Source organism: Geotrypetes seraphini, chromosome 10 (genome assembly GCF_902459505.1).
Source record: "Geotrypetes seraphini chromosome 10, aGeoSer1.1, whole genome shotgun sequence".
Taxonomy (NCBI): domain Eukaryota; kingdom Metazoa; phylum Chordata; class Amphibia; order Gymnophiona; family Dermophiidae; genus Geotrypetes; species Geotrypetes seraphini.
This window is the reverse complement of record NC_047093.1, coordinates 82921447-83498162: the sequence shown is the minus strand read 5'-3', so window position 1 is coordinate 83498162 and position 576716 is coordinate 82921447. Positions and strand designations below refer to the sequence as shown.

At 42.3% G+C, this 576716-nt stretch overlaps 1 protein-coding gene across 4 annotated transcripts; it reads right to left on the bottom strand.

Annotated features, from left to right (window-relative positions):
• Positions 1 to 256941: 256941 nt before the first annotated feature.
• BRINP1 (BMP/retinoic acid inducible neural specific 1) lies at positions 256942 to 536621 on the bottom strand. Of its 4 annotated transcripts, XM_033962434.1 has the most exons (8): positions 536289 to 536621; positions 493021 to 493288; positions 388490 to 388680; positions 347668 to 347837; positions 344248 to 344353; positions 295979 to 296215; positions 291763 to 291985; positions 256942 to 258269 (listed from the first exon to the last, which is right to left on the bottom strand). In XM_033962434.1, the coding sequence occupies exons 2-8, from the start codon at positions 493236 to 493238 to the stop codon at positions 257129 to 257131; spliced, it is 2286 nt and encodes a 761-aa protein (XP_033818325.1). In that variant the 5' UTR covers positions 493239 to 493288; positions 536289 to 536621; the 3' UTR covers positions 256942 to 257128. The 4 variants fall into 4 exon arrangements, with proteins under 4 accessions (XP_033818325.1, XP_033818326.1, XP_033818327.1 ...); XM_033962435.1 differs by lacking the exons at positions 493021 to 493288; positions 536289 to 536621 and adding an exon at positions 391328 to 391451; XM_033962436.1 differs by lacking the exons at positions 493021 to 493288; positions 536289 to 536621 and adding an exon at positions 390974 to 391107.
• Between the last annotated feature and the right edge of the window lie 40095 nt (positions 536622 to 576716).

Sequence of the window (576716 nt, the reverse complement as noted above, 5' to 3'; positions counted from 1 at the left end):
ATGTCTTCAGTACACCCAGGTCCTTTTCTTGTTCACTCTTACCCAGAGTTGCGCCTCACATTCTATACTCGTGTTCCTTATTCTTACTACCTAAATGCATTACTTTGCATTTCTCCACGTTGAACTTCATCTGCCATTGCTCTGCCCATTTCTCTAACTGATACAAGTCGCTCTGGAGTTCCTCGCTATCCTCCTGCAATTTGATTGCCCGGCATAGCTTTGTGTCGTCTGCAAACTTAATGATCTCACTGGATATTCCGTCTTCCAGGTCATTGATATAAATATTAAATAGGATCGGCCCAAGTACCAAGCCCTGGGGCACACTACTAGTCACTTTCTCCCAGTCTGAGAACTTCCCATTTATGCCCACTCTCTGCTTTCTGTTTTCCAGCCATTTGCCTATCCACCTTTGTATATCTCCCTCTATTCCATGGCTTTGTAGTTTCCTGAGAAGTCTTTCATGTGGAGCCTTGTCGAATGCTTTCTGGAAGTCCAAATATATTATGTCCACCGGCATTCCACTATCAACATACCTCCCTCCAGAGCAGCACCGGGCCAGCAGCATTCTAAACAGGCTGTTTTGTGGCCTTCTCTCATTGGGGAACTGCCTTTGCTGCCTCACTGATGATGTCATCAGTAACATGGCACACGGAAGGCCCTGACGAGAGAAGGCCACGAAGCAACCTGTTTAGAGTGCTGCCGGCCCAACGCTGCTCTGGATGGAGGTATGTAGGGCTCGCGGTCGGCAGGTTTCGGCTGAGAGGGAAGGTTGGAGGGTCAGTGGAGGTTTGGCGGCGGGGGTAGGTGCTCAAGGATTCTGCTGCACAAGGGATGGGAAGGAAGGAAGGATGAAAGCTGGGCTAGGGTTCTGTTGCATGAGGAATGGGAGGGAAGGATGGAAGCTTGCCAAGGGTTCTGCTGCATGAGGGATGGGAGGGAGGGAAGGATGGAAGCTGGGCAAAAGTTCTGCTGCACAGGGGGATGGAAGGGAAGGAGGGATAGAAAGATGCTGCAGAGGGAAGGCACAAGTGGATGGATTGAGAGGGGAGGAAAGATGCTGCACATGTGGGGGAGAGAAAGGAAAGAGGAAGAATTGGGGTGAAGATGAGGAAGGGAGAGATGATCATGTACATTAGTTTTGTACAATAAGCCTTACATTTTCATGCTTTGCTACCTTTTAAAGACCAAAACCTTTTATGTTATGACATTTACATTTAATTTATATTAGTTAATACAAACACTCCATCCATCTGTCAAATTTAAGAACCTGTTGTGGCCCACAAGTCAAAAAATTTGCTCACCCCTGATCTAGCTACATACTATTCTATAACAAAAGGTGCCTAAATTGGATTATGCTCAACTCAGAAGGGGTGTGGCCATTGGAAGAGCATGGATAGGTTATGGGCATTTATACAAATCAGATTAATGATATAAGATTTTCATTCCTATTTGTTTTTGCACACATCCAGGGAAGGTGGGAGAGAGGGGGAGGGGGAATATGTTTCGTATTATATCATTTGATTGGATGTAAGTGCTGTTCATTGTATTAGTTGTTTGTATAATTTTTTGCACTTTTATTCTAATTAAAAATGAATAAAGCATTTGGTTGTTTGCTTGTTTTTTAAATGAATGCAGTGTCACAGAATAGTGGGGAATCCACATCCAATTTGTGTCCGGATTTACACAAAAAAAGCAGTGAAGGCATCAAAGGTGTTAGGATGATAAAAATGTTTTAATTCCTCAAATAAAGACTTGACACGTACATGTTTTGGCCCTATGGCTTGCATCAGGAGCCTGTGTTAATTTATGGCAATTTTGTTTAACGATGAAAACTAAAACAAAAACTGTGGATACAGATGTTCTGGAGATAATTTATTAAACACTGACATATAAAACCATGAAAATTCAATTTTAAAAGTACAATGATAAAAAATACTGTGATAAAAATCCAACCGGACCCTACACGGTCCGTGTTTCGGCGAACACGCCTTCCTCAGGGGTCCAATGGTTTGCCACCTCACATATAAAAAATTGGACTGAAAACAGTCTTTAAGCATTTTTTTTGCTACTTCAGCTTGTCTGCGGTGTTCTTTGCTCACACGTTTAAAGACAATAGACTGTTTTCAGTCCAATTCTTTATATGTGAGTTTGCAAACCATTGGACCACTGAGGAAGGCGTGTTCGCCAAAACACAGACCGTGTAGGGTCCAGGTGGATTTTTATCACCATATTTTTTAGCATTGTACTTTTAAAATTGAATTTTCATGGTTTTATATGTCAGTGTTTAATAAATTATCTCCAGAACATCTGTATCCACAGTTTTTGATTTTGTTTCAATCGGTGGATTCTTTTCACTGTGGATCATCGGGTCTCCCCATTTTTCTTCAATTTTGTTTAACAGCACAACATATAGCAGTGGCACCTCACAGCCCAACTTCATATAATGATGTCTGGGTTTTGGTTCCACAGCTTTCTCCAAAACCCTGATGCAGGCCATAGGGCCGAAACACATACATGTTGCGTCTTTCTATTTGAGGAGTTAAAGCATTTTATCGTCCTAGCATCCTGTGTTTTTTTTTGTTGTTGTTGCCTGGATTTGCACCAGGTTTCAAAAGGCGTAAGTCCTCACACCCAAAGAAGAGTGTGAAGTGCCTGTTAGAGAAAAACGCAGAGTGATTAAATAAATCGGTGCTGAATGCCATATATCAAATTTGAATGCCATATATCAAATCTGATCCTAAGGCTCAGATTCTATTAAAAAAACACCTAAAGTTAGGCGCCTAGATTGGTGTACCTAGCCTACCTAGGCACCTAACTAAGGGCTCCTTTTATCAAGCCGTGCTAGCGGGGTTAATGCACGTGACTTTTCATCATGCGTTAACCCCCGTGCTGGCTAAAAACTACCGCCTGCTCAAGAGAAGGCAGTAGCAGCTAGCATGGCTGGTGGTATTAGATGCTTACTGTATAACTGAAATGGATTGGAACCTCTACAATGTAGACAACAGAACAAAAACACACAGGTTCCACATGCAATTGCAATGATCTTTCAACAAGAGGAAAAGACCTCAGAAGCCTGCACCATAAAGAATATTAAATTCTGACAATGGTAACTCAGCAGGACAGGTTCTCTATCATTGGTCTTAAAAACCTCGTGTGCCCGATGGGAAAAATTTTTATTATGTGTATTTAACACATATCTTGTAATCGGTACTTGTGATTAGTAATATAATGCACTTATCTTAAATTGCTGATAAGAGCCCGACGGGACCCGTTTCGCCAGGTTATTGGCTTCGTCGGGGGATTTTTTTTGATAGCTGAAAAGCAAAAAAAGAAGAAAAAAGACAAGTGCTTGCACAACATTCTATCATTTAGATATATCTGAAATACAATTGTCTCAATATTTACGCGAAGTAGTACTCACTGCATTCAGTCTGAACTTGCTAGCACATCAAAAAATGGTGCCGGTGCCTCTAGAACGCCACACATGCGTACTTAAAGGGACTCAAAATGACGTCACATACTCAATTAGAAAAAATTAGAAAAAAGAGTGCCAGCCAATATTGCTGTTTAAACCCACGGGTTTCATGGATTTAAGCTGAAATGTCCATCTTGCTTCCCTCTGCAAGAGTTTAGTATGACGATCACCTCCCCGTTCGTGTTTACTTTCATGATCAATGCACACACATCTTAACTGATAGAATTCATGTTTAAATTCAAGACAATGTTCTACTATGGGGGCACTGATTTTCTTTAACTTCAAATTAGATCGATGCTCACACATCCTAATCCTAAATGGACGTATTGTTTTCCCAATGTATACTTTTGCACATGGACAGATAATAGCGTACACTACAAACTCTGAGTTGCACGTCATGAAATGTTGCATATGATATATCCTCTTGTCGACAGAATTCGTAAATGTAGAACCTTGTACGGTGACAGCACAGATACTGCATGAACCACACTTGAAAAAAACCCCATGAGGTGGTGCGGTACATGGAAGGGCTCAAGATATCTTTTAGATTTTTGTCTCGAGTGAAAGCGATCCTTAAAGGAACATCGTGAAAAATCGGTAAGGTTTGTATGATCTTCCAATTTTTCTTCAGGATGTTAGCCGGACTACTTCCATGCGCTGTAAACCTTACAACGCAAGTTTGAACCACATCCTTACTGGCACCGGATTTATTGCTTCCTAACAATAAATCACGGTTATAATACTTGGCTCGTTTCTGTGCAGATCTTAAAACATGCTGCGGATATCCGCGGTTGCTTAGTTTGTCACAAAAATGTTGAGCTTGGATCTTATACCTACTCCTTGTCGAACAATTTCTCTTAATTCGGAGGAATTGAGAAAAAGGAAGATTATTCCTTAACGCAACCGGATGGCAACTAGTGTACTCTAAAATAGTATTTCTGTCAGTTGGTTTAACATGTAAATCCGTGGCAAAAGAATCATCCAATTGAATAACAATAACGTCCAAATAAACAACTGAGGACGGTGAAAACTTCATAGTAAATTCAATGCAATTATCACAAGAATTTAACCATACATGGAACTGATGCAATTCTCGTTCCGTGCCACTCCACAGCATGAAGATGTCATCAATATACCGGAATCAATGAGCAATTCTGCTTTGGAAAGGAGAACATTCTAACCAAGTCTGTTCAAACTTGGCTACATATAAATTAGCGACCGAAAGGGCAAAAGTCGCCCCCATTGCCACTCCAGATCTTTGTTTATAAAAAATGCCATCAAACATGAAAACACGCCTTTTGAAACCTGGTGCAAATCCAGGCAACAACAACAACAAAAAAACAGGATGCTAGGACGATAAAATGCTTTAACTCCTCAAATAGAAAGACGCAACATGTATGTGTTTCGGCCCTATGGCCTGCATCAGGGTTTTGGAGAAAGCTGTGGAACCAAAACCCAGACATCATTATATGAAGTTGGGCTGTGAGGTGCCACTGCTATATGTTGTGCTGTTAAACAAAATTGAAGAAAAATGGGGAGACCCGATGATCCACAGTGAAAAGAATCCACCGATTGAAACAAAATCAAAAACTGTGGATACAGATGTTCTGGAGATAATTTATTAAACACTGACATATAAAACCATGAAAATTCAATTTTAAAAGTACAATGCTAAAAAATATGGTGATAAAAATCCACCTGGACCCTACACGGTCTGTGTTTTGGCGAACACGCCTTCCTCAGGGGTCCAATGGTTTGCAAACTCACATATAAAGAATTGGACTGAAAACAGTCTATTGTCTTTAAACGTGTGAGCAAAGAAAACCGCAGACAAGCTGAAGTAGCAAAAAAAATGCTTAAAGACTGTTTTCAGTCCAATTCTTTATATGTGAGGTGGCAAACCATTGGACCCCTGAGGAAGGCGTGTTCGCCGAAACACGGACCGTGTAGGGTCCGGTTGGATTTTTATCACAGTATTTTTTATCATTGTACTTTTAAAATTGAATTTTCATGGTTTTATATGTCAGTGTTTAATAAATTATCTCCAGAACATCTGTATCCACAGTTTTTGTTTTTGTTTTCATCGTTAAACAAAATTGCCATAAATTAACACAGGCTCCTGATGCAAGCCATAGGGCCAAAACATGTACGTGTCAAGTCTTTATTTGAGGAATTAAAACATTTTTATCATCCTAACACCTTTGATGCCTTCACTGCTTTTTTTGTGCAAATCCGGACACAAATTGGATGTGGATTCCCCACTATTCTGTGACACTGCATTCATTTAAAAAACAAGCAAACAACCAAATGCTTTATTCATTTTTAATTAGAATAAAAGTGCAAAAAATTATACAAACAACTAATACAATGAACAGCACTTACATCCAATCAAATGATATAATACGAAACATATTCCCCCTCCCCCTCTCTCCCACCTTCCCTGGATGTGTGCAAAAACAAATAGGAATGAAAATCTTATATCATTAATCTGATTTGTATAAATGCCCATAACCTATCCATGCTCTTCCAATGGCCACACCCCTTCTGAGTTGAGCATAATCCAATTTAGGCACCTTTTGTTATAGAATAGTATGTAGCTAGATCAGGGGTGAGCAAATTTTTTGACTTGTGGGCCACAACAGGTTCTTAAATTTGACAGAGGGGCCGGACCAATAGCAGATGGATGGAGTGTTTGTATTAACTAATATAAATTAAATGTAAATGTCATAACATAAAAGGTTTTGGTCTTTAAAAGGTAGCAAAGCATGAAAATGTAAGGTTTATTGTACAAAACTAATGTACATGAGCATCTCTCCCTTCCTCATCTTCACCCCAGTTCTTCCTCTTTCCTTTCTCTCCCCCACATGTGCAGCATCTTTCCTCCCCTCTCAATCCATCCACTTGTGCCTTCCCTCTGCAGCATCTTTCTATCCCTCCTTCCCTTCCATCCCCCTGTGCAGCAGAACCCTTGGCAAGCTTTCATCCTTCCTTCCTTCCCATCCCTTGTGCAGCAGAATCCTTGAGCACCTACCCCCGCCGCCAAACCTCCGCTGACCCTCCAACCTTCCCTCTCAGCCGAAACCTGCCGACCGCGAGCCCTACATACCTCCATCCAGAGCAGCGTTGGGCCGGCAGCACTCTAAACAGGTTGCTTCGTGGCCTTCTCTCGTCAGGGCCTTCCGTGTGCCATGTTACTGATGACATCATCAGTGAGGCAGCAAAGGCAGTTCCCCAACGAGAGAAGGCCACAAAACAGCCTGTTTAGAATGCTGCTGGCCCGGTGCTGCTCTGGAGGGAGGTATGTTGATAGTGGAATGCCGGTGGACATAATATATTTGGACTTCCAGAAAGCATTCGACAAGGTTCCACATGAAAGACTTCTCAGGAAACTACAAAGCCATGGAATAGAGGGAGATATACAAAGGTGGATAGGCAAATGGCTGGAAAACAGAAAGCAGAGAGTGGGCATAAATGGGAAGTTCTCAGACTGGGAGAAAGTGACTAGTGGTGTGCCCCAGGGCTAGTTTTTAAAAAGATTTGGACAAGTTCCTAAAGGAAAAGTCTATAGTCTGCTGTTGAGACAGACATGGGGGAAGCCATTGCTTGCCCTAGATCGATGACATGGAATGCATCTACTATCTGAGTTTTTGCCAAGTACTTGTGACTTGGATTGGCCTCGGTGAAGATGGAATACTAGACTAGGTGAACCATTGGTCTAATCCATTAAGGCTATTCTTATGTTCTTAAAGCCCTGGCATAAATAGGAGGCATCTAAGGTTATGACGCCTACCAGTGCTAAAGTCCAATTTAGGTGCCACTAGGCAAGATTCTATAAATGGCACCTAACTTATGATGTCATGCACTATGTGCCACATTCTTCTGTGCCTATGTTTTAGGCTCCATTTATAGGATCGTGGCGTAAGTGCTTAATGCACTTTACTAAAAGAGCATAATCCCGGGTAATGGTGTTAAATATTAATATTAGCTGAATTAAGCAGCAATCACCACTACTACTACTACTATTAATTATTTCTATAGCACTACCAGACGTGTGCAATGCTGTACAGAGTCACAAAGAAGGCAGTCCCAGCCTGAAAGAGCTTACAATCTAAACTGATAAGACAGACAAACAGGATGTCATGAATATAGTTAGGGGAACGGTTAATCTGCTGGCTAGGTTGGTGGGCAGTGGGGAGTAGGGTTATGGATTGAAGGCTATAGTAAGATATTCTGCACCAATATATGGATATCAACTAGTAATGAATATTCTGGTATGTGTTTGAACACCACAAACTGTGTTTCAAGGAAATGGCATGGTGTTTAAATATTGACCTGTAATTTAATGAACTGAACGCTCACTAACAATTGCACACACTTGTTCTGGACTGATCTGCATTTTCAGCAAATTGCTTTTGGTACCCCTACTATTCCAGCAGTAAACATCCTCCCAGACCACAGAGGTCAGTGGAAGAGTGACTTGACAGCATATTTTGTAGAAGGAGGAGGAAGACTACCATAATATGAAAACTAATTATACAGCTATTTTAAAGTTGTAAGCCTGGTAAATTGACTATTATGTTCTTCAGAAATTTCTGTGTTTGCATTCAAAAGGGCATGACCTTCTAAGAAAGACTCTAGATGAAGACTGAATTACAAAGTCCAGGAAGTACCCAGGTTCCAAACTGATTAGTTCAGATAATATCTAATTAGTGTGCCGTGCATTCCCTAGCATGCACATAATGTTGCCCTATATAGAATCTCAGGGTAACCAACTCTGAAAGGGGGGGGGGGAGGGAAACCTAGCCAAACAAAATTAAGAAAAGACTTCCCCATCTTTTTGCAAGGCAATACCTTCTAAATTTGCAATAGAGAAAATTAAACCATGGCACATAAATTTTACATGAGACACCTAGGCCTAGAGAAAAATTAATTTGATGTTGTCTTTTGATACAGATGTAGTTTCCCCCTTTGAAGGTTGCGATTCAATTTGTGTTAAAACTTAATCACATATCCCTGTTACGAGCAAATATGTATGAGTGTGAAAAGGAAACTTTTCTATTTTAATACATATCATTATTTGAATGCTAATTTAGGTTGCTGAGGAATTAAAGAGAGAAAAAGAAGGAACAAAATGTATTCTCCCTCATTCACTCAGCGAGGAACATCCCAGCAATTGCAGGAAGAAGCACCTTGTGGTGGACGTGGTTGCCTTTTTTGTATGCGCAACGCTGCACTTATTTTTCAAGATAACCTTTATTTCATGTACAGAGTGTTAGCTTTGCTTGAAAAAAAGAAGGCAAGATAACACCCTCACCTGCAGAACATTATTAGGTTTCCTTGAAAAAAGTCTTTTCTCAGTGATGAGTCCTTCTGCTGCATGTTAATATGGGTGATAGAGATATATAAGGGAACAAGCTTTTTTTCATTTTATTTTCTCCACTTCTTTCTCTGCTAGTTCCTTTTGCAGTCACTCATTTCTCCTTCATGCCCTTTCTCCTCTCCCATTCTGCCCTTCCTCTTTTCTACTTTCTGACTTCAAGACCCATCTTATTTTGCATATATGAGGTTTTTGCTGTTTTCGTCCTATAGTGTTCCAAGTGAAGTTTGGCCATTATTTCCTCCTTGTTGCTACTCCCCCCTGAATATTTCTTAGTTAAAGTGGTCTCTGAAAAGGATGGTCTTTATTCCTTTCTTGAACTTTCTGGTGCCCTTTTCTAGTTTTAATTCCTTCAGAAGGGAGTTCCACCACATTGGAGCCATCACTGAGAACATTCATGTTCTGACACTTTTGTATTTGATGTCTCTGTAGGAGGGCATTTCCAGTAGGTATTCCTGGCTCGATTCCAGGACGCGTGTTAGTGTATGGTTGTATAGTCTGGTTGCTAGGTATTGCGGATGGACAGACTGGATGGGCCATTTGACCTTTATCTGCCATCGTGTTTCTATGAAAGATGAATGATTTTGTGTGTCAGCAACAAGATTTTGAATTTAGCCCTGCTTTCGATCGGGAGCCAGTGTAACTCTTTCAGTAGTGGGGTAGCACTTATCTGCTTCGATTTTCCCAGTAAAATTCTTGCCGCTGCATTTTGTACTATTTAGACCTGGCTGATCGTGTACTTTTGAATTCTCAGCAGGATTGCATTGCAGTAGCCAAAGATTAGGAGAACCAGGGATATTATTACGTTGGATATCACTTGATGGGTTAGGCAGGGTTTTAGTCTTCTAACCCAATATAGTTTTCCATAGGCATTTTTCATGATGCGTTGGATTTGTATTGTCATATCTAGGTTTGGATTCAGCCATACTCCTAGATTTCTTAATCCCTCTATGGATGATTTTATAGTATTGCCATTCAGAGTTAATTGGTAACTTGAGCTGTTTTCATTCCATTTGTTGATTAGAAGTAGTTCTGTTTTTTCTTTGATGACTACTAGGCAGTTTGTTTAGAACCATCTAAATATTTTCACTAGGCCTGTTTTTATCTTCAGTTTAGTCTTCAGTGGGATGATTAGTTGCACGTTGTGTGCATAGATGTAGCATTCCTATCCCAGATTTCGGATGAATTTCCCCAGCGGTTGGAGGAAGATGTTGAATAGCATGGGTGATAATGCTGATTCTTGTGGTACTCCTGTTTGTTTCTTTCCAGTTGCTTGTATTTCCCTTACATTCTGCTCTCATTAGTCTATGTGATAGAAAGGACTCTATACATTCCATGACTTTTCCTTTGAGACCTGCTTTGCTGCATCCAGATTTGAAAGAGACCAACAATAATGCAGAACTAGTCAAAAGGTTCAGAGAGTGGTAACTCAATGTCTGAAATCCTCTGTGAGTACAACGCAAGTATAGCATGAGTAATTATAAAGTAATAATAAATGTGAGTGTAATGGGGTACCCTCAGTGTGAAGGAACAGCGAGGGGAGAAACAATCCAGTGCTTCACATTATAAGACAGAGGCAACCATGCCCCCGCCTACACACCATCATCTAGATTTTAGCAGTGTGTGTTGGACTAGGTTGAAGGCTGCTGAGAAGTCCAAGAATCCCAGCAGCACGTCTTCTCCTTTAGCATGGTGTTTGAGGACTGAGTCCTGTACTGCTACTAATATGGTTTCAGTGCTTAGGTGGAAGAATTAGCAAGAAGAGAACAACTCGATATCATAGGAATAACAGAAACATGGTGGAATGAAGAGACATCCTAAATTTCCTCCACTCTCTTCACTCGTCCATTCTCTCTGGTTAGTCTTTTCTGCCAGTTTGCTTTTCTCTTTCTCTTACTGGATGTTTCTTGGCTTGCAATAAAGAAACTAGCAAAGTAACAATTACTCATTACATTAATCCTAAATTAGCTGCGTGATAGAGGTGAAAGATGAAATGTAAGCACACCGTTATCCCATATGGAAACAACAACTACAAGCACATTGCCATCAACAAATATGTACACAGTGGCAGCAGTCTCACAGCGTGTGAGAAAGCAATGCTTTTGTTCTCCACACAAAGCGGAAGCTGAAACCTTGTGGGCTGCCAGACTGCCAGGGTTTTAATCTCTCTATTAATCATGTTGTTTATTTTCGTGCGACTGATTAATTTGGGAACAAACAATACCTTGAGATACTCATTTTTTATACCGTGATTTTATTTATATGTTGCACGCTAATAGCTTTTAGATGGTTGATATGGGGACAGCCTTCATTGTATTGGATGGTTTGGGAGGGTGCTAGGATGTTTAATTGCAGTTTAGTTTTAGGGACTGTGATTATTTTGTTTGGGATTTTTTTTTTGTAATGCTAGATTTTATTATTTTGTACAAAATGCAGTTCCCTCAGTGGGATGTATATAAAAATTTGCATTAAATTAAATTATATTCTCTTTTACCTATTTATGAAGCCACTCTTCTATCTCTTACCTCTCTTTTTCTTTCGTCTTGTTCTCTTTTACTCTGTCTGCCTTTCGAACTGGTTATTGGCATCCCTTATTCAAGACAAACATTGTGGGCACAGCAGTATGGAGACAGGTAGATAAAGATACATTACAAAGAAAGAGACAGACAGACAGACTATACACATGTAACAATGCAGACAGATATTGTGATTCATGTGAAGACTGGTACTAAAGAGATAGATACATAAATATATTACAGATGTAGACCAGATACTGTTAGTATTATTAAAATCCAACATACCTGCTTCTGGTATATTTCTTCAGGAGAGAATGAATAGCAGAAAGTGAATGGCATTAAATTACAGTATTTACAAAGTGTAGCTACACAGTAATGACGGCTTCTATAAAATGATTTTTCTTACTGACAGGAACAGTGTGTTCTGTTAGCAGAAGTAGACTTATCATACCTGTTTTTTGCCATATATTTTTCAGCATTTCATTAACCTATGCTTATTGTCAGGGTCCCTACAGATAAATCAACATTTACTGGCTGGTAGTTTGGTACCGCTTAACTTCCTTCCTTCTACCCCTCCAACTTGCTGTCTAGACTTGGTTTGTATAGTCATATACAGTACCTGGATAAATTGCTTTTCTGAAAGCTGCCCTCCCTCAATCTGACTAAAAGTATGCACAGGGCCACACAGCATTCATTCTTCTGGCCAGATTGTGAGATGGCATTCCCAGAGGTCTCTAGAGGAAAATAACATAACTGCAAATTTGGCGCTCGGCATTCGTTGCTTCTTCTACTTCCCCCCAGGAAACCTGCATAAGAACATAAGCACATAAGCATCGCCTCTGCTGAGTCAGACCATGGGTCCATCATGCCCAGCAGTCCGCTCCCGTGGCGGCCCCCTCAGGTCCCTGACCTGTAAGTGATCTCTTTACCTAAAACATTTCATTCCCTAATCATCTGATATCCTGTATATCAACCATAAGAACATAAGAACATAAGCAATGCCTCTCCTGGGTCAGACCTGAGGTCCATCATGCCCAGAAGTCCGCTCACGCGGCGGCACAACAGGTCCAGGACCTGTGCAGTAATCCTCTATTTATACCCTTCTATCCCCTTTTCCAGCAGGAAATTGTCCAATCCTTTCTTAAACCCCAGTACTGTACTCTGCCCTATTACGCCCTCTGGAAGCGCATTCCAGTAGTCCACCACTCGTTGGGTAAAGAAGAACTTCCTAGCATTCGTTTTGAATCTGTCCCCTTTCAACTTTTCCGAGTGCCCTCTTGTTCTTTTATCTAACTATACCCTTCAATCCCCTTTTCCTTCAGGAAATCATCCAATCCCTTTTTGAAACCCAATAAAGTACAACACCAACCCATTGCTCTTCGACAATTGTGTTTTTTTATTAAATGGCTGCAGCCATAAATGCCCACTACATCCCAAGCAGGCATAAATACCCAAACAGCAAATACCAACATTTCAAAACCATTAACAATGAACATTTGGATACAATTGCACACCATCATATAGGTGAATATTACTTGTCCATGGATTGCACAGCATATCAGGTTGGGCAATTGTTCTTCTCTTTGGGGGCGTGCCGTTCAAGCTGCCCCCACCTCTTCCCCATCTCAATCAAGGATGGGGGCTATTCACATGTCAGTTGTCGAAGCGAATGCCACTCAGCCTCCCCACCGTCCAAGCAGGGAGATATGCTTCTTCGAGTGCTCACATTACCTACTTCTGCAATGCTATACGTTGCCACTTTTGCTATCAACAAATGTAACAATGTGTTTTCTCCTAGCTGGATGCTGTATATATGACTTAGCTGTGATGCCCGCCACCTGATGCATACATAGCTGCAACAAGTTTGAGGCGGAAGAGAGGGAACGCAGCAGCACTCGCCCGGCAAAGGCCAATCTACTGCCTCTTCTCTGACCTGCTCACCTGGGTCTCCCTTTCTCTGCCCCCCCCCCCCCCAATGCCTATGTCCCTGACCCTGGTTGGCCTCCTTCCCCACTTCGCTCTGCACCCTTCCCTCTTGTCCCCTCCTCGCCTTCTTCCCCCTCCCCCTTAGGGCAATGGTCTTGGCCTTTTTATTTATTAAAAAGTTTATATACCGCATATAACTATACGGTTTCCATATCACATACATAAAATCTTGTTTCCCTTCGATTATCACATATAACATAGACATGTCTAAACATCATCATTAATTGTCCCTGTTATAAACAGGAATAACAAAACCACCTTTCAAATGTCGTATATCAAATACAAAACTACCAAAAAGAAAAAACTTTGTTTAAGAGTGAAATCAGACACATTCGTTCCAGAGATAGCCAATCTAAAGTGGCTGCAGTCAGACCTCAGAACAAATCTTGAGGGCAAACTTCAATGCAGACTATCATTGATCGTTTTATATCTCAATTTTGGTCTGAATTTTTAATAATTTTATCAAATGCTAAATATTTATATTTGGAATTGAAGTGAAATAGTACTTAAGTTGACGGAAGATCTCCGTTTCGACCCATTAAAGTTTAAATTATAAATTTAAAATTGAATTTAAAGTCAAAATTAAATTTAAATTTAAAATTAAATTTAGAGTGAAATTCTACCCACCCTTAAAACACTGCAACCTTGCCTCAAGCCTATCCACATATCACTAATGTAAACTTTAATGGGTCGAGGATCTGAAAATGCGAATAGTCCATCAATAAAGCTTATTTAGATCCCTTAATTTTTTTAAAATTCTTAAATTTTTTAATATTTTAACTTTAATGACCAATATATTCATGAGTAAAGATAAATTTGAGTGGCTAATAAGTACTCTGCGAGGCGACGTACCTTATGCAGCTGTATGTGTATCTCTGATTCAGGGTGTCCAGGGGAGTCTGTTTGGAACTGCCGTGGTTTGTTTAAGGAGTGTAAAGGGATGTATTAGATTTTTATATGAATATTGTAATGATAGTATGGGATAAGTGCTCTTTAATGTTGAGGTCACTTAATGGTTCTATTTCTTGCTTATAGTGATTAACTTCGTGAAGAAGCCTGATGTAATATATTGACTCGGGCGAAACGGAGATCTTCCGTCAAGTTAAGTACTATTTCACTTCAATTACAAATATAAATATTTAGCATTTGATAAAATTATTAAAAATTCAGACCAAAATTGAGATATAAAATGATCAATGATAGTCTGCATTGAAGTTTGCCCTCAAGATTTGTTCTGAGGTCTGATTGCAGACACTTGAGATTGGCTATCTCTGGAACGAATGTGTCTGATTTCACTCTTAAACAAAGTTTTTTTTCTTTTTGGTAGTTTTGTATTTGATAAACAGGAATAAAGCACAAATTCAATCAATTCAGAAATACAATCAAACTTTAAATCATACATCATATGTCGCTTGTCCTCCTATTCGGAAAGTAGCTTGTCCTGACTGTGTTTTCAGATCTACACACATTCTTTTACTACTACTAGACCTATGCAAGTACTTTTTCTGCCCCTAGTGGGTTCACAATCTAAGGAGTTTTTGTACCTGGGGCAATGAAGGCTTAAGTGATTCACCCAGGGTCACCAGAAGCTGCAGTGAAAATTGCACCCAGTTACCCAGGATCTCAGGCCCTGATGTTCTAATCTTACTGTGCCTTTAACAATCAATGCTAAACCAGTTCTTACCAGTTTAGCATAGAAGTATTTTAGCTCCCGATGCACATAATGGCTCTGTGCATTTTTTTTCCATGCTTCATAGCATCCTCCGATAATACTATGTAAATATAGTACAGGCAATCCCCATTTTATGAACATCTGACTTACATCAGACTTCTACTTATAAAGACTTATAAAGACTTCTACCTTTGGAGTCCCAATGTGCCCCTCTCCCTCCCTCCCGAGTTCCAATGAGACTCTCTCTCTCCCTACCTCCCTCCATTCTGTGCCCTAAATATATGCCTCCCTCAAGCGGGTGTTTACCTTCTTCTGGCAGGCTTCCTCCTCCTTCCAGCCGCAGACGTTTCACTGCACTAAGCTGTGGGCTTTTGACAAACACTCATGGAATTTCTATGAGCATCGGAGCTAATTCCGCCATGGCCAGTGATAAAAAAAAATCCTAACGTGGCTTTGAAAAAGGGGGAGGGGGTTAATTGGCTTTAAATTAATTGGTTGGTCAGTGTCTAACTCAGGAGGTGCCTACAACTTTTAGGTAGATGCCTAGTTCAAGGCACTTGCCAGAAAGTGGGCATAGTTATGGGCGGATCTTGGTTTGTTATGCATGTAGGCACCTAAATTGAACTTAGGTATCAGTATTTAAGCCAAGAAAACCCAGGCATAAATAGGGGGCACCTAATGTTTTGACATCTACTGGAACCTATGTCCAATTAGACACTACTAGGTACAATTCTATAAACGGTACCTAACTCATGATTAATATGCACCTAATTTTTAGGCACCGTTTATAGAATCGGAACCTTTGTGCTGACATTCAAAGGCACTATCCAATTAACTGCCATTGAATATCAGCGGATAGTCCCACAGAGATGATTTATTTGGGCAGGAACCTCCCCTGCCTGGTTAAATTGCTTTATGATTTATAAACACCTAAGAAGAGAAGCGTCAATTACAGTAGACTGTTAACCGGAACTCAAGCAACCAGAAACCACATGTATCCAGCATCTATCAATCCCCATGGATGTGGGTTAGCCAACAGTCTACTGTATATTGTACTTGGTTATATTTTGTACTGTTTAATTGTATAAATTTGAATTGCGTGTGAATTGTATTTATATATCTCATAAGTCCCTTTTGACAATCTTTTGGGTTTGATGAAGCACAGTATTAATGTCCAGACAAACAGCAAAAGTCCAACAGGACCAGAACCCCACGGGTCCTTTTGTTTTGGAATAAATAAGATTGTTTTTACATTTTTTTGTTCTTGGAGTGTTCATTGTCCGACCCCACTTTGTTTTGTTTGCATAGTATTAATGTAACATAACTTGAGTTCCAGGCGAAGTCACAGGGGTTAAGAGATGTTGCATTCTGGAATATTCTTTCAGAATCTATGAACCTATATGTAAGACTGTCCAACATGAAACATTTCTTTTTTTATTTTTAGTAGGAATAATATAACAATATTGATAAATATCACAGCTTCAGATAACACTTGCAATTACTGAATGCCACATTACTAAACTCACGCATGGAAAATCACATAACACATTTGCATACTGAAACATTTAAACAAATGTGATGGAAAAAAAAAACATTAATTCCTGCAGCATTTCTTTTTTTTACCACCTCAGCAAATATTAGGCATAAAATCATCTAACACAGAAGCAATCACAGACCCTGGGGTTTAATCTGTTCATAAAGTAGGAACACAAGGTAGATGACTCTCCCTCCTCCAAACACCTGACTACACCTGATCCTGCTAGTTTTCAGATTCCTTGAAAATTTCATGCCTTTTAAGTTAAGGGCTCCTTTTACAAAGGCGCACTAGTGGTTTAACGTGCCTAATCGCTAAACCGCCGGACGCGCTAGCCGCTCCTGCCTCCTCTTGAGCGGGCGGTAGTTTTTGGGCCAGCGCGGGGGTTAGCGCGTGATTAAAAGTCACGTGCGCTAAACCCGCTAGCGCGGCTTTGTAAAAGGAGCCCTAAATGTTTGCAAAATATGGATCGGAACATAAAAGAAAGCAATGAACAATTTCTTAGATATTGGGCTCCTTTTATCAAGGTGCGGTAGGGGTATAACGCACGGAATACCGCGCGTTAAATCACCTGCCGTGCTAGTCGCTAATGCCTCCATTGACGAGGCATTATTTTTTGGGCTTGCCGCGGGGGTTAGCTCTTGATGAAATGTCCGACGCGCTAACCCCGCTAGCGCACCTTGATAAAAGGAGCCCATAGTTGTGTCTTAGCATAGACTAGGATTAGGTTAAGCATCAAGGTAGGAGGCTAGGAGTGAGCATTTGTTAGACCAGAATTGGTTTGTTAAAGCACATAGATAGCTTTTAGTGTACCTTGGCCTGGGTCTTAATTTTCTGTTGTGATTTCCTTGTACTTGTGTGATTGCATGGGAGAGTAGACTAGACGAGGGGGTGCTGAAACGTTCTCAGCCCATCCAAGAAGAGAATTTAATGGATATGGTTCAATCAGTGATCTGAAACCATATCCAAACAGAGAATTTGATTTCTGCAGATTGGCACTTAACGAAATAGCGCTCTTTTATCTTAGGGAACTGGGTTCAATTCCTTGTGACTCTGGGCAAATCACTTGGGGCCTCTTCTATCAAACTGTGCTAGCAGTTTGTAGCGTGGCGAGCCACGCTGAATGGCCCGCGCTGCTCCCGACGCTCATAGAGTTTCTATGAGCGTCGGGAGCAGCGCGGCTCTCTGTGCTAAAAATGTCTAGCACAGTTTGATAGGAGGATCTTAACATTGCTCCAAGTGCCATTGCTCCAAGTGCCAAAATAAAACAGCTTATGAGCCCACTAGGGAGAGAGAAAGTCCCTGCAGTGCTGTATACCTCTAGTAACACTAGAGAAATGAGTAGCAGTATTTGGGTACAACATAGGTGTATGGGCAGGCTTAGGGTATTTTCTGTAGTGGATTGATGTAAATATATAATTCAACCCCTTCCTTTTACAAGTACAGCTGCAGCTGTAAGAACTCCGATGCTCATAAGAATTCTATGAGCATCGGAGCTGTTACCGCCATGACTGGTGCTAGAAACTGCGCTAAGGTTTTATAAAAGGGGAGGTCAGTTTCCTGATATTTTTCTAGTTTGGCCCCTCTTCATATTTCCTATGGATTTTGTGAACAAATTTTTTGGGTGTCTTTTTTTTAATATACAGTGGTGCCTCACACAACGAACTTAATTGGTTCCAGGAGCAAGTTTGTTATGCGAAAAGTTCGTTATGTGAAACGCGTTTTCCCATAACAATACATGTTAAAAAAAATAATTCGTTCTGTAGCATAAAATATGCTAAGATGACATAAAAAAAGATAAATTTATCTTGTTAGAGCTGGTGTTAGACACAACTGGGGACTGCAAAGTCCAGGCAGAGGCTTACGGCTCTCTTTGACCAGGGGGGACAGTTGCCCTAGTTGCACTACCCTAACCCTATTCCTGCTATGTGTGACTGTGGTATTCTGTTAGCATGATATTTCTGTGTAGCATTCTATAATAATTTGGCTTATTCAATTTTCTTGATAGTAGAGGGGATATATGTGAAGGGGAGGGGAGACAGGGTTTTGTTAATCCTTGCTGTGTATTATAATCACCCCCCTACATACTCCCCAGTACCTTTTTAATCATCCCCCCTCGGTACCTTTTTTAATTCCTCCCATCTTTCCCAGCCAGTGGCGTACAGGCCAGAAGCGCAGAGATCAGGAGCAATTCCTCTGCACGCCTGTGTGGGCCCATGCCGATCTCCGAATGGCTGCAGTTAGTTCTTGTGAGTCCCGCGAGAGCTGACTGCAGCCATTCAGAGATCAGCGCAGGCCCAGGCAGTAGCACAGAAGGCTTGCTCTTGATCTCTGCGCTTCTGGCTGGGAAATTTGCTAGACCACCAGTTACGAGTGAGCGGGTGAGATTAAAGTTGCAGCAGTGGTGGCTTTTTTAAAAAAAAAAAATGTGGCGGCGGGGGGAGGTTTAAAAATATGCGGTGGCGGCAGAGGCTTAAAAATATGCAGCAGCGGCGGCAGGGGGGTTTAAAATATGTAGCGCCACTGCACAGGGAGCCAGGCGGAGAGAGGGCAGTTAAGCGCAGTGCCTGCGCGGAAGGATGCAGCTCGGGCGACTTCGTTGTGTGAAACGAAGTTCGTTGTAGGAAGCAAGACATGAAGTTCGTTGTGCGCAGCGTTCACTGTGCGAGGCGTTCGTTATACGAGGCACCACTGTATATATATAAGTTTTCAAGATGTTTGGCTTTTTCTTATTTTTTGACACATCGGATTTGCTGTGATTTTATAATGAAAATGCTGCATAAATTTAAAAAGTTAAAGAGAAAAGATTTTAGGGTTCCTTAATTTGTTGGTCAGTGCACGGTTAAATCATTTTAGGGCTCCTTGTACAAAGGTGCACTAGCGGTTTTATCGCATGTACCGGATTAGCATGCGCTATCCAAAAAAATCTACCGCCTGCTCATAAGGAGGCGGCAGCGGCTAGCGCACACGGCAATGTGGCGTGCACTATTCCACACGTTATGTCCCTAGCGCAACTTTGTAAAAGGAGCCCTTAGTTTGTACTAATAATTGCCAGAAACCACTTGAATATCAGGAAAAATGTGTGAGAAAAATAAAAACTAACAGAATGTTATTTGCCTCGGCACATTCCTAGGGTATGCAGTACATTCAGTTTGTTTGGCGCTTAAAAAAACCTTAGGGTTCCTTTTACGAAGCTGCGTTAGGGCATTAACGCGCGGAATGGCACGCTAGACGCTAACACCGGCATTGAGCTGGCATTAGTTCTACCCACGTAACATGCGGTGTAGCACGCGGTAATATCCTGCGTGCGCTAAAAACACTAGCGCACCTTAGTAAAAAGAGCCCTTAGTGAACAAAAAAATTATTTAAAAAACCCTATTCATCAACCAACATTAGGACCTTAAAGGTGTGTGTGTGTGTGTGTCTGTGTGTGTGTGTGATTCACCAAAGGGCGATAAATGCGTTTGCACGTACTATCATGCTATCACATATAATTGCATTAGTGTGTACTAACTGCTAAAGATGCCCATAGAATATAATGTGACAAGTGACTTAAGTGACCCTAATCTAGACCTAAAATATTGCATTTTGCATCTCATAACTACGTTAACGTCCTAACACGACTAGCAGTTTTATATCATAAGTCATGTTAGGGCCCAACAATTACTGTAAAGGGTTCATAGTCTAAAGCGCGCGAGGACAAAGGCGCGCCGACAACCGAGCACGGACAACTGAGCGCAGGAGTTCATCGCGCCAAAGAAAAAAACGTATTTTAAAGGGCTCCGACGGGGGGTGTTGACGGGGAACCCCCCCGCTTTACTTAATAGAGATCACGCTGGCGTTGTGAGGGGTTTGGGGGTTGTAACCTTTCTCTCCCCCCTTCTACCCATAAGTTCATGTAATCTTTTTTCTTCTTCTCTACCCACTATTTTAAGTTCTTGTAAACCGTGTCGAGCTCCATTCTCATGGAGATGATGCGGTATATAAATTTAAGGTTTAGATTAGATTAGATTAGATTATACTGGAAATTTTACTTTTTCCCTGTTCTTTAGGGAAAAAGTTAAGTTTTCAGTATAATGTGGGGGGTTACACCAGTGGCGTACCAAGGGGGGGGGGCGGGGGGGGAGGTCCGCCCCGGGTACCAAGCCCTGAGGGGGTGCTCCCGGTCCGGTCCAGTTACCCCCCCCTGCGCCGGGTGTCGCGTCTGGAAACAGCCTGCAGCAAGATCGCGATGCCAGAGATCTTTGCCTGCTTCGACTGTTTCCTCCGCCACGGTCCTGCCCCTCCTCTGATGTCAGAGGAGGGGCGGGACCGCGGCGGAGGAAACAGCCGAAGCAGGCAAAAATCTCTGGCATCGCGCGATCTTGTTGCAGGCTGTTTCCCCAGGGCAGTAGCGTACCAAGGGGGGCGAGGGGGAGGTCCATCCCGGGTGCCGCCTTAGGGGGGGGGTGCACAGCTGGCCCGGTCCCTATCGCGCTCCTACCCTCCCAGCGAAAGCAGCATCGGCGCCATTATCGAAAAAGGTAATGGCGCCAGGCCTTGGAGCACCAAGGCAGACCGCTTCTCCCCCCTCCCAGCCGAAACCCCGCTGACCATCCTATCTCTCTCCCCCCCCCCAAGTGAACCTTTCTGACCCTCCCAGCGAAAGCAGCAAACCTCCCTCCAGTAGCGTCGGCTTTATCCTCCCTCTGCCGCATCACTGATGACGTCATCAGTAACGCGGCAGAGGGAGGAGAAAGCCGCGAAGGAGGTTTGCTGCTCTCGCTGGGAAGGTCGGAAAGGTTCACGGGGGGGGGGAGATAGGAGGGTCAGCGGGGGTTCGGCTGGGAGGGGGGAGAAGCGGACTGCCTCGGTGCTCCATTACCTTCTTCGGGCAGCAGCAGCGTTTACAATTCGCTGCTGTTGCCGGCTTCAGGCCTTGTTCTCTGCCGGGTCCTGCCTACTTCCAGTTTTCATGAAGACAGGACCCGACAGAGAGGAAGGCCTGAAGCGGGCAACATCAGTGAATTGTGAATGCTGCTGCTGCCCGATGAAGTTCAGGACATCGGGGAAGGAGCAGGGAGAAATCGGCTGCTGGCTTGGGGGTGAGGGTAGGGAAAGAATCGTGGAAGTGGAGAAATCGGCACGATGGCTTTGTGCAGGCTAGGGGGAGAGAGAAAGAAAGGAAAAAATAAAGAGGGGGGGCCAGGGGGAGAGAGAAAGAAAGGCAGAAAGAAAGAGGGGGACCAAGGGGAGAGAAAGAAAGGCAGAAATAAAGAGGGGGACCAAGGGGAGACAAAGAAAGGCAGAAATAAAGAGGGGGTCAAGGGGGAGAGAAAGAAAGGCAGAAAGAAAGAGGAGGGCCAGGGGGAGAGAGAAAGAAAGGCAGAAAGAAAGAGGGGGACCAAGGGGAGAGAAAGAAAGGCAGAAATAAAGAGGGGGGTCAAGGGGGAGAGAAAGAAAGGCAGAAAGAAAGAGGGGGGCCAGGAGGAGAGAGAAAGAAAGGCAGAAATAAAGAGGGGAGCCAGGGGGAGAGAGAAAGAAGAAGGATCAGAAGAAGGACCAGAGACTCATGAAATCACCAGACAAAAAAGTAGGAAAAATGATTTTATTTTCAACTTAGTGATCAAAATGTGTCCGTTTTGAAAATTTATATCTGCTGTCTATATTTTGCACTATGGCCCCCTTTTACTAAACCGCAATAGAGTTTTTTAGCGCAGGGAGCCTATGAGCGTCGAGAGCAGCGTGGGGCATTCAGCGCAGCTCCCTACGCTAAAAACCGCTATCGCAGTTTAGTAAAAAGGGAGGGGGAATATTTGTCTATTTTTGTATAGTTGTTACTGAGGTGACATTGCATAAAGTCATCTGCCTTGACCTCTTTGAAAACCCGCGGAATATAAATGATAATTAACATTTTCTCTGCGTACAGCATGCTTTGTGTTTTTAAAATTTTATTGTTGGTAGATCATTTTGACTTGGCCACAAAGGTAAGGGGGAGGGAGGGAGGGGAACTGCTGAAAGACATCTAATAATCCTTGCAGGCTTGACTGCAGGGAATTATTTTTGTAAAATCATGTTTTGTTATGTGACTGGCATTATCTAGACTTTAATTTCTATGAATGAATAGAATGAAAATGATATAAAATTACTTGCTTGTTTTTATGTGCGTGCGCTGAAGGAAAGTGGAGAGAGAGTGGGCTGAGGATGCTGAAGGGAAATGGGGAAGAGAGTGGGGAGAAGACGCTGATTTATAAATTGACAATTGTACAGAATATTGTTTCTTTTTATACTTTAATATAAACAATTCAAGGCTTGTGTGGATGGAATCAGGTGGTTTGCGGGGATGGGGACCGAGCTTACGGGGATTAGTCCAATAAAATTGTATTTTTTTATATCTCATTATTTGTTTTATTTTTATTTGTTAATTTATAAAGTGGTGATTGTTATGTATCAGTTTTTTCAAATTTACATCTACTGTCTTTATATTTTGCACTGTATTAGAGGACATGTGTTACTGTTTTTTGTGGTGTTGCATTGTATCCAGGGTCTGGTTTCTTGGAGGATCAGTTTAACTTTTGTCTACATATTTCTATTTTTAGTTTGTGATTATTCCATTTTGGGCGAGGGTGTATCTCTGTTCTGTGTGTATGAAAAAGACATAGTTTTCAGTTGGCATTGACTACAGGACCAATTGACTGTGCGGGATCTGGCTTGTTTAGTTTTACAATGTATGTGTTGGTGTTCTAGTGCTCACTGCAGTGTTTAAGATGCAGCCTTTTCCTAGGTACACTCTTGTGGTGCGATATGTAGATTGGTACTAAAAATCATATTTTTCATATAGATGGGGGGGGTGTCAAAAAATGATGGGCCCTGGGTGCCACATACCCTAAGTACGCCACTGCCTGCAACTACTCCATATGTACTTCTAATGTCATGACAATTTAGACATAATTTATGTTTTGTTATGTTTGGAATAATGGTTACATATATGAGGTTCAATAAAAGAAAATTTTCACTGCCTGTTTCTATTCTGACCATTTATTCCATTTCATGGTTATTGCAAAAAAAAAAAAAAATTTTTACATGGGGGGGGGGTGTCAAAAAATGATGGGCCCCGGGTGCCACATACCCTAGGTACGCCACTGGGTTACACCCACCCACACACCCCCAACATGGCAGCGTGAGGCAGCGCGATCCCTATTAAGTAGAGTGGGGAGTTCCTCCCCACACACCCCCCGTCAGAGTCCTTTAAAATACAGGTTTTCTTCGGTACGATTAAGCCCTGCGCTCAGTTGTCCGCGCTCGGTTGTTGGCGCGCCTCTGTCCTCGCGCGCTTTTGACCCGTCACCACTGTAAAGTACCCCAGTTTTTTGTTGGAGTTATTTCATTGCCTGGCAGCCCTGGACCTCTAAGCTGCAACCCAATGTTTTCAAGCCCGCAGAGTGAGATTCCCCACTCCCCCAACTCAATCACCCAGGCACCAGATTCATACCTAGGCCTCTACCCACTTCCAGCCCCCCAGCAGCATCCTGATACCCGGTCAGAGCTCCCAGCATCATCAAGAACCCAGACCCCATGCATCCAGACTCCCCAGCAGCATCAGATACCTAATCAACATCAAGCCCCCCCCCCCCCCAGACTCCACTTCCATAGAGGCTACCACTTCATATAATGGTGGTCAGGGCAGACTTCAGGTAAGAGAAATAAGCCAGGGTGATTTCTGTTGAATTGCTTTTTTGTTTCATTTCAATTAATGCCCTCTCTCTCTCACTCACTCGATATGGGCCGAGTGTCTTTTTAATTTGCTTTGTTTTGCCTTTATGTCAATATTACTGTATTTGGCTAATTTCTTAAGACTGTATTGAAATATATGTCTCAAAATAGCCGAAAGCATAGGAAGTCTAAAGAAAATTTGAAACTGAGTTGTACAAATGAAAGAATAGGGTGGGGGGAGGGGGGAAAGGATTGTTAATGTAATAATTATATAGTGAATAATGTGTTTTTTTTGTGCAGTTTTCCTGATATATCAATTGTATTACATTCTTGAAGTTTTAAAATCAATAAAGATTTATATAAAAAAAGAAACAAAATGAACTCTGTAGATTTCAGATAAGTAACCCCCACACTTTTACGAAGCCATGTTAGGCTTTTTTATTGCTGGCTGTGGCGGTCTTAGCTCCAATGCTCATAGGAATTCTATGAGCGTCAGATACTGTCATGGCTGGCGATAAAAAGCCTAATGCGGCTTTAGAAAAGGGCACCTAAATTTGTCAAATTTGAATTATATATGAAGATTAATGCTGGAAAGGATTTTTAGGAGGATCTTGAAAAGTATATTGATATCGGGAAGGAAAGGGATAAATGGACTCATGAGGAGTGGAGCGACTGTTCGGAAATCCCTCAAGACGACTCACATTCTGATGGCCCACAAAAATATTTAGGGCTCCTTTTACTAAGCTGCGTTAGCGTCTTTAGCCCAAGCAGCATTTTAGCGCGCGCTACACCTACGCTAGGCGACTAGAACTAATGCCAGCTCAATGCTGGCGTTAGCGTCTAGCGTGCCCGGCAATTTAGCACGCGCTATTCCGCGCGTTAATGCCCTAACGCGGCTTAGTAAAAGCAGCCCTTAGTAATTAGATATACGTGAAGGGGGCTGTGTGAGGATCAAAACAGTAATAAATAAATGGATAAATCTGCGTGCGAGCCAAAGTCTTCCGCATAATAATTTTGTGGCCCTCAAGGTGCCAAGTCCTTGGCACACTTCCTTGAACCCACAATCCAGGATAAATATGCCCTTTCCTACAGCTTCGGTGTTTCCAGCATGTAATGGGAAATGCCTCTGCTAGGATTCTGGTTCAATTTGATCCTTGGCCTTTCATTTACACAAAATTAGCTTGGACCTTTTACAGCAAAGGTTATTGGATTTTTTATGAAGAGCTGTAAAGCTGATTGCCCATTTGTAACCAGCCTTTCTCTATGCCAGAAGACTCTCCGTCTATCCCGGCATTCTCATTATGGTAATGCCTTAACAGTAATCTAGACACACATTTTTTTTTTTTAATGCGACTCTGGATAAATAATGAATGCTGTGCATTTATCATAATGCACACTGTACTTAACTATTTTCGAATATATACTGCACAGATCTCTTTCGGCAATCTATATGCCAGTGCTGCAGTATATAAAATATATTCAGTCATGGATGAATGAGTCAGTGGTGACCTGTTATAAACAGTGGTTCACCTGCTTATCTTCTGGGCCAAAGTTCATCCATCTCAGCAAATTTTATTGGGCTGGGATGCAAATTCACTTTAGTCCATGCTTGCCCCATGCTGTTCTGAAGGTTGATGATTTTTTTAGGCATTAAAATAATGAAACTGCACATTGCAGATGGTTAGATGATGCCTAAATGAACCTGAGGATGAATTATGGGTTTGATTGTGTGAAAAGGTTTGGAAATTTTTTGTTCTGTATAAATGTAAGAAAAAGTATGTCATAAATGCAGTTGTTTGTGAACTACTTGGCCACGAAAAAAAGGTCGAGGTTTGTTACATCTAGAAACACGGTATGAAGAGAAGGCTGGAGAAGGATCAACTGCAGACACACCATTAACGTCCAGCATCTGTCCTCAAATACAAATATGGCTTTGCCTGTTTAGAATGACAGGTCAGGTCCGCAGCAGTGCTACAACTGTACAGCATCCAGTCCTTACAGGAAAATGATCTGGGCACACTGAAGCCTTTTTGTGCTAGTAGGGAGAAAATGTATGTATTTATTTGTTTATTTTAGAATTTAAACACCGCCTATTCCAAAACTGAAATAGAATAATTGGTAAAGAACCCCTTTGACTCCCAACAAGAATGACACCTGCAGTTTAGATTTAAACCATCCAAATAAAGAGATTTCAGAACGGACTCAATTAACCCTCCGAATCACAGAAAGCCCTGGGCAGGTGTTCATAGGTGACTAGCACCAGACCTAAGATCTAAATAAACCCTGCCCCGTACATCATCTATTGCCCTGTTTCAAAACGGGTTTCTTTTCTTTTTTTTTTTTAAATTCTTTAATGAATTTCAAACTACAAATGCACCATAAATGAATCACATATATGTACATTGTATAATAAGCACAGCAAACTTTCAAATATAACTGCAACAAATAAATTTTCCCCCTCCCTCCCAGCGAATATACAAACAAATAAATCAAACCTTCATGAAACCATTCATAAAATCATAAAATTCTATTCCCTTCCCTCCCCCCCAGGATGTGTACGTTTACTTGTTTATAAAATAAAATAAATTAAATTATTCCTCTTTACAGTATTTAGTCAATGGCTCCCACATCTTTATAAAATTCTTCAATCTTCCCTGTTGTATGGCATACAACGCCCCATTTTATGTATATAACACAGGGATTCCCACCAAAATGTGTAGTTCAACCTATCCCAGTTTTTCCAATTTCTTAAGATATGCTGCAGGTTTCTAATGCAAATAAATATATAAATATAAAGTGTGGTGCGGGTGTGCATTCGAAGAAGGGTGAAAAAGGAGATGTAAAATGCTTTCAATCCCCAGAAACGGGGCCTTGTCGAGTGGAGACTTAGTGGCGATATGAACCTGAGAGGATTCAGCTAAGTTGAATTGTACCTTAGCGGTTTGATACTCAACTGTGACTTTCTTCTTTACACCTTTTATGATTATTTTTGATTGATTGATCTCTATTTTTGATTGATTTTCTGGGGATTTAAAGCATTTTATATCTCCTTTTTCACCCTTCTTCGAATGCACACCTGCACTTTATATTTATATATTTACTAGTATTTTAGCCCGTTACATTAATGGGTGCTAGCTGTCTGTCTTTCTTTCCCCCCCACTTCCCTGTGCAGTAGCCACAGCAGCATTCCCTCCCCCTCCATGTCCCTGTGCAGCAGCATTTCCCCCCACCCTACTTCCCTGTACAGCAGCATTTTGATCCCCCCCCCCACTTTCCTGTGCAGCAGCCACAGAAGCAGCTTTCGCTCCCTCCACACCACTTCCCTGTGCAGCAGCATCATTTCCCTGCCTTATCTGTGCAGAAGCAGCATTTTCCCCCCACCACACACACACTTCCCTGTGCAGCAGCATTTCCCGGCCTTCCCTGTGCAGCAGCAGCATTTTCCGCCGCCCCCTTCCCAGCCGCCGCATTGAAATTGATAGAAAAGCGCTGCATCGCGCTACCGCTGGCTTCGGCATCTTCTATCCACTGCGGCCAACCCTAGCAGAAACAGGAAGTAGTCAGAGAGGGCGGGCCACAGTGGACAGAAGACGGCGAGGCCAGCGTTAGCATGGTGCAGCATTTTTCTCTTAATTTAAACGCGGGTGAGCTGGGCAGAAGGAGGAGGCTTTGGCGGTGGTGGTTTTGGCGGTGAGTGAGGGTGGGAGGGAGGAGTCGTCGGCTGTGCTGTGTGTCTCCAAGTTGCCTGGCCGCCGCATCCGCACTCCTGCTGGCCACGGACCTACTGATCACAGATCACGGAAGCACACAGGTAAGTGTGCATGGGCGGCTAGGGTTTTATTATATAGGATTCTCATTAGAAACCCGTTTTGAAACAGGGGAATAGATGATGTATGGGGGCAGGGTTTATTTAGACCTTAGGTCTGGTGCTAGTCACCTATGAACACCTGCCCCGGGCTTTCTGTGATTCGGAGGGTTAATTGAGCCCGTACTGAAATCCCTTTATTTGGATGGTTTAAAACTAAACTGCAGGTATCATTCTTGTTGGGAGTCAAAGGGATTCTTTACCAATTATTCTATTTCAGTTTCCTATTGTATTGCTAACATTTTTGGTTTTCCATGGTTTCCAAAACCACATAATAAGATAATTAAAACAAACAATGCATACAGCATATTAACAGCTGCTTTAAATCCTGTGCCTCTGTTCAAACTTACATCACTTTCATATGAATGCACTAGCAATAGCTATGTAAAAATAATCTAGGTATGATGCTGTTTTTCTTCTCTCACTCTTCTTTTTAGTGTTTCATAGGCCAATAATTCCCAAACCAATCCTTGAGGCCCCCTGGCAAATCATATTTCAGGATATCCACAAAGAATATGCATGAGATAGATTTGTATACAATGGAGACAATACATGCAAATCAGTTTCATGCCCATTCATTCTGGCTATCCTGAAAAGCAGACTCAAAGGACTTGGCTTAGAATCATTGACCAATGCCAAGAGCCAACAATAATCCCCCTAATTCTTCTGGATGGTTATATATATTACTTACCCCCACCCCGACACCGCTTTTACAAAACTGCACAAGCGGTTTCTAGCATAGGCCGGCGCGCTGCTCTCAACGCTCATAGGAACTTTATGAGCGCCAGGAGCAGCGCAGAACATTCAGCACACCAGCCTGTATTAAAAATCGCTTTCACAGTTTTATAAAAGGGTGGGTGGGTGTTCAGCCATCTAAGCATTAATATTCACCATCAAATAGTTGATGAATATTAAAGCTTACTACCAAAACAAACTGACTCCAAAAAAACTTGTCTATGGAGGGTGATCAAAGATTTATGTGTAGAAAGCTCAGAGATATGAAACTTCCAGTCATTGAGATCTCTTAGATCAATGATCACGCTCCAAGTACAAGGTTAATAAATATCAACTTAGTTTTAAAATTCTTCAAATCATTCAGAGTAATTGGAAATGTTGCCTACTCTTCATATAGTCAATATGCAACCATCACTGCATCGATGAAGTATAATGTTCTTCACGTGAGCTTTTAGATGTAATTTAAGGGGTCCCAATGCGGCCCCGTTTCGATCTCTGCTTCAGGAGACCCGATTGTAAATTTTCAAGGGATACTAAACGCTGTACATTGTGATAATTCTATTAACGTCGTGATGTGCAGTCACATCTGTGAAATAAAGAAATTTTCACATGTAAAGTATGAATGAAAGTTCAAACTCACACTATAGCTAGTTGTTCTGAACATTCATTAGGCTGACCATAGGGGAAGAACCGCATAAAACAGTACATACCGCTGTTGGAAGTCCGTGTCAATTCTAAAGGTTTCAACCGCCAGAGAGACGCTGTCTACTAATGCGCTTTTTGAAGGGAAGATGGGGGAGGCACCCTTTATACGTCAGAAACGTGGTGACGTTCTGCATTAAGCTTAATGACTAAGAAACGTATAGCTGTCAAATCGAGGTTGAATATAACCGATTTACCACTCAGAAGCAATGTACGATCAAGATGCTTGTATCAAAATAATAAACTGATTGATAACAAAATTAAAAATGTACAAAGAAGATAGAAACTGAATCAGAGGAAGGCTAACCATTCTATTTCATTATTAAGTCCTTGCAGATGTAACATGTTAGGGGTATAGATCCACTTCTGTTCTCTCTTCCATAACATATGTGCTATGTTGCCTCCTCTAGTACTTGAAACTGTGTCTAAAATGGAATATTTCAAATCTGTTACATCATGTTGCGTCTCAAGCCAATGTGTAACCAGGGGGGCTTCCTTGACCCCTGAACAAATCCTGCTGATGTGTTCTCTAATCCAATCCTCTTGCCCCAATGTATGTGTGTGTGTGTGTGTGTGGGGGGGGGGGTGATGCATCGCAGCAGGAGAGATGCCTCATCTCCCCTACCGTCATGCCATCACTCCTCTATCTGAGCTGCTGCGACCCGCGGCAGGAGAGACAGGGCATCTCTCCTGCCGCAGGTCACGGCAGTTCGGATAGAGGAGTGATGGCATCGTGGTAGGGGAGATGAGGCATCTCTCCTGCCATGATGGTTGCGGTGGGTAGGTTGCTGAGCCGCTGAACTGATGGCGCCAGTGGCCATCAGCTCAGCGGCCCCTTTTTCGGCACTTAGACCTGGTTTGACTTCGTCTAAGTCAAAAAGGTCTAAGTGCCGACTAGGCAACCTGTAAATGTTTTGGTTATACCTGTTGTACGCCTAGGTGTAGGTCGGCCCACCTCCCACCCACTGCCCGCCCTTTCCCCTCCTCTAAACACACCTCTTTTCTCTCTGTGCGTCTAAAGGCAGGGGAAAGCCTAAGCTGTTTTTAGATACGTCTAAAAACCAGCTTTGGTTATGGGTACTTGGACGATCAGGCTTTTTGATCGTCCAAGTAGCCATTTAGGACACTTTTTAGACGGGTTTTTTTTTTATTGTGAACAGCATTATACTTCAACGATGCAGTGATGGTTGCATATTGACTATATGAAGAGTAGGCAACATTTCCAGTTACTCCGAATGATTTGAAGAATTTTAAAACTAAGTTGATATTTATTAACTTTGTACTTGGAGCATGATCATTGCCCTAAGAGATCTCAATGACTGGAAGGTGAACTCATATTACAGGGGGTTATTCAGCCTTCCCTTTAGAGTTTCATATCTCTGTGCTTTCTACACATAAATCTTTGATCACCCTCCATAGACAGGTTTTTTTGAAGTCAGTTTGTTTTGGTAGTATACAAATTTCTTTTCCGACTTCTCCTCTTACAACTATTATCCCTGATTTGACTTAAGGGAATATTAACGCGTAGCAGCTAATCCATTTACTGGCTATGTCACACAAATGGTACTCAAAAACAAACAACAAAGGAGACCATATGGTGCTGGTCTTTGACCTAAGGGCCGCCGCATGAACGGACTGCTGGACACAATGAATTTCCAGGTTTCCTGAGCTGGCTAGCACATAGCTGTGTAAGTGTAATATTCAGCTCTTAACTGAATAGTAAATAGTAGATAAAACTCTCCTTTTACAAAACCATAATGTGGATTATAGCACCGGCTGTGGTAGTAACAGCTCTGGCACTCATCAGAATTCTATGAGCATCTGAGATGTTACCGCCGTGACTGGCACTAAAAACTGCACTACGGTTTTGTAAAAGGAGGGGAAAGCTAGAACTGACTTTTATGAAGTCCTGTCCATATTGCCACCTGTCCATATTGCCACAGTGCTGAATATTGGCACTTAATCGGCCAAGTACAGACTCCACCCCAGAACACCCCCCAAATAGATGGTTTTCATTTTGGAGCTACGTGATAATTTTCAGTGGTGCTAAGTGCCGATTAAAATTAGTGGCTACCTCCAAACAGGTGATTAAAGTGGCCAGAGCCATTTCTGACTGATTAAATTGCTTTGAATATTGACCCCCATTATGATTATTTTACAAACATTTTTGTAAGCAATATTGCTGAAGGGCTGTCAGGTAAGATTTGCATCTTTGCAGATGATACCAAAATCTGCAATAGAGTAGATAACCTTGATGGTGTGAACAACTTGAGGAAGGACCTCGCGAAGCTTGAAAAATGGTCTGAAATTTGGCAGCTAAAATTTAATACTAAGAAATGCAAGGTTGACCAGTTGGGCTGCAAATATTTGAGTGAACGATACAATTTAAGGGGTGAAGAACTTTTGTACATGATCTTAAGGTGGCCAAACATGTTGAAAAGGTGACGGTGAAAGCTAAAAGGATGCTATGGCAGTGATTCCCAACCCTGTCCTAGAGGAACACTAGGCCAATCGGGTTTTCAGGCTAGCCCTAATGAATATGCATGAGAGAGATTTGCATATGATGGAAGTGATAGGCATGCAAATTTGCTTCATGCATATTCATTAGGGCTAGCCTGAAAACCCAATTGGCCTGGTGTTCCTCCAGGACAGGGTTGGGAACCACTGTGCTATGGTATATAGGGAGAGGCATGGCCAGTAGGAAAAAAAGCCCTTATATAAGACCTCATTTAGGATATTATATACAATTTGGGAGACTGCACCTTCAAAAAGATATAAGCAAGATGGAGTTGGATCAGAGGAAGTGGTTGGTGGTCTGTCATAAGGCGCATGGGGACCGACTTAAAAATCTCAATATCTATATTTTGAAGGAAAAGCAGGAGAAAAGAGATATGATAGAGATGTTTAAATGCCTATTTGGCATAAATGAGCATGAGGCAAGTCTTTTTCATTTGAAAGGAAGCTCTGGAATGAGAGAGCATAGCATGAAGTTAAGAGATGATAGGCTCAGAAATAATCTAAGGAAATACTTTTGTTACTGAAAGGAAGGTAGATGTGTGGAATATATAGTTTTCCAGTAGAGGAGGTGGAGCCAAATGCTGTCTAAATTCAAGAAGAAGAGGAGATAGTGGATGCTGTGGATGGGCCATTTGGCTTTTTTCTGCCATCCTGTTTCTATGTAAATATGGGGTGTTTTCTATGTGTAAGGAATGGAAATAAAAGGATTTATGATTATCTTGGCTGTATTAAATATATCTGAGTTTTTAGCATGTAGTTTGTGCTGGTTACTGCTTTGTCATTGTGTTTCACTGGTAATACGGGTTGTCAGACCGCAACAAACAGCACCAACGGGTTACATGAAGAACTAGAGCAGGATTGTAGCTGCACCAATGAACAGCTGCAATTATTCCGATTATCTGAATTGTGTCTGCCTTGGCTCTTAACATTACTCTTTCAGGGAAAGAAAAAAAGAAAAAAAAAAAAAAGCATAAAATTTTTGTGCCAAAAGGAAATATGCATATTGTAAATCAGATGAAATGCTGAGCATGAGTACATTAATGGTTCTTTCTCATTGCTGGTTTTGATTATGCTGCCGCTGCCGCTGCACAGTCAGGGCTCTGCACATGGAGTGAGATGTTCCATTATTTTAAAAGCCAGAAGGGTGTAAATTGTAGCTGAGTGGCTGTAGTTGCAAATCTTGCAAACCTGCCTTTAGGGGACAATTCTATAAATGGGGCACCTACAGTACATTCAGGCACCTAGGTACTGGCTAATTGGAGCTTATTCTATAAAGGAACGTAGTTTCTTACTTCCTTTTTTTTTAAATGCTAGCATTACCAGATATGCAGTATTCATGTATCTATGTTTGGCACGCATGGAGATGGTATAAGTGCTTATGCCTAGATTTTAGAGATACAATTGCCTCCATCTAAAATTAAACATGCCCAAGACTGAGCTCCTCATCTTTCCACCTAAACCTGTCTCTCCTCTTTCCCCACTCTCTCTTTCTGTGAACAACACCCTCATCCTCCCTGTCTTGTCGGCTCGCAACCTTGGGGTAATCTTTGACTCATCTCTCTCCTTCTCTTCACATATCCAACAGACTGCCCAAACCTGTCATTTCTTTCTCTACAATATTACTAAAATCAGGCCCTTCCTTTCTGAGCACACTACCAAGACCCTCATCCATACCCTCATTACCTCTCACTAGACTGCTGTAACCTGATTCTCACTGGTCTTCCGCTAAACCATCTCTCTCTCCTTCAATCTGTTCAGAACTCTGCTGCAGCTTCATATTCCATCAATGTTGTCATGCCCACATTACCCCTCTCCTCAAGTCACTTCATTGGCTCTCTATCCGCTTCCAGATATACTGTAGTTCAAACTCCTCTTATTGACCTATAAGTGTAGTCACTCCATAGCTCCTCAGTAACTCTCTCATCTCTCCCTATACTCCCCCACCCCCCATACCCTCAGGCACTCCATTGGATAAGTCTCTCTTATCTATACCCTTCTCCTATAAAGTCAACTCCTAAACATAGCACAATCTCTAGGTTTTACAGCTTTTGTCTATGCAGATGATATTCAGCTTATTCATCCATTGGATCCAGATAGTATTGATGACATAGTAGCAATTAACAATAAACTGGTAACAATAAAAAATTGGCTGACTACAAATAAATTATCATTAAACATTAATAAAACAAAAACGATGCTTTTCCCTTGGAAAAAAGATATAATTTTGAGTTCTCCAATCTCAATCAACAACATTAATTTAGAACAGGTCACCTCTTTAAAAATATTAGGTGTTTTGATCGACGATAAGCTTTCATATCACGATTACATAAACAATATAGTTAAATCATGTTTTTATAAACTTCGATTGATTCGCTCTCTTACAAAATTCTTACAACCAGAATCCATCAACATTCTCATTCATTCCCTAATTATGACTAAATTGGATTACTGTAATTCTCTTCTCATAAATGTAACTCAAAAAGAAAAAAGAAGGCTGCAACTTATACAAAATACCGCCGTGAAACTAATTTACAAAGCTAAAAAATACGACCACGTTACTCCGCTGTTGATTAAATCCCATTGGCTTCCTATAAGCCATCGTTTCACCTTCAAATTACTGTTTCTGGTGTTCAAAGCTTTAAATTTTAATGAACCCCAATTTATTAACAGATGGCTTATCCCATATAGTACAACTCGCTCACTTCGTTCATCTTCATCTAATCTCCTTACAGTACCTTCTATCAAAATGATAGGAACTAGAAGACAAGACATGTTCTCAGTTATTGCCCCTCATTCTTGGAATCTTTTACCCCAACACATTAGAGAACTAAAAGACCTAACACTGTTTAAAAAAATGCTAAAAACCTTTCTTTTTAAAGATGCGTATGGAGCTTAGGACTAATAAAAAATGATAATCTTATAACCATCACCGAGTTTTATATTTTTTATTTTTTTTAAACAACCATTATTACCCACCTTTTGTTTTTCCCTTTTATGTTTTTTCTTCTCTTCTATCAAAAACTGTAACTACTCCCCCACTTAACCACACTTGTCTCGTATGTTTTACCCACACATTATTTTAAAATTAGGTTTACAATCAGTTTGTAAAGTGTGTTATATTTTAATTAACAACAAATTTGTTTTTTATGTCACTATTAATATTGTACTTGTTTCATTTATTAATACATGTTATTTCATTGTACATCGCCTAGCAATTTATATAGGCGATTCATCAAGAATAAATAAACTTGAAACTTGAAACTCCAGACTTCGCCCCTTCTACCTTGCTGCACCATATGCCTGGGCTACAAAAAAAACCAAAGGATACATATTGAGATCTTTAACTCGATATGTCAGGCTCCGTCTCTGGCAGCATTTAAATCCGGACTCAAAGCCCACTTCTTTGAAGATGCTTTCAACTCCAAACTTCAACCCAGCTTCTAAGCACCAAAATCTGTCTTATCATACCCTCTGTAATTCCCCCACCTGAGCACAGCGTATCGACCTTCTTTGACCCATTTGTCTGTCTTGACTAGATTGTAAGCTCTTTTGAGCAGGAATTATCTCTTCTGTGTTTCGATATATGTCTAGTAGTGCTATACAAACGATTAATAGTAGTAGTAGTAGTATTCTTTAAGATATACAAGTAATTGTGTGCCCCAGACCATGCTCTGCCCAAAGCTTTTTCATGTGTATGCCTACCTGCTGATTGCATGGTATTGGAAATATGCAACTAATTATAGGATAGTACATAGCCAGCTTTCTAACATTTATACACTAATGTGCACCCAGGTTCCAGATCTGTGGGTGCTTCAGCACCCCCAATATTGAACAAGCTTCTCAGCTTTGTCCAGGGAGAAGTAATTTACATTGTGTTTAGCTCCCCCAATAATTTTTAGTTAGCTTCTATACATATATGCCAGTACTGGTCACTTATGCACCTACGTGGTGCTTAAAGGTTGGCTCCTTCTGTACAGAATTATCTCATTAGTGGGTCCCACTGCATTCAGGAAAATCTAGGGGCCAGTGCATCATAAGAAACATTGTGAATAGAACAGCTCCAAAATTACGGTGTGAGCTCATGAAGCTCCATAAATTACAGGGTAGTTATTTCTTAGTTATTTAACAGTTACAGTATAATTAGTTCCACTTAATGTCAACTTTTGCCAATATGTCTTCCATTAGCTGGAAAATTATAGCTTAGTTTTAAAACAGTGGTGTGATGTTCCAGCCATTTACAGATGGGAGAATGCTGCCTTTTGAAATGTCAGACAGACAAAAATGAACTCCTTAGCAGTGTTTTGACTAGAAATTTGACAAGAAAACTTCTTCCAAAGATGGACAGAAGCAGTAGGCAAGCAAAGGAGAAAGAAAGCATAACTCATAAGAAGGAGGAATGGAGAAGACAGGTGAGGAAGACAGGAATGAAAGGAGAAAGAACGAGACTTGCAAAGTAAAATTCTTCAGGCAGAGACAAAAGAGATTATTTCATTGTCATTTTAGCATGTATGTGACAATAAGTATGTAAAAATGTTTTTCCCAATAAAATACTTGCAGGAGTCCAATTGATTTAAATCCCAGTGTTACATTAGCATAGAATACCAAAAACACTGGTTTTAGATTACAAAGGTGCGCTACAAAGCCACGCACGCTAGCCGCTACCGCATCCTTTTAAGAAGGCGGTAATTTTTTGGCTAGCACGCGCTCATCTTGTGCGTGCGCTAAAAACGCTAGCGCACCTTTGTAAAAGGAGCCCTAAATTATCCCTAAAATTCAATTCACATCTATGTTGGATATTTTGTGTTAAGCGTATATAAGCCCGATATCCTGCATTGGAGCTACAGCGAGATTAGTTAGGGACCATCATTTCACTTATGAGTTCCATTTCTTTTCAAGATCTTAGGTTTGTTTTTTGTTTTTTATAGGTGTTAAGGGAACCAATATTACATATTCTTTGCTTAAACTCATATGGCTACTTCCGCATGTGGCTCCACAGGATTCCTCCACCTCGTGTGCTATCCAGTAGTGTATAGTGTAATCACTGTTGTGTCTTCCTAAAATAAGGTCAGGTGTAGAAGTGAACGCAGATAAGTGAGCGGGTGAACTGTCTGCATCTTCTGTGAGCTAATGTTTTGTAAAAGACACATAGGTGCCTATGGGGCTCATTTTCAAAGCACATGGATATTTCAAAATGTCCAAATGGACAGCTATGTTTGAAACATCTAAATCCTAATGGCAGGAAAGGGGCATCCAACACTGCAGTAAGAAACATAGAACATGAAGGCAGAAAAGGGCCATGGCCCATCTAGTCTGCCCACACTAATGGCCCACCCCCTAACTACCTCCATGAAGAGATCCCACCTGCCAATCCTATCTTTTCTTAAAATCTGGCACGCTGCTGACCTCAATTACCTGTTGTGGAAGATTATTCCAGCAATCAACCACCCTTTCGGTGAAGAAATATTTTCTGGTGTCGCCATGAAATTTCCCACCCCTGATTTTCAACGGATGCCCTCTTGTTGTACATCCAAATAGCAAGAGGGCGTGTTTTGGGCTTGTTTTGGGTGGGTCTAGGGAGGGCCCAAAACCAGGATGTCCAACAGTGAGAATCAAACGGGAAGAAATATCCAAAATTAAAAAGAAGAGCATCCTTATTTGGAGAGTGATTTTCAAAAAGCATTTGTGCAGGTAAAGCAGCGTTTTAGACAAAGGTGCTAGGTTCTATAAAATTGCATATCCATATAGGTCTAACGTTGCCAGGACTATACAGAGGTTGTTGTGGTGGTGGAATTAAGGAGGGGTTTGCATGCATATTTTTCAAAATTCAAGTATGCATGTAAATTAGCACTAGAAAGCAGGTGTTACTTAAAGCACATTAATTCCCTAAAGTAATTTTCAAAATTACTTCCAAAGCAGTAGAATAGAAAGGGAGACAACCAGTTCAGGGGCTTTAATTTATCAAGTGCAGAACTCAATCTGACAGAACTTAAGACCATATGAATAGCCTTACTGGTTTATACCAATGGTCCATCTAGCCAAGGGTTACCATATGGCTCCAGAAAAAAAGAGGACGGATTGAGACATCCAGATTTTACTTCTGCTGAAAGCAATGGAAGTAAGGAGGACAGATAGAGACATCTGGGCTTTACTTCTATTGAAACCAATGGAAGTAAAACCCGGATGTCTCAATCCGTCCTCCTTTTTCTGGAGCCATATGGTAACCCTAATGGCCTAGTATCCTGTTTCCAACAGTGGCTAATCCAGGACACAGGTACCTGGCAAAATCCCAAACAGTAGCAACATTCCATGATATTGATCCCAGGGAAAACAGTAGCTTCCCCCATGTCTGTCTCAATAGCAGACTATGGACTTTTCCTCCAGGAACTTGTCTAAACCTTTTTTTTTTATAACCCAGATATACTAATCACTGTGTGGTAGTGTGACTGAGAGTGTGGCTTGAATCTGTCATAAAACATAGCCCTATCCACAGGGTTTTCAAACAACAGGAAACTATTCATTGATCTGAATTAACATGTATCCCTCTTGTTCCAGTGTTTGCTCCTGCCCTAGCCCAATACAATTACTAATATCACCTTCTTAAGTCCACTCTGGACATATACCAAACAAGTCACAAGATACTATAACTCAACTCCACCTGGAGTCCTCTTCCCTCTGTCCTCTCCTTAGGTGCTATGACTGAGCTGCAACTGGAGTCCTCTTCCCTCCTAGAAGCCTCTTGCTTCTGGACCTCTATCCTGGATGTCTCTTGCTTCAAAGCTTCTCTAAACTGCTGAACTCATAAGAACATATGAATTGCCGCTGCTGAGTTAGACCAGTGGTCCATCGTGCCCAGCAGTCCGCTCACACGGCGGCCCTTAGGTCAAAGACCATTGGTCTAAATGAGTCCAGCCTCACCTGCGTACGTTCCAGTTTAGCAGGATTTTTAAACTCCATCCCATCTGAGTCCTGTCCCTCTGATTACCAAATGCTCTGGCAACGAGTTCTAGAGCTTAACTATTTGTTGAGTGAAAAATATTTCCTCCAATTTGTTTTAAAAGTATTTCCATGTAACTTCATTGAGTGTCCCCTGGTCCACAGTTCTTCAACCGCTGGTCCACGGACCGGTGCCGGTCCGCAAAAAAATCTTGCCAGTCCGCGAAGGATTCGGGTCCCCACCACAGCAAAAGGTGCCGGCGTCAGGTGACGTGCAACTTCCTGTTGCCGTCGCTATGCCGGCACTCCTGCCTTCCACCACCGACTCCTGCCGCGTATGTCTCCTATTCCAACCTTTGTCTCCACACCCCCAGACAAGCAGGGGCAGTTCTGTGTGCTTTTAACTTCGGCACACAGCTGCCCCTAAGCAGTATTTTAGCGAGGTTTCATGAGGCAGCCTCGGGGCTTTTGGTAGGCCAGCCCACATCGCATCATCGAAGCGGGCCGGCCTACCAAAGGCCCCAAGGCTGTCTCATGAAACCGCGCTAAAATACTGCTTAGGGGCAGCTGTGTGCCGAAGTTAAAAGCACACAGAGCTGCCGCTAGCCTACATAGAGGAAACATTTGCTGGAGAGGGAAGGGAGTAGGGGTGCTTCTGGACAAGAGAGGGGAAGGGGCTACTGCTGACAGGGGAGAAGGGAAAGGGAAGGGACTAGAGTTACTGTTGGATAAGAGGAAGAGGAAAGGGAAAAGGGGTACTCCTGGACAAGGGAGGGGAAGGGGATACTGCTGACAGGGGAGAAGGGAAAGGGAAGGGATGAGAGTTACTGTTGGATAAGAGGAGGAGGAAAGGGAGAAGGGGTACTCCTGGACAAGGGAGGGGAAGGGGATACTGCTGACAGGGGAGAAGGGAAATGGACGAGAATTACTGTTGGATAAGGGGAGGAAGAAAGGGAGAAGGTACTGCTGGACAGGGGAGGAGGAACATTGGAAGGAAACAGCTGGCAAGGGAGATTAGAGGAGGGGAAGGAGTCAGGATGGAATGGAGAGATCAGATGAGGGAAAGGGGAGAGACAGAGGAATGACAAAGTAGAGAGAGATTGATGCTGGGAAGGGGGGTCAGATGAAAAATAAGGAAATAGGGACAAAGATGCTAGATCTGGTGTAGGAGAGAGGGGCATAGAAAGAACGCAGATACCATATGGAAGGGGGAGGGGTAGAGGGCAGACAGTGGATGGAAGAGGCAGATGCTGGATTGAAGAGACAGAGGGCAGACGCTGGATGGAAGAGAGTGAAAAGACGATGAAAGCAGAAACCAGAGACGACAAAAGGTAGAAAAAAAATAATTTTATTTCTATCTTGTGATTAGAATATATCAGATTTAAAATATGTATCCTGCTAGAGCTGATGTTAGACATAACTGGGGAGTGCAAAGCCCAGGCAGTGCATCTTTAGCTTCCAGCTGGCTTAGGGCTCTTTCTGACCAGTAGGCAGTTGCCCTAGTTGCACTCCCCCTAACACCATTCCTGCCATGTGTTCTGTTAGCATGATATTTGTGTAGCATTCTGTAATAATTTGGCTTATTCAGTTTTCTTGATAGTAGAGGGGATATATGTGAAGGGGAGGGGAGACGGGGGTTTTGTTGATCCTTGTCCTGTATTATTTATATTTATAAAATGACAATTGTACAGAATATTGTTTCTTTTTATACTTTAATAAAATATGTTCAATATAAAATCATAAATATTTAAGGCTTGTGCGGATGGGATCAGATGGTTAACGGGACCGAGCGGCAATGGGGTTTTAAAAAATTTCAGTCTTATTAGTTTGCCGGTCCACAAAATAATTATTTTATTTCCGCCTGTCCATAGGTGTAAAAAGGTTGAAGAACACTGCCCTAGTCTTTGTAATTCTTAAAATAGTAAAACATTGATTTACTTTTACCAGTTCTACACAGAATTCAGCTCGGTTAAGGTTTAATGGAAAACATAAATTTTTCTGAAATCTTCCAAGAAAATCATTCAAATTTTCTGTACTAGATCTCAGTCAAATCTATTTCATATCAAGTCCATAAGAATTGGATGCAGATCCAATGATTTACAAAATCCATGCTATATTTGCTGCAGATGTGCTTGGATTTTCAATAGAGCTGACACTGAATTTTCCTTCTCAGTGACATAGTAGTGTAGTCGATGATGACACAAAAAGACCAATTAACCCATCTAGATTGCCCAGTTATTCCTGTCTGCATTGCTAAATCACAGAATGTGACTTCTCCCATGGTCATTTTCTTTAAAGCAGTTTTGCCAATCATTTCAATGAACTTCAGCATTGTTTATGGGGTTTTCTAATTGTTTTGAAAATACTTTGTAAAGAGCTAACCATAGAAAAACAAAGATAGCCAGGGGGGCAAAGCAGGGAAGTTGGGTCAAACTTTTTGGTCCTCAAGTGGCCAGGGATGGGGATGATTCTGTGGCTTGTTTTTAATGTAATCCGCTTAGGGCCTGATTCTAGTAACGGTGCCTCAAAAAATTGTGCCAGCCGCATGTCAATCACGCATAGGCACCATTAAGAGAATCACAGTTTAAGTCTAACTTTCAATTTCTCATTCCCGTGGAAAAATCACAAGCTTTATCATATCTGAATGACTGTTTTTCTGTTATTCAGGAATGGATGTCTCAAAATCAATTAAAGTTAAACATTGCTAACACCAAGGTGTTGTACATCAGCCGTGGAAAGAACTTATCAGCTTATCCTTCTGAGATTTCACTCGCAGGTAAAGTCGTTTCAATGATTCCACTTTGTCCTTTAAGGCTCAAATTAAGGCAGTGTTATCCAGCATATGTTTTAAGCTGCGTTTATTGCGGAGGCTGCGTGACTATCTCTCAGACAATAACTTTCGATCAGTCATCACGTTGATAATAACACCTTTGCTTGACTATTGTAATTCCATTTATTTAGGTTTGCCTTAATGTGTCTTGCAGGTACTACAGTTAACACAAAATGCTGCTGCACGACTTAATACTCATGCCTCGAAATTCGATCACATTACATTGATACTTTGAGAGCTTCACTGGCTGCCAATTGGCTTGCGGGTTGAATTTAAGGTGCTTTGTGTGCTGTTTAAGGTGCTTTCGCATAATTGTCCGTCATGTGTTCGCTCTCTTCTGCATTGCCCTTGCGTGAGCTACGGTCTTCAGATAGTTTGTGTTTAGAAGTTCCGTCCCTCGCGTGAGCTACGGTCTTCAGATAGTTCGAGTTCATGTTTAGAAGTTCCATCATTAGTGGTTGTAGGCTTATGGGGAATCGTGCAGAGCCCGGCGCTGTGGAATGCTTCACCTCTGTCTTTGCGCCAATCTGACATGCTCTGGTATTTTAGAAAGGGGGTGAAATCTGTGTTGTTTGAGCGCTTTTTTGGTGTAAGCCATGTGACAGTTTGAGTTGGGGCAGTTCTTTTTTATCCTGTTTCTCCTTTGCTTTTTGCATTTGTCTGCATTATTTAGTCTGATTAGGTATGTGATTTTTGTTCCTCGCTTAGATTTGTGGTTAAGCGGGTTATAAATAATTTTAAATAAAATAAATAAATAGGTGCCGGTAACGTAGGCCAGGGTTTTGCAGGCTTATGTTTGATGAGAATTGAGTCTGCAGAGGAACAGAGCGGCGCCCAAGGTCATTTCCAGGCCTACCAAGTGCCGTTAGGTACCTCTGTAGATGCGACTATGGTGTCCTTTTTTGTAGGTGTCTAATAACTTTTTAATTGATTTTAAATGATGTCAATTACTGTGCCGATTAATACCAATTAAAACAATTAAGTTAGGTGGCATTAGGGCACCTACAGCTACCTAAAGTACGACACTGTTACTAGAATCAAGCCCTTAAGCCTGGATTCTCAAAACGGTGCCATTTGGAAGGCGCCGGTAGGTGCCTGAATGGCGCCGGTAGGTGCCTGAATGGCGCCTAAGTTACGAGTTTTAATTGGTCATTAATTGACCAGAAATTGCACAGTAAAGGCACAGTAATTGACCGCACCATTAAAATCCAATTAAAAAATAAAAAGTAGGCGCCTCAAAAATAGGCACCTGAATCGCATCTGTGCAGACACTTACCAGTGAGAGTGTGAAGCTCTGGGTTCAAACCCACGTTATTCCTTGTGACCCTGGGCAAGTCACTTAATCCCCCCATTGCCCCAGGTACATTAGATAGACAGGGGAAAATGCCTGAGTACCTGAATAAATGAATGTAAACCATTCTGAGCTCCCCTGGGGGAACAGCGTAGAAAATGGAATAAATAAATACATTTCACGAGGTGTGGTTATGGGGTGGGGTTGATGTATGGCACTTCCAAGTGTGATTCTGCATTGAAGATGGGCACTAGAAATGTTGACCTGTAAAACCCTGGCCCTACATTTCCGGTGCTATCTTTGACGCAGACTGTGATCCTTCAAACGGTGCAGTAGTTTGAGTGACATGTGACCTGCACCATTTTTTCAGGTGCCAGCTGATTTCAGTGCCAGTTTGAGAATCCGGGCCTTAGTATTTAAGTGCAATATCAATTTTTTCTTATAAATAAATAAATTATATTCTAGAAACATAGAAAGATGACGGCAGATAAGGGCCATAGCCCATCAAGTCTGCCCACACCATTTACCCACCCTCTTAAGTCTACTGACCCCTAAAGTACAATAATTATACTGTCATTCTACTGACCCGCCAATTCAAGTCCTAGTGACCCTATCCCTTGGCATGACCTCGTAGGGATCCCACATAGGTATCCCATTTGTTCTTGAAGTCTGGGATGCTGCGTGCCTCGACCACCTGTACTGGAAGCTTGTTCCAATGCTCAATCACTCTCTCCGTGAAGAAGTACTTCCTGGCGTCTCCACGAAACTTCCCTCCCTTGAGTTTGAGCGGATGTCCTCTTGTGGTCGAGGGTCCCTTGAGAAGAAAGATATCCTCTTCCACCTCGACCCGTCCCGTGATGTACTTAAAAGTCTCAATCATGTCTCCCCTCTCCCTACGCTCTTCGAGAGTGTAGAGCTGCAATTTGCTCAATCTTTCTTCGTACGGGAGACCCTTTAGCCCCGAGACCAACCTGGTGGCCATCCGCTGAACCGATTCAATTCTGAGCACATCCTTACGGTAATGTGGCCTCCAGAATTGCACACAGTATTCCAGATGAGGTCTCACCATGGCTCTGTACAATGGCATCATGACTTCAGGTTTCCTGTTTTATATTCCACCCACATTCCAACAAGTTTCATAGTGAATCCCAGTAAAGAAACCTCAACATCTGAGGGATGTACAGTTCAACTTATTTACCTCTATATGAGAAGAGATTTGTTTTTAAGGCTTTTCTAAAGCATAAATACAATTGAATTTGTTTCACTTCTCAAGGCAAAGAATTCCAAATTGTGGCACTTTGGTATGAAAAGGAATGATCATAAAAAGATTTTAATTGAATATTTCTGAAAGATGGAAAGCCTATTTGTGTAAAGTTCATGAGAAGGGGGAATTATTACTATAAACTGGAATAGCTAATGATTTGATAACTTCTTCTGAGTTTTCATCTTAGAGAGATTTATGAACTAAACAAGATCGATTCAATATAAACTATCTATTTTTCAGTAAACAGGACATATTAGGCAAAAGTGGGCTAACATTATCAAATTTACCCTTTCTCAAAATCAATGGCAGGGAAGGATTACTAATCATTACTTAATAGAGTGAACTCGTAAAGGAGGTTCTTTCTGGCACAATGCAAAGGTTAAGACAGGCAGTAGCAGAAAATTTGTGAAACTGAGATAAGCAGCATGGAATCTATTAACATTTTAAGATCCTGCCAGGTAACCGGAACTCAATTAACTAGAACTCTCAAGCAACCAGAAAAAAAAAAATCTAAGAAACACTGTAATACTTTAAATAATAATGAAAATAAAATCAATTTCTAGTAGAAATTTAAGTGTAAAATTGGCACGCCACACCTAAGTAGGCCTACACTTTGCCTATCACATGTCTAGTAGCTTATCTGGAACTGTTTTATGGAATGGCATAGTATAAGGCAGGGGTGCCCACACTTTTTGGGCTTGCGAGCTACTTTTAAAATGACCAAGTCAAAATGATCTACCAACAATAAAATTTAAAAAAAACACAACGCACACTGTACGCATAGAAAATGTTAATTATCATTCCTATTCCAGGGTTTTTCAAAGAGGTCAAAGCAGATGACTCTATGCACTGTCACCTCAGTAACAACCATACAAAAATAGACAAATATACCCCCCTCCCTTTTTACTAAACCACGATAGCAGTTTTTAGAACGCAGGGAGCTGCGCTGAATGCCCAGCGCTGCTCTCGACGCTCATAGGCTCCCTGCGCTAAAAAACTCTATTGCGGTTTAGTAAAAGGGGACCTTAGTGTAAAATATAGACAGCAGATATAAATTGAGACACATTTCGATCACTAAATTTAAAATAAAATCATTTTCCCTACCTTGTCTGGTGATTTCATGAGTCTCTGGTTGCACTTTCTTCTTCTGACTGTGCATCCAGTCTTTCTTCCCTTCTTTCAGCCTGTATGCTTCCTCTCCTCCACACCTCATTCCCTCCCCAAACTTTTCCTTCCTCTCCCCTGCCCTTTCTTTCTCTCTGCCTCCCTTTCCTTTTTTTCTGTTTCTCTTCTTTCCTTCTGTCTCCCTGCCTGCCCTTTTTCTTTCTTTCTTTTTCCCTGCCCTCCCCCAAGACACTGCCACTGCCATTGGGGACCCAAACTGCCATCGGGGACCAGGACCCAAACCGCCACCAATAACAGGCCCGAAAGCCAACGCCAATAACACGCCCAAAAGCCGACGCTGCCCCAACCTCTCCCTGCTTCGGCCGACCAGCATCGCGAGGAACTGTTGGGGGAAATGCTGCCGGGTCCTGCCTTCGCGGAAACAGAAAGTAGGCAGGACCCGGCAGCAAGAAGAGGAAATGCTTCACTAACATGTCTCCCGCCTTAGCCCGTAGCGAACGCTTGCTTCAGGGCTCTCAACATGTGCGTGCAGGCTTCCCTTCTCCCCCCCTCCCCGGGCATAACTTCCGGTTTCGGAGGGAAGAGAAGAGAAGCCTGCACGCACACGTTAGAGCCCGGAGCATAAGTTCGCTAGGGGCTGAAATCTCCAAGCCGGTTTTTTTGGGGGTTTTTTTAATGTTCAGCAGCGGCAGATGACAGCTGGGCAGACCGCCCAGCTAAAAGGCCCTAGGGAGAACACTGGAGAGGAAGGCTGATCGGCCCATAGATCAGGACGGCAACACGAGTGCGATCGACTCGAGTTGCCTTCCTGAGCTACTGGTCGATCGCGATCGACGCGTTGGGCACCCCTGGTATAAGGTATAGTATTAGTTAGACCTATTTTAATAGTAACTCTCAAGCAACCAGAAACTACATTTATAAGGCATCTAACAATCTCCATGGATGCTGGTTAACTGAGAGTCTACTGTACTTGTGACCTTGGTTAACCACCGTTGGCAGATCTCTGGTCTGATCCATTATAGAGATTCCTTATATTTTTATCATAGCTTTGAGGGAGTTCATTCTAGCTATGAAATATGGCAAACTCACACATTTGCATACATTGTCCTAAATGACACCTAGCAATTGGACTTAGGGCCAAGAATGCAGAAGAAGCCCTGCTATGTGACTCCACTAGCTAGTGACTGCAGTAATCAGGCCAAGTCATTTACTAAGAGGATTGGGAAAAACATAAGAATTGCCATACTGAGTCAAACTAAAGTTCCATCATGTCCACTATCCTGCTTCCAACAGTGGCTATTCTAGGTGAAATAGTACCTGGCAGAATCCCCCCCAAACTGAGAAAGGCTTACAGCTGCATTAGAAAAAGGAGATATTGATGCCTCAGTATAAGACTCTGGTGAGACCTCATTTAGAATATTGTGTACATTTCTGGAGGCCACACCTTCAAAAAGATATAAAAAGGATGGAGTCAGTCCAGAGGAAAGCTACTAAAATGGTGTGTGTTCTTCGTGATAAGGCATATGGGGACAGACTTAAAGATCTCAATCTGTATACTTTGGAGGAAAAGTGGGAGAGGGGAGATATGCTAGAGACATTTAAATACCTGTGTAATATAAATTTGAATGAGTCGAGTTGCTTTCATTTGAAAGGAAACTCTGTAGTGTGAAAGCATAGAATGAAGTTAAGAGGTGATAGGCTCAGGAGTAATCTGAGGAAATACTTTTACAGAAAGGGTGGTAGATGCATGGAACAGTCTCCCGGAAGAGATAGTGGAAACAGAGACTGTGTCTGAATTCAAGAGGGCCTGGGATAGGCACGTGGGATCTCTCGGATAGAGAAAGAGATAAAGGTTACTGCGGATGGGCAGACTAGATAGGCCATTTGGCCTTTATCTGCTGAAATGTTTCTATTTGAACCCAGATCTCCCACAGAAGGAGAGAATGCTACTTCTGGAAGGAACTTCCAGGCCAACGATAAAAGGAAATAGAGAAAATGAAAGGGAGACTGAGAAAAGAGGAGGCATTAGAAGAGATGAGAAGATCAGTGACAGACAAAGAAAATCTGAGGCCCCCCTGAAAGTCAACAGCAGAATTTTTTTTAAAAAGGGGGGGGGGAAATTGCTCAGGGGAGTAGAGAGTGTGCTCAGTGCTCTGAGAAATCTTGTGGTGGAAAGATATTGAGGATAACGGGCTCAGGTTTGAAATGTTATTTGAAGAGAAGTTTTAATCTGATACAGGGCAGGGGGAAAATTAATGGATTTTTCAGTGAGCTGCACTGAATTACGAACAGCATGGGAACAAAGAAGAAAAAAAAAAATCATGGGAACAAAGAAGAAAAAAAAAATCACTCCATCAGCAATAAGAAAAGCCAATGTTGTATGCCCCCACCTACCACCAGTAATAACAGCCAATGCAAAGAGAAAGACAAAAAAAGGTAATTGAGAAGTAGAGCCTGGTAAATCCATAGAGACTGGGGAGGGCTCCGTGGGCATCTCTTCTCTTAATTACCAGAGAGCTGGGCTTTGAACTAAACTCAAAAGCTGATGATTTGTGTCAGGTAGTTTGTACTTAGAGACTAAAGCTGTACTAATTCCTATGGGCTTCAAGTAGTTACAATAGAACTGTTCTCTCCTCATCCCCCTCCCCAACCATTTTGTGATAACTTAGAGTCCCAAGAAAAGGTCTCCCCTGTGTGTACGTGTCACTTTTTTATGTCACTCCATGGCTGTACAGTACACATCTTGGGACTGCTCCTGCTCTCATTTTACTTCAGTTTCGAATAACGTGCAGAAATCTCATCTCCCAGAAGTCCAGGAAATGTACTCATTGAATAAGTAGCTTATTCCTATCTCAGGATGATCTAAGCTAACTGGACACCCAGTTGCTAAGGGAATATAGCTCTGGTCCTACACAGTCCCAGAACATATTTCAGACTCATTACAATTTTTTTCTCCCCATAGAGATCAGGGCTCCTCAAACAGTTTGAATTATTTTTAGCCTGGAAATGTTCTCTAGCAAAGATACTGCCTTACAGTAACAACTGTTTGCCTACCTTGGCAGTCTTCCCTTTTCCTAGCATCTTTTTTCTCTTTCTCAGTGGCTTACCTAGCATATGTGACAACCGAGGTAGGGTTATTATATGGCTCCAGAAAAAGGAGGACGGATTGAAACATCCAGGTTTTACTTCTATTGCTTTCAATGGAAGTAAAGCCAGGATGTCTCAATCCGTCCTTCTTTTTCTAGAGCCATATAGTAACCCTAACCCGGGGCCCATCATTTTTTGACACTCCCCCTCTGATCTATATGAAAAACATGATTTTTAGTAACAATCCACATATCACACAACAAGAGTGTACCTCAGAAAAGGCAACATCTTACATACTGCAGTGAGCAGTTGAACATCAATACATCCGTTGTAAAACTAAACAAGCCAGACTAGTACAAATTGATCCTGCACAGTCAATCCTAACAGAGAACCATGTCTTTTGCACACAAAGAACACAGAAAACACCTTTCCCCAGTATGGAATATCTAATTACAAACTCCCCTCCCCCCCCACACACTACAAAATTGTAGCGCGGTTTTTAGCAATGGCCACAGTATAACAGCTTTGACACTCATAGAATTCCTATGAGCATCAGAGCTGTTCCACCATGGCCAGTGCTAAAAACAATGCTACAGTTTTGTAAAAGGGGGGAGGGTAAAATAGAAATATGTAGACACAAGTTAAACTGAACCGCCAAGAAGCTGGACTCTGCATATAATGCAACACTACAGAAACAGTAATTAATGTCCCCTAATATTGTGCAAAATATAAAGATAGCACATGTAAATTTGAAAAAAGAGAGAAATAGCAATCATCACTTTACAAATTAACAAATAACCTCCTCCCACTTTTTATGAAGCTGCGTTAGGGTTTTTTTTATTGCAGGCCACGGTGGTAAGAGCTCTGATGCTCATATGAATTCTATGAGCATTGTAGATTTTACCACTGCGGCTAGTGATAAAAACCCTAATGTGACTTCATAAGCCCCCCCCTCCTGTTTTATGAAGCCGCATTAGGTTTTTTCATCACCAGCTGTAGCAGTAAAAGCTCCAGCACTCAGAGAATTCCTATGAGTGTCGGAGCTAATATTGCCATGGATGGCGATAAAAAAAAAATCCTGCCTCTGCCCCCTCTCTCCTCCCTGCTTCTATAAAGCGAGGGCCGTTTTGAATTCAAAAAGGGTGAAGGAGAGCCAAAAAATATGTTTCTACTTTGGGCCATGACAACAATAATGTTTTTCATTATTCATTCCTACCAGAACATCTGGCCTTGATCATACATGCGGAACACAGATCAACCCTATGCAAATACAAGAACACAGAAGTTGGATCTCTTAATTGGGCTTTTTATTAAGTTAAATGAAGAGAGTAACATTGGGTAGAGAGTACTATTGGATGAGAAGGGGTGGGTGTGGAGAGGGATGGTTAAGGTTCAAATTCATATAGATAAGTGGGGGTTTAATGATATTGGAATTTCTTTTTTATTATGTATATTAATAACTGATGCATTATTGATGTCTTTTGATGCTGTATTTATTTGCAAGTTTTGTACCCTAAGGGCTGTAATGAGATTTTAAGTTAGATTTCTTTATTTATGAGAATATCATTGGGTAGAGAGTACTATTGGGTGGGAAGGGGTGGGTATGGAGAGGGAAGGTAAAGGTTCAAACTCATATAGATAAGTGGGGCTTTATTGATATTGGAATTTGTCTTTTATTATGTTTATTAATAATTGATGCATATTGATGTTTTTTGATGCTGTATTATTGTATTTGATGATATTTGCATCAATAAAAACTGTTTGAATCTAAAAGTCCTAATATACACAAACAAAACCCTAATCCCAGACTCTGCATGCATGTAGTACAACACCAGCAAAATAGAAACAAATGCATAGACAGCAGATGTAAAGGTGTATAGGCTTAGCTTGGATGCTATGTAGGCTGGGGTTTTTTGGTAGAATCTCTTGTGTGTCATGACTAGGGCTTTGAAGATGCAAAAATTTTCAAAACGACATGGTAAGTACATAAAATAGCTGGAAATGAAATGAGAAAATAGACTGTTCCTAATTCTATCTCCAGTGTACAGAATTGCAAGTCCATGTGTGTAAATTCAGGACCAGAACAGCCTGTCCCAAAACAAATAGGCCTGTGCAGAACTAATGGATCGCTTCGCTTTCGAAAGCTACAGTCATTTTAGAATGAAAATGTTCAGTAATTGCATTTGTTGATTAATACTTTATTTATCCAGAATTGTTGTGTTATTTCCATCAGATTAATTTGTATTAGAGTGACTGACGATGCATGTCCTGGCTCATTGCTTACTCTTTGTTTTCTTTCATGACTTGACCATGTCTTGCTGATATGCTGTGTATTGTATGACAAGCTATGAAGAGATAGTTGCTGAATGCAGCTTTTGTACCTAAAAGCACACAATATAATAGGAAAGGAAGACTTTAAATTCTAGTCTAATCTAGGTTAATCTATGCATTCTGCTTTCTTATCCCAGCATTGAAAACACTACCAGATTTCCTGCTCACACATGCCAAATCCATTTTTATATGTTATGCACCCGTAAAGATCTGAATGAAACAGTACATACCTGTTTCTAGAACAACAGCACCTGGTATGGGAAAGCCTAGCAGAGCCGTACACAGGTGTCTTAAGTAGCCTGGTGGATAGGCTAGTGAATCATAGAGAGGAGGACCCAGGCCTATAAACCACTCTTAACCATTACATTTATGGTGGAGAGTGTGATGCCACCAAAACCCTACTATAGTGCCATATACTAGGTGTTATTCTAGACCAATGCCTAACAATGAAGGAAGAAGTGGATTCCCTATTCAGAAAAGGTTTCCTTACTCTCTGGAAACTCAGATCCATTAAATCATACTTCGATACGTCAACATTCAAAATCCTAGTGCAGTCCCTCATACTGAGTCAGCTTGACTACTGCAACATCGCCTATCTAGCTATCTCACAAAAGAATATGAGACGTCTCCAAATAATGCAAAATGCTGCGGTCAGACTTATCTTCGGGCTGAAGAAATTCGACCACATGACACCCTACTATCGGCAGTTGCACTGGCTACCAACGGAAGCCCGAGTAAGGTTTAAATTTGCCTGCCTCTGCTTCAAAGTACTATACGGCCTGACCCCCAAGTACATAACAGACCTTTTTGCATTTTCTAATAACAAACTCAAGAGAAACACACACCCAAAACTCATTTCCCCTCCAGTTAGAGGCTGCAAAATGAAAAAACACCACGAACACCTTCTCTCTCACCAAACAGTCCTATGGGGCAAAGACCTAGACCAACTGCTTTCACCTACTACATACGGGGAATTCAGGAAACGCCTAAAAACATACCTGTTCCAGAAATACCTAAACAATTGACCCACTCTCCCTCTCCCTCCCCCCTCCCTATTCCACCTGAACTTACAGCACTGTTATAAATATAATCTGTTATCTTCATCTTATCGTAACTTTACGTTGCTATTTATCCCCAACAGGTCCTGTCGGACATTACCTACTAAAATGTACATATTACATTTTCGCTCAGCAAATTGTATTTCTATACTATTGCCTCCTGAGGTCTCTGTTTTCTGTATTTCCTCTGAATATCTACTTATTGTATTTCGCTGAATGTCCAGCAACTCTTGATTGTAAACCGCCTAGAAGTCGCAAGATTGTGGCGGTATAGAAGAATAAAGTTATTATTATTATTATATAGGTGTCACCTGGGGCCATAAGGGTTATTATGGTAATAGACAAATAGGTATAGTGGGTTGTTTTTTTTTTAGGAGAGCTCACCACACATTATAAGGGGGTTATGTTGAAGTGTGTACTTGATACCCTTTTTGTGAAGTCCCCAGCAGTGTCGTCTAAGGTGCCCCACTGCTTTGTTGATATGTTTGTGTGGCCAGTGTAATATAAATGGTGGCCCCTCCTATGTTCAAATGGCTTGGGTTTGGATGTTTTGAACTTGAGCATTTTTGTTTTTGAAAATGGCCCATAAACTTAGGCATTCTAAGGGCTGATGTCCAAATATGCAATTTTGGAAAAAAAAAAAAGTGAACATCTAGCAGTTTCTTTGCTCCAACGTTTGAATTTCTTGTGGGAAACTGTTGTGGTGTAGTGGTGGCAGTATGATTCTATCTCGTGCTACCAAAGGCTCATTGATTACATTTTGTCCTTCAAAATGTTCCCTCGGAGGTCATCTTTTTTTACCCAGTATTCATGTGTGGCTCTACTAGCCCAAAGGCATATCTACTATCCCACAACCATATCTAAAAAACTAAAGCTGATGTGGACTATGCAATGAAATTTTCTGAATCAGTGCCCCAAATAGCCCCAGGAACAGATCAAAATCCAAGACACCAAGAAATTTTTTGTTGTTGTTGACCTGTGTAATAGCAATTTTTATTTTACTTTTTTTTATCACTTTTACTTTATTCTATCACAGAATTGGGAAACACACATTTTCCAAAATACAATTGCTAACTGTGGTTACCTGAAACATCACCATGTACTTAGCTTTTCAACATAATACATCAACTCTTGTAATTATTGGCAGAGAATGTTGTGACAGAATTTAGCATAGCAGGCAGTAGCATCAAGTAGGCTGATAATGTTCCACCATATATATTCATTCATATGTCTTAATGAAATGCAGATGGTAAAGTCCACAGGATATGTGAAGGATAGGCCTCATAATGTACAAAGAAATGCATATTTATACAAGATCCTCGATATGTGTCGCATTAGTGTAAAAACTTGTATTGAAAAATCTTGCACTTAACTATGATTAATTTAACCTGTGAACTATACAGTATATTATGGATACTGGTATTAGATCCCTAGTATGTGTCAAGTTAGGATAAAAACTATGGCAAATTGACCTGTAACCTGTCCTGGGCTCTTTGGGGAGGACATGATAGAAAACAAATTAAACAAATGTCCCTTTGGGATGTTGCCAGCTATTTGTGAGGTGGATTAGCAACTGTTGGAAACAGGATCTGGCCTTTGTCGGACTGTTGGCCTGTGCAGTTGTGCTCCTCTGGGCCAGTCTCTTAATGAGGCTGCCAGCATGCTTCCAACAGCTGCTTCAGAAATGCCACAATTTGGCCCAGGACCTGTTTGTTGCAGCAAGTCTCTGTGCCTAAGATTCAGTGCAGGAGCTGCATATGGGGTTTGGGGGTGGTCAGGGGCACTGCCACAGCAGCAGGTCCTTAGGGCTAGTTATGTACCCCCTGAGGCTCCTCTGCCTCCTCTTCCTCATCCCCCTCCAAGGGTGGCATATCTGCCCAGGAGTCCTCCTCCACCTCTGTGTCCTGGAGTTGTACCTCCCAGGCTCCTTGGTCTACCTCCACCTACAGGGCCTCCTCCTCTGCCTCCTGCTCCTCATGGACAACCTCCTCTGCCTTATGGGCCACCACCTCCTCAGTCTTCAGGCCCTCTTTCTCAGTCTCCTAGCCTTCCTGATTGGTCTTCTGGCCTTCCTCCTCATGCTTCCTTTGCCTCCTTGACCTGCTGACATTAAGAACATAAGAATAGCCTTACTGGGTCAGACCAAAGGTCCATCAAGCCCAGCACCCCGTTCTGACAGTGGCCAATCCAGGTCGCTAGTACCTGGCCAAAACCCAAAGAGAAGCAACATTCCATGCTCCCTATCCAGGGCAAGCAGTGGCTTGCCCCATGTCTTTCTCAATAACAGACTACGGACTTTTACTCCAGGAAATTGCCCAAACGCTTCTTAAAACCAGCTACGCTTTCTGCTCATACCACAACCTCTGGCAATGTGTTCCAAAGCTTAGCTATTCTCTGAGTGAAAAAATATTTCCTCCTATTGGTTTTAAAAGTATTTCCCTGTAACTTCATCGAGTGTCGCATACTCTGTAATTTTTGATGGAGTGAAAAATTGATCCACTTGTACCCGTTCTACTCCATTCAGGATTTTGCAGACTTCAATCATATCTCCCCCTCGGCCATCTCTTTTCCAAGCTGAAGAGCCCTAACCTATTTAGTCTTTCCTCATATGAGAGGAGTTCCAGCCCCTTTATTATCTTGGTCACTCTTCTTTGACCCTTTTCTAGTGCTGCTATATATTTCTTGAGATAAGGAGACCACAACTAAACACAATATTCCAGGTGAGGTTGCACCATAGAGCGATACTAAGGCATTATAACTTTCTTAGTCTTGTTAACCATCCCTTTTAAAATAATTCCTGGCATCTTGTTTGCTTTTTTAGTCACCACCACACATGGGGTGGAAGGTTTTATCGTATTGTCTACAATGACACTCAGATCCTTTTCTTGACGTTAACCCCCAAGGCGGACCATAGTATCCGGTAACTGTGATTCGGGTTATTCTTCCCAATGTGCATAAGTTTGCATTTATCCATATTAAATTTCATCTGCCACTTGGATGCCTAGTCTTCCAATTTTCTGCCTGCAATTTTTTTCCAATCTGCATGCATTTCAACAACTTTGAACAGTTTAGTATCATCTGCAAATTTAATCACTTCACTCATCATTCCAATTTCCAGATCATTTATAAATAAGTTAAATAGCACCGGTCCCAGTACAGATCTCTGCAGCACTCCACTGTTTACTCTCCCCTATTGAGAAAAATGACCATTTAACCCTACCCTCTGTTTTCTATCTGATAACCAATTCCTAATCCACAACTGAACATTGGCCTGTAGGTGATAAAGACATAGAATTAGGGTGACCACATCATACTTGGGTTGCATTGTAGTACTGCTGAGGATCAGAAGGCAGGGAATGACCAAGGTATATTTTTTTGTTTTCAGGCAACAGGGAGTGAGGTCTGAGGGGTGGCACCAAGGAGATGGCATAGCATAGAACCCTGGCAGGTGGCCTTGTAGTGTATGACAGAGGGTAGGATGGTCCAGTAACGATGCAAGCATGGAACCATTGTGTGTGGACTGGGCTTTGAGAGCAGATATGTTGGGAATCATATATATTCTGATGCTGCCTAAAGACCACCAGGGGAGCTTGGGGTACTGTTTGAGCATTGCCTCAACTGTGGAGGCCCCCCTTGAAGATGGCATGGTTGTGATTTGAGGGTAGGGAAGATGATCTTTGGGTACCAGTCGGTGTGTGGAAATCATACTAATTGTTGGTCAGCTGAGTGGTGTTTGGGTTGGCAGTGTAGGCCCTTACTGATAAAGAGTCTTTTGGCGTGAATGGGAAAGGGAGGAGCACATATGGATATAGGCCGCTGCAAGTTCCCATGGCAACTTTGAAAGACTGAATGGGGCAGGAGAATAGGAGCATCGCTCCTGTTCTGGTTCACCTCTGGACCACTAGGGCATCAAAGGTAGGCTGTGGATGGGTCTGGTGCAGTGGTCTCAAACTCGCGGCCCGGGGGCCACATGCGGCCCCCTGGTACTATTTTGAGGCCCTCGGTATGTTTATCGTAATCACAAAAGTAAAATAAAACATTTTCTTGATCATATGTCTCTTTAGCTATAAATGACAATATTATTAAGACAGCCAAAAGGAAAGACTTATGAACTATAAAGAGTTTTATCTCATGCAAAATTGTTATTTCTTTAATAAGACATTAACTTTTTTTTTTTTTTTTGCGACCCTCCATGTACCTACAAATTCAAAATGTGGCCCTGCAAAGGGTTTGAGTTTGAGACCACTGGTCTGGGGAGAGAGGGAGGAGGGGTGGAACAGAGCCAGCCAGGACAGCATGTGAGAGGTATCACTCCTGTCCCAGCTCATCACTGGATCACCAGGATTTAAGGTAGGCTAGCAGAAGACATACAATGACTAGGGCTAAGCCTGGGGCTGCCAGGGTGGGTATTGAGCTTGGACTGGGCTAGGGCTAGGACTGAGGCTGGAGCTGGAGCCAGGTTAGGTCTGGAGTGCTCAGGCTGAGGCTGTCAAGCTGGGATGGGCCAGGACAGGACACCTCAGGGAAAGTAAGATTATTGGTGTTGGAGTTGGGGGAGAAATGAGCGAAATGTAAACTGATTTGATTGTACCACAGAAAGTCAGTAAATTAAAACTATGACCCTTTACCATTTCTTTTATAGAATACTAATGTAATTGCCCAAAATGTACAGCTATAAGGTAGGCATGAGTACGTATGCCAGCCACGGAGGTGGCATTAATATTTGAACTTAAATGCAAGAGACTTGGATGTAACTCATAAGATATGCACTTGTGAGTCCAGTCCATGACCCACCCAAACCCCGCACATTGGTATGCCTGCCTGTAAAATATATGCTATGTAAGATATGCGCATATTTAGAGAACAGTGCTTGGTCAAAAATGTGCATATATGTATGACCATTATTCTAATGAAATATGCATAGAATCAGTGCATGACTGAGAGCATGTACTTGATAAAATTACCCTACACATTCCCAGACCTTACAAATTAACATGCCCTGCACCAACTACCACCAGTGAACCCACAATAGGATAAAGAAATAATGAAGAAGGGAAAACTCTAATCTCTGCTGTGCCCTGATTATATAAAGATAGGCCTAATGAGAAGCTTACATTATTTTTTTGTTAAACAAAGTAAAATCTTTAACACATAATCATTTAGCACCAAATGATTCATCAATAAACGCTATACCAGAAGGTTCTATGATCAATTAATTCTGAGCTGTGCTTGAAAGTCATAGCGCTCAGATTCCAACAAGCAGGCAAAATATTTTTTAACTGCAAAGACTTATTAACAAGCAGAGGAGGAGCCTGAAAGCTGAAGCAATTTGCTGTCAGTATTCTATCCCCCCCCCCACCGCCCCTTTCCCCCAGAAGCTATCATGAGTTTTGATGTTGATAATTCAAGAAACTTACATCCCAGCTTTCTACTTTGTCTTCGCAGACTGGTGTAGATTGAAAATGGCAGTGAATGGGAAGATTGCCAAATTTGTGCTGGGGGAAAAAACATACCTCCTCTTTTACTAAGGTGCGCTAACCGATTATTGCACGCTAATCAAATTAGTGTGCGCTAAACGCTAACGCGTCCATAGACTAACATGCACGCGTTAGCATTTAGCACGCGCTAAATCGATTAGCGCACCTTAGTAAAAGAGGGCCATAGAGAGATGACAGCAGATAAAGGCCAAATGGCCCATCCAGTCTGCCCTTCCGCAGCAACCACTATCTGATCCTCTCCCTAAGAGATCCCATGTGCTTGTCCCACGCTTTCTTGAATTCAGACACAGTATTTGTCTCTACAATCTCAACCTACTACTACTACTTATCATTTGGTCACTTTAAGATGATCATATACAACAAAGTCCCACCAAGATTGGAAGGAGAACACTGGCATACCTTGCACTGGGGTGGAAGGATAAGCCTATACTGGGTCAAGCAAGAAATTTTAAGGGGTATACTAAGAAAGGTGGGAGAGGGTGACTGTCAGAGCTGCACCATGCAACCACAAATCAACAAAACAATACAGAAATCATTTGCGGTAATGAGAAACCTAAGGCAAGTTTGAAAATTCTTCAACAGTAAACAATTCCAGCTCATGGTCCAGTCCCTAGTCTTAGGTCTCCTTGACTACTGCAACATCCTATATCTCCCCTGCCCAGCAACAATGATAAAACAACTACAAACAGTACAAAACACAGCCCTGAGACTAATCTATTCACTAAGAAAACATGACCACATCACCGAGGCATACCTTGACTCACACTGGCTCCCAATTCAAGCAAGAATTCTATTTATATTCTACTGTCTATTATTTAAATCCATAAATGGTGACAGCCCAGCCTACTTGAACAACCGCCTAATCTAAACTACCACAACCAGACACAGGAGAACCTAGACAACATTCACATACCCTCCAATCAGAGACATCAAACGGAAAAAAACTGTACGATGGCCTTCTAGCCACATAGGCAGCAAAACTAGACCACCAACTCTCCAATCTACTAATCGCGATCCCAGACTACAAAACTTTCAGAAAAGAAATAAAAACCCTGCTATTCAAGAAATCCATGAAGACTAACTAAGACCGTATGAAACATTTCAATCTTCTGAAGCAACCCTCTCTACTCTGTAACACCTCTGGACATGTCCAGAAATTCTCTTCTGTAATCCGCCTTGAACTGCAAGGTAATGGCAGAATAAAAATCACTAATGCAGTGTAATGTAGAAGCAGGAGGATAAGGCTATCAGGCCTCTGCTGAGTTAAGAAAGGTGATACTTCTAGGACTGTGGCAGGATGCGTAGGGTAAGATTGTCAAGACAGTGAGAGTAGACAAGAGGATGAGACAGGCAGGGTTGTACTTAGCCTCACACTGGTTTTGGAAGGCCCCGAGCTTGGTGCTGTATCTGTAGGGCCTTTGACATGAGGGACATTGACATGATGACATTATCATATTGACGTCCAAGCATGCATGGAGGTCCTCCAGATGCGGCTCCAAGCTCGAGGAAGGAGACATGAGGTTAATGTGGGCGTGCGGCGGGGCTGGAAGCAGAGCAGGTAAGGGCCAGGCGTCCTCTTTTTTAAAGAGAAAATCTGGAAACTGTAATCTGGGCTGCACTGAAACTAGGAGGATGAGACTGCCAGGTTTGTACTAGGATTGTGAGACTGCTTGCATTTTGTTTAGTCTGCAGCCTGTGATAAAATTTGCATCAGGTCAGCAATAGGGTTTTTTTTGCATGCCTTGCATTTTTTTTGTCCATTTGGCAGATTGTGATACCATAGGCAGCATTTTAGAGTAAACTGCTCTGTATTTGATTCTTGAATAATTTCACAATTTGCCCATTTTATTCAACTCCCTAAATCAATACATAACCCAAAAATATTCAGAAGTTTCAACTTATTAGTAAATACCATTTAGCTGTAGTGCTGTATAATACCTGTTCCTCTCCGACATTTGAATTATCCTGGCCTCCAAATTATTCTAAAATGCAAACGGGGTCAGACCCTGTGACATTAAGATGAGTGCATCATGGCACTGTTCCACAAATATTTGTTTTAATGGCATAAAGCTATTCTGACCTGTCCGGGTCATCCTGGCTTTTGATGCTGCTGTGGCTTTTTCCATAGAGTCAGCTATCTCATTTTACTGCTGTCTTGCTTTCACCTCTTACTGCCCCTCCTCAGCAGTTTGATTTTTTAATACTCAACTTGGCCATCAGCAGTATTCAGCTGCTCCTACCTGGATAAGTTCTGCTCACTGGGACTAGCTACTGATTTGTGACAGCATTATCTGGGTAATGTCACTGAAAATTGTTACTGATCATTCCAGTACTATCTGGATATTGCTGACGAAGTCTGGGCAAAGATTCCAAGATTCCTAACATAGCTCACAAAATATCTCATCCAAATATATACGAACAAAGGGACATCAGATGTTCTGTCTTGCATAGAAGACAGAGACCTCTAGTGGCTCTACTAAACTATTGTATTGTGGTCTGCTTGTACCACTGTAGTCATGGGTGTTCTGGAAAATTGTGTATGGTATCATAGAATACCGCAACTGTGGGCCCAATTCATATAAAAAGAGGCAAGTGAGATGTCTAAAACCAACCAAAAATTCTATATTTATTAGTCCACAATCAAATCCAATAAGGATAAACTTGCTCAACAGTCATGGTCTCAACTAGGATCCCAGTTTTGGTGAAAGCCTTCCTCAGGGGACTAGTGAGATACTTGAGCATCATAAGAACATAAGAATTGCCACTGCTAGGTCAGACCAGTGGTTCATCATGCCCAGCAGCCCGCTCACGTGGCAGCCCTTAGGTCAAAGACCAGTGCCCTATTTGAGTCTAGCTTTACCTGGGTATGTTCTGTTCCAGTAGGAACTTATCCAACTTTGTCTTGAATCCCTGAAAGGTGCTTTCCCTTATAATAGCCTCCGGAAGAGCGTTCCAGATTTCTACCACTCTCTGGGTGAAAAAGAACTTCCTTATGTTTGTACAGAATATTTTCCCTTCTAACTTTAGCGAGTGCCCTCTCGTTCTCCTGAGGAAGGCTTTCACCGAAACTGGGATCCTAGTTGGGACCACTACTGTTGAGCAAGTTTATCCTTATTGGATTGATTATGGACTAATAAATGTAGCATCTTTGGTTGGTTTTAGACATCTCACTTGCCTCTTTTTGTGTTTGTTTTGCTATTGGGACCAAGGCTTGTTTGTGCTTGTCTTCTTGTTTCTATATAGGCCCAGTTTATATGCCAGGATTTATATTCGATTTCAGTTGCTGTAAGCCTTCATACCCAAAGTTGGGCACTTGAAGAATGGATAAGCAGTGCTGGTAGCTGCTATGCAGTTACATACGGTCAGGGCCTTCAGGGGATTCATCTCACCCCCTAAAGGCTCTGAAGGCATTGCTCTGAATCTTATTGGTTGAGCAGGCAACAGATAGATGCCGCTCAGCCAATCAAATTCAGATCACTACTGTCAGGGCCTTCAGAGGGGTTTGAAGAATCCCTAGCCCAAGAACCTTTTTTTTTTTTTTTAGGGGGGGGGGGGTTACTTTTAGTTTGATGCAGTTTAGTTGAGCAGGCTGCTTACTCAACAAATCAAACTGCATCAAGTAAAAAGTAAACAAAAAAATAATCAAAACGCAGTACTGTAGAGCTGGGGATTCACAGAATCCCCTGAAAGCCTTCATCACACACCACTGCTGCCATGCTATTCTTAGTCTTCTCATTCCCCAGTTAAACACCGGTGTCTCCAGGATAGGATTCAAGTTCAGTTTTGATATGTTCTCTGAATCTCCAAGTTTTATTCTGACAGCTTTATGGTGCTTGTATTTCCAAAATAAGTTCGTTCTGGACCCTGGTTACTCTGCTGTGTGTTGCTGCCACCAGCAGCTCCTTCCTGCTTTGCTCAGCCAGTCAGTGGCTGCAGTTCACTGCCTCTTGTTCCAATATTTAGTCAGAGAAAGTAAGAGTCACCGTGTTATCCTTCAGTGACACTGGGGAATTAATTGGCTGGCTATTTTTCTATGATGAAGCATGAAATTTACATCTTGTATCTGGTTATCCATTTAGGTGAGTGTAACTGCAGTGCCATCAGACTGTGACTAAGGAGCATTGTCAGGAATTTATGCTTTACACAGTGTGTTGCCAACCAGAAGCCACATTCTGAAAATGGCCAACCTTTCTACATCTGTGGGTCTGGGTTCTGAGAAGGAACGAGCTTCAAGACAGCCAGAGCCAGAGCAAAAGAAAATCTAGGGACACATCAGAATACAATAAACCACAAAACCTTCATGATAGTAGCAACTCTTTCTGACTGCTTGTGATATTATGGTGGGCAATGAAATTCAGGATCTAGCTAGCCTGCCAACTGCAATATCGCAGGTCCCTCTTGACTCCTAAATTCCACTACTGTAAGTACTTCTGCTCGGGAAGAGAATATTTGAAGCAGCCCAGCAACTAAAAATGCAGAGAAACTTCAGAAAAAACCTGAGTAAAAGAACACTGCTAAATCATATATGTTTAAGTGTTAGAGGTACAATATGGATCTCTTGGCCTTCGTTGTATAAAGTGTCAGTGCAGGGACTCTCAGAACCCTCAGTGCTTTCAAACAAGGAAACTCATCCTCAGTCTCTAGTTTAAATTAGTTTGGAACTAAAAGGAGCTTGCAGAAACTCCTCACTGGGAAAACTCAATTTATTTATTGGTCCAGAAGTTTCCCTCCTTTGGACAGGCTCCATTTGTTAAATTCCTTTCTCACCTGTATAAAATTTTACTTTGCTGTTAATACTTCTTCTTGAATGTTTGTTTACAACCATTCAATTTAGGAGAGGTGGCATAGTTGTTGAGTTTAATTAACAAAATTGGGGGGAGGGGTAGAATCTAGAAACCCAAATGTTAATTGAGGAAGAAGAAAAGCTGTAAGTCCATTTAGGGAGCCTACTAGCCTTGCACCAGCCCTGGAAGTAAAATCACATATCGAGTAGCCAGGATAACAACAGCATGGTGTGATTCATCTTAGAAATTCACTTTCTTCTTTATATTTCATTGAAGTTCAATTGCAACTGTATTTCAAAAGAGAAACAAGCTGCAGCATTCTTAAAGAAAATTGTACAAGAACACAATCATAAAACTGAGAGAAGAAAGAACTTTCCTATTATACTTAATATAAGAACGCCTATTTCCAGCCAAAGACTTCCGATGAAGCTATTTCCTTTATACATATCAATGGTGATGATCAGATCCCAGATGTACTTGTCATTAACCACATGTTGGCTGAACCAAGCAGTAACTATAAGGCAAAGAGCTAGTTTTAGGAGCCTTGATCTCAGAATGCATGGAAATTCATTCAATATTAATGAAAGTGGAACAGATGGAAAGGATTTTATTATTATTATTTCTTTGCACAATTCACCTTTCTCATCTCAAAATCCAGGAAAAGAAACTTCCTGGCACCATGGCTAGTGAGATCTTGCATGATTGTTATCTGTTAACTTTTCCACTACTGCCATTTTCTGACTCCATAGGTACCAGTCCCCTCATTCTACAAACAGCTCATCTAAAGTTAGGAGCCAACCTCCGAATTATATGAAAAGCTAAAATTTCTGCACACAAATTTGGGTATGTGCTCAATTTGTGCACGCAATTTAATTGAATATCAAGCCAATTATTAGCGCCAATAATTGGGATCTTAGTCCCCCTTTTATCAAGCGACGATAGGGTTTTTTTTATTGCCAAATGCTACGGTAAAAGCTCCAATGCTCATAGAATTCCTATAAGCATCAGAGCTTTCACTGCAGTGGCCAGTAATAAAAAAAACCCCTCTAACATGGCTTGATAATGCGGTAGTGATCATCATACGGTTTGGTTCGATATAACAGCCAAAGAGGAGGATGGCCACACAAAACTCAAAGTCCTCAAAACTCAAAGTGGATTTCAAACATGCGGACTTTATTAGCATGGGAGAGTACTTGAAGAAAGAGCTGATTGGATGGGAAGACATTAGGGAAACTGATAGGGTTCTCCAAACTAGTGGCAGAAAAAATTGGCGTTTGTGAAATATAAAAAAAAACACAAGAAGAGGAGTGGAGAAAGGAATATCATATAAAACTGAAAGAAGTCAAGAGAGAGATAAGTCGGATGAAAGCACAAGCAGAAGAGCAAATGGCTATAAATATAAGAAAGGGAGACAAAAAATTTTTCTGGTATATTAGTGAAAGGAGGAAGACAAAAAATGGAATTATGAGACTGAAAAAAGGTATGAACCGCTATGTGATGAGGAAAAAGTAAATGTGCTAAACAAATACTTCAGTTCGGTGCTCACAGAAGAAAAACATGGAGAAGGACCGCGATTGGTCAGCAACGTTACACCACATGGATACCACATCATTCACAGAAGAAAGTGCTTATGAACAACTTGAAAAACTGAAGGTGGACAAAGCTTTGGGATCCATCCCAGGATATTGAGGGAGCTCCGAGAGGTTCTGGCAGGTCATCTTAAAGATTTGTTCAATAAATCTTTAGAGACAGGAGAGGATCTGTGGGACTGGAGAAGAGCGGATATGGTCCCTCTTCACAAAAGTGGTTGCAGAGATGAAGAGGGAAACTACAGGCTAGTAAACCTCACTTGAGTTATTGGAAAAATAATAGAAACATTGCTGAAGAAAATGGATTACAAGATCTGAGGCAACATGGGTTTACTAAAGGTAAATAATGCCAAACACCCTCTCCCGCCTGGTTTTCAAATAGCTGGTTAGTGCTAATATTCACCAGCAACACCTGCTTAAGTGCAGCGAATGGCTGCTTGAGCACAATTTAAGCAGGCGGGAGCTTAAATTGCTTTGAATATTGGGCCCCATGTTTCCTAAATGCTCTCTTTTTGTGCTATCCTATTTTCAATTCATCTCCGTGTTCGCTGCACCCTCTCTGCCTTTAATTCTTCCAGCTGTAATTTTAATGATACAATATGTCAACTATTTCTGGGTGCTTGGGAGGAGTGGAGAAAATCAGCAGCTGTTAGGTCAATGAATTAAAAATGAATCTTTTTAAGAAACTGTAAAATTGTTCTGATGAAAGTATCACCTGTGCTTTGTAATGGTGTATTAACCACCTAATTCTCCTTGGCAAATGCTCTCTTGCCAAAGAATACAGAATCCAGGGCGGAAAGCATGAAGATGTCAACTAAGCAGCCTAGCAAGTACGAATTAGTTCTCAACACTAGATGGTTGCAAAGAGTATTCCTGCTGAAAGCACATGCTGACTGATATTCAGACAGCAGCACGTAGGTTGTCTGACTCCCGCAGTCGGTGCTGACTGGGGATATTCAATGCCAGGCCATTTCCAGTGACTGGCATTGAATATCTGTGCTTTAGGGGGCTGGCAAAAACTTAACCAGCTAAGTCTATATTTAATGCTGGTCAATTAAGTTTATAATGTCCAAACATAGAACTGCTATTTATGTGGTCTGATTTGGCCACTAAACATGGCTGGTCAGCGCTGAAAATTCCCGGTTATCGTGTGATGTAGGCGGTTAACTTAAAGCTACTAACCAGCAGTATTCAGCCAAGATAACACTTATCTCATGCTGAAAATTCACTTTTAACCAGTTAAGCACTATTTAAGTAGTCAGCGCCGTTTCTGGCCGGTTAAATAGTGCTGAATGTTGGCCAGATAGTCTCCGAAGTACCTGCCAGCTGCAGAGATAACGGTGATGGGATAATCGCGCGCCAGACACCAGCGCCGACAATCCAGCGCTGATAATTCGGCGGAAGACAGAAGCGCGCGGGGGAAAAATAATTTTTAAAGAGCTCCGACTGGGGGATTGGGGTGACAACCCCCCCCACTTTATTGGTTAGTGTTCATGCTGCTGTTGGGGGGGGGGAGTGAAACCCTCCACATTATAGAGAAAACTGAACTTTTCCCGAAAAAAATCAGAAAAAGTTCCGTTTTCGCTAAAATGGAGGTTTCCAACCCCCTGAGCCCCCTCTAACAGCAGCGCGAACACTAACCAATAAAGTGGGGGGGGTTGCCACCCCAAACCCCCCGTCGGAGCTCTTTAAAAATTACTTTTTCCCCCGCGCGCTTCTGTCTTGCGCCGAATTGTCGGCGTTGGATTGTCAGCGCACTGACGTCTTGCGCTTTACTGTCTATGAACCGAGATAACATTCTGTCTGTATAAATAAGAGGTATTGGCCTTAGGTTTCAGATGAAACTGTGTTTTGGCAATCGTAAATAAATACATATTTTAAATTATTCTGTTTTTGATATCTGTTGTTTATACCACTTTGTTGTGCGGATCCCATGGACAGCTAAGATCACCAACAAAGATGTTCTTGATCTTATAAACCCAGAGTTGTCCCTGGAGAGTAAGATTACCAGACAGAAACTGACCTAGTCTGGATATGTGATGAGGGCGAATTGACTAGAAAAGGAGGCACTACATGGAATGAACATCGGGAATGAACATCAAGCAATTGAAAGAAGCTGTAAAAAACAGGAAAGCATGGCGAGGACTGGCCTACAGAGTATCCAAGGGTTGGACACGACTGAATTGATAGTAGTAGTAATTGTTGTACTATGCACTGTATTTTTAGAAAGTGTTTGCTTTTAATAGGGCTATTTGGGGTTGCAGCCTGTGAGACTCACGGATCCTTCCCTTTCAGCTAACAAAATTGTCCTTTCACATAGCAACAAGTATTGAGCTGCATAACAAAACAACATCAGTGACCGCACATCCCTAAACCCCTTTGGTCTGAAGGCATTTAATTGCTATATTTTGTGACTAATGCACGTTTAAACTGCAAGTTCTACCTAGCCCATCCTCAAATGATAAACAATGATTTATTATTTTGCTTTGCTTTGCTTTGTGTTGTCCAGATTGGCAACAGCACAAAATGATATAACAAATATGGATGTCATCTGCATGCTACTTTTAAATTACCTCATATCTTCCATACTTTGGGCTAGATTCACTAAGCCCACCTATTAACTTACAACCACTTAGCAACCCCTTTGCGACCCGATTTCCCTTCAACCCGATTCACTAACCTCTGCCCCGATCATCTTCCTATCCGAGGGGGAATGGCATTCAAATGCAGGCAGGCAGCGATTCAACCCCCCAAAAATTGAGGGGCATCGACTGGGCTTACCGATCAAAAATAAGCAACTGCTGAGAACCAGTCGCTCAGGTCCTCTCCGACTGCCCTGCCTTCTGACGCCCTGCTCTCTGCCCTGCTTCTCTGCCCCCATCTGCTCTCAGCCCCGATCTCCTGCTCTTGTCCCAAATCTCTCCTGCTCTCGCCCCAAATCTCTCCTGCTGCCCCGACTCTCCTGCCCTTCTCTGCAGTGCAAGCCCGTGATTTTAACCCAAGGGTTTATAGCGGATGAAAACCACGAGCTTGCAAAAAAAAAAAAAGTAGGTTTCCTGCTCTGCCGGGCACGGAGGGCCAGTGTATGCGCAGACCATCTACAAATGGTCTGCACATGCTTCGGGATAGCTGTGGAGCGATCCGGGCGGTCAGTTGGGGGCGTGATTCTGATCGCCCTCATTTGCCTGAGGGTGATTCGTGAATCAGCCCCCCGGACACGGATCGGATCGGATCACACACGGATCGGATCGGATCCATGCCTTTAGTGAATCGAGCCCTTTGTTTGAACTAACCACCACTAATCAGCTATAATTAGAGTTAATTGATGCTACTTGGCAGTAATTTGTGGTTGCCGGGTGTAACTACATTTAGTCGTATTTCTATAAACTTAGCATGGAACGCCTTTAATGCATCACTGCTAGGGGGTGTAGATGTGGGAGGGGCATTGGCAGGACAGGGGCGTGCCCAGTAATTTATGCATTAAGGTTATAGAATACTGATATGGTGCAAGTGGCTGGGCCTAACTGACTTACACTAGAATTCCATAGCATGTGTAATTACATGTGTAATTACATGTACAATTACATGTGTAAATGCTGATATCGAATTTGCACTTAACACACAGCATCCCAGCACCTAACTTTTGGCAGCCTGTACTGAATTAACCCAAAGTTCAAAGACTTGTGCTAACTGTGGGGGCATGTCCAGTTCCTGGTGAAAAAGTCCATAGTCTGCTATTGAGACGGAGATAGGGAAAACCACTGCTTGCCCCGGGATAGGTAGCATGGAATGTTGCCGATATTTTGGGTTTCTGTCAAGTACTTGTGACCTGGATTGGCCACTGTTGGAAACAGGATACTGGGCTAGATGGACATTGGTCTGACTCAATATGGCTATTCTTATGTTCTTCTCTGTCTGCAGTTACTGCACAGGGAACAGTTACTGCAGGGTTAATGCATTGACAGATTGCATGATAAGTGCATCCATGTTACCTGTTGATGCACTTATAGCATTTTTTTTTTTTGCTACTTCAGCTTGTCTGTGGTGTTCTTTGCTCACATGTTTGAAGACTGTAGACTGTTTTCAGTCCAATTCTTTATATGTGAGTTTGCAAACTATTAGACCCCTGAGGAAGGCGTGTTCGCCGAAACATGGACTGTGTAGGGTCCGGTTGGATTTTTATCACTGTATTTTTTATCATTGTACTTTTTAAATTGAATTTTCATGGTTTTATATGTCAGTGTTTAATAAATTATCTCCAGAACATCTGTATTCACAGTTTTTGTTTTTGTTTTCATCGGTGGATTGTTTTCACTGTGGATCATTGGGTCTCCCCATTTTTCTTTGTTGTGCTGCATCTGTTGATGCAATAAATGTATCCTAGCTGTGCGTGTTAGGCTCCCCCACCCCCATCAGCATCCTGATTCTTCTCTCATCCCACCCTACTCATCAGTATCAGCATCCCTTCTCCCCACAATCTCTTTCTCCCTGACAAGGCATCCAACCCCTCCCATGCCTTGACCCCTGACTCACATTTACCTGGGGTTTCCATGAAGGTATAGTGGAAGGGCAGTGGTGATCCCCACAAATTCTGTCCCATTGCAAGTATGGGTTCAAAATGGAAGCTCTGACTCCTAGTGTCAGTCTAGCAGTAATACTGCTAGGGGGCAAACTGCCAAATAATGGGAGGTGGGTTGAGAAGAGAGATGAAACAAATCAAATGGGTGAGATGGTAATGCTTTTCAGAGGGGAATGGATATATTTTTCTCACACTGGGCACTGTATGTGCTTGCCAAAAATATTGGAAACTTAATGTATCCTCTTTAGGAGGCAATACAGGTACTCTTACTTCTGCAACAGTGACAGCTGGCAAAGGTAATTTACCATGCACTAACTGAAAGTATTGCAGCTCCTTGTAACTCTGGGCAAGTCACTTAACCCTACATTGCCCCAGGTACAAAATAAGTGTGTGTGTGCCTTCGAGTCGACTACCAATCCATGGCTGCATGCATCGTGACAAAATAAATACCTGTATATAATATGTAAACCGCTTTGATTGTAAGCATAAGTCCCCCCCCCTCACTACCCACCTTTTCCACCCTCCCTGTCCACACATTGATTCCTTCTGTCTCCTCCCACTGATTCTCTCAATGGTCAATAATACCCTTTTCCATGGGAACATTCCCCAACTCTTGGAAGTAGACTCTGGTTAAGCCTATTCTTAAGAACCTCTCCCTTGACTCCTGTATTGTCTCTAATTAATAGACCAGTGTCCCATTTGACCTTCCTTTTGAAGCTCACTGAGCAAATTGTCTTAGAGCAGTTGACCCAACATGTCAACACTGTGAACAATCTACACCCACACCAGTCAGGCTTCTGTCATGGTCACTGTAGAGTGACAGAAACTATTGTTGCCTCTCTCCTGAATGATATCCACACATCTTTGAACAAAGGTCATTTCACCCTGCTTATCTCAGTGAACCTCAGCACAGCTTTCAACCTTGTGAGTCACTCTCTTCTTTGACAACAACTAGCTTCTTTGGACATCTCTGGCATAGTTCTGAAATGGTTTTCCTCTTAATTAAGCGGCCACTCTTTTTCTGTTTCTCTCCCACAGTCTTGCCCTTCCCACTATTCTGTTACCTATGATGTTCCACAGGGCTTACTTCTTTCTCCTAACCTCCGTAACAGCTTCCTCAGTTCTCTGGTGTCATTAATTCAGAATCTTTCTCACCTGGATCTTTTCATAGTCCAATCTTGTCTGAACCAGATCATGTCTTGGGTCTTGACCAGCTGTCTGGGCCTACATCCAGCAATGTTGGTGGCATTCTGGATAACAAGCCAATCTTCTTGCCCTTCTCTCATCCCATCTCTTCATAATATGCCACTCCAGCTAGTTGACTCCCTCAAATATTTGCATCTGACTTTCTTTTTTTTTTTTGTAAATAATTTTTATTCTTTTTAAATTCTTACATCAAGTGAAATACATGTATTACATTCAATTATGAAGAAACACTTGAAATTATCAATAAATGTTCTTACATTGTAAATTAAAGAAACCCTTTATCAAAATTTTATATCATATTATTATTACAATATTTTTCCCTTCCCTATCCCCTCTATATGTTCTATACATGTGTTATGATATCTGATCAGTAGAATAATTTGTCAATGGTCCCCATATTTTATTAAATTTTTTAATATAACCTTGTTGTAATGCCATTACTTTTTCCATTTTATATATATGACAAATTGAATTCCACCAGAAAGTGTAATTTAATTTAGTGTAATCTTTCCAATTCTGAGTAATTTGCTGAATGGCGACCCCTGTTAAAATTAATAAAAGTTTATTATTGTTAGCTGATATCGGACTCTGTGTTCTCATTGTTGTTCCAAATAATATTGTATCATATGATAGTCCAACATGATTTTCTAATAATTTATTAATTTGGGGCCAAATTAATTTCCAAAAGGAATTAATACAGGGACAAAAGAATAATAAATGATCTAATGTCCCCACTTCTATCTTACAATGCCAGCATCTATTAGATCTACTACTATCTAATTTCTGTAATCTTGTAGGGGTCCATAAAACTCTATGTAATAAAAACATCCATGTTTGACTCATAGATGCTGACCTTGTAGTATGTATTCTCCAGGACCAAAATTTTTGCCATTGAGATGCAGAAATTGTCTGTCCTATCTCAATACTCCAAATGTCCCTAAGTCCTGTTCTCTTTTTTTTGTTTGAAAATTCATATATAATCTTATACCATTTTGCAGCTTGGTGTCCTAGAAAATCTGCTTGAAAACAAAGGATTGGCAAACTATATTGAGTATTAAGACTCTTTCAATCATCAAGCATTCTTTGAGAAACATATCTTCCTCAGAATTAGGTCTTGCTTCTACTCCCTTCACCTTATCCATTCCCTTTATGCCTCCTTGGATAACACCTCATGCACCACTCTCTTATGCTCTTTGGTTTCCTCACATCTCCTAGACCATTTGAAATGTTGCAACCAATCTCCTCACTCAAGCTCCTAGATTAGACCACGTATTCTCTCTTTTAGTCTACCACCACTGGCTACCCATATCTTTTTGAGTTAAATATAAGATTCTTACATTGGCACACATTGGGTGTCCCTATCTCTCTGCCCTCAACTGCCCCTATGTAACCTCTACATCCCTCCAATTAACCCACCTTTCATGTCTGACCCTCCCTCCCCGTCTCCTAGCTGGAATCCACATGCCACTCAGCTTTCTTCTGTATAGCATCCTCTCTTTGGAATGCATTCCCTCTAGAACAGTGGTCTCAAACTCACGGCCCGCCAGGTACTATTTTGAGGCCCTCGGTATGTTTATCATAATCACAAAAATAAAATAAAACAGTTTTGTGATCTTTTGTCTCTTTAGCTATAAATTACAATATTATTATTAAGACTTAGCTAAAAGGAAAGATGTATAAACTATAAAGAGTTTTACCTCATGCAAAATAGTCATTTCTTTAATAAGACATTAATTATTTTTTCTGAGGCCCTCTAAGTACCTATACATCCAAAATGTGGCCCTGCAAAGGGTTTGAGTTTGAGACCACTGCTCTAGAAGTATGCTCCGAACAATTCTATCCTCATTTCCATGTTCTATTGAAGGCACATTTATTTAATCTTACCATCCTACTTGTGTGGTCATCCTGATTGGTCTCTGTAGCCTGCCCTGTCTCTGGTTACTCTGTCTCCACTACTCCCCTTCTCTCCCTTGTTTTCTCTTGTTTAATATTGTAGCTCTTTTCCATTTCATACTCTAATATTAGATGACCTTGTGCATATCGCTTTGATTTCTTTTGAAGGGTGGAATATCAAATACTAATAAACTAAACTAAATTAAGCTAAACAAAACTCTTTCTCTTTCCATACCCTGCCTATGCTGTGCTAAGCAGTTAGTGCAAGATTTTGACTACTCTATTTTTAGTACACAGTGGGGCTCATTTTCAAAAGAGAAACTATTAAAAAAACTAGTCTTTAAGCCCGTTACATTAATGGGTGCTAGAATAGATGTGTCTGTCTGTCTTTCTGTCTCTCTTTCTCCTTGGCCGCTGTCTGTCTGTCTCTCTGGCCCCTTGTCTGTCTGTAATTCTTTCTGTCTGTAATTCTTTCTGTCTGTGTCTCTCCCTGGCCCCCTGTCTGTCTGTCTTTCTTTCTTTTGTGTTCCTTGGCCGCTGTCTGTCTGTTTGTCTCTCTGGCCCCCTGTCAGTCATTCTTTCTGTCTGTGTCTCTCCCTGGCCCCTTATCTGTCCGTCTTTCTTTCGGTCTGTCTCTCTCCCTGGCCCCCTGCCTATTGTCAGCCTAGAGGCCTATGGGAGATTATATCAATCTGGCTCTGGCATGGGAAGGCAGATAGACCCTTAGTGCAGGGAGACTGTGTTAAGTTTCCCTGATATGGTTTTAAGTTTCCCTGATTGAATCATGACTAGCTAAAAGGTGTTAATGTCTGATTAAGAGGGTGCTTAGGTCCAAGTGCACAGATCAAGAAACAAAGAAGCCAGAGACCTAATCCCATCACCATACTTGCAGGTATTACACCCTCCTTTGTCAATTACATTAACCATTGTTTCAAACAGTTTACAAATTCTAAACAGAAAGATACTGGGAGATACAATATTTTCTCTATTCAGAATAAGATTCCAAGGTATAAAAGCCTGCTCTCGGCTCTATCAATAGGTGTCTCTTTTTCTATGGAGCTATCAATCTATCTATCTATCTATGGAGGAGAGGGGTCTTGGCCCTCTCTCTCTCTCTTTCTCTCTCTCTCTGCCTTTCCCTGAAACTTCACACTTCCTTCTGGACTCTGTAAGGCAGCAAGATTGCTTTGCTCTCTGCTTAAGTGTAATGCTCTCTGCTTAATTGTAATGCTTATAAATATTGCTTTTCTGTAAGACTATTTCTATAATATATATTCTTTATGCAAACACCTCTGGCTATGCCTTCTTTATTCTACTTTCTGGTGAGTCATCTGTGAGGGAACTGAACCTGGGACCTGGCGCCTGTCAGTGCGCATTTCACTTAACCCCTCCAACCTAACATTGTGGGGGTGCGACCATCCTTACATTTTACGAAACTGACATTTTGGGGGCTCTGTCTTGGTCCTTCCTGATGATTTCATTTGGGTAAGTAGAATTCAAGGTTTTTTTTTCTCCTCCTTTTTATGCACTGTGCAATAGGATTATGTATAGACAGAGTGATATAGAAATCAAAAGTCCTTGCAAAACCCTTAGATTGATTATACGTTAGACTGGATGACACACTGTTGAAAAGTTCCAGTAATATTGTGGGGTTTTATACTTGGTGAGATTTTATATATCAATTGACTTTCTATTTTTGATTGATAGACAGAGTGAGATAGAAATCAAAAGTCCTTTTGGAACCCTTAAATTGTTTTAGACTGGATGACACAATTGTGAAAAGTTTCAGTAATATTTTGGGTTTTATATTTGGTGAGATTTTACTATCAAAAGTCTTTGTAGTGTTACCTGTGCCAGTTTGCATTGTATGATTTGCTATTATATGCTTGCTAGGGAGTTGCATGTAAGAATATTTGAGTTGCTCTGAAGAAAAGCAGGGTTCAAAGTGAAAACAGTCACTCAATTAAGACACGCCACATCTGTACTAATAACTTTTACTTTTTTTACCTCGTGCTTTTAATTCTATTTCTTGTCAGTCTCTGCCCTGGTGAAAGGCCCAGTGCACACTGGACTGGAACTGGCAGCTGACACCTCTGCTCTTCTAACAGACTTCTTATATTTGTTCCTGCTAAACTTCTGCCTGTAAATTTCAGGTAGTAACCAGTGTGGGCAAGTGTGGGCATAAGTGTATTATTTATGCCAATGACTCTTGCCTAACACGCTTTACCTCGCTTTTCTACCTATTAACTAAAGTCTCCCTCCTTCATAAGTGGGAGCATTTCAATCTCAAAGGCTACACACAGACAGGGACATTTAGAAGCCCATTCTCTCTGCCCACGAACCAAGGCAGACTTCTGCAGCCTCAAATATGAACCCTTTTGATTTTCAAGAACTCACAGATAGTGTACACAAATATTTTGACAAGAAAGGCGGTCCATATGAGGGTAATTTTCCAGAAAACACATGGCACGATATTCAGAAACAAATGGTTTCTCTTTCTCAGGAGTTTAGAAAGAAAACAGATAAAAGAAAATGCCTTTTCATTCAAGGCCTCTGTAGAGGACTTATTAGCCTAAGACAAGATAATACTGACTTGAACACTCAGTGCCATCAGCTGTCCAAAGACTTAGATGAGGCACAAATTAATATATCCATGCTAAGAACCCAAATTGTTCAGGCCACAAATTCCTTTTTAACTGTAAATGAACAATTAGAAGAGGCCAAGGCAGAATTAAAGTATTTAAAGTCAAAATGTGCCTCACAGGGACAGGCTATTCTGCCGTCTGCACCTGTGCCACCATCACCATATAATCCATGTAGTCAGAAAACCGTTTTTGTAGCAGGTCAGAGAAAGGGTAAACTAGCTACAGATGTAGAACAGGAAGAAGAACCGACAAACGAAAGTGAGGAAAATTCATTACCAGGCCAGAGCAATACCAATAGTACCCCTATAAGTGACACAGCTCCAGTAACTGTAGTGCTGCAGGGACATATGAAAGATAGTGACATTGAAAGAATAGTGGAGAAAGTGGGCCCTATGCCTTTTAACATAAATGAATGGTGCAAATGGGCTACTGACATACTGATTCACTGGGGTCTAGGGAAATACAAAAGGAACAATTCAGATTTTGACAAGCTTATGCACCTAGCCCTGGGTCCACATTATTATAAATTTGGATCTCTTGTTCATCCATACCAATTTGTAAAGATGGGCATCGAACAACTATTTCGCTGCACCTCTATGCAAGTACTTAGAACTCTTTCACCCCTGCCAAGTGATACACTAGAGAAGTTTGCATATAGAGTGTGGGTAATCAACGCGGTACTTAACGAACATGAACATTGGCCCATTTCCTCAGATTATGGCCAGAGAGAACATAAAGAATTCCTATTAGAATTATTATCTCCCGAGATTACTAAACACCTTCTGTTGTTCTCGGAGGACCCTAAAACTACGCCTTTTGACACTTTACTGCTCAGGATTGGGTCTGTGTGGAAGACCCAGCCAGCTCAAATTATTTCAGTCTCAGAAGCTAGAAGGTGGCGTGCTGAGGGAGCACCCCAATACAATAAAACACCACACACAGGAAATAGAGGGCATGGCAGAGGTAGTTACAGAAATGCCTCCACTTACATTCCTTTCCATGAGCTCAGGGCACAGACAGAAGCATTACAAAAAGAGAAAATGAAATGGGAACAGGATCGTCACACAATGCAGATAGAATTGGACAGGGTAAAAGGTAATTTGACAGCCAGGAAAAACAGTGCTAGTCCATAGGGATGTCCTGACTCTCTGTATCCGAATGCCAAGGTGACTCAGGCCTTCACAGCCCAGCCAGACTCCTTTCACTTACCTGTGGACTCACTTTTGGAGACGCAGGATAAGGGAAAGAAGTCAGACTCAGAATTCAGCTTGAGGTATGTGGCACCTTTGATTTTGGACACTTCCGACAGCCCCAATGTTAATACTACCATGGAGGGTCAGGATAAATTAAAATTGATTGATACAGGGGCTAGAATCAGTTTCACAGATAGAGCGCCTCCTACTGGAGATCAGAAAAATATGGAAATTTGTGAGATTCAGGATCTAAATGACAAAGCTTCAAAGTGTGTGTCTATCTCACAAAAGGAACAAATGAAAGACATTGTAGAAACTACTGCCAGCACGAGTGAGAATACAGGCAAAGAAATTGTTGAGGTGGCTGGTCTTGTATTAGGTACAGGAATTCCTAATGCTTCTAAACCTTTGGTTCACGAGGTTATTCCTGTGCAGTTAGCCACACAGTGTTGCATGCTAGTGCAGAAGCATGATGGTAGTGTAACTCACTCAGAGGCTGCAGATCTTTCAATTTGGGCACAAGATTGTGGGAAAAGGTACACAGAAATTTTGTTTGAGGGCAAAGATCCTGAACCACAAACACAGCATCCAGTACTTCCTCCAGCAACAGAACTGGTGCCTAAGATGGAGGAGAGGGGTCGGAGTGGACCTATCTCTTTAGCATGTGGCTCTTCAACTGGGTCATTTGCTAAATCAGAGGGCTCTGTTAGGCTCACTATACACTCTCAGGCCCTAACTAAGATTTCAAAGCCTGTAGTGCCAGTGGCTGCCTCTTGCTCTGACATTACTGTGAAATTTAACCCTGCATGTGCATTCTTCTCTGTCCTAGACATGACTAATGATTTTTGGAATTTGCCCCTTGCCTCTGAATGCCAGGACACGACAGTGCAGACGAAAGAAGAAAAATCTAGCCTGCACCTGACTTCGGCACCGCAGTGCCCATTACTCCGAGTGCAGTGGGACCCAGGTGGCAGACATGTGGTCCAGGTCGGCCTGAATGGAACATGGACAAAGTTTGCTCTAAGTGACCTTGAGGTTGCTGCTAATTTGAAATGTTTTTTTTTCTTTAGCAGCAGTTCGGATATAGCCATCCCAGACCAATTTTGGCACAAAGATATTTCTAATGTTTTCCAAGGTTCCTCTTTATCACTGCAGAGATAAAGACGTTCCAAAGAAGATATTAGCTTTATGCCTTTTCTGAATATGAGATGGTTATGATATGCATTATTTGTACTACTCAGGTGTTTTTTTGTTTTTTTTCTATAACAATGTGTTTATTTGCAGAGTTAAATTCAGCCCTGAACACTTGACAGATGGAAGACGCCTAAAAAATTAGTGTTTTATGTTGTCTGTGCCATGTGGTCTGTCTTTTGTCTATTTGTTTTAGTTTAGGGGGTACCCCAGGATACATAACATTGGTCATTTCTAGAGCTCTTTTCCCCATTTTTTTTTAACTAGCCCAATTGCGCAATGTTCTTTTTTCCCTATAATTTGCATATGCTAAATGTAGCTTAGTTAGGGGTTATATTTTTAAGAAAAGGTTTTATTCTATATCTATACCGTGTTTATTCTATGCTCCTCATTAGATTCAGTACACATTTCAGACATAATTTTTTTTTATATATATACATTCAGTACAGAATTATGGTCTCTCTGAAGTGCCATAATAGTTATATGCAGCACACAAAAACATATCTTTTTGGAATGTCTGATTAAGAACCTTCAGTACCTGAATATTGTCTGTCTTTTGCCATAACTATACCAAGTAAATGCATTAATATTGTTACATGTTGCCACATTCAGTACAGGCAACTGGTCTCTCTCTCTCTCTTTATACATTCAGTACTGGCAACATGGTTTCTCCTCCATTTTCTATCTCTTATTTGGATCACACTGGAGTACAGCTGCTGAATGATATCGGGACTCTTTTCAAATCCCTCCCTGTATGCACAGACATCATTTCATCTCAAGGGTGAATACCACTAATTTCCAGTGACTGAAAGATCATAGAAACATAGAAACATAGAAAAAGACGGCAGAAAAGGGCCGCGGCCCATCTAGTCTGCCCACCCCAATGACCCTCCCCTATTTATCTCTGTGCAGAGATCCCACTTGACGATCCCATTTCTTCTTAAAATCAGGCACGCTGCTTGCCTCGATCACCTGAAGTGGAAGTCTATTCCAGCGATCTACCACTCTTTCGGTGAAAAAGTATTTCCTGGTGTCGCCGTGCAATTTCCCGCCCCCGATTTTCCATGGATGTCCTCTTGTCGCCGTCGGACCTTTGAAAAAGAAGATATCTTCTTCTACCTCGATTCGGCCCGTGAGGTATTTGAACGTCTCGATCATGTCTCCCCTCTCTCTGCGTTCCTCGAGTGAGTATAGCCGTAATTTATCCAACCGTTCCTCATACGGGAGATCCTTGAGTCCCGAGACCATCCGGGTGGCCATTTGCTGGACTGACTCAAGCCTCAGTACATCCTTGCGGTAATGAGGCCTCCAGAATTGTACGCAGTATTCCAGATGAGGCCTCACCATGGATCTATACAATGGCATAATGATTTCAGGCTTGCGGCTGACGAAACTCCTACGTATTGTGGCCACCACTGTAGCCCAGAGCAGGGCTCAGTAGAGATACTGGTGGCTACAAAACACAGTACATTAGCGTGTGACCCGGCCTGGAGTCACCCTGCAGGACTGGACTGGAGTTAACCAGAAAATCAAAACTCACAAATCAGGTTCATGAAAACATAGTTCAGCTTTACTGATCTCCAACATAAAGTTAAACAGTTCATCAGAAAAGATGTAAATGTCAGTAGGCCAAAACACCAGCAAAGCAAAAATACAAAATAAAGTCCCAAATGGCAGCTGAGGATTCAGCTCTCCTCAGCCAGCACAAGGCTACTCCCAACTAGTTTGTGCAATATACAAAAATACAGTTCAGTGCACTAGTTCCAGCAGTTCCACAGTGCTTAACACTAAATAAAGCCTCTGGCAGGTTTATGGTAATGCCAGGAATAGGAGATAGCATTAGGTTTTGCAAATTAAAGCCAAAAGATAGCTTTTCAAAATTCCCTCCCAAGGTGGAAGCAAAACCTCTCCCCAATCTTCTCCAAGCTTTCTCACAACAAACCAAAAACCAACAATTTAGAGAAAAGGAAAAGAAAAACAGCACACAAACAGTTCAATAGAAATCACACTCACTGTTTGTGGCAACAAGCCAAGTCCACCTGCATACTCTCAGGATAATTGCATTCCAAGCCAGCACAGGCTTCCTCAAAATCCATAGGTTCCTCACTGAGACCAGGCAAGTCCTTAGCTGGTTCAGCCTCAGTCCAATCCATGGGAACAGGACGGTTGTCCCTGTTTGGCTTAGGTGGATCCTTAGGGAGGCAAGACCCAAACTTCCTCCCTAACCGGCTTCCCTGTTTGAATGCCACTGCTGGCTTATCAACCCTAGGGGCGTATCCTGATCTGGCAGTGTCAGCAGTAGACCAGGGGCCTCTAGAGCTCCCCTGGTGGTGGCTTATATTATCTTCCTCAACCTCATCCTGGAAGATCCTGGAATTTTCATGCCGGGTTTCTACTTTTACCCTTGTTTTTTTTAGTTTATCTAGAAGTCTAGCAGGGCTTGCATCTGACTGGTCACAGTATACATCCTATGATCTGCCTAGCCTTAGATGAAGCCCGCTCCACTTGATTGGCAGTCTTCATGTCTTCACTGATGATTACCCCCATGTCCCGTTCTGCAACAGTCCTTGCTAGGATCTCGCCATTTAGGGTGTAAGTCTCGCATGGATTTTGGCTGCCAAGGTGCATGACTTTGCATTTCTTGGCATTGAAGCTCAGTTGCCAGGTCCTAGACCATTGCTCCAATAGGAGTAGGTCGTGTTTCATATTGTCCGTTGTGCTCTTGATTGTTATGTTACACAGTTTGGCGTCATCGGCGAATAATGTTATTTTACCGCGAAGCCCCTCGGCCAAGTCTCTTATAAAGATATTGAAAAGGATCGGGCCCAAGACCGAGCCCTGCGGCACTCCGCTGATCACTGCCGTCGTTTCGGAGGGGGTGCCGTTCACCACCACCCTCTGAAGCCTACCACCAAGCCAGTCCCCAACCCATTTAGTCAAAGTGTCACCTAATCCTATAGAACTCATTTTGCACAATAACCTGCGGTGAGGGACACTATCAAATGCTTTGCTGAAGTCCAAGTATACAATGTCCAAGGATCCTGTGCAAACATCAGATCCTGTGCAAACATCATTTCACCCCAAGTCTGCATCTAACCAGTTTAAAGAGACTGCCGGTTCCTGCTGGACTAATTCATCTTCCTGCACCCTGACTGCAAAGACTTTTACACACATGCTGTACACAATGTTTCCTGTTCATCGGATATAGCCACCTTCCTAAGAACGCTTTGCTGTACAATTCCACCTATTTAACCTATTCTATGGACATTCCAGACTTTATTTCAAAATTTGCTACGAGACACTCATGTCTCAGTTTGGGATTCGCCCACTGCAAACCACGTATTTAATGTTTTAATTCACCCTATCATTATCTTAATTATTGTACAAATTTTGCTATGTATTATTATGATTTTCCTTTGCTGTAAAGTGAAACACATGTACATTTCTTTACAACGCTTATCATACCAAGTTCCTTCTATCTTTTAAGGCTGTTATACATGTATTTCCAGTATCTTCTCGGACACTTGCTAATTTGGTTTTAATTTGGTTTTAATTTGGCATGGCCTATTGCATTACCATTACCAGGGTCAGATATAATATTATCCCATATCCCATACTTAGATACTCTCTCATGACATCTTGGTACCTTTATACCTGAACCTCCGGAAAAAGCTTCCTGCATCCCTTATGCACCGTTCATTCGCTCAACGACGGGTAAGATATAAGCATACTGGGATCCCCGCCCAGATGATGGCCTATACAACCTAAGACAGAGGTTTGAACTCATAATGGGAACTGTTTATGGACTATACAACCTATCTTCATAGCTTGGAGATTCTGCAAGACAGGGGACATACTGTTGGAGGTAAGCGAGGGTACTACAAGCTTGCCCTCATTTCAAAGAATAAAAATAAAAAAATTATGGGAGATGTCAGCCTAGAGGCCTATGGGAGATTATATCAATCTGGCTCTGGCATGGGAAGGCAGATAGACCCTTAGTGCAGGGAGACTGTGTTAAGTTTCCCTGATATGGTTTTAAGTTTCCCTGATTGAATCATGACTAGCTAAAAGGTGTTAATGTCTGATTAAGAGGGTGCTTAGGTCCAAGTGCACAGATCAAGAAACAAAGAAGCCAGAGACCTAATCCCATCACCATGCTTGCAGGTATTACACCCTCCTTTGTCAATTGTTTCAAACAGTTTACAAATTCTAAACAGAAAGATACTGGGAGATACAATATTTTCTCTATTCAGAATAAGATTCCAAGGTATAAAAGCCTGCACTCGGCTCTATCAATAGGTGTCTCTTTTTCTATGGAGCTATCAATCTATCTATCTATCTATGGAGGAGAGGGGTCTTGACCCTCTCTCTCTCTCTTTCTCTCTCTTTCTGCCTTTCCCTGAAACTTCACACTTCCTTCTGGACTCTGTAAGGCAGCAAGACTGCTTTGCTCTCTGCTTAAGTGTAATGCTCTCTGCTTAATTGTAATGCTTATAAATATTGCTTTTCTGTAAGACTATTTCTATAATATATATTCTTTATGCAAACACCTCTGGCTATGCCTTCTTTATTCTACTTTCTGGTGAGTCATCGGTGAGGGAACTGAACCTGGGACCTGGCGCCTGTCAGTGCACATTTCACTTAACCCCTCCAACCTAACATTGTGGGGGTGCGACCATCCTTACATTTTATGAAACTGACATTTATCTCTCTCTGGCCCCCCGAGCAAACCAAGATCGCTGCCTGCCCCCAAGCACACCCTCCCCCAAAGCAGCCCCTTTTCCCTTTCCCTCTCCACTTCCCTGTGCAGCAGTAGCATCTGGACGCCTCACAACACCTCGAAGGACACCCTACTGCCATTGCTCTCACCATCGCACACGTCACAAGCCGCCACACATGCCGCAAGCTGCTGCACGTCACACATACCGCAAGCAGCCATGTGCTGCAAATAGAACACTGCATGGAAGCAGAAATCACTGCAACAGGGATCACGCCATTTCAACAGCGCATGCGCGGGTAAGGGTTTTATTATTGAGGATGACATAAAGTGGCAGATGGATGTTTTTCTTGCTAAATATCCAAATCAATATTTTTGAAACCCATATTTGAAACTCTTTTCTATGTAGTTCATCTGCAGTGAGTCTAAATCTCAAGGAGGTGTGGGGTGGGCGTGGTTTGTATGGGCTTACGATTTGGATGTTTTTATGCAATGATGAAACATTGTAGAAAACATCTAGGGCAAACATTGGACGTTTAAGGCTAGACTTGTTTCAGTAACGAATAAATGCTAAAAAGGTACCCAAACGGACCAGATGACCACTGGACAGATGTAAGCATGCCCCCCCCCACCCTTCCCTAGTGGTCACTGACACTCTCCCACCACCCACAGATGTTAAAATAAAACAGTACATACCAGCCTGTATGTCAGCTCCAGATGTTATGGCTGGTCCTATTAGAGCAGCAAGCAGGCTCTTGGAGTAGCCTAGTGATTAGTGCTGTGGACTATAGAGATAAAGACCAAGCCCCATATACCAGTCTACCTAGTACATTTCTGATGCAATGTATGAGCCACCCAAATCCTACTGTACCTACATAAAGATGACACCTGCAAGCATAAGGGCTATTGTGTGGTATACAGGTGGGTACAGTAACTTTTTGGTAGGTTATGGAAGACTTACCATACAATATAAGTTGGCTATGGTGAGATGTGTACCTGAGACCTTTTATGTGAAGTTCACTGCAGTGCCTCCTGGGACATAGACCATAGAAGTCTGACCGGTACTGCTCTTAGGTTCCAATTACTGGAGCTGCCATCAAAGCTCACCCCAGCCTATCCAAACCATCTTGTCGTTTGCAAGATACAGGCCGTAAAAGTCTGCCCAACACTGCCCTCATGTTCCAAATTGCTGGAGTTTCCATCAAAGCATTCCCCAGCCCATCCTAAACTGAATTGTCATATATGGGACACAAATTGTGCAAGTCTGCCCAATACTGACTATAGTTCTTCATTTTATACCATTCACTTTCTAATTAGAGATCCCCTGTGTTAATCTCACGCTCTTTTGAATTCCAGAATACGCTACCACATTCAAGCAATAAATTAACAAATAAGCCATGCAAACATGTTAGGCCCAGTACATGAAACAGTACATACCTGTCAGTATGATAGTTTCACATTTTATGGCCTGTCCTAGTACATCAGCAAGCAGGTTCCTGGAATAGCCTAGCTGGCAGTGTAGTCAGCCACTGAGACAGGTACTCAGGCCCAGACCACAACGTCCATACTACACTATGGTGGAATTTGTGAGCATTTCAAAATCCCCCTATATCCCACTGTACCTACCATCTGGTTTCAGATCATTCCATATTACGGAAGCAGTACTGGCATCTCTATTGGACCACATACAGTATATGTACTTGATGAGGGGAGCCATATAAGCGTGTGTTAAAAGCGCTTTTCATGTTTATGTCTTAAAGGTGCGTCTCAAGCGCGTACGTTAAAAGCATATGCTGGCAGGTCTGGGGCTGCCGATTGCATGAGATGTGGATGTTAAAAGAAAAAAAAACAACAGAGGGGCAGCATATATGTTCTGCAAAAAACGGTGAAGAAAAAAGCATTTGCATAGTTTGCTGGTAGTTCTCCGTCCTTTCCCTCCTCCCCATATGATGTGCGCCCATGATGTGCTACACTAAGGCACACTTATGATATAAGCTTATGCGTACCTATGACATGCACTTCTTGGCATATGCGCACATTTATGCCTCTTTCCGTGGACTATTCTGTGCATGTGCCATTTGCGTTCTTCAACAAATGAGGTTTTCGCAGCATCGCTCATCTTTTTGAAATTGGCAAAATTTACTGGTACGTTTAGAATATTGGGGCCCTAAACACTAAAATCACACCTTAAATACCATCCAGCCAATATTGAGAGCTATTTAACCAGCCAGAAATGGTGCTGACCAGTTAAATAGTACTTGATCAGTTAAATGCAAATGCTGAATATTCACTAATAGTAAGCCAGCTATATTGCACAATATCCAGCAATTTTCAGCACCAAGCGGCAAAGTTTAATGGTAAATAGCAGTTCTATTTTTGACTGCTGTAAACTTAACTCAGTCAGTGCTGTATACTGACTTAGCTGGTTAACCTTTTAGCAGCCAATTTCTCCCCCCCCCCTCCGATATTCAATGCTGGTCATCGGAAACAGCCCAGTAAAGAATATCCACGTTAGTGCAGAACATAGGAGCTATCCGGGCTGGTTTCTGGTGGCTGAATATCAGGCCCCCATATGACCCAAATTTCATGGCCAATAATAATATAGCTCTTTTAAAAATATGATTAATGCAAACATAAACAAGTTCACAAAAAATGCAAGATTGACAAGAAAAACAGTAGTTCAACATGCCTGCATATTGAACTGTTTGTTTGCCATTTTTTCTAGCTGGTTTGCTGATGAGATTGGAGGGAGGGGATTGTAAATAATTCCTTTTGCAAGAGAATGTGCCAGAGGGCTGAATGGAAGAGTGTAAAAATGCAGCCAGCCAGCATTATATATGGGAAAGAGAACCTCTCTGCAAGCTGCTTCAGTTGATAAAACATCTCACTATATCAAGATATTCAATTTAATTAGGAAAAAGTTCCATTTTTTGTATCTGACAGAGACCGTCGATCAATTCTGCGTGCCTGGACTGCCATTAGCTATCAGATTAATCAAGTGAGATTATAGCTGATTAAAGCTGGAGTTCTCACTTGCTATCTCCTGCATCTCTATCTCTATCCAGATAGATTTTAAGACCAGCTGAAACTCTCCCTAACTAAAAGATCTTGCATGCTGTTCTATTGAAGAAACCTTGAATGGCATGGTGAATATTAGGTGCTCTTCCATAGGCAAACTGTGCTGTTCAGTCATTTTTCAGGATTTCACCATTGAATATGCATGAGATCTATTAGCATACAATGAAAGCAGTGCATGCAAATAGATCTCTTGCTTATTCATTGGGGAAATCCTGAAAAATCAGACTGGATTTCGGCCCTCGAGGAGGAACTTTGACAAGCTTGCCTTATAGCTTCAGATGGCACCTATATGGCAGTCCACCAATGAAAGCAAAAACAAAAACTGTGGATACAGATGTTCTGGAAATAATTTATTAAACACTGACATATAAAACCATGAAAATTCAATTAAAAAAGTACAATGATAGAAAAATACAGTGATAAAAATCCAACCGGACCCTACACGGTCCGTGTTTCAGCGAACACGCCTTCCTCAGGGGTCCAATGGTTTGCAAACTCACATATAAAGAATTGGACTGAAAACAGTCTATTGTCTTTAAACATGTGAGCAAAGAACACTGCATTTTTTTTGCTACTTCAGCTTGTCTGCGGTGTTCTTTGCTCACAGGTTTAAAGACAATAGACTGTTTTCAATCCAATTCTTTATATGTGAGTTTGCAAACCATTGGACCCCTGAGGAAGGCGTGTTCGCCGAAACACGGACCATGTAGGGTCCGGTTGGATTTTTATCACTGTATTTTTTATCATTGTACTTTTTTCATTGAATTTTCATGGTTTTATATGTCAGTGTTTAATAAATTATCTCCAGAACATCTGTATCCACAGTTTTTGTTTTCATTGGTGGATTGTTTTCACTGTGGATCATTGCGTCTCCCCATTTTTCTTTGTTGTGCTGCACTTATACGGCAGTACAATAGGGTTTGGGTTTTTTTTTGAGTGGGCTCACATTTTCTTTTCTTTTTCTAATGTTTCAAATTTACAATCACTTCAAAATATCCATGATAATGAAATTACAGAAATGAAAAAAATAATCTTAATATCAGGAAAGGAAAATTATGTTAATACAGTCCATAAATTATCAGAAATAAGATCCAAGATATCAAGAAATAATTAAGAAAAAAATAAGACAAATACAAGGAATTTGTTTTTTTAATACAAAATTGGCTCCCAAAGCAATCACTCTCGGTCAATAGGCCAAGATTGATTGATGCCTCTTTGTGCATCTCTAGATAAATCAGGAAAAATACGTATGTTTGAATCCATAAACTGCTAATTCATATTACGGAAATACAAATGCAAAACATTATTGCGATCCAGCTTCAAAGCAAATGTTATAATTGGAGTCAGTCTCTGGGTAACTATTTTGAGAAATGATTCCAGAAAGGCTGTTAAGTTCACCACTGTATGTGATCTTCTCGAAGTCCCGGCATCTCCTGTTCCTCTCCCAGGAACATATTGAGCTCTTAAAATCGGTGGAAGTGCCTCATCCGGAATCCTAAGGACCTCCTTTAAATATTGCCTCACCAGGTTCACTGGTGAAATCAGGGGGGGACTTGGGAAAATTTAAGAATCTCAAGTTATTCCTTCTTAATTGATTTTCCAAGTATTCAATCTTTTGATGGGTTAAGGTCTTATCTTTCACCAAACCTACTCCCAGATTCTGTACTTCTTCCACTTTCTGCTCCAAAGATGTTACTTTCTCCAATTGTTGAACTAAGTCCTGGAACTGAGAAGCAATTTGTTCAGAAACATTTTTCATTTCACCCTCCATTTTGTCCACTCTTATCAGAAAAGAGGAATTTAAGGCATTTCTGGCTTCCCATAGTACCTCTAAGGTTATAACGGCTAGCTTCTTATTTCTCACACCTGCAGAACTCTCAGAAGGTTATTCTCCCCCACATGCCCCACTCACAGTTAGTTGGATCCAATGACTGTGGAGTGGATACCCTCACTGACACATCTGGCTGTGAGGAGGAAAACTCTATTGGAGAGAGGTTCCCGGACAGCGACAGAGAAGCTTGAGTTCTTTCCCAGCACCTACACTGGCACTCTCCATCAGCAAACTCCTTCCAGGTTTCAGGGGAGCCGCTCTGCTTATGGGACTCAGTGAAGTCCTGTTACCACTGGTGCAGCTCACACCCGAATCTTGCGCATACTGCACTTGATCAGAAGAGACAACCGACGCGGTTCCAGTCGGCATTCTAAATCCCTCCAAGGTAGTTTGTTTCATCAGCGGTACTTGGCTAGCTGCCAGGACTCAAGCCTTCACCATTCCCTTTCTCCTGCCCATTTCTCCAGCAAGAGAACCGACGCTCTCACCACCACGGAGCTCCTAAGAAGCCAACCTCTCCAGTTTCTCAGCAGGACGCCATCTTGGATCTGGAGGTGTGGGTTCACATTTTCCACCATGAATGTAGTGGTTAGAGTGGCTTATGGACCTGGATCCTCCTCTCTATAGTTCACTAACCACCCCCCAGAGGAGGAGTTTCCATGCCAGTAAGAGTTCTTTAATGAGTCTTACTGGCACAGAAACCTTTTGAGCATCAGGGCACAACTTATCATTTAATAGTTGAGGTTTATATATTGTGGCAACAGGACAATGGAGGCACTAAGGTCTAGTATGCTCTATCAGGAAGGGACTTTTTGAAATTTGTATTGCTGTGAGAAATGTCAGGGGATTTTGATGCCTGTAGGATTAGGGATATAAACTGAGACAAAAGTGGGTACTGTTGTGCTTGGGGCTGCTATGTTTCATTATCAGGGCAGATGGTAGGTGGTACTGATGTGGGTAGTGCTGTGGAGCAGTTAGTAAGCCTCGTTGTGCAAGAGACAGAGGGAAGGTGGGCTGGACATATTTTGCTCAGAGCTGGAGGTGTTTCTGGGCTCTGTAGTGTTATGCAGGCTCTTATTAACACATCAGAGATGTGGCAGATGCTTTGAATATATCTAGCTGCTGAGCCCATATCATGTCTTTGAGTCATGTTTAGAATATGCGAAGGGAGGCCATAGAGCTGTTCCCTGTGCATTCTATCTGTTAAAATCTTAGAAGTGCTGCATATACACAGTGCAGAACAAGGCTAAACATACTGAGCAGAAAGATTTCTCCTCTCTCAGCAGTTGGGTCTGCAAGTGTATTGGTACTGCATTATCTGAGCTCTCTCTTTCTCTGACATGGAGGATGAACCTCTACTTCCTGGGCTGAGTCAACAGCGTATGCAGGATTTTGGAATCAGGGCATCATCTGTTTTCCTTTCCCTTGGCAAACATGAGAGACTGGGAAAAATAGACTGCAACAAAACAACCCTAGTAACTTTTTTTTTTTTTTAAATTCAAGACCTGGGGCCAGAAGCTGCTTGGGAGACTACTCTCATAAGCCTGGAATGTCATAGGGATGTGGATTTATTTGAAACAACATGACAGCAATTACATTTCCTATGTCATTTTGAGGCGGAAACAACAGGAAATAGTTCACATTTGAGTGCATACAATTTAGAAAGTGTATCGCAAACTGTGTGCCATGGCACACCAGACGCCAGTGAGGAGGATAGGTGCCGGCGTCAGCTGGCTGCTTGCATAAGATGTGCCTCTCATAGCAAGAGGCATGTTCTGCAGGCAGTCAGCTGGTGTCTCTCTTCCGCTCTGCACATCTCCTTCTCTAGCACTATCTCACGGCTGGAGGGCCTCCGTATGTGCGCGGACGTTGACATGATGGCATCATGCACGCACATGACATCATCGCATCGACATGTGCGCATTTCCGGATGCCCTCTAGCTGCGGCCCCGGGCAGCTTCAGAAATGTTTTGCGGCACACTGCTTTATAAAGAGTGCACATTAATGTCGACATTGCTTCTTGAAAATAAATCAATAATACAGAAATAAATAGATAAATGTGAAAACAAATACATAAAACTAAACAAAAAAATCCAATATATGGCATAGAAAGATGCACAAAACAAATTTTTTTTAGGGTGCATGCCCTTAGACCAATGGTCTCAAACTCAAACTCTTTGCAGGGCCACATTTTGGATTTGCAGGTACTTGGAGGCCTCAGAAAAAATAGTTAATGTCTTATTAAAGAAATGCCAATTTTGCATGAGGTAAAACTCTTTATAGTTTATAAATCTTTCCTTTTGGCTAATAATAATATTGTCATTTATAGCTAAAGAGACATATGATCATTAAACTGTTTATTTTACTTTTGTGATTATGATAAACATACCGAGAGCCTCGAAATAGTACCTGGCGGGCCGTGTGTGTCCCCCAGGACGCAAGCTTGAGACCACTGCCTTAGACAGTGGAATGAATGCCACTAACATGCCCCCTTAAGATTTGGACCCACTGGAGACAAAACAACCAGAAAGATGTCTAGAAAGTTGGTTTTGAGAATGCCCACGTGGACGTTTTGACTAGTAAGACATCCAAGTGCTGGCTTATGCTGTCTTTTGGAAGTCTATCTTTTTTTGAAAATGAGCCCAAAAGATTATGAAATATGTACCTACACATGTACTTTAGTTTTGCACATTCACATCAGCCTCCAAGCTGGTATAAATATATGTGAAATCACAGCAAAATGAGAAACATACAAGTAGCACATACATCAATTGCCCTAACATTTAATTAGCTCATATAATGATATCAAAAGTTCAACAACATTAAGAGCCCCTGTTACAAAGCTACAGTAGCGATTCTTCTGTGGCAAATTCACTGAAGCCCATTCAATTCCAGTGGGTTCTGGTACATTTGCTGCAGGAGAATCAGTACTGTGGCTTTGTAAAAGGGGCCCTAAATATGAAGAAAAAAAAGATTTCAGAAAAAATGCTCCACCGTACACCATAAAAAAATGTCAAGAACAAGGAGATTATTCTGTGGAGTATTTCTTCCCTGCTAGTAGCATCTTTGTTTACAAAAGAGCTCAGGAAATTGAAATCTTTTACAATTTTTTTCACCTTCAAGCTCAAAATCTTCCTCATTTCCCATGTTCACGATCTTCGTCTTGTTTATGTTCAGTTCAAATCCCATGTTATGATTTTCGGCTTGAACTTTTCTCAGTGGATACAACAGCAAAGATGACATGCTGTGAAGCCACCTTCAGAAATGCAGATTTGGAAGAAGAGAGCGTAGGTTTCAAAGTTGGTGACTGAAATATAAACCTGCGCTAAGCAGATGAGCGTTGTATCATCTGTATAGCGCAGGTTTATATTTCAGTCACCAACTTTGAAACCAACGCTCTCTTCTTCCAAATCTGCATTTCTGAAGGTGGCTTCACTGTAAAGGTTGAACAGGTAAGGTGACAAGATGCATCCTTGCTTGACGCCAACTTTTATTGGAAACCAATCAGTATTGCCATATTCTTTTCTCACTGCAGCTTCTTGATTTTCATAGAGGCTGTTTATCAGATGAGTTATGTGTTGGGTATTCACATTTGTGCTAGAGTTCTCAATAGCTGGTTAGTAGGCTGAATATCACAGATCAACGAAGCCCCAACTCTGCTCAAATTCTACCCCTGGACCGGTCCTAACATTTCCCACATCCACGCCAAATGTTGAGTGGCTAATAATCTATGATCTTTTATAGAATTTAAGGGAATAGTCAGTTAAAAAAGATTTTCAATGGCACTACCCAGTTAAATGCCACAGAATATCTGTGGCCAGCCAGAATAACAGAGTTTAATCAGACATGAACCTCTTTGGCCAATTTAAACCTCTTTGAATATTGACCTCAGAATTTCACTAAACTCCTAAATTCACAAGCATAAAAATGAATGGAAACAAGGGTGGATTTAGGACAGGGAAAAATCCTTATTGTTCACTGATTTTCAGCACTAGGCTCACAAATAAGGCTTATGAATTATAGGGCTAGGGGATTCAAAGCTGGGACCTGTGTGATCTCTGGCTTTGAATATCCGGTTCTTTTAAAGCCAGCTGCTACTACTACTTCTATTTATCATTTCTGTAGTGCTGAAAGGCGTTTGCTGTACTGTACATTTAACATTAAATAGACGGTCTCTGCTCAGACGAACTTACAATTTAAGACAGGACATGGACAGGACAGACAGGACATCTCAGAGTTGGGGCGTTTCTAGCAGAAGGAATGATACAATGGGTATAGGTAGGGTTACCAGATGTCTGGGAAAACCCAGACATGTCCTCTTTTTAGAGGACTGTCCAAGCTCCTGGATGGACTTTCCAAAACCCAGCATGTGTCCAGGTTTTGGAAAGCCCTGATGAGCTCTGGTCACATCTGGAGGGCCTCTGAGCATGCATGGATTATGTCACACATCCATACATGCTCCAGACCTTCCAGACGTGTCTGGAGCTCATCCAGAAGAGAGGAGGCTATGTGGGGGCAGGGCTTGGGGCAGAATGGGGCGGGGCTGGAGGCAGAACTGGAAGGGGCTGTAGGCGGAATTGGGTGGGGTTGCATGTGGAACAGGACGGGGTCATGTGTCTAGAGTTTCCCAGAGAAAAATATGGTAACCTTAGATATAGGTAGCTGATGATGAGTGGGAGTTAAGATTTGAAAGCAGCTTCAAAAAAGTGGGCTTTCAGCTTGGATTTGAATACTGTTAGAGACGGAGCATGACATATTGACTCTGACAGCCTGTTCCAGGCATACAACGTGGCAAGAAAGAAGGGGCAGAGTCTGGAGTTTGCGGTGGAGAAGGGACTTAACTGATGAATGACTAACACATAGTCACTTAAGTCAATATTCAGCACTTAAGTGGCCTAGTGCTGATTCCACCCCTAGAATGGCACCAACAAAGCCGAATTTCAGCTACACTTAGCTATTTAAGTGCCAACGAAAATTACTGGCTAGTCCTGACCAAAGCAATTTAACTGGTTGTCGGCCAGATAAATTGTTTTGAATATCAGGCCCTAGATTTATAAGCCTAACTTTTAAGCTACTAAATTAAGATGAAATTTAAAACCAACATTTATTCCCTAAATCTGGCTGAAAGTAAGGTGCAAATTGAGGAGCTCAGCTTTTTAAAAAAATATATTTCCCCCTCCTCCATTTTTGTCTTCTTAATTCCCCAGCATCAGGTATTTCCTCTGATCTGCACCTATGCCTCTTTCTCCAGTAAGATCATATAACATTTAAACAATATAAAAAACCCATCTTTCTGGCTTCCTGAAGTAGCGTAGCGAAACACAGATTGTGTTGGAGCTGTGAATTGACCTTTTCAGATAAGTGGTCTACTGTTAGACAACTTTTGTAGAGCCATAACTTTTGCCACTCCAGTAGAAGCGAGAATCCTTGCTCCATCCAATGTGTTATGATTAAAATTCAAGCACCTTTCCAGCGACATTGTACCGCTGCTGTGGCGCCTTGCTGAAGAGCTTATGAGCACATTTCAAGTTTAAGTTTCAAGTTTATTAATTGATTTGTTCAATCGCTTAATCTGATTTCTAAGCGATGTACAATAAAATATGCATACATAAAGAGACAAAAACATTACATACACTTAATTAATTATAATATAAACAAAAGGAAAGAGGGGATGAAATCCATTTTTATAGTAAAGAAAGGACATACATGGTAAATACAAAAGGAAACTGGGAAGAGAAAAAAAGAAATAAAAAATAAAATAACACTTTATAATAAAATTTAATTAAGTAGCAAATGCATCTTTAAATAAAAAGGTTTTTAATTCGCTTTTAAATTTCCCAAATACCTTCTCCTCCCGTAAAAACATGGGAAGCGCATTCCAAATCTGGGGAGCTGTACATGAAAAGATAAATTGTCTTCTTGTACTAATAATTTTTAGTGAAGCCTTTAAATGTTATATGATCATATTATTTGAGAAACTTGCCCAGCATTGATGAGAGGGGGTCTTTTGTGTTTTGTTCTATTTTAAAAGTATTGCCCCCTCAAGTGGACTGTAATTTAAAATCCCCAGTGTGTTTGGATCTTTCTCCAGTAAAGCAACATTATCCAGGGTTCCATGCAGCCAAGAGAATGCAGGGTAGCCCTTCTCAGCAACTTCCACTTCTGTTTCAGGTTCAGCCAAGCAAGAATCTAGCTGTAATATTCCACTGTCTTCTCTTGGCATCTGTGAGGACAGGAAAGCAGTAACTTGTTCCCTCTAAGCCAGCCTGAGGAGCAGGTGCGGGATTTGGGAATGAAATCCGAATTCCCCACTTGTCATGCAAGCCAGTAGCCATCTCTTCATCTGGGAACTGCTTTGTCTAATGTTACTGAATTAGACAGAAATGTATTACAGCAACACACCATGCAAATATGCAAAATGAGCTCCAGCAGTTGTGAATGTAATATTAATATTTTATTATGACAAGTAAATAAGATAACAATTTAATCATGTTTTAAATCTATTGCAACCCCATCGCCTTCCATTATTGCAGGCAAAGAGCAGAGATTTTTATGCAGTGTCTAATGCCCATAACAGAGATTTGTTCAGTCGGGCAGGACTGCCTTCCCAGTTTTAATGACATTTCAATGTAAGATAAATCTCTTGTTTGAAGTTTTGTGGCCCATTCATCTACCCAGAATGAGTGAGCTCAGGAGTCTCTATGTCACGAGGGTGAGCCCGAAATCTGCTGAAGGGGTTCTCGTTTAAAGTGGACTTCATCTCTGGGGTAATTTAGAAATCATTTCTAGACAAAATGAAACAGAGACTTAAAGTTCAACCACATGTGAGGAACTTTGTCCTTCTGATGAAAGCTTGACAGTGCGGCAAGGGATTTCTGTCATCTTTTACCACTTTATATCCTGGAGGAAATTCTGACTGAGGTTTTGCTGAGACTTGCAAAAGAGTATGCAGTGAAACAGTAGGAAGTGAAGATTAAGAAAAAAACAAAAAATACAAGCAAACATGGAAACTACAGACTAGCATGTCCCACCATCATTTTCCTTAAAGTATTAATGGAGCTGCTAAAAATTTTGCACTTTGAAAAAAAATTCAAAGGAAAGATAACAGCAGTGGCGTACCTAGCATATGTGACACCAGGGGCCCATCATTTTTTGGCACCCCCCCCCATCTGTACGAAAAACATGATTTTTAGTAACAAGCCATATGTCACACATGAGTACCTAGGAAAAGGCAGCATCTTACATACTGCAGTGAGCAGTACAACATCAATACATCCATTGTAAAACTAAATAAGCTAGACTAGAACAGATCAATCCTACACTGTCAATCCTAACAGAAAACCATGTCTTTCGAACACACAGAACACAGAAAACACCTTCGCCTAGTATGGAATATGTCATCACAAACTAACCCCTCCCCCTTTTACAAAACTGTAGTGTGGATTTTAGCCATGGTGGTGACAGCTCTGATGCTCATAGAATTCTGAGCATCAGAGCTGCTACCACCATGGCTGGCGCTAAAAAATGCTCCACAGTTTTGTAAAAGGGGGGGATAAAATAGAAATACATAGACAAAGGTTGAATTGAACCAGCAAGAAGCTGGACTCTGCATACAATGAAACACCACAGAAACAGTCTCCTAAAGCAATAAATAAATAGTAAATTTTTGTTCTGCCTTTGTCTTCTCTGGTTTCTGCTTTCCTCATCTTCTTGTTACTCTCTTCCTTCCATCCACTGTCTCTCTTCTCTCTGCATCTTCCATTTGCTTTGTTACTGTGCCTCTCCCTTTCTCCCTCCTTCCAAATTGGTCTGGCACCCATCTTCTTCCCTCCGCTCCTCCCATAGTCTGGCATCTCTGTCTTCTTCCCTGCCAGCGTCTTCTCCCCACTCTCTGTTCCCCATTTCCATTCAGCATCTTCTTCCCACTCTGTCTTCCCCATGTGCTTTCAGCGTCCTTCTGCCCCCTCTGTTTTACCCTGTTTTCCTCTCCACCCCACCTTTTCTCCCTTTCTCCCTCCCTGCCCCTTACCTTCATGGCGCTTTCTCCTCCGCCCCCGGCCTGGACAACAGGCCTGGTCCGACAAACCTCCCTGCCCTGAGGCCGGCGATGTCTAAATTGCCTTCTTTCAGCAGCCGGAACGTTGTAGTTGCATATGGCTGCCATAAAGGTCATCTCTGATGCAACTTCCGGTTGCGTCAGAGATGACCTTTATGGCAGAAACACGCAGCTTCAACACTCTAGCTCAGGGGTGCCCACACTTTTTGGGCTTGCGAGCTACTTTTAAAATGACCAAGTCAAAATGATCTATCAACAATAAAATTTTTAAAAAAACACAAAGCACCCTGTACGCTGAAAAAAATGTTAATTATCATTCCTATTCTGGGGTTTTTTCAAAGAGGTCAAGGCAGATGACTCTATGCACTGTCACCTCAGTAACAACCATACAAAAATAGACAAATACCCCCCTCCCTTTTTACTAAAGCACAATAGCAGTAAAAGGGGGGCCATAGTGCAAAATATAGACAGCAGATATAAATTCAGACACATTTTGATCACTAAATTTAAAATAAAATCATTTTTTCTACCTTGTTGTCTGGTGATTTCATGAGTCTCTGGTTGCACTTTCTTCTTCTGACTGTGCATCAAATCTTTTTTCCTTTCTTTCAGCCTGTATGCTTCCTCTCCTCTAGACCTCATTCCCTCCCCCAACTTTTTCTTCCTCTCTCCCTGCCTCCCTTTCTTTTTTCTCTCTTCATGACCCCTTTCTTTTTCTCTTTCCCTTCTTTCCTTCTGTCTCCCTGTCTGCCCCCTTTCTTTTTTTCTCCCTCCCTGCCCTCCCCCAAGCCATTTCTGCCGCCATCGGGGAACAACCTCCCAAGTCACCGCTATCGGGTAACATGCCCCAAAGCCGCTGCCGCCCCAAGCTCTCCTTCCCTGCGTCTTCCCTGTGTTGGGCCAACCAGCATTCCTCTCCCCGACGTCAATTCTGCCGTCGGAAAAGAAGTTCCGCCCAGCTAGGCAGCGATTGGCTGGTCCGAACTTCCTCTCCAACGGCAGAATTGACGTCGGGGAGAGGCAGGCTGATCGGCCCGGTAGAATTTTCCGGACCTGGCCAGCTATGCACCCCCCTAAGGCTGCACTCGGGGCGGACCGCCCTCCCCGCCCCCCCTTGGTATGCCACTGGATAACAGTCATATATACTGTAGACTAATAAATAATGTGATTTCAGAAAAGAACCAGTATCATACTAATTATCAAGCTTAAAGGGCAGGTGGGGTTCAAACAAGGGCCATAATGTAGGCATGGACACTCAGGTTATGCCAGTTACATGCTGGGAAGCACCCGAGAGTCAGAAGCCACATGTGGGTAAACAGAAGCACTGACCTAACACAAGATCTTGAATGCAGAGGCATAGAACTGGAATTTACAAGTACTGGAGTGGAAGTGGAGTTTGCAAACAGGAAGCGGTATGCAACTCAAAAATTTTGTTTAGTTTAGTTTCAGTGTTATGGAAATGAACTATCTTTTTGTTCAGGTTTTCCTAACCCCCCTCCCCCCCAGAAGCAATATCGTAATGGTGTGCACTATTTGCAAAAAAAATGCTCACTACTGGAAAATAGAGCACGCAATTTGCAAAACGTATGTAATATTGGGAAATAATGCATAGTCTTTCAGAATAATGTGCACTATTTTCCGATAGTTTTCAAAAAAGATCTGAAGACAATGGCCCTTTTTTACTAAGCTGCGATAGAGATTTCTACTACAACCCAGACCACTAAATTATTCGTCACTCATAGGAATTCTATGAGTGTCGGAGCAGTGTCAGAGCATTTAGCACTCTGGGCCATGGTAGAAACCTCTATTGCGGCTTAGTAAAAGGGGTGGGAGTGAGGAGAGAGATATTACTTAAACAGGCCTTTGGACTGGAATAAATTGTTTTAGGTAAATACTTAGGTTTACACTAAATAGAGTGTTGATGATATTATTTGAAACAGGCTTTTGGACGGGAGTATAATGTTTTATTTATTTACTGTTCTATTATTAGTTAATATTTCTTTGTTTTGATTATGAGTGTTTTAATTGTTAGCCACCAAAAGCAGTTAGATTGTGCGGGCTAGAAAGTGATGTAACTAAGTAAATAAATGTGTGTATATTGTGTGCATGCATGCATTCATTATTGGGGGGAAAAGTGAGGTGATAAATCAGTCGACCTTGGTATCACTGGTTTTGAGATTTTAATGTACTTTAAATGCTGTATTTGGCATGAAAAGTTTCACGTTTGGAGTTTTATACTATTGGGCCTTGTATTTAGTGATACAGCTCTAGAGTTTTGACCCCTGAAACAGGCATAGATATTGCCGAAACACAACTATGGGTCTTTCTATGTCATTAAATGCTGGTGAAATAAAGTGGCCTTGGTTCCAGCCTTCTTTGTGTACTCTGTGATCACCTCACTTTATGCTTTTGATACCATCAGCGTGAAGGCCCCTTTCTTTGTTTCAGGCAAAAAAAGTCAGACAACAACATAGATTGGGAGGGGTACAGACACTAAGGGGCTCAAAATTGAAAGAGAAAAACATCCATAAACCGGACTAAGTCGGCACTTGGACGAACATTTCTCAAAAACGTCCAAGCGCTGATAATAAAACCGGATTTTGGACGTATTTAAAAATGACCTAGGCCTTCATAGTGCCGCTCAACGTCCAAAGCTAAATGGGCCATTTCGGGAGGCGTGTCGAGAGCGGGAGTTGGGCGGGACGTGGCCGACTTGGACTTAGTCGTACAGCATGTATAACTGAAAGTTTTACAACAGAGCCTTGGACGTTGTGACTTAGACCATGTAAAACATGGTCTAAGTCACAAAAAAACTCACCAGATAAGCACTGCAAACACATAACACAGACACCCACACATTACCCCAGTGATCACCAACCCCCCACCCTATAAACATTTTCTTCGCAACTTTAAATTTCAGCCTCCAGACCATCATCATCTGGCCGCCTGGCATAGGAAAGCCTAGTCGTCCAGCCCAGAGGCAGCTTAATTACTGCATTGATACTGAAACATGTGCACTCCCCTATACACCCCCAAAACCCTTTTTTACTGGCATATAAGTGGCTCCTGCAGCCATAAGGGCTATTGGGGTGGTAGATAAGTGGGTCTAGGGGATTCTGGAGGTGGTTGGGGGGGGCTTACCATCACCTATAAGGGAGCTGTAGTGAGGAGAAGCCATGGCACCCTTTCTGTGAAGTTCACAGCAGTGCCCTGTAAGGTACCTCACTATTTAGGTGGCATGTCTGGGTGTGCAGTCCATCACTTTGCAGACCCCTCCCACGTCCAATAGGGCTTGTTCTAGACATTTTGGACTTAGACGGAAATGTGGTATAAAGATGGACGATTTAGTGGCTTGGATGATCAGATCGGCAGGACGTATAATTAGATGATTTTCGAAAGTAAAAAAAAAAGTTGGACGTATCTTTTGAAAATGTGTCTTAGGCTCTTTTTAACTTTGGACGACTTGCGAGATGGACGTAAACAGACTTAGACGTCCCTTTCGATTATGCCCCTCCACTTGTTTGCCTGAAAAGGAGCGGTGCTTCACTTGGGAACAGGGACCAGGGATGTTTCACATTGCGTGATAACAGGGATATTGGAACATCTATATGATTGGAGGGGCTACAAAAACCAACTTCCATGCCCACTCTCAAACTCTCTAGGTGCTGATGCTGTGTTGAGCAAATATTGGTGGGTCCGTGGCCCCTGTAGTCCACCCCATTCCAATACATGCTTATTGTAGAGGGTCGGTCTATATGTCTGACTGCCTATTTGCCCACTCTTTCATAGGCACAACTTTGCACATTTGTAAACAAAAATTTGCATTGGGAGATTGAATGCTGCTGAAGGTTACTGAAGAAATACTGGGAGAGATGTCTCCCATCGCAGCAAGCAAGAGAAAGAATCCAGACCAGTTCTCTCCCCCCTCCCCCCCCGCTCCCCACTGCATCCCACTGCAAGCTGGATATTATATGCACATGTAATTGGGCATTAAAGGCAAACAGAAGACGTGGCCATGCACTCCGTTAAAATGTATGGTAATGAGTGCATTTAAGTATTCTGTGCAACGGAGAAGAGGAAACAGTAGCTTCTGACACATGCATAACATAAAAATTTTTTTTGCCATGTCAGGGTAATGTAGAAGGGTTAATTGAGAGGATTTCATAACAGTTTTTGTGACTTAACTGCCAAGTTTGTCTTCTTTTGCAACCAGAAAAAAGCGCCTGCAAGTTTCATAGGCAGATGGGAGGCAACAAACATGTGCACATGTCCGAACAAAACTGAAAGTCATCAGTGCCTATTCTTCTGCGCCTAATATGAGACTTGCAAAAATTTCCTGCACATAAAGGAAAGGGGGTGGGATTTGATATGCAGTACAGTAGAATCCCACTTAACCAGCACGCAACCAAACGGAAAAAAAAAAAATTGTCTCCCACACTCCTGATACGACAACCCCCCTCCTTCTCTCCAACCCCAGCAAGGCCTTTCCTCTGCCGCATTATTTCCAGTGCGGCAGAGGAAAGGCCAAAAGTGTGGGGGGGGGAGGGGAGAAAAAGGGACATGGATGCTGAACTTGCATGGTGAAGGGCAGAGGAGGGGAGATGGATAGCTGCTGGACCCATAAGTGGGTGGGAAGGGAAGAGGTGGCCCAGACCAGAGAGAGGGTGGGAAGGAAGGAGGAGATGCTGAACCTACAAGAGCGGAGGGGGGGGAGGGTGATAGAGAGAGTTTATTGACTGCCATTTAACCAAAATTGCACACTGCATGAGTCGAGTCTCTTTCATTTGAAAGGAAGCTCTGGAATGAGAGGGCATAGGATGAAGTTAACAGATGATAGGCTCAGGAGTAATCTAAAGAAATAACAGAAAGGGTGGTAGATGCATGGAACAGTCTCCCAGAAGAGGTGGTAGAGACAGAGACCGTGTCTGAATTCAAGAAAGCATGGGATAGGCACGTGGGATCTCTTAGAGAGAGGAAGAGATAATGGTTACTGTGGTTGGGCACACTGGATGGGCCATTTGGCCTTTATCTACCATCATGTTTCTATAATATCAAGTCAATTCAGAGTTTATGGTAAGGGTATAGTATTAGTTAGGCCTATTTTTGATAATAACCTTCAAGCAACCAGAAACCATTTATCCAGCATCTACCAATCCCCATGGGTGCTGGTTAACTTAAAGTCTATTGTACTGTCTTTCTGTGGTTAACATCTTATATATACAGGTACTTATATATACTATAAATTTTTTTGAGGTTCATTCATATTTGGATGCAGAAAACAGACACTGATACTGCTACTTGCACTTTTGGTTTTGTTCACACATGTGCATTACCATACAGGATTACCATAAAACTTTTGTGCACATGTGTTTGGCACCAGGGGTGAAGCCAGACACCTGATTTTGGGCAGGCCTGAGCCCAGAGTGGGTGGGCATGAAAACTCCATCCCTGCCTGACATCTCTCCCTCCTCTTCTCCTGACGATCAGGGATCTCTTATTTTTACTCCCCCAAGCTCCTAGTTCCTTTTAAATCCTTCTCATCAAGTTTCAAGTTTATTATTAATATTTGATGAATCGCTTATTCGATTTACTAAGCGATGTACAAAATTTTAAAAAAGAAGTAAGTTACAAAAAAGACAAACCAAATAACATAATTCTTGACAATAAGACTAACATGAGTTAGGGTGGAAAGGGGGTAAAGTTACAATTTTTCTAAGAGGAAATAAACAAAAAAGGAAAAAAACAATGGGGAATGGAAAAGATAATAAACCTGAGAACATTGATCTTATCTAAAATTTAAAGGTTAAAAGCATCTTTAAAAAGATAAGATTTTAAGGATTTTTTAAAAGAGGTAAGATCCTTTTTATCTTTACTGTATTGTGGTAATGAATTCCACCATTGGGGGCCCATTACGGAGAACATATCAGGTCTTCTCGTGCCTACTATTTTCAAAGAGGGAATAGATAGGAGATTTTGGGAGGATGATCGGAGTGGTCGGGAAGTGTTATGGGGTATTAGCATTCTAGCTATAAATTGGGGTTCATTGAAAGTTAGAGTTTTGTATATTAGCAGCATGACCTTGAAGGAAATGCGATGGCTGATAGGGAGCCAATGAGAATCGATCATCAATGGGGTGACATGGTCATATTTCTTAGCGTTATGGATTAGTTTAATAGCTGTATTTTGAATGATTTGCAGTCTTCTTTTTTCTTTTAGGGAGATATTAAGTAAAAGTGAGTTACAGTAGTCCATTTTAGCTATAATCAGGGAATGAATTAGTATGTTAATCGATTTGGGCTCAAGTTTATTACGGATTGAATATACCGCTTATTGTAAAGCCTAAGTGGTTTACATAAAATCATACCTAAAAAAAATATACTAATAAAGGAATTTAACACAGGCTGTTTAAAATGATAGGGGAAATTTCACAGAAGTCCAAAAGACAACAGAGAGGGTTGTATCATTTTATAAAATCAAATTTAAAAAATGGGCGAGGAAAGGAAGAAACATAAGAGAGTACAGGTAGGCTAATATCAAAATCTGAATCTATAAGTCAAAGGCATCTTTAAAAATAAAAGTTTTTAGGCCAGGTTTAAATTTGGAAGCACACGATTCTTGACTTACTGTATATTCGAGGGACGAGAGTTCCACAGTGTGGGAGCTATGACTGAAAAAAATTGTCTTGCAAGTTGAATCATAAAATATCTGGCAAATAGAAGGAATTGCTAATAGCTGTTGCTATGTCGATTGGAGCAATCTGGAGGTTGTATACTATAAGGGATCAGAAGTCTATCTAGAAAAGCTGGCGAATGAGCTGTTTTTACTGTAAAGGTAATGAGCACCAGAAGCACTCCAGCTGCTTGTGCCAGCCCCAACCCTTCCTTCTGATGCAAATTCCTGGTCCCATGAACAGGAAGTTGCTTCAGAGGGAAAGTTTGGGGCTGATGTGAGTTCCTGCTCTCTGGCAATAAAACGAGGAGTTAAAAGGCAGAGAAGGTCTGGGGGAGTGGAGTTAAAAAAAAACTGTTTTCTCTTTTCATAGACTTAAGAAGCAGTTGCAGGTAGTGAAAATCTGAACTGCACATGTCGTGTATTCAATTGTACATCTTGAGACCACAGAGTACTGAATGGTTCTATTGAATAGGGTAAAGCCCACAGTGGGAGATTTAGAACTTGGTTATGAAGCTAATGGACTTGATTTGCTGCCTGTACAGACTACTTTTGAAGAATATTTGCCTTTTAAGAATAAAGGTCAGTTCCATTTAGGCATATGAGCGTAGGTCAGTTAAATATGGGCCATAGTTATCTGGCAATTCTAAACCTTCCTGTTCAGTTGGTATGCAGCTGAATGTTTAGTTATGAATCAGACACTTTGTGTTATTTTCTATACATGCTTGTTTAAAAAAGCTATTTTTCTTTAACACTAAAAACTAGTGGGCTATGAAGTTTACATTTTTCTCAAGGGATGGGGCTATCATCATATGTGCTAACATTGGAAAAACTGCAAAATAAAGCAACTAAATAAAAAAGAAAAAAAAACCCTCTAATAACAAAGAGGAAGGAAGGGAGAGATTCTGAGTCTTCAACTGGTGGGGTGAATTTAAAGTAGGTGGGCCTGCCTGGCACTGTCTAGCACTCCCCCTCTCCCCTCCCCCCCCCCCCCACACACACAGAGATTTAGCTGCAAGTTTTCTGTGCATAAAATTTGCATGGTACATGGTAAAAGACACACGGGGCTCCTTTTACTAAGCTGCGATAGCGTTTTTAGCGTGCGCTAAACCCACACTACACGGCTAGAACTAACGCCAGCTCAATGCTGGCATTAGCGTCTAGCGCGCAGGGCAATTCTGCACAAGCTAAAACCGCTATCTCAGCTTAGTAAAAGGAGCCCTTAGACATCCATGTGCAACTCTATAGTGAGCCTTTCTGCGTCAGCCCCTCAAGGGGGAATGTAATAAGCACAATAGGCAAAGAATCTGAGTCCTGACTGCTAAAAAAAAAGTGGAGAGGCGGCTGGAGAAGTAAGCATTGAAGCAGTTAGGGAAACTCATGTTTGACCAGCAGGATCTGAGCCAGATGATGAAGGAAGAATGAATATAATAACAAGCCATGATCCCAAGCCCCACCTGTTAAACATCTCAGAGGTCAGAGGGAGAATAGTAAGTGCCACAGTGGGCGGGGAGTCTGGGCCCTACCTAGTGAAAAGGCAGAGGCTAGGGACACAGTCAGCACAGTCTAAGCAGGGAGCCTGACTCCTGCCTGGCTGACAGCCTTGATGCTGGAGTAGTGGTCATAACTGTGGCAGGTAAGAACAGATGGGGAAGCAGCCGGAAAGGCAAACAGTCCAAGTCCCGAAGTTGTGGTAAAAGCGGATAGCATAGCTGGTTTTAAGAAAGATTTGGACAATTCCAAAGTCCAAAAGTCATAGATTGTTATTGAGAAAGACATGGGGGAAAGCCACTGCTTGCCTTGGATCGGTAGCATAGAATATTGCTACTCCTCGGGTTTTGGCCAGGTACTAGTGACCTGGATTGGCCATCATGAGAATGGGCTACTGGGCTTGATGGACCATTGGTCTGACCCAGTAAGGCTATTCTTATGTTCTTACGTACTTGCTGAGCAGTGAAAGAGGTACAGCTAGAAGAAGGGGAAAGGAGGGCCTTCCCCCACGAACCAAGGCCTAGTTACAGCAATCTTAAATCACCTTGCTTACTCTCACATTCACTGAATACTCATTCATCTTCCTCATCCATTCAGTCATGCACTGAAAACCCTGTAACCTCTAACCCTCCACCTACTTACTCAACTTATCCTGCTACTCGTATACTCATTCACTTGGTCTCTGCCAGTTAAAGCCCCCAATCCACTCACTTCTTCAGCCTCTTGCCACAGATCATCTTTCTACTTACTCACTCAGCCGCTCATTAATAACCCAATCCACTCAGTTGCTAAACTCCCATCACATCTCATAACCTCTTGTTTATTTCCTGTTTACAGGTGTGATAGTTTTCATCGATATAAAAACTGAGATTGTGAATGAATCAAAATTAAGTGAATATAGTATATTCAAATTTGGAAACTCAGATGAGGTTTAGTGACAAAACCTTGAGAACTTGGAATTAAAAGATTAAGTCACAGATTGGCATTCCTTGTCTAAATTGCTGATTCTACATTCTGGCTATGCTACAGAAGTTCAGAAGGTTGATTTTGTGATTCTTAAGACATAGTCAAAGTTATATATCATTGTTCATAAGGTTCTCAGAGGAGCAGGAAACATGGGGTTTTTACAGGGAGAATCTGTTCCTTGTAGATTAGAACATACAATGCTAATTGGGAGGTCATACAGATAACAGGATGTATATGTCTTTACTGTCTTTTTACTGACATGATTGATGTCTGAAAAGATCAGAGATCAAAAGTGATTTAGAAGGGAACCGACGCGAAGGAAGCCACTGCAGCCGCGTGGCAGGAGAAGAAAGCAGCGGCTTCAAGGCAGCGAGGTAGCCGGGAGAGGAGAAGAGCGGCGGTGAGGAGTGGGTAGCGGCGAGAGTTAGCTCCGCCCACCCGCATCACCAGCCGCGACACCAGGAAGATCAGCGCCCAGACTCCCCCTTAAAAGAAGGGAGCCGGCGCGAAGGAAGCCACTGCAGCCGCGTGGCAGGAGAAGGAAGCAGCGGCTTCAAGGCAGCGAGGTAGCCGGGAGAGGAGAAGAGCGGCGGTGAGGAGCGGGTAGTGGCGAGAGTTAGCTCCGCCCACCCGCGTCACCAGCCGCGACACCAGGAAGATCAGCGCCCAGACTCCCCCTTAAAAGAAGGGAGCCGGCGCGAAGGAAGCCACTGCAGTCGCGTGGCAGGAGAAGGAAGCAGCGGCTTCTAGGCAGCGAGGTAGCTGGGAGAGGAGAAGAGCGGCGGTGAGGAGCGGGTAGCGGTGAGAGTTAGCTCCGCCCACCCGCGTCACCAGCCGCAACACCAGGAAGATCAGCGGCCGGACTCACCCTTAAGAGGGTGGGTGTCAACGGCGCGCGGCCGTTCGGCGCACAGCGAAGGCGAGCGGCAAAGGCGCTCGCCTTAGCGAGAGCGCCTTTGCGAAGGAGCCTTGGAAGGAGCCCAACAGCGAATCCTAAACTTCTAACTTAAAAAAAAACAAAACTTTTTCTTCTGTTTCCATTCTCCTCTTCTCTCTCTATTCTTTTAGCTAGCTGCCCGCCGAGCTAACTCACACTCAGCCAACCCTTCAGATACCTTCAGCTCTTAACTTCTTATTCTCTCAGACACCCAAATCTTTCATAATCTCGCACTAGCCCTCAGTAGGATCTTTCTAACTCTCTTTTCTTTTTCTAATTACTGACAGGCAGACCTAATTCACAACTTGGAAATGGCAGGGAGGACTAGAAGCGCCAAGGCTACAATCAAATCCAGCATTCCAGCCACCATGGAGACACTGGAAGAGATCACGGACGGCGTACGAAGGGAGGAGGACTCAGGATGGCGGACAGAGGTCTCCATGCAGACTGAATCCACCCCCCAGCACTACAGTACAGTCTCCACGCAGACAGAGGAGGCTGCTCAGCTGGATGGAGCCCTCATGCAGGAACTGTGGAGCCTCAGGGAGGAGGTGGTTCGCCTGAGAAGCATCTGAGAGGATGAAGCCTACATCGACGGAGTCGTTCAGGAATTGTCCCAAATTACAGAGCAGACCCACGACAAGTCCATTCTCGAGACACCCAAATCATCAGCTTTGAAGCCAACATTTGGGATAAAGGAAATGGCTGGCGGCAATGACACCTGGCAGTTGGTGACCTCTTCCACAGGTAAACATAGAAAATCCCCCCCCCTTTTCAATCTCTTCATCCTCTTCTTCTTCTTCTTCCCAACAGGCCAACCCTACATCAACCCCTCAACTCGTCCTGAAGAATAGATTCCAGATTCTTCAGGAAGAAGCTGCCGACAAGGTACAGGAGCAGGCCCAGCACGAAGAACTCGAAGAACAGGAGCAGGCCCAACACGCAACCCCATCTGCTGACCGACTTCCCCCTCCACAACGGAAGAAGCACAGAGTTATAGTCATTGGGGACTCCATGCTGAGGGGCACCGAGGGACCAATCTGCAGACCGGATGCAAACTCAAGAGAGGTTTGCTGTCTGCCTGGAGCCAAAATACGGGACGTCACCACCAGCCTGGGTAAACTACTTACACCTCATGACCATTTTCCTATGCTTCTTATCCATATAGGTACGAATAACTGCCAGGAACACCCCGGAGACCATCACCAGAGACTTCGGAGCCTTGGGTGAGAGGCTGAAGCAGACAAGTGCGCAGGTAGTCTTCTCATCAATCCTCCCAGTTAGAGGCAAGGGAAGAGCCAGAGATGAATGCATCCTGAGAACGAACGAATGGCTACAAGGATGGTGTCGAGATATGAACTTCGGATTCCTGGATCATAGAGAGGCGCTACAGGGACTACAGGGACCAGATGGACTCCATTTGACCAGCAGAGGTAAGAACATCTTTGGACACCGACTAGCCCGCCTGCTTCGCAGGGCTATAAACTAGGTAAGTTGGGGGAGGGGACCTACTCATATACTGGTGTGGAAAGGAACTATCCTGATGGGACGAGTCGACACTCTGTTTCCGAAGTAAGGACCCAATTTGCAAACAGTTCTCTAGGAGCCACACAGACTCAGTCAGGAATAGCCTTACAGGGACTCAGCAAACACAAACACAAAGTGTGGAGGGCCATGTATGTTAATGCACACAGTTTAGGCAATAAAATTCTAGAACTGGAAACTGAAATAAGGGATGCCAACCTGGACGTGGTGGCAATATCCGAGACTTGGTTCACGGACACACATGGGTGGGATATGGTTATACCTGGGTACAATCTACTTCGTCAGGACAGAGAGGGCAGGTTAGGTGGAGGGGTAGCACTATACATTAAAGAGGACATCAAAACCACCAGGATCACTGATGTCAAGTATACCGGGGAGTCCCTCTGGGTAAACCTGGCAAGAGGTGGCAAAAAATGCCTGTATCTTGGTGTGGTATACAGACCTCCAAGACAACCGGAAGACATGGACGCAGAATTAATTGAAGACATAGAGAATATAACTCTACGGGGCGACACTGTACTGCTAGGGGACTTCAACATGCCTGATGCAGACTGGAACACATTTTCGGCAACAACCAGCAGCAGCAGGAGGCTTTTGACCTCCATAAAAGGAGTACATCTCAGACAGATGGTAAAGGAGCCCACTAGGGCCCAGGCGATCCTAGACCTGGTACTCACCAACGGGGAAAGCGTCTCAGAGGTCTCGGTAGGAGATACGCTAGCCTCCAGCGACCATAACATGGTATGGTTCAACCTTGGGAAAGGGTCCCCTAAATCAATTACAAAAACAAAGGTGCTCAAATTCCGGGGCACCGACTTCGCACGCATGGGAGATTTCGTTCATCAGACGCTGCAGGACCAAGCAGAGACCGGCAATGTGGAAACTATGTGGTCGTACCTGAAATCATCCATACACAAAGCAACTAATCGCTACATAAAATCAGTAGATAAACGACAAAGAAACAACAAACCCCAATGGTTCACTGAAGAGATCTCACACCTCATTAAGGAGAAGAAAAAAGCATTTCTTTCCTACAAACGTACACAGAGAAGAGAAACTAAAGTAGAATATAAGACCAGATCTGCAGCGGTTAAAACAGCAGTTAGGGAGGCCAAACTTCGAGTGGAAGAAACTCTGGCAAAAAACATTAAAAAAGGGGACAAATCCTTCTTTAGGTATATCAGCAATAGGAAAAGGAACACAGACGGTATAGTACGCCTTAGACAACCGGACGGAAACTACGCGATGGCGGATTCAGAAAAAGCAGAACTACTAAATTAATATTTCTGCTCAGTCTTCACCTGCGAAGCACCAGGACACGGACCACAGTTGATGATAAAACAAGACGTGGATGACCCGTTTCAGAATTTTGTGTTCACACCTGGGGACGTCTACAACGAACTGGCAAGGCTAAAGGTAAACAAGGCCATGGGACCGGACAATTTACACCCAAGAGTGCTCAGAGAATTGAGAGATGTTCTGGCGGAACCGTTGGCAGTGCTCTTCAATCTCTCACTAAGTACGGGGAAAGTTCCGATAGACTGGAAAACAGCCAACGTCGTTCCTCTAAATAAAAAGGGTTGCAAGGCTGAGGCTGCGAACTATAGACCGGTAAGCCTCACCTCAATAGAGTGTAAACTCATGGAAACACTAATTAAGTATAAATTAGATACGGTCCTGAACGAGGAAGATCTCCGGGATCCCAGCCAACATGGATTCACCAAGGGTAGGTCATGCCAGTCCAATCTAATCAGCTTCTTTGACTGGGTAACAAGAAGACTGGACTCAGGAGAGTCCTTGGACGTCGTGTACCTGGACTTCAGCAAAGCGTTTGACAGCGTCTCACACCGCAGGCTGCTGAACAAGATGAAATCGATGGGATTAGGAGAGACTCTAACTGCATGGGTTAAAGATTGGTTTAGTGGCAGACTTCAGAGGGTGGTGGTTAATGGTACTAGCGGAGTGCCACAGGGTTCAGTCCTGGGCCCACTCCTCTTCAACATATTCATTGGGGATCTGACTCAAGGGCTTCAAGGCAAAGTAACCTTATTCGCTGATGACGCCAAACTATGCAATATAGTAAACGGCTATAATCTACAGGATGCTATGGAGCAAGACCTGCATACTTTAGAAAGTTGGTCCTTGAACTGGCAGCTGGGCTTCAACGCCAAGAAATGTAAGGTCATGCATCTCGGTAACGGAAATCCTTGCAGAACTTACATCCTGAATGGAGAAACTTTAACCAGGACTACGGCAGAACGAGACTTAGGAGTAATCATCAGTGCTGACATGAAAGCAGCCACTCAAGTGGAGAAGGCTTCATCTAAAGCATGGCAGATGATAGGTTGTATCAAGAGAAGCTTCGTCAACAGGAAACCTGAAGTCATGATGCCATTGTACAGAGCCATGGTGAGACCTCATCTGGAATACTGTGTGCAATTCTGGAGGCCACATTACCGTAAGGATGTGCTCAGAATTGAATCGGTTCAGCGGATGGCCACCAGGATGGTCTCGGGGCTAAAGGGTCTCCCGTACGAAGAAAGACTGAGCAAATTGCAGCTCTACACTCTCGAAGAGCGTAGGGAGAGGGGAGACATGATTGAGACATTTAAGTACATCACGGGACGGATCGAGGTGAAAGATGATATCTTTCTTCTCAAGGGACCCTCGACCACAAGAGGACATCCGCTCAAACTCAAGGGAGGGAAGTTTCGTGGAGACGCCAGGAAGTACTTCTTCACGGAGAGAGTGATTGAGCATTGGAACAAGCTTCCAGTGCAGGTGGTCGAGGCACGCAGCATCCTAGACTTCAAGAACAAATGGGATACCTATGTGGGATCCCTACGAGGTCATGCTAAGGGATAGGGCCACTAGGACTTGAATGAGCGGGTCAGTAGAGTGACAGTATAATTACAATTATACTTTAGGGGGTCAGTAGACTTAAGAGGGTGGGTAAATAGTGTGGGCAGACTTGATGGGCTATAGCCCTTATCTGCCGTCATCTTTCTATGTTTCTATGTTTCTATGTTTAGAAAGAAAAAGTGAGACACTGCCACCTACTGGGTTTAAAAACTTAACAGAATGGACTTTTAATGTTAACATTGACTTAAGGCATTTTTGGAAAGGAAGTCATGTGATCAACTGTGCCATTGTATTCTAAAGCATGATAATTATTACAAATGATGTCACATAGGTTATAAATCTGTTTGTCCTTGCATTCTCCCTTTGAAGAGCACTGAAATTCTGCTGGCTTGCTCTTCCCAGACAATAGGAGCACTGTTAATAAAACCTGATTGTTTATTACAAGGTTTTTCCTCATGTCTGTTATTTGAATTCACAGAACGGAGTCTCTAGCCCAGTTCTGTGGGAGAGAGAATCCATTCTGTCAATTATTTTGGCCTCGATGTTCAAGTCTTCCAGCCTGGCTTGAACACTCTTCATCCCCTTGTTCACTGACGGGGGGGGGGGGGAGTTATCAATGGGGGCTAGTTATGATAGATTATTTTACCACAAGCTGAGCTATTTTAGAACAGGATCTCCTTGCATAAAATGGGACTCTGTGCTAAAATATCTTGGCTTGCGGTAAAATAACCCCACTTAACAGTAGCCCTAATTGATGACTTCGTCCCTTAATCTTCCAGCCAAGGATAACTGCTCTACCCACACCGACTAACTACACTTCTCCCTCCGTATTCGCGGTTTCAGCATTTGCGGTTTCGATTATTCACGGTTTTTAGCTTGCTAGCTCCTCCCCCCAAATTACCTCAGCTTGCATAGAGAAACAGGCCAGGTCTCTCACCATGTTATTTGCGGTTTCACCATATTCATGATGGTTTTTTAATAGAAAACAGTGAATAACATATGAAAAAGTTATTTGCGGCTTTTCTGTATTTGTGGTTCTGTTAATCCCCTATCACAGCGAATGCGGAGGGAGAAGTGTACACTTGATATTAATGAAACACAATTTTGTACAACTGTTTAAAGTCCATACTTTTCTCTCTGTAATATTTTATGCTTAACTGTCATTGACCACAGGAAGCAATGGAAGGAAATCACAGATGATGTGCTTTCAGGAGAAAGTAGCCCCTTCCTTTCTATTCGGAGTGTGTTTATCCTTGGATGGAATGAGTCAAGACAGATAAATCAGGACAGACATCCTAGAAACAGCTTGTTTCTTTGCGCCATAAGATCCAGGCCACAGATAAATATTGTCTCTGACATACCATTTGAATGAATTTAGCATGTGAAGATGGATATGACTTTCCTTAGCTTTTTTGTGGGGGGGAGGGGGGAGGAGGAAAGAGCAGCACTGGGAAAAGACTGAATATCCTATCAGTACTACTACTATTACTATTTCTATAGTGCTGCTAGACATATGCAGCACTATACATTAAACATGTACGAGACAATCCCCTGCTCAATAGAGCTTACAATCTAATTAAAATAGGCAAACAGGACAAATAGGGTTTAGGGAATTTCTCACAAAGGGAATGATAAAGCAGACGTGGGTACAAGTGAGTGGGAGTTGGGAGTTAAAAGCAGCAGTAAGTGCATACAGAGTTTAACAGCTGGATATCAAGTGGATACTAATATGCTTTTTTATTATTTTAGAAGTGGATAATTGCTGATGATTTGAAAAGGCAGAACTGGCAGGCTTTGTTTTTGCTACAATAGCCTACAGTTTTTCTCATACTGATTTTTTTCCTTTTTGTCAGTAAACTTTACTGGTTTGGGAGCAAACTTCTAGAATGTGAACTACTTTTATTCTTGCTTTGTGGAGTGCAAGCGAGTGCGATTCAATAAGCTTGTGCCCCTCCAGCTATTGCTTTTCCCATTCCCAGAATTCTTTTTTTCCAGACACTGCAGGGTTAATTATACTTAACGTGACCATTTATTTTTTTTCATCTAAACGGGACCTGCCCCCAATCCTACTTTAGCCCCGCCCAGCCCCACCCTAGCCCCACCCCCAATCCCACCCCCCATTTCTTCCATTCATTTTTCATGTACACATAATATCTTATTAATTCATAATAACTAATAAATTAAAAAAAAACCACAAAGCACACTATAAGCAGAGAAAATGTTAATTATCATTTATATTTGGGGGGTTTCAAAGATGTCAAGGCAGATGACTTTAAAATATGCAGTGTCACCTCAGTAACTGTTATTGTCTACTGTAACCTATTTGTTGTCATGACTAGTCTGTTTTCAAACGATTGTGAATGTCTACTTGTAACCCGTTCTGAGCTTCTGGGATAACAGGATAGAAAGCGAAATAAATAAATAACTATAGAAAAATAGACAAATATAGTGCAAAATATAGACAGCAGATATAAATTCTCAAAACTGACACATTTTGATCACTAAATTGAAAATAAAATCATTTTTTCTACCTTTGCTGTCTGGTGATTTCATGAGTCTCTGGTTGCATTTCCTTCTGATTGTGCATCCTTCCTTTCTTTTTTTCTTTCTGCACTCAGGCCCAACAATTGTCCCTTTCTATTCCCTCCCTCCTTCCTTCCTATGTCCTTAGTGCCCCCAGTGCCTCCTTATGTCCCCCTCACTGCCTTCCAGCCTTTGTCCCACCCTCTCCCCCGAAGCCAGCCTGCCTGCCTATCTCCTTCCCTCCCTCCAGTGCCCGATTCAACCCCCCCAGGTCCGCCAATGCTGCCTGCTAGCCTCCCTCACCGATTCAACCACCCCCCTCCATCCGCCGCCACTGCACCTTCTTCTTTCCGTCCAGAAGCCTTCTTCTCGACGTCAATTCTGATGTTGGAAAGGAAGTTCCGGGCCAGCCAATGGCTGCCTGGCTGGCCCGGAACTTCCTCCCCAAAGTCAGAATTGACGTCGGGAAGAAGGCTTCTGGGCGGCAAGAAGAAGGTGCAGTGGCAGTGGACTGCTGGTTTGAATTGGCACAGCAGGGAGGGGAAGCAATTGCCAGTCCCGTTGTCCCTGCACACTGCTTTGGGACGCTGTCCCTGAAAACGGGACATTTCAGCGTCACGATGTGGTGGGTCGGGACAATGGGACGGTCGGTCCAATAATGGGATGGTCCCATTGAAAACCTTAGTTATACTGTAGCCCCAAGGGGTGAACACCGTTCCTTAACTTCTGCCTGTACAGGGAGTGCATACCTTTTGAAAAAGTGTTTCATATGCAAAGCTCTATACTCCAATGTTATTGGGCTTCTAGGATGTATTAAAGTGAAAAGTACATATCTACTGGCTGTGTGCCTTCATTGCCTCTGTTTTATTAACATTAAAATATTGCTTGCTTTTGTGCAAAAGTAGAAAAGATGATAGAGATGGTAGTAGCATGCTGTAATCACTGCAAGAAGTGTTGAATATTCAACATCATCCCATGCTTCTTATAGCCATTCAGGCTTCAGCAGACAGGCAGCACATAGATTCTGTAGAAATAAGGGGGCAGAACAAAAATAAAATTAGAAGCCAGACATCCCCTTTCCTGGAGAAAAGACATGCTTGTAATTAAAAAAAATAAAATAAAAAAGAAATTGATTTCCATCTTTTACAAGAAGAAAAAAAAAAAATTACTGTAACTGTGAAATATCTCCAGTTCTGTTTCCAGTGTAAATTCTGAATCTAGGTCACATGGTGTCTCATGATATTATGGTCCAGGAAACCAGATAAAGGAAAGAAACCCTGTAGGAACAAACACTTCACAGTTAGCAATGCATTTTATTTAGTTAATGGAGACGAATATCTTTACTGCCCAGTGCAATAGAATATTGATGCACCATTGGGGTGTTTCAGATCTGGGTCACTAGTTACAGAGACGCTGTAAAATATTGCTTATTACAGCGGCAACAGATTGTGTGAGTCACTAGCTTGTGATCCGCAATACTGTGGATTCGTAACTCACAGCACATTAAGGGTCCTTTTATCAAGCTCCGGTAGGGGTTTAACGCGCGTAATACCGTGCATTAAACTGCCTGCCCCGCTAGCCGCTAACGCCTGCTTTGAGCAGGTGTTAGTTTTTTTTAGCCGTCCGCAGGGGTTAGCGTGTGATGAAATGTCCGTCGCGCTAACCCCGCTAGCGCGGTTTGATAAAAGGAGCCCTAAATTTCATTCAGTTTTGCTGCAGTTGCGAACATCATCCTTGCTGCTATAAAGATTGGGGTCCCTAAATTAATCCCCCCCAATACCTCAACAACTCATCATCTTCCCAACAACAAGTACACCCCCAACCCTGATCCTCTCCTTTTATCACATACATCCCCCAACCCTGATCCCCCAACTAATACACTCCTCACACCCAACTTTTCCAGCACCTACTGAGGAAAATGAGGGTCTTCCTGGTATTTAATGCTGGGGCAGGAACAATTTTTAGATGTTCTTTCTTGGCTAATATATGGATTCAAAATGACACTGTTTCACCCCACCAAGGAGAGCAACACATCTGATAAAAGGTATGGAAAACCTTTCATATGCTGAGAGATTAGAGGAACTTGGGCTCTTTTCCCTGGAGAAGAGGAGGATTAGAGGGGATATGATAGAGACCTACAAGATCATGAAGGGCATAGAGAAAGTGGAGAGGGACAGATTCTTCAAACATTCGAAAAACTCAAGGACGAGAGGACGAAGTTGAAAGGGGACAACTTCAAAACAAATGCTAGGAAGTTTTTCTTCACCCAACGTGTGGTGGACACCTGGAATGCGCTTCCAGAGGGCGCGATAGGACAGAGTACGGTATTGGGGTTCAAGAAGGGATTGGACAATTTTCTGTTGGAAAAAGGGATAGAGGGGTATAGATAGAGGATTACTGCACAGGTCTTGGACCTGTTGGGCCGCCGCGTGAGCGGACTGCTGGGCACGATGGACCTCAGGTCTGACCCAGCGGAGGCACTGCTTATGTTCTTATGTATATTCTTATATCCAGATATAAAGATATTCTCTACATTTGCTGATAGGAGCTAATGAGGTTCACAAATATTGTAATACAAATTTTGAAGGTTTACATTTTTTCCCTGAGGTACAATGGGGCCCCTGAGCTGTTGGATATTGTTAAACATAAAATGATTTTTTTTGTTGTTCACAAAATTCCCTAAATATTTGGTTCAGCATTTTGGGTGAATAAAGCCCACAAAGATTTTGGGCAGCAGCCAAGAAGCAGTTTCTAATGACAATCAATACTTTCCAATTTGAAAGAGAGATAACATCCTAAATTAAGACCTAGGCAAGATGCAGATCTCCAGGTGAAGGATGAGTAGCCAATAGGGTTGAGTACTGAGCACTATAGAACCATCTCATTAGTATTCTGAGCTATGCAGACAGCGGCAAAGACTCGCATGAAGCCAGGAGAAAATTAGAGAGCGAAAGTTATACTGTTAAGAGCTCAGTCGCTCTGTCTTCAGCTAAAGTACTGTTATGTCTAGCTTGTAAAAGGGGAAGCATTAGCTGGCATCCTGATTGTACTGCTTCAATCTAAAGTCCAAGGGGAATGATTCTAAACATGTTGCTAGTGAGGAAAAGTTCTGCATCTGCAGTATTTGTGGTGGAATAGGACAGCAGCATCCATCCATCTTACCTGAGGAGGCCGAGCATCTTCTCTGTTCCTCCAAGTACTCTGGCCCCTGTGCTGCGAACATGACTTGCGATTTCCAAGCTCATCTCCCAGAATTCTGCTCTGTGGAACTCATGAAGCTCCTTGTTTCCTCACACCATGTCAGTAACAAAATCCTTAGCTAAAGGACTTCTATAATCCATGAGCCCACATTTATGCACTGCTTGCATGCATAGATGGAATAGAATAATAGCACTCACTTGTGTAAGTTTACACTTACCCAGGAAAGGGTCAGCAGTGTGCCTTAGCACTGTTTTGTAATGGTGCATACAGGACTAGATTTTAGGGTGGCAAACAGGTTTTTCCCTTTTTTCCCACCCCATTCTGAAGCCCCCCTCCCCCTTACCTTTTAAAATGCATAGGGGTCACTGGTATGGCAGTGATTCTACAGCGCTGCTCGTGGCTTCCTCGGTACTGTTCCTCTGCTTTGGTCAGCTAAAGTGGAAACAGGAAAAGGGTGGACCGTGGAGCAGCTGATTTTTTAAATGAAGTGAGGGATGCTGCACATGTGGTGGACCCGGGGGTTAGGAGGTAAGGAGGAGGAAGGGAGAGATGCTGGATGGGAGGTCATTTGAAGAAAAAAGTAAGTAAAAATAAATCCAGTATGTTAAAATAAATATAAGGAATACAATGCAAGACTTGTATGTCAAGAACTCCATTAGTCTCTTAATATTAACATAAAATTTTCCCAGAAGGACTTGCAACTCAAATCTAATAAAACTAACAATAGGTAACTGACGAAACCCAGTTTAATATATCCGAAATACGTAAATAACAAACTTAATCATGTCATTTGAATGTGTAAAATCTTTCTAACTTATATGATAAGTTTTTCATATTCCTTCATAATCATGTTCCCTCCAGCCTAACAACACAGGAATACAGACATGGCTTTAAAAAAACTTTAGAAATGTTGGTATAATATTCCCAAGACTTTCCCCCTCTTTTACTAAGGTGCGCTAACCGATTAGCGCTCGCTAAACACTAATGTGTGCATGTTAGTCTAGAACAGTGGTTCCCAAACCTGTCCTGGAGGACCCCCAGGCCAGTCAGGTTTTCAGGATAGCCCTAATGAATATGCATGGAGCAGATTTGCATGCCTGGCACCTCCATTTATGCAGATCGCTCTCATGCATATTCATTAGGGTTATCCTGAAAACCCGACTGGCCTGGGGGTCCTCCAGGACAGGTTTGGGAACCACTGGTCTAGAAGATTGTATGCTATTTTCTTTCCTTATCAGGCTGCTTCTGTGTGGTCTATCTTGCCTATTCAATATGATCTAGAGCAGGGGTAGGGAACTCCGGTCCTCGAGAGCCGTATTCCAGTTGGGTTTTCAGGATTTTACCAATGAATATGCATTAAAAGCAGTACATGCAAATAGATCTCATGCATATTCATTGGGGAAATCCTGAAAACCCGACTGGAATACGGCTCTCGAGGACCGGAGTTCCCTACTCCTGATCTAGAGCAATGCTTACGATCTTTAAAAAAGCATTCAAAACTTTCTTTTAGAAATTCAGTCTTAGTAGTTAATGATTGGGATAATATCATGTTCTATATGTACATCCTAGTTTATTAATCTGTTCTTTGTATGTAATCCGCTATGAGCTATTTGTTGGCAATAGCGGAATATATATGATTTAACTGTAACGGGGATGCACACAACTTATAGAATGTTATTATTTGTGCATGTTGCATGACTCATTAAGGCATGTCAATGTACATCAGCCATTGATCCAGTAGCGTAGTAAGCAGGGTGCGGGGGGTGATTGCCGCCCGCAAGCGCCAAGTTGGTGGGAGCAATGGCACCTCTATGCCCCAACCCACCACATCCCGCCATGTTCGTGCCACCTCTCCCCCCTTTCTGTACCTCTAAATTATCTTTGCTAACACAAGCAACTTCTGCCTGTTACTTGCACCAGCCTGGTTCCCCTTTGAATCACTTCAGGGTCACAGAGCCAAGAAGTGTCATCAAAGGAAAAGTCAATGCTGGCACGATGAGAATGCTACAGAAGCCACTCGCGCTGGCAAAGATTTAGAGGTACAGGGAGGTGGGGAGGGAGAGCGCAAGTGTGGAAGGGGGGGCAGGAAGTAGCGGGGAGGGGGCAGAAGGAGTAGGGGCATGGAGAGGAGGGCGTGGGGGTGCCATTGCCCCGTGCGCCTCCTACCCTTACTACACTACTGCATTAAACTGCTGGAGTGAGCATGGTTATACAGCCTTACACTAGCCATTGACCCGATGGAGTGAACATGGATACATTTCAATGCTAATGTGGCTTTGTGTTAGTGTTCTTTAACTGATAGATGTGTTTCACTGTGGCGCCTACATCTTGGTGTCAAGTTATTGATTATTCCCCTTAATGAAGCTAGTCTAACAGTAGTCAGACTTAAGATGGAAGATCCCTGCCCTCAAAACCTTAAATACTTTCTGCAAAAATGTATGATTTAATAGTGCTAAAGAAGCAAAAAATTGTATTATTTTCATAGTTCTCTATTTTCAAGAGTTGGCCTTAAATATATTTGGACCCTTCAGACTTTAAAGCTTATTTGAAGGAAGACCCATGGTAGATGCATACACTATGACAATATAAAGAGCCAAGATTAAGGTTTTCTATTGCACAGCTTAGCTTGACATGGTTAATTATATTAAATATTGAGCAAAAAACAATTTCCACACCTGTCTTTTAAACTGTTGGAGAATGCAACGGCTTCTTATCTAGAATCTAGGAATTCCATAAAGACTAATTTATGATCATTTTTGTTTCTGCACTCTGAGTCTATGAAAACAACTTTGTATAAACAAGATTCATTTTGCTTTTTATATATAAAAAAAAGATCCAAATTCAGCACAGCTGCACTGTCACTTCTTTCTTTCTCTGTCACGAAAGGAAAGCTGGGTAGGAAAAGAGGCTTCTTTTACAGGGAGTGTGAGCTTGAAAGAGGTGAAGAACGCTGGGGCATTGTATGTCAGTTCTGAAAAACCATCATTGCTTGAGCTGGAAAGTTATTGAGACAAGAGAGAAGCTTCTGGAGAAATAAATGCCCTGCACTCCTGGCTACTCTCTGCATCTTCTTGTGGTCATATTGATGTGTGTGGAGAAGTTAGTGCCAGAATCATATCTACAGAGCTGAGGTGTGATAAGCAAAATTTGGCGCGTAGATGGTACCTGGTGAGGCGTACCTTCAAATCACATTAAAATATGTAAATAAACTGTAGGGAAGGTAGATTTTAAAGCCATGTCCATGCATAAGGCATAATTTTAGCCAGGAAAATAAACATTTATGTCTAGCCTACATGCCAGTAAAAGCCTAATGCAGTGTGTCGCATACTTTTAAGCTGCTGGCACCCTAATCTCGGGGCTGCAGCTGGAGGGCACCTGGAAATGTGGGATGTTGTTGCGATGACATCATGTGCATGTCATCACGTAGACATCTGAGCATGTGCAGATGTCCTTCAACCTTCTATTACCGTCGGTGGGGGAGGGAGGTGTGTGCTGCAGAAGGAGAGGTGAGGAGAAGGATCAGAGGCGCAAGTGCCAGGTGACTGACTACAGCTAGTGCCAGTGCCCCTCCTCCCTGCTGGCATCTCAGGGTACACCTGGAATTCTCCGGGGCCCCGTTGGATGAGCCTAACTTTGGTTGGCTACATTTCTACTCCAGATTTCTACAGAGAAGCTAAGTATTTCCAGTAGTCTGTTCAGCTTGTGAGTGTGCCGACTTGGCTGATTTTGGACGCTCCTGTACCCTCGGTTGAGGGGCAGAGACAGCCCAGACAATTTATTTATTGATGAGATTATGTATTATTATTTCTTTCACTTTTAGCACACTGGTTTATGCACTAGTTTATCACGGTGAATTTACACATGGGTTAGTCCGGGGATGTTTCACAGATAATGTATGTGACAGCTGGTGCATTAGGGGCGTGTTCCCATTGCAGGCTCTGTGACTGAGGGCTTCCCGTTCACTTTCAAAAATTGTGTGGTAGTTTGTTGCTTAGGCTGTCTCTTCCCTTCACCCTTTTTTTCCGGGTAAGGGGAGACTTGTTCTCTAGACTAATGATTCGCGCAGAAGACTGAGAACAGAAAGGCCCAAGTTCAAATCCCACAGCTGCTCATTCAACCCTCCATTGCTTTGGACCCAATGCTGGGTGGTTTTTAGTGGCAATGTCAGTCCAGCTCATGCCCCTCTATATTGGGCAACTTCATAGTCTTGCACTGTGCAGAAGGCAGCAAACACCACTCCCATATGATGGCACAAAAAATGAATGTGGGGGAAGGGGCTTTTGTGTGTGATTGCCAGGAGTCAGTTTAGCTCAAGGACACATCTGGATCCGAATATACTAATAAGAGTGCATGTGTATTGCCATTTTGCATATACTTTGTCTTACTGTAAGTCAGGGGTGTCAAAGTCCCTCCTCGGGGGCCGCAATCCAGTTGGGTTTTCAGGATTTCCCCAATGAATATGCATGAGATCTATTAGCATACAATGAAAGCAGTGCATGCAAATAGATCTCATGCATATTCATTGGGGAAATCCTGAAAACCCGACTGGATTGTGACCCCCGAGGAGAGACTTTGACACCCCTGCTGTAAGTGGAACCATGTCTGGAGAAAGGATTGAAGTGGGATTTTGAATTAAGCAGATATCTTTGAATTCTCAAAAGAATGTGTGCATCTTGTAGATAATATTTTGTGAATCTTTGCATTCGTACGGCATGCATGTTTCTTGCCTTGTTAACATTTATTGTACTCCATCTACTAAACTCAATAAAAAATTTTGAACTAAAATAGAAACAGTATTGACACAAACCAGTATCTATTTATATATATATATTTCGATTTTGCTCACATCTTTTTCATTAGTATTAGCAGCTCAAGATGAGTTATATTCAGGTATAGTACATATTTACCTGTGAGACACAGAATCTAAATTTTCTACCTGAGGCAACAGAGGATTAAGGTCCCCTTTTATCAAGTTTTTTTTTATCGCTGGCCGCCACAGTAAAAGCTCCGACGCTCATAGAATTTCAAACTTTTACCACAGCGTCCAGCAATAAACAACCCTAACGTGGCTTGATAAAAGGGAGCCTAAGTGACTTGCCCAAGATCTGAAGGAGAAGTAGTGAATAGCACTCATGGACAGCAAACCTAGTGCTGTAGCTCTAAAGTATAACATTATAAAAGTATGCAGGTATGAGTCCTTCCCTTGGATAATTCTAGAAGCAAAGGAAATTCATAGACTTTTACTTTCCTTATCCTACAAAGTCTATGGAGTGAAGCATGCACGCCTAATTTTCACCGGTGTGGGCCGTTATAAAACTAGCCCCAGAATTTGGAGCCAAAATAGCCAAGCATTGTCAGTTTTATTTGTACGATAAGAGATTCACCCAAAGCAGTTTGTAATACATTGAATAGTAATCAGGTACTCTTAAGTATTGTCCCTATCTGTGGTACCTGGAGCAATGGAGGGTTAAGTGACTTGCCCCAGAGTCACAGGGAGCAGGCTTGGATCGAGCTCACAACCTCAGGGTGCTGAGGTAGCTGCTCTATCCGCTAGGCCAGGGGTGTCCAATGTCGGTCCTCGAGGGCCGCAGTCCAGTCGGGTTTTCAGGATTTCCCCAATGAATATGCATGAGATCTATGTGCATGCACTGCTTTCAATGCATATTCATTGGGGAAATCCTGAAAACCCGACTGGCTTGCGGCCCTCGAGGATCGGCATTGGACACCCCTGCGCTAGGCCATTCCTCCCGCCGATGTACACGTCTCCCTCCGTATTCGCTGTGATAGGGGATTAACAGAACCGCATATACAGAAAAACCGCAAATAACTTTTTCATTTGGTATTTGCTGTTTTCTATTAAAAACCATCGTGAATAGGGTGAAACTGCGAATAACATGGTGGGAGACCTGGCCTGTTCCTGAAAGAGAGGCAAACCACAGTGCAGGAAGTGCTGGGAATCAGCGATTTCTCTGTGCAAGCTGTTGTAATTTGGGGGAGGAGCCAGCAAGCAAAAACCCCATGAATAATCGAAACCACAGTTGCTGAAACCGTGAATAGGAAGGGAGAAGTGTATTGCTGTTCTAAAATACAAGAGAAATGGATGTCCATTTTTGCACTATTTTTGCAAACTGAAACGTCCAAATTATAAACAGGGCAAAACAAAGGACATGGACGTCACTGCAGAAGCAAAGCAGCATCCATGTTCTCCGATAGGAATAAAGTGGGACTTGAATCAGAGTTCATTGGTTCTCAGCCCCCTCCTCTAGCCATTAGACTATTCCTCCATGTTACATGAAGGTCTATTAAGTTAATTTAAAATAAATAAGCACATGAGCATCCTGATTTCCTGAAGCTGTCACAGATCCTATTATCCTTAGCCAGTTTTACATTATGGGGAGGGAGGTGGACAACAATCACGGGGGAATTAAGGAGATGACATCTTAATCCTTCCAGCAGTGAGCTGCTCAATCAAAGCACCTTTCTGTAACTTAGGACATTCTGAGTTACAGGTCTAAAAAACAACAACCATCTTTTTGGACATACGAGGGGCCGCTGAAAAATTCTCAGCCCAACCAAGAAGAGAATGAAGTGGATCTATGAAACTTACAAGTTATTCCACACTTTTCTTGACACTTTTCGTTTCAGTGATATGAAGCGAAAAGAGTCAAAAGTGTGGAATAACTTGTAAGTTTCATGGATGCACTTCATCCTCTTGGTTGGGCTGAGAACTTTTCAGTGGCCCCTCATAAACATCCCTTCCCTTTCTGAAATTGGAGATGGACGTCTATGCTGGTCCCTCCTTAGTTCTGACCAAAACATACGCAGACTTGACATAAATAATGTCCTGTAGGTTTAGATGCCCATATCCTGGCTTCATAAAACCATAAGTGGGGATTTAATGAAATTGGAATTTTTTTTAAAAATTTATCATGTATTTTTAATAATTGATGCATTATTGATGTCTTTTGATGCTGTATTTATTTGCAAGTTTTGTACCCTAAGGGCTGTAATTAGATTTTAAGTTAGATTTCTTTATTTATGAGAATATCATTGGGTAGAGAGTACTATTGGGTGGGAAGGGGTGGGTATGGAGAGGGAAGGTAAAACTTCAAACTCATATAGATAAGTGGGGGTTTATTGATATTGGAATTTGTCTTTTATTATGTTTATTAATAATTTATGCATATTGATGGGTTTTTTGATGCTGTATTATTGTATTTGTATCAATAAAAACTGTTTGAATCTAAAAAAAAACACCCATAATTTGGATATCCAGTCAACAAGGATATCTAAATGCTGTTTTTAAGACATCCAAAGCACAAATAGGGCTTCTAAGATAAGGGACTTTATGTCAAGGTATACCTGTTGTAGAAAGTTTTGAATGAGTCTCTTCATAAAGGCAGTTGATAAATACCCCCAAATAAGAATGTTGTACGGGATTTAAGAAAGACTAGCAGGCATAATGGAAGGAAAAATCCCTTTTGTCCAGTTTTACCCTCTTCGTACTTCCTTGTGAGCAGTACCCCAAATCAAGGCAATCTTAGTAGTCCCTGGGAGTACTTCTCTTGTATCTGTTCTCAATAAGCTGCTAACTTTATTTTCCATTGTAGCTCTTTTTCTGAGATGATCACATGAATAGAAGAGTGCTTTCATCAGTCATTGTACCTGCATTTGATCTATGCTACCTGTGTGGGGAAAAGCCATGACTTTGCCTCTGATGTTGTCCATTCTGAGGTCATGAGGTCTTTTTTTTGTTGTTCTGTTTTTAACTGATCTTTTATTCTATTGCCAAAGTATCTCAAGGTTTGGTTCTTTCTATTCTAGGGCCATCTGTACTGGTCATATGCTATCATTTAATTATTTATTTGAGGAAGAGAATCTGTGTGTGTGTCCTTGGCTTCAGAATATGTCATTTAACTTAATAGACCTTCATGTAATGTGTATTTCAGCTTGTCATTGTATTTAAAATATCATCACATACCATTTCTCTGCCTCTTGCCTGCCCTTATCTAATCACATTTAAGGAATGTAAGTAGTGTACCTGTTACATTCATTGTAGCCTAAAGTTTTATGAAGTTTTAACATTACGCTAGACAAACCATATTTTTCTTTCTCATCTCAGAATATCTTGATGCTCAGAAGACAAGAAATCAAAATAAGCTGAACTCTACCCTTCCCCTTCCCCAAATCACCAGAAAGTTAAAAACCTATTTCCCTCAGGCAGAGTAACTGGAAAAAAAAAACAATCCCCTCCCCCCCAAAAAAAACTGAAGCAAAAATCAATCATTATTATGGTAGAATCAAGATGCTGGAGAAGCAGTAGGATGGAGTGGCCCCCTGGTGTTAGGTTTTTTAGAGACAGTTCCTCCATGAAGTTCTTTTTAACTCTAGTGCTGGGGGAGAGGGGGCAGGCAGTGGCCCCTTAGGTCCAGGGAATATGGGAACCAATCCCAGAGACCCACTCCGTAAGCAGTTGGCTGAGGAGGAGTGATAAGGGTGTGGCAGGTGAGTTTCCCTGGGAGCATTTTAATTTAGAACCCAGCAGGCAAGAAGGGGAAGAGAGAGAGAACCTGTCCTTATTCAACTGTGCCTTAACAATCCTGAGAAGGCTATGGAAGTAGAACAACCATCTGGAAGACTGCTTCAAGGACACAGAATAGATGAAGCTATGGAGTTCTTGGAACAAGGTAGAAAAGCACATTTTGGTACTCCTATAAAAAGAAAACTTATAGGGAGGTTTTGCAACACTGTGTCGTGAATGTTGCAGCAAGTGGGGAGGTCTCCTAAATTTGTCCTCTCCTAGCATTTTTTGGAGAGAGAAGAGACAGGGTTAAAAACTCCCCGATTGTGTGGGAGGCATTCCAAATTAGTGATGTTGGGACATTTACAAAAGTTGGGAAGGATTATAGCTAAATATTGAGAGATAACACCCATTTTTAAAAAACCTCCCATGAACTTTGCGAATTAAATGTTTAAAAAAAAATTTACATGTGGGGTAGGTAGGAATATATCAGTATTTTGAGTGGATAAGGTTGTTGCGGTAATATATGTTTTATTGAATAATCATTGGGTGGATGGGGGAAAATGGTTGATTGGATGTACCTTTACTGTATAATTATAAGTTACATTTGTTTGTATTACACTATTGAAGGTCTGAAAATTAATAAAATTTATTTTTAAAAAACCAAAAAAAACCAACAGATATTTATGCACCTAGTCCAGTAGTCTGAGAAGGAAGGCTGATGTGGCCAAAAAAGGAGGGCATTTGTTCTTCTCATTTTGTTTCTCTTATATTAACTAAGCAGTTAATAAAAAGACATCCCAAAAGCTATGGGATGGAAGCGATAAACGAGTATATTTGGGGAAACCCCGTTTATTGAAAGACATTTGTACTGTATATTGGCACTGCCCAAGTACAGGCCATGTTTTAGGACAGGACAACCCACAATATTTTGTTTAATTTCCTATGTCATTTGCATCAGTATTCATTTGACTTTGTTTTATCGACCTTCATTTTTTGATTCAGAGGAGGGGGAGGGGGAGGCAAAGTCATTATAGTGTGCACGCCTTCTGAAAGAATGCACACTCTTTGTCGACAAGGCGCACGATCACAGCAGACGTCTGTAGATATTTCTCTGCCAGTGCCACGATGCCCTGCATTTTGGCTCCTGAGAGCGCCCTGCTGCTGCCTCTGGTGCCCAGTGCCTTAAGTGTTGCCACAAGTTTCCACCGAGCGCCAGCTTGCTGTTGCTGGTGCCCACCCAGTACCATGCATGCCATTATGCTCACCACCAGTAAAGAGAGTGGGTATCACCTGTCTTCTAAATAGTCTCCTGCTGGGCATTTTGTAGTTTAGGGCTAACAGATGGAGCAGGTACTTAAACCTCATGCTGAGGCTGTTCATCCAAAGCAATCATTTCACCCATATGTCATATGACCACTTTAGATGTAGGCTGCCTCCTGGCATAGAACAGGGCACTAAAACGCCATCATTGTAGCCTGCCTCTGTTTCTGAAGTAGGCCCTGTGTTGTAACTGCTGGCAGGGACTGGAGAAAGGGATTAACAAGCAAGTCATTGCTACTATTCCTGTCCCTTTTCTTCTTTTTCTTTCTTGCTACTTCATTTTTTTGACTTGTAGGACTTTAGTCTTCCCTGAATGCAACACACTGAATATTACATTTCTAAGTGGTACTTCATATAAGTGTTGAAAAGATGGCCAATTATTTGTTATGGCTGACATGCTTTTTACAGTGCAGGCATTCTGCAAAATGTTGACTTTCCAAGGCACAAAAGTGCCTCCAACCATCATTGCTTTTTTTTTTAGCTTCCTTGAACCCTTGATCCCCGTATACTTGGCCATTCTTGTGGAATCCTTTGATGTCACACTGGTACTGGTGATTATTGTGGCAGAAGATACCGGCATACTAACTGTAACATGAACAAATAGTATGGTTACCATCTGCAGCTGCAGTAGCAGAAGTCTTTTCCTCATGAGATACCGGGCTGCAAATAATCTCCTCAGCTAGAACTTTCCATTTTTAATTCGTAGATATCATCATATTTTCACCACCATCATCTGATTCGAATATTTGCTCTAAAATAAACTGGGTGTCTAAGAAAAGAGAGCATTGCTCTGGCTTTGGCTGCTTCTATTCCTCTCCTCTAGGGCTGGCATGCTGAACCTCTAACCCTCTTCCAAGTTCTCTAATGACATATGTTTACTTCAAGTTTCAAGTTTAATAAATTTTGATTTTACGCAATATCCAATATTTCAATGCGTATTACATAATTCTAATACACAATAAAAGGCAAGGATGACAAATACAAATGAGACAAAATAATACATACTAATCATTATGTTCTATTGATACAAACTGGAACAAATAGGTAAAGGGTAGAAATACGATTTATACAATTTATTAAAGAAAAAAAACCAAAAAAAAATATTTAAGGTTTGCACACAAGGATAGGGTCATTTGAGAAAGAATATTAAAAAATTGATTAAAAATGCTTTAATTATTTTGAAATAATTCAAAATATGAGATAATGTTAAGAATAATTGATCAGTTTAAATGTAAATGGCCTTTTAAATGAAAAAAGTAAGAAGACTTCTGTTTGGGAGACTAATAGGGGCATTTTCAAAACAAAAATGTCCCCCAAAAGTCTAAATCGGCACTTGGATATTTTCTCGTTAAAACGTCCAAGAGCTTATTTTTGAAACAAATATTTTAGATGTTTTGCAGGAATTTCACCCTCGAGGACATCTATGTCATAGAGGAGCATGTTAGAGGTGTGTTTTGGGCATGATTTGGGTGGGCTTTGGGCTGGCTTAGACTTGGATGTCTTTCAGCAATAATCATATCTTTCACAAGAAGTCCTGGATGGAACTTAGATGCTCTGACCTAGACCTGTTTTAGAAGCTTCTAAGTGTCAAAAGGTACCCAAACTGACCAGATGGCCACTGGATGCATTAAGGTATGACCCTCATAACACTCTCCCAGTGGGCACTGACCCCATCCCACTCCCCAAATATGTAAATGAAACAGTACATACCTGTGTCTAAAACAGCAGCACCTGGTACTGAAAAGCCTAGTAGAACGCCACACAGGAGTCTTAAGTAGCCAGGTGAGTGGGCTAGTGAACCATAGAGAGGAGTAGCCAGACCCATAAACCACTCTAGCCACAATTTTGGTTGAAAGTATAAATTATAAGGGGTTTATGATGAGATGTATATCTGGCACCCTTTATGTTACAATCACAGCAGTGCCCTCTAAGGTGCCCCACTGCTCTGTTGCTATATCTTTGTGGTCAGTCCATTAGAATGTTAGTCCCTCCCATGTCTAAATGCAGCTGATTTGGATATTTCTAACTCGGATGTTATTGTGGTTGAAAATAGTGAATAAAGTTAGATGTCTTTTCAGTCCAGATGTTTTGGTGGCTAAAACGTTCAAGTGGGCAATTTTTTTTTTTTTTTTTAATATATATATATGGACGTCCTGTTTGAAAATAGACATTTCTCCACCTCCGATTTGAGACATCTTGTATGAAACATCCAAATTCAAGTTTCAAGTTTATTAGGATTTTATATACCGCCTATCAAGGTTATCTAAGCGGTTTTAACAATCAGGTACTCAAGGATTTTCCCTATCTGTCCCGGTGGACTCACAATCTATCTAATGTACCTGGGGCTATGGAGGACTGAGTAACTTGCCCAGGGTCACAAGGAGCAGTGCGGGGCTTGAACCCACAACCCCAGGGTGCGGAGGCTGTAGATCCAACCCCTGATCCAATTCAGACTTAGACATCCTATTGAAAATGGCCCTCTGGCCCAAATTCTGTAACTGTCACCGCTGTTGGCGGCCTCCGATCGTGTGTCAATCACACGACGGCACCAGGCACAGAATCACACCTCTGGCAAAGGTAGGCACCAGAAATGTTGGCCAGGATTTTCCTGGCTGATATTTACGGTGCCTACCTATGATATGACTTGCACCTCCATAGGTGCTTTAGGCTGCCTAATGTCACTTCTGGTGTTAGCCACACCCACAGTGGCATTAGGCAGCCTAAAGAGCCTACTGAGGCGTGATTCTGGCATCAATTTTTTAGGCAATGGTAGGTGACTTGTAACTCAGTTAAAATTGTTGTTTCAATAGTATTTTTTTTACTGAGTTTGAGTGCCTACCGGCACCTAAAAGCACAACACTGTTTAGAGAATCAAGGCCTCTAATTCTAGTGGTACTACTAGTGCTACCTAGTATAGACAAAGGGCTCCTTTTATCAAGCTGCGCTAACGGGGTTAACGCACGTGACATTTCATCACGCGTTAACCCCCGTGCTAGCCTAAAAACTACCGCCTGCTCAAGGGAGGCGTTAGCGGCTAGTGCGGCTGGCAGTTTAGCATGCGGTATTACGCGCGTTAAACCAGTAGCGCAGCTTGATAAAAGGAGCCCATCGTTTCCTGCTTCTCTTACCCTCCGTTATCTGCACATTCACTTCCTCTTGAAAAGGGTATGATTGATGCGTTAGTGATCTTGCCCTTACTTTTATCTTGAATTAATGATGGAAATTCTATAAATGGCACTAATAGATGGATGCTGGAAAAGATCAGTGCTAAGCACTACTCTATAAAGGTCACATACTCTTTATAAAAAATAATGCTTAGCACCGATTCTAGTGCCCAGCTCTGGATGCAAGACTTACACCTGCTGAAACCTGATATAAATTTCTGTGCCCAAATTGGGTGTGGAGACCCATTATTCTTTTTTTTTTTTTTTTAACTTTATTTAGTTTTTAATGCCAATAAAAAGTGCAATACAATTTACATACAAATAATAATAATCAAATAAGTACTTAAAAACAATCAGAATCTATACAAAAAAAAAAAATTCCCTCCCCATCCAACATTACCATCAGGAATAATACCAAAACAAAAGATATACACCCCCCCTCCCTCTCCAACCCCCACCCTGGATGTGTGGGTGCAAAACAGTGGAAAATAAAGATGAAGGGCAACTATAACAAATCTAAAAAAGACGCCAATATACCCCAAACCTATTTGAATATCTTATTATGCCCCGGCAAGTCAGCATTCATTTTCTCATACTTATAAGTTAAGCATAAGCTCGCCCACCAGAAAGGAAAATTAAGGCGATCCCAATTCTTCCAATTGCGAGTAATCATTTGCATGGCTATCCCGGTCATAATTAGGAAAAGCCAGCATTTATAACGGTCCATGTTCCACGTAGGACTACCTCATACGTCAATGGAATTGATGCCTCCAGTATGGTATTAATCTGTCCCCTTATTGACTTCCAAAAGTTAAGTATCAAAGGACAATAGAACAGCAGATGACCCATTATTCTGTAACACTGCACGCAACTTTTTGGAATGCCTCTGACCCACCCATGCCCTTCTCTTGGCTAATCCCCTTTTAGGCTGCACACTCTGGGACTTACCGTATTTTCACGCACCCGTGTAAAACGCGCACACGGGTATAACGCGCGGGAAACCTAAATATATGTAAACAAATTTTTATATAGCGCGCACACGCATATACCGCACATGCTGCTTGCCGCCCCGACTCTCCTCTCGCCGCCTCGACTCTCCTCTCGCCGCCCTGCCCTCTGCTCCGAGTCTCCTCTGGTCCCGACTCTCCTTTCCAGCCCTGCCCCGAGTCTCCTCTGGTCCCGACTCTCCTTTCCAGCCCTGCCCCGAGTCTCCTCTCGTCCCGACTCTCCTTTCCAGCCCTGCCCCAAGTCTCCTCTGGTCCCGACTCTCCTTTCCAGCCCTACCCCGAGTCTCCTCTCGTCCCGACTCTCCTTTCCAGCCCTGCCCCGAGTCTCCTCTGGTCCCGACTCTCCTTTCCAGCCCTGCCCCGAGTCTCCTCTGATCCTGACTCTCCTTTCTAGCCCTGCCCCGAGTTTCCTCTGGTCCCGGCTCTCCTTTCCAGCCCTGCCCCGAGTCTCCTCTAGTCCCGACATCCAATTCATCACCCCGAAGGACCGCTCGCACCCCCACCCCGAAGGACCGCTCGCATCCCCACCCCGAAGGACCGCTCGCACCCCCCAGCCTCCCCCCCACCGCATGGAGAAGCTGCCTACCGTTGTTTCCCGATGCCAGTGAGCCCTGCTGCTTCCTCTGCCGGCGGTCCCGCCCCTTCTCTGAGCCCTGCGCTGCTTCCTCTGCCAGGGTCCCGCCCCTTGTCTGACATCAGAGAAAGGGCGGGACCACCGGCAGAGGAAGTAGCACAGCGCAGGGCTCAGAGAAGGGGCGGGACCGCCTGCAGAGGAAGCAGAAGGGCTCACTGGCATCGGGAAACAACGGTAGGCAGCTTCTCCATGCGGGGGGGGGGTAGGCTGGGGGGTGCTAGCGGTCCTTCGGGGTGGGGGTGCGAGCGGTCCTTCGGGGTGATGAATCGGACATCGGGGGGGGAAACTATGTAAAAAAAAATTTGTACAATGCGCTCATGCATATAACGCGCATGGTTATACTCGGTTTGTAAAATCGTGTATAACACGCGCGTTATATGCGTGAAAATACGGTAGCTAAATGTGCCTGCAAATCCCAATTGGTGCCAAATAGTATCAATAATTAACTGACTGTTAGCAGCCAATTTTTGATGGTTAACAGATCTTTTGCCGATTAAGTTGCACACACAACTCAGAAGTGTGCCTGATTTTGAGCACCCAAATATAGGCATTATACTGTATATTGTGACAGATTTCCAAGAGAAAGTATTAACCAATTAATTGTTTGGATGCTATTTGGCATAATACAAAAATCCTCACTTGTCAGGAATGAAGATCAGCATAAGTAACAGTCAATAAATATTTGAAAACAAAGATGACGAGCCAGATTTGTGTCATTCTTTACTTATCCTTTAATGTAATGCAGTATGCTTACCCCAATGCTTATATGCCCGACGGGACCCGTTTCGCCAAAACAGGCTTTCTCAAGGGTTCCAGCAGGGAGCCCTCATTTTCGGCTTCCTCTCGCCTTGGAAACGAGCGGAAGCCGAAAATTAGTGCTCCCTGCTGGAACCCTTGAGAAAGCCTGTTTTGGCAAAACGGGTCCCGTCGGGCATACATGCTATTTGGCATTTCCGACAAAGTACGGAAATGGTTGTTTCATGATTTTTAAAAAATCTTTCACTTATCAAGTCTGCTTTAATGGAGTTTTGTCAGATATTTGGAGTAATTCTTGTGGAGTTCCCCAAGGATCCCCTCTTTCTCCAGTACATCTTAATATTTATCTTGCCTTTTTGGGCTCAAGATTATCAAATTTTGCTATAAAAATTTTAAATTATGCTGATGATATAATTGTTGTAATTCCTATTTTTTCTAATCTCTCTTCAGCTTCCCAGTTTATTTTAAAGGTTATTCAGACTGTAGATCATTGGATGAGGGATTTTAAATTAAAGCTTAATTCAGATAAAACTAAATTTTATTTTTTTTTTGCATCTCTTACCAAATGCACAGAAGAAAATTTAAAATTGAATGAGGTGTCTAATCCCATCATTCCAACTATTAGGATTTTAGGAGTATATTATGACAGGAATTTATCTATGAGTGATTATACTGATGTCCTAGTCTGAAAAAAAGTTTGCTTTACATTGTGGAGACTACGAGCAATTAGATCATATTTCAACACTACTTAATTTAGGGCTCCTTTTACTAAGGTGCGTTATCGTTTTTAGCGCACGCAGGAAATTACCGCACGCTTTGCAGAAAAACTAACGGCAGCCCAATGCTGGCATTAAAGTCTAGCACGTGTGGCAATGTAGCGTGTGCGATTCCGCGTGTTAAAGCCCTAACGAAGCTTAGTAAAAGGAGCCCTAAGTTTATTGGTACAATCCTAGCAGGATATCGTAAAAATCTCCACAGATTACGTATCATACAAAACACTGCTGTGTATTTAATTTTCAATCTGAAAAAAATAGATCATGTTACATCTTATTATAAAGAACTTTGGGGTCCTTTTACTAAGGCGCACTAGCCGTTTAAGCGCACGCAAAACGCTAATGGATCCATACAATATAGTGGACGCGTTAGTGTTTAGCTAGTGCTTCTCAGTAAAAGGACCCCTTCATTGGTTACCAGTTGAGGCCAGGGTGGTTTTTAAGTTTGGACCTTGCGCTATAAGGTTCTGCACCTAATTACAGTGGAACCTTGGTTTACGAGCATAATTCGTTCCAGAAGCATGCTCATAAACCAAAATACTCATATATCAAAGCGAGTTTCCCCATAGGAAATAATGGAAACTCGCTTTGATACGTTCCCACCCCCCCAACCCCCGAGGCCAGCGGCGCTGCTTCCAACCTCCCCACTCGCAAAGACCCCCCTCCGTGCGAACCGGCATCCCCCCCCCCCGCATGAACTGGCACCCCCGCCTGAACAATTTAAACTTACCCCCCCCCCGGTCTGGCACCGGCATGCAGCCCACAGGATGTGCCAGTGCCGCTAGAAGATCTTCCCTGCTTCTGCCGGCCTTGAGCATGCATCTGCGCATGCTTAAGGACTTCTAATTCTCCCTCTCGCCAAGATTCTCGGAGATCTCTGAGAATCTCAGCGAGAGGGAGAATTAGAAGTCCTTGAGCATGCGCAGAAGCAGGGAAGATCTTCTAGCGGCACCAGCATGTCCTGTGGGATGCATGCCGGTGCCAGACCGGAGGGGGGGTGCCGGTTCATGCGGGGGGTGGGGGGTTCGAGCGGGGGGGGGAGAGCAATGCCGGTTATCGGGGGGGGTGCTCACAAATTGAGTCAACACTCGGTTTGCGAGACACGTTTTGCGAGAATGTTTTGCTCGTCTTGCAAAACACTCGCAAACCGGGATACTCGCAAATCGAGGTTTGACTGTATTTGGTAGAGCAATTTACATTCATTAATCTTAATCGTTCACTGTGAGCCTCAGCACTGTTTGCTTTTCCTTCTGTTCGTGATTGTGTATATAAGAGGTTTTTGCAAATATTATCAAGCTGCTAGTTAGGATGCTAAATTTTGCAGATTATTATCTCTTTCCTCATCTTATATGCATTTTAGGAAATTGTTGAAATCTAGTCTATTTGTGAAATTCCTGGAGAATTGACTTGTTAATCACTGAGATTGTTCAGTCTCTTTCACTTGTTAAACCAAATAGAACTCTAAGGTTTTGCAGTATATAGATGTGATTTTATATTATGTTACATTATTGGCTCCTTTTGCAAAGGCGCGCTAGGGCCTTAACACGTGGACTAGCCGATACTGCCTCCTTTTGAGCAGGCGGTAGATTTTTAGCTAGCACACGCTAATCCGATGCGTGCATTAAAAATGCTAGCGCACCTTTGTAAAAGGAGCCCTAAGGTTAGGGCTTCTTTAAGTGAGCGTCAGGCAAGAGACTGCTTTAAACTCCAGAGAAACTACAATACTTCCCCCTTAAAAACTCAAGTATGACCTAGGTCCTTGAGTTTCTGCTACCCAATGCTAAACAGAAGAGGGGAGGAGCAGCCAGAGTTCTGTGACATTAGCCCTAAGATTTATTCATTATTTCTTCTATATTTTTCCTTTGGGTATTCCTCACCACTTCTCCCATTGATCCTGTTAATTCACAATTTTATTTCTACTTTGGTGAGCTAAAAAGCCCCTGATGAATATATTTGCTGAAACATGTTGGAAATCCATTTTATTCATGTGTTTTCATAAATGTATAGAATAACCAGAAATAGAAAAGAAAAAATAAAGCAAAGAGGGACAGAGAAGCAAAGAACTAGATGGACATCACCTAACAATTACATGAAACAGCCAGGCTTTTAGCGATTTTGAACTGAATATAAAGAAGAAGAGAGTTCCACAGACAGAGGCCTAAGTAATTAAAGGTAGAGTCTTTGAAAATATTCAAGTGTAGCCAGTGGCGTACCTAGCATATGTGACACCCGGGGCCCATCATTTTTTGACACCCCCATCTATATGAAAAATATGATTTTTAGTAACAATCTAAATATCGCACAACAAGAGTGTACCTAGGAAAAGGCAGCATCTTAAACACTGCAGTGAGCACTAGAACACCAACACATACATTGTAAAACTAAACAAACCAGATCCTGCACAGTCAATTGATCCAGTACAGTCAATGCTATCAGAAAGCCATGTCCCTTTCATACACACAGACAGATACACCTTTGCCCAATATGGAATAATCACAAACTAAAAATAGAAATATGTAGACAAAAGTTAAACTGAACTGCCAAGAAACCAGACTCTGCATACAATGCAACACCACAACACCACAAAAACAGTAATACATGTCCTCTAATACTGTGCAAAATATAAAGACAGTAGATGTAAATTTGAAAAACTGATACATAACAATCACCACTTTACAAATTAACAAATAAAAATAAAACAAATAATGAGAAATATGAAAATACCATTTTATTGGACTAATCCCCATAAGCTCGGTTCTCATCCCCACAAACCACCTGATTCCATCCACACAAGCCTTGAATTGTTTTATATTGAACTTATTATATTAAAGTATAAAAAGAAACAATATTCTGTACAATTGTCAATTTATAAATCAGCGTCTTCTCCCCACTCTCTCTTCCCCATTTCCTTTCAGCATCCTCAGCCCACTCTCTCTCCACTTTCCTTCAGCGCACGCACATCAAAACAAGCAAGTAATTTTATATAATTTTCATTCTATTCATTCATAGAAATTAAAGTCTAAATAATGCCATTCACATAACAAAACATGATTTTACAAAAATAATTCCCTGCAGTCAAGCCTGCAAGGATTACTAGATGTCTTTCAGCAGCTCCCCTCCCTCCCTCCCCGTTACCTTCGTGGCCAAGTCAAAATGATCTACCAACAATAAAATTTTTAAAACACAAAGCACATTGTACGCAGAGAAAATGTTAATTATCATTTATATTCCGCGGGTTTTCAAAGAGGTCAAGGCAGATGACTTTATGCAATGTCACCTCAATAATAGACAAATATACCCCCTCCCTTTTTATTAAACCGCGATAGTGTTTTTTAGCGCAGGGAGCTGCGCTGAATGCCCCACGCTGCTCTCGATGCTCCCTGCACTAAAAACTGCTATTGCAGTTTAGTAAAAGGGTCCCATAGTGCAAAATATAGACAGCATATATAAATTCTCAAAATGGACACATTTTGATCACTAAATTGAAAATAAAATCATTTTTCCTACCTTTATTGGTAATTTCATCAGTCTCTGGTTGCACTTTATTCTTCTGACTGTGCATCCAATATTTCTTCCCTTCTTTCAGCCTCCTGTATGCTTCCTCTCCTCCAGACTTCATTCCCTCCCCCAACTTTTCCTTTGTTTCATCTTGTCCCCTTCTTTCATTCTCTCTCCATGCCCCCTTTCTTTCTGTATGTCTATCTTTCTCTCTCTCTCCGTGCCCCATTTCTTTCTTTCACTCTGTCCCCTTCTTTCTTTCTCTCTCCATGCCCCCTTTCTTTCTCTATGTCTGTCTTTCTCTCTCTTTCCCCATGCCCCATTTTTTTGTTTCTTTCACCCTGCCCCCTTTCTTTCTTTCTGGATCCCTGTCCCCCCCCCCTTGCTTTCTTTCTGGCTCCCTGGCTCCCCCCCTTTCTTTCTTTCTCCCTTCCCTCCCCCATGCCACTGCCACTACTACCACCACCATGCTTCCACCACCGCCGGGGAAAGGCTGCCACTGGCCACCGGAAACAGGCCCGAGCCGAATTCGCCCTCCTTCTTTTCCCGCGAACTGACCAACTCTGGCTGCCCGACGTCAATTCTAACATCGGAGAGGACGTTCCGGGCCAGCCAGGCAGCGATTGGCTGGCTCAGAATGTCCTCTCCGATGTCAGAATTGACGTCGGATGGCTAGAGTTGCTCGGTTCGGGGAAGAGAAGCAGCAGGGAGGGATAATTTGGCGCCGGCTTCTTTCTTTCCCTGGCGGCAGTCTATTCCCTGGCCAGCTGAACACCCCCTCAGGCCTTGCACCTGGGATGGACTGCCCCCCCACCCAGCCCACCCCTTGGTATGCCACTGAGTGTAGCCAAAAGGGGTGTGAAAGGGAAAGCAAAGAGGTCTGGGAGGAATGGAGTAGGATGAGACATCAAATATTAGCAGAGAAAAAAAAAAGATAGTAGAGGGTTTCTACAGTCTCAGTGTGAGACTTAAACTTTATGGATCTGATACCCAGTCAGTGGTGGGCAGCGCGATTAAAGCCTTCTGCTGGTGCTGAGCCCAGAAATTCAATGCCACACTATATCCAGTGATCGACATTGAATTTCCAGTTTCATTTTTGGCCACCAGAACGTGACTGTTTAAGCCAATATTCATAAGAACATAAGAATTGCCGCTGCTGGGTCAGACCAGTGGTCCATCGTGCCCAGCAGTCTGCTCGTGCGGCAGCCCTTAGATCAAAGACCAGTGCTCTATTTGAGTCTAGCCTTAACTGCGTACATTCTGGTTCAACAAGAACTTATCTATCCTTTTCTTGAATCCCTGGAGAGTGCTTTCCCTATAACAGCCTCTGAAAGAGCATTCCAGATTTCTACCACTCTCTGGGTGAAGAAGAACTTCCTTATGTTTGTACGGAATCTATCCCTTTTTAACTTTACAGAGTGCCCTTTCGTTCTTTCCACCTTGGAAAGGGTGAACAATCTCTCTTTCTCTACAAGGTCAATTCTCTTTAATATCTTGAATGTTTCAGTCTCCTCCTTTCAAGGAATAAGAGACCCAGTTTCTCTAGCCTCTCATTGTACAGCAACTCCTCCAGTCCCTTAACCATTTTTGTCGGTCTTCTCTGGACCCTTTTGAGTAGTACTATGTCCTTTTTCATGTATGGCGACCAGTGATGGACACAGTATTCCAGGTGGGGGCACCCTTCTTGATCATTCCTAGCATTCTGTTCGCTCTTTTCACCGCCGCCACACATTGTGCGGACTGAGCATGGGTAAGTGGACGCCAGCGCACTCTTTAAGCAGCAGCTGCCAATTAAACTGCTAGCTTTCACTCAAGGTGTGTAAAAAATAAATACATGGAAAATGACATATGACGCAAGTTTTATATTAAAATAATTATTGCCTTTATTATTTCCATCATGGATCTCAAAAGATTAGTTGCGTCATCTGGGAAATCTTTACAGTCGCCAAACGCTGGCCGTGCTGACAAAGATCTCAACCCGATAATTTGTAGCTGCCCAATATATACTTTTTGTCCTGCATGACATCATTATTTGTCAGCCAATCCATTAACAGAGGCTGTCCTTAAATTTGGACAAAGAACTTCTTTTTAGCATGGAATATAAGTTCCAGAAATCATATTTTTTGTTTACATTCATTTCTGAATATACATAAACATTTTATAACATAGACAGAAACTTTAAATCTAAATCCACTTATCTGTTTCAGGAGAAACTGCATTTGAAGTGCTGAAAACTTCATGTCCCTATCAGCACAAAAAGGAGAAGGAGGGGTACTCCCCCCTCCTGCTTTGAACAACTGATAGTTTCAAATTCCACTGATACACTTTACTAAGTGTGGGCTACCAATGCCCCCCTTCCCTTCCTATGCTGGACACTGCTACAGGTCTCTGATTCTAACTTAACTATTTCCAGATGTTGCTTTAGGATTTTTCCTTAGTGTTCCTTATATAAAACATTTCACTTTAAGTACAAATTATTTCATATATCTTTCATATATCCATTCATTCATCTGTTCGGGGCCCCTTTCATCCATAGTTTCACACATTCAACACACTTAATACATGTTATGCTCCCTTTTGAAAGATGGAGTCTAATATGTTCTTCCTAACCGGCCTAAGGCACATCTGGTATAAATTAGAACCACGAGGTTTAAAGGCGGCAAGATGAACAAAGAACCAAACAGAGAGAGAGAGAAAGAAAAAATCATGGAGGCAGTTTCATACCTCCATCTATTATATATATCCTGATTTCCTTTATGGTCTGGCTTAACCGAACAATTCACATAAATATGAAATTCCCATTTTCCTACGCTACACACCGATTTCTTGGTCTCTTGTTAATTATCCTGACTTTTTCAAAGTTTTAAATGTGTTTGCATGTATATAAGATCCTCTGATCAGAACTAGAGAGGTCTCTGTCACGCCCTGCTAACGCTTCTGCGTAGTATACGCCAACCCAGGCCTCTTCAGGACGGCTTCATTGACTTGTCTACAAGTACTTCCAAGTCTCTTTACTGGGTGCTCTCTCCAAGTACAGCACCCAACATCCTCTGCTAACCAGTTAAATTCCTAGCATTTATAGGATTGCTATTTAATCAGTTCTATTTAATTGCAAGACCCATTGCTGAATATCAGTGATAACTGGTTATATCATATGATATAGCTGGTTAGCCGCTATGCACTAACCACAAATATTCCGCAGAGATAATCAGTTATCTCCCAGAGCCAGTTAAACACTATTTAAGTGGTCAGCAGCTATTGATGACTGGTTAAATAGTGATGACTGGTTAATCTTTGCCCTGCCTTGTCTGTTTTATATTTTATTTATTTTAATTGTATATGCTTTACCCAGTTCTGTCTGAAATACAGTGCCAGGTTGCTTTTTCTAGATATTGTGAGTAAATCAGATTTGTGGACATTAAGACAAACTGAAGGAAGGGGACATAGGAAATGTAACCACTGCTCTGTGTGCAGGGTTACAGAAAAATGATGTTTTCCGTTGGGACAAAATTGGTTTTGTTATGCAGTTGAAACAAAGCACCTCTTGTGAATCTATAGGGGTGATTTAAACAATACAGTGCCCATGTGATAAACTTTATATGGGCCAAACTTCAAGAGCATTTAAAACCTAAGAGTGAGAAGGGGCTGGAAGGGTGAAGAAAAACATAACCAGTAAGGACAGCCTTTGGGATCAAGAAGGCTGCTGGGGTGATAGAAATTAAAGCATTGGGATCAGTAGGACAGACTGAAGAAAGAATAAGCTGAGACTGAATCTCCAGGGAAAGGCAGCAGAGCTAGGATGACATTGCTAACTACAGGGATATGCACAGGGGGAAATAACCCTGGGCTAATTTTAATTTGGGATTTTCTCCCAATCTTGCAATGTTTTAAAGCTCATTTCACATGTTTGGAGAGGGTAGTAAATGCCTGAAATGCTCTCCCGAGGGAGGTGGTGGAGATGAAAATGGTGACAGAATTTTCTGCAGCTCAGTGGACCAGTGTGAGACTTAAACTTTATGGATCTGATACTCAGTCAGTGGTGGGCAGGGCAATTAAAGCCTTCTGCTGGTGCTGAGCCCAGAAATTCAATGCCGCACTATATCCAGTGATCGACATTGAATTTCCAGTTTCATTTTTGGCCACCAGAACTTGACTGGTTAAGCCAATATTCATAAGAACATAAGAATTGCCGCTGCTGGGTCAGACTAGTGGTTCATCATGCCCAGCAGTCCACTCACATGGCAGCCCTTCGGTCAAAGACCAGTGCCCTATTTGAGTCTAGCCTTACCTGCGTATGTTCTGTTCCAGTAGGAACTTATCCAACCTTTTCTTGAATCCCCGAAGGGTGCTTTCCACTATAACAGCCTCCAGAAGAGCATTCCAGATTTCTACCACTCTGGATGAAGAAGAACTTCCTTACGTTTGTACGGAATCTTTTCCCTTCTAACTTTAGCGAGTACCCTCTAATTAGAAAATGAATGGTATAAAACAAACTAAGGCTGGTACTGGGCAATCCTGCATGATCTGTGTCCCATATACGGTGATTTGGTTTAGGATGACCTGAGGAGGGCTTTGATAGAAGCTCCAGTGACAGGATGGTTAGGAAGGCTGGAGTGGGATTCAATGGCAACTCCAGCAGTGGGAACCTAAAGACAGTACTGGGCAGACTTCTATGGTCTATTACCCAGAAATATTAAAGAAAGGACAATTTAACCATGAATTTACTGTATAATGAGTGTGACTATTGGTCAGACTGGATGGACCATTCAGGTCTGTATCTGCTGTCATTTACTATGTTACTATATTTGTTTCAGTAAAAAAAGAATACCCAAACAAGCAAACTTAATGAGCCCTGGAACATTCTAATGTGTACTAATTTAAATGACGAGTTTTAATTTGTAAGTTAACACACATTATGGGGTTCATTTTTGAAAGAGAAAAACATCCAAAAAGCGGCACAAAGCAGCAGATGGATGTTTTTCTTGCCCAAACAGCCAAATTTCTATTTCCAGAACCCATTTTTAGATGGTTTTCTATGCAGTTTGTATACAGTGTATCTGAATCTGAAGGGGACATGTTGGGGGCATATTTTAGCAGGACAAGGATTGGCTTACAATTTGGATGTTTTGGGGTTTTTTTGCAATAATAGAACATTGCTAAAATGTCTAGGGCAAGAAATAGGACATTTGAAGCTAGACCTGCTTCAGTAACGAATAAACATCACAAAATTGTCCAAGCTGACTAGAAGACCACTAGAGTAGGGATGTCAAATTGTGTCCTAAAAAAAGAGGACACCTGGCCCTGCCACGCTCCATCCCCAGTCCCACCACGTTCTGCCCGCAGCCTTCTCCCGTCCTGCCCATAGCCCTCCATTCTGCCCCCCCTAACCCTGGCCCCATACAAACCCTGTCTCTTCAGGCTATGTCTGAAGAGCATCTGCACATGTGCAGATGCAATGTGATGACATCATGCACATATGCATTACGTCATCACATCGCATCCACGCATGTGCAGATGCCTTCCAGACACAACCCTGAGCAGAATGGTTTTGAAAACCCAAAGTGCCATATTTTGAAAACCCGTCTAGATGCCTGGACAGTCCTTTAAAAAGAGGGCATGTTTGGGTAAATCCAGATGTCTGGTAACCCTACACTGGAGGGATTAAGGCATGACCTCCCCTCCCGTTACTTCACCAGTGGTCACTAACCTCTCCTTTCCCCAAACATGTGAAATAAACTGTACATACCATCCTGCATGACAGCTGCAGAAGTTATGGCCAGTCCTATTAGAGCAAAAAGCAGGTCCCTGGATTAGCCTAGTGGAATGCAGAAAAGGGGACCCAGGACCCACTTTAACTAATATGCTTGTGGTAGAAAATGTGATCCCTTTAAAATATACTATACCCACATATGCCTGTAGGTGTCATCTATAAGGGCTATTGTTGTGGTGTACAATTGGGTACAGTAAGATTTCGGTGGAATTTGAAGAGCTTCCCATCCAATGTATGTGGGGTAATGGTGACATGTATACCTGGGAACTTTTATGTGAAGTTCACTGCAGTGGCCCCCTACTACTCCACTGGGATGTCTATGTGGCTAGTCTACTAAGAATGCTGACCCTCAGATATCCCAATGGCTTGATTTGTGCATTTTTCCTTGAACTTTGTTTTTTTTTAATGCTAATAAAAGATAGATGCACTGAGCTCAAAAACATCTAGCAAATGGCCATTTTAGAAAGAAAACAGTTGGACATTTTTCTGGTTTGAACATGACCATTTTCTCAACTGGATTTTTGGACATTTTTTCCAAAATGCGCAAAATCAGATTTAGATCTCATATTGAAGATACCAAAGTCCATCAATTGAATGTGAACCAAAAATTTTAAGGCACTTTCCTACTGGAAAGAGAGAGAGTACTTTTATAAATTCATTTTAGAGTATATGGGACAATGTACATTTGTAAAATATCTTCTAAAATTGTGGTAGGGGGAGGGTCGCTAGGGATTCTGACCAAGATGGAGGAGTGATTTGCTTGCTCCCTCAGCCAGCTGTGAATTTTCTTGGATAAATCAACTCCAAAGGCTAGATTTAGTGTTTTCTCATCAAGAAAGGATACCTCAACAGAAACCTGGCAAGATCGAAGCTGCGTTTGCCTTGAACTCTGGAGTAAAGCGTCCAAAATCAAGCACCCTCTCTTTATGGGGGAGTTGAATTTCCAGGATCTAGTTTGGCTCATCATTGAGCATTTGATACAACTTATAGGTGTGTCTGCCCTTCCCATGGTTTAAAAATGGTCTATATTGAAGGCTAAGGTTCAAGCAGTGACAGCTTTTGATAAAACCCTTCCAATCCAGCTTCATAAGACACTTCATTCTGCCCTTTGGGGAAATACCCACTTTCAGATCAGGACACAGTCCATCTTTTGGCCTCATGGATATGTAAAGGAATTAACTTCTTACACGATCTGCTAGAAGGCCTTCAATTTTATTTGTTTACCTTATTGCAGCAACAATATGGGCTGGCCTCTACATTACTGTTTCACTGTGCACTGTCTGCTTACCTCCTATCCCCTTGCAATGCTCTCTAATGAACCTGCAGTTTTCACACTATTGCAGGATGGAATGGTGACACCACATATCATGTCCAAATGTTACCTCCACTTCACTCTTTCACACTACTCCACTCCTCTAGTTCTATCCACTCTATCTGGGTAATAGACATATGGGTTGTATTAACAGCTGCTCAGTGGAGGCATTTTTTGGTAATACAGTACCAAGCCTGTTCTGTCGGTCCTCCATTCAGCAAACCTAAAATTATATTAGTCACAAATTAGTCACTCCCTTAAAAGCACATAACATCTGCAAATGTGCTACTGTTTCACCACAATGTTGGAATTGTTTGCAGACGACAGGTTCATTGCAGGACATGTTATTTTTAATTGTGTCCATTTGTCCAAATTGGTATGTGGTGTGGGAGACTGTTCTACAATTTTTTTCTTGTCCTTTTTCGTGTACATTTGAATTGATCATATTTCGATCTGCTTACTTAATTACATGACTGAGGATCAAAAGAAACTTTTATATATTATACTCATTGCCATTGCTTTTGAAGGTAATTATGTTATTTTGGAAAAATGCCACTGCAATTACTTATAGTCATCGGTGGAACTATGCCATTCTTATTGCAAAATATGAATACCACCTGGCAGCTCAAGATCAATTCTTGGACCACTACAAGATTTGGACTCCATTGTTGTAGACATTTTTCTGCTCTTTTCTGCTACCTGTTATATCTTTTTCTTTTTTTATTTCTGCTACTAGATGCTAGATTGTTATATTTTGTTCTTGGCATGTGATCTTTGGGGAAGGGGGGTGTTTGGGGATGTTCCAAGCAGGAGGGATTGGGCATCCTTCCTGTCACATTTTTTCAGGGGGTGGGGGGACTGGCGGCTGCAGCTGTGGCCGCTATACTTATCGCAGTAGGGAGATCCCTTGCCGCGATAACTGTAGCAGCTGCGTTTTGCTTGCCTACATTGCATGTGACTCCTGCTGACCTAGGGAGACACGAAAGCCGCCTAGATTCGCCTAAGGCTATGCCTAGCCTTAGGCAACCTTAGGCGGGCTTGCGGGCCTCCCTATGCTCCTGGAGGCACCTTCAATATAGGCGGCCTGCCTGGGAGCATTTTTTAAAAAAAACATGCATCTCGATTGGCTGGTTGGACAGCTTTAGGATGCCTACAGCTGCCTACAATCGGGACACAGTTTACAGAATCCGGGCCCAATTGTTCTTCTCCTGCACTGCTCATTTAGCAAGATCCAGACCATGTTTCTGTGAAGATGAAGTCTCTATAGCTGATGCAATTGGCTTCAACAGCTGCAAATTCACTGGAATCCAAGATTCATTTGACATTAGGAAGCAAAGATTAGGGGTTACAGATAGTCGGGCAAGAGGCCAACTTTGGAAGTCAATTCTACACTCTTTCCTCATTGATGCATGACCTGTACACCTTGGTGACTGCTAGTCGGGATTAATAGTGACAGCTTTATAGCTAGATCTGTTTGGTATGTTGATGAGAAGGAGCTTATGAATGGTACTGAATAGGACTGAATGGGACTTTGAAAGCCCATTAAAGCAGTTGTGCAATATTTTATGTTTCATGCCAGCCACCGTAGCAGCAGCAGCAGGACCTGCCAATTTCTTAATGTCTCGGTAGGAGTGGAAATTCTGGAACTTGAAAAAAGGGCAAAGAGTACTGCGTTCCTCCTCTGCTTTTGTGATGGAAATTTCCCAGATGTGGAGATGATTGCACGTCCTAGTGATGGGGAAACTGGAAACAAATAATCAGTCCTTCCATCTTTATGAATTGTTTCATAGTGCTGGCACAGACTGACAAGATACACAGTTCCAAGAAGCAGATTTTAAGCCAGTCCTGGATTTCAGGCAACCCTGCCCTACAGCATTGATTTCAATACATAGAATCAAGGACTACAAATATCACACTGTTTTTGGGATGTTGGTTCAAACCAGGACTGGCCAATCTAAGTTCCAAATTCAAATTTATTTAATATACTGCCCTTTATCAAACCATCAGGGTGTTTACATAACAAATAATAAATGGAATAATGCAGTAGATAGCCTGAAAATAGGCAAGAGATAGAAACAGGAAGATAGAAAAAGAAGCAGAAAAAAAAGTTGTATTCATCAGTCCGAGGCATTGTTAGTTTAATAACAACATTTATATTCTGTTTAACCGATGTGTTCTAGGCAGAGTACAAAATTTAAAAGTCTAAAGTACAAATTAAAAAAAATCTCCCAAAATGTAAAATTATAAATATAAATAAAATATACCATTATAATGCAATAGAGATCTAAGAACCCAAGTTACTAAAGGGGAAAGAATTCATTGTCCTGGAACTGGATAATTTGGCAACTCTATTTATTTATATACCACTTATAGCCTAAATGGTTTATATTCAGGTACTCAAGCATTTTTCCCTATCTGTCCCAGTGGGCTCAAACTCTATCTAATACCTGGGGCAATGGGGGATTAAGTAACTTGTCACCCAAAATTATATACAGGAATGAGAAAAAAAAACACATATGTATTCATATCACATATGTAATCAATCACATATGTAATCAATGTATTCACATATGTAATCACATATGTAATCAATGTATTTTTAACTTCTTAAAACTGTCACAAAATCATTGAAGAATATCTTCCAGCTCATTTAAAGCACATTTTACAATGTTAAGGGAAGAGCCTCAGATCCCCGTGCATTGCTAGGTTGTGCACCTGCACTGGAAAGGGAATGGTGACTCACCGGCTCTGAATCCCTCTCCTGTCCTGCTATAACACAGCTCAATTTCTTCAAAAAATCTTTTAAACTTAATAATTTCCAAAGTGTTACTGAAAATCAAGTTACTTGGCTACTTAGCTGCAGGGCAGGGTTCTTTAATGATTTAAGAATGTCACTGCATCCCCACCAGTCCTCGCTGACGTCCAGCTAGCTGCCGTTTCGCCCTCAAGCTGCGTCAGGGCTCCAGACCAATATCTGCAAAAAATAAAAGTAGAAAAACGGCAGGGAATATAACTTGAGGCAGAAGAACATTCCAATAATCCTCCTCTTAAAAATACATTGAGAAGGGTATTAGATTGGATTAAGTAACTTGCCCAGGGCCACAACATGGGATTTGAACCTATAACCTCAGGGTGTTGAGGCTGTAGTTCTAACCACTGCACCACCCACACACACCTGAGTATAAATAGATATTCCCCCTCTCTCCATTGCCCATATTACAAAATACAGTGTTTGAACATTCAGACCTATCTTTCAGATTGTAGCATTTCATCATTAGAACATTCCCATCTTGCTCCTCTAAAACTCCTTTCAAGAAAGTTAACTTAATGAATTGGATTGGAGCTAGAGCTGCTTCATTTTCTTGGTATGGGGCTTGTGAAGTCAGATGATATACACATCCCACACTCCGGCACCATTCATGCCATCCTTCGTCCTGTGTAGAAACAGTGCAGAACATTTTCATATAAAAGAATGATACAAATTAGACACTTAAACGTGAAGCTTAGCAATGAAAGTTCGAACCTTGGAAAGGACATGGAAAAGGCAGAAACTACAGATGCTGGAAAGTAATTGGATTTGACTTTACCTCATGCTTGGGCTCACTTGTAGCATATGTAATTTCCTATCAATCCTTACCTTTTGCTTGCTAAAGCAATTATTGTTCCCCTTCTTAGCACCCAGCCTCACATTAAAACATGTTGATATCATGTCAGGTTTGCAAGTGCAGTAATGGTTGGTATAGGAGTTGATCATCTAATATAGGCATGTCTGTTAACTGCAAATTGGTTGATATCTAGCTCTCCTGCCTTGCTAAGGAGATCTATAAATGTCATTTACACACTGCATCAATAAGGCATTTGCTGTTCCATGAAAACTGCGTTTAAAATCTGATCTCAGAAAACGAACGACCCCTGATGCAGGCATTGTGCTGAAACACAGCCATGTCAGACCTGTTAATAAAGATCCTGCTATTTGGACCTGTGGTAGTGCTTCCTTTCTTTGCTGTCTCTGCTTTGTACTGGCCATGGAGGTAGCTGCTGAGATTTTTTCTTCTTTGCTTTGCTGCTGTTAGTTGGCTTTATCAGTTTTGCTCTCCCACCTTTCAACACATTCAAAGAGCAATTCTGTAACTGGGCACCCACATATATGCCCACCTGCATAAGTAAATGTGCAGAATACCAATACTTTCATGAGTAAGTGTACATTTATAGATCTAAGTAGCAGCAACTTAACTAAGCAATATTTTGTTAGGGTGCATATAAGAGGCGTAGTGTTTAGGGAACGTTCATATGGATGGAGCAAAGGAGGGGCATGGGCAAGGCTGCCACTTACATGTGTAACATGCAGCATATTCTCTTATGCATGTCTCTGCTAGATTCACACAATCACAGTTATAGCAGGTCTATGGCTGGTGTAACTGCAGGAGTTTGTGTGTGTATATATATATATATATACCGTATACACAGTATAGTCACACCAATGCTAGATTAAGATAAAATTCTATAATGGGATCGGTAGCATGGAATGTTGCTACTATTTGGGTTTTTGCTAGGTACTAGTGATCTGGATTGGCCACCGTGAAGATAGGCTACTGAGCTATATGGACCACTGGTTTGACCCAGTAAGGCTATTCTTACATTTTTATGCCTTTCTAAATAGGCACTCACAGCGTGGCATCAGGGTGTCTGGAAGGAGGCTCCCACACTGCCCCCACACTGTGCATTGATTTATTATTTAGACAAGGGGAAAACTATTTTCAAGCGCCTTTTACATAAATATTGTAGCCCACTTATTTTGAAGCTGTGTTTAAATACTAGCCCAACCAACATATCTGCCCGTCATTCCTTCAATAGTCCCCTGCCACCTTTCAGCCACCTCTGAGCGTCTATCATAATTAGATAGCAAGCTCTTCTGAGCAGGGACCATCTCTTTCATGTACAATGAACATCGCTGTTTGCACATGGTAGCGCTATAGAAATAATAAATCGTTGTCGTTTATCTGGGCAAAAGGGCAATCTGAAAATCGCAATGACTGTGTGAGTTTGCACAAGATGGGGACTGCTGGCCCTATTTGGAGGAAAAAACTGAACCAAAAACAATTGGTAAAAGCTTTAAACTCCCGGTGAAAATACACCCCAGCGTCTCAGCTATTGAAAGAAAAATCTAAATAATAAAGATGATAATAATAATGATAAAGGGACTTCAATTAACATTAACATTAACATTTAGCCCCAGGCAGATGTTCATTCATGACTCACACCAGACCAAAAAAGGTCTCAATAAACAGTGCTTCGTATATCACAGCGTCCCTAGAAATTTTTTTTCAGAATAAATAATCATGCCAATAAATGAAAAAAAAAAAACGCTGAACGTAGTTTCAAACAGAAGAAAAAAGACTAAGAAACGCTTCAAACCCCCCAGGGACGGAAAAATACTGGAGAGGCGAAAAAATGGTAGCCAATCCGCTCAATAAAATGGGAAGCACTAAGTCCTGCAAACAACAGCTTGGCACAATCACACATTTGGAGCTGAAGGCTTTATTATTATTATTAATAATAAGTTTTTTCTTTCAATAACTCAGACACTGGGGTGTATTTTCATCGGGAGTTGAAAGCTTTCACCAATTGTTTTTGGCTTAGTTTTTTCCTTATTGATGGATATTTTGGTTTTCTGAAGCCTATTTAGAGGAGACATTTTCAATGACGTTTCTGTAGAGAAAATTTACACATGTATTCAGTGGGATTTAATCAGTTAGGAAGGCTCTTTAGTAGTTAAATCCTAATGGCTGTCTCTGCCACTAATATGCTGCAGCACTTAACCAGTTAATGCTGCTGAATATCAGTACAGACCTCCATAGCACTATTTGGTTAGAAGTAGGTGGAGTCATTCTGTATCATCTAATAAATTGATCCAACTACAGTCCATTGGTTGTTGTCTCCTTCACTGTGATATGGTTTGTTTGACGATTTGGTTAGTGTCCAGGTGGTCTAAGGGCAAGGTAATATAGAACTGGGATTTATCCGGATAGCAGTGATTTCAGTCTGCTAGCCAGGTAAGTGCCCTGATCAAGTTAGGAAAGCAAAAAGACTGTCCTAACTTTATCTGAACACTGATATGAATGTCCACCAGAACTCAAATAACTTCTGAAAGCCATCCAAGACCTGGATTCAGGAGAGAGTGTGGAACAGTGGTTAAAGCTACAGCCAGTGGTGTATTAAGAGTGTGTGTGTGTATGCGGGGTGCAGTCTGCCCTGAGCACAGTCTTCCTCAGGGCGCAGCACCCCTCCTCCTCTCCGCCCCTCCCCCATGCTCCTCTCCTTGCCACATGCATGCGCTCCTTGCCTTCCCATTACCTTTTTACTTCCCTGGCACAAGGTTGCTGCCTGTGTCAGCATCGGCGTGCTCCCTGATGTCACTTCCGGGACCTGTGCCTAGGAAGTGACATTGAAGGGTAAGCTGATACCGACGTGGGCATGCTGCTCACGCTGGAAAAGTTAAAAAAAGGTATGTGGAAAGGGACGGGGGCACATGTGCAGTGGGTAGGCGGGGAAGAGGGCCCTTATTACGCCACAGGCTAAAGCCTCAATGCCTTGAGTTTGTGGGTTCAATCCCACACTGCTCCTTGTGACCCTTGGCAAGTCACTTAATCCTCCCATTACTCCAGGTCCATAAGATATATTGTGAGCCCACTGGGACAGACAGGGAAAAATGCTTGAGTACCTGAATTAATTTATGTAAAGCGTTCTGAGCTCCCTTGATATAGAAAATTGAATGAATAAATAAATATTCAAAGCCGAGGCCTGGTTTAGGATCAACATTGAATATTGGGATCAGATTGAGTCTGTGTCTTTAAATTTGCTGACTGCTATGGGCTAAATGCCATTTTCAATCTAGGGTACCTATTTTCTAATGAGAAAGTACCAGAAGAAAAAAGTGGATGCAGATGTCCATGAGTGCAATGTACTTCCTTCTCCAACTCAGGCTTTCTTTGAATTTGTTTGGTGCCTTGTTATAGGTTTGCCTTTTTATATACAGTGCCATATACTTTGAGCAAATTAGCGACCATTGCTGAATATTCTATCTGAAAATTGTCCTCAGAATATGCAAAACAATACTGAGTAAAGGAACAGCATTACCCAGACCACAAAAAGGGAATATGCAAGCTGCTAAAATAAGCAAATTTCTCTGGCAATTCTTGGATGCTTGTAAAAAATCTGCAAACATTTCCATATGCAATAAATTTGCCTTTGGATGCCCAGAGATTGCCTAAAAGTTTAATGGTCTGTGAGTTAGTCTGCAGGACTAATTCTAGATTGCTTTTGTGGCATTTGAGTTCAATGTATTAATTTAAACAGAAACAATGTAGTTTTTTATTTTTTTCTCAAGAATAATGCATCAAATTTAATTTACACAAAATAATAATGATAAAAAAAGAATATCATAATAGAAAAACAGAATACACGTAAGCTGCAAACTTCCAATTCAGAGATAAATAGGAGTCATGTGAGATTATTTTGTTTGAATGCTATTATTTCTTCATATTTTCTGATTATACGTAGATGATTCCACCACTCGTGAAAATGAAGTTTAGAATTATCCTTCCAATTACATGTAATGTGATGAATAGCTAAAGCAATCATAGTGTCAAATATTTTGGTGAAAGGTGATGGTATGGAGATATCTGGGTTTGAGGAATGCAATTTGATAGCTTTATAAGACATAGGTAAATTGTTATCCATTTGAATTGTAGAGAGTATACTGGTCCATATGCTTGGCCAATAAATTTGTAAGTTAGGGCATTCATAAAGAAGATGCAAAAGAGTACCAGGTTGCTTAAGTTCTTATATTTCTAAGTAACGTATGAACTCCCTTGAATTAAAAGTTCTGTGGTTAGGAAACTATGCCTCAGTAATAACTCCTTTCTGTTCCCTGATGTGGTTCATGCTCAGGACAAGGATCAGTGTCTGTTCTCTTTTCATCAAGTATGAACAGGTAACAAATGGCTCCCTGTTTGGAAGTGATTGAGGAGCTTAGTTTAATATTTCTCTGTGTGTAGGTTTCCAGAGCAATTTAGAACTAGTTTTTGAATGTACCAACCTACACTGATCTCGCAGAATATAATATGCCCTGTCAAAAAAAATTCCATGTCTTTTGTACTGTAATGAGATGGGGGAAGATGTAGGCATTTTTATTTTGAAATAAGGAAGAGGAGAACACTGACATAATGCCATGCATGCCACTCCTACACACCCTACGGAATATCCCCTGTTGCATATATTGTGATATATATTCCATATGTAGCCATTTCAACTACATGAATACATTTAAAGCAAATTGTGATGATTTAAAAAGACAGTGTCTCATCTCAGTTCTAGACCAAATGCTATGGGCATTTCCATGTTTCCTATTGGAGAATCTTATAGAGATTAGGGAAGGTCAGAGCTTTGTGAGTTAAGAGACACATAATGCACTGATCCAGAGAATGCGCTAAGCTTTTCTACTTCTCAGACACAGCAAAAGACTAGGGGCTGGATTCTCTAATACCACCGGTAAAATCCTACAGGTCACTATAGTGGCCATAAATCTAACAATTCAAAAAAGACGAGCCATTCTCAAAGAACCGTGCATGCAAATGAAGTTTGCAGAGGTTGGCCAAATTTAGATGAGATCAGTCGCTGGTGATAACGATCAGCACACACACAGAATATTCCACGGAAAGAGGAATGGGTGGATAAGAGGGGTGGAGAACTACCAGCAAATTCTATGTCATTGTGTCAATCATAGCTGTGCTTTTGAGATTTATTTCCCATCACTATCCCCTCCCCCCCCACACACACACTTTTATGAAGCTGCGCTAGCATTTTTTTTATTGCCAGCTGCATTGGTAAAAGTTCCAACGCTCATAGTTTGAAAATTGGAATTGCAACTCAGATCTTTTTCATCAGTCTCAAACTTATTTATTTTCAAATTATCTAAAAGACTGTGTGAAGTGATTGCATATTAGGGAAAATTGTCCTTCGGCCTACCGAAATAAGCCCTGCCCAGGCCTTTGCCTAGCTCAAAAACAGTCTGGGTACCTGACCTGGTACCAGGTACCTGAGCCAAAGACATTGAGGGGCATAATTGAAAGGAACGTCTAAGTCCGTTTTCGTCTAAGTTGCAAGTCGTCCAAAGTAAAAAAAACAGCCTAGGACACATTTTTGAAATATACGTCCATAATTTTTTTTGTTTCGAAAATCGTCTAACTATACATCCTGCCGATCTGATTGTCCAAGTCGCTAAATTGTCCATCTTTATACCACATTTTCGTCTAACTTTTTGTCCAAGTCAAAAATACCTAGAACAAACCCTGTTGGACGTGGGAGGGATCTGCAAAGTGATGTACTGACCACCCAGACATGGCACCTAAATAGTGGGATACCTTACAGGGCACTGCTGTGAACTTCACAAAAAGGGTGCCATGTCATCATCTCACTACAGCTCCCTTATAGGTCATGGTGAGCTCCCCCAAACCACCTCCAGAATCCCCTAGACCCACTTATCTACCACCCCAATAGCCCTTATAGCTGCAGGAACCACTTATATGGCAGTACAAAAGGGTTTTGGGGTGTATAAGGGAGTGCACATGTTTAAGTATTAATGCAGTGATTACAGGGGCTTATGGGCATAGGGCCTCCTCTCCATGGGTCCCTAACCCACCCCCAAGACGGCTTAAGCTGTCTCTGTGCTGGACAACTAGGCTTTCCTATGCCAGGCTGCCAGGTGATGATGGTCTGGAGGCTGAATTTTAAAGGTGTGATTATGATTTTTATGGGGTTGGGGGGGTGGTGATCACTGGGGTAGTGAGTGGGGGTCTGTATTATGTGTTTGAAGTGCTTATCTGGTGACTTTGGGTGGATTTTAGTGACTTAGACCATGTTTTAAATGGTATAAGTCGCAACGTCCAAGTTTCATCTATGCTGGGCTGTATAACTTTCAGTTATACATGCTGTACGACTAAGTCTAAGCCGGCCCACGTCCCGCCCAACTCCCACCCTCGACACTCCTCCTGAAATGCCCCTTTTAGCTTTGGTCATTCAGCGGCACTATGAAGGACTAGGTCGTTTAGAAATACATCCAAAACCCGTTTTCATTATCGGCACTTAGACGTATTTTGACAATGTTCGTCCAACTGCCGACTTTTTGGACGTTTTTATCTTTCGATTATGAGCCCCATTGTGAGTAAGACCAGGGTGACAAATATAAAAGGTGAGAAATGAAGTCCAATAGGAAATTAAGATCAGAGGAAAAACATAGCATAGTATGAAACATTAGAAAAAAACAAATGGGCCCATCCAGCCTACTCATTTATTCCTATCCACAATGCCAAGTTAATGTGTATGTTGCTAGATCATAGACATTACTCCTTGTCAATTGTTATCATCATAGACATTACCCCTTGTCAAGGCAATTGTTAACATCATCCTCATTTGCACTTTGGGCTAGATTCACTAAAGATAGCGAGTAAATCGCTATTGGCCGATTCACTATCAAGTTTGTATGCAAATGATTTGCACGGAAGGATGCCCACTCCCTCCTGCCAGTGGAGGCCACTCTCCATCAGCTCCCTCTCCTCCCTCACTCCCCCTCCTCCCTGGAAACTTTAGTCAGGAGCAGGAGGGGTGCTCAGTCAGTCCCTCCTGCTTTTCTGCCGGCCGCCATCTGCAATGTGGGCCTTAGGCCCCTCCCCAGTGCATCATCTGTATCCAGGATACAGAAGGAGCATAAGGGAGTCCCTGATTGGTTCAGATGTCTAAGACTCCACCCTTTCTTGAGGCATCTGATTCAATCAGGGCCTTGGGCTCCTCCCTGTGCAACAGATGATGCACCAGAGAGGGCCTAAAGACTCACATTTCAGATGGTAGCCTGCGGAGAAGCAGGAGGGACTGACTGAGCACTCCTCTTGCTTCCGACTAAAGGTACCAGGGAGGAGGGGAGCTGAGGGAGAAAGGGGGGGGGGGTTAATGGAGGGTTGCCTTCACTGGCAGGAGGGAGTGGGCATCCCTCCTGCCATATTTAAGTTCAGGGGGGAAGCATACGGTGGGAGGAGGGAGTGGGCATCCCTCCTGCCATATTTAAGTTTGGGGGGGAAGCGACCGGTGGCAGGAGGGAGTGGACACTTTGTGGAGGGAGGGACACTTTGTCTGGGGGGGGAGTGTTCAGTGGCATGAGGGAGTGGGCATCCCTCCTGCCATTTTTTTCGGGTTTGGGGAAGGAGGGAGGGGTGCTTTTTCGGGGAGGGAGGGGGTGCTTTATTGGGTAGATATTTTGCATGTGCATGTCCAAAAAAAACCCCACAACCAGATAGACCTGTCGGTAGCATAGTTACCGTCATGTATCTAATATTGGCTCTGGAAAATGGCTATCTAGATAAGTGTTGCTGTTTCTTTCATTTATGATTACGTATATATATTTTTTTTCATATTCTTCAGATTTTTATCATCACTTTTTCTATTATTTTGAAGAATGAAGATAAGATAAAACAATTTTAATCCTAGTTACAAATAAATAAAAATGGTTATGGAGATTTAAGGGTGGGATGGAGGGTCGACGTAGATGATTATATGGCACTGTATCAATCTAGGATAAGGACCTGAAATAACATATCTGTATATAAAATCGGAGGTATGTATGTGTGTATGTATGTGTGTGTGTGTGTGTGTGTGTATGTGCCGCGATCACGCAAAAACGGCTTGACCGATTTGAACGAAACTTGGTATGCAGATCCCTCACTACCTGGGGTGATATGTTCTGGGGGTCTCGCAGCCCACCTGCACACGTGGGCGGAGCTACAAACAGAATATCAGATTTCACCCATTCATGTCAATGGAAAAAATGTAAAAAGCTGCCATTCTCACAGTAAATCAAAAACGGCTTGACCGATTTGAACGAAATTTGGTATGCAGATCCCTCACTACCTGGGGTGATATGTTCTGGGGGTCTAGCGGCCCACCTGCACATGTGGGCGGAGCTACAAACAGAACATCAGATTTCACCCATTCATGTCAATGGAAAAAAAGTAAAAAGCTGCCATTCTCACAGTAATTCCAACTACCTGGGGTGATATGTTCTGGGGGTCTCGTCGCCCACCTGCACACGTGGGCGGAGCTACAAACAGAACATCAGATTTCACCCATTCATGTCAATGGAAAAAAAGTAAAAAGCTGCCATTCTCACAGTAATTCAAAAACGGCTTGACCGATTTGAACGAAACTTGGAATGCAGATCCCTCACTACCTGGGGTGATATGTTCTGGGGGTCTCGCGGCCCACCTGCACACGTGGGCGGAGCTACAAACAGAAAATCAGATTTCACCCATTCATGTCAATGGAAAAAATGTAAACAGCTGCCATTCTCACAGTAAATCAAAAACGGCTTGACTGATTTGAACGAAACTTGGTATGCAGATCCCTCACTACCTGGGGTGATATGTTCTGGGGGTCTCTTCACCCAAGAATTTATATGTTCAAAAAATGTAAACAGCTGCCATTCTCACAGTAAATCAAAAACGGCTTGACCGATTTGAACGAAACTTGGTATGCAGATCCCTCACTACCTGGGGTGATATTTTCTGGGGGTCTCGCAGCCCACCTGCACACGTGGGCGGAGCTATAAACAGAAAATCAGATTTCACCCATTCATATCAATGGAAAAAATGTAAACAGCTGCCATTCTTACAGTAAATCAAAAACGGCTTGACCGATTTGAACGAAACTTGGTATGCAGATCCCTCACTACCTGGGGTGATATTTTCTGGGGGTCTCGTGGCCCACCTGCACACGTGGGCGGAGCTATAAACAGAAAATCAGATTTCACCCATTCATGTCAATGGAAAAAATGTAAACAGCTGCCATTCTCACAGTAAATCAAAAACGGCTTGACCGATTTGAACGAAACTTGGTATGCAGATCCCTCACTACCTGGGGTGATATGTTCTGGGGGTCTCTTCACCCAAGAATTTATATGTTCAAAAATATGTAAACAGCTGCCATTCTCACAGTAAATCAAAAACGGCTTGACCGATTTGAACGAAACTTGGTATGTAGATCCCTCACTACCTGGGGTGATATGTTCTGGGGGTCTCTTCACCCAAGAATTTATATGTTCTTGCTCCTGGAGGTGAAACTAAAAATGTTGTTTATAATCAAGTTTTGTGTTAGTTGTATTGTATTCATTTTGTCAAATATTTCACATTATAATTTGAATATTGTACTTTTTATAAAGCTGTAAACAAATAATTTCATTCACCACTATAAAGTATCTTTATTTGAATCCATTTACAGTGTTATTGCTATAATTAAATACCCGTGCAATGCAGGAGCATCAGCTAGTATGTTATAAGAGTACTGAGTTTGTAGCCTCTGTATGATACTTCATCCTCCTAGTTTATTCATTACTTGGGAAAGTTGATATGATAAGTTGGGGGTGCTGTGTGACCAGCTTAAATAATACATTAATCATATTTGTTATTCAGACACTCAGAGATTGTGACACCACATGTACAAAAATAGTGGTTTTAACAATTTATTTTACTATCCCAAGAAAAAACCTTTTTTTGACGATGTTATTCGTCTGGGTTGGATACATGATCAACTGATCCGCATTGTTCTTTTGGTAACATAGTTATCGACAAATCTATAGCAATCGGGTTTTAGGATCGGTAAAACCCAATGCTAAATAGCCAAGTATGTAAGTGAATCAATTGCTTTGCCATTTTGCATTGGGTTTTACAAATTTGCATAGCTGGATCGGAGAATGGGTGATCGAGGGGAAAAACACACGGTGGGCCGTTTTGTGAATTGGATCAGTTACCAGCAATCGTTGCTAAACCTGTGAAAACAGGTTTAGCGATGATCGTTGACTTTAGTAAATCTAGCCCTTTATCTCCTAAATGAGATCAAAGAACAAAGATAAAATAGAACAAAGGAAAGAGAGCAGGAATAGAATTGTAGAGGGTCAATTCTAGACTCAAACACTGTTCATATTGAAGAGTGTTTGAGCCCAAAGCCCCAAATTCAACTTCTTCAGTAATGACTATTTGACATAAGCTATATTTCATGGAGATGAATCCATAATTTCCATCAATATATTCACAACCACACTCTCTTATTCTATAAACAGGTGGGTTTTAGGATTTTTTAAATATATGGTTCTTTGAGTATTGACAATGTTAATAAGAACATAAGAATTGCTGTTGCTGGGTCAGCCAATGGTCCATCATGCCCAGCAGTACACTCCCGCGGTGGCCCTTAGGTCATTCTCCTAACTGAGACTAGCCTCAACTGCGTACATTCCGGTTCAGCAGGAAATTGTATAACTTTGTCTTGAATCATTGGATGGTGTTTTCCCCTATAACAGCCTCCGTAAGAGTGTTCCAGATTTCTACCACTCTCTAGGTGAAGAAAAACTTCCTTATGTTTTACGGAATCTATCCTCTTTCAACTTTAGAGAGTGCCCTCTCATTCTATCTATCTTGGAGAGGGTTAACAACCTGTCTCTATCAACTATCATCCATTCTAAAGCAAATCAAATTATGGATGACAGAATTCAAATTGAAACTCAACCCAGACAAAACCAAATTTTTCCTGGCAAGCCCAAATTATAAAATTAAAGACACATCAATCTTCTTGAATGGTCAGGTCTTCCATATTGACCATTCCATAAAAATTCTGGGAGTGACTCTGGACCGCCACCTCACTCTAAACGCTCACACAGATTTACTGGTTAGAAAATGCTTCTCGATACTATGGAAACTCAGAACCATCAGAAAATACTTTGATGCAGCATCATTCCGCCTATTGGTTCAATCTTCAGCATGCTCGACTATTGCAACATCATTTACTTAGGATCCTTCAAAAAAACATTCTAAGATTCAGGGTTATTCAGAATTCAGCAGTTCAATTGATTTTGGGGCTGAAGAAATGGGAACACATTAGTCCCTATTATCAAAAACTACATGGCTGCCCCTGGAAGCAAGAGTTCTGTTTAAATTTTTCTGTCTTTGTTACAAATCAATATTTGGTCTGGCCCACACGTACTTGGTTTCCCAATTTAATCTGGATAGTTCTATTAGGCTCACACGTAGAATTCATCTGTTCACCTATCTGACAATAAAGGCCTGCCACTACAAAAGATTCCTAGACAGAACGCTCGTCTTCCAGGCAGGCAAATGGAACGATTGGCTGGGTAAAATTATCATGCATTCCTCATCCTACCTCAGTTTTAGAAAATCTGTAAAAACGAATCTGTTTAATCGAATTGTAAACTAAGAATTTTTATAAACTTTCCTTCTCTTCCTTTCTGTAAGCTTGTATGCAATGTCTTTGTATTGTGACCACTTCACTGTTTGTTCAGCTCCTTTCGTTGTAAACTGACTCGAATCATCATGGCTTATATTTGATAACAATGTAGTGTAAACTCTTTGCTGATTGTCCAGCACATCTTGTTGTAAACCGCCTTGAACTTTCATGGCTTTGGCAGTATATAAGAATAAAATTATTATTATTACTAAGTCTATTCCCTTCATTATTTTGAATGTTTGGATCATGTCCCCTCTCAGGCTCCTCTTTTAAAGGAAGAAGTTTCTCTAACCTCTCACTGTACGGCAACTCCTCCAGCCCCTTAAACATTTTAGTCGCTCTTTTCTGGACCCTTTCAAGTAGTACCGTGTCCTGTACGGCGACCAGTGCTGGATGTAGTATTTCAGGTGGGGGCGTACCATGGCCCTGTACAGCGGCATGATAACCTTCTCCGATCTGTTCGTGATCACCTTCTTAATCATTCCTAGCATTCTGTTCACCCTTTTCACAGCGCAGTGCATTGCGCAGATGGCTTCATTGACATGTCGACCAGTATTCCCAAGTCTCTTTCCTAGGGGGTCTCTCCAAGCACTGCACCAGAAATCCTGTATTCATGTATAAGATTTTTGATACCGACATGCATCACCTTACACTTAAACCTCATTTGCCATGTCGCGGCCCATTTCTCGAGCATGATTATGTCACTTTGCAGGTCTTCGTAATCCTTCTGTGTCTTCACTACTCTGAATAGCTTCGTATCATCTGCAAATTTAATCCCCTCACTCGTCGTACCAATTTCCAGGTCGTATATAAATATGTTGAAGAGCACGGGTCCAAGCATCGAACCCTGCGGCACTCCACTCGTGACGCTTTTCCAGTCCGAGTATTGTCCTTTTACCCCCTCTCTGTTTCCTATCCACCAACCAGTTTTTAATCCACATGAGTATTTCACCCTCGATTCCATGGCTCACAATTTTTCAAAGTAGTCGTTCATGTGGCACTCTCTTCTATCTCATATTGTAGAACTAGATGGTCTGCACTCTCTCCTCTGTAATATAGCATCTGGGTGGCACCTGGGTATAAACCCCTCATTTCTAAAGATTTTTGGAGCTGGAAATGAAGATGAAAAAGTGAAAATAACTGAAAAGTGCAGAAAGAAATGTAGTAGGGGATGATTAAGGAAGTGAAAGAAAAGAGAGAGTATGTATGAAGAAAATAAGAAACAAAGAAAGATAATTGGGATTAAGAGAAATGGTGTGGAGAGAAAGATTGATGTAATGAAGTAGGAACTGAGAGTCAGTTTTTCACAGGTGCCATCCAGTGGAGAGCAGATGAGTCTCTCTTAGGGACACAACATACTACTGGAATCATCTATACAGGAAAAAAAACAAAAACCCAGAAACCAGCTCTTGGTAATGAACATAATTAATTCCCCACTTTAGATTTTACTTTGTGAAAGGTAGACTAAAATGATTCACTAGCTTAATCCGCTATTCTTTAGATGAAAATGACCCATGAATGGAAATGCTATAGGGCTGCAGCATAGTCACTAATTAGCATATATATTGTTTGCCCTGGTATAAATTTACAGCAAATAACAATACTTTACACTCCACTACAGTTAGTAAATGAAGCTTTAGGCTATAAAAAAAGCATATTTCTCTATGCAAAGGTCAATTATAAATAGTTAAATATGTACCCTGCCAAAAGCTTTGAGAAAATGAAGAACATTCTGCTAATTTATAATTTAACGTATTGTATTTTATGATTCCATAAATTCTTCTCAGGTTTTAATATAAGGGGCTTGTTTGGATGGGCGGGGTGATGCCGCTTCCAGCGGGGTGTGCAATGCCGGTTCTTGGGGGGGTGTTCGCAGACGGGGGGAGTGATGCCGATTTGAGCAGGGGGGGTGCTCGCAAATCGAGTCAACACTTGGTTTGCGAGTCACGATTTGTGAGAATGTTTTGCTCGTCTTGCAAAACACTCGCAAACCGCGTTACTCGCAAACCGAGGTTTGACTGTATTTGATTAACACTGTAAAATGTCCAAATGCTAAGCCCACCCTAATCCCACCCAAAATATACCTCTAACATGCCCCTTAATATTTAGATGCCCTGGAGACAAAACAACCAGAAAGATTTCTAGAAAGTCAGTTTGAAAATGCCCACTTGGACATTTTGACTAGTAAGAAGCCCAAGTGTTGGTTTATGCCATCTTTTGGATGTCTATCTTTTTTTAAAATGAGTCCTGTGGAGGACCATTCTATAAAAGGGCATCTAAGTCTGATTTTGATGTTTCCTGGCAAAAATTCAAAGCCAGAAGGACAGAAACATCCATTTTTGAAAGCCGAACCGCTAAACATTAAAAAAAAAATTTTTAATAGGCGAACCTCGGCGGCATTTCTTTTTTTTTTCTCTTTTCTTCAGAGCGGAGAGAGCGGAGTGAGCCGGGAGGCTGAGGGGAGGAAGCCAGAGCAGGCAGACAGGCAGAGGGATGAAGCCAGACCAGGGTCGCGGCGAGAGGTAGCTCCGCCCACCCCCACCGCGTCACAGGTCGCATTAGCGCCCGGGCTCCCCTTTAAGAGGTAGGGAGCCAACAGCGCCCAGCCGTTCGGTGCGCGGAAAAGGTGAGCGGCAAAGGCGCTTGCCTTAGCGAGAGCGCCTTTGCAAAGGAGCCTTGAGAAGGAGCTCAGGAACCCAGACAGCCCAGCAGCAAAATCTAACTTCTGAAAAATAATCTACAGGTACTTTTCTTCTCTTCTCATTCTTCTCTTCTCTCTCTACTCTTTCAGCTAGCTGCTCGCCTGGTAACACTCCTACACACCGAGGGACCATAAGAACAAGGAAAAAGAAATGTAGGCTGCAGGAACCCAGCTGAGCTACCCAGTATACTGCACCGAGTGTCATACGTATGACTACCTCCCCTCCGGGAGGCAGGCGTACATATGCGGTTGATGCCAGGAACTGGATAGCCTGAGGAAGGAGGTTGGGAGACTGCAGGTCAGGGTCCAGGAGATGGAGGGACTTTGCACTATAGAGGAACCGTGTTGGACAACAGAGGATACCACCAGAGAGAGCCACATCATGGAGCAAGTTGGAGAGCTCGAGAAATTCATCGAGGAGGCCTGCAGGATGGTGGAGGCACAGGACCACCAGCAAATCAGAAGGGATCCAACAGCTGGAGGATGGAATCCACCAGACGCCATGGGAGTAGGACCTTGCGGAGGATCTGGACAGGCAGAGGAGGTGGAGACCCAACAGAACCTGGAGGAAGGATTAGCGGACCACGCCACTGATACAGACCTGAGACCAGAGAGATAACTGAGGAAGGGGAAATCTGCAATCGTAGTGGGAGACTCAATCCTGAGAGAAGTGGACAGTCACATAGCAGGAGGGAGAGAGGACTGATTAGTGACATGTCTCCCGGTGGCAAGAACGAAGGACGTCATCGACAGAATTGAGAGAATCCTGGAAGGAGCCGAGACGGAGGAGACAGCAATAATAATACACATTGGAACCAACGACATCAGCAGGAGGAACTACAACAGGACTACACTAACTGAGCAGTTTAAGATCCTGGGGAGGAAACTGAAGCTGAGGACAAGGAAGATAGCCTTCTCAGAGATCCTGCCAGTACCGAGGGCGGATGCAAGGAGGCAGACCGAGCTACAAGCAATAAACGGTTGGCTGAGGAGATGGTGCGAAGAGGAGGGTTTCCACTTTGTACGGAACTGGACAACTTTTTTGGGGAAGAACAAGCTCTACAGGACAAGGATGCTGGCATGCAACATCCAAAGCGGCATAGACATGGCTTTAAACTGAGGAGAAGGGGAAAGCCGATAGTCGATCTGACCTCGACACATCGGACCAAAGTATCGAACAAGGATACCGAACCAGGGAATTGTAAAAGAGGGCTCGGGACTGAGAGTGAACTTTTGAAAAAAGGACCCAAGGACGCAATGCAGGGGGCCCATAGCACAAATGAACCTAGCAAACAGGACTAAGAGAGAACAACAGGAACCAGAGAAGCATCCAAACATGGGGAAGCAGGCTGAGGATGGGATAGATGCACTGCAGGATGAGGATGAACGAAACAAGGCTCGGGGGCTGGCAACCCAGGAGGGGGTCGGCAGGAGCGCCAAACCACGAGGAGAATCAGCAAGGAAGGCAAACAACCGGGACTTAAATTGCCTATACACTAATGCTAGGAGCCTAAGAGCCAAAATGGGAGAGCTGGAAGTCATAGCCAGTAAAAAGGACCTGGACATAAATGAAGTCACAGAAATATGGTGGACTGATAACAACAAATGGGAAGTGGTCCTACCAGGGTACAAACTCTATAGGAGAGACAGGACACACAAGAAGGGTGGAGGGATAGCGATGTATATAAAGGATTCCATTCCTTCAACCAGGATGGAAACAACAGTAAGGGCGGACGGCTTGGAATCACTATGGATTAAGCTACAAGGGGGAACTGGAGCAGACATCAAATTGGGACTGTACTATTGCCCACCTGGACAACCGGAAACAATCGACCAGGACCTGGAGGCTGAACTGAGGCAGGAATGCAAAAGCGGAAGTGTGGTGGTGATGGGGGACTTCAACTACCCTGGGATAGACTGGAGAAATGGACACTCAAACTGCACGAGGGAGACCAAATTCCTGGAGGCTATGAGGGACTGTTTCATGGAACAGCTGGTCACGGAACCAACACGGGGAGATGCTACTCTTGACCTAATCCTCAACGGGCTAGGGCGGGGGTCGGCAACCTGCGGCTCCAGAGCCGCATGCGGCTCTTTTCCACCTTTGCTGCGGCTCCGGTAGTGTGTCACGCAGGCATGCACCTTACAAGTCCAGCGTCGCGGCGGGAAATAGCCATGCTGAGCAGTGAGCTCAGCACATACACAGATGAAAACCTTGCTTGCTGATTGGTCCGGCGGCCCCGCCCCGCCGGACCAATCAGCAAGCAAGGCTTTCATCTGTGTAGTGCTGCGCTCACTGCTCAGCATGGCTATTTCCCGCCGCGACGCTGGACTTGTAAGGTGCCTGAAAAAGAAATCATCCTGGCCGGGGTCGGTGTCATGCTCTGGAGATCTACAGCCTTCCTATCTCCCTCTCCCTTCTACCTGCTTCCGGCCACATCCCCTGCTCCGCGGCTCTCTTCGGCAACTCAGCAGCAGCGATCGACACAAGCTTCTGACGTCGGGGCCTACCCTCTGCGAGTCCCGCTTGTTTCAACTTCCTTTTTCCACAAAGGCGGGACTCGTAGAGGGAAGGCCTCGATGTCGGCAGCTTGTCTTGATCACTGCTGCTGACGAGTTGCTGAAGAGAGCCGCGGAGCAGGGAGGTGTTGCCAGGTGCAGGTAGAAGGGAGAGGGCCAGATGCAGGACTCGTGGGTGAGGGAGGAGAAGAGAGAGAGAAAGAGAGAGGGGAGGGAAACAAAAGGAAATCTTTCATACTGGGCTGGGCCGGAGTGGAGGGAGGGTGGAAAGATTCTAGCTACAGGATGCCGTAACAAAGGAAAAGGGGGGGAAAGCTGAAAATGGAGATAGTGACACAAAGAAGAGAAAGGGTAAGCAGGACCTACTGAATAAGGATAGAGATACAGAGGGGACATGAAGAGGAGGTGAAATAGAGACATAGAAGTAATGCTGAAAAAGTGGGGGGGGGGAGATAAAGACATTGAAAGGGCAAATGGTGAACATGGCGTAAAGATAAGGACAGAGACAAATGAAAATTCTGAAAAAGTGGTGAGATAGGGATATAGGTGAGATGGACACAAAGAAGGGTGATGCTGGAAAATAGGTGGAATGGTAATTCTGACAGACACAGAAGGGAAATGCTGGATCAAGGAGAGATGGGGCTCAGGCTGGATGGAATGAGGAGAAATGCCTTGTTGGCCCGGAACTTCCTCTCCTACGTCAGAATTGATGTCAGGGAGCGGAATGCTGGTCAGCGCAACACTTCTGCAGGGAAAGCTTGGGACGGCGGTGGCTTGGGGGCTGTTCCCCGATTGCGGTGGCAGCAAACCGAGTGGCTTGGGGGAGGGCACGGAGACAGAAAGAAGGGGGAACAGGGAGACAGAAAGAAAAAGTTGGGGGAGAGAATGAGGTCTGGAGGAGAGGAAACATACAGGAGGCTGAAAGAAAGGAAGAAAGATTGGATGCACAGTCAGAAGAAGAAAGTGCAACCAGAGACTCATGAAATCACCAAATAGCAAAGGTAGGAAAAATGATTTTATTTTCAATTTAGTGATCCTGTATATAGCATTAAGATAAGAAACAATATATGCAGTGTTAGATTTGTTTTATAATGGTTTTGCGGCTCCAAGTTTTTTTTTCTTTTCGAAAACGGGTCCAAGTGGCTCTTTATGTCTTAAAGGTTGCAGACCCCTGGGCTAGGGGGACCCGCAAAGGAGGTGGCAGTGCTAGCACCGCTAGGAAACAGCGATCACAACATGATCCAGTGCAAGCTAGAGAATGGAGCATCAAAGGTGATAAGAACCACAACAACAGCACTCAATTTCAGAAAAGGGAATTACGATGCCATGAGGAAAATGGTGGGAAAGAAACTCAGCGGCAACTCAGGGAAGATGGAGACCATAGAAAAAGCATGGTCCCTATTCAAGGGCACGATGCACGAGGCACAGAACCTGTACATCCCCAGGTTCAGGAAAGGGTGCAAAAAGAATCGAACAAAAAACCCAGTGTGGATAACAAATGCAGTGAAAAAGGCGATAAGTGACAAGAAAGCATCGTTCAGAAAATGGAAAAAGGACCAAACAGAGGACAACCAGAGGGAGCACAAAAGAAACCAAAGGGAATGTCACCGAGTGGTTAGGAAAGCAAAAAAGAGAATATGAGGAGAGACTGGCGGGGAAAGCAACAAATTTCAAATCATTCTTCAGATACGTAAAGGGGAAGCAACCGGCCAGGGATAAAGTGGGACCATTGGATGATGGAGACAAGAAGGGAGTGGTAAAGGAGGAAAAAGAGATCGCTGATAGGTTAAATAAGTTCTTCTCATCGGTCTTCATGAGAGAAGACACATCCAATATTCCAGAACCCGAGGAAATCATAAATGGGGATCAGGATGAAAAGCAAGTAAGACAAGAAGATGTCCTCGGACAGATTGACAGACTAAAGAGCGACAAATCACCGGGTCTGGACGGCATCCACCCAAGGGTTCTCAAAAAGCTAAGGAACAAAATAGCGGAACCACTTTGCCAAATATGTAACTTATCCTTAAAAACTGGGGAGATTCCTGTTTTAGAAGCATCTAAGTGCCATAAAGGGACATAAACTGAGCAGATGACTACTGGATACATTAAGGTATGACCCCCCCTCATCCTCCCCCACTACTCACTAACCAACTCCCACTCCCAAAAATTCTGAATGAAAGAGTGCATACCTGTCTCTAGAACAACAGCACTTGGTATGGGAAAGCTTAGTAGAGCATCACACAGGTGTCTTAAGTAACCTGGTGGATGGGCTAGTGAACCATAGAGAGGAGGATCCAGGCTCATAAGCCCCTTTAACCACTACATTTATGATGGAAAATAGCAAATGTCTGGACTGGAAAATAGCAAATGTCATGCCCATCTTTAAGAAGGGTTCAAGAGGTGACCCGGGAAACTACAGGCCGGTGAGCTTGACCTCAGTTCCGGGAAAGATGATGGAAGCACTGGTTAAGGACAGCATCTGTGTACACATAGAAAACAATGGACAGCTGAAGGCGAGCCAGCACGGCTTCTGCAAGGGAAGGTCGTGCCTCACGAACTTACTGTACTTCTTTGAGGGAATAAACCGCCAGATGGATAAAGGGGAATCCATAGACATCATTTACCTTGACTTAAGAAGCTGTGGAACAACGGGGTGCAAGGGGAGGTCCACCGATGGATCAAAAACTGGCTGGCGGACAGGAAACAGAGGGTTGGAGTAAAGGGCCATTACTCAGACTGGCAATGGGTCACGACTGTGGAGTTCCGCAGGGGTCGGTGCTGGGACCGCTCCTGTTCAATATATTTATTAATGACCTGGAGGCGGGAACAAAATGTGAGGTTATAAAATTTGCGGATGACACCAAACTCTGCAGCAGGGTTGGAACCACGGAAGACTGCGAGGACCTGCAAAGGGACCTAACGATACTGGAGGAGTGGGCAAAAAAGTGGCGGATGAGCTTTAACATAGAGAAATGCAAGGTCATGCATGTAGGGAAAAAGAACCCGATGTTCAGCTACAAAATGGGGGGAGTAAGTAACCTTGAAAGAGACCTGGGGGTGATGGTAGACAAAACAATGAAGGCATCGGCACAATGCGCGACGGCCTCAAGGAAAGCAAATAAAATGTTGGGTATCATTAAGAAGGGTATCACGGCCAGGATGAAGGAAGCATCATGCCACTGTATCGCGCAATGGTGCGCCCGCATCTGGAGTACTGTGTCCAGTACTGGTCGCCGTACCTCAAGAAGGACATGGCAGTACTTGAGGGAGTCCAGAGAAGAGCAACTAAACTGATAAAGGGTATGGAAAACTTCTCATATGCTGACAGGTTGAAAAAGCTGGGACTGTTCTCCCTGGAAAAGCGGAGACTTAGAGGAGACATGATAGAAACCTTCAAAATCCTGAAGGGCATTGAAAAGGTAGACAGGGACAGATTCTTCAGACTGTGGGGAACCACAAGTACAAGGAGGCACTCGGAGAAATTAAAAGGGGATAGGTTTAGAACAAACGCTAGGAAGTTCTTTTTTACCCAGAGGGTGGTGGACACATGGAACGCGCTTCCGGAGTCCGTGATAAGCCAGAGGACACTACAGGGCTTCAAAGAAGGTTTGGATAGGTTCCTAGAGGATAAGGGGATTGAGGGGTACAGATAGGAGTTGAGGTAGGTTATAAGAATAGTCAAGGGAACACTGCACAGGTGATGGGCCGCCGCGGGAGCGGACCGCTGGGCGGGATGGACCTCTTGTCTGACCCAGCGGAGGCAACTTCTTATGTTCTTATGGATGTTTAGGCAGGCAGGACGTGCAACCTTAAGGACACCTAACTTTATACCCCATTTTCAACCAAAGAAATATCCAAGTTGATAACATCCAAATCCAGACTATTTGGACATGAGAGTGGCTATCATTGTGATAGACTAGATACACAGAAAGAAAAGCAAATAGAGCAGTGGGACACCTTAGATGGCACTGCTGTAAAGTTCTCATAAATAGTGCCAGAAGTACACCTCACCATTTAATTTATGCTAAGTCTTCTAGAATTTCCCCAAAACCTGCTAGACCTACCTGCCTACCCATAAGCAGCAGAACACTGTTTGGTTTGTGGAGGCCCAGGAGCACCACCCTAGCCCCAGCGGAATCCTGCAGCATGGCCCATCACCAGCTCCTGACTCCATCCCCTACCTCCTCCCAGTGTTGTACTTTAAATCTTTGGTGCAGCCACCATGCAGCGTCAACAAACAGGCCTGCCCCCAGAAGTAAAATGAAGGATTCTGGTGCAGACCTGCTCATTGATGCTGCATGGCGGCTGCCCCGAAGATTTAAAGTACAATACCAGGCATCAGGTAGGAAGGCAGGCACCAATTTTTGAGGAGGCCATGGCTCCTGTGGCCTCCTTTGTTCTGATGCCTATGTGCCTACCACACCAGTAACCCTCATGGCTATAGGTGGCACTTTTATGGCACTAAAGTAGGATTTTTGTGGGCTCAAACTTTCCATCATAAATGTAGTGGTTAAAGGGGCTTATGAGCCTGGATCCTCCTCTCTATGGTTCACTAGCCCATCCACCAGGTTACTTAAGACACCTGTGTGATGCTCTACTAAGCTTTCCCATACCAAGTGCTGTTGTTCTAGAGACAGGTATGCACTCTTTCATTCAGAATTTTTGGGAGTGGGAGGGGGTTAGTGAGTAGTGGGAGAGGATGAGGGGGGGTCATACCTTAATGTATCCAGTAGTCATCTGCTCAGTTTATGTCCCTTTATGGCACTTAGATGCTTCTAAAACAGGTCTAGCTCTGAACATCTAACTTCCATCCAGGATGACTTGGAAAAGGCTCAATTACTGCCACAAGACATCCAAGTTAAGACTGCCCAAAGCCTATGCAAAACATGCCCATAACACTTCCCAGCATGCTCTCTAGAACTCTGGATGCACAGTGAAAGAAACAACTCACTAGACATCCAGGAAAAGGATTTTTATTATCGGCACTTGGATATTCCAGCGATTAGGATGTCCAAGTGCTGATTTAGGCAGTTTTTGGGACATTTTAGTTTTTTTAAAAATTTTATTATGAGCCCCAAAGTGTATTGGTTGTACAAAGTTAGGCGTTGCCCCACTATACCTTGTTGATAGAATTGTTATTATGGCACATGAGAAGAGTAGAAAATCACATGCCCTATTTATGTTCCCTTCGGCTAAGGGTTGTAAAAGTGAGAAACATCATGGGCGTTGTTCTTTCTTAGGACAAAGATTTTCGTCCATTACTGATTAGATCCACATCTTATGAAGATTATAGAAAACTTTTAAAGACTTTTCTTTTTTCCAAATTTCTGGTTAACAAAATTTCTGTATACCATTTTATTCCTGTATTTTATAGCATAATCTTTTGTTAACTAAGGGTTATGCGGTCTAGAAATTTGCTGTTATGTTATGAGAAGTCTGAGGAGATGTACAGTATGATAGAGGTCTATAAAATACTGAGTGGAGTGGAATGGGTAAATGTGACTCGCTTGTTTACTAGGACTAAGGACTGGAAAAAATATTTCTTCACTCAATATGTAATTAAATTCTTGAATTTGTTGCCAAAGAATGTGGTAAAAGCAGTTAATTTACAAGGTTTAAAAAAGGTTTGGTTAATTTCCTAAAGAAAAATCCATAAGCCATTATTAAAATGGACTTGGAAAAATCCATTTCCTTTTTTTTCTAGGATAAGCAACATAAAAATTTTTGTACTCTTTTGGGATCTTGCCATGAACATATGACCTGGATTGGCCACTGCTGGAAACAGGTTACTGGTCTTAATGGATTTTCGGACTCCCTTAGTATGACAGTGCTTATGTTCTTAAGCAATCCATGTGCAAAGTAATTGGCTAAATTAATGCTATAAATCTGTAATTAATGTTACGCATTTAATTGGCAGTAATAAGGAGTTACACCCAGATCTGCCATATGCTCTATTCTATAACAAGTGCATCTAAATTTTATAGCTTGCAACTCCAGGGGGGGGGGGGTGTCCGGAGGAAGCACATGGTCAAGTCAGAATTTAGGTGCAGTGTTATAGAATAGTTGCAATTCTGTACCTAACTGCCATTAGTTAGGTGCAAGCATTTAAGAACATAAGAATTGCTGCTTCTGGGTCAGACCAGTGGTCCATCCTGCCCAACAGTCTGCTCATGAGGCGGATCTCAAGTCAAAGACCTAAATGAGTCCAGCCTCACCTGCATACGTTTCAGTTTAGCAGGAACTTGTCCAACTTTGTCTTGAAACCCTAGAGGGTGTTTTCCCCTATAACAGACTCCGGAAGAGCGTTCCAGTTTTCCACCACTCTCTTGGTGAAGAAGAAGTTCCTTACGTTTGTACGGAATCTATCCCCTTTCAGTGTCCTCTCGTTCTCCCTACCTTGGAGAGGGTAAACAATCTGTCTTTATCTACTAAGTCTATTCCCTTCAGTATTTTGAACGTTTCGATCAAGTCCCCTCTCAGTCTCCTCTTTTCAAGGGAGAAGAGGCCCAGTTTCTCCAATCTCTCACTTTATGGCAACTACTCCAGTCCCTTAACCATTTTAGTTGCTCTTCCCTGGACCCTTTCGAGTAGTACCGTGTCCTTCTTCGTGTACGGCGACCAGTGCTGGACGCAGTACTCCAGGTGAGGGCGCACCATGGCCCAGTACAGCGACATGATAACCCTCTCCGATCTGTTGTGATCCCCTTCTTAATCATTCTTAGCATGCATGTTTGCCCTTTTTGCCGCCACCGCACATTGTGCAGACAGCTTCATCGACTTGCCGATCAGAACTCCCAAATCTTTTTTTTGGGAGGTCTCTCCAAGTACCACTGCGGACATCCTGTATTCGTGCATGAGATTTTTGTTACCGACATGTATCACTTTATACTTATCTATGTTTAACCTCATAGAGATTGACACATAGAGAATTACACGGGGACAAATTTGTCCCTGTCCCTGCAGAAACTCAATTTCTCTGTCCTGTCCCCATGAGTTTTGTCGTTGTTCCTGTCCCATCCCTGTAAGCTCTGCCTTAACCACACAAGCCTCAAGCGCTTATGATTTTAAAGTGTTTGGGGCTTGTACAGATGAGGATGGAGCTTGCAGGAATGGGGCAGGGACAGGAAAAGAACTCACGGGGACGGGGAAAAATTTGTCCCAATGTCATTCTCTAATTCCACAGACTGAACACCAAATCAATAGGGGCAAAGATGACTACAAGTTCACCACAGAATCCTTTATTGGAAGACCCAACAGAGCTGTGTTTAAGCATGATGTCTGCATCATGGGGTATTTATCTATATTATTGCAATAATATATGCATATGCAGTGTAATAGTTATGTGAGGAAGGGAGGGAGAAACGGATTGGTAATGTATTAATTTTGTGTATTTTAAGTGCGTTATGTATAATGATCATGTCAAAATTTGAAATCAATAAAGAATTAAACAAAAAAAAAAAGGGGATAGATTCCGTACAAACATAAGGAAGTTCTTCACCCAGAGAATGGTAGAAAACTGGAACGCTTTTCCGGAATCTGTTATAGGGGAAAACACCCTCCAGGGTTTCAAGACAAATTTGGACAAGTTCATGCTAAACTGGTTTGACTGGACTCATTTGGAGCACTGGTCTTGACCTAGGGGCCGCCGCGTGAGCGGTCTGACCCAGCAGCGGCAATTCTTATGTTCTTATGTATATCTATTATGTACATGTATTGCATTTATACAATAAAAATGCTTTCCACAAGAAATAAGCCAACAAAATACAATTATATTTCCTCCAAAAGTAATATGCAAACAAAAAAAAATTGGTTTAAAAAAATGAACACATAAAATCTTAAATGTCTGGCATAGAGCAAAGCCCTTTAGTTCAGTGCTGGATTATTTTTGTAACATTGTAATAAAAGTACATTTGCAAATCAACTCTTTTGGTAACATTTCTGAGTTGGAAAGACCAGGGGTCTGCCCCTACTCTTTTGCTATTTTCACATAGGGGTTTGTTTTTCTCTTTTGTTTTCCCTGAATGATCTACTGGAGCCACCACTTAAATGATGGTGTTTTGCCATTGCCTTCCCCAGTCATCTTTACTCCCCAGCTAAGGCGAGGTATTTGTTTACTGACCAAAAGTAGATGCTGTAGATGGCCAGGTTAGCCACAGGCTGGCTAGCTGACAGAAATCCCAATTCAGAATTCAAATGCAAGTTGTGTGCATAGAAGACAAGTATCCTACTCTTGCACCATACAACCTTGTTTCAGAAGGAGGATATTGAAAGCATTATCAAAGCTACAGCAAATTCATAATGTGTGTTGCATTTCAAGCAGTTTAAAGTTATTAATCCATCATGCAGCAGTCTTTTTTTTTTTTTTAACAAAGACTGCACAAGTAAAAAAGATATATCTGGCCAGTCAGCTGTCTTAAAATAATACTCAGTAATATCAAATATATTTAACATCACTGCAAAAAATTAAAGCATGCTATCCAGGACAAGTATGGAAAAATCCAGGTGTTCCAATATATCAATTGGAGTCTTAGGCCTCTCCCAGTGCATACCAGAATGCACTGAGAAGGAGGCCTAAGGTTCCCGTTGACCCAGGTGCCTAAGGCCCCTCCAATGGAAGGGTCCTTAGGCATCTGAGCCAAAAAGGGCCTTAGGCTCTCCTCGGTGCATCCCAGATTGCATCAGGAAAGGGAAGGCCCACCATTTTCTAGTGGTGGGCCTGCTGTCAGAAGGGTGTATGCCTCCCTCTGGCCAGACCTTCTGTTTACAAGGTACGGGGGAAGTTGGGGAGTGGTCTCCCCTTTAGGGGGATCACAGGGTGGGTGAAGAGTCGGCAGATTGGGGGGTGGTTGCTGGGTGGGTGGGGGGACAGTCAATCACCTGGTAGGGTGTTTCAGGGGGATGTTCTGGCAGGAGGGAGTGGGTAGCCATCCTGCCTATCACGGTTGGGTGGAGGCATTTTGGGGAGGGGTGTTCTGGCGGGGCGTAGTGGGCATCCTTCCTGCCTATCATGGTTGGATGGGGTGGGTATTTTGAGGGGCTGTTCTAGCAGAAGAGAGTGGGCATCCTTTCTATTGCAGTTGGTTGGGGGGGGTGTTTCATGGGTTTCTTGCAGGAGGAATTGGGCATATTTCCTGATGGGGGATGCTTCATGGGGGTAGTGGCAGAAGGGAGTGGACATCCCTCCAGCTGCCCAATTTCGCAGGTGGGGCAAGTTCCCTTCCACAGCCGCTCAGCTGATCACGACTGTGATCTTTGCCGTGATCAGCATAGCGGCCACATCTATTTGAAATGTATACCAGCTTTTTGTTGGCCTATATTTCAGGCACCTATTGCAGCCCTAGGGAGATGCATAGGGCTATCTAAGCTCGCCCAAGGCCACTTCCAGGTGAAACCACACCCATACCTAGCCTTGGGTAAACTTAAGTGTTCCTATGTATCTCTCTCAACCGCGACTGATACCTATGGTGTAGGTGACCTGCCTGGGGGTGTTTTGTTTCTTTAAACATGCATCCTGATTGGCTGTTAGATACTTACAATCGGGCACTGTTTATAGAATATAACCCTGTGTGCACTTGGTGGTATTCTAGAATGAAAGCATGCAAGACACACAGTGCTTAACAGCAAGGTGGCATTTACAGAGGGAGGTGCATGGGTGGGACATGGATGGTTCCTATTCTTACAGTAAAATGCAACATTTAATTGCTCTTATTTATATCTGCCTTTAATGTGGCATATGTCAGTGGTTCCCAAACCTGTCCTTGGTGAACCACAGCCAGTCAGGAATTCTGGATATCCACACTGAATATGCATGAACGAATTCTGCATGCGGTAGAAACAGTGCATGCAAATCAATTTCATGAATATTCATTACAGATATCCAGAAAACCTGACTGGCTATAGTTCTCCCATGATAGGTTTGGGAACCACTGGCATAAGTGGTAGCACCTAACTGTTTGTACACAAATGCTGAGTCAAATTCTATTCTATAAGGGAATCTGGGTGCCCAAATGTTGTTATAGAATTCATAGCGCTTGGCATTTTGGCATCTAAATTGGGTGACCTTAATAGAATTGCTCCTAACCTACATGGTAAAGTTTTACGCACTGGCCTTGAATGTGGGATACATGGTTGAGAAACATCACTTGTTGGTTGGAGGACACACTGGAAGTTAAAAGTGTGAAGATAATGTCCTTTTAGAGTGTAGCTATGAGCAGACAGGGGGCAAGAGACATCCAGATATCTTGAGACTGGAAGCACCAGAGAGAGTCCCTAAGAAATAAGAAGCAGATAGCACAGGTTGATGGCAAACGAATGGCGGCAGTAGATGGGAGATTTGATGCAGTGCAAATCAAAAGCAGGAGACCGCAATGACATAAAGCACAGGTAGGAGTCTTGATGCAACAGTAATCACTTCTGTATATGCGTTCCATCCAGCCATCTCTGATTAATATTAACCTGGTAACTAGGCAACTGAGAGATTTGTAAAATTCTCATAACACCATTGAAAATGGAAGGATGATTTCCAAGGAGACGTGAGTGGGTTTAACAGCAACATGATTCATGCAATCGGCAATTTGTCAATAGGGAATTGTCACATAAAGTTCCCAGACAGTAAGAGAGATGAGAGAGAGATAAAAAGAATAGGAGAGATGTTGTGTAAATGATGGGTAGAAGTAAACGGTGAGAAGTGTCTGTTGGCCAAAGTAAGAGTCAAGTCCAAGATTATGGAAGTCAATACTGCACTTTACAGAGTAGAGGTGGGCTGTTAATATACAGTACAGTAATTGGAGTACAGTGGATGGGAATTTTTTTTCCCCAAATACTGCCAACTGTTGTTTTTTTTTTAAATCTTATCTAAACTCCATGTATTCCTTTATGCTATCTCCAGCTTTCCATGCCCATCTAAAGCTTCCCTCTGAGAATACTGGACTTCCAATGTGGGAGATATGGGTGAGGGGAGGCTGCGAGTGTAGCGGGGAAGGATCGGGGAGGTGTGGAGAAGGAGCAGGGGGTGTGGAAGTAGTGGGGGAGGTCAGAGAGGAGGGGAGTATTACTGCTTCACACACCTCCTACCCTCGCTACTCCACTGGCATCTAGGTTATTGAAATGCCTATATATACAGTCGACTCCGCTTATGTGCAAGGCTTCTGGACCGGCCTGCAATATGCGCTTAAACGGAGTACCACTTTTTAGTCATGAAAAATCACAGTACGCTGTAATCAAATGTAATAAAACTTTTATATAGCATAAAACAATTCAACATGGTTCAGTTTTAGAAACAGCACTGTTCCATCTAAAGCAATACAGTACACTGTAAGCCTTTTTTTAAACCAACATTCTATTGAAATAATCAGTCATTGTTTTCTGCACGCAGATTGCATGATTCAGGCTATGTTTCTGACTACTGATGCCGTAAAACTGGCCATAGTCGTGACATCCATTTATCTCCAGATAACAACGCAGCATGTGTAGGGACTTCAGCGTGTCTGAGAAGGAAACAATCTCTGCAGGTGTTTCATTAGTCGTGATTACTGCAGCAGTATCTCCGTCCTCATCAGACTCTTGGTTGTTTGCAGTGTCCTTCATGACTATACAGATATCGGAATTAGTGCTGTCAGATGATGTGGGCACATCGTTGTCAATGGCAACATACAGCTCAAACTCCTGTGGTGAGAGTCCAACAAGGAGTTCGATGGATGAAGTGTCAGCTTCAATTGTCTCATCAGAGGCGTGAATGAAGCTTGCCCGTCGATAGCAATTTGAAATTGTGGATGATGAGACTCGACTCCACGCCTCCCATACCATGTAAAGAGAGTTGAGTACCGTCATTTTTCTCGTGAGCTCAGCAGCTTGGGGGCTGGATTCCGTGCTTGCATCAATCACTGTCATCACATATCTTAAGACAAATGACCTGAAATGGTTCTGTGGGAGATCCTGGCTGGGCTTTCCAGAAACCCCCTTGTTCACCTTCACACAAACAGCATCAACACATATGAAAAGTACAAGGAAAACTTTAATTTATACACTCTTTTGAACCTGTTTACTCGCAGGCTCATGGGAAGCATTTTCTTCCTTCAAAATAAATAGTCCCAACCAGACCCATGAACATGTTCCAGACGCAGAATAATATGTTGGGCTTACCAAGTATCAACAGTCTCACAATATCAGTTCTTTCAAACAATCCTTTCCAGCCTTATCTTCCCAGGGTTCCCCTTAACCCAGGGCTAGGGAAGTAATTCATTTCTGAGCCAAGCCTCTTCTTGGAGGCTTTTGCTCCCAAGGGGACCTCTCAATGTCTCTCCTTGGTGGTAGATAAACACCTCTCTGCTGACTTCCGCCCCCTGTCTCAGCCTTGTTAAGGTGGCTCAGCACTGAGCTGCAGAGCCCAGTGCATTCTGGGACATGTCTTAGTCCTTGTATATATAATGGTTTAACAAGTTTTAGTTCTATTGCCGTACTTTATGTTGCAATAAAGTAGTGACAATTCCAGTCAGGGTAGTGCTGATGATGGAGTTGGTGATGAGGAGTTCCCTGTATAAGCCATTTTATTTGCCTATGTCTGTAAATTTTATAAGCCTTCTTATTGTGCCTTATCTAAAGGGAAATCAGGACTGGAACTAATGTGACCAGCAGAAATGGAGTCAGCTGGTACTCCTACTTACCATGCATAACTCAGCTTACACGCAGAACAGGAATCAATCCATGGCGCTCAAAGGAGCCGAGATAAGGATGTTTTGCAGAATAGGAGACATTTCACTCCTGGAATTGTCACGGTAAAACCTGATTCCTATTCATGGGACCATCAGTGTATTTCTAGGAGCAACTATTGAAATTATCTAAAATTGTTAGAGAAAAGGGAAAGAGCAAAACCCGACAGAAAAAAAAAAGAAAAGAAGAGAAGTGATACTGAAAATGATGCAAACTGGGCTTGTATTGATACTGGATCTCTGGGAAAAAGTATAGTATTGTGCTCCTAGAATCCACGAATTTTATAAAACAAAGCTTTCTGAGCCCTACAATTTGATTGTCACTGCAGTTTCTTGTGACTCTGGGCAAGACACTTAACCCTCCATTGCTCCAGATACAAAGTAAGTATACTTCTCCCTCCGTATTCGCAATTTCAGCAATCGCGGTTTTAATTAGTCATGTTTTTTTTGGTTGCTGGCTCCTCCCCCCCCATTACATCACAGAAATTGTTGATTCCCAGCAATACACAGAGAAATCTCGCTGATTCCTACCATGCGCAAGACTTCTGGTGCTACTGAAAGTGCTCCCAAGAGGGAAAAAAAGTGAAAACCTTACAAAAAAAGGTTGAATTATTGGATATACTGTACAGAGAGTAAAGTCATCCTCTGCTGTTGCTCGGCATTATGGCATTAATGAGCCTACCGTTATGTACATGAAGAAGAATGAAAAAGCAATTCATGAAGCTGTTGCAGCAGCTATTCTTGCAGGTGCAAAGACATTACATGTTGTGCAAGATGTCAATCTCTCTCGTATGGAAGCTGCAACAATTCTGTGTGTACAGGATTGCTGCAAGAATAGAATTCCGGTAGACTCTGTGATGTTAAGAGGAAAGGCAAAGTCTTTGTATGATAACTTGAAGAGCAGGGAAGTTGGAGTGTCACAATCCATCGACTTTCTGGCCAGTAAAGGGTGGTTTGATAGATTCCGTCACTGGTACGGCCTGCGTAATGTGAGAGTGGGTGGAGAAGCAGCATCTGCCAACCAAGAGGCTGCTAGAGAGTTCCCTGCTACCTTTAAGGAAATTATTGAAGAGAAGGGACATGAACGTGAGCAGGCATTCAATGGCAATGAAACTGCTCTATTTTGGAAGAAAATGTCACAGAGGGCTTTCATTAGCCAAGAGGTTTCATTAGCACCAGGTTTCAAGGCTGCAAGGGATAGAGTAACTATGCTGCTTTGTGCAAATGCAGTAGGCCATATGATAAAGCCAACACTGATTTTTAAAGCAGCAAACCCCCGAGCCTTGAAGGGAAAAGATAAGTTCCAGCTGCCTGATGCTGGATGAGCAACAAGAAGGCTTGGAAAACCAAAACACTCCTCCTACAGTGGTTTCATCAGTGTTTTGTGCCTGAAGTAAGAAAATATCTGGCCAATAAAGGAATGGAATTCAAGGTTCTGTTGATATTGGACAAAGCCCCTGGACACCCAGACCCACATGACTTCCACATTGAAGGTGTTGAGATTGTTTACATGCCCTAGAAATACAAAATTACTTCCTGTCAAATTTTGTAACAAGCGTAGCCGTGCCTCAGAAACCGAGTCATCCAGCACAATTTTACTTATTGCCACTCTTCGGTCAGATTCTCATTCATTGGCATCAGGCATATGCTTGCTGCATCTAATTTTTTGACGTTATTATTTTTGAATTTTTATATATTTTTGTCATTTTATATTTTCATTTTTAAAATTAGTTTTAAGAGAAATAAATACCAAAGATTTTAATAAGATAGTGCATCTATTTGAAAAGCACTTATCTGAGTCAGTTGTCAGCACTGTTTGTATCCCAACGGGGCCACCGTTTCACCCGATGTGGCTTCGTCAGGGGAAATGGTTGACAGTGCCTAAAAGACAAAGGTTATATTAGTTCTAAATTCAATGCAATGTTACATTCTTTTAACAAAATTTAACGTAGCAACTTACGGAACAGGAATCGACCTAGCTCCTCTGCAAAACTCAAATTTTTTTTGTATGTCCCTTGATCACATTCACCTGTTTAATGACGTTGGTTTATCACGTTTTTCACGTGATGAACGTAAACACTGGTAGGCTTGTATCGGACATTTAAAAGCTGAGCGTCTTTAAAATCCGCCGCCATTTTCAAAGAGAAAGTTTTGCAGAGGAGCTAGGTCGATTCCTGTTCCGTAAGTTGCTACGTTAAATTTTGTTAAAAGAATGTAACATTGCATTGAATTTAGAACTAATATAACCTTTGTCTTTTAGGCACTGTCAACCATTTCCCCTGACGGAGCCACATCGGGTGAAACGGTGGCCCCGTTGGGATACAAACAGTGCTGACAACTGACTCAGATAAGTGCTTTTCAATTAGATGCACTATCTTATTAAAATCTTTGGTATTTATTTCTCTTAAAACTAATTTTAAAAATGAAAATATAAAAAGACAAAAATATATAAAAATTCAAAAATAATAACGTCAAAAAATTAGATGCAGCAAGCATATACCTGATGCCAATGAATGAGAATCTGACCGAAGAGTAGCAATAAGTAAAATTGTGCTGGATGATTCGGTCTCTGAGGCACGGGTACGCTTGTTACAAAATTTGACAGGAAGTAATTTTGTATTTCTAGATTCTATTTGATACTTCCTTTAGTACTTGTACAGTGGTGCCTTGCATAACGGCCGCCTCGCACAGCGAACGCTGCGCACAACGAACTTCTTGTCTTGATCCGTACAACGGACTTCGTTTCACACAACGAAGTCGCCCGAGCTGCATCGCTTAACTGGCGCTACATATTTTAAACCTCCCACCGCCGCACCACATATTTTTAAACCTCCCCCCGCCGCCACCGCATATGTTTAAACCTCCCCCCGCCGCCACCGCATATGTTTAAACCTCCCCCCCCGCCGCCTCCGCATATTTTTAAACCTCCCCCCCGCCGCCTGGGCCTGCGCTGATCTCTGAATGGCTGCAGTCAGCTCTCGCGGGACTCACAAGAACTAACTGCAGCCAGCTCTCGCGGGACTCACAAGAACTAACTGCAGCCATTCGGAGATCGGCATGGGCCCACACAGGCATGCAGAGGAATTGCTCCTGATCTCTGCGCTTCTGGCCTGTACGCCACTGGCTGGGAAAGATGGGAGGAATTAAAAAAGGTACTGGGGAGTATGTGGGGGGTGATTATAATACACAGCAAGGATCAACAAAACCCCTGTCTCCCCTCCCCTTCACATATATCCCCTCTATATCATGCTAACAGCTCTAACAAGGTAAATTTATCTTTTTTTATGTCATCTTAGCATATTTTATGCTACAGAACGAATTATTTTTTTTTACATGTATTGTTATGGGAAAATGCATTTCACATAACGAACTTTTCGCATAACAAACTTGCTCCTGGAATGAATTAAGTTCATTGTGTGAGGCACCACTGTATTTTGGTTCTACCAAGTATTGCTATACGATGTCTTTAAGCAATTGGAACACAACCTTTGGGTTCAACATAGAACAAGCAGAATCCATCCTAAGTGCACCTTCTCAATATGATATTAATCCTACTGGCACGGACAATTTAACTACAGATTGGAATCTTTTTTTTTCAATCAAAATAAAAAAATTAGGAAGATTGAGCTAAACTGCGGAATTCTGGTAGAATATTACAAAAGTGAAAGAATTCCACGGGGTTTAAGAATCAACAAAGAACCCCAGAACTTCAAGGAAGATAAAGAGTTTCTGAATAAATGGAATATGATTTTAAATAAATGTTCCTTCAACTTAATGCTATTAATCATAGAAAAAAGACGACAACAAGTCGAGGATCTCAAACAAGATCTAGAGAAAACTCTGACAACTCTAAAATCTACACAATCTCCAGAATTATTCCAGAATCAGTTAACCTCAACTAATGATAATTTACAGAAGTTTAAAGAAAATACCAAGAAGTTCAAATTGAAAAAATTCTACAGAGATGAGAAAGATTCCCAGAATAATAGGGTGTATCACTGGATGCAAACTAATGAAAATCAAAATACTGTTGCCTTGATAATACAGTTGATTCAAGTACGTCTTCAATCAGCCTCAGTTCTTCAGGAAGCTCTAACTCAAGGAAACCTTTTTTAGAGGCAAGAGGGGGCTTTCAATCACGAAAAAACCGACGGGGCAGAATTTCCAACAGAAGCAGACCTTGGACAAGGTCTCAACTAAAGAATCAATAACAACAGTCAATCTTTCACAATATGAACTGAACCTTGCAAATACTGAATTACTTAATCATGGACTATCGTTTGTCCCTACGGTACCTAGCAACGAGTTTCAGTTCAATATTGATTTTGAAAGATTTATTAGACTTTTGGAAATAAAACTTTTCTTTGCTACTAAAAAAGATTTTGCAGACAGAACTATAATAGCACCCAAATCAACGTGGAAACCTTTTGGTCCTATGGATGTCAACATTAAAGTATTTAAAGATTTAGTGTACAAAGACTGTCAAAACATCTTCAATCATTCCACGAAAACTAAATTTAAATCTAATTTGACATCTCAAGAACATACCGCTTTAACCAATCTTCAACACAACAACAACATCATCATTAAACCAGCCGACAAAGGCGGAGCTATTGTGATCCAGGACACATTAACCTACAGAATGAAAGCTCTAGAACATCTACAAGATCCAGCAGCTTACATGCTAATTAAATTAGATCCTACTAAAAAACTACAAAACAAAGTTCGTAAAATCACTGACACAGCTTTAAAAGCAGGATTCATTACCAACAGGGACTATCGTTTTTTGAATGTCAATCATCCAGTTATTTCAAACATCTATTTTCTTCCAAAAATACACAAAGATCCAGACAATCCACCATTTAGACCCATCACTTCAACTCAAGGGTCAGTACTTGAACCATTATCCAGATTTGTGGACGAATTCATAAAAAATGAGGTTTCCAAATGTAAATCATATGTTAGAGATTCCAAGGATTTTCTCAATAAACTGAATTCAGTGGATGTCAATGAAGGACCCTTTACAATGGTCACACTTGATGTAGCTTCATTATATACTTCAATTCCGCAAATTGATACGCTAGAAGTCATTAGAAATACGCTTGAAAGTCAATCAAAACCACAATCTGTACCCACAGAATTCATAACCTCTCTAGCAACATTAGCTATGTGTGAAAATTTCTTCAATTTTGATGGAAAACTCTACAAACAAATACAAGGGGTAGCCATGGGGGCCACTTTTGCCCCCTCGGTGGCCAATCTCTTTATGATTGCATTTGAAACAGCATGGGTTGACCATTCGCCATTTGAACACCTTATATTTTCTTGGTGGCGATACATTGACGACGTCTTTATGCTTTGGAAGGGGTCTGAAAAACAACTACAGGCCTTTGTTTCTTGGCTCAACACCTATAACATACACATACAGTTTACCTTTGCATTTTCTATTGTGCGCATTCACTATCTAGATATAGAAATTACTATTCAACAACAGAATTTCCATACACGCACTTTTGAGAAACCTTTAGCAAAGAATACCTTTCTTGAATATGGCAGTTGTCATCCCAGACACTTGAAGAACAGTGTGCCATTTTCGCAGATGCTGAGATTAAGAAGGAATTGCTCTCTTCAAACTGATTTCAAGATCCAGGCGAACCATCTGAGTAAGAAATTCAAAGCGAGAGGATATCCAGCATACATCATAAAGAATGCGTATAGAAGAGCAAAGTATAATAACAGGGACCTGTTATTAGAGAAATCCAAACATCAGGATTCCATATCGAATGATCCCTTCTCGACGTGTGTCCTAAAACATTCCACATCTAGCGTGCAGTTGAAGAAGATCATTAGAAAACACTGGACTATCATTCAATCTCTCCCTGAATTTGAAAATCACAGATTACATTTCGCTTTTTCAAGAGGAAAAATTCTAAAGGAATTCCTAAGTACAAACAAGTTTCAAGACACCGGAATCATCCCTACCTGTGTTGGGCACTTTAAATGTGGACATTGTATCTATTGTGATTTCTCAATACAAACAAAACATTTTGTTAATCCCACGAATCAAAACACATACAGACTCAATCACTTTAGCACATGTCAAACAGAGTATGTGGTTTATGTTATAATGTGTCCCTGCCAAAAGTTATATGTTGGCATGACTACCAGACCATTTAAAACCCGTCTGGCTGAACACAAATCGAACATAAAAAGAAAACAAATAAAAGAACCTTTGGTACAACATTGTCTAGAAACTGCCCATACCTTTGATCATCTCAAAGGTTTTGTTATTGATGTCATCAAGAAAAACAGTAGAGGAGGGGATAGAACTTTATTTCTAAAACGACGTGAAACGTTTTGGATTTTTACGTTACAAACCCTTTATCCAAAAGGGTTAAACGATAAGATCGATTGGTCAAGCTATTATTAACATGGTATTTCATCATCATTGTGTGCTTTTTGCTGGTTGTTTGTTTTGTTTTGTTTTCCTTTCTTTTCTTTTGATTTTTCAGTATGTTAGCCATTCTTTAGGCTGAAGACAAAAAAATTTTTTTGTATGTCCCTTGATCACATTCACCTGTTTAATGACGTTGGTTTATCACGTTTTTCACGTGATGAACGTAAACACCGGTAGGCTTGTATCGGACATTTAAAAGCTGAGCGTCTTTAAAATCCGCCGCCATTTTCAAAGAGAAAGTTTTGCAGAGGAGCTAGGTCGATTCCTGTTCCGTAAGTTGCTACGTTAAATTTTGTTAAAAGAATGTAACATTGCATTGAATTTAGAACTAATATAACCTTTGTCTTTTAGGCACTGTCAACCATTTCCCCTGACGAAGCCACATCGGGTGAAACGGTGGCCCCGTTGGGATACAAACAGTGCTGACAACTGACTCAGATAAGTGCTTTTCAATTAGATGCACTATCTTATTAAAATCTTTGGTATTTATTTCTCTTAAAACTAATTTTAAAAATGAAAATATAAAAAGACAAAAATATATAAAAATTCAAAAATAATAACGTCAAAAAATTAGATGCAGCAAGCATATGCCTGATGCCAATGAATGAGAATCTGACCGAAGAGTGGCAATAAGTAAAATTGTGCTGGATGACTCGGTCTCTGAGGCACGGCTACGCTTGTTACAGAATTTGACAGGAAGTAATTTTGTATTTCTAGATTCTATTTGATACTTCCTTTAGTACTTGTATTTTGGTTCTACCAAGTATTGTTTACATGCCCCCCAACACAACATCTCTCATCCAGCCTCTCGACCAGGGGGTAAGGCATACTACACAAGGTATTTATTGGAGAGGATTGTGCATGTGATGGACAAAGGCACAAACGTGGATAACATCATGAAAAAGTGGAAGGACTTCACTATTGCCGATGCCATCAATATTATTGAAAGAGCGGTGAAAGCTGTCAAGCCAGAGACAGTGAACTTGTGCTGGAAGAATCTTTGGCCTGAATGTGTAAAAAGGGTTATAACACTGTCAATATCACAGAGCCAGACCAATAAATTATGGAAGACATCATGGACTTGGCAAGGCAGATGGGTGGGGAAGGCTTTGAACATATGGATATGGAGGATATTCAAGACATCAGAGCAAAAGAACTAACGGAAGATGACCTAATTGACCTGACTACTCCTGAAGAAGAGGCAATACCAGATGAAGAGGAGGAAGGAGTAGAAGAAGAAGTGCTAGAAGACAAGTTGACAGTGGTTAAATATTGCAGAGGGCATACGCAGGTTGACTTTTTCTGTGACATCGACCCATCCATGGTACATGCGTTAAAGATGAAGGAGTTAGCAGAAGCAGCAAATTTTACATACAAAAATACGAAATGAAGCAGAAGAGCCAATGTATTTCCAAAAGATATGTACAGTCACTGTCTCTCCATCCACCTCTTCCACCCATGAGGAGGCATCTCCCTCGTCTCTTCGTCTTCCTCCTACACCGCATACTGAAGATCCATTTCCACTGCCTGAAGAGGGACCTGGTGCTCACTTATCCTCTTTTTCTCCTCCTCCTTCACTGCATGCAGTACATGTACTGGACAATGAGGAGGAAGACACCGACTGAGTAAGAGATAATTACTGTACAGTACTCTATACAGTACTGGTTCACCCATGTTTAATGTACAGCACTGTGTTATTCAGAAGCTGCAATAAATGTTTTCAACTTAAATCGCAAATCGCATCGCTTTTGTTATTCACGGTTTCTCAATATTTGCTATGGTTTTTAATAGAAAACCACGAATAACATACGAAAAGTTATTTGCGGTTTTTCTGTATTTGCTGTCTTGCTATTCCCCTATCAGCGCAAATATGGAGGGAAAAGTGTACTTGTATATAATATGTAAATCACTTTGATTATAACCACAGAAATGTGGTATATCAAATACCATCCACATTCCTATTTCTGTATTTTTATTTTATTTTATGTATTTATTTATTTTACTGAGGCAATCTAAATTCAAGCCATGGAAGTTTTTGGAAAGCAAGTATAAAACCAACTAAATATAATTGGATGTTCTCATCCACTTATAAAAAGCTGAAAGGATAAAAATAGAAGTATGAGTTTAAATGAAGAGTGGGCAGGAAGTGAATGTGATAATTATAAGGATTATGGAGGAGTGACTTATGGTACTTCCTAAGGTAGTTTTAGAGTTCAGAGTAAAGAAATAGACAAATTCAAGCTGCAGCTATGAGGGGTTGCTGAAAAATTCTCAGCCCAACCAGGAAGAGAATGACATGGTTATGGTTCAATCAATGATGTGAAGCAATGCTAAAACACAGAATTTTGTTTCTGCAAATTGACACTTATTGAAATAGAGCTACAGTAGCAAAATAATGCTCAGAATTTAGGAAGTTGGTTGGTTGGGCTGAGAACTTTTCAGCACCTCTTCATACAAGATATACCATGAGCTTTTTCTTCAAGAGCGGACTTGAACCTGGTCACAAAAAGATAGTCCAGCGAGAAGCACGGAAAATGATATACAGGTACTCGCCGCCTTATGACCTATGCGATTTACGACTTTTCGACTTTATGACGCGTTTACGACAGTTTCCAGCACTCCCAAATCTCGCTACGCAGCAGTACTATGCAGCGCAAGAGTAAGCCGGCATCAATGGCTGGTTGCCTCCTTTCTGTCGCCGTGTTCCCGCGCATCACTCGGCAGGTTTGGGAACTTCTTCCAAAGTTTAGAAGGGGCGCGAAGTAGCTTATTGCGATCACTCTCTTCAGTATTTAAAGGGCGCGTGAGCTGTCGGTTCGAATCCATTAAACATAATCTAACATAGGCCAACTTGTGTCCCGATCAACTTACGACCTGTCAGTCAGAACCAATTGCGGTCGTAAGTCGACAAGTACCTGTATTTCATTTGGGAAAAAAATTTGCTCTTAAAAAATGCTGTTATTACGACACACACTACTCCTTTTATTTATTTATTTGTTACTTAAAGGACCTAAACACAATTATTTAACTTCTGCGTCAGCCCTTTGGCCTTGAAAATGACAGGACTGAGGGTGGGGGGATAGGATGATGGATTAGAGAGCATATTAACACGATAAGATCAAATAACTTTGCAGTGACTGCGCCATCGCTTTGGAATTCTATTCCTAATTACATTCGTGAAGAAGTATCTTTGCTTCATTTTAAAACAAAGCTAAAAACATTTCTGTTTCAAGACGCATTCGATATCTAATTGTCCTTGTAAGGGCTAAACACATGTTGACTGCAGATGGCAACATCCTTCCCCTCTCTGTCGTTTTTTCCTTAATTGTTCTCTTTTTAAAAATATTGGCATTCCTCCCTTTTTTCCATTTGTTTCTGTCCGTCTTTGTCTGAATTTATTATGTAGATTCTATTTGTCAAATGTTCACCCCTATTTTATATGACAAAAGCTGTATTTTTTATTGTACACCGCTCGGAAGTCTGATTGAGCGGTATAAGACATTTTAAATAAACTTGAAATTTGTCTCCTCCTCCTCCTCTTTCCCTTCCCTTTCTGGTCTCTTCTGGCTACTGCCTTGGAGTAGAGAATGATACGGGGAAAAAATCTGTCCCTGTCACCGCCCCGGCCCCGGCCCACCATCCTCTACACCGCCCTGTCACCCCCATTCCCTTCACCGCCCCATCACATCACTGCCATCCCTTTCACCGCCCCGTCACCACTGCCATCCCATTCACCGCCCGTCACCGTCCCCGCAGCATCCATAAAAGCTTCAAACAGGTATGATTTTATATACTTATCTTTAATAACGTATAAAGGAAACATTCTTTACAACTTACTTAACTATACAAAACAAAACACAACCTGTACTTTCCAGGGAGCAGGGAAGGATGCAACAATTTCTCCCACGCCACGTGTTGAAACTGGAAAGCAGTGTGTGTATCCATTCCAATGGGTTACTGAACACGTGCTGGATTCCTCCAGTGTTGCAGCACATGTTCAGTATTCAGTAACCCATGGGAATGGATACACTAGTAGATTAAAAAAAAAAAAACAACCATCAAGAGCAGCTCAACTAGATTCCAACCGGTCACCGGAGCAAAGAATGACCCCCCCCCCCCCCCGGAAACCCTGGGCAGGCAAGCAGTAGGAAAGTGTACGCCTTACCTCTTACAACTAGTTGTAGCGCCGAGCCGACTAAGTTTTCAGCTCCTCCAAGTCCGTAGTGACTCCAGTCCAGGCAGCGACTCCAGTCCTCTCAGCTCCCCAATCCCAATCGCTACTGCTGCGCCACTACAACCCATTAAATATCATGTGTGGCAGTAGCGATTGGTCCCCTGTTTGAGCAGTAAGAACTGACTAATCAGGAGCCAGTATATTGAAGGGGCGGAGTCAATGTGGCAACGTACAAGTCGGCAGTGGAGAGTTGGAGGAGGCAGCATGGCCGAGACAGCATGGCCGCCGGAAGAATCAGACACGGTGAAGACACGGTAAATCGCGGTCACATAGAAGGGGGTACATTTGCCTGCGGGTACAAATCTTTTCACCGTTCTTGCGGGCGGTGAAAACTTTTGTTCCCGTGTCTGCGGCAATTTGGCTATGGAGTCTCCATAGCCCGCGACCCCACCACAGCACGCCGCGGCTTCCCGCGGGGATCGCTCACCATGTCCTTCTCTACCTTGGAGCAAAGAGGAAGGGTAAAGATGGATCAAAAGCGGTGTGCTGCCCCTGTCCTCTGTAGAGCACCAGCTAATAGAGTTGGGACACCATCTTTTATGCTCTTACCTACTCTGCATCCTATAGTTTGAATAACTTATTAATATTAAGCATCGGCATTATTTTGAAAGAACATGGCAAATGTAATATTTCCCTCTTGATATTTCTGATAAATCAAAGTGAGAAGAATAAGTCCTGAAATGACAAGTTCCTTTCCAGTTTTGTTAAATTTCAGCCTCGCCTCCATTCCCCCAAACCTGTAATTATTATGTTGGAAGGCTGCTGGATTCCAGCAAAAGATATTCTGCTTTATGAGACATTGTAATAGCTAGTCCATACTTAGTTGTGTTTTGTATTTCTGGTCATCTTAGTTCTTGTTTCCTGATTGGCTCTTTGATTTTGATAATCTTTGTGTATCCTTTGGTGTTGGATGCACTTCTTGGAGTTACAGTGACATTTAAACTTACCATGAATAATTCTAATTCTGTTATAAGGCAATGAGAGCAGGAGTAAAGCCCACTCACTCCTGTTCTTAGCAGCTGCAACTTCAAAATGAATGTGCAGCTCTCACATTACTACCCTTGTGGCTTCTGTGGCAGTAGGAGAGCCCTGAGTGATTTAAGCAGGCAGGAGCCTCTCCTGCCCATTTTGAATATCAGGCCCAGAGAGACTAATTGCATCATCAGTATTTTTACTATAGGGAATATTTTTTTTTAGGAGTGAAAACATTTCTCATGATATTCAGTGTTATTTAATAGACCAGAAATTGTTCTTGGCCGGTAAAATAGTGCTAAGCCTGTTAAACGCAAATATTCAGTGGGGAATAGCTGGCTATCTCTTACTGAATATTCTGGTCAGCAGATAGCCCAAAAGCAGCAAACAAAGCAAAAGCCCAAATGTTCCACAGTCAAAGAACAGAGATCCAAAAAACAAAGGAAAACAGACTATGGAGAGCAATGATATTGATGAGGCGTTTATTATGACAAAATAAAAGTACAAATCCAAAAAATAATGTACACTAAGGCCCTGATTCTCCAAAAGTGCGTCCCGATTTTAGGCAGCTGTAGGCGTCCTACAGCTGTCTAATCAGCCAATCGGGATGCACGTTTTTTTTAAAAAAATGCTCCCCAGGCAGGCCTGAAGGCGCCTCCGGGAGCCTAGGGAGACCCGCAAGACGCCTAAGCTCGCCTATGGGCCTTAGGCAGGCCTTAGGCGAACCTAGGTGGCTCTACGCGTCTCCCTAGTAGAGGAAGAAACCTTAAAATGTAGGCCAGCAAAATGCTGGTCTACATTGTAAGTAGACGCAGCCGCTATACTTATCGCGGCAAGGGATCTCTCTGCCGCTATAAGTATAGCGGGCCGCGGCCTGTCCGATTGGATGCCCCCCATCCAACACTACCGAACCCCCCCCGACACTACCAACCGCGCCCCCCCCCCGACATTACCGATCTCCCTCCCACCCCGACACTACCGATTGCTGGCAGGAGGGTGTCCAATCCCTCCTGCCCGAAGACGCACCCCCCGCCCCTCCGGCACTAACAACCCCCAAATCTCCAAACTAACCTGTTCTTCAGGCCAGACGGTTCTTGCCCTCCAGCCTGTAGGCCCGCCTGGTCGAAATGAGGCGGGCTCGCCCCTTCCCGGCCCATCCCGCCGAAGCCTGAGGCCTGATTGGCCCAGGCTCTAGAAGCCTGGACCAATCAGGCCTTAGGCATAGCGGGTCTGCCCATCCCCACTAAGTCTAAGGTCTGTCGGGGGGCGGCATCTGATCGGACAGGCCGCGGCCCGCTAGTGTAGGCCGATTCTGAATAGGACGCCTCTCCCGGGTGTCCTATACAGAATCAGGGCCTAGGTGTCTTACGGGCCTCGCCTTCAATATAGGCGGCCTGCCTGGGGAGCATTTTTTTTTTTTTTTAAACATGTATCCCAATTGGCTGATTAGATAGCTGTAGGACGCCTACAGCTGCCTAAACTCGGGACGCACTTTTGGAGAATCAGGGCCTAAATGAATGACTGATGTGTGATGGGATGCGAACCCTACACAGGCCGTGTTTCGACAAAAAGCCTTCTTCAGGGGTCCTGGGGGGAGGGGAGAATTAAAAATGTGAAGCATAAGATAAAATATAAAAAAATTTTAACAATAGCTAAAATGGTGACCAATTCCGTGGGTGCAAAATGAAAATAAATAAAGTGAATGAGGAAGGATTCTCTAAAGAAGTGTCTGAGGGATTAATTGTGAAAAAAGTGTGAAGGGCACAGGAGCTAAGAAAGGTCCAAAAACCAATCTAAGAACATACTGATGGAAATAGTGAAGTCATCCAACAAAACAGAGAAAAGCAATGTATTTAAGTAACATCTGAACAAAACAAAACAAAAAAAACATAACAAATGTGGAAGCATAATGTGTGCGATTGACATCTGAAAATGATCATACATACCAGGTCAGTATTCACTCAGTATAGTGATTTTGGTCCTTTACAGGTTTTATTTATTTATCTTTATACCAATGAGTGAATACTGACCTGGTATGTATGATCATTTTCATAATAAATGCCTCATCAAGATCATTGCTCTTCACAGTCTGTTTTCCTTTGGGGAGGTTTTAATATCAGCATATAGCCCAGTCACTGGCTATTGTCACACTTGTGCCCCCCCAAAATGTCCCGGGCAGTCAGGTAATGACACGTTGATCCAATCTGGCACGGTCCCCCTGGAACTAGGGGAGCCTCTCAGGATTTTTACCTCTAGGCAACAGCCTATAATTGCTCTTTCACAGGTCTTGCAAAGAATACCCTTTAGTAAGATTGGCCTTAATGAAGAAATATAAACTTTATTTGGCCACTGGCCTCAAAAGCATAGTCCATCACAGGTTTCAATGTGAGCATAAAAATATAACCAAAAAGAAAAGGTTCCTCAAAACAAACTTTAATTCTATTGCCAGCTCTGGACTTTAGTAGGCAAATTATATACAGTCCTCTTCATCAGAGTCTAAGGTTAGTCATACTTTATGCAAGGAAAAGAATACAATCATATAGTTTAAATCAGGGGTAGGAAACTTCGGTCCTCGAGAGCCGTATTCCAGTCGGGTTTTCAGGATTTCCCCAATGAATATGTATTGAAAGCAGTGCATGCAAATAGATCTCATGCATATTCATTGGGGAAATCCTGAAAACCCGACTGGAATACGGCTCTCGAGGATTGGAGTTCCCTACTCCTGGTTTAAATGCTTCAATGTTTTACAGCAGCTGAAATAAGCAACTCCTTATTCCTAAGCTGCAGGAAGGAGGAGCTTATGGCAGTGATTAAAGACCAGCACTACTGGGCTGCTAGAACAGGTAGCCATGAGAAAGAGACAGAGCAATTTATATTTCTGCGAAGCACACAGACAGCTCTGTAGCATTTAGGCAGGAGACAGCAAAAACTGGTTCTCAAAGATGAACTCAATCAAAAACGGAGATGATGTTTACCAGAGAAAACATAGTTTTACACTCAGAGATTTTCAATATGTTTCTGAGAAGCATGCAGGCTAAATGCAATTAACAGACTGCTATAGTAACAGCTAACAGCTGGTGGGATCCTCACATGGAGTTCTATGAACAGTGAGTCAGAGTAACCAACAGGCTGAAATTCCTGCTTAGCGTTTGGCTCAATTTAATCACTGTTTTATACAGTGAAGGATACTGTCCCTTTGCTTAAAGCACAGAGAAAAAAATGTAGAAAACAGTCCAAAATTTACAGTCCAAAATTATCCTCTCTGGTAGCCCACAAAGTCTGTTTACCAGAGGAAAAAAACAGCCATGGAAAACATCCAAAAGACTCATGTTTGTTTCAAGCCACTTCCATTTGCTCTGGCCAAACCTCAGTTGCAGCACTATTGTCTTCCACTATCATTGCCTCATCTAGCTCTGAAGAAAAGAATATTCAAGATAAGTTTCTCTCAACTTGCTCCTCTCTCATTTCCTAATCAGGGCTGTCTGCCTGGTCTGGGGTAAGCTCAGTCCCATTCTGAGCTTCCTGTCTCTCCTCCCATCCTGTCCTCTGCTCTCTGCTGAGCCTCGCTTTAAGCTGAGAAAAAACCTCACACCCCATTGGCTTCAGTGGGGGAAGGGCTTTCCTTCCTCAGCCTGGGACGTTTCTCTGAGGGAAAACTGTCTGTCTGTTTTCTGCCTTACAGGAACTGGATAATAGTAGGACAGAGATTTCCTGCTTTGCTTTAGCACTGCCTTAGGTAAGATAAACCTTTCCTGTTCTGTCTCAGTCCCTTCTTCATTGTTCATAGGGTAGTCAGCTAAATTACTGTCATGGGCTCTGACCTGGTCTGCCCTTCTGTACCGGGGTTTGTATGATTTCCTTGGGTTTGTCACACTATGTCCCTTGGCATAGCTGATTAGCACCAATATTCATTGACTGACTGGCTAAGATCAGTGGATAGACAGGTCTATTTTTGGAGAATAGTTAAGCTCTGGAATGCGTTGTCAGAGAATGTGGTAAGAGCGGATAGCGTACCTGGTTTTAAGAAAAGTTTTGACAAGTTCCTGGAGGAAAAGTCCATAATCCGTTGTTGAGAAAGACATGGGGGAAGCCCTGTATTGGTAGCATGGAATGTTGCTACTCCCTGGTTTTAGCCAGGAACTAGTTACCTGGATTGGCCACCGTGAGAACGGGTACTGGGCTTGATGGACCATTGGTCTGACCCAGTAAGGCTATTCTTATGTTCTTATGCTATGACTTGTTTTTATGGAAATTGCAGACCATCACAAAATAATTTGATCCTGCTACATTTAGATTACTGGTACAAGCGCTAATTTTGTCTATTTTGGATTATTGCAATATAATCTATTTAGGATCCTACAAGAAAATCTTAAGAAGACTGAGGATAATCCAATTGATCTTTGGCCTAAAAAAGCATGACCATATTAGCCCGTTCTACCGGCTATTGCATTGGTTACCTATTGAAGCAAGAGTATTATTTAAATTTGCTTACACTTGTTTTAAAATGGTATCTGGACTTTCTTCAATCTACCTTTCCTCCCATGTCAAACTGTATAGGCCTATGAGGGAGACTAGAAGACTGTATCTATTTACCTATCCCAAGCTAAAATCTTGTCGATATAAGACTTTTCTAGATAGGACATTGGCGTTTCAGGTAGGCAAACTGCACTCTTGGTTGGGTGAATGCATCCAGCAAGCCTTGTCATATTGTTCTTTTTGAAAAATAGTTAAAACCAACCTATTTGACAAATTCATTATTTAAATTAGGAGCTCTTTTAAGGTTGTAACAATGGTGGTTTTTTTGTGCAATTGTATTTTCACTGATTGTCCAGTTCTTCTTTTATGTAAACCGCCTAGATCACTTTAGTGCTCGCTAAGGCCCTCTTTTACTGAGCCGCAGTAGAGTTTTCTGCCACGGACTGGGGCACTAATTGCTTTGATGCTGCTCTGACGCTCATAGGAATTCTATGAGCATCAGAGCAGCGTTGGAACATTTAGCGCTCTGGTCTGTGGTAAAAACCTCTACCGCAGCTTAGTAAAAGAGGGAGCGCGATTTGGAATTCACCACCCTTAGCCAACAGGCATGTATTCACTGAGGCCCGGGTTCTCTAAATGGCACCATTATCGGTGGCTACCCAGAACTTCAGTGCCATTCATGTGTAAATCAAGTAATAGCGCAGTTTGCAGAATTGCAGTCCCGTCAAAAGTGGGTACCAAAAATGTAGGCCAGTGTTTTACAGGCCTACGTTTCTGGCACCTACTTTCGATGAGAATCATGTCCATAGAGGTATCTACCGGTGCCTACGTCCACTTCTAGCATAAACCACACCTACTTTTTACATAGGCGCCAGCAGGTACATCTATGGATGAGAGATAGTCTCCGTTCTCCTATATATTTTTTAAAAAAAATTTTTTTATTGGTTTTAAACAAAACAGTCAATTACCGTGCCATTTATTACCAATTAAAAAAATTAAGTTAGGCAGTGGTAAAGTGCCTACTGATGCCTACCTGTTATGAGAATCAGGGCCTATACCTCTGTGTTTGTGAGTGCCATGTATACTGGCCTATGTGCCATCACAAAAGCACAAAGATTGCCTCTGTATTCCATTAATATAGCTGCTGTTTGGTCAGTAGAATCATTCGATCCCTTTTTTCCCTAGTAATGAAACCATAAGATTACCAGTAACAAGTCAACCACTGAAAAGAACAGCAGTGGTGAAGCCTTGTCTGAGCTCACCAACTTCCTGCTTCATCCCTCTCTGTCAGCCTTATAAAGCTATTTGTTACCACTTCTGCATAATAGGTGGATAACAGTATTCTCCATTCTCATCCTTTGCCAGAGGTCACTGGATATTGTATCTCAAAGACTGCCTGAAGGAAAACAAATGAGTGCAAAGATAATAAATTGCAGGAGAGATGTCCTGTGGTAGCTGTTACGAATACTGGGATGACTTTTGGAAAATTGCACATAGTTCATCCAACATGAGCCTGGCTTTAATCACTTCACAGAAGAGCCAGCTTCAAGGACAGGTGCATACAATAAGCTTTGCTGGGACTGAGAATACACATTTACTGGATGGAATACTGTCCTTGAGTTACTGCAAAGGGTCAAAACCAGAACACATACAAATCTTCAAAAGTATTGCTTTTGCCAGTGATGTTACCTGGGTAACTAAACAATTACCTGGGTAAAGCTTACGGATTACATTGCAACCAGCCATTCAGTACTGGGTGAAAGCAAAGGTGGAGAGAAAAATAGAAAATGCCTGAATAACACCCTGACTGTACTTTCAGAGCCATGTTTGATCTTCACTATCCATCTGTCCATAATACCGGTTTGTCAACTAGATTGTAAGCTCCACTGAGAAGGGACTGTCTTCTTGCTAGGCCTGTGCAGTTTTGTGCACATTCGATTAGTTCAGAATGCAGCAGTTCGTGTAATCTTTGGTCTTAAGAAGTATGATCATGTTAGCCCTTTTTATGCTAGACTGCATTGGCTGCCTTTTGAGGACAGAGTATTTTTTAAGTTTGGGTGTATCTGTTATAAGGCTCTTTTTGGTTTATTACCTTCCTATTTGGTATTTTACCTGAAACTGTTTAATTCATTAAAATGTACCAGTTCCTCTTCCCTACCCCAAGGGCCTGTCGCTATAAGACTTTTTTTGGACAGGACATTGGAATACAGGCGGGGAAGTTGAACTCCTGGATGAGTCCGCTGATTGTTCAAGCCTATTCTTATCTTACATTTAGGATATTATTGAAAACTCACCTATTTGATAAACAGGAATGTTGATATTTAAGAAGGTATTTTTTATTAGGTTCTGTATTTTAAATGTACTTTTTATCTGATGCTGTATTTAATGGATGTAGTAATTATAATAGTTGTGTTTTTTAAAATGTTTCAGTTCTTCTGTTGTGAACCGCCTAGAACTGCTGGTGGGGCGGTATACAAGAAAATAAAATTATTATTATTATATAAGTTTTCATGTTCTTGGTTCTGTCATGCCACAGAGTTTTGGAAAAATATTAGAAATATTTGTAACCTTGGCTCCTCTCACATGTGACCCATGGGCTCCGGCCAGCTCTTTGGGGTCTGAGGCACTCCACAACTAGAGCTTACAAAAAGATATTTTTCACTTTCAGATACTCACAGTCTCACAGTTCTTACTTGAGCTTGGGAGCAGACTGGGATTGGATAACTCCGGTAGGCCATAGGAAATAAAATCCCAGGTCTCAATCGCCTCACTCAGACCAAGTGCTGCCCTCTCGCTGAAGGAAAACAGCCAAGTCTGTGTTGCAATTGAACAAATGGGAACTCTTTGTATAATTTGCTGTTGGATTAACTATGTTCACTTCTTCAGATGAATAGGCAGTCAGCAGGTTCAAAACATTTTCTAACAGTCTAACCACGTTTTCTCTCTCTCACTCTTTATCTTGTTCTGACAGGGTATTTATTTTCCTCTCTATCCTTCTCTCTCACCCCCTTCCTCCCACCCCGGGGACCAAAGGGGGGTCTCTCTCAGAAATGTAGGTTCTTGTTGGGAGGATAGGATAAACCAGACCCTTAGATAATCTTTCATTAGTTAAGTACAATGTCTCTGTCTCCTCCTGGGTCAACAGGAGTCTCTCTTGGCACACTGGGCCTTGTTGGGAGATACAGGATCACTAAAAGCCTTGAACTTCCTCTGAAATTCTCTTTTATACTCTTCCCCCCCCCCCCCCCCCCACACACACACGCACAAGGGGAAAAAGGGCCCCTTACTCCAATCTCTAGACTTTCTAGCCACATCTTCATACCTCAGTGACCTACTGAAAAATCTCCAACCACTGCTTTTCTGGCAGAGGCAATTTTCAGAGGAGTCACAAATTTATAAAACATGAAGCAATATTTTAAAAAACAATATTAAAAAGGCTGGGAGATCAGTTAGGCAATGAATGCTACCTTGAGTAATTAATGCTGGTTTTCACCAAGCTGCGGTAGAGGTTTCTACCGCGGCCTGGCGAGGTAAATGTTCCAGCGCTAATAGAATTCCAATGAGCGCTGTAGCATTTACCTTGCTGACCTCCGGTAGAAACCTCTATCACAGCTTTGTAAAATGAGCCCTAAGTTTCTAAATTCTTTTTCCTCCCTCACAAAACAATTTCAATACTTATGGTGGAATTATGAAATACATTATATAACTTACTATTCTTGATTTTGAGATGAGCCTTACGTGATAACATCTATGCCTGCTCCACAGCAAGTGTATGTAAATGGCTGTGACCTCAATCTACCTCAATAGCTGTCATTTGTTACCCTTAGAATTTTATAGTAACAAATAAGCACCTGAATGTTTTATATAAAATAGGTGCCTTTGTGTCTTTCACCATGTAGGGGGAAATCCATGAAGAGGCATTAACCGATTTAGCACACATTAAATGCTAAAATGACTATAGCAATATAATGGACAACTTAGGGCTAGATTCACAAAGAGCACGGATCAGATCCAATCCATGAGGGATCCGATCCGATCCATGTCCGGGGGTCTGATTTACGAATCATGCAAATGAGGGCGATCTGAATCAAGCCCCGACGCATGCACCGACCGTATGTGATTGTTTATTTTATCATCAACCTGTGCTATTTTAGTACAGGTCCTATTTTATGTAATGAGACCTAGTTACTAATAATACGGGTTAACAATAAAATAACCCATGTTAATAAACTTCTACCCTTAATAACGGACATTTAATCAGACACTGTATCACAACAATTGAAACTGTGATAGTTAACTGCAGAATTGTATGGAAGTGTTTTATACTGAGAATTGAAGTAAGAATATTTGTATTTTAGAGAATGTTTTTTTTGTTGTTGTTTTATACCCAGCAATTTTATTCTGTTGCTGTTTGGGTTCCAGCTCAATCTAAACTATACCTAAGACACCAGCTTTCATTTTTCTCAACCCATTTATCCTTCGATTCTTTTAGATGCCTTTGTCACCAAGCTGCTGGAATCAACTATCCCCACAAATCAGATCCCTTGAAGGGCTCCTAAACTTTAGAAAAGTGATTAAAATTTACCTCTTCACCTAAATTTTATTTATTTAAAAATGTATCACTCAAACCATCTAACAATTCTGAGTGAGTTACAAACCAACTTACATAAGTAGAACAATGTCATAAACTACGAATGAGAACAATAAGTGGAACAAGAAGACATTTGATCCACCATCAAACACAATTGATTGAATGCTCTCATTATGAATGATTGATACTAAATAGATACCGGATTGAAATTTATAAAGTATGAAAAGACATAAAAACAAGTAATTTCATGAGACAACATGGATTTCTTGTAATAAATAAATGAGGTGAACATCAATGATTTACTGGGGATTATGGCATAGTCACTGGAATGTTTTTACCTCCCTCCCATCTCTTCCCATGTACCTTTTTGAATCCCTGGAGGTCCAGCGATGCACTGGGCAGGAGCGAGCTTTCTGTGCTCCTGCCCTGAGCTGAGCCCCTCCCTGAATGACTGCCTCAAGTTCTCATGGACCAGCGGTGTACCGGGCATGAGCAAGCTTTTATGCTCCTGCCCGGTCGTGACCCGCTCCCTGAATGGCTGCTGCCAGTTCTCACGAGTCCCATAAGGACTGGTGGCAGCCATTCAGCGAGCGGCTCAGCACCAGGCAGGTGTGCAAAAAGCTCACTCCTGCCCAGTACACTGTTGGACTGCAAGAACTCCCAGCAGCCATTCAGAGGGGCTCAGCATGGGGCAGGAGTGTGGAAACATTGCTGGACCACCTGGGATTTAAAAAGGTATGCAAGGGGAGGCGGGAGGGAGGTTAAACAATTGTCAAAGTCGGCCAGGACAGGAGACGGGAGGGATCCCTCCTGTCCCAGCCCACCAGGTCATACGGCAGGCCCCATGAAGGACAGCAATGAATCCGAGAAGGGGGGGGGGGCAGGTGGGCGCTGACCCAAATATAAGATGAGACCCCCATTTTGGGGCCTTTTTTTGGCCCAAAAATCTCATCTCATAGTCAAGTATATACGGTAGGTCCCATTTGCTTGTGTAAATGTATAAAAGAACTGTCTTCTCATTCAAATTGGTAACCAAACTTCAGGATTGCAACCGTCACGTTTGAAAGTCACTCAGAGGTATAGAGTTCTTCAAGAAGAGAGTTGCGCCCTCTAGTGATGAACCAAAGTATATTTTTCAGTCGTTGCAACTTTATTAGTTCTGGTTACGCTCCAAGTTTGATTACAAAAGTAAATAAATAAATAAATAAATAAATGTCTTTACAGTCTTTCAAACACTTGTATGAAAATACTTTGTTTTTTCTTATCTTTACAAATCTTTTCAAATGAACATCGCTCTGTGAGAAAATTGAGAGCAGTTTAATAATTCAGTTTATAACAGGTTCGGGGTCTCTACGTGGCCCCGTTTCGATTCCTTCTTCAGGAGACCCTATTGTATGTAAATTGAAAAACCTTTTCAATGCTGATAGAATGCTTCAAGTTTGCGATGTGGTAACATCGTCAAAAGAACGCTGTCGGTGCTGTGAATTTAAACTGTCAGAGAAAACATAGCATATTTTGATGCTATGTTTTCTCTGACAGTTTAAATTCACAGCACCGACAGCGTTCTTTTGACGATGTTACCACATCGCAAACTTGAAGCATTCTATCAGCATTGAAAAGGTTTTTCAATTTACATACAATAGGGTCTCCTGAAGAAGGAATCGAAACGGGGCCACGTAGAGACCCCGAACCTGTTATAAACTGAATTATTAAACTGCTCTCAATTTTCTCACAGAGCGATGTTCATTTGAAAAGATTTGTAAAGATAAGAAAAAACAAAGTATTTTCATACAAGTGTTTGAAAGACTGTAAAGACATTTATTTATTTATTTATTTATTTATTTACTTTTGTAATCAAACTTGGAGCGTAACCAGAACTAATAAAGTTGCAACGACTGAAAAATATACTTTGGTTCATCACTAGAGGGCGCAACTCTCTTCTTGAAGAACTCTATACCTCTGAGTGACTTTCAAACGTGACGGTTGCAATCCTGAAGTTTGGTTACCAATTTGAATGAGAAGACAGTTCTTTTATTTGAACTCTAATATTTTTCTGACTTCCACTAATATTTAACTATTAGTACCCCAGTGACATTATAAAGAAATTATATGTGTAAATGTATAGGCAGCAAATCAACTGAGTGCTATTTTATAAGAGCAGGTGTAAGAGGCATATCATATAAATGCAAGGGAGGGGGGGTTCACATGGGAGGGGCATGGGCAGGGCCGACACTTATGCATGTAACTTACATAATGCATTATGCTGCACTCACCCTATCTGCATTTAGACATCCATAGTTGCATTAGGTCTATGATTAGTATAACTGCAGGCACCTGGAATGGAATCTCGGCACCCAGATGCTGTTATAGAATGGGTTCTCATGGCTCTGCATCAGGGTGCCTAAAAGAAAGCACCCATTTATAGAATTACCCCCTAATCCACTTTAAAAAAAAATAAAAAAATTCTTTATTGATTTTCAAACTACAAATGCGCCATAAATGAATCACATATATATACATTGCATAGTAAGAGCAGCAAACTTTCAAATATTACTACAATAAAGAAATTTTCCCCTCCCTCCCAACTAATATGCAAACAAATAAATCAAACCTTTATGAAACCATTCATAAAATCATAAAATTCCATTCCCTCCCCTTACCCCACCCCCCAGGATGTGTACATTTACTTGTTTATAAAATAAAATAAATTAAATTATTCCTCTTTACAGTATTTAGTCAATGGCCCCTGTACAAATCCATGATGAGACCTCATCTTGAATATTGTGTTCAGTTCTGGAGACCACATTATCAAAAAGATGTGCGGAGAATCGAGTCGGTTCAGCGAATGACCACCAGGATGGTCTCGGGACCCAAGAACCTCCCATATGAGGAAAGACTGAATAAACTGCAACTATACTCGCTCGAGGAACGTAGAGAGAGGGGGGACATGATTGAGACTTTTAAATATATCACGGGCCGCATCGAGGTGGAAGACGATATCTTCTTTCTTAAAGGACCTTCAACCACAAGAGGTCATCCGCTGAAAATCAAAGGTGGGCAATTTCATGGCGACGCCAGGAAGTATTTCTTCACCGAAAGGGTAGTCGATCATTGGAATGAACTTCCATTGCAGGTGATTAACGCCAGCAGCGTGCTCGATTTCAAAAAGAAATGGGATATGTATGTGGGATCTCTAGCCGGGTGAAGTCTGGGGGTGGGTCATTAGCGTGGGCAGACTTGATGGGCTACAGCCCTTTTCTGCCATCATATTCTATGTTTCTATGTTTCACACCTCTATAAAATTCTTCAATCTTCCCTGTTGTACCCCCTAATCCACTTAATATACAATTTGTAGAGTAATGAGAGCTAAAAAAAAAAAAATTAAGCATGCTAAATTGATTTACGGCACACTAATGAACCAAAGGCATATCCTTGCTTCACTTAACAATTGGCCTTTTCCACATGAATGAAAGTATTTTTTCTGCCAATGATGTGGGAGATGGAGGTCGAGCATATACAGGCTCACCATTAACCCGAGGCTTTTTCTTTCATTCATAGTGAAATGCTTAGGAATCTGGTGGAGAGGTTTTTGCAGCAATAAGATTAATTTTCCTCCACTCCTCTATTTTTTTATTTTGTAGAATATCCTTGAGTAAGTCTTCTATGAAAACCTGTGCAGCATCACATTTAGCAAGCCATCTAAAACAAGTGGACAATCAGGTCACCCCCTCTCCTAGTTCTTGTATTGATCTCTCTACAGAGGGACATTAACAAAGACCTTCATGTCACTCTTTATGTGACTTTATAAACAGTGCTATTTCCAATGAAAAGAGCTGGGGTATAGGGGGGGGGGGGCAAAAACTAGCAGGAGGCTCTGTTTCTTTGAATTGCCATAGCTGGTGCAATCCATCTTCTCACGTGACTCATGTATGAGTCTGTTTCACATTCAACAGAGGATCTTTTCTCACTTAGATTTGACTCCTGCAGCTCTGTCTCCTCATCTGTCCTCTGTTTCCTTTTGATATGAGAGATATGAGATAGAATGGGAAACAAAAAAGGAAAATGAAACAAAAGAAACAGAGACTCTTGCCTCCAGGGGTGTCCGTGAAAAATGACAGAAGAGGAAAAAAAAAAAAAAACCTTTTGAAACAGGGAATCCATTCTGTGGCCTGATAAATGTGGCCTTGATTTTCATTTTGAAGTTTAAAATAATATTAATAGTAAAAGAAATTAAGCTGAGAAATAAAAAATGAAGCTGCAGAAGAAACATATATCATGTTTTTGAATTAGCCAAATCAGCCCAGCTCCAGCCGACAGATAATGACGAGCACAATGTGAGCAGGAATTAATAGCCAGGATGGATCACCAACATTATATTGTCACTGTTAATAAGGGAATAAATTGTGCCCTGCTGGCTCCGATTAGGTTTCTAACCTGGTTAGGAATTATAGGTTGGGCTTAAGTTGTGCTGAATATAATATTTACTCAAAAAAATGCTTAGAACTATCTTTATCTTTATTGGAAGCTTATATACTAGTGTTCTTCAATCTATTTACACCCATGGATCAGCGGAAATAAAATAATTATTTTGTGGACCGGCAAACTACTAAGACTGAAATTAAAAAAAAAAAACATTTCCTCCCGTCTCCGTGAGCTCAGTCCCTGCAAACCATCTGATCCCATCCGCACAAGCCTCAGTTATGATTTTATATTGAACATATTTTATTAAAGTATAAAAAGAAACAATATTCTGTACAACTATCATTTTATAAATACAAATAATACAGAGCAAGGATCAACAAAACCCCTGTCTCCCCTCCCCTTCACTTATATCCCCTCTCCTATCAAGAGAACTGAACAAGCCAAATTATTACATGACTAGTATTTTAGCCCATTACATTAACGGGTGCTAGCTGTCTCACACTTGCCTGTGAAGCAGTATTTCCCAGCCTTCCCTGTGCAGCATCAGCATTTTCCGCCGCCCCCTTCACAGCCGCCGCGTTGAAATTAATAGAAAAGCGCTGCACCGCGCTACCGCTGGCTTCGGCATCTTCTATCTACTGCGGCCAACCCTAGCGGAAACAGGAAGTAGTCAGAGAGGGTGGGCCACAGTGGACAGAAGACGGCGAGGCCAGCGTTAGCACGGTGCAGCACTTTTCTTTTAATTTAAAGGCGGGTGAGCCGGCCAGAAGGAGGAGGCTTTGGCGGTGGTGGTTTGGGCAGTGAGTGATGGCAGGAGGGGGGAGTCGGCAGCTGTGCTGTTTCTCCGCGTTGTCTGGCCGCCGCATCCGCACTCCTGCTTGCCACAGACCTACTGATCACAGATCAGAGATCACGGAAGCACGCAGGTAAGTGCGCATGCGCAGCTAGGGTTTTATTATATAGGATGCTACACAGAAATATCATGCTAACAGAATACCGCAGTCACACATGACATGAATAGTTTTAGGGGAGTGCAACTAGGGCAACTGCCCTCTGGTCAGACAGCGCCCTAAGCCAGCTGGAAGCTAAAGAAGCACTGCCTGGGCTTTGCAGTCCCAAGTTATGTCTAACACCAGCTCTAGCAGTATATATATTTCAAATCTGATATATTCTAATCACAAAATATAAATAAAATTATTTTTTTCTACCTTTTGTTGTCTATGGTTTCTGCTTTCATCTTCTTTTCACTCTCTTCCTTTCAGCGTCTGCCCTCTCTATCTCTTCAATCCAGCATCAACCCCTTCCATCCACTGTCTGCCCTCTCCCCCTTCCATATGGTATCTGCCTTCTTTCTATGCCCTTCCCCCTTTCCTCTTTCCATCCAGCCTGTGCCCCTCTCTCCTTTTTACATGATTCATTCTGCTCTCATCATTTTTATCGCTACTACACCAGATCTAGCATCTTTGTCCCACTCTCCTTATTTCTCTGCTGACCCACTTCCCAGCATCAATCTCTCTACTTTCTCATTCCTCATCTCTCCCCTTTCCCTCATCTGATCTCTCCATTCCACTCTGACCCCTTCCCCTCCTCCTCTAATCTTCTTGCCAGCTGTTTCCTTCCTTTTTTCCTTCTCCCCTGACCAGTAGTAACTCTCTTCCCTTCCCTTCTCCCCTCCCAGCAGCATCTCTCCTTCTCCCTCTCTCCCTCCAGGTCAAGTAGCAGCTCTACCTTTATTTTCCCTTGTCCAGAAGCTTCCTGCCTCCAACAGAGGCTTCCTCACCTTCATTCCGCTCCCCTCCTGGCAGCTCTCAGTACTTGCCTGCACTGGCAGCTCTCAGTACTTGCTCGCACCGCCTCTGTGGAAAGAGGAATTTGCGTCATCAGAAGCGGGTCGCGACTCAGCAAAAGCCAAAGTTAATCACTGCGCTGCTGCAGGCATGTACTGAATCAGGCCCTCCTGGTCTCACTGGCCCTGCACGGACCGGCAGGAAATGTCAATGCTTCGATCTCACTGGCCCTGTGTGGACTGGCAGGAATTTTCTGCGGACCGACACCGGTCTGCGGACCGGCAGTTGAAGAACACTGTTCTATACCACTACTGACTGGAGAGTCAATTCAGAGCGGTTTTCAAATACATCTGTAATATTTTTAAAAATACAGATTCAGATGGATTCCATAGTGATTATTGTCAACCTCCTAGCTCCTTGGTTAGGGTATCATGTTTGCATTTGCATTATTACACTATTATATATGTATGCTATGTTTACACAGTATTATAGTTAACCATTCTAAATATGTTAACCCTCCTAAATATGTTAACTGTTACAATTAAGTAATCTATATTTACATGCATCCTAAATAGCTCTAACAATGTGTACTATATTTGTCCTATTTACTCTTATTCTTTCTAGATAATTCTAGTTACACTCATTGTGGTAAACTAGCCAGGTTTGGCAGGCTAGCCTGGCTTGCTAGAAGCAATAAGAACACAAACACCTTTCACAGACACAAAAAACACTTTGCTTGTTGTTTGCCTCACACCAAACAACGAATATAGCTGTAGCATACCTCAGACAGCTGGGGAAAACTTGAGAATCCCTCTTTCCGCCTTGGGGACCTCTCTAGACTGAACCCAGCCTGGGTAGAAATACCTCTCTCCTGTGAGTCCCAACCCTGTGACTCAACACTGAGCTCCATAGCCCTGTGCATGCTGAGACCTCTAGTTCCACATTTGATTAGCATCTCTTGCTGCCTGGAAGTATAATATTTGCATGGGGGAGTGAAAATCCCTTAATCTGTTACATTCATCCTAATTTATTTTAGGCAGTAGAAGCATATTTTGTGGGTGCTGAGCACACTCGGTATTGAGCAAACACCTTGTTTGTGTCCAGTGAGAGGCAATTTGTGTTATGCTTACATCAAGCCTCCTCCTATCTTCAATTTAGGAAGGTGCTAAAAACGCATCTGTTTTCAATATAGACTTGCTATGATTCATAAGCTCTATGTTGCTAACCTTATTAATCTTATGTAAGCCACAATGATTCCCAGGTGACATTTGCGGGGTATAAGAAACAATATGGTATGGTGTTCTTGGTACCTGAAATCATTTTGAAATGTGGAAGAGGGTATATTGCTAGGACCATGGACAAACCAGCATTTTGCCCTATGTAACAACTAGGGAGGTTGATGGGCAAGAGCAGAGGTTGGCTTGTTTTCAGAACAGGATTAAGTCATAGACAAACTAGGCCCATGCCTCGGACCCAAAAATTTATTAGGGAGGGGAATTGCTGTCAGATGTGCTCAGGATTCAAAAGGCTAGGATTTCATCAGGATTCTAAAAAGTTGTAAATTAACTGTCTCAAAGCCAGAAAGATGGTCGTGTGGATAATTTTCCAGAGTTTAGCCAACTACAGCTCTCCATGCTCCTTCCTTTTCCACTACAGAAGCTATGTTAGGCTCCAGCCAATGGGAAAGCTGCTCTACTCACAGGAAGGTGGGGCTGAGACTGAAAATGTTGTGAAAAGCAGTATTATAAGGACATAAGAATAGCTTTATTGGGTCAGACCAATGGTCCATCAAGCCCAGTAGCCTGTTCATATCCCCTGGGATGGGTTGGGGTGGAGAGAATTCCCAGTTAGTGATTGCATAGTGGTGATGCCTAAAGACCAAATTCAATGGTGGTTGAGGGCTGTCACAGTAATAGATGATCTATACTGGAGGAGAAGAGGGCTCAAAATGAAGGACAGGAAGGGAGAAAAATAGAGAGACTTAGAGATATGATACTTCATTAAATAACTCATGACCTTTAGTAAAACTATAACATACTAATTCACTGATGAGTAGGATTCGTAGATTGTCAATCAGTAGAGATAATTTCTGAGTTTAATATGGGATAATTCTGATGTTAATGAGTAATGTTATTGAAGTGTATAGAGACAAATGGTCTAGAGAAGAGGGTAATTGCCTTTGAATGAGGATGTCACTCTTAAAAAGTGTTTGAGTAGGAAAAAACTGTGCATGACGCATAGCAGCTCTTGCTGATAGAGTTCTTAAATATTGCTATGCTATAAAAGGACTGTGACATTTGCATGGATTTTTTTCAACATAACTCTAAACTTGCTTATTTTGTGATGACGGATTTTATGGGTTTTTTTCATTAGCAGTAATAAAGCACATCTCGTAGTCATGAGGTTGCTGACACTGGAGTCTCTGAAGAAAGATAGTATGGGGGGAAGAAGATGACTTCCTCTAATAAGAGTGTCACCCTCCAGGGGTGTAAGTGAGGTAAGAATATGCTTCTGAATTTTCCCTTGAGCAGATGACAGAATGTCGACATAAAAGTTTAAACCTCTTCCATAGAGGATATTTGTTCTGCATTGCTGCAAACAACATGCACTGGCATACTACGGTCTAACATTAACCAATGGTGAAAACTGAAGTATACACTTGATTGCTAGAGTTTTAGAAGGATAGGGTTGTATGCACTCTATATTAGAAAAAATTAAGAGCAAGATACAAAGGAAGAAAGAAAGCCCTGACTAATAATGTACCCCCCCCCCCCCCTTGATATTCAAATAGCCGCTGACCAGTTAAATAGCATTTTGGTGCCTAACTGCAAATATTCAGTGTGAGATAACCAACTATCTCTGCAGAAAATTTGCAGTCAGTGCCAAAAATTTAACCGGTTATATTGCACAATAACTGTCAATATTCAAGCTGCATACAGAGCAGGCCTATCTTTGTCTGCTATTAACTTAACTAGCCAGTGCTGAATATTTGTTTAGCCGGTTACATTAGCATTGGCCCAAAAATATGGATATCCAGTGTCAGTCACTGGAAACTGCCTGGCATTGAATATCTGGGATCTACGCCAACTGGGGCACTTTTGCAGGTTGCCTCCCACTGACTGATCGACTCCATAGAGAACAAAGACCAGACAGCATATCTAGTCCACCCATCCATACCAGCTATTAAGCTCTATAATCCTTTCCTCTTCCTTAGAATTATCTGTGCTTGTCCCATGCTTTGCAGAATTGAGACATTCTTCTGTATCTCAGCAGTGTCCAGCTTCCCTTCATCCTGCACCTTCTCAGCCTTCCATGGTCTGACATCGCTCTCTCTCTCTCCCCTTTTGCTCATTCAACATTTGTCCCCCTCTCTCCTCTGGTCCAGTCTCTTTCTCTGCTACAATCACCCACTGCCCACCACAGCCCCGCATCTCCCCTCTCTCTTCTGCCCCTCCTTTGCTTCAGGTTTCTCTCTGCCAAACCCCCACACTCTACCAGCTACTTTGGCATTTTTCCATCCTCGCCACCCTCTTATGCCCCTCCATTCCCTTCTTGTGGCTGCATGGGTCCAGCATAAATCCATCTTTCCTTGAAGCCTGTCCTCCACTTGCAGTAGAGAGAGTATTTAAACCTTCCTCTCTGTCTGGCAGGGCCTTTTCTGTACACATCTCATCTCTCTGATGCAACTTCCTGTAAGTGGGACATGATCAAGGAAGGACCCACCAGCCAGAGAGTCCGATTTCAGTGCTCTCTCTCTTCGTATATAGAGGATTGGCATTAGGGGTGAAGAGCGAATTGGAGCAATGTTGGACCCAGATAGAAGCTGGTGAGATGTAAAACCCTTGGACAGTTGGACCTGGACGTGGGAAGGAGATGGAGCTACAATCTCAAGTGGTTCTTACCATTCAGTAGCCCTGCTAGAAAATTTAATAATTTGTTTTTCTATATAGCATTCATCAGGAGCTTATGTTTTCTAAGAGGGATATTATAGTTTTCAAGTAAAGTGGAATTAATCACTGCATTATCTCTGCACTATATTACAATTCTCTTTCTTTTTGCCTTGAAATTTGGACTTGGAAACCTGTGCTGTGATGGCCATTCAAAAAAAAAAAAAGACTTTTCTATGGCGTTTTATGGAAATACTAAGAAAGGAGAATTCTTAGTCATGGGCCAGCATGATTAGGAAATCATTTTAGTAGTCTCTTGACAGGTATACAAATTCAGCTGTTGGTTTTATTTTAAAGCCTTTGGCAAAATGGGGAATGATCCAAGGTCATCACAACCAGAATGACATATCCCCTCCCTACTTACAGCATATTACTACCAGCTTGAATCCTTTTCTTTTTGTCAACTGAAGCACTAAGGCCTATCTTTAGCTTAAAAAAAAAAAAGTCTTTTTAGAGTTAGAATTATAAGCCTAAGTTAGGTTTGTCACAGGACTGCAATAACAGCAATTAAAATAATGGCAAAGCCATCACTCTTTGCAGTTTTAAGTATGTTGCTAGGCAACAGGCTGGAAAATGGGCCGAAGCTGACATTCGGGTTTGTCTGTGAGGAGGCTTGAGATGCACTTATGCTGCAATCTTTCCGGTGTTCTTTTCTTTAGTTCTCTTATTCCCTCCTTCTCTCGCTCCCTCTTTCCCATGGTCATCTTTCTGTCTTCTCGCTCTCTCTGTCTTCCTAACTCCCTTGTTCTCTTTTTGTCATCTCTGGAGATTAGAAGCCAGGAACTAACTTTACAACTGCTTTGAGAACAGGAGTTCCCTCTTTCTGCCCATGGTCAGAAATCTTTGAGTACTTCTGGCACTGAAGTCTTCTGTTTCTTTACTCATTGTTAGGCATCTGCACCTTTCTCCTCTTTCTGACTTCCTAATGCTGGAGTCCTAGCCTATTAACTCTTTGCTGCTCTCTTATCAGGAGATGAGGCCTCTCAGAGGTTCTAAGGTCCCTCTCATCATCTTTGACTTCCGCCGCTTACTGACTTGGGAGGACCAAGGTAAACATGACACTTATTCCTATGAGTTCTTATGAAATTCAGATCTAGCAGTAACCACTATATCTCCTATATGCCTCTTCAAAGACCTTCCTAGAATGTATTTCTATTTACTTATCTGCATCTTGGTTTGGTGGCTCGTGGAACTTGTGATTAATGCTTGTTTTCCAAGTTTTTCACCCTAATACACCATTAGGACTGTATGGTATTCTCCCCATGCTCACGATTGTCACCATAATCTAGTATCTTCCATGTGCTGCTAGAATCTCTATCAATGGAGACCAGTAGACTGGCACATTAAATATCTAAGAATTTTAAAAGTACTCTAAAAAGTATTTTGTTTTCAAGCAACACATAATTAAGCAATAGAACTTGTACAACAAATATGGCCTGGGTTAGTTAAAAAAATAATAATTCTGATTGGTTTCTAAAGAATAGATCCATTAACCATTACTTAACTGGGTAGTCTTAAATGGCTTCCGCTTGTAGGAGAGAACTATCATGAAACAGAATTGTGATGTGGTGGGTATTTCCATTTAATCTAGACTAGCTACTAACAGAGACAGAATGCTAGCCTCGGTGGTCATTGGTCTTTGCCAGCATGGCATTTGTTAATATTCTTCTAGCCCTTTTTTCTATAATTTTATGAGTATTATCAAACTGTACAGTTACTTTCTCATCCAGCACATATCTATATCTATCAGTATCATTCTAAATATATAGATAGATGGATATGGAGATACAGTATATCAATACTGATCTATCTGTATCTATCTAAAGTGAAAATTTAACATGAAGAAATGCAAAGTGAAAAAGTGCAATGTTTGCACTTGGGTGGAAGGTATAAAAATCCAAAAGAGCAGTGTGCATTAGGGAGCAAGAGACTGACACACATGGATGGTATTCTTTTCTTTTGATTTTTTTGAGTAACATGGATGTTTGCAGCCTATGGCAGGCACAAAATAAGAAACCGTCTTTTGGTTGAACAGGTTTTTTTTTTAAAATAGACTGAATGACATTTGCCGTATTATTCGAGAGGAGACATTTTGCCTCTGTGAAGGGCAACTCTGGTCCACGCCCCCAGAAGAAGATCTGCTGTTTGATTGAAACGCCCATTCTGGGGTGACTGTCCACTGGACTGACATTCTTGCATCAGTTCTTGAAGATATTCAAACAGAGATTGCCATCAAATGAAAAATTGCTAGAACAACAACAGGCAATGATTCCAACTTTGTGAAAGTCTTCTCTATAATTGGCCAGCATGGTGATGATAATGAAGATGCAAGTGATGAATTAGACTGCACTGCTTCTAATGTAGATGATAACGTCAATGATGATAAAGTACTTTTCATTATACCGAAGTCAAGTATTTCAGATAGAGATCCCCTTGCTCAATATCTGCAAACCCAGACAAAAGATATCAGTAATATCTGCAAATCTGACTTGATTTGAAGGAACATTTTAGTTACACTAAGCAATCCATTTTCTGCCAGTGCAGTTGTTGAACACCTTTTTAGCTGTGCTTCTTTAATAATAAATAAATTCAAAATTGGCAAACCTGGTTAAATTCTTAGAGGAACTGTTGAGTGTTGAAAAAACCAACATAAAAATAATAAATAAATAAATAATAAATAGAACTCAAAGGGCCTCAGTATGAGCTCTTGGAATGTAAACGAAGGGTATTGAGCTCAGGTAGTAACTTATGGATGACCAGCATCAGACAAAGTCTAAATAAGCACTACCTCATACATCATTTGGTCCGTTATTGTGTCATGCTGTGAAAAAAATGTTAGGAGAATCACAAACAACAGTCCCTTTAAGAGATAACCCTAATAAAGAGGCTTAATAAAAACTCCCAAGTTGCTAACTAATGTCTAGGATAAAGTGCTAATGCTAAATAAATACAAAGGATTAAAAAGTGCCACAACCTAAGCAAGTGAATACATATGATATAAAATATAGTATATAATATAATATAATGTAATAACAAGTCAAATCCCCTCTTCTAATAACCATATGCCATATGCCATAATTAAAGTGCATAAATATAATAGCCTAAAGTGCAATAGTAAAAATATAAGCTGATTATTCAAATGCTGATATACAAAAAAGCTTGAGAAAACCTTAAAGAACTAGATGACAACCAAGCAGTTCATGAAATGGCTGCATAAAGTATAATAAGTTCATAAAGTCACTTCTAGAACCTGCTACACCAAGTATAAAGTCAATTCCTGAAAAGCGTCCAAAATATTCAAAATTGCACTGTCAAAAAAACCACATCAAACCGTGAAATACTCGAGGGGCACTTGAAGGTCCATGTAACACCGAAAGTACTACCACTCGACAGAGCTCCGTTTCGTTTCTTCATCAGGAGCGGATAGCGTCCGACAGGAGACATTTAACTGCTGTCAGCTCGAAATACCGGGGCATTGAAAGTTAAATTATTTATAATTATTGCCGCGGAAAGTAATGATGGCGTCTCAGGAGTAACAGAACGCCACTACCTGAGCTCAATACCCTTCGTTTACATTCCAAGAGCTCATACTGAGGCCCTTTGAGTTCTATTTATTTATTATTTTTATGTTGGTTTTTTCAACACTTAACAGTTCCTCTAAGAATTTAACCAGGTTTGCCAATTTTGGATTTATTTATTACTAGTTGATTACCCGGCGTTGTCCGGATATTTATTTATCCCAAAATGTCCAACCCCCTACATGTCCCACCCCACTATGTCCCACATGTCCCACCCCCCACGTTACCCTCCCCACATGTCCCATATGCCCCACCCCCATGTCCCAACCCCCTACTCTCCACATGTCCCAAAGGAATGTCCCTCTCTATGGGGCTGAACTTAGACTTAAACGGCATCGGGAGTGTCGGTATTCATCTCTGTGAGCCTGAAAACTATGGGTTGGACATTAATATCTGTCGCTTTTGATAATTTTAACATATCACCCCTTCCCACCCCCACAGTATTTTACCCCGTCCCACCTGCACAATATTTTTCCCCAGATAGTAAGTCATATGTGTACCAAGTTTGGTTGAAATCTCTCCATGCGTTTCAGAGTTATGCTGAGTATTCATCTGTGAGCCCGAAAACAGTATGGGGTAGATACTAAAATCTGTCATTTTCAATCATTTTTACATATCCCCCCCCTTCCCACCCCCACAGTGTTAGTCCTCAGATAGTAAGTAATGTGTATGTCAAGTTTGGTTGAAATCTGTCCATGCATTGAAGAGTTATGCTGGAACATACATACAAACACACACACACATATATTCAAATTATAATGTGAAATATTTGACAAAATGAATACAATACAACTAACGCAAAACTTGATTATAAACAACATTTTTAGTTTCACCTCCAGGAGCAAGAACATATAAATTCTTGGGTGAACCCACCCTTGAGCAAGCAACATAGAGTTGTGGGCCGCGAGACCCCCAGAACATATCACCCCAGGTAGTGAGGGATCTGCATACCAAGTTTCGTTCAAATCGGTCAAGCCGTTTTTGAATTACTGTGAGAATGGCAGCTTTTTATATTTTTTCCATTGACATGAATGGGTGAAATCTGATTTTCAGTTTGTAGCTCCGCCCACGTGTGCAGGTGGGCCGCGAGACCCCCAGAACATATCACCCCAGGTAGTGAGAGATCTGAATACCAAGTTTCGTTCAAATCGGTCAAGCCGTTTTTGAATTACTGTGAGAATGGCAGCTTTTTACATTTTTTCCATTGACATGAATGGGTGAAATCTGATTTTCTGTTTGTAGCTCCGCCCACGTGTGCAGGTGGGCCGCGAGACCCCCAGAACATATCATCCCAGGTAGTGAGGGATCTGCATACCACGTTTCGGTCAAATCGGTCAAGCCGTTTTTGCGTGATCGCGGCACATACATACACACATACATACCTCCGATTTTATATATATAGATAGATTACTAGGACGTTTTGGCAGCTGTTTAGTCCAGTAGGTTAGTTTTGTGTGCTTCTTTAATAATGACATAAGCACAATTGCATGAGTAAGAAACATTTTTAAATTTTAGTTTTACGAAAAGCAATAGTGGATTCAATTGAAGAGCGATAAAATTGTTGAGATAAAAAACATTAACAATAGTTGCATTCATTGTAGTTGCTTAAGGGAGGGAATGTGAGTTTAATCCTAGCCCGCTGCTTGCAACTCTGGACTAGTCACTTAGGGACAAATTCTATAAGAGGCATCTAAACAAAAAGGCACCCACCTCAATTATTAAATTGGCTTCAATTATGAGCTTTGACAAGCTCTTAATTGAAACAAAATGAATTGGGAGATAGGTGCCTATCTTCTTAAGCACAATTCTACAAAAGATAGACACCTAGGGATCCTTTTACAAAGGCGCGGCAGCGGTTTAACGCGCGGAATACCGTGCATTAAACCACCTGCCGCACTAGTACCTAACGCCTCCATTGACGAGGCGTTAGGATTTTAGGCTGCCGCGGGGGGTTAGCGCGTGATGAAATGTCCGACGCGCTAACCCCATAGCGCACCTTGATAAAAGGAGCCCCTAGTGGCACCTGACTGACAAGTGCCACTAGGCACGATTATCTAAAGCAGTGATTCCCAACCCTGTCCTGGAGGAACACCAGGCCAATCGGGTTTTCAGGCTAGCCCTAATGAATATGCATGAGAGAGATTTGCATATGATGGAAGTGATAGGCATGCAAATTTGCTTCATGCATATTCATTAGGGCTAGCCTGAAAACCCAATTGGCCTGGTGTTCCTCCAGTACAGGTTTGGGAACCACTGATCTAAAGGACTTAGGCGCCTATAATGTAGGCCTTTAAAACTTTGGTCTACATTATAGGCATCTAAGTTTTAATTTAGGCGCCACCAAGCACAATTCTGTAATGGACACCTAGGAGTGATTGACATTTGATATGCGCCATAATTATAGGTGCCTATCATTTTAGGCACCAGTTACAGAACTGATTACTATTCAGTGTTTTGTAAACTACTATGGGTGAATCTCTTCATGAAAAAAGGTGGTTAATAAATATGTGTTGTTCTCTGTGCTTTTACTTAAGTATTAAAATTTACAAACATTTTTACTTTTACTTAAGTACTTTGACCAAAGACTTTGAATACTAGTAATGGGAACAAAGGCCAATGCCTGACAGATTTTTACAGCTATGTCCTGAAATTGGCAAAAGACAGATGGAGATTTATCATCTCCAGTAATGGACAAACTTCTGTGGGCTGTATCCTGCAAATGACAAAAGACAGATAAAGAATCAGCAACTCCAATACTGGAAAATTAAGGCCAATGCCAGACCAGATTCTACGGTTTGCATCCCACAAAGGGCAAAAGATGAAGATTTGGCAACTTAGCATTATTGTATGTATAATCATTTTATTATCATATGTTGTGAGAAAGGGTGCTGTACAATTCAAGGGGGAAGGAAAGACATCTTAAATAGCAAGTTAAATGCTGTTAGTAATACTTTGGTTATATCACATGGAAGGCATTTTCGATATGATGTCCAAATCCAAGTTTGAACATTATGCGGTACATGCACAAAATACAGAAATAAACGTGACCATTTTCAAAACAGATAAAGATCTATCTTTTTGTTTTGAAAATGGTCATTTCTCAGATGTGCCTGTCCTTAGTTCAACTATCTTTTTGAAAAAAAAAAATATATATATATATATATGCCTACAAGAAAAATGTACAAAACAAGCCATGGGGATGTAGGAGAGGCCAGCATTTTTAGTAGACTGGCCACACAGTTATCCAGCAGAGTGGTGAGGAACTCTAGGGGGCACTGCAGTGAACTTCACATAAAAAGGCCCAGGTGAGCCTTCCAAAACCTACTGGATCCAACTGTACACCACACCAATAAACATTATATAGGTATAATTGGATATGGGTGGTAAGCTCACATATTCTACAATAAATGTAGTAAAGTAGAATATGGGCCTGAGTCCCCATCTCCACTGCCCACTAGGCTACTATAGAAATCTGCTTGCTGCTCTACTAGGACTGGCTTTAACACCTGAAGCTATCATAAAGGCAGGGATATATTGTTTCATTCACATCTGTGAGGGGTGGGAGGGGATCAATGACCACTGGGAGAGTGGAGGAGTCATGCCTTCATACCACCAGTGGTCATCTGATCAATTTGGGCACCTTTTGGCACTTATTCATTGTCAAAACAAGTCTAGTCCCAAACATCCGAACTGTGCCCTGGATATTTTCTAAAATGACTGATTATTGCGGAAAAATGTGCAAATTATATGCCTACCCTGGTCCTGCCAAAACCACACCTCCTTCAGATTTAGACACACTGTAGACAACCACCATAGAAATTCATCTACAAAATGGGTTTCAAAAATAGCAAATTGGAAGAGTTTGGTGAGAAAAGCATCCGTGCTACTTTTTGGACTCTTTTTTTTTTTTTTTTTTTTAAATAAATGAACCACATTGTAACATAGTAGATGACAGCATGTTAAGACTCACATGGTCTGCCCAACCGTCATCATTTACTGTGCACGCTATTCCGCGCATTAATGCCCTAACACAGTTTAGTAAAAGGAGACCTATGGAAGTACAATATATATGTATCTATCTGTATGAGTCTGTATCTATATCTTTTTATCTCTCTCTGTTTCGCTCGATAGATAGATACAGGCACTATCCAAATGGTGTAGAGCTAGGATGTGTCTGGATAGCAGCAAGATTTAGCTCCACTATTTTGATAAATATCCACATAACAGAACAGAAAACAAGGCTGTCCTAAGTTTATGTGAATTGGCTACCTGGAGATTAGATAGATAGATAAACTTAGGACAGCCTTTTTATGTCCTAAGTTACATAGATATTTAACCAAATTGTTAGGCTCAAACTATCCAGACACATACTGGCTCTTTTGTGTTCCTGGACTGCCTCAGCATCATTTAGATAGGGTCAGGGTGGTCAGAGAAATATCTAGATAGTGTTGCTTAATTGTTGATCTCACGTGGACTTTTCCAGTTAGCAAGCACTTTTGAATATTGGAACCTTTCATTCCATATAACATTTATAGCCCACTCTAATATTCAGTCAGATTCTAGGCAGATAACAATATTTTAAAAAGATATATCTAGGTGGATAACAATATTTAACTCTCGCCATAGGAGCAGAGACTTTGTTCGTATTTGGTCTCCTTATTTGGACATTTTGCCTCCCCGGAGTCGGTCGCATTTTGAACAGATTGCAGTTGTATCCTATCCCACCTATCTGACCTCACTTGTTGGAATTGGGGGGAGGGGGAGAGAAGTGTTAGGGGGGTGGGGTTGTAGGGGGTCTGTTTGGGGGGGGTTGAGGGTTGGGGTGCCTTTGTACCCTGGGAGGACATCAGAGTCCAGTCCTCTTGGGAGGGAGATCCCTGTTCTGTATACTTCAATTTTTGTCCGCTGTATTGCATTCGTTGCTGTGGTTTTTCTTGTTAATAAAAACAGATTTAAACATAAAAATAATACATCAAAGTTCTCAGCAAATTTACAATAGATCAATTAAAATAATGAGTTTTAAAAAAAATTTTAATGAAGAAACTTTCCTTAATTCAGTAGAATCATTCAAAAGTTCCTACACATTCAAAAGATTTACTCATCAAAGATGTCAAACAAATAAATGTACTTGTCAAATAACTGAGCTTCAAAGAATGCTGGAAATGAGAAGCAGTCCTACTTACTGGAAAGGATAAATATCTTAATAAACCTTCAGGTCCCATACCATATAACATTTTATACATCAGTGTAACCACTTTAAATGTATTCTCTTCTCAACCATCAACTAATGCAATTGATTTAAAAATGGAGTCACCTGATCATATTTATTAGCTTTGAATATTAGATGTGTCCCTGTGTTCTGAAGCAATTGTAACCTATATTTCAACATCTGTGTAATACCACAGTACAATGAATTACAATAATCTGGGGTAAAATAATTGCCCTATTGTTTGAAAACTTTTAGTATAAAGGATAGAACATATTGTACATAGTTGACATAATTGACAAAATTCTTCTTAATTAATTAACTTGCCCCGCCCCTTTTACTAAACCACGATAGCGGTTATTTGTGCAGAGAGCTGGTGCTGAATGTTCCGTGCTGCTCCTGATGCTCATAGAGTTCCTTTGAGTGTCGGGAGCAGCGCAGAGCATTCAGTAGAGGGGTTGGTTTTCAAAAGTTAAACCACAATCCAGTATAATATCTCAAACCCTAGATTCCTCCACAACCATAAGTATCTTGCCAGTACACAATAATATCCCCCCCCCTAAAACCTTCTGGATTGCCAAAACAAATCAACTTGGTCTTCTGTTTATTCAATCTTAAAATATTAATACATGTCCAATTATTAACTAATGTTATTATATTCTGAATAAATCTAAAAGCCTCCTCAAAATTTTCTTTAGCTGGACTCGAAATAAAAGTATAATCTGCATAAGATAAGACAAATATTCCTAAACTAGTCAGCCAGTCTCCCAAATCCAATCAGAGAGCAGCATGAGGCCAGGCAGGGAGCATGAATAGCTCGGTCCTATGGGGTGTGCCGCGAGATTGGAGGTAGTGGCTCGGCATAGGGCAGGAACGCGTAAAGATCGCTCCTGCCCCATACACCGCTGGACCACCAGGGATTAAAATCTGCAAAAAAGGAATGTGCGGGTGGGCGAGCAGGCAGGGGGGGGGGGGGTTAAAAATTGTTAGGTAGCAAGGATGGGAGACAAGAGGGATCCATTCTGTCCCAGCCTACCAGAAGCCTGCATGAAGTCCGGGAGTGGGGTCGGGTGATGACCCAAATATAGGACTAGACCCCCATTTTTAGGCCATTTTTTGGCCCCAAAATCTCATTTTATATTCAAGTATATACGGTACCACAAATTCTAACAATTTGGCCTGCCATTGGATACCGGTCGCTGGATGATAGAATTCCAATTTACCCCTTCTCAATGTTCCCTCTAAGGACTAATTCATGTGAGCAAAAATTTTCCATTACATTAACCTAATGGTATTATTCACACTATATTATTCAAATTAAACATCCCCCCTTTACAAAACTGTAGTGCGGTTTTTAGGAATTCTATGAGCGTCGGAGCTGTTACTGCTGCAGTTGGTGCTAAAAGGGGGGGAGGGGATAAAAATTACAAATATAAATTTTAAAAAATTAAAATAAGATGATTTTTTTATTGGAAGGACTTTAAAAAATATATTTTAGTTTGCTCTCATAAGCCAACACCTCCATCTCCAGGACAAGACAGTAAGCTGTCCTGATCTGAGAAAAGAGTTTTGGTCTCTGATAGTTGATTTAAAAAACTGTATTAAAATTAGTTGAATGAAAAGATATCATCTTAATTCTATTTATATTTATTAATCTTTATAAACATGGGTACCAATTTATCCTGAAATAAAAATAAAATTATTTTTTCTATCTTTATGTTCTGGCATTTCACTTCTCTGGTTTATGCTTTCCCCATCTTAAATCTCTTTCCATGATTTTTCTCTTCTCTTTTTCCTGTCAGCTTTCCTCAATTTATTTTTTTTTTTACCTCTATGTCTAGATTTAACTTATGCTTAATATCTAGTCTTCAAGTTCCTTTTTTTTACAGTCTACCAGCAGCTTTCCATCTCTTTCCTTCACCCTGGCTCTCATATTTTACTTCCCTTTATTCTCAGTCTTTCACTAATTCTGCCCTCTTTCTCTCACCCTTGTATACAGTGTATGCCCCCTATATCTGACTTTTCTTTCCCCTACCATCATTATCTCTCTCCTTTCTGTCTCTAATTCCCAAATATTTGCTCATTTTTCTATCTTCTTCCATCCAGCATCTACCCCTTCTATACATCTGCCTCCTTTCTCTCTTTCTATCCAGCACCTGCATACTCTCTCTCCCCTTCCATCAGTATCTCCCTCCTCTCACTCTTCCCCCTTCTACACAGTCTGTCCACTCTCTCCCTTTTCACTTCCCCCTTCCAGCATTTCCCTCATGTCTCTCCCCTCTTTCATCCAGGCTTCAGTCTCCCTCCCTTTCCATCCAGCATCTCTCCTGTCATAAATATCTCCATCTGCTCTGTATCTCTCCCCTTCCATACAATGTCTACCCCTCTCTCCCCCTCATCTTCCATCTTGCATCTCCACTTTAACTTTCCCATTCCATCATCTCCCTCCTCTCTGTACCCTATCCCCCAACAACTGCCCTCTCTCTCCCCTGTTCTAACTACGCTGTTAACTGGAAAAAAAAGTACACCAAAATTTTTTTTGTCATATCTTCCACAGAACTTGACTGATTCTTATGAAATTTACCCCCTCTTCTATAAAACTGTGCTAGCAGTTTCTAGCGCGGGGAGCCACGCTGAATGGCCTGCGCTGCTCCCGTTGCTCATTGAGTTCCTATGAGAGTCAGGAGCAGCTCGGGCCATTCAGCACGGCTCCCCGGTGCTAGAAACTGCTAGTGCAGTTTCGTAGAAGAGGGCGTTAGTGTGTCATAACCTGAATAAAGCTGATGTAAAATGTTGTAAATATTTCTCACCGCACTACAACACAACCTTGTTAAAATAAATTGTGAACTGAATAAAACACATCAAAAAGATTTATGGTGTATCTTGCAGAAAAATGTAAAGTCAAAAAGTAGTTTTTCAGTTAAGCAGATGTTCGAAGTTCACTCCCTTTGCATAAAGGCACACCCTCAGCCTTGGCCATCACTGATCTATGAACTTTTCAATGACTCTCTGCTTCAGCTCAGCCCAAACAGAGATGAGGTGCTGTTTAAGGTCTTCGACATCAGATATCGTTGTCTGGTAGATGCATTTCTGTATCAGCCCCCAGATCTGGTAGTAAACTAGGTTTAGGTCTGGTGAATTTGCAGGCCAAAGATCTAGACCAATGAAGTCTAGGGTCTCCCGATGTAGTAGTTCTATGGTGTCCTTTGCCCGATGTGCTGGGGTATTGTCTTGTTGGAAGATATGGTAGTCTCCCAACATGTGACAGATTGTTGGCAACAGTTTCTGCATCAAGAGGCTATCCCAGCAGTATGCATCGTTTATCTTAACCTCAGGATTGATGAAGAACAGATCTGTGAATCCGAGTTTCCAGATTGTAACCGAGACCATGACTGATTGGCTGAGGTTCAGGCGGGTCCATAGTAGGCATTTGGCATTAACCTCACGCTTCACTGTTGTTGAAGGCATGTACAGGCGATCATTCTGTGTGTTAATCAGTGGAGCTACTGTAAATATCTTTTCATTTGTAAACCAGATGAAGCTGACACTGTGCTCCGGGTACTTGGTCAAAAGCTATTTGCACTGTTTCAGGTGTGTGTCTTTGTTGTATAAAGTTAACTTTTGAACACAACACTTTTTAAAACACTTTAATTTCAGATCGTCACGAATTATCCTAACCACAGTTGTATGGCTTATTCCTGCTTCTTTTGTTATTTGGCGAGTTGTTCTGATTGTTTGTGGTGCATCCTCCTTGCTCAGTATAAGATCGCCTACAATGTCAATTTGCTCTTGTGTGTGAATCGAGCACGGTCGTCCACAGCCTGGCTTACGATCCAGCATTGCCCATTGCTCAAATTTGCGTGGCAGCACATTTAGGCTCTTTTGTTCCAACCCTTCTGTGGGAACTCTTTCAACAATCGTCGACTGCTGTAACCTTTTAGCAGTGCCAAGTTCTTTATCAGAATTCAGTCTTCTGCAGTGAAAATTATTTTGATACAGAGACTATTATCTCCTTCTGAGTGTATCCCATAGCAACTATTCATTTTCACAAGGCAGTGTTGTAGTGCAGTGGGAAATATTTACAACATTTTACATCAACTTCATTCAGGACACAATGCACTAAATTTCACAAGAATCAGCTGAGATCTGTGGAAGATACAACAACAACTAAAAACATTTTGGTGTGGGTTTTTTCAGTTCATAGTGTTGAATTTGTCTTCCCACTTCTATACAAAATCTACACCCTCTCTCCCCCCACCCCAAACCATTTCCACTCCTTCTCTCTCCTCCCACCTCACTTCCAACAGTGTCTACCCCCTCTCTCCCCATCCCTTTTCCAACAGCCTCTGCCCCCTCTCCTACCCAACCCACATCCACCAGCACCTGTCCCTTCTCTCTCTCCCAAACCACATCCACCAGCATCTGCTTCCTCTCTCCCCCCCCCACCCTACATCCATCATTTGTCCCCTAGCATCCCCACTGCTGCTTTACCAAAGCAGCAGTGGCAAACCGAAGCAAACCAGCTGCAGGACCTTCCCATACGTATCTGCAACTGCCAGATTTGTCCCGGAAGAAGAAATGACATTGCAGATGACAGGCCAGCAACTACGGGTATGGTATGGGAAGGTCCCGCAGCCAGTTTGTTTCAGTTTGATGCTGCTGCTGTCTCAGGAAAGCAGCAGCATAAGATGGAAGGGTGATACTGGAGGGATGCTGGTCCCAACTCCAGCGGCTGCATGGTGGGGCTGAACAGCTGCATAGCCTCCTGCTAAAAGGTGCACGGCTGTGCAGCTGGGCAGGTTAGAAGGAACGTTGGGCTAGATTTATCCACCTGTCTGATCGGGCCTGATCTGGGCAGGTCCAATGAATTCTGGAACCTAAAATATGCAGATGGGGGCGATTGGAGGAACACTCCCATCAGCCTGCATGGATCGCTGTTGTGCGCAGACCATCTGAGCGTGAGCTTTTTTTTTTTTTTAACTTTATGGCCGGCACATTTCTCAGCTCAGCCACCACCTCTGCCGCCTGCTTTCACTCTCCCCCCAGCCTCCTCGCTGCAAGCCTGTGTCTCAGGGGCGATTTCCTGCTTTGCCAGTGTCTCTGCTGGACCCCCGCAAGGTTAATGGCAGAACGTGCAGGAGAGAGTGCTTGCAGAGGGACGACCTCTGGCGATACACTTTATTAAAAAAATAAAGAGTAGGTCTCAGGTTTCAACCTGGATTCCAGAGCAGTTGGTCAGGTTTTTAGCCCTGCGAGCCCATGGTTTTAACCCACTTTAAACCTGCAGGTTAAAACCACAGGCTCGCAGGATGGGGTAGGGCAGGAGAGATTCAGGGAAGATTGAGGCAGAGCAGGGTGGCATGCGGGGCGAGCAGCAGGAGACAAGAAGCAGTGCAGAGCAAGGCGGCATTTGGGGCGAGCAGGCAGGAGAGATTGCAGAACAGGGCAGAGGGCAGGGCTTCCAGAGTCGGAAAGACATTTTCGACTGGTTCCCAGCAGTCGCTTCTTCAGTTGATCGGCCAGCCCAGTCGGATTGAGAATTGTGTGCTGTGAATCGCGTCCCTGCCTACTTTGCATGCACGGATTTGAAGCACATCACAGGAGAGGTAAGCGAATCAGGCCGAAAGGAAATTTGCTCGTAAAGGGGTCACAAACCGATTGGTACACAATCGGTTTGCTTTGTGAATCTAGCCCACTGACCCTTCTGTTAACACCTTGTCAACAAAGTTAGTCAACCAATAGCTAGTCAACCTTAATTATCAGTGTAGTGAACTATGAAACTAGAGAGATAAGGTCTTGAAGGCAATTGTTCTGTGGCATTCTGCCCTTTTATTTCACTTAACAAACTCTTTCTATAAGGAGATTGTGCATACATATTCCATCCTTTCCTGTAACATCACTTTCTGCTCCAGGAGCGTTCTGCTTCTTTGAACAAAGCATCTTTACTAGTCTGCCGCTTCATGCAGTCATAATTTCTACTGTAAAAGCATTCTGCTTAAAGGAACATTTAATATAGTCTCTTGGGTGTTCTTACAAATGAACACCACTCTACATCTCTCTGGTCATTAAAGAGCTGCCAGCTCCTATGGTATAAAACAAAATGGTCAATGTATCAGGAAAAATAATTTTTTTTTAAGCTTCTACCTTGCTGCCAATTTTTCTGCTTCCAGTAGGGGCATTTTAGGCTTGAATTTACAGTACATGCCAAATAGTGTGGTATTTTTAGTCCTCCTTCTCCCCCCCCCCCTGGGGTTGCAGGTTCCATTACATACCAGGATAGGTTTGTCAAAAATACAGGAGTGTCCTTTCAGTAGTTGAGAGTTTCACTTCTACAGAATGAGCGATAGATACACACTATGAACTGCTCATGGTATTGCAGTATACAAAATAAAGTTATTATTATTATTATTTTATAACAGGTCGATTGAGAGGGCCTAATTTATAGAGACACAAAGCTATCTATTGTGCATCAATGCACAATTTAACTGAGCAATAGAGTACAATATTAAGGAATAGGGTTCATTCTTTTCACAAGAAACGTGGCTGACTACTTTGTTGGGCAGATTGGATGGACCATACAGATCTTTACCTGCCATCATCAACATTGTTAGTAGATTACTGTTTATATCCACTGGAGATTCATCTATAAGAAAGACTTGGGTGTGATTGTATGTGATGATCTCAAGGTGGTCAAACAGGTTGAAAAGGTGATGAAGAAAGGTAGAAGGATGTTAGAAAGAGGTATGGCCAGAAAGAAGGTATGGTTAGAAAGAGGTATGGCCAGTAGGAAAAAGGAGGTATTGATGCCCCTATACTCCGGTGAGACCTCATTTAGAATATCGTGTACAATTCTGGAGACCGTACCTTCAAAAAGATATAAAAAGGATAGAGTCAGTCCAGAGGAAGGCTACTAAAATGGTGTGTGGTCTTCATCATAAGGCGTATTGGGACAGACAAAGATCTCAGTATACATTGGAGGAAAGGAAAGAAAGGTGAGATATGATAGAGATGTTTAAATCCAAATGATTCCAAAAAAATGCCACTCAACAGCAAGATCCAACAGTGAAATTAGAAAACAGGTGGAGAAAAAGCCTCAGCACAATGTAAAAAGATCTAAAAGAGAAAACCCCACTACTGTTCACAGTATATATTTTTTTAAAAACTTTTTATACTTTTTTTAGTTCAAACATTTTTATTGGGTTTTATTATATTTTTTAAACTTTTTATGAATAAATATATGAAATATAAAGTTCTAAATGCAACATTACTGAACAAGGAAGCAAAATACTTTTTCATCTTGAGAGATGTTTAAATACCTATGTGATGTAAATGTGCGTGAGTCAAGTCTCTTTCATTTGAAAGGAAACTCTGAAATGAGAGGGTACAGGATGAAGTTAAGAGGTGATAGGCGCAGGAGTAATCTAAGGAAATACTTTGTTACAGAAAGGGTGGTAGATGCATGGAACAGTCTCCCAGAAGAGATGGTGGAGACAGAGACTGTGTCTAAATTCAAGAAACCATGTGATAATGGTTACTAAAGATGGGCAGACTGGATGGGACATTTGGCCTTTTCTGCCATCATGTTTCTATGTTTTTATATATGAGGACTGTTCAAAAAGTATCAGACCTTAATATATAATACTAGTCTTTAAGCCCGTTACATTAATGGGTGCTAGAATGTGTGTCTGTCTTTCTTTCTCTCTCTCTCCTTGGCCGCTCTGTCTGTCTTTCTTTCTGTCTCTCTCTTTCCTTAGCTGTCCACCACCACCCCTTGCCTGTTCCCCCTGTCCAGCAGCAGCCCTTCTCCCTTCGTTTTACCTCCCCACTGTCCAGCAGCAGCCCTTCTCCCTTCGTTTTACTCCCCCATCCCTGTATTTCTCTGTTGTGTTATGCCTGCCTGTCTCTCCATGGCCCCCTTCTGTTTCCCCCACTCCCAGAGCAAAGTATGATTGCTGTCTGCCCCCCAGCACACCCCTCCCCCAAGAGCAGCCCCTTTCCCTCTCCCCCTTCACTTCTTACCAGCATGGGACACTTTGCAGCACCCGCACGAGAAACTCCTGTCTTTGTTGAGACAAACCACCGCTGAATCCACTGCATGCGTCGTAAGCTGCCCCAATCCCGCATAGCCATTAGCGCAGCGCAGCCACTAGCGTGGTTTTGTAAAAGAGGCCGTAAGTGTGTATTCCAAATATCAACCTGTTCTGACACTGTAGTTGTTGTTTCATCCACATGTGGATGGTCCACGGCTTTTTAGAAATTCTCAGCAATCAGCTTTTTCTTGTCTCTGATCACCTTCCAAACTCTGGGAGGTGCTATTTGTTTCAGGTGGTGACTAAGGAAAATGGTCTGTCCATGTTAGGGGTGTAATTTCAATACTGTTATCTCGGTGTTCTGAGATGTCAACCCCTTTATAGAATACCAAGTCTATTATTTGACCCTTTTCATGGATTGGAGAATTGATCACCTTTGTGAATCCTAGTGCTGTCATCATGTCCAGGAAAACAGCTATGGTGGTATCTGGGATTTCGATTTGTAGATTGAAATCTCCCATGATCGCCATCCTAGGGTAGCTCATGGCCACTTGTGTAATCAAATCAAGGAGTTCTTGTACAGATGATGTGTTCTTACGAGGTGCTCTGTTAAGCATGAGCAAATAGAATGGTTTGTCTTCTTCTAGCTGGGTTAAAAGAGATTCTAATTCATTTAGGAATGGTGATTCTGTGCAGTTTGATTGTAACTGAATCATGAGTGAAATGGTGTGGTGGCTGTGTTAGTCCGCTTTCCAAGGTAGTATAAAGAAATAAGAACATAAGAACATAAGAAGTTGCCTCCACTGGGTCAGACCAGAGGTCCATCGCGCCCAGCGGTCCGCTCCCGCGGCGGCCCATCAGGTCCATTACCTGTGAAGTGGTTCCTGACCATTTCTATAACCTACCTCTACTTCTATCTGTACCCCTCAATCCCCTTATCCTTTAGGAACCTATCCAAACCTTCCTTGAACCCCTGTAATGTGCTCTGGCTTATCACAACCTCCAGAAGCGCGTTCCATGTGTCCACCACCCTCTGGGTAAAAAAAGAACTTCCTAGCATTTGTTCTAAACCTGTCCCCTTTCAGTTTCTCCGACTGACCCCTAGTACTTGTGGTTCCCCACAGTCTGAAGAATCTGTCCCTGTCTACCTTCTCTATGCCCTTCAGGATTTTGAAGGTTTCTATCATGTCTCCTCTAAGTCTCCGCTTTTCCAGGGAGAACAACTCCAGCATGTTCAACCTGTCAGCATATGAAAAGTTTTCCATACCTTTTATCAGTTTAGTCGCTCTTCTCTGGACCCCCTCAAGTACTGCCATGTCCTTCTTGAAGTGCGGCGACCAGTACTGGACACAGTATTCCAGATGTGGGCACACCATTGCACGATACAGCGTCATGATGACTTCCTTCGTCCTGGTTGTGATACCCTTTTTAATGATACCCAACATTCTGTTCGCTTTCTTTGAGGCTGTCGCACACTGTGCCGATGCTTTCAATGTTGAGTCCACCATCACCTCCAGGTCTTTTTCAAGGTTGCTCACCCCTAGCAATGATCTCCCCATTTTGTAGCTGAACATCGGGTTCTTTTTCCCTACATGCATGACCTTGCATTTCTCTATGTTAAAACTCATTTGCCACTTTTTTGCCCATTCTTCCAGTCTCGTTAGGTCCCTTTGCAGGTCTTCACAGTCTTCCATGCTTCTAACCCTGCTGCAGAGTTTGGTGTCATCAGCAAATTTAATAACCTCACATTTCGTCCCCGTCTCCAGGTCGTTAATAAATATATTGAACAGGAGCGGTCCCAGCACCGACCCCTGTGGAACTCCGCTCGTGATCCATCGCCAGTCTGAGTAATGGCCCTCTACTCCAACCCTCTGTTTCCTGCCTGCCAGCCAGTGTTTGATCCATCGGTGGATATCCCCTTGCACCCCGTGGCTCCACAGTAGCCGTTCGTGAGGTACCTTGTCGAAGGCTTTTTGGAAGTCAAGGTAAATGATGTCTATGGATTCCCCCTTATCCATCTGGCTGTTTATTCCCTCAAAAAAGTACAGTAAGTTCGTGAGGCACGACCTTCCCTTGCAGAAGCCATGTTGGCTCGCCTTCAGTTGTCCCTTGTTTTCTATGTGTTCGCAGATTGTGTCCTTGACCAGTGCTTCCATCATCTTTCCCGGGACCGAGGTCTAGCTCACCGGACTGTAGTTTCCCGTGTCACCCCTTGATTTCTTCTTAAAGATGGGCGTGACTTTTGCTATTTTCCAGTACTCTGGGATCTCCCCAGTTTTTAAAGATAGGTTACATATTTGGCGAAGTGTTTCAGCTATTTCGTTTCTCAGCTCTTTTAGTACCCTCGGGTGGATGACGTCCGGACCTGGTGATTTGTCGCTCTTCAGTCTGTCTATCTGTCGGAGGACATCATCTGGGCTTACCTCTAGTTGGACCAGCTTTTCATCATGGACTCCGTTTATGATCTCCTTGGGTTCTGGGATATTGGATGTGTCTTCTCTCGTGAAGACTGACGAGAAGAACTCATTTAACCTGTCAGCTATCTCTTTTTCCTCCTTTACCACTCCCTTCCTGTCTCTATCATCCAATGGTCCCACTTCCTCCCTGGCTGGTTGTTTCCCCTTCACATACCTGAAGAATGGTTTGAAGTTTCTTGCTTCCCCCGACAGTCTCTCCTCATATTCTCTTTTCGCTTTAATAACCACTCGGTGACAGTCTTTTTGGTGCCTTTTGTGCTCCTTCTGGTTTTCTTTTGTTTGGTCCATTTTCCATTTTCTGAAAGATGTTTTCTTGTCACTTATCGCCTTTTTCACTGCATTTGTTCCACGCCGGGTTTTTTGTGCAATTCTTTTTGCACCCTTTCCTAAACCTGGGGACGTACAGGTTTTGTGCTTCATGCACCGTGCCCTTGAGTAGGGCCCAGGCTTCCTCTACGGTCTCCTGAGCTGTTGCTGAGCTTCTTTCCCACCATTTTCCTCATGTCCTCGTAGTTTCCTTTTCTGAAATTGAGTGCTGTCATTGTGGTTCTTTTCACCCTTGATGTTCCCATTTTTAGCTTGTACTGGATCATGTTGTGATCGCTGTTTGTTAGTGGCGCTAGTACTACCACCTCCTTTGCAGGTCCCCCTAGCCCGTTGAGGATTAGGTCAAGAGTGGCATCTCCTCGTGTTGGTTCCGTGACCAGCTGTTCCATGAAACAGTCCCTCACCGCCTCCAGGAATTTTGTTTCTCTCATGCAATTTGAGTGTCCAATGTTCCAGTCTATTCCAGGGTAGTTGAAATCCCCCATTACCACCACACTTCCGCTTTTGCATACCTGCCTCAATTCAGCCTCCAGGTCCTGGTCGTTTGCTTCCGGTTGTCCTGGTGGGCGATAGTACAGTCCCAATTTTATGTCTGCTCTATTTTCTCCTGTCAGCTTAACCTATAGTGATTCCAAGCCGTCCGCCCTTACTGTTGTTTCCATCCTGGTTGAAGGAATGAAGTCCTTTATATATAGCGCTATTCCTCCACCTTTCTTGTGTGTCCTGTCCTTCCTATAGAATTTGTACCCTGGTAGGACCACATCCCATTTGTTTTCTTTGGACCACCATGTTTCTGTGATTCCAATTATGTCTAGGTCCTCCTTACTGGCCATAACCTCTAGCTCTCCCATCTTGGTTCTTAGGCTCCTAGCATTAGTGTATAGGCAATTTAAGTCCCGGTTGTTTACCTTCTCTGTTGGTTTTCCCCGTGGTTTGGTGCTCGTGCCGACCTCCTCATGGGCTGCCAGTCCCCGAACCTCGTTCCGTTCTTCCTCCTCCTGTGGTGTGTCTGTTTCGTCCTCATTTCCCTCCTGTGGAGTGTCTATCTCATCCTCAGTCTGCTTCCCCATTTTTGGATGTCGCTCTGGCTCCGGCTGTTTCCTCCTTTTCTCGCTCTTTAGTTTCATTAGTTCCTTGGGCCCCTGCATTGCGTCTTTGGGTTTTTTTTCAAAAAATGTCCACTCAGTCTCGAGCCCTCTGTCACCTTTTCCCTGTTCAGTATCCTTGTTTGATAATTTAGTCCAATGTGTCGATGTCAGATCAACTATCGGCTTTCCCCTTGTCCTCAGTTTAAAGCCATGTCTTAGATGTTTCATGCCAGCATCCTTATCCCAGTCGTGCTCAGGTGCAGTCCATCCCTCCTGTAGAGCAAAGGAAATAAGCTGATGCCTTTATTATTGGACTAACTCAATGCATTTTATGATGAGCTTTCAAAGGTAACCCTTTCTGATCTGAAGAAGAAGGATCGCTTTTGAAAGCTCATCATAAAATACATTGAGTTAGTCCAATAAAAAAGGTATCACATTTTTTCCTTTGATTTTTGTTTTATTTTTTTATCCTACCTATTCCAAATCAGAGCTGCTACCCCTCTATCCATGCTGCAGCCATACTAATAAAATCACTCTTTCGACTATTGACATTGTGCTTTGATATAGTGGTCCAAGATTGCATTATCCTCTATAATAAAACCCTAAGCGTGCATGCGCACTTAGGAAGCCGTGATCCCTGCCTTAGTGCTGTGTGCTTCCGTGGCCGCATTCCATTTGCGGTGCGTGGGGCAGCTTGTGGCATGTGCGCGGGCTTAGGGCAGCTTGCAGTGCATGCGCGGGCTTGGGGTGGCTTGCAGCACGTGCAGTGGATTGAGCGGAAGTTTGCCTCAACAACGGCAGGAGTTTGTCGTGCGGGTGCTGCGAGGTGTCCCATGCTGGTAAGAAGTGGAGGGGGGAGAGGGAAAGGGCGCTGCTTTGGGGGGAGGGGTGTGCTGGGGGGCAGACAGCAATCATGTTATGCTCTGGGAGGGGGGAACAGAAGGGGGCCACAGAGAGACAGGCAGGCATGGCGCAACAGAGAAATACAGGGACAGGGGGATGTAAAATGAAGGGAGAAGGGCTGCTGCTGGACAGGGGGGAGGTAAAAGGAAGGGAGAAAAGATTTAAAGGGCTTTGGGGCTGTTGCCGTGAGGCAGCCGCTAGTGCAGCTTTGTAAAACAGGCTGTTAGTTAAGACCTTAGAAAAAATGGCAGCACTAAAGAGGGTCTTATGCCCCACTCAAAAACGGTCATCTTGGTTTTCTCCATTACTTCAGACCCTTAAGTGCAAAGGACGGAAACTGGAAAGGATATGACATAAATCCTGCCTGGATAAGGACAGGCTAAATTGTAGGAGGCATATGACAAAGTACCACCAAGCCTTAACAGCAGCCAAAAACAATATTTCTCTCAATGCATTGAACAGGCTCCCAATTCAAACGACCAGCTGTTTAGATAGTAAACAGCCTACTGCAACCCCCACAACAGGCCTAGCCTGCCCAGCCAAAACTGAATTGTGACAATTTTGCTGCATATTTTGTTAACAAAATTAAGTCTCCTCCAGGATTTGCAGACCATCCCACCCAGTCTTTAATCATATAACCAGAAGCTCACAAACTCATTCCCTCCAGACACATGCATATGGGACTCTTTTAGCCCAATAACACAGGAAGGTCTTGACAAAATCCTAAGAGACCTGTGACCAACCACCTGCTCCCTTGATTCTTGTCCATCAAAGATAGTGCAGCAGGCAAGTAGGGGCCTCATAGAAGGCACCACAAAAATTGTGAACTCCTCTCTTTCAAATGGTAACTGCCAATAGAAGAACAATCTCTATCAGGACAAACTGGAAAGTTAACAGCCAGTATCTAACATCCCATTTCTAGGAAAACTTATAGAACATCTGTATCCAGCTCAATGATTGGCTAGAAGAGATAAACTGGCTAGATCCATTTCAGACCCAGTTATGGAATAGAAATGGTATTTGTATCCCTACTAGATAATCTTCACAAAATTAAGACAGGGGATTTGCCTTAGTGTTAATACTGTTAGATTTCTCAGCAGCTTTTGACGCTTTGGATCACAATATTATGCTAGCATGACTAGCAGAAACAGTTATCAATGGAACAATACTTGCTTGGTTCAGATCCTATCAGACAGACAACAGTCCATACTGTTTGGCAGAATTTCATTGCCACCTTGGGCAATGACCTTTGGGATGCCACAAAGATAAATACTGTCATCTATTCTACCCAATATCTGCCTCAAGCCACTAGCCATGCTGATTTGGTCAATGGACACTAAATTCTTCATCCATTCCGATGACATACAGCTACTCATACCCATTGAACCCGATTTACCAATAGCTCTGAATAAACTGACTACCTATGTATCAAGGGTTAAAAACAACATACTGGATTACTGGATTACAGTGTACATTTCCCTGTTGTGTTGTTTTTTTTAGATTATTTCCCTTTGATTTTTATCTATTGTTAACCGCTTTGAATTGACTTTTTTTTTTGTTAATAATGGCGGTATATCAAATAAAATAACTAACTGTAATGCACTCTACACTTGTCTAAGTGCAAAGGGTCTGCACCTGCTTCAATTGATTCAGAATGCTACAGCAAGACTAATAGAAGGTTGTAAGTGACGTGACCACACCACACCAGTTTGCCCAAAAATTCAATGGCTAACAGTAGACTCTATGGTGAATGGCGGCCATTTTGGGTACCTCCATTTTTTTTAAAATCAGTTTTAAATTGATTTTGAATGACACAGTTAATTACCATGCCATTTATCACCAATTAAAACAATTAAGGCCCCCTTTTATCAAATTGTGTTAGGGTTTTTTATCGCCAGTCGCTGCAATGAAAGCTCTGATGCTCATAGGAATTCTATGAGTGTCTGAGATTTTTCCGCAGCAGCCGGCAATAAAAAGCTCTAATGCGGCTTGATAAAAAGGAGCCTAACTTGGATGGCATTAGGATGCCTATTTCCACCTAACTTAGAGTGCCATTCCTAGGATCCGGGCCATAGAGTTTAATATAGGTTTTTGTTTTTGTTTGTTTTTTTTTGTGAGCATGTCAGATTAATTTCAAATAATGGAGAAAACAAATGATCAGATATAGCTGGGTTTTTTGTTCTTTGAATTACTAGGGATAGAGATAAGTATTTTAAGCAGCTATAAATAAAACCCCTCTATGAGAGGGTACAATAGGGCATGGCTTGTGTGTTAAAGAATCTGGCATTTTGGTTTGTGAGATTTCTCTGTCGATGAAATGTATCTTTTTCTCTTTCCCATAGTATCCTGTGCTTAAGAGGAGAGGGAAAAGCTCTTCTGAAAAGAAAATAAATTGAGAGTGATTTCTCTGATCTGTGGGGTCCTGTGAAACTTACCAGGCATGAAGGACACTGATAACAAAGGAGTAGAAAATCCTAAGAGAGTTAAATTCAAAAGAGTGCGTGTGGATATTTTCTTGAAGAAAAGGGGACGGGGAACTATTACATAGAAACATAGAAACATGACGGCAGAAAAGGGCTATAGCCCATCAAGTCTGCCCACTCTACTGACCCACCCCATTAAGTCTGAATACTAATGACCTAGTTCCTTAACTCGACTCTCGTAAGGATCCTACTAGGGCATCCCATTTATTCTTAAAGTCAATAACGCTGGTGGCCTTGATCACCTGCTCTGGAAGCTTGTTCCAGTGATCTACAACCCTTTCTGTGAAGAAATACTTCCTTATGTCACTATTGAATTTCCCTCCTCTGAGTTTGAACGGATGCCCCCTTGTGACCGAGGGTCCCTTGAGAAAGAAGATGTCTTCTTCCACTTCGACACGTCCCATGATGTATTTAAATGTCTCAATCATGTCCCCCCTCTCCCTGCGCTCCTCTAGAGTGTAGAGCTGCAATTTGTTTAGTCTTTCTTCGTACGAGAGACCCTTGAGCCCCGAGATCATCCTAGTGGCCATTCGCTGAACCGATTCAACTCTAAGCACGTCTTTACGGTAATGTGGCCTCCAGAATTGTACACAGTACTCCAGATGAGGTCTCACCATGGTTCTGTACAGTGGCATTATGACTTCAGATTTGCGGCTAACGAAGCTTCTGTTGATACATCCCATAAGTTGCCTTGCTTTGGATGAGGCCTTCTCTACTTGTTTGGCGGCCTTCATGTCTGCACTGATGATTACTCCCAAGTCCCTTTCTTCTGAAGTCCTAGCTAGTGTTTCTCCATTTAAGGTGTAAGGTTTGCATGGATTTCTGCTACCGAGATGCATAACCTTACATTTCTTAGCGTTGAAGCCCAGCTGCCATGTCGAGGACCAGTTTTCCAACGTAATCAGATCCTGCGTCATACTATCCTGCAGATTGCTTTCACTTACTATATTACATAGTTTGGCGTCATCAGCGAATAGAGTTACTTTACCCTGAAGCCCTTGGGTCAAGTCCCTTATGAATATGTTAAAAAGGAGTGGACCCAGGACCGAGCCCTGTGGCACTCCGCTGGTCACCTCCGATGTCTCAGAGAGGGTGCCGTTGACCACCACCCTCTGACGTCTTCCACTTAGCCAATCATTGATCCATGCAATTAGTGTCTCACCTAACCCCATACATATAAATAGGGTTGCCCGATTTCATCTTCAAAAAAATAGGACTCATGGCCCCACCCCGTTCTATACCCAGCTCCTCCCCCCACACAAGCCTCGCATCTCCTTCTCTATGCTCGGGGACCACTTCTGGAGGGTGTCTGCACATGCGCAGACATTGACATGATGACATTACATGCATGCATGCGACATCATCACATCAACGTCCGCGCATGCGACCCCAAGCTCATAGACTTCCAAAACCCGGACAAACTGTCAGGTTTTGGAAATCCCTCCGGGCACCTGGATAGTCTTCTAAAAAGAGGACTTGTCCAGGTTTTCCTGGATGTCTGGTAATTGAGGTCTCACCAGAGTCTTATGCAGGGGCATTGTTTTTCCTATTGGCCATTCCTCTCCCTATACACCCTAGCATCCTTCTATCTTTTGCCGTCTTCCCATACTGTGGATATTAGTATATATCTGTCCACTGATCCTCATCCCTCCTAGTTTAAAACAAGAGATGCTGTTTGCCTTAGGACCAGTTTGTTTTCAGATGCTAAACTATAAGGTATATATTTACCTAAGAGATTTACTTTCCATCATGCATTATGACCCCAATCAATCCAGCCAATCTCCTTTTACACAAAAGTGGAATGCCAATACATGGGATGTTGGTTTTATAGACTTACTAATTACAGTAAAGATACATATTAATAGCAAATTTATTAACTAATAAGGTTTAACTTATTAGTTAACTAACTTAATAAGGTTAAGGTTACTACAGGACAATGTGATTCCACTGGACAACATCTCCCTCTACCTATTGAGTCATTAATGAGGAAACTTAGTGATTTTCATTAATTATAATAGAGTAATTTTGATATTTGAGAGCAGTGCTCTTTAAGCCAGATGAGTAGGTAGACTGGAGACTTGTCTTCCTGTGAAGATGTCAACCTCACAAACGGGGGAGCTGAGAGGTTCAGTTTCAAAGAAAGGATTTTTAACTCAATTTATTGTGCTATGCCATATAATACTCAGCAATGTATCTTGTTAAATTACCAGTGCATAAAGTTACTGTATCTTGTTCGTTACTGTTTAACCTAAGGTCTTTTATGAATAATGGGCCTGATTCATATATTTATATAAACTGTATATGAGAGAGACAGAGAGAGACAGACAGACAGACAATTAACTAAACAAGAGAAAAAGCCTTAGTTAAATTGGGCTCAGTAGTACTGGATTGAGTCCATGTATTGTTGTTAACAGCTCATTCCCAGCTGAAAACATCTGGCACTCCAGTATACTATGCGGAATTAGCTTTACATCTAAAAATATTAGTAAAGCATACTTTTTTTTTAAAGAAACAACATGACTTGCTAGAGTAATTCTATGCAAAGAAATCTGCAGGTGCTACAAATCATGTTGCTCTGCAAACTCACTCTGTCACTGAGGCACTTCACTATGGGGCTCATTTTCAAAAAAGAAAAACAACCAAAATATGGCATAAAGGAGCAGATGGATGGGTTGTTTGTTTTTTTTTCGACAAACCCTTCTAATTCACTATTTTTAAAACCTATTTTTTAGACAGATTTCTATGGTGCTTTTCCGTAGTGCATCTAAATCTCAAGGGGGTGTGTTAGAGGCATGGTTTGGAAGGGACTAGGGCAGGCTTATGATTTGGATTTTTTTTTTTTTTTTTTAAGTAATTGAACATTTTAGAACACAATTTTGGACACAGTTTAGACATTTGAGACTAGTCCTGTTCTAACAACGAATAAGTGCAAAACAGGTGGCTAAACTAACCAGATGACCACTGGAGGGACGAAGGCATGATGAACCCTCATACTCCTCCAGTGGTCACTGACCCCCTCCAACCTCCAAAGATGTGAATCAAACAGCCTGTGTGATAGCTTAGGATGTTATGGCTAGTCCTAGTAGAGCAGCAAGGCCTCTGGAGTAGCTGGTGGTCAGTGTAGTCAACCAGCAATGGGGACTCAGGCCCACATCCCACTCTAACTACTACACTTATAGTGGAATGTGTAGCTTCCAAAATGCACCCAAGTCCTACTATAACTACATGTAGGTGACACTTGCAGACATAAGAGCTAATGTGGTGGTATACAGTTGGGTCCAGCAGATTTTGGGTGGGTTTTGTAGGGCTCCCTATACACTATAAGGGGGTTATGGTAAAATGTGTACCTGGGCCTTTAATGTGAAGTTCACTGCAGTGTCTCCTAGGGTGCCTCTACTGGGTGCTGGGATATTAATGAGGCTGTTTTTTGTGTGTTTTTCTTTTGGATTTGTTTTTATTGAAAATGGTTCAAAAAGAGATGCACCGAAGACAAGCACATTGGAGAGATTACCATTTTCAAAACAAAAAAAAGGCTTTTTCTGTATCAAAAATGGTTATTCCACCCTTTTACTAAACCGTGATAGTGGTTATTAGCACAGGGAGCCTCGCTGAATGCTCTGCGCTGCTCCCGACGCTCATAGGAACTCTATGAGTGTCGGGAGCTGCGCGGAGCATTCCATGCGGCTCCCTGCATTAATAACCGCTATTGCGGTTTAGGTAAAAAAAAAAAAAAGGGGGGGGGGCATGTTTGCTACTGGATTTTTATGTGTCTTCTGCAAAGCATCCAAACTCAGATTTGGATGTCATATCAAAAATGCCCCTCCATACCACATAGCCCTCATCTCCACCTCAAAGCCGATTCCAACTTCCAAAATTAGTACTGTATAACAAGCTTTTCTGAAATTTTGGCATAATGTATTGAGGTTAAAGTAACATACATTAAGCCATATATCGCCCTTCCAATGGATCTTGTTCCATTAATTTGCAAGCAACTGGTCTAATAAACTATACCATGAGAGACTTGATGCACAGTTTATCAGTTGTTGTTGTTGTTTTTTTAAATCTAATTGTGATTGCAATTGTATGGATGAGAAATTAGCCCATCGCATTTTCATGTTTAAGAGCGTATCATTCAATTTAATTTCTAGAAGCTGAGATCACCAGAGTAGACACTCCAGAGATGCATGTATGTAAATCCTATACTTAACAAAGCATGATGAAATGCACATTTGAACTTGATTGCTTGATGATAATAAAGAGGTTTGCATTTTATTTCTGCTGAATGTGTTAATATCACAAAGATATTCACAAACACTCACATACACACTAAGAGGTTCATAATCGAAAGAGAAAAATGTCCAAAAACTGGCCTAAGTTGGCACTTGGACGAACATTTCTCAAAAACGTCCAAGTGCCGATAATAAAACTAGGTTTTGGACATATTTCTAAACGACCTAGGCCTTCATAGTGCCGCTGAACGACCAAAGCTAAATGGGGCGTTTTGGGAGGAGTGTCGAGGGTAGGACGTGGGTGGCTTAGACTTAGTCGTACAGCATGTATAACCGAAAGTTTTACAACAGAGCCTAGTCACAAAAACCCACCTAAAGTCACCAGATAAGCACTGAAAACACATAAAACAGACCCCCATATACCACCCCAGTGATCAACGACCCCCCCTCACCTCTATAAAAATTTTAATCACAACTTTAAAATTCAGCCTCCAGACCATCATCACCTGGCTGCCTGGCATAAGAAAGCCTAGTCGTCTAGCACAGAGGCAGCTTAAGTCGTCTTGGGGGTGGGTTAGGGACCCATAGAGAGGAGGATCCATGCCCATAAGCTCCTGTAATCACTGCATTGATACTTAAACATGTGCACTGCCCTATACACCCCCAAAACCCTTTTGTACTGGCATATAAATGACTCCTGCAGCCATAAGAGCTATTGGGGTGGTAGATAAGTGGGTCTAGGGGATTCTGGAGGTGGTTTGTGGAGCTGTAGGGAGGAGAAGCCATGGCACCCTTTTTGTGAAGTTCACAGCAGTGCCCTGTAAGGTATCCCACTATTTAGGTGGCATGTCTGGGTGTGCAGTCCATCACTTTGCAGACCCCTCCCACGTCCAACAGGGCTTGTTAGGCGTTTTGGACTTGGACGGAAAGTTGGACGAAAATGTGGTATAAAGGTGGACAATATAGTGGCTTGGATGATCAGATCGGCAGGACGTATAAGCAGACGATTTTCGAAATGAAAAAAAAGTTGGACGTATCTTTCGAAAATGTGTCTTAAGCTGTTTTTTACTTTGGACGACTTGCGAGATGGACGTAAACGGACTTAGACGTCCCTTTCGATTATGCCCCTCCATGCATGTGCATTTGTTAGCTTGTCTTAAAACATGTATAGCTACCTGATAGTGTTGGTTTTATTGTTTTTAATGAGAATTACTTGATGCTTTTAGTTTTTATGGGAGAGGGGGTTCTTTTTGGGCCAACTAAGGACTCCTGTTATCAAGCAATGATAGAATCTTTTACCATGGGCCGGTGAAGTGAATGTTCCTGCGCTTATAGGAACTGAATGAGGATTGTAGCATTTAGCTCACCGGCCCACGGTAAAAGTCTTTACATCCGCTTGAAAAAAGGAGCTCTAAATGTCCTATTTGATGTTATATAAATGTATTAAATTTTTTTAAAAAGATAATACCCTCCTGATTCCACACTGACATGACAGCACTCATCAGATGCTCGCCTGCCCCCTCCTCCCACATGATAGCACCTTCCTCATCCCCAGCTAGACATGAAAGAATCCCTATAATTACCCAGGGCTCTGTGCTGTGACCGCAACTTTTTAATATGTTTGTCAATGATCTAGAAATGGGAATAACTAGTGAGATAATTAAATTTGCTGATGGCACAAAATTGTTCAGAATTGTTAAATCGCAAGAGGATTGTGAAAAACTTGCAAGAGGACCTTGTGAGACTGGGAGACTGGGCATCAAAATGGCAGATGACATTTAGGGCCTCTTCTATTAAACTGCGCTAGCAGTTTCTAGCATGGGGAGCCACGCTGAATGGCCTGTGCTGCTCCCGATGCTCATAGAATTGCTATGAGCATCGGGAGCAGCACGGGCCATTCAGCATGGCTCTCTGTGTTAAAAACTGCTAGCGCAGTTTCATAGAAGAGGGTGTTGGTGTGAGCAAGTACAAAGTGATGCATGTGGGGAAGAGAAACCTGAACTATAGCTATGTGATGCTGGGTGCTAAGTTATAAGTCACTGCCCAGGAAAAAGATCTAGGTGTCATTACTATGCGTTAGCAGTTAGGACACCGATAGCATGAGTCTGAATATTGGTTGGTGCCCGTTCTTCCCCTTCCTTCCCGCTGATTCCTCTCACCTCTCCCTACCAACTTCCATAGTGCCAAATCTCTGAGTGAGTCCCTACAGCCCACTTTCACACCTGGGTCTACCTTCTAGACCCCTGGTGGTCCAATGTGGTCCAAAGGACTCAACCTGCTCATTTAGGTTGTTTTAACAAAATGCATGCTTCGACCTCTAGTGGAAGTCTCATGACTTTTGCAATTAAGGAGTTGGGAGGGAGGAGAGTTCAGAATCATGGGGGATGGATGGGGAATTGGAGGAGCAGAGGGTACTGATCTGCATTCCTTATGCAGGTTCCAGCTGATACTCTGCTGGGGCCCACAAGTGTCTTTTCTCATACAAGTCCCGGCTAAATATCATCCAAGACCTGCATAAGATCTGGTGGCCAGAACAACTTAACTAGATCTAGTTATTCAATGCCAGTGCCTGGACATTGCCTGCACTGAACATCTGGTGCTAATTCTGCCTGCAGTGGTAAGTATGTGAAAAAACACTGACTGCGGCGGGTTAAATATTGGCAGTTGAGTGTTTTTATTTTGTAAATCATTTTTATTATTGAGGTCAACCAGAGAAACAAGTGGAATGCAGTAGGATCAGATATAAACAGATGCATCTGTGAACAGTACAATACAATCATCAACAGCAGAGAGCATAGTAATAATAATATAAAGACCACATTGCGAACAGGAAGAAGGAAACAACGAGAGGCAGAAAACTCCAAACCGCTCCCTCAAGGCACACCAACCGCTAAAACATCCCAGTTCCCCCACTTGACCCCAGAAATTTTCAATGTATAGAACCCATCCCTAACACAGGTAGAAATATTGCCCTTGAAACTAAAAAACAGTTTTACAAACCCTGAACAGAACAAACATAAATGGAATTGGAAACTAAACAAAATTAATATTTTTGAGCTGCACACCCCCTAATCTGGGTAACACCAATAACCTCAAGTAGTTTTAGACACAATTATGTTCATCAGTAAGCAAGGTTATGACCTTTAGCAGCAGACAAGCTTTTCATTGCATTCAAAGTTCTTACAAACAAGAAAGAAGCTTTATTTTTCTATGAAGAGGAGGATCTTCAGAAAATCCGACCTCAGAAATCATGACTGATTGCACAATGTCCAGGAGCACAAAGTCAACCTAGAACAAAAAGTCAGCTCTCAGTTAAAGGGCAAAAAAAAAAATTAAAAAATGGGGCACCATGTTATTCCCTCTCATCCCCTTGCAAAAGGTATTGTTATAGAACTGAGAAAGTAGCTGAGTAGAGATTATATATCAGGCATTTAAATATATCATGAAATGTGTTGGCTTATTAAGGTCTTGAAAGCTTGCATTGCAAAACATTTCTTAGTTCTGAACAACTACTTTCTTATTATTAGGGAATCATCAACTTTAGCAAAAAAAAAAAAAAAAAAAAAGAGGCCTCTGATCCAGAGGAAGATGACATTGTGTCCACATTAAGCATTACACAAATCTTACTCAATTCTATGTTCATCATCCAGGTATCTTTATCTCAGACAGAACCTTGAAAGCTCTTTCTGTGTATCTCTATCAGGAAGGAGGGATTACCAGAAGACGGCACCATCAGTGTACCCAGCTGTCTGACTGCAACAGTGGCAGAAATGCCAAGGTCCAAATTTGCAAACGATTTCATTTGATAGTCAATTAAGGGTCTTCTAGGCTGTTTCCATGACAACTCTATGCTTGTTCTTAACAATGATGCAAGTGGGCATTCGGTACGCATTATTGTGTCTTCACATCAGAATATTAATCAGATCCTGACCTTCTGGACTAGTAAGGGGGAGGCATAAAGTGAATTTTCATATTAAACAGTCTGTCCTTTGCTGTCATTTTATTGAGCTCCCAGCATCACCCTCACCACGGAGAGATGCCAGCTCTCTGAGGCTCAACTTGCTGCAGTGCTTGAATTGATGGAGGTCCCATTTATCATGTAGGAATTCCGTAGTCTAACGTCCTCTGCAAGGGTTGTACTTATCAGTTCTCTGCAGGGGCGTGCTGGATGAGGAAGAGAACACTGCAGGATGTGTTCTACTGCTGCCCCTCTACAGTGATGCATTGCGTAGGCTGAGAATGGCATGAAGAATGTGACTCTCATACCTGTGTTTTCTCTTCAGGGATGCTCTAGCATAGGATTCAGTAGGGGTGAAACAGTCAGGTCTGCATCTGCCCTCTATGCATTACAGCATGTGTTGTTTCATCGATAACAGAACAAAAACATTCATGTGCATATGATTTGAGCACTGTCTCTGCTGGGATCTTCTTTCTAGGCGCCATGTCGGTGGATGTTGTCAGTGCTTGAACACTCCCAAGACCAGATCTCCCTTCTGCATCACCTTTTCAATCTCCCGGATCCATGACAGCTGAGAAAAGAGCGCAGAACAGGTGGCACTGTAGACAGAACAGACCATTGTCTGACATTGTGGGCCCAGAACTCATGAAACTGACATCCATGCTCTTCTGTAGCAAGAAAGCTTTAAGCAGCGTGTATGCTTACAGAAATGCATTAATCAAATCTGGATTGTAGATCTGCTATCCAATAACTTTAATACTTTTTACAGTATATGGTCAGTCAAAATAGGACTGTGGCTTCTGGTTGTTTACACAAACTCTTAGCTTTTTTTTTTTTTTTTTTTTGCATTAATTTATTTAGTTTGCTTAAAGTCAATTTTCAGATTTGACTACAAGAAGAGCCATTTTCCATTTGATTACCCTAGTACTCATGAGTTATGGCCACAGCTCAGAAGTGGTGACAATAAAGCTGTCATTCAGTGGGAAACCATTACTTATCCCTTCTCTAGCTTGACTATGGGCACAATTCTATAACTTGGCACCTGCCTGTAGGTGCAGCAATGCTGCACAAGATGCCATTATAAAATTCTAGCATACATTTAAACGTGATCATTTACACCAGGTCAATGCCAGGCATAAATGGGTGGGTCTAAGGGGCTCATAATTGAAACAGAAATATGCCTAAAAACCCGCCCAAATCGGCACTTGTATAACCTATAAAGACAGGTCGCCCAAGTGCCAATAATCAAAATGGGTTTTTAGATGTATTTTATTCATTTATTCAATTTTCTATACAGTTCTTCCAGGGGTGCTCAGAATGAATTACATCATGCATTTTGCCTATCTGTCCCTGCAGGCTCACAATCTATCTAATGCACCTGGGGCAATGGGGGGATTAAGTGATTTGCCCAGGGTCACAAGGAGCAGTATGGGTTTGAACCCATAACCTCAGGGTCCTGAGGCTGTAGCTCTAACCACCACATCACATCCTCCTACTTTCTAGGTCTCTGAATCCCACTGTGCGCCCAGAGATTAAAGGGGCATTTTTGAAGGAGTGGTTAGGGCGGGATGTGGGCGATCTAAAAACAGGTCTAAGTACCCAGAAGGTATCCAAAGTGACCAGATCACCACTGCAGACACAAAGTACAGACCCCCACACACTCCCCCAGTGATCACTGCCCCTCACCCTCCCACACACACACACACAAACACATAGCCATAAAAATCAGAATAGAAACATAAATCATTGCCTGCAGAACATCAGCACCTGGGACCTGAGCGTGGGAGCGTTCTCTGCCCCTTTCCATCATGTCAGGAGCCTGGACTTTTAAAAGTCCAAGCGCCTAACAGCGCACCGTCGTTCTGCACACTATCTAAGGCGCAAGTCAAAGGCTTCCATTTTGATAAATTTGGTATTCTACATGAATCCCAATCAGGTTTTCATGCAAATCATAGCACTGAAACTGTTTTGGCCTTCTTGGATGACTATACCCTTTGCTTGTTTAGTGCTGGAAAGAATGCATTGATTTTGCAATTTGACTTGAGTAGTGCGTTCGACTTAGTTGACCATGACATTTTGTTTGAATGTTTAGATGTCAATGGAATCTCTGGCCGAGTTATAAGTTGGTTTTAGGGTTGTTGTTCTTAAATCACACTTACCAAATCTTTAGTGAAGAAGTTGATTGACAAGCATGGGGTAATACTTGTGGAGTCCCTCAGGGATCTCCACTGTCTCCTTCCCTTTTTAATCTTTATATGGCATCTCTCGGTAGAGAACTATCTAACTTGCATTTATGCTGATGATATTACTATTGTCATACCTATTGTTTCGCTGTCCTTTGAGATAAAAACCTATGTAGCATCTATATTCAATGTTGTGGGAAAATGGTCAAAAGATTTTAAGCTTAAATTGAACTCAGAAAACAAAAATGTCTTTCTGGCAAGTCCATCCAACAAAATTAGGGAGTCTTCTTTAACGCTAAATAGGAGGAACTATATCATTAACCCCACAATAAAAATTTGGGGAGTAACCCTTGTTTGATCCTTAACTTTTGAAGCCCATACCAACATTTTAGTAAAGAAATGTTATTATAGTCTGTGGAAATTACATTCACTGAAGTCATATTTTGATTTTTCATCTTTTAGATTATTGGCTCAATCTCTTATATTTAGCACCTTGGATTATTGTAATATTATCTATTTGGGATCTTATTAAAAATAAAAATAAAAAAAACCCATCAGGAGTATGAGAATCATTCAAAATACAGCAGTATGTTTGATATTTGGTTTGAAAAAATCTAAACATATTACTCCATACTATAGAACATTACATTGGTTACTAGTCGAGGCTAGAATTATATTTAAATTTGCATGTTTATGCTATAAGATGTTGGTATTTCGTGAGACATTTTGGGCTCCTTTTACAAAGTCGCGTTAACGGCTTTAGCGCATGCACCTTTTTAGCGCATGCTAACCCCCGTGCTAGCCGAAAAACTACCACCTGCTCAAGAGGAGGCGGTAGTGGCTAGCGTGGCCGGCAAATTAGCGCACACTATTACGCGCATTAAACCGCTAATGCGGCTTCATAAAAGGAGCCCTTTGTCTTTCCAGCAAGCACTCGACTAACGCGAGGAAATTCTCTGTTTTCATTTCCAACACTAAAAGGGTGTACTTCTAATAGATTTCTGGATAAAACTATATCTTAACAGGCTGGTGTTTGGTGCAAACTCATAAGTGATTTGATTTTGAACTCATTTTCTTTAGAAAATCCTTGAAGATTTATCTATTTAATGAATTTGTCTAAGAAATTTTAGTCATGTAATAAATATGTTCATGAATGTATTTCATCTGCGTTTGGCAGATTCTTATGGTGTAAACTGCTCTGATCTGTAAGGTACTGTGGGTTTTATTATTATTATTATAGCTGCACAGAGGTGGCTTAAGTAGTCTGGAGGTTGGGCTAATGATCCATAGAAAGGAGGATCCAGGCCCATAAGCCATGCTAACCACTGCATTCGTGGTGAAAAATGTGAGTCCACTAAAAAAAAACCAAACCTTATTGTACTGTCATATACAGTAGCTGCTACCTGGGGTTGTAGACAGGTGGGTATAGTGGGTTTTGTGGGGGCTCACCATGACCTGCAAGGAAGTTGTGGTGAGATGTTTATGTGGCACCCTTTTTGTGAAGTTCATAGCAGTGCCCTATAAGGTGCCCCACTACTCTGTTGCCACGTCTGGGTGCCAGTCCATCACTTTGCTGGCCCCTCCCATGTCCAAAAGGGACATATTCTAGGCGTTTGGGATTTGGACGATTTTTTGGATGAGAATGTAGTATAAAGATAGATGTACTAGCGGTCTGGACAGTCAAACAGCTGGACGTAGAAGTAGGCGATTTACAAAAAAAAAAAAAAAATTGGGGCATATTTTTCGAGAATGGACTTTGGACACTGCCAACTAGCGCCCTAGGCCGAAAATGGACTTAGACATTTGTTTTGATTATGCCCCTCTAAGTGCGTAATACAAAGCACATAACTTATGGTAGTGGTCTTCAACATGCAGCACTCAAACAGTTGGCTGAAATGCTCTTCAAATCTTGTAATGCATTAATTTCAATCTTGCCCACTTGATATAGTAACTGCAAACAATCTCTTAAGCGTGTTACTCAGGTGTCTTATTAATGGAATTTTCTCTTCCTGTTGACAATCCAGAATAAAGTGAGTTTTAAAAATATATCCTTGAAGTGTCATAGAATCAATATTAGTATTTATTTTTTATGTTTAATACGCAGTCTGAACAAGCAAGTCAAGGTGGTTTACAAAATTAGTGATATGTGTAAGCTTGAAATCTTTTGGTGGCCCTCAGAGCCCTTTAACCTAGTAACATAGTAGATGATGGCAGATAAAGACCCGAATGGTCCACCCAGTCTGCCCAACCTGATTCAATCTAAAAATTTGCTGGGTTTTTTCCTTCTTCTTTTTCTTAGATATTTCTGGGCAAGAATCCAAAGCTCTGCCTGGTACTGTTCTTAGGGTCCAACTGCCGAAGTCTCCGTCAAAGCTCACGCCAGTCCATCTATACCCTCCCAGCCATTGAAGCCCTCCCCAGCCCATCCTCCACCAAAAGGCCATATACAGACACATACGTGTAAGTCTGCCCAGAACTAGCCTTAGTTCAATATTTACTATTATTTTCTGATTCTAGATCCTTTGTGTTCATCCCACGCTTCTTTGAACCCTGTCACCGTTTTCCTCACCACCACCTCTCTCAGAAGTTTCAAGTTCCTGCTGCATCTTGCTCTTGGGTATGTAGTAACAAGCTCACTCTGTATGACATCATTCTCATTTAATACCCATGTTAAAGGACAGATAGAGTGCTGCTGAAAATGCCTTGTTAGTGCCCAATCAAGGCGTGGAGTTGTCACTTATCCAAAGATAACTACATAAATAGGATTGCATAAAACACAGTCCTGTTTTTATGAGGTTCCTCATAGTTGGTTAAGTGCCTATGTTTTCTCTAGCTCTATATACCTCAAAATGTAATGCTTGGGGTAGGGTTACCAGATGTCCAGATTTACTCGGACATGTCTCCTTTTTAGAGGACTGTCTGTGTGTCTGGACAAATTTTTAAAAAACAGCAGTTAGTCTAGGTTTTCAAGTTTTCAAGTCGCCTTTGGAGAGCCTCCGAGCATGCGTGGGTGTGATGTGATGTCATTGTGTAACATCTGTGTATGTTTGGAGGCTCTCCAAACGTGGATCCGAGCTTGAGGAGAGAGGAGAAGAGTTGTTGTTTTTTTTTTTTTTGGGGGGGGCGTTACTTGGGAGGAATTGGGTGGAATATGTCCAGGTTTTAACTTAACAAAATCTGGTAACCCTAATGTGGCCTGACATTCATTTTTTGTATTATTGCTCTTACAGCTCAGCTGTTCGCATACTTCATGGTCCTGGATGAGGCTAGGCACCCGGGACCTTGGATATTTCCAGGTGCTTTTGGACATGAAATATTTCTTATTTTCCTATTTTGACTAATTCTTTGAGAACAATATCTTGGAATGTGTCAGGCGTAACTTCTCCTGTTAAGCATACCAAAATTTTATATCAGCTTAAACGCTATAAAACAGATATAGTGTGCCTACAGGAAACTAGACTTACTGCATCGGAACATTTGGAATTATGAAAATCTTGGGTGGGATCAGTGTATGCAGCTTCCTCTGCACACAAGAGGGTGGGAGTTGTTATATTATTCTGTAAAACTTTACCTCATGCTGTTATAGTCCTTGCAGGTGTCTGTGGGTCACTACTGGCTCCACCTGATAAATATCTATGGACCCAATTCATATCATTATGAGTTCTTTAAAAATTTAGTTAAGCTTCTGACAGTTATGGATGGCCCTATATTTCTAGCTGGTGATTTTAACCAAGTCATGGATGTGACTCTGGATTGGTCCCAGCCTGGCATATCTCAGGCAGGAGCGGCCACACATGACATTCCAAATGTGTGTTCAGCGTTAGATTTAGTTGGTCTATGGCACTTATATAATCCGGGAGTCAGGGATTATACTCATAGATCTCGAGCACATGGTACTTTTTCCAGAATTGATTATATACTAGTATCACAGACAACATTTCTTCAGGTAGATGCAACGGACATAGGACCTTCAGCTATTTCTGATCATTCTTTGATTTGGGTGGATATTAGTGTAGGGTTTGGCACAAGAGGCCACTTTCTGTGGAGATTCCCTAGCTATCTTCATGCAGACACTAATTTCAAAGAATATCTTCAAACTAAATGGAAGGATTATTATAAATTTAATGAACAACATGTAAGAGACATGGAATTGTTCTGGAACACAGCTAAGACAGTTATAAGAGGAGACTGTATAGCATATGTGGTGGCCTGTAATCAACACATATCTAGGGGTATTCTCTGTCTAGAACAGGAGGTGCAAACAGCTAAGTGGGCATATATACTCCATCCCTCTTCTGTGACAAAAGAGATGCTTCTTTCCACAGAAATAGCACTCAACTCATTAATTCATGAATGAACAAAAAAGATGTTCAGTTATTATAAACACCAATATTATCGATACGGTAATCGTTCTGGAAAACTGCTGGCTTTTTTAACTAAACGCGAGCAGGGAAATCGGTTTATTCCGATTATTTATGACTCTCAAGGAACATTATAACATACATCAGATCACATTGCGAAATTGTTCTATGAACATTTTCAGAAGTTATATGTAGCTACTCCCAGGGGTCCGGGACCTTCCATCATTGACTACTTGGAAGACTCAGGAATTCCCAAGCTCACGGATGTGGAGCAGGATGCTTTGAATGTTCCACTGTCGATCGAGGAAATCCACCATCGCTTCTTATTGTAACTGCCCCAGGACCTGACGGTTTTGCAGCAGAATTCTATAAGTTACTCTCCCCATACTTGGGAGCTCTACTTTGCGATTTTTATTCTTGTGTGATAGGTGAGGGGGAGTTCTCAGCAGGAACTAATGAAGCATTCATTACTTTAATTTTGAAACTGGGGAAGGATGGTACATCTATTGATTCCTACCGCCCGATATTGCTCCTTAATGTAAATCTTAAAATTTTAGCAAAAATTATAGCAGCTCGACTATCAATGCCTTTACCATGTTTAGTTGGGCCGGAGTAAGTGGGCTTTGTCAGGGGCCGGCAATCCATGATTAATGTTCGTAAAGTTTTACTTACTATGGCCCATGTCCAACATTGTCCCTACATTAATTGCAGCCCATGCCTATGATCAGGTGGACTGGAGTTATCTTTTTGAGGTATTAAGCTATATTGGCTTAGATTGGTGGTATTTACGAGTTCTCCAGACTCTTTATTCTTCTCCATTAGCGCGTATTGTGGTTAGTGATTTATGTACGCATTCTTTCCCTATTGCCTGCGGGACGAGGCAGGGTCGTCTCCTGTCCCCACTGTTGTTTGTGCTTTATTTATAACCCTTTTTAAGAACAGCGCTGAGTGACCCTGCTATTACTGAAGTCAAAATATCTAAGGAAGTTACTAAAATACCGTACTAGCCTTTGCTGACGATTTACTTTTCACATTAAGTAACCCACAGTCTTCAATCATACACCTTCTACAGGCTTTAGATGAATTAAAATTATGTTCTGGCTTTACTTTAAATTATTGAAAGTCTTTGGTTATGGCCCTACCGGCCGATTTACAAGACTCCAGGGAGGGAAGCTTTCCATTTTCTTAGGCCTGCGACTCCCTAAAATATTTGGGAGTCTTATTGCCCCGGGATTTATCCCAGCTGTATGCACAGAATTTTACCACATTATTGGCTGATACGTTGAGGTTGCAACAAGTTTGGGCTGATTTTCCTTTATCGGTAGTTGGAAGGGTGGCATTTTATAATATGGTAATATTTTCTCGATGGGTCTGTAGATTTTAAATGCTGCCTTTATTGCTTCCTCACGCGCAAGAAATGTGTCTTATTAAAGCATTGCAAACATACCTGTGGTGTGGGAAGAAGGTGAGAATCACATACGCCAGGGCCTGCTTGCCCAGGGCCAGAAGAGGGTATGGGCTATTAAATATTAGATGGTATGCAGTAGCATGTCAAATGAGACATAAACAATTGGTTTAGAGAGACATTCACATTTTCTGCTACTTCTCTTGAACTTTCTCTTTTACATCCTTTTCATTTTAGTAATATGCTTCATGTAACGTCACTGTCATTGAGATTATTCGCATCTACTTACCGTACTTGGTTTTCTTGCCTGCTCGACAGGCCTGGTGCTGGGTATGTAAATGCCTTACAATATCTCCTGGGGGGTCACGCCTTACTTACCTATTCAGGGTAATGGTGATTTTTCTACCAGGGATTCATTGTTACTCCTTCCAGAACTGGAAGGCGACGGGCTTACATTTGTTTCAAATGGTTATTGAGGAGGGCACTATTTATTCCTTTGAACAGCTGCACCACAAATATACATTATTGAGGACTGATATTTTCTCCTATCTTCAATTGAAGACAGTCTTTACCTATTATATACAGTCTTTACCTATTAGCACATTCTTGGAGTCATCCGTTCTACTCTGTAACACCTCTGGACATGTTCAGAAATTCTCTTCTGTAATCTGCCTTGAACCGCAAGGTAATGACGGAATAAAAATCACTAATGTAATGTAGAGAACAAGTGTCTGAAATGTTTAGTTTATCGACACAAACTCATATACCATTGTGTTTTCATCAGATGGGAGTTTTGGATTGTCAACCAGGTACAAATTTGGAGATTCTAGCAAGACTTGGACTGCTGACTTACAGAGCCCGATTTCTGAAATGCAACTTCAAAGCTTTTTAAAGAAGGCTCTTAAATTGACACCTAGCATTACTTTGTGGGAACTTCAACACAAGTTCTTGTTTCATTTAAATATATCACCTACCCAAGCGTATTGGATGGCGATTACTGGTTCTCACTGTTGCCTGAAATGTGGGCAGTCTTACACCTCGTTAGGCCACCAATTTTGGTCTTGTCTGAGAGTCAGAGTATTTTGGCAATAATTGGGACATTATATTTCAACTATTTGGCGCCGTCGTTGGACACCTACCCCATAAGCTTTGTTTGGCTCCTATACACTCCTCCTTCCAAAGTGCAAGGGGATGACAGCTTTTTTGGCACTTGCAGTTCTTTTGGGACTCAAAACGATATTCAATTGGATTACAACAAACTCACTATCGTATCCTCAATGGAGATCCCTCATGATAGAACATGCTGCTTTGGAGCATCGTGATTTTGTGGAAATTGACTCTCCTCAGGGAAAACTTTATTGTTCAATATGGGAGCCTTTCTGACAAACTTTGACACCATATGCTTGCAGCAGACTGTTGAATAGTTGATCTACATATTTACTGGTTGAATGGTTTGTAGCGTAAGAGATGCCTTTGTTGTTTTTTGGTATGGGGGTAGAGGGGAACTATAGACTTGGACGTTAGTCTTACTACTAAAGATATATTTTCTGGGAGGGTTTCTTTGCATGGTTTGCTATTGAAAATTAATAAAACATATTTAAACAGATAAAGGACTTTCCAGGTGCCTGGAGGGATGTCCAAACCCGGTCTGGGTTTTGGAAGGCCCCGAGCTTTGGCCCACGTCTGGAGGGCCTCTGAGCATGCGTAGATAACAATATGATGACGTCCGTGTATGCACAGAGGTCCTCCAGATGCATCCCCAAGCTTGGGGCAGGAGTGGGGCTGAGGTGGAGCGGGTTGGGCTGGGAGTGGAATAGGAACTCTGGTAACCCTAGGTTTGCACAGCCAAGGGAAAACACAAAATGCAGCACACACTCATTTTAAGCCAATTTATGAATTTTTGAGCATTTTTCATATTTATTTTACCTATTTGTTTTTAGTATGTTTGAGGGAGTCTATATAGGGTTACCAGACATCTGGGAAATCCCAGACATGCCCTCTTTTTTAGAGGACCGCCTGGGCTCCCGGACGGACTTTCCAAAACCCAGCATTTCCCTGGGTTTTGGACAGCCCCTACAAGCTTCAGCCACATGTGGAAGGCCTCTGAGCATGCACGGATGATGTCGCACGCATCCGTGCATGCTCCAGGCCTTCCAGATGTGGCTGGAGCTTGTAGCAAAGAGAGGTTTTCTGGGGGCGGGCCTGGAGGGCAGAATGGGGTGGGGCTAGAGGCAAAACTGGGTGGGCTGGGGCAGAATGGGGCGGGATCTGAACAATCTATAGTAATTAGAAGAGCAGATACGGAGGGGTGCTATTATAATCTGAGACAAAGAAGAACATCTGCAGGCAGCTTGGTCACAATTGACTAATGTGGACAAATTATCAATGGAAATGTGATCTGGGGGGGTGATCATGTATCACAATGGCATTTCAGGTGTCTGCAACAGTGCTATCGGATTGCCACCTCCTCTTGTGTTGGCGATAGATGTAGCAGTGCTATCAGCAAACATAACAGCTAATGCACGGTAATGACCAGTGTGCTAGCTGTCACAGTCAACCGCATCTCTGGCTTGCCCAGATCATTCCCAGCTCCTGCCCCTACCATGTTAAGCAGCTAACACAGGATTCTTAACATGCTGACTGTTTTAATGTGCAATAGACATTAGTGCAGGCGTTCATGTTTACTACACAGAAAAAAAATGGTGTAAGCTACTACTTATGAGGAATTCAGAAAACGTCTAAAAACTCAACTGTTCCTAAAGTATCTAGACAACTGACCCACTCATCTTCTTTCTCCTCCATAGTGATTCCTCTGTCCTATTAATCTCTGTCTCCTCAACAACGCATTTCCGGTCCTATTAACTCTCCTCTTCCCCCCTCTTAAATTCAATCAATTTGTACATCGCTTAATCTATTGTAAACCGCATAGAACTTAACATTATTGCGGTATATAAACTGTTGTTATTATTATTAAGCTGCTTAGCACAGCTTAGAACTATGGCCCTTAAGTTGCAATTTGCACCCCCCTAAATTTCTATGCTCTCTATTGAATCAAATACAATGCATGCCCCCAGCCTCAGGAACAAATTTAGAGGCCCTCTTATTAAAGAGCGTCAGGCTCTTAGGCCCAGATTCTATAAAAGACACCTAAAGTTAGATGCCTAAATTGGCGCACCTAGCCGATCTAAGTGCCTAACTTAGGCCCCCTTTTATCAATCCGCATTAGGGTTTTGTTTTTTTTTAAATCGCCGGCCGCTGCGATAAAAGCTCCTATTCTTTTAAAAGTTTAATCAGTGCTAATAACGAGCACATCATAATTGGTTTAAAATGAATTGGAGGGTAGGCACCTACTCCAGGGCATCTACCAGAAAGTAGGCGTGGTTAGGGGGGCACATGTAGACACCTGTTTTGGAAGCAGGCACCGGTAGGAGTCCAACTTAGTGGTCGGTATTTAGGCCAAGAAATCCCTGGCACAAATAGGGTACGCCTCGGGTTCGGACGCCTACCTGCAGCTAAGTCCACTTTATGTCCCGCTAGGTGCGATTCTGCAAATGACAGCTCACCTGTACTATGCACCACGTTCCTTGGCATCTTATGTTTTAGGCACCATTTATAGAATCGGGACCTTAATACATAGTTAATGTATGGAAACAGGCTACTGCATGACTGCGTTAAGGGGTTTTGCAGTACTTTGCTTATTTCCGCACATTAAACAGTGTGTAACTCAAGCTTTCTAAATGTTTGTGATGGGCAGAGAGTGGGTACAGAAGTTTTAGCCAGCTAGCGCATTATACTTACAGCACACCAACAGACTAATGCATAGTTTGGGCCCCTTTTACAAAAATTCCCCCTTTTATGGGGAAAAATTTGTTCCCATGTTATTCTCTAGGCTAAGGTAGGGACCAGAAATGTAGGCCAGGGTTTTCCAGGCCTACATTTCTGGTGCCTAACTTTGATGCGAATCACGCCTCCTTAGGCATTTACAGCGCCTGTCGCCATTTCCTTGGGTTAGCCATGCCAACAGTGGCGTTAAGCGCCATAAAGCACCTATGGAGGTGTGATTCTGGCACCGTTTTTGGGGCACCAGTAAGTGCTTTGAAAATCAGTTTACAACATCATTTAAACAATATTTTTTTGCTTAGCTTAGGTGCCAGTAGGGCACCTACCAGTGTCTAAAAAATAGCACCATTTATAGAATACGGGACTTAGTGCTAAAAAATACTTGCTTCACCCCTAGTAGCTGTCACATAAAATTTGCCGCATGTGTATTCCCTCTTGAACGCAAGGGAAACTTTTTTTTTTTAACCATAGTTTAGTAATAGGGCCTCTTTGATTGGTAAGCCCTCCAGAGACAGGGAAATACCTTCTGTGCCTGGATGTAACTCACCTTGAATCATATCTGAAAAGGTGTGAACTAAATCTAAAATCTTGGCCTTTCGTCTGTCTCCCATTCGCTTCACAATCCATCAGACTGATACATTTACAATCAAAATTAAATTTCTTATAGTTTTACCTCCAAGAAATGAAATGAATACAGTGGGGAAGAAGCAATACTGTATATTCTTACCAAAATCAATGTTTCTTATTTACACAGTGCATGAGGAGCTACTGCACTTACTGCAGGATTTTATTCTATTTTTATTTTCCCCTTAAAAAAACCCCCACAAAAAACTAAGACTAGTTGCATATGTATGGAACATGACCACCTCAGATCCAGTCTTTAAGCCAGCGGTTATGAGACCCGCTGGCATTTTTGGCACTACCCAGATCTATCCCTTGAGAGTTTTAATTCAGATAAACCAGATTGATTTGTGGTAAAGAAGGAGTCCCTTTCTCCTGGAAAACCCAGCTACATCTCTGTTTTAATTTAATTGCAGAATGGGTTGGAAAAAGCAGATTCAAGCTCTTTACCTTATTATTTACTGCTGCGATAAGTTAATTAGAGTGTGTTCTGAGATCTGATTTTAAAAAATCTAGAAAAACAATTAAGGGAAATAAACAAACCTCCTGATTTTGCTACTTTCTCCACCCTGTGATTCCTTGAAACTATTCTGGGAAAATTTTAAACAAATTGAACTCCATGCAAAATATGGGATGCCATGGGGGGTTACTAAGGTCATTTTTGCCACAGCAGTAAAATGGCAATATTATTATTATTATTATTTTACATTAATGGCCATGCACTATTGTTATATAATAGCAGTTGCAATCCCTGAGTTCAGCACATCAAATACATCTGCATCAACTTCAATAGTGCTTCGAAAAAAAAGTTTTTCAGAGACTAGACTAGACTTAGAGCAAACTTGCAGCCCGGGGGCCACATGCGGCCCGCCAGGTACTATTTTGAGGCCCTCGATATGTTTATCATAATCACAAAAGTAAAATAAAACAGTTTCTTAATCATATGTCTCTTTATCTAAAAATGACAATATTATTATTAAGACTTAGCCATTAACTACTTTTTTCCTGAGGTCCTCCAAGTACCTACAAATCCAAAATGTGGCCCTGCAAAGGGTTTGAGTTTGAGACCACTGACTTAGAGCAATGCCCCCAAAGCAGATATCTCTCCTTTTTCAATCACAGCACCTTCAAGAGCTTTTCATTTAACAAACTGTTGCTTATATCAAATATAAGACAAGTTAAAGAACTTTATCTGTGCTGGAACAAAGCCAAACTTTCTGGGTTTTGACGCATTTTGCATCTAGCTTCCTCAGAAAACTCGACACTAATTCTTTCAAATGCTGGTCCCACTGTGTTTTATTTCTTCACGACTCTTGTCTTATGTTTGATTCAGGCGCCGGTTTCAGAATCGCGTTGCCGCTGAGCTGATTGCGGCAAGGGAATCTCCCTGCTGCGACCAGTTTAGCGGACGTGGCAACCTGTCCCCACCCCCATGAAGACTACTGGCAGGAGGGATGCCCAGTCCCTCCTTCTGGAGATCCCCCCTCCCGCCAACATCATCGGCAGGAGGGATGCCCAGGGATGCTGGAACCCCTCCCCCCGAAATGTAGCCCACCTGGACCCCCAAGCCCATCCAGTAGTCTTTGTGGAGGAGGGGGGTTGATGCAGCCGCTAAACTTATCACGGCAGGGAGATCCCTTGCCACGATAAACTTAGTGGCCACGTCTGCTTGAAATATAGGCCAGCATTTTGCTGGCCTACATTTCAGGTGCCTATCACAGGCTTAGGGAGGTGCCTAGGGCCGCCTAATCTCGCCTAAGGCCACTTCCGGGTGAAACCACATCCATGTCTAGCCTTAGGTGAGCTTAGGTGGCCCTAGGCACCTACAATGTAGGTGGCCTGCCCGGGATGATTTTTTTTTTTTTTTAATGGTGGTTAGACAGCAGTAGGCCGCCTAAAATCAGGACACCGTTTATAGAATTTGCCCCTTTGTGCCTATCTGTGCAGGTGGATGAGCAAGTAGCAAAGTAGCACTTGTACTGTTTAGAAATCTCATTGCATGCCTGCTTTTTTTATCCTCCTAAGCATTGTTGTCCACGGACATGCATTCTTCCAATGCAGATAAATGAATGTGTATGATGGAAGCCGTGCATGCGTTTGTCCACATTTGAGGAGAGCAATTTTCAGTCAATCCATTTTAAAACTGTGACCCCCAAACAGATCTCAGACTGAGATTCATGAAACCCTGTTTGGATGCTTTGGTGTGGGTTTGGATTCTATCTCTAAAGTCATGTGAAAATTCTCAAAGTTTTTACATTTCATTTTTGTTGAAAAGGAGAAATGAGGAGCATTTTTGAAAGCACATCCAACTCAGAATATGGGTGTCTAAGTTGGAATAGCTCAAGTGGATGTCCATCTCAAATGTATGTTTGAAGGGGAATACAGCCTGTTCAAAAGTATGTGCGATGAATGTGCTGGATAAGTACAGCATGAATATCCATTTTACAAACCAAAATGACCAAATTATAAACAGAGCAATAAAAGGTAAATGGAAATCTATATACAGTGTTCCCATGCGAATTTGCAGGTCGTGAATCGTGGACTCAGTAGGCTACACCAGTCAGGAGCTGCGTGTCAAAGCAGCTCCCGATTGGTATAGCCTGACTTCAGTAACAGGAAGAGGCAGTCGGCGTATACGGGAAATGATTTTCGGCACCCGCCGGTGCCCCAGCTGCCCTCTCCTGCCTTTTGACAGATGCAAAACCGCATTTGCAGTTTTTTGAAATTTGCAGGTGTTCCTGGAATGGAAGCCCCACAAATTTTGGGGGGAGTACTGTAGTAGCATTTTTAGAAAATGATCAAACACCTGTATGCAGAGCAGTGGGTAGCCACTAGGCTAGTGCAATGGACTGTAAACCAAGGGACACACCTTCTAATCCCACTTCAGTTTTTGCTATACCTGAATGTACATCTATTCAATAGCCTTCAGGTTTGTAGGTGTCTTATACTGTACATTTAGTATGTAATTTTATGTTGCTTGAGGGCTCACAGTTACAAAAAAATAAAAATAGAAATAGCTGACATGAGATTTCAACCGATGTTCCTTGAGTTGTAATTCATTGCCATAACTGATAGACCAGTTCTTAGACTTAGCTGAGAATGGTCGTTGGAATGGGAGTGGCCACAGGAGCCATGGCCCCCCCCAAAAAAATTTGCGTTCAGTCAAAAGAGATGGCTCTTCCGCCTCCCCCACCCACCTCCTTCCTGGCCACCCTCATTTTAAATCTTCAGGCAGCAGCAACAAATGAGTTTGCTGTCATCAACGTGCCCTGGAAGTCTTCATTCTGCCCAAAGATTTAAAATGAGAACGACTGGGGAGTAGGTAGGTAGGGGGAGGCAGAAACCGGAAAGAGAGGTCTAGGGTGGAGCTTTTGGGCCCCCCACCAAAAAACAAAAACAAAACAAAAAGCGTTCTACACTTCTCCCTCCGTATTCGCTGGGATAGGGGATTAACAGACCCGCAAATACAGAAAAACCGTGAACAACTTTTTCGCTGTTTTCTATTAAAAACCATCGTGAATATGGTGAAACTGCAAACAACATGGTGGGAGACCTGGCCTGTTCCTGAAGGAGAGGCAAAACATGGTGAAGAAAGTGCTGGGAATCAGCTATTTTCTCTGTAAATGCTTGGAATCAGAGATTTCTCTATGCAAGCTAATGTAATTGGGGGGGGGGGGGAGGAGTCAGCAAGCTAAAAACCGTGAATAATCGAAACCGCGAATGCTGAAACCTCAAATGCGGAGGGAGACGTGTACTTCCTATGTAGCCGAGTATCTGTTAAGATTGCCTTTACTGACAGAAGCTGTCATAGAGCCTGGTATCCCTTTCTGGTTTCACTTTAAGGGGAGAGGGAGGGAGACAGCAACCACTGGGGGATTAAGGAGATGTCATGCCTTAATCCCTCCAGTAGACAGCTGTTCAATCAGAGAATCAGGATGCAGTTTGTAGTTTTGGGGACAGGGCATGTCAGGGGCAGAGAGTGCACTAAACAGCGTATCTGCATTATTGTGCTAACTGGTTAGCACAAAAAAATTTGAGTGAGCCCTTAGGGCCAGATTCTCCAAAAGGTGCCTATATTGGCGGCCACTTACAAAAGCAACGTCGATCTCATGTCAACACGCAACAGTGCCGTTTGGAGAATCTTGGCTATGTGAAAGGTAGGTGCTGGAAATGTAGGGCAAGGTTTTAAATTGCATCTACATAGGCGCCTAACAGCACCTAAGGCCCACCTCCAGTGGCTGTAAGCACGGCAAGGCATCTCTTAGTCGAGACAATGGTGCCATTTTTTTAATGACATTTTAATTGGGGGTTTTTAATTGACGCAGTCAATTACTGCGCTGATTGAACCAATTAAAATAATTAAGTTAGGCCGTGGTAGAGGACCTCCCGCCACCTAACTTATGATACCATTAGGCGAATTTGGGCCTTATTGCTCACACAGTAATTTTAGTTATTTATTTTTTTAATGACCGCATGATAATGATTGCATTAATGCATGGCCGTTAATAGAAAATTTTTTTAGCAAATTGGCCTTTTTACAATTGTGGTAAAAAGTGGTCTTAGTTTGCCCTTGCATGCCACTTTTTTGCTGCAACTTAGTAAAAGGACCACTATTTGCTCTATTCATATTTAGAAGACAGAAAAAAAAAATCCCAAAATGTTGAGGTTTTTCCTGTCATTTTGGGCAATAAAACAACATTAACCCCCCTGCTTTAGAAAGCCGCACTAGCGTTTTTAGCACTCGCCGTAGCGGTAACAGCTTTGATACTCATAGAATTCCTATGAGCATCCGAGCTATTACTGCTGTGGCAGGCGCTAAAAACGCTTTGTAAAAGCATTGGAAATGTTGACTTTTTAAAAATGTTATTTCAAATGAATGCAAATCCTTAGAGTCTTTATAGTATAAACAACAATTGTTTGTATGCTATGAAGGACAATATTTCTAGCAGGACAAAATGTGTTATATTATAGGGGTGTCCAATGTCGGTCCTCGAGGGCCGCAGTCCAGTCGGATTTTCAGGATTTCCCCAATGAATATACATGAGGTCTATTTGCATGCACTGCTTTCATTGTATGCTAATAGATCTCATGCATATTCATTGGGGAAATCCTGAAAACCCGACTGGATTGCGGCCCTCGAGGACCGACATTGGACACCCCTGTGTTATAAAGTGTCTCTTAGCTGTATATACTGTATGTATATTTTTTAAATTAGTGTTTGGTTACTTGTTTGGCTCCAATGAATGAATTTGTCGCCTAAAGCAGACACTGATCTTGTCATTATTTTGAGGTTCCTCCCCACCTTTTTTTGTGATCAATAGTTTTCTTTCCTATCACTAATGATTGGAGTTTTTTCCTGACTTGAATTTTATTTTTAGATAAACTGCCTTGACCTAGTCTTATAGTAAAAGTGGTATAGCGAACCTCAATAAACATAAACTTACACAAAAATTCTTCATAGCTGAAGAGAACTCTGCAGAAGATGAAAAAGGAGAAATGGCAAGAGTTGATAAAAGTTTACAAAAAATAGCATTTTCTATAGAAGTAACATCTTGGCAAACGGCCATCTTATGAAGCTGAAGAACGGGAAGTTAAAGATGTGAACATGGGGAAAAAAAACTTTTAACATTTTTTTTTACCTGATTAAGATTTTGGGGCAATTTCATCAGTTCATTTCACACAAACCAGAAATGTTTTTAACTATCACTAGTTGATTTAACAGAGCCTTAGGGCTCCTTTTGCGAAGCCGCGTTAGCGCGCGTGACTTTTAATCACGCGTTAACCCCCGTGCTAGCCAAAAAAACTACCACCTGCTCAAGAGGAGGCGTAGTGGCTAGCGTGTCCGGCAGTTTAGCGTGCGCTATTACGCGGGTTAAACCGCTAAGGCGGCTTCGTAAAAGGAGCCCTTAATTTGTAGACTCATGTATGCTAAATCAATTTAGTGCACAGATTATAAGGGGAATTCTATAAGTGGGCACCCCCATTTACATGCTCCAGTGCCACGTGGTGAGACCCGGTGGTATAGCGAGGGCGAGCAGCGCGCACCCCTTCCTCATACCTTTTTAACTTTGGCTCGAGCAGCCACCAACTTATTGCCCGCACTGGCTTCGGTGCTGTGTCTGACGTCGCTTGCTAAGCGCGGGTCCCGGAAGCTACATCAGAGAGAGCGCCGAAGCCAACTCGGGCAGCAAGTTGGTGGCTGCTCACACCGTACCAAAGTCTAAAAGGTACGGAGTAGGGAAAGGGGCATGCGCACGGCAGGGGGGGGGCTGAGGAAAATTGCACCTGGGACAGGCTGCCCCCTCGCCCCTCCCCCCTTTCTATGCCACTGGTGAGACCCTCTTGTAGAACAGCCAAAATTTCATTACAGAATACTAGCATAGCACGATATCAGTGTGTCTTAACATTTAGGCACCCACAGTTATACCAGCCGCAGACCTGACATTACTGTGGTCACGTAAAAGTGGCAAGAGCACACCTAACTTAAGTTACAAGCTATGCACACACCTCTTTGCCTCTTCTATTCTCCACTCGTGTGAACACTCCTTTTCCATCAATATGCTACGCCCCAAATTCAGTAAATGGTGCTCAGAATTCAGCATCAAAAATATTTGGCACTGAATGGTATAAATTCTGGCGTGCAAGTTGGTCACGGATCCACGCGGATTCATTAACATTTTGAAGGGTATGACCCTGCCCAGCCCATGGCCACGCCCCCTTTGCAGATCAGCAAACTTAAAACCCCTTATCTATTGACAGCTCTTAAGTTTCTGTATCCGCTCCTATTGGAAGACTTTGCGGTTTTTACTAGCTTTTCACGTAAGTGGTTTGTGTCAGTGAATAGAGACAGTACCCCCCCCCCCCATTCCTACCCCAAGCAAGGGAAGCACAAATAAATAAGGTGTGAGCATTTTTATGGTTGATTAAAGAAATAACATGCCCGACAGTTTTATACAGTGGCTAGAATGTTTTTAGTGCTCAAGAGAATTCTTCTCACCTCTGTTTGTATAATTGTTATAATTACATTTTACAAATTTCAATGTACACACAAAAGAACTTGTCTTTTGTCAGTTAACTGTCTCTGCTAACACAGCTTAGCTGTCATCTGGTCCGACTGTTTGAGAATTTCAGTGTTGTATAGATCCAAGGCGTGATTCACCCGGATAATCTCGCTGTTGGTCAATTTCAGTCGGTGCTTCAGCATACAAGAGAAGAGGTCCAGCTGTGGTTTCCCTGGTGCCACAGGGGGCGCTAACCTGTTGATTCGGTCCCTAATATCCAATAATAGAAGCATAACAGAGGAGGACGAGTAGAATTGCCCACCCTGTGTGTACGACTGATTGACCTGTTGCACAGCACTACGCAGAAGGTCAGCATTGAACCGCAAGCTGTAGCCGTAAACCTGTATATCTGAGATCTTGATGTAAAATTGGCGCTTGCTGGGGTCAGAAAGGTCAATGGGTCCTTGAATGGTGTCATTGCGCATTAAGGAGGGGAGCCGGGTACGGCTGCGAAGGTAGATGTGAACTGTCTCAAAGAATGTTTTCCAGCGGTTCCCCAGGAGCAGAGTCCAGTTATAGCACTGGCTATTCTGAAGCCGCACCTTCTCCCAGCGGGGGTAGCCATACTCACCAAAGGGCATGTTCCAGCCCTCAGAGTGGCTGCCACTGAAAGGGTTAACATAGACAAAAAACATAGGGTCCAGACTGCTGTTCCTGACCTGACAGATGCGCATGGAGATACCAATGGCCATGTGGATAAAGTCCATTCGATTCTTGTTGCTTTTGAGGGTGAGCGACATACGTTTTCGCCAGCGTGGGTCAAAGAAAGTGTCCAGACGAATCTCATTGCTGATGAATGTGGTGTGCACATAGAGGCGCGAGTCCATCTTCTGCAGCAGGTAGCGCAGCTCCAGGTCTTGAAAGTCCAGGTCTGTCTCGAAACTGATGAATTGCTCACTGCGCTCTGAGTCCACATTCTGCGGTTCACACCGGCCCCGGTATAGCTTGTAGCCCTTGTTGCAGGAGCCGCAGAGAGAGATGTTGGCTAAACTGCACATGGCACAACTGTTGTTGCCCCCGATGATGCATGGGATGGGCCTCTGACACAGACTGGTGCTACTATGGCAGACGCAGCTTCGCTGACTCTCTAAGAAGGTACCCCAGAATCCATTCTCATTACAGTAAAGCAATGACTGCACCCGGGTAATCCACTGCTGGATGGTCCTGAGGAAAGAAAAAGAAAACCAGAGATTCTCAATCGAAACTGGACAAATATAAGACAGTACAAGCAAAACTGACATAAAGAGGAGAAAACAAGCAGAAGAGCGCAAAACTTCTGAAGAGTTAATGGAAGTGGAAAAGATGGAGGAGAGAGCTGGTAAAGGTGCAGAGAAGAAGGACCAAAGGATAGCAGAATTCTAATCACTATGGGCTTGACATTCAAACCTTGGGAGTTAGCCTGGCTGACTCCCATGGTTGGCACTGAAACTGGATATTCAATGCCAGGCTGTTTTCAGTGACCAGCGATGAATATCCAGCCTATTTTTGGATGCTATAAAGTTAGTTGGGTAAATTGATATTAAGGGCTCCTTTTACAAAGGTGCGCTAGCGTTTTTAACGCACACACCCCGGATTAGCACACGCTAGCTGAAAATCTACCGCCTACTCAAAAGGAGGCGGTAGCGGCTAGCACGCACTATCTCACGCTTGGCTTTGTAAAAGGAGCCCTAAGTGTTGGTTGGCTAAGTTTATAGCAGTCGTGCTATTTAAGTGGCCTGATTTGACGGTTAAAATTAGCTGGCTTTGTGTTAAATTTCAAGACTAGCCCATCAGCCACTAGCCGTTAGGCTCTAATATTCAGTGGTCTTCTCACAGCTGGCTTTACACTGTTTAACTGGCCAGGAGCCATTCCTGGCTGGTTAAATGACACTGAATATCGGGCAGTAAGGATTTTGCTTATCTAAGTGCATTAATTACTCCTGGAACTGAAACATAATATATTAATACTATGTTTACTGAGCGTAAAAAGAATCAGGTCTCTGCTTGCATGTAGAAGAGGGATCCAAGATACAGATGGATCACAAACTCATCTCACCTCTTCTGTGTAGAGAAAGGCAGCCAGAGAAAAATTTTGTGTCATTTCTCATGTTGTAACTGTTTCTGGGAATGATCATTTATTTTCTTTTGGTCATTCTGATAATGGGAACAATGTTGTTGAGAATGCACTTTTTCAAAAGTGTGCACTATTTGCAAAGAGGATATACTCTTTGGAAAAAGTGTGTTCTCATTTCCCAATAGTGCATGCACGCACACACTATTAGTGCACACGCAGTGACTCAAGAATGCTTGATGGTTCGTGCTTGCACAATGGCATGAATGGGTAGAATTACCAGATTTCCTCTTTAAAAAAAAGAAGACACTTGGCTCTGCCCCATTCCACCCCAACCCAGCCCCGACATAATACATACCTCGTGTCTCCTTCCCCAAACTCTGGGATGTGTCTAGAAGGTCTCTGCGCATGCGTGGATATCAATGCAATAACATAATGCTCATAAGTGTGATGTCATCATGTCACACATGCGCAGAGGCCCTCCAGACACGGCCCCCAAGCTCAGTGCCTTCCAAAACCCGGACAAATTGTATTCCTATTTGGGGCCATGATACCAATAACGCTTCACAAAATTCATTCCTACTAGAACACAGATAAACCCCACGCAAATGCAGGACCACAAACTAAAAGTCCTCATATACAGAAATGAAACCCTAAGTTGCCAGACTCTGCATGTAGTACAACATCAGATAAATAGAAAGAAGTACATTTCTTCCTGAACAGTGTAAAATATAGACAGCAGATGTAAATTCTGAAAACTGAGTCTTTCCAATCCTTTTCCTACATTTGTTGTCTGGTGATTTTATTATTTCCTTCTGTCTGTGCTTCTTATCCATTTGCTGTTCTTTCCTTCACTTTCTGCCCTGTATCCATCTTTGGCATTAACTTTAACATTTTACTTTTTTCCATTGTTCTGCTTCCTCCTCAAATCTATCTACTTTTCCATGTCTTCCTTTCCCATCTCTCAATGCACACTATCTCCTCCCTCTCTCTGCCTTTCCCACCATCCATGTGTGCCATCTCCCCCCTCTTTCTTCTCCCCAATTCCCATCTATCCATAAACAGTATTTCTTCCATCTCTCTTTCCTTCCCCACCCCTCCCATCCCTGTGCACCATGTCCTCCCTCTCTCTCCCTTTCCCCTCCATCCCCATGTATCCTCTCCTTCCTCTCTTTCCCTCTCCTATGGACTGACAGCCGTCTTCCCCCTTTCCCCCTCCTATAGTTTGGGATCTTTATCCTCTCCTTCCCATGATCTGGCATCTCTCTCCTCCTCCCTCCTTTGTGGTCTGGCATCTCTCAGTCTTTCCCTTTCCCCTGCCTTAGTCTGGAATCTCTCCTTCCTTTCCCTGGTCTGGCATCTTTCTCTTCCCCCCACCCCTTTCCCATCTAGCGGTCTGATATCTCTCTCCTTTCCCCCTCCCATGGTCTGCCATCTCTATCTGCCCCTTTCCTTTCCTCCCCATCCCTGCGGTTCAGCATCTCTCCTACCCTCATGTTATTCCCCCCCCCCCCTCCCTTCCTCCCGTGCAATCCGGTACTTGCTCACCTGGTGCTGCTGTAACTCTTTGGCTATTGACAGCGAGGGTGAAGTAAACACACTGCCATCGGTGACCCGGAAAGCTTTCTCTGTGCTACTGCTTCCTGCCTATGCAGGAACAGAAAGCAGTAGCAGAGATAAAGCTTCTGGGTCGTCAAAGTCAGCGTGTTTGTTTCACTCACCCTGCCTCCATAGGGTGAGTGAAACAAAGAGTTACAGCAGCGCTTAGTGAGAAAGCACCAGATTCCGTGAAGGTGGGGGAGAGAGGACTCCGGATAGGTGTGCAAGCTGCTTGTAGGGCTACTAGACGCCTGGTTTCCCCAGACAAAAGTTTTAAAATTAAAAAGCCGCCTGGCTATCGACACAGTCCTCAAAAAGAGAACATGTCTGGGGAAACCCAGACATCTGGTAACTCTATGAATGGGTGCATTTTCAAAGGGGTAGGCAAAACAGTCCTTGAGGGTCACAACCCAGTTGAGTTTTCAAGATTTCCACATTGGACATGCATAAGACTGGTTTATGTACTGCTTCCATTGTTTGCAAATAGATCTCAGGCATATTCATTGTAGAAACCTTGAAAGCCCAACTGGTTTTTGGCCCTCAAAAACCATGGTTGCCCCATTCCTGCATTATTGAGGAAAGAATGCACACTATTATCAGGAAAAAAAAAATGTGTTTTTTTTTCTGCTCATTTTCATTCACTAACAACTTATTACAATATAACATATGTTGCTTACATTTCCCACGTCACTGTACATGGTAGCTCATCCTTTCGTTTGAGCAGAGTAAGGAGGGCTATAGAAGTTTATTAGCTGGGCTATTTTGTCAAATACATTGCACCTGCTTGATAGAACCTCCGATTACTACAATCCTCAACTTTCGTTATCTTCCTTCTCCCTATATTCCACAGTCCCTCTAATTACCAATAATGCTGCAGTGAAACAGCTCTGAGCAGCAAGGCCATCACTACGTAATCGCCAATGCAACAGAATGAGATAATGAAAAATTAGGATTCAACCCCTGCAGAACAGGAGGAATAATTACAGCCCAACAGCTCAAAATGCTGGTTAACATAATCCATGGCACCTGCATGGTCTGACCTAGGGATAATGATAAGCCTGTCAGTTGTAAGAAGGAATGCATTAATGTCTCTTCAAGGAGGAATGGTTGGTGAGGGGGGGGGGGGGAGAGAAGAGAAAGAGAGGAGAAAATTAAAGCTTTAGAAGGAAAAAGGAAAAATATGAGTGGAAGGTACTGCAAGAAGAGGCAAAGGAAGTGAAGAATGAGAACCTGAAAAAAAGAATGAAGTGAGAATTAACTTGTCAACTGTATTAAAGAAGAGATTAATGATACACCCAGGCCACAAAGAAAAGTGAAAGCAAAGACCAGGGAAAAGGGTGAGGGAGGGACAATAGGAGAGCACAAGTCACAAGATAATGATATATCTTTGGAAATGGAAAGGGGTCATTATACCATTTCTCAAGTCACATGAGCCTTCAAAGTCATGCACTGATAAACAGAGCTGAATCCAAAAGGCAGAGAGCAACCCCATCCCAAGAGTACAGTAGAAAACACTCACTTCTAATATCTAAATGCACAGAAGCAAAACCTTACCAATAGGGCAAAGAAAACAGGCTATTATCTCAGAGGGGAAAAAAAAAGACAGAGCTTTTTTCCCGAAGGGCAGGTGAGAAAACTTTCACCAAAGGTAAAAAAAATAAATAAATAAACCAACAAACAAATAAATGTGCCTTTTTTCCCCCCCAAGAACAGCAGAGATAGACCTATCCCCTGAAGGCAAAGGAGATGGATTTCTTCTCTAAATGCAACCGAGACAACTGTCCTCCAAAGGTAGAAAAGTCAGCTCTTTTCTCAGGGCAGCAGTCTATCCCTAAAGACGGAAAATAAAGCTCTCAGCCAAGGACAGAGGGGACATCTCTGTTCTAGGAGAAATGAAATAGAGTGCTTCTCTTGTGGTTAAAGGGGTCAACACACTTGGAGACACACAGGATTGGCGATGACCAAGGAAAGGACAAAACACGCCAGAATCCACGGTGGTTACAAAACTTTATTATTGCTTCCGGAAGAAAATCGCATAGGCCCAACCCTGCCATTTTTCAGCACAATGCACCTGCATCTGCATCAGGGGGGTCTGTGTGTTTGCCAGATTCTTGGATTTCTCTCCTTATTCGTGGAAAAATTAGGCTCAATAGTTTTATTGCTTCTTAGATTCAAACTTTGTGTCTATGTCATTTTCTTCTGGATGCTGGAATAAAATTTGGGAACCACAGTGGATTCTGGAATTTTTGTCCTCTCCTTGGTTTTCACTGCTTCTTTTTGTGTGCATTCATCTGCTGTAATCAGTCTTCTTTCATTTCTTATCCTGTCAAAACACTTGGAAGAACAACCTTTATATTATAAGGTTATAATCAAATAGTATTATGGATGGGGACAGGGTGGTTTATAAGTTTAAATATGTCTAAGTGGATAAATGTGTAATTTTATGTTTAAAATATGTAGTGAATTATGGAATTACTAGTATTTTAGCCCGTTACATTAACGGGTGCTAGAATATATGTCTGTCTGTCTTTATTTCTGTCTCTCTCTCCCTCCCGCTGTCTTTCTTTCTGTCTGTCTCTGTCCCTTTTTTTGTCTCACCCTGCCCCTGTGTCTTTCTTCTTTTCTTTCTGTCTCCCTTCCTCCCGCTGTCTGTCTGTCTGTCTTTCTTTCTATCTAACTGTCTCTCTCCCTGCCTCCTATGCAGCAGCATTTCTCTCCCACCACTTCCCTGTGCAGCAGCCAAAGCAGCATTCCTTCCCCTCCATTTCCCTCCCCCCACACCACTTCCCTGGGCAGCAGCCAAAGCAGCATTCCCTCCCCTCCATTTCCCTCCCCCCACACCACTTCCCTGTGCAGCAGCAGTAGTGTTTCCTCTACCCCCCTTTCCCTTCTCGCGGTCTGTCTGGCTCCCTTAGTCCCTTATCGCCCCCCCCCCCTTTCCCTTCCCTTCCCGCGGTCCCAACTACGAACCATGCCTTAATATTCTTTTTTTCTTTTTTTTCATAATCTTTATTCATTTTTACATCTTACAAGTATATCAATTAATTGACAATTGAAATTAAGTACATCATTTGAATTTCTTTCATATTTAACAGTAATACATAAAATTTAACCTCTTCCCTCCCACCCTTACCATAACATATGTAATATATATATATTTTTAAAGCATATACAATAAGTGAAATACGAATAAGTAAAGGAATCCATTTTATGTGCTTAAATTTAGAGAGATATTTAGATGGCATAAGGAGCCTAGTTTGTCTACTTATTATACGTGATCTTGAATTAAGACCTGCAATTCGTTTTGCTTAGCCTTAGGAGATCATTTTAGAAGGATTATGTGGCATTTGCATATGTGACCTGCAGGTTTGTGTGTGAAATCAGCCCTAGGTATTTACATAGTGATGTTAGTTAGAAGAGCCCCTACTTAGACAAATGTAACCACGGTGAGTACATTTTTGAAGGTTAACATTACAGTATGAGGTCAATATGCAAAGTGCTTTAACCAGGCAAAAGAGGCTAGTGCCCAGTTAAATTATTCTGGCTGCCCATAAATAGATATTTAGTATGGATTTAAATAGACGGCACTGCTGAACATCTAATCTGACTGTTGTAGTACTCTCTGGTTAGTGACAAGATGGTTGGGAGGGGGGGGGGCAGAGTTGTGGTTGAGCCAGAAGTTATGTGGGCACTAGTGATATTAAGTGCCCAGCATGTTGGACTGCATAAATAGTAGGCCTAATTATGCCCTGTTGGCTATGTGGATACAGCATTGACTATTGGTTCTTTAACTGGCTTTCTGAATGATTCTACTCTCTTTTTAAAGTGCTTCTTTGAAAATTGATAGTTCTTGCTATGGCATCTTTATAGATATTTAAAATAGAGAATGACAAGGGGACGGGTACCCATGGTTAATTGTGGGGAGGGGACAGAGACACAGCCTGCGGGGATGGGGACAGAATCTTTGGGGATGGGACGGGGATAGAATCTGTGGGGAGGGGTCAGGGACAGAGCCTATGGGGACAGTAATAAACTTTGTCCCTGTGTCATTCTCTAAAAACTTTAAACTAGTATCGATATGTAAAAACTTAGCACATCTTAGACAATTGGCAACTGAGTTCAATGATTAAAAAAACTGCAGAAGTTACTTTTGGATTTAAATGACCTACTGTTAAAGGACTTAATTTGTGTCTTCTGTTACGTCCCTTCCGGATTCCATACACTAGTCCCCTCTTCTACGAAACTGCGATAGCAGTTTCTAGCACGGGAAGCCTTGCTGAATGGCCCGCGCTGCTCCCGACGCTCATAGGAACTCAATGAGCATTGAGAGCAGTGCGGGCCATTCAGCCCGGCTCCCCCGAGCTAAAAATTGTTATCGCAGTTTCGTAGAAGAGGGGGTAGGTTTTCAATCCCAATCTGCAATCCGGGTTTTGCAGAAATCCACATTTTTTCTGAACACATGCACCACCCCGCTAGGCTGAGGGTCGGCAAACAACCTTAGTTTCAATTTCTGCAAGCAGTCTGAGCAGAAGTCTTTTGCTGTTGCTCTACCTCTGTTTCTTATTTTTTTCCCTTATAGTTCGCTTACTGCTCTTTCAGATGTGACCAGGTGTATGAAGGGGGCGCTTCTTCTGCATCCTCCTTTGCATCTTTCTTTACTTTCATGGAATCTTAACATTGTTTTACAGGGCTTTGGTGAGGCCCCCTTTGAAAGATGGGTTTTCTGGTAACTGTTGTCTCAGCACGGTGTATTTTGGAGTTTCTGCTCTTTCATGCAGGGAACTCGTTCTCCGTTTTCGGACACGGGTGTTTTTCTCTGTAATGTACCTTCCTTCTTGCAGCAGGTGGTTTCGGCTTTCCAAGTCAATCAGGAGGTTAGTTTGCTGGCGTTTCATCTGACAGGTCCAGAGCACACAGATCAGATCTTCTGCAATTTGGATGTCTAGAGGGTCTTGCTACTTTATTTGGAAAGGACAATTTGAGTTCAGGCTGTCTGATTACCTTTTTAATCTCACTGCTGCGCCTCACTGTGGTAGGCTGGTGTATAAGTCCTTGATCATTCAATGGATTAGAATGGTCATACCGTAACTTCCGTTGCCTGCGGCAAGCAGCCGCTGATCTCATATACAGCATTCGACGAGAAGTATGGCTGCGTCGTGGGGGGCATCTCGCACGATTCATCCTGATGAAATTTGCAGGGCGGTTTCTTGGTCCTCTCTTAATACTTTTGCCCAGTTTTACTGAGTTGTTGTGTCAGCACATTCTGATGCCATTTTTTGGGACTTCAGGTTTGAGAGCAGGCCCTTCTGTCCCTCCCTAGCTACCGTGGCTTTAGTATGTCACCTAGTGTATGGAATCTAGAAGAGACGTAACAGTAGAGGTGGTGGAGACAAAGACTGTCTGAATTCAAAAAAGCATGAGACAGGCACATGGGATCTCTTAGGGAGATGAGGAAATAGTGGATGGGGAGAAAATGGTTGGTTATGTATATTTGTAACTTGAATGTGCTTGTATTGACATATGATTTATATATTTGTGTATTGCACTATTTAAATTTGGAAAATCAATAAAGAATTTAAAAAAAAAAAAAAAATCCTCAGCTATGCTAACTTTCTTTTTTAACTTTCTTTAGTTTATAATGCCAACAAAAAGTGCAATACAATTTATATACAAATAATGATAATCAAATAAGCACTTACAAACAATCAGAATCTATACAAAAGATAAAAATCCCCTCCCCCATCCATCATTACCATCAGGAATAATACCAAAACAAAAGATATACCCCCCTTCCCGCTCCCCTCCCTGGATGTGTGGGTGCAATACAATGGAAAATAAAGATAAAGGGCAACTATAACAAATCTACAAAAGATGCCAATGGACCCCAAACCAATTTGAATATTTTATTATGCCCTAGCAAGTCATCATTCATTTTCTCATACTTATAAGTTAAGCATAAGCTCGCTCACCAGAAAGGAAAACTAAGGCGATTCCAATTGCGAGTAATCATTTGCATGGCTATCCCGGTCATAATTAGGAAAAGCCAGCATTTATAGCGGTCCATGGGGGGTTTAATATGCTAACTTCCTTTATCAAATCCTCTGGCAAAGAGTTTCAGAGCTTAACTATGCAAGGAGTGAAAAAATATTTTCTCCCATTTTGTTTTTAAATATACTTTTAAAAGCCACCTATGCAGGGAGTGTCCAGGCAGTGGAAAATGGAGCAGGAAAGCGTAAAAGAGGAAGCAGCCAAGGGCCCATTTGCTAGCCAGGGCTGGCCAGAAGGGGTGATTCAGGGGGCTCTGGCAAACTTTCTGGTGCAGTGAGCGAGCGAGCAAAAGGGCGTGTGGAGGAAGGCTCGGCTGCACAAAGAGCTGTATTTCCTGTGTCACCACTGATGGCAGAGGTGTGAGGAGAGTGCAAAGGCAGACATCCGAGGCTTCTCTTACCCAGCAGCAGGAGCTTGACCTCGCAGGCCACCTTCTCGTTATCCTCACGCAGGCTCTGGTTGATCATCTTCTTCCTAACCTTGTCCTCGGCGCTCAGCGTGCAACCCATGATAGCAGAGGGTCTGACAGGCAGAGCCACGGAAGGCCAACTTCGCTCGCTCGCGCTCTTTCGCTCCCACGGGGGCCTCACTCTCTTTCCCACAGTCTCTCTGCGGACCTCACTTACTGGCTGACGATCGCCAACACTGGCCAGTTCCTTCCTGCAGCTGCGGGCTGGATTACAATACTAAATGGGCTGGATATTGCCCACAGGCCGTAGTTTGCCCATGTCTGGGCTAAGCCCATGGCTCCCATCCCCCTCATGCACTCCACAGCACATGACACATGGACACTCCTCTTTCGGCCATCCAGTGCAAATTTGGCCTGATATGGAGGTAGAACAGTCTGAGGAGTCCTTCTGTATCAATTTTGAGCCCAACTGAGATTTTTTGAGGTAGATGGAGGCAGATTGAGTTGGATTTAAAAATCTAAGATAGCAACCGTGGCAATGTTCTAGCACCAAAAATGACCCAGGAGAGAGCAAAATTACAGTTCAAAATTTAAAGGAAGGGTTTTTTAATGGCAGGGGACCCTAAAGGAAACCAATAAAGAGAGTCATTTTTTGATACCCAATAGAATTATCTCCTTTATTCCTCTGGTTTTCAGCCCATTCGCTGTGGTACTGTTTATTTACCAGATGCACACAGATAGAAGTTTTGCACTCGGATAATGAGGTTGCTGGCCAAGCCAGCTCCATCTATGTGGCACTACTTCCAAGTGCTAGGTTCCATGTCAGCCATGATAGACGTGGTTCCCTGGCTGAAAGCTCACATACATTCTCTCCAGAATGCGTTGCTATCATGGTGTCACCTCAATCGGACTCCCTGCAGATGTTTCTACTGTAGTTACTTGAAGCCCTGGTCAGTATGGACTGGTGGCTCTACCCACAGGCATCATGGGACATGCCCCTCCAAATAATCTTGTGGGTAATTATGACAGTGGATGCCAGCCTGTTCAGTTGGGTGGCTCACTGCAACAGACAGGGCTTTGGTTGGCCTCCCAAAGGAAGTGGTCGATCAAAAGATTAGAACTTTAAGCCTTTCGACTGGTATTACAGAGACTGCAAAAGAATTTAGAGGGACAAGTGGTTTGAGTCTTCTTGAACAATGCTACAGTGGTGGCATCAAGATTGTGCAGCTGAGTCTGGAAGCATGTTTACTGTTCAGGTGAGCAGAGCTTCATCTTCAGGCTCTCTCAGTGGCACATGTAGTGGAAGTGAGTGTTTTCCAAGCTGATTTCCTCAGCAGACAGACACTGGATGCTGAGCCTTCCAAGCCATTGTTCATCATTGGGGGTCACTCAATGTTCGATCCGATTGTGACAGCAATAAACAAGAAGCAAACAGATTCTTCAGTCGAAGATCCAAGCCTGGAAGCATGGATCTGGACGCTCTGATTTTATGACATGGCTCTTGAGCGTGCAGAGTTAGTGTGCAAGGGATACTCAGAGGTAGTCATTGCTAGTCTGCTCAAATCCAAAAGGCCTATGACAGTCTCTGCTTATGCTAAAGCATGGGAAACTTTCCAGCACTGGTGCATTAAGGAAAAGGAGGAGCCTTTCTCTGTGCCAATCTCTGTGACGTTAGTCATCATTCAGGCTGGCCTTGACAAAGGGTTTACAGTAGCATCCCTCAGAGTCCAAGTGGCTCGAGACTGAAAGGCTTTGTTGGAATCACATCTGGACATAGCCAGATTCTTAAAGAGAGCACTGCATCTCAGGCCCCCAGTAAGGAACCTAAATGTGGTTTTGCAAGGCCTCAGCCAGTCTCAATAAGAGCCGCTGAAGGAAGTGTCTTTGATGGATCTGACACTCAAGACAGTCTTTCTTGTGATCATACCTCAGCGAGAAGAGTCTCAGAGCTACAGGCTCTCTCTTGCAGGCATCCTTTCTTCAAATTCACAAAGGCAGGAGTTTCTTTGCACATCGTTTCAACCTTTTTGCCAAAAGTTGTTTCCATATCAATCAAGAAGTCAGATTACTGGTATTTGAGTCCACAGGTTCTAAGAAGAAGGACTGGATTCTAAAAAAGTTGGATGCGAGATAAGTGTTTCTCCAATAGCCTGAACTCACTGGTGATCTGAAGCTATCTGTCCATCTTTTGTGCTCACTAGTCAGACTAGATGCAGTGCACTGGTATCCAAGGCTACAATCTCCAGAGGGATCTGTAAGGCCATTTTATAAGCATAAGCTGCCTGTGGAAAACAGTCACTACTCTCCGTAAAAGTGCATTCAGCTAGAAGTGTGGCTTCTTCATGGGTGGAAGCTTGGGCGGTCTCCCTCAAAGCGATTTGTAGGGCAGTTACTTGGTCCACTTTACATACATTTTCCAATTTTTTCAGAGTGGATGTAATGGCAAAGGAGGACTCTGCTTTTAGATACTCAGTGTTAAGAACTGGCACAGTGATTCTGCCCTAGATTTCTGGAACTGCTTTGGTATATCTTGTCCATCCAGAATGACACACCTATTGCACTAGAAAAAGAGATTAGGTTATTACCTTGCTAATATCTTTTCTAGTGAATAGGTGTGTTATTCTGTCAGTTATGTCCTGCGCCTGCCTACTGTTTCAATCGGAAAGTCTGAGTCCAAACTGAAATTTGAATGTTGGTAACACCCTAAGGGGCTCATAATTGAAACAGAAAAACGTCTAAAAACGATCAGTAACAAAAAACATCCAAGTGCTGATAATCGAACAGGGTTTTAGAAGTATTTAAAAATGACTTAGGCCTTCACAGTGCTGCTGAACGACCAGAGCTAAAAGGGGTGTTTTAGGAGGAGTGGTGAGGGCGGGACGTGGGCCGTCCTAGACTTAGTCGTACTGCATGTATAACCGAAGGTTTTACAACATTGCCTAGACGGAACTTGGACGTTGTGATTTAGGCCAGCTAAAATCAGGTCTAAGTCCACAAAAGGTATCCAAAGTGACCAGATAAGCACTGCAGACACAAAGTACAGACCCCCCAAGCATCCCCAGTGATCATTGACCCCTCCCATAAAAAACATAATAACAACTTTACATATCTGCCTCCAGAACATCAGCACCTGGAAGCCTAGCATAGGAAAGCCTAGTAGAGCTGCACAGAGATGGCTTAAGTAGTTTTGGGGTTGGGTTAGTGAACCATGGAGAGGAGGACCCAGGCCCATAAGCCGCTTTAATCACTGCATTCATGGAAAAACATGTGCACTCCCCCCAAACCCTTTTGTACTGCCATATAAGTGGCTCCTGCAGCCATAAGGGCTATTGGGGTGGTAGATAGGTAGGTCTAGTAGATTCTGGGGGAGGCTTGGGGGGGGCTCACTATGACCTATAAGGGAGCTGTAGTGAGATGTTTATGTGGCACCCTTTTTGTGAAGTTCACAGCAGTGCCCTATAAGGTACCCCACTACTCTGTTGCCATGTCTGGGTGTCCAGTCCCTTACTTTTCTGGCCCCTCCCATGCCCAAAAGGTCTTTTTCTAGGCATTTTTGACTTGGACAAATTTTTGGACGAAAATGGGGTATAAAGATGGACAACTTAGCAGTCTGGACGATCAGACGGCTGGACGTACAGTTGGACGATTTTCGAAAAAAAAAAAAAATATATGCTGGACGTATTTTTTAAAAATGGACCTTATCCCGTGTCTGACGTTGGATGACTTGTGAGTTAGGCCAAAACGGACTTAGATGTTTTGCTATAACATATTGGGGCATTATTTGAGCTACATAAATGTTTCTGTTTGGCATGATTGGTTTGCTGTTTTGATTGTTCAATGCTAATGTTTAACATGTTTGTTACATTTTCATAGCAGAACAGAATTTTTGTTTGAGTTTCCCCATACCCCTCCTTCACTTGTGTTTCTATATGGGGCTATCACCTGCTTTAGTACAAACTGAAGGGAGCAACAGAGTCCTCTAGTGAAGGAGGAGGAATTCAAAAGCTGGAGTGCATTTCTTCTGTATGGCTCATGAGCACTGGGATATTACCTATCTGTCCAGAATGGCACATCTATCTACTAGAAAATATATTAGTAAGGTAAGAACCTAATCTCTTTTTAATGCAGTTGGGTGTAAAAAATGGTTTGGAAAAATTCCTTGAAAAAAGTACATAAACCATTAATAAGGTAGGTTCAGGGAAAATCACACCAGTCTACATAGTAAAACAATCCTAATTCAATTCTTCAACATGGGTCATGGAATCTTGCTACTCTTTAGGATTCTGCCATGTATCTGTGGTCTTTTCTGGCTGCTGTTAGATAGACTTTTGATCTGACCAAGTATGGCAATTCTTATGTTCTTATGACCTGTCCTAGCTGAGCAAAACTAGAGCTCCGTTCCCATATTTCTTTTGACTCTTTCCAGTTCTTCAACTAGCTATCTCTATCCTGCAGGGGCTAAGCTCCTTTGGGAATACATGAGATATCAAATACTCCGACATTTACTTCTTTGTTCATCCTTCCCACTAGACAGTGATGTACAGTGGGAACTTATTTGTTGACTGCTAATTGTGTCCCTAAGGTACATGCTATCTCTTGAAGTTAGCTCGGTATGCCAGAAGGACACGGTATATGCTGGCAAGACAGAAAGTGACATAACTGCTGACAGCTGTATAAATGACTTGAATAAATAATTATAGGGTGACATTACCACAGGACTGGCAGCAACTTTTTCCCCCCTTTCCATCTTTCCAGGTGCAGGCAGCAGCTGACAAAACATAGACTGTATTAGCACAGAGATCAAGACACAGTTCTCTATTGGGACTCTGAACTAATATGATTTTGTCTCTTTTTCCCACTGAAAAGTTCTTACACCAACTAACAAATTTGGGCAGTCTCCATCAAAACCTATACATTTAGTCCAATGATTGTTTGTTCTGTGTTTTTCTGACAGAAAAAAAAAGTGGAAAATCACTGGACTAAGGGCTACTTTTATAAAGCCGTGCAAGTGGTTTAACGCATGTAATAGCACGCGCTAAACCACGGGACGCGCTAGCCACTACCGCCTCCTCTTGAGCAGGCGGTAGTTTTTGACCAGCGCGGGGGTTAACGTGCGATGAAAAGTTGCGCGCATTAACCCCGCTAGCGCGGCTTGATAAAAGGAGCCCTAAATGTACAGTCCTTGATGGAGACTGCCCCAACTTTGTTGGCTGGGTTGAAAACTTTTCAGCGGCCCCTCATATTTACCCCATAGTTTACCATGAGAATTAAAGGAAGAGTACATGCAGAAATTTTCTTTGCTTATTACCAATGAAAAAAAAAATGCTTACATTTTCATTTGCTTTTTGTGTGTGTATTGCATTCCTGAAGGAATTCTGAACAACCACATAATGCAGAATTTGCCCAGAATTCCTCACCTGTGCAGAATTCTGTGCAGGCAGCTTTCCTCATCCCTCCCACCACAAAAATTGCAGCAGCAAGGGGAGAAGTTGAACAGCTGTACATTGTCCACATTCTACTCTGCTACCTTAGGCTTGAATTTATTTGAACCACACAGGACTTCCTACAGCTCCATGGGTCAAATGAAAGTTGAGCCTAGATTAGCAGAGGAGGAGAATACAGCCGTTCAACTTCTCATTTTGCCTCTGCTGATTTAGAGGTATACAGCAGTGTTTTATTGTTGTTGTTGTTTTGGTTTTTTTTTTTTTTGGGGGGGGGCAAGCTGAAGCAAGCAGTGGATAGATTTGTTACTGGGATAGGATCACCGAAATGAGCTACAGGGGCAGAGATCGCTGGAGCAAGTAAAGTGAATATGCAGGACAAACCTCTGGTCCACTTATGTTCCTACAGTGACTTGTCAGTAACGCGCATGAACTGAGGTAACTGGGACTTGTTATCATCACATGTTTCAGCTTGAAGCCTTATCTGGGGCATGCTGGTCCTTTCAGACAACTTGGAACCCAAGCATTCTGGAAACCACCAGAAGGAACCAACGTTCCTGCAATTTTCCCTGAGGGAAAGGATATTTCTGAAAGATGCTCAGGTCAAGAGGTCAGAACAGGAGGCGTGGAAAGCATCCAGATAAGAACTGGAGTCCAAAAGACTATAAAAATGAACTCCCAAGAGGGCTCATGGTTCCTGATAACCACTCTGTTAAGGATCCCATGCTGGGGTGGGGTGGGGAGAGGGGGGTCCTGTCAAAAACTCTTAAGAAGGGGGTATTCTGCCGGTTCCTGATTCTGAGACCTGCTGGCTATGCTATGCCTACTGCTACTACTATTACTACTACACTTCTCCCTCCGTATTCGTGGTGGATGCGGACAGCCAATAGGCACGAAAATGGAAAAACCGCAAATAACTTTTTACATGTTATTTGCGGTTTTGGAAAAACGCCATTGTTTTTACTATTGAAACCGTGAATAACTATTGAAACCAGCGATTTCAGGGCAGGCCAGCAAGCAGCGATTTCTGGGCAGCCAACCAGCGATTTCATGCATGCTGGGAAGAAGCCTTTCTCTCTAGGGATGCTGGGAAGCAGCGTTTTTCTCAGTGCACATTGGGGAAACATGGAAGTAGCAAATTTGTGGGATTACATGGAAGCAGCGATTTTCAGAGTAATGGTAAGTGCTAAACTTTTTTATCGGTACTGTACAGTAAAAGGAAAAAAACTTTAATGATGACGTTTTTGGGGAGGCAGAGTCAGCGGCCGAAAAATCGCAAATAAGCAAAACCGCAGATACAGAAATCGCGAATATGGAGGGAGAAATGTACTTAGCATTTCTGTAGCCCTGATAGGCGTACACAGTGCTATATATTTAGGGCTCCTTTTACTAAGCTGCGCTAGCGGTTTTAGCACGCACGTTAGACGCTAATGCCACCATTGAGCTGGCGTTAGTTTTTGGCGTGTAGCACGCGCTAAAAACGCTAGTGTACCTTAGTAAAAGGAGCCCTTAATATTTAATAGACGGTCCCTGCTAAGACGAGTTTACAATCTAATTGGAAAAGACAGACGGACATCTCACAGCTGCTACCCTACAAATATATGACCGATGTCTAAAGAGAGTGCCGGACTCAGACTACAGCTGTTCCAGTGCCATGCTTCCTCCCACACACATGTGGAATAACTTCTGCCCAAGAGGCATCTCTCCCACACAGACCATGCTGGGCAGCATCCCTGAGTTCCATCTATCTGATGATGAACGTTTCCTGCGTGCAAACGTCGTATAGCTTTCCGTATAATAGGGGGAATTAGGCAAGATTATTAGCCTGTAAGGAAAACGTGTGCTTTCCATATATTTCAAAAACAATACTGGGTAATTTATGCCTTTTGCAATGTCTATGTACTAGACCATCTCATATCTAATTATTATTATTTGCCAGTAGCACTATAAATAAATTCTCTATTTTGCTAACTTCGAGCCTGGTCTATTTGCTTGTCAGTAATCCTATTGGCACAGGGGTTTGGATTTGGATTTCTTTAGGCATAAAGATAGATAGATAAAGAGATAAACCAAATCTACCATAATAAACCAGAGGTAGTACCACAAAAAAGTCTACATTTCAGTGTACTGGCTAAAGCCAGGCCATGTAGGCAGACCCTGTTGTCACACCAGGTGGAGCGGGACAGATTCTTTAGACTAGTGGGGACTACAAAAACAAGAGGTCATTCAGAAAAACTGAGAGGAGACAGATTCATGACGAATGCAAGGAAGTTCTTCTTCACTCAACGGGTGGTAGACACTTGGAACGCGCTTCCCGGAGAGGTGATAAAACAGAGTACAATTCTGGGGTTCAAAAAGGAACTGGATGACTTCCTGGAAGCGAAGGGGATAACAGGGTACAGATAGAGATTTACCTTAGAGGACATTAAGCGAACAGGGTATGGATGTTTTAGGTTAGGTAGGGAACACTTACAGGTCATGGACCTGGGGAGCCGCCGCGGGAGCGGACTGCCGGGCACGATGGACCCCTGGTCTGACCCAGCAGAGGCAATTCTTATGTTCTTATGTTCAATATGCTTACAGACCACCCGTCTATCAAATACATACTATGCAAGATATGTGTACGAGTATTTATGGTACAGTTCTTAAGTGGAATGTTAGTATTTACACACGTAGGTGAAACATATGCAAGATCCCACCATACCATGTTTTGTCTTATTGCCACCTTTTCTCTCTCATTCTACAATACTATTTGTCATATTTTTCACACTATAGCTACCATACTATGTTTACCATGCTACAAATTCTCATGCTATGTATACCGAGCGATGTTTGCAATCCCATGTCTACCATGCTAGGTTCTATCATGTTATCATGTTCTATCATACTGTTGTGTCATACTAGGTCAGCCACACTTATAATACTATGTTTGCCATATTATGCCCATAATGCTATGTCTCCCTGTACCATGTTTTTTGTCATGTTATGTTTTGCTATCTTTGTCAATGTCCTGCCATGTCATGTTTGTCATCACTTTACATAAATACACTTTAATATGTATGTAGGAACATAGAAACATGATAAAGGCCAAATGGCCCATTCAGTCTGCTCATCCACAGTAACCATTATCTCTTTTTCTCTCTCTGAAATCCCAAGTACCTATCCCACGCCTTCTTTAATTCAGACACAGTCTCTGTCTTCACCACTTCTTCCAGGAGACAGTTCCATGCATCTACCACCTTTTCCGTAAAAAAGTATTTCCTTAGATTACTCCTGAGCCTATCACCTCTTAACTTCATCCTATGCTGTCTCATTGCAGAGTTCCCTTTTAAATGAAAGAGACTCGACTCATGCGCATTTACATCACGTAGCTATTTAAATGTCTCTAGCATATCTCCCCTCTCCCACCTTTCCTCCAAAGTATACAGATTGAGATCTTTAAGTCTGTCCCCATACGCCTTATGACGAAGACTATGCACCATTTCAGTAGCCTTCCTCTGTAACCCATTCTGAGCTCTCCTGGGAGGATGGGATATAAAGCCCAATAAATAAATAAAATACAAATAAAAGTATACTATTATTCTATAAATATATATACAGGTAATTAGAGTGCAAATGTTAGTATCCTTGCTCAACTACCTCATGATTTTTACCTCTAAATTAACCCCATTCTTGAAATGCCTTATCAAACCCAGTGAAAAAGGACCCTTAGGCCCGGAGTCTGTAAACTGCGTCCCGACTGTAGGCATCCTACAGCTGTCTAATCAGCCAATCGGGATGCATGCTCCCCAGGCAGACCGTCTATATTGAAGGCGCCTCCGGGAACCTAGGGAGGCCTGCCAGCCCGCCTAAGGCTAGGCGGTAGCCTATGGTAAATCTAGGCGGGCCTAAGCGGCTCCCTAGTAGAGCGGGAAATGCTTACAATGTAGGCCAGCTAAATGTTGGCCTACATTGTAAGTAGATGCGGCCGCTATACTTAATCGCGGCAAGAGATCTTCCTGTTGCGATTAGTATAGTGGCCGCAGCTGACAATCTTCCCCCTCCCCCTAAACAAACGAGGCAGGAGGGTTGCCCAATCCCTCCTGCCGAAAGACCCCCCACCCACCCCTGACGATCGCCGGCAGGAAGATGCCCAACCACTCATGCCGATAGGTAGGTAGGCCTCCAAACCCCCCGACAATCGCAACAAGAGGGTGCCCAACCCTTCCTGCCCGATGACCATCCACCCTTTCCTGAAGATCGCCGGCAGGAGGGTGCCCAATCCCTCCTGACGGACCCCCCTTCCCCAATGAATCCCCCAATGAAAAACCCCAACCCCCCTCCCTGGAACCCCCAATGAAACCTCCACCCCCCTCCCCAGAACACCCTCCCCCGGGCTCACCAAGCAAGTTGGCTGGATGGACGGGTCCTCACACTGTCCGTCCAGCAGGCCCACCTCTGTCCAGCTTGGCCTGTGTACCTAAGGCCCTGCCCATAGGAGGGGCCTTAGACACCTGGGTCAATCAGGCACTAGGCTCCTGTGGGTTTGGCAGGGGAGGGAGGGCCCACCTCATTTGGACGGAGGCTGGCCTGCTGGCTGGTGCGAGCATCCATCCAGCCGGCCAACTTGCTCAGTGAGCCCGGGAGGGGGGGTTCTGGAAAGGGGTGGGGGGGTTAAGTTGGGGTGGTCCGGGGATGGGGAGTTTATTGAGAGGGAGGTCTGGTAGGAGGGATTGGGCACTCTCCTGCTTGTGATCTTCAGGAAAGGGCGGGCGTTCATCGGGCAGGAGGAATTGGGCTCCCTTCTGCCATGATCGTATGTGTGTGTGGGGGGGAGGTCATCGGGCAGGAGGGGTTGGGTTCCCTCCTGCCGTGTTCATACAGGGTTGGAGGGACTGGCAGCCGCGGCCGCTATAGTTATTGTGGCAGGGAGATCTCTTGCCACAATAAGTATAGCGACTGCGTCTATAGTAACACGGTTCTGTAACCAGCGTCTGTAACATGGACGTCAGTTACAGAACTGGGTTTATTTTGGGTGGACCTAGGTCCGATTCTGTATAGGACGACCTTCCCGGGCATCCTATACAGAACCCCGGCCTTATTGTTGACATGCATAAGTACTATACTCAGAGAGATGGTGGACAGCGATAAAAACTTGCATTTTAATGGGTAATACTGAATTTTGCATGTGGAAAGGGCTTTGATTGCTGCCTTCTGTGTGCCTATCAGTCATGCTTGTTGTTTCCTTCCACTCTTCTTGCTTCCCTCCTCTCAGTCTCTCTCTCAGGACATACATTATTGAAAATGCTATATACTGCAATGTCTGCTGTCCCTGCCAGCTGGCAGCAAAAGAAAATTGAAAGGGAAAAGTAAAGTAAACTAAAGAAGGCAAACTATATGTACAGGAACTTGTAAAGAACTAGATATCTGAGCACGAGTATCTTTTATGTTTCCTTGTCTCTTTCCTCCTAGCTGTTCCTGCCTACTTTATTTTCCCTCAGTTCCTGTCTACCTTTACTCCTGTTTATCCATTTTTTTCACTTTCTGTTTTCTTTGGTTTTGTTTTTTTGGTTTTTTTTTGGTACATTCTCTTTCTTTCTCTCTGAAGATCACCATCATTTGGGTCACCCTGTGTTTTCTTGATGCGGACAAACAAATATCTATCATTTTTCTTGTTGTTTTCATTCTCCCTTCCCCCTTTTATTCTCCTCTCTTTTTTTGCTTATCTTCTACTTCTCTCATATCTGCTTTTTTCTTTGTATTTCCATTTGCTCCATCTCTACTCTCTTTCTCTCACTCTCTTTGAAAGGGTTATATTTGGCAAGCTTGTATTTTTCTCTTCAGTGGGCAAACAATCGCTTTATTTCATCTCCTCTGGGTTGTCATTCACTATATAAAGAAGCATCTCATTCAAGTAATCATGAGCAATGGGAAGGGCATTGACTGTCATGTTGTATCAAACAGAGATAAAGATTGTATCCACCAATAAAGAATGACATAAGATGGACCACTGCCTTTCTGCCTAGCCAGCACGACACCTTGCTTGCTGCAGTTATAGAATAGAATGATAAACGATAACACGCCTACTGATCTTGGCTTAAAGAAGCCAAGCAAATCAGTTTCAAAAGGTTCAGGCAACAACTTAATTTTACTTAAGACAAGACATTTCTTAATATAAGTTTCTTTCTGCCTCACTGATTTATTTTTTTGTCCACTTGGGGTTAACGCTGATGAAGGGAAAATGATTAGTGAGGTGCCACATGGGACCATATTAGGTTTAGCCCTTTTCAATGTCTGTATCCGTGACTTTGGGGAAGGGTTAGAAGGCAGATGATATGAATGGCGTGTATATGACAGAAGGTGTTGATAAGGTGAAGGATGGCTTTGAAAACATGCTAAATGAGCAAAGGTAAGCAATTATGCTTTTGCCCTGCCCCTCCCTCCCCCCAAAAAAATAAAAAATAAAATCCAGGGTTAATTGCTTTTTTGGAGGTGAACAACAAGCATCCTCCGAAAAGGAAAGAGACCTGGGGGTCAGTATCTGTGATAACTTCAAGGTAGCCAATGAGTGTGACAACATACCTTGTTTATCACACTTAAGTTTATACAGTGGTACTTTGGTTTACGAGCATAATTCGTTCCAGAAGCATGCTCGTAAACCAAAATACTCATATATCAAAGCGAGTTTCCCCATAGGAACTAAGGGAAACTCGCTTGATTCGTTCCCACCCACCCCATCCTCTGAGGCCAGTGGCGCTGCTCTCTCCCCCCCCACGAGAATCGGCATTGTTCCCCTCCAAAGGTCCCTCCGCCCTTGATACGGCACCCCCCCCCCCCCCGCCGTGATCCGGCATCCCCCGCCACAATCCGGCACCCCGCTGCCAAGATCTGAAGTCCCCCAGACCCACCCGAACAGGCTTCTTACTTCCATCTTGGCCTCGGCACCGGTACTGGCATGTCCTGTGCGTTGGTGCCGGTGCCCAAAGATCGGCCTCCTCTTCTTTGCTGGGCCTTGAGCATCTGCGCATGCTCAAGGCCTGCGAATTCACGCTTTCTCCGAGATTCGGGTGGGTCTGAGGGACTTCAGATCGCAGGGGGGGGGGAGCCGGATCGCGGGGGGCGCCGCTCGCAAATCGAGGCAAGCTCAGTTTCCGAGGTGCCGATTTTGCAAATGTTTTGCTCGTCTTGCAAAACACTCGCAAACCGGTGCACTCGTAAACTGAGGTACCACTGTATTTGGTTGTTCTACTATTGTTATGCTGTTAATAAAATTCTAAGTTTTAGGTTAAATTGTACTTGCCTTGGGAAAATCTCTTCATAAAGGCAGTTAATAAATCCCAATGACTTCATACATAAATAAATACAAACTGCGGAGAAAGCTAACAGTAAATTTGGATGCATAAAGAGAGGTATCACTAGTAAAAAGATGAAAGTAATTTAACTCTTCTATAGGCCTCTGATGAAACCATAAGTACTGGAATGGGGTGCGGGGAGAGACATTCATAGGTTTACTTATTTATTCATAGCATGATACTCAAAGCAATTTAAGCAGACGGGAGAGGTACCTGCTCACTTAAATCACTTGGGACTGTCCACTTAACCAGGCAATACTGATGAATATCAGTCCCTCCCAATAAAGGGCAGGTCAGAGATAGTAAAGGGGGTGGCATTGGGGAGAAGCTGGCAGTTATGTGGATGCTGGCACCTGCATAGCCAGTGGGTGAATTTAGATCAGCTCCAAAGCTGTTCTAAATTCATGCAGTTGAATATTGGCCAGGACCCGCGTAACTTGTTTTATGGTTGAGCCCTTCATTCTCCCTTCCCCCCCCATTCCCCTTCCATCTACCCCAAAAGTCCCCCTCAATCCAATTCCCCCTTCGCAAAACCTGCACACTCCTACCCCTTGTGTTTGTCTCAACAAAAAGGCTGACGCACTCTCTTTTGGCAGTACATTTTATTACAACAGCTGCTAGAGGCAGGAGTGAGTGGGGGGGGTTTGCTCTTGCTCCCACTGCCCAGACTGGACAACCAGGGACCCCCAGGTAGGCTCAGGGAATCTATCAGGACCATGGTGGTGAGAGGAGGGGGGGTTACAATCTGTGCTGGAAGAGGGAGGAGGGAGAATCCGAATAAGGAGCTGTTTGGGGTGGGTAGGAGGGGGGTCAGAGTAGGTATCATTCCATGTGGGAATGGAAAAGTTAGGTGGCTCCCAGCTGATATATTCAATCAGGGCCCACATAACTTTCTTATGCGGACCCTGGCTGAATATCAGCTGGGACCTACATAAGAGATAGTAGGAGAACCACAGTTAGCCCCAGATATTCAGTGTTGGTGAATGGACATGGCACGACACAATTTTCCTTCTAAGTTGCAGCATTTTTGCAGAGGAACAGTGCTTCAAACAGTTTAACTTCTATGTGAGCGTACGTGCCCTGAAGAACTAGCACTTTCGGCTACAAAACTATTGTTGGCTGACTGCATATAGTAATTGTTCCATATGTACTACATTGCGATAAAGGGATTGTTTCTAATTCCTCACATTTTTTTCCATTTTGATGTGTGGTTGGTAGAGTGGCTTTTCCTCACCATTTAGACTGAGGTTTTTTCTTTCGCTTCCATTTTGTATTGTAGCAGTGCCTGGACATTTGATTTATCAATTAATGGGGAGATTTTGCTTATAGTATATGTTTATTCACCTCCATTCCTCTTTTTCATTTTTTTGTTGTAAATGTTAACCATGTCAATACCGATTACACAAGCACTGAAGTGCAAAGACAAATCAGGATCAAAGCTGGACTGTGCTTTGGCAGCAACTCTAGTAGTCAGGAGTCAGACCATTGCTGGGTAGACGTCTGTAGTCTGTGCCCATAATTGGCAGAGAGAGAGAAATTACATATACCTGTGTTTAATATGAAGAAGGACCTGTGCAGACTGCCAGATTCAGCCATGACCATCATGTTGGGCAGACTGAGTGGATGTTTTATATTTCACACATATAGGTATATATATATACACACACTAGTCTTTAAGCCCGTTACATTAATGGGTGCTAGAATAGATGTGTCTGTCTGTCTTTCTTTCTGTCTGTCTTTTTTTCTTTGTCTCTCTCTCTTTGGCCGCTGTTTGTCTGTCTGTCTCAATGGCCCCCCTGTCTGTTGGTAATTCTTTCTATCTGTGTCTCTCCCTGGACCCCTGCCTATCTCTCAGTGCCCCCCCCCCCGAGCAAACCAAAATTGCTGCCTGCCCTCCAGCACACCCCTCCCCCCAAAGCAGCCCCTTTTCCCTCTCCCCCTCCACTTCCCTGTGCAGCAGTAGCAGCCGGACGCCTCGCAGCACCTCGAAGGACACCCTCCTGCCGCTGCTCTCACCGGCGCACACGCCGTAAGCCACAAATCGAACACAGCCACGGAGTCACAAATCATGCTGTCAGGGATCACGGCGTTGTAAGTGCGCATGCTCGCTTAGGGTTTTATTATAGAGGATTCCGATGCCATCATGTTTTGCTCATTTCTTATCTGAAGAAGAAAGAGTTGTCTTCGAAAGCCGGTCCAAAATCTATTGTTATTCTAATACAGTGTCTAGCAAATTTTTCCAAGCCGCACCGCACTAAACACGGGGCCGCGGCTGGAGGGTCCTCGCACATGCGTGGATGATGACGTGATGGCATCACGCCTATGTGTGATATGATCATGTTGAAGTCCCCACATGTGCAGAGGCCCTCCAGATGGGACCCTGAGCTTGTTAACCCCAAAATGACTACACCAGTAGGGAGGTACGGAGAGCAGGAGAGGCGCCTGCGAGGAGGAGAGGCGCAAACACCAGCTGACTCGCCTACAGGACGTGCCTCTTGCAGCACACCTGGAATCTTGCCACAGCGTACAGTTTGCAATACACTGTTCTAATAAATAAGGTATTATATTTTTTGTTATGTTTTGTTTTATTTCTAACTTGGAAATCTTTATAGAATAGGCTCCAACTGTACATCTTTCAGGCGCCTAAGCCCTTATGCACCCTGTTATAGTATTGTGCTTCCCCAACCCCCCTCCCCTCAAAAAACAGCGTGAAAACACAGGCTATGTGCTCATATTGTGTATTTTTATGGCGTGTAGCAATGGTTTAGAAAATTATTTCCTTAAAATGTAGCCCTATGTAAGCAAAGTATTGGGGAAGAATATTTCATTCAAAGGCCTCCCCCCTCCCTTGTCTAGTCGTTATACAGTACTAAGAAATAAAAGAGTACCATGGTATTCATTATTTTAACAGTTCAGTAGTCAGTCCTGAACCACAGGCAGGTATGGTGATAAAAAAAACACAGAGAACTTGTTAATTAAATCCAGAGGGACAGAAGCCAGGAAACTGTGAAGATTAGCAAACACTACATTATCAACATCTGCTATTCCTAAAATGAAGAGTATGGTATTAGAAGAGATTTTTTAATAGCTTCAGGGATGCCTCTCCTTTTATTCTTCCTGCACTTTTGTTTCTTTATCTCCATCTTTTTCATCTCCATTTTCCCTTGTTCTTCTTCCTTTCTTCTCTCTTAGCATCTAACAAGGGTCCCACCAAAGTTAGATGCAAAATCTTATAAAACTTGCCAGAGAACCCGTCTGGCTCCGGAGCAGAGTATAATTTCAACTTAGTGATAGCAGATTAAAGCTCCTTCCCCGTAAACGGTAAAGTAAGCCAAGCCACAGCCTCGTCCAATAACTCAGGCTGCGCTCTAAATAAGAAACCACATCAGACGGAGCAGCCTGAAAAAAAAAAACCGCACAAACAATTTTGCAATCTCCTCAGGTTTGTTTATTACACATCCGGCCGGAGTCCGCAATGCAGAAATAGTACATGATCCCCCACTAGAATGAACAATCCGAGCTAACATCGGCTGCTCAGCAGGCGCCATATTGCCATCCACCCCGCGAGGCTTTTCTTTATCTTTCTTCTGGGTCCGGCTAGCCATCGCGCCCCCAAGTGAATGCAAATATTTGTCCATATATTAAAGGTCCTAAAAGAGTGATGTAAGTCCGAGAAAGTATAACGATAAATGTCGATGCAAAGCGAGGCCCTGGGAGCTGCAGGCAAATATGTCCGCACTCCTCACTACATCACGTGACCTCATAGAAAATTCTTACAAATATTTTCTATCAAGGATTTTCGAATAAACAGTAGTCTCAAAATGATTACCTCTCAACTCTACTTTAACATCAAGAAAGTTAATCTTACTGTGATCATGTTGCATTTCAAACTGTAGATGAGGATGACAGGAGTTGATGTTGCAGCCAGGCCTGGCTCTCAGCAAGCGAAAGACCCGGCTCGGACCGCAGGCAAGATTTTGGGCACCTTTGATTTGGTTGGTGAAAAGAAAAACACGGAATTTTTCTGGATTCACTTTATTTGTCCACAAGAAAAAAACCCCAAAATATCAGACTTGAATCCAGTGATAATTTCCCTGCAGTTCAGTCTTCACTGCCACCTGGGTAAAGCATGCATTCTCATTATTGTATTTCATTTCAAAGTTCATCGCCACCAGGCTTCATTTGCCTCCAATACTAATGTCCAAATAATATGATAGTCTCTGTTGGGATCCCTACCTGCAGGTAGCTAGGTTCCCTCTTAAGGAGCGCTCGCCAGCTTACTCCCCTCTCTTAAGCAATGCCTGGTATATCATAGCCAGTCCAAACAATAAACCAAAAAAGTTTTCATTGACATTTGGCTTCTCAGCTTTCACTGCTTCTCTCTCTTTGGACTTCTCCCATTCTGCCTAAGCAGTGGGGGTGGAAACAAACAACCCTTCCTATGCATAAAGTTGTGCTATGCCCCCACCCAAGTTTCCAAGCACCCCTTTGCTTCTGCACGGCAGTTTAAAAGTTTGTTCAAAGGATTGGCTAATTTCCCTAGCAGCTGTGCTGGGCCCCTGTTTCTTATCGGCACTCTGTAGCCCTCTCCCAGCATCAACACGTTCCTAGCTCATTTAATATTCTGGTTAGGGAAACGTTGCAAAGAGCAGTGCTGGGGAGCAGTTATATTACAACTCCATGCCTTCTTCTGGGCTATTAGCATGGCTCTCCCAACCCATACTACTGGCATCACAATCATACTCAGCTATTTCCATGCTTTCTGCATTTACATTTTCCTATTCCCCTCCCCCTTCAGGGTAGTTAGGAGAGCAGGCTGGTCAAGCTTCCCTTCCCCCCCTCCGTAGCATTACCCTTACAAAACCCTTACAAAACCCTCTGCAAGGTCCCAGACCTGCTTGGGGAATTTCTGTTTGTCCTTCTCTGGGTGACAAAGAGCTGCCTCTCTCTCTCTCTGTGGAGTAGTGCTACCCGATTCACGATTCAAATCGGTTCACCGATTCACTTCAGGTGAATCGATTCGAATCGATTTAATTTTTAAAAAAATTGGCTTCCCGATTTGGACCCTCTCCCCTCGCCCCCTAAAGCAGAAGTGGCAGTGCTGCTCTTGTTGGCCGCTGCCACCCCTGTTTTAGAGGGCGAGGAGGGAGGGTCAGTAGGGAAGTGCTACATCCGGCTTCACTCCTGGCCTCCCCGAAGGACTGCCCCCCTGAAAGACTGCGCCGCCCCCCCCCCCCCAGGGAAGGCCTCCGTGTTCCCCCTGGCCTCCCCAAACCGTTTACCTTACAGCTTCAGCCGAAGATCGCGGTTACAGCCCTTTGCACTGCAGTGCTTTGAACTGTTTCCTCTGCTGCGGTCCCGCCCCTCCTCTGACATGTACCCTGCCAGAGCTGGTGTTAGACCGCAAACGTGAGCTAGGATTTAACAGAGAGAGGAAAAGTCTTTTTTGTTTGTTTCTTTTGTTTACACCACAGCGCCAGTGTGGTTAGGAGAAGGCAAAGGGGGTGAAGAGGCTATAAAATAAACCCACCAGGATGTTTGAAAAAACACCCAATTGGAAAGGAAAATCGAATCGAATCGAAAAACCAATTCAGTAGGCTGAATCGAATTGAAATTTTTTTTCCTGAATCGGGCAGCACTACTGTGGAGGGATTTTCCAGTGTAGAGCTGTGGGTTGGGCTCAAATCTCTCTTCCAGCCACAGCTGGGGTTAATTTATTTCCCTTCTGCTTCACGTCTGAAGGCTTACATGCTTGCAGTTTCCCCAGTGTAGCCCTGCCCGCTTCTAAGTTGATTTTCTGTTTCACAGCTTGGTTTTGCAGGGAAACTTCTCTGCTCTTGGGAAAGGAATAAAGGCAATTAGACTGGGGTTTGGGAGCCCTCCCCTACTGGGTTTCCTGGTAGATGGCTCTCTGGTTTTAACCCTGCTTGTTTTACTCTGCCTAAAACCCTATTCTCTGGCTGCTGAACTGGCTTAGCTTTAGGGATGGAGGGTTTTAGAGCAGGGTTTTTCCACGTGACAGGGGCTTCCCTGTCACAATATATACATAGAATTGAAGGGATTCAATAGTTCCATTCCATAAACAAGAAAATATCAGCAATGAAATGGGTCCACCAAGAAATATATTGAAAAAACAAATTGGCCACTGTTGGGGCAAATGAAGCCCCCATGGCTACTTCCAAACACTGTTGAAAAAAATTTGTCCTCAAACAAAAAATAATTTTGACTCATAGCTATAAGGCTCAATTCCACTAAAAACTCTGTAGAGACCAGATGCGAACGAGGGCGTTGATCCAAAACCTGTTGAAAACTAGAAGGCTTCTTGCTGCAGAATTGAGGTATATAACGATGAGACATCATAAGTAACCAACCAAGTAACTCTCATTGCCAAAGGTTAAGAACATAAGGATAGCCTCACTGGGTCAGACCAACGGTCCATCAAGCCCAGTAGCTTGTTCTCATGGTGGCCAATTCAGGTCACTAGTACCTGGCCAAAACCCATTGTTGCAAAATCTGTAAAAAAATGTCTCATGTCTTTCAATAGAGATTGCACTCCTTCCAATTCAGTTTGCAAGTGAATATCAATAAACTTTCACAACCTTTCCAATAATGAATCACACGCTGACACTATAGGCCAGCCAGGTGGTTTATCTATATTTTTATGTATTTTTGGAAGCAAGTAAAACACTGGTATTTTATAGTGCTGGTAAGTTAAAATTTTGTATTCATTCTCCGTAAGGAACTTCTCTTTCATACCTCTATTTACCACTTCTAATATACGCAGTGCTGCTTTCATAGTGAAACGAAAGAAAAAGCTTCAGTTATATAGGCAGAGGTAACCCTCTCCACTATCCATCCATCATAGGCAAAAAATTTGTATTGAAGGATCCCCAAACAATAGCACATAATTGTCCACATTGGTCAATTGGGACCAAGCTGCCTGCAGATATTGTTCTTTGTCTCAGATGACAATATCAACTCCCTTATCTGCTCTTCTAATCACTATAGATTCTTCAGATCTCAATCTCTGATTGAGATGCAGATTACGTTTGCATTTTACAGATGACTGTTCAAGTGTGTCCAGCTCTTTCAACACTGCAATTCTAAAAGTAGTAACAACAGGATCAATTGGACCTGGGGAGAGGAACTAAGTAGACTGATCCCTTACCATAGATCTATCCCCAGCTTGATTGTCTATGTGAAAAAAATGTATACACAATTGTAATGTCTTCAAAACAGAATTGAAAGGGTCGATGGTTTTGTGTTGGTACAAAGGACAATCTTTTGGCTAAAACTGCCTCTTCCATCGTGGTTAACTGATATTTTGCCAAATTTACCACAATTGATCGCGGCGAGTTTGAGATCGAGTCTGAGGCATTTTAGTTCATCCCCTTCTGCCTCTGCCTCAAGAGCATCACCATTTCCATAATTCCCTTTCTATTTCAGCATCCATATTGCATTGTGGTTCATCACAAGGAGTAGAGACTGTTGAGTGCAGGATGCTGGTCATTGATGTATTCCATGGTCTGGTCAGTTTTTATTGGTTATAATGATGCTTATCATTAAGACGACTTGTATATTAAATGTAATGTTATATTTTGTATGTGAGTGTGTAACTCGCCCTGGATAAGGGATGTGGATAAATAAAAAAAACAAACTACCACTGGAACCCCTAGAGGAAAGCTGAAATCTAGTGGACTTTATTGCATGTGGTTATTTGTTTGAATTTGATTACAATGTGCCTTCTCCTATATATGTACTGTTTTGGTAATTGAAACCACCCATTATTATACTTTTGCCCAATTTGCCTGTTTCCTAATCTCTGTAAACATTTCTTCATCTGTCTATTCGTTTGGTCCTGGTAACAGTAATACAGCACTACAATACTACTCCATCCCTTCAGACATAGAATTTATATCCATAAGGATTCCATGCTGCAGAATCACCATCAATTCCATATTTAACATATAGCACAATCCACCCCTCCCTACTATCTCTTCCTTTGGACACAAGGCGCACTACGAAAGATGGGATTGGCCACAGCAGACCAAGTTCTCTTTGAGGAGAAACAATGTCAAATAGGAACCACTGGTGGACCCCTGGAAGATGCTCATACCACCAAACAATGTACATCAAACTAGGCTTATTGAAACAATTTGTCAGAGCTTTAGATAAGGAGTAGAGAGTTGCACGGGGACAGAAATCCCACCCATCCCCGCCCGTCCCCGCCAGGATCCTCTCCGTCCCCACCCGTCCCCGTCAGGATCCTCTCTGTCCCCACCCATCCCTGCAAGGAATTACCTCCTTCCCAGCCCGTCCCCATAAAAAGCAGCAATTACTTCTGACAGGATCATCAATTCCACAGTTTCTTTTGTGTTTGTGCTGCTGTTTTCCTTGTGGAATCTCTTTGGTGGAACCCTTTTTTGTTTTCTGTTCAGGTAATTAACTTATAAATCCCCTCTTTTACTAAGGCTGACGTGTCCATTATATTATATGGACGAACCCTGCTTCCAAAGCCTTCCATCCCCGTGGGAGTCCCATGGGCCAGAGGGGGGTCCCCGTGGGAATCCCGTGGGTTAGGGGGGGGGGGATTCCCGCGATCCCTATTTCCATGCAGACTTCTAATAAGGAGTCAGCAGCCTTTAAGTATGTTCAAGACATCTTCCCTAATTTGTCTGAGGCAAAGGTCAAAGCTGGTGCCTTTGTCAGATCACAGATAAAGAAGGTCCTGGAGTACAAGGAATTTCCCAAGAAGCTAACTACAGTAGGAAGGAGAAAGCAGCTTCAAACAGCTTTGTTGCAGTGGTTTGGGGCTTCCTGGGCAAACACAAGGCCGAAAACTATGTGGAGTTAGTTGAGAATCTAGTGAAGAATTACAGTAAAATGGACCATAGGATGTCTCTTAAAGTCCATGTCCTTGATGCTCATCTTGAGACATACAAGGAGAACATGGAAGCATACTCAGATGAGCAAGGTGAGAACTTCCACCAGGATATAATGGACTTCAAATGCTGCTACCAAGGACTATATAATTGGAACATAATGTGAGACTACATTAGGGCAGTGGCGTAGCAAGGGAGGGAGGTGCCCGGGGGTTGTGGCGCCCTCCCTCACCCTCTTTTCCGCCCCCTGCCATGCATGCTTCCCTTCCCCATATTGGGGGGGGGGGGGAGATGTTTAGCTCTCCGGTACGAGCAGCATCTCAAACTTGCTGCCCACGCCAGCGTCGGCTCTCCCTCTGACCTCACTTCCTAGTTGTGGGATCCGGAAGTAACGTCAGAAAGGCGCACCGAGGCCAGTGAGAGCAGCAGGTTGGGGCTGCTGCTCACTGGCAAAGAGCTAGAGGTACAGTGGCGGGGAATTTAAGGCATGTACATGGGGGGTGAGGAGTGGTAGGGAGCAGAGAGGAGGAGAGGTGCTGGTGCCCCTATCAAGATGGCACCTGGGGTAGTCCGCCCCCACCCCTCTTACTATTCCACTGCATCTGGGGGCTGATTGATGAAAGTGACTTATAATATAGGGCTCCTTTTACGAAGGCACGTTAGGGCCCTAACGCGCAGAATAGCGTGCGCTAAAATGCCGCGCATGCTAGCCGCTACTGCCTCCTTTTGAGCAGGCGGTAGATTTTCGGCTAGCGCGCGCTAATCCAGTGCGTGCGCTAAACCGCTAGCGCACCTTCGAAAAAGAAGCCCATAATTGTGAATCTCATAAAAATGTCTTACTTTTAAATCTGTGGTCGTCTTTGTATAACTTCAATATAAATGTTAATTGTGATTCATATGTTGCGTTTTATGGCTTGATTGATAAGAACGAAAAGCTGATAATTTGGTATTTTCATGTTTTAAATAGATAAATTGCAAAATTTGGGTATCCTGGTCACAAAACCAAAGTTTTATGCAAATAAAAGACATTTTCTATACTTTTTAGGCATGAGCTATTAGGAAATTACACTTGCTGCCCAGGAACGAAAATCGTGTTACATAGTGAATATGGGGTAGAGATGACAGAGAAAATGATGTTTCCATAGTCACATTGGCTAAGAACCAAAGAACTTATGAACAGAAAAAGACTCCTTTTTTTTTTCCTCTCCAGGTATAAGCATAATAGACATATTTTGTGCAGGAAAAAAAGGGATTTTTTTTGTCACAGAAATCTACAATGACTCCCAAAGTGGTCAGTTTCCCTTAAGGAAATTCAAAGATAAAAGGAGCTATGGATAGCAGGGCTGTGCTGCTGATCCACAGGCCTTCCAATTTCAGTCTGCAGGTAGGGAGACAGCTGGTGAGTGAAGTTAGACAATTGGTCAACCTGGACAAACTGATGAAAAGTTTGAATAGTACAGTGATTAGAATTGACCCTTCAGGGGTCACTTGCAAAATAAAAAGGTAAGCACTGAAAACTGGATAAAACTCAAACCTTCATGATCGTAGAAGGAGAAAAACAGAAAAGCAATTAAGAATCGTTGTTCAAACAGAACAATTTAACATCATGAAAATTGTTCCTAACATTCAATGGAAAGGACTAAAGTGACCATGATTGGAACACTGTGTTCTTTCAATAATTCTTCAATTCAAGATATTTACAAGACAGTAAAGGGCAAATTTCCGGTGGGATATCTACAAATACACTTACACATGTTCTGTTAAGCCTGCACAAAACAATCCAATTTTTAAGCACACAATTCTTACATATTTTGTTTAAATATCAGCTTCCTAAAGGCAGCAGAAAGTCCATATCTACCCTTCCATGTTGTAAAATGACATCCAGCACCACCTCAGCCTCTGCATTGCACACATACTTTTCAAATATGTCTCCAAAGCAGGAGAGAACAACCACAGTCCTCAAGGGCCACAACCCTGTCTGGTTTTCAAGATTTCCATAATGAATATGTATGACATTGATTTGCATGCGCTGATTCCACTGGATGCAAATAGATCTCAAGCACATTCACTGTGGAAATGTTGAAACCCAGTCTGAGTTGCAGCCCTTCAGGACTGTGGTTGCCCACACATACTAAACTAAACTAAACCTTAGGTTTGTATACCGCGCCATCTCCACAAGCATAGAGCTCGGCACGCTTTACAGGGTTAGGTTGAAAAGGAGCTACAATGAAGGGTTATAGGAAAGGAGCTAGGAAGATAAAGAGGGACATACACTAAAAGGTGCCCTAAAATGCCTCTTTTCCAGTCAGCCAAAAGAGAGCACACCCTTCAGATTCACAGAAATTCATTAACAACTATGATTTTGAAAACTGACACTGAGGGCCTGATTCTCTAAAGAACGCTGATCTCGGTGGCCGCCTAAGAAGCGGCCACTGATCGCGTGTCAATCACGCATTGCTGTCCTTTACAGAATCGCTTCTTTTTTTCCTAACAGACGCCTTAAATATAGGCCAGCAATTTACAGGCCTACATTTACGGTGTCTGTCTCGTGCCTATGGAGATGCATAGAGATGCTTATGAACGCCTAAAACCACTTCTAGTAGAAACCACGCCCATGCCGGCCTTGGGCATCCGTAAGCATCCTTATGCATCTCCACAGGTGCAAGATAAATGCCTACAATATAGGTGTCATTCGCTGCATCCATTTTTTTGTGTCCTGATTGGCTAGTGAGAAGGCAGTAGAATGCCTACCGTCACCTACAACTGGGACACCGTTTGTAGAATCAGCCCCTGAATGTGCAACAAAAGACAGAATAATTTAGAGATTTGAGGTAAAAGATATAAGGACCATTTAGTTCTCATTTTGATGCTTATGTCCCGCAGATCTGCATTCTTACCTTTCCCTAGGCAGCTGGTGATTAGGATTGTGCCGACAACGGACACTGAGGCCAAAGAGCTTGCGGGCGGTACGCTGAATCTTCTGACGCTGGACTTCCATTGAGCTCTGGAGAAGTTTGTAGCGGGTCTGCAGGTCCCAGTCATTACCCCAGTGCTGGTGTATGCTCCCAATGGTCAAGAAATGGTTGCTTGGCAATCTCTTCATGAAAGACTTGAACTCATCTGCATTCAAATACAACCAAGACTAAAGAAGTAGCATCTTTGATAAACAACAAGGTCCTAGGTATTATGCAATGTCTCTTTGGCACTAAATCCCAGATTCTAAATAGGTTACCCAAATTCCAGTGATGTTTCCGCTAATAGAAAAGTAATTCAATACTATATTTAACTGGCATCAATTCATTTTATGAAAACTTTGTGTTGTGTTTGTGCTGCATGTCACAAGCAAATTACTTTTCAATAAATATATTTGACAACATATCTTTGAATGATGTTCGTCAATTATTAAGAGCCTGATTCTATATAGTGCCCCAAAAAATCAGCACTAACTAGAACAGCACTTAGAAGGAAATTCTATAAGAGGTGCCTATCTTAATTAGTAAATTGGCTTCAATTATGAGCTTTAACAAGCTCATAATCAAAAAATATAAAGATTAATTGGGTGGTAGGCGCCTATCTTAGGCACAATTCCATAAAACATAGCTGCCTAGTGGTGCCTAACTCCAAAGTAGGCGTGTTTAGGGATGGAGAAAGACCCAGGTGCTGCTAGGTGTGATTCTCTAAAGCAGGGCTGCCCAAGTCCGGTCCTCAATATCTACTGGCAGGCCAGGTTTTCAGGATATCCACAATGAATATGCATGGGAGAGATTTGCCTGCACTGCCTTCTTGGTATGCAAATCTCTCTCATGCATGTTCATTGTGGATATCCTGAAAACCTGGCCTGCCAGTAGATCTCGAGGACCAGATTTGGGCAGTCCTGCTCTAAAGGATATAAATACCTATAATATAGGCCTTTAAAACCCTGGCCTACATTACAAGCGCATAAGTTTTAAGTTGGGTGCAATTCTGTAACAGGCGCCTATATGTGATGGGCAAGAGATAGATGCTATATTATAAGTGCCTATCGTTTTAGATGCCATTTATAGAATTCCAAATGTTGTGTGATCGTGGCATGTAACCAAACCCAGCATGTAACCAAAAAGAGGGAGAAAAAGCCTCAGAGTAATGTAGCAGTATAGAACCAAAAGGTACAAATCAAAACTGCTTTTGATAGGTTCACTGGCAAAAAAAAACTCCCTCACAGAACAGCTCAGGTTTAGAAAAGGGCAAAGTCACCCGGAGGCTTGTTTAAGGACTTAGCTGACAAAAGACGACTTGAGCACCAACGCTGTCATGTCGTCCCAACAAGCGACCTTATTTCACCAATGTTTTGGCTCATCAGGGGAAGAAACAATACAGTCTTGAAAAGTGAAGCCACGCTGAGACCAGCCCCAGGACAAAGGAAACAGACAAGAGCACTTAAAGCCCTCCCTTCAACACAGACCTAACTTCCGGTCTGAATCAGTGCTCAGCTCAGCTCTTATCAAACACAGCTGACTGAAGAAAATCAAAACGTCAAAAAAGAAAATGCACCAATGTAAATGACTTCTACCTGATTAAGACCCAATGGCCAACTGTTTGTAAAGAAAATATCAAACGTTGTTCAGTTTGGTAAAGTTTTTTCTTCCCAAGGAGTCCATCACTGCACATTTAAAATCTTCAAATCTGTGCTTAACTTGCTTGCAATGCTTTGGTAAGACATCCACTACATTTTGATGAGAAATATTGTGTTTGTGTTCCAAAAGCCGAGTTTTAAAGGCTCTAGATATGTGGCCAATGTAACATAGCTGACAGGGGCATATCAAAACATACACCACCCATCCAGAGGCGCATGTGGTGGATCTCTTCAATATAACTTCCAGTTGGTAAGGAATTTCAATCACCATCCCTTCCAACATGACATCACACATCACACACTGCATTTGTAGTGACCCGTAGGCTCCCTGTATTGATCAGTCCGTATATCAGCTTTGCACAATTTGTCATTCAGGTTCCAGTTCCTGCTGTAAGCATGGTACATCTTTCAATTTGTGGTGCGTTTGTAAAATTGGTCAATATTTCTTAACACTCTGGTTAATAACTGAGGACATCTGAGAAAAACGAAGTACACAAATCACAGACTGCTCCTACTCCTGTTGTCTCCTATATGTCAACAACTGTTCTCTGGGGTTACAGCGAGCTCTTTTCTCCGCTTTCTTCACAATTCTTCTCGGATAACCCCCTCCGTGAACCTACGTGTCAATAGTTTTGCTTACGTGTCTTACTCGAACAGTTCCACAGCATATATCACTCGCTTATTATAATAATCTTCATTCACTGCTTGCTTCTTAATTCATATCATTTCTTATTGATTCTGCCCCAATTTTATTCCATTATTCTAATATTTCATCTTCATGTGACCTCAGCGGCTACACCTGGGTTTCATATTTCATGTAAAACCGAGGTTATACCGTAGCCAGCCTCATCATCGGTCACTATTAATCTTAATCGTAATTCATAGTATATTTTAAATCCTTCTCCATTTAATTCCATTCATTCACATAATTTATCATATAAAAACTTTAATTAACTTAGATACACTGAATGGGGCTCCGATGTGAATTCAGCGTTTTGCTAAGTAGCTGTTTCAAGGAGCGGGACACATTTATAGACAACACACCATATCTTCGTGAAAGTTTAGACACAGATCTGAAGATTTTAAATGTGCAGTGTTTAGACTCCTTGCGTCCTCTGTTGTGCAGGGGAGACATGAAGGAAAAACTTTACCAAACTGAACGCTTTAATATTTTCTTTACAAACAGTGTGGCCATTGGGTCTTAATCAACAAATGGAGTGGCAAGCATTTTTTACAGGTGGAAATCATTTATATTGCTGCTTTTTCTTTTTTGACGTTTTGATTTTTTTTTCAATCATATGTGTTTGATAATAGCTGAGCTGAATGCTGATTGGTTGATTCAGATTGGAAGTGAGGTCTGTGATGGAGGGAGGGCTTTAAGTGCTCGTTGGTTTCCTTTGTTCTGGGGCTGGTCTCAGAGTGCCTGCATTGTTCGTTCCCCTGATGAGCCACAACATTGGTGAAACAAGGTTGATTGGTAGGAAGATTGGAGAAGACGTGACAGCGTTGGTGCTCAAGTCGTCTTTTGTCAGCTAAGTCCTTGAACGTGCCTCCGGGTGACTTTGCCCTTTTCTAAACCTGAGCTGCTCTGTGAGGGAGTTTTTTTGCCAGTGGAAGTATCAAAAGCAGTTTTGATTTGTACCTTTTGATTCTATACTGCTACATTAGTCTGAGGCTTTTTATCCCTCTTTTTGGGTGCATGCTGGGTTTGAAAGGGGGAGGTACCTCGGTGCCACGATCACACAACATTTTGAATCGTTATATGAACATATTATATGTTTTGCATCCTCATATAATTTAACACATTTATAGAATTCCCCATTAGTGTGATTCTACAAGATGTGCATACTTTTTATAGAGTCATGCTAAGTGCCTGTACATTGAATAACCTGGTGCACTCATTTAAGCCAGCTAAAACCAAGCCTAAATGCCTGTGCCTAAGTTGTGCATGGATTGAACATATTTTATAACAATGCAAATAACTTTTAGGAACGCCTACGATCCGCCTATGATATGCTCCCAACTTCTCCTTTTCAAATTTGTGCATTGCTCTTGGCGCATACTTTTTATAGAATCACTTTCCAAACTGTGCACATAATTTTTAATTAGTGCCAAGTAACGTTGATTATGAGGTGCTAATTGCCAATTATTGATGCCAATGAATCATTTAAGTGGTGTGTGCACAATGGCTATGCATCAATATGCATGCACAACTTATGGAGGCACGTACAGAATTTAGGGGGTAAGTGATAAGAATCTTCATGTGAAAATTGATTATACATGCACACAGATTTACAAATCACTTATTTGAATTTTCTAGAGCCCATGTACAGAATATACAATAATGATCAGATTCCATGATATCCTTTGCCCTGTGAGAACTCATGAGTGAGTTGCTGACATCACAGCATACCTTAATTAGCATATCTTTTACTTTTGCTGGATTAATTGCTTTATTCACTTGCAATATAAATAGGAAAATTTATTTTACATTGTTTTACCTGAATTTTCAAAGTCTTTATAGGCTTCACTCCAGGACTTGCCCATGTTAGCTAGGGTATACTCCATGATTTGGATGTCAGTGATAGGGCAGTTGCATTGTGGGTATTCCTCAGCACATTGGCATGCACACTGGTTGTTTTTACACACATATTCACCTTCCCCATTGCACATGATATAACTCAATGCTGACTGGACAAACTTCTCCTGCAAATACTGTGGGAAGATTATCTGGAGACCTGGATATAAAAAGAAATAAAATAATAAAGGTTAAAACCTGTTTGACTCAGAACAGTAGAGGTGACTCGGTGAGAAATGAAGCTGCTATTAGATTTCTTTCTACCTGTCATGATCAGCAAATATGAGGCACAAGATTTATGCTTTTGCTCAGCACCATTGCTGAGCTGTGATCTACCAACATCTGCCAGCTGTTAAGAGGACATAACCCACAATTCCAAGAAAATGCAGAATGGACTGTTGAGTGAAAGCACAGACTGAATACAAGCTCCTGAACCAGCAGAGAGTGAATGCAGCTCCATGCTTTTAACTCCATACACTGTACTCCTTTTCTTCACTGAAAGTAGATCTGATTCAGTCAGATACCCCTGACTTTACCTCAGTTATGATTACCAGATCTGCATACTCTGGACAGACATGGGATATTTTCCACCTTATTCAGATTGCTGAAAATTTGAGGCAGTAGGCAAGTCACATTTTTTTTAATTGGTCTAGAGTAAACCTGTCCAAATGCAGTCCTCAAGGGCTGCAAATAGACCAGATTTTCAGGGTATCTCTAGTGAATTTTCATGAGCAAGATTTGCATTCCCACTCAATCTCTCATGCATATTCATTAGGTATATCTGAAAAAGCTAACATATTTGCAGCCCTCATGGACTGAACTTGGAGAAGCCTGGTCTAGAAAGACTGAATTTCTGATCACTTAGGGCTCCTTTTACAAAGGTGTGATAGCATTTTTAGCGCACATACCGGATAAGCGCGTGCTGAAGCACGCACTAGCTTAAAAACTACTACCTGCTCAAGAGGAGGCAGTAGCGGCTAGCGCACGCAGCCTTTTAGCGCGCACTATTCCGCGTGTTAAGGCCCTAACGCATTTTTGTAAAAGGAGCCCTTAGCTACACTGTAAATGGGCCATCTCTGTACCATATAAAAACTATTACAGGTAGAAGAAGGCTAAACTCATGGAATGAATTACGAGTCGGCTAAAGATGTCTCTTGCCTCCCTCTCAAAATTCATTCATCAAACAAGCTGCACTTCTGTGCTTGAGCTATTGCTGTATTTCAAATTCTCAAAGATCTATTTGTCTTCTCCTGGAAGAAAGTTGCCTCAATAAAAAAGCGCCCTCTCTGTTCCACCCACCTCTGATAAAAGGAGAAACAGTTTGGTCTGAGTTTTAATGAAACTCCTTTAAAATGTCATTTTGCAACTCCTTAGGGTTAGGTAAGTATTTATCCACTCTAAGTGGTCTGTACTTTTTAGCTATTTATTTACAAAATCTTATAGGCCACACTATCTCTAACTATAAGAACATAAGATTTACCATACTAGGATAGACTAAAGGTCCATCAAACCCAATCCTGTTTCCAACAGTGGCCAGTCCAGGTCAAAGTACCTGACAAGATTCCAAAAAATATTTTATTTTGCTTATCCTAGAAATAAGCAGTGGATTTCCTCAAGTCTATCTTAATAATGGACTTTTAGGGAATTATATAATCCTGTTTTAAATACTGCTAAGCTAACTACTTTCACCCTATTCTTGTTTTATATTTACTACTTAGTAGCTTCACTGTATGTCCCCTTTATCCCAGAATTTTTGAAAAGAGTAATCAAGTGATTCAAATCTGCCCATACCCATTCTACTCCACTCAATATTTTATATACCTCTATCATCTTTTCTGCATTAATCCCAGTCAGGTTTTAGACCTTTATTTAGTACCAAAACAGTGATTGCTGCCATTTTTATGGAAACCACTTTGTTTAAAGGTGCTATACACATTTCTTAAATAAATAAATTTGGATAATTTATATAGCCAAGTTTCCAAGTTTTGATGCAACGCTTATAAACTTTCTAAGTGATTTACATAATAGTAAAATCAGGGGTAGACCAACAACATAGGCTGGTAGAAGATTCCATGTTTGTGGGGCAGTGACCATGAAAATGTCTGAGCGCCTTGTTTAGCAGAGGCTTTAATACTCTGATAATGCAATTTGACATGAATTCTGCCTTCAACTTGGTCGACCATGACAAATTACTGGACTGTTTGGATGTAATTGGTATTGGAGGAAAAGTATCGGAGTGGTTTCAGGGTTTTCTCATGTCTCGCACCTACCAGGTCTGTTTCAATGATGATCTCTCAGGAATTTGAAGCAACCCATGTGGTGTCCTTCAGGGATCACCATTGTCCCCATTGCTTTTCAATGTCTATATATCCTCATTGGGTTCCCGATTATCTCACTTGGGGATAAAATTATTTAGTTATGTGGACAACATCACAATCATTATCCCATTTGCTGGTTTCCTCTTAGAAGTCGCTCACATAGTAACAGAAGTACTTAGACCAGGGGTGTCCAATGTCGGTCCTCGAGGGCCGCAATCCAGTCGGGTTTTCAGGATTTCCCCAATGAATATGCATTGAAAGCAGTGCATGCACATAGATCTCATGCATATTCATTGGGGAAATCCTGAAAACCCGACTGGATTGCGGCCCTCGAGGACCGACATTGGACACCCCTGACTTAGACTAATGGAACAGTGGATGATTGAGTTCAGATTGAAGTTAAAGTCAGAAAAAAATAAATTTCTTTATTGCTTCTCCACGTCCACATAATATTGATACATCTTTGATTATAGATAAGCATAGCTATCCTATTCAGTCAATCATTAAAATATTGGATGTTATATTGGACCAGAGTCTGACCATGAGGAACCAAGTAGATTCTTTGGTCAAGAAGGGATTCTTTACCCTCTGGAAACTTCATTCTATTAAGGCTTACTTCGATGCCTCATCGTTCAGACTGTTGGTCCAATCTTTGATTCTTAGTCAACTTGATTACTGTAACATTGTTTACCTGGCAGTTTCTCAGAGAAATGTGCAGCGATTACGTATAGTTCAAAATGCCACAGTCAGATTGATTTTTGGGCTGAAGAAGTATGACCATATAACCCTTCTTTTTTCAAAAAGTTACTATGGCTGCCGGTGGAGGTGCAGGTAAAGTTCAAGTTTGGCTGCTTCTGTTACAAGTTTTTGTTTGGACTTGCTCCCAGATATTTTACTGATCTTTTTTTCTCTTGCTACCAATAAACATATGAGATGCTCGCTTTCTAACTTTACCTTCCCGCCTGTGAAAGGCTGTAAACTTAAAGAAATTCACCAACGCCTAGGCCCAAATTCTGTAACCAGCGCCTAAAGTTAGGCACCTATTTCAGAAGCGCCCATCTAGATAGGCGCCTGTCTAAATTGAATAACAAGCCCAATTAAGCTTTTTAATCAGCACTGATTGAAACATAGGCGCCTATCAAGATTCTGTAACAAGGCGCTTCTAAAAATTTAGGCAGCCTTTAAAAAAATAGGTGCTATGCATGTTAGGCGTGGGCGTGGCTATGTGTTAGGCGCCTTCTTACAGAATCACTGCTCTTAAGCGCTCAGCTAGGCGCCTAACTTTTAAGTGTGCTTAGAGCTGGCCTATTTAACGGGCGCCTCCAAAATAGGTGCCCAAATAGCTGCCACTCAGCGTGATTCACTAAACAGCACCCAATTTTACTTGAATCACGCTGAACAGTGCCTATATAGGCGCCTAACTTTTGGGCGCTTCTTATAGAATTTGCCCTCTACTGTCTTATTAGGCAGCTTTATGGGTTAAGGATTTAGACCATTGATTATGAATTCCATACTTATTTGGAATTTAGGGGGCATCTAAAAACACCTGTTAGCCAAATATTTGGGTAACTAAGTTCCTCCATTCAGTTGTATATTTTTTACTCTTTTGTAAACCGCATAGAGCTTCACGGTCCTGCAGTATATAAGCCGATTGTTATGTTATGATTAACAGTAGTAATAGTAGATTCCCACTGCAACTCCTTACGACTCTCGGCAAGTCATTTAACCCTCCATTGCCCTAGGTACAAAATAGGTGCCTGCAAATAGCATGTAAACTGCTTTCATTGTAACCACAGAAAGGCGGTATATCAAGTCTCATCCCTTTCCCTTGGCACTTGCTCACATTACCCCCTCCCCCCCTTTTACAAAACTGTGCTAGCGTTTTTAGCGCTAGTTGCGCCGGTAACAGCTCCAATGCTCATAGAATTCCTATCAGTTGGAGCTGTTACCACCGTGGCCAGTGCTAAAAACTGTGCTACAGTTTTGTAAAAGGAGGGGTAAATGTCTTGTCATTTTGATACCCAGTCTCCCAGTCTTGCTTGCAATTTTTCATAATACTCTTGCAATTTAATAACTTTGAACAATTTTGTATCATCAGCAAATTTAAATACCTCCCTAATTATTCCCATATCTAGATCGTTTTTTAATATGTTAAAAAGCACTGGGACTTCAGGCAAGCTCCGGCGGCTTGCACAAATTACACTAACGCGCCGTGAAGGTAAGGGGGAGGGAGATGGTCGGACCGCGTGAGGGGTGCTGAAGGGTGGTGGAAAGGAACAGACACTGAAGGGGGGGGCGAGAGGGAAGGGTGGTGGTGGAAAGGAATGGAACAGACACTGAAGGGGGTGGGGAGTAACAGACGCTGAAGGGAAATGCGGAAGACAGAGTGGGATGAAGATGCTGAAGGGAAATGGGGAACAGAGAATGGGGAGAAGATGCTGGAAGGGAAGAAGACAGAGATTCCAGACTATGGGGGGAGCGGAGGGAAGAAGATGGGGAATTGGGGAGGGGGTGAATGGAAAGGCACAGTAACAAAGCAAATGGAAGACGCAGAGAGAAGGTAGACAGTGGATGGAACGAATTGAATGAAAAGATGAGGAAAGCAGAAACCAGACAACAAATGTAGAAAGAAAAAAAAATTCTATTTATTTATTTATTTTTTTTAGGATAAAGTAGTATATTAGTTGTGTTGATAAAAATTTATAAATAAAGCCCTGCCAGCTGAACATCTCTTTCTCTAGTTCAGCAGCCAGAACTTTGATTTATAAGGAAGGAATAAGCTAAATATTGCAGTACTGAGGCTTGTATGGAGGCTGTGGGGACAGTGGTCACTGAGATAGGGTGGGGACTGTGGTCGCAGGGATGGGACGGTGACAGGGATGTGGTCACGGGGATGGGCAAGTGACGCGGACAAATTTTTTTCCCCATGTCATTCTCTAATCTGCATATAGTGGAGGTAGTAGGAAAGTAAGTCTCTCTCTTCTTCATAACACTCTGAAAACCCAACTGGTTTGTGGGCTATTAAGATCAGAGTTTGAAAAATCTGATTTATAGGAAGGTTGATAACGTGCAATATGCTTCAGTAGAAAATTGAACCTCATTGCAGTAGGGAACCTTCTTTTGCACAGTGAGCATCACCGAGCACGATATGCTATTTTAAACTGAATTATTATTTTAAGTGTTCCACCACCTGCTCTCCCCTTATATGCAGACCTATGAAGAAATTGCTTCAATTTTATCTTTTAAAAAAAACAGAAGACAGAAAAATACAGGTTTCTGTCCTTTTTGCTGTGAGATTTATTTAGATTTATATCTAGCACCCCAAAGAGCTCAGAATGGGTTTCTGATAGGATTTTTATGCTGCATTTAGATATAAATTAAACAGAAAACTTTGTCTGAATGTGAACATTGTGTGACAAAGACATTTACTTTCAAGAGGAATTCAATGTATACAATTATAGGCGTCAAAATTCAAAATGATCAGAAATGGCTCCTGGCTAGTTAAATCACTTGTTCATGGTAACTGGTTATTTAGAGCAGCACTTAATTGGATTCTGTCACTGAAAATGTGCAGTTTCCACCCATATGAAATTATCTACGAGGGATGAAGTCAGCATTTTTAGCTGGCCAAGGTAGCCACATAAAAGTCAGTCCTGTCTTTCACCATAGACCAGGGGTGTCAAAATCCCTCCTCGAGGGCCGCAATCCAGTCGGGTTTTCAGGATTCCCCCAATGAATATGTGTGAGATCTATTTGCTTGCACTGTTTTCATTGTATGCTAATAGATCTCATGCATATTCATTGGGGAAATCCTGAAAACCCGACTGGATTGCGGCCTTCGAGGAGGGACTTTGACACCCCTGCCATAGACAGTTAAGTACTGAAAGTCACACTTAACTGACTTTGGGGCTCATTTTCAAAAAAGATAGATGTCCAAAAGACAGCATAAACCAGCACTTGAAAGTCTTATTAGTCAAAACGTCCAAGTGGGCATTCTCAAAACAAAACTTTCTAGACATTTTTCTGGTTGTTTTGTCTCCAGTGCATCCAAATCTTAAGGGGGCATGTTAGAGGCATTTTTTTAGGTAGGCTTAGAGCAGGCTTAGGACTTGGATGCTTCTCGGACTTTAACAAATTGTCTAAACTTCTCTTAAAACCATCTGCATTAACTGCTCTTACCACAACTTCTGGCAATGCGTTCCAGAGCTTAACTATTCTCTGAGAGAAAAAATGTGTCCTCCAATTTGTTTTAAAAGTATGTCCCTGTAACTTCATCGAGTGTCCCTTAGTTCCCATTCACATGTGCAGCTCAGAGAAATCAGTAGGATGATGAACGGGGAGATATGATTGAAACATATAAGTACATCACGGGACGCATCGAGTCAGAAGATGATATCTTCTGGCTCATGGGACCCTTGACCACCAGAGGGCATCCGCTGAAGATCAGGGGAGGGAAGTTTCATGGCGACTCCAGGAAGTACTTCTTCACCGAAAGAGTAGTGGATCATTGGAACAGACTCCCACTCCAGGTGATAAAGGCCAGCAGCGTGACGGATTTTAAAAGAAAATGGGATACTCACGTGGGATCTTTAAGGGAGTAAATTCAGGGGAGGGGATACTTGGAATGGGCAGACTTGGTGGGCTATAGCCCTTTTCTGCTGCATTTTTCTATGTTTCTATGATTATCTGGACTAACCTCATCAGAGAGCAATCCATATAATGGATGACTGGACATTCCTTTTTGAAAAGAGCCCACACATTGAGTATTACATGTTGAGTATTATGGTGAAGGCTGTTTTTGCGGGCTTGGGTCATCACAATAGTTTTACCTTGTAATTCGGTTCTATCTCAGATTACTACTCAAATTGAGACTGTAATGGAAAAGATGTCTCCCAATAATACCCCCCCCAATTTGTAGTTGAACAACGGGTTCTTTTTCCCTATATGCATGACCTTGCATTTGTCCACGTTAAAGCTCATTTGCCATTTGTTTGCCCAGTCTTCTAGCTTGTCCAGGTCTCTTTGTAGGTCCTCACACTCCTCCCTGGTCCTAACTCTGCCGCACAGTTTGGTATCGTCTGCAAATTTTATAACCTCGCACTTTGCCTCCTATCAATGACCTGGAAAAGGAGGCAAAGTGCGAGGTTATAAAATTTGCAGACAATACCAAACTGTGCGGCAGAGTTAGGACCAGGGAGGAGTGTGAGGACCTACAAAGAGACCTGGACAAGCTAGAAGACTGGGCAAACAAATGGCAAATGAGCTTTAACGTGGACAAATGCAAGGTCATGCATATAGGGAAAAAGAACCCGTTGTTCAACTACAAATTGGGGGGGTATTATTGGGAGACAGCAGACTTGAGAGAGACTTGGGTGTGCTGGTGGATGCATCACTGAAGCCATCTGCACAGTGCGCAGCAGCCTCGAAAAAAGCCAACAGGATGCTTGGCATCATAAAGAAGGGCATAACAACCAGAACACGGGAAGTCATTATGCCATTGTATCGAGCGATGGTGCGTCCACATCTGGAATACTGTGTTCAGTATTGGTCGCCGCACCTCAAGAAGGACATGGCGGTACTTGAGAGAGTCCAAAGAAGAGCAACGAAAATGGTAAAAGGGCTGGAACACTGCCCATACGCTGAGAGGTTGGATAGGCTGGGGCTCTTCTCTCTGGAAAAGAGGAGGCTCAAGGGAGATATGATAGAGACCTTCAAGATCATGAGGGGCATAGAGAGGGTGGATAGGGACAGATTATTCAGACTGAAGGGGACAACAGGTACGGGGGGCATTCGGAGAAACTGAAGGGAGATAGGTTCAAGACAAACGCAAGGAAGTTTTTTTTCACCCAAAGGGTCGTGGACACTTGGAATGCGCTACCGGAGGAAGTGATCAGGCAGAGTACGGTACAGGGATTCAAACAGGGATTGGACGGATTCCTGAAGGATAAAGGGATCATGGGATACTGAGGGAGGAGCTGGGATGTAACAAGTATAGAAAGCTAACCAGGTAATGAGTATAGAAACCAAACCAGGTCGTGCATGTGCAAGACCGGAGGGTTAGGACTTCGATAGGAAGACAGGACTTAAATGAGAAACCAAGGTGGCAAGGGAGCCCCTTCTGGTGATACAGACAGGTCGTGACCTGTTTGGGCCGCCGCGGGAGCGGACTGCTGGGCAGGATGGACCTGTGGTCTGACCCGGCAGAGGCACTGCTTATGTTCTTATGTTCTTATGTTCTTATGAATCTTTGGATGCAGCAATTCAAACTTAAGCTTAATTCTGATAAAACAAAGTTCGTAGCATCTCCTACCAAAATTTTTCATGAACTTTCTATCAATATATTTTCAACATCTTATACAATCCATCCAACAATTAAAATTTTAGGAATCGTATTAGATAAACATCTTACTATGAAAACCCAGAGAGATGCTGTTGTACGTAAAAGTTATTTTACTTTATGGAGACTACAAACAATTAGACCCTATTTTGAATTTTCAGCCTTTAAATTATTGGTCCAGTCATTACTGTTGAGTCTCCTTGACTATTGCAATATTGCTTATTTATCAATTAATAAGAAGGAATTATTGAGATTATCACTGATACAGAACACAGCAGTTAGATTGATTTATGGACTGAAGAAATACGATCATGTTACGTTATTTTATTGCAAATTGCATTGGTTGCCTGTGGAAACTCGGGTATTGTTCAAGTTGGGCTGTTTTTGTTACAAGGTTTTATATGGTGCAGCCCCTACTGGTTCATAGTCAGTCGCGCGCGAGACACCAGCGCTCCGACAATGGAGGGCAGACAATTCAGCGCAAGACACCAGTGATCCATGGGAAAACTTAGTTTTAAAGAGCTCCAAAGCAGGGTGTGAGTGGGGAAATCCCCCCCACACACACACTTTACTGCATAGTGTTCGTGCTGCTGTTGGGGGGGGGGGTCTGGGGGGTTGGAACCCTTCATTATAGAGAAAATGGAACTTTTTCCAATTTGGGGGGGAAAAGTTCCGTTTTCTCTATAATTGGGGGGTTGCACCCCCCCAATGGCAGCATGAACAGTATGCAGTAAGTGGGGGGATTCCCCCACACTCCCTGTCGGAGCTCTTTAAAACTAAGTTTTCCCGCGGCGCGCTTGTGTCTTGCGCTGAATTGTCAGCACTAGATTGTCGGCGTGCTGGTGTCTGGCACGCGATTGTCCCGTCACCCCCCTACTAATACTAATACTGGCTAATAGTTTTTCCATAGCTATGCATAAATGCAGTAGAAAAACTAACTCTGTTCAATTTTCCTTCTGTAAAAGGTTGTAAAAGCAAGAAATTCCTAAATCACTCTTAAGCATCTCAGGCAGCTTCTCATGAAAAATAATTTTGATCATTGTTGCTCACAGATGTTTCTTACAGACATTTTAGAAAACAGCTAAAATCCTATCTTTTCTCCAAATACATGACTAGTTGACTCATTCAAATATACAATTATACTCAATCAAAAATACAATAATATTTTATAAACCGTGTAGAACTTTTTGGTAACGCGGTCTATAAGTATAATAATTATAATAATAACTTTATTCTTCTATACCGCCATAGTCGAAAGACTTCTAGGCGGTTCACATTCGAAGAAGGCTGGCAATCAGCGAGATACAGGATGTAAGAAGAGAGGGTTACATAAGAATTAGGTAAAGGAACAGTAAAAAAAAAAACAGCGAAAGTTCATCGAGGTAGAGAGGGGGAGAATATATCATTTGGAGGCTAATGTTATGTTAAATTATGTTAGATAGTGTGAAGGGAGCGAGGAGTTAGTAAAATATGGTGGTTGAAAGCCATTTACACTATACTGTTTGGGAGAAAAGTAGCTGGGATTTGGGGTTGTAAAATTTGATACCTGTGTTGGGGTGTGAGGTTGTTGAGGCTGCTCCGGCCTGGGAAAGTGTTTTTTTGGGCTGCTTAGGTTTGCGGCAGTTTTCCTGTGACAAAGCTTCGTTCTGGCATTTTTTAAATTCTTCTTGTGTGACATGCTTGCTTACTGGCACTGCTGTGTCTAAGCAGAAGATACCTCCTGGGCCCCGTTGCCACCTTAGTGGTTTAGGTATGCCCTAATTATTTGTGATTCTAATACAAAAATTTAAACAATAAAGAATGGAAACAATCCAGATAATTGGACATCCGGATAATCGGAGTTTAGATAACTGGTGTCCTACTGTACTTATGTATCCCTACAGTTAGATGCTAACATAAACACTAGCTGTATGCCTGCAAAAGAGCTTGCCCTAAATTCTAGTTACATATTTCATTTTTAGGCTCGTATTCTATAAAGGAAGATGGAGCCTACATTTCTTTACAGCACATGCTCCTGCGGATGCCCTCTGGGTACTTATTTTTAGGTATCCTGTTATAGAATTGTCCTATAAATGTATGGCTGTAGCTACACATTTTTGTATTGAATCTTATCTGCTAAGTAGTCAAGTATTTTTCAAGCTTTCTTAGCTCATTCCATAAGCTAAGAAAGTCCAGTCCAGAGCAGATTTTAGTGTCTTCTGCCAGACTTTTCCACATAATCCATCTGTAATATTCACAAAGATTTGAACAAAACCGTTCCCTAAAGCACTCCAGTGATCACCTTTCGTTCCTCAGAATTAGTTCAACTAACAACTACTCTTTATTTTCTATTACTCATCCCAGGTTTTAAAGTTATTAATGAACCTTTTGGGTGGAATTATGTCTCTGTGATGGCAACAATATCCAGGTCTGCTCTGCCATCAAGGTTTGCAGAACAGAAATTTTATTGCTTAGACTAAAGGATATTGTGCTTGTTCATAGCATTCCAACTATTTCTTCTAGGATTGCCTGCAATCCATAAAACCTCATGCCTGTTCCCTCATAATTAACAGTCAGTTTGATAACTTAATTATTCTACTGTTTTCTGCATATTTTAAGATGATATTATAAATCAAACATATTGGAGGCTCACTCTTATTTTACACCTTTATAACTTTTGATATGCAATATCAATCATATTCATTTGAATACACAGAAAATAATTTTCAAGACATATAATAGACAAGAAACAGTAATGACCCACCCTAAATTAAAAACAAACAAACAAATAAACTACACAATCATATTTCTAATAAGAACTTTGAAAAGAGAAAAGGAAGAGTGAAAATAGTGAAGAAGAATTGAAAGAGGTTTCCAGAACCAGAGGGCTTTCTTTGCAACTGTCCAATAGAGGGGGACCAGATCTTATTGAAAATCTGCATATCATCATTCATCCTATATATGACTCTTTGATACATTGAAATCTCTTTAAAACCATGTTTCAATTTGCGATTCAACTTGCATTATCTGTATTCCTGTCATGGCTAATACTATATAGACCATGCCAATGTCAAATATGTCCTCTGGCATTTACTGAAATACCTTGTAGTGTACAGATCCTTGACTTCAAAGTTACATGCTGTTGTATTATTCTATTAATCCAATTACATTAATTCTGTTCCAGTATATAATATTTGCACCGTTGCATATTCTCTCAGCACATTGTGTTAAAAGAGATGTGGAGGAGCGTTTTCGATAGAATGTCTAAGTGAGTTTGAGTTTGAATGTTTTGGGAAAGACATCCAAAAATCCAGCAGGGAAAATATCCATTTTTGAAACAGCGAGATGTCTTATCTTTTTTTTTTTTTTTTTAAATGACCTATCTAGATGTTTTGGCCCTACCTAGGTGTTTTTATCTTTTTTGGCCATTTTCGAATACAAATACGAAAACGTGCAAACACAAAATGCACATACACAAGTCATTGTAACGTACAAGCAACCAGCATTCTTAACAAATTGGCCACACAAACATCTGAACAGAGCAGATGGGGCACTCTAGGGGATACTGCAGTGAATGTCACATTAAAAAGTCCCAGGTACACATGTCACTATAACCTGCTTATATTGTATGTTGAGCCTTCCAAAACATGTTCAAAATTTACTGTACCCACCTGTACACCACAACAATAGCCCTCATGCCTGCAGGTGTCATCTTTCTGTAGATACAATAGGTTTTGGGGGGGGGGCTCATCAAACAATATAAACAGGTTATGGTGATGTGTACCTGAGACTTTTTAATATGATACTCACTGCAGTACCCCCTAGAATGCTCCTAGGCTTTTTCACATCTTTGGATGATGGAAGGGGGTTGAGAGTTTAATAATAACAAACCTACCTCCTCCGTTACTAACGCGGGTTTTAGCACCAGCAGCGGCAGTAACTGCTCCGACGCTCATAGGAATTCTATGAGCGTCGGAGCAGTTACTGCCGCTAAAACCTGCGCTACGCGTTAGCAAAGGAGGGGGCTAGTATACTTGTCTGGACATTGTGACCTTCTGAGGTAATATTTCCAGAAACCTGTCATTTTTTTAGGAATGCAACTATTTATATAGATTAAGTATGGACAAAAAGTAATACTGTTTAACTCTCTTCTTCATTATGGCCACCCAGAAGAAACAGAGAGAAAATTAAGAAGCTGAATTAGGTGAACACATAATTAGAGACCAATGGGGAAATATGCTCATCAGTTTTATAAAGCAATTAGAGCAATAAGAACTAACCTACCTAGTTTGACAATGGTATTGAAATCTGGAGAAACTTGCCACGTGGATATTAGGGGGCTCATTTTCAAAAGAGAAACATGCCCATAAATGGCATAAAGTGGCATTTGGATGTTTTTCTTGCTAAAACATCCAAATCACTATTTTCAAAACCTATATGTTAGTCATCTTTCTAGGCTGGTCATCTTCTGTTTGTCTAATTTCCAAGGGGGCATATTTTGGGTGGGATTAAGACTTGGACATTTTGGAACGATTATCAAACATTTAACAAATCATCCAGGGCACCACTGAGATGTTTGGAGCTAGACCTGTTTTAAAAACAAATTAGGGTCATAAAGGTGTCCAAACTGACAAGATGACTACTGAAGGGATTAAGGCAGGACCTCCCCTTACTCCCCAAGTGGTCCCTAAACCCCTTCCATGCTACCAAAGGCACATTTTGTCCTCTAAACACCATATATTCCCTCGGAGGCCAATCTTTCTTTTGCCCAATGTTCATGTTTGGCTCTACTATCCCAAAGTCATAAAAAGCAGGGATACTTTCTGTAGCCACTTTGTTGACCAAGAAGAAAATTAACCATCTTAAAGTCTATACAAATCACCCATTGATGCTCTTGGTAATTATTTTTTCCAAGACTAAAGAGATGGCCTTGTATTCTTCTTTCATTCTGGTGGAGTGACTGATTAATAAATTCAACCACATCTAAGAAACTAGAACTGATGTGGTCTATACAATACAATTTTCTGAATTAGCGCCTCAAATAACCCCAGGAACAGGTCAAAAACCCAAGGCATCAATAATTTGTTGTTGTTGGCTTGTGTAATTAATTGATAATTTGCCTCCTCTGACCCTGTATATATATTGGAACATAAGAATAGCCATATTCCAATTCTCACCAATGCTCCATCTAGCCCACTATCCTGTTTCCACAGAGGCCAATCCAGGTCACAAGTACCTGGCTAAAATCCAAATAAAAACAACATTCAATGCTCTGATCCCAGAGCAAGCATTGGCTTCCCCCCATGTCTGTCTCAATAGCAGACTATAGACTTTTCCTCCTGGAATTTGTCCAAACCCTTTTTAAACCCATCTATGTTAACTGCTGTTACCATATACTCTGGCAACCTGTTCCAGAATTTAAGTATTTTCTGAGTGAAAAAAAATTTCCTCCTGTTATTATTTTAAAAGTATTTCCCTGTAACTTCATCGAGTGTCCCCTAGTCAATGTAATTTTTGATGGAGTGAAAACTTTGAGTTAGATATCAAATCCTGACCTAGCCTCCCAGCCACCCAGACCGTTCCAATCAGACAGTTTCCATCCACCAATTCCCACTTGGACAATTCCCACTTGAACATTTCCCCCCCCCCCCCTTAAGTACTGCTCTGGATGTGTCCTGTACTGCTTTGGACATGACTGTGTGCAATCTCCAAATGTTAGGGGTAGAGGGAGACCCTGAGTAAGTGCAGTCCCTGAGTGTTAGGGTTAGGAGAGACCCCCAAGTATGTGCAACCCCTGAGGGTTAAGGTTAGGGGGAGATCTCGAGCGTTAGGGTAAGGTGGTTTTTTTTTGTTTGTTTTGTGGAATGGATGGGTTTAAAAAAAATTATTGGGTATACAATATATCTGATCAAGGAGGGGAATTGTCTATTATGAGTAGGTGAGATTTGCCTTAGGTCAGCGGTCAACAACCTTTTTACAGTAAAGAGCCAATTTATTCAAAATGTTTGAACCAAGATTTACAAAGAGCCACAAGGTATAATTTCTCTCCCCTCCAACCCCTTGCAGGTCTTTGCATGTCTCATCCTTGTCTCCCTCCCCTGCCCCCCCATCCCAAAGCCAAGGTTTTCTACCCATTCCAGGCCCTGACCCTTTACTCTCCCTTCCAACCCCATGATTCCCCTCCCTGACCTACAGAGGTAGCTGCTGGTCCATCGGGAGTCTTTGTGGCAGGAGCGTGGCCCTCTCGCTCCTGCTTCTTCATGGCTATCTTGTAAAATGGCTGCCACAATCTCTCATGGCAGCTCACAGTACTACAGGAAATGCCATGAGCAGCTGCGCAAGGTCGCAGCAGCAATTTTACAAGGCAGCCATGAGGAGGCAGGAGTGTTCCTGCCACAAAGACTCCCCTTGGACCACCAGCTACCTCGGTAGGCCCAAGGGGAGGTGGATTTATTGTGGGGCTGGGAGGAAGATTAAAGGATCAGGGTCTGAAGAGCTGCAACCACATGCAAGAAGAGCCACATGTGGCTTGTGAGCCGCAGGTTGCCAACCCCTACCTAGGTGGGTGAGAACTGTCTAGTGAAAATTGTCTTGGTGGTTAATGACCTAGCCACATCAGGATTTATTGTCTAACTTACTCGTTATATTGCAAAAACAATATAATTGCTTTTATACTCTACATACTTTTATCTTTGTGATCTTCACAGTACAAGACTAGAGTCAAGCTCAACAGAGCCTTTTTTTCCTCTCTGATTCTGCCAAATCTGTTTCTTTATTCACATTCAAAATCTGTTTCTTTAGCTGTAGTTTATCTAAATAGTAGGTAGGGACAGTGAGGAAACACGCATGTCATTAATTAGATGATGGGGCAATTGGCTACATTAAAAGAGTCACAGTTACTCCCATTTACCTACGCTTCATTGAATTTCTTCACTTTGACATTCAAAGCACTGGACAGAAATCACATTGCATGTACACCTGCTGCAGGCCTTCGTGATGCTTTGTTTTAATTAAATAGCGGGATTCCCCCAGTTCACACCAGTTCTAAGTCAGCTGTTAGGCATTGGCCAAGGTGGAAAGCCAGTCTGCCTACCGTTCCCACCTGGGGATGAGAGGAGTGAGGTAGGGGAGAGGTGTCTACTGTAGCTGGGTTGATCCATGGGAAGGGCCTGGCTCACATCCAGAGTCGCTGTCTCTCCAAGGTGTACGTGGGGTGGCACTTCATCTAGCTGCTGCACACACCCAGCCCCATTTTGTGCCCCAGGCCAACTGATCCAGTCCAGAGACAATCCTTATCATGAAGTTAGGGATCTGACTTGCTGACTTCGCTTACCCACATTGTTCTAACATGCCAGAGTCTGTAAACCTTGAAAACCTGCTGTGGTTGTGGTGTGAGATTTAGATCCTTACCCCTGGATTGTCAAGGGTAGCAATGGACACCGCTGGAATATGACATTTTCCCACAGTTTGGACCCCTATCTTGGAGCAAATCCATTCAAGGGCACCCTTCCCCATAACAAAGAAATGTGAACTCTCCCTGGGGTTTCCACCAACTTCTCCAGGATTGGTCACATTACCACATTGGATGCCTCTCAGCTCTTGTCTCTACTGCTCTGGGTTCAGGGATCTGAACCCGACTCCCTTTCGATTGGCCAAGAGTGACAGATGCCATCGCTTGTCTCTTCCAAATGGGTTACAAGTTAAACTATGGTATTGTGGCTGCCTAGCTAGAGAAATGTGGATAATTCAGACACATGCATAAGAACATAAGATAAGAACATAAGAATTGCCGCCTCTGGATCAGACCAGTGGTCCATTGTGCCCAGCAGTCCGCTCACGTGACGGCCCTCTGATCAAAGAACAGTGCCCTGAGACTAGCCCTACCTGAGCACGTTCCGGTTCATCAGGAACTTGTCTAACTTTGTCTTGAATCCCTGGAGGGTGTTTTCCCCTATTACAGACTCCGTAAGAGTGTTCCAGATTTCTACCACTCTCTGGGTGAAGAAGAACTTCATTACGTTCGTACGGAATCTATCCCCTTTCAATTTTAGAGAGTGCCCTCTTGTTCTCCCTACCTTGGAGAGGGTGAACAACCTGTCCTTATCTACTAAGTCTATTCCCTTCAGTACCTTGAATGTTTCGATCATGTCCCCTCTCAATTTCCTCTGTTCGAGGGAGAAAAGGTCCAGTTTTTCTAATCTTTCACTGTACGACAGAAACATATGTATGACATACAGAGAGAGAAAATATAAAAGAAAATGAAAAGATGTTTCCTAAATTGCTAATTTTGTTGTGCTCTGCCTGAGAATTGTTGGCATGCCAATTAGTATTTGGCCCTTTGCAAATGTTGCACAGCCCTGTGGGCTTCACAGCTGTTTTCCTGCACCTGAGAAGTTCTGCTTGTCAGAACCTGTCATTTTCCGAAGTGCAGGAGGAACAATGAGCGTGATTGAGCCCTTTGTTCGGAGGCTGGCCATCTCTCCCTAGCCTAAAGGACTCCATTAGATCGGATTGGCAGATAAAGGCATCTACAGTTTGAGCAGTACTGCTGAACTGTGTTGTAATGAAGGTCAATTACTCATCTGTTCGTTTTCTATTGCTTGGAATTGTAGGATCCATGGCTGACAGCTTATTGAAGTGGAATGATAGTAAGACAGTAATTCATAGCGTGAAAAAGCAGCAAGGGCAGGAGGATTCTGAACTCATTCACAGGTTCAGTCCACCTCTGTGTAGGTCACTTACCCTGTAAGGGGCAAGAAAAAGGCAAGTGTCAATCGGGTGGGAACATGTGGTGGGGATAAAGGGATGTGAAGAGGGGCAAAATAGAATACGCAATAGTGCAGAATTCTCAGATTGCTTTAGGTGCCAAAGAAACTTGGCTTTATTACAGGCAGTGATAATTTTTACATGCCCAGCATACAAATTCTCTAACTCTAATGTTATAATTGACGTATTGACACTAGAAGAGCTGTTTGCTCAAAATCCCTTTAGGATAGTTATCACATTTGTCCAAAGAAATATATATTGGACATCCCCAAAATTCAACTTCATACATTTTATGAGGATTTTTCAACTTTTTCAATAGCAGAACATTCTAGCTGCTCTCTGATCCAGGCCGGAGTATTACAGGCCATAGCCTCTCCAGTTTTACCCATTCCATTTCTCCCACATGCAATCATATCCCTTTTTTCTCTCCATATACAAGGACTCGCATAGTCAAACTCATTCAATCAAAGTGTCCATGGCTTTAGTTCCTATTCTTCAGGCTCCAATCCAAAGGCTCATGCAGTTGATTCCCAGTAAATCCCATTTTGGGGGGTGGAGCAGCTATAAACTAGGGGAATTCAGTTCAAATCCTATTGTGGCTTTTTGTGATCTTGGACAAATCAGGGGGGAAATTCATCAAGCAGTGTTAGGGCCTTAACATGTGTTAAGGGAATTAACATATACTAAATGCTACAAAGTCCACTTTATACCTATAATCAGTGGCGCACCAAGGGCGGGGCAGGAGGGGAGTCTGCCCTGGGTGTATGCTCTAAGGGGGTGCACAGCCAGCACACCGGGTCCGCACCCTCCTGCCCTATTCTGCCGCTGCTGCTTTTCTGAGACAGCAGCAGCGGCAGTAAACTTTAAATTCAGTCATCACGGGACCTTCTAGCACCTCCCCATAGCTGCCAGTCCACCCCCTCTGATGTCACTTCCTTTTTACGGAGCACATCCAGCAACCACCCTAAAGGTGCAGCAAGGTCCCACAATGACTGTGGCTGCCGGTACATTCCCTCCGATGTCACTTCTTTGTTCCGGTGCAGAGCCAGCAGCCAGGGAGGAGCGGCAAGGCCCCGCGATGACTGCATTTAAAAGTTTTAGAAGCATAAAGCAGCAGTGGGAGGTGAAGGGGCAAGATACTAGATGGCATTAGGATAGAGGGAGAGAGAAAGGAGCAGGAAACTGGTATGGAAGGGTGGTAGAGGAAGAGAAAGGGGGCAGATGCCAATGAAATTGGTGTGCAGGGAAAGGGGAAGAGAGACAGAAGAGGGAAGGATACTGGATGGAATTGGGTTGTTGGGAGAGAAAGTGGGCAGGTGCTGATGGAAGTGGGGAAAAGGGAGAGATAAGGGGCAGATGCTGATGGGCGAGGGGTGGATGTAGAGAGAGAAAGGGCAGACACTGGATGTTAGTGGGGAGGGTAGATGGAGAGCCTATGTTGGATGGAAGTATGGAGGAGAGAGAGAAAGAGGGGGGCAGATGCAGGAAGGAAGTGGGGGAGAGAAAGAGGGGAGAAGACACTGAATAGAAGTGGAGAGAGGGGCAGACACTGGATGGAAGTAGACAGAGACAGGAGAAGATGGTGGATAGAAGGAGTAGAGAAAGAGGGCACATGATGGAAGGAGGGGATAAATAAAAAGAGGGCACATGCTAGATGGTGGAAGAAGATAGAGTTAATGAAATACTGGAGGAGGTGAGGGAAAGAAGTGGCAAAATTGAGGACTGGGTGATAAGAATTTAATATAGATATATGCAGAAATAAATTGAGAAGGAAGATGAGGGAAGAAAAGGAAAGGGAAGGGAAGGGAAGGGAGAAGAGAGGCGAGAGATGCCAGACCATTGGAGGAAGAGAGGAGGAAAGGGAAGAGGCTGGATGCCATACCAATGGAGGTGAAAGGAGAGATGGAAGGGGGAGGCATACAGTTTCTGGAAGGAGAATAGAAGTAGAGTAGAAGCCATATGGAAGGGGAGTGAAAGGGCAGACAGTGGATGAAAGAGAGTGACAAGAAGATGAGTAAAGCAGAAACCAGAGAAGAAGACAAAGATAGAAAAAAAATTTCTATTTATTTTTTTGCTTTAGCATAAAATAGTATTGTAGCTGTGTTGATAAATATTTATAAATAGAAAATGGAAATAAGGTGATCCTTTTATTTATGATGAATTCAGAGACCAAAACCCCCTTCCTCAGGTCAAGACAAGATACTGTAACAGCAGTATACTTTACTGACCTGAGAAAAGAGGTTCTGGCCTCTGAAAAATAATTGAAAAATGTATTAGTTTAAAAAAAAAAAAATGATATTATCTTATTTTCTATTTTTGTTTTATTCTCTCCCCCACCCCTTTTTGGCCCTCTTTTATGAAGCTGCATTAGTTTTTTTATCGCCAGTCGTGGCAATATTAACTCTGAAGCTCAAAGGAATTCTTTGAGTGCCGGAGCTTTTACCATCATGGTCTGCAATGAAAAACCCTAATGCAGCTTCATAAAAGAGGGTGTGGGGGTATTTATTAATTTGGAAAGTGATGATTGCTATTTTTGTATTTTTTCAAATTTACATCTGCTATCTTACTATTTTGCACAATATTAAGGGACATGCATCACTGCTTCTGTGGTGTTGCATTGTATGCAGAGTCCAGCTTCTTGGTGGTTCAGTTAACTTTTTTCTACGTATTTCTGTTATTTCTATTTTATTCCTCTTTTTACAAAACTGTGGAGCGTTTTTTAGTGCTGGCCGTGGCGGCAATAGCTCCAATGCTTATAGGAATTCTATGAGCGTCTGAGCTGTTACCGCTGTGGCGGGTGCTAAAAACTGCACTGCGGTTTTGTAAAAGGGGGAGGGGGTTAGTTTGTGATTACATATTCCATACTGGGTGAAGGTGTTTTCTGTGTTCTGTGTATATGAAAGACATGGTTCTCTGTTAGCATTGATTGACTGTGCAGGATCAATCTGTATTAGTTTGGGTTCTTTAGTTTTACAATGGGCGTATTGTTGTTCTACTGCTCACTGCAGTATGTAAGATGCTGCCTTTTCCTAGGTGCACTCTTGTGCGACGTGTGGATTGTTACTAAAAATCATGTTTTTCATATATATGAGGGGGGTGTAAAAAAATGATGGGCCCCGGGTGTCACATATGCTAGGTACGCCACTGCCTATAATTCCCTTAATGCACATTTAAGTCCTTAAGATCCACATAAAAGCTCTAACGATGAATTCCTCCCTTAACCCTTTATTGCCTCAATCATAAACTCAGATTGTGAGCCCTCTGAGGACAGAAAAATGTCTTTTGTACTTGAATGTACACTGGTTTGACAGCTTTCAGGCAGAATATAAGAAATTAAATAAACATATCCAATAATAAATTCTAATATTAACATCACCATATGCAAAAATGCAGTCCAATCTTTGTATCCATATGCAATCTCTGATACATAACTTCCTAAAGGTGAGGCCATATTTCCTATTAGATATAAACAGGCATATTCCTAGGGTCACCTGCACTGCGCAAAAGTGTCATGGTTTAGAAGTGTGCAGGCAAACTTATTTCTTTTTAAAAATGAAGCAAATCTACAATAGAATTTATAGAATTCAATGGAGGAAAGGGGGAGGGGATATAAACATGCATGGACAAATACTCATCTGGAATAGGCAAGGAGGTTTAGATTACAGCCAAACCAGGAACAGGAAAGGGTAAGGTTAGATAAGAGTAGACTTCAGAGTGACACACCTGGGCCATTCATTGCTTTACCTAGATATGCCTGGACACTTAGGGGGAGAATTCTCCAAAGGGTAGTAATAGTTGGGCACTGAGATAATGAGTGCTAAGAGCTAGAGAATGACACGGTGACAAAATTCATCACTGTTCCTGTTCCCGTGGATAACCGCGGGAAACCATCTTCATGTCATTCTTTAAGGAGAGAGGAAAGAATCAGAGTATAATTGGGCACAACCACTGACCCTGGGCACAACCACTGACCCGCAAGCTTTGCTTTGAAGAATGCTGGTGTAGAAGGACCGAGGTTGAAATAGACATGGGATTATTTCCCGTGGTTATCCGCGGGGACGGGAACGGTGATGAATTTTTGTCACCGTGTCATTCTCTAAAGAGCATATTCAGGATCATCAATTATGTGCAGAATTGCCATTATAGAATACTCATATAAGTTCTAAGCTACACACCTATGTTTAGATGGGCATTTATACTAACAGAAAGGCTGGGGTTAATGCTCATGCTTCAACAGCTGGCATTTACCTAATCCCAGAAGGAAGACTAGCAAATTAAGGGGACCTTTTATTAAGGTGTGCTAACCAATTTAGCACGCGCTAAAGATTAGTGCATGCTAAATGCTAAGATGCCCATAGGAATATAATGGATGACTTTGCATTTAGCGCGCGCTAAATCGGCTAGCACACCTTAATAAAAGGACCCCTAACATAGGTGAAAGTTTCCCTCACCCTGCCTTGCTTATGTGCTCATCCCTGATCAGGTGTGTCCACTTTAATGACAATAACATAATTCAGTATTCATTAGAGATAGCCAGAAAATTTTCATTTTGTGATATTTCCTGCGTCATTTTTGAGAATGTTCATTTTATTTATTTTCATCTGGCCATTTTGCTGTCATGGGAAACTAAACTAAACTAAACTAAACCTTAGGTTTGTATACCGCACCATCTCCGCAAGCGCAGAGCTCGGCACGGTTTACAGAAGTTAAGAGGAAAGGAACAAAGTCATTGACCCCCTGGATTCCCTAGAGGTTGCAGTTTAAAAATGGTTTGGCAAGTTCCTGGAGGAAAAGTCCATAGTCTGCTATTGAAATAAACATGGGGAAACCAGTGCTTGCCCTGGGATTAGTAGCATAGAATGTTGCTATTATTTCTGCCAGGTACTTCTGACCTGGATTGGCCACTGTTGGAAACAGGATACTGGGCTAGATGGAGCATTGGTCTGACCCAATATGACCATTCTTATGTTCTTGTGGGCCAATTGATGATTATTGGCTACCACTTACAATGAAACTTGATGCTCAGGAACTTGATGCAGAAAATTAAGTCACAAAACTAGCAAGATAGAAGAAGCTCCGATCCCAGATAGGGAGGAGCGAACACAAATTGGCCGAAAGCCGTTGCTAAGAAAGGGGGGGGGGGAGGGGAGGGCCAACCAGAGGGGGGGGGGGAGAGGTGGGATAGAATAGCGAGGAGCGGAAGGGAGGTCGCTCTTTTCCAGCAAGGCAAACCTGGGAGGCAGACGCGGCATCCCTCCCGCCCACCCTCGACTAATGTCGCAGCCATTTGCCGAAGGTAAGCACAGCATATGTCTAAAAGGCATATATCTTGGCAGGGCTAAGAAATGGGGCACGTCACCTTGCTTGGACGGCAGGGAGGCCAGGCCATGAGCTTCACGGCAACGGACCGCTGATGAGAGGACACCTCCTTGAATGGGACGGGTCGGCGAGCCGGGGAAGCTTGTACGGCGCCCCACATTGTGCGGGGATAGAGAGGCCTATGCTGTGCGGCTGTTGTATGTCATGTTCACATGTTCATTTGCAGTGTACAGTTCATCGACGTTCACAATTGTTACTCTGTTCAGTTGCTGACAAATTAATGTAATTTAGCTGTTATGGCTGCGGCCTAATAAATACCACACTGAGTTGAAAAACGCCTGAGTGTCGTCTCTGTACCTATCAGACCATGAGGCAGAGCAACAAGTGCTGAGTACACGATTTGAAGAAAATGATGGCACTTGAACTGCTTTACTTATCTCCTCCCATCCCAAGACTTCATGGTAATTATTTCTGACACGAAGGGCTCCTTTTACGAAGGTGCGCTAGCATTTTTAGTGCATGCAACCGGATTAGCGCGCGCTAGCCGAAAAACTACCGCCTGCTCAAGAGGAGGCGGTAGCGGCTAGCGCGCGTGGCATTGTAGCGTGCGCTATTGCACATGTTAAGGCCCTAATGCGCCTTCGTAAAAGGAGCCCTAAGCATGTCCAAAGCCAAAATATTGTGGATTTGTTTTCAGATCTTTATAAATGGCTTCCAATTTTCAGGTGTTTTTAAAAAAAAAAATTGTTTGACAAGCTTGTTTTAATAAATTACAAGGTGCCGCTGAAAAGTTCTCAGTCCAACCAAGAAAGTTGGGGCAGTCTCCATTGAGGGATATACATACAGTCCAGCAATTTTCCACTGCTTTCATTCCGCATTTTTCCGACTGAATGAAAAAAGTGGAAAATCACTCGACTAAGTATATAATCTCTTGATGGCGACTGCCCAGCTTTCTTGGTTGGGCTGAGAACTTTTCAGTGGCCCCTTGTAAATGCAATTTTAACGCATATTTGAACTTTTTCATACATCCAAATGTATTAAATGTGCATTAATTCATAGATTAATTCATGACAAATCTAATTTGCACATACTAATTAAGGTATTTAAATGAATCTAATGTGTGCTAACAAATGCATATCCCTCTCTGACACTTTCAAACAACTTCCAAAACAAGGAGTAGTTTTCAGATTGGTCTCTATAACCTGAGTGCTCTCTGAGAAATCTAGCCTGCCCCTACAAATCTGTTTCTGTCAGGGAGATGCAGCTCTTTTATCGAGTTGGCCTTGTAGACAGAATGGAAGGTATGTGACCATTTGTCAGTGGTATAGGTTTGGCTGCTAATCAGATGACGGAAGAGTAACTCAAGATTCATTACCTGCTGCTCTGTGACTAATTCCTAATGAGGTCTCAACATGCAGCACCTGGAATGGGAGGTAATTATTCTGAAAGCCACTCATGAGATTGAAAAGACAGTATTAAAAAGGGAGTTTCAGAGAAGATCAGTACCTTTATTCAAAAAAAGGGCTGTTCTTCCATGTTATTCTATTTTTTACAATTCTTATTATTCTATTTATTTATTCTAACATAGTTGTACTATTCTGCTGAAATTAGGAAAGATGGTTAAGGGTTTGGAGGAACTGCTGTACAGCAAAAGATTAGAGAAACTGGGCCTCTTCTCCCTCAAACAGAGGAGATTGAGAGGGGACATGATCGAAGCATTCAAGGTACTGAAGGGAATAGACTTGGTAGATAAGGACATGTTGTTCACCCTCTCCAAGGTAGGGAGAACGAGAGGACACTCTCTAAAGTTGAAAGGGGATAGATTCCGTACAAACGTAAGGAAGTTCTTCTTCACCTAGAGAGTGGGAGAAAACTGGAACAATCTTCCGGAGTCTGTCATAAGGGAAAACACCCTCCAGGGATTCAAGACAAAGTTAGACAAGTTCCTGCTGAACAAGGACATACGCTGATAGGGCTAGTCTCAGTTATGGCGCTGGTCCTAGACCAGAGGGCCGCCGTGTGAGCGGACTGCTGGGCATGATGGACCACTGGTCTGACCCACCAGCGTTAATTCTTATGTTCATACTGCACCCATGCTATTTTTGCATATCACATGGCCTTGAAGCCTTTTCACTGAAATCTTCAGCTCTCAAAGTACCTGAATACTTTCTGATTGTGTGTGTAACAAACCTCTATATCCCTCCGGGGTTTACAAAGCTATTGTCAACTCATTGCTAGTGTCATCATGGAGCTAGATATTTAGATAATTGTGATTATATTGGAAGAAGGATGGGAGGGTGAAGTTATAGTTCGATTTCATTGAATGTATGATTAATAAATATTATTACAGTGTATATGACTGTATAATGAATTACTTGTTGAAAGTTTAAAAATGAATAAATAAATATAAAAAAAAAATAAAATAAAATATATCCTTAAAGTGTTGTAGAATAAACAATAAATAAATAAATAAAAAATAGATAATTGTGCTTTTAGATAATTTCTCTAGATCAGTGTCCCGCAAACTGTTTGACGCCACAACTCATTAAACTTGGTGCCATGGCTGGAGGGCATCTGGAAGTGTGTGGACATCGATGTGATGATGTCACGCACATACGTGACATCACATCGATGTCTGTGCATGCGCAGATCTCTCCAGCTGCAGCCCTGAGCCTATTTCTATGCCGGTAGGGGTTAGTGATGGAGAAGAAGTGCAGGGAGAGGAGGAGAGTCGCCAGCGAGGAGGAAATGTGCCGGCGCCAGCTGACAGCCTAGAGGATGTGTCTCTCACTGTGAGAGGCACATCCTGTAAGCAGTCAGCCAATGCTAGCATCTCACGGCACACCTGGAATTTGTTGTGGCACACTAGAGTGCCATGGCATTCAGTTTGCAATACACTGCTCTAGATGGTGCTGTAACCGCCATCCACCAGTTAAAAGCCTTACGAATGATGCAACTTACCTACCACAGCTGCAACTGGGCAAGCTTGAGGTCGGTCACTTGCCTGGGTTGAGGGATGGGGGAAGGGAGACTAGGGTTACCAGATTTTCCAAATGGAAAATCCGGACCCCCTAGACCTGCCCCCCCCCAAGCCCGCCCTGTTCCACCCATCACCATCCCGTTATGACCATTCGGGTCTTTGTCTGCCGTCATTTACAATGTTACTATGTAGTAGATTGGCTTCAGTTATGAGTTTAATAAGCCTAGCGGTGCCTAACAGTAAAGAAGGCATATTTAGAGGCACAATGCTCTAAAGGACTTAGACGCCTATATTAAAGGCCTTTAAAACCCTGGCCTATATTACAGGTGCCTATGTTTTAAGTTAATCAATAATATATGAACTGACTTCGCATTTAACATGAACCCGTCTATGAAGTGTGATCAATGTGTTTTAAGTTGCTCAGAAATGTGAAACTCAACAAGGAGGGAATAAACCCTCCTAGAGTGGAAACAGAGTTTTGTGCATTCCCTTCTCTAGTTCAGCCTTAAGGATTATTACTTTTTATCGAGGTGTGGCTATGGACTTTTACTCGCACCCGATGTTGTTAAAAAAATTTTTGTATTGTAGAAATGTTGTCATATCATCAACTCTAACATTACTGAAGTTTAAAAGACTAAAGCCAGTTTTCCAGGAATCGTGAGTGGGTCTCCTGACGAAGGACACGAAACGGGGCCGCGTCGGGACCCCAAACCCCTCATTGAGCTAAGTTATGAGCTTATCAATTATGCTTAAGTGATGTTTTGACAAGTATAAGACAAGTATAAGAAGAAAGAAGGAAATCCAATACTTTGAATTATTTCAAGGACTGTAACACATTTTTTATTAACTTGTATCCTAGCTTGACGTGTGATCTCTATAGAAACAGTTTCAATGACTGGGAGGTAAACTCTGTTTCCACTCTAGGAGGGTGTATTCCCTCCTTGTTGAGTTTCACATTTCTGAGTAACTTAAAACACATTGATCACACTTCATAGACGGGTTCATGTTAAATGCGAAGTCAGTTCATATATTATTGATAAAGCATTTTCTGACTTCTTCTAGTTTTCACTAGTAATATCCCCGCTATTTCAAAAGGAAATTTACGTTTTAAGTTAGGCACCGCTATGTGTGATTCTGTAATGGGCACATAAGAATGACTGATATGCAATAGGTGTTGTATTTATATGTGCCTATTTTTTTAGATGACCATTACAGAATCCGGCCCTAATTGTTAACGTATGCTAAATTGGTTAGTGCCCCTTGATGAGTTTCCCCCTAAACGTGCTGTATTTGTTTTTATTTTCTGGAGGGTGCATGTCAGAGGTAGAGAATGGGTGTGGACGGGCTATCTAGCTACTGCGTTCTGATTACTGTGCACTAATCAGTTAGTATGTCCACAGTGGTGTAGCAAGGGTGATAGGCGCCTGGGGCAGTAGCGCCCCTCCCCTGCCATCTTCGCCGCCACTCCCCACCCCCATCCACTCCTTCCCCGACCCCTCCTGCCGTGTGCGCACACCCCTTCCCTTTCCCTGTACCTCCTTAACGTTTGGGGCACGAGCAGCAACCACAACCTGCTGCTCGCACCAGCATCAGCTCTTCCTCTGATGCTACTTCCTAGGTGCGGGTCCAGGAAGTGAAGTCAGAGGAACAGCCGATGCTGGTGCGAGCAGCAGATCAGGGCGGCTGCTTGCACCTTGAACGTTAAAGAAGTAGGGGTAAGGGAACGGGTGCACGGTAGTTGAGGGGGGGGGAGGTGAGCAGGGAAGGAGCGGGGAGGCGAAGAGGAAGACGGGTGCCAATGTCCCTATCATGACGATGCCCGGGGGAAGACAGATCCCCCCCTTACCACGCCACTGCATGTCCATAATAGGAGGTGCTATATGCCCCTCCCCCATTTATTATTTTCAAGTTACATGCACCAATGTGAATGTTAGCACATGACCTAAAAGAGAAAAACAGGAAATTGCCCTATTTTCTGGGCAAACTAGAAATGGCCATAGCACCCAGGAAAGTTCTCACCCAAATAATAATTTTCCGCTACCCATGTGACATAGCTTTTCTTTCATTTCCCTGTCCCTTGGGTGCTGGGAGGACTTCCCACTCAACAAAAACAAACATGTAAACAGACAAGGTTCTACCCAAGGTCCTCACTTCTGTTTCTTTGGGTGTAGTATTTTTCCTTCTGCTTTGTCTCTGCACTGCAAGTATTTGTTCAGCTTAATAAACTAGAGTTCCTTTTACTAAGCTGTAGCAAAAGCTGACCTTAGCACTTCCTTACGCGGGTCTTTTCCCCATGCTAAGACCACTTGTTGGCATAGCCAGAAAACAGATGATTTTCCATTTTCTGGTTTAATAGCCATGTGCTAATCTTGCCATTAGCGCACAGCTATTAACATAAATTAGTATACAAGACCTGCCTGCCACCTATTTTATAGACAGTAAGGCCCTGATTCTATAAATGGTGCATAGCTGTCAATCATCCACTATGCACCGTTTATAGAATCACATCTAGCGGTACCTAAGCGGTACCTTAGGCACACTGCCATATAGGTCAGAGTTTTCTTGACCTAAATGAGTGCATCTAAGTTAGGTGTCTACCAGTGGCTACATCACACTGCCTCCAAAATCCATCCTGAATCTGCCCCTAACCATACCTACTTGCTGGTAGATGCCTTAGTGTAGACACCTACCTTAAAGTGTTAGGTGTTTACTCAGTTAGCACCTAGGCCCAGATTTTCAAAATGGTGCCATTCGGAAGGCGCCCAAGTGTTATAATTGGCCATTAATGGTGCAGTAATTGACCATGCTGTTAAAAACTAAGAAAAAAAAGTAGGCGCCACAGATGCTAACCAGCACCAAATGTCAAAAGAGGCATAGTTATGGGAAGGGTTGACATTTGGCACCACTAAGCGTGATTCTATGTTGAAGATAGGTGCCATAAATATAAGCCTGTAAAACCCTGGCCTACCTTTCCAGCGCATATCTTTGATGCAGAACGCAATTCTCAAACTGGCGCTGTAGTTTGATTGTTGTGCGACCGGCACAGTTTTTTCAGGCACCAGCCGATTCTGGTGCCATTTTGAGAATTTGGGCTTTACTACTCAGCACAGGACGCCAAGCAATACTCCTCTAATTTGATATTTTAGCAGCCTATTAACCACACATACTATTAACAAAACTGTCAGAAATAGGCATAACGGGCATAGTGCTTAAATGGTTCTCAAATTTCCTACAAAACAGAGAATATATCAATAAGAATGGAGAGACTTCCAACCCCTGGAAAGCTTTCTGTGATGTGCCACAAGGCTCCCCACTCTCCCCCATCCTATTCAACCTTTTCATGAGCTCTCTTGGAAACATCAAATTTGAAGACGAAAGCATAATGTCCTATGCAGATGACATTTTTCTCCTTATTTCCATAACCCAAAATCAATCGAACACCTCCAACAAAATCTCACACAGCATTGAAAGAATCCAAAACTGGGCAACAACCAACAAACTGAAATTAAACACAACTTAAACCAAAGTTCTGTACTTCCACATGGCCCAACAAACGGCACCAACAAGCATTACCCTTCGATCGGGCAAAACCCTCTCCATCAACGAATCCTCCAAAATTCTAGGTTGCATACTGGACTCCACCCTTACCATGGAACCTCAAATATCTAGTCTCCAAAAGAAATCCCTCTTTACCCTGAGACAACTAAGACTAATCAGACCGTACTTTCACCTACACCACTTTGACTTAATCGTACAACTGATGATACTACCACAACTGGACTACTACAACTCCATCTGCAAGGGAATCAACACTGCTCTAATTCACAAAATGCAACTTATCCAAAATACTGCTGTAAGACTAATCTTCAACCTGAGAAAATATGACTCGGTCACAACTTCATCAAACAACTTCATCAAACAACTGCACTAGCTACCCATCCCATCAAGAATAACATTCAAAATATCTTGCATTATTCACCACATACTTTTATGGAAACTCAGTGGCCTCACTCATCCAGCTCTTCTTAATGGTGTGGTTTACTTTTCGCAGAACCCTCAACAGGATGCTACTAAATCTCCCATCCACAAAAGATCTTCACTACAAAGGAGTTTTCCACTCCATGCTTACCTTTCTAGGAATAAAAACTTGGAATGACCTTACAGAAATGACCAAAACTGAACCTAACCACATCATCTTCCGAAGAAAACTGAAAACCCATCTGTTTGACACTTAATCTCCTGTATCCTCTCCTCTTCTCCTACTCCCCCTTCCCTCCCACCTCCTCTCCCCCCTTACCTATTCTCCTTCCTACTCTCTCCCCTCTCCTCCCGTCCCTCTCCATCCTCTCCCCTCTCTTTAAAGTCGCCTTGAGCTTGTAGAGGTATGAATGACGCACAAATAGAAGATTAGATTAGATTTTCTTTTTTTTAAGGTGTTTTTAACTATCAGCCCCAATTAAGCCAACTAAGAAAATGAAGGCCCCCTTTTACCAGGGTTTTTTTATCAGCTGCTATGGATTGATTTTTCACGCCGTCAAAAATTACAAAGACTAGGGGGACACTCGATGAAGTTACAGGGAAATACTTTTAAAACCAATAGGAGGAAATATTTTTCCACTCAGAGAATGGTTAAGCTCTGGAACGTGTTGCCAGAGGATGTGGTAAGAGCAGATAGCATAGCTGGTTTTAAGAAAGGTTTGGACAAGTTCCTGGAGGAAAAGTCCATAGTCTGTTATTGAGAAAGATATGGAGAAAGCCACTGCTTGCCCTGGATCGGTCAAATATGGGAAAGGGGACCAGTTACAGACAATGTAACAGGAGTGAAAAAATGCAAGTGTTGAACTGAAGAAAAATCACTCCGTGGACCTGTTCAAAGTATTATATGGATGATATAACAGAGTTCACAGGCTTGCTCAGAATCATGGAGGGGAAAACTGGGGCGAACCCCAGAGGAAAAACCACCTCACAGCCCAATCATCGCATGGACAAGTAAACCAGAGGTTATATCAATTCATATATGTTTTTACGTTGTGAAACTTAGCTTACAGCTTGCGAGTTCCGACATGCATGTTTCGGTCCTGCCTCAGGGAACACACAGGAAAAATCTTAAAAGAAACACTCATGCGAAGGGAGATTCTGAAAAGAAAAAGTTAAACGAATTAATGCTTTATTCAAAACAACATGTTAAAAGAATATTCTTAAATAAAGTCAAAAGCGATTTAAATATAGCTATTGGCTAACAGGGAAAAAGACTCACCCGACAGAGGACTGTTGTCTCACATAGAGAAGCGCGCAACGCGCAGTTTAACAGCTTTGAAAGGTGACCCGAGCGGAGAAACCGCCGAGCTTTTAAAGGGCTCCAAAGACGTGATCACGTGACAGAAGCACGTGATGACGTCATACTGCATACGGGAGAACAGAAGGGACAAAACACTGAAGGGACAGAATTGAAAAAATGATTTACAGAAAAACGATTTACAGAAAAAAACTCAACAAATAAAAAGAAAAAAGAAAAATTAAAAAGAAATTAAAAAGAAAATAAATGCAATAATGCTAATTTAGAAAAAAGAAAAATAAAAGAAAAATAAAAGAAAAAATACTAGTTTAACAAAAAATATAAAAATGCTACTGGTTTACAGAGAAAAATGCTGGTTTACAAAAAGGCGCGCCACTCGATCTCACTATTAAGGCCTTGTGGATGTAAAGTATTTAATCTAAAAATCCAGTGCTGCTCCCTAACATACAGCTTGGCTTTCAGGTTACCACCCCGAGGTAGCACAGGGACTTCCAAAATTGAAAATTTCAAAGAAGTAAGATGGTGATTTTCAGGCACCCAATGTTGAGTGAGCGGAGCTTCCATCACTTGAGTGGAAATCCTACTGAGGTGTTCTCCAATGCGTACTTTAATACTTCTAACTGTGTGTCCAACATATAGCTTGTTGCAAGGGCATTGAATAACGTACACAACTCCGCTAGTTAAACAATTGGTAAGGGGTATGTTGGTACGTCTGTGCATCCATGAGGGTACATTAATGCTGGTAAGTGGCACGCTGTACGAACAAACTTTGCATGATGAACAAGGAGAATGACAATTCCCAGGTAAGTTCAATACAAGGTCCTTAGATGAAAATTGTGACTTTGTCAAACATTGTTTTAAGTTTCGACCACGAGAGTAGGCAAAACGAGGGAGCTCCTGAAAAACAGCATGATGTTGTAGAATGCTCCAATGTGATTTTATAATACGTTTGATCTTAAAGGCTTGCTGTGAGTAAGGGATAACACACACTTGAGAAGATTCAGGTTCCTTATTGGAGGAAGAAAAAAGAACTTCTCTTTGAGCAAACAAAGCTCTTTTAAAAGCCTTCTTAACAACAGAGTGAGGATACCCACGTTCTCTAAGGCGTTGTTTCACCTCTGTCGGGTGAGTCTTTTTCCCTGTTAGCCAATAGCTATATTTAAATCGCTTTTTGACTTTATTTAAGAATATTCTTTTAACATGTTGTTTTGAATAAAGCATTAATTCGTTTAACTTTTTCTTTTCAGAATCTCCCTTCGCATGAGTGTTTCTTTTAAGATTTTTCCTGTGTGTTCCCTGAGGCAGGACCGAAACATGCATGTCGGAACTCGCAAGCTGCAAGCTAAGTTTGCCTAAGTTCTTTGATTATAAGCTATAGTAAACCGTAGTGTTTTCACAACGTAAAAACATATATGAATTGATATAACCTCTGCTTTACTTGTCCATGCGATGAATGGGCTGTGAGGTGGTTTTTCCTCTGGGGTTCGCCCCAGTTTTCCCCTCCATGATTCTGAGCAAGCCTGTGAACTCTGTTATATCATCCATATAATACTTTGAACAGGTCCACGGAGTGATTTTTCTTCAGTTCAACTCATGCCCTGGATCAGTAGCATGGAATATTGCTACTCCTTGGGTTCTGGCTAGGTACTAGTGACCTGGACTGGCCAGCGTGAGAACGGGCTACTGGGCTTGATGGACCATTGGTCTGATCCAGTAAGGCTATTCTTATGTTCAGACGCTGTTTGTAGAATTTGGGCCTAAGGGCTCACACACTAATCCTGTGCTAACTGATTAGCACAAATATGCCTACTTTCTACCTCCAGACCCCCCTCCCCCAGCATAAAATATAGTGCACACATGTCAAAAGTACCATGGAAAGCCTTAGCACACCCCACAGTATGCCATTTTAAGCTGCAGTAAGCACACATGTTCTCACAGGGGCAACTTGGAGCTAATCATTTTCATTTTATTTAATTTAAAATGTTAATCTTCCAGGTTTTTTAACTGAGTGTGCAAAGCGATTAACAGTAACAATAACATAAACATCAAGTACCATTAAAAAACACTCTCCCTGTTTTATGTTTACTTTTTATTGGTTCTACTAAAGGTGCAGATGCTGTTACATTTCTAATGGGTGGATTTATGTTTTTTAGCTGGGATTTATTAATTTATATAACTTAATTAGCACCTTCCTTTCCAATGATAACCTAGAGCAATGTTTTACCCTAGTACAGTCTATTAGCATATAGAGAGCATTACCTGTAAATTAGAGCAATAGACCTCTATTTTAAGAAAAACAGATGAAACTCTTAGACTCCCTGAAGAATGAATAAAGAGAGAACTTGTTCTGAAGTGATCTTTCAAGCAGAAAACCTGGACTTGTGCGGCCGCGGCAAAGAAAGCAAATAGAATGTTGGGCATGATAAAGAAGGGAATCACAAGTAGATCGGAGAAAGTCATAATGCCGCTTTATAGAGCAATGGTCAGACCACACTTGGAATACAGTGTCTAACACTAGTCTCCCTACCTAAAGAAGGATATAAAACTGCTGGAGAGGGTGCAGAGGCGAGCAACGAAGCTAGTTAAAGGTATGGAGAACTTGAACTACAAAGAACTACTTAAAAAACTGGGACTATTTTCCTTTGAGAAGAGGAGACTGCGAGGGGATCTGATTGAGACTTTTAAAATAATAAAAGGAATCGACAAGATAGAGCAGGATAAAAAGTTATTTACTATGTCAAATGTGACCAGGACTGAAGCTGAGGGGGGACAAGCCCAGGACAAATGCCAGGAAGTTCTGCTTCACGCAGCGAGTGGTGGACACCTGGAATGCTCTCCTGGTGGAGTTTGCTGCGGAACCCACCGTTCTAGGATTTAAGGGCATATCTCCTCAAAAGTTGCATAGAAGGATATGGGTGACTAAGTTTTCGCCAGGTTACACCTGGCTGGGCCTCCGCAGGAGCGGATCGCTGGACTGGATGGACCAAAGGTCTGATCCGGAGATGACAGTTCTTATGTTCATATATCAACAGTGTAATACAGAAGTATATAAACATATAATAAATCAAGAAAAGTGCATTCATCTTACAAACATACATGAGCATTTAAACCCACCCATCCATCCAATAACTAGTCAACAAAAACATAAATACATAGATTCTTTCAATAACCTTTCCCTATTTAAAGTAGTAACGTAATCCCACTCTCCTCCCACCCACCTGGATGTATATATTCAAAGGGCTAAAATTAAGATAAAAGTATCCCTCCCCCCACCCTCACCCTTCCCTGGATGTGTATGAAAATAAACAAAAATTAAAAACAAAAGATAACTATAATGAAGAAATAAAAGATGTCAATGGTCCCCAAACCAATTTAAATAAATTGCTATGTCCCAACATGTCAGCATTCATTATTTCATATCTATAGCTTGAATATAAATTCGCCCACCAAAAAGGCGATTATAATTTTTCCAATTATGAGTTACAATCTGCAAGGCTATCCTGGTCATAATTAGAAAAAGCCATCATTTATAGCGGTCTTTGGGCTCTCCCAAATCATTTTTTAAAAGGCTAGTTCTTAAACAAAATCCCCTGATGACAACCTGAGAATAGAGAGCTGCATGGGAACGGGGAAGATGGGAATCCCGCGGGTTCCCACTTCGGGTCACGGGGATCCTGTGGGAACGCCCCCTAGGGTCACAGGGATCCCGTGGGGATGCCTCTGAGGGTCGCGGGGTTCCTGCGGGGCTGGATGTACTCAGCCGCGAGGCTCGTCTTTTCCCTTCCTGCCGCAGCACACAGCCGAACGGAAGTCTTCCTGATGTCAGCGCTGACATCGGAGGGAGGGCTTAAGCAAAGCCCTCCCTCCCTCCAACGTCAGCGCTGACATCGGGAAGACTTCCGGTTGGCTGTGTGCTGCAGCAGGGCAGGTAGGGAAAAGGCAGTGGTGTACCAAGGGGGGGAGGGCGGTCCGCCCCGGGTGCAGCACAGCCGGCCAGGTCCCCTTACCTTTTTGGTGCTTCCCCCGACCGACCGACCAACAACAGGCCCGATCCGACAAACCTCCCTGCCCTGTAGCCGCAAATCTAAATTACCTTCTTACAGCAGCTTGTTCTGTTGTCGGTCGGGCGGGGAAGCGCCACGAAGGTAAGGGGGCAGGGAGAGAGAAAGGGAGGAAAGGTGGAGTGGAGAGGAAAAGACGCTTAAATGAAATGGGTAAAACTGAGGGGGAAGAAGGACGCTGAAAGCACTGGGGAAGACAAAGGGGTGGAGAAGGACGCTGAAAAGACATGGGGAAGACAGAGGGGGGAGAAGGACGCTGAAAGCACATGGGGAAGACAAAGGGGTGGAGAAGGACACTGCAAGGACATGGGGAAGACGGGGGGGAGAAGGACGGTGAAAGGACATGGGGAAGATAGAGGGGGGAGAAGGACGCTAAAAGCACATGGGTAGACAAAGGGGTGGAGAAGGATGCTGAAAGGACATGGAGAAGAAAGAGGGGGAGAAGGACGCTGAAAGGACATGGGGAAGACACGGGGGGAGGACGACACTGAAAGCACATGTGGAAGACAGAGGGGGGAGAAGGACGCTGACAGGACATGGGGAAGATGGGGGTGGGTAAGGTTGCTGAAAGGAAATGGGGAAGAGAGAGTGGGGAGAAGACGCTGGCAGGGAAGAAGACAGAGATGCCAGACTATGGGGGGAGCGGAGGGAAGAAGATGGGTGCCAGACCAATTTGGAAGGGGGAGAAAGGGAGAGGCACAGTAACAGAGCAAATGGAAGACGCAGAGAGAAGAGAGACAGTGGATGGAAGGAATTGAATGAGAACATGAGGAAAGCAGAAACCAGGCAACAACATAAGAACATAAGCAATGCCTCCACTGGGTCAGACCCATCGTGCCCAGCAGTCCACTCACGCGGCGGCCCAACAGGTCCAGGACCTGTGCAGTAATCCTCTATTTATACCCTTCTATCCCCTTTTCCAGGAGAAAACTGTCCAATCCTTTCTTAAACTCCAGTACTGAACTCTGCCCTATTACGTCCTCTGGAAGCGCATTCCAGGTGTCCACCACACGTTGGGTAAAGAAGAACTTCCTAGCATTTGTTTTGAATCTGTCCCCTTTCAACTTTTCCGAATGCCCTCTTGTTCTTTTATTTTTTTAAAGTTTGAAGAATCTGTCCCTCTCTACTCTCTCTATGCCCTTTATGATCTTATAAGTCTCTATCATATCCCCTCTAAGTCTCCTCTTCTCCAGGGAAAAGAGACCCAGTTTCTCCAATCTCTCAGCATATGAAAGGTTTTCCATCCCTTTTATCAGACGCGTCGCTCTCCTCTGAACCCTCTCGAGTAATGCCATATCCTTCTTAAGGTACGGCGACCAATATTGGATGCAGTATTCCAGATGCGGGCGTACCATCGTCCGATACAACGGCAGGTTAACTTCTTTCGTCCTGGTTGTAATACCCTTCTTGATTATACCTAGCATTCTATTCGCTTTCTTAGTGACCGCTGCGCACTGTGCCGTCGGCTTCATTGTCATATCCACCATTACCCCCAAGTCCCTTTCTTGGGTACTCTCAGTCAATAACATCCCTCCCATCGTATAGTTGTACCTCAGATTTCTGCTTCCCACATGCAATACTTTACATTTCTCAACATTGAACTTCATCTGCCATCTCGTTGCCCATTCCCCTAGTTTGTTCAGGTCCCTTTGCAATTCTTCGCAGTCATCTTTAGTCCGAGCTCCACTAAATAATTTGGTGTCGTCCGCAAATTTTATTATCTCACACGTCGTCCCTGTTTCTAGATCATTTATGAATATATTAAATAGTAGCGGCCCGAGCACCGAGCCCTGCGGAACACCACTCGTGACCCTCCTCCAGTCTGAGTAGTGGCCCTTCACCCCTACCCTCTGTTTCCTACCCGCCAACCAGTTTCTGATCCATCTATGTACGTCTCCGTCCACCCCATGGTTCTTCAGTTTCCAGAGTAGGCGCTCGTGAGGCACCTTGTCAAAGGCTTTTTGGGAATCAAGATATATGATGTCTATGGGTCTCCTTTGTCCATCCGTTTGTTGATTCCTTCGAAGAAGTGCAATAAGTTAGTTAAGCACGATCTCTCCCTGCAGAAACCATGTTGGCTTGGTATCAGAAGTTTGTTTCTTTCCAAATGTTTATCGATGTTTTCTTTTATCAGTGCTTCCGCCATTTTCCCTGGAACCGAAGTCAGACTCACTGGTCTGTAGTTTCCCGGGTCACTTCTTGATCCCTTTTTAAAGATGGGCGTGATGTTGGCTATCTTCCAATCCTCCTGTATCACGCCTGTTTTCAGGGATAGGTTGCAAACTTGCTGCAATAGTTCCGCTATCTCCTCCTTTAATTCCTTTAGAACCCTTGGATGGATTCCGTCCAGACCCGGGGATTTGTCAGTTTTTAGTTTTTCTATCTGCCTGCGCACATCTTCAAGGCTCACTTCCATGGATGTTAATTTTTCTGCTTGATTTCCATTGAAGAATTGCTCAGGTTCCGGTATGTTGGTTGTGTCTTCGTTCGTAAATACAGACGAAAAGAACATGTTAAGTCTTTCCGCGACTTCTTTCTCCTCCTTCACTACTCCCTTCCTGTCTCCGTCGTCCAGCGGTCCCACCTCCTCCCTAGCTGGCTGTTTCCCTTTGACAAAGGTAGGAAAATAATTCTATTTCTTTTTTTTTTTTTTTTCTTCAGGATAAAGTAGTATATTAGTTGTGTTGATAAAAATTTATAAACATTAGAGGTTCTGGTAGAAACCCGTTTACAATTAATATTTCCAAATTAATAAAGTCTTTTTGCTTATTTGTAAATGGGTTTCTACCAGAGCCTTTAATTCAGTAGCATAATTAAATGAAATAACTATTTCTGAAGTTTATAGGGATGGGCGGGTACAGAGGGGATTCCTCGCGGGGACGGGTGGGGATGGAGGGATTCCTCACGGGGACGGGTGGGATTCCTCATGGGGACGGGTGGGGACCCTTGATACGCCCCCTTGGTATGCCACTGTCTTTTCCCTACCTGCCCTGCTGCAGCACACAGCTAACCGGAAGTCTTCCCGATGTCAATGCTTAAACCCTCCTTCCGACGTCAGCGCTGACATCGGGAAGACTTCCGTTTGGCTGTGTACTGCGGCAGGGCAGGAAGGGAGAAGATGAGCCTCGCGGCTGAGTACATCCAGCCCCGCAGGAACCCCGCGACCCACGGGGACGGGTGGGATTTCTGTCCCCGCGCAACTCTCTACCTGAGAAATGGATCCTAGAATTGGCCAAGTCCTATTGTGTTAGATAGTCAGGGCCAGGGGCTCTAAGTGGACTTGGGTTGAGTTATTTTATTTTCTGGGAGTGTGTGGCACAGTGGTTAGAGCTACAGCCTAAGCACCCTGAGGTTGTGGGTTCAAATCCCATGCTGCTCCTTGTGACCCTGGGCAAGTCACTTAATCTGCCCCTCATTGCCCCAGATACATTAGATAGTGTGAGCCTGCCAGGGCAGAGAGGGAAAATGCTTGAGTACCTGAATGTAAACAACTTAGACCAGTGGTCTCAAACTCAAATCCTTTGCAGGGCCACATTTTGGATTTGTAGATACTTGGAGGGCATCAGAAAAAAATAGTTAATGTCTTATTAAAGAAATGACAATTTTGCATGAGGTAAAACTCTTTATAGTTTGGCTAAGTCTTAATAATATTATAATTTATAGCTAAAGAGACATATGATCAAGGGACTGTTTTATTTTACTTTTATGTTTATGATAAACACTAGTCTTTAAGCCCGTTACATTAATGGGTGCTAGAGCAGATGTCTGTCTGGTCCCCTGTTGTGCAATGCCTGCCTGCCCCATGGCCCCCTTCCGTTTCCACCCACCTCCCATTCTTACCCTCCCTCCATTCCTCGAACTGGAGCTGGGGCTGCATCGTTCACCTCTCGGCCCAGATCGTCGAGAAGGTTCTCCTGCTTAATGGTGGTGGGCGGGGCTGCAGGCAGATGTGCGAGTGTGGCGGCAGCGGCAACCCTGACTCCTTCTTCAGCACCATGTCGGGAAGGTGGAGAGCGGTCTGCGAGGTTCGCTACAGCGGCTGGCAAACCTCAGCAGGCCGCTTTGAAGAGGAGCGGCAGCGGGAGGGAGGAGTCGCAGGTGTCTTCTGCAAACTCACGCGCCTTCAGCTAGGGCAGGCACCATGAGGACTGGCATAGAAGCACACCTCACACCACCAGGAATCACGATCTTTGAAAAGCGCATGCGCGCTTAGCCTTTTATTATAGAGGATACCAAGGGCCTCAAAATAGTACCTGGCGGGCCACGAGTTTGAGACCACTGACTTAGACTATAAGTGGGATATAAATACTACAAATAAATTGGTATCTGGATAAGACTTGTAATATTGAGGGAGGGGGAGTTTTCTGCTATATTAACTTATTTTCTCTTCTGGAATTTGCTATCAGGGTTAGCTGGGTTTTAAAAAGGTTTTCAGCAAGTTCCTGGAGGAAAAGATAAACTTGGAGAGGGAAGGAGGCACAGGATTTTGCTACTTTTTGAGATACTGCCAAGTACTTGTAACCTGGATTGGCCAGTGCTAGAAACAGGATTGGAAGTCTTTAGGTTTGACCCAGTAGGATTGTTTGTATGTTTTTTGCTTTTTTATTTTTTTTTATATAGTTGTAAGGAATCCTCTCTCAGCTACAAATAAAAGGAACTATCTATCAGTCTTGACCTGCTTCAACAATTGTATAAAGGGTGATTTTATAACTGCCTAGTTCCCACATTATTGAAAATGCACAAGCATATTTTTCACTATGTAGACCAGGGGTGTCCAACCTGCGGCCCCGTGAAGTATTTTGTGCGGCCCTGGTCGAGGGCGATGCAGTGTTTTCCTCTGCTGCCCCTGGGTGTTTACCATCTTGCCGGCTCCCTCCTCTATCTTGCTGCAGCGTTTGCGTGGCCTCAGAAAAAAATTTTTCGGCCAATGTAGCCCAGGGAAGCCAAAAGGTTGGACACCCCTGATGTAGACTTTCCCAGACTGTCAAAGTGAAAGCACTTTGGCTTTGAAAATTGCTTTGGAAAAATATTTCATATATATTTGCACCTGCTAATAGGTGGGCAGAGTTTTTCCCAAAAAGTTTACACTTGATTAATTATTTGCTCCGAGATTGAGGAGGCAGATATAAATTGAATTAATGATACAGGAGCAAGTTTGTTATGTGAAACGTTCGTTGTGTGAAACGCGTTTTCCCATAAGAATACATGTAAAACAAAATAATTCGTTCTGCAGCCCTGTTTTCCCATAAGAATACATATAAAAGAAAATAATTCGTTCTGCAGCCCTACATTTCCCTCCCTCCACCTCACCTTATATGCAGAGTTTGCAGCTTTCTTTTTCACCCAGCCGCACGCTTTCAAAAAGCTGTGCACGCGCAGCTGCTGAAGTTGATCAATGTTCTCTTCTCCTGCAACTTCCGGTTTCCGGTTGCGTCAGAGGAGAAGATTGAACAACAGAGCATGCGCGCATGTGCTGCTCTTTGAAAGTGTGTGGCTGGCCGAAAAAGAAAGCCGGAAAACTCGGCATCTAAGGTAAGGTGGAGGGAGATGATGGAACACTGCATTCAGACAGGAGGGTGCTGCTGTTCCCAGCTTCGGCGAGAGTAGTTCCGCCCCCCCCCCCGGGCCCCTCGGGCGACTTCGTCAAATATGATTGAATTTTCAAAAGAATGTGTGCTAGTGTAAACCTACAAATTTATTTATTTATTCAATTTTCTATACTGTCATTCCAGAGAAGCTCAGAAAAGGCAGGCTCAGAGTCCATCTAATGTACCTGAGGCAATGGAGGAATTAAGGGGTCCTTTTATCAAGCCGCGCTAGCGGGGTTAGCACGTCAGACATTTAATCACATGCTAACCCATGTGGCAAGCCATAAAACTAACGCCTCGTCAATGGAGGTGTTAGCGACTAGTGCGGCAGGCGATTTAATGCACGGTATTCTGTGCCTTGATAAAAGGACCCCTAAGTGACTTGCCCACGGTCATAAGGAGCAATGTGGGCTTGAACCCACAACCTTAGGGTCCTACGGCTGTAGTTTTAACCACTGTGCCACACAAATCCCTTGCTATCTCCCCCACCTCCACCCCAGTATCTTATTTGCTCATGGTGTGTATAAGAAGGAGCAAACATGACTTTAGCTACATATTGGGTGGCTAATTCAGCAGTAGTCCATTTATCTGGGTAGAACAACATGTTATTCATGGGAATTGCTTTGTAAATTACTCTCCTTTCTTCTGGTACTTGTGACCCACCTCCCTATAGTGAGAAGAAAAGCATGAAGAGTATGGGCACACCCTGTGATTTAGCAAGGGTGAGAGGCACCCTTCCCCTGCCCTCTTCTTCACCACCATCCCCATCTGCTCCTTCCCCACCCTTCCTGCCACACACACGCCCTTTCCCTTCCCCTGTACCTCTTCAATGTTCCCGACGCGAGCAGCAACCCCAGTCTGCTGCTTGTACCAGCTTCGTCTCTTTCTCTGGCATCATTTCCTAGGCGTGGGTCCAGGAAGTCATGTCAGAGGAAGAACCAACACTGGTGCGAGCAGCAGGTTGCGTTGCTGCTCATGCCGGGAACATTAAGGAAGTATGAGGGAAGGGGGGGCGAATGCAAGTTAGTGGGGGGGAGAGGAGGCTGGGAGCAGAGGAGGACAGGTGCCAGCGTACTCCACCAAGATGGTGCCCAATGTGGACTGACTGCCCCCCTAACCCCCCTTTTACTACGCCACTGAGCACACCTGCTAAATTAGTAAGTGCCACTAGATGTTCTTACAGACTATCTCAGCCCTATCTGAGCTGTGATTTGTAACAACAGGAAATGTCAGCCAGCATATCCCATTTCACTGCTTGTTGTTAACAAACGAAAGGAGCAGGAAGTAAATTTTATGTTTTTTTTTGTTGCCTGATAATAGTGCACACTATTTGAAAAGCGGGTTCATTCTTAATGACGTTGCCCTTAAAACAAAAATGAAAACTCACCAAAGCAAAACAAAACAAACAGTGCCGCAAACCACACAGGAAATTAAACAAAATGGAAATTTGGGGGCTACCCATCCTTACTGGAAAATGATGTACCAATACAACAAATTATTGGGAAAATCAATTCAAATCAGCTTCTATATTGAGTATATTACTGTATCTTACTCAAAAAAGCTGTATAGAAAATATTATTATTTATTTAACAAATCTTTGTACATATCCTTACACCTTGCACTTAAGTGGATATTATAATTATTTATGGAGTATGGTGTAAGGATTATGTACAAAGATTTGTTAAATAAATAATAATATTTTCTATACAGCTTTTTTGAGTAAGACATACTGGGAAATGATGACACATGGACAGAGCTGGGGCAGAACAGCAAATTATCTTGATAGCAATGACAAATTATCTGGATAGCAATGACATTCAGGGCCTCTACTTTATATGGACAGCTACTCAATAAATTCTGGATAGCTCCACTGGATTTGTTTTAGCCACGGTGGCCGGCATGCAGTTGATGGCACCTAACACTCCAGTCATGGTACGCTGCGTTTGATGCAACAATGGTGACAACATCGAATTTATACTGTACAGAAGGCCCGGCAATCTACTTCTCTATTCTGCAACAAAAACTTGATGATTTTCATTAAGTCGCTAGGACTCTCATACTGCACCTAACAAGGCCAGCAAGTAAATACTAGCAGCTCAACATCAAATCATATACAGTACTCCCCCGAAATTCGCAGGGGTTCCGTTCCTGGAACACCCGCAAATTTAAAAAAAACGCAAATGCGGTTTTGAGTCTGTAAAAAGGCAGGAGAGAGCAGCTGGGGCACCAGCGGGTGCAGTATGTTCCGGGAAGGGGGGGAGAGGAGGAGGAATCGGCTGTGCAAAATGTTGATTGGCTGACCGGTGGGGAGAGAAGGAGGAATCAGCTGTGCAGAAGGCTGATTGGCTGACCGGGGGGGAGAGAGAAGGAGGAATCAGCTGTACAGAAGGCTGATTGGCTGACCTGGGGGGGGGAGAGGAGGAGGAATCGGCTGTGCAGAAGGCTGATTCGTGGACTAGTTTTCTGTAAGTTCTGACCGGAAGCGGCAGTCAGAAAATACTGCAAATAACTGAGTCAGCGAATCGCAAATTCATGGGGAATACTGTACACACAAAGAAACGGATATTGCTCTTTATCAACACTTGCACACAAGACAAGTTTAACAGTGATGTCAATTTATTCCAGACTTAAAATAATATCTGTTATGAAAGAGAATCTCACTGACTGAGAACCTTCAAGAAACACTTGAAGTTCCTGAGTGTTTGATGGAATATCACTGCCGTATGTTGTGCATTGATCCTAAGAGAGAAAGCCTTCAGTAGAGATACAACATAGGATAATCCCACATTTTGAAGATACTACTATAGCAATATGTTTTGCTTTTTGTATGCTGGACAGCAAGTGGAGCATATATGGGGAAATGGGGAGGTGAACATGGATGATGCTTATGCCCATGCGATTACCTAGAAGGGTTATGACATGCTATGAGCCGGACCAAAGTTCACGTTACTCTCTCCCATCATGATGCAGGTACAGTAGTGGCAAAACATCATCAGAGCTGGACCATATGGCATAAAATAGTTCTGTTCAAGGAGAAACTCCAGGAAAGGAGGAATGTGAGTACAGCCTATGTTGGAACATAAGAATTGCTGCTGCTGGGTCAGACCAGTGGTCCGTCGTGCCCAACTGTTCGCTCAAATAGCAGCCCTTAGGTCAAAGACCAGTTCCCTATTTGAGTCTAGCCTTACCTGCATATGTTCTGGTTCAGCAGGAACTTATCTAACCCTTTCTTGAATCTCTGGAGGTTGCTTTCCCCTATAACAGCCTCTGGAAGAACGTCCAAGATTTCTACCACTCTCTGGGTGAAGAAGAACTTTCTTACGTTTGTAAGGAATCTATCCCCTTTTAACTTTAGAGAGTGCCCTATCGTTCTCTCTACCTTGGAGAGGGTGAACAACCTGTCTTTATCTACTAAGTCTATTCCCTTCAATATCTTGAATGTTTCGATCATGTCCCCTCTCAGTCTTCTCTTTTCAAGGGAGAAGAGGTCCAGTTTCTCTAGCCTCTCTTTGTACGGCAACTCCTGCAGTCCCTTAACCATTTTTGTCACTCTTCTCTGGACCTTTATGAGTAGTACTATGTCCTTTTTCATGTACGGCAATCAGTGTTGGATGCAGTATTCCAGGTGGGGGCACACCATGGCCCAGTACAGCGGCATGACAACCTTCTCTGATCTGGTTGTGATCCCTTTCTTAATCATTCTTAGCATTCTGTTCGCCCTTTTCGTCTCCGCTGTGCATTGTGTGGACAGCTTCATTGACTTGTCTACAAGTACTCTCAAGTCTCTTTCCTGGGGGCTCTCTCCGAGTACAGCACCAGACCTCTTGTATTCGTGTATATGATTTTTGTTACCGACATGCATCATCTTGGAGCCACAACCAGTAAAAGAGAGAGAGAGAGAGAGAGACTAGGAGAACGATGCTCCTCAAGTGTATTGGGGAGGGGGGGGGTAAAGAGGGAGAGATGGAATGCTGCCAGATAAGAAGTGGTAATATAGAATGGGCACCCAGAAAAGGGAGTTGAACAGCTGGACATGCTTAGCAAGTGGAGAGGTTCATGCAAGGCAAGGTACAAGGAATATGGAGAGGTTAATATGGTTAGAGTTGCTCCCAAAGACTGTGCTAGCTGAAGTTGTGTGTATGTGTGGGGAGGATGTTTAAATGCAGTGCTTATGAAACCAAAATCTAAGATCAAACCCTTATGCTAACATTTTTAATCCTGAGGATTAGGGGCTATGTTGATTCTGAAATGAAATCTTGTGGTTTTGTAAAGGAGGAAATTGCTGACAGCATGAAGCATATAACAGGACTGCTGTTTTCTTTATTATACTAGATATTTTTCCTATGTGATAAATTTTCCAGTCTGACTCTCATACAGCTATTGAGTCATTAATAAGTGAACCTGTGTTGGTTTTCTGATTACTGGTAGGGTGAAAGTCTTATAAAGGTGCCTATTTTGAGAACTGACTAATGGACTGAGAGACCATTCTCATAAGAGATAGGCTGAGCTGCCAATTAACTGATATTTGGCCAGTTTAGTAGTTTTTATTCAAGGATGGCCAGTAGCTGACAGGATCTAAAATCCAAGCAATGTGTCCGTTTTCTGCTGGCCATCAGCCTCCAAACCAACATGGATTCCTCCCTATCCTTCCCTCCTGTTTTCCAGACCATTTATTGAATCAATGCCTCATCTGATGTCTGAGGTTGTGACCTGGGTGAGGAACATGCACTAACTATCCCCTGCCATATTCACATTAGTAGCCTTGTATTTTCTCTACTGCTGCCACTGTAGTCATACCTTGGACCAGCTCTGATTCCATAAAAGTTGAGTGTAGTACGGAGAAGCAGTGTGGGCAGCATAGGGAGAGTGGCCATTTTTTAAAAGTTGGGAAGTCCTAGGCTGATCTAGATTTGGTTTGACTTAAGAAAGTGAAGCTGCAAATCTATAAATATAATAGATACATTTGAACTAGTGACTATCACATTGTAAACTTCTCATTTGCTTCGGGTAGTCGCAGGTTCTGAATGCAGGATCTAGGAGGGAGAAAAGAGGGAAGCTGGGACTCACTTTGAACAGCAATGAGGACCCCTGACACAGGCATTGTGCTGAAACATGGTTATCTCAGGCCAATTATTAATATAGAACTTGTACTTTGCCTGTAGTTTTGCCTCTGTGTTTGCCACCTCTGCACTACCTGCTGGGGTTAATGCTGGAGAACTTACCACCACCTATTTAGGAGACACTAGGGGGTCCTTTTACTAAGGCGCACTAAAAATTAGTGCATGCTAAATGTTGATGCGTGCTAACGCATCTATTATATCCTATGGATGAATTTGTGTGCAGTGCGCACTAAATAGGTTATCACACCTTAGTACAAGGACTAGTGGGTGTTCTCAAATTAACTCAACTTAATTAATATAATGTTACAAAAAATAAGAGATGAGCACTTTAAGAGAAGTACTTTAAAATAAGAACTTTTACAAGGCTAAATTTAAAATAAAGGAACCTGTGAGGATGTGAGCCGTTATGCTACCACCCGGCACTATATTCTGAGGTTCAAAGAGATCAACCCAGATCCAGATTTCATCATCTCTGAGGTAACTGAAAGACTTGAGCTTGATGTTATGTGCTAAGAATTATTGACTCGGTCCCAAATTAATACTGCATTATCTGGTTAGCACGCGGGAATCGCAGTGCTGAACTGTCCACTCTCTACCCATGATATACCCCTTCCATAGATATCTTTTAAAATAACAGATAACCTATTAAATAATTACTTTTTCACTGGAAAGATTTTTCTAAATTGGATTACAATAACTGATGGAACTTGGTGTGTTTATATGTTAAGTATGAAAAATATTTGCAGTTAAGGGTGGCAATTTGAGGATATTTAACAAAATACGGGAACCCTTACATAAATGTTGATATGTATATTGTGTCTTGATAGTATGGTACTTTTTTTGTTGTTGCATCTCATGACTAATATATTGTATTCATTGTTATAATTTATTTATTTTTGTGCATTGAGTATTGTTCTTCTTTAAAATTCAATAAAAATATTTATGAAAAAAAAAAATATACCCTGCACTTAGCTCACGACAACAGGAAAATTACTGCAAAATGCTTTTCTCATACGATAACCCACAGTAGATCTTGATGCTCTTCAGTAAAGGGGTCCTAAATTTAAAAAATATATAATGTATGAAAACAACCCAAAAGATGCATCCAAAAACTGGGGAGCAAGCCCAAATTAATTCAACATTTTAGTCCTGTGCAGTTCACATCCTTATTGGCAACTACAGTGCTAAAGGAGGTTCATTGGCTCATAGAGAAAAGGTTTGGCCCAGTGTCTCGGTAACAGTTTTTTATGCTATTTTGCAGAATGCCCTTGCTTCGATTCCTGGATTGGATCTTTTATACCTGTAGGCTCATTGTCTGCAGCCCCAGGGATGGAGGGAGTCATAATCATTATTGAGGAGAATATTTCTGTATTTAATTATTTAAAAACTCTTATATACCACATTTCCTTACAATCAAGCCAGTGTACAAAGAATAACATACAAATACAGTTAAACAATACAACATACTGCACAGTGCTCAGCAACTACAAATGTTAAAACCCACAACAGTATCTAGCACAGCCCTAAAATGCAGGTTAAATATTTAAAATACAGCCGCTCATTCACACTACTGGAAATGTTTCCGAAACAGATCTTACATCAATGTTTCCGTAACAGATCTTACATCAATGAGCAACTCATTCCAAATCAACGATGCAACCACCGAAAAATCATGCGTCTGCCAATATTCCAAATGTACCTCACACTGGACATGCCTATCCAGTAACTATAAATATGGCACCAAGATTTAGGCAGCAGAAACATTCATAAATGACCAGAATATCATCATATATGTACATATGTGTGCTCATGTGTGTGTAAATGTGCTATTCTATAAAATGGCACCTACAATAAGCCAATATTCTGGCTACATGTCATTCTATAAAATAGAGCCTAAATGCAATGGTGCATAGTTTGAGGCTGGACATACATATAGGTGGGGTCCCGACAGAGTGTAGGCAGGATGCTAGGTTACAGCTTAAGTGCTAGTTCTGCTAAGTGGGTGCCTCACGTTAGCTGCCTTGATCCCAGACAGGGAGCACCTATCCTACAATGGCATCTAGGGGCCAAGAACCCTGCAACAGGGCACCTTTGAGTTGGGTGCCCACAGTCACATCAGCTATAGAGCTGGTATAACTGTGGGCATTTAAATGTAGAACAACTGGTATACAAGGTCCATCCCCTTTACTCTTTCCACAAACAAGCATAGGGAGAAAAAAATAGGACAGACATAAAATTAAAAATCATAAGAATTATGCCTTGATTAAAATATTCACGCACACTTCATAAATCACAAACATCTTTACCCAAAAGAGCATAATGACCCCACACATATAAACACATTTTCACTATTTTTCCCAGCGTCCATTCATCCATCCAGCTGGATGTTTCCTTTCCTCCCTTTTTCCTCTTTCATCTCTTTTCTCACCTTGTAGATGAAGTTTGCTTTCAGTACTTTGCAAAAGGACAGAACTCACAGAGTCCAGATTATCATAACTGCTGCAGCCCAGCGGACCTGTCCGCGTTTCCGTGACCTAAGGAAAATGAAAACGAGCCTGCTTAGATGATGAAATGAGGCAATCAAACTTAGGAAATGGAGTGACAGCCTGAGCATAAAGCAACTAGATCTGTGAATCATTCTAAAACCATTTAAGGGTCCTTTTACTAAGCTATGGTAAACTCTAGTAGGCACTTACAGCTTAAAGTTCTAATGTGTACGTGCAAAGCACCAGCAAAAAAATCCTAAACTTTTCTAAGAAGGGCTGTTTCTGAGGATGGAGAGTGGGCTTGACAGTGTGAACTAGTTAGCAGATCCACATTACCTCATGCTAACTAGTTCATGCTGTCAAGCCCACTTATGCTATCTAGGGATTAGTATGTGAGCCCTTTGGGCCTGATTCTCTAAAGGACCCTGATCTCAGCAGCCACCTAAGAAGCAGCTGCCAATCAAGTGTCAATCACAAATGGGCATCTTTTTTTCTAACAGGTGCCTTAAATGTAGGCCAGCATTTTACAGGCCTACATTTAAGGTGTCTGTCTCACGCCTACGGAGACACACTGGACACTTGTGGATGCCCAAGGATACTTCCGGTGGAAACTTGGGTGTCAATAAGCGAGCCTAGATGCCTCCATAGGCTTCAATCAGATGCCTATATTGTAGGCGATCTTCGCAGAATGACTTTTTCAAAAACATGCATCCCGATTGGCTGCTGAGATGGCAGTTGGGCATCTACTGCCGCCTACAATCAGGACACCGTTTGGAGAATCAGCCCCTTAGTGCTTATAAAATGGGTAAGGATATGAGCTCGAATGCTAATGTTTGTTAATGGCCACATGTTACTAGCCAACATCAACACATGGCCATTAATTGTGAAAATGGAAAATTGCCCATTTTCTGGCTGTGATAACAATGGCCTTGGTGCGTAGGAAAGACTGCATTATGGTGCACTAAGGCCATGTTTTACCACAGCTTAGTAAAACTTGACAATCCCGTACCCCCACATACTTAGACAATGTTCTCTTCCCTTACGTTCCCACTAGTACACTCCGTTTACTTCAGCAGAACCTATTAGCAGATTACCTATGACTGCACGAAGAATAGTATTTTCTCAGTACCAGGTCCAACTTTGTGGAATGCACTTCCAAATGAACTAAGACTTGAAACCTCCTAGACTGCTTCAAATTAACCCGCAAAACAGTTTTCTTCAAAGATGCCTTTAACTAAGCATTTGTCACCTTACTATCATACCCAAATTAGGGTGAGTATCCTGTATAGCTACACAGCCTTATAGCCCTCTCTTTCCTCCTCCATTATCTTTCCTATCGAATTCTGTAGTTCCTCTCTTCATGCTCCGTACCCCCTTCAGCCTTTCTCCTTCTAGACATTAATTGTAAACAGCTTTAATGCCATGTGCCCAGTCCCTCCTGCCGACACCTCCCCACACCCCGTACATCACCAGCAGGAGGGATGCCCAAAACCTCCTGCCAGAGTGGGGAGGTATTTCTGGCATGAGAGATTGGACATCACTCCTGCTGGAAAATTTGGGGTGGGTTCGAGGGTGCTGGGCAGGAGGGACTGGACATCCCTCCTGCTGCACAATGTTCATGGGTGGAGGGGTTCCGGCAGGAGGGATTGGGCATCCCTTGTGCCGGTAGTCTTCGCATGTGGGGGGGAATGGGTTGCCGCTAAACTTATTGCGGCAGGGAGATCCCTTGCTGCGATAAACTCAGTGGCAACCCAATTCTCTAACATGGACGTTGGTTAGAGAATCGGGTTCTTTTAGGCAGGCTTAGGCACGATTCTGTACAGGACGCCCGTGTGCGATTCTCAAAAGCCGCTTAGGCGGCTTCTGAGACTGCACGTCCTATACCGAATCCGGGCCCTAGTGTCTAACTTCAAAAAACACCTACAATCTGTTCCTAACCACGCCTACATGGTATTAGGTGCCTACTGACTTAAGCACCTACCACCCAATTAACCTTATTTTATTTGTTATTATGGGCTTGTTAAGAACATTATTAACTCTAATTCTGAAACTGATTTGTATTATTAATGCAGGCACTTGCATTTTAGGTACCTAAATACTTTAGAAACATAGAAATATGATGGCAGTTAAAAGCCAAATGGCCCATCCAGTCTGCCCATCCACTATCTCTTCTTCCTAAGAGATCCCACGTGCCTATCCACGTTTTATTGAACTTAGATGCAGTCTTTTTCTCCACCACCTGCATTTTTCACCCTTTCTGGAGCCACTTCTAGAGTTTCTCCCTTAGTGTCCAGTGCAAAATCAGCTATTTTGTGAGCGCTCCAGGGGCAGAGTCAGCACTTGACCAGTTAAGTGTCGCTATTCAGTCTTTATGTGGTTCGCCAAAGCTGGTTTAGTGCTTAATATTGCACTTGACCAGCTATGGTTTAACCGGCTCAATAAACCTAGAAGGTCACTGCCGGAGCCCCAACCGGAGCCCCAACATGGTCTAGCATTGAATTTCTGGACTTAATACCAGCGGTGGTCAGCAAATTCTGAGTGCTGTCAGCTGAATATCAACCCCCTACTATTCTAATTTATTTAATTGGCATGTAACTGTGAACATGTAGTCTATAGAACTGCCTTGCTCATCTGTAACTCCTAGAACTCTCTTTCCATGACATGGTGTGAATAATTGTAAGATTGAAAAGAAACAGTCCAGGTTGAACAGGTTATCTTCATTACTCCATTTCCTCTCTCTTTCCTTTTTTATCCTGAGTATTTAACCTTTTTTGTGTTGGAATTGAGTCTCCATGATACTAAACTCAGCATTCTAATATCGGAATGCAGCAAACAGCCGACTACTGTCCTAGCCTCACTAACTGCCAATCTTGGTATCTGTGAAACACCAAGCTCTGAGAAGGGAACACAGATTATAGTTAGCAGAGAGGGCAGATTTCCTTTCTGTGCATTAACTAACTGAACAATATAATCTTAAAATTATTCCTTAAGCTGCTTCCTTTTAGCGAAACAGACCTTTGTTGCTGGAGCTGCCTTTTCTTTGTCTGTAGGCTTCCAATAGCTTTCTATTATACCTGCTCCTTCTTTCTTAGTAGGGTTACCATATGGCTCCAGAAAAAGGAGGACAGATTGAGACATCCGGGTTTTACTTCTACTGAAAGCAATGGAAATGAAACCCGGATGTTTCAATCCATCCTCGTTATTTTCTGGAGCCCAATGGTAACCATATTTCTTAGTGATTAATCTTGATTGCTTTGAAAAGCTGCATTGTAGCTACTTGAAATCTGTGCTAAGGCTTAACAGTAAAGCTTCTTTTCTTTCTCTCAGTGTCTGTTTGCTTTCCCCAGGCGTGGAGCCCATACCTTGATGGCCCCAGTAGAGATCTGGATTTCGTGGAGTCTCCTCATGGTTCCATCACGGTCAACAAAGTAGGAAGAAGCCAGCTGGTGCAACGCCTCCACACTCTGGGTGGCATTCCCAGATTTCCGGTCTAGTCGGCTTTTATCCATAAACATGGTCAGTGCTTCTTCTCCTGCAGCACAATACACACAGACAAAAAAAAAAGAGAATATTTTGAAAAGTTTGGGCAGTGAGATATACTGCATTCAAACATGTCTGCAGTAATTTGTGCCTGTACAATATGCAGTAATCATTGCAAATAAGGATCAGTACAGCCTTGCTGAGTTTGAACAATAGTACCCTGCTTGGCAATAGATGCCAAAGAATGGGTTAGCGATCTCAAGACATAGTTAGAAGATTATATACTTTGCTCAGAATGAAAGAAAACCAGAGGTCTGTCGAGTCTGATGACTGCAGTGTCACAGGCAATGGGCATTATAATGACTGCTGAGTATAGTGTATCACAGTCATTCTTTTTAAATTAAGATAATGCATCTTAATTTACATAATTCTCAGACTGCAATAAAATACATCATTTGGGCTAATTTATAACATAGACATTGAATATGTCATAATATGTGAATTCATTTTTTTATGTTTCCATTAGTACACTATAATTAAGGCAAAGTACCAGAAAAACAAAAGAATCAGTTTTCAAAATGGAGCTCAACAGGCACTAAATTGATTCACTATACCTAGGACAAAGAAGGTGAGCCAAGCATTGTAATGTGCGCATGAGAAAGCAGAAAAGATTCCCAGTAGGTAATGACATCTTAAAGATGTGACAGAATTGGATTGATACATGTTTGTTCTATGTATGAGTTGCTGTTTGTTTCATTGTGTTATAGTGCTATTCTCTGATTTCACATGGTGCCTGCAAAGACTGATAAAAAAAATAGTAGATAATGTCACAGTTGCCTTAAATTATGGTCTAGCTTGTAGAAAAATGGTAGAGCAGGGCAACCCATGGTACTCCAATTAGAGAATGACATGGTGAGAAAATTCATCACTGTTCCTGTTCCCGTGGATAACTGCGGGAAGCCATTCCCATGTCACTCTTTAAGGCAGGGGTGTAAAGTCCCTCCTCGAGGGCCACAATCCAGTCAGGTTTTCAGGATTTCCCCAATGAATATGCATGAGGTCTATTTTCATGCACTGCTTTCATTGTATGCTAATAGATCTCATGCATATTCATTGGGGAAATCTTGAAAACCCAACTATTTAGTGGAGTTGGGACCAAAGAGGACAGTGAGGATTTACAAAGGGATCTGAACAAACTAGAAGAGTGGGCAACAAAATGGCAGATTAAATTTAATGTAGAGAAATGTAGTCTTGCATGTAGGAAACGGAAACCCAAAGTACAGCTATACGATGGGAGGGCTGGTAATGGGTGAAAGTACCCTAGAAAAGGACTTGGGGGTGATGGTTGACAGGACAATGAAGCCGAAAGAAGTTATCCTGCCATTGTATCGGGCAATGGTGTGCCCGCATCTGGAGTACTGCGTCCAATATTGGTCGCCATACCTTAAGAAGGATATGGCGATACTCGAGAGGGTTCAGAAAAGAGTGACGAGATTGATAAAAGGTATGGAAAACCTTTCATATGCTGAAAGATTAGAGAAACTGGGGCTCTTTTCCCTGGAAAAGAGGAGGCTTAGAATGGATATGATAGAGACTTACAAGATCATGAAGGGCATAGAGAAAGTGGAGAGGGACACATTCTTCAAATTTTCAAAAACTACAAGAACGAGAGGGCATTCGGAAAAATTGATAGGGGACAGATTCAGAACCAATGCTAGGAAGTTCTTCACCCAAAGGGTGGTGGACACCTGGAATGTGCTTCCAGAGGGTGTGATAGGACAGAATACTGTATTGGGGTTCAAGAAAGGATTAGATGATTTCCTGAAGGAAAAGAGGATAGAAGGCTATAGATAGAGGATTACTATACAGGTTCTGGATCTGATGGGTAGCCGCATGAGCGGACTGTTGGGCACGATGGACCTCTGGTCTGACCCAGCAGAGGCACTGCTTATGTTCTTATTGCAGCCCTCGAGGAGGGTCTTTGACACTCCTGCTTTAAGGAGACAGGGAAGAATCAGAGTATGAATGGGCACAACCACTGACCCTCAAGTCTTGCATTAAAGAATGCTGGTGTAGAAGGACTGAGGTTTAGATAGACACTAAAGAATGACACAGGATGCTTTCCCACGGTTATCCACAGGGATGGGAACGGTGATGAATTCTCTCACCATGTCATTCTCTACTCCAAATTAACATAAAATTGAATGCACTCATCAACGCCAACCTAAATATCATAAAATAAGAAACCAATGACAACCTTCTGGCAACACAAGCAGCAAAAATCAACCATTCCATCTCCAATCTTATGACAATATCAGACAACTTCAAAACATTCAGAAAAGAAATCAAAACCCTGCTTTTCAAAAAATTCATCCAAATATCTTAACCCCTCCTCTTTTACCGCCAGAAGATTCACCTACCTTCAGATAACCTTCCCCCAAATTACCCACCTTAACACCTTCCAATTAAACAAATACCATAAATAGATTGTAACCTACCCTCTCTAACTGCATTCCATATGTATTTTTCATACAGTTCTTCACTGTCAGTTTAATTTCCATCCTATAAATTCACATAGAATTTTTCTTTTTTCAACCATCTTTATTTTCTCTTCTTTATTAATTTCCAGGTACTTTAGTTAGATTGTGAGCCTTCGGGACAGTAAGGGAATTTTTTAAGTACCTTCTTACTTCTCATTTATAATCTTAATGTATATTTTCTTCAAACCGCTTAGAACCTAACGGATGTAGCGGTATATAAGAAATAAATTACATTACATTACATTACAATGATACAAATCACCTGATCAACAAGCAGAGTCTATTTACAGTACATAAAACCACATGTTTGCAATTCTGGTTCTTGAAAAAAAAAAAAAGGTGCACCTGGCTATTTTTTTATTTGTAGAGACACAATAATTGGACAGGTTTAATTCCTGACAGAGATCTAGGGCTCCTTTTACTAAGGTGCGCTAGCATTTTTAGCACGCGCAAAAGATTAGCGTGCGCAAACCACACGCTAAATGAAAAATACTAAAGCAAGCTCTATGGAGGCGTTAGCGTTGTAGCGCGCGCTAAAACCACTCCTAGTATAGAGTGACCAGGGAGTCTGCTAGATCAGTGATTTGCTAAAAGCACCATTTGAAAATGACTTTAGGCCCACATTCAAACCTCAGTAGATATCATCACTGGACAATGGTCAAGGTGTGGGGGGTTAATCTCTTGACTGCAAACCTTCTTGGATATTTTGCAGGACACTTAGTAGTAGACAGCTGATGGAGTCTTTGGAAATGAGTCCAAGTCTGATGCCTAACAGGCCAATCCTATAACTTGACACCTACACTTATATGCCATTTATGTGCATCAGAGGCACGAAGGTCCCCTTTTATCAAACGGCTAGGGTTTGGTTTTTTTTTATCACCGGCCATTGCAGTAAAACCTCTGACACTCACAGGAACTCTATGAGCATTGGAGATTTTACCGCAGTGGCTGGCAATCAAAAACCCTAACGTGCTCATAGTGTTAATAAAAAAAGAAAGAAACAGCCATTTTACAGCCATAATCAAACAGGAAAAAATGTCTAGATGTCCTGTATGATTATGGCTGTGAGATGGATGTTTTTGCAGTGAAAATGTCCAAAATGAATTACCATTTTTCAAAGTAAAAAGTTCAACTTTTGAATCATAAAAAAAACAGGAACATGAATGTCTGTCTAGCATAATTTTCATAAATATGGCCACACAGACATTCTTGTAGAACAGAGAAATAGCTTAGTGCAGGGCTGCCCAAGTCCGGTCCTCGAGATCTACTGGCAGACCATGTTTTCAGGATATCCACAATGAACATGCAGGAGAGATATTTGCATACCAAGAAGGCAGTGCAGGCAAATCTCTCTCATGCATATGCATTGTGGGTATCCTGAAAACCTGTCCTGTCAGTAGATCTCGAGGACCGGACTTGAGCAGCCCTGGCCTAGTGGTTAGTACAGTAGACTGTAAACAAAGGGAAAAAGGCTCAAACGCCAGTATAATTCTTTTTTTATGTGATCCGTCTAGGACTTGAAAAATACTTACTGTACCTGATGGTCCAGTAGATATTTTTCTATTTCTGGAAAGCTCAGTATTATTAAATTATTTAAAAAAATGAAGCGGGACTTAAACCTGGGGCCCTTGGATCACAGTCTACTACATATACTACATCTAGGTTATTTATCTAACTTTTATGTTGCTTTGCTCAGAATGGTTATAACACCTGCAGCTGACACAGAGCCTGGTTTTCCTTTCCATTTTCACTTTCAGGGGAGAGGGAGGGGGACAGAAACCACTGGGGGAATAAGGAGAGGTTATGTCTTAATCTCTCCAGTAATCAGTTAGAACAACTTTTTGTAACTTGGACATAAATAGAAATGTCCTTATTTTTAGACGTGGACATTTCTTCCCATTTGAAAATCCCTGTTAGACATCCTACTGTTGGGACCGCCCAAAACATGCCCACAACCCCCTCCCCTTGCTATTTGGATGAACCTCAATATGACATGTCCAAAATCTGACTTTTCAAAATCAGAATTTGGAAATTTTAGCAGATGGACTTTTTTTTTTTTTTTTTTTTGGGGGGGGGGCATTTTACGATGTTCATCTGCTTTGAAAAAGAGCGCCATAGCGTATAACAGCAAGGGGCATGAATGTGGGCAGAACATAGGAAGGCTATGAGCATATCTCCAACTTATGCACATAACTTAGGAACGTCTGTCATTGACTCAGTATAAATAGTCGTTTCTAATTTAAGGCACACCAATTTGGGTTTATGCAAGTATTCTATAACAGCAGCTTGGCGCACAGATGCCATTTTAGAATTGGTGCTCAGTGCACAAGCTTTGTATATGGAGGCACTAAGTAATAGAATTGCCCACTAAGGGCCAGATTCTATAAATGGTGCCTATCCATGCCTAAATTTTAGGGACAGTCCGCATGGTTGTTGATCACACCTAGAGGTAGGTGTCAGTATATTAGGTCAGGCTTTATCAGGCCAAACCTACTAGCATCTATCTCAGATGCTTAACAATGCCTAAGTTTATCACACCTATTCTCTTCCCCTAACCATGCCTACTTTTCAGGTAGGCATCGTTAGGTGTCAGAGGGCGCCTCAACTTAGGCATTGCTAGGCACCGCGCAGATATTCACGTGTAACAGTAATTATCAATTCAAATAATTTTTTTACTTGTTTTTTGACGGTGAGGTCAATTAGCACACCATTTAACCAATTTAACAAAATTAAGTTGCACGGGGATTTAAGTTAGGCGTTGCTAGGTGTCCATGATTAGGGCGCCTAGTGGCACCTAACCTTGGCACTGTTTATAGAAGCTGGTCCTAAGAGCCTCTTACAAAGCTATGGTAGCGATGCTGCCATGGTAAATGCACCGGAGCCCAAAGGAATTGAATGGACTTTGGTGCATTTACTGTGGCAGCATCGCTTACAACGGCTTTGGAAAAGGGCCCCTAAGCGTTCGCCCACTGACTGGTAGAAAAAAAAAAAGACTAGAAACCACTGGAGAATGGCCTATACGATCTGCCAGCTTGTAGCTGATGAGAGTCTTCAGATGAAATGCCTGACAGATGAGAAATCTTTAACAAAGAAAAGTATCTCAGCGTGAATGAACTGATGGCTGGAGGAGCTATAAGTGCTATTTTCACATCGTGTTCATTTCCTTTCGCAGATACACTAAGCTCCCAGCAGGAAAGAGAATTGGAGGGCAGAGGAGATGATGCTAATAAACTTTGGTTACATTATTAATCATACTTGTTTATTGAATTGATTCTGTGCTCAACTTTTTTTTTTTTTCTCTACTGGGGTCTTGCCCTAAAATTAACCCTTCCCCTAAGTTATAACTGTATTACAGCACATACAGTATATTACTTTATTGCACTTGCCTAATGCAATCAAGAAAATTCATTGGAGGAACTGAGGATAAGAGGAGAGGTAAAGAAAGATAATGGAGAAAATGGAGGAATTTTGTACTTCAACATATTAAACGTGAACATGAAAAAAGCTTCAGTCTCTTTTTTGTTTTGACTGGTTCACAATGTCTTTGTGAAGGACATTGTTCAGTCATTTAACTTTACCAATACAAATTTATCTGAAAATAGCCCTTACTGAGCCCAGCTAAAAGAACGTGAAGGCTTTTCATAGCAAGGTTGAGGTGAAGCATTTTTCGGTTGTGCTTTCAGAGTGGTTTAAAAGTAACAAACGCAAGGAAGTACTTTTTCACACAGAGGGTGGTGGACACATGGAACACCCTTCCGGAGGCCGTGATAAGAAATAGCACAGTACAGGGTTTCAAGGATGACCTGGATAGGTTCCTGGAAGACAAAGGGATTGAGGGGTACAGATAAGAGCAGTGGAAGGTTTAGAGATAACTGTAGAGGTAGGCAATAAAATTAGTCAGGGACCACTGACCAGGCAATATGCCTGATGGGCCGCCGCGTGAGCGGACCGCTGGGCTGGATGGACCTCTGGTCTGCCCCGGCGGAGGCGACTACTTATGTACTTATGTACTTATGTACTTAACATTGTACTTTTAAATTCTTCTCTTTAGTAATTTTAGTCACAGAAAAAAAATCTTTTTTTTTTTTTTTAATTCAATTTTAAGAATTAATTGCAGGCATCCACTTGTCAAAGCAATATGACAGATCAGGGGTTCTCAGCCCAACTAACAAAGTTGGGGCAGTCTTTATCGAGGTCTATACACTTAAAGGCTCCTTTTACTAAGGTGCGTTAGCGTTTTTAGCGCATGCACACAATTACCGCGCGCTAAACCGCACGATATGCTTCTAGAATAATTCCAGCTCAATGCTGGCATTAAGGTCTAGTGTGCGGGGCAATTTAGCACATGCTATTCCGCGCGTTAAGGCCCTAACGCACCTTAGTAAAAGGAGCCCTTAGTCCAATGGTTTTCCACTTTTGTTGTTCTGCATTTTTCCAACGGAATGAAAAAAGTGGAAAATCACTGGACTAAGCTTATAGCCCTCGATGGAGACCGCCCCAAGTTTGTTGGTTGGGCTGAGAACTTTTCAGTGGCCCCTTGTAATTGTAAACATGAGAAAAAAATCATATACTTTACCCAAGATAATAGTTAATTAAATATTTTTATCCTGCCCTTACTGATTTGCAGAACCAAGGGTTTACAAACTAAAAAAAAAAAAAAAAAAAAAGGAAAGGAACTCCATTCAATACATAAGACAGCATTACCAAACACACTCAAGACAAAGGTTAGGAGAGACGGAAAAAGATATTAAAAAATTTGGAGGAAACAGGTTAAAAGTAGCAGCCAGGAAGCCAGAAAGTCAGTGTTCCTTAACCATAGGGACTCCATACCTAGCCACCAGTATGTGCCTGCTGAAACAGCCAAGTTTTCAAGGCTGATTTAAACTTCTTAAATGATAACTCACTGCAAATGTGTAAAGGTAAAATATTCCAAGTAAATGGCAACAGGAAATAAAAAGCATTGGATCTGGTGCACTCAAATTGCACACTCTTTTGATCCAGTGAGAACAAGGCAGTGATTGCTTGATGAACACAGGACCCAATTTGGTGTATAAAGAATTGTTAGAGAAAAGAGATATTTGGGTAAACCTGTCTGGAATGCCTTGAAAGTGAGTATTGAAACCTTGTAAATTATCCTCCGACGTAAAGGTAAGCAGTGAAGATATGTTTAGACCACAAACTAGCAATCAGGAGGGGGGAAAACACATATTAGATGAAACGATATTAACAGAAATCAGGCATTGGCATGATGAATAAGTATGTTAATCTATTCCTCAAGAACAGGGAGAGCTTCTGAAGTCTGAGGAATTTGGCCAATTGTAAGCTTCTTTGCATCCAAAAAAGGAACAAAAACGACTGTTACAGTTGTCCAAGTCTTGCTGTATCTGGGTAGGTAGAACCGATGTTTCAGCCATCATACTGTGGCTTTCTTCAGGGTGTGCTGTCAGGTCTGCAGTTTGTTTTTATATATACATAGTGGGTCCTCAAATCTGATTGGCTGGGGCTTGAGGTGATTAAGGCAGGAAATCCGTTGGTCACAAATTTTGGCAAATTTGTGACTAACAGACTTCCTGCCTCAAACACCTCAATATATCTCAATCATCAGTAAGATATCTCTTAAAAATCTTTAATGGTTGTTAACCCAAGACTTTCAGAAAATTAAGTAGTCAATGATTAAAGTGTCTATATTGATTCTCAAATTACTCCAATTTTTGATATATAATAATTTGTCTTTAACTAAAGTTTGTATTATCTCAGAATTATCCTTCAATGATCTTTCCAAATTTTCAAGATGTATACAATAGTTTATTTCTAAAGTCTCAAACCTGTAGCTAATATCCCACAAGATTGTTTTAAATTGGTAATATCAGATGAGCAACTTACAAATGTGGATTCCAGTTTGGCAAGAAGTCCCCATATGGCATCTAAAGTTACCTCAGCAATCAGCTGGCCTGTTCTATGTAGAGATGATCCTTCAGATCTCCAATGAAATACTGGGGGACCCTGTGAGGGTCAATGCAACAAAGGTCTTTCCATCATGATCTCCAGCAGTGGGATGAAACTGTTCCTGGGCAGAGCCCAAGCAGAGCCAGAGTCTTGCAGGCCAGTACCAAGAAGACTATACCACGAGGTTCAAAAAGTGCAGTGCTCCAGACAGGCATCGAATGCTCAGGAGGGCTGAGAGAAACATTACCCTCCTCCCCCCAATAACACAGCAGTTCCACTGATGCCACCTACAGCAAAGGCCTATACCTGCTATCTGCTGCGTAAAGAAACCATCAATCATCAGCTGAGATGTTACTGGCATGGGCAGCGTCATACCCTGCTGCATCTGAGATTCTTTTTCACCACCAGAAATCTTGTCTTTAACAGTGAGATCCAGGAGTGATGCCTTCCGCAGAAGTTCATACGAAGCCTTATTAAATCCCTTCAAAATGATGCTAAGGTTCCACTCTGGGAAAGGCTGATATAGGAGGATGTAACCTGAGTGCCCCTTTCAAAAATCTGGTCATGTCTGGGTGAGAGGCCATAAAACCCTTTTCCACTCAAGCTTGAAAGCAAGAGAGACTAGCCCCTTAAACAACAGAACACTTCTGGAGGCCCCCTGCCAGTTGACATAAGCTACTGCGGTTGCATTGTCTGAGAAAGCACCGACTGCCTTGCCTTCCAGGGAACTCTCCATCGACTGTAATGCCAGTCAAATGGCTTGAAGCTCCAACCAATTTATAGACCATTTTCTCTGTGAAAGCATCTCTGAATGGAATGCCCATCACAGTGAACTCCCCCCCCCCCCAGCAGTACAGGCTGGCATTGGTTGTCAAAATCATTCATGAAGGGATGCCCAGAGGCATGCCATTGGACAATAAGTCTATCTGGAGCCAACAGTGCAAAGTGTTCCGCACTTCCTAGGTCAAGGGAAGCAGCAGGCTACATAGGTACACTAAAGCGTTGCCCTGCTAGCTACAGACTACTCTTAGGGAGTCTGTGTCCTCTCCCAGGCAGAGCTTCCCCAGAAACTTGGATTCTCTTGACACTGAAGCCTCACTACTTGAAGACCTCTCTCCAAAAAAACAACAACAATAAAATAATAATAATAATAATAATAATAAAACTAAGCAAAGCAGATCAGAAAGACCCTTTTTTCAATTCACTTGCAGAAGAAAAAACTGAAGGTGACAGTACAATCTGCTGGGGAATGAGGTGGAGTTAAAAGATGTGTATGACATCCTTCTGCAATCAATTCACGACTAGGGGATAATTACCTAGAGTTCAGATTCCTATATCCTTCTACCAGAATTAGCCATTTTCTGGCCATATCAAAAGTGGCCTTAGTGCTTAGAAAAGACTCAAATAAGTGTGTGCTAAGGCCACATTTGCCATGGTTTTAACATAAGGACCCCTAAGAGAGTCATTTACTAACAGCGCAGTCTAATTTAATTAATATATATTATTGGCAGCATTTTATGTAATGGACTCTGAGTAATGCTGTTAGTAAATTAACTGCTAAATGAAGAAAGATCTTTTACTGATATCCATTATCCTATGCCCTACAGTATGGGGACAATGACCCTTGTTTTAGAAGCCCTGTTTGTGATAAAGATGTATATGAACTGGCTCGAACATGTATATATCATATGAATATCTAAATACCTGTCTTGGAAAGCCAAAATGTATACGTCCAAATTTGCCAAGTGAGCATGTTTTAGGTGAGATCAAAGATATATATGTATTCTCCATTTAGAAAAGGAGAGCAAAAGAAATCAATATTGGAAGTTACAGATATTCCCAAGAACATTTAGGTTCCAAAGCCTGTGTGTTCTTGGCAGTGTTCCAAAAATAAATGGTGAGGTTGTTCCCTTATTCTCCCAGCATTTCTTATATTCACTGAAATTATAGACTATTTCTTATGTTCCTCAGGAAATTATAGACTGGTGAGTCTGACACTGGTGCAAGGCAAAATGGTAGAGACTATTATAAAGAACAAAATTACAGAGTCAACATTGATTTAGTCAACAGAGATCTTACCTCACCAATCTACTACATTTCTTCAAATGGTTGAATGAATAAACATGTTGATAAACGTGAGTCAGTCAATATTGTGCATTTGGATTTTCAAAAGGCATTACACAAATTCCTCATGAAAGACTTCTGAGGAAATTAGAAAGTCATGGGATAGCAGGTAATGTACTATTATGGATTAAGAACTGGTTAGAGATAGAAAACAGAGAGTAGGGTTAAATAATCAATATTCTCAATGGAGAAGGGTAAATAATGGTTCACCAGAGGTCTGGTGCTAGGACCGTTGCTTTTTAACATACGTATTTATCAATGATCTAGAGATGGATTAACTAGTAAGACACTTAAATTTGCTAATGACACAAAGTTATTCATAGCTGTTAAATCACAAGAGAATTGTGAAAAAAATTGCAAGAGGACCTTGTGACATAGGGAGAGTAGGTATCAAAATGGCAGATGACATTTAATGTAACATAGTAACATAGTAGATGAAGGCAGATAAAGACCAGAATGGTCCATCAAATCTGCCCAACCTGATTCAATTTAAATTTTTTTAATTTTTTTCTTCTTAGCTATTTCTGGGCAAGAATCCAAAGCTTTACCTGGCACTGTGCTTGGGTTCCAACTGCCGAAATCTCTGTTAAGACTTACTCCAGCCCATCTACACCCTCCCAGCCATTGAAGCCCTCCCCAGCCCATCCTCCACCAAAACGGCAAAGTGATGCATGTGGGAAAGAGGAACCCAAACTATAGTAATGTGATACAGGGTTCCACATTAGGAATCACTACCCAGGAAAAGAATCTAGGTGCCATCATTCAGGATACGTTGAAACCCTCAGCTCAGTGTGTGGCAGTGGCTAAGAAAGCACATAGAACATTAGGAATTATCAGCAAAGGAATGGGAAACAAAGATGAGAATGTTATTAATATGCCTTTGTATCACTCCATGGCGTGGCTGCACCTTGAATACTATGTGCAATTCTAGTTTGCCGCATATGAAAAAAAAGATATAGAAAAATTAGAAAAGGTACAGAGATGGATGACAAAAATGATAAAAGGAATGGGATGATTTCCCTATGAGGAAAGGTTAAAGCAGCTAGGGTTCTTCAGCCTGGAGAAAGACGGCACATGGGAGACATGATAAAGGGCTATAAAATACTGAGTAGAGTAGAATGGGTAGATGTGAAGTGCTTGTTTACTCTTTCCAAAAATACTTTATCTAGGGAGCATGTGATGGAGTCACTGAGGCAGGGGTAGGCAATTCCGGTCCTCGAGAGCTGGAGCCAGGTCAGGTTTTCAGGATATCCACAATGAATATCTATGAGATAGATTTGCATGCACTGCCTCTTTGAGATGCAAATCTATCTCATGCATATTTATCTTGGATATCCTGAAAACCTGATCTGGCTCTGGCTCTCGAGGACCGGAATTGCCTACCCCTGTACTAAGGGCTTCTTTTCCTAAGGTGCGCTAGTGTTTTTAGTGCACGCACAAAATTACTGCGCGCTAAACCACATGGTACGCTTCTAGAAAAATGCCAGCTCAATGCTGGCATTAAGGTCTAGCGTGCGTGGCAATTTAGCATGCGCTATTCTGTGCGTTAAGGCCCTAACGCACCTTAGTAAAAGGAGCCCTAAGTAGTAGACTTAAAAGAAACCAGAGAAAATATTTCTTCACTCAAGGTGTAAATTAAACTCTGGAATTTGTTGCTGGAAAATATGATGAAAGCAATTAACTTATCAGGGTTTTAAAAAGTTTGGATAATTTTCTAAAAGAAATGTCCATAAGCCATTCTTAAGATGGATGTGAGAAAATTCACTGCTTATTCCTAGGATAAGCAGTATAAAATATGTTGTACTCTTTGGGATCTTGCCAGGTACTTGTGTCCTGGGTTGGCCACTGTTGGAAAGGACTGATGTACCTTCAGTTTGTCCCAATATGGCAACTTTTAAGTTCTTATGATTTCCTGAAGGTTTACAGACTTTCTCCTCAATTGGCAGCACAAACATGTATAATTTCAAAATGGCATGCATACATATATATTTGTTGGCATACACTTCTAGGTGTCCCTGGGTGATCTCCCAGGGTCTGATTGGGGGAAATGCTTGTGTAACTTACTGTATTCTGTTAGCTACACGCATAAATATCAGCCCTGCCTATGGTCCCATGCTCCTCCACCTGTGAACACCGCCGGGCATATACAGTACATACATGTCATCGAATACAGCTGTGTGTACAACTAACACTAACATGTATGATTGTCACACTCGCATGAATAAATGCTAGTATTCTACAAAATGGGGGGGGGGGAGAATTCATTGAGATGCACTAACTGATTTAGCACACACTACGCTCATGTCACCCCTCTCCTTAAGTCACTTCACTGGCTCCCTATCTGCCATCACATACAGTTCAAGCTCCTATTGCTGACATACAAGTGTGTTCATTCTGCTGCATCTCAATATCTCTCCTACCATCTCTCTCCTTATACACCTCCCAGAGAACTCCGTTCCTCAGATAAGTCACTCTTAATGTTACCCTTCTCCTCCACTGCCAGTTCTAGACTTCATTCCTTTCATCTAGCTGCCCCCTATGCCTGGAATTAATTTCCCAAGTTTGTCCATCAAGACCCTTCCCTTTTTTAAACAGCTAGCAGTATAAACACGAACCGCTTATAAGAAGCGATCCCCAATCCTGGTGTTTTACTTCCCCCCCTCTTTCTTTTAATTAATTTGTTTTTAATGATGTAATTTTTAACTTCCCCTCCCCCTTAACCCTCAAGCTAATGTTCGTATTTGTAATTTGTCTATTTAATGTCCAAATTTCCCCCCCTTGAAAAATTTATTTTAATCTTTCATTTTTAGCATTGTAAACCGGCCAGGTGCACGTCGATGGTCAGTATATTAAAATGAATTAAACTTGAAACTTGAAAAACCACATTTTGATATAGCTTTCAATCCTCAACTCTACTCCTCTGACCTCCAACCCAGCCCGCTGATTACCGTTCCCCTTAACTGTATCCATTGCATCCTGTTTGTCTGTCTTGTCTGTTTAGATTGTAAGCTCTTTCAAGCAGGGACTGTTTTCTTATTCTTTGTGACTCTGCAGTACTGCGTGGGTTTGGTAGCGCTATAGAAATAATTTGTAGTAGTAGAGTACCTGAATGTAAAGTCACTTAACCAACCTCCATTGATAGGCAGGATATAAATAACTAATCCTATATAATAAAAGGCTAACTCGCGCATGCGCACTTCTATTTGCGTGTTCCGTGCGCTGTAGGTCTGTGGCCGAAGGAGTGCGCATGCGCGCGAATACGTCACCACCCGATCGCCTCCACAAGCCGGACCGCAGCCAGACGACGATCTCCGTTCCTCCTGCACCATGGCACACCAGGCATGTCCCTGCCTCCCCCGCCACCGGCCTCGGGTTCCTGGGGGCCGGCGGTGCGAGCCGCCCGGCCGGTGCTGAGGCCCCGCCTCCCCGCTACACAGCGCCCAGACCCGACAAAATGGTCCTACACTCACAGACCCGCGAGCAGGGTTGCCATGGAAACCCAGCCGGAATAACATGCAGTCGCACAAGGGTCAGTGAGAGGGGATCAGGAGCTAAAGAGAGATTGAAAAAAACAAACAAACAACAGTGCACAAGTAGAGAGAGACACACAGACAGTCACAGAAGGACAGGGGGCTAAAGAGACAGATTGAAAAAATAACAAAACACAGAGGACAAGGAGAGAGAGACACACAGACACTCACAGAAGGACAGGGGGCTAAAGAGACAGATTGAAAAAATAACAAAACACAGAGGACAAGGAGAGAGAGAGACACAGGGGAAAAAATGACAAACAGACATACAGCAGCCAAGGAGACAGACAGAGAGACAGTGGGCAAGGAGACAGCAAAAAAAAAAAAAGTACAAACAGCCAATGAGACAAACAGAAAAAAAAAAAATACAATGCCCAAGGATAAATTCAGGAAAATAAACCATACAGACATACAGTGGCCAAGGAGTTAGACTGCAAAAAACACATACAGCAGCCAATGAGACAGACAGACTGACAGCGACCAAGTAGACAATCAGCAAAAAAAAAACAAACAAACACAGAAAGCAAAAAAAGAGAAACATACAGCGACCAAGGAGACAGGCATGCAACAAATAGGAAAAATATAAAAACTTTTAATAAATCAACCATACGTGAAGAAGGAATAAAGAAGAACACCAGATTCATCTGGTGTGATATAACATTAGCTGAGCTGATGTCACCGGCTGGTAATATTTATTGAATGATGGTGTGGGTAAAATGGGAGGGGGGACAGATAGTGAGGGGAATATATGAGGTGTTATCAAGGGTCTGTAGAATAAGGATTGACAATTTTATAAGAGGAGGTAAGAAAGGGTTAATAGATAGAGCTTGTAAGAAAGAAAAATGATTAGGGAGGTTGCTAAGGTGATGGGGTGGAGCAGTCACGTGATTGGTTGGATGTTGTGGCACTCTGGAGTGAATTCTGTGAGGAAAGGGGAACAGTAGAGTAGTCTCTTCAGGAAAAGATTATTCTCTTCAGAGTATATTAATTCTTACTAAAAATATTCTTTTTCATTGTGATTTTAATGTTAGGAAGTTTGGTTTATTTTGAGTAAGATAATTTTTTGCCTTGTTAACCTTCTCTGTGTCTGTGTTTTAGTCAGGGCAGGCTATTTGTCTGTCAGGTGCTGGATTTGTTGCCTGATTAAGCAGAGACTGCAATGGAGAGGAGCAGTTTGGGCTCTTCTGTTGAGGTTTAACAGCCTGGCAGCACAACAGTCCCCTGTGTGGAGCAGTAGTTAGCGCTGGGCTGCCATTTGGTGAGTTGTCTGCACGACCGTGGGCAGAGTGGGTTGACTGTGAGGGAGATGGGATGTGAAAGGTGTTTGCTCGCTAATGTACAGTGTGTGAGAGAGGGACTTACCTGTTGGGGTTATTTCGTGTGACACAGAGAGGTCTTTCTGTTGAGGTGTAATTTTGCCAGGTTGTTTCTTAGTAGGCTAGTTTGAAGGAACTGGCAGGTGGTTGGTCTTTAGTTCACGAGGGTAGTGACTGGCTGGTCTGTGTGCCACATGGTAGGGCACTTCTAGATAGATTTGAGGCTTTGACTCTAAATTCTGGTGTTAGAAGGAGGGAGTTGGGAAGTGCCAATGCTGCATTCAGGTGTTTGTTTTTACAGCTAGGCAGAGTTGTGGATTTGCGGCCTTCGCGGATTTGGTGTTCCCGTGTCTGGGAGCTTAGGAGCACTGGCAGCTGCCATTGCAATAGTTATGTGCTCAGCGGCTGCATGACTGTATGGCATCAGCATTCACAGTATTGTGATTTAAAAATTTTGTTTGGAGTGTCAATAGGGGCCATCTTCCTAATTTTCCTTTTGTGCTATGGCCTTTCTGGGTCTCTTGGATCTTCCTGTGTCTGCCATTCTTTCTGTGGTGATTCAGCATGGTGTCAGCTGTCCTGATTTGTTAGCTCAGCTGGAGATGACCTGTTCTTGGTGTTTAAGGTACATTCATATTATGTACTTGTGGTGTTTTTCTGGGTGTGTGGTGTGTGTGTTAGGGGGAAATAGATTTCTTGGTGTCTGTCTCTGTGGAAAGGGAGAGGGTTCATTGTAGTAAAGTTGAGGGTTTGGTTTATTTGTGCTGGAGAAATTAAAGGGTAAAAGTTTTTATGGTGTTAGTGGGGAATCATCTAGGTAAGTGGTGAGCAAACCTAAACAAAGTTATTGTAAGGGTAACAACCTATTGTGTATGTCATGTATAGGAAATACTGAGTGGAGTGCAGTGAAAAGGGCTGATGTGAATCGCTGGTTCACTCTTTCCAAAAATACTAGGACTAGGGGGTGTGCAATGAATCTATTAAGTAGTAGATTTATAACAAACCAGATAAATATGTCTTCACACAACATGTGATTAATCTATGGAATTCATTGCTGGAGAATGAGGTGAAATCACTTAGCTTAGCGGGGTTTAAAAAAGGTTTGGGTACTTTCCTAACCGAGAAGGCCTTATTGAGATGGCTTGGGGAAATCCTCTGCTTATTCCTATGATAGGCAGCATAATTTCTGTTTTATTACTAGGGCATAGAATTTGGATTATAGGATCTCACTAGGTTCTTGGGTCCTGGGTTGGCCACTGTTGGAAACAGGATACTGTTCTTGATGGACTTTTGGTCTGTCCCATTATCACAATTCTTCTGTTCTTCTGTTCTTATAAGGTGCAAGGCATCAGAAGCACTATTGGATAGAGTTAAGGGGGGGGAGGGGGTTGGTCGAGTAGTCTGGAAAGTAAAGATAGAGATGGAAGGATAAATAGCTGCCACGATAATGATGGGGGACAAGACATTTTTGGATTTATTAGGGATAGGAAGACATGCAAAAGTGGCATTGTGGAACCCAAGGGTACAAGAGGCCAATAAGTAGCAGATGGTAAAGAGATAGATGACTTCTTCACTAATATTTTCTGTTCTGGGTTCACAGCTGAAGTGTTTGGGGGGGAGGGTGTACAAACACCTCATGTGACTGGGGCAGGAGGTGTAAAAAACCCTGATTGATTTTCAGTGGCTTGGGTTTGTGAGGGTTCGTTAGAACTACGGGTGGATACCACGAGGGGAATGGCTGGTACATCCAAGGGTACTGCAAGAATTTGGGGGTAGTTCTGGTGACTCTGCTGACTACCTTCTCACTGCTTCTGTAGAGTAGGGAGTGGGTAATGCATGAATAGAGCAGGGAGAATATGGTTTCCCTCCACAACAAATGGAGAAAAGGCAGCACTAGGGATATACAGACCGGTAAGTTTGACTTATTGGTGAGTATCTCAATAGAAACACTTTTACAACAGAGCTTGGGGATTCACTAGAGACAGATTTAGATCGACAAATCTACTTACTTTCTTTGGGTGATCTTGGCATTAGATAAGGGGAGTGTGGTGAATATGGTGTATTTTGATTTTAGTCATTTTACCATTTTCATAGGCATATCGTATTCAGTGTTCTCGGTATGGAGGGCTCCACTGGTGGTCTGGGGCAGGAACTAGTTGGTCAGTAAGGTGTCAGTGGGTTGTGGTCCCAGGAGATGGTTATGCCAAGGGAGGATCTTATCGGTAGTGTGTTTGAAGGTTTGTTATTGGGCTTGTTCTTTTCACAATTATGTAAGTGGGATTGTTGTAGGAGTCCAAAGCAGTAATGGACCAGACAGTCCTGATGGTGTGCCTAACGAGGATGGGCTTAAGTTGTAGAATGGCTTCATATTGTGCAGCTCAGATTTCATGTTTAGAAATGCCAGGTCATGCATTTGCATTGCTAAACCACAAGGGAATGGTGCGATTAAAGAGTGAAGACCTTGGTGTACGAATGAGGAGTGCGGGTTTGGTGTGATTGTATGTGATGAGCTTCAGGAGGCAACCAGGTTGTAACAGTGCTAGCAAAAGCTAGACAGATGTTTGGATGCATGGGAATCAGTATGGCCAGCAGGACAATGGAAGTTTGCTGCCCCTCTACAAATTTTGGTGAGACCTCCTTGTGAATTTTGTGTACATTTAAGTTCAGTTCAAAGGAAGGCTACTACAAGGGTTGATGGTCTATGTCCTATAGGCATATGGGAACTGAGTTCATGATCTCCATCTGTATACTTTGAGGAGGAGCATGAGAAGGGAGATAATAGTGATGTTTAAATACCTATGTGGCCTAACTATACATGAGATGACTCCCCTTTTATTTGACAGCAAATCCAAAGTAAGAGGGCAGGGGATGCAGTGCAGCAGTGCTGGGCTCTACAGTACGGTATGGCGCTACATTGTTACAGAAGGTGAGGTAGATGCATGAAATAGTTTTGGAATTCCAGTAGGTGTAGGAGTAGTAGATGCATGAAATAGTTTCTGAATTCAGGACGGCTTTGGATAGGCACATGGACTCTCTGGGAGAGAGGAGTTAATTGTTACTGTGGAGGGGTATACTGGCTGGGCATTTTGGTCTTTATCTGTCCTTATGTTTTTTCTAAGTGGCTTTGTTTGTGTCCTCAGACTGGAGGAACTGCAAGGTGCTGGATAGGTGCTGAGAGCCAAACTGCTTTGTTTGACTCATTTTCTGCAATTTTGGGTGCCAGAGGTGCATTGCTCCTTTCTCATATGGAGTAGCCGCATGTTCTATTAGTACTGTATTGTTTGTTTGTAGGATGATTTTAGAAGATGGTTCACTTGACATTTGCTGGTGTGGGGATTTTATGGAAGTTATGAAATTGGTTGTGGGTGCGTGTGATCTGGTGTCCATGTGCAGGGTTTACTTGTTTGTTTGTTTTTTGTATGAGGGTTTAGTGACATTTGTTTGCAGTATTGCCTAATGTGTGCACTTCATGATTTGTAGTGGTGCTCTGGCGATTAGCCTTTTTGCAGCACTGGGCAGATTATCAAGTGGGTAAACTGGCACCTTCTCGACCTGCTATTGTGTTCATGGAGTAGCTGTCTGGAGATGTTGGGTTGACTGCAGGTTAAATGCAATTGCCTATTCCCCGGTCACCTTCTTGGAAGGATCAGGAATTTGGATTCTTTTATACGTGTGTGTGTGGAGTAACGGGAATGTGCAATATCTTGTTTACCATTCTATTGGGCTGGTGAGGATTTTCTTAGCTGTTTCTGAGTCCAGTGGGGCATGGACTATAGATTTTATGGTTAAGTATATGGAGCATTTGTTGGGAGTGACCCTTGCTAATCCTTTTCCAGCAAAGACAGTTTCCTAATCTTCTATTCTGCTTCCCTTATGATTCTTTTGATGGGTTGTGACATTTGTTCAGCAAAGGGAGAGGATTTCATACTGCCCCTGAGGCAGGATCTGTTGTCTGCTGTCTGTGTTTTCCCTAATGCCCCCACCCCTTTTTGTTTTGTTTGGTCCTCTATTGAGTGTGTAAGAAGGATTGGGACATGGTTGCTATTGAGTGGGTTTAATACTAAGCTTTTGGAGTTATGGATAGCATGTGGGGGTTTAGAGTGATTTCTCATGAGTTTGTTGCAGCTATTTTCCATGGACATTATTGTCCTGATGCTGTCAACCTTTCAGGCATAGGTTTGGCCTATTTTATTGGAGACTTGTTTTAAAGCTGTTGGCCGCAGCTTATGTGGTGGGGGGAGCGGTGACAAGCTCGAGGCTGTCACCGCTTGTGGCGGAAAATGGGGTTTGGCCCAGTTGGATCTGGGAGATGAGCAGTTAATAAATAAATAAATGTGACACTCGTATGCGATACCGCTGCGAGGGGAAGCATGACCTTGCGTCACCGTGGATCATGTTTGGGGGGAGGGGAAGCATGACCTTGCGTCACCGTGGGTCATGTTTGGGGGGGAGGGGAGGGGAAGCATGGCCTTGCGTCACCGTGGGCCGTTTGGGGGAATGTTATAAATTTAAAGACTTAACTGGAGCTAGTTTCGACACCGAATAGCTCCCTTGGGGTGTGTGAAATATGCATTGGGGGTTTGTTGGTTTTTGGACACAGATTGCATTGTAAGTAAAGATAATATTCAGATAGATAATAAAGCTGCGGCCAAATATTTATTCCAATAAAACTGAGTTGTGTGATTATTGATTGATGGTGATTAGCTTTCAGTTGCAGGTGACGGGAATGCGAATGCTAATGTTAAGAAGAACACCAGATTCATCTGGTGTGATATAACATTAGCTGAGCTGATGTCACCGGCTGGTAATATTTATTGAATGATGGTGTGGGTAAAATGGGAGGGGGGACAGATAGTGAGGGGAATATATGAGGTGTTATCAAGGGTCTGTAGAATAAGGATTGACAATTTTATAAGAGGAGGTAAGAAAGGGTTAATAGATAGAGCTTGTAAGAAAGAAAAATGATTAGGGAGGTTGCTAAGGTGATGGGGTGGAGCAGTCACGTGATTGGTTGGATGTTGTGGCACTCTGGAGTGAATTCTGTGAGGAAAGGGGAACAGTAGAGTAGTCTCTTCAGGAAAAGATTATCCCTCCCTCCCTCCCATTTGTGCTGATGTTATGTTTTGTGTCAGTGTTGTGGGGTGGGGTGGGGGGTTTACATGTTATATGTCGACTTGAGTGGGTTTGGAGGAGCTTATGGGGTTGGGGGGGAGGTGGTCGCAGCTTTGGGTGGGGCGGAAAATGGGGTTTGGCCCAGTTGGATCTGGGAGATGAGCAGTTAATAAATAAATAAATGTGACACTCGTATGCGATACCGCTGCGAGGGGAAGCATGACCTTGCGTCACCGTGGATCATGTTTGGGGGGAGGGGAAGCATGACCTTGCGTCACCGTGGGTCATGTTTGGGGGGAGGGGAGGGGAAGCATGGCCTTGCGTCACCGTGGGCCGTTTGGGGGAATGTTATAAATTTAAAGACTTAACTGGAGCTAGTTTCGACACCGAATAGCTCCCTTGGGGTGTGTGAAATATGCATTGGGGGTTTGTTGGTTTTTGGACACAGATTGCATTGTAAGTAAAGATAATATTCAGATAGATAATAAAGCTGCGGCCAAATATTTATTCCAATAAAACTGAGTTGTGTGATTATTGATTGATGGTGATTAGCTTTCAGTTGCAGGTGACGGGAATGCGAATGCTAATGTTAAAAAAAAAAAAGGAAGAGACACCTACAGGGAAACACAGGATCAAGAGCATACAGAGAAAACAGAAGTTTGCAGGAATCAGGAACATATAGAGAAAGGAGAGCAGAGACCCCTGCAAGAAGAGAAAAATAGCAAAGAGACTGGGGATGAGAAAGAGAGCAGAGATGCTTGCAGGGAGAAAAAGCTAAGCAGTAGTGTTACAGCTCGAGAGTGGAGACTGAGGAAGAAAGCAGAGACAGCGCTACACAGGGAAATGGAGGGAGGAAAGAGACAGAAAGAAAAATACAGACATAAATTCTAGCACCCGTTAATGTAACGGGCTTAACGACTAGTAAATACATAAAACTTTACCAGAAATCTATCATTTCTGATTTCCACATTCTATCCAAAATGGGGCTTACACACCTATTCTCATCTTTTTTTTTCATTTTCACAGTAATGGCTATCTTTTTGATACTTTCTGTTTAACATTGCCAATAACTTTACACAGCATATCTGCTCATACTGTTCTCTTTTCTTCCTCTTCCTCAGATTCCTCTCTGTTCCTTGTTAGCATTTCTATTCCTTTCTCTTTTCATGAGTTAATCTTCCTTATTGGGGTCCTTTTACTGGGGCTCAGTAACCAACTTAGTGCATACGATAACCGATTTAGTGCATGCTGAGGCGCCCATTATATTTTACGGGCGCCTTAACATTTAGCGTGCGCTAAATCAATGAGCACATGCTAAATTGGTTAGCGTGCGCTAATGCCCTCGTTTCTGAACGCCTAGCGTGGATTTTAGTGCTTGCAGTTGCGGTAATTGCTCCGACGCTCATAAGAGCATCGGAGAAGTTACTACCACTGCCGGCGCTAAAACCTGCGCTATGCGTTCATAAAAGAGGGTATAAATCAGTTAGCGCGCCTTAGTACAATGACCCCATTATTAGGTATGTGCATTCTTTCTGCATTACATTACATTTGGATCTTTTCATGTTACAAGGGGGTGCTGAAAAGTTCTCAGCCCAACCAACCAACTTCTTAAATTCTGAGCGTTATTTTGCAACTGTAGTTGAGAAGAGTGTTATCTTATTTCGTTAAGCGCCAATTTGCAGAAATTAAATTTTATGTTTTTTAACATTGTTTCAGATCATGGATTGAACCATATCCATGTCATTCTCTTCTTGGTTGGGGCTGAGACCTTTTCAGCACCAACTCGTGCTGGCAAAATCAATTTGACATGTTTAAAACTATGAGTTAACATGCATAAAGCCAATTTTCATGCAGAATTGTTTTATACAAGAGAAAGTACAGAATGAAATAAAAACTAATTGAAAATCAGCCAATATGACTGAAAACAAATAAAACCATGTTTAACATGCACATTCCTACTCATTACCTTCTTTATCTCCTTTCATCTCTTATTCATCATACTCCTCATCTCCCTACCTCATCTAATTCCTTAGAGTACTCAGCGATTTGTTTACTTATCCTCCTAATCATTCTCTTTTTTTTTCTTTTGTATTTCTTCTTAAGAACATAAGAATTGCCATACTTTGATAGACCCAGTATCCTATTTCCAACAGTGGCCAACCCAGGTCCCAAGTACCTAGTTAGATCCCAAGTAGCAAAACAGATTCTATGCTGCTTATCCTAGGAATAAGCAGTGGATTTCCCCAAGCCATCTACTACTTAGTAGCTCCATCACATGTCCCCTAGTTCTAGTATTTTTGGAAAGAGTGAACAAGTGATTTATTTATTTATTTGTTCACTTTTATAGCCTGTCCTCCCCAGGAGCCCAGAACGGGTTACAATAAAATAAAATTAGGTACTTGGAACTTCCCTAACTGTCCCGAAGGCTCACAATCTAGTTAAAGTACCTGAGAAAACAATTATGAAATAGTAAAGATATAACAATTCAAATAATAAAAAATAAAAAGAATAACATTAAAATAAATCAAAACCTGAAAGACCCAAAGCAATCCAAGCAAGACAGAGTAGAAGTCCAATTGGGCTCTAATCAGTGTAAGGCAACAGCAGGATACAATGGCCGAGAAGAACCCTCGATGATAGTCTATCACTGGCCGAAATTGATCTCTAGATCCCAACCTTGGGTGAGGGCTAACGCTGAAGATCGCAGGTAAAAAGTAGGAGGCAGGTCACAGCTGATATTGAAGTCCGCCATCAAAATCACTGCCGGAGCAGGGACAGCCGCAGGCCCAATGGACAGCAGGGCCGATTCGTCGGGATCTCTGGCTGTGTGATGTCTCAAGGCGACACAGATATTCTTCCTCATCAAGGCTGATCCTCCAGAATGTCTCATAGCTCCACCAGCGATCTACCGACATCAGGTCTTCCGGCTCCACTGAAGTAGACTCCGCTCGATTCAGTCAACAAGAAATAACAACAGCAAGTTCAGGCCATGTGGAGCAGGAGGGCCAAGATCAAACGCTGAAGACAAGAAGGCAGGTTGGCCACTGCAGATCCACAGATGCCAAATCCTGTAGTCTCCAGCAAACCGTCTCCAGTCTCAGAAGAAAGGCACACAGCAGGCCCAGGACTCCCGGTGGCAGGGGAGGGATCTGCACCTGTCTCAGGGCCCAACAGTAAGTCACCTCCAACATCTACCCTGTTCACTCCACTCATTATTTTATAGACCTCTATCATATCACCCGTGATCCATCTCTTCTCCAAGGTGATGAGCCCTACCCTACTTTAGCCTTTCCTCATAGGAAAGTTGTCCCATCCCTTTTATCATTTTTGCCACCCTTCTCTGAACCTTTTCTAATTCTGCTATATCTTTTTTGAGATATGGTGACCAGAACAGCACACACTATTCGAGGCGCGGCCATAGAGTGATGCAAGGGCATTATAACATTTTCATCTTTGTGTTTCATTCCTTTCCTGATAATTCCTAACAATCTATTTGCTTTCTTAGCAGCCACCACACATTGAGCTGAGGATTTCAATGTATCCTCAACAATGACACCTAGATCCTTTTCCTGGGTAGTGACTCCTAACACAGAACTTAGCATCGCATAGCTATAGTTTGGGTTCCTCTTTCCCACATGCATTACTTTGCATTAGCTCACATTAAAAGTCATCAGCCATTTTGACACTCAGTCTTCCAGTCTCACAAGGTCTTCTTACAATGTTTCACAATCCTTTTGCAATTTAAAATTATCTCACTAGTTATTTCCATCTCTAGATCATTGATAATTATGTTAAAAAGCAGCAGTCCCAGCACAGACCCCTGGGGAGCCCCACTATTTATCCTTCTCCATACTGACCATTTAAACCCACTCTGTTTTCTGTCTTTCAACCAGTTCTCAATCCATAAAAGGACATTATCTCCTATCCCATGATTTTCTAATTTCCTCAGAAGTCTTTCATTAAATACTTTGTCAAATGCCTTTTGGAAATCCAAATACACAATATCAACTGGTTCATCTTTATTCACCCCTTCAAAGAAATGCAATAGATTGGTGTGGCAAGATTTTTCTTGACTAAAACCATGTTGGCTTTCTCTCATTAATCCATGCTTACGTATATGTTCTGTCATTTTGTTCTTTATAATAGTCTCTACTATTTTGCCCATCACTAACGTCAGACTCACCGGTCTATAATTTCCTGGATCACCTCTAGTACCTTTTTTAAAAAAAAAAAAATCGTCATTACATTGGCCACCCTCCAGATTTACAGTACTATGTTGGTTTTTAAAGAAAAATTACAAATTACTAACAATAGCTCTGCAAATTCTGTTTTCAATTCTATCAGCACTCTGGGATGTATATCATCTGGTCCAGGTGATTTGCTACAATTCAGTTTGTCAAATTGACACATTACATCATCCAGTGTTACAGAGATTTATTTGAGTTTCTCTGATTCATCAGAATTGAATATAATTTCTGACACCGGTATCTCCCTTTTATATGTAACTGATCTCACACATATATTATTTAAATATATTAGATTATATATAAACTAACATGGAAGTGCTCAGAACTCACAGGTAGAGAACCTGCAAATGGGGACATGCCTCAAAATGCGTACCCCTTGGTCTATCACTGCACCTCCTCCTTCACTCATAAAACTGTTTAATTTTTCTTATTATATTATTCTATTGTGATTAATTTCATTTGTATAAAGTGCTTAGTGCTCAAAATTCATTCCATTCTTGAAATTTCAATCATTTAATGCTAAAAATTCCATAGCCTGGTGAAGTCAATGAAGTAAACTGTGATGGTACTATCGGGTTCTGATGTGTTTCGCCCTCACGGGCTGCCTCAGAGAACCCACCACTTTGTATGACGACCAAGAGGACGTCAGCTTGCCTTTCTTGCAGTTTTGAAGAACGGAAGGCAAGCTGATGTCCTCTTGGTCGTCATACAAAGTGGTGGGTTCTCTGAGGCAGCCCGTGAGGGCGGAATGTGTGTGTGTGACTAGCAAGTTTGATAATTCTTCCATTAAAGGCCTAAGTGAAGAACCAAGCTTTCTACTGCTTCCTGAAATAGAGATAGTCTTATATTAAGCAAAATCTTTCAGGGAGTGCATTCCAGAGTGTGGGGGCTACTCTTAGGGTTTCCAGATTTTCCCAAAGGAAAATCCGGACCTATAGCCATGCCCCCAGGCCAACCCAGTTCTGCCTGCATAACGCCCTATCCCCCCCATCCCTGCCCATAGTCCCACCCCCTTAACCTGTTCGGGCATGGAGAAGGCTCACTGGCAGGTATCACATTGTTTGATGTCATTCTAAAGGTGTGGTTAAAAATACTCCTTGAAAGGACCACAGTGACCTTGAAGATGTATAGAGTCAGACCCTTTTGTTCAAATACTCTGGGCATTTTCCTTTGGTGCCTTGAAGATCAGACATACAGTTTTAAATTTAGCCCTTTATTGTAGTCAGTGAAGTTTTTGCAGAAATGGTATGATGTGGTCACGTCGCTTATAACCTTCTATTAGTCTTATTGCAAAACTGGTGTGATGTGGTCACGTTGCTTACAACCTTCTATTAGTCTTCCTGCAGCAATAATCCTGTCTTGATGTTATCATGGCTTGCACAAGACAAGACTTGCCTTCTCAATGTAAGGCAAGAGGCAGTGTAATTTTCATAAATAAGAGAAGCAGATCTTGAAGGTTGCTTGGATTTGAGGAATCAGAGTAAATCAGTGTCTCACAAACTATCCAGAGCCATGACACACTAAACAGTGGGCCGTGGCTGGAGGGCACTTGAAAGTGCACAGACATTGATGTCTGCGCATGAGTGAAGGCACTGCAGACAGGCCCTGAGCCACCAGTGTGTGTGTGTGTGTTGGGGGGGGGGGGGAGGGTGCTGAACAGGAGAGATGTAGGGAGGAGGAGAGGCACCGGTACCAGCTGACTACAGGATGTGCCTCTCTCCATTAGAGGCACGTTCTGTAGGCAGTCAGCTGTCACTGCAATTTTGCCGCAGCACACTGGTGAGGGAGGGGCCGTGGGGAACTATACACCAGCAGGAAAGAGCTAAAAAGTAGCCAGAGCTGATGGCAACCGGCAGAGGGACCAGTCCTGACAGGGGGGACTAGTGCAGCAGAGAATGGAAGTTCGGTGGTGGGTGGGTCTGCAGGGACCTTATACACTGGCAGAAAGAGATCTGGCCCTGGCTGTGGGGACCTACAAACCAGAAGGAAGAGCTAAAAAGTAGCCAGAGTCTGGAGTCGAGGAAGTGGCTCAGGCTTGATGACCAGCAATGGTACCGGTGAAGAAGGATCCAGGTGGGGGAGACCCAAGAGGCCAGGGAGTGAGGGACTGGCAGTGGTTCCCACAAGGAGAGTCCTCAATGCATGCATCTGTGATAATATGACTGAGGGGCTGGGAGAGCCCTCAGTGTGTATGTGCAGGATAAGATGGCCAAGGCTGAGGGGGAAGGGCTGACAGCTGACTGGCAGAGGGACTGGCTGGGACAGTGGCGACCGGCAGAGAGACTAGTAATGGCACCAATAGCAGTTAGTGTATCCCTAGGAGGCAGCCTGATAGACCCTGGGAGTATTGGACAGAGTTCTACGGAGTGTCCAGCAGAGGGACCGGCTGGGACGGTGGCAACCGGCAGAGGGACCAGTAAATGTCACTGGAAGCTACCGAAGACCTGATGGGCTGATGTAGGGTCAGAGAGGACTTGGGAGAAAACCTAGAGAGATGGAGTCCAGGGAGGACCCGGAGAGGAGCAGGAGGGTTGGGAAGACCTGGTCATGGATTTTAGAAGGGAATGAATGTATGGTATGTATTTGTAACCCTGTATATTGTTGTTTTAACAGGATCCAGAAGAGAACAAAGGTGACTGGGGATGGATATGTGATGGGTAATACCGCTCAGCCTGGTCACATGATGACAGACCTTGGTGAGAAATTAGGAAGAGCAGTAGCTATCCATGCTTTTCTCATCAGTGCTGTCCGCACTCCTTAGCTCTTTATTCAGTGGGTTTTATAGGTAGGGAGAGGGAGGCACATCAAAATTTATTAAGTAATATACGAATTGTGAAACCAGGAAAGGAACAAGTTGACCCATTCACCACCACTCACTGACCTGAAATCATAAGCTTTTATTCTTTTAACATCTTTTAATTTTTTACCCTTCCTCTCATTTACTTCCCTATTGTTTTTCAATTCTAACAAGGAATTGTAACTTTCCCCACTACCCCCCACGATTCATGTTAGTCCTATTCTGTAAGTCTGAAATTATTTTATTGCATTCACTATCCCCTTTTTAATAAATAGTACATCGCTTAGGAAATTAAATAAGCGATTCATCAAACACTAATAAAAACTTGAAACTTGAAACCTTCTCTCCTTCTGCTTATTAAAACTGGAGTGAAAAATTCACAATCCTAGTATAGCAGTGTTAAAATATCTTTCTTGACAATTAGCTAGAAATGGGCCAGAAAATTATAAATGGTAATCCTGACCCTAAACCTCCTTTAATCTGGGATAATGTATTTTAAGGATTTAGCTATTTGTTGTACTTCAGTTTAACAAGATCATTTTAATCCTTTTTTTTCATTATTGTTTCATGATGCACTGATCGCTGCCTGATGAAAATTAGCTAGGTGTATACTGATTTTACAATGATGATGCTAAATGCTTATTTGTTTGTCTCTATGAAGATTCTTCCTTGCTTTTCAAGAAGTATGAAGATGATATTGAAAAAAGAAAGACCTCTCTAGGGCCATCGTTTTCATACCTGTCCTATAAGAGATTTGTAGCTGCACATGAGCAATAATTCAAATATAAACAAAATTATAACAATTAGGCCCAGATTCTCTAACTGGCGCTGATTTTTTTAGGTGCATGTAGGTGCCTAAGTTCCATTAAAAAATGCCATTTAACAATATTTTTAATTGAGTTTCATGGAGCCTACCGGCACCTAAAAAATCAGCGTTAAAATTGTGGAGGGAAATGTATTTTGAGGATTAAAAATACTTAATTATAATATTGTAATCACATCATATGTCATATTCAAGTTTCAAGTTTCAAGTTTATTTATTCTTGATGAATCGCCTATTTAAATTGCTAGGCGATGTACAATAATAATAACATATATTAATAAATGAAACAAGTACAATGTTAATGGTGACATAAAAACAAATTTGTTGTTAGTTAAAATTTAACACACTTAACAAACTGAGTGTAGACATAAGTTTAAAATAATTTTGTGGGTAAGACATACAAGACATGTGTGGTTAAGAGGGGGAATAGTTACAATTTTTGATAGAAGAGAAGAAAAAACATAAAAGGGAAGAACAAAAAGGGAGGTTATAATAGCTGTTTTAAAAAAAAAAATATAAAAAAAAATAAAATAAAAAAAATAAAAAACTCGGTAACGGTTTAAAAATAATCGATTTTTCATTGTCCTAAGATCCATACGCATCTTTAAAGAGAAAGGTTTTTAACATTTTTTTAAACAGTGTTAGGTCTTTTAGTTCTCTAATGTATTGTGGTAAAAGATTCCATGAATGTGGGACCATAACTGAGAACATGTCTTGTCTTCTAGTTCCTATCATTTTAATAGAAGGCACGGAAAGAAGATTAAATGAAGATGAACGAAGTGATCGTGTTGTACTATATGGGATAAGCCATCTGTTAATAAATTGGGGTTCATTAAAGTTTAAAGCTTTAAACACCAAAAGCAGTAATTTAAAGGTGATACGATGGCTTATAGGAAGCCAATGGGATTTAATCAACAGTGGGGTAACATGATCATATTTTTTAGCTTTGTAAATTAGTTTCACAGCGGTATTTTGTATAAGTTGCAGCCTTCTTTTTTCTTTTTGTGTTACGTTTATAAGAAGGGAATTGCAGTAATCAATTTTAGACATTATTAGGGAATGAATGAGAATATTAATGGATTCTGGTTGTAAGAATTTTGCAAGAGAGCGAATCAATCGAAGTTTATAAAAACATGATTTAACGATATTGTTTATATAGTCGTGATATGTGAGCTTATCATCTATCAAAATATATATATATTATATATAATAATTGGGCAGAGGGTGGGAGAAAATGATTGTTTTACGTATTATTTGTGTGGTTAATAGTGCGTTTTATGCAGTATTTTATGTTCAATTAATTGTATTGCACTGTCAAAGTTTGAAAATCAATAAAGATTTTTTTAAAAAAACAAATAAGGGTGCAATTTTCAATGTGAGCTACCATTAAAATATGTTATGTTACTGTTCATCCCAATTATTTGTAACTAAGAGGGAATTCATCAAAGGCCGCGAAGCACGTTAGCCCAAGCAACCAATTTTGCACATGCTAACCGCTAATGATGTCTATAGAAATATAATAGGTGTCTTTAGTGGTTAGTGCACACAGATTGTATGCACTAATACACTTACCCCCTCTTCTATTAAACTGCGCTAGCAGTTTTTTTTGCGCAGAGCCGCGCTGAATGGCCCGTGCTTCTCCTGACGCTCATAGGAACTCTGTGAGCATCGGGCCATTCAGCGCGGCTCACCGCGCTACAAACTGCTAGCGCAGCTTAATGGAAGATTTAGGCACAGATTCTCTAACTGGCGCTGATTTTTTAGGTGCAAGTAAGTGCCTAAGTTCCATTAAAAAAATGCCATTTAAACAATATTTTTAAGTGAGTTTCACGGTGCCTACCGGCACCTACAGAATCAGCGCTAAAATTGTGGCTCAGCGCTTTAACACCACTTTGAGCATGGCTAACGCTGGAAGCGGCATTAGGTGGCCTAAAGTGCCTACCGAGGCGCGATTCGCATAAAAGGTAGGTGCCGGAAATGTAGCCCTGGAAAACCCTGGCCTACATTTTTTGGCAAGCACCTTTGCTGGAGGTGCAATTCTGTACCTGGCACATGATTGACACTCGATTGGTGGCCGCTTTCAAGTTTCAAGTTTAATCTTTATTTGATGAATCGCTTATAACAATATCTAAGCGATGTACAGTATAAAAACCATCAGAATGTGGTAATACATTTAGTTTACAAAAATCAATTAAAAGACAGACAATATTGGACAAACAGGAAGGGGTGGGAAGGAAGGGGAAAAGTTACAATTTTGTTATATGTTAGAAATTGACATCAAAAGGAAAGCACATTGGGTAGTAATGGGTTAAGATAATATAAGAAGAATGTGAAAACCTAAAATGTTATGTTTTATGAATCGAAAGCGTCTTGAAATAGATATGTTTTTAAAATTTTCTTAAACGTGACGAGGTCTGTTTCGTTTTTAATATAATTAGGAAGGGAGTTCCACAATGTAGGGGCTTTCACAGAGAACATATCATTTTGTCTTGTGCCTATGATTCTTAGCGAAGGGATTGAGAGCAATTGTAATGAAGAGGATCTTAAAGAACGAGAGGATTTGTATGGGACAATCATTTTTGCAATATATTGGGGTTCGTTGAAGCTCAATGTTTTGTAAACCAAAAATAAAATTTTAAAGGTAATTCGATGAGTTATGGGAAGCCAATGTGATTTGATTAATAAAGGGGCAGCTGCCGACAATGGCGCCGGTTACAGAATCCAGCCCTCAGCGCCTTTTGATGAACTTCCCCCAACCCCCTCTGCTACAAAACCGCACTAGCAGCTGTCGCGAGGTAACGGCCTCGAAGCCCATAGAGATTTAAAGGGCTTGGGGAACCGCTAATGCAGCTTTGTTGAAGAGGGGGTAAGTGTCTGCATAACATGGGACCTGTGTTATAACAGCATGAGTTGGGGAAAGTTATCAAAGTGGGTTACCATTAAGAGAAATTATCTTCCTGTTATCTCCTCTTATTAGTAACTAGCAGGCATTACTAAAGTGCGGTGAAATCCTTGTTTAGCGCGTACTGACATAGAACTTTCCCACGCACTAACCCCCAAATTCTGTATATGATGCCTTAAGTTGTGCATATACATCAGTGTGCAAAGTCAATTTGCGAGCAACTTAATTGAGTAATTGGCCTAATTGGTACCAGTAATTGGCAATTAATACCTTACAGCTGATGCTAATTGGCACTAATTAAAAGTTAGACACCTAACTCAGAAAAGTGCAGTTTTATTTTTAAAAAAAGTATGCGCCAGATGCAGTGTGTAAATTTGAAAAGGGGGCATGGCCAGGGGAAGATCGTGAGCATTCTTACAAGTTATGCACATTGCTATAGAATACAGTACACCCCCGCAACTTTGCAGTTCCGACTTTGCAGACTCAATCGCAGGTTTTTTTTTCTGTGCAGGTTTTTAAACTAGAATGACTCCAGAGAAAGTCCCAGGGCTTACAGGAGACAGAGACTAACAGCCAATGACAGGCCGAAAAGTGTGCCAAAATTCTTTCCGGCTCGGTTTCCTGTGCTTAGCAGGATGAGGAAGTGAGAAATGCCAATCCCCCAGCACTGTTCTGCAGCCCTCTCCCACCTCCGAGCCCTGCAATCAATACAGTACAGTATTAGTGGTTTTTTTGAAATTTGCGTTTGCTCCAGGAACGTAACCCCTGCAAATTTCGGGGGAATACTGTATACCCAATCTGCGCACAACTTAGGCATAGGCATTTAGGCCTGGTTTTAGCTGATCTAAATGGGCGCACCTAAGTTATACAATGTACAATGCTAAGCTTCTATAAAAGGTATGTGCATCTTGTAGAATCTAGCCAAGCACCATTCTAGACGGCAACAATTATTTGGGTACTATAAATATGGGCTTACCCCCAAATTCTATATATGAAGTGACATTAAAGTCAGGCATTTTCTTTTTTTATTCCTTGCAGATCATGTGCTAATTTTTCCTATCATACGTTAACCTCGCATTAACCCCACATTACCTAATTATACTTAAATCCAGTTTCGATGCAGTCCGCTAGAGTGTTAGGAAACAGCATGCCATCCTTTACATTCCTCACAGCCTCCTCAATATTTTCTATCCCGTCCCAGAACAGTTGTTGTCCACTGGCACAATGAAAGTCATGTCAGAAGTGAGGCATTCCTGCTCCTACTTCTCCTCCCTGGGGTGTCTTTCCTTCAAGCATTCCTCCTTATTTCCAAGCCAGACACCCTTTGCTGTATGGAAGGGACTTGAGTCATCATGCACAGCAAACCTCTCTTGTCTTGGTTCTCAGTACTTCCCCCTTGTTGTTAGGGTCTCAACAGGGATGGGCAACCAAAGTCCTTCCCCCCAGTCCTTCCCCCCCCACCACAAACACAATCCCTTTTATTACTTCTATGCCCTACCCCAGTGTTTTTCAACCTTTTTACACCCTTGGACCGGTAGAAATAACAGAATTATTTTGTGGACCGGCAAACTACTAGGACTAAAATTTAAAACCCCCATTTCTGCCCCATCTCCGCGAGCTCGGTCACCTCAGTAACTATAGAAAAATAGACAAATATAGTGCAAAATATAGATAGCTGTTATAAATTCTCAAAAATGACACGTTTTGATCACTAAATTGAAAATAAAATCATTTTTCCTACCTTTGCTGTCTGGTGATTTCATGAGTCTCTGGTTTGCATTTCCTTTTGTCTGTGTATCCATTCTTTCATTTCTTTCTTTCTGCACTCAGGCCCAAGAATTGTCCCTTTCAATTTCCTCCCTCTTTCCTTCCTATGTCCTTAGTGCCCCCAGTGCCTCCTTCCCATGTCTTTAGTGCCCCCAGTGCCTCCTTCCCATGTCCTTAGTGCCCCTTCCTGTCTTTAGTGACCCCAGTGCCTCCTTCATATCTTTTTAGTGCCCTCAGTGTCTCCTTCCTATGTCCCTCTCATTGCCTTCCACACTTTGTCCCACCCCCCACCCACAAAGCCAGCTTGCCTGCCTGCCTGTCTACTTCTCTCCCTGGCCAAAGCCAGCCTCCTTGCCTGCCTACCTTCTTCCCTCCCTGCCAAAAAAAAAAAAAGCCTCCTTCCTTCCTTTCCCCTGCTATTGTTGCTAAAGCTGACAGGAAGTCTTCTTTCCGACGTCAATTCTGACGTCGGAGAGGACATTCTGGGCCAGCCAGGCAGCGATTGGCTGGCCCAGAACATCCTCTCCGACATCAGAATTGACATCGGAAAGAAGACTTCCTGTCGGCTATAGCAGCAGCGGCAGGGCGATAAGAGAAGGGGACCCGGGTAAAGGAAGGAGGGAGGGATAGGAAATGATTGCCGGTCCCGTTGTCCCCGAGCACAGCTTTGGGACGCTATCCCGAAGCTGTGTGTGGGGACAAAGGGACAGGTCTGAAAACGGACCTGTGGTCACTTTAATCTTGCTGGCTCTGCGGGGACCGGCAGAAATTTCCTGCGGACCGGCACCGGTCCGCGGACTGGTGGTTGATGAATAGTGCTCTACCCACATTGTCTATTTCCAAACCTATCCACTAGGTTGAAAATCCCAACGCTTCTTGGTTAGTGACTGCTCTCAAAATCCATCCGCCCACCACTCAAGGTGGGGGACATATTTTTAGAGGAGTCACAACATTTTTTAAAAATAAAATTGAAGTTCCTTCTGTGCATGCTGCCATAATTCATGCATTTTTACTGTAGCCTTTTATGTATTTTACAAAAGATTCTGTATTCAGAGAGCCTTTTGCTAAATGGGCTTCAAATTGTGAATATCCTGTCTTGAGTATCCCTTTTCCGATCTATACAAAATTGTTAAGGCACTCTGGACCTGCAATCATTGAATATTATTATTAGTCAAAACTGTTATAATCTTTGCTTAACTGGAAAGAAGCTTGTTGGTCCATCTGTTCCTTAATTGTGCACTAGAGAGATCAAAGGCTCCTATAGCTTATAATACAGTTAAGTTCTAAACTTTTTTACATGGAGAGCAATTTTATAACAGGTCTCTTGGGTTGCAAATGCAAGAAAAAATCTATTTGAGCTTATTTTATGAAGGCATATAAGCATGTATGTGTTTTTGCCCCCCTTTTATCAAGCCATGTTAAGGTTTTTATCATTGGCTGCTGTGGTAAAAGCGCTGAGCTCATAGGAATTCTATGAGCATCGGAGTCTTTACCACAGCGGCCGTCGATTTAAAAAAAACCCTAATGCGGCTTGATAAAAGGGGGCCTTTATAGACTACTAGCTGATGCCCCGGCGTTGCACGGGTATTTAATTATAGCAAAAACACTGTAAATGGATTCAAATAAAGATACTTTATAGTGGTGAATGAAATTATTTTTTTACAGCTTTATAAAAAGTACAATATTCAAATTATAATGTGAAATATTTGACAAAATGAATACAATACAACTAACACAAAACTTGATTATAAACAACATTTTTAGTTTCACCTCCAGGAGCAAGAACATATAAATTCTTGGGTGAAGAGACCCCCAGAATATATCACCCAGGTAGTGAGGTATCTGCATACCAAGTTTCGTTCAAATCGGTCAAGCCGTTTTTGATTTACTGTGAGAATGGCAGCTGTTTACATGTTTTCCATTGACATGAATGGGTGAAATCTGATGTTCTGTTTGTAGCTCCGCCCACGTGTGCAGGTGGGCCGTGAGACCCCCAGAACATATCACCCCAGGTAGTTGGAATTACTGTGAGAATGGCAGCTGTTTACATTTTTTCCATTGACATGAATGGGTGAAATCTGATTTTCTGTTTGTAGCTCCGCCCACGTGTGCAGGTGGGCCGCGAGACCCCCAGAACATATCACCCCAGGTAGTGAGGGATCTGCATACCAAGTTTCGTTCAAATCGGTCAAGCCGTTTTTGAAGTACTGTGAGAATGGCAGCTTTTTACTTTTTTTCCATTGACATGAATGGGTGAAATCTGATGTTCTGTTTGTAGCTCCGCCCACGTGTGCAGGTGGGCCGCGAGACCCCCAGAACATATCACCCCAGGTAGTTGGAATTACTGTGAGAATGGCAGCTTTTTACATTGTTGCCATTGACATGAATGGGTGAAATCTGATTGTCTGTTTGTAGCTCCGCCCATGTGTGCAGGTGGGATGCGAGACCCCCAGAACATATCACCCCAGGTAGTGAGGGATCTGCATACCAAGTTTCGTTCAAAACGGGCAAGCCGTTTTTGCGTTTGCAGCTTTTTACATTTTAGCCATTGACATGAATGGTAGAAATCTGATTTTCAGTTTGTAGCTCCGCCCACGTGTGCAGGTGGGCCACAAGACCCCCGGAACGGTAGTGAGGGATCTGCATACCAAGTTTCGTTCAAATCGGTCAAGCCGTTTTTGCGTGATCGCGGCACATACACACATACACACACACATACATACCTCCGATTTTATATATATAGATTAGAACAAAAACTGCAGAAATTCTGACTACATTTAAATCATGGACATTTACCCCAGCTCAGGAGCAGACATAAATGATCACATATAAAGGACACATCCATATTTTATAAAATACACATTTAAATTGCAACTCCACCCTTACTCCTTATAAAACCCACTGCCTGGGTTGCATGAAAATATGCACATTCTTGCTAATGCACATAATTTTCCCAAGATCATTTTGTAAGCAGAATTTTACTAACATCCATGCATGAAAATATCATTATAAAATTACTCCCATAGTCAGAACACTCCTTGAAACAACTCCAAGCCAAACATCAGATCTGAAACATAGAGCTCCTTTTATCAAGTCACGCTAGCGGGGTTAATGCACGTGACGTTTCATCACGTGTTAACCCCCGCGCTAGCCTAAACACTAACGCCTGCTCAAGGGAGACATTAGCGGCTAGCGCGGCCGGCGGTTTAGCACGCAGTATTACGCGCGTTAAACTGCTGGTGCGGCTTGATAAAAGGAGCCCATAGTAAAGTATTCATACTGAGTATGTGAATGTATTCTTATCCTTGGTGTTCTTCTCTTTCTTTTCTGTTTTTTTAATGGAGTTCTTTTCATTATGTATGATTATTCTGTAAACCGCTTTGATCTCATTTGTAGCCTAAGTAGTATATTAAGAGTTTTAATAAACATACTCAAACAGTAAAACATTACTTCTCCTTATTTACCTCAACTCCATTAAATCTTTTCAATTATGGCCTGCTGTCTTAACTCCAAATCTCATTTGTTTTTCATTGTATTCTTGACTGCTCATTTGTTTTTATTTATTTATTTAATTTACGGCCTCTTTTACAAAGCCGCGCGGCAACAGCCCCGAAGCCCTTTAAATCTCTATGGGCTTTGGGACCGTTAGCGCAGCCGCTAGCGTGGCTTTGTAAAAGGAGCCCTTAGTTCTGCATTTATTTATTGGGATTAATGACCTATCTTTGTGAAGAGATTTATAGAAACACCACGTCTTTAAGCCCTTTACATTAATGGGTGCTAGAATAGATATGTCTGTCTTTCTTTTTTTCTCTCTCCTTGGCCGCTGTCTGTCTTTCTGTCTGTCTCTCTGGCATTCTTTCTGTCTATGGCTCTCCCTGGCCCCCTGTCTGTCTTTTTTCTCTCTCTCTTCTTGGCCTCTGTCTGTCTGTCTATCTGTCTGTCTGTCGGTCTGTCTTTTTTTCTTTGTCTCTCTCTCTCTCTTTGGCCACTGTCTGTCTGTCTCTCTGGCCCTCTGTCTGTTTGTCATTCTTTCTGTTTGTGTCTCTCCCTGGCCCCCTGCCTGCCTATCTCTCTCTGTTGTGCCATGCCTGCCTGTCTCTCTGTGGCCCCCTTCTGTCTCCCCCCCGAGCAAACCAAGATTGCTGCATGCCTCCAGCACACCCCTCCCCCCAAAGCAGCCCCCTTTCCCTCTCCCCCTCCACTTCCCTGTATACCCTCTTCTCCCCCTCCATTTCCCAGTATACTCTCCTGTCGTTGCTCTCGCCGTCGCTCAAACTGCCGCACACGCTGCACGTGACGCAAATAGAACATGGTCATGGAAGCACACAGCACGGAGGCAGGGATCATGGCCTCCTAAGTGTGCATGCGCGCTTAGGGTTTTATTATAGAGAATAGAAAAATGAAGGCAAGTAAAGACTATATGGCCTATCTAGTCTGCCTAACCAAGCCATCTACTCTCTAATGTACTTGTCCGAAACTTTATTGAATTCAGATACAATTTTCAACTCTACCACCTCCATAAGGAGGCCATTCCACACATTCACCATCCGTTCTGTGAAAAAGTATTTTCTGAGGTTACTTCAGAGTCTATCTCCTTTTCACCTTCATCCTATGTCCCCCTCATTCCAGAGCTTCCTTTTAATTGAAAGAGACTTGTACAGCATGACATAAATCTTACTTTCAAATATTTGTAAGTTCAAAGTTCTTTTCTTGATTTGTTATATGTTCAGATTCATATGTATTACACTGTTACTATTTGAAAATCAATAAAGATTTATTAAAAAAAAAAAAGAAGTGGAGGTTACAAAAAAACTAAAATACATTAGGGATAGGAGTTACATCTTTACAAACCATCAGAGGGTAGAAGAAAGGCAAAGAATTGACAGAGGGCATGAAAGTGCAGGAGATGAGAAAAAAGAATGGGGGTAATGAAGATATGAGAATCAGAGGCACTAAGATCAGTAAGAATTAGAGGCATTATTTTTAATGGTAATTGCTCATACATGGACTATTGCGAGTAATCACATAGGGTTCCATAGTGTTGCTGGAATAGAGTTGATTCCAATTGTTTCAAGAAGGAAAGGTAGGGGATTTCCTTGATGAACCCTTTAAGTATGGAGTTCCAGAGATTAGGACCCACATATGAGAAGGCTCTCTTTCTAGCTGATTGTAGTTTTATATCTCTCAGGCTGGGGATTTCAAACCGGTTATGTTGAGATGATCTTAGAGCTCTACTAGGTTGATATCTGGCCTGTTTCTTGTACAGATATTCTGGAAGATGAAAATGCCAGACTTTGAAGACTAGACAAAGCAGCTTAAATTCAATGCGTTTGGTTATCGGCAGCCAGTGTAATGCAAATTGTACTAGCATAATGGGGTCAATACTGCGCACGCCTGTTAGAAGCTTGGTCGCAGTGTTTTGGATTAGCTGGAAGAGGGAGAGGTTGGCTATGTGTTACAGTAATTGCCGCAGTAGTTAATTATGCGCTGTACTTTAGATTACACTACTACTACTATTAATAATAATAATGATAATAGCAGGGCCTGTGATCATTGTGACATGCAATTTCCTTCTTTTGGGACTATCACACTTTACAGGGTAGTTGTACAATGGTGCTGAATGATAAACTGAATATGATTAACATTGCAAATTCCTTCCAAAAAAAACATCTAAATATATGAAAATTGTTTACCGATGGTCAGTGGCGTACCTAGCATATGTGACACCCGGAGCCCATCATTTTTTGACACCCCCCTCATCTGTATGAAAAACATGATTTTTAGTAACAATCCACATGTCATACAAGAGTGTACCTAGGAAAAGGCAGCATCTTACATACTGCAGTGAGCAGTACATCAATAAACCCATTGTAAAACTAAACAAGCCAGACTAGTACAGATCAATCCTACAGAGTCAATCCTAACAGAAAACCATGTTTTCTCAAACACAGAAAACACCTTCGCCTAGTATGTAATCACAAACTAACCCCTCCCCCTTTTACAAAACTGTAGTGTGGTTTTTAGCCATGGTGGTAACAGCTCAGATGCCAATGCTAAAAAACGCTCTACAGTTTTGTAAATGGGGAGATAGAATAAAAATACGTAGACAAAGGTTAAACTGAAGCACCAAGAAGCTGGACTCTGCATACAATGCAACACCACAGGAACAACGATGCATCTCCCCTAAAGCAAAAAATAAATAAATATAATTTTTTTCTACCTTGTCTTATCTGGTTTCTACTTTCCTCATCTTCTTGTCACTCTCTTCCTTTCATCCACTGTCTACCCTCTCTCTGCCCCTTCTATATGGCATCTTCTCTCCTTCTGTTCTCCTTCCAGAAACTTTATGCCTCCCCCTTCCATCTCTCTCTCTTCACCCCCATTGGTCTGGCATCCCTCTTCTTCCCTTCCCTCCTCCAATGGTCTGGCATCTCTCTCCTCTCCTTCCCTCTCCCACACCCCCATGGTCTAGCACTTCACTCTCTCCTCTCCCTTCCCCCCACTTCCATCAGCATCTGCCCCCCTTTCTCTACCTCCACCACCCTTCCATTCCACCCTGACCCCCTTTCTCACCCTTCACCACCCACCCCCTTTCTCACTCTCCACACCCTTCCATACCACCCTGATCCTCTTTCTCACTCTCCATACCCTTCCTTATCACCCTGACCCCCTTTCTCTCCCTTCACCACCCTTCCATACCACCCTGACCTCCTTTCTCACCCTTCACCATGTTTCCATACCATCCTGACCCCCTTTCTCTCCCTTCACCATCCTTCCATACCACCCTGACCCCCCTTTCTCACCCTTTACCATGCTTCCATACCACCCTGACTCCCTTTCTCACCCTCCACCCTTCCATACCACCCTGACCCCCTTCTCTCCCTTCATCACCCTTTCATACCACTCTGACCCCCTTTTTCTCCTTCCACCATCTGCTAAGCTCCTTTCTCTCTCCATCCAAATCAGCAAAGTCCCATGATGACTACTTCTGCTGCCTCTGCTCCGGAAGAAGTAAGTGACGTCGGAAGGGGTCTGGGCCGGCAGATGCAGGGAGTTGCAGCAAGGTCCTGTGATGACTGTGGCTGCCGGTCCACCCCCCACTCCCCCGATGTCACTTACCTCTTCCGGAGCAGAGGCAGCAGAATAGTCATTGCGAGACCTTCCTGCACTTCAGCGCGGCTGCTGATTCTGCTCTGGAATAAGTACAGCAGCCATGCTGAGGTGCCATTTTGAGCAGCGCGGGAGGTTCCGGATCCGTCCAGCTGTGCACCCCCTTGAAGCGTGCACCTGGGGCAGATCTCCCCCCCCTCCCCTTGGTACGCCACTGCCGATGATCGACAGTTACTGGAAAATGGCCCACTGATTCCCAGCAGATACCATCAGCATTCCCATAATCTACATGTGTGTGATGGCATAGATGGGTAGAATATATAGCTATAGTAGAGAATCTTTGATGTGGCTATTGAATTATTTTATTTTAGTAGATTGTTGATGTGTTTGTGTGGTAGATTGTTTTGGTATGTTAACCACACATTCATTGAGGGCTTGACTCACTTTAATAAAAGGGCCCTTTAGTTTGTAGGAAAGAACTAGTACTTACCTCCTAGAGTGGCAGAGATGAGGATATGAGTACCGTATTTCTTGATGATGGTATCGATGAATTGTTGGGTGGTGGGTCTCCTGCCCAGCAGGCGGATGCTCCTCTGGAATTCAGGCATTAGTGGCACTGGATTATGCTGTAAATCCTTCCGTTCAATGGCTGTGTTCCTCACCTTCCAACGGGCAAACTCTCTGCAAAACAACCACCAGATATACATTCTGAGATTTTATAAGGACAATAATGCTCAGATAAGAAAGGAAAAAGAAATAAATAAAAAGAGAAGAAGAACATGAAGATTCATGAACAGTTTAAGTTGATTTTTGAATTGAGTAATAAGGAAAAAAATCCATAAGAACATAAGAATAGCCATACTTGGTCAGACCAATGGTCCATCTAGCCCAGAATCCCGTCTTCACGGAGGCCAATTCAAGTCACAAGTACCTGTCAAAAACTCAAATAGTAGCAGCGTTCCATGCTACTGATCTCAGGGCAAGCACTGGCTTTCCCCATGTCTGTCAATAGTATACTATTGACTTTCCTTCCAGAAACTTGTCAAAACCTTTTTTAAACTCATCTGTTAACCACTGTCCTTCTTTGCCAAAATTAGTGATGTTTCTGAATTTCAAAGCTAAATGCTGTCAATTGAAAACAAGGTAAGGTCAAAGATGCAGTTGATGAATCTGGTTATCTTTCTTTCAAAATAAATAAAATTAAAAAATCCCCTTCTTTAGAAAGCCACGCTAGCGTTTTTAGCGCCAGCCATGGCGGTAACAGCTCGGATGCTCATAGGAATTCTATGAGCGTCAGAGCTATTACTGTGGTGGGTCAGCGCTAAAAACACTAGCGCAACTTTGTAAAGGCGGGGTAAGATTGGAAAACTGTTTAGACATCATCACCATTACTCATATCTATTTTGCGAGCTAAGTAGAGTTAAGAAAAAAATGCCTGGAATTCTTCCAGCAAATTGTAAAATATTATATTTTTTTGTGCAAAGATCTAATTTCCTTCCACTTCAGAAAGTATGTATGGAGGTGGAACACACACACACACAAAACCATCAATAAAAGTCAAAAGACATCAAAAGCACTGCCTAAGTCTTAAGGTAGGCTATGAGCAGATGGTTCTGGTTTGCCCAGGGATTTTTCTTGTTTTTTCAATGAGCTTTTTCTCTTCTTAAAGTTACAGGAAATTAATACTTTGGATGAAAGGTTCTCTGTTTCTCAAAATTCTGCCAGTAAAATAACTTGCAGGCATGGAAGGTAAACATCACCTTGAGTGAACCTCAATAAATAAATAGATATTATAAGATACCAAGTTCTTCAAGGCACATAGCTGCATATGTTTCTCTATTTTAATGGCCCTATTTCAGTGGTTTTCACTAACTTTTAAGTCAGGGACACTTTGGATCCAAAAGAGCTGAAAGAGAGCAACCAAATATCTTCCCATGGAAGACCAGACACTGCTGACCAGCAAGTGTCAATTGTGGCTACATTTCACCTGATGGATGCATCAAGGGAAGGGCTAAAGAGGAACAACCATAAAACACACTTCTCTCTTGAGTAACAGAAATATCAGCAATCCTGCAGTAAATCTAGAGAGCAGTGTATTATATGGTTATACATCTCGTATCCTTGCCTCTGACGCAGCCTTGAGGCAAAACGTGGCCATATTGGGCTTATTGAATTCAAATTTTTTTCAATTTTAGTTTGTCTAGTCTGCTGTGTTTGCATCACCGATCATCCACCTCACCTACATTTCTTAGCATGTGTCAATGACATTTATCCCCACCAATCCATCTTCAAACTTTTCAAGAAGGAAAGCATTTCCACATGCATTATATTTGTCTATTGAGAAATGTCCTTCAAGCATGTGGTTTATCCACTATGCACTTTCTCATGAGCTTGGTTAGAGAGGCATATAGTAGCAGAATACCCCCTCAAAAAAAAAAAAAAATGAGGAGTTCACCCTAGAACAGGGGTGTCAAAGTCCCTCCTCGAGGGCCGCAATCCAGTCAGGTTTTCAGGATTTTACCAATGAATATGCATGAGATCTATTAGCATACAATGAAAGCAGTGCATACAAATAGATCTCATGCATATTCATTGGGGAAATACTGAAAATCTGACTGGATTGCGGCCCTTGAGGAGGGATTTTGAAACCCGTGACCTAGAGGTCTCAAGGGGTCATCAGTGACCTTCGGGCCTTGCACTGAAGAACACTGCCCTATTTTAACACGTGACACTATGTGCCATTATAAAATTAACTTAAAGACAGTAGGGAAACATATTTATATCAGCTCTGAGACAGTAGTAACCATATGTGTACATGTGTCAGTAAGAACTGGCATATATTTTTATATTTATTAGTTGGTTGGCATATAATCCTTCTGGCATGCGGTTTACAAATCTAAAATATGCAGACATTTTATAACATTAACCTATATATGTAAGTGCCACTCTCACCCCTTTATGCTCTAGTCTTTACCTCTGGAAAAAAAACCAAACAAACAAACACATGTATATCATGTAAAACTGGACCCCTTTCCCTGGCATGTGTCAGTGGCATGTAGTCAGGGCCTTCAGGAGATTCACTGAATATCCAACCCTAAAAATATGGGTTTATTATTATTATTATTATTGGTTCCTTCCCATATCAGCAACAGAATAGATAGCATGATTAATGCAAAAAGAGCAACCAGGGCCTTCAGGAGATATACTGAATCCAAAAGATTAAGGGGGGGGGGGGGATTGGGGGCTCTGTCAGAGGTGTTCAGAATTCAGAAAGCTAAAATTGCAAAAACAATTTTTGTTTTTAGGCTTCTAAAAAGTTATACATTACCTGTCTCTAAACCAGAAAGATGGATAAATGTGTGGATATTTGTCAAAGTTTATCTCACTACAGCTTTCCATGTGCTCCCCTTCCACTGGAAAGATTGTGGTAGGCTCCACCCAATGGGAAGGACTGCTCTAGTTACAGGAAGGTGGGGCTGAGTTGCAAGGGAAATGGGGGAAGCAGATGTCTGTATTGGGTCTTTGAAGAAAATCAGTTGAACTAGTGAGTGGTCTTGAGTTGTTGAAAAGGATTAGGACTGAAGAATGATTACTTAGGGCCCAATATAGTATTAATCCAGTCCTGGTAATCCTGCTGATCTTCAATAGTTAAAGTCAGTGCATGTGTATTCCTCCAGGACAGTGGTCTCAAACTCATGGCCCAGGGGCCACATGCCACCCACCAGGTACTATATTGAGGTTCTAGGTTTGTTTATCATAATCACAAAAGTAAAATAAAACAGTTTCTTGATCATGTGTCTCTTTAGTTATAAATTACAATATTATTATTAAGACTTAGCCAAGAGGAAAGATTTATAAACTATAGAGTTTAACCTCATGCAAAGCTGTCATTTCTTTAATAAGACATTAACTATTTTTTTTCTGAGGCCCTCCAAGTGCCTACAAATCCAAAATGTGGCCCTGCAAAGGGTTTGAGTTTGAGACCACTGCTACAGGAGTACTGCTGAATCTTTTAGCAGTCTATCAGGAAAAGTCACGCCTTTCTCTGCACAGTAGTATCCCATTTGGCTGAGCACTAACTGTTGTTCCACTACTTTTTCATCTTGTTTGTGGGTGCCAGTGGCCCAAAGCCACAGTTTGCAGTCTTGTTGACTGGTTCTGTTTCAAGTGTTAAGGATATTTTCATTAACGTTCCAGGCACCTGTGCGATTGGTTTGGCCCAAATGTGGCAATAACTTTGCTTTGTCTGCTGTCACTCCTATTTGAGTATGACCTGAAGAAGGAAGGGGTGACAAGGCAAAACTTATTTTATTTTATTGCATGCACTCTGGAGGTCATGTGTCTGCTGCTCTTGGCTTTTGTATTTTGTTGGTGGATACATAACAACTTATTGCGCAAAATATTTTTTGATACAATCTGTAGTTCTACACCACATAATACCAGCCACAATAGGTCATCCCCGGGGATGGATTGGGGGGGGAGGGTGTACAAGTGACTTGTGTATTTTGGGGACAAAATAAATACATGGTCTCTGGATCTTTTTCATTAAGGAACCATAGTTCCTTTGCTGATATTATACCTTGTTCTGCTGACCTAAACAATACCTCCTCAATCTCTTATTTGAAATTGACCCATGGGGTCACCTGCCAATTCCACATAGGTTTTATTTTCAGTTGTCAGCCTCCTGTTCATAATTCTTATAATCTAAAATAACTATAATCTAAAATTTTTATAATCTAAAATTCTTATAATCTAAAATCCCTTGTCTGCTCCTTTGATTACTATGGATGTATTTTGTCATATTGAAACAGATACAGACCACGGTGGTGGCAATGTTGGCCTTAAGCTATTACGCTGTGAACAGAGATCGGAGAATAGGATGTGTGTATGATGTATAGCAGGGGTGCCCACACTTTTTGGGCTTGCGAGCTACTTTTTAAATGACCAAGTCAAAATGATCTTCCAACAATAAAATTTAAAAAAAACACAAAGCACATTGTATGCATAGAAAATGTTAATCATCATTCCTATTCCAGGGTTTTTCAAAGAGGTCAAAGCAGATGACTCTAAGCACTATCACCTCAGTAACAACCATACAAAAATAGACAAATATACCCCCTCCCTTTTTACTAAACCACGATAGCAGTTTTTAGCGCAGGGAGCTGCGCTGAATGCCCAGCGCTGCTCTCGACACTCATAGGCTCCCTGCGCTAAAAACCTCTATTGCGGTTTAGTAAAAGGGGACCTTAGTGTAAAATATAGACAGCAGATATAAATTCAGACACATTTTGATCACTAAATTTAAAATAAAATCATTTTCCCTACCTTGTCTGGTGATTTCATGAGTCTCTGGTTGCACTTTCTTCTTTTGACTGTGCATACAATCTTTCTTCCCTTCTTTTAGCCTGTATGCTTCTTCTCCTCCAGACCTCATTCCTTCCCCCCAACTTTTCCTTCCTCTTCCCTGCCCTTTCTTTCTCTCTGCCTCCCTTTCATTTTTTTCTGTTTCTCTTCTTTCCTTCTGTATCCCTGCCTGCCCTTTTTCTTTCTTTCTCTCTGCCCTCCCCCAAGCCACTGCCACTGCCATTACCATCGGGGACCAGGACCCAAACACCACCAATAACAGGCCCCAAGCTCTCCCTGCTTCGGCCAACCTGCATTCCTCTCCCCGACGTCAATTCTGCCGTCGGGAAGAGGAAGGCTGATCAGCCCAAGATCGTGATCAACCTATTGGGGGAAATGCTGCCGGGTCCTGCCTTCGTGGAAACAGAAAGTAGGCAGGAACAAGAACAAATGCTTCACTAACCTGTCTCCCGCATTAGCCCGTAGCGAACGCTTGCTTCAGGGCTCTCAACATGTGCGTGCCGGCTTCCCTTCTCCTCCCCCCCCCGGACATAACTTCCGGTTTCGGAGGGAAGAGAAGAGAAGCCGGCACGCACACGTTAGAGCCCGGAGCATAAGTTCGCTAGGGGCTGAAATCTTCAAGCCGTTTTTTTTGGGTTTTTTTTTAATGTTCAGCAGCGGCAGATGACAGCTGGGCGGACCGCCCAGCTAAAAGGCCCTAGGGAAAGCACTGGAGAGGAAGGCTGATCGGCCTGTAGATCAGGACGGCAACACGAGTGCGATCGACTCGAGTTGCCTTCCTGAGCTACTGGTCGATCGCGATCGACGCGTTGGGCACCCCTGATGTATAGCAATGTATAAAATAGAATTTGCGGGAGCCAGTAAGGAAGCTGCTCAGCGCCGAGCAGCAGCACCAAAGCGCGTTCCTGTTCGGTGTTGCTCAGCGGCCGAAGAAACCTGATCTCACGGCAGACGGGGCAAGAGTGTAGAACGCTCACTCCTGCCCGCTGCACCTCTGGACCACCAGGGATCGGCAGAGAAGGTACGACGGGCAGGGTGCAGAGCCTGGCAGCGGCGACCTGCAATTATTCTGGGAGGGGGGGCACTGGCTCGAATATAAACTGGGACCCCCCATTTTTTGGGCCAAAAATCCCAGTTTATATTTGAGTATATACAGTATATGTCATGCAAATAGGCAAATATTTACAGAATAGTGCTTAGGCAAAATAGTGGCATATATGTACATGCTAGTATTCTAAATACTTACACACAAAAGCCACATCTACAGATGTTTATGTCTCATTTATAGTAGGGTTGTGCAGTCAGACCCTTCTTGTTCCCCATATCTTTTCAGAAAATGTTCATTTTTCCCCCTATGGTGTCATTGAAATGACGTTGTTAAGAGTGTGTGCTCTATTGAAAGTGTCCACTATTCACAAAGAGTGCACATTATTGAGAACACAAGAAAACTCCCACAAAATTTCTTGTATTTCTGCTTGTTTTCATTTGCCAACAACATGAAGCGACAGAGAATATGTTACTAATATTTTCTAAGTTATTTCAAATGAATACACATTACTAGTTTATAGAATTGACCTTCCTTTCTTCTCTGTGACTTCCTTTTTTATGTATGTATTCATCAGGCAATTTTAAGAGGCTGCTAGTCTGTAAAAAGGAAATCATACAAGCTGAGGTCCCTTATAAAATTGCCTCATTCATGTGCTTTTTATCTTACTTTTTATTGTGGTTCTTCTGCATCCCTTCCACACCTCTCTTATAATATTCCGGAACTTGGAGGCTGGATGGTGGCTGGCTGACAGTTGAGCTCCCTCCTTTTAAACAACAATTCTTCATCTATTTAATTATAAAATCCTCTAAAAGGACATCAACCAAGCAAAAGAAGCATATGGTATATGTGTTATGAGAAAAGACCAGCTGTAAATTCTAAACATCAGCAGATACTATGAGCCGTTCGCCTGCTCCTGCCTTTAGCCTGCTCTCACCGTAACTGACATCTCCAGGGCTTCCAGGCCACCTCTCTTCCTCCGGGGCTTGGCGTGTGATCGAGTGCCGCCCCCCAGAAGCAGCCGGGAACCCTCCTGAACTGCGGCAGTTAAGCCGTTCAACTGCTCCTGCCTGTTCCCTGCTCGCACCGCAACTGACACCTCCGGGACTCCCAGGCCACCTCTCTTCCTCCGGGGCTCGGCGTATGAGCAAGCTCCACCCCCCAGAAGCAGCCGGGAACCCTCCTGAACTGCGGCAGTTGAGCCGTTCGCCTGCTCCTGCCTTTTGCCTGCTCGCACCGCAGCTGGCACTTCCAGGGCTCACAGGCCACCTCTCTTCCTCCGGAGCTCGGCGTGTGAGCAAGCTCCGCCCCCCAGTAGCGGCCGGGAACACTCCTGATCTGCGGCAGTTGAGCCGTTCGCCTGCTCGCACCGCAACTGACATCTCCAGAGCTCCCAGGCCACCTCTCTTCCTCCGGGGCTCGGCGTGTGAGCGATCTCCGCCCCCCAGTAACAGCTGGGAACACTCCTGAACTGCAGCAGTTGAGCCGTTTGCCTGCTCCTGCCTTTTGCCTGCTCACACCGCAACTGACATCTCCAGGGCTCCCAGGCCACCTCTCTTCCTCCAGGGCTTGGCGTGTGAGCGAGCTCCGCCCCCAGAAGCAGCCGGGAACCCTCCTGAACTGCGACAGTTGAGCCGTTCGCCTGCTCCTGCCTTTTGCCTACTCCTACCGATACCGGCGAATCACGCTACAATCGACTCATCCACTGATTGTCCACTGGCTTCGGCCATTGAGAGGAGCATCCCCCACAACCACTGCCGCCACTGCGAAGGGAAGGCCATGGTTAGCCCGGATGGCATGGTCACCGAGGAGCCGCGCATGGTCAAAATGGCACAATACCTGTCCAAAAAGAGACAAGTTCATCAGGTTTGGCATGCAGGAGGAGAATGTGAACTTCTCGGTCGAGTTCGAAAAGCAGAGACACTGGATTTGGGGCTTCCGATGTGTTGGCAAGGATCGGATGATACCTGGTGAAATTTGGCGGCCTAAAGTGAAGTCATCTCAATCTGGACTTTAATCCGACTGTTCTGATTTTTTTATTTGTCACTTTTTTTCCAGTTTATGTTTCATTGTTCATTTCATTCATTGATTTGCCCCTTGTTTTGTTTTATTTTTAACATTTGAATTTCTCCAGAATTCTATTGCTCAACGGTTCCTCCTTTCTGCAGCTATTCCTATCTCTCTTCTTTTCTACCTTTCAAAGTCCTTGGATCAATGTAGTCTTGTTGGAATTTTTATTTTCTTATTTTTTTCTTCTATTTCTATTTCTTACTTTTATGACTCAACTAATTGTTAATTTTCCAGGTACTTCAGTTAGATTGTGAGCCTTCGGGACAGTAAGGGAAGTTCTAAGTACCTATTCTTTATTTATTTATCTTATTTTTATTGTATCCTTTAATGTATATTTTCTCTGTAAACCTATATTACTTATAATTTTAATGCATACTATTGTCTATTTTCTGTAAACCGCTTAGAATCCTAACGGAGTTTAGAGGTATATAAGAAATAAATTACATTACATTACATTATTTCTAATCTTTCCCAAGATGAATGCATTCAAAAGACAAGTCGTAGAAATGGAGGATAATTTGATAATTGGGCATCTGGTGTAAGGAAGCAAAAACATGCCTATTTGAAGCCTATTTTTATAAAGAAAAGCAGGTGCCCAAATGCACCTTAATTTTAGGAATGGTCACTTATATTAGCCCTACAGCTGAAATGATCAAGTCCATATTTAGCAAGAATGTGGGTACAGCGGTGGTACCAAACATCGCTCGCTAGATACTTCCCCACCATAACATGCGCTCCCCCGCCCCTCATTGCTTGAGCCCCTGTATACCTCTTGAAATGTTCACCGGCGTGAACAGCATTTTCCACCTTTTATCGATTTTCCATACTTTTATCGATTGTGAACTGACCTGTTATTGTGCAAGGAACATAAAAACATAAGAATTGCCATACTGGGACAAACCAAAAGTCCATTAAGCCCAGTATCCCTTTTCTAACAGTGGCCAACCCAGGTCCCAAGCACTTAGCTAGATCCCAAGTAGCAAAACAGATTCTATGCTGCTTATTCTAGGAATAAGCAATAGATTCCCCCATGCCATCTCAATAATGGCCTATGAACTTCTCTTTTAGAAATTATCCAAACCTTTTTTTTTAACCCTGCTAAACGAACTGATTTCACCACATTCTCCTGTAACAAATTCCAGAGTTTAATTACACGTTGAGTGAAGAAATATTTTCTACACTTTGTTTTAAATCTACTACTTAGTAGTTTCATTGTGCGCCCCCTAGTCCTAGTACTTTTGGAAAGAGTGAAGAAGCGATTCACATCTAGCCTTTCCAAGCCACTCATTATTTTATAGACCTCTATCATATCATCCCTAACCGTCTCTTTTCCAAAAGCCCTAGCCCAGTTGGGTTTTCAGGATTTCCTCAATGAATATGCATTGAAAGCAGTGCATGCAAATAGATCTTATGCATATTCATTGGGGAAATCCTGAAAACCCGACTGGAATACGGCTTTCGAGGACCGGAGTTCCCTACCCCTGCCCTAGCCGCTTTAGCCTTTCCTCATAGGGAAGTTGTCTCATCCCTTTTATCATTTTTGTCATCCTTCTCTGAACCTTTTCTAATTCTGCTATATCTTTTTTGAGATATGGCGACCAGAACTGCATACAGTATTTGAGGTGCGGCCGTACCATAGAGTAATACAAGGGCATTATAGCATTTTCATCTTTGTTTTCTATTCCTTTCCTGATAATTCCTAACATTCTATTTGCTTTCTTAGCAGCCGACGTACATTGAGCTGAGGGTTTCCAACATACAGTATCCTCAACAATTACCTTATCCTGGGCAGTGACTCCTAACAAAGAGCATCACATAACTATAGTTCGGGTTCCTCTTTCCCACATGCACCACTTTGCACTTGCTCACATTAGGCCGGTATATATAGGGTGGTAGATGTATTGAATAGTCTTCTGGTAGAGGTGATGGAGACAAAGACTGTCTGAATTCCAGAAAGCATAGGAAAGGCACGTGGGATCTTTTAGGGAGAGGGGGAGATAGTGGATGCTGGGATGGCCTTTATCTGCTGTCTCTGTGACAGGAATAAACCTCGCTCCTAAGCCAGGAGATGTGGAATATAAGCTCAGTTTCTCAAATTTACTGCTACAACTTGCATTGTGCCAGAGAGAGCTTCCCTCTTGAGTTTGAGGAGGATGTAACATTTTATTTATTTATTTGGATTTATATCCCATCCTCCCGGAAGAACTCAGAATGGGTTACAAGTTTATATACATAATAGGGTATAGCAATGTAGAGCATGACAGTACATTTTAGATTATGACGTGATAGGACAATACATAGGAGAGCATAGTACTCAAAAGTATGGCATTACTTAATAGGATATGACAGGATAAGACCTCATATATCAAGCGGTGGTGATGTTATGAGTTTGGTATAACATTGCAGTAACTAATAGAGCTTGACAGTACATTATAGTACCTGTCAGTATGAAGCATGGTAAGACAGTACATAACAGAGCATGGAAGTGCATTATGTTGCATGGCAGTGCATAGTATGGGAGACAATATAAACAAGAGCATGGCAGGAACATGACAGTGCATGCCAGGACAATATATAAATGTGAATGATAATATATGACAGGTGTGGTATAGCATGAAATGTCTGGCAAAGTGTGAAAGTGTCAGCAATGACAGTGAATGACAGTAAGTGGCATGGCCAGGTAACACATAGCACATGATAATATGTGTTAGGTATGATTATAGTATGGAATGTATGGTAGGGCATGGTAATATCAGTGATGGTTAATCTTGTTGCTTAGGCAGTGGTATTTAGACTGGGTTATTTCATGGAAAGTCAGAGGAAGAGATGAGTTTTTATTGCCTTCCTGAAGTCCAATAGTCCTTCTAGTGATCTAATGTGAGGTGGTAGTTGGTTCCAGAGGCATGGTAACGTGAGTAGGATCGCCTCTGGGCAATTTCAAGGCTGAGGGATCATCCTGAAGGTATGTCTAATCTTTTTCTTCTTTCGAGCGAAGTTGCTGGTTTGGGGTGTAAGGTGGTAGTTTGGAGGCCATATAGGTTAGTACAATGTTGTAGAAGACTTTGTAGGCCATTGCCAGGCTCTTGAATACACATCATTTGTTGATAGGTAGCCAGTGATCTGTGCGCAGTGCTGGGGTGATTGGGTCATGTATATGAAGATTTTTTAAGAGGTGGATGGTGCCATTTTGTACTTGTAGTCATAACATAAGAACATAAGAACATAAGCAATGCCTCTGCTGGGTCAGACCTGAGGTCCATCATGCCCAGCAGTCCGCTCACGCGGCGGCCCAACAGGTCCAGGACCTGTGCAGTAATCCTCTATTTATACCCCTCTATCCCCTTTTCCAGCAGGAAATTGTCCAATCCTTTCTTAAACCCCTGTACTGTACTCTGCCCTATTACTCCCTCTGGAAGCGCATTCCAGGTGTCCACCACTCGTTGGGTAAAGAAGAACTTCCTAGCATTCGTTTTAAATCTGTCCCCTTTCAACTTTTCCAAGTGTCCTCTTGTTCTTTTATTTTTCGAAAGTTTGAAGAATCTGTCCTTCTCTACTCTCTCTATGCCCTTCATGATCTTATAAGTCTCTATCATATCCCCTCTAAGTCTCCTCTTCTCCAGGGAAAAGAGACCCAGTTTCTCCAATCTCTCAGCGTATGAAAGGTTTTCCATCCCTTTTATCAAGCGTGTCGCTCTCCTCTGAACCCTCTCGAGTAACGCCATATCCTTCCTAAGGTACGGAGACCAATATTGGACGCAGTATTCCAGATGCGGGCGCACCATCGCCCGATACAATGGCAGGATAACTTCTTTTGTCCTTGTTGTAATACCCTTCTTGATTATGCCTAGCATTCTATTTGCTTTCTTAGCGGCTGTTGCGCACTGTGCCGTCGGCTTCATTGTCATGTCCACCATTACCCCCAAGTCCCTTTCTTGGTTGCTCTCATTCAATAATATCCCTCCCATCGTATAGTTGTACCTCGGGTTTCTGTTTCCAACATGCAATACTTTACATTTCTCAACGTTGAACTTCATCTGCCATCTCGCCGCCCATTCCCCCAATTTGTTCAAGTCCCTTTGCAATTCTTCGCATTCCTCTTTAGTCCCAGCTCCACTAAATAGTTTTGTATCGTCCGCAAATTTTATTATCTCACACTTCGTGCCTGTTTCTAGATCATTTATGAATATATTAAATAGCAGCGGCCCGAGCACTGAGCCCTGCGGAACACCACTCGTGACCCCCATCCAGTCCGAGTAGTGGCCCTTCACCCCTACCCTCTGTTTCCTACCCGCCAACCAGTTTCTGATCCATCTATGTACGTCTCCGTCCACTCCATGGTTCTTCAGTTTCCGGAGTAGACGTTCGTGAGGCACCTTGTCAAAGGCTTTTTGGAAATCAAGGTATATGATGTCTATGGGGTCTCCTCTGTCCATCCGTTTGTTAATTCCTTCGAAGAAGTGCAATAAGTTCGTTAGGCACGATCTCCCCCTGCAGAAACCATGTTGGGTTGTTTTCAAAAGTTCGTTTCTTTCCAGATGTTCATCGATGTGTTCTTTAATCAGTGCTTCCGTCAGTTTCCCCGGAACCGAAGTCAAACTCACTGGTCTGTAGTTTCCCGGGTCACCTCTTGATCCCTTTTTAAAGATGGGCGTGACATTGGCTATCTTCCAATCCTCCGGGATCATGCCTGTTTTCAAGGATAGGTTGCAAATTTGCTGCAGTAGTTCCGCTATCTCCTCCTTTAATTCCTTCAGAACCCTGGGATGGATTCCGTCCGGACCCGGGGATTTGTCAGTTTTAAGTTTTTCTATCTGCCTGTGTACATCATCAAGGCTCACTTCCATGGATGTTAATTTTTCTGCTTGATTTCCATTGAATATTTGTTCAGGTTCTGGTATGTTGGTTGTGTCTTCGTTTGTAAATACAGACGAGAAGAACATGTTGAGTCTTTCTGCGACTTCTTTCTCCTCCTTCACCGCTCCCTTCCTGTCTCCTTCGTCCAGCGGTCCTACCTCCTCCCTAGCTGGCTGTTTCCCTTTAACATATCTGAAGAACGGTTTGAAATTTCGTGCCTCCCTGGCTAGCCTCTCTTCATACTCTCTTTTGGCTTTTCGAACCACACGGTGACATTCTTTTTGATACTTCCTGTGCTCCTTCTGGTTCCCTTCAGTTTTGTCCTTTTTCCATTCCCTGAATGAATTTTTCTTATTGCCTATCGCTTCCTTCACTATTTTAGTCATCCATACTGGGTCTTTTGTTCGACCCTTTTTGCACCCCTTTCTGAATCTGGGGATGTGCAGATTTTGTGCCTCGCTCACTGTGTCTTTGAAAAAAGACCAGGCATGTTCTACTGTTTGCCATTTTTTGGAAGTGTTCCTAAGTTTCTTCCTTACCATTTCCCTCATTGCTTCATAGTTTCCTTTCCTGAAGTTGAAAGATGTCGCTATGGTTCTCTTTCCGTTCGGTATGCCTACTTCAACCTTGAACTTGATCATATTATGATCACTGTTTCCCAACGGTCCCACTACTTCCACTTCCTTTGCAGGTCCCCTTAGTCCATTTAGGATTAAATCCAGAGTGGCATTTCCTCTCGTCGGTTCTCTAACAAGCTGCTCCATGAAGCAATCTTGTATAGCCTCCAGGAATTCTGTCTCCCTAGCGCATCTTGAGCTTCCAAGACTCCAGTCTATCCCAGGATAGTTGAAGTCTCCCATAACAACTGTGTAACCACTTTTGCATTCTCGCTTCATCTCGGCATCCATTTCTTTATCGCTATCTCCGGTTTGCCCGGGTGGACGATAGTATAGGCCCATCTTTATTTCATGCCCTTTCCTACCCGGTATTTTAACCCATAACGATTCCAGTTTGTTGATCATCTCCGCTGTGTCCATTCTTGTCGATTGTATGCTTTCTTTTACGTATAGGGCTATTCCTCCTCCTTTCTGACCTGACCTATCCCGGCGATAGAGCTTGTACCCCGGCAGTGCTGTATCCCATTTGTTTTCCTCATTCCACCACGTTTCAGAGATTCCAATGATGTCTATGTCCTCTGCATTGGCCATGGCTTCTAGCTCCCCCATTTTGTTTCTTAAACTCCTTGCATTAGTATATATGCAGTTTAGATCCTGGCATTTTGTCGTCTTCATTTCTTTTCCCTGTGCTTCAGTCTTTGGTGTCTTCTCTTTTGCTACAATCTTTCTAACCTCCTCTTCTGGGTTAGTTGACTCCTGTAATTTGTCTCTTGTTTCTTCCCTGCCTTTTTTCCCCTTAGTATCTTCACGGGATACCTTCTTCCGAATCATCGACGCTAGGTCGACTGTCGGCTTTCCCCTTTCTCTTAGTTTAAAGCCTGTTCTATTCCTCTCTTGACGTTGTTTGCTAGAAGTCTTGTTCCCGCCACGCTCAGGTGCAGTCCATCTCTCCTGTAGAGCTTGCTCTTGCCCCAGAACGTTGTCCAGTTCCTCACGAAGTGGAACCCTTCTTCCTCACACCATCTCCTCATCCATGCATTTATTGATTGTAGTTCTTCCTGCCTTTTCACATCTGCCCTCGGTACCGGTAGGATCTCTGAGAATGCTATCTTCTGGGTCCTCATCTTCAGTTTCCTTCCTAGAATCTTGAACTGTTCTATCAGCGTGCCTCTTCTGTAGTCTCTCCTGCTGACATCATTCGTCCCGATGTGGATCATTACTGCGGTCTCTTCCGTCTCCGCTCCTTCCAGGACCTTCCCAATTTTGTCCACGATGTCCTTGGTTCTCGCTCCTGGGAGGCAGGTCACCAGTCGATCCTCTCTTCCTCCTGCTATGTGGCTGTCCACATGCCTCAATATCGAGTCTCCCACCAGGATCGCTGACTTTCCCTTCTTCAATTTTCTTATCGGTCTCAGGTCAATGTCCTCGGTGTGCTTAGCTCTCTCTTCTTCTGGGCATCGACTAGCCAATTCTTCCCCCTCGTGTCGATGAAGATTATTTGAAGTGAGACCATTTAGTAGTCCATGCGGGAGAGGACAAAGAATAGCTGAGAAAAGTCTGGTTTAATTTTTAATTTAATTTAATTTAAGTCTTATATACCGCTATACTGTGAGGTTCTAAGCGGTTTACAATATAGAATACATTGAAGATACAATAAAATAAAATGAATAAGATAGGTACTTGGAAATTCTGTATACCACATGAGAAATTTGGTCAGAGAGTAATAGATTGGAGTCAAGGGTCACTCCTAGGCTGTGTACCTTATCCTTGGCAGTTAGGGTGGTGAATTCCCAGGAGATTGAAGGATGGGTGAGTATAGGGTTATCTTTCCACATCCAGAGAAGCTCAATTTTGTGACATTTAATTGGAGCTTATTTTGAATTATTCAGCTCTATATTTATGTTTCCCACAGTAAAAGGCTTTATTTACAAATGACTTTTTCACAGAATTCTAGTTTATCAGGTGGGTTCTTGGGACAAGAGTTTCAGTAAGTTGATATTAGGTTCTTTGGCTGAATTTCTGGAAGATACCCAGGATGTGATTTAGAGTCAGTCCACCCTGGTGATAACATGCATGAGTAAGATAGACAAGATGTTAATAATGAAACTTTATTTCAAAAATAGGTTAACAAAATTTTGTGGGGATTTGGTTAGGATTTTTCCGGATGTCGCTAGAGCTACTCAATTGAGGAGGAAAGAGCTTTTGAAATTAAAAGTTAGAGCTTTGGCTCTAGAGGCATCCTTTTATCTGAAATTTCCATGTAAATGTTTAGTCAAGATACAGGATATTGAATATTTTTTTGGGATCCCATACAACTACAACAGTTCTTAGTTGCTAGAGAACAGAAATGAGTTTAATTTTCCCTTAAGTTTCATTGCTGAGGAAAAGTTAGAGGAGTAAATTAGAATCCCTATTAAATAAGAAATGATTCAAGGTTCACTAGGATGAAATGAGAATTATTTATTTTATCTTTTCCTAAACTTGTTGTTGGAATTGTATCATGTCTCCCCATTATGTGGGCTTAAAAAGGATTTATGTATATATGATTGATTATGTATTGTTTATGAGATCCCTTTTTTTCTCCTTTGTCTTATTGGATATTGTAAGTATTCAAATTATAATTTAAAAAAAAAAAAGTTGATATTAAGTTCTAGTTCTTATCAAGTTTTTAGAAAAAATGAAATTAATTTATAATTACCTGTGTAAGTGCAATTCTTTTTAAATTTCCTTTATAAACCACTTAGAACTGAAAGATATTGCAGTATATAAATGAAATGGATTGTTATGTTATGCAGTTTGAATATTTGGGTGTCTTGATTTGAACCTAATGGCAGATGTAGTTATATGACATCCACAAAGGAGTGAATCTTTATCTGATATTTTATGGCAATATCTATTACTGATCTGATACAGAGGTTGAAGAGTAAAGGGGATAGGAGTGCACCCTGTGGTACTCCATATTTTATCAGTTTTGGTTTTGATGGACCAGATCTTAGCAGAGCACTTTGGGTTCTTTGGCTTAAGAATGATGAGAACCAATGGAGTGCAATTTGCAGATTCCAATATCTGCGAGTCTGGAATGAAAGAGGGGATGATCGATGGCGTCAAATGTGGTGCTGAGGTCTAGAAAAACTAATAGTACATTGTTTCCTTTGTCTACCATGTTCTAGCAGTCGTTGATGATGTCTGCCAGGACTGTTTCCCTTCTGTGAAATTTCCTGAAGCCAGATTTGTAGGAGGAGAGGGTGTCTTATTTGTCAATGAAAGTCTGGAGTTGCGATAGTATGGTCTTTTCCTGGATCTTGGAGATGAATGGAAGGTTGAAGACTGGTCTGTAGTTACTGAGGTCATTCCAACTGTTTTTGGAATTCTTTTTTAAATGGGCATGTGGCACTCAAAATGATAGGAATTATTTCTGCATCTTTCTGTCACATTTTCTTCATCTCAGACTGTATTTCTTGGTACCTGTGGATCTTCTCTCTCTTAATGTGATTCACAGAGTAATCGCTCGGGACTGATACCTCAATGATTATTGCTGTTCTGGTATTTCTCTCTTTTACCACTATCTCCAGTTTTCTTGCATTCAGCTGTTCATCTGTTATGATGGAAATATCCCAAGTGATCATAACTTCTTTGTTTTCCACAGTTCTCTCAGGGTCATGATCCCAATGCTTTTCTGTTACAGTAATGTTGTAATGCTTACAGAGTTTCCAGTAAATGAAACCTGCAACCTTGTGGGTAAAGGCTTAAGTCAGTGTGTCATGCTCTTTCTCTGGTCCCATTCAAAGCTCTCCTTTTTAAGGTTGCTTTTAACTCTTAACCCTTTATTTACCAGTTCATTACCCATGTTCTTTTAGGCATTCCCATAATAAATGATATTTCCTTATCTTTTATTTGTCCTGCTTGTTTTAAATAGATTGCAAAATCTTTTGAGCAGGAACTGTCTTTTATGTGTTTGTATTAGTGGCAGTCGAATGAAACATATTCATGGCATGTGAACCTTTTCTTGCTGATAAAAAGAGGTGTGATGAATTAAGACAAGAACTTACTTTAGTGGATTTAAAACATTTATTTGACAACCTTTTTGGGTTTTTACAATATGGAAGATATATTAAAGACCACCCTAGAGTGGAATTATTTCTCTTTATTGCTAGGAGATAGACAGATATGCAAAGAGTAGAAACTTTCAAAGCCAAAACAGCAATCCTGTGAAATCTTAATATTATATTATTATTTTATTTAGGAGAGAATGTTATCCTGTATGTTTGTTGTATGAATTAGGTCTATTCTATCTATCAATGGAGTTCTTTTTTTTTTTTAATCCTGTTTTTATTTGATTGTATCATGTAAACCGCCTGGACCAGTAAAATGAATGAGTGGTATAACAAGATTAATAAACCATAAATAGATGTGTTATAGCTCCATACCAGTGCTGCCCAAATCAGGGAAAAAATTTTCAATTTGATTCGACCCACTGAATTGATTTTTTTATTTTATTTGATTCACTTTTCCCACCCAATTGGGTGTTTTTTTCAAATGTCCCAGTGGGTTTATTTTGTAGCCTCTTTACCAACTCCACCCCTGTTTACCCACTCCAACTCCAAGCCGGTGTTGTGGTGTAAAAAACAAAAAAACAAAAAATATGTTTACTCTCGCTGTTAGGTTCTAGCTCATGTTCACTTTCTAACACCAGCTTTGGCAGGATACACATTTCAAATCTGACATATTGTAATTGCAAAATAGAAAATAAAATGATGTTTTCTATCTTTTGTTGTCTGGTCATTTTATTATTCAGATCATGTTGATCCCAGGCTCTGGTTTCTGTTTATCTTCTGTTAACTCACTCACCAGGATCTCTTGCCCATTTGAAGTTTTCTTCTTTTTCTGTGCTCACCATCCATCTTCCATCTCAGTACCTTCCCTTCCAGTTCCATATTGAGCAACAGATCAACCATTCAACTACAGATCCATAGCCTCAATACCACTTTATGTCAAGCTAATGGAAGGCCTCATAGCTAAACTCCTCACCAACTACCTAGAAAACCACAACTTACTCCACACTACACAGTCTGGTTTCACAACCAATTACAGCACAGAGACACTACTGGGATCCCTCCTGGACACAGCTAGACAACACCTCCAGCACAGGCAGAAAAATGTTGATTATACAACTAGATCTCACCACAGCTTTTGACCTGGTAGACCATGACATCCTACTACAAATAGTAGATTCAATAGGAATCACAGGTAAGGTACACACATGGTTTCAAGGATTCCTACAATCCAGGACTTACAGAGTAAAGTCAAACAAAGAAAAATCAGAACTGTGGTCCATCCCCTGTGGCGTACCCCAATGATCACCTTTATCTCCCACACTTTCCAACTTCTACATTGCATCCCTCGGCACCTGCCTAGACAAATTAGGCCTAACCTCCTATAGCTATGCAGACAACATCACTATTCTCCTTCCTTTTGATCAACCAGCACCCTTCATGACAGACACACTACACAGAACACTAGAAACAGTAGCAACATGGATGAAAGAGCACAAACTGAAACTGAATCCTGACACAACAAAATTCATCCTCCTCGAAAATAACAAAACCCCAACCATAACAAACCTGGTAATAAACTCAATCACATACTCCATTCAACCCACTCTAAAACTTCTGGGAATGCTGATAGAGGCTGTACCATGCAGCCACAAATCAACAAAACAATACAGATATCATTCGCAGTCATGAGAAACCTAAGGAAAGTTTGAAAATTCTTCGACATAAAACAATTCCAGCTCGTGGTCCAGTCCCTAGTCCTGGGTCTTCTAGACTACTGAAACATCCTCTTTCTCCCCTGCCCCACAACCATGATAAAATACTACAAACAGTACAAAACACAGCTCTGAGACTTATCTTTCTTTCTCTCTCCGCATCACAGTGGCTTACCTCAATTCATACTGGCTCCTAATACAAGCAAGAATACTATTCAAATTCTACTATTTAAGACCATAAATGGAGACTGCCCAGCCTACTTTAACAACTGACTAATCCAAACAACCACAGACAGACATAGGAGAACCCACACTCCACGACAACAAGAGGGCATCCGTTGAAAATCAGGGGTGGGAAACTACGAGGTGACACCAGGAAATTCTTTTTCACTGAAAGAGTGGTTGATCGCTGGAATAGTCTTCCACTACAGGTGATTGAGGCCAGCAGCGTGCCTGATTTTAAGGCCAAATGGGATCGGCACATGGGATCTATTCACAGGGCAAAGGTAGGAGAGGGACATTAAGGTGGGCAGACTAGATGGGCCGTGGGTCCTTATCTGCCGTATATTTCTATGTTTCTATGTTTCTATTCATGCACCCTCCAGAACGTCAAACGAAAAAAATGTACGATGGCCTCCTGGCAACTAAAGCAGCAAAACTAGACTACCAATTCTCCAATTTACTGATCACGACCCCAGACTACAAAACCTTCAGAAAAGAAATAAAAACCCTGCTATTCAAGAAATCCTTAAAGACAAACTAGCACAGCAAGAATCATCTCAATCCCCAATAGCAACCTGTTCCACTCCATAATACCATGGGAAATGTCCAGATAACTCCTTATGTATTCCTAAATGTCCAAATAACTCCTTATGTAATCCGCCTTGAACCGCAAAGTAATGGCGGAATAGAAATCACTAATGTAATTTAATGTAATTTCTTTCTCATTGTCTACCATCTCTCTCTCTTCCTGCCTTGTACCCTCTCTATTCCCCTCCATGCAGCACCTCTCCCTTCCTCCCCCTCCATTATCATGTGCAACATTTCTTTCTCTCTCCCCATGCACCATTTCTCCCTGCCCTCCACCCTATGTCCAACATTTTCCCTCTTCATGCACGTCTCCCTCCCCTCCACCATATGCAGGATTTCTTCCTCTCATCCCTTTCTACATCTGTTACATCTCTCCCGTCATCTCCTCCACCACAAGTCCAATAATTCTTCCTCTGCTCTCTTTCCCCCATGTGCAGCAGCTTTCCTCCCTCCTATCCCCCTATGCAGCTTTTCATCCATCCCTCCCATCTACCTGTGCAGCAGCTTTCCTCCCTTTTATACCCCTGTGCTGCACAGAACGACTGACTCCCCTTTCCTCGGGCCTCCCAAAGTAGCAGTGAAGACAGTGGCTGGTGGGAAAAAGCAGCACTCTAAACAGGCAGCTTCTGGCCTGCCCAGCTAGAGTTTTCCTTTGCCACATTATCAGTGAAGTCACCAGTGAGGCAGAAGACTGAAGCCCTAGTGGAGCATGCTAGATGCTGCCTATTTACAGTGCTGCCTTTTCCCACCAGCCACTGTCACTGCTGCTGTTGCTTCAAGAGGCCAAGAGGAAAGTCAGCACTCACTGAATCAGTGATTCCAACTTTTCTACAAAGCAAATCAATTTGAATCAATTCACCAAAGTGAATTGGTGAATTGATTCGAATCAGCAAATTGGGCAGCACCGCAAGAGGGTGGTTTTGCAGTTTTGGATATCTCCTGATGAACCCCCCTTCTTTTTTCACATGCAAGTTAAAAAACTTGAACTGGCAAGATTTGAATTATGCACCTACCTTGCCACAACTAACCTAGACTGAATGATTTATAAACAAATATGGGAAAGATTATGGTGTTTGAATCCCCCAAATGCTGGGGTCCTTCAGAATTGCAGAGGTGAGTATGGTGTATCCTTGATATTCAGGCACATCTGTTCACTCACCTGGACATTTCTTACCCTGTGGCAGGCAAGCTGTGTTCACTAATGCTGCCCGATTCGTTGATTCAAATCAATTCACCCATTCATTTTGGTGAATTGATTTAAATCAATTCGCTCTGTAGAAAAATTGAACTCACCAATTCAGTGACTCCTGACTTTCCTCCGGGTCTCTTGAAGCAGCAGCAGCAGCAGCAGCAGCAGTGACGATTGCCAATGGGAAAAATCAGCACTCCAAACAGGCAGCTTCTGGCCTGCCCCGCTAGGGCTTCTCTCATCCACATCACTGATGATGTCACTGATGACGCGGCAGAGGGAAACCATAGCGGGCAGGCCAGAAGCTGCCTGTGTGGAGCACTGCCTTTTCTCAGCAGCCACCATCACTGCTGCTGCTTTGAGAGATCCAAAAGGTGGGTGGGGGTGAGGGTTGGGTCAGTCAGTCAGTGCTGCATATAGGTTTAGGAGGGAGGAAAGCTACTGCACAGGTGGATGGGAGGGATGGATAAAAAGCTGCACAGGGGGATAGGAGGTAGGAATGCTGCTGCACACGGGGAGACTGGACAGCGGGAGAATTGTTGAACATAAGGTGGAGGAGAGGAAGGGAGAGATGCAACAAATGTAGAAAGGGGTGAGAGGAAAAAAATCCTGCATATGGTGGAAGGGAGGGAGACATGCATGAAGAAGAGAGAGGGAATAATGTTGGACATAGGGTGGAGGGCAGGGGGAGATGGTGCATGGGGGGAGAGAAAGAAATGTTGTACATGATAATAGAGGGGGAAGAAGGGTGAGATGCTGCATGGAGGGGAATAGAGATGTTTGACCCAGGGCACAAGGCAGGAAGAGAGAGAGATGGTAGACAGTGGGAAAGAGATGGAAGATGGATGGTGAGAACGGCTCTGGTTTTTTTGTAAGAACGGCTCTAGTTTCTATTTATCTTCTGTTAACTTGCTCACCAGGATCTCCTGCCCATTTGAACAGAGAAAGAAGAAAACTTCAAATGGGCAGGAGATCCTGGTGGAGGAAGGCAGGCTTTGGCGTAGCAGGGAGGGCGAGAGGATGAAGGACAAAGGCTGGAAGGCAGTGAGGGGGAGGGGACATGAACTCAGGACATGGGAGGAAGGGAGGACGAAGGACAAAAGCTGTAAGGCAGGGAGGGGGAGGGGGCACGAACGCAGAACATGGGAGGGAGGGACAATGAAGGATAAAGGCTGGAAGGCAATGGGGGGAGGGGGCATGAACTCAGGAAATGGGAGGGAGGGAGGACAAAGGCTGGAAGGCAGTGAGGGGGAGGGGGCACGAACTTGGGACATGGGAGGGAGGAAGGGAATAGAAAGGGACAATTGTTGGGCCTGAGTGAAGAAAGAAAGGAAGGAAGAAGACTCATGAAATCACCAGACAACAAAGGTAGGAAAAATGATTTATTTTCAATTTAGTGATTAAAATGTGTCAGTTTTGAGAATTTATGTCTGCTGTGTGTATTGTGTGTATGTGAAAAATGAAAGGAACAGAGAAGGGGAGGCAGGGTGCAGAGCCTAGCAGGGAAGGGGGGACAGGGTGCAGAGCCTGGCAAGGAGTGTGAAGTTGGGTACAGAGCCTGGCAGGAAGTGAGGGGGGCTGGGTGTAAAGCCTGGTATGTATTTGTACACAATTTGGTTCTGAATGTTTTTTTTCTTGTTTTCCTACTCTAAATCTAGGATGCGTCTTATGGTCAAGTGCGTATTATGGAGCGTAAAAATGGTACCTATTTTACCTGGATGCAACTTGCCTTGAGCTATTGCTAAGAAATGTTTGGTGTAATGACATAATGTGAAATAGTACAAAACACTACATATGCCATTCAGGACCTACAGAGCAATTGCAACATACCATAATAGCAGTAACTTCCGCAAGTTAGACAACAAGGACCAACTTAGGGAAACACAGCACTACAGTAGGCAGTAGAACATCAATACACTGAATGGAAAACTAAACAAGATAGATTTGCCAAGATTAATCCTGCAATCAATACAAACAGAAAACCATGTCTTGCTTTTGTATACTTTATTTTTTGTTCTTGTTCAAGTTATATGAAAACTAATAAATTTTCATGGAAAAAAAAAGAAAACACAGACCCTATCCCAGTATAGAATAAGTAACTAAAAATAGAAATAAAAATTAAACTGAACCTCCAAAAAGCCAAACTCTGTATACATGTAACACTAGAGAAAGATAAACTATGATGCATATCCCCCTGTACTTTGCAAAATATAAAGACAGAATATATAAATTTCAACAACTGACATATTCCAATCACTACATTACAAACTCACAAATACAAACACCCCTCTCCCTTTTATAAAGCCACATTAGGGGTTTTTTTTATCGCCAGCCGCAGCAGTAAAAGCTCCGATGCTCATAGAATTCCTATGAGCTTTTACTACTGCAAGTGGTGATAAAATGAGGGGGAATATAAGAAATGGAAAATATGATACCATTTTATTTGACTAAATACATATTTTTTATTAGCTTTCAAAGGCCAAAACCCTTTTCCACAGGTCAGTACAATACACTTCTGTTAGGGTATCCTGTTCTTACCTGAGGAAGGTAGTTTTGGTCTCTGAAAGTTAGTAAAAAATAGTAGTACAATTAGTCCAATAAAAAGATAACACTTCATTTCCATTTTCTATTTTTATTTATTAACACATCTGCCACACTACTTTTATCTTAAATAGAAAATAACATTATTTTCTCTACCTTTTCTTTTTTTTTTTTTTTCCAGTTGAAGTCCCAGTCTCTGGTTTTTGCTTTTCTCATTTTCTCTTAACTCTCTTGCCAGGATTTCTTGTTTGTTGTTTTTTTTCTCCTCCTTTTCCTTTCAGTTTTCTTCAATTTATTTTCTGCCTCTACCTAAATTAAATTCTGTATTACTATCCAGTCCTCAATTTCCCTTTCACTTGTCTACTTATAGCTTGCCATATCCTTCCCTCACCCCCTCTAGTATCTCACTAACTCTATACTCTTTCCCTATCCAGCAAGTGCCTTTTTTAAATCCTTTCCATCCAGCATGTACCTTCTTTCTCTACCCCCTTCCATCCAGCATCTTCCCCTTTATTTCCTCCCCACTTCCATCCAGCATCTTTCCCTCCCTCTCTCTCCTCCCCACTTCCATCCAGCATCTGCTCCCCTTACTTTCTTCTCACCACTTTCATCTAGCAGTCTGCCTCTCTCCCTCTCCCCTCCCCACTTCCATCCAATGCCCTTCTCTCTCCATCCAGCCCACTTCCATCAGCATTTGTCCCTTCCTCTCTCTCCATTCAGCCAAAACTTCATGTTCCAGCGTAGCCTGCAATTAGCATAGAGGCAGAGTAGACTCAACTGACCAGCCATCCGTGCTAGTGTATAAGGCAAAGCACTGCTAGCAGGATAGGTAAGATTGCTGAAAGGGGTGCCGCGAGAGGTGGGAAGGAAAAGAGATAGACCAAACTTTGGAAATGCAGTGAAAATGATTCCGTTCCCGCAACATTCCCAGGGGATTTTCTGGGGATGCTCCTGCTACCGCAGTAATTACCAAATAGCTGGTCTATCTTTGGCCACTACAATTTAACTGACCAGTGCTTAAAATCAACTTTGCCAGCTAATTTTGAGCCAACCAAAAATAGACTGATATTCAATGCTGGTCAATGGAAACATTGAATATCCGGGCTCAATACCAACTGCGGGAGTTAGCCAGCCTTCCTCCCCTGGTCTCAGTATTGGCCCCAAAGTATTTCTAATTTGTTCCTAAAATATCTGCACTCTATAATTTTTTATTCTCTTATAGATAGCTAAAGGTTCAGGTGCAGGACATTTTGTTTGAATCTTATTTACGTTTGTGTCACAATTTCAATACAGATATATTAAAACATTAAAAAAAGAGGTGGGATTAAGTCAGAAGAGAGAAATTACAGATGGAGATTGCAAGGCCAAATTTCTAAACAAAACACATGAAGTGTTTTGTACTTCTGCTCTGATATAACTGAAAAATTTGCAATAATTTCTGAAATAAAACTCCTGTAGGACTGCAAGCTTCATGAGAAATTTCATTTTTGCACTATTAAAAACATTTATTTATTTGATTTGCTTTGGATTTTTTTTCATGTCTTTTTATTGCTAGCTCATGGTGGGTCACATTTAGGGGCATCTTTTTCAATGTGGGTACCATTAAGTTGTGCTATTTTAACCCAGGTCCCATTTTATTCAATGAGACCTAGTTAGTCATAATTGGGGTTAATAGTCAGATGTCTTAAGGGTTGATAACTTCACCCCTAAGGTATCATAAGTATTACCATGTCTCCAGATGGCATATAATTTAAGGCTGACATTTAGTAACATATGTTAGGAAATTAATATGCATTGATGCATATTGATATATGTTAATTTAAGTGGATAGGGAGTCATTTTATAAGATGCCCACACCAAACATAGAAAAAGGTGCCTATTTTATAACAGCAATAAAGACACCTGTGTAGCTTCATAATACAGGCACCTAGAGCCAGCCCCAAAAGTTCACAAATCGTCACACATATATTTATATCTACTCCCGAAAATATGTAAATTTATGTGCATATTTGTATAGTTTATAAAATATGGTCACACATTGCAATTCCATTCAAACTATACCCCTGGGAATGCTCCTGCATAAAAAGTAGGTGAACTTTTCTGTGACTCACACAAGCTGATTCAAAGAGGAAAAAAAAGGCATAAAAAAGCCGTAACAAAGTTCAAGTAAAGAAGCGGCCGAATGAACCACCAGTGGCTGTAAAATAAAGATTTATTGGGGAAGTAACCTTTGATAATAATATATGTCTGTATTGTCCTACCATTTAGTTGTTTTGAAAGTTGCATGACAAGTTTTGGCAGCAGACTGACTGTGTCAGGGGCACAATCATCTCTTTTTGTTTATTTACGTAATAAATCTACAAACATATAATATAGATAAGAACACAAATATATGAATACATAACAAACTCATTATCTACAGCAGTGGTTCCCAACCTTGTCCTGGAGGACCACCAACCAGTCAGGTTTTCAGGATAGCCCTAATGAATATGCATGGAGTAGAGTTGCATGCTTGTCTCCTCCATTATATGCAAATCTCTCTCATGCATATTCATTAAGGCTATCCCGAAAACCCGACTAGTGGTCCTTCAGGACAGGGTTGGTAACCACTGATCTACAGTATATTATACATTTGTTGGTGCCTTTCTGGACCTTTTCTGTGTGCCTATTTTCTATACAAAAAATCCTCATGACCCTTCCTGCCCTTTCAACTATTGCCACAATATCATATAACCACTCAATTGGGAGGGTCTAAACGCTAATTAGTCATATTTGACCATATCCACATCAATTCAGGAAAAAGGCCTCAGAGTTTTGGAGCTCTACGCTAAATCTTATCAAAGACTCATATTGTCAGCATGATACTCCATAATTCAATCATTGGCCAAAAAACTTGATTTTATACCATCCCAATTGAGTGGTTCATATGATACTGTTGTTATATCTGTTATTTGTACCACTCAGTTAACTACATTTTGAGCTTTCAACTATTGCCCCATATCCTTCCTCCCTTTCTTATCCAAGCTACTTGAATGTGCTGCTCACCCCCATTGTCTTCACTTTCTTTCATCTCAAGCTATTCTTGATCCTCTTCAATTAGGCTTTCGCCCTCTGCATTCTATGGAAACTGCCCTTACTAAAGTCTCCAATGACCTGTTTCTGGCCAGATCCAAAGGCCTCTATTCTATCCTCATCATTCTTGATCTATCTGATGCTTTTGTAACTGTTGACCATCACCTACTCCTTTATATTTTGTCCTCACCTGAATTTCAGGGCTCTGTTCTTTCTGTTTTCTTCTTATCTCTCTCATTAACTTTTAGTATATGCAGCAGTAGATTCTCCTCCACTGCTATCCCACTATCATTATATTATTTATTTTTTAAAAATTTCTATTCCGCTTAAAGCCTGCAAGGTGCATAATCAAAAGATATGTCTAAGTCCATGTTGGGCCTAAGTCGCTAGTCGCCCAAAGTCAGCAGTGTCTAAAGTCTATTCTCGAAAAATACATCCAAAATATTTCTTTTTTCAAAAACCATCTAATTATACGTCCATCCCTTTGATTGTCCAGACCGCTAAGTGGTCTATCGTTTTACCCCATTCTCGTCCAAAAAAACATCCAAGTCAAAAACACCTAGTACAAGACCTTTTGGACATGGGAGTGGCCAGAAAAGTGATGGACTGGACACGCAGGCATGGCAACACAGTAGTAGGGCATCGTACAGGGCACTGCTGCAAACTTCACAGAAAGGGTGCCATTTAAACATCTCACCAGAACTTCCTTATAAGTCATGGTGAGCCCCCCAAAACCTACTAGACCCACCTGTCTATAACCCCAATAGCTCCAGACTACTTAAGCCACCTCTGTGCTGCTCTACTAGGCTTTCCTATGCCAGATGCTGATGTTCTGGAGGCAGGTATGTACGTTTTTATTCTGATTTTTATGGTATTGTGAGGGGGGGGGTCAGTGATCACTGGGTGAGTGTGTGGGGGTCTGTACTTTGTGTCTGCAGTGGTTATCTGGTCAATTTGGTTACCTTCTGGGCACTTAGACCTGTTTTTACATTGCCTAAGCCACAACGTACAAGTTCCGTCCAAGCAGCCACCTTAAACCTTTGTCCTACCCAAATCCTGCCCTGACCACTCCTCCTAAAACGGCCCTTTCAGCTCTAGGCGTACAGCAGCAGTGAAGAGTCCTAAGCTGTTTTTAAATACATCTAAAACCCGTTTTGGTTATTGGCACTTGAACGACTTGTCATATTAATCATCCAAGTACCGATTTAGATGGGATTTTAGAAGTATTTCCGTTTTGATTATGAGCCCCTAAGTGGATACAGTCTCATAACAAGAACAACAATGCCTCTTCTTCCTCTTCCTTACAAATAACTTATTACACCAGTTACACTTAAAAACATTCCATTCTAATAAAAGACTTGCACAAATAAATCAGTTTTCAATTGTTTCTTAAAAGACCGTGTCCTTACACAAACAACTGGCAAAAAATTCCACAGAGGTGGACCTTCTATTGAGATTGCCATTGTTTGCATTCTCTTGTAGTGTGTTTCCCCTAATGACTCGATTGACAATCTCATTGCTAACTCTGATTGCATTGATTGTGATGTCATATATTTATTTACTTATTTAAAAACTTTAAACCAAAGCAGTGTACAATCAACATACAAAATATAAAATGTACATCAGGACTTGGGGGTGGAGCTTAACCAAAATGGTGACCTGAAGGAGCTGGGCTGAACGCTCCTAAGTTTTCCTATGGTCAAACGGAAATCTAAGACCTGGGTTTTTCCTTCTGAACCCGGGTCACACAACCACAATTACCTGGCCCGATGGATGCGTTCGTCCAGTGCGGGCCTAAGGCAGAGCTGGACAAGAAAACCTCGGCAGGAAGTGGAGGGATACCGGAGAGCCCTTTGACTTCTTTCAAGGTGGCCAGTCTCTCACCAGAGGAGTGTAGAACGCCGGTGCAGCCACTCGCTAGATCAGTGTTGCAGTACACTGTGAGCGAGGGGAGCTTTGCGGCTCCCTTTGTGAGCTGTGAAGAGGAGGATGAAGACCTAGCAGTACGGAGGATAACAGCCGCTTCAGTATTACAATTTCTGCTGCGAGGGAACTTGGACTCGGTAGTGGAGACGCAAGACTCACCCCTGTTGAATTTGCCTGCAGGTACTGTGAAATTCATGGAAATGGAATTTAAATATACAGTTATTCCTCTACAAAAGCCCCCAGTTATAGATCTAAACTCTATTTGGGAAGCAATTTCAAATCTATAACTTCCCTGGGGACTCAACTGCAAACATTAACATCTCATTGCTCTGGGATACTATTGGAAACGTTAATATTGCAACAGAGAGTGGGCAAAGTAGAGAAACAATTCTTGGAACATGAAAAAAAGCTGGAAATTATGGGAGCACAAAATCAGCTCCTTATAAAAGAAAATGGGAACATAAATTTCAAGTTAGAAGTACTGGAGAATATAACAAAGAGTCAAAATCTAAGAATAATTAACTTTCCCAAATCACCTGTGGTTTCTGCATTGGATATGTTTAAACGGTATCTTTTGGAGATTTTAAAAGTCCCACAAAACTCTTTATTGCCTATTTCAAAATTGTATTATATTTCTTTAGGAAAGAAGAAAACTCCAGAAGACCAACAAGAACATCAGAGACAGAACAGCTTAGTGCAGCCACACTATTTGTTCAATTAGCTTTAGATTCAGATAGAAATTGGCTTTTGAAGATGTGTTTTAAGCATAAAGATGTAATGTTTCTGAATCATAAAATCAGAATGTACCTGGATGTGTCTAGATCAGTGTTTTTCAACCTTTATACACCCGTGGACCGGCAGAAATAAAAGAATTATTTTGTGGACCGGCAAACTACTAGGACTAAAATTTAAAAACCCTGTTTCCGCCCCATCTCCGTGAACTCGGTCCCCGCAAATCAAATGATCCCATCCACACAAGCCTCAGTTATGATTTTATATTGAATGTATTTTATTAAAGTATAAAAATAAACAATATTCTGTACAATTGTCATTTTATAAATACAAATAATACAGAGCAAGGATCAACAAAACCCGTGTCTCCCCTCCCCTTCACATATATCCCCTCTACTATCAAGAAAACTGAACAAGCCAAATTATTACAGAATGCTACATAGAAATATCATGCTAACAGAATACTGCAGTCACACATGACAGGAATAGTTTTAGGGGAGTGAACTAAGGCAACTGCCCCCTGGTCAGAGAGCGCCCTAAGCCAGCTGGAAGCTAAAGAAGCACTGCCTGTGCTTTTCAGTCCCCAGTTATGTCTAACACCAGCTCTAGCAAGATATATATTTCAAATCTTATATATTCTAATCACAAAATAGAAATAAAATTTATTTATTTTTCTACCTTTTGTCGTCTCTGGTTTCTGCTTTCATCTTCTTTTCACTCTCTTCCTTCCAGCGTCTGCCCTCTCTATCTCTTCAATTCAGCATCTGCCCCTTCCATGCACTGTCTGTCCTCTCCCCCTTCCATATGTTATCTGTCTTCTTTCTGTGCCCCTCTCCCCTTTCCATCCAGCCTGCGCCCTCTCTCTCCTTTTTACATGATTCATTCCAGCTTCACTGCTGACTTCATTTATCTCTCCTACACCAGATCTACCATCGTTGTCCCTCTCTGCTTATTTTTCTGCTGACTCCTTCCCATCGTCAATCTCTACTTTCTCATGCCCGTCTCTCCCCTTCTCCTCCTCTAATCTCCCTGCCAGCTGTTTCCTTGTTTTCCTTCTCCCTTCCCTCCTCCTCCTGTCCAGCAGTAACTTTCTTCCCTTCCTCCCCTCCAAGCAGTATCTCTCCTTCTCCTTCCCTCCAGGTCTAGTAGCAGCTGTCCCTTTTTTTCCCATGCCCAGCAGCTTCCCAGATTCCTTTACCTCCTCCCCTCTCAGCAGCATCTCTCTTTCTCCCTCTCCAGTAGCAGCTGTCCCTTTTTTCCCCTTGCCCAGCAGTTTCCCAGACTCCAATAGTGGTTTTCTCCCCTCCCAGCAGCTCTCCTTACTTCCCAGCGCAGCGATTCAGGAAGGTCCTTTGTTGGGTCGCGCCACCTCTGAGGAAAGAGGAAGTTGCATCATCAGAGGCAGCTGCGAGTCAGCAAAAGCCCCAAGGCTGCCTTCATAAATTGCTGCACTGGTAAGTAAAGGAGAGCTGCAGAGAGGGGAGAAAGCCACTGTCAGAGGCTCCCCATGATTTCTCCGGCCCAGTGCGGACCAGATGAAAATAACTTGTTGATCTTGCCAGCCCTGCACGGACCGGCAAGAAATTGAAGTTAGTCAATCTTGCCGGCCCTGCATAGACCGGCAGAAATTTCCTGCGGACTGACACCGGTCCGCGGACCAGCTGTTGAAGAACAGTGGTCTAGATTAACACAGAAAAAGAGGAAGCAGTTTTTGCTCTTGAGACCCCAGGTTTTAAAATTGTGAGCTACATTTGTATTACGATTTCCATGTAAATGCTTGATTAATTTTAAAGGAGTTAGATATATTTTCTTTGATTCTTAGCAGTTATCTAGATTTATTATTGATAAAGAGGTGAGGACAGCTAGTACCCCTATCGAGAGACAAGAATAAACACTTAGTTAGTATATTAGGTCCACTTTAGGACTTTTTATATTGCCTATAAAATAATGTTGGTGTGAATTATGCTCCGATTATGAAACTACTTCTCCAATTATTGTGGACTAACAAATAGTTGAAAGAATGTTTATTTTCCTTTTTCCTTTTCTAATAATTATTTGAATTTCTATGGATACTGTTGTTGTTTATCATAAAAAATGTGAAATTCAATAAAGAATAAAGAAAAATATATATATAAAACGTACATCAAGCATGCATCAAACTCTCCAGCTTCACATAAAAGCTGACACATACAAATATGTCTTAAGCATTTAAAAAATATATATATCCTTGGACTTACACAAATGCATTTACTCACTCAAACCATTCCAAAGCTTGACATCCATGACGGAGAACAATGACAACCCTATATGCACGTATGATATAGCGTTTACTCTGTCAGAGGTTAGTCTCATTGCATTTTTGGACCTTAATTCTCTGGTCAGAAGGTACTGTTTCAACATGTCCCGAAACCACCTCAATGTCTGCGCCAAAGTACCACCCTATAGATTACTTGGTGAACAATTGTCAGGACTTTGTATTCAATCCTTGAATACATTTGTAACCAATGTAGTTGCTTTAACACTGGCAAAATATGCTCATTCTGAGCTACTCCTGTGATTATGCTAGCTGCAGTGTTTTGCACAGCCGCAGTGCCTTGATTTTAGATTTTATAATACCTAGAAACAGTGAATTATAGAAATCCAATTTTGAAATTACCAAACTCTGTACTACTGTTCGACAATCAGACACCACCATCAAAGATTTTACTCTAGATAATATTTGAAAAAAAGCTCCCTTAATAACCTGTAAAATTTGTGTCTGCATGTTGAGCCTTGTGTCTAGATATATCCCCTAAATCCTTATATGTGTATTTCAGGGCTCTGTCTTGGGACTTTTTTCCCCATATATACTCATTTCCTTGGTACTCTGATTTCTTCCCATGGTTTTCAGTATCACCTCTATGCTGAGGACTCCCAGATTTACCTCTCTACACCAGAAATATCTACAGGAATCCAGGCCCAAGTCTCAGCTTGCCTGTCTGACATTGCTGCCTGGAATTCTCACTGCCATTTAAAACTGAACATGGCTAAGATTGAGCTTCTTATCTTTCCACCTAAATCCACCTCTCCTCTTCCTCCATTTTCTATTTCTGTAGATAATACGCTCATCCTTCCTTTCTCATCAGCTCGTAACCTTGGAGTCATCTTTGACTCCTCTCTCTCTTTCTCTGAACAAATCCAACTGTCCACTAAAGCCTGTTGTTTCTTTCTCTATAGTATCACCACAATTTGACCTTTCCTGTCTGAGCACATTATTAAAACCCTTAGAGGGGCATAATCGAAAGGAACGTCTAAGTCCGTTTTCATCTAAGTCGCAAGTCATCCAAAGTAAAAAAACAGCCTAGGACACATTTTTGAAAAATTTGTCCAAAATTTTTTTTTTGTCTTGAAAATCGTCTAACTATACGTCCTGCCGATCTGATCGTCCAAGTCACTTAATCGTCCATCTTTATACCATATTTATGTCCAACTTTTTGTCCAAGTCAAAAATGCCTAGAACAAGCCCTGTTGGACTTAGGAGGAGTCTGCAAAGTGATGGACTGAACACTCAGACATGGCACCTAAATAGTGGGGTACCTTACAGGGCACTGCTGTGAACTTCACAAAAAGGGTGTCATGTCTTCTCCTCACTACAGCTCCCTTATAGGTCATGGTGAGCTCCCCAAACCACCTCCAAAATCCCCTGGACCCACCTATCTACCACCCCAATAGCCCTTATGGCTGCAGAAGCCACTTATATGCCAGTTCAAAAGGGTTTAGAGGGTGTATAGGGGAGTGCACGTGTTTCAGTATCAGTGCAGTGATTACAGGGGCTTATGGGCATGGGTCCTCCTCTCCATGAGTCCCTAACCCACCCCCTAGATGGCTTAAGCCGCCTCTGTGCTGGACGACTAGGCTTTCCTATGCCAGGCTGCCAGGTGATGATGGTCTGGAGGCTGAATTTTAAAGGTGTGATTACGATTTTTATGTTGTTGGGGGGGTCGGTGATCACTGGGGTAGCGTGTGGGGGTCTGTATTATGTGTTTGCAGTGCTTATCTGGTGACTTTAGGTGGGTTTCAGTGACTTAGACCATGTTTTAAATGGTCTAAGTCACAATGTTCAAGTTTTGTCGATCCTGGGCTGTATAACTTTCGGTTATACATACTGTTCGACTAAGTCTAAGCCAGTCCACGTCCCGCCCAACTCCTGCCCTCGACACTCCTCCTGGTCGTTCAGCGGCACTATGAAGGCCTAGGTCATTTAGAAATATGTCCAAAACCTGTTTTCATTATCGGTACTTGAACGTATTTTGACACTGTTCGTCCAAGTGCCGACTTAGGCTGGTTTTTGGATGTTTTTTTCTTTCGATTATGAGCCCCTTAGCCACACTCTTATCACCTCTCATCTAGATTACTGCAATGTACTTCCCATAAGTCTTCCACTAAGCCATTTCTCTCCCCTTCAACCAATTCAAAATTCTGCTGCATGACTTATATTCTGCCAGTGTTGCTATGTTCACATTACCCCTCTACTCAAGTCACTTTATTGGCTCCCTATCCATTTCCTAGGGTTACTAGATGTCCGGGAAAATCCAGACATATTTTAGACCAAGTTCAAGTTCAATTTATTTAATGTACTGCAAATATAAAAGCAAAGGTAAATCTAAGTGGTTTACAATAAAAATTTAAAATAAACAAAGTAAAAATTAAATAGGGTAGGGAACAAAAAAGTTTTAAAAAAATGTAAAATACAATTGAGAATATGAGGAAAGAGGGAATCAACAGATTACAATAAAAATAAAAAGGTTGGAGAAAGGGATGAACAGTATGGTAGGGGAGAAAACAGAGAATTTAGTTCAGCCCACACTAATTTCATAAAGTCAGGAATGCAACTTTTGAGAAAAGCTGTCGTCAAAGGGAAGTAAATTAAGAGCTTATAGCCATAGATAAGTATGCCTTTAATTGAACCTTGAAGGTCACAAATGTTTTTTCTGAACGGAGATAAAGGGGCAATAAATTCCAGAGAGTAGGAGCTATAACACTGTCTGGTGAGATGAGCTTAGCTCCCTTTCCTGCCTGTCGCTGCCCTCTCTCTCCTGCCACTACCGCAGCAGCATTTAAACAAAACTAACCCATGCTGCGGAGCTCTAACACTTTGTATGCTACTGCCAACATCCCTCCTCTTCCATACACGAAATAGGAAGTTACATCATGAGGGGGAAAAGGAAGAGGAAGCCGGCGGCAGCACACACAACATTAGGGCCCTGCAGCACGGGTTAGTTTTGTTTGCATGCTGTGGTGAGAGAGAGAGAGAGCAAGTGAATAACAAGCAATGAAGAGTAGGAAGCTGTCAGTTGCATATGTAGGTTTAGGGCCCCACAGCATGGCTCACAGGCAGAGAAGTGAGCTCCCGATTCCCACAGGCTGCTGCACTCCTGAGTGACCAGTATTCTAGGTGGGGGAGTAGCATGGCCCGGTACAGCGGCATGATAACTGTCTCTGATTTGTTCGTGATCCCCTTCTTAATCATTCTCAACATTCTGTTCGCCCTTTTCACCACCGCCGCACATTGCACGGACGGCTTCATTGACTTATCAACCAGTACTCCCAAGTGTCTTTCCTGGGGGTCTCTCCGATTACTGCACCGGACATCCATGTATTCATGTATAAGATTTTTGTTACTGACATGCATCACCTTACACTTATCCACATTAAACCTCATTTGCCATGTCACGGCCCATTTCTCGAGTATGTTTATGTCACATTGCAAGTCTTCGCAATCCTTCTGTGTCTTTACTATTCTGAATAACTTTGTATCGTCTGCAAATTTAATCACCTTGCTTATCGTAACAATTTCCAGGTCATTTATAAATATGTTGAAGAGCACGGGTCCAAGCGCTGAACCCTGCGGCACTCCACTCGTGATGCTTTTCCAGTCCGAGTATTGTCCATTTACCCCCACTCTCTGTTTTCTATCTACCAACCAGTTTTTAATCCATGTGAGTATTTTACCCTCGATTCAAAGAAGTAATTCATGCGGGACCTTATCGAACGCCTTCTGAAAATCCAGATATACAATGTCGATTGGGTCACCCTTGTCTATCAGCCTGTTTACTCCCTCAAAGAAGTGCAGCAAGTTCGTCAAGCACGATCTTCCTTTGCTGAAGCCATGCTGACTGGTCCTCATCAGATTGTGTCTGTCTAGGTGATCAATAATGTGGTCCTTTATCAGCGCCTCTACAATCTTTCCTGGTATCGAGGTCAGACTCACCGGTCTGTAGTTTCCAAGATCTCCCCTTGAGCCTTTCTTGAAGATCGACGTAATGTTCACCACTTTCCAGTCTTCCAGAATCCTTCCTGATTTGATCGACAGATTGGCTATTAGTTGGAGCAGTTCAGCTATAGCCCCTTTCAGTTCCTTGGATGCCATCCGGCCCCGGGGACTTAACATTTTTAAGCCTATCAATCTGCCTGCATACCTCTTCTAGACTGACCATCAACCCTGTCAGTTTCCCATCTTTGTTTCCTGCAGTTTCCTGCGTATAGCCTGTTGGCTTCCGGTATGTTGTGTATATCCTCTTCGGTAAATACTTAGTCCTCCTTTAGCACTCCTTTTATTCCAACGGCCCCACTGCTTCGTTTGCGGGTCATTTTCCCTTCATATATCGAAAGAACGGCTTGAAGTTTTTTGCCTCCTTGGCTATTTTTTCCTCATAGTCTCTTTTGGCCCCTCTTACCGTCTTATATCACCTGCTTTGATGTTGTTTGTGCTTTTTCCAGTTTTCATCCGTTTTTGACCTTTTCCATTCCTTAAACAAAGTCTTCTTCTCTCTGATTGCTTCCTTCACCTCTACAGTGAGCCACACTGGTTCCTTGTTCTTTTTCCTCTTGGATCTCTTGTTGATACATGGTATATATAGATTTTGCGCCTCAGTGACTGTATCCTTAAAAAGGGACTATGCTTGCTCTAGTGTTTTTACAGTGCTTATTCTCTTCTTAATCTTCTTCCCCACCATGAGTATCATCCCTTTGTAATTCCCTTTTTGGAAGTTCATTGCCATGGCCGTTGTTCTGGATCAATGTTTTGCCCCTGTGTCCAGTTTGAAGTGGATCATATTGTGATCACTGCTTCCCAGCATCTCTTCTACTTCTACACCTTGAGCCTGTGTACCAAGTGGAAGTGTCGGACAGGCAGGCTGAGACTCTGTCCAGTGTTTCAGTAGATATTTGACACAGATCTGGGAGTCATCAGCATAGATGTGATATTGGAAGCCATGGGAGGAGATAAGCGCTCCAATGGAGCAAGTGTAGATTGAAAAAAGGTGTGGTCCCAGGACAGAGCCTTGAGGTACATCAATCGATAGTGGGAAGGCTGTGGAGGAGGAACTACCATTGCATACATTAAAGTTGCAATGGGAGAGATGGGAAGAAAACAAGGAGATGGCAGAACCCTGGAATCCCAACAAGAACAGTATATCAAGGAGTAGTTGGTGATCAACAGCATCAAAGGCGGCAGACAGATCGAGAAGGATGAGAATAGAGTAGAGGCCTTTGGATCTGGCCAAGATCAGGTAATTGGAAACTTTAGTAAGGGCAGTTTCCATGGAATGCAGTGGGCGAAAGCCTGACTGAAGCGGATCCGGAATAGCATGGGATGAGAGGAATTCCAGGCAACAGTGGTGAACAGCACGTTCAAGTAACTTGGATAAGAAAGGGAGGAGGGAGATCGGGCAATAGTTGGAGGGACATGTGGGGGTCCAGTGAGAGTTTCTTGAGGAGGGTGTGATAATGGCATTTTGAAGGTATCAGGGAAAGTTGTAGTGCGGAGTGATAGGTTGAGAATGTGACAGATAGGAATGATGATAGAAAGTGAGATAGCACTGAGTAAGTGAGTGGGCATTGGATTGGAGGAGCAGGTAATGGATTATGAGAGAAGATGTGTGATTTCCTCCTCAGTGATCTCAGAGAAAGAGGGGAAGGTGGCAGGTGTTGAGGGGAGGTTAGTCGAAGGGGCAGATGGAGGGGGCAGCAGCCTGGTTGAATCTTCTAAATCTTATTGTAGAAGAACTCTGCCATTGTCTGGAGAGAAATTGAAGGGGGGGGGATAGACGGCGAGGGTGCTTTAAGTAGGGAGTTTAGCATAGTAAAGAAACGGTTAGGATTAGAGCTAATAGAAGTAGTTAAGTGGATATAGTATTCTTGTTTGGCCAGCAAGAGGGCTAAACATGATGTCAGCATGAATTTGAAGTGTATGAAGTCAGCATGTGCATGAGATTTAAACCAGAGACATTCAGCATAATGGGCACATGAGCACAGGTAGCAGATGTGGGGAGTGAACCAGGGTTAGGGTTTGGAGAAGCAAGGGTATCCAGAGCAGAGGAGAGAATGGCATTATAAGAGAGGACGGCTTCATTGACAGTCTTGTGTATAGTTGAGGAGAGGAATGAGATAGCAGTGGAGAGGGCTCTGGGGTCAATAGACTTAAAGTTAATGTTAGATGGGGAAGAAATAGAGAAGATGGATTGTGGGGATGAGAGAGAGACATAGACAGAGGAGGTCCTGGATGGCTGTAATGGAGAAGGGGAGGAAGAGAGAAGAGATTCTGGATGGAAGAGGGAAAAGGGGTCAAACAGTAAATGGAAGGGAAAGAGAGAAGGGGAGACACTGGTTGGAAGAGAGAGAGAAAGAGGGAGGGAGGAAACACTGGATGGAATAGAAGGATGAAAGGAGGAGAGGACACAGTTAATAAAATGATAAATATGAGGAAGGGAAAGGGGAATGGGAGGGCCAGATTGAGGGAAAGAGATGGAGACCCTTAGGTAAATGTAGTAAAAAGAAGAAAATTGAAGACTGGGTAGTTTTAATGAAATCTGGACAGTGAGGCAGAAACGTATGTAAATGGAAGAAATTGAAAGATGGATATAATGGAGGAAGTGATAAAAAACAGGAGAAGAGAGAAAAATGTTAAATGAACAGGAAACTCTAGCAAATCAGAGTTATTTATTTATTTGCTTACTTGGGATTTATTAAACACCTTTATGATGAGATTTACCCAAGGAAGTATGCCACAGGCATAATTCAGCATAAAACTTACAATTATCTTGACAAAATAAAGACCAATATATACATAGATACAATGATCGAGGTAGTTTCCCAGTTTTATATAAAATTTGATTAAACGCTTATATAGATTTCTAAGTTAAAATCAATAAAACTTAATAATAGGACATCCATGAAACAGTTTCAAAAATATACTTACTAGCAGCACTGAAATTCAAATGAGAGATATAGGGCTCCTTTTATTAAGGCGCGCTACGGGGGTTAGCGCGTTGGACATTTCATCACGTGCTAACCCCCGCGACAGCCTAAAATCCTAATGCCTCGTCAATGGAGGCGTTAGGTACTAGTGTGGCAGGCGGTTTAACGCACGGTATTCCGTGCCTTTGTAAAAGGACCCCATAATGTTAAATGGGAGACATAATACTTATGCAACATCTAATAAGCACAAATCAGAACATTCAAATAACATAGGCCCCTTTTTGCAAAGCCAGCGAGGTAAATGCTCCAGCGTTCATAGGATTTCTATGAGTGTCGGAGCATTTACCTCACCAGCCCACCATAGAAACCTCTATTGCAGCTTTGTAAAAGCCAACGATAGATATGACCCTAATGCTTTTCTATAATACAACTTATCTTATAGATGAGGGGTCAAATACAGATATTAGATGGGGACAAGATGGGTGGTTCAAAGTGCGTTGGGATAAATATATGGAAGGCTAAACTCAAGGCAAGTTGTTTACACAGTTAGACAAGGTATAAAGAGCTGATTTAGTTAGTGTGTGTGGCAAGCTAGTCCTGGTGCAGAATGAGTGTATAGTTAATTACCCTTTGTATTGAAGGCTTGGGTGAAGAGCCAGGGTTTCACCTACTTCCTAAAGTAGAGTTAGTCTGGAATTAAAAGAAGAAAGAGGAAGGCAAAAGCCAGAGACTGTATTAGAAAAATTAACCCCCTTTTATCAAGCTATGTTAGAGGTTTTTAGTGTGGGCCAGCACGGTAAATGCTCCGACACTCAGAATTCCTATGAGCATCACAGCACGTCCTTATTGGCCTACACTAAAAACCTCTAGTGCAGCTTGATAAAAGGGGCCGTAAATTACTAGACCACACAGGTAGAAAAGTCTGTATCACAGCTATTTGGGCCTTTTTTAAATATCATCTTTATATCTTATATTTAGAAAGAATACAGAATATTGGATAACACCTCAATTACAAAAAGAAAACAAATTACAAAATAGATTTCAATCAAGTCCACTTTACGGAGGAGAAGCATAACTACCTTTTACAGAAACAAACAAAATATAATAAGGAAGAACATATCTTTCTATCATTAAAAGATAGGAAGATTTATTCCTCATTGTTCAAGTTGTTAAAGAATCTACAAAAATAAAATCTTTGTTTGATAAAATATTGTCATAGCTGTGATAAAAGGTTAATAGATAAAAATACAACATATGCAGATGAAAACTAAATGGAATCCTTAAGAAACCAGACACTGCACACAATTCAACACCATAGAAAAAGAAACGGTGACTTGTGTCTTCCTGTTCAGTGGAAAATATAAAACTAGCAAGTGTCAATTTCAAAAATTGATATATTATAATCAGTACATTATAAATGACAGTAAATATAAATAAAAAATGGAAATAAGGTGCTAGCTTCAATATGGAGTAAGTTACTACATTTACCAGAGACACAGTAGAAGCGTCCTTCCCTGCTGTGTTCAAAAATGACCCTACTGTACCTTTACTGTTGATGTAGGTGTTACCCGCCCAACCCACCATGGTAGTAATGGTGGGAAGATCACAGGGGAGGGGGGACAAGGAGAACGGGGGGTCGGGGGCCCCTTCTTAATTTCTAAATCCAGCCCAGAATAGAAGGGGACTTTTGAGTTATTTATCCCAGATGTTCTCATACCAATCTGGCAAGCTGCAGACAACTCAAAGATTTTTCAAACTATTATTTAAATTTATATCATGCTTTTAAAAGACACAAGGGGAATCTCAGAATGCTACTTGACTGCTTGTTGGTTCCTGCAGTACAATGTAGCAGCAAATGTGCCCTCTACTCTATTCTAATCTCTTTTTTATATTCTTCACACTGTTTCTAATTCTAATTTTTCACACTGTTTCTGTGCTCTTTAATAAACAAATAAATATGCTAACATCTTTAAAGTCATTTCCAAAATCTCAATTCATTGAATTTTTATCTCTTCCATATGTTTTCTTAGTCATTTCAATAATTTATCATTCTTTCTGATTCATTTTCAAGTAATATACTGAACATTTCTTGTCCCCTAGATAACTTAGCTTTGTTAGTGCAATGTCATGTTACACTACGCCCCACCAACGCGTTTCGTATCTTCCTCAGGACAGGGGAAGTGCCTTAACTACAACAAAGCAAACACAGCAACATAAGAGTTATTGGGAGGGGAATGTCAATGAATAATTATCAGTATTATATCATTCCTTTCAAGTACTCACCAACTACATTTCATTCATTCGTTTTCTCACGCTGCTTACAATATGTCATCTAAATATGGCCGTGGCATTCAGTTACTGCATGATATATATCCCCCTGATGACATCATCCATAGGATACCCAATCATACACTACTCTTCAGACAGAGTCTTCAAAGAACTTATCCAATCATCACAATCGACATACCAGGTTAGTATATACCAGTAGCATTCTGAGATTCCCCTTGTGTCTTTTAAAAGCATTATAAGCTACTTCATAAAGCATGATATAAATTTAAATAATAGTTTGAAAAATCTTTGAGTGGATTGATATTATAGAGTGCCTAATAGGATTGTGAAGCTGCAGACAAGCCAGTCTCAGCAGTGAGGAAGAACATACGCCTAAAAAAAGGACATTTTCAAGGGGTTCTCAAGTGTACCAAGCACCAGCACCTTCTCCATTGCCTTCTAAAATGAACCCATTGTCTCCAAATATTAAGGTTTATGGTTTAATATTATTTAATATACTGCCCTTCCTTAGGCAATAACAGAACGGGTATCAATAATAAAATTATGCAGAAATGATAGAAAGGAATTACAAATCATAGAAAAGCGTAACGAGATAACATCAAACAAACAAAAATATAAATATACATGTACAGACTGCGGCTCTAGTGAACCCTCAAAGCACTAGAACCACCTAGTTCAATAGAAAAGGACATTTCAAAAAGAAAGTATGAAAGAGCCAAGATTCTGCACATCAATTTTGCTTTTCCATAGATTCTGGGGGGCTTGGCCATAGAGGGGGTGGGATTCTTCAATGATCACCTCACCCTGAAGGATGGCCTGGCATTTGAGTACTGGCACCTTTTTTGCTAGAAAAAAAAAACCCAACCCAAATCAAAACACTAGCCTAAATAATAGGTTGTTAAAGCTCTTTTGAACATTTTGTAGGAGGATCACCAATGTGGTTGATCTTTTAGCATTCAGCAAGACATTTCCCATTCATGGTAGAAGGAAATGTTACAAAAAGCCATAAAGGCCATAATTAATTGAAAAATGATTTCTTACACATGGCTATGATGATGATGATTATTATTATTATTAGTGATATCCTACAGGAACTCTAGTTTTGATAGTGTGTAGCTAAGCATACCCTCAGTAATGAATAAGCAGAATGAACAACTTATCGTTTTTTCTTTAGCCATCCACTAGGTCACTGTGTGTTAATACATAATACTCAGTTTTCTCATTAAACATCCTACATGCAAGAGACAGAAAAAGAACGTGTATAATTAACTTTGCATGTTTATCTATACTAGACAGTTGCAAGGACGATCCGGAATATTAATACATTATCATATCTTAACGTTGTAGCTCTGTATAATTATATAGAGAAGATCGTCACACTAGAGACTGAGAGCAGTTTAAACAAATAACCTTCATTGGGACATGTTTAAAAGAGTTTAATTCTGAAGGGATTTTGTGGAAGGCAGCAAAATCTTAAGCAGTTCACAGCATGTCAGACCCAATTAAAATTTTCTTCTCAGAACAGATGACAAGACCAGGGGGCATGAGTGGAAAAACAAATGCAGAGCAGACCTCAGGGCCATTGTTTTAAGCTAAAATGAATAATTGGGTGGAGAGACCTAGCAGACAAGGTTAGCAGGAACATAGGGTGCATGAGAATTTAGATCCTCTTCCGCCTCTCTCACATACAAGCAAAATGAAACGTGACAAACTCCCATAGTCAGCATTTCTCCTGATAAAAATAACTTCATGGACATTCTCTTGTGAGGAATATTTGATTTTCTTCAGCTAGATTTCTAGGATTTAACGACCTCTTTTACAAAGCCGTGCGGCAACAGCCCTGAAGCCCTTTAAATATCTATGGCAGGGGTGTCCAATGTCGGTCCTCGGGGGCCGCAATCCAGTCGGGTTTTCAGGATTTCCCCAATGAATATGCATTGAAAGCAGTGCATGCAAATAGATCTCATGCATATTCATTGGGGAAATCCTGAAAACCCGACTGGATTGCGGCCCTCGAGGACCGACATTGGACACCCCTGATCTATGGGCTTCGGGGCCTTTAGAGCAGCGCAGCCGCTAGCGCGGCTATGTAAAAGAGGCCCTAAGTCTGTAAGAAGCTAGGTGATGTGTGTGTGCTTGTGATGGAAATCCAGTTGTGTGTTGTTTTGCAGTTTGCAAGTGGAAATTTTGTATGGGCAGAGTCTATACTACAAGTTAGATGCCCATCTCCTAAATCTAGGAATTTATTTTTAAAAAATTATGAATTACTTAAATCTAAGCGATGTACAAAAAGATTTATATCCACAATGAGCATTTACACCAGGTCTATGTCTGAAATAAGTGCTGCTGACTAAACCCATATGCACAAAGGGGCTGATTCTATAAACAGTGCCTAAATAGGCCGGTGCCTAAAAAACATGGCTCCACCGTGTGTCAATCACACTTAGGCAATATTTGGTCTATCTTAAAGAACATATTTTCTTTAAATTTTGATCTTTCTATCACTACTGTAGTCTTTAAGACATTAACACCTAATTTGCTGATTCCTGATACTCATCCTTCATTGTTTTAATATTCTTCTTGCTATTGCCTTAAAGCTGATACTATCGAATTGGAAGAATTATGACTTACTTATTGTTCATTACTGGTAGCAATCTGTATTACAATATCATAAATATGATATGTTATGGGTTGCAAAACTGGGTATGCCTATCAAGAAGAAAGTGATCTGGAAACCGTAAAGGGGATAGAACTCCTCTCGTATGAGGAAAGACTAAAAAGGTTAGGGCTCTTCAGCTTGGAAAAGAGACAACTGAAGGGAGATATGATTGAAGTCTACAAAATCCTGAGTGGAGTATAACGGGTACAAGGGGATTGATTTTTTCACTCCGTCAAAAACTACAAAGACTAGGGGACACTCGATGAAGTTACAGGGAAATACTTTTAAAACCAATTGGAGGAAATTTGTTTTCCATTCGGAGAATAGTTAAGCTCTGGAACACGTTGCCAGAGGATGTGGTAAGAGCGGATAACGTAGCTGGTTTTAAGAAAGGTTTGGACAAGTTCCTGGAGGAAAAGTCCATAGTCTGTTATTGACATGGGGAAGCCACTGCTTGCCTTGTATCGGTAGCATGGAATATTGCTACACCTTGGGTTTTGGTCAGGTACTAGTGACCTGGATTGGCCACCGTGAGAACGGGCTACTGGGCTTGATGGACCATTGGTCTGACCCAGTAAGGCTATTCTTATGTTCTTATATTGCCTCTCCATCTATTTCTTCTAGATGAACATTATATTATTTTTCTACTACTGACCTTTCATTTCAAATCCATTTTATTTCTTTAAGCCTCTGAGATATATATTGTCTTCTTCCTTCTTCACTTTTTTTTCTTTACCCTCTTCCTTTATCCCTTTATGTCACTTATCTACTTTATTTTGTTGTTTTCTCATGACCAAGTGATTATTTTTGTATTATTGTTTTTGCTTTAATGCTAAAGTACGTTATTTGGTGCTATCTTTATTCTGCATATATACCTGATTGTTAGTATTCTATAAAGCAGTGTATCGTAAACTGTGTGCCGCAGCAGATTCCAGGTGTGCCCCAACGAGATGCCAGTAAGGAGGAGAGGTGCCGGTGCGGGCTGACTGCTTATAGAAAGTGCCTCTCGCGGCGAGAGTCGCATCCTGTAAGCAGTCAGTCGGCGCCAACGACTCGTCTCCTTGCTGGCATCTCTCCTCCTCTCCCCTCATCCAGGATCCCGCACGGAAGCGTCATGCGCGGATGTCGACGTGATGATGTCACTCATGCGTGTGATGTCTTTGCGTTGATGTCCGCGCACTTCCGGGTTTAGTGTGCCTTCCGGCTGAAAAGTTTGCGGGACACTGCTATAAAGAAAAGTAGGTGCCTATTTCCCTTTATAGAATAGACTACAAATTGGTACCCTCTAGGAACCTAATTGTAGGTGCCATTTTATAGAATTGTCTTCCACATAGGTAGTTTTATAATAAGGTGCCATAGTAATGAGATGGAAAACATACAAATTCATGTAAGGCAGCTCATTACTATGTAAAAGCCATAGAGGGGCATTTTCGATAGGGTAGAGTTTGGATGTTTTGAGAAAGGATCCAGGAATTCAGTAGTAAAAATGTCCATTTTCAAAACTGCCACACATCTATCTTTTTTTTTTGAAAGTAACTATCTAGACGTTTTAACCCTTTAGTACGTCTATTTTTATTTATTTTTTTTTTACATTCCCAAATTTAAAAATGTCCCCATGAAAAATGCATAAAGCAAGCTGTTTGGACATGGTATCCCTACCCTGTCAGAACAGCTTGCCATCAGCTGATCGCAGGGGAAACCCTGATCAGCTGAGCCGGTTTCGGGGAGCCCTGCCAGCTAAGATGATTGGGGATTCCACTTTCAGGATCAGCTGAATCGGCAGGGAGATCCAATTCCCTTCTCCCTTCCTCACACCCACCGATTCCTCCACCCCCTCACAGAGATCCCTCACACTACACACCTCTAGTTGAAGTTGTTGCTTGCGGCGGTCAACCACGTGCTCCTTGTGACTCTGTCAGTTCTCCCTCTGACATCACTTCCTATGCGTGGCACCCAGAAGTGACGTCAACGGGAGAGCCGACGGGGGTTGTGGGCACGAGCAACAACTTCAACTAGAGGTACTGGGGAAGAGGAAAGGGAAAGTGGGTGGAGAGGTGTGCGCGGAAGGGGGGATGAGAAAGGAGCGGGGGGGATAGAGACAAGGGCAGGGGAGGGGCATCACTGCCCCGGGTGCCTCTCATCCTCGCTACTCCACTGCTCTGAACCTCCACACCCTCCCGTCCCCCGACAATAGCCAGTGAATGTTGTGGTGGTAACACTGGATTTTTGACACTCTGTGGTTAAGTGCCACTTAAATCTGGGAATGACCAGTTAAATCATTCTGAATATAGATACCATAAAGGTCGATGTTCAATCCGTGGTGCTCAGTGTTTTTCTGAATGCAAACTGTGTATGCCTGGAAATTAAGTGCTAGGCCTTAGGGAAGGGGAGGGGGATACATGCGTGGTGAGGGGAGGAGTGGTAAGAGGTGGGAGTGGAGAGGAGGAGAGATGCCGGTGACCCCACCAACATGGTGCCCGGGGCGGCCCGCCCCCTCCCCCCTCTTATTACGCCAGTGGTAGAGTATGGGAGGAGACAAGAGTTATGCAGGTGCTGGCGATATTAAGTTCTGGTGCCTGCATAACTAATTGGGCACATCAGATCACAGTCCTAATTTTGCCCAATAAGCTATGGTGCATAACTTTGTTACTGCCAAAGACTCAGTTATTCAGTGCCGATGCCTTCATAAGGCCTCACACTGAATATCTAGGTCTAAATTAGCTGGTTCAATATTGGCCAGAAAATGTTTATAGAGGGCCACTACTGTATTTGTAGAAGCAGTGACATTAAATATACAGTATGTACACAGCTGACCACCATCAGACATATGGATAATAGTGGTGGCAATATCCTTCTGTTTTCAATACAGCTAAGCAGTCTAAAGGGTCCTTTTACTAAGCTGTGATAAGCACTAACACATGCTTACCACAGGTTAAAACGTCACAACAAGAGACACGCTCAGATGCCCCACATTAGTTTTGGAAATGGTATGCTAACCAGACGCTAAAAAACAGGTTTAATTTTTTTAGGGTGTGGGATGTATTTGAAGGGGGGGAGGTTAGCTGTGCCCTGCGTTAATCAACACAGCTATATTAGTGCATGCTAACTGATTAGTGCATGGTTAACACAAGAGCTCTCACCGCTTAGTGAACAGGTGTTGGCAAGGGATCATGCAGTAGCCATTAATAGAAAAAAAATGGGAAAGGCAGCCATTTTATGGCCGCGCTAAAAGTGATCTCAGCGTGTGGAAAACCCATATGATAATAGTGCAGGCCTAAATAGTGGTCACAAGATCATAGTGTAAGTGGTAGATGGTTCTAGCATTTTGCTAATTGATATTGTATAGATAAGGTAATTTGCCTGTAGACCTTATATTATTGCATGCTGAAAATTTTAAGTAGAAAAGATTTCTGGTGGAATATCTGTTGGAGGTGCCTTATAGTAGGATGGCCAACTATCGGGGGCATTGACTGTCAGGATCTTAAAGGCAGCGAAGCCTAATTTAAACTTGATCCTTGCAGTTATGGGCAGTCAATGCAGTTTCATACAATAGGGCTGTAGGCATTCCGATTTCCATAGCCTGTATGTCAGTCTTACTTTTGTATTTTGAACTAGTTGTAGACGTGATAGCAACATTTTAGAGCACAAACTAGTGTTACATTACAGTAGTCTAGTCGAGATAGGATTAGGGATTGCCATGTATCCTTTCCCAAAGACTAACCTGAGTTGATTCCTCTCATAGCTGAGATGAAGGTGGAGGAAGAAAGGAGCTCTTTCACATCAGAAAAAGAAAAGACTGAGAGATTGAGGTAGCAGCATTTGTCCCTGGGGGAAATTACAGAGGGGTACCACAGACACCTTGTTTCCCTCTCTACCTCTGTAGAGGGGGAACCAAGGAGGAGAAGGAAGGGAAGGCAGAGGCATGGGAATGCTTTGGGCCCAATACTGTCACTAGAACCCATCCAAATACTACTGGGCAGCCTGATAGGTATCAGCTATAGGGGATGGACACAAGATATCCTGTGCTAGGTCTGGCCCTGTAGATGCTACTCCCCTGGAGTCAGCCACTCCACATCCAGAGGCCATGGTGCTGACCTTTGTGTTCATGAGGCAGTTCCACTCCATCAGAGAGGACCTGTGTTCAGCCTTCAAACACATACTGGGTCATGAGCCTCAAGAGGAGATGAGGGCAGCGATGCATACCCTTACAGAGGCCACATGACAGCTTGGGGCATATATCATTGATCCTCCTTCCCAACCTCTACACCCACAGTTTAAGGGTGCTTCTACAGCTGGGTGCCACCCAAGCATGCAGCCTCACAGTACTACCCAAGTACTGCCAGCTGCCATGAGAGGTAGCGACAGCCATTTGTAGCCTGCAGTCACAAGGGGCAGGAGCAAATGAGCTTTGTTCCTCCCACAAACACCCCCTACTAGGTAGGACCATCAGGAATACAAGTAGGCCGGGGGCCTACTTAGATCTTGGGGGAAGGGGGGCTGGGAGTTGGGGGGCTTGTTCCAGAGGAAGGAGTTTGAGGGCTTTGATTCTAATGAGATGGGGGTAGGAAGGAGGGGACTATTTTAAGGGCATTGGGAGTACTTTCCAGTTAAAATATAGGTATGTGGTCCCAGCCAATAACTGTCTTAAGTTGACCCTGGCTGAATATTGGCCAAGACCCTCACAGATTCCAGTGGCTATCCCCATCACATTTAGCCCCCAGTATTCAGTGTTGGTGAACAGACAAGGGCTAATCTAACCAACAATGACCAGTGTTTAAAAAAAAAGCTTACTGCTGTGAGCTGAATCAGCTGGTGAAAGCCTTGGCTCAAAACATCAAGCTTAATGATAAATTAATACTAAACACGTAATTTCAACATTTATACACCAGTTGTATTAGCAGCCATAAATAGTTTGAGGCGTTAACCTTCACAGTTCCTGTGGATTTCAGAGAAATCCACATGTAGATGATCAATGTTCTCAGCCCTCCTACTTTGAAGTTCTGCCATGTTACAGTCTCCAGAGAACATCAGATTAACTCATAAGCAGCAGGCTTTCATTCAAAATGCTAATTTTGCCACAGAGGAAGTGGAGTTGCTTATTAGGGAGGTCCATGAATATTGTTAGATGTTAGACTGCTGGCAAATCCTGGCCTGGCATACTTCCAGCACAAGCATAAATCATGGAGGGCAAGGGGTGGATTTTGTACATATAGGGATGGTGCTGTGCATGGCATAAAAATATACAGGTTTTGGAGAAAGGCTACATACTATCTATGTCCCAGTAGTTGTTATAGCACACCCAAGCCCAAATATCTCTCATAGACAAATTTTCTACACTTACCAACAGCTGAAGGCCAGGACATAGATCCCATGGAGGGAGGGAGCTCACAGCTGGTTGTACTCGGGCAGAGATGGGGATCAACTAGGAGCCAAGGGAACTATAGACTAGGAACTAGAGGCCATCAAGCCACCTGTGCCCACTGTGCATGAGCATGAAGACATTCAGTTGCTAGCACCATCACCTTTCATGGACCATGATGAGGTTGCAGATCCAGTAGTAGAGGATCATGGCAGACTATACACATGAATATTTTGACTCAGAAGAGGGATATAAAGGCCAAGAGAAATTGTTAGTTAGAATTACAGGAGCAGTTGCTAGCAATGATGCTGTGACAGATGACACAGATAGATAAGGAAATGTACTCGGGCAGAGATGGGGATCAATTAGGAGCCAAGGGAACTATAGACTAGGAACTTGAGGCCATCAAGCCACCTGTGCCCACTGTGCATGAGCATGAAGACATTCAGTTGCTAGCACCATCACCCTTCATGGACCATGATGAGGTTGCAGATCCAGTAGTAGAGGATGATGGAGACTATGCACATGAATATTTTGACTCAGAAGAGGGATATAAAGGCCAAGAGAAATTGTTAGTTAGAATTACAGGAACAGATGCTAGCAATGATGCTGTGACAGATGGTACAGATGGATGAGGAAATGCAGCTGAACCAGATGTTGGTGGGGGTGATGCACACTCTTACCTGCAAAATAATATGCTGTGTAAGAGGATGGAATATATGATGCAGATCTGGGAAAGACATCAATACAGCCAGCCCACTGCAGCTACTAGCGAGCCTCCTCAGCCAGGCATTCCTACAGGTACTGGGAAGCATTGTGCCACAAAAGCTGCCTCCAAGAAGCCGGTGACTGCCTTCTAGTTGGTACCTGTTCCAAGGGATCCAAGTGCAGGCATGCCACACTACTTACTATGCAGCGCCAAATAACACAGTGTCATCCTTAGTCTTCAACAGGTGACAGAAATGGTGAACGGCTGCCTTGTCAAATTGGATGTGTGAAGGAGCTGTGTGATGTGCTGCTCCTCAGTGAGATCAAGTAGCTGTGTCCTGTGCTTGTATATTCTGTGGTAAGGATACGGCCCGTTGGCTCCTCTTTCCTCCTATTGTCCCTCATGTAGCATGGCCTCAATAGCACACAGGTTCTGGTGGCTCATGGCCAACAACATCCAACACTCACAGTGCTCCCCACTACCACCACCCAGACTGCTACACAGTGCAGCATCATACCCACTACTCATCATCACCACCTTACTTGCATGTAATCTTAGGCCAGTGATCGGCAAACTGCGGCTCTTTAGCCACTTGAGTGCAGCTCACGGCTCAGCTAGCTAGAGCAGGGGTGCCCAACCTGCTTCCCTTCCCCATAAAGTTAAGGTGACCATATGTTTTGAACGGGATTGTCCCCTTTTTAGATCCCCTGTCCCAATGTCCTCACGCACAGCATCGGGATGCCGAAATGCTCCGTTTTCAGGGACAGCGTCCCAAAGCTTTGCGTGGGGACAACAGGACAGGTGATCGCTTTCCCTCCTTCCAGCACCAAAGCTGAAGCCTGCCCCCCCTGGATTGGCCCCCGCTGCTGCTGCCTATCACCACTTCAAACACCCCCCTCCAGGTCCACCGCCGCTGCCGCCCACCACAACTAAAAAAAAGGAAGGTCCAGGCTGCCTGGCTTGCCCGGAATTTCCTCTCGGATATCAGAATTAATGTCAGGAAGAAGGTTTGTGGACAGGCGCCTGGCCCTTCTTTTGCTTTAGTTGTGGGCAGTGGGCGGCAGTGGCGGCGGACAGGGGGCAGTGTTTGAAGCGGCGGTAGGCAGCGGGGACTGGTCTGGGGAGGCAGGTTTCGGCGAGGGAGACAGGCAGGCTGGCTTTAGCACGGCAGGAAGGGAGGTAGGTAGGCTGGCTAGCTTCAGGGGAGGGGTGGAATAAAGGCTGGAAGGCAGTGAGGGGGACATAGGAAGGGGCACTAGGAGCACTAAGGACATGGGAAGGAGGCACTGGGGACACTAAGGACATAGGAAGGGGCACTGGGGGCACTAAGGACATGAGAAGGAGGCACTGGGGGCACTAAGGACATAGGAAGAAGGAGGGAGGGAATAGAAAGGGACAATTGTTGGGCCTGCGTGCAGAAAGAAAGAAAGAAACGAAAAAAAGGATGCACAGTCAGAAGGAAACGCAACCAAAAACTCATGAAATCACCAGACTGCAAAGGTAGGAAAAAATGATTTTATTTTCAATTTAGTGGTCAAAATGTACCCGTTTTGAGAATTTATCTCTGCTGTCTATATTTTGCACTATGGCCCGCTTTTACTAAACTGCAATAGTGGTTTTAGTGCAGGGAGCATATGAGCATCGAGAGCAGCGCAGGGCATTCAGCGCAGCTCCCTGCGCTAAAAAACGCTATCGCGGTTTAGTAAAAAGGGAGGGGGTATATTTGTTTCTTTTTTGTATAGTTGTTACTGATGTGAGATTGCATAAAGTCATCTGCTTTGATCTCTTTGAAAATCTGCGGAATATAAATGATAATTAACATTTTCTCTTCGTGCAGTGTGCTTTGTGTTTTTTTAAATTTTAATGTTGGTTGATCATTTTGACTTGGCCACGAAGGTATGGGAGAGGGAGGGAGGGGCTGCTGAAAGACATCTAATAATCTTTGCAGGCTTGACTGTGCAGGGAATTATTTTTGTAAAATCATGTTTTGTTATGTGACTGGCATCATTTAGATTTTAATTTCTATGAATGAATAGAATGAAAATGATATAAAATTACTTGCTTGTTTTTATGTGCGTGCGTTGAAGGGAAGTGGAGAGAAAGTGGGCTGAGGACGCTGAAGGGAAATGGGGAAGAGAGAGAAGACGCTGATTTATAAAATGACAATTGTACAGAATATTGTTTCTTTTTATACTTTAATATAAAATTATTTGAGGCTTGGGTTAATGGGATCAGATGGTTTGTGGGGACAGGGAACAAGCTCACGGGGACGGGCGAGGATGGAGACAATTTTTTTCCCCCATGTCATTCTCTAGTCTCTGCCACAAATCGATTTCAACTACATGCGGGCGAGCGGGGTGTTAGTCAGGTTGACATAGCCGTCGTAGCGCAAAAGGGAGTGGGGTATGCTGATCGTTGGCTCTTTTGACTAATTATTTTGCCTACCACTGCCTTAGGCCAACAGACTGTACATGGGGCTAAGGACTAAGTGGCAGTAGAGCAAATGCAGACAGACAGGGACTTGGTTAGGGCAGTGGCGAGGTTGAATGTAGAGTGGCAGGGCAAAGGGGTAAGTTGGACAGTAGAAGGATTGTGGTGAAAGACAAACAAATCTGCATGAACAGAAAGGGCAACCAGGCTTACAGATTCTTGTATCAACTCTCCTCCAGTCAGCAGCAAGTAAGCAATTACAAAGACATGCTACCAAAGCATTATTCACTCTTTATAGCAGGTATAAGTCCCAATGTTTTTCTTGTATTCCCTGCATGCCAGCGTGCTACTTAGAATCGCTAATAAATGTCAAGAATGGTATGCCACCCATGACATGTCCCCAATAGACCTCTGACCCTTTTTGATGTTTTCGCTGCAAGATCATTTTTCTCCAATCTGTTCTAAAAATCACACTTTAAACATTTTGAGAATTTAGAAGTTTGTTTTTTTTTCAGTTCATAAAACTTTTATTAACTTTTTGAAAATGTTAACAAAAAGTAGAAAAAGGACGTGGTAATCAGGAACATCAGGAGGAGGCAATCATCACATACATGGAGGAACAAACATATGTATGAGAAAATAACCATAAACAAGAATATACATATGAGATCACATCCTCAAGTAATACAAACATGAAACCTGGAGAGAGATACAATAAAGGGAGATAAAAAGTAATAATAATAGTTGATGAAGATATCTGTATTTAAAGAACAAGCACTGCTCCTAAAAGGACGGCCATAGGGAGCAATCTTTGCAACTTATGCACACTCTGTGAAAAGTGTGTATTCATTCATAACGGTGCAAACTCTTTTAGAAGAGCATGCAGTCCCCCTCCCCCCCTTTTTACAAACCCATAGCATGGTTTTTATCGCCAGCCGTGACGGTATCAGCTGCAACATTCATAGAATTCCTATGAGTGTCGGAGCTGTTACCGCTGCGGCTGGCGCTGAAAACTGCATTACAGTTTTGTAAAAAGGGGGGTTTATCTGAAAGAGTCAGTGCTCTTAAAAAAAACAAAAGTGACTCTTAATATTACTCCTGAGGTGAGAAATCAAAACAAAACATCAACAAAAAAAAAAAAAAAGAAGAAGAAAAAAAAATTCCTGTAGGAAAAAAAACAAAACAAACATTTTGGAGTTCCACAAACCTACAGTAGTTATTTATTTATTTAAGTATTTATATACCACTTATAATCTAAATGGTTTACATTCAGCATCCTTCAATACTGCAATGTTTTTTCTCATTTCTGATGGGTAGAAAGAAAAAAGTTTGTGGTAGGTACTAAGGAATCTTAACAGTAGGAAGCAAGTGGGTCCTTTTACAAAGCTGCACTTCTGAGCAGTGCACACTAAGGGGCAAACTCTACAAACGGTGTCCCGATTATAGGCAGTGATAAGCATCCTACCACTGTCTAACCAGCCAATCGGGATGCACGTTTTTAGAAAAAACCTACCGAGGCAGGCGGTCTACACTGTAGGCATTTTCGTGGGTCTAGGGAGACACATAGGAACATCTAAACTCACCCAAGGCTGGACATGGTTTGGGCTGGAAGTAGCCTTGGGTGAGTTCAAGTGGCCCTAGGCGTCTCCCTAGAGCTGTGACAGATGTCTGAAATGTAGATCATTAAAATGCTAGCCTACATTTCAAATAGAAGCAGCCATTGAGCAGGAAAAATTGGGGTCAGCATCAAGTAGTTTGTAAAACTGAGTGTCAGACAATTGATGAAGGCTTACCTTTCATAAAGAATAGCATCTAAAATGAAAACTCCTCCCCCTTTATCCACGGGGCGGATCACAATAGAAGCATCAGAAGCCAAGGACCGAATGGCCAACTGTTCGTTACGAGATAAATTGAAATGTGGTTGGTAAGGGGCCTCTTCCATAGCAACAAGCTTTTGGAAAACCGTGACAAAAGGATCCACTGGGCCCAGTGGATTTCACGCTGATGCCCTTTATAGGCCATCCTGAGGGGTCTGAGGTTGAGCCTTAAAAAACTGTGCTATATTACACGTACGGATGAACTTGTACAAGCTGATCCTGGTGTTAAAGGGGTCATACTGGGTGCTGGGTACAAAAGACAGACCCCTTCACTAGCACAGAAGTTTCAGAATCATTCAAAGGATGGCTAGATAAATTAAAGATGTTAGATTCCACTACTGTTGATATTTGATTTGCCATGTGCCCAAGGGGGAGGGGTGTCTCCTACCCCTCCCCTCTGGACTGACTGGTCCCTGGAAAATTTGGGGTATGAACCCAGGATGCACCTGAGCTTTGAATTGGCAGACACTAGTTAGACCAGAACTATAAACATTATATGATCATACTCCTTCTGTTTATGAGTGACACATGGTGGCAGCACATGGTGGGGTTTGGGGTAGGGTTTACACCTATATATCAAACGTCCACCAGAGCAAGCTGTCATCTGCTCTAACAAGCCATAATTGGGTTTGGATGGATGATGAGAGTGTTGCATGGTGGCCTGTATTTTGTGAGAGGGCTAGCCATAGCAAATGTCATCATCAGGTGTGTGGGTCATTGTTGTGGCCATGGGTGTCACAGTCTGCATGGCAGCTGTGATACACTGCATTTGTGTAGTGTTAATGTGTACTGGCCATCCTGCCACTATACTTTGACCTTTGGCATCTGCTGCTGGGCATCTTGCTAGTTGTGTGGTTTTGTAGGGTATCATGTAGATGTGGTGAGTGTGGACTCTGGAGGCATGCTGACAGTGTAGGTCCTTATCAGGGCCTTCCTGATCTCCTCCCAGGCCCTTCTTGCTGTTACTTGTTCCTGCACTCCTTGAATAGGAACTCCTCATTTTGTAGTACTAGGAATGCCAGGAAGTCATTCTCCTTCTCTGAGAAATTGTACTCCCTCCTGGCTCCATCTTGCATGTACATGTAGCTGGTCCTAGTGGTGGGTAATACCCAGTATCTGTCCAATATTTCAGATTATTTAAACAGCCCAGAGAGGCTCCTGACCATTTACACTGCTTGTCTGGGGCCAACCATGACTATTCAGTGGCACTTATCCAGTTAGTGCCACCAAATATTTATAGTTAGGCCTCAGCATTGCCCTCAAAGTTTACCACTGCTACCGAAACATGGATGGCCATCACTGAGCATGTATATGGCTGCTGTATGTACAGTATAGCACCCTATGCAAATGCAGCTACCACAGTACTGCACATGTATTGCCACCACCAGATCTTAGGCACACTTTTTCTCTGCAAGTGCTACACAGTCAGCTTCCATGGTCAGGTTTCAGTTGACTTAAGTCCCTGTGCCCAAAGTTGGTCACAGCAATCAACAGATTCTATAAAAGACGCCTAAAATTAGGTGCCTAAAATTAGGTGCCCAAGGCCCCGCCCCCAGGAGGGACCTAAGGCTCCCGGGCCTATTCTGATTGGCCCAGGCGCCTTAGGCCCCACCAGTAGGTGGAGCTTTGGGACGGATGGGCCAATCCGGCCTCATTCCGTCATTGGCTGCCTGCCAGACAGGCGAGTTTGGCTCCCGTCTGTCCGGCCAACTACACAAAGGTACGGGGAAGGGGGGTGGGGGTGTCGTGGGGGTTGGCCATGGGGGTCGCGGGCCGGCTTGGGGGCGGTCGGAGGTTCTTGGGGGGGGCGGTCGTTGGGGGGAGGGGGGTTTGCGTCGAGGGCAGGAGGGCCTGGGATCCCTCCTGCCCGTAATGTAGTGCGGGGTGGGGGTAGGGGGTCGCCGTGGCCAGGAGGATTTGGGCTCCCTCCTGGCTCGAACAACTAGCGGGGGGGGGGGTGTCACCAGGGCCAGGAGGACTTGGGCTCCCTCCTGGCCCGATATTGTCAGGGAGTTGGGGAGTCGGCGGGGCAAGAGGGCTTGGGCTCCCTTTTGCCCCGATCTTGTCGAGGAGTCGGGGGGGCAAGAGGGCTTGAGCTCCCTCTTGCCCCGATCATTTTGGGGGTGCCGCGGTTGGCTGGGGCAAGAGGGCTTGAGCTCCCTCTTGCCCCGATCGTGTCGGGGAGTCGGGACCGCCAAGAGGAAGCAGCAGGACACCGGTAGGAGCTTCTACATGATGGGGGGAGGTCAGGAGGCTGTGGGGGTGTGAGCGGTCCTTCAGGGTGGGGGTGTGGGTGCGGGTGGGAGTGCGTGCGAGCGGTCCTTCGAGGTGGGGGTGCGGGTGCGTGCGAGCGGTCCTTCGGGGTGGGGGTGGGGGTGCGAGCGGTCCTGCGGGGGGGGTGAATCGGACGTTGGGGGGGGGCATCAGGCTTTCAGGGTGGGGACAGGACTTCAAGGAGGAGAGGAGAGTCGGGGCGGGCGAAAGGAGAGTCGGGGTGGCCAGAGGAGAGTCGGGGCAGGCGAAAGAAGAGTCGGGAAGCGACGGGAGAGTCGGGCAGCATGTGCGGTATACAGGTGTGCGCGGTATACAAAATTTTTTTTACATATATTTTGGTTTCCCGCACGCTATACCCGTGTGCGTGTTTTACACGGATGTGCGTTATCTACGTGAAAATACGGTACTATTTCAAAAGCGTGTTTACTATTAATGGAGCATGGAAAACCCAAAATTTGGGGAGGAGAGGGTTTCTTGTCATTTCAGAAAAATATGACATGAAGCAACATGGGAAGTGTTCTTGATATTTCCCATTTTGTTTGAAACAAATACATGTCCCCAAAAATAACAATTACTAAGCTATTCTCCTGATCCAAATACCTATTTTAGCATTTAGAACCTGAAAGAAAGCCTGACTGGTATGAATGTAAAAAGTCCCATTCATCTATTAATTGAGACAGCTGACATTCTGCAGCTCTCTAGATTAAATTTCTGTTATTTTCCACAGTGCAGATGTTGAAGATTCATTTGGGCCCTCTTTTACCCTCTCCTTGACAAAGCTGTGCTAGTGTTTTTAGCGCCGGCTGTGGCGGTAACAGCTGAGACGGTCACAGATCCCCTTCTCCTGTTGTTGTTTTTTTTTTTTTTGGGGGGGGCGGTAGCTGTTGAAAAGCTGAGGGGGTGAAGGAGGCAATCTTTAGTGTATTTCTAAAATCTAAGTTTGTTTTTCTCCTTATTAATCTGAATGGTGGATGTGGGTTGGGGACACAGGCAGTAAACTTTATTTGTTCCTATGACCGTCGGAGCAGCACCTTCAGCGTACTGGTCGGTGCTAAAAACCTCATCTGCGTGTTTGTAAAAACGGGGGGTGGAATGTTAGGCACTGATATATTAGGCTGGGGTTTTCCTGGCTTAATTTACTGATGTCTAACATTGACGCCTATTAGCACCTATGACAATCCACACCCAAATTCTGCCCTAGCCTTGCCTATTTTTCAGGTAGTTGTGGGTATGTGCCTTGATGTAGATGCCTACATTGTACCTACCAAGTTAGGTGCCAACCTGAAAATTATTTTTTTTACTTATTTTAATTGGCTTTTAATGGCGCTCTTCAATTAATAGTGCCGATTGAACCAACTTAAAAAATTAAATTAGACGTCTAGATTGACTATGTGTGCTGATCTAAGTGCCTAACTGTAGGCACTTTTTTTTTTTATATAAGTAAGGCCTAAATTATTTAGGATGTATATTATAACCCTAGTTATCTCTATCTAGTAAAGACATACATCATTTCATTTCAAATTCCCTAAATAGCCTTTTAATTCTTAAGTAAACCAAGGAAAACAGATGTTTTAGTTTCATTTCAGGCTAATAACTGCAGAAATAGCCTTTCTATAGTTTTCCTTCATCAGATGACATCTGACTCGCACGTAAAACCTCAGAACTCATCCAGGTTTCCTTGAAGCTGCTTAATCTTTCTTTGATCTAACTTTTCAGATTAACTAAAATACTGAAAGGCAGAAATAGTTCTGTGAAGATGAAAGTTACTTGAAACTGGTCTGGTCAGATTACAGGTGGAACCTTAGTATTGTTCACTGACAATTGTAGGCTGAAAAAAGTAACTAAATTGTGCCATCAACTGTGAAAAGCCCAGATACAACATTAAGTCAGACTCCCAGGGATGACAAAAGCCTTCATAAAGACTACCTGACAAATTGTTTATGAATTTATTCCTCCAGAAACAAGTCCATTCAAGTATAATCTTAATATGTCTTGTTTTCTAGAGCCAGAAGACTTTGAGGAGCAATTTCCAATGTCGATGAGATGGAAGTAGTAGATTGGTCTCTGCCCTGGTTATATCCTGTGCAGACAGATGATTTTTCTTGCAGGATAAATAGTGGTGTGCCGTAGGGATCTGTACTGGGACCAGTGTTATTTAACTTATTTATAAATGATCTAGAAATTGGAACTTTGAGTGAGGTGATTAAATTAGCAGAGGACACGAAACTGTTCAAAGTTATTAAAATGCATGCAGACTGTGAAATACTGCAGGAAGATCTTAGGAAATTGGAAAACTGGGCATCCAAATGGCAGATAAAATTTAATGTAGGCAAATGCAAAGTGAAGCACATTGGGAAGAATAATCCAAATCATAGTTACCAGGGTCCAGCTTGGGGGGTCAGTGCTCAAGAAAAAGATCTGGGTGTCATCGTGGACAATACACTGAAACCTTCTGCCCAATGTGTGGTGGTATCCAACAAAGCAAACAAGATGCTAGGAATTATTAGAAAAGGGATGGTAAACAAGATTAAGAATGTTAAAATGCCTCTGTATCACTCAATGGTGTGACCTCATCTTGAGTATTGCATTCAGTTCTGGTCTCCTTATCTCAAAAAAGATATAGCGGCACTAGAAAAGGTTCATAGAAGAGCGACCAACATGATAAAGGGGATGGAACTCCTCTCGTATGAGGAAAGCCTAAAGAGGTTAGGGCTCTTCAGCTTAGAAAAGAGATGGCTGAAGGGAGATATGATTGAAATCTACAAAATCTTGAGTGGTGTAGAATGCGAGAACCGGCGACAGACATTCAGGGAGCAGCACAGGGCCAGATGGGAGTTCAAAAAGCTCGCTCCTGTGTTCTGGCTGCTGGCCGCGAGATCGGAAGGAGGGGCTCAGTGTGGGATACCCCACAAGGGAAAAGGTACGCAGGGGGGTGGGAAATTGTTAGTTTCGGCCGTGACGGGAGATGGGAGGGATCCCTCCTGTCCCGGCCTAACGGCAGACCTGCAGCAAGTTTGGGAGGGTGTCAGGTGGTCACTGGATCATGACCCTAATATAGGACGAGACCCCCATTTTGGGGCCATTTTTTGGCCCAAAAATCTCATCCTATATTCGAGTATATATAGTAATGGGTTTTGGTGCCATTGCTGCACAGCAGCTGCTAACATGGCTTTGTAAAAGAGGGTGCTAGAGAGGCAGAGGAACAATTTTTTGTTTGAAGGGGCCCAAGAGCTCCACCCTAGACCCCACCACAGACCCGCCCAAGCTCTTCCTCAAACCCCCCTTCCCCATTATAATAGTAATAATTGTAAATGCCATTTCTTCTATTCATTTTTCATATACACACAATATAATCTTATTAATACATAATGTTAACCACTAAATTAAACTACACAGAGCACACTTTTTCCCTTCCCCACCCCTACACAAAATTTATTCCACTCTCCTCCTCCCCCATGTGCACAGTTACCCTCTCTCTCACTGTCCACCATCTCTATCTCTTTCATTCCCTCCCTGGGGAGAGAGAGAGAGATCCAGGGTGCATCTCTACAACTCCCTCTACTGCCACATCCAACATTTCTCCCTCTCTTGTTCCCCAGACTGTGCACAGCATCTTTTGCCCCTGCCCCCAGCCCCATACCAACATTTCTGCTTCTTTCACCCCTCTCCAGCACCTTGCAACATCTCTTCCACCATTTCCTCCATCATCATATCCAACATTCCTCTCTCTTGCATCCCTTTCCATCAGTCCCACTGTTTCCTCTCAACCACCACATCCAACATTTCTTCCTCTCATCTCTCTCTATCTCACTACTCTCTCACCACCATGTCCAGCAATTCTTTCCCTCCATATGCCAAAACTTCTCCTCTTTCTTCCTTTCCCAATGTATACCATCTATTTTCTTCTCACTCATATCCATGTTCAACAATTCTCCTTTTCTATTTCCTCTCCCACCTCAGCATTCTTTCCCTCCCTTCCTCCACCCAATGTCCCAAGTTCATGTCCCCTCCTTTCCTGTGTTCCTTCCTTCCAGCCTTTGTCCCAAATTTGTGCCCCCTCTCTCCATTCTGTGTCCCAACAAGTTTCCTTTCTCCATTGTGTCCCGTTTGTGCCCCCTCCCTCATTCCTTCATTTGTTCCAAGTTCACACTCCCTTCTGTGTTTCAGTGCACCCCACTCCCTCCCTCCCTTCTGTGATCCAATGTGCCTCTCTACCTCCCTCCCCTAAATCTCTCTCCCTCTCCCTATTTTGCCCCCTCCAACATCCATTTCTTACCCCTCTGCCATCTTTCCCTTTCACTCCCTTCTACCATCTCTCCTTGACCCCCCTCTGCCTTCCCCCATGTCCATCTCTCCCTCTATTGCTCCCTCTGTCCTCCTCCAAATCCATCTCTCCCTATCCTCCTTTTACCTCCTCTGCCATTCCCAAGTCCATCTCTCCCTGTCCCTCACAAAACTGACATCTTTGCCACCTGAGTCTCGCATTTCTTCCTCCTTCCCTCATTTGAGTCCAACATCTCTCCCTTCCCCCACTCCCCTCCAAGTCCTATATTGCTCCCTGTCTTACCTTCTATCCCTCCCCCGAATTTGAAATGTCTTCGGTGGGGCCTAATTTCTAGGCGGCATTCTGGTGGAAACAGCATCTTGCAATCAGCCAGCATGCCTGCTGGTTGGCTCTCTCTGCCACATCCCTTCCATGCCATCTACTCCTCCCTCTGCCACATGTCTACCTTAAATTTCTTGTAAAAGCACAGCCTGTTGCCGGCTCCGGCATCTTTTCTCCACTGCAGCCAGCTCCAGTGGAAACAGGAAGTTGTCATAAAGGGTGGGCCACAGTAGAGAGAAAATGCTGGAGCTGACAGCTAGGCGGTGCTGTGTTTTTACAAGAAATTTGAGGTGGATATGTGGCAGGGGAAGGGGGTTAGTAGATGGTGGGGAAGGAACACGGCAGAGAGAGCTAACCATCAGGTACATTGGCCAGTAGCAAGGTGCTGCTCCCATGAGAGTGCTGGCTGCCTAGGTACACCGCTGCAACCTCACAAGAGGTGTATCTATCTTTGCAGGATCCCCATTGGCCCTGTTAAATACTACCAGCAATTTTGGAAGAGGACATGGCCCCTGTGCCACCCCCCGCCTCCATTCCAATGTCTATGTAGAGAGGGATGTTTTACCTGAGAAAATTACCTCTTTGAAAACTGTTTTTTCCCCTATATGTGTAAACAAGTAGGTGTATAGTGCCCCATAACATAAGAACTGCCATCTCTGGATCAGACCTTCGGTCTATCAAGTCCGGCGATCCGAGCACGCGGAGGCCCAGCCAGGTGTACACCTGGTGTAATTTTAGTCACCCATATCCCTCTATGCCTCTTGTAAGGAGATGTGCATCTAGTTTGCTTTTAAATCTTAGAACGGTGGATTCCGCAATAACCTCCTCTGGGAGAGCCTTCCAGGTGTCCATCACTCGCTGCATGAAGCAGAACTTCCTGATATTCATCCTGGACTTGTCCCCCCTCAGCTTCAGTCCATGTCCTCTTGTCCATGTCACATTGGACATTGTAAATAACTTTTTTTCCTGCTCTATTTTGTCGATTCCTTTCAGTATTTTGTAAAGTCTCAATCATATCCCCTCGCAGTCTCCTCTTCCCAAGGGAGAACAATCCCAGTCTCCTAAGTCGTTTCTCATATTCCAAGTTCTCCATACCTTTTACTAGCTTCATTGCTCATCTCTGTACCCTCTCCAGCAGTTTTATACCCTTCTTTAGGTTGGGAGACCAAAGTATTCCAAGTGTTCCTTGTTCTTTCTGCCTAAATGCATTACTTTGCACTTTTCCACATTAAACTTCATCTGCCATTTCTCTGCCCATTTCTCAAACTGACACAAGTCACTCTGGAGTTCCTCACTATCCTTTTGCAATCTGATTGCCCAGCATAGCTTTGATGATCTCACTGGATGTTCCTTCTAGGTCATTGATGAAAATATTAAATAAGAAGGGCCCAAGTACCGAGCCCTGGGGTACACCGCTAGTCACTTTCTCCCAGTCTGAGAACTTCCCATTTATGCCCACTCTCTGCTTTCTGTTCTCCAGCCATTTGCCTATCCATCACAGTATATCTCCCTCTATTCCATGGCTTTGTAGTTTCCTGAGAAATATTTCATGTGGAACCTTGTCGAACGCTTTCTGGAAATCCAAGTATATTATGTCTACTGGTTCTCCACTATCAACTTGTTAGTTCACTGTCTCAAAATTGAAGTAAATTCGTCAAACATGATATCCCTTTTCTGAAGCCATGTTGACTGGCTCTCATCCAAGTGCTGGACTATGCTATCTTTAATCAGTACTTCAACCATCTTTCCAGGGACAGACGTAAGACTCACAGGTCTGTAGTTGGCCGGTTCTCCTCTTGATCCTTTTTTGAAAATTGGCGTGACGTTCGCTATCTTCCAATCGTCCAGTATCTGTCCAGTTCTAATTGACAGGTTGACAAGTTTTTGCAAGAGTTCTCTGATTTCAACCTTCAGTTCTTTTAAGACTCTCGGGTGAATTCCATCCGGTTCAGGGGATTTGTCACTTTTAAGTTTGTCGATCTGGTAGTATATCTGGTCCAAGTCCACTTCTACTGTGGTGAGGCTGTCTTCTATTATTCCTTTGAACACTTTCACTGTTTCTGGTATTGTTGCGGTGTCCTCCTTCATAAAGACAGACGCAAAGAAGGAATTTAGTCTGTCTACAATTTGTTTGTCTTCCTTGATGTACCCTTTTCTTCCCTGGTCGTCCAGCGGTCCCACCGCCTCTTTTGCGGGTTTTTTCCCTTTTACGTATCTAAAGAAGGGCTTGAAATTTTTGCCCTCTTGCGCTATTTTCTCCTCATAGTCCTTTTTGGCATCCCTCACCGCCTTGTGACATTTCTTCTGATCATTTTTGTGTTTGTTCCAAGCTTCGGTTGTTTTTGTGCATTTCCAAATGCATACATTTACTTGCATTTGAGGGAGATGTTCCCAGAGGTAGAATTAGGGTGAGAATTGCAACAAGGGGTGTCTTTTGGTATTTTCAATACATATTATAAAAGTGAATATATTACTCAGACATAGGGCAAATAATTGCAAAAGAATAGACACTCATAAACAATGAACTGTTTATGATACCATATAACTGTTTTCTTTATAAGTACATAGGAATAACCATACTGAGAGAAACTGAAGGCCCATCAAGCCCAGTTTCCTGTTTCCAACAGTGACAAACCCGGGTCACAAATATCTGCAGGATCCCAAAAGAGTAAAATCGATTTCATAATGCTTATCACAGGAGTAAGATGTACATTTTCCCCAAGTCAACCTCAGTAATGGTTTATGGAATTTCCTTAGGAACTTGTTCAAACCTTTTTAAACCCTGCTGTGTTAACCTCTTTTACCACATTCGGTTGTTTTTTTATTAGAATTTAATATATCGCCTATCAAGGATATCTAATCGGTTTTACAATCAGGTTCTCAAGCATTTTCCCTATCTGTCCTGGTGGGCTCACAATCTATCTAACATACCTGGGGCTATGGAGGATTAAGTGACTTGACCAGGATCACAAGGAGCAGCGCGGGGTTTGAACCCACAACCCAGGGTGCTGAGGCTGTCGCTTCAACCACTGCACCACACACTCCTCATTTAACAAACTCCAGAGCTTAATTATAAAATGAGTAAATAAATATTTTCTCTGATTCGGTACATGTACAACTTAACAATTTCATCCTATGCCCTCTAGAATGAACCCATACATGTTTTCATTGCATGCCCTCTCTCCATATGCATTATGTTGTCTTTTGCATTCATTAATTTTAGATGCACACGTCTTCCCTTCTAAACTGCTGAAAGCAGAAGCTATGGAAGTCCCTAGAGTGAACCTTAAATATGAATATATACACAGCTGGATTTTTCTCAGGTAGTGCTTCTTTTACGTGCTAAAATTATACAAAGATGATGATGTAGAATATAATTTTGATATTGCCTGGATCCTTAATCCATTTCATAGTTTAGTTCTCATAACTTCTCTCTTCATGGAAAAAAAAAATAGTAGATTTTGATATATTATAAATAATCCAGCACACAATATGGTTCAATACATGAGAAACTTTAGAAGAATGATGCCTGCCTTAAGGAAAGCAACATCAGCTTAAACCTTACCAAGTAATACAATTTTGGAATTAGAAACGGAAATGAGGTACGCCGACCTAGATGTGGTAGCGATATCCGAGACCTGGCTCACGGATTCTCATGGGTGGGACAGAGAGGGCAAAACAGGGGGAGGGGTAGCACTTTACACTTTACACTTTACACTAAGGAGGACATCAACGTTACCATTCTTGAGAAATATGTTGTACTTTTACTATTTGTATTATGTAATTCACTGATTGTCCAGCTCTCTTCAGCGTAAACCGCCTAGAAATTGTCTGATTGTGGCGGTATAGAAGAATAAAGTTATGTTATGTTATTTCAGCAAATTGGCACTTAACAAAGTAAGATAACACTCTTTTCAGCTACACTGGCAAACTAATGCTCAGAATTTAGGAAGTTGGTTAATTTGGCTCTGAACTTTTCAGCACCCTTTAGTATACTCAAGCATAACAGAAGGGACCATTTCTTACCCAGCACTGTCGAGTAAGAAAAACTGTCACCTATTGAAATATTGATGGCTTTCTTATATATCACCTTTACCAGATGTGGATCATCAACCAACTATGGAAATCCACTCTTCACGGATGAGTGATTTGCAATCCTTAATATAATGATATTGGCATTGCAGATCATTAAAAACATATTTGAACTTTATGGGTTGAATTTTACCTCTAAGTTTCAGGCTGCTGACCGAGAAATCATTCCTCTCTGATGGAGATGTATCTTTTTTCTGTAATTTTTTTTTTCTAAGATTCGCACTTGAATAAGTTGTCTTTCTGGGCTGCTTAGACAAGTCCCTCCATTTTAATTTAATTATTGTATTTATCCTAGTAGTTCCTCCTGCTCATTTGTGCTTCTAGAATGATCAGAACCAACTCTATTAATTTATGGCACTAAGTTTTCATTTGCAATTATCTGGGGTCCCCCTGTCCCCAAGTTTAAACCAGTCATTGAAGTGACAGTTATTGGCCAGGGGCCACAGACCACATGCACATTGGGTTTGGCGAGTATATGCCACTGCTGAGTAACAGCTCAGACTTTTCTTCCCTTTAGACTTGGAGGCTATGAATATTGTTTCAACAGCCTCCCTAATAATAATAATAATAACTTTATTTTTCTATACCGCCATAGTCAGGCGACTTCTAGGTGGTTTACATTGAAAGAAGGCTGGACATTCAGCGAATAACAAAAAGTCTTAATACAATACAATGAGTCTAAATACAATACAATAAGTCTAAATGGGAAACTTACGTACTAATTGGAGTTCTATGGGTAAAGAATACCTGAATACATGAAAGGAGCTTCTTGAGAGAAAGAAAAGGCGTTTACAGAGGGGGAAGTCCTAGTGAGGGAGGGGACAGTTTTAGTCAATGAATTTGGCGAATAGGGCGGTTTTGATTGCTTTTCGGAATGCACTGTAAGTCAGATTGGGTTCATTTATATAGTTTTTTAGCCAAACTTGCTGTCTGTTCGCTTGGAACTTAAAGGTTCTATCCAGGAATGATTTGTATCTACAGCCTATGATCTTTGGGTATATAAAGATGTTTTTGTTTCTGGTTGCTCGTGTGGGGTTGTGTAGGATGAAGTGAGTTTGCAGGTATGAAGGTGCTAGTCCCCAGACTTGCCTGAAACAGGTGCAAGCAAATTTGAATAGTATTTGCGCTTCTATTGGTAGCCAATGCAGTTTTTTATAGTAGGGGCTAATGTGGTCATTTTTTCTTAGTCCGAAAATTAGGCGAACAGCGGTGTTTTGTATTAATCTCAGTTTTTTTATTGTTTTTTTGTGGGATACCCAGGTAGATGATGTTGCGGTAGTCAAGAATGGATAGGATCAGCGCCTGCACCAGCAACCTGAAGGATGTTGGGTCAAAGTATTTTTTTATGGTCCTTAGTTTCCATAGCGTGTATAAACATTTTTTCACTAGTGAGTTTGTGTGGTCAGTCATGGTTAGGTGTGTGTCTAGAGTGATACCGAGTATTTTTATGTTTTTGGATATTGGGTATTCGTGATTGCTTATTTTTATCGATGTTCTCGTAATTTTGTCATTAGGACTAGCCAGAAAGACTTTTGTTTTCTCTGCGTTTAGTTTCAGTTTGAAATTTGAAGATGATATATCTCAATCAATCCACGGATAGGAAGATTTAATTTGAGACTAAGGTCCTCTGCCAACATGTAGCACATATCACCGAGCCATCAGGTCAGACCATTCCTTTATTTTTTATTCAGGCAACATATTCCATACTTTAAATTGAGAAGTCTAGTTCATGCTGCCCAGGGTTATGTAGTCTGTAAACCGCAGACAGTAAAAGGGTTCTGAAGATATATCATCTTCAAATGTGCCTTAAGAGTCCTTAGATTATAATGACTTCAGTTACTGAGGAATATTTATATCCATTTAATTTCTGGAAAAAATAGAGCCTCAAATACACAATTATTATGGAAATAAAATGGAGGAGAAAGCGAGACAAGTCAATTTAGTGAACAATCAGCTGCTAAGACTTCCATGCAACAGAATTCATCACCACATTGGCTGTCAGCATAGACAGATTTCAACCTTTCCCTGCCCTGGTTTCTCTAACCAACAGCTCATTTTGCAATAGAAACATTGGCCCCCATCCCTTATTAATGTTCAGATTGACAGGGTCAGAAAGAGAGGACATCTAAACGAATAGTTACAGTCCCAGTACCAGCAATCATGTCTCTTATAAGGTGACAGCCTTGATAGACCAAGTCTGGATTACACGAGTTCTTTATTCAAAGCTTCCCCCTACCGGGTCAGATGCATGAAGTGTTTTCTCCCATCTTGTGACTATTGTAAAAAATGTGCAGCCCAGCTTTCCCGCAGAATCGTGGCTGTCTTGCTTGATCAGTTTAAGGGGATGTTAATAGTACAAGGGAACTACAAAATAAATTTCCTGAAGATAACTTCTATTTCATCACAAGTCCCAGTGCACATTATTTCTACCTCGTCTTACGCTTCCCTGATATGTATTAAATATTTATCTCTGCAAATGGGTCCTGGAATGCTGCAGTATTTTCCATTACAGACGTTATCGTGCCACAAAAATGTCTCTCTGCAGCCTGCCTGGGGGTTTACAGCAGCAATTCTTTCTCAATGAAACTGTCCATGCCACCTTTTATCGACCTAATGAGCTGTTGTTAGGTTGGAATTTGCAAGGTTATAAACTAGGTTACGACAGAAAAGGAGAGCGATGTGGTTTGTATCCAGCATGTTAATAAAACCAAGGGGAGAGGCTGCAAACCTTGGCAACCGATAAACGGAGGCAGAGGCAGACAAAGATGGCCCTTTGGCTCGTTCTGATGTTGACAGTGAGGAGAATCGAGCATGGGGAAATATTGTGTTTCCTCTTCCTGCACTTTAGAGTTTTATTATTTCTAGAGTCAGAAAACATTACCAGAGGAAATGAATTGGATCTTGAAGGCAACACTGATCCTTTCATCCTCTGCTTCTAAAAGCAGCCCTATCTCTCTCCCCCCTCCCCCTCCCGCCCCGCTCGAACTTTTCTTTTTTACATCAACCACCAGTTCTTCAAATAATTCAAAGACTGAGTGGAACGAGGAGACTGCTTACAGAGAGACTGTATATTCCATTGAGAGTGCCTGGAATTGCTACAGCCTGTGGCTAAGTTGAATAGAACACTGTTGAATCTGTTTTATGAAGACTTGAGTTTATTCCCTGTCTGCTTCATACTAGCTTGGCTAGGTTGCAGAGGATCTTGTCTTAACTCGTCTTTGGCCGCTTTCTGGTTTTGTGGTGCTCAATTGTGCATGACTGGAAAAGATGCCTTGTTAGCCATTGTTGTGCAAGTCCTAGAGGAGAAGAATATAGGCTACTAACTGACGGAATTCATCTGGTACAAGAGTGATGGTAAAGCCACTAAACCATTAAAATGATGAAAATGGCTCTAATTTTGCACAAATTCCTTAGAAACAATGCGTTCCTCCAGTGACTTCTATTAACTTTTTATGAAACATCTGCATATCACATGTTCATAAGTACTTTATGAACAACTATAGTTTTGTGTTAATCTGGTTGCTTAGTTCTCAAAAGCTGGACACAGTTGTATTAATCCCCGCCCAACTTTTTTTTTTTTAAAATGTAGCCCGGTTTTTAGTGTCGGCTGCAGTGGTAACAGCTCCAATGCTTATAGAATTCCTATGAGTGTTGCAGCTGTTACTTTTGGGGCTGGTGCTAAAAACCGCACTACAGCTTTATAAAAGAGAGAGGGGGGGTGATAAGTTCAAAAATAAAAGTTTTCAGTTTACTTTCTCTTTGCTATACTGCATATCTATGCAATTTCTAGATAAAGCAAAACAAAATGCAAATAATCCATGCAGGGATGTCCAACTTTGGCCCTCACCTAGTTGGGTTTTCAAGATTTCCCCCAATATAACTAGACAGGTTTTTTATTTAAATATACTGCAGTCTGAATTGGAGTGAGAAGGCATTATAACAGCTTTGTCTAAGAATCAATATATGCTTGTTGGAACATTGGAGAATATTGGAGAAATGAAATAATACACACAGACTATGATGTAGAACAGCTTTATTTTCATCAGAAAAGGCTTGTGAATGGACTGAGGTTTTCTTCCACAGTATATAAGAACATAAGCAGTGCCTCTGCTGGGTCAGACCAGAGGTCCATCACACCCAGCAGTCCGCTCACGCGATGGCCCATCAGGTCCAGGACCTGTATAGTGATCCTCTATCTATACCCTTCTATCCCCTTTTCCTTCAGGAAATTATCTAATCCTTTCTTGAACCCCAATACCATACTCTGTCCTATCACACCATCTGGAAGTGCATTCCAGGTGTCCACCACCCTTTGGGTGAAGAAGAACTTCCTAGCATTGGTTCTCAATCTGTCCCCTTTTAATTTTTCTGAATGCCCTCTCGTATTGTGGGATAATACAGATTTTGGTAACTGGAAGTGCAATATGTATTCATTTATGTTTAATGTATAATATAGTGTTAAGATTTGTGTTATTTAATTAAAAAATGCAGTATATTTATTTATTTTTTAAAAAATTATTTATTGATTTTCAGTTCAAGTAAAAAGTGCATTAAAATTTTACACACAATTATTATCATAAACAGCACTTACATTCGATCAATAACACTACAAAATATATTTCCCCCCCCCCATTCCACTACATCCAATGAAGTAATAGTGTAAGATATATCTTCCTCCTCCCTCCCCCTGGATGTGTGTGCAAATCAAATAGGAAATAAAAGCATTTTAAAACTAATCCGAGTTAACAAAATTGCCGGGTGGCATGAAAAAGTAGCCGGGTGGGCTGGGGTGGGACGGGGAAATTTGGTGGTGGGGAAAATTAAATGTGTACTATTTTTATTAGTTAATTATTATTTTCCAATGCTCAATATGACTTCTTTTTTAAAGGTTTGATACTTGTACCAGAACATTTCTACTAAATTTAAGAAGTATCCAATTCTAGAAGTGAATAATTAGATATTTGCCCTCTTTCAAATGGTATAGAGGTTTAAAATAAGGAAATATGTTAATGAAGTCATTAGGTTCAATCTAGCCATTTATTTCTGCATGATTTTAAACAACTAAATAAAAAAAGATAAATATAGCTCATCCAGTCATACAAGAAACAGCTCTAAGGACCTCTAATAATGTTTTGATCACTAGGTTCCTTCCTGAGGTCTTACTGAGGATATGAAATAGATTTGATCCCCATTTCCAGACCTCTTCCACATAATTTATGGAGAGGTGTTACTGAGCCTTGAAGGAGACCTGTGTGATTGCACTACAGCAAAATAAAATAGTAGCAGATAATGATCAAAGTGAGAGCTAGGGCAAAACAGTTTAGGTAAAGATAAAGGTAATAATTAGCAATGTATTAAAAATATTTTATTTCTATTTGCTTTTAATGTCATTTAAAAGCTGCTTGATGTTAATACAACTTTAATTTAATTCTTTATAGTGTGTGGGGGGGGGGGAGGACAACACCTACGTCAACAGTATAGTTAGAATAGGATCATTAAATCCAGTGGCATACCTGGTATATATGACAGTACTTGGCTGATTTGCCTTGCTTTTATCTGCTTTCCTTTTTGGTTGTATGTTCCTTTGCAATTGCTAATAAAGACATTTTAAAAAGTTATTTTTAGTAATAATCCATGAGTCACACAAGGGTGCACCTAGGAAAAGGCAGCATCTTAAACACTGCAGTTAGCACTAGAACACCAACACATACATTGTAAAACTAAACAAGCCAGATCCTGCACAGTCAATTGATCCTGTACAGTCGATGCTAACAGAAAGCCATATCTTTTTCATACATACAGAACAGAGATATACCCTCACCCAATATGGAATAATCACAAACTAAAAACAGAAATATGTAAACAAAAGTTAAACTGAACCAAGAAAACAGACTGCATACAATGCAACACCATAGAAACAGTGGCAAGTTCCCTAATACTGTGCAAAATATAAAGACAGTAGATGTAAATTTGAAAAAATTGCTACATAACAATCACCGCTTTACAAATTAACAAATATAAATAAAACAAATAATGAGAAATAAGAAAATACCATTTTTTTTTGATTAATCCATTTTTCAATTAGCTTTCAGAGGCCAAATCTTTCTTCAAGACAGTACAGTATACTGCTGTTATGGTATCCTGTCCTGACCTGAGGAAAGGGGTTTAGTCCCCCCAAAACTGCCTTATTTCCATTTCTTATTTATAAACCTTAATCAATACAGTTACAATACTACTTGATTCTATGTAAAGCAACAAAAAAAGTTTTTCTACCTTTTGTCGTTTTTGCTTTAATCATATTCTCTTCACTCTCTTCTTTCTAGTCAGCGTTTGTCCTTGCTCCCTTCCATGCAACATCTGTCCTCTCTCTTTGCTCCTTCCACCTGCCTCTGCCCTCGCTTTCTGTACCCCTTCCATCTACTGTCCACCCTCTCTCTGCCCCTTGCATGCACTTTCCACCCTCTTTGCCCTTTCCATCCAGTGTCCGACCTCTCTCTGTTCCATATGGCGTCTTCCCTCTTTCTATGTCCCTGTATATCATATGACCTCTCTACATAATTCATTTCAGCTTCACCCCCTCTCCATTTTTTTGTCTCCACCCCTTCCCCTATACTCTGGCATCTCTCTCTTCTCCTTTCTTTCCCACTCCACCCCATGGTCTGTCATCTCTATCTCCTTCCTATGAATGGTGCAGTAATCATGCCATTCTCATATGTAATTTTGCCAGTCTATCACGGTCCTTCTCCCGTAAAGATAGAACAGAAGTATTTGTTTAACATGTTTGCTTTTTCCTCATTGCTCTCGTCATAGCGGCTCATAGCTTCTTTCAGTCTCACAATTTCATTTTTTGTCTTCCTTCTTTCACAAATATACCTGAAAAAAAAATTATCTCCTTTTTTATATTTCTAGCCATTTGCTCTTCTGCCTGAGCTTTTGCCAGATGTATTTCTCTCTTGGCTTCTTTCATTTTTATCTGGCATTCCTTTTTGTGCTTCTCTTCTTGAGTATTTTTATATTTCTTGAACGCCAACTCTTTTGCCTTTATTTTCTCCACTAGTTTGGAGGACCATATTGGTTTCCTTTTTCACTTGTTTTATTTATTTTTCTCATATAAAGGTCATTAGCCATTTTTATTGCTCCTTTCAGCTTGGACCACTGTTTTTCCACGTCCCTTATGTTCTCCTATTCTAATAGCTCTTTCTGCAGATACTCCTCCATTTTACTGAAGTCCACATGTTTGAAATCCAGGATTTTGAGTTTTGTGTGGCTGCCATCTACTTTAATTGTTATATCAAACCAAACCATTTGATGATCACTACCACCCAGGTGGGCACCCACTCAGACATTAGAGACACTTTTCCCATTTGTGAGCACCAGATCCAGTATCACTTTTTCCTTTGATGGTTCTGTCACAATTTGTCTAAGCAGAGTCCCTTGAATTTCATCCACTATCTCCCTTCTTCTTTCTGATTATGCAGACAGAACTTTCTAATCTGCATCCAGCAAATTGAAATCAACCAGCAACAGTACCTCTCCTTTCTTCCCTAGCTTTTGGATATCTGCAACAAGATCTTTATCAAATTGTTGCAGTTGAATTGGAGGTCTATAGACAACATACACATAGATAGAAGTTCCAGCTTCTTTTTCAAAGCTATCCATATCGCTTCTTTCTTTCCCCAGGCCCCCTAAATTTCGATTGCTTGATATTGGTCTTTATGTAGAGAGCTACTCCTCCACCTTTTCAGCCTTTCCTTCCTAAAAACATTATAGCCCGTTATGTTTGCATCCCATGGGAATCACTGAACCATGTCTCAGTGACCGCTATAATATCCATGTCTGCCTCTAACATCAGGGCTTCTGGATCATGATTTTTGTTGCCTAGACTGTGAGCATTTGTGGTCATTGCTTTCCAACTACTTTTCAGTGGCAATTTTATTTTTTGTCTAGTTTTTTATTTGGCACCCGGGGCAATGGTGCCCAGCATTGGCATGCCATGTTCATCCCCTCTTCTCTACCACTTAGGTGCCCCTCACTCTTCCACGCCGCTTGGACATCCCCTTGTCCCCCACATACCTCTTGAAATGTTCGCCAGCACGAGCAGCATCTTCCACCTGCTCATTACACCATCCTCAATTCCTGTCTGATGTCATGTCCTGGTCCCTTGACCAGGAAGTCTTGGGCCCAATCCTATTCAACATCTTTATAAGAGACTTGGCAGAAGGGCTTCGAGGTAAAATAACATTATTCGCCGATGACGCCAAACTGAGTAATGTAGTGGGCAAATGCACAACAGACGAAGATTCAGTGCCCGACAACATGATGCACGACCTATTCCTACTGGAGCGATGGTCTAGGACATGGCAACTCAACTTCAATGCCAAAAAATGCAAAGTTATGCACTTGGGCAGCCAGAATCCATGCAAGTCTTATACCCTTAATGGCGAGATCCTAGCAAAAACGGTAGCAGAACGAGACTTGGGAGTAATCGTCAGTGAGGACATGAAGTCTGCCAATCAAGTGGAGCAGGCTTCGTCCAAGGCAAGACAAATCATGGGCTGCATACGAAGGGGTTTCGTCAGTCGTAAGGCGGAAGTCATTATGCCATTGTATAGATCAATGGTGAGGCCCCACCTGGAATACTGTGTGCAATTCTGGAGGCCGCATTATCGCAAGGATGTGCTGAGACTGGAGTCGGTGCAAAGAATGGCCACCCGGATGGTCTCGGGACTCAAGGATCTACCATATGAAAAACGGCTTGACAAATTACAGCTATACTTGCTCGAGGAGCGCAGAGAGAGGGGAGACATGATCGAGACGTTCAAGTATCTTACGGGCCGCATCGAGGCGGAGGAAGATATCTTCTTTTTCAAGGGTCCCACGACAACAAGAGGGCATCCGTTGAAAATCAGGGGCGGGAAACTACGAGGTGACACCAGGAAATTCTTTTTCACTGAAAGAGTGGTTGATCGCTGGAATAGTCTTCCACTACAGGTGATTGAGGCCAGCAGCGTGCCTGATTTTAAGGCAAAATGGGATCGGCACATGGGATCTATTCACAGGGCAAAGGTAGGGGAGGGACATTAAGGTGGGCAGACTGGATGGGCCGTGGGCCCTTATCTGCCGTCTATTTCTATGTTTCTATGAAGTGATATCAGAAGGGAGCCATGGCTGGCGTGAGCAGCAAGTGGAACATTCTGCTTGCTCCGGCAGACATTTAAAGAGCTACGCGGGAAGGAGAGGTACTGATGCTCCACGTGAAGATGGCGCCCGGAGCAGTCTGCCCTCTTACTGATGGCTAGGCATAGCTCTTCCCGCCTGTAAAGCTGCTCTTCCTACTCTAATCAAATGAGCCATTGGAGTCTCCAAAGTCGGTGGTGGATTTAGGGCTTCCCCTGCTGCTCAGCTGTTTTGGGCAGGAAGAACAGCTTTTTTTTTTTAATGGGCACAGACAGGAGGGTCCTTAGGTACCTGAGCCAATTAGGGCCTTAGGCCCATTCCAGTGTATTTCAGGATGCACCGGAAAGGGGAAGGCCTGCCATTTTGAAGATGTGGGCCTTCTGGCAGGAGGTAGTGGGCATCCTTCCTGCTGATCTTGAAAAATGGATGGCGGTTTAGAATCAATCGTTAAATGCATGGTGAGTTTTTAGCATATGGGTCTTAGTGTTTTAGAGCTCTGTCCTTGATTCTGCTTGGACATGGAGTTTTGTAAAACCTGTTTCTTAAATTTAAACTCCAAATATCACTTTTACTTTTCTTTCTTGTCTTTTGCTGTTGATGGCCACCGTAAGTGTCTTCCATACATATGTCACCCCCACCTTTTAGTTTAAATGCCTAGAAACATATTGCCTGAATTTCTCAGCAAGGATTCTTTTATCTTCCATAGTAATAAAGTCTCTTGTTTTCCCATGTATTTCCCCATCCTCATATGTTTATTTGTTTTGTTTATGTATCCCCCACCCTTATCCAAGGCGAGTTAAACACATACAAAAATATAACATTGCATTTAACATACAAGTCACATCAACAACAAACATCACTATAAAACAAATTCCACTTACGTACAGAATATAAAATTGCATATAACATACAAGTCACTTCAATGACAAACATCATTATAACCAATAAAAACTGAACAGACCATGGAATATATTAGTGACCAGCACCCTGTACTCAATACTCTCCACTCCTCCTCCCTAAACTAATCTCAGACCCTATATTTCATCTGGCAGAACAAGTATCTTTTAAGTACATTCTTAAAATTCTGTATAGTCTGCTGTTGACAAATATATTCTGGAAGGTTATTCCATTCACTGGGACCAATACAGTGGAAAACGCTAGTCCTAGATGATGAAAGTCTCAAGTCCTGCACAGATGGAATTACCAGATCAAAATGATCAATAGATCGAAGCAATAGCGATGACTCACGTGACAAGATACTCTGGACCAGGTGTTTGGGAGCGAACTTCTACAGGCACATGAAGACATTTACCAGTAGCTTATAACGTATCCTGTCTCTTGCTTTCAGCCAATACAACGTTATAAAGTATTCTGCCACATGCTCACATCTTCCCAATTTGAACAAAGTTCTTACCACCAAATTCTGGGCCACTTGTAGTGCACACATAGCTAATTCTGGCACTCCCAAGACCAGAATACAGTAATCAAAAACAGATAAAACCATTGCCTGCAACACTATCCTAAACAAAGGAGCTGCCAGATAAGGCCTAAGTCCATTCACTAACTACATCTTGAAATACACATTCCGAACTACTGCTAGCACCTGCCTTCTCAGGGTAAGTCCTGAGTCCACAAGCACGCCAAGATACTTCACCTCCCGTCTCACCAGCACTCTCTCCCCCAATAACTCAACTGCCTCCAGAACATTAGAGCCCAGAGTTCTCGCAACACACAACACCTTCGTCTTCTGAATACTTAAGTAATCCATCCATTGTTTTATCTCTCCCACTACCAACTGTAGGCTTAATGATGCCCCATCAAAATCCCCATCAATGAGGGAAAAAAAATTGGATATCATCGGCGTACAGTCGTTAGGCTACACCAAGGTCCGAAAGCAGTTTACACAGTGGAACAAGATACAAATTGAATAACGCCACAGATAGAGCTGATCCCTGGGGGACCCTTAGCTTAATCTCCCTACGACTCGACAGTTCTCCCCCATCAGAAGTTCCTAAACTTCCTATGTACCTAAAGCCTTTTTGAAGACGCCAGGCTCTGAGCCACTTATTGAAGAACAAATAGTTGGGCTATGTGCAGACTGCAGGTGGGGGAATTTCTACCAGGCTTCAGTGTGGTGTAAATCATTGCACCCAAAATTGGGTTTGGATCCCAGTACTAAACACTATTCTATCAAGGACACCCAATTTGGAGCACTGTTTATAGAATAATGCTTAGAGGGAAATTCTATAAATGATGACTAAATGTAGGCAGTAATGGGGAAATTCCATGTGAAACAGCTAGGAACATTAAATTTAAAGCACTTACCAGTGCCTAAACAAAAGGTGCCAGAATTGCACCTATGTAGGCACCTACCAGCATCTAATGCCATTATAGACGTGGCTAATGCCAAAAGTGGCATTAGGCACTGTTAAGCATCTACATAGGTGTGATTCATGGCAAAGACAGGTGCCAGAAGTGTAGGCTTTGAAAACCCTGGCCTATATTTCTGGCACCTATCTTTCCAGGATGTGCGATTCTCTAAACCAGGGGTGTCAAATGTCGGTCCTCGAGGGCAGTAATCAAATTGGGTTTTCAGGATTTCCCCAATGAATATGCATGAGATCTATTTGCATGCACTGCTTTCATTGTATGCTAATAAATCTCATGCATATTCATTGGGGAAATCCTGAAAACCTGACTGGATTTTGGCCCTTGAGGACCGACATTTCACACCCCTGCTCTAAACGGTGCCATCGCATGATTGACCCATGATCGGTGACACTTTTTAGGCAGCCGTTGGGCCCTAGTATGCATTTACAGACTCGAGACCTGTATGTACTATATAAAAGTCTCTGTAACCAGTTGTCTACACACCTCTAACATATATATTTTTAAAGGAGGAGAGAAAAGAATGTTGACTTATATCTGAAGCATAAAAGAGCCAACTCTGTATCACCCTATATTTCACATTGTATGGAAGATTACAGCTTCTTGTAACATTTTCTTCTCCTCACCTCAGATTGTATGGTGCCTACATGGCTCATAAAGACACACAGTACATGACCTGCAGCATGTTCGTCCCTTTCAGCTAGAGAAAGAAAGCGGTTGCTTTGTGTTTCCATAAAAGAAAACAGGCTCATGAGGCAATATGCTTTTCTTCTGAGGATCCAGAAAGGGAAACAGAGGCACCACTACTTACAATGTTGTTGTTTTTTTTCTCTCTCAACCTCTCTGTGGTGATAGACATTCAGGCTAGTAGCAGCAAGATTAACAAATGGTATTTGGTATCCAGTATGGAGAAGTGGTTTGTGAGGCTTTCAGATACCTTGACATTTGCTAAAAATTATGAATAATTTTATAAAGGGTTTTTTGTGCACATTGGTATAATTCTATAAAATAGACCGTAACATGTATATATTAATTACTGAATATGCATAAATGTACCTATATGTATGTACATGTCCTTAAATGTCAAAAACCTGCCTACAAGCTATTTTGTAAAATACATAGGTGGAATCTGGACAGAGTGTGGGCAGGACTCACATTTATGGTTTATAAATCATTCCACTCTGCTGGTTTTGCCTATATAGGAACTGTGAGGAGTGTATGTCCCATCACAGGAGAGAGTACCGTCCCGAGGGCAGGTCTACCACAGGAAGACCTCTACCCAGACAACCCAGGGGTAAAGAGGGAATAGCTGGGTACAGTTCATGCTGTGGGCAATGGGCTCATGCCCCCATTGCCGCCATTAGAACCACTAGGGATCTGAAGTAGTCCCGGAGGGGGATTATTATGAATGAGGGGTTGGAGGTGGGGTGGAATGTGGGGAGCTATTTTGAAGAGGGGTGGTTTTAGTCATAGTGGAAGATTAGATGGGTGGTGTTAGGAACCAGCTACTCCTATTACTCCAGAGTACACTGTTTTCCAATAGTAAAGACTGAATGACCTTGCCAGTGGACTTGAATAACTAATTTGCATCCTAATTTGCATAAGAACCGAGTAGCAGACGGAAAGTGGTGATCGGTAAAGAAAAGAGACTCCTAGAACCTTAAAATGGACTTCCAGCAGGAAGGAGCATAGAGGGGCTTTTTGGAAACAAGAGCTTCTGGGCGACCCTCGAGGGAAGGAATGCGGGCCTAGTGCCTAACCCTTGATAAGCCCCAAACCCTCGTGGAGCATAAGAGCTCTGGTGGAATGGACACTCGGCCTATTCCTCGATAGGCGGTGAATGGACATTCGGCCTAACCCTTTGGGTAGGCGGTGCAGGGATCGTGATAGATCTCCGGTGGAACGGACACTCGGCCTATTCCCCGATAGGCAGTGAATGGACACTCGGCCTAACCCCTTGGGTAGGCGGGGCAAGGAGCGTGACAGAGACTCAATTATGGAACTCCCTTCTGGTATTAGGAGTCAACTAATTGATCTTTTGAAGACAACTAAAAGCTTATCTTTTTCAGAAATTGTGGTTCTTTCAGATGGATTTGTATGTTAGTACTGTTTAGAAGACTATCTTCTTTTCTATGTATATTTTATTTTATTGCTTAGCAAATGTATTGTGAGCCACAGTGAACCAAAACCTTTTGAGGGAATTAATGCCAGCTCTATAGTTGATGCAAGTGGTTATGCCTAAGCACTCGTACATGCTGTATACAATATATCCATTTACACAAGCATTCCATATTGGAAAACAGATTCCTACTTTCCTTTATAGGATAGATGGAATATGGGTACCTTGTAGCACTCTTAAAGCATTTCTATATTCTAGGCACTCACATTTACATGCATGTTGCATGCATAAGTGTTATGCATGCATGTTTGCATATATGTGTATAAATGCTGGCATGGGCCTAAGTGCTATTCTGCAAAAGTCCACAAAGGGGGGAGGGGACACATACATAGGTGTGAAGCACGGTGGTAGGCAGGACTCCCACTTATAGACATAACTTTAAAACCATGCTGTTTCAACATTTTTAAACAATAATTATTAAGGAATGTAATGTTATCCCTTTTAGATAAATTTTTGTAAACCGAGTTGAGCCCTAATTTTTTAGAGATGACTCGGTATATAAATCTAAGATTATATTAGATTAGATAATTTACAGAATAGCAGAGATACCTGATGTTCCAATGAAGGTGATGGGGGCAGAAGCGAACCTCACTAACTCCTTGAACATAAAAAAAAAATGGTCATCGTAACCTCTTCTGTCAGCCTCATTGTACAAGGCTGCTGTAAGAAATCATAGCAGCCATTTTGATAATGCAGTCATTAAGGCAGGTGTAAGTGGCAATTGCTCATGTCTCCATTGCCACCATTAGAACCACTAGGGATCTGAAATAGTCCCGGGGGGGGGATTATTATGAATAAGGGGTTGGAGGTGGGGTGGAATGTGGGGAGCTATTTTGAAGAGGGGGAAATGTGGAATGTGGAGAGCTATTTTGAAGAGGTGGGAGGGGAGTTCAGAGGGGTTAAAGGACCATATTAAGGGTTTTGTGTGTGCCAGCCAATTTTCAGTGTTGGCACCTATATACATGACTGGCAAATTTAGGACAGCTTTTCAACTGTCCTAAATTTGCCTACTTAGCTATGTGGGTGCTGGCATAACCAGTTACTCCCCAACACCATCTCCTAAACTGCCCCTAACCTACCTACTTTGGATATGTCACGGCCATTACAGCCAGTATTCAGTGGCACTGCCCAGTTAAGTACTGCAGAAAATTGGCATCTCCTGCCTGCTTAAATTACTTAGAATTTTGGGCAGATGATGTCCACTGGCTTACCTCTAGAATTTTATTCAGACACAATTGCTTATAATAAGTGTCTATTTTCCTTTCATACCTAGTCAACCTTTTATAAAATTAACCTCCATACAGAAAGCCATTCATACATTATATATTAAATATGATGAAAGAGGCTGGTAGACTGAACAAAGTATTTTTGTTCAGTACAATTTGTTAGTAGTAAAAAAAAATTATCTAGAGAACAAGAAGCTCAGCTGTGCTTTGTGGTGGAAGAAAATGTGAAAAGGGGCAGAGAAGAAAGAAGAAAAACAAGAACATTATCAAAAATCTCATTATATTGTACATCGTTTAGACAGACGGTATATCAAAAATAAATAAATTTGAAACTTGGATGCAGAAGAGAGAAGGGGAGACCATGAAGGAAGAAAGGAGAGAACAGATGCAGAAAAGGAGAATATAAGAAAAGGAAGGAAATAAATAGAAGGGATGAAAGGTGATGATAGAGAAGTGAGAGTGAAGCTTTTAAGTGAGAGGATGGATACAAAGAAATTGAACAATAAAGTTAAGGGTTAAAAAGAAGAGGTGAGAAAGAAACTGAAAGCTCAGCAACAGAAAGGGCCTAGGAGGCCACAATTTCAGTGGCCTTCCATTAAAAGCTTTCAGCATTAATAACAGGCAATGTTGTCAGACCCATCCTGAGATTCCAGTATATGATGTGCAGGCAATTTTAGTTCAAACTTGCCATAGCATTATGGGAGCAATAATTGTCCCTGGATTCTCACTAACCATTCATTTTTATCAGTTCTTCTCAAGGTTTCTTTAATCCTCTCGAGACAGAGGATGTTTGTATAACAGCACCAACAATAAGACTTGCAGAGTTCATTAGGTACCACGATAAATGCATCTCTACTAAAATAGAAAAGGCCTTCCAGAGCTTAGACTAGACAGCGAATGTGTAGCCCCCCACCCCTACCTTATTCTTAGACAGACATTAATAAATTTGTAATGAGGTTGCAATACCAGAAAAGGGACAGACGAGCTTGAAATGAATTGTATCTTCAAAGCAAAAAAAGAATAAAAGAGCTGGTGAGCCGTCGCAATGAAAACTGTAAAGGATATTGTGAAGCAAGAGGTAGGCAATTCCTCTTCGTACAGTGATGAATGTCTGGTATTCACTGTCAGAAGCAGCTACAAGAGCTTAGATTTTATAGCTGTAGTAATAACTGTATTAAACTGTACCCCTCAAAATATCATGTCCATTTTAACTTAGCTCTATTCATATCATTTTTTGCCCTATATCATAGGGAGGTGCATTCATCCGTCAGCACTGGTTAGTCAATGTACCTTTAAAAATTTAGTTTTATGCTAAATTGAGTTAAGGTACGTTGAATGACTAATTAACACATTAGAAGGGGCATTTTCAATATGACATTCAAGTCTGAATTTGCACATTTTGCGGAAGATGCACAAAAATTTAGTAGTGAATATTACCGTTTTCGAAAGGGAAACACATCTTTTTGTTTCATAACTGGTCATTTCTTAGATACGTATCTATCTTTTTAAACAATATTTGAAAAAAAAGAAAAAAAAAATCCAAAAGAAAAATAAGAACATAAGAATAGTCTTACTGGGACAGACCAATGGTCTTATCAAGCCCAGTAGCCCGTTCTCACGGTGGCTAATCCAGGTCACTAGTACCTGGCCAAAAACCCAAAGAGTAGCAACATTCCATGCTATCGATCCAGGGCAAGCCTCCATGTCTTTCTCAATAACAGACTATGGACTTTTCCGCCAGGAAATTGTCCAAATCCTTCTTAAAACCAGCTACGCTATCCGCTCTTACCACAACTTCTGGCAATTGTGTTCCAGAGCTTAACTATTTTCTGAATGAAAAAAATATTTCCTCCTAGTAGTTTTAAAAGTATTTCCCTGTAACTTCATTGAGTGTCCCCTAGTCTTTGTAATTTTTGACAGAGTGAAAAATCGATCCACTTGTACCCGTTCTACTCCACTCAGGATCTGTAGACTTCAATCATATCTCCCCTCAGCGGTCTCTTTTCCAAGCTAAAGAGCCCTAACCTTTTTAGTTTTTCCTCATACAAGAGGAGTTCCATCCCCTTTATCATCTTGGTCACACAAAACAAGCCATCAGGATGTAGGAGGGGCCAGCATTTTTAGTAGACCGGCCACACAGACATCCCAGCAGAGCAATGGAGCACCTTAGGGGGCACTGCAGTGAACTTCACACAAAATGTCCCAAGTATACATATCACCATAATCCATTTATAGTGTATAGTGAGCTCTCCAGAACCCACCCAAAACCTACTGTATCCAACTGTACACCATACCAATAACCCTTATGCCTGCAAGTATCACCTTTATGTAGGTACAATGAGATTAGGGTGGGTTTTGGAAGACTCACATAATCCACCATAAATGTAGTTAGAATGGGATATGGGCTTGAGTTCCCTTTAGGCTATTCCAGGAATCTGTTTACTGCTCTACTAGGACCTGCCATAACATCTGAAATATTATGCAGGTAGGTATTTATTGTTTCAGAATTTTGGGGGTGGGGGTGGGAGAGAGTCAGTGACCACTGGAAGAGTGTGTGCAATCCTGCCTTCATCCCTCCAGTGGTTATCTGGTCAGTTTGGGCATCTTTTTGACACTTATTCATTGTTAAACAAGTCTAGCCTCAAAAGCATAAATAGTACCCTGGATATTTTCAAAAATGTTTGATTATTGAAAAAAAAAAAAAAAAAAAATCCAAATCATAAGCCACCCTAGTCTCTCCCAAACCACACCTCTAACATTCTCCCTTGAAGGCTGAACCACTAGACGTTCATTTTTTTTTTTAAATCACCTAGTTGGACGTCTTAGCTGACAGGATGTCCAACCCTTAGGACTCCTAACTTTATACTCCATTTTCAACCACAGAAATGCCCAAGTTGAAAACATCCAAATCCAGACCATTTGAACATGGCAGTGGCCATCATTGTGATGGACTAGCCACACAGACATACCAATAGAGCAGAGGAGCATTTTAGAGGGCACTGATGTGAACTTCACATAAAAGGTGTGAGAAGTTCATGTTACCATAATTCCCTTATATTTTAGTGTGAGCCCTACAAAACTCCCCCAAAACCCACTAGATCAAAAACTGAATGAAGTTGATGCAAAATGTTGTAAATATTTCCCACTGTACCACAGAACTACCTTGTGAAAATGAATTGTTGCTAAGCAGTCTCTGTATTAGAGTGACATAATAAATGACAGCAGATAAAGGCCAGAATGGTCTATCCAGTCTGCCCAAACTTACCCGCTCTTTAAATTACTGATTTAATGTTAATTTTCCTTTTTCCTAGCTATTTCTGGGCCAGAAACCCAAAGCTCTGCCTGGTACTGTGCTTAGGTCCCTTCTATTGAAGTCTCCATCAAAGCTCACTTCAGCCCATCTAAACCATCCCTGCTGTCGGAGCCCTCCCCAGCCCATCCTCTACCAAATGGCCATGTACGGAAACAGACTGTGTAAGTCTGCCCAGTTCTGGCCTTAGTTCTTAAATATATACTATTATTTTCTGATTCCAGATCCTCTGTGTTCATCCCACACTTTTTTGAACTCTGTCACCGTTTTTTTTTTTTTTTTTACCTTAGAAGACCAAATTCTCATAAAGAACTTGGTATTGCTAAAAGATTAAAGCAGTTGATAGTTGTTGAAAGAGTTCCCACAAAAGGGTTGAAACAAAAATGCCCTTGATGTACTGCTATGTAAGATCCAAGCAACAGGCACTATGGATCATAAGCCAGGCTGCAGATGCCCTCACTCAATTTCCATACAAGAGCATGTTGATGTTATAGGCAATCTTGTATTGAACCAGGAGGACACACTGCAAATGCACTGAATAACTTTCCAAATAGCAAGAGAAGCAGGAATAAGCTAGACAACTGTGGTTAGGATAATTCATGACAATCTGAAATTAAAGTGTCTTAAAAAGCATTGTGCCCAAGAGTTAATTTTACACAAAAGAGATAGTGGAGAGAAAAAAGGTGACTGAATTCAAAAAAGCATGGATGAACACAGATGATCTCTAACTACAATATGAATGGGAGAACTTTCATGGTCTGAATCCTGCAAAGGAGATGGTTTAGATAGGCTGCAGTAAGCATCAATGGCAACTCCAGTAGTTGGAACCTAAGGACAATACTGGGTGGACTTCTCAGATTTGTGGCTCAGAAGAAACAATAACAACAACAAAAAAAAGACAATTCAATCATGAAATTGTAATGCATGTAGTTACAGGGCATTCTAGATGGACATTCAGGTCTTTTTCTGCTGTCATTTACTATGTCACAACAAAGACACATATCTGAAAAAGTGCAAGAAGATTTTGACCAAGTACCCAGAGCACAATGACAGCTTCATCTAGTTTACAGATGAAAAGATATTAACAGTAGCTCCGCTGATTAACACACAGAATGGTCGCCTTCAACAACACTGAAGCATTAGGTTAATGCCAAATGCCTACGATGGACCCGCCAATCAGTCATGATATCGGTCGCAATCTCGAAACTCAAATTCACAGATCTGCTGTTCATTGAACATGGGGTTAAGATCAACATCACATACTACTGGGACATCCTATTGATGCAGAAGCTGTTGCCAGTGATCCATTGCATGTCAGGAGACTATTTTATTTTCCAACAGGACAAATTCCCCCAGCACATCAAGCTAAGGACACCATAGAACTGCTACATTGGGAGACCCCAGACTTCATTGGTCCAGACCTCTGCAAATTCATTACACTTAAACCCAGTTGACTACCGGATCTGGGGGCTGATACAGGAATACATCTAGCAGACAGCAATATCTGACTTTGAAGACTTTAAACAGTGCTTCATCTCTGTTTTGGCTGAGTTGAAGCAGAGCATTGTTGACAGGTCCATGGATCAGGCATGCCTTCGTACATAGGCATGCCTTCGTACAAAGGGTGGATACTTCGAACATCTAATACTTTAAATGTTAACTTTTTGACTTCATTTTCCTACAAGATATGCCATAAAACTTTGTGATGTGTTTTTATTCAGTTCACAATTCATTTTTACAAGGTAGTGTTGTGGTGCGGTGGGAAATATTTATATTTTACATCAACTTCATTCAGGACATGCCACACTAACCCTCCTTTTTACAAAACTAGTGCAGTTTTTAGTGCTGGCTATGGTGGTAACAGCTCCGACGCTCATTGGAATTCTATGAGTGTCAGAGCCGGCACTAAAAACCACGCTTTGGTTTTGTAAAAGGGGGGTGGGGGTAAATTTCATAAGAATCGGCCAAATTCTGTGGAACGTATGTTAAAAAAAAAAAAACATTTTGGTGCATTTAATTTTTTATATTTTTTCAGTTCACAGTGTAGAATTATCCCATTTCTGTTTGTTTTTCTTTTTCTGATAATAGTACATACTATTGCAAAAAGGGCACATTATTCCAGAAATCTTTGGACATTATTACAATCATTTCAGAAGTACTCATGCATGACAATAATTTTCTTTCTTTCTTTATAACAATTTATTTATTACCTTTTTGAAGGAATTTACTCAAGAATATGTCAAATATAAGCAGTAATATGTCAAATATTTGCAATAGACGATTACAGCGGTATAAATATTCAAATACTGTATAAACACATAGTATGCTACATTACAATGACAACACAATACATAATAAAACATTTTTGTAGATAGCAAAGAGCAGGGGTAGGGAACTCCGGTCCTTGAGAGCCGTATTCCAGTCGGGTTTTCAGGATTTCCCCCAATGAATATGCATTGAAAGCAGTGCATGCAAATAGATCTCATGCATCTTCATTGGGGAATAGCAGAAGTAAGAAAATAACAATTGCACAAGAAAATTGCACATGAGATCAGTCAGTTGCTTGAATAATATCTTAGCTAGGGTAGGAGTGGATAAGCAAGTCTTGCTATAGTATCTGCAGCTTGTGTCACTTCTTGTCTGTGTATGACTAGCAAGCTAGTAACTTCTTCCATTATAGTAACTATGGGCTCCTTTTACTATGTTGCGTCAGCATTTTGAGCGCACGCAGCATTTTAGCGTGCGCTAAACCCGCGCTGGCATTAGCGTCTAACGTATGTGCTTTTTTTGCATGTTAATGCCCTAACACGGCTTAGTAAAAGGAGCCCTATGTCTTTCACCCACCTTTGTGGAACTTTTAGCTTAGCTTCTTGAAACTACATGTCTAAGGACCCTTTTTACTGTCCTTAAACACCACCAAATCAAAACTGATGCTATTCTCTTGCAACAAGTCTGAATGGCTTGCTTCTCCTATCTGTCTGAATTCTAATGCACTTGAGACAGTAAGTGCAATCAGGTTACTGGCTGTGACACTCAACAATAACTTAACATATCATCTTCAAATTAGTACAATCGTCCAAAAATGCTTCCATAGATTTTGTATGATCCATTCTATCTCCGATCTTCTTGAAACCTCCTCTCTAAATATCCTTCTACATTGACTAGTCATATCACAACTGGGATTGCCGCAATGCCCTATATCAGGGCATTTCCTAAAAAGAACTTAGGAGACTTCAAATAATCCAGAACACCCGCCGTCAAACTCCTTTTCAAAGCTAAAAAAATATGATTGCGTTACTCCTCTCTTAATTAAGGCACACTGGTTACCCATATCATATTGACTGACTTACAAAATTCTGCTTCTAACATTTAAAACTAAATTGATACAAACCCCCGGGATTTATTAATAGATATCTTACTCCTTACACTCCCTCACGATTCCTGTGATCCAGTAACCATAACTTATTAGAAATCCCTCAACCCGTCACATAGTTTATGATTCAACCAGGAAATCAATTTTCTCTGTCACAGCCCCAACTCTATGGAGCAATATGCCATCCCATCTCTGCAAAGACTCCTCCCTCTCTAACTTTAAATCAAACCTGAAAACATTTCTGTTCAAGGATGCCTTTGACTGTTAACCACGCCATAAGCATCACCTACCAGGCAGGTTTCTAACTCCCACTCCTTTTGTATCTCCTCTAAATGTTTTCTTTCCTATCAGAACTTACATTTCTACTCCTACCTCTCCTCTACCATGTTAGTATGTCCTGTTTTTGTGTTACCCCAAGCAATTTTATATTTTAGCCATTTTAATTATGTACACCGCTTAGAAAACATGTAAATGGTATGTCAAATTTCAATAAACTTGAATGGTCTTCGGTGCATTTACCATTGCAGCATCACTACCACGCCTTTGTAAAAGGGACTGTACTAGAGAATGACATGGGACAAATGTTTTCCCATCCCCATGGGAACTCATTTTCCTATCCTGTTGAGTTATTTTCCTGCTCCTGCCTCATTCCTGCAAGTTCTGTTCTCATCTACACAAGCCTCAAACACTTTAAAACCACAAGTGTTCAAGACTTGTACAGTTAAGGCAGAGCTTACAGGAATGGGGCAGGAACAGGGACAGTGACAAACTCGTGGGGACGGGATGATGAAATTGAGTTCCTGCAGGGACGGGAACAAATTTGTCCCCATGTCATTCTAATCTAATCTTCTATTTGTGCGTCGCTCATACCTATACAGACTCAAGGCGATTTAAAGAGAGGGGAGAGGAGGGAGCAGGATGGGAGGAGAGGAGGAAAGAGGAAGTAGGAGAGAAAGTGGAAAAAGGAGAGAAAGAGAGGATACAGGAGATTAAGGGCTCCTTTTATGAAGGTGCGCTAGGGTTTTTAGCGCATGCATAAAATTACCACGCGCTATAGCACACGGTAGCTGAAAATCTACTGCGTCCTAAAAAGGAGGCGGTAGTGGCTAGTGATTAGGGGGTTGGGACTTGTGATTGCAGAGGTTGGGGATGATCAGTGAGTTAAGGCTTGTGATCAGGGGAATAGGGATAATCAGGGTTTGAGCTTTTAATTGGGGGAGGGGGATGATTGGGGGTAAAGTATTGCGACTAGCAGATTAGGATGATTGAGGATATGTGCTTGTGATCAGGGGTTGGGGATGATTTTTGGGAGTATGGGCTTGTGATCAGGAGATGGGGATGATCGAGGATTGGGTGTTAAGGTTCGTGATAGGAGAGTTTAAGGATGACCATGGAGAGAGAAACAGCACCACAGCCCCATTAAGTTGCAGTCTGAGAATCTTGGGTCATTACTTGAAGGCTCAGTACTTCTGGACTGCGGAATAACTGTGCTTGAGTGGCTTACAAGTAATGCTGTTCATTTATCATGATAGTCTGCAACCTACGGTACTGTGAATAGACTCTAAGATACTTCTGTTGACCTTTAAAGCACTGCATAAAGGTTTTCCAGAGTACTTAGCTAGGTTAACAATTTCTTATGTCCATGCCTGACTACTCTTCTCCCTTAATTATTATCAATGATTCTTACAAATCCATCGTAGGCCTGATCTGAATTAACTAGAAGTGCCTTTTATTTCCTGGCCCCTTTTTTGTAGAACAGCTTTCCACTTAACCTATGATCTGAACTGTCACCCAAAAAATTAAGATTGGTCTGAAACCCCATTTTTTCACCCTAGCGTTTGAAAACTAATGAGACCAAGGAGTCCTGGAATAGAGGGAAATTATGAAATGAGGAGAAATAATTGTTCAAACCCTCTATGTAATGTTACAGTTTGATGTAAAAATAACTGACTAACTTATGAACAAGCTAGTTGTCATGGTTTAGGTAGATGTTAGTGTTTCTTGTGTGAATGCTATTTTGTCCTATTCCCAATGGAGTCTTTACAGATTGTGTTTATAGATAAACCGCCTCAAACTACTTTGGCTTTGGCGATATATAAAAAATAAAATTATTATTATTATTATTATATTGTACATCACCTTGATATACCTGATAAAAAGGGTAATTTATCAAATGTTTGGGGCGGGAAATAAATTATTTACCTAAATGTTTAATTCATCATGAGCTTGAATATGGAAAATGCAAGTAATGAAAAACAAAACAGGAAAAACTTGTTTGGTTTGGGAGTGAAGCGTAGATCACAATTTTGGGGATTATCTCAACACCAAATTTTGCCTCAGTGTTCACAGCATTTTGAAATTAAGTATCACGAAGCAACTCAAAAGTCCTATTGATGAAAAATGAACTTTTGGTTTGAAGTCATCTTCCTTTTTTTTAACTTATAAATTTAATAGTTACAATATCAGACGATAAAAAGAAAAAAAGGATCTTCCTTAGATATTAGCAAGTGATTAATCATTCATACAAAATTCCTTTCTAAGCCCACAATAATGGGGAGACATGACACAATTCCAAATAAGCAAAGGCTTTAGGACTGATTCTGATCCCTAAAGTTTGGTAATCATATTTTGCTCATTGGTCGACCCCTGAAGCAAGCATTGTATGCGGAAGCACGGTTCATGTTGGGTCAATAAAGACAAGTCCCTGTTCATTGAAACCCTTTGTACCATGTCTACAGTCCTCTCCTCCTACCTTGTTTTCACATATACCTTTGCTTTTATTGCAGGCCTCATACCTTTTAAGCCAACCACTTCACTTCCATCAGGATTATTTCATTTAAAATTATCCAGTGCCTGAAGGGCTTTTTTCAAACAGTTAGGGCTCATTTCCTGGGTCTACAGGAAAAAAAGAGGCTTAGCAAATCAAGCCCTTAGTTGCCAAAAGCCTGGGTCTTGAACTTCGATAAGGTTAATGAGAACAGCTGGCATGCTAATTATCTTAATTCACCTGCTGGATTTCTTCCTTTGAAAACCTCCGTAAAATAACAAGTTTCACTACTTTTAAATAACACATCAGCATATTTTCCACCAATATGCCAAAGAACCTATCGGTTCTATACACTAATCAACACTGAAAGCATCAGGATAATGTTGATTAATTCAGTTCTAATGATGGTGGTACATTGAGCTTTAAAATCTGATGTACTAAAGTAAAGAAATGGAGAATGTGGTGGCATTAGAACTACCATATTAAAGTTACCTTAACCCAGTGATGTACAAGGGAGGGGGGAGGGGGAGGCGCTGCAATTGGCAGCCTGGAAGTTATCCCTCTGCAAAGTCCTGCCTCTGTAGGGACAGGAAGGTGAAACAGAGAAGAAAAGCTTCCAGGGATGCTGAAAGCAGCATCTCCTACTGACTGATGCTGCCGGCGGCCCGAAGTCTGTAGCAAGCAGGACTCAAACACAAAAAAGATAGGGAATGTTCATGAAACTTGATTTTTTTTCTCAAGATTGAGACAATTGAGTAAAACTTATGGAACAGAAATCAAGGCTAGCTTAACTGTTAGGTCAGGGTTTTTTAAACCTGGAGTCCATGGACCCCTAGGGGGTCCATGGATGGGTTTCAGGGGGTCTGTGAGGGTCAGATAAAAATTAAGATTTATATTCACTATGCAGCCCAGTACTGTTTATTGTTCTCATAGATAACAAGAGAGTAGATGTAGTAGTAGTAATGGTAGTAGAAAACAAAATATAAAGGTAGGGTTATACTACCATCTCCTGGGACAAAATGAGCAGGCAGATGAAGAAATGTTTTCAAAGATTAGGAAAGCTGGAGAATTGGGCAACAATATAATATTGGTTGATTTCAATTACCAAGAGTTCATATAATCTTACTCATATATAAAGAAAAAAGGAAACCGTAGTCTAATAAAGTGTACTGCTTTAGCACCACAAAAGCTCCACCCCCTAACTAACAATCCAAATGTTGGGAGAAAAAAAGGCCTCAAATGGGCTTCACGGGCCAAACCAAGTCCCAAATTAGTATCTAAAATATATCTTCCTGGCTCTTAAATATATAAGCTATAAATATACAAAATTTGAAGCCTATGAAAATCAAAACAGCACAATGCAGGCATTTCCTCCATACAATCGACACAGCAGCAACAAATAAAAAACAAAACAAAACTTAGCTTGCTCTGAAGTGCAGCCGTGCTCCACTGAATCCTCAACGGCTGTTTCCAGCAGCATCATACCACAAACCGCTATTCTCCTTTTCTTCCAAAATGACAATGCAGAGATCCTACAGGGTCATCCCCGTTTTGCCAATCCAGATTCCTCAGGAATCTTCCGCTTGTAAATCCAGTATGGCTGAAGCAGCACAAACTTTCAGTTGCCGAGTGACATTGGGTCCCCGGCACACCAGAGAAAAATGCTTTCTGCATCAGTTTCCTCCTTCACCAACAAACAGCCAATCAGTCCACTCCCTCAGACTTCCTCATCTACACACTCGCTGTAATTTTAAGAAACACAGCCCATTCAATATGGGTATTTAAACCCTGTGGGTGTGATGTTTTTAATTCATATATCCAGTGTTGCTCAAGTTGCAAATGTTTGCGCTGCCAATCACCATGGATTTCTTTACCTGTTCCAATGCCACACATTTTAAAGCATTGAAATCATGGTGATTTTGGAGACAATGTGAAACCAATGGCTTCTCCACTCTTCTGGTATTCAGGTAGGAGCGATGATCCAAGATTTGTTTTCTTAACATGTGTGAAGTTTAAATTACCTCAGCATTGACCGGTTAAATGTTAAATCACAGAGTGCTAAGGAGGTTAAATTCCTAGACGTCATAAATGACTGATTTTGGAGCAACTGTTCCAACTGACAAGAAGTGGAGCTACATATTTTAGATTTAGTCCTTAGTGGAATGCAAGGCATAGTACAGGAGTTAACTGTGTTGAGTCCACTTGGAAACAGTGATCATAATGTGATCAGATTTGAGCTGATAGCAGGAGTGACATCACAAAATAAATCTACTGCAGAGGTATTTAATTTTCAAAAGGGTGACTATGATAAAATGAGGAAAATGGTTAAAAAGAAGCTAAAAGGATCAGTCACAAAGGTTAGGACTGTAAACCAGGCATGGATGTTATTTAAAAATACTATTGTGGAAGCCCAGACCAGATGTATTCCATGTATTAGCAAAGGTGGAAAGAAGAGAAAACGAGAGCCAGCGTGGTTAAAAGGGAAAGTTAAAGAGGCTTTTAGAACCAAAAAAAATCATTTAAAGACTGGAAAAAGGATCCAAATGAAGAAAACAGGAAGAGACACAAGCACTTGCAAGTTAGAGGCAAAGCATTGATAAAGAAAACTAAGAAAGAATATGAAGAGAAACTTGTCAAAGAGGCAAAAACTCATAACAATTTTTTTAGGTACATCAGAAGCAGAAAACCTGTAAGGGGATCCGTAGGACCATTGGATGATCAAGTAGCAAAGGGGTGCTTAGGGAGGATAAGGCCATAGCGAAGAGATCAAATTAATTATTTGCTTTGGTCTTTAAGGAAGAAGATGTTAGAGATCTACCTGAACTGGAAATGGTTTTCAAGGGTGATGATGCAGAGGAACTGAAAGAAATCTCTGTGAATCTGGAAGATGTACTAAGTCAAATCAATAAGTTAAATAGTGATAAATTATCTGGACCAGATGATATACATCCCAGAGTACTAAAAGATCTCAAACATGAAATTGCTGTCGCTAAAATTCTCTGTAGTACCTGAAGATTGGAGATTGGTCAATGTTATACCAATTTTTAAAAAGGGTTCCGGGGAGATCCAGAAAATTATAGACCGGTAAGCCTGACTTCATTGCTGAGCAAAATGGTTAAAACAGAGTCAGCATGGGTTCAGCTGAATGAGATCTTGCTCACCAATTTGCTTGATTTCGTTGACGGTGTGAATAAACATGTGGATAAAGGTGAGTTGGTTGATGTAGTGTATCTAGATTTTCAGAAAGCTTTTGACAAAGTTCCTCATGAGAGGCTTCTGAGAAAATTAAAAAGTCATGGGATAGGTGGTAAAGTTCAGTTGTGGATTAAGAATTGGTTATCAGATAGAAAACAGAGGGTAGGGTTAAATGATCATTTTTCTCAATGGAGGAGAGTAAACAGTGGAGTGCCACAGGACTCTGTACTGAGGCCGGTGTTATTTAACTTATTTATAAATGATCTGGAAATTGGAACGAGTGAACTGATCAAATTTGCAGATGAAACTAATCTGTTCAAGGTTGTTAAAATGCATATAGATTGTAAAAAATTGCAGGCAGACCTTAGGAAATTAGAAGACTGTGCGTCCAAGTGGCAGATGAAATTTAATGTGGACAAATGCAAAGTGAGGCACATTGGGAAGAATAAACCAAATCACAGTTACCGGATGCTAGGATCCACCTTGGGGGTTAGCGCCCAAGAAAAAGATCTGGGTGTCATTGTAGACAATACGATGAAATCTTCTGCATAATGTGTGGCAGCAGCCAAAAAGGATGCTAGAAATTATTTAAAAAGGGATGGTAAACAAGAATAAGAATGTTATAATGCCTCAGTATGTACTCACTCAAGGAGCGCAGAGAGAGGGGTGACATGATCGAGACATTCAAGTATCTCACGGGCCACATCGAGGTGGAAGAAGATATCTTCTTTTTCAAGGGTCCCGCAGCAACAAGGGGGCATGCGTGGAAAATCAGGGGTGGGAAACTGCACGGGGACACCAGGAAATTATTTTTCACTGAAAGGGTGGTTGATCGCTGGAATAGTCTTCACTTCAGGTTATTGAGGCCAGCAGCGTGCCTAATTTTAAGGCCAAATGGGATAGACACGTGGGATCTATTCACAGAGAAAGGTAGGGGAGGGTCATTGGGGTGGGCAGACTAGATGGGCCGTGGCCCTTATCTGCCATCTATTTCTATGTTTCCATGTTTTTATTGCTCCATGGTGTGACATCACCTGGAGTATTGCATTCAATTCTGGTCTCATCTCAAGAAAAATATAGCGGTACTAGAAAAGGTTCAAAGAAGAGCGACCAAGATGATAAAGGGGATGGAACTCCTCTCGTATGAGGAAAGACTAAAAAGGTTAGGACTCTTCAGCCTGGAAAAGATATGGCTGAGAGGAGATATGATTGAAATCTACAAAATCCTGAGTGGAGTAGAAAGGATAGGGTACAAGTGGATCCATTTTTCACTCCCATCAAAAATTACAAAGAGTAGGGGACATATGATTTAAATACAGGGAAATACTTTTAAAACCAATAGGAGGAAGTGTTTTTTTCATTCAGAGAATAGTTAAGCTGTGGAACATATTGCCAGAGGTTGTGGTATGAGCAGATAGCATAGTTGGTTTTTAAGAAAAGTTCGGACAATTTCATGGAGGAAAGTTCATAGTCTATTATTGGGTCTATTTTTAAACATGCTCAGTGCTCAACCAATCTGGTCAATTTTTTTTTTTTAATATGTTTATTCAAGAGACAAAATACACGCATAAAGTAGAGATAACATTTTCCAATACACAACAGGAACCAAACAACCAACAAATAGAACCATGAATACATGTAGAGTCTGTGCCGGTGTTCTTATAGCCTGGACCCAGCCATTCCTCACCCCAAAAGGAACCCCACCCACCCTTCCCCAACCCTAGCACACCCCAACCACTGCCACCCCTCACCCCCCAAAAAAACCCTACCCTCAACCCACTGGCAAGAAAGGAACCACTGGCTTCCGCAATCTATTGACCACTTGGTTTTTGATCATAGGGGGTAAAGTATCCAAATAAGAGGCCCAAAAGGACAGAAAAAGCTTACTCCGGGAATGAGAAAACCGAGCGGACAAAGACTCCCATCTGGTCAAATTTTGATGAGCAGGTGTGGAGCAATTTTAAGAGCCAACCACACTGTGCCTGATTTTTTTCCCCTCCTTAGATCTAGGCATCCAATATCTAGACTTAGACCGGTAGTTAGATTCTGCGCCCTGCAGTGAGGCAGCTAAACGTAGGGCTCCTTTTACAAAGCTGTGGCAGAGGTTTCTACCATGGGTCAGTGAGGTAAATGCTCCGATGCTTATAGAATTCCTATGAGCGTCGAAGCATTTACCTCACTGGCCCACAGAAATGGCTGTTCGCTAATGGAACATTAGTACATGGCCATTAATGAAAATAAATAAATAGAAAAATGGCATTTTTACAGCTGTGGTAAAAATGGTTTTAGTGCATGGGAATGACCAACGCCAGGGTGCGCTAAGGTCACTTTTTTACTGCAGTTTAGTAAAAGGATTCATTAGGGAGGAGGTGATAAGTGAAGCCATGATCACTGCACGAATGGAAGTTAGCATGCATTAAATTACAATGGGAATGATATTGAGACCGTGAGAGGGAGGCCAGCTAACTCCCACAGTCAGTGCTGACCACTAATATTCTCCTTTCAGGTGACCAAACTGAATACATGGCTTACTAAAATTGTGTTAGAAGCTTCCTCCTATCTTGATTTTAGAAAGCAGATAAAAACACAATTATTCAATAGGTCGGTCTCTTAATGCATTTTACTGCCTAATTTTAAAAATTTGTATCTTATTCTAAATTGTTGTATTCTTTATTATTGCATGTACTCACATTTGTTGTATCCTAAATGATTTGGACTGTATGTATCATGCTTGACTGTTGTAAATTGCCTAGAACTCTTGGGTATGGCGGTATATAAAAATAAACTATTATTATTATTATTATTATTATTATGCCGGGCCATTTCCAGTGACCGGCATTGAATATCTGGTCTATCTTTGGCCAGCTTAAATTTAGCTTGCTATGTCAATTTTAAATGCTGGCCGGTTAAATTATAGTGGCCAATGATAGCCCTGCTTTCTGCGTGGCCCAATTTGGCCGCTAAACTTGCCAGTCAGTGTTTATAGCTGATGGCTTCCATGTGATATAGCTGGCCAAGTTTAATCCACTAACCACTGATATTCAGCAGATATATCCAGTTATCTCCCGCTAAACATTAAAGGTTAGTTGGCTAACTAACCTCTAATATTCAGCCGGTTAAATCAGTGGTCTCAAACTCGCAGTCTGGGGGCCACATGTGGCCTGCCAGGTGCTATTTTGAGGCCCTCGGTATTATAAAGAATGATTCTTTACAGAAAACTTGTGTCTTAAGTGTCTGGTGGTAGTGTCCGATGGTCACATTTTGGAATGTTGCCTACCTCACTGCTGTAACCTCACGCAAGCGCTTTCCTGCGTCTGTATGCGATTGTCCTCTACACTCCACCCCACAATTGCATACAGATGCAAGAAAGCGCTTGCGTGAGGCTACAGCAGTGAGGCGGGAACTGTTCCAGAACGTAAGGTAACCATTGGAGGTATTGCAGCTTGTGCGTGTGTCCGGTGTTGGAGGAGGTGAGAGCTGAAGGCTGCTGTGGATGCGACCGCCGGACACTTAAAGGCACAAGTTTTCTATAAAGAATCATTCTTTATAATACTGCAGGCCTCAAAATCGTTGGCCCAAAATAGTTGGTCCAAAATCTTGTCTCATGCAGTTGATACTTTGATAGCTTTTCACTTTCTGCATGTTGCACTGCTTTCAGCTGTGTATAGCTGAAATTATCAGAAGCAATTAAGGAAAGATTTATAAACTATAATAGTTTATAAATCTTTCCTTAATTGCTTCTGATAATTTCAGATAATCCACATTTTGGATTTGTAGGTACTTACCACGTGCAAAATTGTCATTTCTTTAATAAGACAGTAACTATTTTTTCTGCGGCCCTTCAAGTACCTACAAATCCAAAATGTGGCCCTGCAAAGGGTTTGAGTTTGAGACTGCTGGATTAAATAGTGATGAATATCAGGCGGCATGTGCTCATCACATTACGAAGTCCACGTTAGTCTCTGCCCATGAGCCACCTAGTCCCTGCCTCTAACAAAATATACAGTTAACATACAGTATATGTTAATATATATATTTAATAATGCCTGAAAGCAAATGCCCGTTGCCTGGGAAAGGTCTGAAAAATCTGAAACTAAACCGGAAATTTTATTCCTTCATATATCTTTATTGTTTTGGGAACAACAATCTGGTTCATTATGATTTAATAACATAGAGCAAGTTATTTTCTGTGATGTAATGTATTATGTTTTTTTATTAATTTATTTTATGTTGATGAGCATTACGCTTTTGAATACTCTTTGCAGTTCAATTAAATGTTTCTGTGATTTTCTAATCCACTTTGCACCATCTGCGACAGAAAAGGCAGAGCATAAGTTTACAAATTAGATTAAACTAAATCTAACTGCCAATTCCCAAAGTTAGATGGTTAGACTCAAGAAAACTGAACTTCAGATAATTAACCGCAGATCACTGAAGAGAAGTAAAAACTCTAAACTGGAGACAGTTAAAGCAGAGAAGCATTGCTTTTATAAATAGACAGACCCTGAGGGCATGAAATGCAAATGGACTGGAACACAGGAGACATGAAGAGAATAAGTCTGCACACTCAAGCTAGTAAATATATCACTACAGGGAGAATTTGTCTCAGTCACTGCTAGCATAAACCAGATTGTACAGATTGTAAAAGAGCAGTTCTATAAACTAGGCACTGCCATTGCACGTGGAAATGTTTAGAATCCTAAACACATCAAACAGGAGAACAAAACTGTTCCGGAGTTTTAGATTCTGAAATTCAGGCAGGTTATGTAACATGCAGTTCTCTGTATTGTGTCCTTTTGAAGTTGGTGATCAGAGGTTCCCTTTAGGATCCCTTCCAGATTTCTCAGTCAGACTATCAATGCAGGTACTGCAGACAAAGCATGGCCCGTTTTGAGTCAGAGAAGATCCCAATAAATAATTTGTGAAGTTTTACCAGTGTTGTTGTGTTCTCTCCACTGTTGATCTCGGAATGGGACAATTCATCGTGGTCGTTTCATCGCGGACCGTTTCATTCCAGCATGCTAAATCGAGCAGTATGGCTTTGTAGAATTTGGGGGGAGTATAAAGGCATTGCCCCCCCCAATGAAATATATTCTTTGAAGGAGAGGGGGAGGGTAGAACGCAGACAAAGAGGAAAGGAAGAGGGGGTGGGGTATCGCCCCCCAAATGAAACGCTGAATCGCATGGACAGGGAAAGTGAACCTCTTTTTGTATGCAATTTGTTCATGTATCTGCGGGATAGAGACCATGCGTGGCGGCTGATTCAGCGCTAAAATGGCCGTGATTAAGTGGCTGTGTTCAACTGTCCGCTATGAATAAGAACATAAGAATAGCCTTACTGGGTCAGACTAATGGTCCTCACAGTGGCCAATCCAAGTCACTAGTACCTGGCCAAAACCCAAAGTGTAGCAATATTTAATGCTACCGATACAGGGCAAACAGTGGCTTCCTCCGTGTCTTTCTCAGTAACAAACTATGTACTTTTCCTCCAGGAACTTGTCCAAACTTTTCTTAAAACCAGCTACACTATCCACACTTACCACATCCTCTGGCAACGCATTTCAGAGCTTAATATTCTCTGAGTGAAAAAATATTTCCTCCAATTGGTTTTAAAAGTATTTCCCTGTAACTTCATCCTTGACCATGTTGATCTTCCTCACAACGTTTAGAATCCTAACGTTTATGCACATAAATGTGCAATCACACGTGTATATGCTGGTGTGCCACCTTAATGCTATCGGATAAATACACAACTACGAGTATTTTGCATAGCATATGTTTTCATGGGGGTATACATATGAGCAGAGAATGAGCAGGATTTATGTGGAGTTCTCAATTATGCACCTAACAAACAGAATGCTACAAGTTACACACATCCCTGCAGCATTCAGATATCCACATTTATGGCAGCTCTATGACTGATGTAAGTGTGGTTGCCTAAATGTTAGGTGTGCTAATACTTGGTTATGCTAGTATTCTATAATACACTAATGCATCTAGGTTCCATTATAGAATAGGCTTCCTGATGCCCACTCTTAGGGCACCTGATTAGGGCAATTACCTGCATAAGCATCTTCTGTTAAGTTTCTGGTCCAGGTTCTTGTCAAGGCTGTAAGAGCTGGCTGAAGGCTATTCCCTTGCCTTGCAACTCTCAAGGTGGAAAGTCAAGGTAGGTTTCTAATGGAAGCTGTTCATTTGCTCACTGCCCACAGTCACCTCATAGTATTAAACTCAGCATAAGCCGGAAAAGAGTGATTTTGCAGCTACTCCGTTTCTATGTAGAAATATTGGACAAGTTCCTATTAGAAAAGTCCATAAGCCATAATTAAGATGGACTTAGGAAAATCGACTGCTTATAAGCAACATAAAATCTGTTTTTATTTTTTTAGGATCTTATCAGGTCCTTGTGACCTGGATTGGTCATTGTTGGAAACAGGATACTAAGTTTAATGGACCATCAACCTGACCCAGTATTGCAGTGCCTAAGTTCTTATGCAGCCATCATTACAACAGTATCAATCAGCGGTGTTACCAGAACAGAATTTTCTTTGGGGACCAAAGTTTAGCATATGTGGGCACTGAGATTAAAGGAATCCATTTCATCCTCTATCCAGCATTTGCCATTTGCTTTTCCTTTCCTCCCCTCTCCCACCCCTTCACCAAAATTCAAATTAAAAATGTCGAAGGTGGTAGAGATCCACAAGACCTAGCAATTGAAGAAATCCGAAGCCCGAGTCAACTGAGATATGAAAAAGTGTAGCTGTCAGCAGCAACACGTTGAACCACTGTTACCAACACCACCCTCATGATGCATACTGATAGACTAGTACTGCCTGATACTGATCTTTTGGGATCAGCATCAGGAAGTGCTCTGATGAAAACTAAGGGGCTCATAATCGAAAGAGAAATATGTCCAAAAACGGGCCTAAGTCAGCACTTGGACGAACATTTCTCAAATACGTCAAGTGCCGATACTAAAAACGGGTTTTGGACGTATTTCTAAATGACCTAGGCCTTCATAGTGCCGCTGAACAACCAAAGCTAAATGGGGCATTTCGGGAGGAGTGTCGAGGGCGGGAGTTGGGTGGGATGTGGGCCGTCTTAGACTTAGTCGTACAGCATGTATAACCGAAAGTTATACAGCCCACGATCGACGGAACTCACCAGATAAGCACTGAAAACATATAATACAAACCCCCACACACTACCCCAATGATCACCGACACCCCCCCACCCCCATAAAATTTTAATCACAACTTTAAAATTTAGCCTCCAGACCATCATCACCTGGCCGCCTGGCTTAGGAAAGCCTAGTCGTCCAGCAGATAAGTGGGTCTAAGGGATTCTGGAGGTGGTTTGGGGGGCTCACCATGACCTATAAGGGAGCTGTAGTGAGGAGAAGACATGGCACTGTTTTTGTGAAGTTCACAGTAGTGCCCTGTAAGGTACCCCACTATTTAGGTGCCATGTCTGGGTATGCTGTCCATCACTTTGCAGACCCCTCCCACGTCCAACAGGGCTTGTTCTAGGCGTTTTGGACTTGGATGAAAAGTTGGACGAAAATATGGTATAAAGATGGACGATTTAGCAACTTGGACGATCAGATCGGCAGGACGTATAATTAGACGATTTTTGAAACGAAAAAAAAGTTGGACGTAGTTTTTACTTTGGAACGACTTGCGAGATGGATGTAAACGGACTTAGACGTCCCTTTCGATTATGCCCCTCCACGCTTATAGTCAGGACATCAGTGGCTTAAAGTGCTGCCACTGACTATTGCACTTATTCACTGCTCAGCTGAATGGCTTCAGATTTCTTTACCTGATGGGGTTTGGAGATGCCTTCCACATGCAGCACAGATACAAGAAGCTGGGCCTGAGGCAAAAAATGGAGGAGTCCAAGACAAAGAACAAAATCGAAATAGCACCAAATGTTCCATAAAGTAAATGAAGTAGCAAAACAACAAAAAGATTGTGGAACAGGATATCGGATGTACCAGTTTGTAGTTTAATAAGCGTCCAAATAACTTAAAAACCATAAAGAGAAATATGTGCAAACTTTCAATCTGGAATCTGCTGTAGATCAGAAGAAACCATGGATTTTACCATCTGCTTTTTGTGAAGGCAGATATTCAACTGAAACTAATGAACATAGATTCAGAGCTACAATCTACTTGTGTTATTTCATATTCCACTCAAAACACACATATAAACACTTCCCCTAAATAAGGTAGACATTTTGTTGAACACGGTGTGCTCTTTAGCTTATTGAGTGAAGGATTTCTTTTTTTTTATGTGGATATACTATTATTTAATAATCATTGAAAGACCATTGAAAATTTTCCACCCTAAGGAGTAGATTTTAGTTTGATTAAATATATATATATTACATTGCATTAGTGATTTCTATTCTGCCATTACCTTGCGGTTCAAGGCAGATTACAAAGAATTGTCATGATGTTGAGAAATACATTAGGCTGATTATTTAAGAATTGTCATGATATTAGGAAATACATTAGGAGTAGTTTGAACATTTTGGATTTGCTAAGGAGTAGATAGTAATTGTAAGAAGTAGATAGTAATTGTAGGTGAAGCTTGGGATGGATCTGGTTGTGTTATATAGGTTTTATGTATTTTTTGAAGAGTACAGTTTTTGTTTCTTTTTTGAAGGTTTTGTAGTCTTTGGTCGAGGATAGCAGATTGGTGAGTTGTTTGTCCAGTTTTGCTGCTCTGGTGGCCAGTAGGTTGTCATATAGTTTTCTTCGTTTGATATTTTTGGTTGGCGGGTGTGTGAATAGTGTGTGGATTCTCCTGTGTCTGGTTGAGGTGGATTGAGTTAGTCAGCTGTTTCCATTCATAGCTTTAAATAGTAGGCAATGGAATTTGAAGCGTACTCTGGCTTGTATTGGGAGTCAGTGTGAGTCGTGGTATGCCTCTGTGATATGGTTGTAGTTTTTCAAAGTGGTTGGAAAGAAATTTGCAAAATAAAAGAAAAGACATTTCTGATGGCATTATCCAAACATTTAATTGTTTAAGTAGGGCACTTAAAATGTTTTCTGCAAACATTTATATTTCCATTCCATCTTCACTATTTTGCAAATAAAGATCCCCTGTGCTTAACCCATTCCTTCTTGATATCTATCATGTTAGATGCTATTGCCTGTTCCAGAAAGGTACTCTATATATTCTGTATCCTTTCTTTGAAAATGGATTTCCTGACATTGAATTTTGGGACTTGTATACCGGCTTTTTGTAGGTATACAACCACACTCAAAGTGGTTTACATACAGGTACTTCAAGCATTTTCCCTATCTGTCCAGGTGGACTCACAGTCCCTCTAATGCAGTGATTCCCAACCCTGTCCTGGAGGAACACCAGGCCAATCGGGTTTTCAGGCTAGCCCTAATGAATATGCATGAGAGAGATTTGCATATGATGGAAGTGATAGGCATGCAAATTTGCTTCATGCATATTCATTAGGGCTAGCCTGAAAACCCAATTGGCCTGGTGTTCCTCCAGGACAGGGTTGGGAACCACTGCTCTAATGTACCTGGGGCAGTGGAGGATTAAGTGACTTGCCCAGGGTCACAAGGAGCAGTGCAGGGTTTAAACCCACAACCTCAGAGTGCTGAGGCTGTAGCTCTAACCACTGCACTACACTCTCCTCCAACCACTGCACTACACTCTCCTCCAACCACTGCACTACACTCTCCTACACATTGCTCCTGGGTCTGCCTCCACGAAACTTCACAGCATGATTTTTTAGAATATTCTTTTCCATTGAAAAATTAGTTTCCTTTAACATGTAATTAATTTCTTCCAGGTATTTTGAATTTCTATCATATCTCCTCATCTCTTGGGACCTCTAGGGTTTATATATTTTTATCAGACACATATGATTTTGATAGACCTTCTCTGGAAATCCTCCACTATGTCCATCCTTATGGAGATAAAATCTCCAAACTAGACACAGTATTACAGCTCTTATCTCACTAATGCATTATTGCTTCCTTTCTCACTGTGTCCTTTGCACACATCTTTGGCCACTATATTGTCACACTTTTGTTTCCTTTGCATCCTTGGACACAATCACTATGTGACCTCTTTCTTGCTCTGTGGACTAGAGAATGACACAGGGACAAATTTGTCCACATCCCCGCAGGAACTCAATTTCCCCGTCCCGTTCCTGCAAGTTTTGTCACTGTCCCGGCCCCATTCCAGTAACTCTGCCTTAACTGCACAAACCTCAAACACTTAAGATTTTAAAGTGTTGGAGGCTTATGCAGATGAGGACAGAGCTTGCAGGAATGGGGCAGGGACAGGAAAAGAACTCATGGGGATGGGACTGGGAATTGAGTTCCCGCAGGGACAGGGACAGGGAAAAATTTATCTCCGTGTCATAAGAAATCAATGTCTTATCTCCATCAAGTACAATGCCCTTGAATTTCTGCATTCCAAAAAGAGAACTCTATATTTTATTGTATTGAAATTTGTAATGTTCTGGTAAGCCACATCGTGACAACCCTTTATTTCCCTCTAGCTCAGTTCAGTTTGTACTTGAGCCCAGGTTTGGGCTCAGAACCACCAAGCTATCAGATGTCAGAGGTTCAGGCTGTGCACACAGGTAGGCCTCTTCTGTAATGCCACTATCCAGGCAAAAATGTACAGCTACGGACCTTGGAGCTGATCCACAGTCATGAAGCCTTCTCTGTGTTTCATACAAATCCCTTAAAATCTCCACCTCTTTCTCAGTATGAGGTTCCTGTAAAAATGGAAACACATAAGGTGTGGGATTTTCACAGTGTCTGTGACTGCCTCTTGGCTCCAGGGCTCTGCATTGCATTTTCTGTTCACTGTTTTTACTGCTGCAGTTCCTGCTTCTTCAGTCGTTGAGGGAATAAGAAGATAGCAGCAAGCCTGAAGGTGAGGAGACTGGCATTGATATTGGGAGTGGGGTTGCTATCCAGCTGATAATTTCTAAAACTAGAAGGGACTTTCTTACCACAAATTCCCACTTCAACATACAACTTCAGTCTCTTTGGGGAGAAAGGGGCTCTCTCCCCCTCCCTGTACCTTGGACACCCATATTCTAAATCCATAGATATTGTCCAGTCCCTATTTTCAGTCTGAATGCTTTCAATAAACAAATTCCTAGCTAAATAATGAAGCTGCTTCACTTCAGTGTTTTAGATTAAGACAAGACCATTTCTTCATTTCCTTAAATACTCATCAGCTTTTCCTACATATTTCTTTCATGTATTGCTATATTTCTAACTGAACTTGCATATCTCTAATCCATTTGCCATCAACTGTTCATCTAGAGCAGAACTCCATTTCAAAAACAAAACCAGCCATGCTGAAAAAAGAAAATAGAAAAATGAGTCGACCACAACGCTGGAACTATTTTCAATGGTGCTTCTCATAGTGTTTCAATTACAAAAGCAGGATTATGACGGTATCACTACTCGAGCCACTAGAACTTCACTCATCCCCCATTCACGAACACCATATTTTTGCTAGAAAAGTCTAACAGAAGTTTAAAAAACTATGAATCATTCACAACATGTGCCTTCTTCCTATATTCTGCTTACAGAGCCATTAAGAAATAAGTGCAATATTATTCCCTGAGTCTTGCTCAATTAACTGAATCAACAAATGATTCTTGTCTTGGTATTTTGGGGATCTAAATTTATTATCCCTCAGGAAAGAAAAAAAAACACACCATAAAATAGTAATACTAGATCCTCATTAAGCAGATGGAACTGTCCTACCCTTTCTTTCACTAAGCTCTATGTTTCCAGACTTCCACTCTCTTTTGCCATAAATTCAAATTTGCAAAATCTTTTGTAAAAATTATCATTTTTGTAAAGCTCAGGAAAGAAACTTACCTGTATATTTTATATCTGGTTGTAAATCCTTGTCGATGCCTTTCCACAAAGGATAAGTAGCTCCGTGAGTGGTGAAAGGGCCCTCTGTCTGAAATAAGCCAATCAAACTCCTTGGAGACATGTTGCTCGGCAACAGCTGGTTCCTGATGTAAGGACTGTACTGTTATATGGTCCCATATAAACAGGAAGAAGATGAACTCAACAAACCTCCAGTTCATGCTTTTCTCTCGGCCTTTTTCCTCTCATTCTTGCTCCATTCTATGGAGTCCTGTCAAAAATGAAAGGGAGAGAAAGAATTAGCAGTGACTCAGCAAAGTAGAAAGCAAAAATTGTTAATGCAATAATACAATATCATTTTGCATATTCTTGGACATTATTGTTTGATGTTGAGGTTTACAAAATTTGTTTATAGGTTCTGAGTATATTTAACCTATTTTACGCATGTAGGATTAGTTATTTTGAAAAGGTACATATGACCCATTCAGGGCCAGGTCAATTATTAGGTGCCCTAGGAAACCTTCAAGCTTGCATCTGTCTCAATTAACTTTCAGGTCTTTAGCACACTCACTGCCTAAAATGTTTGATAACTCACTTCAAAAATCATAATTGGACATCACTTAAGCGATCCATCAAATTTTATTAAAACTTGAAACTTCAAATATTAAACTTTCATATATACACAATAGACAGTGGCCATTTTAAAAGTTGCCTACCCTTTCTTGCTGGCAAAAGAACACATATACAGTTCTTTGAGTACTTTGTCTGACTGTTAGGACCTACTGTTCTGCTTTTACTTCAGTGATCTTTTCTGGTCCCCCTCTCCTGCCCAGATACTGATACTCTAAGCAACTGCATAGTCTGCCCAGTGGTTAAGCTGGCCCTGGCCTTTCATATTTCTTCCCCTACATCACAAACCATCAATAGAATTCTCATTGACTTGACTTTCCAGTTGTTATATATTGTAATTTCATTTATGGGTTGAAAGCTTAAATTAGTCCCCGTTAATTTAGTGTATGGACTTTAGTGCCATATTACACTAACATCCCCCCTTTTTACTAAGAGGTTTTATAGAATAACACTTAGCGCCATATTAGTCAGCATCAATTTTTTTAGGCAGTATATATAGAATCAGACCTTTAATGAATGCTAACAGGCTTCTACAGCATATGTTAAAGCTTTTTTTGTAGTATTTTCCTTATTTCCGCATGCTAGTCTGCACATTGCTAATTTTCAAAATATTTTTGGGAGAGGGTGTGCCATGGGCAAAGATTTGGTGTACCCATATGATTCAGTTAGCATGTTATAGTTAGTATGCACTAACCAGATAATGCAGAGTAAACATAGGATCACAGTGCCTTCTAAATATGAAGCAATGTTAGTTAGGTGCCATTGACTCATACTTGAGTCCAAGCGACTTGATGAATTACAGATCTAAAAAGAAATCGGTTTTGGATTAGTCCGTAAGGTCCTCTAGGGTCATCCCCATGGTTGTTTTCAACATGTCCAGCCATCTGATTGCAGGTCTCCTTCTTCACCTGGATCCTTCGATCTTCCCAAACATGATGTCATAGAAACATAGAGTATGATGGCAGAAAATGGCCAGCGGCCCAAAAAGTCTGCCCACTCAAGAACCCTCCCTTCCTTGAGAATCCATCTTTTAAGCATAACTCTGTAGCAACCCTATCTGTTTGTCCCATCATCTCTTGAAGTCAAGCACGCTACTGGCCTCGACCACCTGGCATGGAAGAACATTCCATCGATCAATCACCCTTTCGGTGAAGAAGTATTTCCTGGTATCACCATGAAATCTTCCCCCCTTAAGTTTTAGCGGATGCCCTCTTGTCGCCGTGGGACCCTTAAGAAAAAAGATTTCTTCCTCCACTTCAATGCGGCCTATGATGTATTTGAATGTTTCTATCATGTCCCCCTATCTCTGTGCTCCTTGAGAGAATATAAGCGCAGTCTGCTCAGACGTTCTTCATATGGGAGATCTTTAAGTCCTGAGACCATCCTAGTGGCCATTCTCTAGATCAACTCCATTCTCTTCATATCCTTTTGATAATGTGGCCTCCAAAACTGGACACAGTATTCCAGGTGAGGTCTCACCATGGATCTGTATAACGGCTTTCGGCTGATAACGCTCCTTCTGATGCAACCCAGCATTTGTCTAGCCTTTGCTGAAGCTTTCTCCACCTGATTGGCAGCTTTCATATCTTACCGGATGATTACTCCCAAGTCCCTTTCTGTAACAGTTCTTGTTAAGTTTTCACCATTCAAGGTATATGTTCTGCATGGATTTCCGCTTCCAAGATGCATTACCTTACATTTTTGGGCATTGAAGTTTAGTTGCCAAGTACTGGACCATTGTTCCAATAAAAGTATGTCCTGTTCCATAGTGTTGGGCCTGGTTGCACTGTCAGGTTCTGTTGCCCTGCCACAACTTTGCATAGTTTAACGTCATTGGCAAATAATGTAAGTCCCTGAGTCAGATCCCTTACAAAGATATTAAATAGCATTGGGCCCAAGCCCGAGCCCTCTGGCACTCCACTGGTTACTTTTGATGTTTTTGAGGAAATACCGTTTACCATCACCCTTTGAAGTCTGCCGCTAAGCCAGTCTTCTACCCATGCTGTCAGTGTTTCTCCTAATCCTAACGTGTTCATCTAGTTCAATAACCTACGGTGTGGGACATTATCAGAAGTCCAAATACATGATGTCCAGGGACTCTCCCCCTTCCATTTTTTTTGTTACTCTCCCCCATCCAGTTTTTTTGTTACCCAGTCAAAGAAGCTTATCAGATTGGATTGACAAGACCTTCCCTTCTTAAAGCCATGCTGGTGGGGATCCCTTAATCTTTTGTCATCCAGAATCGTGTCCTATCTGTTTTTAATCAATGTTTCCATGAGTTTACTCACTATTGATGTGAGACTCACCGGTCTATAATTTTCAGCCTCTGACCTGCACCGCTTTTTGTGGAGTGGGATAACATTGGCAGTTTTCCATCCAAGGTAACTTTTCCCTTGTTTAGGGAAAGATTGAGGAGCTCGGCTAACGGTTCTGCCAGGATATCTCTCAATTCTCAAAGTACTCTATGGTGTAGATTATCCGGGCCCATAGCTTTGTTTACTTTTAGTTTTGATAGCTCGTGGTAGACGTTGCTCGCATAAATTCCATATCCCGGAATGGGTCATCCGAGCTTCCCTTTGTATGTAGCTGAGGTCTGGATCCTGGCGCTTCGCAGGTGAAGACTGAACAGAAGTAGTTATTGAGTAGTTCTGCTTTGTCTGCATCTGAGTCTGTAAAGTTACCGTCAGGTTTCTTTAGGCGCCCAATACCGCTTGTGTTCTTCTTCCTGTCGCTAACGTATTTAAAAAAGGATTTCTCCCCTTTCTTAACCTGCCTAGCTATGTTTTATTCCATCCGGAGTTAGCCTCTCTGACTGTCATTTTAACTTTTCTAGATTTTGCCAGATAGATTTCTTTAGCTTCCGGTCGTTGTGATTATTTGTAGGTTACGAAAGCTTTTTTCTTTTGCTTTACTAGTTCTGAGAACTCTGTGGAGAACCACTGTGGTCTATTTTTTCTGCGTCGTTTGCTCACGGTTTTTATGTAAATGTTGGTGGCTTCTTGCAGGGTAGATTTCAAAGCCTACCATAGTACCTCTACACTGTCCGTTGTGCTTTGATTTTGCAGCACTTTGTAGACATAGTCCCCCATGCCCTGAAAGTTATTTCCTTTAAAATTTAGGACCTTAGTCGATGTATATGACCTAGTGGTTCCTTTCTTGAGGTGGAATCACACCATGTTGTGGTCGCTGGAGGCCAAGGTTTCTCCCACCGATACCTCTGTGACACTGTCTCCGTTGGTGAGTAACAGGTCCAGGATTGCCTGATCCCTGGTGGGTTCTAATACCATCTGTTTGAGGCGTGCACCTTGCATGGAGACTAGTAGCCTTTTGCTGCCATTGGTTGTAGAGGAAGGTTTGTTCCAGTCCACATCAGGCATATTGAAGTCTCCCATCAGCACTGTGATGGTCTCAATGCCTTAAATTAGTTCATCGTCTGCATCCTCCTTTTGTCTTGGTGGTCTGTATACAACACCAAGAAACAGGCATTTGTTATTGCCCCTGGCAGTGTGACCAAAATAAGACAGTCTTAACTTCATCATTTGGACTTTGAGTGACATAGTCAATTTGATCTCTTCAAGAAATGATTTGTTAGTTCTTCAGACCATCCACAGCACTCATAAAATCCTTCTCCAGCACCAAAGCTCAAATGAGTTGATCTTCTTTCTGTCTTGCTTCCGTAGTGTCCAGTTTTCACATCCATAATTGACCACTCAGAAAATGAGGGAACATTAGTGATCAACCTGCAATTAAATCTATAAGAAATGCCCTAAAATGTGCTATATTCAGTGCGGGCTTAGCATGCAGGAAAGTCCTGCAGTAACCCTTATTAAGTCCAGATTTGACCTCTGTTTCTCACATCAGTATTAGTGGTGTTCAGGTCAAAAAATATTCATGTTGCATCCCTTCCCAGGTCCCTTTTGTTTAGAGTTCTTTTTGGCAGTATTTTTATAAGAGTAATGTTGTTAAGAGTGCTGAACCTTGTGTGCACCCTCTTTAAAAGAAGTGCACACTATTCATGACAAATGAAAAAAATGCAAAATGTCTTGTTTTTTCCCTGCCATTTCATTTGGAAAATGACATGCAGCAATATGAGGAATCTGGTTGGCCTTTTTTCATAAGAGAAGCAGGAGAACAAAAATGTGCTGCAGAGAACAATCAATAAGAGGGAATGGCTAGGGGGATAATAATGTCATTGGAGCCCTGGTGGGGTTATAAATTGGTTGATTCTACATAGCCTTAAAAATTTTTTTTTGTTGCAGATCATGAACAAGTGAGTTTGGACCTCTGATACAGGTACTTGCCAAAATATGGCCATTTCAAGTCAACAATAAAATTAATAACCAGAGGATGGCACCGCATAGAACTTCACAGTCCTGCAGTGTATAAACTGTTATTGTTATTATCATCCCTCTGGCCATTTCCATGATTTTTTGTTGTTCTTGTTGTTGCTGTTTGTATGTTTTGTATTTTACCCTTCTTGTCCATTTCAAATGAATTCACATCCCTAATGAGTACTAGATAAGCAGTCTATTTCCTCAGTTAAATCCCACCTAACCTTGCCTGATCCAGGCCTCTTATTTGTCTATGTTGTGACTTCATTGTAAGCCTCAGATGTCATTAGTTCTCTCTTATATATATTGTACATTTCTGTATACTATTTAGAACTAATATACAGTAGAACTATTTAGAGAAGGGCTAATAGAAATAACTTATTTCTGAACAACTTAGTATAGTGGAATTGTTTCCCCTCGATAATATTCCACCATGTGCACAGGTAAGTGATTTAGTTTATCCAATTTCATTGACTGCCATTTGTTTACCTACAACTGGGCCGTATGAAAGTCACAAAAATAAATTAAAGAAAGTTCAAAGATGAAATACCAGACATAACAATGTGAAAAGCAGGCACAGTGAGAGGAAATGACACACAGTCGAAGCAGCATAGCATAGAGGGATATTGACATTGTTTGGATGAACAATGCTTCAGTTCAGTAAAGTAGAACGATATGTACCCTTTGAAGAAATATAAATATAAAACTTTCCCCCTCTTCTACGAAACTGTGCTAGCGGTTTTTAGCGCAGAGAGCTGCGCTGAATGGCCCGCGCTGCGCCCGACGTTCATAGGAACTCGAGCGCTGGGAGCAGTGTAGGCCATTCAGCACGGCTCTCTGCACTAAAAAAAGCTGGCGCGGTTTTGTAGAAGAGGGGGGTTTGTGTTAAGACATTGTGATAGCATGACTAGTTGACAGGCTGGGAGCCCTCGCAGACACAGAGGGCCTCATTCTGTACAGGATGCCTGATCTTAGCAGCTGCCTAAATGGCTTTTGAGAATTGCACATGGGTGTCCTATATAGAATCGCCAGCATCCATGCCACAGATGCTGTTTAGAGAATCGCGTAGCCACTGAACTGATCACGGCAAGGGAATCTCCCTGCCATGATCAGCTGAGTGGCTGCAGCAGAAAACCCCCCAACCCCCCCTCCCCCACACACACACACACATACACACAGTGTCAGCGGAAGGAGGGATACCCACTCCCCCGTCGCAAATCTCAAAACAATCCCCAGCATGAGATTGGCAATAGGAATCTGGCCAATCGGAGTCTTAGGCCACTCCCAGTGCATCTCTGCTCTACTCTGCTTCAGGGCATTTAACCACCTTCAAACCTGAGCCCCACATCTCTGACTCAGCCTCTGTCACGGCAAATTAGCGCCAACTGTTGTAAGGTTGCTAAACTGCAACCTCAGTGATGAAGTGTTCCTAGGGAAATCTACCACTATACCACTCTCTTCCTCACAAACACAGCGCAGGGTCTCTTTTATATATATATATATATATGTATACTAGTATTTTAGCCCGTTACATTAACAAATGCTAGAATATATGTCTGTCTGTCTGTCTTTATTTCTGTCTCTCTCTTCCTCCCGCTGTCTTTCTTTCTGTTTCTCTCTGTCCCTGGCCCCCTTTGTCTGTCTGTCTTGCTGTGTATCTCCCTGCCCCTGTGTCTTTCTTCTTTTCTTTCTGTCTCCCTTCCTCCCTCTGTCTGTCAGTCTGGCCAAAGCAGCATTCCCTCCCCCTCCATTTCCCTCCCCCCACACCACTTCCCTATGCAGCAGCATTAGCGTTTCCTCTACCCCCCCTTTCCCTTCCCGCAGTCCTGAGTACGAACCTGGCAATTCCAGCGTGTGCAGCAGTCTTCACACACTGCTTCGGGTCCTTCTACTGCCCTGATTTACTCTGGCACGTCCCTGATGACATCATCAGAGATGCGGCAGAGCAAATCAGGGCAGTAGAAGGGCCCGAAGCAGCGTGTGAAGACTGCTGCACACGCTGGAATCGCCAGGTTCGTAGTCGGGTCCGCGTGAAGGGATGGGAAAGGGGGGGTGGCAAAGGACTTGGGCGGCGGGGTCATCGCAAGAGCCGGTTCGGAAAATTGCTGGAATCCTCTCAGCTCCGTTTTTCAGTTTGTCCGGGGGGGGAGCAGGAGGCGCTCTTTGTGCCCCAGTCCCGGCTTGTGGAGGCGATCGTCGGCTGGCTGGGAGCGGGCTTGTGGAGGCGATCGTCGGCTGGTGACGTACAACGCGCATGCGCACTCTCGCCCTGCGCGACAGATCAGATCTCAGGGAACACGCAGCGAGAGTGCGCATGCGCGGCTAGCATTTTATTATTATAGATTAAGTATCAGCCTTTTAAGAATCACAGGAAGACAAGGCTTTGAATATCAAGAACAAAAAATTGATGGGGGACCAGTGTTTTAACAGAATTGAAACATGCTTGGGACACATGTAAGACAGAGAGATTGGGCAAAATACATTGTAAAGGAGAAACTGGTGTTGGTTAAAGTAGGATGAGGATGGTCAACATCCATAGTGATAAGGAAACAGAGAAGAAGAAAATAACTGTACAAAGTAAATAGGCCAGCTGGTCTTGTTCTCTCATCATTTACTGTATTACAATGTTGCTATGGATAACCATATTACATAATAATCACATTTTTTATGTGCCCTCACTCCACGGTTATTGCATACTGTTTGACACTAAACATTAAGACAGCCTGAAAACTGCCTGGCTCAGGCATTAAATTGTGCTAAGTGCTATTGTTTTGAATTTAAGCACTACAGTAAGGTCTATTAAATCTAAACGATACCATGACCAACACTATAATTAATTTGTCAAAACTGAAAGCTGGTCTGTGATGTGATGCCAGATGACTCTAAGAGGAAACAAGAAGATGAGAAAATCATCAGAGAGAGCCTGATATGTAGAGAGACTTCTGACTAAGAAAGGGAAATGGTTCAGATCCAAATAAATCCTTATGGAGGTTGATATTCAAAAACGCAGCTAAACTTCTACATTTAGACATCTAAATTGGATTCCGAAATGAATCCCCGATTTTCAGCAAACATTGGAGCTGCAAATTCACCTACATTTAAAAACTTACTTAATGTCCTTAAATTTTGGTATATCATTCATTCACCTAGACCAGGGGTAGGCAATTCCGGTCCTCGAGAGCCGGAGCCAGGTCAGGTTTTCAGGATATTCACAATAAATATGCATGAGATGGATTTGCATCTCAAGGAGGCAGTGCATGCAAATCCATCTCATACATATTCATTACAGATATCCTGAAAACCTGACCTGGCTCCGGCTCTCGAGGACCGGAATTGCCTACCCCTGACCTAGACCCTAATTACTACAGTAGTTGCATACTGCAGAAAATCAATAATAAATTATTAGGGGCTGATATTCAGCCGATGACTATTAGTGTTTTGCTGACCGCTGCAGGCGTTAAACACGGAAATTCAATGCCAGGTAATGTAAAGACACCAGCATTGAATTTCTGGGTTTCAGGAGCCAACTAATGCATAGCCAGTTAACCCTCTTTTTTTTTTTTTTTTTAGCGTGCTCCGAAGCCCATAGGAACTGAATAGGCATCGATGTATTTTGGCTGCGTGGCTTTGTAAAAGCGGGCCTAAGTGCAATATTTAGCACTTATGGGTTACCGAATAAACCCCCCTCCTTTAACAAAGCTGAGCTAGTTTTTTTTTAATGCCGGCCACAGCGGTAACAGCTCGGACGCTCATAGGAATTCTATGAGCGTCGGAGCTGTTACTGTGGCGGCCGGCGTTCCTTTAGCTTTTTTTTCCATGCCTTAAGTTTACCCTGTTATTGTCCATTTATTAGGCTACTAAATTTAGGAGGTTAAGTGAATTTTCAGCCCCAGTCCTTGTCTCTTCAAAGAGGCCAATTTAGAAGCCTAACTCAAAGTTATAGGCTTAAACATTTTCAAAACTGATGGATTAATTTTTGGTTCAATCTAAATTTCCATATTTATCTAGCATAGATTGTTACGACTCAATTTACATACGTATGTTCATTTATTTATTGTTGATTGAAAGCTTCTATACTGGTACTAATGACTGGGGAGTCAATTCAGAGCAGTTTACATGAGCTTTTATAATGGTGTTACAATAATATGAGCTTCAGTAATGGTGTTACAATACATGAGCTATGAAATATGAGCTTTAGTAATAGTGTTACTATACAGTTAGAATGCTTCTATGATGATTATCTATATATGAATTTCAGATGGTGTTCATTGTTGGTTTTGATGCATTTGGGCATCATGGCATGGTGCATTTACATATCCTTTACTTATCGTTACCCTATATATATGCCTTGTAGAATACTACATTTATCCTACATATATATTCATCTTACATTTTTATCCTATAATTCATTCATTCTATGTATATACACTATAATTCTAGTTTCTATATTTTATTTATCATACACTCTTTTTTTTTTTTTTGGTAGTTTCCTGTGTTCACCCTGTCTTGTTCCCAGTGAGGAGTAGCCTGCTTTTTCCTCCATGTTGCTACTCCCCCTACTTTCCCCTACTTTTATAAAACCGCGATAGTGGTTTTTAGCGCATGCTAGTGCACTGAATGCTATGCGCTGCTCCTGATACTCACAGAGTTCCTATGAGCATCGGGAGCAGTGCAGAGCATTCAGCGCACCGGCCTGCGCTTAAAACCACTATCGTGGTTTTGTAAAAGGGGGGTTTAGTAGTTAAAGTGGTCATTTGTCCTCATTTAGACCTATACTAGAAAGTAGTTTCTCCTGAAATAATGTAAGTTACATTTGCATTGTAGAAACTAACAGGTAAATATGTAGCTGGTGGCAATAAAAGGTGGGGTTTTTTTTAATTGCATAAGGGTATTTGGGCAGTTCACCCCTCCAAATCTGATCTCCTTCCCTCTCTAACCCCCTGAACAGAATAAATAGCCCAAGACCACCCCAAACCCTAGTTTGATCTCTATCCATCCCTTCCTAACCCCCTTGAAATAATAGGCCCAATTCCTAACTCTAGGCCTACCTTTAATATCCCTGGAGATTTAGGGGTCCTAATGGAATGACTGATACACACTTGTTGTTGCCAATCATGGCTTGACCTCCAAATAGCTTCCATGACCTCTAGCAGAGGTCTTGTGGTGCTAGTTAGAGTTAGGGAGAGGAGGAGGATCAGAATCAGGGAGGAAGGGGAAGGAGGGAGAAAAATTGCAATTGGTAAGGGGAAGGGAACATGAATTGGGGAAGATAGAGGGCGAACAGATCTGATTTGAGGAGGGGTGGTCATTGCTCTGGGGAAGGGTGGTAAAGGAGGATCAGAAGACCTTAACCAGACTGGTGCCCAGTTAGCTTGGTAGATAAAGTTAGAACAGTCTTTTTGCTGTCCTAACTTTATTAAGTATTGAATATTGATGCTAACTGGTTAAGTACTGGCTCCTCACAAGCTCTGCCTCTGGATTATTCCTGCACTAACCAAACAGTGCCAAGGTTGTCTCAGGCAATATTCAATGGCACTACCCGTTAATTGCTGTTGAATATTGTCAGATAGCCAGCTCAGCAAGGTTTAACCAGGTAGAAGCTTAGAAAAAGGAACCCAAAATTAAAAGCATAAGCCTTTTAAACATTGAAATCAATATTTATTTTATTTAAAAAACTTTCATACTGCAGTCTTAATCCAAAAAAGGAAGTGTACAATCAATAAAATAGAAAATGCAATCAATAAAGTAAATCAATACATAAAATCTCATAAAAATTGAATCACTACTGGCCTTAACCCTGAGGACAATTACAAAAAGAAATACAGATATACCATTACAAAAAGATATACAGAAACAGCCTGGCCTTAACCTTTTTCCAAAGCACAAATAATTTCCTTATAATATGTATGTAAGTAGCTTAAAGCTGCTGGACAAAACTTTCTGTGAACAGAGCTATCATAAGGGCCCATTTTTTGTGAAGGAGATTGTTGGACATGCTCCCCCAGCCTCACCCTTCCACCCAGCCCTGCCCTACTCTCTCACCCTACCTCCAGCCCCACACACTCCACCTCCTGACTCCACTCCCTGGTACACTTCAGTTGTGAGGCCATAACACCAACAAACAAAAAAAAAAGGCAAGCAAGATGTCTTAAAACAACCAACAGTCACATTTATTAGCATAAAAAGTCCCAGTATGTTTACTTGGTTTTTTTTATATATTTATATAAATTCTTTATTGTTTTTCAAATTTAACAGTGCATTACAAATAATATAACATTAGAAGATTACATAAAATGCACCACAATAGTAAAATACAACCATTTCCCCCACCCCCTCTCAATTATGAATGCATTAAATCATATTATTTATATAGCATTATACTCAAATAATTAACTCCTCAAAATATCCATCCCTCCCCTCCCCCCACCCTGGATGTGTAAAGAAATCTAAGAAAGAAAAATACATTACTATTATTGCGTATTAACAAATGCAGTCAACGGGCTCCATATTTTAATAAATGCATTACTAAAACCCAAGCATTCCGCGTTCATTCTTTCATATTTGTATGTGTTACACACACTTGTCCACCAGAATGTGTAATTAAGTCTGTCATGACATTTCCAGTTTCTCGTGATCATTTGAATAGCTATTGCTGTCAGAATAAATAAAAGACGGCTTTTGTATTTATCTAACACAGGCTTTACCTGTAACAACGTACCACAAATAATGGCTTCTTATGATAAAGGAATAGATGACTCTAATATAAGATTGATCTGTCCCCAAATTGACCTCCAGAAATTAAGTATCATTGGACAAAAATATAACAGATGATCCAATGTCCCTATATTAATATGACAATGCCAGCATCTATTAGATTTTGAATTATCAAGTTTTTGTAACCGAACTGGAGTCCAAAAAATCCTATGCAACAAAAATAACCATGTTTGTCTCATAGATGCTGACGCTGTACATCTTAACCGCCAAGACCAAATTCGTGGCCATCGAGATGCAGAAATATACTGTTTTATCTTGATGCCAAGACTATTTTTTGGCTTCTTATTCAAAAATTCCAAAATTAATTTATACCACTGAGCAGCCTGGTGTCCTACTAAATCTGTCTGATAGCAAAGGATCTGCAAGCTATAATAAGTTTTTAAACTTTTCCATTCAGGGAACCCACTCTGAATAGCCTGCTTCAATTGCAACCACCTATACTGTTGAGATTTTAAAATGGCAAATGATTGTTGCAGTCGTGAAAAATCCAGCAGTTTCTCATTAGATATGACATCATCCAATGTTCGAATACTAGCCTGCATCCAATTCTTCCAGGCGATCCCAGTACCGTCCACTTGAATCTTGGAGTTTAACCATAAGGACTGTAAAGTAGATATTATTATAGGAACATCTGTTAGTTTATCAATAAATTTAATTGTTTTCCATGTATCCAATAAAATTATATTGGCATATATGGGTAGTCTGATACTTAATACATGAGCCTCACCTTTCCACCCAGCCCTACCCTACTCTCTCACCCTACCTCCAGCCCCACAAACTCCACCTCCTGACTCCACTCCCTGGTACACTTCAGTTATGAGACCATGTCACCAACAAACAAAAAAAAAAGGCATGCAAGATGTCTTAAAACAACCAACAGTCATAAAACAACATAAAACAGTCATAAAACAACCAACAGTCATTAGCATAAAAAGACCCAGTATGTTTACTTGGCTTGACAACAAAACTAAGGTCCCAACTAGGATCCCAGTTTCGGCAATCTTCTTCAAGGGACAAACAAGTAAACAAATACCGACTTGAACTGAAACCAAGTATAGTCTGTGAGCTTTGGTTGAAAAGCAAAATGTGTCTCGGAGCAATTCAAGTCATTATTGGTATTTGTTTACTTGTTTGTCCCCTGAAGAAGGCCAACAAGCCATTTCCTCACTGCAGCAGCAGGAGATACCTTAATAAAATATAATCTCTTGCTGTTATGAAACTAGTCTCACGATAACAGTTGTTTCTCTATCCAATAAGGTGGCCAGAGTCGTACCAGGTAGGTTACACCCTTCTAAGCCCTGATTAAATTGTGAAGGTTATTTAAGGTTTGCTTTTCCTTTTCATTCATCCTGTCACACAACCAAAGTTGTACACACCTTATCCATCCTGATGAAAGTGAGATGTTTTGATTCTATTCTCTTTTGCCCATTTAGTCAGATGGCCACAGTTGAACCTGCCACACCAACAAAGTACTCCGCTCTAGGCCCCAATTCAAGTATGAAGGTCATTTGAGTTTGGTTTTGATTTCATCCTCATTCTACATAAGTATCCACTGTGTTTATGCCATATGAATTCTATAACTATTTTCATCCTCACCATTTTTATCAGAAGTGTTCTGGGCATCCATCACCCTACAGGCACTCGGGGGTCCTTTTATCAAGCCACTAGCGGGGTTAGCATGTCGGACATATCATCACGCGGTAACCCCCGCAGCCGGCTAAAAAACTAACGCCTGCTGCTAGCGTAGCAGGCGGTTTAACGCACGGTATTACGGTTAAACCCCTACCGCAGCTTGATAAAAGGACTCCTCAGTTACAAGCCAGATTATAAATTCTCTTGTACAGGGAAATAGCTTATGTTCTTGATTTGGAAAAGACAAGGAATCAAAACCACAATCTCTGCTGTTTTACAGACTAACTAATGTCTTGTTGGTCCTTATTTCTGTTGGACACGAAAGCCTTCATTCACTATTTTGCATTAAGCCGAGTTTGGTGCATAAGTAGAAAACAAGTTTCATTGAGAATAATGAGGCTTGTGTTATTTAACATGAATTAATGCACATCATTAAACAAGTCCTGGGAAATGAGTTAGTGACTATGCAACATTTGTTTGACTGTGATTTTTTTCTAAGCACTTCTTCTGAATTCTGATGTATAAACATCGTTCACCTTTCAGTCAGGTTAATGAAAAGCTTGCTGATAAAAATGACTGATGGGGCTTAGGCTGACTGATATGCAAAGCAGGCAAGGACTTACAGCCTAAGGATAAAGGCTTGTTGAAGCATCAGTTTAAAGATATGATCTAGTCTTAATGATAACAGTCTTCAGTAGACTGCACCCCTTCTCATTCAGCTGCAAGTACAGCAATCAGGGGGACCTCATTCAGGCATGCCAAGCTGTTTCCACATCTGTGTATAAGCTGATACATTCTCCTTTCTTAAGTTAGGCCATTCACACACATCCGCTATAATAAAACCCTTAGCGTGCATGTGCACTTCAATCTGTGTGTCTCTGTGCTTCTGTGACTCCATGCTGCCGCATGGAGCCTGTGGCGGTTTCATTCTCATGCGCATACGCGGCAATGGCTTCCCCTCTTCCACACCCCAGCCAGCCTGCGCCTTGACGAACGGCAAATATCCAGGCCTCTAGGGGTCAAGGCACTGCTGCCAGGCGCACAGACAGCGTGTGGGAACATGACCACGGCTCTTCGGTGTTGTGAAGGAGCCGGAGGTAAAAGAGAGAATAGCTTGCCTGAGAGAGACAGGGGAGAGGTAAAAGTAAGGGAGAAGGGCTACTGCTGGACAGGGGGAGCAGGGAAGGGGTGCTGCTGGACAAGGGGGAGGTAAAAGGAAGTGAGAAGGGCTACTGCTGGACAGAGGGAGCAGGGAAGGGGTGCTACTGGACAGGGGGGAGAGACAGAAGGAAAGAAAGACAGACAGGCAGCGGGCAGGGAGAGAGACAAAAAGAATAAATAGAAAGAAAGAAAGAAAGAAATGCCTAAGTTTACACATCTATTCTAGCACCTGTTAATGTAACGGGCTAAAAAAAACTAGTGAATATATAATAAAAACTGCTAGCCAAGACATCCTCATTTCTGAATAAGCAACACTCAGGGCCAGCCAAAACAATAGGGGTACCAGTTATACATCTATGGTGACACAATTTTGGGGGATGCACCGATGCAGTAGTCACGGTATTTACAAAGACTGAATGAGTACATAGGAGCCAACTTTTCTAAAGTTTATTCAATTTTGGGAGTGTTCAAGCACCCATAGCACCAGTACCTATGCTTGAGCATCTGTTTATGTTTAAGACCTGCCAGCTCCCACGATCTCTGAGCAGGAGTCCTTCACCTACAGTTCTGTCAGTGGGAGGTGGTTTAAATATAAAATTTTCAAGTGGGAGACAGACAAGCTCTGCGGGACTCCAGGAAACCTGCATGTTCCTAGTGAATATTGCCCCCTTCTGGAAGTAATTCCATTGAAGGACTCCCTCTCAGCTTAGAAGGAACAGTGGTTATAATTACTGGGTCTATGAAAACATCGGGGGTAGTTGCAGCCTTAAAAGTATTAGTGAGGTATACAGGCAGAGACATAGTAAGGGAAAGAGGTACCTGGGGCAGAAATGCCCAACATTGTCATACCATTAGGGTTACCATATTTGTGAAGACAAAAAAGAGAACACATGACCCCACCCACACTCCCACCCATTTCCTTGGTCCCCCTTTCCATCCTCTGTATACTTTGTCTTCTCTCGCCTTTCCTCCAGCCCTCCTTCTCCCACGGATGCTTCTCTCTCTCCTTCCAACACCCCTCTCCTGTGGGTGCTTCTTTCTCTCTCTCTCTCCTTGCACCCCCCCAACCCCTTTCTAGCAGATGTCCCCTCTCTCCTTCCAACCTCCTCCTGTTGTTTCTGTCTTTCTCCTCCCATGCTCTATGCTTTCTCTAGCACTTTCTCCTTTCCATAATGCTTCTCTATCCCTCCCTTCCTCCTTTCATGCTGTTTCTCCAGCCCCTTACCCCACTCCATGTTGTTTCTCCTGTACCCCTCAGTACTGTATATCCCCCTCCACTCCTTCCTCCCTGATGCTGCTCTCTAGCTCCTGAATCTCCCACCTACCTCTTCCCCGGGCCAACCACTGTAATTGGATTTTTGGGCAGCCGGCAGCAGCAGCATGGTAAGCCTGCTGCCGCTGGCCTGGAAGCCATCTCTCTGCAAGCCCCACAGGAAGTGGGAACAGGAAGTCAGTATAGAGAGGAGGCTTCTGGGGCAGGCCGGCGGTAGCAGGCTTACCTTGTTGCTGCTGCCAGCTGCCGAAGATTCAATTACAGTGTTCGGCCTGGGGAAAAGGAAGGTGGGGGAGTTGGAAGAGCAGGCTAAACCTGGACAGACTGTCCCATTTTTGAAAAACCATCCAGGCACCCGGACAGTCCTCAAAAAAAGGACTTATCTGGTTATCCCAGATGTCTGGTAACCCTAAGTGCTATGCACCCTCTGGACTGATATGCCTACTTCCTGTACTCTTTTCCCGCCTTGCCCCACCCTGGACTTCTTCCCCACTGTACACCCCTGTACCTCTTTAAATTTTTGCCAGCAGTGAGCAGCATCTCGTACCTGCTGCTCACGCCAGCCTCAGCTCTCTCTCTGATGCCACTTTCTAGTCCCATGACCAGAAAGTGATGCCTGAGGGAGAGCCGAGGCTGCCATGAGCAGCCGGTAGGAGATGCTGATCACTGTCAGCAAAGATTTGAAGAGGTGGGCGGGCAGAGAGGAGAGGAGAAGTGCTGTTGCCCCCACCAATATGGCACCCAGGGTGGTCCACCTCCCTTACTTCCTCTTACTACTACATACAGGGAATGTGGATAGAATGTGGAGTTCCATTTGTGAATTTGTATGCATGTTTACTTGACATGTACGAATCATTCCCCGCATCAATTGCTTTGAATATCAGCCAGCTAAATAACACAATTTAATCATAGTAAGAATTTTAAGACCATTCATCATAAAACCAGCAGGACCATTAATCACTAGAACACCTGACAAAGCTAGCGTTTGTGTGTTTGCAATATTTAGGCAAAATCTGTTGGCGGACATCTATGCCTTAATGATCCTAAGAAACATCACAAAATAATTAACAATAGAATCTACAGACTTGCCAATAGCACAAAAATAATGGAAATCATCAGAATACAAACAATAATTCAAGTCCAAACTTGTATGAGGTTTACATACTGCTACCATATAAAGTCGTGCTGGAAGATATTCAGCACTATTTATCTGGTCAGAAATGGTGCTAACCAGTTAAATAGGGTTTAGCCAGCTAAATCCAAATATTCAGCATGAGATAACCAGTTACCTCTGCTCAATATTCCCGGTTAGAAGTTAAAAGCAATCAAGCCTTGCTCAAATTAATTAAATGCAGGAAAAAAAACCCTATAGTCCCTGTGCCTTATGTTTGTTGAAATCCAAATTGATTTCAATCTAAAACAATATTAGTCTCAATAAAACCCTGTAATTGATGAAGGACCAATTTTTGAAATACCTTCATCAAAAAAGGCAATGAATAAATTAGTCAGAACTTACTGGGTAGAAAAGGATCTCAAGCCTGGCATTACCTGACCCCTCGTGTTTCCTAATATCCCTCGGGCACTAAGTACTGTAATGTGCCAATCTATATATATATACTGTTCCTTGCTGTCCCATATAGATATACTATTCTATTTCAGTTCCCAGGTATTATAATCTAGCCGAAAAAAGAGAATGGATGCTGTATAACAGGTCAAACTGAACCCTTGATAAAGCCAATTTATGGCGAAACGGGTCCAGTCGGGCTGGCTAGTAAGACTGCATAATAAATATAAGTGACAAAACTTACTGTGACCATGTTTGATTGAATTTATAGTTAAGGAATAACAGTAAGAATTTTTGCACAACATCCAGGAGGTGCTGGCATAAAGGGTTTTTACAACTATATATCAACCCTTGGGACTTATATATTATAAAAATGTGTCCGCCTTCTGTTGTTAATCCACTCGGAAGCGAGTCCGTTTATATTTGTGGAAGATTTCATTTTTTTCTCACTTCTTTATCTTCTCCACCTTGGTAGTGAGCCGCTGAAAAGTTCTCACCCCAACCAAGAAGAGAATGACGTGGAGCCATGAAATATGTTATAAGTTATTCCACACTCTTCTTGACACTTTTTGTTTCAATGATGTGAAATGACATAAAAAGTGTGGAATAGCTTGCAAGTTTCATGGCTCCACATCGTTCTCTTCTTGGTTGGGCTGAGAACTTTTCAGGGGCCACTCATAGACCTCTTTTGTCAAAGTCCACAATCTTCAAAACATGATAAGCACACTTTGCAATATATCATCCTAAATATCTATAATCACTTTAGGAACTGCAACTTACATTTAGTAACTCACATCTAATGCACTAGGCTACTCCTAGTATCAAAATAATATTCATATTGCACTTTCACTCATCATTTTATCAGACCGACATCATTTTCCATCCATTATCTAGAGGATCTCTTTGTGTATTTACATAGAATATCAACACATCTTTAATAAGTATTATAAATATGTACTGAGAGATGAAACCATGATTAACATCCTACCAACGAAATACTTGTCTAGTCCCAGACATCATCATTCTCATTTAAGTATACTAAGAAACTCTTCTCTCTCATTTAATATGTAGTGCATGTGTATAATTGACTCATACAAATCAAGGAGGCATTATAGTAAATCATTCTAGACAGATGTCTTTCTAAATTAATATTTGTGTAGCAAAATACCCTAAAATTGTAAATGAGTATATTTCCAATAAGAAGTTCCAGAAGAACTAATTGTGTGAACTCAGTGGTTTATGTGTATGCATATATATATATATCTATATTTTTAGAACATAGGGGTCATTTTATTAAGGTGTGCTAACTGATTTAGTGCATGCTAAAGATTTGCATGCATGCACTAAATGCTAAGGTGCCCATAGAATATAATGGATGAGTTAGCATTTAGCACGCCTTAAAAGAACCCCTTATATATCTAACCCATTCTGGGATTCAAGGGCAAGTTGGATGCTCACCTTCTTGCAAATCACATTGAGGGATACGGGTGAACAAGGTGTCCATTAAGGATCACCTAGCTTGGCCTCCGCGTGTACAGGTCGCCGGACAAGATGGACCTAGGGTCTGATCCGGTGAAGGCATTTCTTATGTTCTTATGAGATAGAAACATAGATAGATAATATCCTAATCTATAACTAAACATAAAAAGGTGCTACACTAATCCAGATAAATCATGGATGTGCAGTTACTGATATATTTATTACAGCTGCTACTACTACTGCTTATCATTTCTACACAGAGAACTATGCTCCCCTACACCTCTGTGGAGGCGGAAGAGGAGGGACAGGAGAGAGTGTAGTAGAGAAGAAGAAGGAAAGACAGGAGCAAGAGATACACTTGGCCCTATGTTGCCACTAGATCCCTTTCCAACACCCCAAGGGCAAGCAGAGGAGCCTGATGGATATCAGCTGCAGGGGCCACACACAGAACATGCTGTTCTAGGTTTGCCTCTGCAGCTGATATATCTCCCTGGAGCTGATGTCCCTGCATCCAGAGGCCCATGGTACAGAGTATAAGGCTCCTGATCGAGGATGGGTACATGAAGTCCAGCAGTAGTTTCAGTCCCTTAGAGAGGATCAGCTTCCGGTCTTCACATAAATCTACTATTGAGGGCTGAAAAGTTCTCAAGCCAAGTAAAAAGAGAATGGTTCAATCAATGATCAGAAACAATATCAAAACATAGAACTTCGTTTCTGCAAATTGGCACTCAATGAAATAAGACAACACTCTTTTCAGCTATAGTGGCAAAATAACACTCAGAATTTAGGAAGTTGGTTGGTTAGGCTGAGAACTTTTCAGCACCCCATCATACTGCATCATAGGACTCATGGTCACCACCATGGAGGGGATGAGGGCCAAGATACATTTCCTCCCTGAGGACATAAGGCATCTTGGACATATATATCCATGCCCCTCCCAGTCCAAACACCCACGACCCTAAGGGCACCTGCAAAGATGGGTGTCACCTCCAATAGGCCTTCCCAATGTATGCACCCAGTCTACAGGCAGTATTGAACAGCTTCCCCCCAATGATAATGTACAGCTACTGTATATCTTGTGTTTATGATTCACAAAGTGGAACAATATAGAGTCCATATATCTGGTATGATATATGTTATTCATTAGCAAATAAGAGATGCTTTCATATTTTAGGTTTAAGGGCTCCTTTTACTAAGCTGTGGTAGTGTTTATAGCGCACGCTAACCCCTGCGCTACACTGAAAAACTAACACCAGCTCAATGGAGGTGTTAGCATCTAGCGTGCGTGGCATTGTAGTGCACGCTAAGCGTGCGCGCGCTAAAACCGCTAGCGAAGCTTAGTAAAAGGAGCCCTAAATGTAACCAATACAAGTTCCATTGATTGTACACAGACATTGTTTAGTCTTTTCATTTCACTTATATAACACTAGTCTTTAAGCCCGTTACATTAACGGGTGCTAGAATAGATGTATCTGTCTATCTGTGTTTATTTATCTCTCTCTCCTTGGCCGCTGTCTGTGACCTTCTGTCTTCCCCCCCTCCCCCGAGCAAAGCTGTCTGACCCCAGCACACACCTCCCCCCAAAGTAGCCCCCTTTCCCTCTCCCTGTCTCTCCATGGCCCTCTTCTGTCTTCCCCCCAGAGCAAAGCTGTTTGCCCCAAGCACACCCCTCCCCCCACAGCAGCCCCCTTTCCCTCTCCCTGTCTCTCCATGGCCCTCTTCTGTCTTCCCCCCAGAGCAAAGCTGTTTGCCCCAAGCACACCCTTCCCCCCAAAGCAACACCCTTTCCCTCTCCTTGTCTCTCCATGGCCCCTTCTGTCTTCCCCCCCGAGCAAAACTGTCTGTCCCCAGCACACCTCTCCCCCCAAAGCAGCCCCCTTTCCCTCTCCCTATCTCTCCATGGCCCCTTCTGTCTCCTCCCAGCACACCCGTCCACACAAAGCAGCCCCCTTTCCCTCTCCCTCTGGCTCCCGGTATTGATCTGCTTCTTACCTTCCCTCCATCCTGGCGTCTTCTGGCCTGCTCCTCTTCAAAGCAGCCTGCGATCGTGGTGGCCGGCTATAGCGAACCTCGCAGGCCGCTCTCCAACTCGGTAGCACGTTCTCTCTGACGCGATCCCGTACATCAGAGGGAACGTGCTACCGAGGTTGGAGAGCCGGCCATCATCGCAGGCTACTCTTTAGAAGAGCATCAGCGGCAGCAGCGGCGGCGGCGAGTGAGGGCAGGACAGGCTGCTCTGAAGAGGAGGATCGGCGGCAGCGGCGAGTGAGGGCGGGAGGTGTGTTCCCTGCCGAGAATGTGGGCAGGGACAGAGCTTGCCTGGCCAAATGGTGAGTGAGGGTGGGAGGAGGGGAGTGGTCAGAATGTTCCCTGCCGCCGGGTTCTAAAATGGAACACGGCCACGGATCACACACCACGGCGGCAGGGAACACGAAACCCTAAGTGCGCATGTGCGCTTATGGTTTTATTATATAGGATAACATCACTGCTTCTCTACTGCTAACACCTTTTGAGTTATATTTACAATTAAAAGAAGCCAGTAAAATCTACTAGGTATTACATAATAAATTGTAGTAAGTTAAAATTATTAGCTTTCATTAGAAAGCAAAAATTTTCTAAAAAGATTTGTTTTCACTTTTGTTCTAAAATTCTTGTAAATATAAGATTGATAAAAACCAGTCAAAATCTCTTTCCATAATATAGGTGCTTGAAAAGCCATTAATCTTTCAGGTATCTTCAATTTTCTCCCAGCTTTTGCCAATGGGAAAGCAAATGATTTATTATTATGAGTTCTTCAGGCTCTAGAGGAGTTCATGAAATGAAAGTGATTGTACATGTCATGTGGGCTAGGTCCGTAGAATACTTTATACGGAATACATGAAAATTTGAATACAATTCTTGTTTCTGTTGGAAGCTAGTGAAGCTCTTGGTAAGAACATAAGAAGTTGCCTCCGCTGGGTCAGACCAGAGGTCCATCGCGCTCAGCAGTCCGCTCCCGCGGCGGCACATCAGGTCCATGACCTGTAAGGTGATCCTTGTCTAAAACCCTTTAGTCCCCTTTATCCTTCTATCTATACCCTTTCATAACCTATCTCTACCTCTATCTGTATCCCTCAATCCCCGTATCCTTGAGGAATTTATCCAATCCTTCTTTGAAACCCCGTAGTGTACTCTGTCCTATCACAACCTCTGGAAGCACATTCCAGGTGCCCACCACCCTCTGAGTGAAAAAGAATTTCCTAGCATTGGTTCTAAACCTGTCCTCTTTCAATTTCTCCGAGTGCCCCCTTATTTTTGTGGTTCCCAATAGGCTGAAGAATCTGTCCCTCTCTACCTTCTCTATGCCTTTCATAATCAATGGCATATTTTCCTAAAGAGAAAATTAAGCAAACCACCTTGTTTTGTATTGACTGCAACTTTTTTTCAATATATGATGATCTATCTAAATAACTAAGGGTCTCTTTCACTAGCTGTGCTAAAACGTTGCCCATGCTATCCCCAGCGCACTGAGGCCTCTATTAGCATGGCGATGAAATGGCCTGATTTTCCATTATTCTCATTAATAGCCATGTGCTAATTTCTCCATTAGCATATGGCTATTAGCACATAAGCACTTACCGACACCTATTTTCTGGAGGGCAAGGGTTCATGCGCTAACCACATACTAATCAGCGCACGGCAAAATAGCTGTGCTAACCGATTAGTGCAGAACATGCCTACTCTCCATTCCCCAGACATGCCCCCAGCAGTAAAAAAATAAATCCAAAACCCCCGCAAGATGCCTTAGCACACGCACATAAGCATGCCATAGTGCTTATTGTAGCTTAGTAAAAAAGCCCCCTTAATTTGCAGTAGTCTAATTGCAATTGAGCAGGCGGTAGATTTTCGGCTAGCGCGTATTAATCCGGTGCGTGCGCTAAAACGCCTAGCGCACCTTCGTAAAAGGAGCCCTAAGTTGCTTAAAATCTGGAACATCAAGTAGTGCCTGATTACTTGAACAAAGAGGACGCCTTGGGGTTGCATCAGACAAATTGTGGTTGTGGTTCATAAAGAATTTTTTAAATGAGTATTAACATTTTAAAATGATTACACCATTGAATAGTCAACCAATGAAATTGCTTAAGAACTGGTGTAATGCGACCATACAAAGGACTTCCTGAGATTAAAGGAACAGCAGCATTTTGAGCTATTTGCAATGCTCTTAAATCTTTCGTAGGCAAACCAACTAACAATGAGTTACAGTTATCAAGCACATGCTTGTACAACTGTATGAAAATTAGGTGGACTCATCAATCCTTTCAAAGGTTGCAACAATTTCAACTGTTGCTGACAGTACTAATTTAAACATCCTCAAGCTGGCTAATATTTGAAAGCCATGGCCCAGAATGTCCATGCATAATGCCAAATGTTTAGACTGTAAAATGGCTGGCATGTGTGTTTTGGGGCTGTAATAATTCATAGATGCTGTTGATTATAGAAACACCTACATGTAGGTTATCAATATTTTCAGTCATTCCTCCTCAATGTTCTTCTGATGCATGTATAAACATGAAAATTGCCATTTTATAATATCTGATAGGGAGTATTACTGTAAATGGCTCCAAAGCAACAAGTTATGACCTGAAAGGATACTTTTATGTTAGAGAAAGTGAATATGTCTTTCAGGGAGGTTCTAAATCATGAAATGAATTTTCTTTGGAATAGTGGTGCCCAACAAAGCTCATCAAGACACAGGCAGGAACTGACCACCTGTGCGCATGATCTTGTTGAGATCAGGGACATGATGGTGCAGAGAGAGTGGAAGCTGGCTTTACAAGAATACTTGCTGGTGATGATAATAATAATAACTTTATTTTTCTATACCGCCATAGTCAGACGACTTCTAGGCGGTTCAACATCGAAAGAAGGCTGGGCATTCAGCGAATGAGGGGAAAGTTACAGAAGAAAGGGTGGGGGAGGGGGGTTGAAAGTGGGAGGGAACGTGAGAGGGGTAGGAATTGCCTGAAGATTGCTTTGGATTGTAGGGGGACAAAGCGTAGTTCTGAATTTGTCAAACAGAGTGGTTTTGATAGATTTTTAGAATGCGTTTTAGGTCTGTCTGGTTTTATTTATGTGGTTTCCCAACCAGGATTGTTGTCTGTTAGCTTGGAACTTGAAGGTTCTGTCAAGGCAGGATTTCTATTTGCAGCCAATAATTTTAGGATAGGCGAAGATGTTTTTGTTTCTGGTTGTTCGTGAGGGGTTGTATAGAGTAAAGTGTGTTTGCAGGTAGGAAGGTGCTAGGCCCCAGATTTGTTTGAAGCAGATGCAAGCGAATTTGAACTGTATTTGCGCTTCCATTGGTAGCCAGTGCAGCTTTTTGTAGTATGGGCTAATGTGGTCTTGTTTTCTCAGTCCGAAGAGTAAGCGAACTGCAGTGTTTTGTACTAATCTCAGTTTTTTATTGTTTTTTTGTGGGATACCCAGGTAGACGATGTTGCAGTAGTCCAGGGTGGATAGGATCAGCGATTGCACCAGTAACCTGAAGGATGTTGTGTCAAAGTATTTTTGACACAGGTCAAAGTATGACATGACACAGGTTGATAAGCAAATACAACTGAATCACATGATGGTGTGGGTGATGAGCATATTGGTTTGAAAATCTTTCCAGTTAGAACCAAAATGAGTCATTTTTAAATGTTTTGTCTGATGCCTCTTACTAGATATTTAACTTAGAGCTGTGTTTGTTCCCCTTGTTATGGACTTTTTTTTAGGGGGGTGATAATTAAAAACAGTAGTTTTAAATATACTGTGGGAAGAATGCTCTCTGAGCCCCACCAAGCAAGGGTGATTTGCAGGAAATGCTTATGGAAAGCTACTGTAGGACTGTGAGTACTTTTTACCTTATTTAAAAGCTTTTTTAAAGGCTGTATTGCAATGTCTCTGTTGACTGTTGGACTGGATTTTTTCAGACAGCTACTGAATTGGTGTTCCAGAGAAGTATATCTTATGTTTGAACTCTCTAGGTATGTAACTTGATTTTGTCTGCCATCATTTAGAGCTATCCTTTCAGAGGTTCATGTTGCTTACTTATGTATTGGATTTTTTTTTCAGACTACCTCAAAGCTGTTACTCCAGAGAGAAGTGTGCTGTTTGCTTGACTTCTCTAGGTATGTAACTGATGAGAATTTTATTACAGTTTTAGTCTTCTGCACTTAATACTGTATATTTATTTTAATTGAACTTTTTTTTTTTTTTAGCTTACTGAATCATTCTTCTTGGAGGCTTTTTGGCATGTTTTGGCCACTGCTTATCTTACCATATGCATGGTTCTCTCTTATCCGAGCACACATCTCAGTATATATGTTTGCTTTTAATTTTTTATATTATATGATATGATATGATTTTTTAATTAATACATGTACGAGTATATATACGAGGGTGTGTGGAACATTTGTATGACTTGGATGTTATGATTTTATTTACAGTTTTGAATCTGACACAGCCTTTGGGTGTGACATGGCCATGTCAGATATATGTTCTATTAAATTGTTTTGCTTCAAGTATGTCTTGGTCTGCTCTTTTGTTCTGTTGGTGATGATCGAGTGACAGATAGAACAGATTGATAAGCAAATGCATCTGAATCATGTGATGGTGTGGGTGATGAGCATATTGACCTGCAGAATGCAAATGCTGTGTGAGATGATGTAGTGGATGACATTGGCCTGAGAGGGACATCCCACTGTGCTCTCCAGTGAACCTTCACTGCCAGCCATACCCATTGGTTCAGGGAAACATCAGGCCACAAGAACTGCCTCCAAGAGGCCTGTGATTGCCACCTACTCAGGGTCTGCTCCAAGGATTCCAATAGGCAGGCATACCACACCATACACAACATAGCAGGAAATTATAGTGCCATGGCCCACTATCACCCTTGGTATTCCTAACATTTGCTGCAGTGGCCCAAGGGAATAGAATGGATAATGGGGAATCATCATCTAGGTCTAAGAGCAGTGACGGCTCCTCCCAGAGTCTATAATAGGCTGCCAGGGTGTTGAGGAGTGGGAAAAGTGAATCCCAGAAGAGGGAGGGGCTGGGGGAAATAATTGGGCAACTAGAAGTTGGGGAAAGACAGAGTGGTGGTGGTGTGGGGTATGGGGGAAGAAACAGGGGTGAGGAAGATGGTAGACTCTGGGATGAAAAGGGATGAATTGGTGTGGCTGATGGAGGGGGCAGCATTTATGGGGGTAGTGGGGAGGGGGTAGGTGATAGTGGAGTGACCATAAATGACACATAGGGGTTGTGGTGGGTGATAACACTGATGGGATGGGAAATTGGAACGGCTTAGTAGATTTGACTTACATTTTGTACACATACCTCCCTTGAGTTCATGTCTTTTTACAATGACCTGCTGGTGTGGATGCATTTGCTCTGGCGCTGGTGATGCTTGGTCCTTCTCCTGTGTCCCCATCATGTGGTTCCAGTCCCTGAGAGTAGTATTGTATAATTTAGTGCCAGGTTGTGGAGGATACAGCAGACCATGAATATCTTGAAGACTTTTTCCCATTTGTAGAGCAGTTCAACTCTGGATCTTTCTAGGCATCTGAAAGTGTGTTTGATGATGGCTTGGTGTGACAGTGTATCTATTTTAATGCTCTTCAATCTCATAGTGAGGTCTGATGATGGGGTCATTAGCCATTCCCTCTGTGAGTAGTCCCAGTCACCTGTGTGAAATAGGAAGAGTGAAAGAATGGGCATGGGGTGAGTGGGAGATCAGGGACATGTGGTAGGTTAGCTGCTCACATATTGCTGGTGTGAGCTAAGCTATGGCCCATGGACACATGGAGTTATGATTATATCTGTGTGTCAGTATGAGCACATCTTACCAATAAACTAGCCATCTGTAATTTCATCACTCTTGAACCAGTCATTTATCATGGCAGAATTCAGGGAATCATGGGAAGGCATTAGTGATCTCCCACTGTGTGTTGGCATACTACTTCCTTATTAAGAGAATGGAAAGCCTTTGTGATGTGGTAGGTGAGTTTTCTGTTTGAGAGGTCCTGAAGGTTGTATGGATGCAGTCAGTGACACCAAGGATAGAGGAGAAATGGGCTACCTCATAAAATTAGTTCATTGCATGTTGTCTTTGTTGCTTGGAATGCTGTGTGTCTGAGAAGGACTGTAAAGAAATGGGGCATGGCTGTCTGACCTGCACCTGCAGTAGCTATCAGAACAGTCTTGAAACTACCAGCGGTGAGAAAGATTAGTGTAGAAATGACTTTAAGGCACAAGCATGGGTTGGCTTCTGTGAATGTTGTAGCAAAGGAGGGGCATCTATTAGTACAGATAGTGAATGGCTGCCTTTTCCTGGGTCTGGGCCTATATATATCCTCTGATAAAGAAATGGCCTGTTGATCCTCCTCTGCTCCCATTTTCCTTTGGATAGCAGGACCGCCACAATTCCCAGGTTCTGGCGGCTCATGACCAACAACTTCCACCACCAACACCCAGAGTGCTCCCTACAAACTCCCAGATTGATAAAGTGCAGTAGCACTGACACTGATAGACAACAGGTTGACCTTCACCTTGCACACACAGACTGTGCATAGGACTAGGGACTGAGAGATAGCAAGGAAGATGCAGACAGAATAGAGAGAGAGACTCAGTTGGGTAGGGTCAGGGATGGATGTTGAGGGGACTCACAGGTGGATATTAGAAAAGGTAGCAGGGGAGGGGCTTGTGGTAGCAGGCAGGACAGAGGGGTGAGAAATGCGTTCTGGAGGAATGGTGATATGGGACTGAAAGAGGTAAAACATAGACAGACCTGGAGAAATCAGGCACACAGACTCTCAGATCTGTTATCCTCAGATCAGCACCAATTCAAGCAGGTTTAAGTCCCAACCTTTTTTCTTATGCACCTTGCCTGTCGACATGCTACCTGGAATTGCTGATATACAGTAGGAATGCTGCATCTCCCTTGATACATCACTGGCATGCCTCCGGCTATTTTTGACATTTTTGCCATGTTTTTCGCTAGCTTGTTCAAAAATTGCACTTTAGGTGTTTTGGAGGTTTGGATGCCAATGTGTTGGCTTGGAATATCTATGAATAATGCTTCTACAGTGACCACCATTGTGGAGTAGTAGTACACATGGAGGACAACACACACACACACAGGATCTCACAAACCTCCTTCCTTTGAAAAAGTAGGTTAACAAGTTGGCACTCAGCATGCATCTGAGAGGCAGATGTACTTCCCAAAGCACTGTGTTCAGCCAAATAAATAGACTCAGTCTTTACTCTCCCACATAGAGAGACCAAAAACGCTGACTAATAGCTTCCCAAATAGAATTCTAATTTGGGCACTCTGTTGCTCCGATTTGATTCACCTTCCTGCTCTTTTAGGAAGGCACATGCATCCCTAGATATGAGAGCTCATTTTGATATGGAGTTGCACCTGAGCCATATTGTAATGATAACAGAAATAGGGTGTGCAGATTTTCTCTTTTGACAAATATACTAATTTCTTCATTGTTCTCTCAGGGTTTCCGCAGCTGTCATCGTGCTGTTTCTCATATTTTTATCATTATATATTGATAAAGTGTTAAGGTCACTGACTTGATATGCAGCACAACAAAGAAAAATGGGGAGACCCAATGATCCACAGTGAAAACAATCCTCCGATGAAAACAAAAACAAAAAACTGTAGATACAGATGTTCTGGAGATAATTTATTATATTCTGACATATAAAAACATGAAAATTCAATTGATAACGGTGACATCAAATAGCTTACAGTATCAAAACCATTTGTTCTGTTTTCTATGCTCTCTTCACTACTGGTTGTATGTTCACTTCACAATTGCTAATAAAGACATTAAAAAAAAACAACAACCCAAAAACATGAAAATTCAATGAAAAAAGTACAATGATAAAAAATACAGTGGTAAAAATCCAACCAGACCCTACATGGTCAGTGTTTCGGCGAACATGCCTTCCTCAGGGGTCCAATTGTTTGCAAACTCACATATAAAGAATTGGACTGAAAACAGTCTATTGTCCTTCAGTAGGCCATTTCTCTCGATGTGCTCACAAGGACGGCATTTGTGAGCATATCAAGAGAAATGGCCTACTGAAAACAAGCCACCACGGATTCTGTAAGGGAAGGTCGTGCTTAACGAACCTTCTGTACTTCTTTGAGGGAATAAGCAGTCGGGTGGACAATGGGGAACCCATAGACATCATTTACCTCGATTTTCAAAAGGCTTTCGACAAGGTGCCACATGAAAGGCTGCTTAGGAAGCTGTGGAACCACAGGGTGGGAGGGGATGTGCACAGATGGATCAAGTACTGGTTGTCGGGTAGACTGCAGAGGGTCGGAGTAAAGGTCCAATATTCTGAATGGCGGGGAGTCACGAGCGGTGTGCCACAGGGATCGGTGCTGGGGCCGTTACTCTTCAACATATTTATCAATGACCTGGAAAAGGAGGCAAAGTGCGAAGTTATAAAATTTGCAGACGATACCAAACTGTGCGGCAGAGTTAGGTCCAGGGAGGAGTGTGAGGACCTGCAAAGGGACCTGGAGAAGCTGGAAGACTGGGCAAACATGGCAAATGCGCTTTAACGTGGAAAAATGCAAGGTCATGCATATAGGGAAAAAGAACCCGTTGTTCAACTACAAATTGGGAGGGGCATTGTTGGGAGACAGCAGACTTGAGAGAGACTTGGGTGTGCTGGTGGATGCATCACTGAAGCCATCTGCACAGTGTGAAGCAGCCTCGAAAAAAGCCAACAGGATGCTGGGCATCATAAAGAGGGGCATAACAACCAGGATGCGGGAAGTCATCATGCCATTGTATCGAGCGATGGTGCATTCACATCTGGAATACTGTGTTCAGTATTGGTCGCCGTACCTCAAGAAGGACATGGCGGTACTTGAGAGAGTCCAAAGGAGAGCAACGAAACTGGTAAGAGGGCTGGAACACTGCCCATACGCCGAGAGGTTGGATAGGCTGGGGCTCTTCTCTCTGGAAAAAAGGAGGCTCAGGGGAGATATGATAGAGACCTTCAAGATCATGAGGGGCATAGAGAGGGTGGATAGGGACAGATTCTTCAGACTGAAGGGGACAACAGGTACGAGGGGGCATTTGGAGAAACTGAAGGGAGATAGGTTCAAAACAAATGCAAGGAAGTTTTTTTTCACCCAAAGGGTCGTGGACACTTGGAATGCGTTACCGGAGGAAATGATCAGGCAGAGTACGGTACAGGGATTCAAACAGGGATTGGACGGATTCCTGAGGGATAAAGGGATCGTTGGATACTGAGAGAGGTATCCAGGTAATAAGTTTAGAAACCCAACCAGGTCGTGCATGTGCAAGACCGGAGGGTTAGGACTTCGATGGGAAGATAGGACTTAAATGGGAAACCAAGGTGGCAAGGGGGCCCCTTCTGGTGATTCAGACAGGTCGTGACCTGTTTGGGCCGCCGCGGGAGCGGACTGCTGGGCAGGATGGACCTATGGTCTGACCCGGCAGAGGCACTGCTTATGTTCTTATGTGAGCAAAGAACACCACAGACAACCTGAAGTAGCAAAAAAAGTTGGATCAGGACAGTGCATTAGATGTGGTGTTCTTAGATTTTAGGAAGGCTTTTGTTATGGTTTCATATAAGCAACTTATAAATAAACTAATTACACTTGGAATGGATCCTAAAGTAATTATCGCGGCAGGAGAGATTGGTCATCTCTCCTGCCGCAACAGCAATCGGCCACCCCTCTTGAACTGCAGCACTTCGGGGTTAGGATCGCGATCCTCACCCCGAAGTGCCGTGGTTCGGGGGAGGGGGGGCGATCGCTGTCAAGGCAGGAGAGATGACCAATCTCTCCTGCTGCGATAGTTGCGGTGGGGAGTGAGGAGGTTGCCGGGGCTGCTGAGCTTATCATGATCAGCTCAGAGGCCCTTTTTTCGACACTTATACCTGTTTTGACTTGGTCTAAGTCAAAACGTATAAGTGCCGACTAGGCCGCCTATTTTTGATTTTGGTTATACCTGCTGTACGACTATGTCTAGGTCGGCCCACCTCCCATCCTTTCCCCTCCTCTAAAAATGCCTTTCACTCTATGCGTTTAGAGGCAGGGGAAAGGCCTAAGCTGGTTTTAGATACGTCTAAAACAACTTTGATTATGGGTACTTGGACGATAAGGTTTTTTGATCGTCCAAGTACCCATTTAGGCCACTTTTTAGATGTTTTTTTTCTTTGATTATGAGCCCCTTAGGCTATAAGTGGTATATAGATACTAAAATAAAAAATGGTGTTCATGGATGTATTAAGGGTAGAGGCCAACTAAAACTGGCCTAAAATCTGGGTTCAGGTTTTGGCCTAGAATCCAGTTTGTTTTTGGCCGAAACTAAAACTTTCCCCCCCACCTTGCTATCAAGTATTTTCTTCTTTGTGGATGATACAAAAAAATGGAACATAGTATGCACACTGGTAAAGCTTGAAAAATGATCTGAAATTTGGCAGCTAAAATTTAATGCTAAGAAATGCAAGGTCATGCATGTGGGCTGCAAAAACCCAATGGAACGGTACAGTTTAGAGGGTAAAAAGCATATGTGCACGACAGAAGAGCAGGACTTGGAAGTGATTGTATGCGATGATCTTAAGGTAGCCAAACAGGTTGAAAAGGTGACAGCGAAAACTAGAAGGAGGCTAGGGTGCATAAGGAGAGGTATGGCCAGTAGGAAAAAGGAGGTATTGATGCCCCTGTATAAGACTTTGGTGAGATCTCATTTAGAATATTGTGTACAATTCTGGAGACCACACTTTCAAAAAGATATAAAAAGGATGGAGTTGGTCCAAAGGAAGGCTACTAAAATGGTGTGTGGTCTTAGTGATAAGGCATATGGGGACAGACTTAAAGATCTCAATCTGTATACTTTGGAGGAAAGGCGGGATAAGGGAGATATGATAGAGACATTTAAATACCTATGTAATGTAAATGTGCATGAGTCGAGTCTCTTTCTTTTGAAAGGAAACTCTGCAATGAGAGGGCATAGGATGAAGTTAAGAGGCGATAGACTCTGGAATAATCTAAGAAAATACTTTTTTACAGAAAGGGTGGTAGATGTGTGGAACAGTCTCCTGGAAGAGGCAGAGACTGTGTCTGAATTCAAAAGGGCCTGGGATAGGCACCTGGGATCTCTCAGAGAGAGAAAGAGATAATGGTTACTGCGGATGAGCAGACTAGATGGGCCATTTGGCCTTTTTCTGCCATCATGTTTCTATGTTACTATCTAATCTAATCTAATCTAATCCTTAGGTTTGTATACCGCATCATCTCCACGTTCGTAGAGCTCGACGTGGTTTACAGTAGGAGAAATAGGAAGGAACTACAACAGAGGGTTATAGGTAGAAGTGTGAAGAAAATTTAGAGGATTTGGGATGCCAAGATATAAGAATTTCATTGTTTCCTAAGTTGGAGGGAGACTTACATTTTTTGAGAAAAGCCAGGTTTTCAGATGTTTGCGGAAAACTTGGAGAGAGCTCAAGTTCCGAAGAGGGGTCATACATTTGGGCTGAAAAAAAAAATAAACCGTACAATATGGGACTATAATGTTCTTTTGTACAAAGATACCAGCTATGTGGGGTGCACTGGTACTGAGCATCCCCCAAACTGAGCAAGCTCTTACATTCAGATTTTCTGTATACCCCCAATGAATATACATGAGATTGATTTGCTTACAATGGCAGTAATGCATATTCAATGTGGGTATCTTGAAAATCTGACTGATCAGCTGCGTCCTGAGGATTGACTTAAGGTAGCATAATAAGTATAATGTGATAGCAATATACAGAAGGCTATTCGAGTGTACAGGGAGATAAATGACCTTCAGGGAAAAGGAGGTGGAAAAACCCTTGTATAAATCTCTGGTGAGACTATGCCTTCAAAAGGATATTAACAAGATCAAGCTGGTTCAGAGGGTGAATACTAAAATGGTCAGTAGTTATCATCATAAAGCAGGGGTGTCAAACTCAATTACATAAGGGGCCAAAATCTAAAACGTAGGCTAAGTCGCGGGCCAAATTTTTTATTAAGATACTTAGGGGTCCTTTTATTAAGGTACGCTATCCAATTTAGCATGCGCTAAATGCACACTTTAATAAAAGGACCCCTTAATCTTAGTAGAAATATAGGGTTACAACCTCTCCAACCCCACGCCAGCTCTGTGATGTAAATAAAATAAATAAAAAGACTTTTCCTCTCACTTTGTATTATTCTATGCCAGGTATGACTATTGTAACATAGTACAATATATACAAGTATCATCAAGTTCAATTTGCTTGCAAACCCTAAGGAACCCAGTGGCTAGGATTCTCTGTAATGCAAAACATAATGGTCATAAAACTCCTCTGCTTAAACACCTTCTTTGGTTCCTGATTGAATAAAGGGTAAAATTTAAAAATCTAACATTGGGGGAAGGAGAAGCCAAAATGGTGGCTGGTTCTTGTCAGCGTTCTGTCATTCTAGCTTGAGTTTTACCTCAGAAATTGCTGTTTGGGATGTCTTCAGAATAAGTTTTCTTCTTCTTTGATGCCTCACACCAAACGGAATGGAATGATCAAGCCTGTTCCACAGCTGGCTGCATTGTCACCTCCATTACAGCCTACAATTGTTCAGGTGCTGGATCACATCGCCGCCAAGGGAGGAGCGTTTGACTCCCTGGGCCATGATGTCTCCTTACACATCCCCTCCCCAAATACACCTGATGGCTAACATCCCACCATGTCTAGCAGAATCAGGATTGGCGCCAAGCCCTGGGAAACTCAAAGACGTTAGGCCAGGAGGTGGAATTGGTGGATCCTTATCTTTGAAGGAGCTGGTCAATTTGGAAACATTAAAGAAACTGGGAATGCATCTTTGGAATCAGTAGTGATTCTGGAAACACTTTAGATAGCGATAAAGAAGCTAGATGGGATGGTATAAAAGTCGGCACAGGTCAAATAGGGGCCCAACAGCGTACAACCATCTCCAGGCAAAGCCATCAGGTATATGCAGCTCCGCCAATGTTAAAAGGAGCTGCGTCAAAATTGGAGCCATGCCGCTGCTGTAGCACATTCCCTCTGCTGCAGTCCCGCCCCTCCTCTGACATACAGGATCGCAGCAGAGGGAACGTGCTGCGGCGGTAGCGGCAGGGCTCCGATTTCTACACAGCTCCTTTTAACATTGGCGGAGCTGCGCTGCACCTGATGGAGGGAGGGAAGGAACAGCGGGCCAAATCTCGGCGACAGCAGGAATTGTTTGGTGGGCCAAATTTTAGTGCCCCACGGGCCAAATTTGGCCCGCGGGACAGAGTTTGACATGTCTGTCATAAAGCATAAGTGTATAGTTTGGAAGAAAGACCAGATAAGGAAGCTATGATAGAGACATTTTAATGCTTCCAAGGTTTCAACGTACAGGAGACATACGTACCTATTTCATTGAAAAGAAAGCTCTAGAACAGGGGTGTCAAAGTCCCTCCTCGAGAGCCGCAATCCAGCCAGGTTTCGGGATTTCCCCCATGAATATGCATGAGATCTATTTGCATGCACTGCTTTCATTGTATGCTAATAGATCTCATGCATATTCATTGGGAGAAATCCTGAAAACCCGACTGCATTGCGGCCCTCGAGGAGGGTCTTTGATACCCCTGCTCTAGAATGAAAGAATCATACAGTGAGGGTGACAAAGGAAGGTTCAGAAGTAATCTAAGGATATATTTTCTTACAGAAAGGTGGTGGATGTGTTAAATAGCCTCCTAGTAAAGGTGCTGGAAATGAGGATACTACTACTATTTATCAATTCTATAGTGCTTAGAAAATAGCATTCAACCATATATCAAATCAAACCGGTTTTCGCAAAAACCATTCAACGGAACATTCACTAATTGGTCTCACCACTTCGAAACAATATTATCTGAATCAACACAAGTCTGTCATTCTTATCCCTTTAGACCAGGGGTGTCAATGTCCCTCCTTGAGGGCCGCAATCCAGTCGTGTTTTCAGGATTTCCCCAATGAATATGCATGAGATCTATTTGCATGCACTGCTTTCATTGTATGCTAATAGATCTCATGCATATTCATTGGGAAAATCTTGAAAACCCGACTGGATTGCGGCCCTCGAGGATGGACTTTGACACCCATGCTTTAGACCTTTCAGCCGCCTTTGATACGATAGATCATTCATTACTACTTCAAAGACTTGCCATTGTTGGAATTTCTGAACAAATTCTCTACTGGTTTTGTTCTTACTTTTCTAATCATACCTCCGTAGTATCCTTTAACAACACATCATCAACCATATTTAAAAATAACTTTGGCGTTCCCCAAGGATCGATACTCTCCCCTCTACTTTTTAATATCTATCTGACCCCTTTGCTTACTGTATGCCAATCAATCGGCCTTACTGCATACGCTTATGCCGATGCTATTCAGATTATCCAACCCATTGACACATCCAACCCTGATGACATCAATCTTGTCAACTTAAAACTCAATAAGATCAGCCAATGGCTTTGTGACAAAATGCTCTCGCTAAATATTTCTAAAACTAATTGTCTTCTTTTTCCTTGGAAAGAAAATCTTCACTTAACATCCCCAATAACTATCAAAAGCACACCGGTAAACTTCGTTAGTTCTATAGAAATCCTAAGTGGATTTAATAAAAATAAATTAAAAACTGGTTTAAGAGATATTTGGAGCATTGAGATTAAGCATGAAATTACTGCATCTCAATGGCCATGAATTTGGTCTTGGAGGATGAAGTGCACGATGTCAGCATCTATGAGACAAACTTGGTTTTTTCTGTTGCACAGAGCGTTATGGACCCCTGTTAGGTTGCAAAAATTAGATAGTTCTTTGTCTAATAGATGTTGGCATTGTCATTTAGAAGCAGGAACTTTAGACCATTTATTGTTTCATTGCCCATTTATTATGAATTTTTGGAAATCAATTTGGGACCAAATTAATAATTTACTAGATAACCCAGTGGCATTATCCTATGATACTGTGATATTTGGTATGGAAATGAGAAAAAAAAGTCAGATTTCTGCGAATAATAATAAATTACTACTAATAATGACTGGTGTTGCCATTCAGCAAATCACATTTAATTGGAAGGATTGGAAGAGATTAAATTACACCTTCTGGTGGAATTCTTTATGCCATATCTATAAAATGGAAAGGTTTATTGCATTACAGCGGGGATATTTTAAGAAATTTCAGGATGTGTGGCAACCATTAACGAAATATTGTAAAGATTAATTTAAATAAATATATATATATATATATATATATATATTTGTTTCCCTTATATTTTATTAATTTAAGGAGCAGGGAGGGGGGGATTTTGTTGTTATATGTTTTATATGATAATGGAATATATGGGAAGGAGGGCTGGGGTAGGGGAGGGGATAAAAATTTGTGAAATGTGTTAATGATTGTTTATAAGTGATGTATTTATTGTTTATGTGAATGAATATATTTTAATACTTAATGTAATCTTGAAAATGAATAAAGAATTAAAAAAAAAAAAAGAAATCATTGGTTAAATAATTAACAATAAACTGTCCTATCATTTACAGATTAGTGCAGTTGTTAAGAATTGCTTTTAGAAACTCAGAATGATTAAATCCTTAGCTAACATTCTTGATCCTCAACCTCTTAACATTCTAATTCACTCCCTCATAATTTACAAACTCTATTATTGCAATTCCTTACTTAATGGAATCTGCCAAAAAGACATCCAACATTTACAATTAATACAAAACACTGCAATAAAAATTATAACAAACCAAAAAAAATTTGATCACGTCACTCCTCTGTTAAAAAATGCACATTGGTTACCAATCCACCACCGTATAACTTATAAAATTGCCTTAATCTCCTTTAAAACTATAAACACCAAGGAACCTGCTTTTATTCATAAGTATCTTATTCCTCACGAACCTTTGAGAACTTTAAGATGCGCATCACAGCACCTTCTTCATGTCCCATCCCTAAAATTCATTAGTACCCATAGAGCCTCTTCATTTGCAACTTTAGCCCCTACAATATGGACTTCATTACCAACATATTTAAGGGCGGAGCAAAATCTAGATAAATTTAAGGGCAACCTTAAAAGCTTCTTATTTAAAGATGCTTATGATTGCTAATTGATCTCTGGCTCCTCCCTTGCCACATTCTGTTCCTACTCATATTCAACATCAATATGATTTCTCCCATTACCCTTTTGTTTTATCCTTAATTGTATTTTCTCCTTTTAAAAATTGTATTTCTCCCCACTTTCCTCTTGTTTTCATGTAAGTAAAGTTGTGTCTTAATAAGTCCGTTGATTGTTCCTAATTTTAATTTTAATTGTCAAACGCTTAGTATTTATGATTAGCATTTTTAATTTTAATAAAACTTGAAACTTGCATACACAGCACTGTACATTTGACATTTAATAGACAGTGCCTGCTCAGAGGCGCTTACAATCTTACCTGGACAGATATACATGACACATAGGGTTGGGGATGTAGATCCCAAGGTGAGAGGATTTAGGAGCTGAAAGCAGACCCTGATTGGCTTAGACTATTCCCCTTGTATCCCGAGATAGAGGGAGGAGCCTAAGGCCCTGATTGGCTCAGACTCCCTGTCCAAGGGGTGGGGCCTTAAGCATCTGAGCCAATCAGGGCCTTAGGCCCCCTCTCCATGCATTACATTCAGAAGTGGCAAGCCTATGAGCAGGATGGACTGGGCTTCTTTCTACTACTACTGCTGCTACTACTACTAATTATTTCTATAGCGCTACCAGACATACACAGCGCTGTACAGAGTCACAAAGAAGAAGAAAACAGTCTCTGATCAGAAGAGCTTACAATTTAAACAGCCAAGACAGACAAACAGGATGCCATGGATATAGTTAAGGGGAATGGGGACAGTTAAGGGTACATTAGTGTCCTGCTCCAATGTCCCTTAGTGTGACTGTATTTTGTGGACTCATTCTCAGCCCATTTAGCCCAGTCATTGCAGCCTACAATTTTCAATGAGAGTCCTCATTAGGTCCATATACTAAGATTCTTTCTAGAACTCTGCAATTGCGGGCTCCAAAAGCCAGCCACTAGCACATTGCCTTGGGCTTCTTCCTCTGCAGCTCCGCCAACTCTGGTCAAACTGGAGCATGCGAGATTGAACCCAGAATCCGAATCCAGGATCTTACTCATGGTGTCACTAAGGGCTCCTTTTACTAAGCCGCGTTAGGGCTTTAACGCGCGGAATAGCGCGCGCTACATTGCTGCTGGCATTAGTTCTAGAAGCGTAGCGTGTGGTAAATTTCTTGCGTGCGCTAAAGACGCTAGCTCACATTAGTAAAAGGAGCCCTATGTCAACTTAGCTGGCTTGCACATCTACTGTTAGGTCTATATATATATATTTTAAAAAAAAAAAAAAAAAAAAAAGAGGAGAAAAGGGAGGTGCTTAGGTTAGAAGAGTGTACCCGGATTGGCCTTACCATTAAGTAAGACTAGGCAATCACCTGAGTCAGCAACTTCTGTGGGGCAACATAAAACAGCTGCAGTCAAAAGAAAACAATAGGTCCTGACAGGCACCACAAACTCAAATAATTATCAGTGTGTACTTTAATCTGATTTGTACAGGATATTTCTGTGATGATCTTAATTGTTGAGTGTCATAATCAATCTCTTGGGTGAGCTGAAGCCTAGGGCCTGAAAGTTAATTGAAAGGGGTGGATGGGTGTTATACTAAAGGCTAAAGGCTCATTCCTAGGGTGCCTATAATGCTTGCAGCGGCTACGAGTGAGTGTGTGTCCTTTGGGATTTTCAAACACATCTGTATTGTTTTGCCCTGGTTTCTAAATCCCTGCAAGAAAGTCCTGGTTAACATTTCCCGATTCCTGTGTGTTTCCAAAAAGCGAAGGCTGCTTCTAGAACCACCCTACCCGCCACGGAACTACTACTGATAAATGACCTTCAATTCCTCTTTACCTGCACACTTTAAGGTTAATGTCTAAAGGGAAACTAGTAACCACTTTGTTTGAAAATGAGCTAAATACACATTCATATTAAAGTCTACTTTGCAAATAGAAAGGTTATCGAAATGTGCCTTTTTATGAGGATTAGTAAGTCCTGCTGTTTCCTATTCTACAAGTCACTGAAAGGTAGCGTCTGTGGGTCACAGTATCCTACTGTTTCAGTCACTGCTTTAGAACAATGCACTGTAAAAGTAATCAATCTGTGAATTCCGGCCCCATTGCCAGAAGGTTAGCAGACTGCCTCACCTTAGTGCAAATCCCGTCATCAACGTTGATTCAGCAACTCTCATTCTGCAGACATTGACAGGAGAAACTGCAGTTCGTGTGGGTCTTAACAAACATATCCTGCGGGTACCAGGCTAAACATACATGGGGGGGGGGGAGGTGCTCCCACACTATCTGAAATCTTCCCTGGCTTTACTGCCAACGTTCGATCGGCTCCTTCTTAAGAGCAGTATTAGCCAGAAGAAGAGTCACAGCGCCCCCTTCTGGGAGTCACCTCATCTACAGTCACAGTCCCTGTGAAAAATCCTGTGTAGGGAGAGTTCAGAATAGGGAATACTAGGCTGCACCACAGTTTATACCACTGTACCCTCAGCACTGAAAGAGCAGCTCTTTTTATGAAATCAGCTCTTCAGTTATTATAAGATTTATATTTGAAGTCTTTAACGCATAAACAATATTCATTTGTGATCCTCAGTCAATAAAAATGATTTATAACCCTAGATCATGTAGTCATAACTAGATGAAGAGAGGACCTGTACTAATTTCTTCATGTACTGCTAATGCATCTTAACTCATCAAATTATTTCAGCATCAAGACATTAGTATACCTCCGGCAGTGAATTAGCCTTTCACCTTAAAACAGAGATTCTCAATACCACCAATTAATATACATGAAAGAGATCTGCATAGAAAGAAGATAGCACACGTAAACTTATCTAATGCATATTCACTGGTGGCATCCTGAATATCTGACTGGCTAGGTGTGTCCCGAGCACTGGGTTGAGAAACCCTACCTTATAAGGTTGAACATGAAAATGCACTGTGTAATTTTTTTAAAAAAGGAAAAACTCACAAAACACAATGGAGTAGAAACAATAAAGTGTTCACTTTGGTTACTTCAATCCTTAGTGTTCCTCGTCATTTATTCCCCATAAACCTCTTGTGGCCAAAAAATAGTCGGCTGCAGCCTACTCTAGAGCTAATTCGAGCTGCAGCTTCTTGTTGCCCGGGCTTTCTTCCCCTTTGGGGGTTGAGAGCGCCCCTTCAAGAGCACTTCTAGCTCTGGCTGGTTGGAAAGGTGGGATCATCTCTCCATCATTGCAACCCAGCCCCCTCTCTGCTCCTCCTTCCAGAAATCAATGGACCCTCAAGCTGGCACTAAGGTGTTTCCTTCAGACTTTAAAAGGGTCTTGGGGAGGGGGAGGGAAATGGTCCAGGAGTAAGAAAGGATGTTTAATCACATCAGATATTTTCATTGCATATACAACACATATATCATCTAGTAACGGAACAATTGCAGTATTCTAGAATATGCAAGTTTAGCTGTAAAGATAAGTCAATTTTCTAGCTTGATAGCTTATGCTAATGTTATTAAATCCTTATGTCTAGTGCATAAGCAAAGACTAATATTATACCATACTTGTACTGGCTGCAAACCTTAAGAAAATTATAATTACATATTTTGTTCTGCTTAAGAGGGCTTTTTTTTTTTTTTTTTTTTAACTATCGACATGGTAGATTGCAATCCCCATAATTACTACTGCAAGCCTTTGTTACATAGCACTAACACCCTCGTGCTTTCCCCACTGGAAACTGGCAGAAAATGTAATAGGAGACCACATATCCTTCTCTGCACAAAAGAGTTATGTACATGGGACAGCGCATGTATCACTTTGTTCCTATAATGAGATGGCTTGGCAGAACATTCGGCAGCATGTCCTCTGTCCACTTGTGCCCTAAGGGGATTATACACGTTACTAACTAAACCCTGGGAAAGTCAGAGTTAGGGCAGACTTATCTCACCATTAACTCTGTACCTAAAAATTCTATTTCTAAAACCAAACTGCCAATCAAGTAAATGAAATGCCTAGGGTGCTTCTAGGCAAAACTCATTATGGCACAAATTTTTAATAAGTAAATCCGGGACCCTTTAAGCATGTATTCATCCTCACAGTCTCTCTTTCTCTTTCAAGTTCTCCTTCCTCTAATCTGTCATTGAAGACCTGCAGCACCCCAGATCCCAGCACGAGGGTTTCATCCTACCCCGGCACACAACACTGGTTCCTGCGAGCAGGCGGCATATGATTACCGGGGTTGCCAAATTTAGCACAGAGCCCTGGGCTCAACAATTATAGCTCCTTGTTTGGGAGGTGCATTTACACTTTTATGAGACTTGTCTATATTTAGTAACTCCTTAGGACACGCGAAGAACAGCAGTAAAAAGGCACCAAAAAAAGTGCAAAATTACTGCTGAAGAGCAAAATACTTTGGAAGCAAGGTTTAAAAAAAAATAAAAATCAATTATTGGAAGAAAATAGAAAGCTGAACACTACCCTGCTGAAAATGGTCCACTTACCTATACAGTAGAGTCCGAGAAACAAAACACTGAGGGGAAGGGTGTTAAAGAAATAGAAATAGGAGGGGGAAGCAGAGGTCAGAGGTACAAATCATAGAACTAAAAGGGGGGAGACAGAAAACAAAATTATATGATAAAAGGCATAAGTGAAAGTGTTCTTGCGATTCAACCTATGTTGATAGGCAGGTCAACATATGAATGTGTATATGACAGTTTTGACAAAAGAGACATGCAAAATGCACATCACGTACAGAACCTCTCTAAATATAGGCACACTGCAATGCTAGAAATAGAACGACCATATATTTGTACCCGATAGGGAAACATGCACCGTGTGTTTCTCTCTCTGTTAATAGATGTAGAAAGCATGTGGACCAACGTCCATAAATGTGCAGTGTACGGTGCGACAGTGTGTACATATGTGTACCAGTGGCGTTATGATGCAAGTGAGGTACACGCGTAGCTTCTGTTAATTTTCGTTCCAAAAAAGCAGTTTTGTATGTCACAAACTCATAAATGTGAGAGAGAACTGACTGAGAAAACATTTTTTTTCTTGCCAGGCTGGGATTTTGTTTGACTTTGACCTCTAATGTAAGTGTAATCCTTTTCATTTATTTTTAACTAGTCGTTAAACAAAATAGCCAGAACAATTTTGAGTTCCGGATACCTAGCGTCAACACTGAAATAAGCCATATTCTTCCCTCGCGCACCAAGCTGCTAATTTCTGCAGAAGAGTTATGCTCTCCCAGGAGTCTCTGCCCGGAAGCAGGTTCCACGTCTATAAACTGGATTGCACATGCACATATAGGTCAGTCTACGAAGACACGTACAGCCAGCACCTTTGAACTTCTGTTTTGATCGTCATGGCAGAAAACTGCATTTTAAGTCTTTTAGCAATTTTATCTGTAATTTCTTCTCCGGTGTTTGTTACAAAGATGTGTGGTCTCACTGCCAAACCTGTATTATCGTTAACCCCTGAGCAGCCTGCAGAAGGGACAAAGTCAATACTGCAAGATGGAAGTGATGATGTAATGTTTTAAGTGCTGAGTGAAAGAGGACTTTTTTAAGCTCCTCCACCTTCCATCTCTTCCAGAGAGAAAAAAAGGAGACTTCTGCACCACCAGCACACAGCAAACAGTACTGGCGCCCCTAGAAGCCTATCAGCGAAACCTCTAATCAATAAACCAAATCCTGAATCCAGTGGAAAACGATCTAACCTCATTCCCACTGCTCTATTTCATTTTCTGCAAACTCCAACTTGAAACAGAAGCAATCAGTCAAGTGTGAGATTTAAAGTGGCACACTCATTTTCCTAAAGGATTTGTTTGTCATTTGCTCAGACCAAACCCCAGAGTAAGCGGAGATGACACTGCCTCCCTAGGCACATCTTTCTAGTGCTATTAATACTATGACATTTTTTTTTTTTAAGTAATTCAGAGCTGCGATCCTGCTGTTAAGTCCTGGTTACATTTCCCGATGGCTACGTGCTTCCAAAGCAAAGGCTGCTTCTAGAACCGTCCTACCAGCCAAAGAACTACTACAGAGACGATTGTACTCATTAATTATCAGAACACCAGATCACAAATTCCAAAATGTTTGAAGTAGTGCTCTTAACCCCACTTGACTCCATACTACGGGACACACACACACACACACGTCTAGCGTCATTGCCTTTGACTTTTAGAAGGGCACCTTAAGAAAAAAAAAAAAAAAAGCCGCACACACATACATAGAATAGCAGTTCAAAAGGGTACAAGCAGAGATCCAGGCTGCAGTTGCCTTTATTCAGTTCTTACCTGCTGTTAATGTTTCTCTCTGATAGAGATTGGAGAGCCCAGGGCTTTTATTCGGCTCGGAAGGAACTTGTGAGAGAGCCTCTGTATCCAGCTGACATAGTGGGTGCTGTGCTGATAATGCAGGCTTGAAAATCCTGGGGATCTAGCAGTCCTTTTCATGCTCAGACGGAAAAGCCACGTCCCCGTGCCAGATACCAGGCATTAATGAGCAGGAAGAAATCCTTTCTATTTTGTTGCAGAAAACCACCATATCTATATATTTAAACATCAGTTTGTAGCCATCTGGAAGGAGCAGACAGCATAAGAAGAAAAAGAGAAAGAGAGAGCCAGAAATACAAATGAACCAAGCTGAGAGGGAGAAACAGAAGGCTGGGCTTCAGGAGGAGGGTCTAAAGCAGAATGAATGAGGGGAAAGGAAGGTGGAGCTCAGGACGGGATAGAAGGAGAGGGCTGGAGGGAAGCAGGAAAAGGGAGGAACTGAAGAAGAGCTGTGCAGATGGAACCAGGCTTGGTCTCCAGCAGCATGACAGTCCCGGTTCTTGTTTCTTGAGAAACCTACAGAATGTGCAGCACAAGGATACATAAATAAATGTGCAGTGTCTATGCACCTAAGGTGATTGTGGTAGAAAGGATTCATTGGAACAGATGTGTAGAGGACTAGATTAGCTGAGCGTGACTGTAAGTGGCAGAGGGAAAGTATATCCAGTGTAGAGCTGGTGTCTGGTCAAACTTCACCCTGTAAAACTGCCAACGCAGGAGCCCTAGGGCCATCCAGCTCTGCTTGGACATTCTAAGATAAAAAGACAAAGAATGATCCCGTTGCAACGTCGAGTGAAATGAGCTTGTCCTGGCTTGAGAAGACTGTTCATTTAGAACCTGTTGATGGGCAAAGCAGATGACATGTGACCTTTCTTCCACTTTCAGGTACCTAACTAGATTGTAAGCTCTTTGGGGCAGGACACATTGCACCTGGAATATTTATCACCACTGTACAATGCTGCATACATTCAGAAATATTATAAATGATGATGATGATAGCAATGATGATACTAAGAATGTTTGATTATTTTCATTTTCAGTGCTCACCTGGAATATATGCTGCATTTTTAACATAACACCTCAGACTAGGGGGGAAAGCCCCCCCCCAAAAAAAAAAAAAAAAACAACAACAACAAAACACTGCCATTAAAGGGAAGAGGAGAAATGTGGATTTTGGTTCAAACAATTGCTTGGAGGAATGCTTGCAAATTCCACTAAAAAGGCATCGACACGGCACAGGCGAATGGCAGCATGGGGTGAAAAGTTCATTGGAGGAAATCAGGCTTGTGACAGTCCATTCCTCCCGTTTCCTGATCACAGATAAACCATGAACACAGCTGAAATAAGAAAGAACTAGAAACGGGGTTGAAGTGAGAGGGGGTGCGGGTGTGGATGCGTATTGGGGAGTGAAGTGAAGGCATGTTTTGGGGATATTCGTTAAAAGGAGCTGTTTCTTTTCTTTTTTTTTAAATTACACTTAGCGATGCACAGTCAGTTTCCTTATCTTAAATGTCAGCGTGTAATGAGATGAAAAGATTCAAGGAAGAGGTTGGAGAGCAGGTGCTATTTTCTTTGTCTAGTGGTTCTGGTTATGCGTTATTTCAGCACCACTGCCAGCTCCTGCAGTCTTTCTGTCTCCGCTGTGCCCAGGACCAGTCTTTGCTGAGGACAAGAGCCTACAGATCCTGCTCCTTTCCAGCCATCTCAAGTAAGCCATCCTCGGCGCTCAAGAGGTTTGTTTAGGCCCTTTTTTTTTCCCCCCCAGGTTAAAGTCTGATGTCATTATTCATTTTTCGAGATCAAAATCTGAACTCCTGTAATCATTAGTTTTCAGATTTTGTATCCTAGCTTGGATCTCTTACAGAACTCTCTTAAAGTTCGCCCCTGCTTCTCTGGGTAATCGCAGCTGCTGAGAATGTAGAATTCCTGTACTGCAGCCATGTCTGAAAAACACCTGTGGCAGGAACACGAGAAAGCAGTGGGGAAAGCTGAACTGCAGTCCTCATGCCTTGTGGCTTGTGTGCTTTTATGATTACTATGGCAGGATGGCTCCTATCCAAATAATTCCACTGGGACAGAGTATAAAAACTGCAATTTCTCTGTCAGTTCATGCCCTATCCTTTCACACTTGAGGCAAAGAGCAGGGGTGGGGGGAAACCCTTTACAGTTCAACCAGAGATAAAAATCAAATGGCTATACGCTGAGGAGTTTCTTTCAGCCTCTGACAGCATGACTCTTTCTCGTTTAAATTAGCTAACTTTTTCTAAGAAGGCTAAATATGATTGTGTGATTATTGGGATTGTTTTTATTCTGTGACTGTTTTATAAATGACTATTTAAATATTTGGAATATTGCTTTATTGTTTTTTTGTGATTTGTAAGACCCTGAGAGTTTTTATGAGTACAGCAAGACATGAGATGTGATAAATAAACGCTCGAGAGCTTGTCTCGATGGGCGCCAGTAACACGGGGCTGGAAGGCCTCGTTGGTGCTTATTCATGGACTTGCTGGGCAGTGAGGGTAGGAAAGGGGGAAGCATTGGAAACAGGGGACAAGATAGGTTTAGCGAAGGAGGCAGGTAGGTCAGGCAAGGACGTATTCAGGAAGACTAGCTTCCCGCCTAAGGAGAGGGAGCTGATTGGTGGGAGGAAGAGAGCGATGGGTCTTGGGAGAGGTATAAAAGACCGGGACCTCTTAGGCTCAGGGCCTGTACCTTGAAGGCGACTTTCGATTCTTGCGCCGGCAGGGTGAGTTGGCGCTTGGGTTGCTCAACAGATGCTTCATTACTACAAATAAAACAATAATAATAATAATAATAAAAAACAAAACTCACAGATAAACTGCTGGGAGCAATGACCGTTATGGCAGGGGGGTTGGGGGGGTGCTGGTGTCTCCGCATTTCCGGTGTGAGTGCTGGGGTACTTGTTCGGTGGTTGCAAGGCGTCAATTTGTCTAGGCTGGCTGAACCTCTGAGACAACAGGTCGGGCACATGCGCGAGCAGTTTTTTGGGTCAGTGTAGCCATTCCTGGGGGGAGAGGCGGCAGTGGGCCTCAGTTCTGGCTGTTGCGGTGCCCCTCCCTCAAATGCAGGGTTGGGTTTAGGGGTTTTCCTGGGTGAGGGTGGGTGTGATCCCCTGTACCTTTTGGTTGGGACTGGGCCTCATGGCAGGCTTATGCTGCGCCCGTTTTTCTGAGCAGCCAGGTGACTGGAGAAGTTCACAGCGTGTGAGGAGGGTGTTAGAGATAAGTTGGATCTGTGGCCCCGTCGGCTGCTTGCTCCAGGGTCAGCGAGTGGTTCGATGTTTATGACTGATAGCAGATGCTGTGGCTTGTGGTGGGGTGGCTCTCAGGGGAGTCCCTGGAGGTGCTGGTCGGGTTGGAGGGCAGTCACCTTGTTGGGCACATGTGTTTCTGCTGTGGGTGCTTTAGAGGCCTGGCGAGTGGCTCCCTCTGGGACTTCTGTTGCTGCCTTTTTCCTTTTGCCTCCCTGTGGGGGTGGGGAACCTCCTGTGCAGGATGGGTGGTGTAGGGGGCTGGGGGGCTGCGTAGGCGGGTAAACCATTGCCCTTGGGGTGCTGTACAGGTTGCTGTTCCTCTTCTGTTGTTTCCTTGCAGGTGCTGAGCCGGATTGCCGTGGAAGTGCAGCAAGTTCGGGATGGAGAGGTACCCATGGCGCAGGTGTCGTACGCGGCCCAGGCTCATTGGTCTGGGGCCCTTTCGGTGTTGCAGCTGAGGAGGCTTCACTGGTGCAGCAGCTGGAAGTGTGTCAGGAGGATCATCGAGTTTCGATTTGTGAGGTACAGGTGTCCCTGGCATGCTGGTTTGTGGATGCCTCAGGTAGCAGCCGCAAGGTGCCATGTGGCTATTGTGGTGGCTGCTGAAGGTGGCACCATTTGTCCAGTGAGTGGTGGAGCAGCAGAGTCCAGTGTTCCTGCAGGCTTGGGAGTGGCAGGTGTGGATTGTGGTGGTGTGCTCTGCTTTTGCCTGCTGGGAGGTGTGCGGACCTGGCATGACAGTTTGCAGCGGAGGTGGATACCTGTGGCTGAAGGAAGGTGACAAGCTGCTGATATGGTGGTGGCTGACGACAGCGCCACTAGTTCGACAATGGCTGGAGGGACTGGACTGAGCGATACTGCCGGTTTGATATTCTGAGTTGGGGTGCTTCAGTTGGGGGCAGAGGGGATCTCGGCATGGTGCAGAGGGCTGCGTTGAGGATTGGTGCCTGCTTCCTCTGTTGCTCCCACTTCCTCTGCATCTTCTGCATCAGGCCTAGGTGGTGGTGCTACCTCAGGCTGGGGGGGGGGCAGAGGGTCTGGTAGCGGGGCCTCTCTTGTTGGCTAGGTGGTACTTGCAGGTGATTCGGGTTGGTAGGAGGCATGAGGCACCATATGGTGCTCGGGTCCAGGCCTCCCTGGTGCAACATACTGGGGGCACTGGCTGGAGTCATGCTTGCGGCTGGCTCGTGTTCAGAGATGTGTGGTTCCCAGCTGGGGGTGGGTTCTCATGGTATATGCGGGTCTGGTATTGGGGGCTTCTTGGGTTTCGGGGGTTTGGGGGCTTCTTCTTATAGTGCTGGGTACCTTCCTGTTGTCAAGGGTTTCTGTGACTTCATTCTTCAGAGCCTGCCCAAGGCTTTACCAAAGGGGGGTGCTCCAGCTCAGGGAAGTTGAGGGGCGGAGTCGGGTGCCATAGACGGTTGGTCTCTCTGTTGTTTTCCCACCTGCCAGTTGTTTTACGGGGTCCTATTTATGTAGTGGGTTAAGTGCGGGAAAGCGCTTTTCTGGCTTGGGTGGCTGTCCTTCCTCCCATAGCTTGACTTCAGTCCTCTGAAGTATGGGGGCGGCTTCACTGCTTGGCTGTGGATTGCTGGCCGGACCAGCTGCAGCCCATTGGTTCCTTGCTGGACTGAGTGGGGTTTCAGGCTCAGTGGAGGTCGCGTTGCGGGTTCCTCTTCATCGGGGTCCATTTCTCTTTGGCAGATTTCACCTTTGGAGGTCTTTCTAGGTGGTATCCGGAATTGATTGTTTCACTCTTTTCTTGGGTTTCCAGGTGGGAGGTACGATACTGATGGCAGGCTTGGCTACTTCATCGGCACGTGGGGAGCTGGTGGCAATGGGTCTTCTGCATATGGATGGTCTCGCCTCTTGGGCAGCCTTTGATGTGCTGTACGGCTGTCGGTGGGTATTCTTCGGGTGGGATGGGCTTCATTCTTATGCAGCACTTGGCTGACCTTTCACACCTGGACTTATGGGATGCCTGTCATTTGGCCGTTTGGCCTGCTTCTTCTGGTTGTGGGGTGGTGAGTTGGGTTCCCATTCGTGATGGTGGTGGCTTCGGGCTGGTTAATGCAATACTTTAGTCAGTATGGATGGCGGTTATTCTGGCACTTTGACTTTCTGTGGGTGTGGTGCGGCAATTTAACAGTCTGCCTCATGCAGTGCCGGGTCTGCTGTACATCCTTTTGTCAGAGAGCCGGGTTTAGCGCTACTCCTCAGATTTGCATGCTCAGCCTTTTCCTGGGCTGTGCTTTGCCAATGGCAGGGCCAGTACCACTCCCGGGGTGGTTGCCCAGTCGCATTCCATGAGGATTCTGGTGATTCTCCAGTATGTCCTGGGGCTCAGGTTGTGCTTCCCCTGTCTTTTTTGGTGGGCTTATGGTGCAGGGGTGCTTCTATTGATTGGAGCAGAGCCTTTTGGATGGTGATGGGGGGGTTTGTAGCCTGTGAGGTCTGGATATGCATCAAGCGACTATTGACTCAGGGCATGGGAATGGCAAAGGGCTCTCGGGCCCGTATTCTGGTTTGCGTTTTCCAGTCTGGCATCAGGGTCCCAGAGCTCTTGTGGGGAGGGCTAATGGATCATTGCAGGGGTTGACATTGATGGGGGGAGTTCCTTGCCTAGCTTGCATCGCTCACTTTGGTTGTGGCATCTACATGTTGGTGGGGCTAGTGGTATAGCGTGGATCTCCCCTTGGTGTGCTGGTAGGGATGGGCACCGCCTGGTGGCCTCGGGCTTGCCTGTGGTAAGCCACTGGTTGACACACTTCTCCTATCCAGTTGTGCACAGGGAATGTGTGTGTGTGGTATCCTTGTGGGTGTGGTTTTCGCGTTCTTGCATCTGATGATTGCAATCCTGCTGTGCGGCTTGGGGTCCTTATGGACGGGGAGCTTCTGGTCTCCTGTGGGTGTCAGTCTTTTTATGTCTTGGTGGCGCATTTATGCTTCCCTTCTCTTGTTCCTTCTATTCCATGGTGTAAGGCTTTCCAAGTGGGGCACTTTTTTTTGGGAGGGGGGCAATCACTTGGAGTCTGGAGAGATGGCCCTGATGGGTCCCCTGTTCCTGCTTTTGGGGGGTTCTCGACGGTGCACTGGTGGGTGGGTAGTCCAGTTCAGTCCCTTCGGGTGGCTGTCGGGCCTATTTGGCTATGGAATTCTGACTGTCGGGGGGGGGGAGGGCTGATCATGGCAGGCAGTCAGCCTAGGGCTCAAGCTGCTTTGGAGCATAACTTGGGGGAGGCGGGGTCCAGGCTCTTGGACTGAGGGGGGGACAGTAAGGGGGAAATTTTCAGGTTATGGGGCATCATGCCAGAGGGGTGGTCGGGGTTTTTTTTGTGGGTCGGGCTACCTTGTGGTGATAGTGGGGGTACCTTTTTTTCTGCTGGGCCTGGGCCGCAGCTCTGTTGATTGGGAGGGCTGTAATTTTATTACAGGCCTGTGGTGATGATCCCTAGCTACTGGGTTCAGGGCTCATCCAGTGATGAGCGATTGTCTAGCAGTAAGCTGTGGGAGCTGATACCATTGGGTCCATGACACCCTCCCAGGCCCTTGCTGATATGGCGGGGCCAGGGGGATATATTTATTTGGTTTCTCATGGCACTTATGTGGTAGCTCAGGAGTTATTATTCTACTGTTAATGTCTGCATCAATTTTGGTTTCCAATAAGCAGAGCTGCGGTTGGTTTTTCCCAACTGAAAAATGTCTGTGTTTTGATTTATGTAGGTACATTGCCAAGTGATATATATATGCTGCTAAGAAAGGGGAGTAGAGGGTGTGGGGGGCCGAGAGGTCAACGGGGCCTTTCTAGATCCCAGTGTTAATAAAATCCTGAGAGCTTGTCTGAATGGGCACCAGTAATACAGGGCTGGAAAGCCTCATTGGCACACATTCGTGGACTTGTTGGGCAGTAAGGGGAGGAAAGGAGGGATCAGTGGATACAGAGGACAAGATAAGTGTAGCGAAGAAGGTAGGTAGGTTAGGCAAGGACATGTTCAGGAAGGTTAGGTTCCTAGAGGATAAAGGAATTGAGAGGTACAGATAGGAGTAGAGGTAGGTCATAGGGATAGTTAGGGACCACTGCTCAGGCAATAGGCCTGATGGGCCGCCGCGGGAGCGGACCGCTGGGCGAGATGGACTTCTGGTCTGCCTCAGCGGAGGCAACTTCTTATGTTCTTATGTTCTTAAGACTAGCTTGCCGACTAAGGAAAGGGAACTGATTGGTGGGGGAAGGAGAGTGATGGGTCTTGGGAGGGGTATAAAAGGTCGGGACCTCCAAGGCTCAAAGTCTGTGCCTGATTCTTGGGAGGCAGCTTTCCCACCCTCCCGCCATTTTAGTCAAATCTTCCACTTTCACTGAGAGACTGAGTTCCTCTAATGTTGAATCCGTCAGCTTGCTATCGAGACTCTGCAAGGCCTGCCAAATGAAATCCAGTGTCACCACCGGGGGAGTCTGAAGCAGCGGTAAACTCGCTGGTGCTCCCAAAGTCATTTGCTCATCTGTCTTTCCCACAGGCGCTCCTTCCTCCAGACTCAGGTCCAGGTCCGCGACTTCCGCCCCTGGAATCCCTGTCGGGGCAACCCATGCTGACATCGGACACGGCGGTGCGCTGGAGGGGACAACGATAATTCATGCCCTATGAAGCTGGAGGCTCCATCTTCCAAACTTCCAGCAGGGCCCTCTTCTCCTGGTTCCGGGGTTGTGAGCTGGCTCAAGAACCTCTCCAGGGTTTGTTGCTGCACCAGTGTGGAAGTTCTGAGCTGAGAGGAAGCCGTTCTCAAAACCCCCTTCCTTTTGGTGTGCAGCATTGGAGAAAAAAAAACCTGTGAAAGCAACCACGATATTGAAGAGTAGCAAGAAATTAACTGGCCCCACAAGAGAGGTACGAGACGCCAGGACTAACGTGCAGCCATCTTGGAGTGTTTGGCTTTTTTATCGCCGGCTTTGCGGTATTATCTCTGATGCTCATAGGAATTCTATGAGCATCAAAGCTTTTACCGTTGCAGCTGGTGATAAAAAAGCTTAATGTGGCTTCATGGAAGGGGGTTAAAGAGAATAATAAAATCAATTAATCAACCGCAGATCATTTGTAAATGTATTAACCTATTAGTTATTAATATAAAGATCTGAAATGACTATGGGGTCCTTTTAGTACGCTGCAGTAAAAGTAGCCTTAACATGCCCTTACATTGGTATTTCCTGTGTGCTACTGTCATTTTTAAAACAGCAGTAAATTGGCTGATTTTCCATTTTTTTTAATTAATGTCTATAAGCTAATGTTACCATTAGCATGTGACCTTTTAAAAAAATTACTAAGTGAGAACTTACCAACACCTATTTTGAAGGTGGTAAGGGCTCATGTGGTAATCCTGCACTAACCAGTTAGGCCCAGATTCTCAAAATGGCTCTGGAATTGGCCGGTGCCTGAAAAAAACAGTGCTGGTCACACTTCACTCAAAGTACATTTTAAGAATCAAGGTCTGCTTCAAAGATGGGTGCCAGAAATGTAGGCCAAGGTTTCACAGGCCTATATTTCAAGTACTTTTTTTTCATAGAAACATAGAAACATGATGGCAGATAAAGGCAAAATGGACCATCTAGTCTGCCCATCTGCAGTAACCATTTTCTCTTTTTCTCTCTGAGAGATCCCACGTAGAGAATGACACGGTGACAAAATTCATCACCGTTCCCGTTCCCGTGGATAACCGTGGGAAACCATCTTCATATCATTCTTTAAGGAGCGAGGGAAGAATTAGAATATGAATTGCCACAACCACTGACCCTCAAGCTTTGCTTTGAAGAATGCTGATATAGAAGGACAGAGGTTGAAATAGACACTAAAAAATAACATGGGATTATTTCTCACGGTTATCCGCGGGGACGGGAACGGTGATTAATTTTGTCACCATGTCATTCTCCCACGTGCCTATCCCAGGACCTTTTGAATTCAGACACAGTCTCTGTCTCCACCACCTCTTCTGGGAGACAGTTCCAAGCATCTACCACCCTTTCTGTAAAAAAGTATTTCCTTAGATTACTCTGGAGCCTATCACTTCTTAACTTCAACCTATGCCCTCTCATTGCAGAGTTTCCTTTCAAATTAAAGAGACTCAACTCATGCGTATTTACATTATGTAAGTATATAAATGTATCTCAAGATCAAAAAGAGTAGTGACAGTAAAACCCAAAAGATTCCAAAAAAATATCACTCACCAGCAGTGGGCTACCTCTCTAAGATCCAATATTGAAATTTAAAAAAAAAACAAAAACAGGTGGAGAAAAAGCCTCAAAATTTTTTTAAATATGCAGCAATCATTGATGATTCATAGCTGGCATTCTTTTCTTATCATAGGCAAAAAACTCACACCCGCAGCACAATGTAAAAAGATCTGAAAGGGAAAACCCCACTACTGTACACCTTATATATTTTTAAAAACTTTTTATGAATAAATATATGAAATATAAAGCTCTAAATGCAACATTGTTGACCAAGGAAGCAAAATAGTTAGCTTTGGCACCAGAGGACAGAACTGAAGGAACTCCACCATTATGAATTGCTACTTCTTTTTTCAATGGCAGGCAAAAACTCCCACAGCACACAGTCAAATCCAATCAAGTCCACAGCAGAGCCAAAGCCTCCAACAAGCACTTGTTTCACCAACACATTTGGTTTCTTCAGGGATTCTCAAAAAGCTTCCAACAGCCACAGTTTTCAACTTTAGAAGTTCACCAAACAGCTTTCACAGCCAAAAAATTAAACACCAGCTTCAACGTTGCATTTAGAACTTTATATTTCATATATTTATTCATAAAAAGTCTAAAAAGTTTGTTTTTTTTAAATGCATACTGTGCACAGTAGTGGGGTTTTCCCGTTCAGAACTTTTTACATTGTGCTGCGGGTGTGAGTTTTTTGCCTATGATAAGAAAAGAATGCCAGCTGTGAATCATCAATGATTGCTGCATATTTAAAAAGTTTTTGAGGCTTTTTCTCCACATGTTTTTTGATTTTCAATGTTGGATCTTAGAGAGGAAGTCCACTGCTAGTGAGTGACATTTTTTTGAAATCGTTTGGGATTTAAATGTCTCTATCCTATCTCCCTTCTCCCGCCTTTCCTCCAAAGTATACAGATTGAGATCTTTAAGTCTGTCCCCATACGCCTTATGATGAAGACCACGCATCATTTTAGTAGCCTTCCTCTGGACCGACTCCATCCTTTTTATATCTTTTTGAAGGTACGGCCTCCAAAATTCTACACAATATTCTAAATGAGGCCTCACCAAAGTCTTCACCAAACATCAACCCTACCCATAACCAAGCCTCTTTGGACATTCATCACTAGTAATTATTTGCAAAGATGTGATTCGGGTGCCTTGTTTTTGTAGGTGCTGTGCAGTGCCTACTTTTTTTCTTAATTAGTTTTCAATGTCACGGTCAGTTAAGTGGCCAATTAAACACTTAACTTAGGTACCATTTGGGCACCAACCGGCACCTTCTGAACAGTGCCGTTTTGAAAATCCAGTCTTTAGTGAATAGTCATGTGGATGCACTATCTGATTAGCTCAAGAATACCCACTTTGTCTTGACACACCCCTCCAACAAAAATTATTATTATTATTTTAATGGGCTGCTTGGGTACAAAAATTTAGAACTTACCACAAATTTCCTCAGCCTATCCCATGATAAGCCATTTTAATTTGCTGACACATTGAGTGGGAGTGAAGACTAATAATCTGTATATCAATGTATGCATATGAATGCTGCTCTTATACAATACGATCCGTTCATGCAAGATGTTACCTCGCAAGTCTGCCCCACTTCATTCGACGAGCATTAGTAATGTTAATTTTTGTGGGTCCTCAGAGGGCCACTACGCACTCAAATGTATCTCATAGTGCGGGGCTTTATGCACCCTTTCGTCACTGGACCTATATTTTTATATGTCTCATAAATGCTATTATCTAATTAAGCTGAAAGAACTTATCAAACAGCCTTAATTTACTTCATTCAATAAGTTTTTCATCAATATTCACTGGTCCTCAGCGGGCCACCACACACTCAAAAACTTTCATAGTGAATGGCTTTATGCTCCCACTCGTCATGGAACCAGCCCGATTTTATATTAAATTTGGCTTACATTAATAACGGTGATATATAAATATTTAAAGTACTTAGCTTCTAGTAGTAAGCTGTATAGGGAGGACGTGTTCCAAATATCAACATGTTTCGCCCATTAAACTCATTAGGCTTCATCAAGATATATACTCCCTAGAAATATAAAACAAGAACCTTAGTACCCACACTAACATAACATATAAATAGTGCCACCTTAATTTGCCAAATCATATCCATTAGATAGAATCATAGTTCACTCTCTCACCTTTCAATGAACTTGTAGCCACCATAGCATAAATGTGAAATGGCGGCCCAACCAAAAGTCACATGTTTTATACGTTCCCGCCCCCGACGTCAGCTCCCTACCATTACGGGAAGAAGACGTCAGACGCTGAAAACGAAATTTCCATTTTCATACTTTAAGGATATAGGTAATGCTAAAAAGTGACAGAAGGATCCCCCCCATACACCCACTCAGGCTTTAAAGCAGCGATATCCATTCCAACTCTGTGTTTAACCCATTAGGGGTAACGGTGTTTAGTCGGTAAATCCACCGTTGCTCTAACATGTTCAATCTCCTTTCCCAATCCCCCTCCTGTTGAGTAGCGTCTATATTATCAATAACCCTCCAACGTAAATGTTGGACCACATGGCCTTTATCCAAACAATGTTGGACAATGGGGGCTTGGACGGCAGCAGTGTTAATCCGCGATTTATGTTCATTGAGGCGGATATTGATCGCCCTCTTCGTGCGACCCACATACACTAGGTTACAGGGGCATACAATAATATATATCACCCGCATAGTCTTACAGTTAGTGTTGGCCCTAGATTTCCCCGACTGTGGATCTTTCCACTGAAAGCCCTCCAAGATAAGATCACACCACTGGCAGGACAGACATCGTTCATGGCCCCTTACCTCACTGGTATCTATCTTTTTCCCACCCACTCTCCTAAGGGCCTGACCAATGGTCCTGCCCCTACGGTAGGAAAAAAGAGGAAGTTCATCGAACCCCTCATGGAGGTTAAGAATGGGCCAAAATTGTTTGATTTCAGAGATTAAAACCCCTGACGCCTTAGAATAGGGCAAAACACAGACAAGCCTATCTTCTAAGGCCTATTCTAAGGCGTCAGGGGTTTTAATCTCTGAAATCAAACAATTTTGGCCCATTCTTAACCTCCATGAGGGGTTCGATGAACTTCCTCTTTTTTCCTACCGTAGGGGCAGGACCATTGGTCAGGCCCTTAGGAGAGTGGGTGGGAAAAAGATAGATACCAGTGAGGTAAGGGGCCATGAACGATGTCTGTCCTGCCAGTGGTGTGATCTTATCTTGGAGGGCTTTCAGTGGAAAGATCCACAGTCGGGGAAATCTAGGGCCAACACTAACTGTAAGACTATGCGGGTGATATATATTATTGTATGCCCCTGTAACCTAGTGTATGTGGGTCGCACGAAGAGGGCGATCAATATCCGCCTCAATGAACATAAATCGCGGATTAACACTGCTGCCGTCCAAGCCCCCATTGTCCAACATTGTTTGGATAAAGGCCATGTGGTCCAACATTTACGTTGGAGGGTTATTGATAATATAGACGCTACTCAACAGGAGGGGGATTGGGAAAGGAGATTGAACATGTTAGAGCAACGGTGGATTTACCGACTAAACACCGTTACCCCTAATGGGTTAAACACAGAGTTGGAATGGATATCGCTGCTTTAAAGCCTGAGTGGGTGTATGGGGGGGATCCTTCTGTCACTTTTTAGCATTACCTATATCCTTAAAGTATGAAAATGGAAATTTCGTTTTCAGCGTCTGACGTCTTCTTCCCGTAATGGTAGGGAGCTGACGTCGGGGGCGGGAACGTATAAAACATGTGACTTTTGGTTGGGCCGCCATTTCACATTTATGCTATGGTGGCTACAAGTTCATTGAAAGGTGAGAGAGTGAACTATGATTCTATCTAATGGATATGATTTGGCAAATTAAGGTGGCACTATTTATATGTTATGTTAGTGTGGGTACTAAGGTTCTTGTTTTATATTTCTAGGGAGTATATATCTTGATGAAGCCTAATGAGTTTAATGGGCGAAACATGTTGATATTTGGAACACGTCCTCCCTATACAGCTTACTACTAGAAGCTAAGTACTTTAAATATTTATATATCACCGTTATTAATGTAAGCCAAATTTAATATAAAATCGGGCTGGTTCCATGACGAGTGGGAGCATAAAGCCATTCACTATGAAAGTTTTTGAGTGTGTGGTGGCCCGCTGAGGACCAGTGAATATTGATGAAAAACTTATTGAATGAAGTAAATTAAGGCTGTTTGATAAGTTCTTTCAGCTTAATTAGATATTTGTCTACATCTTCATTTGGAAAGTGGATTATTTGAGTGCTGGAGTATTCATAAATGCTATTAACATAACTTAAATATAAATATGCTAAAAGTAGTTAGCTTAGTGACGCTAGTCGGGAGGGTAGAAAACATCAGTTATCCAACATGTTTCGCCCAAATGACAGGGCTTTATCAAGGCTCCCTCTCCCTAGAAAAATAAAAAATATATATGTATTTTTCCTATATGCCTAGCCTTAATAGGGAGCCTTGATAAAGCCCTGTCATTTGGGCGAAACATGTTGGATAACTGATGTTTTCTACCCTCCCGACTAGCGTCACTAAGCTAAGTACTTTTAGCATATTTATATTTAAGTTATGTTAATAGCATTTATGAGACATATAAAAATATAGGTCCAGTGACGAAAGGGTGCATAAAGCCCCGCACTATGAGATACATTTGAGTGCGTGGTGGCCCTCTGAGGACCCATAAAAATCAACATTACTAATGCTCGTTGAATGAAGTGGGGCAGACTTGCAAGGTAAAGTCTTGCATGAACGGATCGATTTATGATAGTACTCTTCATTCAAAATATAGGTGAAATAAGTGCCTAGGTTTTCATTATATGGCTCTTATCCAATATACATCCCTGTGGGGCTCATTTTCAAAGCACTTAAGGGCAAATTGTATAAGAAGCGCCCAAAAGTTAGGCACCTATATAGGCACTGTTCAGCACGATTCAAGTAAAATTGGGTGCTGTTTGTGAATCGAATCATGCTGAGTGGCACCTATTTTGGAGGCGCCCATTAAATAGGCCAGCTCTAGGCACAACTAAAAGTTAGGCGCCCATGCAAGCGCTTAAGCAGGCTTAAGAGCAGTGATTCTGTAAGAAGGTGCCTAATACATAGCCATGTCCATGCCTAACATGCATAGCGCCTATTTTTTTGAAGGCCGCCTACATTTTTATAGGTGCCTTCTTATAGAATTGTGCTTTCTTGATAGGTGCCTAGGTTTCAATCAATGCTGATTAAAAAGCTTAATTGAGCTTGTTGATCAATTTAGATAGGTACCTATCTAGTTGGGCGCCTCCGAAATAGGTGCCTAACTTTAGGCGCTGGTTACAGAATTGGGCCTTAGACTTACAAAGTTCCACAGGTTACCTTGCAACTTTGTAAATCTAAATGCTTTGGAAATATGCCTCTTTGTATTAATGTATTACAGCAAAATTGCTATAAATATTCTCTATCACACACATTAATCAGGATGTAAAGAAAGAACCAATTACAAAATAATTAAAACTGAAATTCTGACATTGCCATGTTTCCACAGGACCAATATTGACAGTGCAGAATGTTTATTTCCCTTGTGACATTCCTTTTCCACATTTCCTATTACTTATATTTCATCCATCCTCACCTGAACCAATACTCAAGTTTCCACTCTCCCCTTAATAACTGAACCTCTTTACCCCCTAATCCCTGAGATCTATTGGCACTAACTTAGCTTTAAAATTGTCCTGTCCTGCTTTTTTTCCCCCCCCAGGATCCTCTCTCCATCAGCACCCTACCTGCTACAGAACTACTGGGCCGGCATTCACATAATCTTTTAAAAATAAGATCCCCCCCCCTGAGTCCCCCCAACTATGGCCCCTCTTTCCCTCCCCCTCCTCTTAGCCTACAGAAAGAAGTCTCAACTGTCAGGGTAGGCTTCCCTTGGCCTACCTATATCCTTTGTGGTCCAGCAGGGTCGTTGGAGTCAGGAGCACAGCCCCCTCTCTCCTGCCTCTTGTGGAGCCTTTCAAATGGCTGCTGCAACCCCAATGCAGCCACATCTTTTTTATATATAGAATTACCATCTAAATGTCATATAAGAGCAATTTGTTTTGTGAAGACATAGTATTGTAGTTACATAATAGTACATGTGACCAGGTGGCACTCCCAGGTTCAAGGGTTATGGTTTACAGAATCCTACAGATTCCACTATTTACAGATGGTCAATGAAAGGTGATGATTTCAAGACAAAGGAAATGGTTTTCTTTCTGAACCTGAAGTTCCAAAGAAGGACTGAATGAGAGTAAAGCTTTTTCACTCCAGCGCTCTATGCCAGACAGTTTCTGCAGGAATTCTTCAAGTGTTTGAAAACATTGAGAAATAGATTTGTGTGGGAGAATGAAGGGCACTGCTAGTTCCATTTATAACCAATATGGCTTGGGCAGTGCAGTAAATGGAGTCTCATCTGCAGCAGATGGTAAATATCTCACAGTATATGAATTTCCCCAGGGAAAAGGCTCATTTTAGCCTCATTGCAAGACTCAACATGGCTGTGAATAGTCTGAACCATTCCCGACTGTCTCTCTTCTATTGTAGGAAATGAAATTGTTGTCCACTGTTCTTTCCTCTCTAATCTGGTGCTCTGCATTATTGTTATGTTTTCCTAATTTCAAGGGCCACATTAAAAACTACTTATGTGGCAAGTGCTGGGTATTGGTCACCTAAGCATGTTTTCTTTAATTTCCTGAGCCACAGAACAGATATGTTTTGGCCTTATTGGTTACTATGGAGGCAGTCCCTTAAATGGAGTTCTTTAATGGCATCTGTGCACTAAGATTCCATTATAGAACACTAATGTAAGTTGGCATAGGTGGCCTAAGTTCAGTTGTGAACGTTTATGCTGTCAATGGAAGTGGGCCTGCCTACATGCACCATGTGCAAAGTATTATATGAGTTACATACATCACTTGCAGATACACCCATGGCCCACCCATACATATTCCTCCTGCAGCTAAATGCTAAAGCACTTAAACACTGCCTTATAGTGCACAGTCAGACATAACTACAAATTATTGATGCCAATGGCATACATAACTACTGCATACATCTTAGCACCAATTTATAGAATTACATCTTAAATGGCTAATATTTATACATATACCGCCTCCTTTACAAAGCCGCACTAGTGTTTTTAGCATCGGCCGTGGCGATAACCGCTCGGATGCTCATAGGAATCCTATGAGCTTCGGAGCTGTTACTGCAGCGGTCAGTGCTAAAAACGCTAGTGCAGCTTTGTAAAGGAGGTGGATAGTTTGAGGAAGAGATTAGAGGTAGTCAGTGACAGGGGCAGAAACTATGGGGCAATTCTATAAGCGGGGCGCTCCCTTATAAGTGTCCCAGTGCAGTACAATGCAACCTTTTGTTATAATTATATTTGGGCACCCAGTTTCCATTAAAGAGTACTAGAATATCCAGCATGGGCACACCTAAAATTTAGGGGTCAATTTTAAAAGGAGTTTAACATAACATAATATTTTAGTTATATACTGCAATACACCCAAAAAGTTTGATGCAGTTAACATGTCCAAAAATAAAATGGAAATACATTAAAAATACAAGATTCAAGATTCATTCACATTTTTTATATACAAATGAGCTTTCAATTTATGCCTAAATTGCATATATGATAAAGAAGAGCTAACAATTGGAAGTATGACTCAATTGAGCTGCATGGAAAGATAATAACTTCCCAACATAAGCTCGAGGGAAGAGAGGGAAAAGAGAAACCAAGATTACTTTTCAAAGTGTGGGCAGCAACAGTAAAATCAAATGTATCCATCATATAATTTGGTAATAGACCATATAAGGTCTTAAAAATAAAACAACCAAATTGAACCAATGAACATACCTCACCTGGAAGCCAATGCAGTTATCTAAAAATAGGATGACAAATGATCAAAATTTTTAAGACAAAAATAAGTTGAACAGCTGAATTTTGAATAATACAAAGTTGATTATAATGCTTCTGAGGAGATGTAAGATACACAAGATTGCAGTAATCTAAGATGCTGAGTATCAGATATTGAGAACAGAATTCAAAACAAGAGTGGGAATGTGCAGTGCAGTGGTGTGTGGTGCAGTGGGAATGTGTGGTGCAGCACCCTGAGGTTGTGGGTTCAAATCCCACACTGCTCCTTGTGACCCTGGGCAAGTCACTTAATCAAAACAACTGGAAGAAATAATTAGAACCACTAAATACCAAAAATAACTTTATTTCCTTCTGCTCAGTTTGGGATAATAAACAACAGACAGACAGGTGGAGGAAAATGGGAAGGCCCAACATTTTGAAGAGGCAGGCCTGCTGGCAGGAGGGAGTTGGCACCCCTCCTGACAGTTTTCACCAGCAGAGAGCTTGCCATACCGACAAACCTGATAGAAGTGATTAAATACCCCCCCCCCCCCAAGCCAACTAAGAACCAAACTAGAAATGCCCATCATATCTAAACAGGGTAAAAGAATGACATGATCAACTAGATCAAAAACTCTGCTAAGATCAAATTGCATAATAAATTCTCCTTGTCCCCTACTAAATAATTGATATACAGTATGCCATTCAACAATGATGCAATAACTGTTTCAGTGCTAAAGAGAGGGTGAAATCCTGATTAAGAATCATGTAATATATCATGCTGTTCCAAATAATTAAGCAAATGGTGATATACAAATCCTTCTAATAATTTTACAAAAAAGGAATGAAAACAATTGGTCAATCACTAATCTAAGATACTAGCTCTTTACAATTTTTTTTTTTAATCAAAGGTGTTATCATAATACAGTATGTCCTTTATTCTCTGGGAAGGTGCCAGTCTCCAACATTGCATTTGCCCATCTAAATACACCTAAAAAAAACCATGAAGGGTGTCACATAATCCCCCTGAAGGACATGAATCAATAAATATTGTACATGAACATATTTATGCAATAAGTTTTGAAACAAATTAAGATCATGGTGGGCAAACTCATTCTAATACATATCCCCTTGATGAATCCTAAAAACAATATCATACGAACCTTCATCCAACATACAATTAAAATTGAATGATTGGAAAGGGTCACAGTCTATGAGTTTTTAAAATAATTAGCTAGTTCATTTACAGAAGATGGCGTTTCCTACAGGGGACAAACAAGTTTAATAATATTAGTTAAATCAGCTACTGGTACTTCCTGAAGAGTTTCTTACTGTCAATATAACATTCACCTACCAGTTTTGAATAAAAGGCTCTACACTTGTCTTTCAGCATCTGTTTATAAGTTTGTACAGCCTCACGGCATTGTTCTCTATGATAGAGTCTGATCTTTACACCAAATTCACTCTATGTGACATACCGTATTTGCTGGTATATAGGATGCACTTTTTTACCCTCAAAATGCAGTTAAAATATAGGGTGCGTCTTATAAGCCGGTAACTTCCCCATTCGCTGGAAGCAGTGTTTTCTCAACCCCCCCCCCCTGTGCAGCATGTTTCCATCCCTCCTTCCCATCCTGCACAGCAGAATCCAACTGACCCTCTCACTGCCAGGCCGACATACCTCTGTTTCAAACTGCAGCGGCGGCAGCACTGAACAGGCTGCTTTGCGGCCTTCCCTGCCGGATCCTTCCCTGTGCCACATCACTGATGACAACACTGATGCAGCACAGAGAATGCTCCAGTGGAGAGGCTGCGAAGCAGCCTGTTCAGTGCTGCCGCCGCTGCAATTTGAAACAGAGGTATGTCGGCCTGGCGGTGGGAGGGTCTGTTGGTTGAGAAATGTTATGATATCTGAAATTCAGTTTGTTGAAGGATGATCTGTAATTTGTTTAAAAATGTAGAAAATTATTTTTTTCTTAAAAATGTGTACGCCACTGCATCCTATACGCCGGCAAATACGGTACATTACTCTTCAATTTATGGAGTTCCTCATCAAACCATTTATCAGACTTATGAACTCTCCTATTACACACTACATTCGGAGCGAGCTTGTCAAAAATATCAATACTAACTATCCCAGTTAGAATAAAATTCACTTGAATCAGAGAAATCTTCAAAGTTATTATTAAATTCTGACCCGAATATAGAAGCTTCAATGTGTTCTCTAGAAATAAAGATCTTAAATAGTTTAAAACTATGGGCTCCTTTTACAAAGGTGTGCTAGGGCCTTAATGCGCGCAATAGCGCGTTTTTAATTCCCAAGCGCATTAGCCTCCTTTTTAGGAAGCGGTAATTTTGTGTGTGCCCTAAAAACCCTAGCGCACCTTCTAAAAGGAGCCCTATGTCTCCTTGATTCTTGCCACAATAAATTAAACTTAAATATAAAATGATCAGACCATAATGAGGAGACCCATTGCCTATCCTGCAAAATACTAGGAAAGATAGTATCAATTCCAGATAAAGAAAAAACGTCTAATTGATGTCCCTTCTGATGTGAAAGTAAGGGCAAGGGAAGCACATAACCCAAAGATTTAAAAAAATTGAAAAGTTCCTTTAGGGGCTGAGTTGTTGTAACTCAAGATATAAATAAATATCTCCTAGCAATAAGGGGCTGAAAGGGAATTACATGATACAAAATCTCCCAAATCATCTTGTGTTACTGCCCACTTCCCAGGGGAAGGGAGGTACATAAAATAAAATAAGTCCTTTAAAGTATTATCTTTAATTTTACATGATAAAATTTCCAGAGATTCTGTTCATGTAGTATCTAAAATAGTAAAATTTAAACAAATTATTAGCCAGTATTGCCAATCGCACCCCCCCCCCCCCCCACACACACACACTTATGTTCCTTAAAAAAAGTAATCTGGATGACAAAATTCTCTGAGCAAAGGATTCTCTGATGAAGGAAGCCAGATTTATATTAAAAAACAGCCCAGTAATTAAGACAGTCCTTCACCACATTTGGCTTTTTTCCCCCCCTAATAGACCAATATTAATATATGCACATGGTACTGGGTCTGTTTCATTATTTTCTTTAACTGAAAAACATGGTATTCATTTCAAATATCTACATCTACCACAATTTAAAAAGGGATTACCAGAATTACTAGATATATAACCCTGAAATAAGTCCCTCCATCCATTCACTACTGGAATGATAGAGAAACCCAGTTTTGAACAATCAATCAAGTTCAAAACAGTTGACCTCGGGCCTATCTAACTGGAATTGACCAATAATCATCTCCCCTGATTCCTCACAAGCAAACATTACACAAGTAGAGGAAAAATATCCCCCTCCAATCCATTTCTCTTTAAAGACTGTGAACTAACAAAATAATAAACTAAAAATAACAAATAAATAATAATCTTAAAACACATAAAAATATATGCAACATAAATACATTTAAATATACTTACAAAAAAATGTGAAAACTGTGTACAAAGGATACGTGCTAAGGGGTGTGCAAAGGGGTGGGACCTGTCCCTTTGTCATGCCCTCATTGGTGCAACGCCTGAGGTGCAATGCTTCAAAGTCCAATGCCGCTTAAATTTAAGTGGCTGATGTTTGAGCATGAGAATCAAATATGAATTCAAACTCCTCATCTAATCATAATCCTGTAGACAAATGACTCTCCAACTTGCAGGAAATAAAGAGCCACTGAGCTTGGCTGGCTGGCAAAATTCAGTAGTACTTAACTGGTAGTGTTTCTAAATATCACCTCTAACTGGCCATTTCCTAACTGGTTAGACAAGTTCCTGCTGGACCAGAACATATGCAGGTAAGGCTAGACTCAATTAGGGCACTGGTCTTTGACCTAAGGGCCGCTGTGTGAGCAGACTGCTGGGCATGATGGACCACTGGTCTGACCCACTAGAATTTACATGCACATATTTATAGAGTATGCTTTAAAAGACCACGTGTAAATTCTAATTAGTGTCAATTAGTGTTGATAGCTGCTTACTAGTGGTCAATTATTGGTGTTGATTGGCTCATTAATCAATTAAATTGCATGCCCAAATTGGGCACACACCCAAATTTGCACGCAGAACTCAAAGTGCCATATATAGAATCTGAGGTTTAGCATGTAATTCTTATGGTATGTTCTCAGAGGAAGGTCATGGGTAAGCATGGAGGGGGGCAATATTTCGGCATATACCGTATTTTCACTCATATACCGCGCACCCGTGTAAAACGCGCACACGGGTATAGCACGCGGGAAATTGTAATTTATGTAAAGAAATTTTTATATACCGCGCATGCCGCCCCGTCTTTCCCGTTGCCGCCTGACTCTCCTTTCGCCCGACCCGACTCTCCTCTGGCCGCCCCGACTCTCCTTTCGCCCCGCCCCGACTCTCCTTTGGCCGCCCCGACTCTCCTTTCCCCCTTGAAGTCCTGTCCCCCCTTGATAAGATCACACCACTGGCAGGACAGACATCGTTCATGGCCCCTTACCTCACTGGTATCTATCTTTTTCCCACCCACTCTCCTAAGGGCCTGACCAATGGTCCTGCCCCTACGGTAGGAAAAAAGAGGAAGTTCATCGAACCCCTCATGGAGGTTAAGAATGGGCCAAAATTGTTTGATTTCAGAGATTAAAACCCCTGACGCCTTAGAATAGGGCAAAACACTGCCTTATAGTGCACAGTCAGACATAACTACAAATTATTGATGCCAATGGCATACATAACTACTGCATACATCTTAGCACCAATTTATAGAATTACATCTTAAATGGCTAATATTTATACATATACCGCCTCCTTTACAAAGCCGCACTAGTGTTTTTAGCATCGGCCGTGGCGATAACCGCTCGGATGCTCATAGGAATCCTATGAGCTTCGGAGCTGTTACTGCAGCGGTCAGTGCTAAAAACGCTAGTGCAGCTTTGTAAAGGAGGTGGATAGTTTGAGGAAGAGATTAGAGGTAGTCAGTGACAGGGGCAGAAACTATGGGGCAATTCTATAAGCGGGCGCTCCCTTATAAGTGTCCCAGTGCAGTACAATGCAACCTTTTGTTATAATTATATTTGGGCACCCAGTTTCCATTAAAGAGTACTAGAATATCCAGCATGGGCACACCTAAAATTTAGGGGTCAATTTTAAAAGGAGTTTAACATAACATAATATTTTAGTTATATACTGCAATACACCCAAAAAGTTTGATGCAGTTAACATGTCCAAAAATAAAATGGAAATACATTAAAAATACAAGATTCAAGATTCATTCACATTTTTTTATATACAAATGAGCTTTCAATTTATGCCTAAATTGCATATATGATAAAGAAGAGCTAACAATTGGAAGTATGACTCAATTGAGCTGCATGGAAAGATAATAACTTCCCAACATAAGCTCGAGGGAAAGAGAGGGAAAAGAGAAACCAAGATTACTTTTCAAAGTGTGGGCAGCAACAGTAAAATCAAATGTATCCATCATATAATTTGGTAATAGACCATATAAGGTCTTAAAAATAAAACAACCAAATTGAACCAATGAACATACCTCACCTGGAAGCCAATGCAGTTATCTAAAAATAGGATGACAAATGATCAAAATTTTTAAGACAAAAATAAGTTGAACAGCTGAATTTTGAATAATACAAAGTTGATTATAATGCTTCTGAGGAGATGTAAGATACACAAGATTGCAGTAATCTAAGATGCTGAGTATCAGATATTGAGAACAGAATTCAAAACAAGAGTGGGAATGTGCAGTGCAGTGGTGTGTGGTGCAGTGGGAATGTGTGGTGCAGCACCCTGAGGTTGTGTGTTCAAATCCCACACTGCTCCTTGTGACCCTGGGCAAGTCACTTAATCAAAACAACTGGAAGAAATAATTAGAACCACTAAATACCAAAAATAACTTTATTTCCTTCTGCTCAGTTTGGGATAATAAACAACAGACAGACAGGTGGAGGAAAATGGGAAGGCCCAACATTTTGAAGAGGCAGGCCTGCTGGCAGGAGGGAGTTGGCACCCCTCCTGACAGTTTTCACCAGCAGAGAGCTTGCCATACCGACAAACCTGATAGAAGTGATTAAATACCCCCCCCCCCCAAAGCCAACTAAGAACCAATACTAGAAATGCCCATCATATCTAAACAGGGTAAAAGAATGACAGTGATCAACTAGATCAAAAACTCTGCTAAGATCAAATTGCATAATAAATTCTCCTTGTCCCCTACTAAATAATTGATATACAGTATGCCATTCAACAATGATGCAATAACTGTTTCAGTGCTAAAGAGAGGGTGAAATCCTGATTAAGAATCATGTAATATATCATGCTGTTCCAAATAATTAAGCAAATGGTGATATACAAATCCTTCTAATAATTTTACAAAAAAAGGAATGAAAACAATTGGTCAATCACTAATCTAAGATACTAGCTCTTTACAATTTTTTTTTTAATCAAAGGTGTTATCATAATACAGTATGTCCTTTATTCTCTGGGAAGGTGCCAGTCTCCAACATTGCATTTGCCCATCTAAATACACCTAAAAAAAACCATGAAGGGTGTCACATAATCCCCCTGAAGGACATGAATCAATAAATATTGTACATGAACATATTTATGCAATAAGTTTTGAAACAAATTAAGATCATGGTGGGCAAACTCATTCTAATACATATCCCCTTGATGAATCCTAAAAACAATATCATACGAACCTTCATCCAACATACAATTAAAATTGAATGATTGGAAAGGGTCACAGTCTATGAGTTTTTTAAAATAATTAGCTAGTTCATTTACAGAAGATGGCGTTTCCTACAGGGGACAAACAAGTTTAATAATATTAGTTAAATCAGCTACTGGTACTTCCTGAAGAGTTTCTTACTGTCAATATAACATTCACCTACCAGTTTTGAATAAAAGGCTCTACACTTGTCTTTCAGCATCTGTTTATAAGTTTGTACAGCCTCACGGCATTGTTCTCTATGATAGAGTCTGATCTTTACACCAAATTCACTCTATGTGACATACCGTATTTGCTGGTATATAGGATGCACTTTTTTACCCTCAAAATGCAGTTAAAATATAGGGTGCGTCTTATAAGCCGGTAACTTCCCCATTCGCTGGAAGCAGTGTTTTCTCAACCCCCCCCCCCTGTGCAGCATGTTTCCATCCCTCCTTCCCATCCTGCACAGCAGAATCCAACTGACCCTCTCACTGCCAGGCCGACATACCTCTGTTTCAAACTGCAGCGGCGGCAGCACTGAACAGGCTGCTTTGCGGCCTTCCCTGCCGGATCCTTCCCTGTGCCACATCACTGATGACAACACTGATGCAGCACAGAGAATGCTCCAGTGGAGAGGCTGCGAAGCAGCCTGTTCAGTGCTGCCGCCGCTGCAATTTGAAACAGAGGTATGTCGGCCTGGCGGTGGGAGGGTCTGTTGGTTGAGAAATGTTATGATATCTGAAATTCAGTTTGTTGAAGGATGATCTGTAATTTGTTTAAAAATGTAGAAAATTATTTTTTTCTTAAAAATGTGTACGCCACTGCATCCTATACGCCGGCAATACGGTACATTACTCTTCAATTTATGGAGTTCCTCATCAAACCATTTATCAGACTTATGAACTCTCCTATTACACACTACATTCGGAGCGAGCTTGTCAAAAATATCAATACTAACTATCCCAGTTAGAATAAAATTCACTTGAATCAGAGAAATCTTCAAAGTTATTATTAAATTCTGACCCGAATATAGAAGCTTCAATGTGTTCTCTAGAAATAAAGATCTTAAATAGTTTAAAACTATGGGCTCCTTTTACAAAGGTGTGCTAGGGCCTTAATGCGCGCAATAGCGCGTTTTTAATTCCCAAGCGCATTAGCCTCCTTTTTAGGAAGCGGTAATTTTGTGTGTGCCCTAAAAACCCTAGCGCACCTTCTAAAAGGAGCCCTATGTCTCCTTGATTCTTGCCACAATAAATTAACTTAAATATAAAATGATCAGACCATAATGAGGAGACCCATTGCCTATCCTGCAAAATACTAGGAAAGATAGTATCAATTCCAGATAAAGAAAAAACGTCTAATTGATGTCCCTTCTGATGTGAAAGTAAGGGCAAGAGAAGCACATAACCCAAAGATTTAAAAAAATTGAAAAGTTCCTTTAGGGGCTGAGTTGTTGTAACTCAAGATATAAATAAATATCTCCTAGCAATAAGGGGCTGAAAGGGAATTACATGATACAAAATCTCCCAAATCATCTTGTGTAACTGCCCACTTCCCAGGGGAAGGGAGGTACATAAAATAAAATAAGTCCTTTAAAGTATTATCTTTAATTTTACATGATAAAATTTCCAGAGATTCTGTTCATGTAGTATCTAAAATAGTAAAATTTAAACAAATTATTAGCCAGTATTGCCAATCGCACCCCCCCCCCCCCCACACACACACACACACTTATGTTCCTTAAAAAAAGTAATCTGGATGACAAAATTCTCTGAGCAAAGGATTCTCTGATGAAGGAAGCCAGATTTATATTAAAAAACAGCCCAGTAATTAAGACAGTCCTTCACCACATTTGGCTTTTTTCCCCCCTAATAGACCAATATTAATATATGCACATGGTACTGGGTCTGTTTCATTATTTTCTTTAACTGAAAAACATGGTATTCATTTCAAATATCTACATCTACCACAATTTAAAAAGGGATTACCAGAATTACTAGATATATAACCCTGAAATAAGTCCCTCCATCCATTCACTACTGGAATGATAGAGAAACCCAGTTTTGAACAATCAATCAAGTTCAAAACAGTTGACCTCGGGCCTATCTAACTGGAATTGACCAATAATCATCTCCCCTGATTCCTCACAAGCAAACATTACACAAGTAGAGGAAAAATATCCCCCTCCAATCCATTTCTCTTTAAAGACTGTGAACTAACAAAATAATAAACTAAAAATAACAAATAAATAATAATCTTAAAACACATAAAAATATATGCAACATAAATACATTTAAATATACTTACAAAAAAATGTGAAAACTGTGTACAAAGGATACGTGCTAAGGGGTGTGCAAAGGGGTGGGACCTGTCCCTTTGTCATGCCCTCATTGGTGCAACGCCTGAGGTGCAATGCTTCAAAGTCCAATGCCGCTTAAATTTAAGTGGCTGATGTTTGAGCATGAGAATCAAATATGAATTCAAACTCCTCATCTAATCATAATCCTGTAGACAAATGACTCTCCAACTTGCAGGAAATAAAGAGCCACTGAGCTTGGCTGGCTGGCAAAATTCAGTAGTACTTAACTGGTAGTGTTTCTAAATATCACCTCTAACTGGCCATTTCCTAACTGGTTAGACAAGTTCCTGCTGGACCAGAACATATGCAGGTAAGGCTAGACTCAATTAGGGCACTGGTCTTTGACCTAAGGGCCGCTGTGTGAGCAGACTGCTGGGCATGATGGACCACTGGTCTGACCCACTAGAATTTACATGCACATATTTATAGAGTATGCTTTAAAAGACCACGTGTAAATTCTAATTAGTGTCAATTAGTGTTGATAGCTGCTTACTAGTGGTCAATTATTGGTGTTGATTGGCTCATTAATCAATTAAATTGCATGCCCAAATTGGGCACACACCCAAATTTGCACGCAGAACTCAAAGTGCCATATATAGAATCTGAGGTTTAGCATGTAATTCTTATGGTATGTTCTCAGAGGAAGGTCATGGGTAAGCATGGAGGGGGGCAATATTTCGGCATATACCGTATTTTCACTCATATACCGCGCACCCGTGTAAAACGCGCACACGGGTATAGCACGCGGGAAATTGTAATTTATGTAAAGAAATTTTTATATACCGCGCATGCCGCCCCGTCTTTCCCGTTGCCGCCTGACTCTCCTTTCGCCCGACCCGACTCTCCTCTGGCCGCCCCGACTCTCCTTTCGCCCGCCCCGACTCTCCTTTGGCCGCCCCGACTCTCCTTTCCCCCTTGAAGTCCTGTCCCCCCTTGAAGTCCTGTCCCCACCCTGAAAGCCTGATGCCCCCCGACGTCCGATTCACCCCCCTGCAGGACCGCTTGCACCCCCACCCCGAAGGACCGCTCGCACTCGCACTTGCACTCGCACTTGCACCCACACCCCGCAGGACCGCTCGCACCCCCACAGCCTCCCCAACCCCCCACCATGGAGAAGCTGCCTACCGTTGTCCTACTGCTTCCTCTGCCGGCGGTCCCTCCCCTTCTCTGAGCCCTGCGTCTGCGCTGCTTCTTCTTCCGGTGGTCCCGCCCTTTCTCTGACATCAGAGAAAGGGCGGGACCTCCGGAAGAGGAAGCAGTGCAGACACAGGGCTCAGAGAAGGGGCGGGACCGCCGGCAGAGGAAGCAGCAGGACAACGGTAGGCAGCTTCTCCATGATAGGGGGGGTGGGGAGGCTGTGGGGGTGCGAGCGGTCCTTCGGGGTGGGGGTGCGGGTGCGAGTGCGAGCGGTCCTTCGGGGTGGGGGTGCGAGCGGTCCAGCAAGATGAATCGGATGTCGGAGGGGGGACTATGTAAAAAAAATGTGTACAACGCGCTCACGAATATAACGCGCATGGTTATACTTGGTTTGTAAAATCGTGTATAATGTGCGCGTTATATGCGTGAAAATACGGTAAGTTGTAAGCATGAATTTTGCATGTGGGAGTTAACATTTATGCAATCCATAGATTGCATAAATGTTATTTCAGCACAGGCACCAGCGCTTTAATTTTACAACTGGATCTTAGCAGTGCTTTTGATTTGATAGACCAGGGGTAGGGAACTCTGGTCCTCGAGAGCCATATTCCAGTCGTGTTTTCAGGATTTCCCAATGAATATGCATTGCAAGCAGTGCTGGCAAATAGATCTTATGCATATTCATTGGGAAAATCCTGAAAACCCAACTGGAATACGGCTCTCGAGGACGGAAGTTCCCTACCCCTGTAGACCATGAAATAATGCTATACTGTTTGAACGCAATGGGAAGAGCCTGAAACTGGTTTCAGGGTTTTTTTGACAAAGAGATCTTATTGAGTAGTGTGTGATAGAAAATATTCTCATTCTTGGAGCAATTCTTCTGGGGTACCCCAGGGCTCCCCGCTGTCACCCATGCTTTTTTACATCTATATCTCACCTCTAGGACACCTATTACAAAAGTTGAATTTAAATTTTTATATATATATGCAGATGATATTTCCATTTTAATTCCTCTGAATAACATAACAAAAGAAATTTTAGAACAAATTTCTCACATCATGACAGAAATAGAGCAATGGACAACTTTTAAATTGAAATTGAATACAGAAGAGACAAAATTTTTTTAGCAAGTCAAAATGACAAATTAACTAGGACATCGCTTCACCTTAATGGACATGATTATCCAATTTTAAAATCTATAAAAATATTAGGAGTCACTTTAGACTCCCATCTTACTTTGGTAGAACATACAAATTTGGTGGTGAAAAAGTCCTTTTTTGCGCTTTGGAAATTAAGGACCATCAAAAAATATTTTGACCCTTTATCCTTTATATTGTTGGTGCAGGCACTGGTATTATCTATATTGGACTACTGTAATATTGTCTATTTGGGTGCACGAAAGAAAGTAGTGAGAAAATTAAGAATAGTGCAGAATACGGCTATTCAACTGATATTTGGGCTGAAGAAAACCGATCATATTAGCCCTTACTATCTATTATTACATTGGTTACCAGTGGAAGCACGAGTAATGTTTAAATTTGCATGTTTATGTTTCACGTTGATTTGGGGATTGGCCCCTACCTACCTGTTATCTCATTTCGTGCTATACAACCCCGTAAGGGCAACCAGGAATTGTATTTATTTGCATACCCGAAGATTTTAGGCTGTAAAGTAAAATCATTTTTAGACAGAATGCTAGCATTTCAAGCAAGTAAACAACAGTCTTGGATGGGTAACTATATCAGCAGAGCCATGTTATCTTATGGCGCCTTCCGAAAAGAAATTAAGACAGTATTATTTGATAAATTTATCTCGTAACTAGATGTTTTATCCTCAATATAATAATTTTACTGTGTAAATTTAAATTTTTATCGCCTTTTTAGTTAACATGCTGTATTCCTTTTTAGTCAATATGCTGTATTCTAATTTTAATATTTTGTACTTCGCTGATTGTCCAGTTTTTACTCTTTCATGTAGAATGCTTTTGATTGTGGTGGTATACAAAAATAAAGTTTATGTCATATTATGTATGTAATAAATATGCATGCTAAATTTTGGTGTGGTGATAAACATTTATGCTAGTGTTCTATAAAAACACTTAGGTGTTCTTATAGAATATCATCATTATCAAAGGAAATATATTGCCCGATGTTAAAAATGATTTTAACCAGGCAGGAGAGTCCTAAATGCTGATATTCAGTGCCACTTAACTGAACTGTCAGGTTAGTGCTAGGGCAGTTTGTGGACAGAGCTTGGATGGAGCCTGCACTTAACTTGTTAGTGACCAAGTTCAGATTGCTGACCAGTTAAGTATGTGGCTAAACTTAGGATGGCAAAAAGGCTGGCCTAACTTTATCCACCAAACTAATCAGGTATCAGTCTGAATATTGGTCAAGGCCTGATTAACTTCTGGTTTCCTTCCCTATGATTCATACTGGCACTAACTGGGTATGTCATGCAACATAGTCAGTGACCAGGCTAGCCACTGACCACAAATATTGCTGGCTGGTTAAATAGGGCTGAATATCGGGCCAACTAAGTCTATGGCTGATGTAATTGTGGGCATGTAAATATAAAAGCACACCGATGCTGGATTATGCTGACCACCTTGTTGCTGTTATAGAAAATGTTCTCAGCACACAGAGAATTGCCTCCTGTGTCTTATAGCATTACATAAATGGTAAGTATCAAAGAAGTATTGCAATATTTTGCCTTCTTCTTCTCCCCCCATTCAGGGCAAAACAGTGCTAGACTTATAAACAAATTTCTAAGGCAAGGTCCTTTCCATTTACCAGCTCCGTTGGCAATCATGGATCCAATATGCAGGTATGAGTTTACAATGATTTGGAATTATACTATAGATATAACAGAGTGGGTAACCCATTGTGTCTTAAATGCATAGCAAAGGATATCATTCTGGAGAGGACATTTCGATCAGTTCCTATGGTTAGAATCTGAGATGGAAACTTGCTCTCCAGAGAGCAAGAGAGGAGGGAATCAAGAGCACTGCAGTATAAGCAAATCAAAGAATGTTGGATTAGACACACTGAATGTCTTTGTCTGGCATATTGGTTATGTAATATTTGAAACAGCTGGGCATCTGTGTCTCCTGAAATTATATACTCTATTCTGAAATGCATTGTATAACAGACTCCTAAAAACTCTTTAACTGCCTGTAGCATATCTCCTCTCTCTATCTAAGCATGTTTATAAGAATTACTGCAAATACACAAGGACCTGGTTTCACCAGTTTTTGAATTCCAGTTTGGGTTCCCTGAAGCAGAGAATGAAACATGGCCATATCTGCAACCTATAAATCTGGATTTTGAGATAAGTTTTTGTCCTTTTGAATTTTCAAGATTTATATGCATGTTATGAGGACACAGATAAATGAACTTTTTTAAAAATATATATTTATGCTATGATTGGTCAGTGGGACCTCATTTGAGAACCACATCTCATAGATTCTCTGGGTCTCTGAGCATATACAAAAATATTTTTTTGTTTTTATTTGATGCATGCTGTTTTCACTCTTTATTAAGTGTACAGTATAGTTATTTTTGAATGAAAGGAGGATTGCTTTTCTTGCAGAAAGTATGTGCCAGCTATGCTCAGCAGAAGCATCCATTTTACAGCTGGAAACCTCTAAAATATCAAAGGGCAACTCGGAAACATGCATATATAGAAGTCAGCACTTGTACATGTATGTCAATTTCAGAACATACATGTGTACAGACTCATAAATATGCATGTATGCACTCAGTTAAGAACAAATTGGCAATGTTTTAAAGGGAAAGGGTTCAGGAACAGGGGGATTTAGGAGGCAATTTTCCCTAATCCCTTCTGTAGAGAGCTGTAGAAAACAAGAATGCTCCAAAAACCTAATGTTCTTGGGACTAGTTGAGGTTTAGTTTGGTGTATTGGCATTTTATATACAGCTGGTATTTTTATTTGATAATGGCAATTATGCTTATAATTACCAGTATAGAATTCACATTTAGCATGCATCAGCTAGATGTAGAAAACTATCCTGAAAGAAAGTTTTGTACTATTCAGGAAGAGTGCATGCTCTTTCTTGAGGGTGCAACACAATAGTTCATGCGTGTGCATAGGAAAGAGTGCACACTTTTCCTAAATGGTGTACACTTTGTGCACAGTTTCATGAGATTATGCTGCCTTTTGGAAAGCGCATGCATTATTGACAGCACATGCTGATTGTCATTTGCCAACAAAATGAAAAGGCATGGGAGATTCTGTGTCATTGGCATTTGCTGTGTTCTTTCAAAAGAATATATAGTCCTAATTCTGATGTGAAGACTAGTCCAACAATCAATAACTATATGTGAACACTGCATTGCTTACTTTTGATATTAATTCTACAGAGACAGGCCTAAAGTTATGCACTATGTATGCATATACATGCTGGTATTCTGGTTATTTATGCATGTATATTTAACATATGTGTGCGTAAAAATAATCCAGTTGTATCCTATTCAATTAGTATGTGAATAATCTATGATAGCATTTACTTTGCAGGTGGGTATTCCTATGGGCGGAGAAGAATGCACACTTGCATGCATAAAAAATATGGACTACTATATATTACATGCCTATAGCCTGGCTGCCCTGGGTGGGCCCACTTGTGCTGTTGGAAGCTAAGCAGGGTCAGGCATGGCTAATACCTGGATGGAGGACCACTGGGGAATACCAAACGCTGTAGGCTGCAGGGCCCTATGTTGGGTGGCAGTGACATAGTGGAGCCTTGAAACATCACAGGGAGGATTCCTCAACTGTGCAATGCAGCTATGGGTCAGTAGTCAACTTGAAGACATACCATACACACTATATATTTATTAAAATGTATTTATTAAAAATGTATATACCGCATATTACATGTTTATCTCCCAAATCTAGGTGCAAGCAGTTACACCAGCTCAATAGCTAGCATAAGCACTCACACCAAAACACATATGTGCATATATTATGCTAATCCCATATTAATAAAAGGCCTAAGTGCGCATGCGCTGTCGAAAATCCGTGAGTCCTGGTGGCGTGAGCTGTGCTTCTGTGCCAGTGCTCACGGCGCCTGCGCTAGCGCGTGTGCCAGCGACTCCTCCCTCCCACTGCCGGTCCTCTTCAAGAGGCCCTGCTGAGGTTCGCCAGCCACTGTAGCGAACCTTGCAGGCCGCTCTAGCAAATCCAGGGAGGCGAAGGCGGGACGGAGGCTGCAATCGGCAGCGGCTGCTGCTGCTACTCCTCCAGCCACCTAGCTTCTCTCCGCCGGCCCCGGCTGGGAGCCCCTCTGCCCAGACCTTTCTGCTCCGGTGGCCCGCGCAGGAGAAGGAGCGGATGAAGCAGGGAGACTGTGCAAAGGGAAACAAGGGGGTTGACGGGAAGGGGAAAAGGAGGGGGAGGAAGCCGAGGAATCTCTAGCACCCGTTAATCTCTAGCATCCCTCTATTAACGGGCTTAAAGACTAGTATTCTATAAAGGTACTAGGGAAAAATGGAGTCCCTGAATAGAGAAAAATGTAAATATAGGAGCCCTTTTGTATAATTTCCCTTAAATATATAAGAGCATGGCTCACTATGGGATCCTTTTACAAAGGCTATAGAAAGCACTAACATGTAAAAAAAAAAAAAATACCATGGGATATGCTGAGGAATCCTGCAGCAATTTTGGGATATTTATGTTCTACCCATGTGCTAAAAAATATTTTTTTTGGGGGTGCAGGGATGTGTCTGGAGGCAGAGAGTGTTCTGCACTAATTGGTTAACATGTGCTTAGCACATGAGCTCTTACTACCTACATAATGGGTTATGGTAGGGCTCACAAACTAATGCCCATGCACTTAGAGAATGACATGGGGACAAATTTTACATAAGAATTGCCGTTGCTGGGTCAGACCAGTGGTCCATCTTGCCTAGCAGTCCGCTCATGCAACCCTCTGGTCAAAGACCAGTGCTCTAAATGAGTCCAGCCTCATCTGCGTACATTCCAGTTTAACAGGAACTTGTCTAACTTTGTCTTGAATCCCTGGAAGGTGTTTTCCCCTATAACAGACTCCGGAAGAGCGTTCCAGTTGTCTACCACTCTCTGGGTGAAGAAGAACTTCCTTATGATCGTACGGAATCTATCCCCTTTTAACTTTAGAGAGTGCCCTCTCGTTCTCCCTACCTTGGAGAGGGCGAACAATCTGTCTTTCTCTACTAAGTCTATTCCCCTTCAGTATCTTGAATGCTTTCGATCATGTCCCCTCTCCAGTCTCTTCTTTCCAAGGGAGAAGAGGCCCAGTTTCTCCAATCTCACTCTATACGGCAACTCCTCCAGCCTTTAACCATTTTTAGTCGCTCTTCTCTGGACTCTTTTGAGTAGTACCGTGTCCTTCTTCATGTACGGTGACCAATGCTGGACACAGTACTCCAGGTGAAGGCGCACCATGGCCCAGTACAGCGGCATGATAACCTTCTCCGATCTGTTCATGATCCCCTTCTTTATCATTCCTAGCATTCTGTTCGCCCTTTTTTTGCTGCCACCATCTCCGTGGGATCCTCTCCTATCCCTGTCCCCATGAGCTCTGTTCCTGTCACTGCCACATTCCGGCAAGCTCTGTCCTCCTCATCTGCACATTCCTCAAATACTTTAAAATCATAAGTGTTTGAGCGCTTCGTGTGGTTAAGGCAGAGCTTGCAGGAATGAGACGGGGACGGGAATATTGAGATCCTGCAGGGATGGGGACAAATTCTGTCCCTGTGACTTCTTCTACATGTGCCACTTATTAAAAAAAGAAGATTCATTCATTTCTACCCCAGTGATAAAAATGGCCTTAGTGCAAGGAAAAGATCCATATAAAGGCACACTAAGGCCACTTTTTACTGAATGTTGTAAAAGGGCCCTTATATATTGGTTCATGATACTTTATGAATGAGCTTGGTCATGATACTTTATGAATGCGCTGGGTGCTGGACAGGATCTCGTGCTGTGATGGCTTCCTTTTTATGCATTCATTCTTTCTTAGATCACAGACTGAGCTATGAGCTGACACCTCATCAAAATGTGGCACAGTCATGCTACAAGTTCCAGGTACACAGTAAAAAAATAAAAAACACCTCACGTTATTTATACATCAAAAAGACTGTAGTCTTAACTTGGGGCCTCTTTTTGGAAACCTCTTCACTCTAATTTATTTACCTCGGGGCATCTAACCACTTCCTTGCCTGATCCCCGCCTCTCTGACTCCAGCTACTGTAAGGTGGCTCAGTCTCAGTGAGGGAGTGATTCAATGGGAACTTGGCCATGTAACACCTACTCCCTCACAGTCATATATAACTGCACAACCATATAAATATGTGCTATTATAGTTTCTATAATTTTACCAAATGTCATATATTGATTTTGGAATTATGTGCTAATATACAATAGTTTCTATAATTACTCCATAGTTCTAATTTGATATTTGAACTATGTATGTTTGATTGTTCTCCACCTAGACTGGAGATAGCATGGAATATAATTCTTATGAATTAAATAAATAAATAAAAATATATACATGCTCAACAGAAACTATAGATTGTGGTCCCCATAGGCCACCCCTCTATCCTTTTTTTTTCCCAATGGAAAATAAGTTAAAGGGATAGATTCACTAAGCCTACCGATCAACTTCCGACCACTTAGCGACCCCTTTATGACCCGATTTCCCTCCGACTCGATTCACTAACCTCTGTCCCGATCATCCTCCGATCCACGCATTCAAATGAGAGAGAACGGCATTCAGATGTAGGCAGGAAGCGATTCACTAAACTAAAAAAGCAACACGACTGGGCTGGCCGATCCAAAAATAAGCGACTGCTGAGGACCAGTCGCTGAGGTCCTTTTCAACTGCCCTGCCTTCTGCCGCCCTGCTCTCTGCCCTGCTTCTCTGCCTACCCCGAATCTCCTGCTCTTGCCCGGAATCTCTCCTGCCTGCCACCCCAACTCGCCCCGAATCTCTCCTGCCCTTCCCGCAGTGCAAGCCCTTGGTTTTAACCAGTTTAAAAAAACCAAAACTTCTCTGCTGGGCTAGGAGGGCCAGCACATGCGCAGACCATATATAGATGGTCTGCGCATGCGTCAGGATCACTAGAGAGCGTTCCCGGCAGTCGGATGGGGGCGTGATTCCGATCGCCTTCATTTGCATGAGGGCGATTCGTGAATCTGCCCTCCGGATTGGATCCCTCACAGATCAGATCAGATCCGTGCCCTTTGTGAATCTAGCCCATAGACTCTTAAATATTCTCCACAGTATCTTTTAGTTTGGCAGTTCCTTTTATAGAGCATGAGTCAGACATGCTGTACTTTAGAAGAGCATTCTTACTCTGAAGTACATGTCATATATTAGGTAAAGGTGACGAGTGGGTCGAATAAGCATCTGTTTTATGTGGGCCTCCGGGCTCCTGATTCAGGCTAGAAGAATGTGATTATCAGCTAAAAGAAGGGAGGTGAGGTTAGGGGGAGGAAAGGGTTTGTGTTTTCTTGAATCCCTTAAGTTGTTTCAAAGTATTTAAGAGCTGGAATGTACTTTGAAGAATGGAATATGACTTCATTCTCCAAGGAGGAGAAAAGAGGCTAAACTGATGCACAGATATCTGGAATCCTATCCCAGTTACAATCTTTCTGCAACCAACCTTCATTCCCTCAGGCATAAATACACTTGGATCACAGTCTTTATAAGAAGCAAACTTTTGCAACACAATATTGAGCACAGTGCAGTGGTTTCCTATTTGCTTATTAAAACATAAGAACATAAGAATTGCCGCTGCTGGGTCAGACCAGTGGTTTCAAGTTTTATTATTTTTAATATACCGACCATCAGCGTGTATCTGGCCGGTTTACAATGCTAAAAAAATAAAATAAAAGGTAACATAATAATTAAATATGGGGGAGATGTGAACATTAAAAAGACAATTGACAAGTACTTACATGGACTTAGGGTAATAAGGGGGAAGGGAGGGTAAATAAGTACATTATTAAAAAACAAAATTTAAAAGAAAAAGGAAGGAGGGGAGGGATATGATATCAGGAATGGGGATCGCTTTGGAGAAGTGGTTGAGATGATTTTGATAGCTGTAAGAGAGAGGATACTTAGAAAATGTGGTATGCATCTTGAAATAAGAATGTCTTTAGTTTAGTCTTGAATTTGTCGAGAAGATTTTCATGACGGAATTGAGGTGGCATGGCGTCCCATAAAGTTGGAGCAACTACAGAGAAGTTAGTTTTCCTAGTGTAGTAGAATTCCTTGATGGAAGGGACGGCCAGTAAATTCTGATCTGCTGATCTTAGGGTAAGAGAAGGGCAGAGAGGGATGATGAGTTTGTTGAGAAAAGATGGAAGACGCAAGAGTTTGACTTTGAAAACCAGCATTAAGGTTTTATAAGTGATACGGTGCATGATGGGTAACCATCTTGCGTGGTGGTCCATCATGCCCAGCAATGCGCTCACGTGGTGGCCCTCTGGTCAAAGACCAGTGCCCTAACTGAGAGTAGCCCTACCTGTGTGCGTTCTGGTTCAGCAAGAACTTGTCTAACTTTGTCTCTGGAGGGTGTTTTCCCCTATGATAGACTTTTATATCCACTGTGAAATGTAACTTTTGAACTCTGTTATTCCTTATATTTTGTATTTGCTTTCTTCGAAACCCAATAAAAATTTTGAATTTGAAAAAAGAGTACACATATGTATTTGCCAACATGTGCGGGGGAGGCATTGATTCTACAAAAGTGTACGTAGACTTAATGAACAGCTTCCACATAAGTGACACAGAGGGACATTTTCAATATGATGTCCAAATCCGAGTTTGGACATTTTGTGGAAAAACACACAAAAATCAAGCAGCGGACATGACTATTTTCAAAAAAGAAAAAAAATAATCTATCTTTATGTTTGAAAATGGCCTCAGTGCATCTATCTTTTTGAACCATTTTTTGAAAACTCCATGTCCAAAAGATAAATTGCATAAATAAGCCATTGGGATGTAGGAGGGGGGGCCAGCATTTTCAGTAGACTAGCCACACAGACATCCCAGCAGAGCAGTGGACACCCTATGGGGCCTCTCTTCCCCTTCACATAAAAAAGCCATGGTACACATCTGTTTGCACAGCCCAGAGCACTGCAGATTGTCTCCACAAACGTATTTTGTACTTCCTAAATTTCATAGTGTGCTACTCAAAAGGGGGACTGGCCTTGGGAGGGGCATGGATGGGTAAGGGGTGTTTCCAGAAATTAGGCACAGTGTTCTAGAACAGTGTTCTTCAATTGCTGGTCCATGGACGGGTGCAGGTCTGCAGAAATTTCTTTCCGGTCCACAGGGCTGGCATGTGCATTGGGCCCAAGACAGTGTTCTTCAACCGCCAGTCCGCGGTATGATCGATGCAGCCTTATCTTCGGGCCGGCTCCCTCTTCCTCATTGCCACAGCGCACAAAGCTGCGGGCAGCAGCTCTACGTGCATCCTGCACCTGAACCGGAAGCCTTCTCTCTGACGTTGCAATGAGGAGCCGCTGCCCGTGTCAGTGAAGAGGGAGCCGGCCTGAAGACAACACAGGGGGCAGCATAAAATGGCCAGGCGGGAGAAGGCACCTAATTGAATGCACAGCATGGAGGGAGGGAGACAACAAAGGTAGGAGGAATGATTTATTTTTGAATTTGGTGATTCAATTGTGTTAATTTTGAGAATTTACATCTGCTGTCTGTATTTTGCACTGTTCAGGAAGAAGTGCATTTGTTTCTATTTCTCTGAGATTGTACTGAATAAAGAGTCTTGCATCTTAGGGTTTGTTTGTATATATTATTACTTTTAGTTTTTGGTCCCATATTTGCATAGGGGTTATCTATGTGCTGGTAGGAATGAATGTTGAGAAGCATACAGTGTGCTTTGTGTAGTTTAATTTTGTGGTTAACCATTATGTGTTGTTAATAAGATTATATTGTGTTTGTATATATGAAAAATGAATGGAAAACATAGGGTTACAATTAGTACTATTATGGGGAGGGGTCTGGTGCGGTGATTGGGCGGAGATGGGTGGGGGTCTGGCCCGCGACTTAGCCCAGTGTTCTTCAACCACCAGTCTGTGGACTAGTGCTGGTCCACAAAATAATTATTTTATTTCTGCCAGTCCATAGGTGTAAAAAGGTTGAAGAGCACTGTTATAGACTACCTGGATTTACACACCCAACTGCCATCAGTTGGACACACAGATTTACCCCAGGCTTCAGCAGGTAAAGTTGAGCACAGGAAGCACTAAGCGACCTTTATAGAAATGACACTTAGCTCTGATCTTAACAGTGCCTATCTTATCATACCATTTACTAAATCTGTTTTAAGATGGGCAGTTCCATTAAAAACAAGAGTGACACTGTTAGCCTTCTGGGTATTATGTAGCAATTTAATAGCAGTATTTTATATGAGTTGGATCTATATGTCTGGTATGCCAGCTAACAATGAATTACAATAAGTCTATTAATCAAGAAGAAATGAGTATAGACAAGACTTTACATCCAAAACAGGGGAAAAATTGAATCTTCCTTAACATTTCTTATCTTCCCTACCAGAGCAGAAACTTGAGGTATAAAAGATAGGTTGTTGTTCACTACTATACTTAGTACATAAGAACATAAGAGTTGCCGCTGCTGGGTCAGACCAGTGGTCCATCATGCCCAGCAGTCCGCTCACACGGCGGCCCTTTTGGTCAAAGACCACCGCCCTAACTGAGACTAGCCCTACCAGCGTACGTCCTTGTTCAGTAGGAACTTGTCTAACTTAGTCTTGGATCCCTGGAGGGGACAGCCTCCGGGAGAGCATCCCAGTTTTGCACCACTCACTTCCTTACGTTTGTACGGAATCTATCCCCCTTCAACGTTAAAGAGTGCCCTCTCGTTCTCCCTACCTTGGAGAGGGTGAACAACCTGTCCTTATCTACTATCCCCTTCAGTACCTTGAATGTTTCGATCATGTTCTCTCTCAATCTCCTCTGTTAGAGGGAGAAGAAGCCCAGTTTCTCTAATCTTTCATTGTATGGCAGCTCCTCCAACCCCTTAAATTCTTCTTCACCCAGAGAGTGGTAAAAAAAACTGGAACGTTCAAATACAAAATATAAGGAATAACAGAGTTCAAAAGTTACATTATAAGTATGATACAAATGAGTGTATACATGAATAATAGGTCAAGTACAAGACAGCAATGTATGAGCACAGCAGGGGGGTACAGTAATGTCAACCAAGTCAGCGACAATTGAAAACAGCAAAGGGCTAATCAGGCACAATATCGAGTGAGGGGCGACCATATACTATAATATGCGTGTAGTGCATCAGTTCTTTCAGCCAAAACTTTTTCATATTTGCCAGTTAGACAAAGTGTATTCCACCACGCGTGAAATTCTACTTTAGTGAGGTCTTTCCAACAATATAGAACATTTTGAATCACTAAAGCTAACATAATGGTAAGCAATTGTGTTTCATGAACATTTAAGGGAAGTGTCAAACCTTGGGCCATGAATATGATGACAGAAAAGTTAAGAGACTCGGAGATATTCAGAATATCACATATTGTAGACCACACTTTTTCCCAATATAAAGTTAGGTATTTACATGAATAAATAAGGTGCACTAAAGTGCACGTCTCTTGCTGGCAAGACCAACAACAAGGAAAATTTGATGGATCAATTTTATTAGAGTACTGGTGTTCATACTGCTCTGTGGAATAAGAAGAACATAGATTGTAGA

Excerpts from the sequence above, each read along its gene's own strand:
- BRINP1 (XM_033962434.1), bottom strand. The coding sequence starts at position 493,238 with ATGAACTGGAGGTTTGTTGAGTTCATCTTCTTCCTGTTTATATGGGAC. Across the intron at positions 388,681-493,020 it reads ACCAGATATAAAATATACAG|AGAGTTTGCCCGTTGGAAGG; the intron begins GTAAGTTTCTTT and ends GTTGTTTTGCAG. Across the intron at positions 258,270-291,762 it reads CACCAGCTGCCTAGGGAAAG|GACCATCCAGCAGTGGATTA; the intron begins GTAAGAATGCAG and ends TTCTTTCCTCAG.